This window comes from Puma concolor, chromosome C1 (genome assembly GCF_028749965.1).
Source record: "Puma concolor isolate L17-30 chromosome C1, mPumCon1.1.hap2, whole genome shotgun sequence".
NCBI lineage: Eukaryota > Metazoa > Chordata > Mammalia > Carnivora > Felidae > Puma > Puma concolor.
This window is the reverse complement of record NC_141674.1, coordinates 58683757-59208466: the sequence shown is the minus strand read 5'-3', so window position 1 is coordinate 59208466 and position 524710 is coordinate 58683757. Positions and strand designations below refer to the sequence as shown.

The 524710-nt window shown below is 38.1% G+C and overlaps 2 protein-coding genes, 2 long non-coding RNA genes and 1 pseudogene across 19 annotated transcripts; 3 read left to right on the top strand and 2 right to left on the bottom strand.

Annotated features, from left to right (window-relative positions):
- Positions 1-115442: 115442 nt before the first annotated feature.
- LOC112848953 (uncharacterized) lies at positions 115443-130089 on the bottom strand. The gene is made up of 4 exons (XR_003222451.2): positions 129809-130089; positions 128949-129012; positions 126323-126388; positions 115443-115666 (listed from the first exon to the last, which is right to left on the bottom strand). It is a non-coding gene; the product is annotated as an uncharacterized LOC112848953 (long non-coding RNA).
- A 14-nt stretch (positions 130090-130103) lies between these two features.
- ZRANB2 (zinc finger RANBP2-type containing 2) lies at positions 130104-147807 on the top strand. Of its 3 annotated transcripts, none has more exons than XR_015254797.1 (11): positions 130104-130256; positions 132641-132693; positions 132785-132893; positions 133982-134064; positions 138609-138685; positions 138978-139112; positions 140212-140381; positions 142103-142189; positions 144109-144267; positions 145335-145404; positions 145954-147807. XR_015254797.1 is itself a non-coding variant. In XM_025934060.2 (11 exons), the coding sequence occupies exons 1-10, from the start codon at positions 130201-130203 to the stop codon at positions 145362-145364; spliced, it is 963 nt and encodes a 320-aa protein (XP_025789845.1). In that variant the 5' UTR covers positions 130104-130200; the 3' UTR covers positions 145365-145404; positions 145954-147807. The 3 variants fall into 3 exon arrangements, 2 of the variants coding, with proteins under 2 accessions (XP_025789845.1, XP_025789837.1); XM_025934060.2 differs by having other exon boundaries at positions 145331-145404; XM_025934052.2 differs by lacking the exon at positions 145335-145404.
- An 11308-nt stretch (positions 147808-159115) lies between these two features.
- Positions 159116-340933, top strand: PTGER3 (prostaglandin E receptor 3). Of its 8 annotated transcripts, none has more exons than XR_015254787.1 (5): positions 159117-160239; positions 192141-192320; positions 241080-241171; positions 296736-296895; positions 339046-339167. XR_015254787.1 is itself a non-coding variant. In XM_086717276.1 (4 exons), exons 1-4 carry the CDS (start codon positions 159346-159348, stop codon positions 339293-339295), a joined length of 1416 nt encoding a protein of 471 aa, XP_086573402.1. In that variant the 5' UTR covers positions 159116-159345; the 3' UTR covers positions 339296-340933. The 8 variants fall into 8 exon arrangements, 5 of the variants coding, with proteins under 5 accessions (XP_086573402.1, XP_025787045.1, XP_086573404.1 ...); XR_015254788.1 differs by lacking the exon at positions 339046-339167 and adding an exon at positions 311576-312452; XM_086717276.1 differs by lacking the exon at positions 296736-296895 and having other exon boundaries at positions 159116-160239; positions 339046-340933.
- Positions 161693-524213, bottom strand: LOC112868308 (uncharacterized). 7 transcript variants are annotated; one of them, XR_015254796.1, is made up of 9 exons: positions 523958-524213; positions 517924-517987; positions 410927-411081; positions 381042-381136; positions 328800-328921; positions 250712-250774; positions 249032-249078; positions 180677-180872; positions 161693-162815 (listed from the first exon to the last, which is right to left on the bottom strand). It is a non-coding gene; the product is annotated as an uncharacterized LOC112868308 (long non-coding RNA). The 7 variants fall into 7 exon arrangements; XR_015254792.1 differs by lacking the exons at positions 410927-411081; positions 517924-517987; positions 523958-524213 and adding exons at positions 375089-375218; positions 435363-435716; XR_015254790.1 differs by lacking the exons at positions 410927-411081; positions 517924-517987; positions 523958-524213 and adding an exon at positions 435363-435700.
- On the top strand, positions 265439-270700 carry LOC112872171 (glyceraldehyde-3-phosphate dehydrogenase pseudogene; annotated as a pseudogene).
- Positions 524214-524710: the final 497 nt, after the last annotated feature.

The window sequence follows — 524710 nt, the reverse complement described above, 5'->3', positions numbered from 1 at the left end:
ATTTCACATGGCCACACAGCTTGTAAGTGGCAGAGCAGGGAATCAAATTCAAAACTATCTGACTTTAAATCTTCTATTCTTATCCAATGATGTATGGAAGACACCTGGTGCTAGCTCACAAAAGCCAATTATTAAGCTCTTAGGGCTTATTTGAATTAGTTGTTAAACATAGCCATTAGTAAAAATCAAATTATGTTAATTTACAATTAAATGAATTATTTGAAAACAAAGGTGATAAGTAGTCAAAACATATTACTTCCTCATTATTTAACTGTACTTGACTATTATCAGTGCTCTTGAGTTTATGTACGTCTTTCTGTATCTGCATGGCAAAACCCTATGTAATGGTGGCGACTGCACATCTTTTTCCAAGTCCATGTTCAATGATGTCATGTTTGTAACTTGAAGGTGGTTGTGAGGGAAATAGTTACATCATGAAAATTCGTAGCACCTCCTCCCTGACCAGGGCTGGTTTTTTAAATATTTACCTTTACACTATTTCTCATAACTGTTATACTATCCTACCCTCAAACAGTGATCATTTCTCTCTATGAAAGATGCAATCCATGTGTCAGAGAATTGGTCTCATCACTACCATGTAATCCTCCACCCTTTGACCTATAGATGTCACATGGGCTAGGTAGGGTAGGTGAGTAAATGTTCTACTTCCTACAGTAATGGGAAAAGAATAAAGTCCACTCTCCTCAGAGTTCCAGATGCCCAACACATTAAATATATATCACTTACTTAACAAGTATCAGTGAAGTAATAGACTATTGTCCCTCTTAAATGAACTTTCTGAGCAAGGAAGGAATTTAATATTTAGAAAACAAAATTAAAAATTACAAAAGGCAGAACTTCTTGTTAAGACTACAGACAGCAAAACAGATATATTGAAGGATTTTAAAATCAACTCTGCCTGCAGAAAATTCAGATATTAAGAATAGCTAGCAGAATTTGGCCGAAAGAGCCTTTGATTCCCCTCTTGCCATCAATTATTATTTTGAATCTAATCACAAAAGCCAAAAGGAGCCAAAACCTTTACCCTCAATTCCCACTTGAACTTAACACAATTTATTTTGCATGAAGTCACATGCTTTGTATGCCCAGTGAAATAAAAGCTAAATTATCTTCCTCTGTTAATGCTATACAGTACTGTTATTCAAAGATATTTATGAAACTATTATATATTTTCAGATCTTGGCATATATGAAGCACCGCAACAGCCAAGTATTTAGTAATATATTCTAAGTTTTCCTCTAAATCACAAGTTTTCAGAAAACCATAGGTAAATATGAAAAGCAAAAGATAATATAAAATTAGAAAATTGCTTCATTAAGAATGAATCTTTGACACAGTTCCTTACTCTCCAATAAAGAGCAGCTATAAAGCATAGAATAACAACCCTGAAACTGAAAGTTTAGCTAAGGCTGTTTTTTAAATTGGCCTTTTTGGATGACAGGTCCAATTCTAGAAATTTCATAGAACCATAAAATTAGGAATACTGTCAAGAGGAATCATTTAGTTTACCTCATTAGGCGAGAGTACATCCATACCAGCATTTCCCAAAGTTCCACAAGATGGCAACAGATATTACATGAAAAAAGGGATTAGTCCAATAAGCTTGAAAAGGCTTGAAAAAAAAATTTTTTTTTAAACCCGCTTTAAGCAGAGACCCTCTCTAGGTTCTGGGAGCCACTTTCTCCCATTGACCCTTCAGGTCTTAGGAAGGTAAATGTGCTGTAGCTGGTAGCTGCGGGATATTGTGCTACCTTTGCTGATGTTCCTAAACCTGTCCAAACCTTCATAATGTCACTAAACTCTTCTAAAATTACTCATTTAAGTGTATTAACTATTTCCTGCCAGGCCCCTGCCTGATAAACACCATCTCCACCATTGCCTCACACTCTTCTCTATTTTGGCTTAAAATCATCTGAGGCCATGAAAGTGAGGCTATTCACACTGACTGGGATCATTTAAAGGCTACACAAGATCTCAGGGCTTCAACCCTTCTGGAAGATAAACAAGCACTTTGGTGACTGCTGTCAGTGGGTAAGCCTCACCAGCAGGAACAAAGAGAACTTTTAGCAGCTGTTCAATCCAGGCAATGTATGCCATTCATTGGAATGGAGACTGGATGACATCCAGAAATAGCCCCAGTCCCTGACATCTCCCAGGAAAAAGCCACAGAAAGTTCTGGCTTGGACAGAGTTTGGGGATCTCTTGATCCCAGTTCACATGGCCCCCTTTTCTTTCCTTTCCCATTGCATTACCATCCCCTGTCTAGTCTAGAGATGGGAAAATAATATAACTGTCCAATTTTTTTCTGTTTTACAACACGGATTTTTGAACTTAAAATCAAAAATTGCTTCTTGGATTCTCTTATTTTTATCATTTCAGGACTGATGGGGAAGTTCCCGAAATATAGGAGAAGAAATGCAATAAAGCATAAAGTGGAAGGAAACCTATCAATATATCCCAAATGCATTTTCTTGCCGCATAAATTTTGATAAGTTCTAGTTCAGAATGGTGGAGCCAGTGCATACGTACTTCCCCTGTCCTCCCAAAGTCCTCTTAAAATAATGCTATAAAACTATAAAAGGAATAAATTTATGAAGGCGACGAGAATATAATGGCAAGCTAAAGATTTTAACACATGCCTTCAAAACCAAAGGCAAGTAAAATCAAATCAATAAAGAAATTATAATTGAGGGATCCAGAACTCAGGATATGCACAGGAGAAAGGTGCAATAGAGATAGGAGCTCTTCTCATAAGAAATCAAAACCTCTCCCTGAATTGATAGGTAGAGAGACCAAGAGGAAGAGAAGAAAAGCTACTAGAAAGAAAGGCAAACTGGCTCTCGCTGAGATATGCTTCAGGCAGGCCTGAAGCCTAACCTGCCAGTAGGGCAGCAAGCCTCAAATTTATCTTTAATCTCTCTAGTCTTGCAATAGCACTGAGGAATGCTTTGGGAGTGTTACCAATTACAGTAATTTCAAATGTTGGGCAGACAGGCACATAGCACAAATCTCTTGAGAGAGCAGGCATAAGGGACCAAGAAGGTATAAAACCACTGTATGTCAAGCTTAGTGCCCTGAAGAGTCATCACCCAGATCAAGTAGTATTATCAGTAGTCGGGCAACTTCACAGGGATTTAAGAGCAAGAGGATCGTCTCAACCAACCGATAGCATTGCTGTGTTTGCTGCACCGTATAGTCAGTTTGTGTGCAGTAGCTATGCCTTTTATATACTTAAAGGAACTTGTATACTGTGCCTTGTGTGTGAACAATGTTCTTCCAATTACAACACCATTCTATCTTGACTAACTGCAGAGTGGTATCAGGAGTGGGATACCCATGTGCACACACACACATGCACACCCCTCAAAGCAAAAAGTAAACATATAATAAACAACGAATGTCAAATCCCACTCAGAGGAAGTATAATGGTTATAAATACAAGCTCTAGCCCCCAGCTGCCTTTGTGTAATATTATCTCTGGCCCTTACAAGATATGTGATATTAACCTTTTATACCTCCGTTTTCTCATCTCCAAAATGGGGACAATATTTCAACTCTCGATACACTTAAAGATCCTATGAGATTTCAGTGAGTTAAACCATGTAAAATCCCATGTACCTATAACATAGAAAGTATTTTAAATTATCATTTTATTACAGCTAGTTTAAAACAGGAGTCATTAAACATTTTCTATAAAAGACCGGATATTAAATATTTTAGGTTTTACAGGCCGAACATGATCCTTGTGTGTGTGTTTGTGTGTGCACGTGCGCATGTGTGTGTAACTCTTTAAAAATGTAATAACCATGTTTAGCTCACAAGCCATACAAAAGTAGGCTGCAGGCCATATCTGGCCCAACTGTCTGCAATTTGCCAGCTCCTGTTTTAAAAGATTCTTTCACCTTCTGTTAAAAGAAGGAATATCCACCCCTTTTCTATTTAAAAATGTCAGCCTTTCATTGAGATTCAAAAATCACCTATTAAAAAAATGAATGAAAAGATAAAAGAAGGGGTACCTGGGTGGCTCAATCGGTTAAGCATCGTCGTAGGCTTAGGTCATGATCTCGCAGTTCATGGGTTCGAGCCCCACGTCGGGCTCTGTGCTGACAGCTCAGAGGCTGGAGGCTGCTTCAGATCCTGTGTTCCCAGTCTGTCTCTCTGCCCCTCCCCCTCTCATGCTCTGTCCCTCTCTCTCTCAAGAATAGACACTGAAAAAAAAAATTCAAAAAATTCAAAAAAAGATAAAATTATTTCCCTCAGATTTGTAGAGTTAGAGAAAAAAAGCACATTGCTAGACTCCTCCTTATCTCAGTTGGGCCCAGTCCAAGAGAATCATCTTTTCTAAATACAATTATGTCTATGAGAATAAATTATCCTCTTTTGATGACTTATGTTAACATTACAATTCAGTATTGTTAGGAATCATGTATCATCCTGTAAATGAGCTTATAGATGTCAATTTCAGGAGGGGTTATCAAATGGATAATACTGAGCACAGGGATAATATACAAGGCAATTTAAAAATGGATCATATTAAGAAAATATCAATAAGTCTAGTATTAAGAACATGGGAGAAGAATGAGCAGGGGAGCGGCCACATGTTGAATACTGGTATGACACAACACAAGTTGCCCCAGAACCCTGAAAGTAAGGTCCACAGTGTTTTGCGAAAGTGACCTTGAACGAACTTGTAGGACCATATAGGGCCCTCAAATGGCAACATCTCTCCTAAATGAGTTCTGATGCTAACTGGACATGCAAAATGAGGAGATCAACCTGAAAGTGTTTAATTTTCTGAGAATCTCTGTGGTGGTGAAGCATTTAGAATAAATCACAGAATCTTAAGAACAAATTTCTAATCAAAGCCAAAAGCAAGAAGCCCAATGCCTGGTCAGCCTGTCAAGATTTTAGGAAAGCCATATTCTACACTTGTGGATCTTTTAAAGCTAAATTTATCAACTTACCAGAATAAGGACATTGGGGTTTTATCTTGGAAGGATTATTCAATTAATACAAATTACCAATTTGGAACATGTATGTATATGTGTGCATGGCCCCACGGTGTGTACACATGTTTATGTATATATACATGTATATGTATATATTTATGTATGTATTGGAAAGGATATTTGAATTGAAACTTCTGGTGATTAAAATTTGATAAACTCTGTTTTTATTTTATGTGAAAATAAAATGATTAGGAATGGGCCAAAATTTTCTGGAATTATTAGTAAAAGAATTATAGAATATTTAAATATAATTTAAGCATAATATTGAATATGAAATTCGTTAGAATACAATATGCTGTTGTCTATTTTCAATTGAGTCCTGTGAAACCATGTAGTATTACCTGCAGAAATTTTTCCACTTGAATTTTTCAGATTTGAAAACATTCTGCAGATTCTTGGCATTCATTTAGATATGAAATCTGACATTCTTTATTTGAAAAATTCGACTCATACAATAGTATTGAGCTAATAGTACTTGTATATGTTCATTGAAATTCATTACCTCAGCTGAGATAAAAAAATATATACACATATTGACTAAAGTACTCATGAAAATAAGAAGTTAAAGGCTAGTTTTAGGTAAAATTTCAAATTCCACATGAAATACTAGATGTCTTCTGCCTATATATTCTTTATAATTTTTCAGGAAATGGGGTAGAATTTCTTTTACTTCTCATATTATTTTTCCTCTAAAATGATGATAAGAGGGGCTGCTTTAAGTAGCCAATTCTAGGGTGCTTAAGGCATGGGATATAAATAGAATAAGAAAAGACTTCTAAATACAAGACAAAATGTGCTTTTTTTGGCAATAAGTTACATTAAAACTACTGGAGAAAGAAAAATTAGATTTAAAAGTCTCATATTAGGGCTAAAATGGAACTTGGTTAAATTCAAAATCCTCATAAAATTATTATCTTTTCCTTAAAAAGAAATTATATTCTCTGCTCTGTAACTCAAGTGGCTTCATCAATGTGCTGCATCCCCCAACTCTCATACAAAATACTAAAATCTTTACTTCTAGCCCCTAGATTTGATCTTTATTGCTAATTTTTTTTCACAAAAAGAGCTAGAGTTCCCTGGGGTGTGTGGCTGATTGCATTTTAAAAGTTGTAGAAACAAGAATGAGACTGAAGCATCTTATTGAATCTAGAAAGCAAGAACTTTTATTTTTGTTTTTGTGCCTTCCTGTATCATTTAGGTATTCATTACTGTGTCTGTACAAGTGTAAAGTTCTAAATAAGTAAATAAAAGTATTGCTTACAATATTTCAGGTCCACATTATGTAATAATAAGGTAGAAATAGGCCACTGGATGCACCATGGCTTCTATCAAACCTGCAGTAAGAAACTTATCTGATAGGAAACACCATGGCAAATACTACCAGTGCATGGCCTGTGGAGTGAACATTCTCTTTATGCAAATGTCCATCATCCACTCATCTAGTTGTTTTTTGGCCTACTCCTGATGATCAAAGAAGTGGAGGGCCTCCTTTCCGTTCTTCTCAGCTCTATAAGCTTCCTGCTCCTTGGACACCCACAGACAGTTTTGCAGTCTCTGGTACATCTTCAGTTATGTTATTGCTTCCCTTAGATGCTCTTAAAGCTCACACGCACAATACCCATAGTTTTGCCCACTAGGAAAATAAAAAACTTTTAGAGTTGTCATTTCCATTGGTGAGTCAGTAAGGCAGTTTATTGGTTTTGTTTTGTTTCATTTTAAGTCATGATCTGTGGCATTCACCTCTTTCTGAGATGTATTTCCACCATACTGATTTCAAGCTACTAAGAGCTTAACATCTTGCTCACAAAATTCCTAAATACTTGACAAGCATACCTCATGTATGTGAGCTGTCTCTAACATACTACAGTCCCTGCCTTTATTCATTTTGCCTTATCTCAGCTTTTCTCTGTGGTTTTGCCTTCAAAAAAAGAAAAGAAAAAAGTCACATCTGGTTACATTGGGAAACATTATTTCCTATAAATTCACAGATCCCACTCTCTTTGCTTCTCCCTAAATTCTATTGTCCTTGTCCACACCCAGAGTTGGTAGTAGAGACCGGGTATTTCCTACTTATTTACAAAACTTGTACTCATGATGTATGCAAGTATTGATGGAAAGGTAAAGAAAGGGAAGGGAAAGGAAGGGGAAAGAAGAAAAAGGAAAGAAGAGAGAAAGAGATAAAAGAAGGAAAGAGTATCATTCTCCCCTATCTTTTACAAACTTATTACTTGCCTTGTGTTACATTCTTTTTTTTTTTTAAATGTTTTATTCGTTTATTTTTGAGAGACAGAGAAACAGAGCATGAGTGGGGGAGAGGCAGAGAGAGAAGAGGACAGAATCTGAATCCAGGCTCCAAATTGTGAGCATAGAGTCTGATGCAGGGCTCGAAACCACGGACCTCGAGATCATGACCTGAGCTGAAGTTAGGCACCCCATGTTACAGTCATTCTTGCACACAAATTATCACTTTCCCAAATAAAAAATACCTCAAGGACTTAACCTGTATCTCATTCATTTCTGTACCTCCTATGGCACCCAGCTCAATGGCTAGCTCACGATGAGATTTCATAATTGTTGAAAAAAAAAGGAATGAATGAGTAAAATAATTCACAAATAAAAATCATTAAAAAAGAAACTCTTGTTTCAATAACAAATTGCATAAATAAGTAGTCAACATTCTGACTTCCAAATTTCCAAATTGTTTGCCATCAATTCTCCACCCATGTCAAGTTGGTATTGCTATCATCAACATACTCTTACTGTAGACCTATTGCCTTTGCATCTTCCTTCGGTAATGGGGAACACATACCTGATTGCCTTATTCTGTTTAAGGTAATGTTTTTGTGCTTCACTGAGGTAATCACTCTTTACTGATAATAGGCCAACTATTTGTTGGAAGACTAGTGCTCAGTGTTAGTTTTTTTTCTTTCAGATAAAGAGGGCAGCCCTCCCCACCCCATCCCCACCCCCCGTCATGTGCAGCAAGACATGACTATCAGAATGAATTAAAATTAGGTTTTATCTATTACTCTTATCATCAAGGTACCATTGAGCGCTGTCTACTCATGACGATATCAGTTAGTTAAGTGCAGGTAGTTCCGGTACTGAACTCTTTAAAATACTGTGCACATTTAACTCAACTTAGAAATTTTAAAATTGTTAAATAAAAATTAACTATTCTTTCAAAATAGGAAAAGAAGACTAGTATACCTTCTTCATTATTGTTCACTTGTTTAAAGTGGCAGGTATGAATCTTAATTGGATGAACAAGTAACATCACATTTCACTGTTGTCTGTAAATCATCTAATTTCTATTCTGAGTACCCAGTCCTACTGAGCTGGTGAGAGATTCAACCCCAATTATTTCCAGGCTTTCTCCCATACCCAGGTTTGCACTGAGGTTCTAAGGTCTCCAGGACCAGGTATTAGAACGTTCATCACTAAATATCTGTCCACATTGGTAACAGCTCTATTTTTCTACAACCACATGACCTTATCAAGTATACCACTGTGTCTTTTCCATGGCATGCACAGGGCAGGGGACTCTTTAACAGGGCTATGATTCTAATCTACCTGGTTTATCACTTGGAGATTTCCTCTGAAGTCCTACTATACCCTCGGGTGCTTCCAGGGAGGAAGTGAACATCCCCTCTGTTCAAGGACTGGCAGATCTCCCCCAGATCCAGAGAAAACTCTTTTTTCCTTGGAGAACTTTCTGTCTCTCCTGGTTTCACACAGCGATCCCAATTTCCTCTGTTTTCAAATTCTATTATCCTTGGTGGGCAAATAGAAGCCAAGAAACCCTGCCAAAATATGTGGCAAGAAAGTATGGAACTGGTTATCTGATTGGATGGAGGACAGAGAAGGGGCAAAATTCAAGGAGAAAAACAAACTTCTCAAAATTTCAATAAATAGATCAAAAATTTTTTAAAACATCCACACTGGCCAAATACCTATTAAACATTTTCCTTCTGCTTAGGAATATCTATATTTAGGGATTTCACTGTTTCAAAGAAGATGACCAAATTTCCTACCCTCCATTCTCTCTCTCAGAATGCTAGTTTAGTTATATTTCTGTCCTTCCTATCTACTTGCTCTTTTCCCAACAACGATAACATTCTTCTGAAGTAAAGTAGGCAACTGCCTAAGCAATATAGTTTAAGGGGTATTAGGAAGGTCCATTCCCATTTGAGGATGCTTATTGCTCTGTTACTGATGAGCAACTACTGGTGCTGTCATTAGAAAACCCAATGCTTCAGATTAAGGCATAGCTACTGGGTGCTTGAAAATAGTCCATAGGTTTAACTAGTAATTTAGCACATAATTGCTGACAACTGATATATGCCAGACACTGCTGAACGCCAAGATATACCATAATAGAAAAGCAAATATGGTTTCTCTGTCATGGAGTTTACAGTCTACTCATGACCAGAGACATGAGAAACCATTTCTAAATGATTATTAATTACAACTATAAGCACTATGAAAGGAAAATGCAGGTATCTGTGAAAGTATGTAAACGAGGAACTTTCCTGATGAAGCAGCATTTAGGCAAAAACTTAAAAAGGAAGTGACGAGAAGAATACTCTCAACTACAGCACACAGCATGTCTGGAGCAAATAAGCAAAATGTTGTTCAGATTTTTTTTTTTTTTAAACTGAAAAAAGACTCTGACAGCTGAATCCTAGAGGTAGGAGAGGGTACCTCCAAGAGAGTCCAGAAGGTGAGCAGGGGCTACACTATGTAGGGCTGTGAAAATTGTAACAAAGCTTTTGGTCTTTATCCAAAAAACCCCTGAAGTGTTTTACTCAGAGCAATGAATGATCAGGCTGCTATTTAAGAATTCTGGCTGCCGTGCAGAGAATGAATGGGAGGGAGGCAAAGATTGAATACGTAAAACATTATGCCATTATCAGCTATTAGTATCCTAGTCTCTCAAATTCTTTCCAGGTAGCTGTTGATATAGGAGTGTGACAGTTAAAGCCCTAAGACTGAGTCCCTCATCTAGCCACATGCTTACCAAACTCTACCTTCCCTTTCCCTGTCTCCTCCCTTTTTCTCTTGCCTTTTTCTTTTATAACAAAGTCTCTGCCTGTTATGTCAGCTCCATCTCCCAGATCCCTGTTTTAATCAGGGAAGTTTGTAAACTCTCACACCCTGCCTATTTAAGCCTCATCTCTCTTACCACTCGTGCCCTATGACCACGGACTGGAGTCCTGCCCCTGAACTCCAGTCTAGGGCGTGGAGCTTTGTTATCTGCCAACAGATTCACCTCAGAATACCTTCTGTAATAGTGCCGGTTACCCTGCTTCATGCTTTTAGACACTCCCTAAACTCTATGTCTCGCTATTCCTACTGACTCCTTCTTCATTAGATCTACTTTCATTTCTTACTTCAATTATCCCAACATCTCCCTCTATCAGTCTTGCTTCCCACCAGTGCCTTGGCTCACACTTTCTAAGACAAAGATGTGGCTGTGTCATCTCCCTCCCTACAGTCCTTCAATGGTTTCACATTTCTTACAAACTGCAAACTCCTCACCTGTTGTATCAGGCCCTTCAGAACTGGACTCTACTTACATTTTCAGTTCTGTCTCACACACTCCCCCCTTTGGACTTTATGCTCCAGTCACCCTTAACTTGTTTAAGAGCTGGATTAGGAGCTGGACCAGCTGGGGTGCTCACCCAACTGGAGCATATTAAAAATATTGGGCTTACTAACTTGGTCCCCCAAGTTTTGTTTAACTGGTGAAATTGACACTGCTGTTGTTCTTGGAAAAAGGAATCAGCATTCCCAAAAGTAAATAAAAATATTCTCCTTGTCCCCCAGACATATTGACTTAATAAGTATTTCTGCAAAACATAGAGTAACAGTTGAAAGTTGGCAGTAAGTTAAATTTCTAACACCAAATAATATGTGACAAGGTGATATTTATCAGGGATGAGCAATTTATTTTATTATCTAAATTCTACATTTTTAGTAACACCTCCCAAGAAGTTCTCCGGTCCAAAACACACACCAACCAAAGAAAAGAAAGAGAATGGGGAACATTTCACTGAATAATCCCACAATATTGAATCTACTTTGACCCAGCTGAAGTGAATAACTAAGTGAATGTGTTTTGCATATGATTTTTTGTAATAGAAAAATCAATTTCTTCCTGGCCTCAAGAAATAAATATCGAACAAATAGTTTTTAAATATCCATTTTAAGGGGTGACAAGATGTTGGCCTGCCTAACAGGCTCTGATTCTCAGCACTCTGCTACAAGTCCCTGTGTTTAACTCTCTCTGCAACAAGCCTCATTCCCTCAAGCTATTACCTACACAGCTTAAATAGCATTTCTTTAAGGGGGCGTTCCATGAATCACAGCCTGAGATAGGTCTCTATACTTTCTATCTTCCCACAGTTATCACTTTATTGTGTATCTATTCTTCTAGACCTTGAACTACTAAAGAAGGACATTCTTTGTTTTGTTAGCTTACATATCCCAAACACCTAGACCAGTGCCTAAAATATAGAAGACCCTCAATAAATATTAGATGAATACATGAATGAATAAATACATGAGTACAAGAGTACTCTATGGTACAGTTCCCTGATTCCTTGACTGAACTGCCCTTGTCATTTATCACCATGGTGTCCAGTTACCATATTCTGCTCGAAGCTGTGTCTATGAACTGAATTAATGACTGATCTAGAATTAACTACAGCTGCTACCACACATATACCCAGGCACATGACAGTTTTCAACAATGGGTATAGAAAAAGTAAATGCTAAGAAACCAAACACCATGAATTGTCTTCATAATTTTGTTTCTGACCAAAGCTCCTCACATATCTCCCCAGTTTTCATAGGGAACTCCCCAGACATCAGGAAAATAGTTTAGTTAATGAAGTCTCAGCTCTACAACTCCCAAAGGACTGTGGATAGGGTAGCTCCAGTGAATTCAAAGCCAATATCAGGCTGAGATAGCTGCCTAAGAAATTATTGATGGAGTATGGAATAATCACAGTTTTCTCCTGGCTGACATAATCACTCCAGAGTTGCAATAAGCTTGCTTACTATATTCCAGGACACTGTGTTGTCTTTTGCAAAAATTATTTAATTTAGAAAACATGAAATCCTTATAAGGTAGATGCAACTATATTATACCCATTCTATTTATGAGAAAGGTGAGGCCCAGGAAAGTTAAACAAATTGTCCAAGATCACCTAGTTAGGGAATGGCAAAGCCAGAATTCCAAATGGATCTAACAATTCCAGTAAACAAGCTGGTTTCAACAATCAAAATGAGTTAATAAGAAAATATAATTCTTTATTTTGGGTTCTTTTCAACTAGCCCTTGCATGCTCTACTTTTGGTGTAAATAACATTTCTTTAAACAGAAAAATATTGTCTTATTCTGTTTACATCTAAAATTCATTAAGAGGGGCGCTTGGCTGGCTCAGTTGGTGGAGTATTCAACTCTTAATCTTGGGTCGTGAGTTCCAGCCCCACATTGGACATAGAGCTTACTTTAAAAAATAAATTGAGGCGCCTGGGTGGCACAGTCGGTTAAACGTCCGACTTCAGCCAGGTCACGATCTCACGGTCTGTGAGTTCGAGCCCCGCGTCAGGCTCTGGGCTGATGGCTCGGAGCCTGGAGCCTGTTTCCGATTCTGTGTCTCCCTCTCTCTCTGCCCCTCCCTCGTTCATGCTCTGTCTCTCTCTGTCCCAAAATAAATAAACGTTAAAAAATAAATTAATTAAATTAAATTAAAATGACTAGGAAGCATTCAGAAAAAAAAGTCTAAGCACATGACTGAATTCATTCTATAAAGTATATGAAAAAGAATCACTGAAAGATCTTTCCATTATTTTAGAAATAAATACATTTAAAATTTTCCAAATTATTATTATTCATAATGGTTTTGTTAATGAATTGGTAATACTATGGTTAGGGATAAAGAGCTCATGAACTGTGGAAGATTCCACAGGGAGAGAGGTCAGCATATTGGTTGAAGGGGAAAATAAATTTAGAAGAGGCTGGCAATAATACTGACTAGTGGAAAGAAGTATTATGGTGGCCATGGGAAGGCAGAAGAGATACTGACCCCAAGAAAGGTTAAATAGGGTTACCTTTCTTCCTTGAGACCACTGGGAAAAATGTGGGGCACATGAGTTTAGGGAGGGCTAAGTTTGAAATCTAGTCTATGCTGACATACAACCTGTGCCATGAGAAACAAAGCCAGTGAAAGTAAGGTTGATAAAGCTAATATTTATTGAGCGTTTAGTATATGCCAGGGTCTATACTAGGCTCTTTACATGGTTCTCTACATATTTAAAAGGGAGAGAGTTCAAAATAAATGAAAGACACAGTTTTGGGTATCAAAGATGCTTTCACTTAAATTACAGAGAAAAAATATTGTTAAAAATAATTTAGACCTTTACCACCAATAAATTTGTGTGGACTTACTGTATTTCCAATATTTCATGAGAGGTTATGAGAAGCTAAAATAAAAAAGGATACTCTGACATCAGAAGCAATTAAATCTGATGAACATAAAATATAGTAATAGTTCAGTAAAAGGATAAACTTGTGTGGTTTTTAGGACCAAATGGGCCAGGCAGGACTTGATCTGTATCTTAGAAGTATAAGAATCAGATGGATGATGGCAAAGGAGAGACCTTTAGACCAAAGGCATCACATGAGCAAAACAACACAGAGGAAGTTCAATGTGACTTACTACAAGCTGTAAAATTTGCCTAATTGGGATTTAGGGTGACATTTGGGGAGAAATGAAAAAGAGTTAGACCTATAAACTGAAATATTATTATGGCAAGCCCTAAAACACTTTAATGGATTAAAATCTAAGGAACATGAACTCCAGATAATCTTTGCAATCTCTCTGTCACTCTATCTCACCTAAATCCCACCCAGACACTGACCTCATAGCTTTCTATCTATATTCACTGCTAGCTCCCAATAGCTTCATGTCCAAGGCTGTTTAACAACCCCAACTAGGACTGACACAGGTGCAGAGGCAGTTCCCCTCTCTTTGTGGATGAAAAGTGATGCCCTGAAGGAGACGTCTTCCATAATAACAGCATCCCCTCATACTATGGCACACCCCACGCTTGCAGCAGCTTGCCTTGACCTCAGGGCCTGCCTCCTAGAGGAATTTGTGGACTCCACTCTGTAGAGTCCAGACACATGAATGTGAACTGTGGGTTTCATCAGCCTAAGATGTAAGATGTAACCTGGTAAGCACAGCTCACCCATAAATCCAGGCCATGGCTGTCATGATCTCCACAGAGTCTCTGTAAATAGAGTGTTCTGTACAAGCAAAGCAGTTTTCTCTCTCACATTTAGTGGTGGGATGAAGGACATGTTTTCCAAAGATAGAATAATGTGAACTTGAAAGGCTGGACTCCACTATAACTTGGCACCCTTCCTGCCATAACAGCAAGCCACCTCTGTCAAATGTGCTGAGTTGCACATCAACAGTAGTAATTATGTGGGAAATGGTGTTCCTTGAAGCCACTGTAGGCTGTCATAGTAAAAGATAACTGAAAACCTGAGCACTGTTAGATGGTGAATTTGTCACTCTAAGTAGGACAATGCCTAATGGTGATAAAGAAAATGAAGCAAATACCTGACATTAAATCTCTTTTATGATATTTTCATAGAAATTGGAGGAACACCTACATAATCCTAAGCCTTAGAAAGGAACATGAAGAGAAAAATATAGTCCTTAGTGACATGGACTTTTATACTTGGGTGAGATGTTCAGGATCATTAATAACAACTTCCTTTCCAGGTGAAGAAATTAAGACTTAGATAAGTTATGAGATTTGACCCAAGCTCATACGGCATTCAGAAGCAGAGCACAGCTTTTTGGATGATGTCCCAAATAGCTCACCTTTTTCCAATAACGCCATGCTAAAACAATAAAGATTTTTAGTCCACAAAACAGTAGGACATATATTATTATGTTTGATCTTTACTGAAACCCTATGAGAGTAGTGTAATTATCCCTTTTACACAGCTCCAAAACCCAAGGCTCAGGAAAATCAGCTGACCTGTCCGAAGAGCTCATGGAAAAGGTGGGGATCATACCAGCACCCTTTGCCCAAGATACTGAGTCAGAACATGCTGTCTGTCTAGCAGACGGAATTCCATAGACATCTCCTCTCTATGTCTCCATTGAACCTATGTAAGAGACCGTACCTATTAAAGGAGGCAGTTTTTCATCATTTTATTCAACAAGCTGGTACTGAGTACCTTCTACATATCAGGCAATGGTCTACGTCACAGAGATATAGCAGTAAGAATATTGGACAAGGTCACCACTTTCATGGAGATAGATACTATACCAAAAGCATATGGGGGGATGGAAATAAGTTCTATAAAAGAAAAATAAAGTATGATAAGAATATAGAGAGGGGCGCCTGGGTGGCTCAGTCGGGTAAGCATCCAACTTTGGCTCAGGTCGTGATCTCATAGCTCATGAGTTCAAGCCCCCCATGGGGCGCTGTGCTGACAGCTCAGAGCCTGAAGCCTGCTTCGGATTCTGTGTCTCCCTCTCTCTTTGCCCCTCCCCCACTCATGCTCTGTCTCTCTCTCTCTCAAAAATAAATAAACATTAAAAAAAAAAAAAAAAAAGAATTTAGACAGTGATTACCAGTCACCCAGTGGCCCTATTCCAACCTGAGCAAATCAGCAGCACACAGATCTTCTTTTTTTTAAGTTTTTCTTTAAATTCCAGTTAGTTAACATACAGATTAATATTAGTTTCAGGCATACAACTTAGTGATTCAACGCTTCCATTGAACACCCAGTGCTCTTCACAACAAGTGCACTCCTTAATCACTATCACCTATTTCATCCATCCCCCTGCTTACCTCCCTTCTAGTAGACATCAGTATATAGTTCAGATTGTATATACAATGATCTGTAAGCAATAGTAACAAATCCAACTTTATAGATCCTTAGTAGTCCACAGCTATATTCAGTGTTCTGGGGAAAAAAAAAATAAAAGCATAAGTTGAATATTTACTAAAGACTCTAGAGGCTATTTTTTTAAAACTTTTAAGACAGATTAAAACAACTCTGTGGAAGCACAGACTAGACTGAATTTTAAATCCTGAGTGACAGATATACATGTCATAAAAATGGGGACTCCAATCATTACTTAATAAATACAATTTGCCTAGTAGAAAGAAAATGAATCCTTCCAAAAAATTAGAAATTATACAAAGCAGTCCTTGTCCATGATAAGGCTGTAATTCACCATTCATCTTAGGACAAAGCAGAGGGAATTTTTGCCCTGGTATCTCTCAGAGACAAGTTTTGCCTTCTCAGCATTAGGGCAGACTGCTCCGGAAAGACTCTAGGCATGTCCTAATTGCCGTTTGTATGTTGGCTCTGGGTAAACCTGAGTAATCACTAAAATGTGTATCCTTCATCACCTTCTAAAGCCTTTCCAATCCACATGAGTGCCCTTCCTGTCCCAATATTTCAAGTACCCCATGGGGTTCTGGCTGCCCACAACCCACAACTGTGGTAACCTTCCTGAGGCTGTTCTCTTCATTCGCAAGAGCTTCCTTAGAGAAACAACAACTAAACACCACAGAAGGTTCTTTACATATGTTGTATTATTTACTCCTCAAAACAACCTGATGAAGTAAACACAGCTATTTTCATTTTGCATATGAAGAAACTGATGTTTATGGAGATTAAGTATCATGCCTGTGATCACACACAGTCTCTTTCTCCTAATGTAACATACTAAGTGACCAGCTAATCTAGTAGGTGAATGGGTAAGATCTATATTTTTACCATATTTCAATATCTTAAAGACAATAATAGAATTATGTATGAACATTGCAAAGAACTTCATTGTTTACAAATTCCTTGCACATTCAGTATCACAGTGATGAGTCAACAAGGTAAAGAAAACATGAGTCTTCATCATCCTCAAAAAAATAGGTTTCTTTGTAGCTGTAAAATCCTTAAAAATTTAGAGTTTATAATTTTTAAACTTTGGTTAGTGTCAAAAATAATGGAAGTGTCAGTTTGTGTGCTTGGGATTATTTTCCTGAGAATATTGCTATGTTTATTCTTCCCCTAAAATTAGAAACTCAGGCTCTGACAAGCTTGTTTATGGTTAAATAATGAAAAAAATAGTTTGTGTTTAAAATACACAATAGGTTACAATACTACCCAAAGCTATCTATACATTCAATGCAATCCCAATCAAAATTGCACCAGCATTCTTCTCGAAGCTAGAACAAGCAATCCTAAAATTCATATGGAATCACAAAAGGTCCCGAATAGCCAAAGTAATTTTGAAGAAGACCAAAGCAGGAGGCATCACAATCCCAGACTTTAGCCTCTACTGCAAAGCTGTAATCATCAAGACAGCATGGTATTGGCATGGTATTCCATTGGCATAGACCAATGGAATAGAATAGAAACCCCAGAACTAGACCCACAAAAGTAGGGCCAACTAATCTTTGACAAAGCAGGAAAGAATATCCAATGGAAAAAAGACAGTCTCTTTAACAAATGGTGCTGGGAGAACTGGACAGCAACATGCAGAAGAATGAAACTAGACCACTTTCTCACACCATTCACAAAAATAAACTCAAAATGGATAAAGGACCTGAATGTGAGACAGGAAACCATCAAAACCCTAGAGGAGAAAGCAGGAAAAGACCTCTCTGACCTCAGCCGCAGCAATTTCTTACTTGACACATCCCCAAAGGCAAGGGAATTAAAAGCAAAAATGAACTATTGGGACTTCATGAAGATAAAAAGCTTCTGCACAGCAAAGGAAACAATCAACAAAACGAAAAGGCAACCAACGGAATGGGAAAAGATATTTGCAAATGACATATCGGACAAAGGGCTAGTATCCAAAATCTATAAAGAGCTCACCAAACTCCACACCCGAAAAGCAAATAACCCAGTGAAGAAATGGGCAGAAAACATGAATAGACACTTCTCTAAAGAAGACATCCGGATGGCCAACAGGCACATGAAAAGATGCTCGACGTCAGTCCTCATCAGGGAAATACAATCAAAACCACACTCAGATATCACCTCACGCCAGTCAGAGTGGCCAAAATGAACAAATCAGGAGACTATAGATGCTGGCGAGGATGTGGAGAAACGGGAACCCTCTTGTACTGTTGGTGGGAATGCAAACTGGTGCAGCCACTCTGGAAAACAGTGTGGAGGTTCCTCAAAAAATTAAAAATAGACCTACTCTATGACCCAGCAGTAGCACTGCTACGAATTTACCCAAGGAATACAGGAGTACTGATGCATAGGGGCACTTGTACCCCAATGTTTATAGCAGCACTGTCAACAATAGCCAAATTATGGAAAGAGCCTAAATGTCCATCAATTGATGAAATGATATAGAATTGTGGTTTATATACACAATGGAGTACTACATGGCAATGAGAAAGAATGAAATATGGCCCTTTGTAGCAACGTGGATGGAAGTGGAGAGTGTGATGCTAAGTGAAATAAGCCATACAGAGAAAAACAGATACCATATGTTTTCACTCTTACATGGATCCTGAGAAACTTAATAGAAATCCATGGAGGAGGGGAAAGAGAAAAAAAAAAAAAAAGAGGTTAGAGTGGGAGAGACCCAAAGCATAAGAGACTCTTAAAAACTGAGAACAAACTGAGGGTTGATGGGGGATGGGAGGGAGGGGAGGATAGGTGATGGGTACTGAGGAGGGCATCTTTTGGAATGAGCACTGGGTGTTGTATGGAAACCAATTTGACAATAAATTTCATATATTAAAAAAATAAAAATAAAAAATAAAATAAAATACACAATAGGTTAGAGATAATTAGAAGCTGGTCAACATTATCTAGCTTATGAAATGTTTTGATTTCTAGTATTGTCAAATCTTATCTCCCTAGATAGGTTAACAATCGTTCAGCTAATGAGGTTTTAGAACTCATTTAATCCTCACAACAACTAGAAGATGAGAATTATGATCTTAATTTTACAAATGAGGACACTTGGGCTCCAAGAAGTAAACCGAATTCCGAGGGGACAGAATCATCATTTGGACTTAGGTGTATCTTTCCCAAGGTTTGTTCTCCTAAACAGTCCAAGGCTTTTTATGTGCCTTCTTCTTCCTACCAAAGCCCAAGCCTTACACATAATCTGACTTTATATGTCTCCAAGCAGTGCTGGGGGTATCCAAGTCTAGACACAGACCAGTTTCTGTCACAGATGAACAACAATACCAGACATTCAGCAAAAGGCACTCACAGAAGAGATGAATACTTAGACCATCACTCTGACAATCCAAAAACATTTTAAATATTAAGTGTATTCTGATGTGCAGATGAATCATACTCTTGGCTTCATATTAAAGTTAAATATCTTATCTTTGCATGATTTGTTCCAAAATTAATATGCTGATGATTCACAATCCTTTATAATATCACCTCTGGCCTACCATTTTTCACCACTGTATTATAATAGAAATGGTCTCTCTGGGTTAAATCATGCAAGTGTGGAGGAAGGTTGTTATGGTCTGCATAAATAGCACTCAGTTATTTTTGAAGAATTATTTTTCTCCATCTGTTCAAATCTATGTTTGTTACTCTCAAAGAGGTAACATTACCTACCAGAATTCCTGCCTTTAAGGGACTTACTTAGTTCCTTCCCTGACCCTTTATTAAATGATCTGGATCTGTTTTACTGCTTTAACAAGTTTTGTCTGACTGTTGTTTTAGTCACCCAAAAAATTATAAACGAAGATTTTTTTAAATACTGTACAGATTGCACATGGGGAGGCTGGCAGTCTTCCACACAGTGTTCATTCTCTGCAGCACAAATTGTCACCACAATAGAGAGCCTAAAACAAAAGCCAAATGCTGCATGAGGAGTGCTTTTCCTCCTGAAAAAATTCCAACATTGGGGAGCATACTTTCCTATGGATGCACACATATAATTTCCATTATTGTTAATGGGAACTATACATGCATAACACCCATTACTGCTAATGGGAGCTAAGTGCACACACAAGGGTAGAATACAGTGAAATCTGTCTTAGAAAATCACCCAAGAGACTAGCAAAAATCAGTTGCCTGGTAGAGAATGGTTTTAAATTAAAAGCAGAACAGAACTGAACTTGAAACCACAGGGGAACTATTTAAACTTCACGGAGCAGTGGGAATTGGCTTCTCTCTCTCTTGCTCTATTCCAGTATCTTGTTTTCTTCATCCATGTTCTTGATGAGAGCCAATGACCTTGTGATCTCCTAAAGAGATGATCTGAAAATGAATTTCACACCTCCATTGATTCAAATGGTAGACTTGGGAATCTTTTGGTGGGGGAAAGAATACAGCTTCTAGATGATTACATCACAGCACATGCAAAATACAAGTCACATGGTATCTTTAATGACAGTTAATGAACCAGGATGAAAACAGTAAAGCAATATTATTATGGCAATTTATATCGATCATTCATTAAACATCAAAAACATCTGTTATACTATAATGCTATTGTAAAAGTCAATGAAAGATAAACCAGAAAGTGATTTCCATCTACCCAAGTGGCCTACCACATTGCAGGGCTTTGGAAACAGACTATTCCTATGGTATCTTAAAATCAAAGGATTTTGTCCTAGTCTAGTCTCTTCATTTTGCAGATAAGGAAATTGCAGAAGAAGCAAGTGTTTTTCCCAAGGTCACAGAGTACTAAAGGCAGATCTTAGACCCAGAATTCAGAATTTTCCTGACTCCAGATCCAGTGGTTTTAATATTCAGTAGCCTAAAGATTCCCAAAAACTTTCATCTCTTTTGGTTTTGCATTCATCTCTGGGGACCAAATGCACAGATGGGTAGATGAGTTGCAAACCCCAAAAGGGATGATTGGGAGCTCTGGAGAGATGGGGACTAAATGTTCTGCATGTTACTCAAGTGACTGTATGCTCCAGTTATTTCCAAAAATAGTTTCAAATACAACTCTCAACAAGTGCTTTATTTTAAAGAGGGAGAAACAAAATAGGCAGAAGAAGTGGAAGGTTCATTACTTCATGTTTAGAAAAGAAGAATGGGAATATTGTGCTTAGAATGACTTCTGTTCAATCTCCCACTTCCTAGCTATTCTTCTAAGACTGTAATTACAGAGCATCAGCAGTAAAGTCATTCTCACATCATCTGTGTCCCATACGAGACACATATAATTTTTGTTATTCTTCCTACACAGATGTTCCCAGTTGGCCTTGTTTTGACCTGATTCTCCCACAAATGGGCAGGAGTGGATAGAAAACAACACTGGGAACTGCTTGCAAGAGCTGTCAATTTATAAAGACACATAACTTCTCTCCTGCTCTCTCCCAATGAGGGTGTTCTCTGCTGCCTTGGCTGCCAGTCCCCTGCCCCTCACAGTTTGCATATCAGGCGTAAGAAAATCAACTGCCCAGTGTAAGACCCAGAAATGATTGAATTTCCATTCCAACCCAGATATTCTACATACCCTGGTTTATGATTTTACAGTGAATATAATCTTTTCTGTATACTTCTTTCAGATCGAGAGCCCTGCTGATCTAAGCCACTAAAGAGGGGCAGCTTGATCAGGGGGGTCTTCCCACAGCTGGCCAGTGTCAGTCTAGTGATAAATTTCAAGCAGAAGGGATAAAAAAGAGGCAGAAGAGGATGAAAGAAAAAGGAAGGGCAGGCAAAGAATGTGAAATGGAGAGTGGAGGGAGGAAGGAAAAGATGGGGCAGGAAGACAAAGGATAAAGAGAAAGAAAGGAGAAGAAAGGGAAAGCAGAGAGCAAGGCACCATAGTGTTTGAGATGGCCCTGCATGAAGCTGGTGGGCGGGAGTGAAAACAGCAAAGATTTTGGAGCCTGAAATGACTGGGTTTTACTCTCAGCTTGGCCTTTATTCTACATGTGATGTTGAACAATCTAAGTAAACATGCTGTTTCTCAGCTTCCCCATCTGTCAGAGAAGGACAAAAGGCTGCCCATCCTATTTTGCAGGGTTGTTGTATGATGAAATAATGTATGAAAATGCTTCATAAACCATAAAGAGCTGTGATACAGGAATCCTATGATTCTGACTGTTTAATAAAACAGATGATCAGAGAAAAAAGTCATACTAAAGGGACCACCTTTGTCCAAGTATGAGAATATATCTTGATGGTCTTTGAATATCAGCCTAACTTTCTCTGAGCACCTTCATCCCTACTCTGTCTTTGACAAAAGCAACCAAATGGAGACTGAAAACCTGATGCAAAAAAAAAAAAAAATCAGTCCACCCTACCATGCTAATGGCATGCAATTTGACAGAACTCTTTCAAAAGTCATATGGAAGGAAAGATCCTCAGCTAAAACTAAGGGTCTTGGATATGAATAGAAGCTATTTCTGATGACTCTACAAGAAACCAATTTCAGTTCTACGGAGACATGATTACAGGCAGGGACATACAAAGGGCCATGACTCAACCCAGTAGTTGATGCAGAGAACCAAAAAGCTGTTCTAAAGGTACATAATTCTCACTGACTTCCTTCAGATCTTTGCAGAAAAAGAAGAAAGGCCTTAATTCATTCTCTGGAATCCTGAAATGATATGTTTTTGTTATATTTGTGACCTATATTACAAACTAAATTTTATTGAAATTCTTTTGTGTACACGATATATTTTCATTGTGTATTCATTTTCTTTTCCCTCCAGCTAACTGTAATCTCTTTGAGGGCAATAACTGTGTCTTTTTTTTTTTGTTGCTATTAATCTCTGGGTCCTCACATAGTACAAGGCATATAAGGAGTTCAATAAATATTTCCTTAATTTTTACATATGTATTTATTTACCTACCTTCAATAGATTACAAAATCATGTAGACATAAACCAACTTATATATGCATAAACCTGCACATAGCTTACATATTAAAAGAGTTGTATAATTGATTGGTTGTATAATTAATTGATCTGAGTATAAAAAAATGTCCACAAAGCCAACTACAAAGAATAATTTATGCTAAACAAGCACAAATTCAGGCCAAACAGTTCTAGAACATCTAATAATCATGTTCCTAAAATTCATCTTATAACTCTTCAAAAAGGCAAAGAAACAGTGGTTTGGTCTTTACACACATATTTGGGGATAATATCTTGTGAAGAAATGTTGAGATAATTGTCTTGTTTCTAAGAAACATTGTTTCTTGCGATTCTGTTTAATGGTTTACTTTCCATAATTTGAAGTTGACATTTTTCCTTTCATTAATATTAACACTGCATAAACTATGTGACTGCTATTTATTAACCTATTTTAGAGAAATTAAAAATAAACATTCTCTTCTTGTAGGAAGACAGCACTATTGCTTCGCTCTTAGCTTAACATGGTTTAGTGAAAGGACTACTAGTTAAAAATCAAAAAACTTGGATTTGGGTCCCAGCTTTAATGTTTTGTTCACATGTAACTTGACAAGTTGTTAATTTTGCTAATCTTGCTGACCCTCCACTTCTTATCTGTAAAATGGTGGAGGGAGAGGTTGCAAGAATCTAATCAAATATCTGATGTGACTGTTTTCTACCACAAAATACCACAAAAAGGTTCATTAGTAATGGTTATTAGCAAAGATACTATTTGCATATACTTACTGGAAAGTTAGGAATTCAGCATCCAATATTTCTAATGCTTATAAAAATTATGCATTTTAGGTGTTTTTATTCCCCATTCAATAGATGAGGAAAATGAGGTTTAAGGAACTTAGTTAAGTAACTTGTCCAGGATCAAACAGTGATAAAAGGGAGGAACCAGAGAGCTATTCACAGAAATTTGCAGTCAATTTGCTTACATTTGTGCCCCACCCTTATTCTTTCCCTTATCAATATGGTCTCTAATAAAGTTCATTTTTCTAACTTTGGTGAGGGCCATCTGGCGATAATCTGCATTGATTTGTGCCTCATCTTTTAAGGTTTATCTACATTCTTCCCTCATGTGATACATAGTATTTACATAATGTTGCTGTTCATCTCATCTACTTTCCATTTACTGGACATTGGGAAGGACACATACAGATACTAGCAATATGGAAAGTGACAAGAGGTTAGGAATGCTCAGATCCATGAGGGAAATTTCCCAAGTATTTTGGTTAGACACTGTCATAAAATGACAAAAGGCCACAATAAGAAGATAAAATTACTGGATGCTACTTCTAAGGACAAACATTTCCAGGTTGAGAATGAATGTCACATTTACAAGTTCACTTTCCCCAGATCTTTTGATAATGTTCCTATCATTTGTCATGGGATGTGACTTAGTATGGTGTGGGGAAATAAGCTGAAGTGTAAAAGATAAAGAAATAATTTAGCTGGGTAAGGAGTTTTAGTGTACATAAATCTCTATTCAAAGTTGCTTCTTCAAAAAGGGTCTTTACAATAAAGAAATCTGATAGATACAAATATCAACAATGGGACAAATCGGCATAATATAGCTCCTTATATAATATACCTTGAAGGATGCACCATCTATGTAATATTAACTAATTGTGAAGAAACATTTAGGCAAATCTAAATTGAATATCACTCTATGGAACAACTGGACTTGGCACTTCGAAAATAGGAATTCCGTAAAAGACCAAAAAGGGTGGGGGTGAGGGGTGCAGGGGAAATAATTAAAGAATACTAAAGAGACAAGCAGCAAAATTCAGTGTATTTTTTATTAGATCTCAAATTTTTTTAAAAAAAAGGATATTTTGAGACAATTGGGGAAATTTGAAGGTGGATTGTATATTAGAGATACTATAACAATATTAAATATTTGGAGTATCATAATTATGTGGTGCTTTGCTGTTATTAAGTGCAAATTATTGTACTTGGGAAATACATGGTAAAGTATTTTAGGGTGAGCTATCTGGAGATCTGCAACTAGCTTTCAAATAGCTGAGTTAAAAATATATACATCTGACCCGTGAACAACACTGGGGTTAGGGACACTGATCCACCTACCACCCCATGCATTCATATAGAAATCCATACATAGGGGCACCTGGGAGGCTCAGTCGGTTGAGTATCTGATGTCAGCTCAGGCCATGAACTCGCAGGTTGTGAATTTGAGCCCCACATCAGGCTTGCTGCTGGCAGCACAGAGCCCGCTTTGGATCCTCTATCCCCTTCTCTCTCTGTCCTTCCCCCACTCGTTCTCTCTCTCTCTCTCTCTCTCTCTCTCTCTCCTTCTTTTTCTCTCTCTCAAAAATAAACATTAAAAAAAAGAAATCCATATACAACTTGTGACTATATAAAACTGAACTACTAACAGCCTGCTGTTGACGAGAAGCCTTACTAAGAAAATAAACAGTTAACACATATTTTGTATGTTGTATATATACTACATTCTTACAAAAAGCAAGCTAGAGAATGTATACACACACACACACACACACACACACACACACACACACACGCACATATATATGTGCAAACATACAAACAGGCATACCAGGGTGGCTCAGTTTGTTAAACAACCAACTCTTTATATCAGCTCAAGTCATGATCCCAGGGTTGTGGGATTGAGCCCCATGTCGGGCTCTGCACTGACAGCATGGAGCCTGCTTGGGATTCTCTCTTTCCCTCTCTCTCTCTCTACCCCCGCTCATTCTCTATCTATGTCTCTCAAAATAAAGAAATAAAGTTAAAAAAAAAAAAGCCTTCCAAACAAATATATGTGTGTGTCTCACACACACACACACACAAATGGATATGTGTAAAATGATCCAATTTTACAAAAATTGTATATACACACATTTGCACACAAAGAAAACAAACAATAGAAATCCTTGGAAACAGTGGTGGTCAAATGAATCAGGCTGTAAAGTTAGTTGTCAATATACATAAAGGCATCTCATTCCTTTGCTTTTGATTATGCTTTATAAAAATTCTAAACAGATGAGTCAGAAGTAGCAGGATCATAACCTGTTGTAGGTCAGGTTCTTCAGGAAACAGATTTGGAGATGAGGTATAGGGTGCAGGATGTTTATGGTGGTATGCCACGGATTAACACCCATAGAACACAGGAGAAGGAAGCCAGGCTGTGGACCCAAAGACAGCTTCAGCCAATGCCACAGAGAACTCTGGAGTTAAAATGACCCATGGGAGCTGTCACATGCTGTGTTGAAATGGCAATCATTTAATATCCTTACCCCAATCAGTCTTTGGGTATTGCCTGCTGTGGGAAGCATGTAACCTTGGGCATCGGGCTCTCTACGGCCAAAGCAGTACCTGCAGGGGCAGACCCCTGAAGTTCGCCTGCAAAAAAGTATTCCCAGCAGCTTGGCGACAAGCTCTTCCTTGTAAGAGGAGAGATGGCACATCTCTATGTTCATCACACAATTTACCTTCTTTTGCTTCACCAGTTATATATTTGCTTTTTTAAAATTTGGTTTAGGGGCACCTGGGTGGCTCAGTCAGTTAAGCAACCAACTCTTGATTTTCATTCAGTTCATAATCCCATTGTGGTCAGATCAAGCTCCACATGGGGCTTGAGAGTCTCTCCCTCTGTTTTCCTCTGCCCCTCCTCTGCTTGTGCATGCACACGTACACACACACACACACACACACACACACACACATGCACATTCTCTCTCTCAAAAAAAAATTAAAATTAAAATTAAATAAAATTTGGTTTAGTTGGATTTGGGATTCTAATTTCAACCACTCAGTAACAAAATCTGTATGGGTTTATATGAGCTCCACCCTCTTCATTCATTCCCCCATTATTGCAACAGGCTGTACATTTATTCTTAAGTTCTAATAATATCTCCTAGTCTTTCTTAGGGCCTGCTTTGAACTGAAGTCTGTCTCCCCAAAATTCATATGTTGAAGCCCTAACCCCCCAGTGTGACTGTATTTGGAGATAGAGACTTAAGGAGGTAATTAAGATTAAATGAGGTCATAAAAGTGAGACCCTAACCCAAAAGGACTGGTGGACTTCTAGAAAAAGAGACAGATATCTCTCTCTCTCTCTCTCTCTCTCTCTCTCTCTCTCTCTCTTTCTCAGAACATTCAAAGGAAAGTCCAAGTAAGGACAAAGCTGTCATCTACAAGCCAGGAAAAAAAAGCTCTCACCAGAAACCAAACCCTTCCAGAAACTTGATTGTGGACTTTCCAGCCTTCAGAACTATGTGAAAATAAATTTCTGTTGTTTAAGACATGTTTTCTGTGGTATGTATATGTGTGTGTGTGTGTGTGTGTGTGTGTGTGTGTGTGTGTGTGTGTGTGTGTAAATGACAGTCCAAGCAGAATACAGGGCCAAAATTGAAGGTCAGATCTAAAATCTACCAAGGAATTAGGCTCTGTAATTTATAGTTCTTTGATTGGCATAGTTTAATGCATGGCACCATTGAATTCCAATAATAAGAATCTGTGCTATATAGAAGACATATCATGTTCCTCCTCCTCTCTCTTTCTCTGTCCCTAAGTACTCCCATAACTGTCCTACTTGTACTTTACATTTAGTTATTGTTTAATTTTGCATTCTTTTCTATTTAAGTAAATAATTGAAAATATCTTATGGAAAAAATGTTTGCCTTTGAATTGGGTTTAATTTGTTTTATGTTGCTTGTTTTTGTGATCCTGGTGTCATCATGAACACTATAAAGTTCTCTAGGATTCTATGAGCCAGAGTGGTCCATTTTCCTTTACCCAACCCTGGGTCTAAGGAAACTAAGAAAGGGTTTTGGTAGTAGTAATAATTCTCTCGGCCAGGCTGCTTTGCTTCATTATTATTTTTTTTTTTCAGAAGGAAAAAAATGGCATGGAATAAAAAAAAAATCTATCCATGCTCACTTTTGTTTTTTTGTCTTTCTTTCTTTTCTTTTCTTTTCTTTTTTTACCACAACTGAAAAAGAGCTAGCCAAAGTGTGGACATGGACAAGACATATCTTTTATGTTCTGTTCAGTGAATACCAATTGTCTTTTATGGGATCACATCCATGGTTTGGGGTTTATTATCATTGGGCCTTAAGGAGGAGAGCTAACCAGCCCAAGAGAGTAAATTTGGGAGATGTCATTAATTGAAGGGTATAAAGCAAAAGCATGTCCAAATGTAAGTTAATGTATTACATCCCTAGGCAGAAATCAGAATATGTGCTTTTTCAGATGTAACATTTTAATTGGCCTACCTGATAGAAGGTTACATAAAATGTACACTAAACCTCATTATTACTCAATTGTCAAATACCCTCCGTGAAACCTGACTAAAACTAGTAGTTAGTGGGTACAACGCGGAATTATGAGAGACCTAAAAGTTCTCTTTAGCAACAGTATTTGCAGCACAGAATTGTAAATGGCCCCATTAGACAAACTATACTCTTACTACTTTATCCAAGAGTTTAAGTACAGAAATGAGTATCTGAAAATTTCTTTTCCATATAATAATCCATATCAAATGCCCTCCTGGAAATTATCTGTGATAGTAAATTTCTAATAAAACACCACTGTTGAATGAAGCCTAAACACCTGGCACAAAAACAAAATACTACATGATATTTGAATATCTTTCTGGCATAAAATGATTTCAGAAACAAGAGATTATCTTCCCTTACCCATCCCCCTCCAAAAAAAAAAGACCAATACCATAAAACAATCATGTAAAGAATCATCCTATTCATAACAAAGATAGGTGTACAAAGATGAATGTCATAGAATATCAGAAGCTATTAAAACTCCTCAAAATAAAGATGATATTCAAATGAAGATGAACTCAAAATTTGCCATGATTATATTTCTTGATTCTCTTCCATGTTATGGTAAATGAGTTGCCCATATTTCTTCTTTATTTCTTCAAGTTAATTATCTGCCAACTGGTGGTTCCAACCATCTATGCCTCTCTACAATCAGTAAAGAGAAAAACCATAGCAATTTTCACTGTGCTAGTGAAATGCCTTACATCAACAACTATTTATTGAGACTCTACTTTGCACCAAGTCCTCTAGGGATAACCCAGTGAAAAAGACAACTCTTGTCCTTAACAAACTCATTGTCTAGTGTGGTAGAGCACAGAAACAAGCAATGCCAATAGAGTGTGGTAAAAATTAAAATGATGGAAATCCAAGATGCAATGGAAAAATATAAAAGGTATATCTGACTGAGTCTTGAAGGAAAGGTCAAGTTACAAGTTCATAGAGGAGCAACCAAATTAAAACCTGAAATGGAGGAAAGAACAGGTTTTAAAAAGGTAAAAGCTATAGCAAGTGCAAGGACTATAAGGTAGGACCAGGTGTAGCAAATCTGTGGAAATTCAGTTGACTCCCACTTAGTTTTCAAGATGAGATGGTAAGCATTGATGAGAAATAAATCAAGAGAGGTAAGCTTACAAGATAATGGAAAACTTGCAAGCTGCTTTACAGACTCTGAGCTTTATTTTAAAGGCAATGTGGAGCACGAAAAGATTTTAAACTGGGAAGTCATGTTGGCATTTGGAAAAATCATTCTGGCTGAGATACAAAGAACAGATTGGATTGAGGTACAACTGGAGGCCAAATGGCTGGTTATAAAAAGACTATTGCAACAACCCAGTGGCAGTAGGATGAAAAAAAAGAGATGAATTTGAGAAATATTTAGGTGGTAGTTTTGACAGGTCTTCGTGATTGTCTAATGTGGAAAATGAGGAAAAATGACAAATCAGAGAATGAAGTTTCTATTATAAGAAATTGGATACATTGGGTAAGAAAATGATGAGAGGGAAGGGGAATGGAATCATGGAGGATTGGCTTTAAAACGGGATTTGCTTTTCTACTTTCACTGAAAGATACAAGAACAAAGAATAACTAGTTGACTGCAGGAAGTCTGTCGGTGAGGTGGTAGAACTTTGAAGTGGAGTCTCTTTTTTTTTTTATGAAGTCAGAGGCAGAGTCATCTGCTGAAAGGAAGAGACAGGAAATATGGATGTTTGAAGAGAGTGGAAACATTTTGAAAAGTTGGTGTTCAGAATGGAAGAAAAAGTGAAGAGGCATCCATAGAGGAAATTTTAGGTGGTATTGATCCATTTGAATTTGTAGATCATGAAATTAATTGGTATCAATAGCAATTAAATAGCATTTACTTTCAGAATTGTGTGACGAATATTTTTTCTTAGTAATGCTCAGCATCTTGGATAAGGAGAAGAGGCAAAAAAAAAAAAAAAAAAAAAAGAAAGAAAGAAAAAAAGAAAAGAAAGAAAAAAGAAAAATTAGATTGATCAAAAATTGAAGATTTTCCAGATGGCTGAGACATAAGAAAAGAGGACAAGGGATTTGAGATCACAGCCCTCTTCCCTCTGCCCCCAAAATGCTTGAAGTAATAGACAATAGGATTTAAGCTAGGGACAGAAGTGAGCATGGGAGGGAGCTGACAGAGGAAAAGTAAAAGGATCAACAGATTAGCAGTGCTAGGAATTTGGGCAAATCTAATGATGATAACAGAGGAAGAGACAAAGACAGGAAGAGATGGAAAGATGTGGTCAGAGATTAGAGTGTTTTAAATTAATATTTCAGAATTGAGGCAGTGAATGACAGCAGGTGCTGCCAAGCTCTAGAGTGAGGAAATGAAGGTAAAGTTCCCCGAAGTTGAGAGAGGCTGAAACGGATATACTATCTTTGAGTATATTGAAGTTATTCGGGAAGGTGGAGAGAAAGACTAAAAAGCCAATGTTGATTTCTTCAAGGAATGAGGGGAAGTAACTGTTAGTCAGGTGATGATGCTGACAGTTTGGGGTAAAGGATGGAGTGAGCCTCAGTGAACAGATTTTGTCTGAAAGTGAGAGTAATGTTCTGGAATAAAAATTGAGAAGTGAAAACTATCTATGCACCAGAAACCCTGAGGCATGTCAGGGACAGGATGTAGAGGGCAGTGGCCTTCTTTTCTGTGACTTCCTCTCAATCCCCTTCTCTACAATTCTAAAGAGGACTGCTCTCTGTGGATTCATTCACATTTAATCACCATTTTGAATTGAGCTTATTGTATTTATATTCATGGATAACACATCCTTTTCTCTTTCTCTTTTCAAGACTAGCTGGATTTCCATGGCAAGAATATTTGGGACCCTACATCACAGCTGTTGCACATCAATCTTTCATGAACCCTAACAAAAAAAAAGTGCATGTGCCAGCAGAAGGTAAGGACCACACTGGGTTTTCCCATCCAGGGATGGTCACCCTGATGTGTAATCAATCAACAGGAAAGGTGTGCCTTTTGCAAAGAAACTCTACGAGGTCACTTTCCTAGGTGTGATCAATCTCCCCCATGCTGATCATGTTACAGTGATTACCACTCCACTCTAACAGCTTCTTCTCGAGGGAGAAACAAAACTGTGCCTGTGAATGTTTAGTATGGTTGTCTTGTCAGGTTAAATTACCTTGTAACATAACTCACAAATTCACCTCATAAGTAAAAAGCAATTGGAGATTTTTAAAACACCATCAAAAAGCATTCTTTTGGGGGGTAGAATTATGTTGTGCAATTACAAATGAACCATGCCTATGACCCTCATCATCAGCAAGAGACTCAGAATTTCTTTAGTTCAGCACATAAGGAGAAAAAAAAAATTCCCCATGTTCATGGCCTGGAACGTTCTTGGTAGGCCCAGAAAGTAATATTTGTTGTTATGACCTTTGAAAGAGCGAGAAGGAAAACTGGAATTTAATGAGCATCTAATACATGTTGGGCTAATGCTTTATGCATGTTGTGTTACCTCCTCTGGGAAGCCTTCCTTGACCACCTTCAAAATCAGCATATGATGGTTAATTTTTATGTGTCAACTTGACTGTGCCAAGGGATGCCTAGATTTTTGATAAACATTATACTGAGTGTGTCTGTCACAATATTTCTGGGTAAGATTAACAGATATATTGGGAGACTGATGAAGCACCTTGCCCTCCCAAATGTGGGTGGGCCCCATCCAAATTGGTGAAGGCATGAATAGAATGAAAAGGCTGAATAGGGGAGAATTCATTCTCTCTGCCTGTTTTTGAGCTGAGCTGTAACATCTGTCTTATCCTGCCTTCAGACTCAGATTCAGACTCAGACTACAACTTATACTGTTGGCTCTCCTGCTTCTCAGGCCTTTGAACTCAGAGTGGAACTATACTGTCAGCTCTTTTCCAGCTTACTGGCTACAGGTCTTGAACTTCTTATCCTCCACAATCAGATGAATCAATTCCTTATAATAATAAATCTTATACTAGTTATTGTAAATATTATATATAATATTTAATATAACTAATATATAAATATTACAATGTTCATTATAATAAGTCTTATAACAAATAGGGTAACATATATCCTATTGGTTTTGTTTCTCTGGAGCACCCTAATACACAAGGTTAGGACCCCATTATCTGTGGTCTTTATCTGTCCTGTGCCATATAGTTACAATCTCCTTTGTCTTACTGTATACCAGCTGTTTTTGCTTCTAGACTATAGCTATTTAAGTATTACTTATTTCAATATTGTGAGTATCCAGAATAGTACAGAATAGGTGTTCAATGAATGGGATTAATTAAGTGAAGAATACTCACTACTATTATTTTTCTTAGGAAACTAAAATTCAGGGTCATCAGATAATTTACACAAAGCTACACAGCTAGTTAGTGGCAGAGTTGAGATTTGAACCTGGGAATGTCTAACTTCAAAATCTTCTCAGATTTTTTTTATACTGCCTTTTGTGTTTCCCCTTTCAAACCAGAATTCCTGAATAATTCAAATATCCTTTGAGAATTACTCCCATTAGAATATTAGAAAGGCAGTGCGTGGGATTAAAGAACTTCCGCTATGGAAATAGACTGTCTGACTTTGAATTCTAGATCCTTCTGCTTACTTAGCAACACTTAACAAATTACCTAGCCTTTCTGTGCCTCAATTTCCTTATCCATTAAATAGGAATAACACATAATATTACCTATGTATATCAGTAGCCCATTGCCACAATAATGCTGCCTAAGGAACCACTCTTAAACTTAGTAGCTTAGAAAAAAATCATTCTTACAGATCTGCATATAGGCTGGGGTCTAGCTGATCTGTGCTGGGCTTGGCTTGAAGGTAAGAGTGGTTCTTTATTTCTCTTTCATCAACGGGGGCAGCTCTGCTTTTGACTGTAAGTCTCTGCATCAACAGGGGCAGCTATGCCTGGGGCATCCTTCCTCCTTGCCACACAAGCTTCTCTTATGGCAATGGCAGAGGTGCAGGAGGAAGAATACACTGGTCCACATATAAATGGGCAAACTAGGTTACATGGCCAAGCTAAGGAGTGGAGGAATAGGTTTCTCCCACGATGAGGCCATGGCAAAGACGTGAAGAAGCAGACAGGGAGGAGACAAGAATCAGGACAAAATTTCAGCCTACCATCCTACTTCTGAGGGTTGTCATAAAGATGTAATAAATTAATATATGTATCATACATAGAAGAGACCCTGGCATATGTTAAGAGCTGAAGAAATGTTCTGAATGTTCTCTCTATATATTAAAAATGAGGTAGCTCTGTCATTAACTAGCTGTGAGATTATGCAAAGTCACAAGGCTTCCCTGGGTCTTTTCTTTTTTTTTTTTTTTTTTTTTTTCTTTAAACCTACCACTTGAGCTTATAATAGCTGCCTCACTTTCTTCATTGTGTTCCTAAAAGGATCAAATAACATATGGTGGCTGATCATGTTTCAAAAAAGAATAAAATATCCTAGGAATGCAAAGTATAATACGTGGCTAATTCTAGATAACCATTTGGTTAAGGTCAGTAAATCCCTCCAATTTTAAGTGATAGGAAGCAATAGTTCTTATTTTATAGATGAGGTAAATGCTTCAAGGAACTAAAGTACTTCTTTTCTGGCCATAAATCCAAATCTTGGCTGAAAAGGGATAGAATTAATGTTTCCTAACTTCCAGATGTTAGCTGGGTCAGAAACTGAACACTGATGCTAAAGTTTATCATCTTGCAACATGAGGTGGTTCACATTCAAATTCTAGAGGTTTGGAGGGGTGGGGGGAGGAAATCTCCAAGCAGTTAGGTAGTCTTCTCCACTTATTCAGCTAATAAATCCCTAGGAGCTAGGGATACAAGGATAAAAAGTCCCAGTGCCTGTCCTTAGAGACTTAACAGCTAAGGACTAAGAGACATGAGAACCACCATGGATCTCTGAGTACAAACTAATTATCCTGGTTTCATCAGATATCCACAGGCCATATTCTGTCCTCTGTCTTCCCCCACTGATGGGTAGAAGAAGAGGAAATAAGATAATTATCACGGAAATCATATCCAGAGAGAATGGGGTGGGCTGCAGGTGGCAGGAGAAGGGGTTTCTGAGGAGGGAATGAAGACAAGTTCTGAGACCACATGTACACTTGATTCTAAATCCAGGGCCAAAGCTCTGGAGTGCTGAAAGCACTTCCTCCTTTGTGCATACTATTTAGAGGCACAAGTAACTGATTGCTCAAGCACTTTCTTGACAGTTCTTTCTCCATAAGCCTTGGGGTCATGACAGAATCCACAGGAATGATGGAGACCGCTGAGGCAGAGCTGAAAAGAGCCCCCATTAACAGCCCAGAGGGCAAATAGGCACAAACACGGTGTTACAATACAATGCAGAGAGTACTTTCTATACAGTGTGAACACCAGAAGAGAGTGCCCTAATCAGATGCTTCATAGAGGGCAGTGTGTCTTCTGAGATTTAACAATGAATAGGAGTTGGCCAAGCAGACTAGCAGATCTAAGGCATCTCAAACAGAGGTAACAGGTGTAAAGGCACAGCACATGAGAAAATAGAAGCTGTGTGAGAAAGGATTGCCATAACTTGTTTATGGACAGTATCTGCATACAATGTAGAAAGCAATTCAAGGGTCCTGTTAGCTCTCTCACTAGAGCCTAGGATCTGGAGCACTTATTAGTGTAAGAATAGAGAGCTAGACCCACAAAAAATAATGATAATACCACTTAATACATGCTAAAGTGAAAATATATACAAAAGGTGGTAGCATAGAGAAAAGAGGCCTTGAAGTATGCCTAGGGAATCAGAAATGCTCCTTCCGTCTCTCAGCACTGTTGCTGACTTTTCCATCACAGCACATTCCTCTTAACTCATACAAACCTTTCTTTCCATGAGCCTGACACTACCTTCCATTTAGCTTTCCCTCCCCCTGTTATTCTACCACATTAAATACCTCTGAAACCCATTTCCTATGGACAGGTATCAAGGTCTTTCCCATGGGACTCATAGAACTTGGAAACCAGGGAGTTTGACTAGATATCAGGAAGGAAATCACCTTAATAGATCCACTATTTATTCTTTCCATACATAGTTGTGTATTGATCACATGATCTGTGTCAGGTATTAAGCTAGGAATTGGGGACACAGCAGTAGCATAACGAACTTTTCAAGCTCTATGGGGTATACATTACAACATCTCAGTATCTCAGCTCTACTCCTCTAATCCAGCTAAAGACTCAGATAAAAGAGGTATGATTGAAAAAAAATCCAGAGTTAAGAACAGTGGGGGTTATTAGGAGGTTAGGAGAGAAAAGTACACCTCCTGGAGAACCACCATTTAGAATGTATTTCCAGATAACGGGGCCAATGAGGTGTAATCATGTGGATTAGGATATTTGCATTGTCTTTCTCTCCTCATTTTCTCTGTTCCCACTCCTCATCTCTTGATTTGTTTTCCCCTAATCCCTGTTCAAGAAAGTAAGAAGTGAATTAAGACCTGTGCTTTCTTCCACATTTTATTGTAAAATAGCATTGTTTACATTCTTATCCCTGGTGTTTTATCTTGGAAAGCAGAGTCTGCAGTTTACCTTTTGGTAGCTAATTCTTTGTATCTGTTTAGTTTCTGAATTTATCATATTAATCATCAAAAGAGCTTTAGCTGATTGCTAGGAAATGTGGTTGTAATCCATTTCAGGTCCCAAGCATACCACACCTCGCAATATATGCCCATAAAGTGGAACCATTTATGACTCCATTACATTTGGTCTTTACATACAAATAGAGTCACATCTTATGCATATTTAAGTTGCACTTACTTAACTTCAGTCCCAACAGAGAAAGACAGAGAGAAGTTAACCAGTGCAGGTAATTCCACTTACAATTCCACTCAAGGAGCACATGCCCTAAATTAATTGTGAAAACAGGAGTTATGTTCTTTTCTCAGTCTCAGGTCTCATGTGCTTCTCAAAGAATGAATGTGATTCCAATGTTTAAAGACAGCATGTTTTCATACAACATCACCCCCCAAATGCAAGCCAACAACTTCATCTGCTCAACTGCAGAGACAGCTCTTTCCAATGCTTAACATAAACCTGGGAGTTGGATCTATTGAGAAACTGTATGCCAGTGTACAAAATGACATCGTCCTAATGTATTTCCAAAGGAAATCCTTCTTTCTGTAACATTTGCCTTATATTCTGTGTTAACCTCAGTCTAAAATATTATTTCATGCTACTGCCAAAGTAAGATTGATCCAAGATCTTTGAACCATGTATCTCTGACCTCTTGTAGCAGATGCTATTAGTGTCCTCCCATAAGCTCTCTGCATTCACCATTTCTGTATACACCTTCCAAACACCACTGTCAGCAGCTGCAAATAACTGAGAGCTTTCTCTGGCTACTAAGGCCTGTTCTTTACATGCATGCAGCAGGCCAGAAGTGTATGGATATTAATAAGCCCTAGAAGCAGCCTATAACCAATGACTGACAAGAGTATACAAGGGAAACCTAACTCTGAAGTGCCCATTTCAGCGTTTCCCAGAGATGACCAACTAGATTAAGGTAGAGTTGCTCAGAGGAGTAACTGGCTTAATGAATGAAGCAATTTATTGGCTGTCTCTCATTCCCTGTCCTTTCCCACTCTTATATACGTGTTTCCTGGAATCCCTCCTGAGAAACTAATTGCCCTTGGAGCCTCAGAGTCTACTTCTGAAGGAACCCAAACCATGACACCCCAAATCCTTGCCCTCACCTTTAGACTCTAAAAAATAATCATAATGAATATGGGTGAAGAATGTCCAATTTCTGAAGACACATCGCATGCCATCTTATACATGCTGCTTGAGCTGGTCTCTATTCCAGTGAATACAGCCTGAAATGTGTTTCTTATATGGATCTCACTCCTACACACCTCCAATCATCAGTTCTTTGGGAACATGATCCTAGTTTTACATAATCTTTGCAACATTCCCAACCTCTATGCCTAGAAAAATAGGTACATGTGAGAGTGTTTGGTACAAAATTTGATCTGAACCAAATGAACCAATTCTAATTTGATACTTGATACCATTTACTCACATGAAGAAAAAAAGGCAACCTACTGAATGGGAGAAGATATTTGCAAATTGTATATCTGATAAGGAGTTAATATCCAAAATATATAAAAAACTTACACAACTCAACACCAAAACCAAACTATCCAATTAAAAAATGAGCAGAGGGGGGCGCCTGGGTGGCGCAGTCGGTTAAGCGTCCGACTTCAGCCAGGTCGCGATCTCGCGGTCCGTGAGTTCGAGCCCCGCGTCAGGTTCTGGGCTGATGGCTCGGAGCCTGGAGCCTGTTTCCGATGCTGTGTCTCCCTCTCTCTCTGCCCCTCCCCCGTTCATGCTCTGTTTCTCTCTGTCCCAAAAATAAATAAAAAACGTTGAAAAAAAAAATTAAAAAAAAAAAATGAGCAGAGGACCTATATAAACATTTTTCCAAAGAAGACATACAGATGACTAACAGACACATGACAAGATGGTGAACATCACTCATCACCAGGGAAATGCAAATTAAAACCACAATGAGATATTACTTTATACCTATCAGAATGGCCAAAATCAAAAACACAAGAAATAACAAGTGTTGGTGAGGAGATGGATAAAAAGGAACCCTCATGCACAGTTGGTAGGAATACAAATTGGTACAGTCACTGTGGAAAACAGTATGGAGGTTTTTTCAAAAAATTAAAAATAGAATTAGCATATGATTCACTAATTCAAAAAGATATATACACCCCTATATTCACTGCAGCATTATTTACAATAGTCAAGATACAGAAGCAACCCAAGTGCCCATCTATAGATGAATGGATAAAGAGGTGGTGTGTGTGTATGTGTGTGTGTGTGTATACATATATATATATATAATGGAATATTACTCAGCCATAAGAAAAGAATGAAATCTTGCCATTTGTAACAACATGGATGGAGCTAGTGAATATAATGCTAAGTGAAATAAATCAGTCAGAGGAAGATAAATACCACATGATTTCAGTACTATGTGGAATTTAAGAAACAAAACCAACCAACCAACCAACAAAGAAAAAAGGAGACAAACAAAAAAATAGACTCTTAAATACAGAGAAAAAACTGGTGATTACCAGAGGGCAGGTGAGTGGGATGATGGGTGAAATACACAAAAGAGATTAAGAGTGCACGTATCTTGATGAGCACTAAGAAATGTATAGAATTGTTGAATCATTATACTGTACACTTGACACTAATATAGCACTGTTAATTACACTTGAAGATTCATTTTTTTTTATTTTTTAAAAAGAAAATTCTGGAGCTTCCTTAGCTATATCTCTGTGCTTAGGGAGATACTTGGACCTTTCAGCAAGAGCATTACTGTCTATGCTGACTCTTTATCCCAAAGTTTATCCCTTGGTATTGAGTTTGAATAACTGTTGATAGAATTCACCTGTATGAACTAAATTATTTTAAGTTAATACTTGTGACTTCCATTGGGGCTGGGGACCTTCAAATATTGTTCATATACTCACATAAACCAAATAGATAAATTAGTAAACCTCTATATTAAATGAAGAAAATAGTTTCTGTTATTCCTAAATAGGACAAATCCATGATTGCATAAAATTTCACTCTCAAAAAGACAGGTATTTTCATGGTTACCTTCCTGGAATAAAACTTGAGACTAAAAGGTTGAGGCAGAAATACAGAGGAAATATATTACATTTTAGGGCAAGCAGAAATATAATACTCTCCTATAATGCTGTTAAATGTTGCCTGAGAGTCTGTGTATTTTTATTGTAAAGGAAAAAGATTAAAGAAGTGTATTTCTCAACAGTGCTTTTGACCACATTTCCCCTTGAGTTGTATTTGAAGGCAAATTTTCTAGTGGAAGTTTAAGATTTTAAGATGTGTACATGTTCATTTCGAAATGTTGTAGCGAATTGAGGTGAAACAGTATTTGCTGCCTCTCTTTATGGTTCTTAACAAATATTTCATTAACGGGACACCCAATTGGGAGTCTCTAAAATCTGTATATTATATTTTATAAGAGCTATCTCCTTTTGTCCCTGATGGGGTGGGAAAGCTCTTCCCTTACCCCTCCTCCGTGCTGAAACATTTTCTATGCCAACTGACGTGGAGTGTTCTTGGCAGCCTCAGGACCCCGAATGACTGACTCTGGAATACATTGTATTTTTCCAGCAGTGACATTGGGCCTCTAGCTTGTTCCCTGGCTGGGGTCTGAGAGCAGTCCACACACAGGGATGCCTTAGGCTGAGACAGAGTCGGCTTGTTGAGTTTGTACCTCTAAACGTTATTTATCACAGATTCTCTATGGATGACCAGCAATTGTTCATTTTCATTTAAAAAAATGAAATAAAATCATCTGCTCTGTGTATTTCAGGAAAATAATAAAAACACTAAAGTCTGACCACATTGATTTTATGTAGACTCTAAATCCTTTTTTCTAGAAAGGAATTATTTCATGGTCAGATTAATATGATGCAAAAAATAATCTGTAATACTCATACTCAGTGGAGACATAACCTGTCTCATTAAAATTACAGAAAATAATTTCTAAATCATGGTAAATCATATGATTATATGCATAGAAAACACTGAAAAGGCCTTTCTCTATTCTCTAATGTTTTACCCATGCAGGATTGGATCTCATTTCTTTGAGAACAACCCTTTGGTGCTTATTACTGTGCTGTCTTTGAGAGCCAGATCTCCTGACTTCTGTTATAATGAGCCCTAAAGAGAGAGAGAGACACACACACACAAAGGATTTTAATGGGAGGATATCTTGTTGTTAGAACAATAAAGCTAAAACAGCCCTAGAATGATAAATTATTTTAAGTTTCATCATTTTCAGAACAACATTTGAAGAATATGCCAACATCTTAAAACGCAGTTCTTTCTTTCTGCTTATAATGCCAAGCAGAAGTCTTCAGATATTGTGAAAGCACATTCACATTTCATTACCACAGCTGCCCAGGCAGCTGTATAGAAACCTATCAGTTGTTGATGTTTTTGAAGCACTGACAGGCAGTCTGCAGGGAAAATCAAGTAAAAAGAGCTAACCCTGAATTAAAAGGTATGCAGATCACTCTCATTTTTATGATGAATAAAATTCAAATAAAATTCAAACAAAAGTACCAATAAGACACACACACACACACACACACACACACACACACACACACACTCACACATGTTTTTCAGTGAATACTAGCAAAAGTACAGTAAAACTCTCTGAGACTAGTTTGGTACACTGGCAAAAATAAATAGACTGGCCCTGGAGATTATACAACAGCAGCATGGCACCAGAATATTTGTTTCTCTGACTGGCAAAGAGTCAGTTGAACCCTAAATTTGCAGTCTCCTCATGGGATTATGGTCCATTAGAGCCTATTATTTTTTAAATATAATTTATTGTCAAATTAGCTTCCATACAACACCCAGGGCTCATCCCAACAAGTGCCCTCCTCAATGCCCATCACCCACTTTCCCCTCTCCCCACACCCCATCAACCCTCAGTTTGTTCTCTGTATTTAAGAGTCTCGTATGGTTTGCCTCCCTCCCTCTCTGTAATTTTTTTCCCCTTCCCCTCCCCCATGGTCTTCTGTTAAGTTTCTCAAGATCCACATATGAGTGAAAACATATGGTATCTGTCTTTCTCTGGCTGACTTACTTCACTTAGCATAATACCCTCCAGTTCCATCCACGTTGTTGCAAATGGCAGGATTTCATTCTTCCTCATTGCCAAGTAGTATTCCATTGTATCTATAAATGGCATCTTCTTTACCCAGTCATTTTAATTAACTTCATAGTCAATATCCATCAGTGAGATGGCATTTGGTGTAATGATCAAAGTCTAGTCATTAAAACCAAAATACATGGCCTCAAGTAAAAAAAGATTAGATTTCTAGGATACTCATGGGGGAAAAAAATACTCCCTCTCCAATATTGTGCCCCATTTCTTGGGTCTCCAACTTCAAAGAAAATGCCTTACTCACATGGCAGAAAGGAGTGAGGTCAAATGGCAACTGATTGATAAAACAAGCTAAAGTATCAAGAGTAATGAACCAAGATTGATGAATAGGCTAAAATAATTCATCTTAGAAAGAGATAAATGAAAATCTTAGTAAAGAAAACCTATGCTTTAAATGTTTAAACCTATAAATTAAATCTGTGAAAAGAGTAAATCTACATAAGATGAGTGAATTCATATGCAAACTTTGACTTTTGTTTCCAAACACCTTTACACCAACAGAGAGTAAGAACTGCTATGCCCAGTCTCTGAAGAAATGCACTCTCATAACTATCTCCCCATGCCCTACTCCCAATCCCCTTTTTTCCTCTACATACAGAAACAGGGAGTGTTGAATATACACCAAAGGTATTATTTAGAATGTTTGTGACTTAATCCAAATGAAAAGCTATTGGAGTATTAAAGCACACTTTCTTTCCAAGAATGTGAATAATTCCGGCTCAAATAAATCCAGGGAATGCATAATGATTTTTGTCACTGATCATGACACCAAGTAGTCTATGAATTGAGAAACTGGGTAATTGTTATTTCCTAGAATAACAATTTCCTAGTCCATACTCCTACTGTTCCACTTGTTCTCTGGAGAGGACTATCTCTCCAATGATTTGGATTAAGTGTATGATAGGGTTTTGTGTTCTGGTACACAAAACTGAAATATGGTCTTCAATCTCACACATAGTGATTGCATATGGCAGATTAATGTCAAAGATGCTTTGAACAACCTAGGTTCATCATCAGAATTTTCTTCCAGTACTGAGTTATGACCTAATGTGTTTCCCTGCAGTGTCCCAAAGAGATGAGAAAAAATGGTTGGAAATATTATATAGTGCTCATAAAAGAGGTGTTCTTTCCCATCATTCAGGAAAAAGCAAGGAAAAGATTTGCTAAACCATCATCTCCAGATAGCAGTCTATTGTGTGACCACTGAAACTCACCTAAATTATTTTAAAGTAGTTCATACTTTGAATGTCATGTTAACATATTGATATGATCAGATATACATATTAGCAAGGCCTCAAACCACTTACTCACTTTGTATGTAGTCATCACATATAGTGACCTAAGAGTTTTGTGGGTAAGAACAGAATATAAGTGATGCCACAGTTATGGTTTTGATTTCTATATGAACCATATAGCTCAGTTTTCTCACAGGACCAAAGACTATATTCATTATAGTGACAAATTTCATGCTGTTGATGTCAAGATGAACCAATGTAGGTGGCTTAGTATAGGCTCAATATGTGGTTCCTTCATCTGGTTGTGCCTCAAATTTGCTGTTATTTTTATTTTTCCTTTTCTGTTCTTTAGTCCATCTACTCTTCTGAATTTTAATCTCGGAGATGACTCTAAAACAGACATTTATGAACACTTGAGAAATGTTGGACTAGACTGATCCTCAACTAGGTGGGGGAAAATCCCAAATTCTACAGTGCAGTAAGTCAGTGAAGCTATCTTCAGACCCCATGTGCTGCCCCATCAAATAATGATGCTTTCTGTTCCTAGGTTATTAACACAGCTCCTGGGAGAATTTTCAAGCAAGAAATAGCTCATTGTTAAGAAATCATTAAGACCCTCCCTAACTGGGGCGCCTGGGTGGCGCAGTCGGTTAAGCGTCCGACTTCGGCCAGGTCACGATCTCGCGGTCCGTGAGTTCGAGCCCCGCGTCAGGCTCTGGGCTGATGGCTCAGAGCCTGGAGCCTGTTTCCGATTCTGTGTCTCCCTCTCTCTGTGCCCCTCCCCCGTTCATGCTCTGTCTCTCTCTGTCCCAAAAATAAATAAACATTGAAAAAAAAAAAAATTTAAGACCCTCCCTAACTAAGCTAAGTGGCCCTTATCTGCACCCTGAGCATAATTCTATCATTAAATTTGTTAAAATGCATTATGATATTCTGTTAATGTTTCTGATTCTTCAATGATCTTCCAAAATCCTTGAGAATAAGGATATTTTTAAATTTTATTTGGGGTCTACCACAGAATTTTGTACATGTTCTCTAGATGGATATATAATAGATAGATAGACAATAGATAGATAGATAGATAGATACACAGATAGATGATAGATTTGTTGTTTTTATTCTAAAACGAGCTAGAATACTGAAATAAGACTCATGTTCACACGCTAGCTTTTCTACCTCAAGCAAAACTTCTTTGGTCATCAATTTCTGAAGGTGATGTGCTAAAGGATTTCTCTCACTTTTTCCAGGTTTATTCCCTTGGGTATTGTATATTTACATATAATGAATTGATAAAGGCTGGACGAGTAAGACTCTATTCTTAAGGAAACAAGGATGTCTTGACTTGTTAATCCATTTGTTTGATACAAGGTCTGATCTACTTAGTTCAGCCACAGAACTGACCAATTTCCTAGGAAACTTGTGTTCCATATGCCAGGAATCTCAAATACTTGTGTCAACTTTAGAATCTGTTGGAAGCATGAATTATACATATTATTTTCCACTTAATGTTGATCAACCATCCATTTGGTTTTATTGGTGTGCCTCTTACCAGAAGTGTTCCAAAGGATATGGAATCTTAATATTGAGAAGAAAAAAAGGGCAATTCAAAAAACCTTGCCAAAAACTTTATGGCTGAAATTATATCCTAATGAGATTTTTAAAAACCCTTCAGTGTCCCTTTCTGATTTTAAGCAGATGTAACCTAAAATTGCTCAAATATTTACATTTATGTCAATGACTTTAATCCATTTTGTCACTTAATTGTATAAAGCTATCTTCTACAAAATAGTATACTGGTATTTTGAAATAAATTGATTTTTAAAAATGGACATGGATAAAAAAGCTACAGATGGGGTTTTTATATACAGTTGTTTGCTCGGTAGATGGAATATTGAATCCTTCACCCATTAAATGTATCCTCACCACAGATTTGCTGCACCTGCTATTTTACATCTCAGTATATTTCATACTGAATATTTATGGTCCTTTCAAAATAATATGGAGACAGATTGAACAGTCAGAAACAGCCCAATGCTGACATCTACTGGATACACAAAAGGATGCATTTGACTATCAAAAAAAAAAAAAAATCCCTATATTTTACTTTTAAAGTAGAAAGTAAAAGTATAATAAACAAACAAAAAAAACCTTATTTTGCTTTACTTAATAAAAATATCACTGGTTCTCTCTAAATTCATGTTCATATTCTAAATTAAAATACCACTTTATTTCAAAATGGCCAATATTGGGAGGTTGACACTATTGGACTCAGAGACCGAAGAAGAAGGGGGAAGAAACTGTGATGTTCTGAAGGGGGATGAGCTCAGGAATAATGCTTTTCAGCCACTGATAATGTCCCTCAATCCCTAATTTACCTTTTCAGTAAATGGTGCTTTCCCTGTGTGTAAACAGGAAAGGTAGCTCCAACTCTCTCCTCTTTGGTCTTAAAGAATTGTGTGAATCCTGCTCTGTTCTTTTCCACACCAGTGTGGCTTCTTTGGCAGATTTTTCTTGGCATCTATGAGCCTATTATGAATTATATCTTTCTTTTGCCAAGATATATTCAATTGCTAGATAAGTTGTTACAATGGGGAGTCACACACCCTTGGGCTCAATTTCTGACTCAGTGTTTTATATATGTATCTGAGTCAATTGGGGGAATTTATTAAAATGCAAATAAATTATTGCACTATTATCAAAAGAATTGATGGCAGTATATGTAAAACACACAGCCTTGTCTGAAAAGTAGATGTTAAGTAGTGGTTATTGTTATTATTTTCACTAACGTTATAGAATATATCCCAAACTGAGATGCCACTATAATGTGAAATCCTTGAAGACAGGGGCCATGGCTTATTTATATTTGTATCCACTGCACCTGATATAGAACAAACACAAATAGGTTCAATAAATATTTGTTAATCTGATCTCTATTTCTGAAATGAGTGGTATTAGGAGTTTGCCTTGCATTCCACAAAGATTGCACAAGACTAAAACATGTGGCTATACACTTAGTTAAAAATATCGCAAACAGGGAACAGTAATAAATTGGGAGAGAGGATAACCAGAAAACCACTGTCAATTTCCTGAGCTAATACCATGAGAACCCGCTGTCTCTATCATACTGCAGGAGGGCTTAAACTCGTGGTATTTTGATGTATCATTATCCTAGCCAATTGCATAGCAAGAGGGTTGGTGCAGGGAAGCTTCCACCATACTGGAGCAGAGAAACTGGTATCCAGGCACAGAACTGCCCGCTAGAAGACATAACACATTTACAGTTCATGATCTTTGCCCTGCATGGTTTCCTATTCACAGTTGTTCCTGCCAGTAATCACTGACTGTCTCCCATTTCAGCCCTGATATGTGTTCTAGACACTAAAATTTATAAGTTTTACACCTGCAAAAATTTGTAAAACTGAGCCTTAAAAATAAAATTAAGACCCTTTGGGGCGCCTGGGTGGCTCAATCGGTTAAGCATCTGACTCTTGATTTTGGCTCAGGTCATGATCTCACAGTTTGTGAGATTGAGCCCCTTGTCGGTCTCTGTGCCAACAGCTTGGAGCCTACTTAGGACTGTCTCTCTCCCTCTCTCTCTGCCCCCCCCCCCCATGTATGTGCTCTCTCTTCCTCTCTCAAAATAAAAAAGAAAACATTAAAAAAGGGTTTTTTTTTGATAAAGTTAAGAACCTCAGAATTAGGGCTGTTTCTCCAAATCACATAATCAAAGCACACATATCAAGACCCAGTGATAAGAAGAATTTGATGGAGAAGGATCATCAAGGAGAGGCACCCTGTCACATGCCATGTATTACAAGCTTGCAATTTAATTGCATCATAGGGGCTAATAATTAACATATTATAAATCCAGCTACATGAAAAATATGGGTTCTTTATTTTTTATGACTGACCTTATCTTGCTCTCAAGTCCCCCATTTTACTGGGCAGTGGGAAAATTTAAGCTTCTCATGTTAAATAACTCAGTCATGTTTACATTAAATGACCTGACTAACCTAATCTCCTGTGGTACTTGCAAAATCATTCAAGGGTTCTTCCATCTTGCTTTCTCCAAGCCAACATTGCCTCTGGATATAAATAATATCACAAAATCTTAAATGTCCTAATGGCAGAGGGAATACAGATCCCTAAATCACAGAGCTGTCTCTTGTTCCTTCCTCTAGAACATTGTTGGCCTCCTTAAAAATGTTCCTTGACCCTTATGGTTATATATATCCCTCTGGTATATGCTACTGAAATTCATGGCTGGTGAATCTTGGTTATTTTCTTAGCATGATTGGTAAATCTCCATGCCCACTCTGATGACTTGGCCCATGCTGGCTTCCATTCATAGTTCAGATTATCTAAAATCTCAGTTACATTCTCCATTTGGCCCCTGCCCAAAGCAGGCCTTCTGGCTCTCTACTCTTAGCTATCTCTGCGTCATCTCCTCTGACTATACAAGGACATTCTGCATATTTCCTATATGGGAGCTAAGGGAAACTTCTGGTAGCAGAGTTCTCTCTTCATAAACATATCATACCATCATTATCTTCAGCCCAGCACCCATACAAACACCAGTGCTAATGTTGGTGATTATGTTAGCTCATAGAAACTCAAAGAGGAAGTGGGCACAGGCTCTTCTTATTTCCATTTCTTCCTCTACATTTTGTGTTTATATACTTTGTCCCCACCTTTCAAGGGTGACCTGGGTGAGGCAGGTGGGGCACATACATAGAAATGAATAACATCTGGGGATGCCTGTGGCTACTCGGCTACGTGTCTGACTCTTGATTTCAGTTCAGGTTATAACCTCATGGTTCGTGAGTTTGAGCCCCATGTAAGGCTCTGTGCTGATGGCACAGAGTCTGCTTGGGATTGTCTCTCTCCCTCTTTCTCTCTGCCCCTCCCCTGCTCGTGTTCTCACGCTCTCTCTCAAAAATAAACATTTAAAAAGATAAATTATTAATATCCGACCTATTCCCTCTCATCTTCCATCTATCCCTCTGTCTCCCATTCCTGTCTGGCAGACACTTTCTCTATATCATAACATACATTTCTATTTTCTTTCCTAAGGTCTTAAAACTAAAAGTCTATAGTCGAAGAAGCCATGGTATTGAGGAGGAAGAACACATAGGGAAGCATTTTCAAATGATAACACCCATTACCTGAGGAAAACCTTTTCTCTCAGAGGCAGTTAAGATGGTTACTTTGATTTTAGTCATTAGATGAAAATTTGTCTACATAGTCCTGGAAAGAATGTGTTAACTTAAAAAGGACATAAGGATTAAGGCTTAACTCTTTGAAAATTCCACCCAGCTTGTACCCCTATTCAGAAAGAAAGGGCTAAGGAGAGAATCTAGTAATTCTTCAAGAAAAAGTTCCTTTACTAAGATTTCTTCTTTGTCAAGAGCTTAAATTGAGCACACCTATATTCACACTTTTCTTTCCCAATACCATAATTTAAAGTTGTCAGATGTCCTGGAGTTCAAATTCCTGTACCTTCTCTTTTTTTTTTTTTTTTTTTTTAATTTTTTTTTCAATGTTTTTTTTTTTTATTTATTTTTGGGACAGAGAGAGACAGAGCATGAACGGGGGAGGGGCAGAGAGAGAGGGAGACACAGAATCGGAAACAGGCTCCAGGCTCTGAGCCATCAGCCCAGAGCCCGACGCGGGGCTCGAACTCACGGACCGCGAGATCGTGACCTGGCTGAAGTCGGACGCTTAACCGACTGCGCCACCCAGGCGCCCCTAATTCCTGTACCTTCTCAAATGGACCAAGACAATGATTAATTAATTCTAGATCCTACCTTTCAGTAAGTCTGAGGTTGTTCATACTGGACTACCTACTCAGAATTAGATTGAAAATTCAGTGGGGCAAAGGGCATACAAGTAAAAGACATTAGGTAGGGAAAGCAGGACTTACATGAGAACTTCCACAATGGATGAACCAAAGGGAGAAAGGAAAAGCCCTGTTCATGATTGGTAGCCTTTTGTCTTTTGCTCCTCATCTTCATGGTCAAAATATGTCCATCACTTAGAAACAACACAGTCAACACTGAGCCAAGAGAAGAGGGACTTCCACATGTCATAGTCAAAGGTCAGGTCAGGTTAGTGCAGCATTAATCCATTATTTAGCACTAGGGACTCTCAGAGTGAGCACTGTTAAGCCATGAAATCTCTGCCTAGTGTAAATGCACATAATGCACTAAATGTTAACATTTACTCCAACCTCTTTCAGGAGAGTTGAGAAGTCCTTTTCAGCTGACAATGTTTTTACTCCACCAGCTTTTATTTTATTTTATTTTATTTTATTTTATTTTATTTTATTTATTTATTTTAACATTTATTTATTTTTGAGACAGAGAGAGAGCATGAACAGGGGAGGGTCAGAGAGAGAGGGAGACACAGAATCCGAAACAGGCTCCAGGCTCTGAGCTGTCAGCACAGAGCTCGACGCGGGGCTCGAACCCAGGGACCGCGAGATCATGACCTGAGCCGAAGTCGGAAGCTTAACCGACTGAGCCACCCAGGCGCCCCTCCAGCAGCTTTTAAACAGGCATCTATAAGTGAGATATAAAGTAGCACAAAATAAAAAATGTTTTACCCAGAATATCAACCACATCCGACTATATTCTGCCATTAGAGTTTTACTCTTTGCTCAGAAGTTTGCTCGGAAGTTTGCTCAGAAGTTTGAATGGCAGTGTTAGAAGAACATGAAAAAGTGACATCAGCAAGATGGCGGCATAGGAATTTCCAAGCCTTGTCCCGTCACAGAAACATCAACAACAACTATCCATGAATGAAAATACCTTCACAAGCACTAAGGATTCCAGGTGAGAACTTACAGAAGCTGAGTAGAACACAAAAGTAAGAAAAGATGCCTTAAAGACCATGGGAAAGACAGGGGCGCCTGTGTGGCTCAGTCGGTTAAGCGTCCGACTTCTGCTCAGGTCATGATCTCACGGTTCGTGGGTTCAAGCCCCGCGTTGGGCTCTGTGCTGACAGCTCAGAGCCTGGAGCTTGCTTCGGATTCTGTGTGTGTGTCTCTCTCTCTCTCTGCCCCTCCCCTGCTCATGCTCTGTCTCTCTCTGTCTCAAAAATAAAACATTAAAAAAAAAAAAAAAGACAATAGGAAAGACAGTTTCACATTACCCCTGTCACTCTTCTCCCAAGTCTGGTTAGCCTAGTGCAGAGAGAGATACCCTCTTTGTAGGGGAAACAGAGTGAAATGAGTACCCCACTTCACCATAGATCCTAGTACCAGGCCCACCCCAGCACCAGGCTGGCCCCACCGACCCATTAGCCAAGGCCCCCAGTGGTCCCTGGCACCTGGCTGGCCCCCACAGATTCAGGATCAGGGCACACCAGAACAGACCCAGGTCTCAGGCCCACTCAGTCACCAGGTCTGCCCTATGGATGTAGGCACCAGGCTGCCCACTTGCTGACACAGGTACCAGGTCTATCTGCCCAAGGACATTAGTGGCAAGTCTGCCCATGGACATCACAAGACAGCCCACCCAGAATCTCTGGACAGGCTGACTAGTAAATGACATTCCCTTTGTTTCCCAGAAACAAGACTGTTTTCGTTATGTTAGAGGAATGGTGAGAAATACAGGAAGCAAGGCAGGCAAGGAGGAAATGAGAAGCTGAGATTAGAGAAGAAACAGTTCTAGATCCAAAATTTGTTTTGTTGGCAACATGAAGGATTTGGGGGTTTACTTTAAGAGGGGAAACCATCTTATTTAGAGCAGAGCAATAATATGATTTTGAATTCTGTTTTTAAAGGGTCACTCTGGCTAATGTGTTGAGAACAGACAATGGGGGAAGGGAAAAAACAGAAGCTAGGAAAATAATTTATAAGCTATTGAAATGATCCAGGCAAGAAATAGTCCAGGGCACTAATTGTGGAGTTGGTGAGAAGTTATCAAATTCTGGATATGTTTTAAAAGCAGAGCTGACAAGAGTTGCTAATGTCAAGTGTGAGAGGAAGAGAAGAATCAAAGATAAGGCCGAGGTTTTGACCTATACGACAGGAAGTTTAGAGTTGTCATTTACTGAGATGAGTTAGATTATAGTGGAAACTGATTTTAGAAACTGGGGAGTGATGTTTTAGGCATGTTATATTTGAGATGCCTCTAGGATATTCAAGTAAAGATGTTACATAGGCAGCTAGACACAGTTGGTCGGGCAATAGAAGGAGGGTGGGTTAGAAATATTAACTGAAGAGTCATCAGCTTAGAAGCTATTTAAAGCCAGGAGACCAGCTGACATTACAAACAGAGTGATGGAACATAAACAAGAGGACAAAGAAGTAAAATGTGAAACACTAACAACAGCCTTATGAATTGATTATTGTCCCAATTTTACTGTTGAGGAAACAGAGGCTTAGGCATGGTAAATAGCCTAACAAGATCATATAAGCTTCAGAGACAAATAAGGAACAAGGACTGCCCAAAGCTATTGTACTACAATGTAGATGGTGGTGAAAGATCTGAAATCTGGCAATGAAAGTAGCAACCCCAGCAATACATTCCCAAATGACTCTCTAGGTCACTGTATCCCAAATGCCTTTAAACACACCAAATGCTTCCTGGAGAATTTGTAAAAATTAGAGTTTGAGTCCCCACTTCCTAAGCTTTCTCATTTGGTCGATCTAAAGACGAATCCATGAAAGATTTTTTTAAAGTTACCTAAAATGATTTCACAGCCAGGTTTGAGACAATTCATTTGAAAGATATCAGACAAAAAAAAGTGTAAATCAAAGGGGGAAATTAAATCTGCACATCTCCCCAAAGCCTCACGTAGAGACACCATCAACTCAGAGCTGAGTAAGTGGACAGAGCTGAGGAAAAGGCTGGGCTGGCTCCAACTCCACACCAGTCCAAGAATAGAAGGAATGTAGTTTCTCAAAAAAACATAATTTATGGATTATTCACATAGAAGAAGATCCTTCTGCTAATGCTACCTAAAATCAAATTACCTTTTCTATTGCCACAGGTGCCAACTATTGAGCCTATTGCCAGTAGTTCCCAGCCTGCAATGCACCTAGAAATAATCGGAGTTCTTTTATAAAATATACATTCCTAAGCTCAACCCAGACCTAATGATACAGAATCTCAGAGATCTAGGAATCTGTCTTTTTGCAAGTTTCCTAGAAGATACTTAAGTACCCAGTCAGTATCAGTTTCTAAAGCCATATATTAAAACCACTGTTGTAGAGAATTCGATTCCACAGGTCTTTTTCATGTGTCCTTATGTTAAGCTGTAAATCCCTCGTTGAATGGTGCACATATGCTTTAAGTCTTTTTGGACATAAATACAGACTTATCATTACATGGTTCAGGATGATAGCCACTAGGAATTTGTGGCCACTAAGTCCTTGAACTGTAGCTAGTCCAAACTGGTATGTGCTGTAAGTGTAAAACACACACTTCAAAACTCAGTAGAAAAAAAGAAGTGTTAATAACCTCTTTAATAGCTTTATATCTATTAAATGTTGAAATAATATTTTACATATACTGGATTAAATCAAATGTTATTAAAGTTATTTTCACCTGTTTCTTTTTACTTTTTTCTATGCACTTCCTAAAATGCTAAAATTATATATTTTAATTATTACTTGCATTATTTATTATTGGATAACACTGATTATCATGTATCCCTATTGATTTTCTCATTGTTTGTTAATCACACTACCTTCTGAATTCCCACAGCCCTGGGGCACCTGGGTGGTTCATTTGGTTAAGTGTCTGACTTGGGCTCAGGCCATGATCTCATGGTTTGTGAGCCTGAGCCCTGCCTCGGGCTCTGTACTGACAGCTCAGAGCCTGGAGCCTGCTTCATTAAAAAATTTTTTTTTCAAAAGATGATTGGAATATCTCATGAAACATCTCTTATAGAGTTATAAGCAAAGGGCGGTGAGAATTCATTTTTTTCAATAGAAATTTTTTTTTATATAATTTATTGTCAAATTGGTTTCCATACAACACCCAGTGCTCATCCCAACAGGTGCCTTCCGCAATGCCCATCACCCACTTTCCCCACTCCCCCAACCTCCATCAACCCTCAGTTTGTTCTTAATATATAAGAGTCTCTTACGGTTTGCCTCCTTCCCTCTCTGTAACTCCCCCCTCTTTCTCTCCCCCCTGGTCTTCTGTTAAGTTTCTCAGGATCCACATATGAGTGAAAACATATGGTATCTGTCTTTCTCTGCCTGACTTATTTCACTTAGCATAATACCCTCCAGTTCCATCCACATTGCTACAAATGACCAGACTTCATTCTTCCTCATTGCCAAGTAGTATTCCATTGTATGTATAAACCACATCTTCTTTATCCATTCATCAGTTGATGGAAATTTAGGCTCTTTCCATAATCTGGCTATTGTTGAAAGTGCTGCTATAAACATTGGAGTATAAATGCCCCTATGTATCAGCACTCCTGTATCCCTTGGCTAAATTCCTAGCAGTGCTATTGCTGGGTTATAAGGTAGATCTATTTTTAATTTTTTGAGGAACCTCCACACTGTTTTCCAAAGCGGCTGCACCAGTTTGCATTCCCACCAACAGTGTAAGAGGGTTCCCATTTCTCCACATCCTTACCAGCATCTATACTCTCCTGATTTGTTCATTTTAGCCAATCTGACCCTTGTGAGGGTGGTATCTCAGCATGGTTTTGATTTGTATTTCCCTGATGAGGACTGACGTCGAGCATCTTTTCAAGTGCCTGTTGGCCATCTGGATGTCTTCTTTAGAAAAGTGTCTATTCATGTCTTCTGCCCATTTCTTCACTGGATTATTTGTTTTTTGGGTGTGGAGTTTGGTGAGTTCTTTAGAGATTTTAGACGCTAGGGCTGTAAGAATTCAAATGTTTTTTTAATGTTTATTCATTTTTGAAAGAGAGAGAGACAGAGTGCTAGCAGGGGAGTGGCAGAGAGAGAGGGAGACACAGAATCCAAAGCAGGCTCCAGGCTCTGAGCTGTCAGCACAGAGACCGAAGTGAGGCTTGAACTCACAAACCGTGAGATCATGACCTGAGCTGAAGTTGGATGCTTAACCAACTGAGCCACCCAGGCACCCCCCAATGCTATTTTTATACATCAGTCTCTACCACTAGACTGTGAGTGGCTACAGGACACAGCTGCACCAATATGCACATGTCTCCTCTGGATCTAGCACCATGCATGGCACCCGATGTTCACAAACAGCTGATTTCTTCACCTTCCTTGCCCAGAGCCACACAGCTTGTTGATTGCAGAGCAGGGACTCTAACTCAGGTCACTTGACTTCTGCTCTAATCTCCTGCTCTAGTGCTATCTATGACATCTCGCTGTCTTACACCCTTTCTCAAAAGATTAGCACACGAAGCAAATTGAAGTTAAACTCAAATCAGTCCAATTTACTACTCATTAGCAGTTTTTATGAAGACTGGTTATAGAAGAGATTGAAACTCAAAGCTAATGTGACATTTTGAATTATCTCAAGTTGTCACTTTTCCATGCTGTGCTTCACTCTCATTAGGAAAAGTAATCAAGAGCTGGGCCTATTATTATACTGTGTCCCTCCCTGTTATTAAAGCTTAGCACTTGGAGGTATCTAATACTCAGGTTGATGCTACACTTTCTTATTGGCACAAAATGTTATCTGTTCATTTTTCCTTGATTAATGTTTTGGGGAGTTTCCCCTTTTTCAGACCACTTCTTCAGCCTGCCAATTAGATATACATATTAATTTTCTCTGGAAGCATTTGCTGCATAATTTGATAGATACATTTAGGTTCCTTGCAAGGGAGATATCCTGTGATGCCTTTAGTTTCCTATGCTAACACCAGGGAAGACCTAGATTATGCAGGGTCTCTAAAGAAAAAAGTTTTATATATAGTATAAACAATTTGACTCTAGAATGTATTTAAAAATTCACAAGCCCATGTTAGCTATAGTGAAATACCTGAATAAAGATTCAGAATAGTGAGTAGAGATGAAATATTTATATATTTTATTATCTATCTAATCAGTGCATGTTAAGATTCTTTTTTTTTTTAATGTTTATTTTTGAGAGAGAGAGAGAAAGAGCGTGAGCAGGGGAGGGTCAGAAAGAGAGCAAGACACAGAATCTGTAGTAGGCTCCAGGCTCTGAGCTGTCAGTGCAGAGCCCAACGCAGGGCTCAAACTCTAAACCGCCAGATCATGACCTGAGCCGAAATCAGATGCTTAACCAACTGAGCCACCCAGGCGCCCCAAGATTCCTTACAGTGTCCAACTATCGTCTCTTTCTCTTCAGGTCCAGAAGTCATCTGTTTGTGTTCTTTGTTGTCAAGTACTCTATTTCTGGTTAATTTCATATCTCTTGCTAAGAGAAAAATGTAGCAGTGCTGTTATTACTCACAATGCTATGGTTCTTTGAAACCTGTTGTAATGAAACATGATAGATATTCTTGCCTCTGTGGTTCTTTAACACCATTTGTTTAATGCTGGTTGCATCATTATTTATATAATAGTGTAATCATTCATTGTGCCACCCGTGAATATTGGCTTCCGATGGCTGTTTCAAAGGTTGTTGCCGTGTTTCATTGATGATAACCCCAAATGCAGGTCTTATCCAGAGTATTGAGAAAAATATGACTAATAATTCATTTTATGATTGCTAATATTTATCATTTAAATTTTTATAACCTAAATGTAGGAAAATACCCTACATTTCCAACCCTCTCTTCTTTTGAACTCTGTCATATTCTGTTTGGGCTGCTAAAATAGCATGTAATAGACCAGGTGGTTTATAAACACCAGAAATTTATTTCATCAGTGTAATAAATACTCTTGCACATCCACTTGAATTCTTGTGCTGAAATCTGTTTTGGGGATTTGAAATGTTTTCTCTCCCCAAAAGCACCTTAGGCTCTCATGAAAATTTGTACACACCTACTCCAATAACCTCCAGGGTTCTAAAGGTGGGGCTAGTTCTTGTCAAAATGCATCTTATTTTACATTAGATTCTATGAATACTCCTTATACTCAGCCTAATAAAAGTATATAGTGCTGGGCAAGCATTAATAAAAAAATTATAATGTTGCCAAATTTGTATCAACTTTTTCTCTTCTAGGCAATATGGTAGAGCAGTAAAAGCATGAATTTTGAGCTCTTTTAGAACAAGGTTCAAATCCTGTCCTCATGATGTATAAACTTTCAAACATTAGCAAGTTATTTTATCTCTCCAAGTTTTGATTTTTTCTCCCACAAAATAGGGTTAACAACATCTGCTTAGTAGGCTAAATGTAAAGATTAAATAGCCTAATGCGTGTAACGTCTTTGGCTAATGAAAGGCAAGAGGTACACACTGGTTAACTGCCATCTTACTCTACTCTGTCAGTGGCTTGTGGTTCCTAGGTCTAAGCAAGTATGCACCTGACCACCTTGTGCCCATTGATGCAGTGTCTTAGCTCCAGATGAGTCCATGCTCACATTTCTGACTTCGTACTCTTCCCTTCCAAAGGAATTTACTGCATTTGATTCTGTTGGGAATTTTCCGTTCATGACAACGGCAAGAATAAAGGGTTCATTGAGAGGTTAGCCAGATTCCAACCTAGGCTGGAAGTAAGGTCTGGCTGTACCACTGATAGGTGGAAAAGCGGGCATATAAAAAAGGCACCACTCTACATTAATCCCATCCTATTTTCACATAGCTTCCTCTAATATCTTTAGATCATAGTCTTCAGTGTCAAGTCACCATTCTACCTTTAAGATATTTTTGTCAAGCTTTTTCTGAAAGTTTACAGAGCAATACTTTCCTTATACCATGGAAGATCTTTCCTACACTTTTAAAATTTAGACTTTTACATACCAATGTTGGCTAAATTTTGTTACAAATGGTCATTGTGGGTATATAATCCAATACTGTGACCAAATCTAAGGCTTTGAGCATACAGCTTTGTTCAGTTACAGAATCTAGAAATAAATGAACATTTTGCATTGGCAAAAATAAATCAGTAAGATAAAAAATGCAAAGATTGAAAATAGAAATAACTTCAAAAAGAAAGTAGTTAAGGTTTTACCATGTAATTGCTTCTTCTTAATGAGTAAAATTTTAACGCATTAATTTGCTTGTTAGTGGTTAAACACCTGTGTGCATATGAATGTATGTATGTGCACATATGACCTTTAATTAAAAGCAACTTTTAGTACATATAAGAGTTCAAAAACAAAATTAATCATTGTAGAGGATGATGAAACGAAGAATTTGGGCTACTTTCTAAAGACAACAATTCTCCTTAATACCTTGCATTTCTCATTTCATAACAGATATCCATTCATTCATTCAACAAATATTGCACACTTACTATATATCAGAAGCTAAAACGGCTCTTGTGATATTTACAAGTTGTGGGGAGGGGCAGATTTAAAAAGATATCTAATAAAATGTCAAGTAGAAACCAGTTCTGTGAAGAAAAATAAAGCAGCATAAGAAATGCCTTATTTTCAATAGGATAATAAGGGAGCGTTTCACTGAGAAGGTGGCACTGAACAGACTTGAAAAACAGTGAGGGAGTTCAAGTGGTTATTTGGAGGAAGCCATCAAAAGCCCTGAAGCAGGAGCATGGGGTCTGAGGGACATTCAGGATGGCATTGCTGATTCAGAGAGGCAAGGCAGAGAGTGGTCAGAGAGTAGATCAAAGAGGTAGCCAGGACCTACTTCTTGTGAACAGTGATTCCCAACAAAAGGGAAGGAGAGACTTCACTCCCCTCCCCCCCACTCAGGACATCTGGCAGTGTGTGGAGATATTTTTGTTTGTTAAAACTTGCAGGAAGTGCTATTGGCATCTAGAGGCCAGGGATCTTGCTAAATATCCTCCAGCGGACAGGACAGCACCCCTCCAACAAATTATCCCAACGAGAATGTCAATAGTGCAGAGACTGAGAAAACCTGATTTGGAACAATGATTCCCAATCCTCCATGCACAATAGAATGATCTGGAGAGTTTCTAAAAATACAATGCCTATGGCTTTACCTAGAAAGTCTAGTTGGCTTTAGGGCTTAGGCATCAGTAATTTTTCAAATGTAGGGAAAGATTTAGAACTGATGTTGGATATGATAAGTACTCCTCTTACTCACAGACAGTGAAGTGTCTAAATGCTCTTTCCTTCTAGACTGTAAGTTGCATGGGGCCAGGGACCCTGATAACCTTGTTCTCAGTGGTGTCTCTGTCTAGCCTAGCAACTGACACACAGGAAGAACTTAAAAAAAAAAAAAAAAAAGGAAATTCAAACTGAAATGTGAACTTGAACCACCACATATGATAGTTTTACGATCCTTATCATCAGCCTTGTAAATAACTTTAATCAGAATGGCCAAAGGGGGAGTTACTTAGAATTTCTTACTTAGGCCACCAAAAAATTTTGGCATCCAAATCATTCCAGTTAAAACTTATTACCTATTTTCTCCCAGGACAAAGCAATGTCACAACCCTACACCAGCTCCAATTTCTTATACTTAGTAAACATGGTCTCCTGACTATATCTAGCATTCTTTCTATCCTAAAATGTTTTGCCTTCATGGTTCCCTTAGTTGATATAAAGGATATGATATTTATGGATTTGTTAAATCATTGATGTGGGGAACCAAGCAATATCTTTGAAGCAAGATTTCAAGTAAAGCTTCAGGAAGCATGAGAGGGTATAAAAAGTCCAAAGAACGTAAGAATGCACAAGAAAAAGAGGAAAAGGAAGACCTCCAAGGGAAAGCATCCACTAATTAGCCAGCCTTCTTCCTCTGTCTCTTTCTTGTGGGTTTTTAGCAAGTTTTGACCTTTCATATAGCAGCCAATGTGATCATTTTAAAATAGTACTACCCTGCAAAAAAGCTCTGATTACTTCCCATAGAATTACAATAAAATCCAAGCTCTTTAACATGCCTTGCAAAGCCTTAGAGGATGTGACTGCTGCCTATCTCTCTCATATCAACTCTTATCTTTCTTCCTCTTGCCTAGAACTCTTCAGTCATCCTGGTCGTCTTAGGTCCTCTAGTCTAACAACACATGTTCATTCTAGCCCTTAGGGACTCTGCCCTGCCAGGAATCTGTCCCTCTACGACACACATTGCTCACTGCTGTTTGTTATTCAGCTAGAATTTAAATATTGCCTCCTTGAAGAAGCCTTCCTGATCATCTAAAGTAGGTCCAGTCACTCCCTATTACATCATTCCATTTTAACCCTGTGCATAACACTTAACTTGATATTTTTCTTCTTTACTTGCAAAGATTTTTGTGTGTCTTCCCACCCCCATCAGAATATACACTTCATGAGAGTCTGGACTTTGTCTGCCTTGTTCATCATCATCTCCCCTATGCCTCAAAGAATTTCTTTCACATAGTAGGCACTCAGTTAAATTTATTAGATGCATGAATTAAGACTGAATCTATAATTCTGAATCTGGTTCCCAAAGTCACTTTCCAAACCACAGAGAGAAGAGCCTATAAAAACTAAAGTTGAGTTTACTATCAGGTTATCAAGCAAGAAACCAATCATTGGCCTTCAGAAAAAATATGGATATCTATTGTTTTTAAAAAGACAAGGCCAGAGATATGCTAATAAGGCAAAAACTTTTCCTTCGAGTTTAAACTACATTGCATTGAATTAAAGTTAATGTTTTCTTTTTTTGTTTTGTTTTGTTTTGGAGGGTTCACTAGTAGCCTGAAGTTCTTATGATTGATAAGGCTGAACTAGAATTGGAGGGCTCAGGGACATCCTTGCTCTCGGCCCCTCCCGGGCTCCAGCAAGAAGGAGTCCTCAACCATTTCAGAAGGAACAGTCATCATGATTTTTGATGATGAAGTAGAGATCTATACTCCTCAAAGCATAGAAGACATGTACAAGACAGGAAAGGCAAAAGGCCATCCCAAGGACAGCGCACAATAGAGGGACACACAAAATAAGAAGTTTTAACTGAGGCCAAATTTCATTAAGTTTCAAATTTTATTTGGAGGCAGTCCTAAATTATTATTTAGCTTTTTAATCTACCTCCTAATATAGGCATCTCTTCATTCCCAATATATCTCAAGAAATTTAAAAAAAAATCCCCAAATTACTATTCAGGGATTTAAATGAAAAGATTAAAATACCATAAATGTGCAAGCTGGAGAGAATACTATGCCAATTTTTGCATGGAATTTATTTGCAAAAGTAAATGTCAACTTTAAGATCCCAAAATGGAATATAAGACGATACTACTGTATTTAATTCATAATCACATTCAAAAATGCTACAGTGAGACACATTACCAAATTGCAAATGATTTCAGGTTTTGTACATATAGATGGATCTTGCCTAAGGTGTTTAAGTGCTAAGAGTCAATAGGTTAAAACAAATATACTCTACATGACATTAATTCAAGTTAAAAGTTTTAAAACGGAAAGTGCTCTTCCACTAAATGGTAATGTTGTTCCTTCACAAACTGCCAAAGCATGCCCTTGTCAGGAGAAATAAGCGGAATAACAAAAGATGTGCCCCCAAGTGCCTGAGAGGCAGAGTGTAGCATATTAACTAAGTCAGGTCTTTCAAACTATGTGGTTCCTCCCTCCTTCGAGGCAGCATAGATGAGCATCACGGTGCCATCCATGCAGTCCCTATACCTACACAGCTCAGCACAGGTACGAGGCTACAACAGGAGGGGCCAGAGCCCCGCACATGCACACAGGAACAAAAGGTCATATAGCATCTCCTCCTCTGAAGATATCAGGGATGCCTCTTAAGTCCTTTAAGATACAACCTGATCTACTGCCTTGAACTCCTAAGAGTGAGAATAGAAGAGAATGGAAAAGAGTGCAGTGCCCAGACTTCTTGTTCACTGTATATCAATCACGTAAGAGCATTGTCCTTACAGGAGACGTTCCTAGAGTACATTTCTTTCATCGCCATCATGGAATATTTCCATTATTAATTGGTCCTCTTTCTGATTTAAGCTACAAACATACACCTTCCTTAAAGACCCAGTGCTTCCCCAGCATTGCAGACCTCTTCCCCGCCCCCACAGAAGGCTTATCAAATGGATAAAAATGATATCAAAGCTGATGCTTGATCTTATTACAGGTGGATTTCCAATGAAAACTTCAAGATGTGGAGAGTTTCTCTAAGAAGAAAAGAAAGGTGTTAATTAATATTCATATTCAAGGAGGAAGCCCAGTCAGGAACATTCTGGTTTTCACTTCTAAGAATGGCAAAGGCTTTAGAATGACTTCTCTAACAAGCTTCCAGGAGGATGTTTGTGACTTGTTTTGTTTGGTGGCTGAGATCAGCATAAACAGAACCTTCCCTTGAGCACCAGGCATATTGACACAGCCATGAGATCTTTAATGTGACATGGAGGAAGTAAAAATGGGTGGTGCAGAAAAATTTATATTGAGTCAGAAGACCTGCATTCTAGTTGTGCGATTAATCAGTCATCTTCTTTAGCCTCAATTAACTTAATATCTATAAGCCCCATTTACATCCCCTATAAAGCTAAGATGTTAATGCCTAGCTTACAAAGGTGTTGTATTGTTTTATTTTCTTTTGTTTTCACTCAACAGTTAGTGTCTGTGTTCTAAGTGCTGGAAATGAAAAAAAGAAAAAAAAAAAAAAGGAACCTAGGCATTGTTAACCTTTAACCATAGGAATGAGACCAAACATGGCAACAGATAATTGAGTAGTAAGATAATATGTCACCCTGACAGATTCTGACAACTGAGACCAGATGGACACAATCCCTCAGGACACTGCAGAAACATTACCACCACTAGGACCATTCAACCAGAACTTGTAGAGAAGAAGGAAGAGATGTGATGGTAAAAATCCCAAATTGGTTGAGATTAAATCTGAAGTTTCAACGTTTCTCAGAATTCAATTAGACAAATGTTTTTGTAATCAAACAAAATGGACTTGAAAGGGAGATTAAGTAAGTCTTAGGCCGAGATCCTCAGAAGTAGATCCTGAGGCAAGGAGTCCTATGCAAGTGAATTATTGGGGAAGTATTCCTGAGAGAAACCAAGAAGGGAGAAGGGCAGGCAGAGTATGGAGGGAAAAAAAAGGCAAGTAAGAGTTCAAGCAAAGTCCCACAGACTTCAGCCTACCTCTCAGGGTGGAGAGTGCTCCTGTCCTTGGGTGCACTCCCTGGCCATTCAGGCCTTGGCTGAGAGCCACCCTGGAGGGATGTGATTCCCAGGCACCTCCAGCTCTCTGGCCTTCTGGGAGAAGCAGCTCCATAGTCTGAAGGCAGTCCCCCAAAGAAGAATCACAGATGTAGCCTGAGGGAAGCAAAGGCACACTGACATCAGGTGAAGAATACACAAAAGTCATAAAAGGGATATGAAAGGGCTCTGGGAGCGACACTGACAGTGTCTGATAGAAGGTCCAATAGACATGGAGTAATAGAAGTGCTAGGTTATACTCCTCACACCTGAGAATGTGCTCTGAAATATTATAGTATCTATAACTGCAATATAGAAATACTGTAATAGAGGTACGCATACAGAATGACCACAGAAGCCTCAAGAGATAGTGACCAATTCTGTCTGAGAAAAAAATAGGAAGATATTTAACAGAATGTATGATCCCTCCTTTGAGGGACATCAGATGTATAGGGGTTTCCTGAAAGCTGACTGAGTCTGGGGTCAAGGCTTCATCCTGTGTGGTAGTTGCGTGGCAAGCTTAGGGACAAAGTCAGAGGTAAAACCCGATCTAAAAACTAGTAGTAAGAACCAAGTCATAGAATCTAACTCCGTTTTTAGAAACAAGACATTGGGAGCTAAATAAGAAACGTGTCAGTGGCCAGGAGCCAGATGAAAATTAGGCACAAGAGTCCTAGTCTGTTTAATCATGAGCAGGACAGAGTTGTCCTGGGTGACACAATGGTAGACGGTTACAGACACTGTAAGAGTGTAAGGAATCATGTCAGGGTCAGGTCTTAATGGATGTATGGGTTTGTAAATATGGAAGGAGGAAGTGACATTGAGGAAAGAGCCACAAACATGTGCAGAGGTGTGGAGGCCAAAAAGTTGCTGTGATGTGAATTGAGAGAACATGGTGAATTGATGAGAGAGGGAGATGAAGCAGAGAGGTTGTTCTCAGCTAACTTGTCGAAAGCTCTGTAAGCCATTCGGAAACAATTTTCATTTAATCCAGTGGCCACTATTTTTTTTTTTTTTTCAATTTTTGGAAGGTCATGTAGAGAGAGGATAAATTAGAGTGAAGACAGAGAGAGAGGAAGAGAGACAAGTCTGAAGGTTGCAAGGTCCAGGTGAGAGATAATGTACAATGTAATTAATATACACCCCAAAGAGCTTTTATAGACCAGGGAACTAGCCCAGAGAAAAATATACCACGTTTTTCTTAAAAGATCTGTATCTCTTTGCATGCTATTTATGCAATGGTAATTGCTAAGAAAAAAAAGAAAAAGACAAAAAAAATAAATAACTAAACCTCCTCTATTTTTTAAAACTCTGAAAAAGACTTGATCCTGAAAGCATCTTGTTCTTGCAGAAGAATATTACTGCAATAAAATAGGAACTGGATTCTTTCCTAGCAAATAGAAGACAGAAAGCTAGCTCAAGAAACAAAATCCTGGCTCAGGCCTGGGATATTGGTGAAATAACAGTAATGAAATGATTGAAACATCTCCAACCACAGAGAATGCTGGTATAAGCTACCAGCAGCCTGTTCAAAGAGTAACTTTTAGCAAGTGAAAATCCTTAATGGATGATAAAACAATAGAAAATGAACACCTACTTACAGATGCTAAACTAAAGCAGTGAAAGTGAGATTAGACATCAGAGACAAGAGTAGAGAGCCATCAAAGGCTAGAATCAGGAGGACTGTGTGCAGATCAGACATGGGAGAAGAAGAAGCCTGGAGAATCCACCACTGGGCTTAGAGATTGCAACTGGAGCAACTGGGGATTAGTGAGGCAGATGGGGAATTCCATGTTGCCTGTGCTCAACATCCGAGTTGGAGGTGCCCGGTAGGTGGTTGGAAATATGTATTCAACTCAGGAAAAAGGTGGCCATGGAGATACAGATGAAAGATCCATTTCTATCTAGATTGTGGACGAGCCCTAGAAATAAGTGAGAGAGACTTTAAAGGGAGAAAACAAGCATTTCAAGAATAAAACCCTGGGAAACCAATATTCAAGAACCAACCCATGCAAAGAAGAAGCTCTAAGAAAGAATATTAGGAAGGAGTGAGCAGAAAGATTAGGAGGAGCTTCCCATCTTTTTGGGACTAGTGTGCTCTAAGTCCAAAGAGAAAAGAGTGCTCAGAATGAAAATCTGACCATGATTACCTTGGCCTGCCTACCTTGATGTGTGACTACTCACTTTGTACCTCAGTTTCCTCACCTGTCAATTGGGGATAATAGCATCCACTTCATAGAGCTGTTGTTAGGACCAAATAATTTAATATATGAAAAGTGATTAGAGCAGGGCTCGGCAGAGAGCAAATGCTATATTCATGTTTAAAAAAAGAACAAAGTTCTACAGAGACATCCCTTTGGGTAAGTTGGTTGATGCCTGAAAACAGTTCATTGGTCATTGTTATTGGTGACAAGTGCTGTCTATGAAAGCACAACACATAATAATTATCATTTAAAACTTTTTTCCTACTTGCTATTATTTAGAGTTTGCGAAGATAAGAGAGAAAATGATGCCAATGTCTTTATAGGAACAAATACAAAGGCTAATATGTGCACCAAAAATATACCAAAGACTAGATTAATGGTGAATGTAGCACAGCAAACTAAAGTATGGAATTATCACCCACACAAAAGGAAAAGACACATGGAGTTTTTATTAATAACAATATTAGGTGTCTGAAATCTCACTAGAATTATTTTAGAAACACAGATGATCAAACAGATGTATGCTGTATGTGAATATGTGAATAGTAAGTGACACAAATTGTAGCTGGGATAGTCACCTTAAGCTTATACATCTTTCTGTCTGATTATGACATTTGATGAAAAATGAGTTTTAGCTCCAAAGAATACAAATTTTTTATTTATTAGCACTGGTATGTGTAAGTATCATATTGCACAATTTTATACCCAGAAATTATTGCTATCCTTTATATTTTACACTTATTGAGTGTTTATTATGTGCCAGGCACTACTGAGTATGTTATATTATTCATCCATTTAAACTTCACAGAAACCCAATGGGGTAGTTATTAACATCTTCATTTCACATGCGAGGAAGCCAAGATACAGAGGAATCAAAGCAACTTGCCTTCGGTTACACATCCAGTGAGTAGCATAGCAAAGATTGGATTCAAGTGGGCTGATTCCAGAGCCCTTGCTCTTGGTTGTTATGCTACATTACTTCTTACTTAAGAAGGAGAAAATGAAGATAAATAAGATGGAAAGGAAAAGCCTATTCTGCCTTTTGGAGAACTGTAACATTTTGTTATAGACTGAATTGTGTTCCCTTAAAATTTGTATGTGGATGCTCTAGCCCCCAGTACTCAGAATGCGACTGTGCTTGGAGATGGGGTCTTTAAAAATAAAGGTTAAATGAGGTCATATGGGTGGGCCTTAATCCAATCTGACTAGTGTCCTTAGAAGAGGAAATTGGACGCACAGACATCAGGGACAGGAATGCATGGAGGAAAGCCGTCCTGAGGACACAGCAAGTAGGCAACCATTTGAAAGTCAAGGAAAGTGGCCTCAGAAGAAACCCAAACCTGCCAGACATCTTGATCTTGGGCTTCTAGTTTTGAGAACTGTGCAGAAATTCATTTCTGTTGGTTAAGCCACCCAGTCTGTTGTATTTTGTTATGGCAGCCCTAGCAAACTAATACACATTTTAAATATCAGAGGTGAGTTATTAAAACTACATGCTCAGGCATTATTTCCTCTAGGAAGTCCTCCTGAGCTTATTTGAATCCTGTTTCTACACTTAGCTGTTCTTATGGCGACCTGTTTATGTAAATGTATTCCCCATCCACCTAGTTTCAGGCAGGAACTATTTCTTCATCATCTTTACATCCCTACAAGGCACATAGGTGCCTAGCTCAACACACTTTGTTTACTTTCTTACTTGGCACCTAATATTGCTACTGTTTCTGTGCGTTTATTTTCAAGACCAATTCCTATCTCTCCCTTATTCCTACAGCTGCCACCCAAGTCCCTCCATCCAGAGATTATCTCTGATTCACATATATACACTCCAAGAATTTTATCTATCTTCCTTAAATAAATAGTAAATACTTTTCAAAACAAAAGTTTTTCATACAATGATGAAACAGAGCCTGGGGGAAAAAATGGTGTTCCTCTTTAAAATATTGGGGGTCAGAATGGGGTGCCTGAGTGGCTCAGTTGGTTAAGCATCTGACTGGCTCAGGTCATGATCTCATGGTCCATGGGTTCAAGCCCCACACTGGGCTCTGTGCTGACAGCTCGGAGCCTGGAGCCTGCTTCAGATTCTGTGTTTCCTTTTCTCTCTGCCCCTCCCCCACTTTCACTCTGTGTCTCTCTCTCTCTCTCTCTCAAAAATGAATGAACATTAAAAATTTTTTTTTTAATATTGGGGGTCAGGCTTTTGAAATTCCAGGAATTCTGCAACAAGTCATATGTTCATGTCCTAATTAAATTCTGGATAAAGAGGCCATCATGTGTTTGTGTTAGCTGGGGGCGGTTAATCAGGATTCCTAGGAGCTTCTGTTTTCAGGTGAGTAAACTCACTTCTGGCTCCCTGAAAGCTCTGTCTAATCACCCTTCACAAAGCCTCAGAAACATCTTTACAATGAGACTTATTACCTCTTCATGCTTTCTGAGGTGAGTGGAAATGATCAAGCCCTTTGTAGACCTTAATAGCAGTCTATTTGATTTGGGTTGGCCTACAAAGAAGTAAATCATGATGGTGGCTTCATAGTAAATACAATTCTATGAATGAAATAAAGGGGGGGATATAAAATGAAAGAAAGTGGAATCCATCTCAAGACAAACCATTTCAATTCATGACATTTTTGGAAACAACATTGCCAAGATAGAGATGGATAGAAAGTTATAATTCAAGGATGTTCTGCCTAAATGAAGCAAGTTTATATAAAGAACACAGTATTTACAGTATAACTTCTGATTTGTTAGCTATTTGAGGTGGTACAAAGCAATATTAGTTTCCCCATTTTCCTCTTGAAGGGTACAGTGTGTGGTTGGCTACATAGAACTTACCTATGAGAAAAGCTCAGTTTTGACACCTATTTGATTGTTTTCTATTACTGCAAAGCTATACATTGTAAGACTCAGCATATTTTAAGAATTCTCCTACCTCCCTATCTTATGTCATTTAAAAATATATTATTTTATGGTACGTTTGCCATACTCTGAAAAAATTGTAACACTGCAAATTTGGCCAGGCAGAAAAGCAATTCAGGTATGAACTACAGAAATGATATTGGCATACAGGGTAGACTTCTGCCAACTAAGAAGGAAATGAGGTCAGCAGCCTATTGACAGCAGAGCAGAGTGATGGCATTGCACATCTGGTGAGCCTGGGAGTCAAGAGACTTGGACTGTATCTCAGCCAGGCTATTGGTTCACAGAGTGATCTTGAGCAAGTCAATTAGCCTCTGTGCCAAGTTCCCCACCTGTAGAGTTGAGATAAGAATATTCTTAATTCATAGGAATGTGTCAGGATTAATGGTTTGTTATGATGGAAACTGGTGAAATAAGAATCTGGCCAGGTAGAAGCCAGCAAAGAACACCCCCCACCCCCACCAGAAGTTTTTTCTATCTGATATAATATTTCAGGAGAATCCAGTTTTTTAAAAATTACAATGGAGTCTAATTAATATACTTGCCTCAGAAATTCTAACAGTACAAGGGGCCCAAGACCATCCAAATAACTTGTAGATCAAGCAATGTTGAGTTGATGAAACCCTACCACAACAAGGAACAAAATAACCTTGAGAATTTTAGCAGGGCTCAGAAGGGGAAGGTCAGAAGAGAATATAAATATAGTTACAGATATGTGGGGCGCCTGGGTGACTCAGTCAGTTAAGCATCCAACTTCGGCTCAGGTCATGATCTCATGGTTTATGAGTTCAAGCCCTGTGTTGGGCTCTGTGCTGACAGCTCAGAGCCTGAAGCCTGCTTAGGATTCTGTGTCTCCCTCTCTCTCTTCCCTCTCCCACTTACACTATTTCCATCTCTGTCTCTGTCTCTCAAAAATGAATAAACATTGAAACAATTTTAAATTTTTTTTTCAACGTTTTTATTTATTTATGGGACAGACAGAGACAGAGCATGAACGGGGGAGGGGCAGAGAGACAGGGAGACACAGAATCGGAAACAGGCTCCAGGCTCCGAGCCATCAGCCCAGAGCCTGACCTGGGGCTCGAACTCACGGACCGTGAGATCATGACCTGGCTGAAGTCGGACGCTTAACCGACTGCGCCACCCAGGCGCCCCGAAACAATTTTAAATGTAATTATAGATATAGAGGATATATATGATTTGGAGGTCAAGGTTTAAATCAGCAAGGCTTTCAAGGTAAGGAACTGATTAGGATTGGGCAAATTAACCAATAGTAGTCCGTGATTGACAAACATATCAAGACAAGAGTTCTAAAGCAAATCTTCATAAGAAAGTTCTTGTTGCATAAGCAAGCTCTTTGCCTAGGTAGGACATCTGTTTTCCAGTTAGGAACTTCCTGAAACAGTGAAGTTACTTACTAGTTTATAAGCCATATCTTCCTAGATAAGCATTTCCTAGTACAAATAGATAAATCGTTTTAAGACAGGCATTCTCAAATCTTGGTCCTGATAGTTAAGATTTGTGGCTACAGAGGATCTTGATTGTCACAGAAATTGATTCTAAAAAGTGGAGATGCTGCTGTAAAAATAATAATAATAATAATGATAATACCTTCAAATGTGGAAGTGGCTTTGTAACTGGGTAAGGGCAGAGGCTGGAAGAGTTTTGAGGTACATGCTAGAAAAAGCTTACATTGTCATAAATGGATCATTAATGGTGATTCTGGGGTATGTTTAGAAAGAAAAGAGGAGAGCTGTATAGAAAACCTCCATCTTAGAGAGTAAATCACTATGAACAGAATCTTGGTAGAATTAGGAACAAGGCCATTCTGAGGTCTGAGACAGAAGTGACGACCAATGGTATTGGACAATGGAGATCCTTGTTACAAAGTGGCAGAGAACTTGGCTGAATTGTGTTCATGTTCTAGTGTATTGTGGAAGTTACAACTTAGGAGCAGTGAAATGGGATATTTACCTAAGGAAATTCCTAAGCAAAGGTACAGCCTGGTCTGACTGCTTATATTAAAAATGTGAGAAGAAAGAAAAGATTTGAAGATGGAATTTTATCAACCAAAAGAAACTAGAAATGAAAGATTTGGAAAATTCCCAGCCTATCCATTTTACAAAAAATGAGAAAGCATATTGGAAAGAGAACTAAGGATGTAACAAAGTGACCATGAACATTTAATAGATTAGGATAGCTGTGAACAATGAACTTAATCAGCCACCCTGGCAGGAAAACTGCTAGTTTGAACTGAAGAGGAAAAGACAGGAAGGAGTGAAAGAAGGTATTGAGCTTGGATTTTATAGGATAAGTTAGTAGAACTATTCTGCTGTGAACACACACCGGTAAAGACCCTCAAGGCAATCTCAAGATCATCAGGGCTGCCTCCTTAGGTTCAAAAGGGTGGACCATCACCTTGCTTTTAACAGAACAGATAACCTCTGTCCAAAACTGTAGGGATAGGGCCATCAAAAGCCTTGGGGGGGGGGGGGGGCAACCCCTGCCTAGCAAAACTGCAGGAGCAGGACTTCCCACCACAGGTGGGCCCCTTGCCTCAATGGGTTTAGAAGATAGGACTTGGAGGCCAGAAGGGCAGAACATTGAGCCAAAGAGGATTATTCTAGAGCCTTAAAATCTCATGGAGTTTAAGCCTTGAAATTTGGACTACTTAGAACCTACTACCCCTTTCTTTTGTATTTCTCTCCTTTGGAATGGAAATATCTGCCTCATGCCTGTCCCACTGCCATATTTTGGAAGCATGTAACAGGTTGAGAGCTAGAGAGGAATTTCCCTAAGGATGAATTGTACCTTGAGTTTCATCCATATCTAATGTCAATGATATTTAGAAAAGACTTTGGATTTGAGATTTCAGAGCTGTGCTGGAATGAGTTAAGACTTTTTGGGGCTATTGGGACATAAGTGTATGAAGGGAAGGAAAAATTCTTCTCTCACCCCCTCAAGGTCCTCCAGCTGGACTAAGAATTAAATTTACATGAGACAGATTAGCAGGAGGGGGAAAAAACCACAAAGTTTTATTATGTGTACACAGAGGCCCAATAATAAAATTGAGACCAAGGAAATGACCAAGACAGGCAGTTATATATTTTAGGCAAAGAGATAATTTGTGAGGAGTTTATAGGATAAGGAAAACAGGTGTTTGGGAGCTTTAATTAGTAGGGAATTCCAAGCAGAATTTGGGCTGAGGTAGTAGATTAGTAAAAAATAACAAGGTTCATTTCTGCAGCTTTTTGGACTTTAAAGTCACTCTCTGGTGATAAAAAATGTTCTTTTACTTCTTACTATGGGGAGGATATTTTTCATATAGGATACTTGTTTCCTGCTTTTAGATATACAGAGGAGGGTTTGAGTATCATTGCACTGGCTGTTTCTTAAGTAACTTTTTTTAAAAATTTCTTTATTTTTGAGAAAGAGATACAGAGGAAGCAGGGGAGGGGCAGAGGAAGAGGGAGACAGAATCCCAAGCAGGCTCCACGCTGCCAGTACAGAGCCCGATGAGGGGCCTGAACTCACAAACTGTGAGACAATGACCTGAGCCAAAATCAAGAGTCAGACGCCCAATCAACTGAGCCACCCAGGTGCCCCTTTTAAGTAACTTTTAAAAAAATAATCAGTATGCCAAGGTGGCACATTGTGGGAGCCTGCCCTTTGCCCCTACATGTATTCTGCATGCAAGAAGGACATGAACTGGGGAGGGGGCAGGAACACAATGCTATAGATGGAATGTTTGTGTTTCCCCAAATTAATATGTTGAATTCTAACCCAAATTTGGTGGTATTTGGAGATGGGGCTATTGGGAGTTCATGAGAGCAGTCTTCATAAATGGGATTAATGCCCTTTCATGAAGACAGACCTTATAAAAGAGACCCCAGAGAGCTCCCTAGCTCCTTCCACCATGTGAGGACAGAGTGAAAAGTAGTCCATCTATGAACTAGGTAGGAGGCTCTTACCAGACAAATCTGCTTGCATCTGATCTTGGAATTCCCAGCCTCCAGAAATGTGAGAAATAAATTCCTTTGTTTATAAGCCACCCAGGCTATGGAGTTCTGTTATAGAAGCCCAAATAGAATAAAATAGTCATATTAAGAGGGGTATTCTCAAATCGTGGTTCTGATAGTTAAGATATATGGTCACACAGAATCTTAGTTTTCACAATATAACATATTCTAGTCACCTTAATGGGAGTCTCTGAGAAAGCAACAAAATTTTTAAAATATGCTGAAAAAGGAGAGATACTGAGAAAGGAAAGAAAATGAAAAAATAGTGTATGGTTTTCCAATAACAAAACTGAATGGGTGCAGGAGCCAAATACAACTGCCCCTGTCAGAGAAGTCTTTCATTATTCCCAAGGGTATTGTAGCAAGGTGGAGATTACATTTTTTCCATGCAAATCGAGAAACATATAATAATGAATGGGGGTGGTCAAATAAGGCTTTAACTTATTTACAGCTGGTATACCAGGATTCCAGGCAAACCTATGGTCATCCAAGTTAGAGTTTAACAAGCAAGCTCTAGTATAAAACTTAGCACAATAGATGAAATTACTGTGTGGACTTCAGTTTCAGATCTGACATGTAAAGAACTTGAAAGTCACTCCCATTCTTACAACAAGAAAAAAGGTGAACAAATAAAAAACAACAACTTATCTTGGATTTTCTTATCAAAGAATTGAGATCTCAGGGCAAACCACCAGTGTAAAATCTGGAGAGACAGTTGAATAGAGGGAATCACAGCTCTGTGGGTTTTTGCCTACGTTGAGCAGTTCTCCAGCACCAGCTGCGTGTCCTACAATTCAATTCAATTCTCACCATTAAACTGGAGTTAGCATCAAATCTTTTATTTATTTATTTATTTAAAAACAATTTTAAATGTCTATTTATTTTTGAGAGAGACAGAAGAGAGAGAAGGAGCATGCACACACATGAGTGAGGGAGAGGCAGAGAGAGGGAAAAAGAGGATCTGAAGCAGGCTCTATGCTGACATCAGAGAGCCTGATGTGGGGTTTGAACTCACAGAACTGTGAGATCTGACCTGAGCTGAAGTCAGACACTTAACTGACTGAGCCACCCAGGTGCCCCAGGATCTCTTAAGTTAAGGGCTTAGTTCCACAAGAGGGCTCCTACCTCATTCATAAAACCAGGCCTTCCATACTTCTGACCCAGGTTCCCCAGGACCACTATTCACATTCAGTATTTGGTAGAATGACTTGCAGAACTCAGGAATACACTTAGCTACATTTACCAGTTTATTCTATAATAAAAGATATGATAAAGGATACAAACAGCCAGATAAAGAGGTACGTAAAACAAGGTCTGAAGAAGTCCTGAGTGTAGAAGCTTCTGTCCCCTTGGAGTTGAAGTATGCCATCCTTCGAACATACAATGTGTCCACTAAACTGGAAACTCTCCAAACCCCTTCAGTTAGGGTTTTTTAATGAACGTTTTATCACATAGGCATGATAGATTATCAGCTCAATCCCTGGCCCCTCTCTCTTCTCTGGAGGATGGGGGTGGAACTGGATGTTCTAACCCTCTAGCTAAGCCTTGGTCTTTTTGGCAACCAGACCCCATCCTGAAGCTACCTATGGGCCCCCAGCTACCAATCATCTCATTAGTATACAAAAAGACACCCTTGTCACTCCAGAGATCCCAAGGGTCTTAGAAGGTCTTTGTCAAGACCAGGGGCAGAGACCAAAGATAAATTTGTTATTATGTCACAGTCCACCCCTGATCACTGGTCATGGACCCTTTATGGCAAAAAGATCATAAAAGTCAAAAGGTAATGTCTCATTACTAGAACTCCACTCAGTCATTAATAATTAGTCCAGTCCATCACCATATTATGCGAAAATGTCTCTCAGGACAAGAACATTCAGATTTTCAGGCTTCTATTCAATCTTGTCAGGTTCCAAAAGCAGGAGTGGTCTCAGCAATATAGGAGTTCACCATTTCTGAAATCTGGAATAATTGAGCTAAAAGATAATATCATCTGCTCTGGGCCTCTTCAAGCATTAATATATCTGATTTCCCTCATTAATTAACTCATTTATTCATTTCTTTATCCTTAGCTGCTATACCTCCTTCTCTTCATTTTGTACTCAAATGTTTCCACCCTTGGGGGGTACATGAGATTCAGCCACTGTGTTGGTCTGAATGCAGGCAACAATACTAGCCTGGCAAGTATCTCCCCTTCAGTCTACTCTCATCCACACAGATAGGTTTACAGAGGTGCAGATCTAGGGGGCTATTTTTACCACGAGGCAATACAGCCATGCCCATTGTTAACCCTAATTTTACCAGATGGGGTGAAGGCACAACCCACCCATCAGGCCCAGGCTCTTAGGAATTCTGACATAAAGGTTTAAAAATATAGTTATAGTTTCTCACTTAGGAATCACCCCTGCTTCCAACATTTTTAATTGAAGCCTTGGTCCTGTGACTACTGCATGAAGGAAAAAACAAAATTGAGATGATGTGGGGAAGAAAGAAAAGTATAGTCATTATACAAGCATCCTCCGAGTTTGGCAAGAATTGTATAGTCATACAAGCATCCTCCTCCACTCACTCTTCCCCAGATCGACCAGAAACACAGAGGGACCTATCCAGTGGCAACACTCCTACAGACCCCCTTCTGTTGATTGTGAGCACTCCTCTTGATTGTGAGCACACTAGGAAGGTGTGTAAGCTAGCCCTTCATGTCTAGATCTTCCCCCACCCCATCTTAGATGACTGATGTTTTAATTGCCCATCCCAATTCTCTATTAAACTATTACTCAGAAGAAAATATTTATCTGCTGATTGTTGGAGATTTTAAGCTGTAAACTGTATTCCTTGGGCTGAAGAAATATGACTCAGAGGTCCAAATCAGTGCAGTATCTTCTGTTCCAGTTCTTTTATAGCACTCTGAGCATTTGCATCTACCACCCATTAAGCAAAGCCCCATCCAGAGTCAGTGTCTATTCTTGTCAAAACCCATTTGTAGCCCCCAGGACTACTAGCATCAATCTGACTCGCCAGGAATGTTCAGGGCCTTCCTACCAGGGAATCTGCCACATAGCCATCTGCAGTCTCTATCTCTTCTGCTGGCAGACAGAACACTTCTTATTGGCATTTTGTGCCTCACGGGGTACAAGAGGACTATGTCTAGATCCAGCCCATCTTTGCATTGCTGCAATACTCTCACATCCACTCATTTCATGTACCTTGGTAGCCTTCTTAAGCAAGCACATGAGAATACTGCTTAATGATTTCAATCACTTTCTGACCCTGGAAAGGAGTTCTGATGGGCATCAATATGCCCTACATTAATACACCGCTCAGATACCCATTATGATTTCCATAGGGATGGGACTCATGTGGGAATTCCTTGAGAAGGCTAGGTTTCCATTGCCCTCCTGTCTGCTCATATGGCCAGACCAGTGAGTCTGGCCCAAGCATAGAGATTTTTACCACGGTTCAATCCTTCCATCACTGCTAGGAAAACAGCATGGAATTCAGCCCATCAAGCTAATTCATTTTACTGAATTCTTTGATCAGTGTGGCAGCTTTGCCAAGCAAGATGTTGTCTGTTTACTTTGGAACTGCCATCCATAAACCAAGCAGTTCTTTGTTGGTCAGTCAAGAGCCATTTATAGGACACTAAACAAATGACAATAGAATCCAGCAACTCTTCACAGTCAGTCCTAGGGGAAAAGAGGTTCCCGGCTTTCGAGTGTCTCCTTGCATTCCCTGGATAACATGATCTTGCATCCACCACTTCCATCTCATCACGGAAATTTTCTGGGTACTGTCATCCCCATTAGAGTGTTTCTTCTGACATCACTTAAGACATCATGGGTGTTTCAGGTTTCAAGTTTATTTCATGTCTTTGAGTTATGGTGGCAGTTTCAATTAATGCCCAGTAGCAAGCTAGTCATTGCTCTCAAATGGAAATTCTGTAGTCCAAAACCCCAGTAGTCACCACAGGAAGGCACTCACAGTCTCCTGCCATAATCCCCATCTATGATCCATATGGGGGTATGACACAGAGTATTTGTCCATACCAGTACTCCAGCTTCTAGTCCATACTGTGTGGGCTCATGGAATCTTACTAGTTCCCATTTAGTATGTCCAAGTAATACTGCTTGAAGGGCAGATTTGCATAGCTTCTGTTTTATAGTACTAGGTAGGGGGAAAGTTTCCCAGTCAGATACAGTGTCCATCTCCATAATACGATCAAGTCAAGTAGATGCAGTCACTTCACAAAGCCTGTTCAAACATACCAATTATTCCACAAACTTTTACCTTGACTCCATCAACCTCTGCATTCCAAACTATAGCCTCCATTAGGATTCCACCAACAGATTGTGGTTTTACAATACTAGGCAGCAGAAGTATTCCCCAGGTAGATGTAATATCCATCCCCATAAAACATTAAGGTAAAGGAGACACAACTTTACATAAAGTCTGTTTAAAGGTTCCAACTTTCAAAGTCCTGTCAACCTTTACATGTTTATGTTCACTGAGCCTCACTGTAGCCTGAGTCATGGCTTCACTGGTGGGTTTTGGTGTCATAGTGGGAGTGGGGGGCTCTTCTATCAAGGAGGTCCAAGAATTTCCCTTCTTTACCCTCCCCAACCATTTTGTCCACTTGTGTGTGTGAGAAAGGCTTGGGATCCCCAGCAGGGAGTCTAGTCAAAGAACCCCAATCCTTTTGTCAGTCTTTAACTTGACTAAATTGTCAGCCTGTTGACCCAAGGGATTGTAGTTTAGGTTTCTCATTGCAATCTTTGTCTTCTGGATTTTTAACTTTTTCCAAATTGTGATAAATTTTGTGGGGCTAGATGGGGGTCCCTTTGGCCCACCCAACTTTAAGAATGTTGTATTTAGACTTTTATTTTAATAACATTTTAAAATTAATTTAGCAAAGAGGCCATTAGACTGAGGTGGATTTAATGCCTTGGTAGTAAGCAAACCAAAATCCAAGGCTATAATGCTTCAAAGGTTAAGAAATTAAAACCTGAGGACAACTAATCGTCAACAGTCCATCAGCTTTTCCCAAATAAGGCAGTCACTTAGGCTGTAGCCAATCAAATAATTTCCTTGCTTTGCTTCTGCACCTTCTCAATAAAAGTTTTTCCCCTAAAAAAAAAAAAAAAAAAAAAAAAAAAGCCTTTCCCCTAGCTCTTGTCAGTGGAGCAGTGGAGTGCTCCTAACATTTCTGGCTTGGGACTGGTCAATTCAAATCAGGTTTTGCTCATATAAACTTGAAATTTTTGATATGTCTCAGTTTATCTTTTAACACCTCAAGGCCCATTTTATTCAACGCATTCTTTTTTTTTTTTTTTTTAAGGTATATTTATTTATTTATTTTGAGAGAGGTCGGGGGGGAAGGGCAGAGAGAGATGGAGCAAGAAAATCCCAAGCAGGCTCCACACTGTCCACATGGAGCCTGATGCAGGGCTGGATCTCACCAACCCTGAGATCATGACCTGAGCTGAAATCAAGAGTCAGACACTTAACCAACTGAGTCACCCATTCTTAATACCCATCCACCTGTTGGGACAAGTCCTGTGACTCTAACTCCCTTTATTTTCCCTCTTTTTTTTTTTCCCTTCTATCAACATTTGCTCTACCCCATTTCTTAATAACAGTTTAAAATTTTTCACTTTCCTGGGAGGAGTCCCTTGATTCTCCCTCCTGCCTCCCTGAATTCTCTTGTTAATTGACCTAATTTTTTTTTTTTAGCATCTGTAAGACCCATAAGGAGAAACTGAGAGAGTAAATTCTATAAGGCTGTTGCTTGACTTTGCAGCAGTAAAGTTATATTGGGTGCCCATCCAAAAGAGCCCCCTTTATCACAGCATTAACCATAACCTGGGTAACAGGGATATTCGGTAGGTAAATATGCTAACTATCACAAAGCCAGTCTTCCATGACTTGTATATGAAGCATATCAACTACTTCATCTGCAGCATTCCACTTTGCATTTAGGGGGCAATTGGGCAGACTCCTCCTCAATGTAAACAGACCTTACAGTGGCTTTTACCCAGGTCACCAGGCTAGTTGTTCCCTCAGGAATAACTTCCTGTGTATCTGAATTATGAACAGTCATCAGTGATTGTTCAGCTGTGAGCTGTGAGTCCTGTACGATCCAAACATGCTCTCCCACCCTGCAGTATTCACATCCAAAGACAAGGTCCCTAAATTAGTTACTCTCACATCCATTTTAGTAAAAGTTCTCAGGGAACTGATGATAGCAATCTACAAAACGAAATACCCTCTTCACACTATAGCATTCAGTAGTTTTTTTGGTTTTGCCCTCCTCCCGTGGTAACTACCTTCTTGGTGACCAAAAGTCTTAGAGGTGCTTTCTGCTGTCCAAGCATAATGTTTACCTTCGTGGGCAGCTTTGAAGCTAGTGGCAGAAATTAGGTAGGACTCAAATCTGAGCTTCATCTAGCATCAAGGTCCAACCCGGCATTTTCTTTCACTGTAACTATTACAGGTAACAATAATCAATATTTCATTTTTTTCTTGTTAATTTGCACTTCCTTATGCATTCAGTGAACCAACTCCTCATTGATTGGTTCTCTACCATTGGTAATTTTTATCTTTAGTAACTGACCACAGTACAGCTATTGCTCCATACCATGGGTGATTATGTAGCTACCCAGCAATCAAAAGTTCATCATGCCCTACTCTTTCATACTTTCCCTTCCTAAACTACATATTTACATTAAAAAAAAAACATAGAGTAAGTTTAATGAGTAGTAAATAGTTTAAAAGCATTAGTGGATACTGATTCAACTACATCATAATCTTTAAATGTGAATGATATTCACTTTAAATGTGATATTCACTTTAAATGTGAATAACATATTTACCTCATTAATGTATTTACATCATTAATATATGATTCAAAAGACAGATTATCAGAATAGATAAAAAAATAACAGGATCCAACTCTATATTGTCTATAAGAAATCCACTCTATGTATAAACAGATTAAAAGTAAAAGGATGGAGAAAATGCTAACACTAAATAAAAGAAAGCTGGAATAGCTATATGAAAACAGACTTCATACAAGGAAAATTATCATGAATAAATAGGAATATTACATAATGAGTAAGGGGTCAATTCTCCAAGAAGAATTGTATATACAATCTTGTATGCATCTAACAACAAAGCACCAAAATACATAAAGACCAATAAAACTGCAAGTAGAAATAGATCCACTATTAAAATTGAAGACTTCAACACCCCTCTTTCATCATATAGTAAGTAGATCAAGAAGGCAAAAAATCTTTTAGGATATACTTGACCTGAATGGCACCATTAATTATATGTAATTAATGTTTATATAATCCTCATCCAACAGCAATAGAATACACATTCTTTTCAAGCTCTCATGAAACATTCACCAAGATAGACCACATTCTTGGCCATAAAAATTTTAAAAAGTAGAAGTCATACAAAGTGTGTTCTCAGACCATAACTCCAAATTAATAACAGAAAAATAGCTGGAGAATCACAAAATATTTGAAGACTAAAAAACACACTACCAAATAGCACATGGATCAAAGAATAATTCTCAACAGAAATTTAAATAACTAAATTTAAATAAATGAAAACAAAAATGCAATTAATAAAAATTTGTGGGTGCAGCAAAAGCAGGGCTTAAAGGGAAATTTATAGCATTAAATTAATATATGAGAAACAATGTCTGTATAAATAATCTGTTTCCATTTTATAAAACTAGAAAAAGGAGCTCAACTTAATCTTATATCAAGAAAAAAGAAAGAAAGAAAGAAAGAAAGAAAGAAAGAAAGAAAGAAAGAAAACAATAAAAATTAGAGCAGAAAGCAATGAAATCTAAAACAGGAAGACAATAGTGAAAATTAACAAAGACAAAAGATGGTTCTTTGAAAAGATCAATAAAATTGATAAACCTCTAGCCATACTAGGATAAAAAGAGAGATCACAAATTACTAATATCAGAAATTAAAAGGAGATCATCATGACAGATACCATGGGCATCTAAAGGATAACAATGGAATACCTTGAACAACTCTATGCCCACAGATTTGATAACTTAGGTGAAATACATTAATTCCTTGAAGGACACAAGCTACCAAAACTCAGATAAGAAAAAATAGATAATCTTTTTTTTTAATTTTTTTTTTCAACGTTTATTTATTTTTGGGACAGAGAGAGACAGAGCATGAACGGGGGAGGGGCAGAGAGAGAGGGAGACACAGAATCGGAAACAGGCTCCAGGCTCTGAGCCATCCGCCCAGAGCCCGACGCGGGGCTCGAACTCACGGACCGCGAGATCGTGACCTGGCTGAAGTCGGACGCTTAACCGACTGCGCCACCCGCGCCACCCAGGCGCCCCGAGAAAAAATAGATAATCTTAATAGGCCTATCTACACCTATTAATAGAAATTGAATCAATAATAATCCTTCCAAAAATGCAAGCACATAGGCCAGATGGTTTCATTGGTGAATCTACCAAGCATTTCATAAAGGAATTATATCAATTCTCTACAATCTCTTCCAAAAAAACAGAAGCAGATGGAACACTTCACTTATTCTATGAAGCCAGCCTTTCCCTAATACCAAAATCAAATAAAGACATTACAATAAAGGAAAATTTCATCCCAGTATCTCCCACAGATGCTAAAATCCTCAACAAAATATTAGCAAATTTAATCCAACAGTGAATAAAAAAAAAATTAACCATAATCAAGGTTTGCAAAGGTTTCTTCCAGGTATGCAAAGGTTTTTTTCAACATTTGAAAATCAGTTAATGTAATCCATCACATAAACAGGCTACAGAAGAAAATTATATGATCATACCAATTGATGCAGAAAAAGTATTTGACATAATCCAACACCAATTCATTGTAAAGCCCTCAACACAGTAGGGATAGAAGAGAACTTCCTCAACTTGATAAAGAACATCCACAGCTAACATCTGACAACTTAATGGTGAGAAACTGGATGTTTTCCCTGCTAAGACTGGAATAAAGGCAATCATGTTCCCTCTCACCATTCCTACCAACATCATACTTGAAGACCCAGCTAGTGCAACCAGACAAGAAAAGAGATTTTCTTGTGTACAAATTGAGAAGAAAAAATAAAATCGCCTTTATTTAGGGGTGACATAATTTTCTGTGAAGAAAATCTCAAAGAATCAGTAACAACAACAGCCTCCTAGAACTAATAAGTGGTGGTTACATACAGCAAGGTTACAGGTTAATACACAAAAATCAATTGCTTTCCTACATACCAGTGAAAGGGCGGGCCTACGCCAGCCGACTCCATCTTGTTCTGTGTCCTTCACCTTGACCACACCTCCTCCCCTTGAGTAACCCCCCCCCCTCACCTGCCTAACAGGACTCGGACCCTTCCCCAGGACCCTTCCCCAGCCAATCGGCTGAGGCCATAGCCATTACCTCATCAACTGCCCCAGGCCCCAATAAAACCTTTGTCCTTTTGAAACTAGCTCTCTTTCCCTGGTATCTCACCGCTGCGTCGGTGCAGGTAGGGGATTGAGCTCGAGCTAGCTCGAATAAAGGCTCTTTGCTTTTGCATCGGACTCGGCTCCCTAGTGGTCTTTGGGGATCACGAATTCTGGGCATAACATTTGGGGGCTCGGCCCGGGATCCCCAAGAACCCCGAGGGACCCCCGACCCGGAGAGCCTGACTGGCCACGGTTAGTGTCTGTTTGTTCTGTCTTTTCTGTGTGAGCTCATTTCTGGAATTCTGGTAGTGCCCGACGCGGTCTAAGTGGACGCACTGGAGGACCACGGGCCGGGAGTTTCGGAAGACGTTCCGATTCTCCCTTCTGGAGGGACGTGGAATCCCCTCAAAGGTCTGAGACGAGGCGGGTCGCTCCCGCTGGTCGGCGTGAGGCCGTCGTCTTTGGAGGGACGTGGAATCCCCTCATCGGTTTTGGAGGGACGTGGAATCCCCTCATCGGTTTTGGAGGGACATGGAATCCCCTCAAAGGTCTAAGCTAGCTTGCAGTTTTGCTTCCATGGAGTTGAAAGACTTTCTAGGGGCCCTCTGTTTGTCTGTTTTTGTGTTTCTCTGTTTTGTTCTGTGGACTTACTGGACGGACGTTATGGGACAGACTCAGACTACTCCTCTAAGTATTATGATTGATCACTTTAAGGATGTGAGGGGAAGAGCTAACAACCTCAGTGTGGAAGTCCGAAAGGGTCGGTTGCAGTTTTTTTGTTCTAGCGAGTGGCCAACTTTCAATGTCGGATGGCCACCAGAGGGGACCTTCGACCTCCCTACCATCCACCGAGCCAGGAGTATCATCTCTCAGCCTAAGGCGGGCCATCTTGATCAGCTCCCTTACATTATCACTTGGCAGGACCTTGTAGAAGACCCACCCTCTTGGCTTAAGCCCTTCCTAACCCTGCTCCCTCCGGAGCCAAAACCCATTCTTGCTTTGCAGGAGACAGAGAAGAGGAAAAGTCTTACCCAGCCTTCAGCACCCCTCTTCCCTGTCCTACAGGGGGGTACTGAAGAAGAATTAATTTTTCCTCCCCCGTATAACCCCTCTAGGATGCCGGAAGAACACCATCCTCCCCCTCCGGGGGAGGCAGACGCTGTTCCGAGAGCGGGAGGCGGAAACGCTCCAGGGGGAAGCCCGCCCTTTACCAGACAAAGGGCTCAGAGGGGGCAATCCGCCTCCGCCGCCGACTCCACTATTCTGCCCCTGCGAGCCACCGGACCCCCAGACGCGGAGGGGAATCAGCCCCATCACTATTGGCCTTTCGCCACTAGTGACCTCTACAATTGGAAAGCTCAGAATCCTAAGTTTTCCGAGAAACCGGCAGGGCTTATTGATTTATTAGACTCTGTTCTTTTTACCCATCAGCCCACGTGGGATGATTGCCAGCAGCTTTTGCAGGTCCTGTTCACGACTGAAGAAAGAGAAAGAATCCTCAGTGGGGCCCGGAAACTAGTTCCAGGCGCAGACGGAAATCCCACCACCAACCAGGCTCAGATAGATGCCTCCTTCCCCTTAACTCGGCCCCAGTGGGATTTCAACACGGCAGAAGGTAAGGAGAGGCTCCGGGTCTACCGCCAGACTCTAATGGGGGGTCTCCGAATGGCTGCTAGAAAGCCAACCAATTTGGCCAAGGTAGGAAATGTACAACAGGGAAAAGATGAATCTCCGGCTGCCTTTTTAGAACGGATCATGGAGGCATTCCGTACCTATACCCCCATGGATCCAGAGGCTCCGGAAAGCAAGGCAGCTGTTATCATGGCCTTTGTAAACCAATCGGCCAAAGACATTAGGAGAAAATTACAGAAAATAGATAGACTAGGAGAAAAAAGTCTGCAGGACTTACTGGTGGTAGCCGAAAAGGTATATAATAACCGGGAGCCTCCTGAGGACAAGCAGGCTCGCGCCATGGCGGCTGCCAGCAGTAAGCAGACTCGAGACCTGGCCAGAATACTACTAGCTACCACTGCTGACTTCCCCGAGGAACGAGACCGCCGTCTCCGGCAGCTGGCAGACGACACAAGAAAAGGTAAAAGCACCAAGGGGGGAAGCAGAGGCTGCAGAAGGATCAGTGCGCATACTGCAAGGAGATAGGGCATTGGGCCCGAGATTGTCCAAAAAGAGCTGGCGGGAAGGGAAGCAAGACTGATCGAGTAAAAGTCCTAGAGCTGGATGAACTAAGTGATTAGGGGAGTCAGGGTTCGGACCCTCTCCCCGAACCCAGGGTAACTCTTAAAGTGGAGGGGACCCCTATTGACTTCCTTGTCGACACCGGAGCACAACATTCGGTCCTCCGCACCCCACAAGGAAAACTAGCCAACAAAAAGTCCTGGGTACAAGGGGCAACTGGTATGAGCCAGTATTCATGGACTACCCGAAGAACAGTAGATTTGGGAACGGGCCGGGTATCCCACTCCTTTATGGTAATACCAGAATGCCCCTACCCGCTGTTAGGACGGGACTTACTGACCAAGATTGGAGCTCAGATAACTTTCAGACAAGGGGGGCCTCAGGTCACCGATGGCAAGGGCCACCCCATCCAGGTCCTGACCATGAAACTGGAGGATGAATACCTCCTCCACCAGGAGGCGCTCCCGAGAGAGGATAATATAGACAGATGGCTACAAGAATTCCCCCTCGGTTTGGGCAGAGACAGGGGGGATGGGACTAGCCGCTCACAGGACCCCAGTCCTGGTAGAGCTCAAGCCAGGAGAGAGTCCGGTAAGGATCAAACAATACCCCATGTCTCAGGAGGCCCGGAAGGGGATCCAGCCACACATCCGGAGACTACGAAGCCTAGGGGTACTAGTTCCTTGCCAGTCTGCCTGGAACACCCCCTTACTGCCGGTCAAAAAGCCTCACACAAATGACTACCGACCGGTACAAGACCTCCGGGAAGTAAATAAGAGGGTCGCGGACATACACCCAACTGTTCCCAACCCATATACTCTCTTGAGCTCCTTAGCGCCCTCCAGGGTCTGGTATACTGTACTAGATTTAAAGGACGCCTTCTTCAGTCTGCCGCTGGCACCCCAGAGCCAACCCTTCTTCGCCTTCGAGTGGCATGATCCGGAGGAGGGCTCCAGTGGGCAACTCACCTGGACACGGCTACCTCAGGGATTCAAAAATTCACCCACCATCTTCGACGAGGCACTACACGAGGACCTGGTATTTACAGATACCTTCTCTGGCTGGGTGGAGGCATACCCAACCAAGCATGAAACGGCTCAGACGGTGGCTAAGAAGCTACTAGAAGACATCTTACCCAGGTATGGTTTTCCTGCCATGGTAGGATCAGACAATGGACCAGCTTTTATCTCGCAGGTAACACAGGCAGTAGCCAAGGCGGTGGGGGCAAACTGGAAATTACATTGTGCTTATAGGCCGCAGAGCTCAGGACAGGTAGAAAGAATGAATAGAACCCTAAAAGAGACCCTTACCAAATTAACCATGGAGACTGGCGGGGACTGGGTGACTCTCCTACCGTACGCCCTTTACCGGGTTAGAAACACTCCTTACACTCTGGGTTTTACTCCCTACGAGATTATGTTTGGCAGGCCACCCCCTGTTATTCCCAGCCTTCGAGCTGAACTTATTGCTGAATTTAAAGATCAAGAACTTTTTCTTTCCTTGAGCGGGCTCCAGAGGGCACACGAGGACATTTGGCCGCGTCTCCGTGCCATCTACGAGGCTGGCCCGATCCTGACACCTCATCAATACAGGCCAGGAGACTGGGTCTACGTCAAGAGGCACCACCGAGAGACTCTCGAGCCGCGCTGGAAGGGACCCTACATCGTGGTGTTGACAACCCCCACTGCTCTCAAGGTAGACGGCATCGCGACCTGGGTCCATCACACCCACGCTCAGCCAGCGGACCCCTCCTCGATCCGGAAGGACGTTGTCACGCGATGGGCCATCAGTCGGGACCAACACAACCCGCTCAAGCTCAAGCTACAGCGCATTTGACCTACCTAATATTGGTAACTCTGTTAACTGCTTGTCATTGCTCATGCTGCCGGGAGTCCCCACGCCCCCCAAAACATCACCTGGCAGATCATAGACACCAGCTTGGGGACAATACTTAATCAGACGTCCCAGAGCCACCCCAGGGACACTTGGTTCCCAGAACTTTGCATAAACCTCCAAACTCTGTTCCCCTTGTCACCATAAATGCAGCCGGTCCCATGATTGGGTCCCTAAGCTACATGACAAGGGGGGAATGAAAGGGCGGGCCTACGCCAGCCGACTCCATCTTGTTCTGTGTCCTTCACCTTGACCACACCTCCTCCCCTTGAGTAACCCCCCCCCTCACCTGCCTAACAGGACTCGGACCCTTCCCCAGGACCCTTCCCCAGCCAATCGGCTGAGGCCATAGCCATTACCTCATCAACTGCCCCAGGCCCCAATAAAACCTTTGTCCTTTTGAAACTAGCTCTCTTTCCCTGGTATCTCACCGCTGCGTCGGTGCAGGTAGGGGATTGAGCTCGAGCTAGCTCGAATAAAGGCTCTTTGCTTTTGCATCGGACTCGGCTCCCTAGTGGTCTTTGGGGATCACGAATTCTGGGCATAACACCAGCAAAAAACAACTGGAATTTAAAGTTAAAAACACATTGTACTTAGAATAACACCCCCTAAAATGATGTACTCAAGGCTCAGTCTAACAAATCTGTATGCAGAAAACTATAAAACTCTAATAAAAGAAATTAAAGGTCTACTTACTATATTTGAATTATTCTCTTCCATTAAGGAAGATGAATACAATGCTGGAACTAATTGTTTGAACATCTATCATATGCCAAATATTATGTAAAGCACTACTTAGATCATTACTTTTACATTTACAAAAACCCCTCTACCTGGATATGACTATTACTTTTGGATGGTTGAAGAAACTGAAATTTAGACAATAGTTCAGACAACTTCTCCCTGAAGTTCAGGGAGATAGTAACAACCTTATAAGAAAATATTATGCAGCCATTAACAATAATCTTTCAGGAAAACATTTAATAACATGATTATGTTATATGGTTAAGTAAAAAGAAATTCAAAGAGCAAATTTCAAGTTTCTGAATACCATGAGACAAATTTTATTAAGAATTATAAAATTTTTAAAATAAACTGGGAGATATTGCTGCATAATTCTGTGAACAATATTAGTATGTGGATCAACAGGAATGCTCATACACTGCTGTCGAGAGTTTAACTGGTACAACCACACTGGGAAACTATTTGAAAATATCTATAAATTTGCACATATCCATGTTCTAAAGCCTGGCAATCCCATTCCTAGGTATGTATCTGACAGGCATATATATTCTGTTCATCAAAAGACATATACAAGAATGTTTATAGCAATCCTATTTTTAATAACCCAATGCTAGAAATAACTTGATAACCATACACAGTAAAACAGACAAATAAATGTTGGCATATTCATACAATAGGAAACTGTAAAACAATAATGATGAATGAACTAGAACTGCATGCAACATGGATGAAACTTGCAAAGGTATTTTTGAACTGAAGGAACTAGATGCAAAGTAAATAGTTCCATCTATGAATTTCAAAAATAGACAAACTAAGTGCTGGTGTTACTGACTAGAGAGGCTTACTGATTATAAAGGGGCAGAAGACATGCTTCTGGAGTGCTAACTAATGTTCTGGTTCATTAGCTCGGTTATAGCTGTATGGGTATATTCACTTTGTGAAAATTCATTGTCTTGTACAACTATGATTTTGCATTTTCTGCAGTATTCAATTCTTCAAATAAAAGTTTACTAAAAATATTTATCATAGTTACATTGATAAGAAATGAATTTTCATCTTTATAGCTTTTTGTATTTTCCAAATTATTTATGATAAATAAGCATTCCTTTTTTTAAAATAGCTTTATTAAAGCATAATTTACATAGATAAAATTAACTTGTTTTAAGAGTACAGCTCAGTGAAGTTTGGCAAATGTATATAAAGCTGTGTAACTACCACCATACTCAAGATAGGGAATATTTTCCATTTCCCCAAAAGTTCCCTAAGACCCTTTTGAAGTAAATGCCCATCCCAGTTTGATCTTGGGTCTGCTTTCTGTTACTATAGCTTTGCCTTTTCTGAACATTTTATATAAATGAGCTCATACAAAATGAAGTTTATTGCGTCTCTCTTTTTTCAGCTGGAGTGGTGTTTTTAAGATGGAGCCATATTATTGTGTATATCAGCAGTCCCCCCCCCCCCTTTCTGTTGCTGAGTAGGACCCCATTGTATGGAAATGACACAATTTGTTTATCTATGCAGTAGCTAATGGCCATTTGGGTTCTTTTCTTTTCTTTTTGATATTTTGAATAAAGTGGCTAAGAGCATTTGCATACACTTATCTTTCTCTTGGGTAAATAACTAGGAGTGGAATTTCTAAGCTTTATGGTAAGTAAATGTTTAATTTTATAAGAAATTGCCAGACACTTTCCCAAATGGTTGTGCTCTTTCGTATCCCAGCAGCAGGCCTGTGAGAGCTCCAGGTGCTCCGCCTCCTCACCAACAGTTAGTATTATTGGTCATTTTCATTGTATGTAGTAGTATCTCATTGTGATTTTCATTTGCATTATCCTAATGACTAGTAATCCATTTGCATATCTTTTCGGTGAAGTATCTGATCTAACATCTTGCTCATTTTTTTATTGTATTGTGTGTCTTTGCATTGCTGAGATGTAATGGATCTTTATATATTTTGGACACAAGTCCTTCGTCAGATATACGTGACCTGCCTTTTCAGCTTCTTAATGATATCTTTCAATGAGCAAATGTGTTTTCATTTGGTGAAGTTCAATTTATCACTTTTTTAATGATCTGTGCCATTTGTACAACATTCTCCTTATAGAAAAAACACATACAAAAAGGAGCTGACAATAACTGAAAGGTTAATGAGATAGAATCAATCAGTCTAACTAAAGCAATTCAAATCTAGAGATTTAAACCATCTATTTCTATGGTTGAAATGGGCTGAAGAATAATTAGTGTGAATACAAAAAAGGTCGTACAACCTTGCTCGTCATGCATGACTGAAATAGTATTTGGTTTAAGGTATAGGGGGAAAGAAAAAGATCAATTCTATAATAAAATTTACTATTTTAAGATAGTTTACGTTCAGTTTAGAGAAGTGAAGCCAAACATGCTTATCTTTGGTAAAATCCTCCTTCAAAATAAGTCCAAAGCTACAGGGAATCAGCTTTTAATGAATTAAGAGTACTAATGGGAGAAAAATTATTTCTAAAGAAAAAAGTAGGGGGAATAATAGGAAGTGGAAGTTGGAGAATGGCTTAGCTGAAATATTAAGGCATATTCTGGATAAGAATAGAAAAAGATGTGTTTTTAAAATGAAAACACAAATTTAATTCCAACACAAAATCAAGTTTGGACTATATGTAAAATAAACAAAAATACCTAACTACTGTTAGAGGGAGACAACTTTCAAGAATGGGTTTTTCTATGTTGTATATTTTAATACCCTGTATTAGTCAATAAGCCAACATTCCACATCCCCCCAAACATGTGTAGGCAAAGTAACTGCGTCCTTCATTGCTATTAATTCATGTTGTAAAATCCAAGGAAATATAATTTCTAAAACCATAGAACATTAGTAGGCTTTACAAATAAATTAAAAATAAATGATCTGTTTTTCTAGTATTCGTACTGTGTTCAAAAATACTGTATTATATCAAAGTACAAAACCAATTGCCCAAATTTAAAGATAGATAAGATTTAAAACAAGCCCCCCTCCCATAAATAAATAAACAAACTCCCCCTTGAAATTGTAACTTCAATAAAAAATTGAGGGTTTCCCCCCTCCTCCAGCTAGGAACTGTATAAGGATAATGTATTCATCTCTAAGAGAGAAATAAATTAATTGGCTTAATGCATGTGGTAATGTTATTTCATAGGAAAAGTAGATGCTAAAAGAAAATGCCTACAAACTCAATATTTGATACTTTCAATATAGTTGTGATTCAGATAGGGAATGCATTTTTAATGTTGCCTTTTCAACATATTGAGTTGTTTTTTTTTTGTTTTTTTTTTAAGACAGAAAAGCTTTCCTAAATTAGATTTTCTTTTAATTCTCCAGGATACTAAGAAAACAAGGGAACAGCTTGCCTTCGATAAGAATCTTTCTTTTAAATGTGACAGAGAGAGATCCAATTTTCCTAGCTAACCGGATTAGAGTAATCCTAAATAATTTAGCCTCCATTTACAGTTTGGGCAAGTTCATTACATGTGAACTCCCAGCATCTCTTTCCTTTAAACTCTTTTTGATCAATTAATGCACACTTTTACGTAGGAAATGTACAAAATCTCCATAGACTTGCTCCAAGTATTTTTCCTTATAATTTTATTCATGTCTTTATGCTAAGAAAGAGAACTAAGATTTATTGAGGGCTGGAATATAAACTCCTCAAGAGTAAGTCAGTGTCTTACTAGACATAAGTTCCTCAGTAGAATGGAACCTTCCTGAGGGCAAGAATTTTGTGAATTTTGTCTTGTTCATTATTATAGCCCCAGTTCTAAGAACAGAAGCTGGGATATAGTAGGCATGTTCAATAAAAGTGTATGTATCTGTCTGCCTGCTACACAACAGAAGAGTATTAAGCACTCCAATACATCATTTAGTACACTAATAGCCACAAAAGAATGAAGAAATTAGTACTACTCCTTTTCTTGGATGAAAAACTGATTCTCAAAGAAATAGGTAACTTACCCAAAATTTTTCAACTGTTAAGTAATGTTAACTCATCCAAATCCAGGCCTTATAAACTCCCAAGCATGATTCTGACAGCTGGGTTATATAAACCAAATGCAAATTCAGCTAGCTCTCAGAGATATATTTTGTTGATCCTTCTCTCCATGCCCACCATATTTTTGGCTCCACACTCTTTGAATGCCTCTTCAAATAACAACGATTTTTCTAATGCTATTTTATAGAAAGAAAATAGAATGGTAATTCAGATTTGCCTCCAGCAGAGCTGACTTAATTTTTTATTATTGATAGCTTAATGATCTCTTTCATATTCACAACTTGGTATCATTATGTTAATGTTTGAAATTTTTGTCAAAGTGGGAAATCTTACATGGTAGACTGCAAAGTGACCGTAAATTCTTTGTGGCAACTCACACCTCAAGGTGATGCCTAGCTCCTCACTTTTTTTTTAATGATTATTTTTCAGGGGGTGGAGGGGCAGAGACAGAGGGAGACAAAGAATCGGAAGCAGGTGCTTGGTTCTGACCTGTCAAGCACAGAGCCTGAAGTGGACAAACCACAGGGTCATGACCTGAGCCAAAGTCAGACGCTTAACCGACTGAGGTGCCCTGTCTCCCCATTTCTTGAATCTGGGCTGGCCTTGTATCTTTCTTTGATTAATAGAAACACATTGTCTGAGTTATGAGCCTAAGCCTCAAGAGACCATGCTTATGCTCTCACTCTGAAATCGAACAAACCTTTGCCTTGTGGAGGATGCAGTATTGTGAAGGGAGAAGAAAAAGCACCAGCCACCACAGCTGAGATCCAGCAAAAACCATGTGGAGTAAGATAAGCCATCTTAGAAAAGCCCAAGCCAAATTGCCAACAATGGAATAGTGATTTTGTTTTAGGCCAGTAAGCTTGGGGAAGTTTGATATGTGATAGTAAATAGCTGATATACCCCCTCTAAAGTTTCTTTTGTATATGGTTATTATAATCATCATTTGTGGAAATACCACACATATGCCCTACAAATACAGCGTTCTGACAAATTCTTTTTCACATAATTTCCACCCAAAAAAGACAAAAATGTGACTAATTTACATGCTGTATCATTAAATATATTCCTGACTGGTAAGAATATTGATAGAAACCAAATCTTCCAATTACAAAAATTTTCTACATACTAGCTTCTGGCTCCATGTACTTCAAGCCTTGTTTTTGTTCCACTACACATACACTTCAGATGCTAGGCACCTTAAGACATATTCATATTGCTTTGGCCACATAGCCATGAGTCATAACATCAGTCAGATTGGTAGAATGGACAAAAGGAAGATTCCTGGAAGCTATTCTTATTCTAGAACAAGGCAGTAGTACTAACTTAAATATATGGGAAGTGATGATATGAATTACATAAATATATTTCACTAAACTAAAACAAAATGTATTATACATTCAAATTTTCTTAGCTAGATATCCAACAATGTCTGGGGTCTCTCCAAAACCACCAAAAGAAGGAAGAATTTAATGGAAGAGAAGTCAGAGTAGGAACAGACAGCAGACTTAACTGACTGCAGTTAAATATCATGCACAAATTTTACAAAAGCAGGCTGTGTGAACATATTGTTAGGGTCCCTATCAAGGCCTTGGAATGATCTCCATCCTGTAAGGAACACTGAAGCTTAAGCATCATTAGCTTCAGGTAGATCCACATCCTATCTACCCCCTTCTGCCTGGTTTCCTTCCCTCTCTCAGTCTTAGAAGTAGCAGCTGATTCTCCCACCCCCCATCCCAATTCAAGTCCCTTTGGAATCTTACATTTCTAACCTAAGCACTTTTCCAATTTATGGTTACATCCATATTGCTTTCTCTTTCTCTTTGCCTCCCCATTCAAAAACCTGAATTTCAGGGCAGTGTAAGCCACCAGAAAAGATAATTGCTTGAGTGTGATAATGGTGACTGACAATTTCATCTCCAAACTATTTATCAGTTCACACTCCATGTATCAGGAATCAAGAGAACATGACACTTCTTGTCAGTAAAACAAAAGAATCTTGTGACAGCATTTCAATTGAATTTTTCACCTGGTACTCACCACATTAGCACTCAGTTAAAATAACTCCATTCATTATTCCAAAACAAGAAAAAAGCAAAACACAAAAATGGATGCTCTGGACAAGGTAAATGAAATTATATGCATATATAAAAAACCTGATACTTCACCTGATCCCAGATTTTTGCTGCCTTTAAATAACCTGTTTTGGTTTATTATAACTTTTTTTGTTTCTGACAATAAGCCAATCCCAGGTCATTCTTTTATACAAGTGAATTATTCTTTTCAGCAGAGAATGACTATCGTGCAGAACAGTAAACAAAATATGTCAGTCTCAAAGTTCAACCTAGAGTGTCTCTTAGTTACTTCTAAACCTCAGTAAAGGTGTCAGTCCAAAACTCTAGGTAAATGCTCAATTGACCTGACTGCCACTTTCATAAAATCTTAAGCTCATATTTCAGATCATTTGGGTAACCTCCCAAAAATTGTCTGAAATGTAGGCCATCCCTGGTCTCCAAGGTTCCCTGCTTTTTTATTCTGAAGAACATTTCTTAGCCTTCAGGAGACAATGGAGTGTAGTGGTCAAGGTCATAGGCTAGACTAGGGAGTGTTCTGTTCCCATTTCAGCTCTGCAATTACTGGTGGCGGGACTTAGGCAAATTGCTGAAATCCTCTGAGCTTGTTTCTAGTTTATAAATTGCAGATAATAATACTGTGTTTTATATACAGTAATTGTGTGGATAAAATGAGCTGATATACATAACTTAGCACGTTGACTGGCAAGAAAGTACAATCCCTTCCCATTATTTTTTCCCATTTGTACTTCTCATTATGATTGTCATTTTGCTCTGAGAAAGAGCATTGGAGAGGGGCATAATGAGAATGGGAAAACAGTTCAACCTGTCCTAAGATTGATCCGAGTTTCCTATTTCATCCAGCTAGGCTGGGTCACTCCAAAGCAAGTGCTTTCTATCACTCTTCCTTGGGTACCACTTAAGTTCGAAAGACATGGCCTTTGTCTCTGCAGTTCTTCATATATATCTTCTTCCAAATATATGTTCTTCTAAAAGAATAAGTGCAAAGGCAAAAAATAAATTTAGCCCATCAAGCTGTATTGAAAATGCTAAATCAATTTTTTAAGAAAGAAAAATACTGAGAAAAACTTTCAAACTACATATCTGAAGATAGTTTTCATTTAAAAAAATGTATTCTGGTAAAGCCCTAATGAATCTAAATAATATCCTTCATACACTATGCAACTTCTTCCTCATCATCAAACATTTATTGAACGCCTACTCAATGCCAAACACTGTTGGATTCTGGAAATACAAAAAGGTAATTGACCTGCTCCACAGGAGTACATTGTCCGATTGAGGACATAGGGCTAAGCATGAAAAGATACCCAAAAGTCTAGAAAATATGAAATGAACAAGACAGACAAAAAGTGCCTCAGCAGATGAGAAGGTAAAGCAATTCCAGGGCCATCAGTATAATTTTTACACAGCAAGTATAAAACATGAAGATCCCAAACCTCAGACTTTTAAAGTATCTATAGTGACCACTTCCAAGACTGACATCAGTCCAATGATCTTGGGGGCCTCTTGGAGGAGTTGAAGGTTTCATTCACTCCTGCTAGCTCCCCCTCCACCCCCCCACCACCTACCTCATCCCAGTACTGACCTGGATGGTCAGACTGGTCTCTAAACTGGATCACAATGGAGCATTCACAGAGGTAAAGTTTACCCACTTGTGTGATCTTACCCTTCTACTTCTTCTTCTAAGATGTGTTAATGGTAGTAAGGGAAGGAAAAGGTTAGCTAACTCTCCCTCAATGTGTGCTTCTCTGGACTCTCTCACTTGCAAGAGTGTGGTGAAATAAGGCTAAGCTTGGGACCTGCTTTCCCCAGGAGAAAGCTTGTCCATCTCTCTTCTCTTCCTTCTCTTCTTTTCTTTCTTTATCTCTTCCCTCTGTTTTCCACAAGGCAGCTTACAGACAGTCCAGGCAGGTCCAGGGAGGGCACATTTAAGGCATTGGGTCAGACCATCTATCTCCAGCTGTCCTTGTGGTCCTGCCCTTGGCTCTAGTAAGTGGAATTTTCACCACATGAGAATGGTATGATTCAAATATGGATTGGGTATTAGGATAGAAATTATCAGAACACGCTTTTTGGCTTCTTTGCTTCCAGACCATATTAAGCCATCCCAGTACACATAGATTGGAGATTTTCTGTGGAGTCCTGGTTAGTTCCCTCTTGTTCTGCTTTGGAGTTTGGGAGCGAAGTCCTAGCAGCTGTTACAGTATGATGTCACTATGCTATATTGGTCAGTATATCCTGCACATATACTTTCTTTGAGGATTTCTCAGGAAAGGATGGCCAAGGCAGGAAAGAATTTGAACCTTTATGAATCCCCTGGCCAAATGACATCCAAATATCATATTGACATCAATTCTTAACAGCACGCATTTCTTTATTTTGAATAGCTCTGCTTAGATGGCATAAAAACAACTAAATAGGAATACTATATTCTGTCATAAATGTGTCTTTTCTTTGACTTTTCAAAACATGAGCAAATAGTTGGGGGTTGATTCCAAGTTGAATTCCCAGTCTCTCTGATAGGAGGAGCACAGGAGCCAACAGACAGACACATTTTTATTTTCAATGATTACACATTGGCCAAACAGGAATTTCTTCACCTTCAATTTTAGCAACAAAAATAGCCAGGTTCCCCTGAAAGACCATGTTTGCTTTAATATACAAGCTAAAAAAAGAAAGAAAAAAGTGTCTAGTCATTCATTCTAGTCAGGACAAAAAGAAAAGTGAGAAGCAGCGGTAGGTTGGTGGTCATAGATCCAGTCTAGCTCTATCTTAGCTGTCCCTGGGGGTGGTTTCTGAACCAATTTTGGCTGCCTTCACAGCAGTCTTTAGAATGTGAGGAATTTAACATCTCTTGTGCTCAGTTTTTGGCCTAAACTGGAAATCTGAGACAATGGGAAAAGTCTTATTAACAACCTATTAAATTTGTACACTTGCTCCAAATTCTGTAAAATGTCAGCAAAACCAGCAATGTCTAAGATAAGCGCTGGAAATGCCAAAATAATCAATGAAATATCATAATCATTAAAGTTTTCTTCACAGTTAGAAAATTATCAAACCTCTTTGCCACAAGCAGTTCTGACTTTATTCTCAAAGGCCTTTGACTATTAGAAATATGTATAGAGAATATATTTACAGCCGTGCATCATGTTCAGAGGATATGCCAAATAGATAATATGCCTCCCCAGAAAAATGATAAGATTCACAAGTCAGTTATTGACTTTCCCTTTAAACCCTCTGGGCTGGCTATTTGTCATTTGGCTCTCAGCATTCTGGAATCTCCTCTGTATGGCAGGATGGCTGGGAGCCTGTACACCACATCTCACAGACTTCCTTGCCGGCTGCTTTCTAGTGGGTTCTGCCAATGGGAGGCACTGTTGGGGGCCTGATTTTTTTTTTTTTTTTCTTTTCTGTTTCTGATGGTGCAAGGAAGCATCAAGGAGAGGGGCAGGGCAAGTGCAGGCTGTGGAGTCCCACTCAGCCAGTGCAATCATTCAGCCGAGGCAGTGATGGCGCTGCCCGTGCCTCAGCAGTGCAGTGTTCATGAGCTATGGCTCCGGTAGCAGCAGCTGCTACAGCCTCTGAAGCAGGAGACTGTGGGCCCCTGGGTTCCTGCAGCATCTGCGCGGCGTGGGCTCCTAGCTGCCCACAAAGGGTGGTGACTGATGGTTGTAACACCAGAGCACCAGTAGTACCACGACATGCTTCTCAGCACAGGCATCCGGGGCTCTGGGCAACCCCATTTCCTCTGCCGCTCCTCCAGCCAGGTAGGTGGGTAACTGTACCTTTCCCTTTTCACTCCTTCTGTCTTTCCAACAATTTCATAACCAGTTTTTTTTTTTTAACGTTTATTCATCTTTGAGAGAGAAAGGGTGAGCAGGGGAGGGGTGCAGAGAGAGGGGAACAGAGGATCTGAAGCAGGCTCAACACACTGACAGAAAGGAGCCCAAGCCCAAGCCTGATATGGAGCTGGAACTCACAAACCATGAGATCATGACTTGACCCGCAGTCTGATGCTCAACTGACTGAGCCACCCAGAAGCCCCCATAGCCAATTCTTTATGTTTTCCTAGTTCTCCTGAATGAACACTTAATAATACACTTCCATCTCTCTTAATACCAAAGAGTAAAAAGAAAACAGAAAGATGTATTTCTGTTAATTTCTGTTAATGTATCTGACGAATGCTGAAAAATCATACAATTTAAAAATAGCTTAAGAGGGCAGAAGTAGTATCTCTGAAGTGAAAAACATTAGAAAGTTGTAGAATTCAGGTTAAACATGATTGAGTAAACACATACATTATGCCCTGAAGTACCACCAAAACAAGAGTAAGGAAGTAAAAAATGTATAAAACCACAAGGACAAAAAAAAACAGAGGAGGGAATGAGACAGCAAGGACTGTAGACAAAGATGAAAAACACCATTTTGTAAGATGGAAGAGACATGACTAGTGGAACCTGATTAACAGCACTCAGAAAGCTGAAACCAAAGATTCAGGTAGCAAATCATCAAAAAGTCTCAGTAATATATAAAAAACCAGAAATCCAAGTAGCTTTAGACGTAAAATTATAACAACGAATCAACAGAAATCAGAAATTTAGAAATGCTTTCTAAATTCTAAGGGAAAGTTATTTCTAACCTAAAACTCTACCTTCAGCTATAATTTAATCAAATGTAAAGGTAGAATTAAAATATTCTTGACATGTAAGATCTCCAAAAAATTTTTTGTATGCAGACTTTGTTAAGAAAGAAAGAAAGAAAGAAAGAAAGAAAGAAAGAAAGAAAGAAAGAGAAAGAGAGAGAGAAAGTCAGTCAGTCCTGGAAAATGTGCTCCATCAAGACAAAAAAAAAAAAAAAATAGACCAAGAAAAAGGAAGACAAAGTCTAAAAAAAAAGAAATTTAATTCAGGGGGAAAGAAAAAGAAAGAAAATTCCCAGCAATGATTGCCTAGAATATCAGCGAGGGTCCTTGGCCTAGAAAACAATGAATCAGATTGGCACAGGAGGATAGTGGGCTCCAGAACAGAGGGGGATGGTGGGGGGAGAGAGAGAAAAGGAGGAAAGAGAGAGGGAGATGGAGAGGGGGAGGGAGAGGAAGGAAGAAAGGAAAGAAGGAAGGAAGGATGGGAGGGAGAAAGGAACCTAGAAATTATATGTTCAAAGCCGTGAGCTTTATTGAAAGCTGTTTTATAGTTCTGCAAAAAAGTGTAGGGCTAAGTCATAGGGCCCTAGATAACAAAGCAAATGACATAACACAAATTTGTAAAAGAAGAGAAATGTAATCATAGTATAATACAAATTTAAACTATAAGTACTGATGTATCAGAAAGCATGATATACCTACGGTGGAAAAATAGGAAGAAAAACAGGTGTATGCATTGATATTAGGGCTGAGGAGGCAGTATAAAAGAGATAATCCTAAACTTTCATAGAAGGAAGCTAATAGATAATATCTAAAATTAAAAACAAAAATACAGAACTACCAATAAAGTATAGTATTAGAGATTGGGATATAAATACCAGAATAAACAGCTAAAAAAGATTGAAAACAAATGTTTGCCTAAATAGAATGAGAAGAGGACAGGGGTTTGTTTCTAGTTGTTTGCTTGTCTGTTTGTTTTTAGGCTTGTAGTACTATTGAGATTTCAAATTGAAGCACAAGTATTACTTTGAGAATATAATTAAATTTTTAAAAGTTAAATAAAAGATAAGGGTTTGGGTAATGTCATTTACATGCAGTACTCTAAACAACGATAAATTGGAACATATGAGAATCAAGCTATATTTTCTTTAATGAAATTAAACTGCCATCTTTATGCACTATTAATGTACTTTGCGATTTTCACCACATGAAAAAATAAATTTCATTAGATATCAGGGAACACTTCTGTAAATTTTGAATTGACTAGACATCAAATTATTTTTGTTACTAAGGTATTCTCTTAGGTCTTGCTCTGATAATTATTACCACATGATGAATCATCCCAAAACATAGTAGCTTAAAGCAATGATAATAATTTTGTTATTATCTCTCTTGGTTTTGGGGGTCTTGCTTGAGGTCTTTCATGCAGTCACATTCAGATAACCGGGGTGTCTGAAGTTAGAGTAATCTGAAAGGCTCCCTCACACACAGACGTGTGGCTGTTGATGCTGGCTGTTGTCTGGGACCTCAAACAAGGCTGTCAGCCAAAATACCTACTCACAGCCTTTCCATGTCGTCAGGCTTCCTCACAGCATGGAAACTGGGGTTTAAGAGTGAACATTCCAAGGTGACAGACAGAAACTTTATCAACTTTTATGACCTAGCCTCAGAAATCGCAGAGCATTATTTCCTCAATAGTCTCAATCTCCCCAAAATCCAAAGGAATGGAAAATAGATCCCCACTTCTCAAGAACAGGAGTGTCAATGTCAGATTGTAAGAAGATCTTGTGGGAAAGGGGATTTTTTTTTTTTTGCAGCTATTTTAGAATACACAATCTACCATAGGTCTCTTTGTTCCAATATAGAAAAATCTACATTCACATAATGTTGAATAACCAGTAACTGTCTTCAAAAGGAGACATGCTTACACCATCAGATTTTTAACTGGGACATGTGTGCTTTGGGGGTATGAATAATTTTCAGGAAATAATTTTCAAATACCAAGCATCACATGTACTCTTTCCAAAATTTGACTGCCTGAAACTATTCATGCTAGTTGTTCCTTTTAAAAAAGAGAGGCATGCCATCATCCATCTTACATCTTACTATATAGTACATTGACCCTGAGTGTAAAAATCTCCAGGGTTCCAAACAATAGGACAATTCAAAATATTGGTATTGGTATTGAGAAAGTAAATGACTAATAACTGAGTCATAAAATCTGGAATCGGTTTCAATTCTTTGCCTTTAACAAAACTGAAAGAAGACCTAATTAAGATGACAGCTGGTAGATCATTAAAAATAATTTTTGATGATAGATAACTATGTGATTTTGGCATATAACTTGGAAGGAGTTCAAATATTTGAATGACATTGCTAAAACAAAACTCTTTCCATTCTCATCTACTTATTTATGGGAATATGTTTTCTCAGATCTTACATCCATAAAAACAGAAATAGAACAGACTGATCCTGAGTTTTGTCTTATTCCAGCAATAAGTCATATGCATCCACAGATACATACACTTATTGAACAAAAAATAGCCCAACCATTTGAATAATTGATATATTTTTAATAAATTTCATCTATATCTAGGTACACAATTGTTTATGTTGTTTAGGTTAATTTTGCATTTATTTGTATAATGAAATATCAACTCAGAATAAATGTTAACACTTGGAGTCTTATGGTCACAAATTTTTAATTACTTTTCAATCGATATAACTGTTTTTATGGCAGGAAAAAGTGATCACTAAAAGACTTTCAGGCAGAGAAAAATGTATTAAAGCAGATAAAATTTTATTGGAAAAGTGGTATAGAAATAGGAGTTCAGAGAGGAAAAAATAAGTGAAGAATTTCTGACTGCTAAAATGAGTTTGTTCATGTATTTTTATGTGGATTATGACAGGAATCAAATGGATACATTTCAAAGACTAATGAAATTTTTATGTCAATGTTCCCAATTTTCTGTAAACTATATATTTTACAACTATTTAAACTATTTACAACTATTTCTTATGATGAGAAATTTTAGAGGTCAACAAAAATTTGTGAGAAGGATATGTTTCATTAATTGTAATCTTAAAATAGCCTCCAAAATAATATGAAAGCTGAAGCTAACTTAACAGCAGGTATTTTACAGAGTAATTTTTGTTGTTAGCTGAAAGGAGCCTCTGAGCATTTTCATATTCTATTCAACTACACCGTTGTTTTTATTGTACATTATGTATGTAACTATGAGGCAAGTCTGTAGCAACACAAAAGAAGAAAATCTTGTTTTATTAAATTGGTATGGTTGAACTTTATTATTATGTCAAAGACTAATCAATTAGAGCTGAGATTTCTGGTTTTACCAAGAACTTTTTTTTGCCTATATGAAGGAACATACCTAGAATTAAAAATCTACATTGTTACATTTTTGAAAGGTACGGAGCAGATAGAAATACAGAAATAAATGCTTGTCCATTTCTTTTGAGGATTATTGGTGATATGTATTGAATATAGGATGTGGAAATCCAGATATGTGCTCCTTGCTCTTTTTCCAGTGCCTCAGTGCCCACCAATAGCAAGTCTGAAATAATCTTAATGGTATCATATATCCCAAGGCTCATCATGGTGCCTGGCACAGTATAGATGTTCAATATCTGTTTGTTGAATTATTGAGTGGATGAAAGAACTGGGATTCCTTCATTTAATGAGTTGGTCAGCAAGCCTTTTCCAATTTCAGAAATTTTTTATTGAAGTGCAAATTTACATTTGAGTTGTATCATCTGAACAGTGGTTCCCAAAAGTCAGCCTGTAATCTGACTGTGTCAGTGTCACCCAGAGGATGTGTTATAAATTTAACTTCTTGTACCCCCAACCCATATTACTAAATTACATACTTGAGGGTGGTGAGGTCTGGGATTCTTCATTTTTAATAGGCTCCCCGGTTGATTGTCATATACATAACTGACAGGACGTGGGAGAATCAGTTTTGGAAACAAGAAAAACCCAGGTAGATTCATTCAGAGAATAAGAAGGCAGGAAACACAGGCAGTCTCAGGGGGAAAAAATGGTCTGGTCAGGGCACCAGTGCTAGAAATGAAACAACAAACATTTGTCACCGGGCTCAAGATTGAAATTTGAGGGAGAGAGTGACTGCAGGTCTACCTTGGGTCATGCTGGTATCCCATATAGGGTGGAGTCAGTCAGGGCTATGATTAGTAGTTCCATTAGGCTGCATATAATAGAGAAGAGAGTTTTTCATAAACATAAATCAAAACACTGCTAGAAATCAGGAAAGTTGTTTTGGCAGCCAAAAAAAATTTACAAATGCAAGGTACTACACAATAGAATGGGGTGGCTCATAATGTAACATTACCATGTCAACGGAGAACCAAACACTAGATTAACACTCAACCTGAACATTATAGAAATAATTCCTATTATCACAAGCAATTGGATAACTTTGAAATTTTTTCCCATTCTGAGTTTGTGGCTCTGTATTACTAATTGAATTCCAAAATCATCCAACTCAGCTTTTAAAAATCAAACACTGTTTAGAATCTTCTAGAAAAATTAATAACTTACTACCTTTGTAACTTTTTGATGTTACATATTTTAAATTGTGTTTAATGACAGAATACTAGGTAAAGTCAATTGTAGGGAAGAATAATCAATAATCACCCTTAGCTCCTGGCTAAGGCTAATCATGCTTAGCTCCTGGCCCCTGTAGCCATCCTGACCCCTTCCACTCATGTGTCCACTGTTCTATAAAGAAGAACCTCAATCATCTTATTCCCTAGCTATGGCAAATGAGGAAGTTGTCAAGGAACCTCCTGCTCATTACCAATGGCTTTTGCTTTTTTCCGATCTTATTTTTTGGCTAAACATCTTTTGGCCCAATTTTTGGCTGTGCAAATCTAATGTTCTTTCTTTCCCTTGACCTCTATAAAGTTTATATCTGCCAATTCCTTTGGCTCACAGAATCCTTATAGTCTTCAGTAAGAACTGCCTACTTCTCATCATTCTGGAACCTAATTAATAACTCCCATTCTCCAACTTTGTTCATGTTGGCTGGATCACTCTCCAAAGCCTGCAGAAGCAGGGAAGTTTATGTTTATAAATCTGTTACACGGCTGAATATAAAGATGCTCACTGGTTAGCCAGGAAGTAAACATTGACAAAATATACAAATAATTAAATAAATGCACACCCACATCATTTTTCAGGAATTTAAATGTATATGTGTTCAGCTTTTCTGACTCATGTCATTATTCTCTCAGTGATAGAATGGACAGGGTACAATGCTCTGTGAAGAATACCTCATTACCTTTCACAGTTCTCTGAATTTCATAGTGTTGCCTAAAAATATCTTTTCACTAAAAAGTCTAGAAGAACAGCACTCAGGAGAGTTGTGTTTTCCATTACCTTGATCTTAGTCAGTAGACTCCAATGCGTGATTGAGTTGCATGCTGCTAATAAATTAACAAACATTACATCTGTTCTCACCTGCATTTTAGTCTTTCCTCTGGGTGCAGACTGATACTTAACGTTAAGTTAATACAAGAGTTGCTTTTTCTCTCTTTGGTCTATTTTGGATTATTTTCTTTAACACATTTACCAATGACCAATCCGTTCAAAAATTCAGACATTCTGATGAGCTATATAATATAACCAGGAAAATAAATTTATTTCTATCAAGAAAAATATTATATACGCAGTGACTCAGTTCTTAGACTATGAAAACCAACTTTTTGACAATATAATCAGGCTATCATTGACTGCTTTGATTAGTACCCCAAAGAAGTCAAATGTAAGATAGACCCGTGATAAAAGTTTACCGGCTATTCATCTAAACCCTATTCACACAGCAGGAAGATATTGGTTAAAGCAAATGAAAAAAGATAAAAGGTAAATTCTCATGCCTGAAGATTAACTCCTGAATGTACGCTGGTTCTGATGCAGGCTGGCTGAGTCCAAGAACCCAGAGGGGGTCCCACTGGACCAGCCATGAGGATTCTTGGCTTCAGTGCAGGATAGAAATCAAACTCGAGCTGAGAGGAAATGAAAGCAGAGTTTATTGAAGATGTAGAGAGAGTGCAGATACAGACAGAGCATCTGGAGATTTGGAAAAGGAAAGAAGAGTGAGTCTTGTCTTTGCCTGGGTTCTGGAGTTTTTATTGAGGATGGTGGTCTGGTGTACATGTCCTCTCAGGCATCCAAGAAGTGGTCAGAGCAAGGACAAGTGCTTGAGTGTCCTCCAAAAGTCACTTATGCCCTGGAGCCAGGGGTCTGGAGTCAGTGGCATTAGAAAACATACATGACTACATGACAACCCTGCCTGGTTGTTCATTAAATGTTTCTATTGTGCTGGAAGACTCCAAAGAAATCATTAACTACTTGACCTTTACAAAGAGGACACACATTAAAGCATGTGTAAGGTGGAGGTGCAGGTCCCAGCAAAAACAGAGGCAGCAAAAGAGCTGTCTTCATAGGTTCCCTTCATGGGATCCCTTCAGTTCCCCTATCTCAGTTCCAGGCAGTAAATTAACCCGGTAATTTTGAGAATTGCTGATGTTTTAATGCTAATGTCTATTTATGCAATATACAGATAATCCTCACCTGGCAAGAATATACTTCATGACTAACAGTTGAAGGATAACAGGAAAATCGACAGCTAGACACAAAAGGTAATCAGGGCAGAGGCACTGCAAAAGGTCACTGTATTGGTCAGGGTTCTTCAGAGAAGCTAAATCAAGAAGATAATGAGATGTATTACAAGGAATAGGCTCACATGATAATGGAGGCTGAGAAGCCCCACCATTTGCAGTTTATAAACTGGAGACCCAGGAAAGCCAGTGGTATGAATTCTAACATGAGTCTAAAGGCCTGCTGAGAACCAGGAGTGCTGATGGTGTAAGTCTCAGTCAGTCCAAGAGCAGGAGATGACTGATGACTCAGCCCCAACAGGCAGAGAGTGAATTTGCCCTTCTTCCATCCTTTTGATCTAGTCAGGCCCTCAGCAGATTGGATGATGCCCACCCACATTAGGAATGGCAATCTACTTTACTCAGTCCTCCAATTCAAATGCTGATCTCTTCCAGGCACACCCAGAAACAATGTTTAACCAGATATCTGGGCATCCTATGGTCCAGTCAAATTGACACACAAAATTAATTAACCATCACAGGAACTGATCTGATTTAAAGTCCTGGCTGTGACACTATGTATGACCTTGAGCCTAGTTTTCTTCATCTGAAAAATGAAAATAACACCTCACTCACAAGATGGTGGGTAAAGGAAAATAAAGTATATGCAAATGCTCCTAGAAATACAAGGTACTATTACTTTTGTTTCCTGTTAGTGCCACACTGTAAGCTATTGAGATACAGTAACAGGCTTGGAAAGTACACGTTTAAGACAAATCCTTTGCGAAGTGATTTCATTGGAGGAAACACTATAAATAAACTTAATAAGTCATCTTAAGCTTTTGGATACAATGGCCGGTAAAATATTACCAAAGATATAAAATAAAAACCTCTGCTAAAGAAGCTGCGCGCAAACACACATACAGCCTATGAGATCCATTCAGTAGCAATGCATATAGATAGGCCAACACAGCAATGCCTGAACTGTTATGCAAGCAAACTGTCTCAAATTTTTAAATAATCTGGAGCACCTGGGTGGCTCAGCTGGTTGAGCATCTGGCTCTTGATTTCAGGGGCTCAGGTCATGATATTGAGGTTCATAAGATCAAGCCCTGCATCGGGCTCTGAGCTGACATCCTGGAGCCGGTTTGAGTTTCTCTCTCTCCAGATCTCTCTGACTCTCCCCCACTCACACACACACCCACACACCCACATACACACTCTCTCTCTCTCTCTCAAAATAAATAAATAAACTTTAAAAACTTTTAAATAATCAATTGGAGTTACTACCTCAATACCAGTACACGTGAATGTAGTGGAGTGCTGGTCCTGGAGCATTTACATGTTTGCCATATCTCCGTGAATACCCAGTTAAACAGAGAATTGTATTGCAAAAACAGAAGAAGCAATTGCTTATGTCAGTGATAGAAACAAATGTCTAGAGAGAAAGAAAGAAATTAGTGATGGAAGTGAGCACACAGAATAGCTCCTGCTTTAAAAGCTATGTGGACTTAGGCTTCCCAGAAGTTCCAGACCTGTCACTTTCCTAGCTACTATCACTCCTTACACCAAAGCTGTCAGGGTTGAATAATAGAAAACCTTCTGTTGCTTCCTCTGGATACTGAGTTCACAGAGGAGGCAATTTAACTATCCCACCACAGCCCTGGTTCTTTCTTGCCCGACAGAGCCAACTTCTACTGAGAGGGATCTTCCAATGATAAGAAATGAGAGTTGGGAAAAAAGTTCATCATAGCTTTAAACTAAGAGTCTGGTAAAGACCTCAATATGGTAAATGATAGATTTTGAGTAAAAATGATTTCCCCCAAACCATAATTGTCTTCCAATCCTTCTTGAGTTGGTTAAGATTCTACCAATGTTTTGTCAGTCGCTTAAGCTCAAGCATGTGCTCCTCTTCAGCCACCCTGCCTTTGCCTGCACTGTTTATTAATTGCCAAATCTTACTGTTTATAGGAACACACTACAGTAGTATCTCTTGTCTCTTCCAATTTAGCCCCTCTATTAATACTCCAGTTTATTTTCACATTGTTTTTATGAAATAACTAAAACAGCATTCCAAGTGGCCTCCCTCTTCATGTCTTTCTCTTGCTCGCGAATCTATGCAATGCTACCAGTGTAGCTCTCCTCTTCACACCACTTTCCAGCTGAAAATCCTTCAGTGGCTCACCCCTGCATACAAAATTAAGTTTAGATGTCCTAGGCTAAGGATTAAAAGTCTGAAAATAACCGAGTGCTGGAGAGGTTATGAAGCAACGAGAACTCTTATATTCTGCTGGTGGAAGTGTATGGATAGAACCATTTTGGGAAGTTGATTCTCAGAATCTGCTAGAGCTAAACACATGGACATCCTATAACCCCCAAATTCCACATAAACAGTCACTTTGAAAAATAAATAGTGGTGTATTCATACACTGGAGTACTTATAAAGCAATGAAAATTAATAAACTATAGATGCATTCAACAGCATGTACAAATCTCATCAATAATACTTAATGAAAGAGGTTAGACACAAAGTAATTTATGCAATCTAATGACATTTATACAGAATGCAAAAACAGGCAGCACTAATCCATGGTGTTAGAAGTCAGTATAGTTTCCTTCAGGGAGAAAGAAAGGTGTCGTGTTAGATCTTTCCCAACTTTCCTCCAATCCTCATGTCGCCATTCAATCCCCTAGCCTCATGTTCTGTGTCTTTTTACCTCTGTTCCCTTCTTTTTTCAGAGGTCAATACTGACACAGAACCAAAAAGATGTGTGTGTGTTGGGCAGGAGGAATTTATTGTAAGAAACTGGCTTGTGTGATTATGGATGCTAACAAGTCCCAAGATCTGCAGTGATCTGGAGGCCCAGGAGAGCTGATGGTGTAAGTCCCAGCCCCAAAGCTGGCAAGCTCAAGACCCTATAAGGGAAAACATTCATAACGGATGTAGAAATTGATACCAGAAGTAGGGTGTTATAAGTGACAAATCCTACAATGTAAAAGTGACTGACTCTAGGTAGGTAGATAGTGGGAAACTGAGAATCCCCTGAGGACACAGTAATCGGATTAAGGATGTGCATACAGATACTGACATGTGAGGAGATAGAGCTAAAGCTTATGGGGAAAGCTTTGCGTCTTCAAATAGATTTGATAGTATAAAAATACAATATGTGAATCCACAAAAAGAAAGCCTGGCTGAGGTGGAGACACCCCAAGGGAAGCATAGCCAAGAGATTGCTCTTGATAATAAATTTTGAGCCCTGAGAAAAATTATATCAGTCTGGTCCAATGAGGTGATAGGAACTACATAGAAACATAAACAATGGGAAATTTAATATCAAGGAGTATTAAACTGTGACAAGAGAGGCACTATGATATATAAGGAAATTTTATATAGTACCCTAGGGCTGAGGAAGAATACCCTAAGAAGGACAAACTTGGAAGGAGACCCCCTTACCAATGCTGGTGTTCAGACTTCCTTGGAGAAGGTGGAGTTTATCTCCACCATTGGAGAGTCCAGAAATTTAATTGGTTTCCCAGACATAGGCTGTTCTGTAGTTGCTAGGCCGTTAGGAAGCAACCCCGTGGACTGCAGGTGGGGAGCAGGCAACCAGCAACCTGTACTAGGTAGAAACCTTCTGGATGGCAGGCAAAGCATGCGAGGCTTTTAGGGGTAGTGGAAGTGGGCTTGGTGGGGATTCTCTGGGGCACAGGCAGCTTGCACAGGGATCTACAAAAGGGAAATGGGGCACTGGTGCAGACAGAAAGACTTTGGAGTGCTAATCTATGTCAAGTATATAGGACAGTGGTCACTTCTAGCCTGAAAAGTTGCCCAAGGACCACATTCCGGGGCACAAGTTCACCAGATGGCCTTACACCTGCACTGCTGGCCCACCAAGCAGCAGCCAGACAAGTAAGGAAAGCTCCTTCCTCCTCCAAGTTCCATCCTGCAGCCTCTACTAAGAATGCTTTAATATGAAAGTCTCACGTCAAAGGAAAAACATTAAACAGGATTGTCTGTTACCATGGAACATATACTGAAGGGTGAATTTGGAGCCCAGAGGCAATAAGCTGATAAATGGCTCACAAGCTATAAGTACTGGTCATGAGAACCAATAAATTCCCTTCTGGTTTTAGATATTTTCTGCTGGATTTTCTGAATGTTGTAACTGAAAAATCGTTAACTGATACAGGACCTGGCCCACATACCATCTGTAGGCAAGTGGTATTGCTTTTTAATTTTTTTTATGTTTATTTTTATTTTTGAGAGAGAGCGCACAGACAAATGGGGGAATGACAAAGAGAAGGAGGAAGAGAATCCAAAGCAGGCTCCAGGCTCTGAACTGTCAGCACAGAGCCCAATGTGGGGCTTGAATTCACAAACTGTGAGGTCATGACCTGAACTGAAGTTGGATGCTCAACCTACTGTGCCACCCAGGCACCTCTAAGCAAAGTCTTTCATTGAGCATCACTTGCTTCCCTGACAGCCTGTCTGCCACATTTGCCATCCAAAATCTTTCTGTCCATGTCTCTCTCTTTTAATTAAAAAACAATATTTTTAATGTTTATTTTTGAGAGAGAGAGAGCACAAGCAGGGGAGGGGCAGAGAGAGAGAGGGAGACAGAGAATCCAAAGCAGGCTCCAGACTCTCAGCTGTCAGCACAGAGCCCATCGCAGGGCTTCAACTCACAAACTGTGAGATCATGACCTGAGCCGAAGTAGAATGCTTAACTGACTGAGTCACCCAGGTGCCCCTCCTCCATTTTTTTTTTTTTAATTTTATTACAATCGTACTTATTACTTCAAAGAGCCAATGTTTCAGTTCAAGTCCAAAGTCAGGAAAAGACTGATATCCCATCTCAGCAGTCAGGCAGGACGTGACTCTCCTTATCCATGGAGAGTCATCCCATTTGTCTTCATTTGGGCCTTCAACTGATGAAATAAGACTCACCCACATTAGGGAGAGTCTACTGATTGAAATGTTAATATCCTCCAAAATTACCCTCACAGATACACCCAGAATAATGTTTGACCAAATATCTGGGCACCTCATGGCCCACTCAGATCAATACGTAAAATGAACCACCACAATTGACTTGCCAGCTTTTCACCTTTATTTCTGGCAAAAAGTACTCTATTGATCCTTTAGATAATTTACATATCTTTATTCTCAAATATATGATTTGTATGGGATTGAACACCTTCCCCTAAAACTCTACAAGAGGGTTTAAACTATCCAGATACTCTGTTTGACCACAATGCTTGGTACAGAGATGGACAAGTAGCACAAACTTAAGGGGACAGTAATAATAGCTAACATAACAAATACTACTGCACTTAACCATCACAGTAGCCCATTCGAACATATGCTCCTGGAGAAGATAAGCTTGGACTTTCAAGTGGAATTAATAAAGATGTGATGAACTAGAATTGCCTTATCCATTATGCTCACAAGGAAAGTCAACCTGATAATAGAAGCAACCCAGAGAGGTCTCTTAATGATGTGAGCTCTACAGTAAGCTGCATGTGAAGCTAAGGCTCACCTGTGGACTTTTCCGTTACGAGTTAGAGATTTCTTATTTTGAGTTAAGCTAGTTTGAGTTGGGTTTATGTCACTTGCAACAGCAAAACTGAGGGGCTATCAAACCTGCCTGGTCATTCTAGAATTCTCCATCATCAGGGCACCTGAATGGCTCAGTCGGTTAAGCGCCTAACTGGTTCAGGTCAAGAGATCACAGTTTGTGAGTTCGAGCCCCACATTGGGCTCGCTGCTGTCAGCTCAGAGCCCACTTCAGACCGTCACTCTGCCGCTCCCCACCCCCAAATAAATTAAAGCATTTTCTAAAAAAGAGAATTCTCCATTGGCAACAAAACATGGCTTAACAAGGAAAGGTTTATTTTCAGTAAGAGAAAATAGAAATCTAATCAAGAAACCATAATAGTCATAGAATAGGTAAAAACACAACTGCTTTAGACGCTTTTTTCTCTCTCTCTTTTTAAAGGAACAGAACTATCAGGGAGTGGAATTAAGGAAGTAAAAATTTTACTCAATACTCTTGGTGATTAAAGCAATTACTTTATGGAGTAGATTTGTAAGGAATTTATAAATTATAAAATTCCCCAATTAGATGATACTGCCCCTTTGAAAAGTTTTATTTTTAAGATTTAGGCTAATATCTTTTCTAAACTCCTCACTAGTCTTGTCTATACAATGGTAAAGCTGTTCATTTTTATTTGTTTATAAGTGTTTCCTAGTCCTAGGGCTTTATAACCACAAAGTTTATTATTAAAAAGTTTTAGTTCACTTCAAATACTTTCTGTGCTATTTGGAAAAAGTATCTAGGGGAAAATTCATGTAAGAAGAGTAAATCCAATTTAACGGAAAACATGAAAAATTGTTGATGAAGTGCTTTATGTGTGCGTGTGTTTGGCCCAAAGGAAGCATCGGACTGGCTCTGGGAGTGGGAGGCAGAGTGAAAAGATACAGTATCTCCTCCTTTGCCTGCTTGTGTTGGATAAATGGATCATTTTATTGTCAGGCTGGTTGAGACTGAATGTCAACATTATACAGGAAGGTCCCAAAGGTATGCAGTACACGGGATGCTATTCTAGCTTCTTTCGCTTGATGCCATTAAATGAGCTCACATTCCATAAGATAAAAGTCAGATGAATTGAAGGCCAATAAGTACCTAGTTTTATAGCAGTGGTTTAAGTTCAAACTCGTCAGGAGTTTATGCGTGTTTCCATGGAAAGACCACATCCAAAACAGCACTTTAACAGATGAAATTTCCAGAGAAAACAAACAAAATTTACCTGTGAATTGCAGTACTAATTGGTGGAGTTTTTTTTTTTTTCTTTCAATAACAATAGCACAGCAGTCATTTAGAATGTGTAAACACTCTGAGCCCTAACAATGGATGGTATTTTTAATTTGAAATATCAGAAATACACTCTATGTTCATTTATAAAATTCTGGCTGGGTTACATATAAGAAACATTCATCCATTCATCTCATAAAAATATATTGATTATTCTGGGCCAAGAAACTCTGATTCCTATCTTCCTAAATATACTATCTTCCTAGTATATGAGAAAGTTTTGTTGTTCTAAAAATCTGTGATTATCATGTATTAAATGGGCACCATAATTCAAGAGAGATGTAATAAAAAGTAATTTTATATGGTATAATATAATATAGTATATAATTTTTTATCTATTTTATATATGCAATATCAATAATACTAATAACATTCAGTATATTTAGCCATTGGTACAACACAGGCTCCAACAAACTAAAATGCAAATAGAGTAACATTGATTTTGTAAGAAATCTGTGGAGTACAGAATCAGCCATTATGTCCACTTGCATGTGTGGTTTGCAAGTTCCATTATGCCAGTAGCAGAACCTTAAAATGGAATCTGTCCCTCACCTCTTACTATAAGTCAAATGAGGGCTAAAAAGAGAACATAATATCGGCAATTAGAAATTGATCATCAACACATATGTTACATGCATATCTAACACATGCATACCATGTGTTAGAAACTGCTAGGCATTTGATCAAGACATAAGTCAAATTGCAGGCTGCTGAGGAGTAAATTTGAAATAAGAAAGAATCATCAGGGAGTACAGTGAGAGATTATGGATTGCAGAGGCAGCAAGGCTGAAGAAAATGATAGGATTAAGAACATTTTTTTTTCATGTGTTAGGCTGAGGAGAAAGTTGTGGGAAGAGATAGATTGAAAAAGCAAGTAAGGACATAATTATTAGAGCAAGATCTTGCAAGAGGTAGAAGGCTTGGGGTATGAGCATAGGTGAAGGAAAGGAGGAAACATGAGTGTGGAAGGAAGGAAGGAAGGAAGGAAGGAAGGAAGGAAGGAAGGAAGGAAGGTAAAAGTGGATGAGAACTGTAAACCAATTCAGAGGTGTAGGAGAAGTAAAAGAAGTCCCAGGAAGATGACAGGAATTTGGAAGGAAAGGAAGGGGCTGATCCAGGAGAAAGAATAAGTGAACTTCAAAGAGATGACGTGAAAAAAGTTTTTCACAGCTATAACAGCTATTTCCTCTGTGAAATAGTCAAGGTAATCTGCTAAGGGGAGCTAGTGCAGCATTAAATGCAAAACTTAAAAAGACTGGTAAGAAATGACCAGCATAAGGAATGGGCAAGGGTATATAAAAATTGCTAGGCAATATTAAGAGCCCAACAGAGGTTAGAAATCATAAATGTATAAGGCAGGCCATCAACATGGCTATGTGATTTGCTCTAGTATTATTCAATACCTGGTACTAAGATCAGAACAAATGGATAGGTTATTCTAAAATTGAAGTTTAGGAAAACAGAATGAAAAGAAGGTCATGAGAGTGTTGGGCTGGTAAGAGAGGTTTAAGTGAATACTATGAGTTGTAGGTTGGATTGAATGAGGAAAGAAAGCCAAAGGCTTATTGATCAAGAACACACAAAGCCTGCAAAGTAGAAGAATCAATGAGAGTAAAGAGCAGCCGCTCCCCTATATAAAACCTCTTTAAGGGCATTCTGCAGACTTTATCTGGAAGGTAAATTTCAATTTACTTCTTACAACAAGGCTTTCCATAATCTTGGTTGTATTTCTCATTCCTTCCCACAAATGCTCATAGGCATTCCACATATCCTGGCAAGCCAAATGACTACGTTGCTTCCTGCCTTCATGTCACTGCTGCTCTTCCTGAAGAGATCCTCTTCTAACCCCCCATTAACCTGACGAACTTCTCAGCTTTTGAGACTCATCTCAAGCATCTCTTCCTTTTTAAAGTCTCCTGTGGTAATTTGTCTGTTAAAAACAAAATTGGCTGCTGAATTTTTATCCCATCCTTACAACACTTATGCCATTACTCCCACAAAAAGAGCCTTGCTCTGAAGCAAGCCAACAGAATGCTATAGAATTGGCACCGTGCCGGTTCCAATGTAACCCAACTACCATGCCCTAAAGAAGTTTGAGCTATTGTGTCTGAAGTATATCATGTGGAGAGAAAGGCCACAGGGAGTGAGAATTAGCCTACAGCACCTACACCCCATAGTGTGAGTAAAACCTTCTTGGCTCTTCCTACCTACCCCAACCATGAGTTGAATGTAGGGGGAGCCCAGTCAACCCACAGAATTGTGAGAAATAATAAATCGCGGCCATTTTAAGCCTCTAAGTTTAGGGGTATAGTTAGGCAATTATTGATAAATAACATGTCTCCCATTTCCAACTCAAGTGCAACTGCTCAAACTTTCCATCATACACGCTACTGTTCCTATAATACACCTCTGTCTTTTTAGTTATCGCACCCAGATGGCAAAAAAATGTTTACATATCTGCTCCCTTCCTATTTAGTGAAATTCTTAAGATTAAGGGCAATGTCTCAGTGCTAAGATCTATAGATACAGATACAGATCTAGATACAGATGGACATAGAAAGATAGATATAGACATAGATATAGATATATATCCTGATATAGACATAGACATAGATATAGATATAGATATAGATATAGATATAGATATAGATATAGATACAGATATAGATATCCTAAATCCTAGCACACAACATATGATACATACTCAATAAGTGATGTGAACAAAGTTGAATCTGAATTCAGTTAGTGGGAAAGAGACAGGAAGACCCTATTCTCAGTCATTGGAATTTCATGGTTAAATATTTCACAAGCAGAGCAATCCCTGCAACAATATGGAAACATATTGGAGGTAAAGTTGGCTCAAGCACAGTCTAGAAACTGAGGTGAGAGCAGGCACATCCATCATCGTCAAAGATGTGGATTCATGGTCTAGTATGATGATGGGAATTTGTGTGAAGTAGAAGATGGTGACCCTGAATCGGAAGAGATTGTGAACTTCAGAAAAAAAGAGACTACGAGTGACAATTTTTCAGTTGTAAGGATGCTCTTAATGCAATAATGGACAATTAAGTAGACAATGGTTCAACCTTCTATCCAATGTATACTCAAAGGAAAAAAGTTAGGTCTTCACTTCACAGACTTATGTGGAAGATGTATTATGCTGGTTTCCCTTTAGGTCACTTGAATGCTCCTTCTCAGTCTCCTTCCCCTGACTCTTTGTTCCACTGCCACTGTAAGCTTTTTGCTCAATCCTCTTCCCTATGCCTATTCGTTGGGCCATTGAGTCACTCTTACACTCTTAGTCACTGATATCTCCCAAATCTGAACTTTCTGACTCCACATCTTTCATGAGCTTCAGGACTGTAATTTCCAATACTCTTGGGAATATCTCCACTGTCTGGCCTTTCAAACTCAAGATGTTAAAGGTCAAACTGATTATCTTCTAGTCACAACTTTTTCTTTTTTATTTCCCAGTCTGGTAAATGGTATCACTGCCCACTCAATAAGTACAGAAAGAAATAGTCAGCATGGTGGTTAAGAAGTTGGCTTCTGGGATTAGTTGCACAGAATATGCTCAAATCTGGTCTCCATAAATTACTACCTATATGGTAACCTTATCAAATTAGTTAACTTTTTAAAACTTCAGTTTTTCTCATCTGCTATAACCTTCAAAAGTTTGTGAAGAGGATTAATAAATGCTTGTCCAAATCCTCAAACTTAATCCTGCTAGCTACACTTCTTTTTTTTTTTTTTTTTTAATTTTTTCAACGTTTTTTATTTATTTTTGGGACAGAGAGAGAGACAGAGCATGAACGGGGAGGGGCAGAGAGAGAGGGAGACACAGAATCGGAAACAGGCTCCAGGCTCCGAGCCATCAGCCCAGAGCCTGACGCGGGGCTCGAACTCACGGACCGCGAGATCGTGACCTGGCTGAAGTCAGACGCTTAACTGACTGCGCCACCCAGGCGCCCCTAGCTACACTTCTTAAAGTCATCCACTTTTCCCTTTCCTGTAGCAACTGCCTCTCCCAAGCAACTGACCACCAAGTTCAATGTCTTTCTCTCTTTCTTTGTCTTTCTTTCTTTTCCTTTCTTCCTTCCTTCCTTCCTTCCTTCCTTCCTTCCTTCCTTCCTTCCTTCCTTCCTCCTTCCTTCCTTCCTTTTGAGAGTGAGCAGGGGAGGGACAGAGGGAGAGAGAGAGAGAGAGGGGGGGAGAGAGAGGGGGAGAGAGAGAGAGAGAGAGAGAGAGAGAGAGAGAGAGAGAATCTTAAGCAGGCTCCATGAGCATGCAGTGTGATGTGAGACTCAGTCCCAGGACTGTGAGATCAAGACCTGAGCCAAAATCAAGAGTTGAAGCTTAATTGACTGAGCCATCCAAGTGCCCACAGTTCAGTCAATTTCTAAAACATATCTTAATATATATACCTTTGTCCATTGTCACTTCCACTGTCCAAGTAAAACACCAGAACACACTTCAACATATCTATTACAAACCTAGTTTTTTAAAAATATAAATCAGATCATATCCCTATCTTCACTTTCACATTTTTTCAATTGTCCTATTTAGAATCTGATATTTGCAGTCTTTCCTTTAATTAACTTTCCAAGTCTGACTCTCTATCACTTCCCAACATTCCCTACATTTCACACACTCACCCTCCAAACATACTTTTCTGCCTTCATGCCTATTTCCTTTCTTAGATCCTCAGCCTCCACTTCTCCTCTGAGAACTCCTGCTCCAGCTGAAATGTGATTTCCTGTCTGTTGTCTTTGAAAAACCCTCAGGTGACACAGATTGCTCCCTCATCTGTTTTCCCACACGACTGTCTACCTATCATAGCCTTTATCACACTACAATATAGTTATTAATTTGTCTATCTTCCCAGCTATACTCTGACTTCCTCCTCAGGGACAGAAATAGCAAAATATTTATTCTTGCATTAACAGTCTCTAACATAATTCCTGGAACATACCAGTTATGTGTGATGCTCAATAAATATCTGTTGAGAGAATGAATGAGTGAAGAAACCATGTTCATTTCATTCACAACCATGGTGCTTGCTATTTATTATTTGAATATTAATTAAATTAAAATCTTACAGGGATATATATAGAAAGAAAATCCTTAAAAGTAGGTATTAATTTGAAACAGGAGACCTCACAGTCTCCCTCCCAACTTCAAAATTCTATGATCCTATTGTAAACTAAACTAATGCTTTTCTCCAGGCACGTAGGATTAGAATCTTGTCTGCAGACAAATTTGTAGAACAGGACCTAGTGGGTTGTTTGGGGTATATTTCCAATTAATTCTGTCATATTAACTTTAATAAATTATATTTTGTGAAGTTTATACTTTTCAATTAAGCAAAATTGAATTATGTGCAATTATGTGCAGTTCATTTTTCAAAATGGTAACATGGTGACAAAAGTGTTTTTTCCTAGAACCTTGTCAGCTTGAGTGACATGTGAGTACCCAGCACTAAGCATCTGTTAGGGAAATCTTATTACTCTGTGTCTGTCACTAGAAAATTAGAACAAACGTTGCAAGACCTACACACTTACAATGTTATGATGTGTTTTTAAAACTGCTTTCCACAGAAGGCCCTTTATTTTATTAGAAAATTATAAGCAAACAAGTCTTGTTTAATGGCTTTCAAAGTATAAGCACATTTCATGTCAAAATTGTATCATTCTCAACTGCTTAGTTGTGTGAGAAATCTGTCAAGCCCTGGTGCCCAAGAAAATAGGGTACCATGGCAGAAGATTTCTTGCTGAAGGATATAATGTATGCTCAATTAAACCAATAGAGCGTGTGTAATGGTCTGATTCCATTGTAGGAAGAACTGTCAGCTTTCCATTCTGGGATCAGAATTTTTTAAATGCCTGGACTGTTGGTGAATTCCATGTGACAGACAAGTGATACAATCTTGAACTTGTAACTCAGGAAAGGTTAGGTTCTTATTTCTTCTCCTTTTCACATTCAAAAATTCTTGGAAATTTTACCTTCCCTTCCTAATATCTTCTCTGTCTCTGCTCCCTTTCCACACCTCTATTTTAACTAACAATTAAAGAACCATCCATGAAATGCTAAAATTACATCCGGGTTTTCAGAGGAATCAATTGTTGGTTGTGGTGTTATTTTACTTGAGAGTAATTCCCAAGTTTTATTGCTTCAAATAAAAAAAAAATCTTTATGTGCTTCAAAATGAATGAGATGCTAATAAAATGTGGTGTAAAAATCCCAGAGCACCCCAATGTCCCTTTTATATTCTGTACTATTTGACAAGTTTATAACAATTCTGTTTCTCTAAGCCAACAGAGATCACACACAGAACTTTTCCCAGAAAAGATGACAATAAATATATAAAACATAAGATGCATATTTTTTACATATTCTTTAAAAAAAAAAAGATGACTTCTAAACATGACAAAACGATATTGGATGTTACTAAACTGCCATCTACTGTACTTGTTCACCCAGTACACAATATCATTGTTTATAGGCTTGCCTTTTTCAATGAATACATGATTTCTTTTTTCCAGCTGTTTCTTGACGTTTTCTTTCCCTTGTTCTAGCCATGTGTACTCCTAAAGACCAAGAAAAAAATAGTTTCAACTAATTATAGTCCTACCAAAGCCTTTCACATCATTTAAGGCTTAGATTGATTATTCACAGTGCCATGAAGACGTGTCAGTTTGAGACAAGAAGAGGTTTAGAGAGGTTTACGCTTTGCAGAGTGCCACCTGTCTCCAAAGGGCACATTCATTAAAAAGCTCCAGGTGCAAGTTGTGGGAGCAAAACAGCATAATGAAGTCCTTTGCCTCCTCATGCACCTTTTGATTAATAACATTCTCCTTCAGTTCTAGCAGATTGTGCACCATGTTCGCTGTAAGAAACTTGAAATACCAGCCTACTTTTCTATCCTTCTCTGAACAGAGCAAATCGCCATTTATATGTGACCTGAATCAAACGAATATACAAAAACAGGGTATTTCTGGCACAATCTTCTTTAATAAGAAAGAACAGCTAATAAGCCAACTGAATGGTCTAAATGATATTTATTCAATAAACAACACTTAGTATGTGTCACTGATCAAATTTTCCTGATCCTCTCTGTCCTATAACCGCACATGTAGAAATCCAATTGATATTTATACTGATAACCTTAAGGCATTGTAAAGTTCTGAGTTGTCTCCTGAATCATAAAAATGGGAAAGAAAAGTGGCATTTATGAAATATCTCCTATTTACTGGACATTTTCACTGGCATTATCATATTTTATCCACATACCAGTCTGGTCAGGTAGACACTTACATCCTCATTTTTACCATTGAAAGTGATTGAGCAATAATAAGCTAATGTTTATTGCCTGCTTACTATTTTTCTGGCATCGTGTTTATTATTTTAGAGGCATTGCCTCAATTAATCCTCAGAGCTACATTATCAAGCAGACACTGTCATTAATCTCATTTTATTAGAGGCGACCCATAGAAGTTAAGTAACTTGCCCAAGATCACACAAGTAATATGTAGTAGAGCTGAGATCTGAACCCAGGCAAACTGCTTTCCATGCCTATGACATTAACTACAACATTACACTACTTAAGAGTGTGCAAGTACACTTTAATGAGTCCTATTATTGTTTTGTTTTTGAAAGTTGGTAACAGACGTTTGGTGCATATGCTAACTTCCAATTAATCTAACTATATCCTAATAATAGCTATTAATACTTGCTTTGTATTGTGCATTTACTGTCAAGAATTTTACATGCATTATCTTATTTGCAATTTACCCACAGACGTAATTTTATACCCATTTTACCATTATAAAAGTGAGGCTTGGAGAACAACAATAAGAATAATCACAGCAAACACATGGCACTTACTGTGTGCTAGACACTCTTTTTCCACAGTTTTAAACATAGTACTTATTTAATATTGACAACAACCTTATGATATATTTTTATTCCTATTACACAGATGAGGAAACTGAGACACAGCACTTTGACCTAGGTTACAAAGCTAGCAGGCAACAGAGCAGGAATTCTAGTTCCAAAGCCTGTGATTTTAACCACTACTCTAAACTGTGGAACAATTTAGGGTAGTCACTCCTTGCTCACCACAAACGTTAGCAGCATGCCTTAACTATGAAAGTATTCATCATAAGCTAACAGTTTGGTGCATACCAAGTAATATAATTATGCACATTTGGTACGGAGTGGGAAGGAAGCAAGCCCATGCAATTTCCCCTTGGTCACGCCTGTGCATAGTTTCAATGATGGCAAAAATAAAACCCCTCCCTTTGTTCTACAAATATTGAGCACTAACTGTGTTCCAGGTGCTGAGGTTGAGGAAATAAATAAGATTTATCTCCTATCTGTAAGGAATTGGGAATATATAAAACAAATAGGTAGTTACAACATAAAGCGACAATTTCTAAAACAGCTTTGCTTCCTAAGCCAAAGCCAAAGCTGGAAAACACTGTCTTACTTGGTCACGGTGAACAGCTGGGAAAAGAAAAGGAAGGCAGAAGAGTGTGCGTCCATACTGCTCAGGATAAAGTGGTTGAAAATATTGTTGTAAGAGTTGCAATCTTATTTAGTCCTTCAATAATGTTTATGTGTGAACCAGGGGTGGAAGTTCTCAATAGTTTTATGATATGTATTTTGTTTCTTATCCGATTTTTATCTCTGAGAACTACTCTTTCCTGGAAGACTCATCTGTTTCTGAGCTCTCAGTTCTTCCTCCTAGTCTGGTCTGTACCAAATTCCAGCTAGAATATTAGTCAGAATTTGTGGGTGCAAGTGGCAGAAGCCCAGTATAATCTAGCTTAAGTAAAAGAAGAATGTGTTGACTTGGCTTATGTAGGAAGTCCAGGGGATTCAGGAGTTTTTAACAGAAAAAATTCAGAGCTTCAAATGCTATATTTAGAATTCACTCTCTCTTCCTATCCCTTACTACTTCTTTTTTTAATCTTTATTTATTTTTGAGAGAGAGACAGACAGAGACAGAGCATGAGCAAGAGAGGGGCAGAGAGAGAGGGAGACACAGAATCGGAAGCAGGCTCCAGGCTCCCAGCTGTCAGCACAGAGCCGGATGTGGGGCTCGAACTCCCGGACCATGAGATCATGACCTGAGCCGAAGTCGGATGCCCAACCGACTGAACCACCCAGGAGCCCCCTCTCTCTTTAAGTGTCTCCATCCATCAGTTCTTAGTGTGTCTGTTTGGCTTCCTTTTGTGGGTGAGCTCTCTCTCTGCGGTGTGTCTCACTCCCACATTTACCAGCTTAAGAACTCCGATAGAGAGAGAACTTTTCTCTCCCAAATGAATTCCTAAATGAATCCTAGGGAATATTCTGATCAGTCTTTCCTGGTTCGCATATTCATTCATTCTTCAACCAATTACCATGGCCAGTCGAAATAACACACGGAATTGGATTACCAAGTCAGTCTCACAACAATCAGATTTTTCCCAGCATCAAGCTTTACTAAAAATTAAAAGGGCATAGGAAATCAAGAAACAAAGACAAAGCAGAGAAAGGTCTGGAACATTTTTACAAGGCCCTTTTTATCCACCAGCCCAGAGCAATAGATGACGTTTCTGTGTGAGGTTTTGTCGATTGTTACCTCACAGAATGGGAAGTATTTTATTTATAAAACATCTTCATTTTATACCTCCAAGAGTTGTGTAGTTTATATGAAATTCTCCTGGGAAGCTATGTCCCATAAATCAATAGATTCCAGGTTTATTTACTGTAAGCAGTTTTTATCAAGGGACACCTTCTAAAGGGCATTCTGTATGAAAGGCTTCCTCCTCCTGTCTAAAATCATTATTCTATTTACCTGAAGTTCAGTTGACAAGGAATTAGACCACATCACTTCTCTTCTTCTCTTTCCCCTAGTGGTGTCCTTCTGATAAAGGAAGTGAATGGATCACAGGCTGGCTGCTTTACTCCTTCCTCCCTTTCAAGGGACTGAGTATTCTGATTGGACAGCCTGGGACAAGATCCCAAACTGTGCTGGAGTTAAGGGGAGCACTATGATTGACAGTCCCTTCAGAAGCACCTGCAGTTTCCTGGTAAAAGGAAAGCACACTGGGTATATTTGACTACTCTTGTCTACTATACACTTCTGTCTAGACAAGAGACTCTTAAGAGTTCTAGTGATATGGTAACTTTCCTTTTCCCTAAATGCTATCTATTTCTCTCTAGTTTCTAGCTGTGAAAAACTTTCCAGCTATGTCTTGTGGCTCATGAAATACAGGTAAGACAATAAGCTGCGACAGCAGAGTAGGATAACTAGGCCAGATCTTGGGGTCTGTGGGAAAGAAAGCCAAAGAAATGTTCAATAAGGCCTCACAAGGAAAGTTTAATTGAAGAAACAATACCCCCCCCCCCAGTAGGTATTTTCCATCCAATTCTCATTATGTCCTTACACCATTTGCCTAGAGAAATTCTAACATAGCAACTAAATTTCTTTAACCTTTGGCAGAAGATACAAACGGCTACTCTACTGATCTAATAATCCAGTAGGTACTTTCTGTTTGTCCAAAACAGTATATATTTTTAGGTTGAATTTGAAGGTCCTTGAATAGCCCATCACAATCTCCCTCATTGCCTGGCATCTTATGCAGGCCTGCTACTCCCTGGCCCTGCAAACATTTGAGGTTTTGAGCCATGGTTTAAGGGCTTGATGATTTCTGCTAAACTGAAAATTCTTTTAAAGAATGTGTAGTTTAAATTTTTAGTTATTTACATCAGTGTGAATGAGTTTCTCAATTGTTTTTCATTAGGAAGAAAACTAGGGGGAAAAAAGTGTTGACTAAGGATAAGACCAAAGGGAAAAACAGGACCAAGGCTTCAGGGTGCAGTTGCCTACCCCCAAAATTTAAGGAGACACTCTCAGGTGACACACCCAGGCCCAGCAACTGTGACAACACCCCTTGAAATTTCATGCCCCATGTGACCTGCTTGCCTCCCTCTGGTCCTAGCACTGAAGGATAAAGTTTTACTATATTTGGTTTCTGTGACTTGTGATGAACTAACCCGGATGGATTTCCCTTCCCTACCTGTGAACTGGGAGAGCTGTTCCACCTAGAAATGCCCACAATATTCTCTGATTATGACTGTCCTACACTTATGACATTTTTCTTTTTCTATCTCTTTACACATCCATATTCACCAGCATTCTGTGAGCACTAGGCTAGTATATTGTCCTCTTTGTAGCTATAATATCTAGCCTGGTCCTGTTGTGTGAGTGTGTGAATGAGTGAATGAATGTGCTATTAGCATCAAGCATCTCATTCCTCCTGTGGCATGGGACACCTGTGCAGTTTCATGTCAGCTAAAATATTTTGTCTTTGCCATAGATTGATGGCAAATTTCAATAAATGTGTATGCTAATTATGTGATTTTTCCATAAATATGCAGGTAATTTCAGTATGGTTCCCTTTTCTAACATACGTGTTCAAAAAAGCACTGCATTAGATTTGCAACTGATACCTTATACATGCTTTGCCTTTCAGTCTCCAGCAGAACCAGCCTCCTTGACCCAATTAGACTTCTCCACTCCCACATGGCTAGTAAATACAATAATTAATTTATAAAGAACTCTGAAACACCAGCTGGCAAAAATTCCCTATTAATAGTCTGCACTGAAAAAAAGGAGAATTTAAGTTGTAGGCAATATGTGAACTGTATGTGTGTATATACTCACATCATTTAATCCACTGAATTTCTAAGAATGTCAAACTGTAAGTGTACTAAATAAACGTTTAATAATTTCTTGTCCCTGAATTGTAGAAAAAGAATTCTGTGTGACAAAATATTCCCAGAGATGTATATTTCCGGTACCTGAGACTTGAATGTCTATGAATATTCATATATTCATAGTTGACAATGAATATATTGTAAACTATGTTGTTCTTGTTTTTTCCAAGTTTATTTATTTTGAGAAACAGCAAGAGTGTGAGGCAGGGAGGGGTAGACAGTGAGGGAGAGAGAATCCCAGGCAGGCTCTGTCCTGTCAGCGCAGAGCCTAACATGGAGCTAGCTCTATCTCATAAACCCTGAGATCATGACCTGAGCCGAAATCAAGAGTCGGACGCTCAACTGACTGAGCCACCCAGGTGCCCCTTAAACTATGTTTTTCTTTTTCTTTCTTTCTTTCTTTCTTTCTTTCTTTCTTTCTTTCTTTCTTTCTTTCTTTCTTTCTTTTTCTCTCAATGTCTATTTATTCTGGAAGGAGAGAAATACAGAGTGTGATTGAGGAGGAGCAGAGAAACAGACACAGAATCCAAAGCAGGTCCTAGGCTCCAAGCTGTCAGCACAGAGCCCAATGCAGGGCTCAAACCCACAAACTGCAAGATCATGACCTGAGGTGAAGTAGGACACTTAACTGACTGAGCCACCCAGGCACCCCTAAACTGTTGTTCTTAAGAGAATAAGGAGGACAGACAGTTTAAATATTTCTCAGTGCTTTAAGATAGAGGCAACTGTAGTGGCCATCTTTAAGAGCCCTGGTAGACAGAATTTTAGGATGGCTCCTAAGATTCTTCCTCCTGGTGTACATGTGTTATGCCCTCCCTTTGAGTGTGGGCAGGACCTGTGAATATGATGGGATGCCACTCTTTTGATCCGGTTCCATTATGTGACAAAGGTGATGGATTCATTTCTCCTTTGATTCCATTACGTTATATAAGCCTACAGTAGTGGTAGTGGTGGTGGTAGTAAATAATAATAAAAGTAACGGTGATAGCAGCAGCAGCAGCAGCACGAATAGACTGTAGAGAAATTCTCTTTCAGGCTTTGGAGAAGTAAACTCCATGCTGTAAGAAGAGAGTCATATGATTAGGACCTAAGGGCAGTCTCTAGGAGCTGGCCCTGGCTGACATCTGGCAAGAAAATGAGACTCTGAGTTGCAAGGAACTGAATTCTGTCAATAGCCTGCATGAGCTTGGAAGATGATTCAGAGCCTCAGATGGAATTGTCTCCCCAGTGGATAACTTAATTGTTGTCTGGTGAGATGCTAGGCAGAAAATAAGCCATGCTCAGACCTCTGACCAACAGATACTGAGAGATAATAAAATACATTGCTTTAAGCTGCTAGGTTTGTGGTCATTTGTTACATAGCACTAGAAAACTAACACAAAAACCAACTGCGTTTTCTTTTCTCTGGGTGCTATCCTTTTCCCTTTTCATCCTAGCAGTCAGGGTTGTACATTACACCATGCCCTTGACCACCTGACATGGCTGATTGGACCAAGTTAGCACAGCCAGAGCCTTTGTCTGAAAATTTGAAGTTGGGGCCAAGAGATTCCAGTTGAGAATCTCTGGAATGGAAAAGAGATACAAAGGTAGAAGCTTTCTTAACACTATCTTCTGTCCAGTACTCCCTCTAAGGTATACAAGGCCCTGGGAAAATATGTGGGGGTGTGCAGGGTAGAAGCCATCAATAGCAACAATTTGATTATAAAAGTAATTACAAAAATCATGGGCTCATGTGAGGTATAGTGGTTTATTGATTAAAATTTAGGGCAAGAAAAAGGTACCAACACAGATGTTTATTGTCCAATCAATGCACATGAAAACTTTTCCTAGTTTGCAGGATCCACTTCTTTGTGTTATTTATTGTCAAAGATACCATTCTTGGCTAATTTCATATATCCCACTGCAAGGAAAAGGTACCAACACTATTACTATTCACCATGCTATGGCTCTTTGGAACCTTTTAAAATTGAAACAGTATAGATCTTCTGGCCTCTGCACTTTCCTAATGTCATTTAATGAATTCTGATACATCATCACTCATCTCATGGCAACACCCATTGTACTGCCCTTGAATAATGGTTTCCAATGACTCTCAAATATTGTTAATGTGCTTTGTTGATGATGACCACAAATGCAAGTCTTACCCAGAGGATGCAGGAAAATGAAAACAATTATTCTGTTTTATGGTCATGTTAAATTTATCATTTAGAAGTTTATAGTGTTTATGGAATTTAAAGCATTAACATAGAACAACACATCTTCCAACCATGTCTTCTCTTGAACTAAGCCTTGATCACTGCACTGCTAGAACATGACCTTTTTACTGTTGATCTCTACCCTGCCTTCCACATACCAGTTACCAGTAGTGGGGATTGATAAGGGGCCCTAGGCAGAGCAAGAAGGGAAGTCCCATTCAGGTAAGCCATATCTATCACATGCCCCACAGGGCTTGAGACCAATCCAGGACAGCAAAATGTCACCACATTGATAAAAGGCAAAAAATGACTGACAGAAAGGGGACATTGACTTTGCAGTACTACAGTCTGGAAAGTTCTGGGAGGGGACAAGAATGGCCATAACCAGAATTACCTGACATATAACACATAGCTTGCAAAAGGGTGGTGTGACTGCCCTGGCACCAATGCTGGGGTGGCGGGGAGGACCCCAGTATAAAAGACACGTGGGTTACCCGTACCTCTCTCAGTAGCTCCTCAGGAGGAGGCGCCTGGATCTGAACACAGACAGGTAAAGTGCCCATGTACCAGCTCACACAGGCAGCCCAAAGAGGACAGTGGGTAGCCACGGTCCTCAACTTGTCCTCTGTCGGTGTTACTGAAAATCATCCCCAAATCAGTGAATCAGCCCTGTTCTGGCAGCTAAATTTGGTGCAGTCTCATGAAAGAAATACTGCCCTGGCCAGTGGGAGCTTTGGCTCACCAGCAACAGGCAAAGGGCCATGCAACCCGAGCCCATACCCACTGGTGTTGGTCCCAGTCCTCAGCACCTGGTGGACCCCGGGCAGTGTGAGTGGGTTATTGTCGAGAGGACTCTGCTAGGGAGAAACAGGGACTGAGGCCATTAAGGTCCAGGTCCAGGTTTAGAGCATCCCACCCAGAAGGGCCTGTTGACCAGGCCAAACCCCACAACCAGCAACAACAGAACATTCCAGGGCTTCCATTGCCAAGATCCACACAGGACTAGGTTCCGGCTCCAGGGCACCAGAGGGGACCTAGAACATTTGAAGAAGTTTCTCCAAAGGGCGGGCCTCCCAGGGGTACAGGGTTCATTGAGAGCCCCACTTACTCAGATCTAAAGTCAGTATGTACTACTTCTGTTTGTCCTATGAATGTCCTATGGCAGGGAAAGCCGGTCTATAGATAGAAAAGAATGATGTGTAAGCAGAGAGGTAGTGGCAAGAGACTGCCGAAAGAGTGCAAGCATGCTTCTTTCAGTCTCCTGAATCTGCTTTGCACTCTTGCCCTGCTATTCCATCAAACGCCTTCTCTTTGTAATATTAACTCCCTCCCCTTCTTGCTGTTTAAGACATTTTATTGTGATTTTTGTTACTTGTAAGCATAAAGAGATGTAGTACAATATCCAAAGCCAGATTCTTAGCTTTGTAGGTTCAGGGACTCAACTTTATCATTTCCACCAGTGTTAATTAACCTCTTGGGGATCAACATGTTAAGAGGACCCATACGAAGGTGATATGCACCTCAGAATGTCAATTTATCAATCTACAAAGACAGCTAAATCTAAAAGAATACTGAGTATGGAGAATTCATTCTGGGTATTTTGCTGTGGTGGTTTAAATGTACTCAGGAGAGAAAATGATCAGTCAGAGGTTGTCTGGTGAGTGTGTAATTAGAAGAAAGAGAATGGGTAGTCTTAAGGGAGTTTTCTTTCAAGTTGGATAGAAATTCCTTTTCTATTTTAGAACTACTTCTCTTTGAAAATTAGTTGTAATCCTTGAACTCAAATAGCCTTCTCTTTTGGTCATTACCAGATATAGTCTTATGTTTTGTCCACTGTTACCAAACCATTTTTCTGACGACATATGATTCTCCCAGAAAATTTTTACTAACTACAGTTGATTGAATTTGGTACATTAACTAGATATTATTCACTAGCTCTAACATCCATTACTGTGAGCCTCTAATTTAATAATAACCATTATTTATTGACTTCTGTTTATCAAGTACCTTAAGTGAGTTATTTCACTTAATCCTTTGAGCAATTCTAAAGTACAGGTACTATTATCATCATCTTTATTTCCTCCATGAAAAAACAAAACACAGATTAAGTAATTTGTCTGAGGTCACATAGTTGACAGGCAATAGAACTGGGACTGGAAACCAAGAAATCTGACTCCAGAGTCACCGTATGTTACATTTTATAGCATTTCACAAGGTACTTACACTTTCTAAACCTTGATTTCTTATCTGTAAACAAAGCTAACAATATCTTTCCTAAAGATTGGTGGGATTCTAAATGCGATAATGGATGTAAAGCTCTTAGCACACTACTGAATATATAGTGATTAATAAATGGTAGCTATTATTACCTGTTACAAGAATTCCCTCAAAAACACAGACTGGATATAGGAGATTTTTGTGCACCTTACAAATCAGATGTTAGCATGAGTTAATTCTATTTTCAGATGGCTGATCTACTTAATTGCATGCTAATCCTTCCAACCTCAAATGACGGTATTTTATTACCATTTCCAAATTCCGAGTACCTTTCTGGAGGTTATCGCCACCCTGACCCTCCATCCTGGAATATCTGCACATATTGCACTAAGCACTGCCACAAATTCAGACTCCACAACATTGCCTAAGGTCACTACTGTCCTCATGACCTAAGAAGTAAATTTTACTTTCCACAAGCTCCTAGATTAAAACTAGGGAATTTCTTAGGCATGAGTGTTAAATTCACTGACTACCTTATTTATTTATTTAAATTCCTTGTTCTTTTGTTTAAAACTATTTATTTCAAGAGCAAACTTTTTTATGGTTGCTTGTTAAGTCACAATTTCACATATTTTATAATACAAGGATTTATGTACCATAATTAGGGAAACAATTCTGATCAACTAAAAAAAAATACTATATCTCAATGATGACTCTTGCAGTGAATTTATGATTTGGAACTTTATAAAAAGTTATTTTTCATTGTTTTTGAGTAGCGAGGTTTCTTTTTTTTTTCCCCCCAAATGTGACTGAACATGCAAAAACAAAATGTGCTTGATTTATCTGTACTTTAAGAAAATTCTCCTTGAATCTACAAATGTAAACCTCAGAGACTGGATCATTGCCACCTTAAATTCTCAGGTAACTCTAGAACCAACAAAAGATTTTTTTTTTCTTAATAGCCATGTAATATGCCTTAATATGAGTTATGGTAGACTCAATATCACAACTATAAGAAAGCTCATTCACCATTAGGTCCACAAGGTATTCACTAGTGATACTCACCATGTCATAAGCAGGTCTGTGATCACTCTCTTTGTCCCTGAAGTTGGTATAATATTTAGCAAGCATCTATTGAATGAGGGGATAGGTGGGATATGGTGAGATGGATAAATATAAGTATTTTTAAAACTTCTTCTTTTAAGGAATGCCCAAATCATAAGTGTGCAGCTCAATGAAATTTTATAAAATGAAGATCACCTATGTAGCCAGAACCCAAATCATGACAAAGAATATTACCAGGATCCCAAAAGACCCCGATGTTGCTATTTTCTCTCCATGTCCTAAGGTAACTATTATCCTAGATTAGTTATGCCTGCTTTTGAACTTCATGTAAATGTACTAGTTTGTGTCTGGCCTTTTCTTTTTTTTTCATGTTTATTTATTTATTTATTTTGAGAGAGAGAGAGAAAGAGAGAGAGCAAGCATGCAAGCTAAGAAGGAACAGAGAGAAAGAGGGAAAGAGAATCCCAAGCAGGCTCTGTGCTGTTGGTACAGAGCCCAACATGGGGCTCAATCTAATGAACTGTGAGATCATGACCTGAGCCAAAATCAAGAGTTAGATGCTTAAGCAACTGACTCACCCAGGCATCCTGTATCTGGCTTTTTCAATTCAATATTACACTTTTGAGTGACAGCCACACTGTTTAATGTGGTTGCAATTTATTTTCATTACTATAGATGGTATTCCAGTGTATGAATATATGACAATTTATTTATCCAGGCTATCATAAATAAGCAATTGGGAATTTCTAGTTTGGAGCCATTAGGAATGTGTAGCGATGAACATTATTATATACATCTTTGGTGAACATATGTGCATTTCTGTTGGGAGTATACTCAGGAGTGGATTTTCAGCATCATAAGGTATGCAGGTGTTCAGATTTAATAGACTCTGACAAAATGTTCTCCAAAGAAGATACATCAATTGACACTTCCACTATGTATAAGAATATATAAGAATTTGTTGTACCACACCCTGTCCAACACTTGAAATTGTCTGAACTTTTCATTTTAATCATTCTGATGGATATGTAGTAGTAATTTGCATTCCCTGGATTTGCACTGCCAGTCAAGATGATTACACTACTCTTTCCTACTGATTACAACTAAAAGCTCAGGACAAAATACAAAAAGCAACTACCTGAGGGCTCTGAAAAGTAAATCAAAAACGGCAGATTGGTGAGAATCAAAAGTTGGAGAAATGCCCTGTTTGTTTTTCCTATTTTCTCTCACAGCTTTGATGTGAGGCCTGACATCTAGTAAAACTAATGGTAGCAAAGGCATTAAAAATTAAGAGAAATCGTATATTTCTAGCAAGATGAATGGAGAAAAGGAGCTTCTGTGGGAGAATACCTGGCTTTTTTTCCCCTCCTTTTCTCCCTCTGGGCTTTGACCTGAGAGTTGAGGCCTAGGCTTGGACCAAGAGAACACCTATGTTTCTAAAGAAGGGAGCTGGGAAAGGAGGCCTCTGTGATCTGAAGAGTACAGAGGGAATCCACATTTTTTTCTCTCACCTCTTTGCCCCAGTGTGGGCCCTAGTCAGCTATTGCAACTATGGAAGGCAGCTAAAACTCCCAAGAAAAACCTCATATTTCTAGCAGAAGGATTAATAAAAGGGGACCCTTCAAAAAAGAGCATGAATGGAATATCACAAGGGGAGAATGTAGAAGGGGATCCCCCTAATTCTATGCATAAACCCACATAAATTCTGTTCTCACACATGAACTAAGCATCTTTAGCAAAGACACAAGCTCTATGGCAAAAGACATGTGAACGGAACTGCAATTTAAACTACAGTAGTCTCCCCTTATCCATAGGAAATAAGACCAAGACCCCCAGTGGATGCCTGAGACTACAGATAAAACCCAATATATACTGTTTTTTCCTATACATACATTCCTATAATTTATAGCTTAACTTATAAATTAGGCAACAAGACCTAATAGTGAAATAGAACAATTACAACAATATACTGTAATAAATGTTGTTAATGTGGTCTCTCCCTCACTCTCAAAATATATTTTTGTACTGTGATGTTGTGAGATGGTAAAATGCTTACAGGACGAGATGAAGTGAGGTGAACGACAGGCATTTATAACACAGTGTTAAGCTATTGACCTTCTGAGGATAAGTCAGAAGGAGGATCATCTGCTTCTCACAGTTGATCACAGGTAACTGAAACAAGGCAAAACTTCAGATAAGGGGGACTACTGTACTGCCCAAGTTCTAAAGTAATCGCTGAGGGTTGTATGTACAGGACAGACTCAAAGCAGAATAACAAAGCCTTTGAAAACTGAACTGATAGGGCCCAGCACCCACAGAAGGTGAGACTTAACTTGTGGATCTGAATCAAACTGATCTGAATCAAACTGACTGACTCCTGAAACAAAACAAAATGATCAACTTACCCCAAAGGCTTTGAATAGGACCCAGAGTCTATGCAACATAACAATATACAAAGAAGTGGGAAAATATAACCAGTTTTCAAGGAAAAACAAAATCACCAGCTGCCAAATCCTAGATGACTAAGATGTTATAATTATTAAAGACTTTAAGACAGATATCATAACTAGAAAGTAGTTGAAAAATGGTCTTTCTAGATATATATTGTACTCTGAAAAATCCTTACATTCTGGTAACTGAATCCGTGCATTCTAAGAAGGTTCATACCGACGTTGTTTGTAATGACAAACCTGGTAAATAAAAGGGATAAACTGTCACACATAGAAATATTACCAGTATATTGCAGTGAAATTAGGGAAATACAGCTACATGCAAATATATGTGACACCCTAAAACGAATTTGGAAGTATACTGTTGAATGGGGGGGGGGGGGAAGCTGCAAATTACTTAACAACCAACTATCCCTGTAAAGCTCAACATTTTGTAAGTTAAACATACAAAAACTAAATTTTCAAAAAGCAAAAGATTAAACCTCAAACAGAGGAGAATGTTACCGCTGGAGGAATGCAAGGGGTAAAAGACACAGGTAATTTTTTAACAATATTGGCAATACCCTACTTCTAAAATTACTGGTTTCCCACGTGTACATTGCCTATTTGTTACATCTAAGTATGTATCAAAAAAGAGTACGTTTCTAAATGACACCCGTGTACCAAGTGCATAATTAAAGAACAGAGTTCCCAATCCTTTATTAAAATAACTTCTACAGGGGCACCTGGGTGGCTCAGTCGGTTAAGCGGCCGACTTCAGCTCAGGTCATGATTTCGCGGCCTGTGAGTTCAAGCCCCCCGTCGGGCTCTGTGCTGACAGCTCAGAGCCTGGAGCCTGTTTCAGATTCTGTGTCTCCCTCTCTCTGACCCTCCCCCGTTCATGCTCTGTCTCTCTCTGTCTCAAAAATAAATAAACGTTAAAAAAAAAATTTTAAATAAATAAATAAAATAAAATAACTTCTACAAATACTTCACTAGTCCACCATACCTCACCCCCTAAACCTAGCCTAAGCAGCCCGCCATCCCAAACTCAAACCTGATTACAGCCACTTCCACCTCGGCTCCCTAGCTCCGCCCATCTGAGCGGAAGTATTTTCTTTTCGGGTCCTCCCGCCTGTAGGGGGCTCTCCGAGGCTTCCAGTGCCACGAAGGCCTCCCGCTTTGGCTGTCCCTGCGGCGCCTGTTAGTTTAGCTCCAGAGAATACATTTGCACTATAATTCCTTCGGCCAGGAAACAGTCGCACAAGCATTTTACTTTAGACAATAACGTTCAAACTCAATCCCGGCCGAGTGTCCTCATTATCAAGCCTGGTGCAGTGGTGCGTCAGAATCAGGCGTCTTGGAGACAGCCCCGGAGTGCCGAAAGTCCCCTGCCCGCTTCCTCCTGCGAAGACGTAGCTGCGGGTGGCTGTGGTGGCGGCGTCCAAGATGTCGACTAAGAATTTCCGAGTGAGTGACGGTGACTGGATTTGCCCTGACAAAAAGTGAGTTCATGAAGGGTCCCGAATTGGGGCAGGGTTTAACGGTGGAGGCTTTCTCGGGTTGTTTCGGCGTTTTCCGTTTTTATGGTCTCCAGTACCTCAGGCCGGGTTGAGAAGGCGAACCGCCGGCTCCCAGGCGGGAAGGAGGCTCCAGCCTCTTCTCGATGAGGTATTTCGGGAGCCTTTGTTTTGAGAATGTCTCCCAAGTTTCCTCGACATTAACTCTCCAAGACAGCCCCTCTTTTTCGAGAGCGAGATGGCCTACCTTTTGCTCCCACACCCCACCCCCGCCTCGGCCAGGTTTCAGCGATAAGGAAATCTACAGAGTCGTGGCCAGCTTGCTATTGGATCTGCCCCACGTGACTTTTTCCTGCAGAACTTTACTTTTGTTCGCGGGAAGCTGCTTTCTCGAACTCGTTTTTCGTTTTTTCATAATTCGCCTTGTTGTGTTTTTTTGTTTTTTTGTTTGTTTGCTTTTTAATTTCCGTTTTCTCCCATACTGTTTATACCTGCCCCTAAACGCTACCCTTCTTGGATTTAGGAGATTCTGACTTTTTTCTCTAGTAATCTTTAATTTCCCCACGAGAATCGAACGTTTCGCCTGCTTAGAGCCGAAAGGCAGGAGGCCTGTGTTTCTGCTTGCCTGGAGATGCCTGCAGCAGAGAAGCACGTGTTTAGTGGCTCAGCCTTTTGACATTGCTGCTGAAGTCTGTGTGCTCTATTAAATTGCTAGATTATTTCGGAGGGTGCTCAAATACATGTACCTGTTTGGAAATACATGGAAAGTAGTTGTCCAAAAATTGAACGCACAACTCACGTTCAAATAAAAGTCTCAGATTTCTTGTCCTTAGGCTAGCCAAAGATAAAAATTCACAGAGAAACTTTGAAGCAAACAAATGTGGGTTTAATTCCAGTTCCCTTGCTTACAGATATGTAACTTTAAGTAGGTTATTTAACTCTACTAAAAAAAAAAAAATGATATAGAATAGCTCCCTTTCAATGAATATAGGATAGCATAGTGTGTAGAGCAATGAAATACAGCAGATACTCTTAATTGGTAGCTATTGGTTTTAGTTTAAGAGAATTAAATCATCTAATGTCCGTAACGGAGATTAAGTCCACATTTCCTCGGTATTTGACTTCTGACCACCTTGTAAGTAGTTTAAATGAAATATTGTGTTTATTTCATAACAAGTTGATCGCCTATTTGCATAAAGATTAGGATGATCTGAAGGATCAGGTGTATCTGACAGTATTGAATGGGACCAGTTCATATGCTATGAATACCATTGCTCAGTGGTAAATACTATTGAAACCATTCAAAAGGTATAGCACAACTTCTGATTTTAATGTTACTGATTGATTACTTGTACAATGATTTACCTTTGACAGTGTCAGTAATGACAGCATACACAAATATTTGAAGTAGGTGTCTAAGTGCATTCAACTCAGTTACAAAGATGAATAGAGTATTTCTACAATGTGTATATTCAGATATGTATTTTCAAAGAAAAGTAATCAGTTTTTTTAAATTTAAACTTTGTATATCACTCAGCATTTAACATGGTTTTACCAATATGCAGATGCACTATCAAGACCATGTAAATGAACTTGATAAGTTTTTTGTTTACTTAAGTTTGCTGAATATAAACATAAAGTGACACTGTGTTACTCCATATGTTGGGTTTATTGGTTGTGCTTGTTACTTTTTTCAACTAGGTTTCAGAGGTTTGGTAAATGCCCCTACACAACTCCCATTTCCTTATAGTTATTGAACGTGTGTATGTTTTTAGTCCATATAACCTATCATCTTTCCTTACCATTCTATCTTCTGCTTGTAAAAAGAGCATTTTATCAAGACCCATGAAGCTATATTCTCCCCACTGGTCCATCCTTAGGATTATGTATTTCTTATCATACTTAACACATTTTTGTATGTATTTCCTTATTTTCTATACTAGGAATTACGTTGAAGTTGTTTTGGTTTTGTTTCTAACTCTGTGGTGCCTCCTCAGTAATTGCTAAAGTGGATATCTCACTTCAGCTTTGCCAAGGGGATTTTGTTGTCATCGATCATATGTGCTAATAGAACACTGAAACAGAAATCTTAAGCGACTTACTAGGATCACGTAACTAGATAGTGAAAGATTGGAGTTTCTTATCCTGGACTTTTGACTTAAATTTTATATTTATCTTTTATTTTTTCCACCTAAATTGTGATGATTTTTTTTTCGTAGTTAACATTGACATTAACATGACTGAGATGGTGTCAGAGAAGTTCTGGATGTAGGTGTATAGTAAGGAATCATTAAAAAGTTGTGTATAAAGAATTATAAAAATTCTTCAGTTTTAAATCTCTTTCTAAATATCTTTTACTTTATTTTCAGATGTGGAAATGTAAACTTTGCTAGAAGAACCAGCTGTAATAGATGTGGTCGGGGTAAGCATTTAAGGAAGCTTCTTTTAAGACTGTATACAGATCATTTTTAAAATTTCCCCAGATTAATCATGTATCATTTTCCTATTTTCAGAGAAAACAACTGAGGCTAAGATGATGAAAGCTGGGGGTACTGAAATAGGAAAGACACTTGCAGAAAAGAGCCGGGGCCTTTTTAGTGCTAATGACTGGCAGTGCAAAACGTAGGTGTTTTAAATTATCCACTTTTTCTTCCATAATAACATATCTAGCCACTACTTGTTAATATTTCCGATTCTTTGTCACATTGACAAACTTGAGGAAACCTTCTAAGTCAAAGATCTGTGTACTGTTTAGTCTGTAGCTGAAGTATAGAAGTTTAGTCTGTATAGAAGTATAAAGAACTTTTAAAAATTCTATTTTTTTTAATGGTAGTATTAGTTTATACTATGATGGATTATGTATACCAGTAAATGAATGCTTAAGGTAAGCTTGCATTTCAAAAAAAAGGATGAAGGGCTATTTAAAATCATCAAAGCCTACTTCTTTCTATTAAAAAATATGAAAACTTTTAGCTTCTATCATTAATGTGAAATACACTTAAAATTCATTTTGCCTGTTTACAGAGTAATTTTAGAATCATAAGTTGTGTGTCATAAATATCTGTAATTAGGCATTCTTAATATGATTTTCAAGTTCTGTATAGATATTTTTTCCAACTTCCATCTTTTCTGTTGTGCAGATGAATCAAATATATAAAAAAGGACTGAATCAGAAGAGGGCCATACATAAATTTCTGATCCTATATGGATTAAAATTGTACTGGAAAATTTTTTGTCAACAGATTAGGTCACTGGATTTGGTATGCTGTGAAATTTAGTGCTTGAACTGATTCCTGAAAAGAAAAAAAATTTTTTGACGTTATTTAGAAGGTATAAATAACTTTGCTGTCTTTTGAGGTAAATTTGGAGACTGAGAAATTAGTAAAACCTTTAATTTAAAAGGTGATTTTTCCCTCTAAGACATCAAAATCTGTGTATATATAATTTGTCTCCTATTTTTCAAAAATGACAAAGGCACTCTTCATACTGTTTAGCTTTTGCTTCTGCTTAAATAGTTGTCTTTTGTTGGAATCCATATTTTCTCTTAGAAAATGTGCACTAGTACATTTTCTTTGTTTACATTATCCTTAATAAATATTTCTTTATGGTAGTGGTTTTATCCTAGTTTTTATTTTAAAATTCTAAACTGTCTAGAAATTAACTCTTTCTGGTGTTATAGTCTACTAATTTGGTATTTTTCCCTTCCAAAGGTGCAGTAACGTGAATTGGGCCAGAAGATCAGAGTGTAACATGTGTAATACTCCAAAGTATGCTAAGTTAGAAGAAAGAACAGGTAAAATTCAATCACATTCTAACGAAATGACTTTAATTTTTTTAATGTTTATTTATTTTGAGAAAGAGAAAGAATCCCAAGCAGTCTCCATGCTGCCAGCACAGAGCCCAATCTGGTACTCAATCTCATGAACCAGGAGATCATAACCTGTGCCAAATCAAGAGTCAGATGCTTAACACACTGAGCTACCCAGGTGCCCCTAAGTGATCTTAAAAGAAATAAAATTTGAATTAGTTCTGTCACCTTCTTTTACAAGAGTACAGTAATTGAGGATTCTGTCTGTTCTGCCCTTAGGTTTTTTTACCTTAATGTTTTTTCTGCCATACACAAAGTCATTTTCTGTTTAACAGTATCACAGTTTACAGAGTATAGCATTAGAGAGCTCTGTGCTAACAAATAGTGAACATTAATAAGGGCAGAGGGAAGACTCACTAGCCCTTTAAGAATCATCTGGAGGGGCGCCTGGGTGGCGCAGTCGGTTGAGCGTCCGACTTCAGCCAGGTCACGATCTCGCGGTCCGTGAGTTCGAGCCCCGCGTTGGGCTCTGGGCTGATGGCTCAGAGCCTGGAGCCTGTTTCCGATTCTGTGTCTCCCTCTCTCTCTGCCCCTCCCCCGTTCATGCTCTGTCTCTCTCTGTCCCAAAAAATAAATAAATGTTGAAAAAAAAAAAAATTAAAAAAAAAAAAAAAAAGAATCATCTGGACTTGGCCCTTCTAGACTTTAGCAAATTCTTGTTTTCTTCCCCTCGTTCTTTTTTTAATTTTAATTTTTTATGATACTGTCACATGTGAGAGCATTATAACCTTAATGTCCTAGATATTTTTCCTTTTGTAATCCTCAAATCCACCCTACTCTTCTCATTCTAAACCTTTGTACTTATTGGACAGATTGAGGCCTTCTGATAAGAGTTTCCTTTCTTTCATTCACCTCTTAAGGTATATATCTTATGTTTTTTTTCATTTTTTTTCTGATAGTTTATTTTGTGTCCTTTTTAGGGCCATCCCTTTCTACCTGACCACAGAATGTTGGGGTTCTTCAAGACCCAGTCCCTCAGTTTTCTTTCTAAGTCCTAACTTTAAGTGACTTCAGCACACCATGATACCCAAATGTGTGTCTTCAGCTGAGACTTCTTTGACCCATATATCCAGCTGTCTATTCAACATCACCAAGTAAATGTCAAACTTATTATATCCAAACCGAACTCATGAGTTTCCCCCAGGACCTGGCCCTCTTCTAGTGATCTCTTTCTCATGATTAGTACCACGCACCATATGCTTGTTGCATAAGACAGAAACATAAATGTCCTTCTTAGTAACTCCTTATCTCTCCTCTACTCCCCTCAAAATTCTTTTCAATGACTACCCTAGATAAGGATACCACTATATCTTGTCTTAGTTTCTGTCTGTACATACTCCCCTCCTGCCCAGTTGCAGCCAGAGATATTTTGTTTTCCAAACTAAAAGCTCCATATGTTTAAAACAGTTTTCGGGTGCCTGGGAGGCTTAGTCGGTTGAGTGTTCAGCTCTTAATTTCATTTTAGGTAATGATCCCAGGGTCCTGGCATCTGGCTCCACATCAGGCTCTATGCTGAGCGTGGGCCCTGCTTAAGATTGTCTGTCTCTCCCTCTGTCCTTCTCCCCTGCTTGCTTGCTCACTCTCTAAAATAAAAATAAATAAAACTTTTGTTTTTAGGATAAAGTCCAGAATCTTTAAGTTTTTTTAATTGTATTTCCAAAAAGCCTTTTATCTACTCATATTCTCTGACCTATTTTGTGATTTCTCCTTTAAAGTTGCACTATTGTAAGAGCAGTAGTGTAACAACTAAAGTCCTCAAAGTTTAATACCTTCTCACTTTTTCTTTACTCATTCTTTTTTTTTTTCTTTCTGTGATTCTGTTGTCTTGAGCCATTCCCACTTCCCTGGCTATAACCAGTTGTTTTTGCTGGTCGCAGTTGAAGTTGTGAAATAACCTATAGCATTGTTCTCTAGTGTCTCTACTATTTTTAGTAAGGAAGTCCAGGGTTCTGGAGAACATTTCCTAAGCGTGGGATAGTTTGTGAATAAAAGAAAACTTGATGCACTACTGAAAGATTGCTGACTTTGCATTATCACATTAAATAATTGTACAAATAATTTTGTACAATTCTTTTTTTTTTAATGTTTATTTTGAGAGAGATCATGTGCACAAGTGGGGGAGGGGCAGAGAGAGAGGGAAAGAGAATCCTAAGCAGGCTCCATGCTGTGAGCGTGGAGCTCCAGGCAGGGCTCAAACCCATGAACTGAACCGTGAGATCCTGACTTGAGCCGAAATCAGGAATTGGACACTTAACCAACTGAGCCACCCAAGCGCACCTATTCTCCTAGTTTTTGAATAGTTATATGTTAGCAACGTCCTTGTTAAATTACTAGGTTTTTTTTTTCTGTAGCCCGTATGAGATGAGAATAGCTTTATGTTTGCTTTGATATTTATTTTAAAGTAATTGTCCTTACGTACCTATGCAAAATTATGTGTAACAGTTAACGTCTAAATCTTGCCATAATTTATTTGCTGTATCATTTTTCAAGTATAGATTACTAAATGTGAACAGAGAACTCTTAAAAGTCTGTTGGTGTTAAGTAGGGTTGTTTTAATATTTTCACATGTTCCACATATTAACAGTCTAATTTATTCAGGCATTTTTCTGTACTACTGGCCTAAGGACAATCATGCTGTTGCATTATATTTGTTCACTTTGCTTTTTTTTTTCCCCATGTGAATTATTTTCCATCTAGATCCTGTGGATTTTTTTTTTAAGTTTTTCTCCTACTTTTAAGTATTTGGATGCTTATTAGATCTTTATCATTAGTTATCTCTTAAAATTTCATATCTTAATCTCAGGACATGTTGATGTAATAACTTTCCACAGAGTTTGTAATCTATAATTAGCGTTAAATGTGTGAGCTGTTTTCTTGAGGTTCAGCGTATACCCATTTGTACTTGTTTTTGGTTTTTTATATTTGATTTCTGAAAAACTGGAGCCAAGATTTTACTAAAGAAAGTTGTAACTGTGTTTAATACATTTCTCATTCGTATGTCATCCTTACAGAAACAAAAGAAAATTCTTGTATATTACAATTAAAATCCATATGGTCTCTGAAATAAGGTAGGAGGAGGAGGCAAGGAGTCATATTGCAATTATTTGAGAGATAAATACCGACACATTGCAGTTTTCGCTGGTACAAAGTATATTGAAAACAAGATTAATGTGATGTTTTTTTAAAGTTAAATTTATTACATTATTTTGTTCAGACAGTTAATGTACTTTCTATTTGTGACTGTCAGAAAAAGATAATAGGGTAAGTGATCATTTTTTAAATGCCTGTGATTAGTAAATTTAAAGTCATACATCCTAAATTCTTTAAGAATACTTTTTTGTTTATAAATGTATTTAGCATTTTGCTGGTTCATGAAATCCTTAAATCCCAGAAACACTGATTTTATGTGCTGGTACTGCTCTGCAGTATGTGCAATAGTTAGATTATGTTGCTTTTGCCCACATACCTCTCTATTTTTTCAGTGGGAGATTTAGTTCAAAATTCCCTCACTTTCTAAAATTAATTTCACCTTCTCTTAAGCTTATGTGAAAAATCTCACCTAATTGTAGATGTTGGTTGTGACATGAAAGAATAGTGGTTTGCTGAACTTGATTATTTTTTAATAGAATATTTTCACTTTAAAAGTTTACTGGTTGGGGCGCCTGGGTGGCTCAGTCGGTTAAGCGTCCGACTTTGGCTCAGGTCATGATCTCGCAGTCTGTGAGTTCAAGCCCTGCGTTGGGCTCTGTGCTGACTGCTCAGAGCCTGGAGCCTGTTTCAGATTCTGTGTCTCCCTCCCTCTCTGACCCTCCCCCGTTCATGTTCTGTCTCTGTCTCAAAAATAAACATTAAAAAAAATTAAAAAAATAAAAGTTTACTGGTTAATTCAGAGAACCTGAGTGACTTTTAACAATACATTAAAAACAATTGTATTAAAACCAATTTAGATGTCCTTTATTATGTCATTGTATTTGTATAATTAGGAATATTCCAAGCCCTAGCTACATTTTAGCCCAGCAAAATTTCAATACATCAAAAGATTTCAGACTATCTGCAATGGGTAATCTGTGAAATTTTGAGTCTGTGTTCTTAGCACACTCTTCCCGGAAGAATTATGATGAACTACAGAAGAAGAACTTGGTTATGGCAGAGATATGAATAAATGTTTTCCACCCACGTATTCCATGCATAAGTTAAGTAATACAGGACATTTTGAAATTGAGAATGAGAAGAACTAGAAGTGTAGCAATAGGGCTTTTTCAGCTAAGGTATCTAACTTTGACACTGTTTTCTGTAGTGATGTTTTTTAATACGCTTTTTTTAAACTAGTAATTTATTAGATAGGCAAATGTCATTGATGAGATTTTTCTTTTTCTCTGTTGCTTGGAGGTGATGTTGTTGGATATATATATTTTCGTTATTTTAATGAATTGTCCTAGGATAATAGTTTATGCCCCCTCCCCTTTTAGGTTATGGTGGTGGTTTTAATGAAAGAGAAAATGTTGAATATATAGAAAGAGAAGAATCTGATGGTGAATATGATGAGGTAAGCTATACATTAGTGTGCAGGTTGAATACAAATTAGAAAACCTGTTCAAAAATATTTTAACTGAGAAGGAATAATACTAAATGTATCTTATTTTTTATAAGTGTACTTTGATTCTTCTAAAGCAGCTTACCATTTTTTAAGTCATAATTGACTTAAACATATAATTGTTGTTAAAATTAACTTAAAAAAATACATATTGACCGAAACATATAAAAGTAATTTCTTAGGAAAAAATAGTGATTTTAAATATTTTCAGCTGACAGCAATATCATGAATTTTTTTTCTCTAGTTTGGACGTAAAAAGAAAAAATACAGGGGGAAGGCAGTTGGTCCTGCATCTATTTTAAAGGAAGTTGAAGATAAAGAATCTGAGGGAGAAGAAGAGGATGAGGATGAAGATCTTTCTAAATATAAATTAGATGAGGTAAATGATTTCCTTGTCTTATTTGTTCTTAGTCTTTTTGGAGCTATGTTATAACATGAATCCTTTTGACGATCTTTGTCCCATAGTGAAGATTATGTTCTGTGTATTCATTAGTTCTCACAAGGGTTTTGAGCGTCCACTCTGTCAAACACTATTCTAGCTCTGGAGATAGAGTAATAACTAAGAGCCACCCTTCTTTTAATGGAACTTAAATTCTAGAGGGGAAAGACATAAATGAACAAGATAATTTAGAAAGCAATTATGTTATAAAGACACATGGTAACGGATCATGAGAAGAGCTACTTTGGTTTCAGTGGATGGAGGATTTTTGAGGAGGTGAAATTTGAGCTGAGATTTGAATGATAGAATGATATTAGTTGCTGGCTACAAGAGCTGTGGTCAGAACACTTTCAGGCAGAGAACGTAAATAGAGGTCACTTAATAGGAAACAAACCAGCAATGTTAAAAAAAATCATACATAAGCCAGTGTGGTTAGAGCAGAGGGGAGAATGGTAAGGGGCACCACCATCAGGTGGTATTTATTCTCTGAGTCCAAAGTGTAAAGTTTTATGGCCTTATGTATAGATCCAGATTGAGGGTACACACTTTGAGGTCTGATCATAAGAGGCCCTCAAATGCAACTAAAAAAATCAGCGTGGAACAATTTTTAAAGCTTGTAAGAAACAAATGAGGTATGTTTATCTGACCTGGTTCAGGGGGGTGACTGTCAGTATGTTGAGATGTAGGGGAAGCAGAATGGATTTCTAGAGTTAGGAAGACCACCTAAAGGTTATACTGTACTACATAGTAAAGGGGTTAAAATTGAAAATTTTTGACTGCTTACCTGGTAATACATTGTGACAGAAAAAGAGGAAATAAGTGTGATTTCTAGGATTACTTCTTTGGAATGTCTGAAATAACCAGTCTGTTTAGTTGAGATGAGGAATATAGTAGGCAGATTTTTAGGATTGAGGATTTGCTGAGATGTTGATGACATCACATATCCATATGGAGGTGTCCAATACACAGGACTGTTTATCATTCCTCGTAGATGGCATTAATATCCAAATGTCTAAATAATTGACTGAATTTTTGTTAGGATGAGGATGAAGATGATGCTGATCTCTCAAAGTATAATCTTGATGCCAGTGAAGAAGAAGATAGTAATAAAAAGAAATCTAACAGACGAAGTCGCTCAAAGTCTCGATCTTCACATTCACGATCTTCATCACGCTCATCCTCCCCCTCAAGTTCAAGGTCTAGGTCCAGGTAAACGGGTACAGGTCAAGGGTAACACCAGTCAAAATGTCAGTATCTAACTTCTTTATTTATAAATTTTGTTTTTCTTGACTGAATAAGCTTTCCTTTTTATTTGAGATTTCATTCAAGTCAACTTTTATAAAATAATTTTTTCTTAGTGCCATGAAGTTATTGTCCAGTATTTTCAGAAATGCAGAGTTTTAATATGAAATTTCCCTTGGTCCATTTTTATCACCATGCTTTTTATTAAAATAGTATTTTAAAAAATTCATTTAAATTATTATATATAGTGCTACTTGATTAAATAGGAAGTTTACATTTAGAAATTTGTAAGTAAATTTAAGATTTATATTTTTACTAATGATGTTAAAGGCTAGTGTAGAAATTTTTTAGACCTAATTAAATCATTGCTTGCTATACAATATTTTAATGATTTAATAGAGGTATTCCGAATGAAGGAGCCGATTCAGCCATATTAGTTATATTGGCTTAATGCTCATTATTTTGAGATGTCCAGGAAAAAGAAGATTTAGTTGGTGTTGTACTTGAATATTATTTTGTTAGTAACGTAAAATTTTAATATTACCTGGTTGTGTAGTTAACAATGAAAATTCAAGTGAGTAAAAGCAGTATCTTTGTGTAAACAATGTTCCCATGAACAATTCCTGTTCATGATCCAGTGAAATCATGGGCAGTGGATTTTAATGGTTTTTAAGGGTCAAAATATTAGCTAATTGAGCACTTGACAGATAATTTGGGGGACACCTGTGTGTCTTAGTCCGCTGAATGTCTGACTCTTGATTTTGGCTCAGGTCATAATCCCAGGGTTGTGGGATCCAGCCCGGCGTTGGGCTCTACACTTAGCTTAGAGCCTGCTTAAGATATTCTCATTCTCATTCATTCATTCATTCTCTCTCTCTCCCCCCCTCCCTCCCCCTCCCTCCTCCCTTATCTCCCCCTCCCCCATCTCCCTGCCCCCCCCCCGCCCCCATCCTGCACCATCCCCCGCTTGAGTGCACATGCATACCCATTCTCTAGAAAAGAAAAATTAGATAAGTTTTTATTTGAGCACTATAAAGCCTGAAAGCTTACAAAAGTAATTATAAAGATAGTAATTTTAAGATGTCAATAGTAATCTTTTTCTACAAAGTATTATTTTAAGGGGTAAATTAAAGGTAATATAATTACCTAAGACAGGATTGTTAATGTATTTTCTCTTTAATTCTTTAACCTTTGAGTATATAGAAAAACAGTTAAACATATACATGTCATCATACTTAGAGTATCATACTAGCTAGAGACTGAGGAAACAAGGAATTTTCTAAGGGAAATTGATAGAGATGTATCAGAGAAGTTAAATTATAAACAGCAGCATTCAAAATTCCTGGATGTGTAAGTCCTAGGTTGCTTTAAAAATTGTGAACAGAAAGTATTCAATGTTAATGAAGTGAGATAATGCTTAGTGTTTTTATTTGTACAATTTTGAGTGATTTTTAGAGCAATTTAGTCAAACTTGGGAAGTGATAGTTGGTTTTCTTTTTAAATGTTAGCTTAAGTTTTGGCATAAGTATTTAATATTACCTTAAAATATTTTGTTCTGAAAATGTGTATCTCAAATAGTTGTCCTTTTATATGAAAATGAACTCTAATATACATTTTTCTTTCAGTGTTCATATCACAAAGTTCATTTAAGTGGTCCTGGAAAAAAAAATCCTTCCATGTTGTTCCAGGTCCCGTTCAAGAAGCTCTTCCAGTTCGCAGTCAAGATCTCGTTCCAGTTCCAGAGAACGTTCGAGATCTCGTGGGTCGAAATCAAGGTGAATGAGGTAGCATCTCTCTGTAAAGCAGAGAGAAAAAATATTTAAGGCTGCAGAAGGCGTTGCTGCTTTTTTTCCTCTTATTTTGCTTCTACTTGTCAATTTTATTTTAGCATTAGAAACTAATGCACTTGCCTCGGCTTAATTTTCTCACCATGAGATGTTTCCATTGCCAGCAGTGTGCCAAGACATTCCCATGATTGAATTAAGGCTGCTATTTTGCATTATGCAAGGTTTGTTATTTTTGTACTAGCTAAAATGTGATGAAATAGGAAGATGGAGCAGAGTCTTATCACCAGATCTCTAGTAAAGTTATGTTTGCAGTAATTCAAATAAAATTACAGATATGCAGAGAAAAAGTTCACTGTGTTTTTGAAAGGAAGAAAATTAACCTTGCCTCAAAACAGATTGTTTTGTAGGGCAGTTGTTTCAATATTTGCAGAAACTATTTTGTCATTTATATCAGATAAAGTTTCTGGAATGTCTTGTACCCATTTCTATTTTTTTGTAATATTAACACTATTATAAAAATTATAAATATAAAATTTTACACAAACACTATGTCTAGAACAAGCACTCCTCTTGAATTCTACAGACTAAATAAGGAAGTATGGTTGGTTAGTCAGGTAGGATGTGGTCTTAGGTAATTGTTACTGTTAACTTCAGGTTGCATTTAGTTTGACCGGTAGAGGGAAGCAGTTTGTGAAGAAGCAAATGAGACACTAGTCTACTTCCTTAAAAGTGTTTTTTTAAACTTAGTAAAAATATGCTGCCTTTTTTTTAAGTTTTGATTTATTATTTAAAGCATCTAACAAGAATAAGAACATGACTAAAATTCCACTTCTGTGGAAATTTACCCTGAATCATAATGGTAGTTCTTTTGGTCAAAATGCTATTTAATAGAGCCAAATCTGTAGCATTAGGGCACAACTGCAATTTAACATTAAAGGAAGAATGATATGCAAACTTGTATTAAGCCAGTACAAAATGGAGAGCAAATGAGTTTATTGTTATTGTGTAGTATCATTGTGTTAGTACTTTTATTTGAGTGCTTCTTAGGTGAAGATCTTTAAGTCCTAGTTCCATTTGGGAAGTACTAGAATTAAGATTTACAGAACAGCCTTCATATTCTTCCCAAACATTTTTTTCATTGCTTATAACTTTCCAAAGAATTCTCCTTTTGGGCTTTCTGATTTTATTTTAAGCCCAAAGGTGAATTTTTTGGGAAGTTTGAGCTAAATTCCTTCAACCAAAATATGTAAACGAAGAAAAAAATTTGCATTTAAACATTTGCACATTTACTTCTACCTGAAACATGTGAATGTCAACACTTCATACTTCATGAATAGTATTTCTTCATAAAAATATTGTTAATATAAATCAAAGTTTTAAAGTTACTCATTTTATTTTATTTTTTTGATTATTTGGCAATTGAATACTGTTTTCTCATTTCTGTCCCCTATCCTTGCCTTTTCTAGAGCAACTTAATAAGTTGCATAATTCCACAAGGAATTGTAATGTTTATTTTCCTCGGGAATTTGTATATAACCTACATATTTTTTTCCCAAATGGGAGAATGTGTTTTCTAGTCATAAAGTCATGCAAATGCAATTACCTTTTGGTTTTGCTATTTATGTATACTTTAAAATGATAGCCTCAAGTTAAAAAAATTCTGCTTTAGTTATAAGTGATAAACACTTAGAATGTTAAAAAAAAAAAATGATGTTAAAGTAATTGTACTTAGTAGAATTGTTTTCGTGATTGAACCAGAAGTCTTCTGTTGAGTATGCAGTAAGTATTCCTTCTTATAAAATTTTCAGTTATAAATCCTATTTGTTTATTTTTGGAGCTGTTAGCTGAACGATCTGCCTCATTTCTTCTTTTAATGAAATGTTTGATTTGTTTCTCAATCAATGAAGATCCAGCTCCAGGTCCCACAGGGGCTCTTCTTCCCCACGAAAAAGATCTTATTCAAGTTCATCATCTTCTCCTGAGAGGAACAGAAAGAGAAGTCGTTCTAGATCTTCTTCACCTGGTGATCGCAAAAAAAGACGAACAAGATCACGGTCACCCGAAAGGTTTGGGTTTCTGTAGAAATAAGAATGGGTGTTCTTAAGTGTGTTTAATAGATTAAACTTTCTAGTCAAGGATTAGATTTTCATTATCTCCTTTGTTCCAATTTTAAATTACACTTTTCAACTTTGAACTTCAAAACATTTATTACTTTGTTTATCGTGTGTGCTTTGATCAGGTTGCTTAGAAAAGTTGTAGATCAAACCACTCTTCCACTATCTGATCATTTTATTGTTTAAATTTTTATTTTTGCATATGATTATTATAGCCAACTCTCGGTTATTTCTGTCTTTTAAGATTATAATTCAGAGGCTGTATGTTGAAGTAATTTAGAAGTTAACTTTTAAACGTATTTATGATTTTGATTTTCCATTAAATATAAATAGAAATCTGGGGCCTCTAGTAAAAAAAATTAACCTTTTCAGATCATTGGAAATCTATTCTCAAATATGTATAAATGCGTTTCCACGGCAAATTATTGTTTTATGCCCTTTTAAAGACATAAGGAAGTTGTTCTTGTAGCTAATACATTTTTCATCTTGGCAGTCCACATCTGTTCTACCTTTTTTTTAAGAGAAAGACCTTTACTAGATCACTTTATCGGTATTGACATCTTTAAAATTTGTAGAGTGCAGATGTCATCTGTCCGCCATTTTTGCAACAGGCTAATTACTCAGTTTTTAACTTTCTCTACATTCTCAGTATCTAATTATGTAGGCACTTTTAATGATTTCTTTTTGTAATCTTTGCCAATTTTCCATATCCTTTCAACTTGTGAAAATAAGGATTAAGTAGTCTCATTATTGCTGGGTTCAGCGGTAGGATTACCTCATGATTCCTTCTTGTACAGAATTATTAATTCTCCACATTTTGAAGTTTAGATATTAAGGTTACACACAACTAGTGTTGTTTATGTGCGTTTGTTCTTTTGTAAGACAATTACTCTGTACTTGAGTGAAACTCATTCTGTTGCTTTCTTACCACTCTGCAAATTTTTATCTTAGCCACATATAATCCCCCTAGTTTGTTGTCATCTAAACTTAATGAACATGTTCTCTATTCCATAAGCCAGGTGATTGGTGAAAACACTAAACAACCCTGAGCCCAGGGCCAACCCCTCGGAACACCACTACTTTACCCAGGTTGATATATTGACTTATTCATATTAGCTGCATGAATATAACCCTATAACTAATTGTACAATCATCTTGTGTGACCTAGATTTCCAAAACGTAATTATTTATGAATATATAGTCTCATACACAGAAGCCTTGCTGTATTTGTTTTACATATAGACTTACCACACTATATAGTGTATCACAGGGATTGATTTTAGTCACACTTCCATTACCAAGTTTATATGCCTTTGTTATATATTATCTGTAATTTTACACATTTTTGCAAGGCTTTCCTTCATTATCTTAAATAATTGAGAGGTGGCTATATCTTGAAAAGAGAAGATACTTGTAAAATATAGAGAATTTTAAATTACGGTTATGCTATTACTGGGCTCACATCCAACGTCTGAACACTAGTTAATTTTATGTGTATAAGTTTGTATCTTATATTTTAATTATTCTTTCTGTCAGCATAATGAGGTTTTATTTTTTATATTCTCACAGTCTTATGAATGAATGCTGATAACAGCTCTAGCTTACTAGATTATCTGCTTTCTCCATTATGTCTTACAGGCACCACAGGTCATCTTCTGGATCATCCCATTCTGGTTCCCGTTCAAGTTCAAAAAAGAAATAATGTATTAAAATTTACATCTAAAAAAAAAAAAAAACAGTACAGTGCATGAAGCATATTTTTTAAGGAGTTGGTGTCTTATTTGGTCAGAAGTGCTAAAACTGCTAGTAGAGGTGCATGCCTTTCATTGCTTTTCACAACAATACAGCTGTGTTTATTTGTGAAATTAAAAGTAAATAGTATTTTAAGCCATAATGTCCTAAAATAGATACTCTATTTATCATTCATTATTTACAACTATTTCATTTAAAACCATTTCAGCTGTGACAGAGTACTTGTTTCCTAATTTGAACTCTTGTTTTTTCATTTCGGAATATGAACTATTGACTGAAGACAGGATAACCTAGGCTTGCCTGAACTTTGGGCATGGAGGCAAGACTGTGGTAAAGTAGTTGGAAACAATCTGTTTATGTTAATTGGGAAAAGGAGTCAACCTGTTCCTATGAATCTATGTCAAAGGGATTCCTATCACAAAAAGTAAAACTAGTTGAAAACAGCCAACTGGAAACTTTCTCATTTTGAAATTCCCTATGCTGAGGGTGCCTTAGAATCTTTGTCTCTCTTTTATCCAGTTTTACTTTTTTGTACCACCACATTTAATGAAGAAAAAAAATCTTGTGAATTTCAGAAGGAAAGGGGTGTTATTCATTTTCCCTTTCCTGACAATAATTTTGAGCAAAAATGTCAAACAGGTTCCTCTCTTTACTGATATTGATGAGAAAAACATCCGTTTCAAAATGTTTTTATCTTAATGTTTTAAGAAGCTTCATGTGATATCTTTTAAAAACCCAGTTATCACATATGGTAGTATCGATAAAGTTAAGTCGTAGTTAATGAGGAACAAATTGAAGTATATTTCTTTGGGTGAAAGATCAGCAGAGAGATTGTGAATTTAAATGAACATTTATTTGCCTTGAGATGTTCAAACACTGCATAAAATTTTCTTCTGAGTAACAAATGCTTATTTCTGCATGACATGCAGAAATACTTATTGTTCCTATTCACTTGAAATTACTTATGGCTTAAAATACAGAGTTCGTTTTATTTCTCAAAATCTGGTCACTTGAGCTACATTTTGTCCTCTGGTTTAAAAACAAAAAGGTTTCTTCTCTTAACAGTATCTTCAGTGACAATGCAAGGTAAGTATGTTAAGGGAAATCGACAAATTGTGCTTGGGGACTTTTTGTCATGGGGATCAGTACCCACATTTTGTTTTTGTTTTCCTTAATTTTAAATTATTGTCTACTGCAATTAAAAATTTTAAAGTTTTAAGGTTATCTAGTAGACAGACCAAACAAAATTATTTGTTTTTTACTTTAAAATGAGTGATTTTTCTCTTCAGCTGATCTAAAGATGAAAGCAAAATATCTTAGGTAGAAGTATTTTGATAATATTTTTACAATGAACTTCCCCTTGTTTTTTTATGTCTTAATTTTCTTTGCTGCGTTTACTGTAGGTTGCACAAGAACTTTTACTCTCTTGTATTGTGCCTCAGACTTCTTGAAAGTCCACCTTCTAAATTTGCCCAGATGATCTTCTAGAGTCTACATGTTACCATTGGTTTATTCTTGTGCTTTCTGTATTTGAAACTTTGGCTGTACTAAGCAAATGCAAGGTTATAAATTTAGCTGATAGTTTACAGACAATTCAGATGATTATGATTTCATTTGGTTTAACTAAGCTGTACTAGTTCATTTCATGAAGAAATGATGCTGTAGACAAATGTAAATAAAGCTGTGAATCAAGCATCAAGTGGCATTTGTGAGAAATAAATTAGAATTTTTAAGCTCTGAGTTAATGTTTATTTTTAAGCAAATCAGTCTTGTTACATTTGATTATGCATTGTAAATTCTTTATATTCACTTATCTTTCTGTAACATCACGTTATATTTAGGAGTTCTTGGTTTAAAACATTCCAAAGCTATGATCAGTTATAGCCATGGATACTCGAAATTCTTGTGACTTTTTTTAATTGAGAATACCCAAATTGAATGTTTCCTATCAACAACATCCCACACTTCATTTCATGTGGTAAAATAGCACTCCATAGTGTGCTTCTTGAATTCTTTGTAAAACTGTGACTTTATAACACTCAGTAACTTTTAATTAGTAAGTTTTCTTAAGTTCTCATTTAGAATCCTTTCATTTAAATAATATGTGCATGGTATCTGGTAATGTTTTAAGTTCAGGGCAAGCTCTAAAATGTAAGAAAAACCATCTCTCGGTGCAGTTATAAAGGTAAAAAAGTCTTTGTTTCACATCTCATCTTTTGTATTCTGGCATCCACAGCCATTGTTGTAGATATTGATAAGAAGGCAGGGAATTTCTCCACTCAGCCCTGTTTTTTGATACAGTCCTGAGATGTTTTCACATTACCTTTTAGCATTCCTGAACTGGAAATTTTATTATTTCTGGAAAATAGAGTGGATGGTTTCAGTTAAGACAGTTTAGGGTATGAATAAATGTACAGGCATTATATGATTCTTCCTGCCACTTTTAGACATGGTTGTGTATCTTGTATTTTACAAAAAGGAAGGTTACAACTTAAGGACATTTAAAACTTGCCCATGGGAACCGCAGAAGTTGCTAAATAGGAATTTACTTTCAAGTCTGATGGCAAATTTCAGTATTCTCTCTCATAACCAAAGCCAAAATGGTCAGATGTTTTTTAATCTAGTGATGTGGTAAGATGGTATTAATTTCAGTCATTATTTGTAGGTAGGCAGATCAGATAGACACCAATTTTATAACTAGATTTACAGAAAAGCTGCAGAAATTGTACAGTTCCAGTATACTCCCACCCAATTTTCACCATCATTAACACATTACCACACACTTTTGACAAAACTAAGAAACCAATATTGAATTATTACTATTAATTACAATCCAGATTTCATGTGAATTTCACCATTTTCCAATATTCTGTTTAGGATTCAGTCCAGGATATCACAATGCACTTAGTTGTCCTATCTCTGCAGTCACCTGTGGTTTGACAGCTTTTCGTTCTAACTTGACAGTCTTGAGGAGTATTGGCTGGATGTCCTGGCGAATATTCCCCTATTCTAAATTAGTCTGGTTTTTTTCTTGTGATTAGAATGGGGGAGTTGGAAAGAATATCAGGGAAAGTTACTTTCTCATCAAATATCTGGTACATAATATCCAAATTCATCATTGTAGTTAGTATTTTGAGACTGGGTTTTTGTTGGTATGCTTCCATTCTCCAATAGAACAGAAAGTAAATGATGGAGGAGGGAGGGAAGAAGTGTTAGAAAGGTATCATCAAATAGGTGAGGGGATGGGATCTAGATCCATCATGGTGGGGTGAGGGTGGGAGGACTTGACCTTCAAAAAGAGTTTTGACAATTAGAGTATCAGGAGGGATGGATCCAGGTAGCATTAAGGCAAATTTGTAGTCATTGAGAATGACTAGTAAACAGTATGGTTTCTTTTCATAACATTTGCACACATTTGTAAAAAAACATAATAGTTCTTAAATGTATGTATTTAGCAAAATAAAAGGTACTAGTGTAAGAAAAATATTTACAATAACCAGGTAAATTCCTAAGTACTTGAATGATTAAAATATATCTAGGAAGCTTATGAGGAAAGCTACATAGTATTCAAGGATGTAAAAATACCTGGGTTTGAAGCTAAAAGGATATAGGACAGCCCTTTTCACATTACCTTAATTTAGTGGGGGAGTACTTATAAAATATTTTATGGTAGAAATAAAGTCTGATAAAAATGGGAAGAATTAGTCTTGCCTGGATGAAAGCAAAATGCTTTACAGGAATTGACTTCAGTAGTCCTGAAGGAAGGAGATGGTTTGTAGATGAATGTGAGCTAAATGGTGAAGGCTCAAGTTTTGATCATGTTTTTAGAGGACCAAAAGTAACCATGGCTGTGAGAAACCTTGGAGAGAAGGAACCTCTTGATTTGTCAGGATTAAACTGGACCACATTGAACATTGACTGAAAACAGTGAGTTACAGAGATGTACTGAGAGCAAGGATTTTGTATTTACCCCCAAAGATGAAACAGTCATAGCCTATTATCAACCTCATCACAAAGGCGGGTATCTCCCACCTGGATGTAATAGGAAGTAAAGTTGAATGGGTGTGATCCAGGGGTAGAATTGACAATGAGATTTGATGTTTATCTTCTGGAGTGAAACTTCCTGATTTGAATTTTTACTTTATGGTAGCTGTATCACCCTGGGAATGTTCATTGTGCCTGGTACATGAGTACACAGCAAATACTGGCATTTGTGAGTCTGGTAAGCCAATTAGGTAGCAAATAAGTAGCAAACTGTTTCCTCTGCATTTGAAAGATTTGATGTCTTATATGAGCAAAAGTGGAAAGAAAAGGAAATGTCAAGATTTATAAGGAATTTACATGTAAAAAATCTTGTTCAAGGATTACAAAGACTGATATTTAACACATTGAAAATTTTAGGCACACCATTGGACTTTTGTCATTAGTGCCATTTTGATTGCATTTGCTGGGACTTTTTGAATCAATATGATCTCTTCATTTTAAGATCCCTAATTTTTTTTCATCATTGGATGAGTTAGCACAGACCTTTTAGAGGGTAATTTGTCAGTATCAATATTTAGAATATAACCAAAGAATTGTGTTACTCAATTATTTACATATGTTGATTGAGTCTGCTGCATGCCTGACAGTGAACTAACTAGTTAATGACTAGATGGTAAAACAGCAAGGTATTCTAGTGAATCTATCAAAACTAAGAAAACAGAATAATTACAAATTTTGATGAGTACCATGAAGTAAATGAGTGGTGGGTAGAAGACCTAAAGGTCAGAGAGAATTGGGAGAATAATTCCTGAAAGATCTATACCAGAGTTGCTAAATCTATGCTAACATGATAACCTTAAGGCTGGTATAAGGCATAATGAGTAAAAAAATGAAGTGGTAGAGGTAGACACTCTTATCATGCAAAGCTGCTAGGCCATAGAAAATAATTTAAATAGATTCTACAAACAGTTGGGAAATACTGAAAGGTTTGTAATAGTCCTAGTTAGCTTTAAGCAAATTTGGCTACTTCTTGGAGAACGGATTAGAAAGACCTACTTTATGGGAAAAGAATAGAAGGCTTGCTTAAGCAGATTACAGCATTTGTGTAATCAGTGTAGTCCTAAATTTGGAGTTATGTGAGTAATGTATTGGGCTTAGAACATGGAAGTAAGATTACAACATGAACACAAAAGGAAGACGGTAAGTGATTTATTTATTTTTTATATTAGACTGTGCATGCACATGAGTAGGGGAGGGGCAGAAAGAAAGGGAGGGAATCCTAAGCAGGCCCTGTGCTATCAGTGGGGAGCTTAATCTGCGTTTTGATCTCTTGAGCTAAAATCAAAAGTGGGATGCTTAACTGAACCATCCAGGTGCCCCCATGAAGGTAAGTGATTTAAACCATTAAAAGATTCATTCCTCAAGAAATAGTAAAAGTACTAATTTAAGGTAAACTTTCACAGTCAAGAAAGCATTTCAATTTCCACAATAACCCCGAAAGGTACAAGAAGTTAACAGTATAATAAAACTTTAATTCTAAAAGAGGTTTTCTTAAAGAGAAAAACATGAAATACAACAATAGGCTAGCTAAACTACCTGTAGTTAAGTGAAAATGGATTATACACCCCAATTATATGTTGTCACACTGGATTAAAATCCACAAAAACCCCATTATAGCTATAAGTTATGCATTCAGAGTAAGAACACAGGTTGAAAATAAGGTGGAAAAAAGTTACCAAGCAAATACCAGTATGTGGCAATATTAATACAAACACAACAGATTAAGCTAGTATTAGAACAGGAACTGTATAGTGATAAGAGTCCATTTAACACTAATGTCACAAACTTGGAAGTGCACTTCAACCCTGGCTTCTCTTAAAGCATTTCCATATCAACGTCTAAAGCTTCAAAATGTTAGGATTGACAGGGTGAATAGATCTGTGTATTTGAAAATCATAATACCTTTCTCTGAAGAAAAAGGTATTATGAATAAACATGATCAAGTAGACCTACTTGGTTATTGTAAAACATTACATCTAACAACTGCACATAGAATATTTACACGTAGGCTGTTAAGCCATACAACAGTTCTCAAAGGATTTATAGTACAAAATACATTCATTGACCAGTGGAATTAAACGGACTCAATAGCAAAACTAGAAAATAATTAGGATTTAACATCCCCATATGGCAAGGAACAAGTGATGGAAATTTAAGATATTCTGAATGGTAATGAAAATATCCTCAAGATTCCGCTAAAGCACTACTTAGAGGGAAATGTGTAATTTTGAAACCATGTATTAGGAAAGAAGCTACACCAATATCTACGTTTCCATGTCAAGAACATAAAAAACAGATCAAACATAAAGTAGAAAGTGAGAAAACAAAACTAGGCAGAGAACTTTTGCTTCATGACAAGATTTATCCTTCCACCCAAAACCACACAATATATTAAAACAGGGTTTTTCAGTACACTGAACTAGGAAGACCGTGATAATCTGATAAAGGGAAGCAAGGCTAACCCTATTGAATGCCAGTTTACTCCCTTGAGAAGATTTCTGAGCTACATCACAGGAGTTCCCTAGGTGGAGATTTGCAATTTTCCCTGAGTTTGGATGGAGTAGGAAGGACAAGGCCACTAAGATAGCAAGTAACAGGAGAGGTGCATGCATGTGGAGATCCTTGGTTGGTCCTACAAGTCTTCAGGTGAGTCATGGTCAGCATATGTCTGAAAGGAGACTGCGACGAGTCCAAGAAGCTCTTAAGAACCCCAAGCATAGAAACAAAATTACACCAAATCTACCCCATATGATAGCCCATCAAAAAGTAAGTTAAACTTCAACCTCGTTACCATCTGCTAAAAAGTAATCTATTTTAAAGATAATACTGGAGGGAAAATATTTCAGAATGTAACTTGGGTGTATGAATCAAGGGGAGACCTTAAGTTTCTTAAGAATTCCCAAAACCAAAAAGGAAAAGTTTATTTTTTTTTCTGAATAAATGGTTTACATAAGATAATCCAGACACAAAAAGTAAAAAAGGCAAATGACAAGGTAGGAAAATGAGAAATCGGTATCTCTAACAGTACAAAGAGCTCCTACAAATTAATAGTATGTGACAATCCAATAAAAAATGTGCAAAGAGGAAGTTAATCCAATAGAAAATGTAAAAGCAATTAAAGAAGTTAATACACATGGAACTAGATTTAACTTCCTTAATGAAGTTGGATTTAAGTTCACTAGTATTTATGGAAATCCAATTTAACAAAATATATTTTACCCATCAGATTGTAAATATTATAAACAGCAATACTAGTTCAGGACTGGCAAATGTAGAAGCAGAAATTCATGTACTTTGAGTGGAAATATCTTTGTGTGAGCATAGAAAAAAATTGGAAAAAATCTACCTCAATCTGTTAATAAGGGTTTTGGGAGTGAAAGGAGAAGTGAAGATACTATTAGCATCTTAAAATATAATTAAATGCTTTAAACTTGTCGTTTTAGCTCAATTTGTTATAAAATTTTTAATTACAAAATCAAAGCAATTTAAAAACTATTGTGGTAGATTAAGTAAAAGGTGGCAGTGATCTGAACCAGGTGGTAGATGTGGAGATGGAGACAAGTGAATGTAGATGAAATATATTTTGAATTAGAATATTACTGGATGATGTGCTGGAAAACACGGTAGAGAAGGAAGACTCAAGGATGGTCATTGGAATTCTGGCTTCAGTGAGTGGATGGTATATTGTATTCTGAGATGGGGAAGACGAGTAGAACAAGGAGTGGGGAAGAAAATTTGAAGTTCCATTTAAATGGGATGAAGTTCTATCTAAATGGCATGACAAACAGTCAGTTGGATATATGAAACGAGTTCAAAAAAGACGTAGACTGCAGATGTAAATTTGGGGGTCATCAGTGTACAGCAGTTCACTTCTGAGGATCTGTCATGTAAAATAAGTCCTACAAGTATGCACACCAATATACACAAGAATATTTGTTGCACCATTGCTTCTGATAGCAAAAATTGCAAATAGTCCAAAGAGAAAGAATTTGGATTATTCATGGTATTTAAGAAGAATGAAGAATTTGTATGCATACTGACAGAGAATCATGTTAAATGTTAAAAGACAAGTTGGAGAGTACTTCCAGTAAGGATGGGAGACTAAAGAAATCATTAATTTTTCTCCCATTTTAATTTAGAAGATTAAGCATAATTACATGTAATCTACAGTCCATTTTGTGTGGTATGAGATAAGGTTTATGTCCATTTTTATTTTCATACAGGTATCCATTTTTTTCAGTGCCTTTGTTGAAAAGACTTTATTAACACTTGGTGAAAATTAATTGAACATGTATGGACGGATGTGTGTGTATACCTATCTTTTATCTGTATATCTGTAACCCTCCCCCCCCCCACTGTGTGTGTGTATAGCCATAAATATCTACCTATTTAGATATAAGTAGATATAGTATTCTGTTCCATTGAACAGATATGTCTGTCTTTATGCTATTATCACACTGCCCTACAGATAACAATGAAAATCTGGTTTAAAATTTAAAAAAAAACAACTAAAACTCACTGGAAAGCATTCAAAAGCATACAGAAATTGGCGAAGAGTTTAATCTCAAAACTCTACAACTAAAAGGGTAAGAATTAAGGGTTACTGGCCTTTTGGACTGAGAGAGATGTCCAACCCTCATGACTATATCTGTGGGAAGTCAGTGATGGGAAAAATCAGTCTCACTGACAAAAAGTGCCAGAGATTGGAGTTCAAGGCTGAAAAGACCACTGCATATTTAAATAGGAAATCCAGGTGATAAGAACCTTAAAAAGAATGAGATAGAATTTCTGCCCAAATATATGTTTGACAGCTAAACCGTGCGTGAAAGAGAATCTCCCTGAAGCCTGGTGAAAAAGCAAGCAGAGACCAGAGTGGAACCTAGTCTTAGAAGATAAAACTACTCAAGACCTATGTCCATGACTTTGATGCTTTCCTTAAACGAGTTTATTCTCCACCCTGAGCACCTTAGGTGGCAAATAGTTGAAATTTCACAAGCTTGAAATGTAGGGCACAACCCAAAGCTGGCAGAGCAGCTCGAACTTAGAGGAGAATCCGCAGAAGAAAACCACAGACATGGTGGTCCCCATCACTGACCAACAAATTATGCAGTAGAGGGTAGATCAATCCACAGAGCAGCCATGAGAAATCATGACAACAGAGCAGAGATAGAAAAGCAGCTGTATACCACAAAAGGAAATGCTGGCAGTCTGAATCCAGGCAAGTTAACTACCTGGTGGATGACCACATCACCTGAACCCCCAGCCCCCACCTGGCCCCAGGCCAAATCAATAATCCTCATGGAAAACAATAGAAACCATAGTCACTACAGTATATTAACTACTTAGTCCAGTTTTCAACTAAAGACTATCAGGCATGCAAAGAAACAGGAAGAAAAGTTTGAAGAAAATGCAATCAATACAAAGGGATTCAGTACACCCAGATGTTTGATTTAGCAAAACTCCAAGCATCTCTTTTATTTTGTTGAAATAGTAATTATATTGGTTGATGTTTGGGTGTTTAAATCTACTTTGGATTCCTGAAATAAATCCCATTTGATAAAACTACATATTTTTCCATTTTTCATGAATATTCATGAATTTTTAAATTGGATTTTATATAAGAACTTACCTCCATGGCAAATCACAAAAGCCACTGAAATTAGCATTCCTTTCTTCTGTTATTTCAGATTTTAAAAATCAAGAATTTTGCACTAAAACATAAGCTCCATAAATGTAGGGATATCTGTGTGTTTCTTTTATATCTCTAACAACTAGCACAGTATCTGACAGAATAGATGCTCAATAAATATTTTTTGAATGAATGGATGGATGACTAAGAAATATGCTGGGGGCACCTGGGTGGCTCCTCTCAGGTCATGATCTTGTGGTTTGTGAGTTCGAGCCCTACATCGGGCTCTGACAGCTCAAAGCCTGGAGCCTGCTTTGGATTCTGTGCCTCCCTCTCTCTGTCCCTCCCCCTCTTGCACTCTCTCTCTCTCTCAAGAACAAACATTTTTTAAAATATGCTGAAATTAGCAATTGGATCAATGGAATAAGAATTATAGATATTTTCCATCCATAATGAAGTAATGCAAAATAGTTACTGATCTTGTTTTGTAACCAAGTCTATTTTAAGATTTCTTAATGCAAGTTCAGTAGAAGTGGCAGAATATATTCATCAATGCTAGCTAAATATTGATATATGTTGTGAATTTTAAAAGGTAAGATATTTACATATTAAAATGTAAATTATTTTTAGAGAATAGTTTAAGAATACATAATAGGTGAGGGGCGCCTAGGTGGCTCAGTCAGTTAAGCCTCTGACTTTCTCTCAGGTCATAATCATGGTTTGTGGGTTTGTGGGTTCGAGCCCCGCATTGTCTGCACTGACAGCTCAGAGCCTGGAGCCTGCTTCGGATTCTGTGTCTCCCTCTCTCTCTGCCCTTCCCCCGCTCACACTTGGTTTCTCTGTGTCTGCCAAAAATGAATAAACATTAATTTTTTTTAAATTAAATAGATAATGGGTGATTATATACTTTAAAATTTTTAAAAAACATTTGAATATGTGGTCTTTTCAATGATCTGACTCTAATACTCCACTGGTCTGTTGATTAGACATGATAGTTTGTGCACTCCAAGGAAAACAAAATGACCATAGTTATGTATTAATTAGTACACTCCTAAGAAAGATATCAGAGGTTCCTTAAGCAAAACATATTTGTCATTTAGAAATTCTCTTTAATATGCTGTACAGCATGTTATTAGGTTGGTCACTAGAGGGTGCTGGTGTTTCAGACCAACACAATTCAGGCTATTTCTGCCTTGACACTAAAAAGTGCCAGCCAGAATCCATCTGGCAGCATCCTATTCCATGGCTCCTCAGATTCCCTAAATCACTTGTTTACAAGGTAAGTAACTAAAAAGCTGACAACTTAGAATAAGATGAAGCAAATCACTGAAAGGAGGAAAATGTTACACAAAAGATCTGAAATGCAACATATTTAATGCACTGGTATAGAGGTGAGTAAAGAGTCTAACATTAACTCTGTTACTGTTACGAAGTCAAGTTAGCTACAGCATATACTGCAATGGGGGAAGTAAAATTTCAAAGAAGTCAAATATTCATAAAAATGAGAATAATTTTTGATATAACTGGAGAGACATTCAGCTTTGATGTTTGCTGTATGAATCATGACAAATTAAGTTTTTAAATAAAATACATAATTACATTAGAGTCTCATTACTGAAAAATTTAATTTGATACTTTCATCCAATATGCATTAAAGTATATATATGATAATATTAAATATTATCTTTTAAATGAGATTTTAGAAAAAACTTTCATAAGTATGAGTTTCAGATTAATTCAAATTAATAAGACAAAAGTTTGGAGAAGATTTAAAAAGTAAACCACTTGAGTATTCCTTCCTAGCTGTCATTCTCATTAGAAACATGACATTTTAAAAGAAAATTCAAAAGTGTAAAAAAATTTTAATGACTGCAAAACAAAATAATGTCATTAATGCATGTTGTTAAAATGGAGTTGAAATTACATTTTTGCTCTTTCTCCTTTAAAAACTATATAAGGCTTATAAGCATTTTTTTTTTCAAGCTCTCATACAGAGAGTTAATACAACAGCACAGAAAGAATGTGGGATCATCTCCTACCACTCATTTACACCCCCAAATGATACCAACTAAGCTAGGAAAGGTAAAGAAACTAAGTACAGGACTTCCTCCTGAAGTCAATCTGAAGCCTGAGTAATGGTATTCATACTGCTATATGATCAGGTTTAATTTCTTAAATGAGGGGAAAAAACGAAGTCTACAAATTATTTTCAAAATCTTTTCATTTCCTGGACAATGTGAAGAGGCAGAAAAGCCAGACCCTTCCAAAATGTGGGAACAAAGTTACTGTTGTTTCTCAACTGTTAAGAGTAATTATGGTATGGACGCAAACAAGACTAAAGATGCAGACTGCAGAATTGCTGGAAGACCTTGGGCACATCCTTTAACTTCAAGGATCCTCAGCTCACCGTCAAAGGGGAGTAATAATAGGAACAAGACCTTGGAGGATCTGATAAAACGGGAAACTGTGAAAAAACACTAAATATTCGCTTAGTAAAAGATATTAGGCAATTATGCCCATTTTCACTAAATGTGAAGACCTTCCTAACATCTAACTACAGTTTCTAGTCCTAATTGAGAATAGGCTGGCGGCAGTTTTTCATTATCTCAGATATGCAAGCGGCTGCCACCTGCCTCTAGCCACTTTAGCCGTAGCTTTTTCTTTCTTTCTTTCTTTCCTTTTTTTTTTTTTTTTTTTTTTTTTACGGGGAGAGGGATAGAATTTAGGTGGAGAGCGGTAGTTGAGATTTCATCTTCGAATTCGGCACTCTGATTTTACTTTGTTTCCTTTAAACGTATTCCCTTAAGTCTCTATGAGGCACTATGAGTATTATATTATCAGGGTGACCCCCGGGAACAGAGCTGCTTGGTCCCAAAGTATAAAAAGGGAGAAAAGTTCACATTCAGCTATGCAAAGGAGTGTGGTTGGCCCGGATTGCTTAGAAACAGGTGAGTTACACTTGCCAGGGTTACAGAAGAGCTCCGGGAGGAGGATCCGGCCCCTGCAATAAGCGTTGGCGGATGGGTAAGGAGCGGGGCGGACGTTCGAGTCTGCCTTGGCGACTTGCCTGTGGTCGGGAAGCACGGGGAGACATTTTAGCCCGGGCCGCCCACGCTCCTCTGGCAGAGCAGAGGAGGGGGCGCGGCGCAGCGAAGGGCGGACTGGCTGGGCGTCCCGTCTGGCCAGGAGTCGGGGCAAGAGGAGTCCTCCTGAGAGTTTCCAGCCCTGGCGGCCAGGGCAGCGGTCACGCAGCAGCCGGGGGACGCGCGCAGATGCTCCTCCAACCCCCCGCCCCCGCCCCCGCCCCGGCGCGCTTCGGCCCACACCCCCGGGCGCCCCGCCCTCCGCGGCCTTATAGAAGGGGCCGGCACCTCGCGCGCCTCGGAGCTGCAGGCTTCCCAGAGCCGACGGCGCGGCTGCCTGAAAGCCCAGGCGCCGTGGCCAGAGGAGAGAAGTGAGGCGGCGGCTACGCCCCGCATCATGGAGGGCAGCCCGGCCCCAGCCTCAGTCCGGGTGGACACCGACATTCGCCGCCGCCCGCGCCCCTTCCGCCAGCTCCCGCTGCTGCTCTCCGGGCGCCGTCCTCTCCTCACCTCGAAGCCAACATGAAGGAGACCCGGGGCGACGGGAGCGCCCCTTTCTGCACCCGCCTCAACCACTCGTACCCGGGCATGTGGGCGCCCGAGCGCTCCGCCGCGGCGCGGGGCAACCTCACGCGTCCCCGCGAGCCCGGCGAGGACTGCGGCTCGGTGTCCGTAGCCTTCCCGATCACCATGCTCATCACGGGCTTCGTGGGCAACGCGCTGGCCATGCTGCTCGTGTCGCGGAGCTACCGGCGCCGGGAGAGCAAGCGCAAGAAGTCGTTCCTGCTGTGCATCGGCTGGCTGGCGCTCACAGACCTGGTCGGGCAACTGCTCACCAGCCCGGTGGTCATCTTCGTGTACCTGTCCAAGCAGCGCTGGGAGCAGCTCGACCCGTCGGGGAGGCTGTGCACCTTCTTCGGTCTGACCATGACTGTCTTTGGGCTCTCTTCGCTCTTCATCGCCAGCGCCATGGCCGTCGAGCGGGCGCTGGCCATCCGGGCGCCGCACTGGTACGCGAGCCACATGAAGACGCGCGCCACCCGCGCCGTGCTGCTCGGCGTGTGGCTCGCGGTGCTCGCCTTCGCCCTGCTGCCAGTGCTGGGCGTAGGCCAGTACACTATCCAGTGGCCCGGGACGTGGTGCTTCATTAGCACCGGGGGAGGGGGCAACGGGACTAGCTCTTCGCACAACTGGGGCAACCTCTTCTTCGCCTCCACCTTTGCCTTCCTGGGGCTCTCAGCGCTGGCCGTCACCTTCGCCTGCAACCTGGCCACCATCAAGGCCCTGGTGTCCCGCTGCCGGGCCAAGGCCACGGCGTCACAGTCCAGCGCCCAGTGGGGTCGGATCACCACCGAGACGGCCATCCAACTCATGGGGATCATGTGCGTGCTGTCTGTCTGCTGGTCGCCCTTACTGGTACGTAGTTCCTGCGTGTGTGCGGAGGTCTGGGCGGGCGGGCGCGCCGGCGGGCCAAGGAAGCCTCTTGATGGCGGCAGCACTTGGCAGGGGTGTGTTGGCAACCACAGAGGACTGGAGAGGCCTGTGGCCCGCTATCTTGGTTGTGGCTTCAGAGTTGAGCTCCTCCTTTACTTGCCGAGCACCTTCCAAGTGCCAGGCATCGCGTTAGGCTTTGTTTATGCAAGCGTGGAGGCCACGGGGCTGCTCCCATCCTAATTGGAGGGAGTAGGAGGATGCCCAGGTGTCATTCCAGTGCGTGTGCAGAGACACAGATTTCTAATGGGTGCACTAGGGGCAGAATGGCTGTGACAACTGTAGCCTGCTGCTGTGCGTTTTCTCCTTATTTCAAGTATCTCTTGCATGTTGAGGTGATTTTCAGTCTGCAGAAATATTCTACCTGCAACAGCAGGCGGGCACAGCCCTCTTGCAGCTTCTGACACACTGCGTGCCCTCCCAGCACAGCTGGGCTAACCTTCCTTGCAGGTTCACTCTTGATGGAAGCAAGAGAGTGAAGGAAGACCCCTTTTGCCGCTGCAGCCTGCCTCAGCCCTTTGGAATGGTGCTGTACCCTCTAGGGAGTGCTTGAACCCACATTCTGTCAATGGGACCCCAAGGCCTGGGAACTCTGACCAGCCTTTGGGCTGGAGCAAGACCAGTCCTGAGATAGGAAGATAGGGGTTGCTGCACTGCCTGGCTCCTGGCAGAGGGGCACAGCCTGGGAGCAGGTGATGTTTACCCATGCTCCTTGTGTGGCACCACACACTTACCTGTTTTTTTTTTTCCAGATTTTCCTCTGTGGTACTTTTAGCTGGAGATTTCTATGAGTAAGTGTTGTTTATGAGTACCTGATGAGTGGATGTTCATTTAGGTTCCAAGCAGCCTGGCTTAATAGGAAGCATTGCAGCAAGCGTGACCTGGTCACTGGCAGAGTTATAGCAGATTATATATTGGACTTGGAAATTTAACAGACCGTCGTGGAAAACTTCTGAAATCTGTGAACACAGTTCAGAACCCACTCCCACATGGTTTTTCTTTTAGTTTTTTTATGTTCTACATCACATGAAATTTACCATTTTTTTTTTAATTTTTTTTTCAACGTTTTTTATTTTATTTTTGGGACAGAGAGAGACAGAGCATGAACGGGGGAGGGGCAGAGAGAGAGGGAGACACAGAATCGGAAGCAGGCTCCAGGCTCCGAGCCATCAGCCCAGAGCCTGACGCGAGGCTCGAACTCACGGACCGCGAGATCGTGACCTGGCTGAAGTCGGACTGCGCCACCCAGGCGCCCCGAAATTTACCATTTTTAAGTGTGCAGTTCAGTGGTGTTAAGTATATTGCCATTGCTGTGCACCATGTTTACTTTTAAATCCCTTGTATTTAAATACAGAACCTTGGTGCCTTTCCCCTTCCCACACTCCCCTGCATTTGACAAAGCAGATAGCCTAGAATACCTGTGTTTAACTGGTACAGTATATTTAGAGCACAGGTCTTGGCTCCAAATCAGTGACATGTGGGCACAAGGAGTTATGCTGGGACCTAGCTGCCCATAAGTGGCCGTGTGGTCACAGATCTCTGTTCCAGGAACTAGAACTCAGGCTAATGTAATCACCGTAGCTTATCAAACCCAGCATCAGTTTTAGACACCTTTACTCCTGTGGTTGAAGAATGAGGTATACAGGTGGCCAAACAGAAGGGGAAAAGAGTTCTAAAAAAATAAACACTTTATTAAAGTATGGTAATTAACATAACTTTAAAGGCAAACAGAATATCTGAATTTTTCACAGTTGACATTTAAGACCCACATCTTTGAGTCTGCTCTTACCACACACTTTATATCCTAAAAGAAATGCAGTTAAATCGTATGAATAAAATGCTTACCTATACAGTTAACCGGATGAAGAGAAACTGTGTAGTGTTTTTATTTCAAAACTTTGATTCTAATGTGACGGGCCTGGTAGCCTTAAGAATTGAGATCAGTTTTGAAAATTGTAAGCTAGGATGGTCAAACTCACTCTCTTAAGAAAGACATATTTGGGGGGCGCCTGGGTGGCGCAGTCAGTTAAGCGTCCGACTTCAGCCAGGTCACGATCTCGCGGTCCGTGAGTTCGAGCCCCGCGTCAGGCTCTGGGCTGATGGCTCAGAGCCTGGAGCCTGTTTCCGATTCTGTGTCTCCCTCTCTCTCTGCCCCTCCCCCGTTCATGCTCTGTCTCTCTCTGTCCCAAAAAAATAAATAAACGTTCAAAAAAAAGAAAATTAAAAAAAAAAAAAAAGAAAGACATATTTGGAACTAGTCTTATTTAGTTCCTGCATTCAAAAAATATTAACCGGTTTGCATCATTTTTTCGGACACTCTGTTGATTCAGTTCTTATAAAAACATGGCATTTAAAATGAAGTAAATTTAACACATGGTCATATCAAACAGGAGAGATTCACGGTTTCCAAAGTAGGTACTTGATAAACTTGATAAAGAAGTGCTTCTGTCTTCTGTTTTGTGCACCATCGAAGTTAAATCTTCAGATATCTTCAGAAAGATCTGCAGTAAAAAGTTGGAATTATCTCAAAGAAACTGGCAAAACAGCTCTTTTAATAAGTTAGGGAACTATAAGAATAAAGACACTAGAACTTAGTGACTTGAATTTTCAGTGTATTAACGTTGAAGTGAGAGAAACTTTTTACACCTGTTTTCTAACTACAGGTAAAATATGGATTCCCTATTAGCCTTTGTTGAGTTGGGCATAGGATACCAATGTAATTATTCAAACTCCTTACTTAAAAGGACCCTGAGTATATCTTATTTTGGGGACTATCACAATTATAATAATATTCATTTGTTGCTGCCAGAAAATTTAGCAGAGATACCATAGTAAGAAAATGACTGGCAACAAGTTGCTGCTACAAAATACTTACAGGTTTCTCTATGGTGCAAAACAAAACCTTCTTTACATTTTCTTTTTCCCAGAAACTTTACAAAACACAATGTGAGGGGTGCCTGGGTGGCTCAGTTGGTTAAGCGTCTGACCTCAGCTCTGGTCATGATCTCACGGTTCGTGGTTTCGAGCCCTGCATCATGTTCTGAGCTGACAGTGTGGAGCCTGCTTGGGATTCTTTCTGTTTCCTTCTCTCTCTGCCCCTCCCCCACTTGCGCTTTCTCTCTCTCTCTCTCTCTCTCTCTCTCTCTCTCTCTCTCTCAAAAACAAGTAAAAATAAACTTAAAAAAATATGATGTGAAATGTGAAATTGAGAATACAGTGGGAAGTGATGTCACCGTGATAGACGATCTACAATTTGTAGTCACTGTAGGTTTATGAGGCATCAAATCCTATTGGAATCCACCAGTTGACTCAGCAATGCAAATCTGTTACACTTTTTATTATTATTTCATTTTTTATGAACCAAATTCACCAAATCATCCAGTTATTATACATGATAGCCAAGTTTCCAGAAATAGGAATAACCTTAGGCTGTTGTTCACAAAAAGCCATGAGTACCTTTTGTATTTTTGTAAACCTTACACTCCCCAGACAGGTGGAATGTGGCTAACATTGTAGCTATCTTAAAAATAGTAACTATAAGGCTAACATTGTGAAAAGTAAGGTCTGAGGAACAGAATTCCTCATCTACAACTTCGGACTTGGATAAAAGCAGCCTTAGAAACTTTTGCCTTTAGTCTTGAACCAGCAAATTCTGCTCAATATCCACAAATGCAAAGAGAGATGCTTCAATTCAAGAAGATATTTCCCGGAGCACCTGGGTGGCTCAGTCAGTTAAGCATCCGACTTCAGCTCGGGTCACGATCTCATGGTTTGTGAGTTCGGGCCCCACATCGGGCTCTGTGCTGACAGCTAAGAGCCAGGAGCCTACTTCAGATTCTGTGTCTCCTTCTTTCTCTGCCCCTCCTCCACTTGTGCTGTGTCTCACTCTCTGTCTCAAAAATAAATAAATGTAAAAAAAATTATAAAAAGAAGGTATTTCACAATGTGGATGTGACTTTATTTAAATCTAAGGAATCCCTGATATATCTTGACAAATGAAACTTGCCTTAAGTACACTACATGTGGTAAAAATATGCAATAGACTGTTTTACAGAGGTAATCCTGTTTCATGGTATAAAAAAGTATTAGGCAATTACTGATCTTCTCTGCCTGTAAATTTCTGCCTTATTTAGGATGTTGCTCCAAGGAAAATGATTGTATAAAAACCTTCCGTAATTTGTTTTTATGAGAATTGAGATTACTTGGAATTCTTTACTTTTTTTGTTTATTACTTTATTTGTTTAGGCACTGTGGGAGGGATATTAAGTAGAGTTTTTAAAAGCTCGTCAAAGAGGCGCCTGGGTGGCTCAGTTGGTTAAGCGTCTGACTTCAGCTCAGGTCACGATCTCGCGGTCCGTGAGTCGAGCCCCACGTCGGGCTCTGGGCTGATGGCTCAGAGCCTGGAGCCTGCTTCTGATTCTGTGTCTCCCTCTCTCTCTGCCCCTTCCCCGTTCATGCTCTGTCTCTGTCTCAAAAATAAATAAAACGTTAAAATAAATAAATAAATAAATAAATAAATAAATAAATAAATAAATGCTGGTCAAAGAATTATAATCTGCTCAGTGGAGCCCCACATTTATGAGTGAAACAATTGGAGAACAATACCAGATTTGATATAATTAGTATTGCCTTGGGCTCTGGGAAGAACATCCACCTGACTTTACCAGAGTAGACTTCAGGGAAGAGGTGGGATGGCATAGCTTGACCTTGTGGCTGAGCATGAGCATGTCCAGGAACCTGAACAGAGCATGTACACTAGAACCATGGGAAAATTCTTTGAAAAGGTGTATGGAATCAGATTGAGGTTGTTAGGACAAACGTGGGATAAGGACCATGTTCTTTGCCAGTAGACTACAGATCTCTATTTTGAGTTTTAGAATAGGGGGAGGGTTTTTAAAAGATTGACAAGGCTGTGGTTTGCAGATAGATTTGGGCTGGAAAATGGGAAAGTGAGATTGGTTATGACTTACTTTCATGAGTCATTTAGGGCTTTAGGGTAAGACAGTGGGAAGAGATGAGTCAAGGAAGAAAGGTGATAAAGAACTGAAGTTATTAGAAATGGTTGATTTAAGGGTGATGGCTTAATAAACATTTCTTGTGCCTCTACTCTATCCTCTTCACCATGTAAATATTTTCACATCTGTTATCTCATTTAATTGCATCCTGTAAATTTGCCACTATTTTCTACATCATTCAGACAAAGAACTCAAGTGTAAAGACTATTAGAACCAGATTTATAATTCAGTGTGTGTGACCGCATTTATTTTCAGTTTTGTTGTTGTTGTTGTTGTTGTTGATTTGTTTATTTTGCTTAAATATAGGCCAGGAATTATCGCTCTAATAATGGGCCTTGGGCAAGTTATATATCCTCTTATCTGTAAAGTATGGAGGTAGGACTACTAGACATTTAAGGGCTTTTTTTTTTTCCAATTTATGTTATTCTCAGGTTCTCTTATTGGTGAGAATGATGGTTCAATGATGATTTCAACCGTGAAAGTTTCCACGGGTTCAGGAAATTTGGAAAGGAGACTGTGTGGCTGAATTTTTTTTTTTTTTTTTTTTTTTTTGCAACAACAAGGCTCCTGAGTGACTGGGGCTTTTGGACAGAGTACATATGGTGATGGTGGATTATCTAAATGATATATTCAGAAGCCAATATAACTTGAAGATTAATGAGATAAATCAAGGCTAAAAGAATGCAGATTTTTTTTATTTTAACAGAGAGGGTTTAACAGAGAGAGCCAAGAATTAAACAGTTCTTAAACTGTTCTATTTAAAGAAGTTCAGATGGTCTAGAATTGTAGAATAATTGTGACTCATTGGCCTTTCTCTTTTGAAAAAGGTGTAAAGGTCAAGAATTCAATTATGAAAGTTTCCACGGGTTCAGTTTTCTGGGAATAACATTCAGGAGTATATGCTGCACACATTTGTAATAGACGTGATTCATCTGAGGGTGCTGAAGGGTGGTAGTAAGGTATTCTGGGTCATGTGTCAGTTTCCAGTTCTGGCCTTGCATTGCAAGGAAGCTGGGAGGGAAGTCCTCCCTAAAACTCGTTATATTTGTGTAGTATTTTTTATAATTCACCAGTGTTCTGCAGTTATCTCATTCATGCCTTAAGATCCAGAGGTCTACAACTATAACATGTCAAATTTTGAATCCCCCATTTTCCTCAATTCTTAATCATAGACAGAAGTAGGAAATTTGTATTTCAACTCCCACCATACTTCTTGAAGACTATTAGATGGCGTCTCAAGTACCCCTTTTCCTTAGAAAATTCCAACTCTCATAGGTTAAAGAAGATAACCAAAGAAGAAGCCTGGTTGTCCTTGGGGTTCTCCTTCTATCCTGACCCCTAAGTATATGTCAATATTTTACAGTAAGCATGGTATCAGAAATGACAGGTGGACAATGTGTGACTTCTTTAGCAAGAAGGACACACACACAAACTGAGGAATAGCACTATGGAGTGGAAGAAATTATCTCTGCTCTTTATTGAGAACGTTTGTCTCTCCATTTTTTCATTTGCCACTTCACCCTCAGTCACTCAACAATAGCTACAGAGCAATCACCCCTCCTGGATTGCCTCAGGTCTCAAGTTAGAAGTCACTTTATTTGAGAAGACTTCCTTGATTCTCTCTCTCTAGGCCAGATTGCATGCTCTGGCCCTTTGGTTCCATAGCACCTACCTTGCATTTCCCAGTCATAGTCTGAGTCACACTTCATTGGACATATTGCTTAATTGACCTCCTGAAGCCAGGTACAGTGTCTGTCTTGTGCATTGTTCTTTTCCAAGGAATGGTCATGATTTCATGCCATATAAGGTATACCCAATACATGGTTCTTGTTTGAGTATCTAAGCACCCAAATCAGAAGACACTATCTGGTCCCCATTACATAAGCAATTAATTGTGTGACTTTAGACAATTCACTTGATATCCTTGTGAACTATTTGCTTTTCTTTTGTAAAGTAGGAATAAAAACACCTACCCAACCCATTTCACAGCATAGTAATGAAAACCAACATAAATCTATGTGGGAATAATTGGGAATATCCTTCAATAGTAGGAACACTACTAGGATGTTTTACTGGATGATAATGTTGACTTCTTAGTGTTCAGATAGACCTTTTCCTTAGGAAACTGAAGAAAAGACACAAGTGATGTTTCACAGCTTGATTAGTTATAGTTTACTGGGAGCAAAAATGTGTGGTGGAGAGTGGAACTTTTCAGAAAAAAATAAAACATTAAAAATTATAAATCTCAAGTGCATAAATTTTTACAAGGTGTTATAATTCATCCCTCCCCCCTGCCACCATCTCTCTTCTGCATTCTGTCAGCTCTGGAATCCTTTCTGCCTCATGGCTGCCAGTGAATTAACTCTCTAAATCTAAAACCTGCTGGGTCCCATTTCCCTTTCCCTAAACCTGGAGGAGCAAGCATAACCTCATCTTCTGAAGACCACTGCCACAGGTAGAGAATGTGTTGCCTGTTTCTCTAGTCAGGGGCTTCACTGTGTACTCAGACCTGTTCTCGCATAAATGTGTAAGTCAAATTAATTTTGCATCTAGTTATTGTCATTGGTCAGACTTCTTAAGGGTGGAGCTCATTACTCAGTTGTCCTCATCAGAACAAGGGATCACCAATGTTGAGGCTGAATAGAATTTCTACCACTGACTCAAAGCCTAAAACTGAACTTATGTTGATCCTTAGATGAGGCCCAAGAGTGAGAATCACAGAGTTGTAAATCGCCTCACAATTTGGCCAGCTCCTGACAGAACATTAATATTATTTGTAGTCTACAGATAACACAGAGTGTGATTCTCCCATCCAGTGACCCTCCTAGGCAGTCTCCTGGGCAACATTCACAAGGAAGACATTTCATCAGGTGATCTTGGCACTTATTAAAATGTATATACGGTATTACTTTTATAAGTACTGATTTTTATGATAGGCATTTGAAGAACCATAGATCTAAAAATGAAATATAGTGGCAGAGATGAAGGGGAGGCTTGATTTTTTGCACCTTAATTCTGCTAGAAAGAAGGAGATTAGCTACTAATTTAAGTAAAAGTTATGTAACAGAAGTGCAAATAGCATTACTATTTTTAAAAATCTTGAAAACACAAAAACAGGAGGTCAAGTTAGAGCTGGAATCCTCCTTGTTTTAAGCAATTATTGACCCTCCAGGAAATCAGGTGTAACTTAAAAAAAATATACTTTTCACCAATCTTTTGATATTTCTGAAAAGTATTTGATTCCTGAAAGTAGATTTGATCTTTCTGTCCCACTTTCTGAATATTGTATAAGTGTCGCTTTCTGTGGTTGAGAATATGCTGCTGTTGGTGTGATTCATGCAAATTTAGAAAAAGAAATATGTTGTTAATGTTGAAAATGCTGAAAGGAAAAAAAAGAAGGAAAAGAAAAAGAAAGATTGTAAAACATAAGATGCATTTGGAGGAATTCACCAGACAATAGGGTGGAGCTTTCACCACGGTCTTGATGTCTGCAATTACCCCGATAATGTCTCACTACCAACCACCTTGTGTGGGGTTGGGAGAACATGTATGTCTGCATTCCTGTGCCTCAGCTGTCCTAAGGTAAGAGTGGCAGTTAGTGATGAAGTGACCCCTGACTTGTGAGCACTCCTCTCTGCTCCATGAGAACAAAAGAAATTGACTGGAGAAGGAAGTGAGGGCCACAGAGAAAATAAGGCACTGGGAAGCGAAAGACGGGGATTCTCATCTAGGCTCTGCCACCACGTGATAGAAGTCACTTTATGGTTTTCCTTTCCTCGTCAACAAAATAAAACAATTATCACCTCTAAGTTTCCTTTCAGTTCCGACTTCCTGTAGCTTGAAATAGATAAAATCGTCCCTGGTGGACGTACTATACTAGATGCATGAGGGAAAACACCCAAAGACTTCCTCAAAAGGGGCATAGAAATGTATGCAAATGGACCAAGTAGACCACACATTCTTTTATACAATCATCTATAAATATCGTTTGAGGGCTTACTATGTACCCGCTACTCTGCTCACCCTGGTGGTGCAGTGGTGATGAGCGCTGACTCATGATTGCACGTGTTGGGCAGTTATGGGCTCATTCTAGGGGGCGCACTGTTCACATTATATTCTATGTGAATGACACTTTTTGTTGAGCAGTGTGCAATCTGTGCTCTACAGTCTTCTTTCATGAAGCTTTCAACCTACTGAGGTAGCAGACAGTCAGTGAACACTCATTCCGATAAACAAATGTCACCAGTCTGACAGGTCATTACCATGGTTGCTCTCACTGGCACATGGTGCCTGCTGCAGATGGGCCTTGTCTGGGCAGAAGGGCAGTGCTGCTCGTCTACTGCTGCTGTGAGGCCCTGCGGTAGCGTGTCCCTGTTCAGGCTATAGTAGGTCTGTACTTGGGCACCATCATTAGAGAGCACATTAATTCATACCCATAACTCTAGCCATAGAACTCAGCAGTAATTACGCAGAGGACAACCACTGTGCCACAGTTTATGGACACAGAGGGCAGCTGGCCTCAGGTCACATACTGTCTGGAATCAGCCTTCCTGGGCCCTTAGTCTCTATATTGTACTCACATCACCTCCTGACAAGTTTGCCTTTCTCTTCCAATGAATTTTCTTCTAAGACTTTCCATGTCTTCTCCCTCTACTGAATGTAGCCAGAGTCACTCTTCTCCAAGTTTATTAGCTTTAAATCTTGGGAGAAGAGGTTAGGTTTCTCAGCCACCCCCCTTTTTCCCCCAGAAAGCATGATGGTCTACCTCTTCCGAAGTGATCAGTGGCATGTACCAGGAGTGTTGTGTGAATTTTCTTATGATACCACACCGATTTCCACTATGTAAACCTACTCATTCTACATTTACCAAAGTCATTGCTTCTTATTATTCCGTGACGTCTGCTCCAATGTGGCTTGCTCTGTCCACCTGAGTAGAGAAGGGGGGTGGCTCCTGCACCCCATTACATACATCACTAAAGCAATGAGCATGTTATGAAGGCAAGATAAAAATGCTTTGAGAGATGTCAAAGAGTACCCCCTCCTGATTCCATGGTGAGGTGTGGGGTGTTAAGGAGGGTCTGTTCAGAAAATGTCACTTAATGATGAATCTTGAGGGATGATACTTTGAGGAAGAAATCAGCATGTGAAGCCATCAATGTGGGAAAGAGCAGAAGCATCAGAGTAACTGACAGAAGGCCAGTGGACAGACCGGAGTGAGTAGGAGGGAGAGCACCTTCAAGGTGAGGCCAAGGATGTGGGCGGGGCCAACTGTGCAGAACCCTGTCGTTTTTGTTTGGGAGTTTATATTTTTATCTTAAGTATGATGGAAAGCAACTAAAAGCAGTGTGTGAGGGCACCGTCAGTTGATCTGCTTTATGTATGAAGAAGATTGTGCAGGTTGTTGCTTCCTGAATTAGAGAGGTGGGGCATCAGAGTCTGTGAATGCTGAGGTCTGATGGAGTTGTAGAGTTGTTAGTGAAGAAAAAATTTTCCCCCTATGTATTGCTTGAAGAGAAGGGAGAGACATAGTTTGGCACAGAATTCGTGCGGGGAGGGAGTGTGTGCAGACACACAGAGGAAAAAATTGAAGCAGGTGTGCTGGGAATGGCGTGCAAATCTGTTTCTGTTGAAGTATGTTTGAGAATGCTGAGCAATGTTATGAGTCAAATAGGGATTGAAGGATGAGGGAAAGCGTGCGGAGTGCATTGGTAGATTGCCTTGAAGATTAGAAATAAGAATTTGCATTTTATCTTGGGCAAGTTGTATTGCTTTTCTATACTCCTGTTCTATATTTGTAAAATAAGACAGTTCACATTATAAAATCTCTTGGCTTCTGAGGGTCATTTAGTAAAACAACCCATTTAGTGTTTGATATCTTTTTAGAATATTCTTGGTGAGATTGTTTAAGCTTACTTACAGGAAATTTGTTGCTTTTCATGGGGCACAAAGAATTCTCTTAGAGCCAAGTACTGTGTTAGCCTCTATCTTACAATTATTTGTGTTTGTGTGTGTGTGTGTTTTTTTTTTTTAATTTACTAAAATAACCCTAAGAGGAAGGCATTATTGGCTCCTATTTATAGATAATGAAGAAACTAAAGTTGAAAGAAGTTGACTGATTCATTTAAGGTAACAGAGCTAGTAAGAGGCCAAGCTGGGAGTCAAAGGCCAAACTCTTTTCTCTAAGCCGCGGTGCCTCTGAGTCACCCAATTCATCCTGAGTTGGTGTTTCTAATATAAAAATTTCAGTTCTCTTATGTTGGTTGATAATAAGCCATCCTTGGCTTATGTGGAACAATACTTAATTTAACTAGAGACAGTTTTTTTAAGTTTTATGATACTATACTTCTGTATAAAGTATCAAGAACTTCCACTAAATTTATGAACAACAAAATTACATGCAGTTATCTTGACAATATGAGGGGCAGGAGTCATGATGTATCAACTCATTTAAGTGACACTTCATTGAATATCAGTTGTACGCCAGGCACTATTACAACCTGACAGAGTGATGACATGGCCTTTTCCTCAAGGAGCGTGATATGTAGTGAGTGATTCCCTGGAGAGACTTGAGGTTGTGACTAAAAAAACCAATATTATTTTCCATTGTCAGTACTGAACATAGGATCACACCTGAGGGCCATTTAGAATTTATTCACCCATTCATGCTTTCAGTGGTTGGTTATTGAGTATCTACTATCCATCAGGCACAGTTCCAGATGCTGGAAATATAGTAATGACATAGACTAGTTTCCTGTTCTCAGGGAACATGCATTCTAGTAGAAGAAGATAGCCTACAAATTAGATTGTCATGAACACTGTTAAGAAAATAAATAGTGTGATGTGATAGAGGAAGCCTCAGAAACTTTTGTAGATTGAGTTGTCAGGGAAAAACACCTCAGAGAGGTGTTGAGACCTCTGAACATTTAAGTTGAGACCTGAGTGAAGGAAAGAACCAGGTATGGATAATCTATAGGAACGGCATTCTAGGCAGAGGGAACAGCAAAGGGCTCACCAAGTGTGTTCAAGGGAGAGAGAGAAGGCTTGTGTGGCTGAAGTGAAGTGAGAAGGAAAGAGTGGAGTGCTGTGAAGTGAGGTCAGAGACAGTGCTGGGGGCCAGGTTGTATTTGTATAAGGCCATACTAAGGAGTTTCAATGTTGTTTTAAGAGAACACTGGAAGGTTTGAATCAGGGGAGTAACATTATTGGATTTATGTTTTTAAAAGATCCTGGATTGCAGAAAGGCAAGACTAGGTGCAGGGAGAACAGATAGAAGGTGCTGAAGTTTTCCAGGTGAGAGACAATGATGGCTGGTATTAGGGTGGAGAAGTGGATGTATTTACACAAAGAGATTTGAAGACCGATTTCATAAGACATTCTGAAATTTCTCTAATCCCTGCCCTGTGATTATGACAAGAAATAGGGTCCTCCCTCTCTGAGCCTTTGGTAGTAAGGTGGCTAGCTGTCCACCAAAGGCATTCCCTTGGTTCCTTAACAAGGAACTGACTGCTGCAAGCTTACACAGCTAATAATGGGCAGAGCCAGGATTAAGCTCTATCTAATGGGTGCTATTTTTTTCTCTGAGACAGTCACCCAGAGAAAGAGAAGTAAGCAAGTTTGTTTATGAAATAATAGGATGTCCTAAGAATCATGATGCCCAGGAGAAGATCCAGACCAGACTAAGCTTAAAAGTAGAGGGGAGGGGGAGGTTTGCTTGATTTACGTAAATTGCAGGAGTGTCAAGGTTGGAGGTGGCCCTCTGGAAGACTAAAGCCAGGACTCTCTCTTTCTGTATCTCTCACTTTGATTTCTTGCCATATGTCAGTTCAGGCTCTGCTTCTAAGCAATCAGTTTATGACATAGTTTTGCAGCTCAGTGGCCAGATCCTATGGTGGTGGTGGTGGTGGTGGTGGTGATGTTGTTGTTGTTGTTGTTGTTGTTTCCCAAAGCTTTTGGTTAATAGATTTATATTTACAATGGGGTTTTAATTTTGCTCTTATAACAATACAATATTTCAGTGATGATGTCATCTTGAAGCAGTTTCAGCATCTTTCTTTCTTCTTTATTATAATTTTTTTGTTCTGTGAATACAAGAAACCGTTATACATGACATTAACTCTGAGGACCCCATTTCATTTTCAAAGACTAATGTGAATTTTGTTAAGCCCCAATTAAAGATTTAGGGTCAGAGGATTGTCCAGAAGTGAGTTAAGAGTGTGATGTAAGTTTTACAATGGAACAGAGGTAGCCATATGAGGCTCTGTAAGCTCACAAATACTATTAACACCATAGTGAGATGACCAGAGAAGAAAACTCCATAAAGGGCGAGTTGTAGTCTGGGTTTGATGTTAATCTGACAATTTTCTCTGTATAAATCAGTGGATGTGCTAACAGCCAACATGCTGGGTAGCAGATTTTTGAATTTATTAATGGTAGTAATTTCCTCCAAGAATAGACTGAGGATTTGCCTGGATCCAGAAGTAAAATTTTCTTTCCTTCTTTCTTTCTTTCTTTCTTTCTTTCTTTCTTTCTTTCTTTCTTTCTTTCTTTCTTCCTTCCTTCCTTCCTTCCTTCCTTCCTTCCTTCCTTCCTTCTTTCCTCCAACCCTCCCTCTTTCGTTCTTTTTAAATTTTTTTAATGTTTATTTATTTTTGAGAGAGAGAGAGAGAGAGAGAGAAAGACAGAGAGAGAGAGAGAGAGAGAGAGAGAGAGAGAGCATGAGCAAGGGAGGGGCTGAGAGAGAGTGAGACACAGAATCCGAAGCAGGCTTCAGGCCCTGAGCTATCAGCACAAAGCCCAATTTGGGGCTTGAACTCACAAACTGTGAGATCATGACCTCAGCAGAAGTCGGATGTTTAACTGACTGAGCCACCCAGGTGCCCCAAAAGTAAATTTCTAAAAAGTAGCTTTTGTTCTATAAAAGACATTAGGGAACATTAAAAAAAAATCCTTTTTCTCTAGCATTTATTTCTAATTAAGTTATGCTGTAGATCAGTTTCAGGAAGTATAGGAATATCTTCTGACTTCAGAGCTCTAATCTCCTCCCTAAACTTGGTTCTTGGTCACAAACAACAGAATCTGACTCCAAGCCTATAGGGCATATATGAAAAGGATATCAGTGGTTCACAGGGTCCATAAGAAGCTACCAGGCCAGGTTTAGAAGACAGACAGGGCCCAGGCTCTTCTGAAAGCTGAGCGTCAGGTCACGCTGCAAGACAGTTTGCATGTCACTGAGATGAAACTGCCATCTCAAAGCTCCCTTCTTTGTGTCACTCTCTCAAGATTCAAAGTCCTGGGTGCAGATGTGACCACTTTAGCTTGGGGTTTTTACCCCTTGGCTATATCAAGGGGTCACCAGAAGAAGGATCTTATTCCTGCAGCATCTTATTATATTTTTTAATGTTTATTTATTTTTAATTTTTTTTTTTGAGAAAGAGAGAGAGAGAGACTGCAAGCAGGGGATGGGCAGAGAGAGAGAGATTGAGAGAGAGAGAGATGGAGACATAGAATCGAAAGCAGACTCCAGGCTCCGAGATGCCAGCACAGAGCCCAACATAGAGCTTGAACTCATGAGCCACGAGACCATGACTTGAGCTGAAGTAGGACGCCGAATGGACTGAGCCACCCAGACGCCCCTAAATGTTTATTTATTTTTGAGAGAGGGAGAGAGAGGGAGGGGCAGACAGAGAGGGACACATAGGATGCAAAGCAGGCTCTGCACTGGCAGAGTAGAGCCCTAGGTGAGACTCAAACCCATAAACCGTGAGATCATGACCTGAGCCAAAGTCAGATGCTTAATGACTGAGCCACCCAGGTGCTCCTGCAGCATCTTATTTTTGAGTTAGGGGGTAATAGTGGGAAATAAGTGCTGGAATTTCTCTCCCACCTAGAATATGAAGAAATAGTTCTACAAACTCGAGGTGATAGTTATAAGAGGTGGGAGTTCGTTGTTACCACCAAATTCAGCTTTAGAAACATTACAACAGTAATATGTGTGTGTGTGTGTGTGTGTGTGTGTGTGTGTGTGTGTCTGCACGCGCATGCGTTCACATCCCTTATTGAGTTGGAGTGGAAACGAGACTCAAGGAGAGGAAGCTAAAGAGATGCACAAAACAAAAAGACATCTTTCCTGAATGCCTACTACATGCAAGTACTTGAGAATTGCTGTGTGAAGCCCTTTAATAGATCATCTAGTTTAATCTTCACAACAGTTTATCAGTTTGGTATTTTTCATCCCTGTTTTTCAGTTCCACATTCTAAGATTCAAACAATTATACAACTTCCCCCAGTCACACCCCTAGAGAGTGGCATACATGAAGCTTTTTTATGCCATAACGTTCAATTTCATAGTGGTTGTCTCTACTTTTCTTGGTTTACTAAAGCACTGTCAAATTACTTTATTGAAAATGTACAAAAAAGAACAGATTGAGTGAAAATACCTAAAAATAACACAAACTGGCTGGGTCAGATAATCACATGGGTTAAAGAAGATTTCCTGCAGAATCTCGTTGATCCATTCAATGACTGGCCTTATTAGGACCTTGGGTTTATAGAGAATATGTCATGTAAATCCCTGTAGAAGGTGACAAGAATTTTCACTTGTCCTACAATAAACTGTTAAAGGATTCCATTCAACACGATACCTACAATTTAGGAGGTATTTTCTGTAAAGGTGGGACCTCCATTTCATCCAGTTGTCTGTCTTTTCAGGTGTAGAACACTCACATAGAGTGGTAAAAAGTTTTATTAGGCAAACATTTTCCAGCTAGTACAATTCACAAATATTATTCTTTTCACTGAACTATTTATAAAACAAATAAAACTGTTTATTGAGTTCTCTTTGCCTAGTGGGAAAGTGTTTGACTACAGTCAAAATTAGAAAATTTGTTTTGACAGTTTTAAAACTTGCAGCATGATATAGTACGATTGGGATTCTTGCAGACCTGCTTTCATCTTTTTTTCTTATAACTGTAGAGAAAGAGCTGTAGTGAACAAACCTCAGTGTGCTGACAGTGACTCTCTCACAAAGAATTCAGGCATGTTACTATCTAGCGCCCTCTCACCCAGGCTTCAGATTCCTTAGTTTAATTCTTAAGATCCTGGATTTGGCCACATGTCCTACTCATTTTCCATCCTTCCCCCAGCATCCTTACCTTCTGTCATAAAGATCAATTTGTAGCTCCTAGGATGAGTCACACAATTTCCCACTCAGCAGTAGGAACTCTTTGTCTTCCAAAACTTTCCAGAAACATCCGCTATTAAGGGGGCCATGCTTTCCTGATCCTGGAGACAGATTTAAAAGCCCTCCCTTATAGTCCACAGTGCCTGTGTATACCCTGATCACTTAATTATGCACAGTTGTATTTGCGGTTGTCATAATATTTATTATGGCAATGAGGATGATGGTCCACAGTAGACAAATGCTTACTTTATAGTAGCCACTATGCTAAGCATTTCACAGACACAATCTAATTTCATTCTGTCAACAACACTCTGAAAGGATACTGCTATCTCCTTTTTCAGCTGAGGAAATTAGTTTTGGTATGTTAAGTAGCTTTCCCAAATCACAAGGCTAACACAAAGCAGAGCTGACTTTCAAATCCAGATTTGTCTGATTTTATGGCCTATGTGATAAATGGTTAAACTGTATGGCCTCCCTCTGGTTAATATTCATTTGTTTGTCTGATTCACTGTGCACTGTAAACTGCTTAAGAACAGAGACTTTGCCTTATTAGTCTATGAGTTTTCCTGGCCCATAGCAGCCACTCACTAAGTGACTATGGGACGAATGAAAAAAAAAAAAAAAATGTTGTAATAAAGTGAAAAAGACACTAGATTTGGAATCAGAAAATTGATGTATAAATCCTGGCCTTAAAAGTTTTACATATATTACATGGTTTTTAATCTTTGCATAAATGTTGGAGGTGGATGATATCTATCTCTTTTATTTTATTTTACTTTTTCATTTGCTGGGTAAGCAACTTGCTTTAAGGTTCAGAGTTTGTAAATGATATTGATCAAATCAAACCCCAATTTTTTTTTTTAATGTTTATTTTTGAGAGAGAGAGAGAAAGAGAGACAGACAGACAGAGTGCTAGCGGGGGAGGGGCAGAGTGAGAGGGAGGCATAGAATCTGAAGCAGGATCCAGGCTCTGAGCTGTCAGTACAGAGCCCGACATGGGGCTCGGACTCAAGAACCACAAGATCACCACCTGAGCTGAAATTGGACACTCAACCAACTGAGCCACCCAGACGCCCCAAACCCAAATGTTTTTGATGCCAAAGCCACCAATACAGCTTGTGTCTAATGAATACTGTGTACTATGTATGCAGTCAGACTTGTGAGCATTTTTAAAAACATTTCTTTTCCTTTGTTACTTTTATTGTTTCCATGTTGTTGTTAGTAATAAAAATTCTCAGAAAGATTAAAAAATAGTTTTAGTGTAGACAAGAATGGGAGACACAACATTGTTTCTGTAATGGAAGAGAAAAGTTAATTGGAAGCAGAGGGTGGAAACACTAGAAAACAGCTACTCCAATTCCTGGTGTTCAAAGAAACAAACAAACAAGATGTTTAGGAAGGTGCCCTGGGGATACCAATTAAACAATGAGGGATTTTAGCAACAATAGGGAAACAGTAAAAATAACAAAGAGAAAAACAGTGCTTCAAAAGATGCTCAAAAGTTTCAGTATAATTATGTTTCCCTCAGTTGTTATTAGAGATGATACAGTGTATTGGCTTCAGAGTAAAAAAAAAAAAACCCATAACTGCAAATCCAGAGTTAGGACAGCCTTCAGGGCTGGTTAATCCCCAAGTTTAGCATTGTCATCAAGGACCAAAGCTTGTCCTGTCTTTTGCAGTCTACTGTGTTGGCCTCATCCTATCAATGGCTTGTTCCCCTCAGGTTTGGGATGGTTGGTAGTACAGAAACCTTTCCCTGACCTCCATCCACAGATTGACTTTCCACAGTTTCAGTTACTTGGTGGTCAACCGTGGTCCAGAAGCAGATGATCCTCCTTCTGATGTATTGTCAGAAGGTCCATAGTAGCCTGTCACCATGCTTACATCATTTACCTCACTTCATCTCGTCATGTAGGCACTTTATCACCTCACATCATCACAAGAAGGGTGAGTAAGGTGTAGTAGATATTTTGAGAGAGAGACCACATTCACATTACTTTTATTATAATATGTTGGGATAATTGTTCCATTTCATTATTAGTTATTGTTAATCTCTTACTGTGCCTAATTAACAAATTAAATTTTATCATAGGTATGTAGACGTAAGAAAAAAGATAGTATATGTGGGGTTTGGTACTATCTGTGGTTTCAGATATTCACTGGGTGTCTTGGAATGTACCCCTTATTTATTATTAGAGACTAGTATACATGCTTCCTAGTTCACGTCTAGCAGGAGTAAGAAGCTGTGTTTTTCTCTGGTTCCCTCCAGAGGAGGGAGAGAAACTTTCCCCCAGATATCCAGGGAAGGGAACTTCCTCTTGTTGCTTCATATGAGATCTTGTTGCTTCATATGGGATCACATCATCACCCCTGATCCAGACACATTCTAGTATTTAGGGATGAGATCAGCTCTGGGGTGTTTAGACTCCCATGAAAGTAGATGTATGGGTGAGAAGGGGAGATGGAAGAATGGGTGTTGGGTAGGCAACCAACAGTTGACACTATAGTGATGATACCTGTGCAGTTTAATTGAGGAAATATATGTGATAGGCCCTCAAAAAGTGTAAAGCCCGAGACCTTTGTCCGGTGTGGTAGCCACTAGCCACATGTGGTTACTGGGCATTTGAAAGGTGATAATTCCAAATTAAGAGTGTAAAATACATATATGAGTGTAAAATACTCAGCAGATTTTGGGCATTATGTAAAAAAATAATGTAAAATATCTCAATCTCTATATTGATATAATATATATATATATATGTATATATATATAGTGGCTTGAATTATATTTCTTTTGGACAGAGCTGCATTAAACCAATGACTTTCAAATCGTTTTAACTGGAGAAACTATTTCAATAAATATTTTTAGAGAAATGGACAAAAACAGAATTGTTTTGGCCCAGTGGGGTAGGGAACTGAATATTTACAAATCCTAATGACATCTATTTACCAATTCCTGCAAAAACATTTATGAAAATGCTAACATTAAATATAGATTTTAAAATGAAATCAATAACATTCTCTAAGATAGTAATAGGCATAATTTTATAAATTACTCGCTGAAGGTCCTCCTTGGGAAGCCATATAGTGCAGTAAAAATGCCTTCAGGGAACTCACACCTTAAGGAGAGAGGGAGCTAATGGATTCAGTCGTTGGGATTTGACTATCTTCTCTTAGGAGCCTATAGTCTTTATAGGAGTTTGGCTTCTGAGTCATGGGAAGAATTGGTTTCTTCCTCATGTTTGCTTTCTTCTGGCTCCTATTAGTTAATCTGCTGTTGGACCAAATGGTATGAATCCAACTAAACCAACAGATGAGACAAAAGCAGCCTAAAGGGGGAAACATAGAAGATGAATAGGTTACAAGTTTCCATTTTCCTACATCCCATGTTGTGTGAATTCGATCTTGTTTAAAGTTTCTTCAAACCTGGTACAAAATTGTAACTGCTAACTGTAATTTAAGTGGTTTTGTAAAGTCTGATTTTCTGAAAATGAAAAGCACAATCTTTTCAGAAGAGCATTTTGAAAACTAAAGTTTATCATTTGCAATGTAAATAACACAAGGCACTCAATAGTTTTCACCTGCTGCATATGTGGTACATGAAAGGAAGGCATGATTGTGAAGGCGTTTTACAAAGCTGCTACATAAATTTTAAGGGATAATGGTGTTACAAAGGGACCTGTGTCTCTAAGGACATAGCAAGTTACAATTCTGTGGTAAGTCATAGCCACAGTCTATTAGAATCTGTGTACTGAGGAGGCAACAGTGAAGGGATCTTTTTTTAAATATATAATGACTTTTTTAAAAAGTTTATTTCTTTTGAGAGAGAGACAGCATGCACACACACAAGTTGGGGGAGGAGCAGAGAGAAAGGGAAAGAGAGAGAGAGAGAGAGAGAGAGAGAGAGAGAGAGAGAATCCCAAGCAGGCTCCATGCTGTCAGTGCAGAACCAGTTGCAGGGCTGGATCTCAGGAACCATGAGATCATGACCTGAGCTGACCATGACCAAGAGTTGGACGCTCAGCTAACTGAGCCACCCAGATGCCCCATTGAGAGGATCTTTTATGCTTCCTTTTGTTATACTTAACATCTGAAGAAGAACAAAAATAAAAACAAATAATATTTACATAAGTCTGAGTATTTTACTGTTTACTATAAACTTTTGTACCTGTTAAAACAGCACAGTGAGCTGAGTGGGATGCAGGAATCAATGTCTTCAGTGCGGCTACTTGGTAGACCCAAAAGGTGAAAGAGTCAGCAGAAGTGTTTAATTGCGGCTTTCTCACACGAGCAGCAAAAATGCAGGTTTAACTTAGTGAACACAGTTCTCTTCAGAAAGGTTGAGGCATTGGAGACTGACCATCCTGTCATGATTGGGAAATCACAGAATGTTCTTTTTAATGTCAAAGAAAAAGTGACACCAACGCAAGACACCTTAAGCCCCTCCCATTGTGGGTCTGGCACTGCACAATTACTTAGCCCCTATTTACAGTCCACACAACAAGAGTTAACTATAGAAAAAGCTGGTGAATTTTCCGAAGATGTGTTTTGTATTGGGAAAAAGAAAATGAATTACATGAAATGTTAGGAAGTTCCTATGCTAACGCTGACTAGAAGCCTAACATTGACAGAGAATTTTACAAATAAATTAAACTATTATTTATGTGTTATCTGTGATACTCTGAAGGGTATTTTAAATACTTAATATAATATAGGTATAAGATATCGTTTCATATTTGTGGGCAAGAATTGTTTAAGCAAGGAACACTAGAATCCTATGTAACATTTTTTTTTAACAATGAAAGAACTTTTGACTTACTATAAATTATAAATTTGATAGTAAATATCCTTCTTAAAGACCGTGTTGTTATGCACGTCTTATTGTGGGTTTTGTCTTGAGCTATATTTCTGGAAAAAAATGTTATTAAATACATAACAAGAATTCTTTCTTTCTTATTGATTCAGCATGTTTTATTTTAAATATTTGCTTCTTGTATTGATTCTCCAGCGGAGCTTTCCAGTTTCTTCCAGGTTACTACTGTAGCTGTGAACATTCTGCTTAAAATCATGAGTGATAAGAAGATGTATGTACCTAAAGTCCTTTAGTACCTAAATTGAAGCTGTTATTCTGAGTAATTATAATAGCAGAAACACAACAACAACAACAACAACAACAACAAAAACAAGACCAGAGTCTTGAATAGGGATAGATATTGGTGGATTTGTACATTAGATAAAAACTCTAGAATCCTGTACCCCCATATGGGTAGGGGGTACTCGTCCTACCATTCATTCATTGGTTAATTCAAAATTATTTATGAATATACACTGTAATGTATTCTGTGTTAGCTGCTTCCTCAGGTAAACCTAAAAGGACAGAAATAATCCCTGCTCTTGTAATAATGTTAATGTATTAAGAGAGACTGATAATTAAAAACAAGCAACAATATGAAATGTTTAGTGGCGATAAAGGAAGTAGAGAATTTGGGGAGTCCATATTAAAACTTACCTGCTGGGCTTTTATCAAGGGAGATACCAAATAAATTGACATTTCAAGCCTACACAAAAAAATACATTGGGACTGGTCAAGTAAAGATGGGAATGGCAGTTGAAGGACCTGGGGGTCCATATTGTGAAAGTGCAGAAGCAAGAGGAACTGGCCCTTTTAAAGAACTCAAAGAGGTTCAAGATGATTGGGATATAAATGTGAGGGTAAAGAGTGGTGATGTGAGCTCAACAGGGGCTGAGTGGTGATGGGCCTTGCATGTTCATTTAAAGACTTCAGACTTTGCTATTGCAGAACTTTTCAAAGGGAAACAGCAGTAACATTCCCATTTTAGGAGCATCCTGTGTAAGCAGGATGGAGGGACTCGGAATAGAAGCTAACAAATCCTGTAATAGACTTTTGTGGTAGTTCAGACAGGAGATGGTGGTGGTCTGGGTTTAGGGTCAATAGGAATGAAGATGAAAGAAGTGAAAGATTAAACAAATATTAGGAAGTTAATGGGAGACTTTGTGATTGGATGTAAGGAATATGGATAATGAGGTGGAATGGAGGGAGAAGCAGAGAGGAATGAATCGAGATGAATCATGGATAACTCTTAGGTTTCTGTTTTAGGGAGTTGGGTTTACTGAAATAAGGAAGATTGGTGGAGAAGCAGCTTTGAAGAAGATAATAATATTACGTTTGAGCCTGTTGAGTTTGATGTAAGACATCTAGGCAGAGCTGTGCTATAGGCAGATAAATTAATTGGTCTGGAGCTCAGAGAAGAGGTATAGCCTATAGCGCATAGATGGATTCTGAAATCATCGGGGTAGAAGAGGTCACCCACTGAGTTTATGCACAGCAAGAAGAGGAGGCAGCCTCCCATTTTTTAAGATAAGACCCCAAAATGCTAACATTTTCAGGATGGGTAGGGAAACGGGAGCCATAAAAGAGACTGCAGAGGATCACCCAGAGAGGTAGCAGGAAAATTAGTAAGAAAACCAAATCAAATCAAATGGCAAATTGAATATTTGGGTATATTTGGGAAATGCCAACCAGTACATTTGGGAACCTGAATCTTAGAGAAGAGAGTGTTTCAAGAAAGACTTGTAAGTGTCTGGTGGGTTTTGAAGCCTTGGTGGTGGCCTTGGGAACAGTGCTTCTTGAATATTTGTGGGCACTGAGGCCAGGCTATTATAGGTTTAAGAATAAACGTAAGGAAGATAGACACTCTTTTGAGAAGTTCAGCTGTAACTTCTGCAGCAGTATGTGCAGGGATGTGAGAATTCTGCAGAAGGTTTTATTTTCTCAAGGTAGGAGAAATTTAGATATGTTAATATGATACTGGGAAAAAGCCAAAAGTTAAAGGTAAAGAAGAAGGAGATAATTGAAAAAGTAAGGTCTTTGACATTCATGATGGATAAGATCCGGGGCACAGATAGAACGTTAGTCTTAGGTAGGAGATGGAACACCTCTTCTCTTTGAACAAGAGGAAAGGAGGAATGGTTAGCAAAAGATGCTGAACTTGATGGCAAGAAGGTGAAAGGCCCCCAAAGAGCTGTTTCCTCTGTGAGGTGAAGGACAGTGGAAGATGTGTGAATGATTCTGTATCACAGAATTATTCTCATTCACTGTGGAGAATGAGAGAGAGAGAGAGAGGTGACTAGGGAGTGAAATAAGTTTGGGGACCATGAATTCAGAGAGACCCCAATATGTCCATATTCACCCAGTGTCCATCCCACATATAAGATGTGTCTCTGTGGATACCCTGTGAGATGAAGTCCTCTCACAGCATAGATCGAGAAGACAGTGTCATTTTGACATGAAATAATGTTAAATGAGAATTTATCATATCAGGTTAGAACAACAGTCAGCCTGCATTGCATACAGGCTGTGGCACAAGGAGGGATATGTTTCAATGTACTGTCCATGAATCACAGAAGCCAGTAATTGACCACTAAACATCACATTCCCTCTAATAAGCCGTAATGAATTTGATGATTAAGTTAAATGTTTTGATCAATTATAGAGTGTCACACTGTTTACCTATTGGTTGTTAAATTATGCACATATCGACTACCTAAGAATTCAAACTGAAATGACCATGTGGTGGTTCCAGGATGGATTGTGACACTAACATCTTATCAATAAATTATTTAATACGTTATTGTTTATACAGAAGCTACCAACTACTCTAAATTCAATGCTTTTCTTTTGTGAGTGTGCAAATAACACATTTATTGCAGAGAATTTGGAAAACAAAAAAAAATAGAGAAGAAAATATAAATCTCCCTAATTCCCACCTGGAGATGTTTTTGTTTTATTTTTATTTTTTTTAAACATTTATTCATTTTTGAGAGACAGAGCCTAAGTGAGGGAGGGGCAGAGAGAGAGGGAGACAGAGAATCTGAAGCAGAATCCAGGCTCTGAGCTGTCAGAGCCCGACATGGGGCTCGAACTCACGGACCATAAGCTCATGACCTGAGCCAAAGTTGGGCGCTTAACCGACTGAGCCACGCAGGCACCCCACCACTTGGAGATGTTTTGAAAATTCGATTATACTATGTAATAAACATTTGTTTTTACTTTTAACATCCTGAGGGGCGCCTGGGTGGCGCAGTCGGTTAAGCATACGACTTCAGCCAGGTCACGATCTCACGGTCCGTGAGTTCGAGCCCCGCATCAGGCTCTGGACTGATGGCTCGGAGCCTGGAGCCTGTTTCTGATTCTGTGTCTCCCTCTCTCTCTGCCCCTCCCCCATTCATGCTCTGTCTCTGTCTGTCCCATAAATAAATAAAAAACAAACAAACAAACAAAAAAACCATCCTGAATATTTCCTCATTATTAATTTTTTCAAAAACATCATTTTAAATGGCAGCATTGAAATACATATGTATTATGCATATCTCATATATAGTATGCAAATCAATGGATATTACAGACTTTAAACTGTGCCTTACTGTTGGCCTTTTAAGTTTTCCTAATTTTCTTTTGAGGTAAATAGCCCTGCACACAAAATTTAGTCCACATCTCTGATTCCTTCTTTAATCAGTTGACTGCTGTTTAAAAAATTTTAGTAGGGTTGACACACAATGTTGCATTTGTTTCAGATGTACACCATAGTGATTAGACAAGTTTATATGTTATGCTGTGCTCACTACAAGTATAGGTACTGTCACCATACACCACTATAATTGTCATTAATACTGTGGTTCTCTGAGTGGGTAATAGGACTCAGCAATTCTGGGTTTAAATGCAACTGTATTTTGGCAAAAAAAGGAAACTGTTTTACATCTAAATATTTGCAAGGATGAATGTTTTTAAAACCTTGACAAAGACATATTTTCTAGACTTTTCTCTTGACAACTGAGATGTAAAGGTTTGAAAAGTAATGAAGGTAGCTCTTTTGACATGTGTATCACAAAGTTAATTTATCACCCATAATCTAAGGAATACATACTTTTAGTGTAGATTTTGCTTTTCCCTTTTCAGCCAGAATTTGAATACTTAGTTACCGACATGTTTTTTTACTGTTCTAATAGAAAGGTATTTATCTAGACATAACATATGCACTGGGCTATACTGACCCAAATCACACAGAATTTACAATTCATGCAACTTGACAGGAAATGGTAATTCTTAGGTACCAAATAAAGTGGTGACAGAATGCAGGCTTCTTTAAGATTTGGAGGTCTTCCTGTGCAGTGATTTGTTAATGGTTCTGCATTACCAAACACCTTTGAAGTTCAAATTTTTTTCTTTCAAAAAAAAAAAAAAAAAAAAAAACCACTCAGGTAGAAATGTAAGGAAAGCAGACATACAGATAATGCATTCATTTCCTAGTATTCCTCAAGCATCCACTCTTCTTCTATCCCTGATCGTCAGAGGATTCTCTTCTGGAAGCATATGCAATATTGCAATAGCGTGGGGCTTGGGAAGAGGTATTCATTGTAAATCAAAGACCTTAATTATTCTCATCTCATTTTAATTTTTGCAACTGCACTATAATAGATGGAGAAGATATTCAGCAAGCATGTATTAATCATGTTTTAGAGAAGGGAGAACTTAAGATCCAAAGTTAGTTAACTGGTCCCCAACCTAGACACAGAGCTGAGTCAGATTCATGGCGGGTTTCTAACTCTTGGTCAGTGTTTGACAAAGTCAGTTACTTCTAAAAAAATCTTCCCCTAAAGCTTTGTGAATCTAGTTCCTTGTACTATTCAGTTGTCCATTTTCTAACTTTGTAATTTTCCTCTCTCCGCTGTTTTCCAAAAGACACATTTGGGGTTTTCCTGAAGAGTAATTTTATCTTTTGTTTACATATTTTACCTTTTGGCTTCTTTTCTTCTTCACATTAACTCCTTATTCATGTTCCAGCTCTGCCGCAGAACTGCTAAGAAAAAACTTAACCATGGAGGTATATGGAAGATGCCTTCCAGGCCAGCCCTTTGGTTTCCTAGTGAGTTTATTAAAGCATAGAGAGTAAATGGCTTGCCTAAAATCACACACGGTGGCCAGGCCAGCAGTAGAATTTATTTCTTCTGATTCTTCATTTGTCATTATTTTGAAGAATTTTATAAAATTACATAATAGTAAAGATGCAATAACATGACTTCTAGTAACTTTTTAAACATTTATGAGCTGTTTGTTTTCAGTTTTCAGATTAGATAAGGCAGGAGAAGCTTCTGAAACAGTAGAGTCTAGAATGCTGAGGTGATTTGGCAACTGGAGAACAGAGTTGTAACCAGACTGGAAAGTCTGCAATTATTTCTTAAGTCTCCAGTGAAGCTTCTTCCCATGATAATCCTTCAAATTATGTAATTAAGTGATTTAAAGGGCCCAGACAGGTTTCACTGTATTATAACGTAGTACATTTATTAAACGATAGAGGGAATTTCCAGTAGAGCAGGTTATCCTCCATAGCCTAACAACAAAGGATTATGGAAAACAAAACATCATAGATAAAAATTGGCTGTGAGGAAAGTTCTCTCACACAATTTTATTCCCTCCCCTACAAGTTAATTTTTCTGGGTTTACTCATTTATCATCTTCAATAGATATTTATGACCTATAACCCAAGGCATTTTTGAATCAAGCAGTGAAGTACCAAAGATTTTTAAACGTGTAGTTATAAATCCTGCTTCAATAAAACAAAATCCAAATGCAGCATATTAAAAACTGTCTCCTTGGTTAGTGCTTTACACATTGAAAAGGTCATTATCACTGGGAAAGAGACTTTTTTTGTTTAGATGGAGCAAAGCAGTTGCCCTTGACCCTAGGCAGGGATGGAGAAATTAGGGGATGCTGATATATTTGGGTTTCTGGTTATCGCGGGCACAAAAAGAGCTCTCTATTCCTGCTGATAAACGGGGAGATGCAAGAGGCCTGGGAGAGTCACGTGGAGCCTGGGGAAGATGCTGGCAGAAAAGCTGCTATCAGGGCCCCCAGAATTAGTCTTAACCGCTCCCTTGACCAGATCATTACAAGAGGCTGTTCAGACAGAGCAATCTTGCAGATTATCCATGCATTTGCCAAAAAAGTAGACTCTGTGCTAAGCACCCTGGTTTTTATTTGTCCCTTTTCCCTTGTAAGGAATTGAATTGGACTAATAGGAAAAATGAATTCTACTAGAAATCTACATATTCATGCCAAAGGTTTTCTTCCAAAGTCTGAATGTCTGAAAAATATTTGCAAAAATTGTAATCACTGTTTAGCTCCTGAAATACAGGGAAATCAACAGATGGATGCTAATTTGCATTTGTGTTCAAAATAAGATGGATTTGGGAGTCCTACTTCCATCCCTGCTGCCATTTGGAAATGACAGTATCATGCTTTCTGTCCCTAATTGTAGTTATTGTCATATTGCACATCTCAAGATTTCTGGGAAAAGCTGGAGTGTCTCTCCCCATGCGCCAGCTATTGCTTACAGAGCTTGGTTTCATAATTTCATAATCACTGAATTGTCCGTAGTAAATTATGGGAAATTACAGGGGACTAACCAATGTAAGGCATATGAAACCTATAATAGTCTAATAATAATTTATATTTTTAAGCCCCATAAAAACTTAAAATAATCAAGGAGGGCTGTGTAAAATGACTGAAATCCCACTTTAATTAGTAATTTTGTAAATTTTCCTGATTATAAGAAGTTGGACAATTTCTATTTTATTTTATATTTGAAAAAATGAAAATGTAATTGAAGTGAGTTTTTAGATCATTCTAGATCAGGCCCAGAGAACTTCCTGAAATATGGTAGGTGGTCAAATATATTTAATTATTGGATGAGGTGAGGGGTTAAAAGAGCTAGATACAACCTTTCCAATAGTTTATAAACGGAGAAAAAAGAAATAATAGATGTATGTTTTTCTTAAAAACAACCTGATTGAAAATAAAATTTTATCCCTTTTAATCAAACACATTGAAATCTAACTGATAGAATAACAAGAATTCATTTTTACATGTTACAGACTTAGAAATTGAGGTAATTTAAATAAGAGTTAGGATGAAGTTTACTTTTACTTTATGTTAAAAAAAAGTTTCCTAATAAAAGTGAACAAAGTAAACAAGCTTGCTGAGATGTTTTATCTATCAGAGACAGTAAATCATTTTCAAGCAACTTCCTCCCCATCCCTTCTCCACCTCTTTTGAGAGCTCACTCTGTGGGTGTATTAGTTTTCTACTGCAGTACTCTAACAAATTAATATAAACTTAGGGGCTTAAAACAAGACCGACTTCTCTTACAATTCTGTATGTTAGAACCCTGACATGAGTCTTACTGGGTTACTCTCAAGGTGTCCATTGGGCTCCATTCCTTTCTAGAAGCTCTGAAGGAGCTCGGAGAATTATGTCCTTACCTTTTTCAGTTTCTAGAAGCCATCCCCATTCCTTAACTCACCTCATGGCTCCCTTCCTCTATGTTCAAAACTGGCAATGTTGTATCTCACTGACAATTCTCTGTACACACATCTCCCTCTCCCCACAGCTGGATACAATTCTCAGATTTTAAGGACCGTGTGATTACACTGAACACACCCAGGTAATCCCGGAGAATCTCCCCATCTCAAGACCCTTATCATGAATCACATCTGCAAAGTCCTTTTGTCATGTGTGAAAACGTATTTGCAGGTTCTAGGAACTGGGACATAGATATCTTTGGGGGCCATCTGTGTATGCAGTGAGAGGTAGTGTTCAGTTCACAAGACTATGAGCCAGCATCAGAAGACACTGACATAGATTTACTTATTTAAAAAAAAATTGGTGTATAATAATTCGTGCTTATTAATGAAGGCAGTTATCATCAACTTCCTTTCAAAGAATTTCATAAATTGTTTGAAATGTTTTTATGTACATACAACTTTTAAAATAATTTAATAATTATTTAATGGTAAATTATTGCTTAATAGTAATAATTCCATTGCCTTCCACAAGTCTATGTATTTCACAGAATTTAATTATAATAACAATATAGCTTTATATACATAATCTACTTTATATTCTGTTTTCACCTAATTCTTACATATACTAGTATCCAAATAAGCAATATTTTATTAAACTTTACTCCTGATGTTAGAAATTTATGTGTTTAGTTTCTTACTAATATAGATAATGCTTCGCTAAATATTGACTTATTTATACAGCTGTTTTTGCTTTTATTGTATAAATCCCTTGGAAACAATTCCTTTGAAAGAAATTACAGAGTAAGAATATATGACTATCTGTGGGTTGTCTACCCATTCCCCTGTTCTTATTTGCTTATATCACCATAATTTGCTCAGGTATTAGGTGGTAATGTGGTCAAGGACCATGATTTAAGCCCCAGGGGATGAATTTGTCCTAAACAAAACCTGGAAGTTTCTGTCTGTTTTGCCAGTGATTGGTTTAAGAATCTGTGGTCAAATTTGTCCAGTTAGACCAAGTTGAAGTTTTTATAGCTGGTGCGGGTTTGATCGGAGCTAGAATTTAGTTAAGATGATGAATCTGTCGTGTGCTGACATTTGTATGCACCATCTGGGTGTCTTTTGTTACCATAGTTCAGATGACAGAAGGAGCTGAAGTAGGATGAGATTGGAACAAGAGCAAAAGGCACTGAAGAGAATGAGACAAAGGAAAGATTTGAAGAAAACTGACATGACTGTATAAGGGAGCAAGTGCCATTGCTGGGATTGTGGGTTTGTGGTCCAGAGTGTTTTAGATGTTCAGAGATGTTGACCTCAATTTGAGATATATGACCTAAGGACAGACATCCAAATAAGTGTGGGCTTCACAAGAAACCTTGGGTCCAATAGAATGGACTGTGAGAAACAAATGAAAGCCTCATATATAATTTTAAATTTTCTAGTGACATTTCAGGGCGCCTGGGTGGCGCAGTCAGTTAAGCATCCGACTTCAGCCAGGTCACGATCTCGCGGTCCGTGAGTTCGAGCCCCGCATTGGGCTCTGGGCTGATGGCTCAGAGCCTAGAGCCTGTTTCCAATTCTGTGTCTCCCTCTCTCTCTGCCCCTCCCCCGTTCATGCTCTGTCTCTCTGTGTCCCAAAAATAAATAAATGTTAAAAAAAATTTTTTTTCTAGTGACATTTTTAAAAAGTAAAAAAAAAGTAATGTTGATTTTAATAATACATTTTATTTGACACAATGTATCAAAATGTTATCATTTCATTATAAAATCATTACATATTCCAACATCTCAGTTTGTCCTGGCCACATTTCAAGTGCTTAAGAGTCGTGCAGCACAATTAGAAAGATGAATTCAGGAGCCAGTTATAAAGTCAGCACCTTTCTTTGTCTGCTAATATGAACCTGTGTTTGGGTTGTTTCTGTGTTTTGTTTGTTCGCTTGTTTGTTTTTTGCTGTTGTGAATAACACTGTAATGAACAGTCCTATGCACAACTCCCGGGGCAGGAATTCAGGATGGTATATCCCTAGGAGTAGGATTGCTTGCAGGTAGCAGAGGAAATCGTGCTTGTTTCTCCAAGAAACAAGATTCTTCAAATCTTTCGTTTGTCTCATCCTCTTCAGTGCCTTTATTTTCCACAGTGGGTGTTCCAGTTCACTTTTCCAGATAATGGTGTGTAAAAGCGTCCTCATTTCTCCACATCCATACTAACATTTGGGAAAGTCTCATTTTTTCATTTTTGTCAAACTAGTGGGTGTAAAATGGTTCTTATTTTCTCATAATTTGCACTTTTCTGATTATTAATGAGCTTGAATATCTTTTCAGAGGTATATGAACCTTCATTCTTTTCTCTTCTATGGAAATCACAAATATCTATTCATTCATATATAAATATATTTATATGATATATGTCATATAATATTATATTTATATATATGTCATATTACCTATTTATTCACAAATATTTATTAAGCACTGTTTATTAAGTATTGGTTTAGGTACTGGCAATATATTAGTGGGGAAAACAATAGTCCCAAATCCTGCCCTCCGGAAGTTTACATTCCAGTACATTCCATACATCTCCACATATACCATGTGTATATGGTGAGAAGGGAGAGATAAAAAAAACAAAGCCCTATAGGTCAAGTGGTATTAGGAAACCTCGTTGAAGTCTGGCTCAGCCATTTTACATCATTAAACCTTGGCAGCAACTGTAAAAAGGAAACTGTAATGCTATCTCTCTTAATTTTTTATTAAATGCATATAAAGAACTTGATGGAGTCCTGGCAAATTTATGGATTCAGAAAATGCTAAGAATAAGTATTATTTCCTCCTTTCTTGCTTCTACTTTTTTTTCTGTAATTTGCTTCAGTTAGGACTACTGAAGTTTAAGAGTAAATTTGTTTTGGTTTGTTGAAGTGTTGGCTTTCGTTAGGGTGTCAACCCATTGGTACTTTCTGGCTAATTTTGAGATGTGTTTTTGAGATTTCAAGCATCTTAAATACCAAGGACCAAGATCCTGAGAACATGTACTTTTTAAAAGACTGCATTAGGTCAAATGCCAAAAATGAGGGAAAATCTGTAGGAATGTCTTGTATTCATTCAGGGCTGTGTCCTGTGAATATAAATTTTTCCTGAATTAATCATTTCAGTCCAACAACCAATTTGCTGTAAGCTATGTGCAAAGTATTGTGCAGAGGAGATACATGTGACTTTGTTAATCTTTGGAACAATTATTTGTCCCTCTTTCTTAGATTATGATGTTGAAAATGATCTTCAATCAGACATCTGTTGAGCACTGCAAGACACACACTGAAAAGCTGAAAGAATGCAACTTCTTCTTAATAGCTGTTCGCCTGGCTTCACTGAACCAGATCTTGGATCCCTGGGTTTATCTGCTGCTAAGAAAGATCCTTCTTCGAAAGTTTTGCCAGGTAGCAAATGCTGTCTCCAGCTGCTCTAATGATGGACAGAAAGGGCAGCCTATCTCATTATCCAATGAAATAATACAGACAGGAGCATGAAAGAGAACACCTAATCAACTTGCATGTTCACAGCTTTTGGCAACAAATAGCCCTAAACCTTACTGTGAATTTAGGCATCTCTGGCATGCCACCATTTATGCATTGAAGGAGAATTTTGATATAAGGCTAAATGGTCTCAGAAGCATAGATAATCCCCTGTGTGCCAAAAGTATTGAAATACAAACAAAGGAAAATATATTAGTGACAGTCTAATGTTTTTGGGTCTCTGCCATTTGTAGCTGAATATATGATTATTTATGAGATGAACACATTTTTTATAAATGATCTTGGTCTGTGGTGGGGATGGGATAGGAAAAGTTAATATTCCAGTATACTGAGTACTTGGGGGATTGAATGCATAGATCATCAAAGATAGGCAAAGATTTGCTTTTGTTCAAAGACCTTGGTCTTCTGTATTCTCTTTCTTTCTCTCCATGTCACTCTTTTCCCTGTATATTTTTTAAAAAAGTTGCATTAGGATAAAAACATATAATGTATACAATATTTGGTGGTACTGATGTACATATTGCTCAATCTATAAATTATCTGCTGAACGTACAAAGTTTAAGTTTTGGTTGTATTGGTAATTAGGTTTACTCATTATCTAAATGACAGCCAATTCCATTTATTTCAAATATGGTGGGATTTGTGACTATCCAAATACTAAATGTTCTTCTTTTTTAATACGTTTTTAATTCCTACAAGCCTGGATAAGATTCATGAATCTGATCTTGAGAGTCAATGTAGTGGTTTTTCAAAATGCTATTTAACAACTGATTGGAGAACTAAATATAGGTACTGTGCTTAATTATCTTCCTTGATTTTTCCACCAAAAGTATTCTCTAGTCTTTTGGAATATCTAAATACTAACTCTGATTCTAAGACCGATAAATATTTTGAAGGTTCCATAAAGAATTTGGCCTATTTATAGAATAAGAAAATTAATAAGGTTGACCCCTCACAGCACTTTCTCTGTTCCCTCTTTATCTAAATATTTATTATTAATATATTTTTCTTTTTTTTTTTTTTAATTTTTTTAACGTTTATTTATTTTTGAGACAGAGAGAGACAGAGCATGAACAGGGGAGGGGCAGAGAGAGAGGGAGACACAGAATCGGAAGGAGGCTCCAGGCTCTGAGCCATCAGCCCAGAGCCTGACGCGGGGCTTGAACTCACGGACCGTGAGATCGTGACCTGAGCCGAAGTCGGATGCTTAACCGACTGAGCCACCCAGGCGCCCCAATATATTTTTCTTCTAGTCTACATGTGTACAAACCTTGATGGCTAAGGTTGATATATTTTGGGCACAAGTAGATCATTACGTTAAGTTTTGAGAGTTGCACTTAAAAAAAAAGAATCTCCCCAACAAACACAATAATCTTTTAATTTGGACCCGCACAAAATGCTCTTTGTTTTCTTTGGAGCATTCATTTTGCAAACTCATTAACATTTTCTCATGAAGATCTTAATTTACAGCTTATCTTATTGTATTCCTAGTTAAAAAAAATTAAGATTTATTTTATACTTCTTTATAGTACTACTTTTTCCCCTGTGTTTAGTAGGCATTTGAGGAAGAATTGATTTCAACAGGTACAATATATGCATTAGGTTAATATGTAAACCACCCCAGGTCAATCAGGAATAATCAATTTAAAGCAAAGTGTTAAGCTGAGTGAGAAACAAGATCTGCTGAGAGTGCCTATGTAATTCATGGCGGTTGTACTGCCTATGTTTTAGAAAAAATGATGATAAATAACCTAATACTAAAGCCCCATTGTAAAATCTCTCTATGCTATAGAATTGGGTTTCCCACAGGTCACCTCATGAAGAATTAGACAAAACTACCTCCTTTTTCAAGAAAAAAAAAGTGCACTTAAATGACCTTATAGTAAAGAAGCTTTACCTCTTGAATGGTCCTCTGGTCCTGGGTTATAATCAGATACACACACACACACACACACACACACGCACACATGCACACATGCACACACACACAGAATGAATTTAACTGGTATGAGTGTCATTGGGTTATTCCTTCCAGCACCTAGTCCAACACTTGAAACATAGAAAGCGTTCAGAATGTATTCAGTGAATGAATGAATAAATGTCTGCCAAAACTCAGTGCATATCAGTGAGGCACCTGCCATATGATTGAAGTGCTTCATGCCATTACAGTCCATAAAACTGATAAAGTGAATGATCTCTGCCTATTTAATTACAGAAATATGAATTTATCTTCAAATGTGTAGTATCATATTGCTGTACAACAAAGTGCTTTTTTTGTGTTAATAATTTAAGAGACCGATACTTCCAAATGGTAATGGAGATTACTGTCAAAGAAATATCACTTTTCTTCAAAGCACAGAAATACATAAAGACAAAACAGCCTCAAACTTATCCTTAATGACAAAATAAATATCTTCCCAGCGATACATGGTAGGAGTGGACAAATGGCAGCTTTTGAACAAGGTTGAAAAGGAAGTAGAGAAGGAAAAATTACATAAATGGTGTGTTTTTGTTATCTAGGCAACCATTTGTTCATCCAGAGAAAACCAGATAAGAAATGTAAGTCCCAAATGATTTCAGCCTTTGGATGGTAGTTGAGATTAGATTTCAGAGATGTTGTGCAAAGGCCCTAGATGTGGTTAGGAAGCAGGCATCTAAAGTCACTGTAGAAAAACCTTTGTTTCCAAATTTAAGTTTATTGACCTTTAAATTCATTCTCATATACTTAATTGATCTATATATATATCTGAGCAGGAAAAGAAAATGTGTGCATAAATTGTGACAATTCCTAACTTGACAATATTGGTTAAAAATAATAGAGGTCTAGGAAACCACATGGGAAGAAGTGACTGAGTGCAATGTAGAAATATATGTAAAATCGTCTATTGTAGATTTTACAAAGCAGTGCTGATTTTCTAAACGATGAGTTTATACAGTATGCTGTGTTGTAGAAGAAAATGATGGCATGCTATCCGGTAAGAACATTTTATTTTTCAGATAAAATTAGTGTGGTGGATATCTTAAAACTATTTAAATGGAGGAAACAAAATGTGTTAATATTTATGAAATTTACGTAATGCTGTATCTCAAGATATTCTAAGTAACTGTGCTTAATTGTGACAGATTTAAATGGCTATGAATCAAAAAGTGAACATATATTTCTACTTAACACTTCTTTATTGCATAAAAGATCTCTTGACCACGTTATAGAATAGAATTAAGTAAGCTCATGTAAAAGTTAGCTGAAAGAGACCCCGGGGCCATGCTGATGTTGAGTAATGGACTGACTAGAAACTCTGACAAATCACTATTTTTAAAAGGTGGTCAATCTGTGGCAATATTCTAATAATAGATTTTCAAGTGAATTAGACCTTTTATTTATTGATACTTTTTATATTTTTGTGTTTTTGATTCCTAATTTGTGATTAACTTTCAATCTCCCCATGTCAACAATCACTTAATAGTTCTTTGGTATTGGGATTAAACCAGAGACAGAAAGTAGAAACATTTTGATCTTTGAAATTGTAGGCATATATATTGCCTGTTTATTTTTTAATCCTTTAACCTTGAAAGCTTTTCTTGAGATAAACAGGATACCAGAAGATGAGTGACACAGAAAGACTACAGAGTAATTATTCGTACGAACAGATAAAAGTTTAATGTGGAAAAACTAAAATTTCTACGATTTACCCATGTGAAACGTTTAGATGATCAATCATGCCAAATATGCAGTGATGCTCTTTCTTGCTGGTTTTGTGCTTGCATATTTCTCAAAGTCTGCTAAAACTGAGGTTTAAATAAAAGTGCAGAATTGTTCAATGAATGAGATTATATCATTTTAAAAAATGAAGACTCTTTAATACTGTGGCTATGTCCAGAGGACTGTTTTCTGAGTTGCAATAAAATTCTCATAAGAGGTGGTACATAGCTGTGATGTTTCCTAACATAGGTTTTGATAGAGCCAATTTACAAACTTTGAGAATCAGCCTAAAGCTCACATGCACATTTGTTAAAAACTGTATCAGCTCAGTATTCTATTCTAACGAATAGGCAGTGATTACTGAAGCATGAAACAGAGAATTAGGGGAAATTGTAAAATTAAAACTCCATTGTATTGGCATTTACATGGATACTAATTTCATGAGAAAGTTCATATTCAGCTGAATTACTCCTACCCAAAAAGTTTCAGTTTCGATGTTACAAGGAATTCGTATCTACAGTGATCAAGTAAAACCTTTCACATGTCCTCCCTGAATGTCTGTTTTGGATTGAGTCCACCTTGAATAAAACTGAAGAAAGTAAAAAGAATAGTGCAGGGTGGCCTTACTCTCAAAGTGAAAAAAGAGAAAACTGAGACTATGCCTATCTCTGAAAGACTTGAACAAGTCTAGAATCAAAGAATTTTTGTCTCACAAGGAGATCAACAATTCATTTTAAAGTCAGATGGAAAGATCTCTCACTCCACACTACTTAACACATCCTTTCTCACTGTCTCTGTTCTCTACTCTTTTAAGGAATGAAAGAAAACAGCATTTTTACTTTATATATTCTCTATTTTATAATTCCTTAAGCAAAGATTCTATTTAAAGGTTTATAATTCATACAAGGTGAATTGTAAACCATTACATTATGATACCATAAGCTGAGTATATTTTGATTCTCTAGAAAAACAATTCAATCAGATACAAACCATATTCATTTATATGTCTCTCATTTTCTTCATTGAGAATGAAAATTATTTGATTTTAGAAGTTTTAAATCAATCAGTTGCATATTCTCAACAACCCAAATATTTACTGGATTATGTATTTTTTCATTAAGAATGAGACTGTCACCCTAAGCCTTGCCTCCAGTTTATTCATTTTCTCAGCAGAAGGAATGTAACAGATATTTACTGTTGGTAAAACTGGGATTGTTTTTAAGAGGACAGAGAACAGGTGTGTACTTTTAGTATGCTTCTGCCCTAATACATGAAATGGATCTGAGTGTCTTTTTTACTAAGTCTGTTTTGATGGAAAAATGTTATTATGGGAGTAAAGGTAGGAAGGAAAGAGATCGTCATGAGGAACAAATCAGATTTTTCAAGCTTTTTGAACATTTGGGAGATGATTCCACCTCTAAAGTTATTTTCGTAAGTGCAGCTCTTAAATTCCTTTGTCAATTGCTTTAGAAACGAAGTATGTTGGCCTTTTAATTAGAGTGAATCAGATATCTAGACAAAAGGCAGCCAATCACCAAACTTTAATAGTTATTTAAAAATAGTTTCTTGAGGGGCGCCTGGGTGGCGCAGTCGGTTAAGCGTCCGACTTCAGCCAGGTCACGATCTCGCGGTCCGTGAGTTCAAGCCCCGCGTCGGGCTCTGGGCGGATGGCTCAGAGCCTGGAGCCTGTTTCCGATTCTGTGTCTCCCTCTCTCTCTGCCCCTCCCCCATTCATGCTGTGTCTCTCTCTGTCCCAAAAATAAATAAACGTTGAAAAAAAAATTTTTTTTTAAATAAAAAAAAATAATAAAAAAAAATAAAAATAGTTTCTTGATATGTTTTCAGTTTGTGTAGAAATAAAAGCTGCAATGTTAGGCAGAGAAAAATGCACATGACTTATACTCCAGTGTTCTTTTGACTACTGAAAAGGTACTTATGTGGAGTAGGGAAGGATGGAGGTGGGGTAAAGAACGTAAGGAAAGACATGGAGGAAACATACATTTCCAACTTGTTAAAATCCTTCATTCTTTTAGTCCATTCCTCAGAATCAAAGAAAGGAAGGGACTGCATTTATCTTCATACAGTTGAGTGTCAGTGAGACAAAGCAAAGATGGCCAGTGTTCTTTTCTGTAAGAGCAGGTGTTCAGTTCACTTAAGTCATCACTGACAGCTAAATTCTCTTCCTTTCATGTGTATATATATGTGTGTATATATATATATAGATAGATAGATAGATAGATAGATAGATAGATAGATAGATAGATATAGATATATAGATATGAAATATATTTATACATATTTATTCATATAAATATATGAAATATTTTATTTTCTCCCTCTTTTACCAAATGTTCGTGTACAGATAAAGTTGAACATTTCTTTACACAAACAAATTAAAAATAGGCACTGATTATCTTCATCTGTTTACAATAAATGAGTGTAAGTACTACTTATGTGGTATATTTAAGTAAGAACTGAAATCATTGGCACTTTTAATCATAATGGGAAGCTCAGTATAGAAAGCATATGTTTCTCCATCTGTCCTACTCAGCATCCTATCCCTACACACTTGGTTAAGTGGGAACATATACTTTTGTCATCTCTGTGTAAAGTTTTTTTGGAGATACCTAAGTATAGTTAAACATATCTTCCAGTATATTTTAAAGGCTGGTATTCAGTATTGTGGAGAGTAAAAGAGACTATGAAAACTACATCAAAGTTTTGATGGCATTCAAGTCATAGTCTGTGTATTTAATAAATGTATGTTTTTTATGTTGTGTTTGTCAATGAAAAATAAAGTTGAATGTTCTGAAATGTTCCTGTCTTTTTTTCCTGATGCCAACTCATGTCAGGAATATTTTATTTATAATTGTGCTAAGTGTTTTTCTGAAATCCTATTTGATGTGCTTTGTCAAATAAAAGCACAATGTAATATGCAACAGCATTATGCTAACTGGATGATTATACCATTTTGTTTTATATTCCATAATCATGTACAGTACAGAGTATCATTGATTTACTGTAGATCTGAGGTGCTCTTTTCCCACTTTCAACATGATATCCATTCATGTTATAATCCCAGATTTTTTGTCTTTAATACAAAAGCATATTTATAAATTGTTCTCAATTTAGTTCATCCCCTTTTTGTGTGTATTCTAGTGTAATCTACACATAGCCAACCAAAGAATTGTCTTTGTAGTCAGATCCTTTGATAGATTTGTACCTGGGTATTGGTGTCAGCTGATTATTGGTAGAAACAAATGTTGGGCTGCCCCTGTGCTATGTGCTAATTCAGGTCAATCACCTCATCCTTCTTGAGTGAAGGGAGATATTCTGTGGAATATAGGCTGTTAAGCCAAACTCATAAAAGTAGTGCATCAGATTTGCCTTCCTTCCTCTTAGGAAAGGTATTTAGGGAGAGCTCTGTCCATGATTTCTCCCAGGGGGTTCTAGGCTTCCAACCAGGTCTTATGGTCTCTATAGTCTTTACTCTGTTACCTTCTGTTAATCAAGAAATTAACCACCAGAAATTAAACCATCACAATGTAGAACCTCATGCCATAAAATGAGTCATTGCCCAGTCAGACATGGGGTCAGACATCCTTAGATATCCTTGGAGGTTGTTGTGTTCACCATAACAGTTTTGAATAAACCCAGTTTGGAGGTTGGGTACTCAGAATCCAAGCCAGTCCTCTGGGCTTATTCCTTCCTTCAACACATGTTTGTTGTTGTACCAGTTATGTGCCAATAATTCTGGTAGGTGTTAAGACACAAGGATTTTTTCTGAAAAATCAGCTATCAGTGAGTTTATAATATAGTAGAGAAATAGGAAATAATTTGATCAGAGCTGCTATTAGAGTAAGCATAAGAGGGAGGTGATGCTAAAATAGGAAATCATTTCCTGTAGGAGATGACATTTAACCTGTGTCTTGGAGAAAGGAGTTGATGTTAGTTGGGAAGGGGAGGGCATTTTTCCCCAAATTGCAATTTCCAAAGCATTCAAACTAACTAAATTCTAGTGGCCCTGTGAGTAGTATAGGTCTAAATAGAGCATAAGTCTATAACTTCCTCTCAGAATGGGCAAAAGTGGCATGAGCTTATGACAGGATTTCTCCACCTCAGCCTCTCAGCACATTGGACCAAATAATTATTTGTTTTGGAGGCTGTCCTGTGCATTGCAGGGTGTTTAGCAGTATCCCTGCCCTCTACCCAGTAGATACTAGTAATACTTTTCTAGCTGTGACAATCAGAAATCAGACATTGCCAAATATACTAATTGCTCCCAGATGAGAACCTCTGCTTTAGGGCAAGGGCCATGACCATTGAGACACATGGCTATGGATCTGAGGGTTTGCAGGACAAGGCCATCTGTGGGATCTTGGATCTGAAAGGCATCATTTGGGCATTTCCCAAAGTGGCAGGCACTAGAATGCCAGTTTGTGTCTGACTGCACAAAAATGTGGTGCTACCACTACAACAATGCCTGGATCACCATGGGCCCTGATCCACTTCCATAATCGCATAAACCTATTCACAAATAAGGAGGTACAATTTCTTAGAAAGTATCATCTTTCTATTGATGCCTCCAATCCTTATTTTGCTCTTGATAAGAGGCCCTGGGGTTGTATGTCTCTCAAAGGGCTATCTAAAGAGAATGAGTCCATTTCTCCCAAGACCTTTGAAAGTCTGTGATAATTCCTCTTAAGTTCACACTTCCAGACACTTGCCTTGGTAAGAAAGAACTAATTTACCAAACTCTGTCTTTTATGGGATTTTTGCATATTTGGTCTGTGTACAGAGCCGTAGCAGCTTTATTTAATCTGAAAAATGATTTTTATCAAAAAGCAGTCCAACTCTGGGCAAATGTCTCTTTGTTGGCCTGTGTTTTTTCTGAGCTCATGCCAGTCTGTAGTACCCCAATCATAGAGCTATTACCACACATTTTGAAGACAAAGTTCAGATCATACTCTCTATGACTAACACTTAACCCTTTGGTTTGTATGGAATGGGAGGTTGAAAATCTTAAAGTCCAAATCTGAGCAAAAAAAAAAAAAATTAGAACAAGAGTACTCATTAGTCTACTGGAAATTTCTGAGGCCAAGTAAGGGAGATCTGTGGATAATCAGTGTTTATGTCTCATATTCTTACACAATATTGGAAAGAAGGCTTTGAATATAATATATAAGATTTTTTCCATTTTATTTTGAAAAGAACATTGGAAGAACATAATTCTGAAACCATTACCACCGATTGGAGCCTTTAAAAATAAGATTTAAGTAGAACATAGCTGATAGAACACTGGCTTTTAACCACTTTGGGATCAGAGGCCCCTCTGATAATAAGATGAAAGGAATGGATCCCCTCCTCACAAAAAGCACAGAGAATTTTTACATTGTGTCAGAGACTGTACAGCCCTCCTGAATTTTGTCTGTGGACATCTTGGAAATTTATGGACACAGGTTAGGAATTCTCACTGTGAGAGAGTCTTTATGAATCAAGGAACCTCATGACTTTCCATGTTTGGTTAGAAAGCTAAAATCTAAAACTGGAGCTAAGTCAATATAATTACTTCCCTGTGAATGCCAAAATTGCCTGACATCTCATTATATGCCCGTAATAGTGAAACAACATAATCAGGGATAGAATTACTAAAAGAGGAGCTGCAATCATTTTAAAATATTGCCATCACATGGGTGAAAGAAAAGAACACAATCCTGACCAGAAGAGGGGCAGCATAGACTACTCACCAAAACCAGGTTGAAAGTAAAAGGGTTATTATTATTTTTTTAATTACGAGTAATTCATTCAGTGATGCATTTGCCTTACAACAAAGATCTTGCTTCTGTTTTCCTTTGTGCTGACCCAGCCAGAAAGATTTAAAATGAAGCTATTTAAAAGTCAATAAAAGGATTTACTCCACCTAAAAAGTACAATATGCTATACACAAATGAGCTAAATGGTTAGAATATACCTTTCTGTTATTTTCTATTATGTAACTTTATGTTATTACGTTACATGTGTGTGTGGATGCATACGTATTTACACTTCTGCATGTACTACACCTTTGCCTTGCAACTTAGAACCAAAGCAGCAAGGATGACCTTAATGATTGCATCTTTTCAGTGAAAATGCAAGGCATACACTCACAGATCTTGTTACAAATGTAAAATTAATGATGCTTTAAGCCAACACTTTAAGCTATTAGTAAAATGCTCTACTGATGTTTATAGCTTGTATTTCTCTACAGGGAAAAGTCTGGAGCAACTAATGACATTTATCTTTGCATTTTTCTAGCCTTATTGAGGAAGATGGAAATGAGATCTTAAAACACTAAAGTATTCGTCTGTTGGAAGCCACTCTTTCATACCAAACCAGCCTCCATTCTGGATGTGTGTACATGAATTGGATAGCAGTATGAGATGTGTATAAAATTGCAAGTGGATTTTCATGAATCAGTGGTTTGGAATCTTCTCCCTTAGAAGATCCTTTGAAAGCCATTTTTAGAGGAAAAGCTATTTATATTTATTTTCAACAATCCTTGACTATTGAAACATTTTTTTTTTTTTTTGCCTAGAATTTTCAAGAATTGTTGTGACAAAATCAATTTTTAGTTCAAAATTTTGGAGAAGTAATATTGATCCATTGACAAGCTCTGAAGAGGAATCACTGCCTTAAAGGTTGTGTAGCCCTAATTAGATATGCATGGCCTTATCCTTATCCCAGATTTTGTCTTCACCGTGGTAATTTTGAATATTGCTGTTACTCTCCCTTCAGCAGGATTTTCATTGAAAACTGAAATAACTAATTTGCTAATTTTATTAATATTGACCACTGTGAAGATATTAGATATGTAATTTAAAATATTTTAAAGTATATTTTAAACAAAATCATTTCACCAAAATGCTCCGCAAAAAATTTTAAGTCATAATGGAAAAGAAAAATTTCCAACATTAAGAAAGGAGTCAGGACACTTAAGCCTAATTATCTGATTTGCTATTCACTTGTTATTTGCCCTTGACAATTCAGTAAACGTCTCTGAATTGAATTTTCTCATCAGCACAACATTAGTAGGATTAAATAAGATAAGGACATTTTTGAAAGCACTATACAAGTAGTTGGTGGTTGATATTACTTTATTATCCCCATTCATTGATGGAACATTGAAAATTAATTATGATATTCTCATCTCAAGCAACTTTAGTACCATCTTGCTAATTTAGTATTGGGCATTCACCAGAACACACAAGTGATATTAGAAGACTAGCTCTGGTCCCACATAGGGTGTGTGTGTTTGAGAAAAACATATGGCTTCTTTTAAGTTTAGTTGCCTCATCTGTATGATCAGAGTTGGTCTATCTATGTGGTATCTTCTAACTGAAAAACATGATTCTCCTTTTTCTATGGAATGTCGTGCAGCTAATTTTGTCAGCCAAACACACGCAAGTTTTTTTCTTCTGAATCTTGAAAAATAGCTCATAGGAAACCTCTAGGAGACATAGGTAGTTCTCCCTCTCCTTTAAGATTGTTCTCTTTTCTCAACCAAATCATGAGTTCCTTGAATACAGGGGCCAAGTCTTCCTTTTATTAAGGTTTTCTGCTTGCTTTCACCTTGCTCTTCATCCAAACTACCAAATCCTAGTTTGTGTTGTTAGGTATCTTATTTACTTCTTTATTTTTGGCTCATGAGATATCACAAAGATTAAGTCATGTAGATTTTCATACACTTGGGCTTATCAGTGTGTGTTTGTGTGTGTCTATGTATGTGATATCCCTTACATCTCAAATGTGTATTTCCTTTTTAAAAATTTTTGTTAAGTGTTTTGTTTTAATTCCACGATAGTTAACATACAGTATTATCTTAGTTTCAGGTGTACAATATAATGATTCAACAATTCTACATATCATTCAGTGCTCATCATCATAAGTGTACTCTTAATCCCCATCACCTATTTCACCCATCCCCTCGCCTACCTCCCGTCTGATAACCGTCAGTTTATTCTCTATAGTTAAGAGTCTGTTTCTTGGTTTGTCTCTCTCTTTTTTCTCCTTTGTTGTTGTTTTAATTTGTTTTGTTTCTTAAATTTCACAGATGAGTGAAATCATATGACATTTGTCTTTCTCGACCGACTTATTTCACTTAGCATAATACCCTCTAGCTCTATCCATGATGTAGTAAATGGCAAGATTTCATTCTTTTTTATGGCTAAATAATATTCCATTGTGTATATGTATACATATATATACATATATACATGGACACTTGGGCTGATCCCATAATTAGGTTTTTGTAAATAATGTTGCAATAAACATAAAGATGTGTATATCTGTTTGAAGTAGCGTTCTGTATTCTTTGGGTAAATACCTAGTAGTGGAATTACTGGATCATGGGGTAGTTCTATTTTTAATTTTTTGAGGAATGCTCATACTGTTTTCCACAATGGCTGCATTAGTTTGCATTCCTACTGACAGTGCACAAGGGTTCCTTTTCTCCACATCCTCCCTAACGCTTCTTGTGTTGTTGATTTTAGTCATTCTGGCAGGTGTGAGGTGGTATCTCATTGTAACCTATCTGATAGTCTTTACCCCTTTAGAATCCTGGGTTTCTCTGCCATTGATCCTTTTGCCTCTTTTTTTTTTTTTTTAGATATCCTGTTTTCTAGATCCTATATCTGGAATTATTTCTGGAGTTATTCACTCATTTTGAACACACCTTTTTAAAAACGGGCTTCTGATAGATTCTTCTAGGAATCAAATTAGGAAAGGAAAGAGAATGATTTTAAGTAAACATGAATACTAACAATAATGGTGATAATAACAATAGTGGCAGATGTCATTTTATGAGCTACTATACTTTGCATATGATATCAGATGCTCATGCCGATACCACACGGTAGGTGTTCTTATCACCACTCAGCAGATGAAAAGACTGGGCTCAGGAAGGGTGAATCACTCCACCAAGTCCACAGAGTTAGTGAGAAGTGAAGCTGGGGTTCTTACCTGCTTTCAGGTTAGAATACATTTGGCAAACATATTCTGAGCAAAGAATTACTACTGTGATTATTTTCCAAAGCTTCAAGTTTACCTTTGAGGGCTCCGCTAAGGCCCCGTGAGAGAAAGATTTTGACTGTCATGATGCCTGGGCATTTTCAAACAGCCACAAACAATTTGGGGCAGCAGTGGACAGGCAGCTTTTCCAACAGGACCGATTAGAATCAGCTCACAAGATTCTTAGCAAACATTTGAAAGTCTGTATGCCCCACCTGGGCGTTCACACACTACTGTAAATATTCTGACCCTTCCTTGTTGAATACAGAATTGCTTCGGCAGAGGAGTGGGTGTCAGCAGCCCAGCCATACATGGTTGCACAGAAAGGCTGCATTGCCACTTCCTGTCCAGATCTAGGGGTTTGCAGGATGCTGAGTTTATCACGATTCAGGTTACTAACTGTACATCTCTTTTCAGCCCCTTTGTTTTGTGTTGTTGGTGCTGTTGTTGCTTTTCCTTTCACACTTCCTCTCCTGCTTAACTCAGGAGCAGGTTTACTGAGAACTGAAAAGCAGTTAAGTACTTTTGCTTTCTAATTACAGAGGGACTCCTGGGAGAAAATGTAAAATTCAAGATGGAAGAGAGGGAGAACAGGCCTTTGACAGCAGGAAAACCCTTCTGTCTATTGTCTCCCCTGCTTAATTTTGAAATTTGCTCAAACTTCTTGCAAAATACAGTTCAGTTCTAGAATGGAGAATATTTTATCTTTAAGAGACAGAAAAACTGTTCCCTGTTTTTGAGTCTTTCTTTCCTTGTTGCTAGCAGGTAGAATCGGTTATGTATATCTGACATTTTATTCATTCACTAGTATTCTCTTTTCAACTAGCTGCTCTGTTTTCCACAGAACTTATCAGACTGATAAGAACAGTGAGGAACATATTGTTCAAGGGAATAACATCTTGGCATCTCCAAAACTTGAATTCTGTTATCAGGAAATGGATTCAAATGACAAGCCACCAATAGCTGTATAACATGAAAAATCGATACATCTTAGAGTTTAGCTTTGGTCTAATTTTGCATATTATCTCTACTATTTCAATATAATTACAGGAGTCAACAATTCTCAGGTATCTCAGGGATCAATTAACATTTATTCAGAATGGGCTCAACCCAATTACATGTAAATCTTTACTTAATTTTTTTTTTTTTACTAATCAGCAGTTAATTAAGCCAAATCAAATGAGTCAATGCTTAGGGCAAATGTTTGAAAGGCAAATTTCCATTTGTCTGCTGGCTTCTATGTAATTTGCATGAGAAATGGAGTCTGAAGATTTTCATAATGGTTTGTTAATAATAATAATAAAATTTAAAAAAATAATGTAGTAATTTATGGACCTAATTTTATGGGAGTAAGTTTTAATATGAGAACATGTTCAGAAAAAAATTAAAATAACAATGAATGATTATACATGTTACTTGACGTTCCTTAATGGGAAACACCATTCTCCATTCACTGGATGAAGAATGGTCCTCTCAAACTTAGGGGCTCTTTTTCAACTGCCCAACACAACCATTTGGAAGGGAGGGAGGGATATTCTTGGAGAAAGGAAAGAAGCAACTGAGATGCCAGGTAGATAAGCAGTATCTTTTTTTGGGGAAAAGTGTCATGGTCAGGTTATCATTAAGGATGTGAAAATATGTGTTTTGGAGTCAGACCTGGGATCAAACTTTGGCTTAAAAGCTGTGGACCTTGAAAATAATTCCTTCAACTCTTTAAGATTTTTGTATATGAAGAATTGGGATTTTTGCAGTTACTTTATAGGGTAGCCATGAGGATCAAATATGTAAATATTCTAGAAGAGTTATGGGTACAATAAATATGTAGGAGGTATTGTTATTAGTGTTGTATTAGTAGTGTTACCAGTAGCCACAGTAGCAATATTGATTGCTTCAGGAGTCCATAACCATATTGGTAAAGTGGCAAGAGACATCCTGATCTCTGTATTCATTTATCTATTTCACTTAGCATAATGTTTGCAAGGTTCATCCATGTTGTCGCAAGTGGCAAGATTTCCTGCTTTTAGGTATGAATAAACTCTTCCATTATATATATGGAAACAACACTTAAATGGTTTGTAAATAATGCTGCCATGAACATGGGCATGCAAATCCTATCACTTTGTGATATTGACTTTGTTTCCTTCAGATATAAACCCAGAAATGGAATTGCTGGATTACATGGGAGTTCTGTTTATTTATTTTTTTTGAGGAACCCAGAAGAGGTATTTTGAAAAGTCCCTATAACAACTTTGTCAAGTGAAATCCGGGAAAAATAAATAATAAGGCATATAAGCAAATAGGTGAATTTCAGTATGGCAGTTCTTGTCTGAAAAGCAATAAATAGGATCTGGTCAAATTAGTCAATGCTTTCTACCACTATCTAATAGAGACTAGTATAACACATTCCTGCTCCCTCAATTTCCTGATCTATAAAGGACTATGGGGATAATAATTTCTAGTTTATAGGGTAGCTGTAAATCTTAGAAGAGGTAACATATGCAAACCACTTGGTATTGTTGACCTTAAAAATGAAACGGTCAGCTATTTACCAGCAAAAAATGGGTTTATTTGGGAATAGCAGAGATTTGCAATTCAGGGCAAGCAAGGGATGGCAAAACCATAGGCTAGTCTAACAAAGGAGAGGAATGTTATTTTATGGAAAAGGAGGAAAAGTTGGGAGGGGTTTCTTTGAAGAAAAGTCCATTAGAGAAAGGCAAGAGTTCAGGGTGGTGATGGTTCTTCATTCTCTGAATTGCTGGGGTAGTCAGATTTTTGTAGGAGACGCAAAGTACGTCTCTTCCTGTTGGGACCTGTGACTATTGATTCTTTCCTGTTGACCTCTCTTCAGTTGGGGTCCCTAATGGACAATTCTTGACCTTGAGTGGTATGGCCTGAGAGTTCTCCCTTCTGGCCTCCCTACTCCATTTTAGTGAGGCTTCCCCTTATTAATTTTCACAGTATGCATGCCATGTTCCATCATCATTATCACCATATTATTTAATGTACAAAATTCTCAGAGATTTACCATGGTTCAAACAGAACAGTAATTTACTTCTGGGTGCCTTAATGTCCTTTGTTTTTCTCTAGCTATAAAATCAGCAGAAAACAGAACTACTAGAGACTTTTTGGAAATCTGATACATTGAGGAACACACAGAATTAAAAAAGACATTAAATCAATTTAAATTAGGATGCAGGTGTTCTTTTTCCTCTTAGTACTTGGATTGAGAACAATGACAACTTGGTTGTTAGTACCATGACTGCTCTGGTGATGACTATATCTCCAAGAAAGATATGAGAATCAGACTATTTGTGTTGGATTTTGATAGATTTGATCACTGATTAAATGAATAATTTCTGCATTTATTTAGTCACTGATGCATCTTTAATGAATCCCTACGATGTAGGTCTAGGTCCGGAGGAGACTGAGGTTTATCATGCACAGATTCCAGATTTAAGATTCTCTGATTCTTCAAAGTGAAGTACCAATTCATATCCATTACATTTAGCACTTTAATGTTTTTCCCAAAATGTAAATGGCTTTACTTTTTCTTTTCATTCTAATTAGAATATGTATTCATGTGTAAAATTCAAGCAATGAAGAACACAAAAACCAAAGAAAAATTCCTTATATTCTACCACTCAAAGTTAAACACTATAAATGTTTTGATTATTATTCTTTCAAATATTTGTCTTGGCAAGTTTCTCCTCATCTCTGGCTTCATCCAAGGATAATGGTACGATTCTCTCAAATGCTTCAAGGAGTACCACATGAAATATGATGGTATGTCCTATAGGCTGGAACTAAGGTTTATGGGGAGAAGCTACAGAGAGAAAAATTTTGACCCCATGTAAAAAGAAGCAAAATCGGTGGTGCCTAAGGTGGAAAGGCCTATCTTAGAAAGTAATGAGTTTTCTGTGACTGCAAATGCTCGGGCAAATACTTAGAAACCACAAGGGAGTTTGCTGTAAAAGCAGGAACTGCAAATATCTTTTGGAAGACTTCTTCCAACCCATGATTCTATGGTTTTATACATAAAACCAGTTGTAAAAATGGCCACAGTATTTGAAATGGTGTGTAAAGATGGCTGAATTTAAATGTTGAACTTAGTTCCCTGCTTTAAAACCCTTTATATGTGGTTTATATTCTGCCTCATGTGACACTAACTGAATTGTTGTTGGATCTAATCTCAAAACTAACCTTCAAGGTCTCTATGTTCATCTTACCAGTTTACAACTTTTTTGGAAAACTCTTCTCAAAAAAACAGCAAAAATGTTATCAAAAAGAGCTACAGCAATTATTTTTCAGCAATTAAATCAGAATAGCTGGTGGCCATTAATATCAATGACTTTATTAGCTGGGGTATCTGATTGCCATCATTGAATATAAAAGGCCACCAAGAATGTGAATTTGGTCAAACTCAGATCACTTTTAACTATGCATAAAGCATATCTTGTAGGAGAATAAACCAAATATGAATAATATTTATCAAATTTTTATACATTACCCACCCTATTTTTTAAATTTTATGAACAAGAGAAATGTACTTTAAAATATAGAAACAAATGATTCAGTAAATGTTTAAGGAAGCTTTTAAAATTTCAAATAACTGTAAGGAACCAATACCATTACATAAATAGTGAGGGGCTTTTTTTTTGTTTTGTTTTTGTTTTTGTTTTTTTAATCAATAGTGCAATTACTCTTGAAGAAAGACATTTTTTTTCATTTCACTGGGTGGGGCAAAATAGGTCATGTTTTCCAGTTAAAGTAAGCCTAAAGAAAACATACGACTTATTTATACAACATAATCCTTAACAGGGTTAGATATAGTTACATCTCTTCTAAGACACAGAATCAGATACTAACATCCTTGTTGGAAGTGTTGAAATTGTTGGTATCATTCATTGCTCTCTGAAGAGCAACATTATTACCTGAGAGGTTTTAACATCATCAGTGGGAAGGCCACATGGGGTAGCCTTGTGAAGGGTCTGGGGATTTAAAGACATAGATTTGCAACCTGGTTCTTGACTTACTAGCTGTATGAGTGGGAAGTTTTTAAATCTTTTTCTGCTTCTGTTTACTGATTTATAAATTGATGCTAATGATACCTATTTCACCAGTAAGTGAAAGGAAATAATACATGTACAAATCACAGTAGAAACTTCATCATTTATAGCCAGTATTAACATTAAATAACTCTACTTCCTTTTGCAAAAATACATTTATACCACGTTCAGGAGTAACATTAGTTGTAAACGTGATAAATTAATATCTAAACAATCAACACTTATAGAATTCTTTTATAATTTACTGTTCAAGTAGGGAGGGAAGAATTGTTATTATCCAAATTTTGTAGATAAAAAGCTAAGGCTAAGATTAGGTGGATACAAACTTGCAGTTGTCAAATAAGAAAGTTGTGTGGATGTCACGGACAGCATGGTGACTACAGTTAATAATACTGTATTGCCTCTTTGAAATTTGCTAAGACAGTAGATCTCAAAAATTCTCATCTCAAGAAAAAAAAAACTTGTAACTATACATGGATGGTGGATGTTAACTGGATTTACTGTGGTGATCATTTCACAATATGTATATATCAAATCATTATGTTGTACACCCGAAACTAATATAATAGTATGTGCTAATTATATCTCAAAAAGAAAAAGAAGACTAGGTATAACATTTGGACTTTGGTGTTAAACTTTAGCTCTACGCTTGGCCTAGAAATGAGTTTCTTCTCTTTCTAAGCCTCAGTTCTCTCCTTTGGAGAGTGGAGATAGTAATGGTGTCCCCAGAAATGCCTGGTGTTTTCCCAGGGCCCATCGTGCAAACCCTGAATGCTTCACATATTCAAAACTGTACCATTCCAGTGTTATCTGACAATACGATACCAGCCTTTGGGAAATTCTTTCCCCAAACACCTTATGCGTATTCACAATTCTGTTCCTACTGTTTTCTTTGCTTGAATGTTCTTCTTAATTGAGAAAGTCCTACTCTCTCATTAAGGTGCATTGTAATTATACCTATTTAAGAATTCTTAACTGATGCCTGATTTGGAATTAACAACTACCCCCTTTGTGCATCCATGATAATTTATTTATGCCTCTGTGATTACCTCTCATTTTTTGAGCTATTTGATAGTCAGCTGCACTTGTTTCTGGCTCCCCCACTAGATTCCTTGAATGAGACCACATCTTTTTAATCTTAGTGTCCCATACCCTCCCATTTCCTCTCCTTCCCCCAGCCTCCAAGACAGTGAAGACTGTAATATAGACATATAGTAGACATACAAACATGGTTTAAATTTATTTTAATGACTGCAGTACAAATGAGATGAATAAAAAATGTGAGGATATCCAAGAAGGGGTTTTAGTTGAAAAAGAAATTAAGCCTTACAGAGCTTACCACAATGCTAGATATACAGTACATGTTTCAGCAGATAGTTGTTAACTACAATTAGGGACTGAAATTAGAGACGATGGTATCCAAATTTTTGTGCATACATGTCACTCAGAATGCCTCTAATCCCTTCCCAGTGAAGGTTCCTTGGTGCCATCATTGGAAAAAGTATTAAATTGGATGGAATATTAAATTAGTAATTGAAAAGTATTATATTAGTCTCATTGAGGGCAACACTTCTTACAGTCATGTTAAGTTTATAAGGTAATGTGAAGGGAAAACCTTGTCTGTGTTGATTCATATGTCTACGGAATGGCCTTAGGTAGAGGATGGGCAGTCCCAGAGATGACCTTCCAGGCTGGCAGGGAGGAGAGCAGCTGTGGTTAGCAGGATGGTGTGAGGAGCAGAACAGCCTTTGGCCACAAGGTCTGAATAGTGTGAACTTGGGATCTAGCATGCTTTCTCCAGGGCCCCTTCAGCAACCCTGCTGTGGAGTCAGAGGCTGATAGAGTAGAAAAAATACTTCCCTTCCCAAAGCTGAGAGCATTCAAGAGAAGCAAATTCTGACACCTCCTTTTGACATGTAAGGAAGCTGAACAGAGAACTATCAGCCAGCACAGCTCCAGTGCTTTGATAGGTTAATATTTGGTATCACTTTTCTGCTTCCTGTCAGGTGCTCTTATCACTGGACCACAGTTTCCCCATTAGTTGTAGTTATCGTTCACTCAATCTTCCACTCACTCACTCAACCCATTTGTGTTTGGCTGCTCTGTCTGCCTGTTACTATGCTGAGCCACACAGGGATACAAAGTGCCCTCCAGGAGCAAAGCATGCAATGTAACACATTTCAAAGACTGAAAAACTCAACAGCACACCTGAGCGGGCCTCCCCAAGTCACTCTGACTCTCCTCTGAGCCCTTCAGAGCCTACAGATCTTACTTTCACAAATGGCCCTGAGCATCACCCCAGGTTTAATGCACTGCAGAAGGAGGGGAATCTAACGTGTCGGATATTTTAGACTAAGTTACAAAATGTAGATTTCTGCCTACATCAGTTCACTTTTTGGCATATAGTGCATTTCTAAGAAAGTGAGCAGAGCAATAGGATCCTCTAGCTCAGGTACCCAGAGTCCCCTGTCACAGAAGAATGTTCACCAGTGTCCCATGTGCAGGCAGGTGCATTACAGAGGAGGACAAAGACTGGAGGATCTTTCTTGGTCTCTCTAGATCCTTAAGAAGGACATCATCTCTTATCCCTTGTACTTTGGAGGGGAATACATATCAAAGGTGGGACAATAATGTGGAAAAGTAAATGAATTAAAAATGAATGTGTTCCACTGTGCAGAAAAGAGAGGATGAGGTTTTTAAGAGATTATCTGGAGGTGGGAAGGAAGTAAGCATGTCTAACTCTACTACCTGCATTCAGTGTTAGAAGAGGGAAGAATTTAACATTGAGTAACCTCAAATAAAACTGACTTTTATTTAAGTCAGAGGGAAAATAAGGTCCATGGAATTTATTTTTCAAGTATATAATGGAATTAGTCTCAAAGAGTTCTGCCCAGGATAAAGTAGTTATATACATTGTGAGTCTTAGACATTTTTTGCTATTATATTCAATTCAGCCTCAATGATCATTCATCACATGCTTCCGAGATGCCAGTCACTGTGCTAAGTGCTTAGAACCTGTACTTCTCATTTCTGCTTGTCTGAGGGAGAGTCACAGCATAGGGTGAGGATTTTAAATAGTATTTCCATATTTGCTTGAGCCCTAAAAGAAATCAAGTGCAAGGATGACTTGTTTCCTTGATCTTTTTGTCTGACTCTAAGCTTAGCTGTTTCCACTTGAGAGCATAGAAGAGAGGAGAGCATATTTTGATATTTTATCCCTGGATATCTCTAAACAACTGATTATGTAGAATCCTACTGCTGGAAGAGGCTGTAGGGACCATTGAGTCAAGAGGATTTCTATTGGGTTCAATAGAGCCTTATCTGCAGGAGCTGCTGCTGCTGCTGCTGCTGTGTGTGTGTGTGTGTGTGTGTGTGTGTGTGTGTGTGTGTGTGTAGTGGAATTAGGGACAAGGATAATGGGTTGGATTTTGAACAGTTCAAGGCCAGCTATTATTATAGCCTCAGCTCAACATCTCTCTTTTATCTGTCCTGTATATCAGGCTTCTAACTGGAATTTCATTGAAAGTAATGGTTCTGCTTTTAAAAGAAAAACACTGTTTCTTCAACACCCTACTCTTCACACTTCTGACATAAAACATGTGGGGTTTTTCCCACACCCACCAATCCTTCAACAACAGCTGGATGCCCTACAATTCAATTAGATGCTGACTATTCAGAGTTAATGCAGACCCCCCAGGTTACGGACTCAGTTACTGCCCCCACCCCACTTCAGATGCCAATCACAAGTGCATGCTTCCCAGACTTCTGACAAACAGACATATATCAGAGGTTCCCAGGACCTTCATCTTGGGTTCAGTAATTTGCATGAATGACTCACAAAACTCAGGAAAACAATTTACTTACTAGATACCAGTTTATTATAAAAGGATACAATTCAGGAACAGCCAGATGGAAGAGGTGTGTAGGACAAGGTGTGTGGAAGAGGTGCAGAGTGTCTGTGTCCTCTGTGGGTACACCTCCCTCCAAGTACCTCAATGTGTTCATTAGTCTGGAAGCCCTCTGATCCCCCTAGGTAAGGGTTTCATATGGAGGCTTCAGTACATAGGCATGATTGATTACATCATTGACCATTAGTGATTGTCTCATCTCCAGTTCCTCTCTTCTCCCCAGAGGTCAGAGGGTGGGATTAAAAGTGCCAAGCCTCTAATCATAGGGTTAGTTTCCCTGGCAACGAGACCCCCATCTTAAGGGTTTTTCAAAAGTCACCTCATTAACATAAACTCAGATGAGGTTGAAAGGGGCTTCTTATGAATAACAAAAGATGCTCCTTTCACCTCTATCCTTCTGGAGCCTTTTCAGGAACTGAGGACAAAAACCAAATATCATAATGACACCTTTATCATTCAGAACTATTTCAGTAGGTAGGGATGAAGACTAAAATATATGTATTTTTATTATATCACAATATCACTGTATCCAAAAATTATAAGAACATAAACCACAAATTTAGTTCGGCTGATACTCAGAGTTGAAGTAACTTGTCCAAGGTCACACAAGTCCTTAGAGGGAGAGCCAAGACTAGCATTCGTGCCTTCTTCCCAAGCTAATTTCAACCATGGTGGTTTTTCGGACTGCCATCTAGATTGTTGAAAGCAGGGTTTCTGGAGCCATGCTACTTGGGTTCAAATCCTAGTTCAACTACTTACTAGCTGCATGACTGTAGGTAAAGTACTTGCCCTCTCTGTACCTCAGTATCTTCATCTGTAAAGTCAAGATATTAGTAGACCCTTTCCTCTAGGATTGTTATGAGCAGCAAATGAGCTAAAATATGTAAAGCACCTAGAAAGGTGCTTGACATTTAGTAAAAAATTGTGTGTGAGCTATTATTATTATTTTTTAAAGATTTAAAAAATCTATAGCAACCCCCCTAAGATCTAAAATTCTAGAATTGGTATTCCTTTAAGTAAGGACTTTCTCATAGAAAGTAAATGCATTATGTGGGTAAAAAATAACACAGTAAAGCGCTGCCAGTCTCTAATATCCCAAAAATAATTATTACCATTAGCTCTAGCCACTTAGTAGGGCCTTATAAGAATGGGACATAGAATAATAGTTAAGCTTTGGTGATGAATTGGGATAGGATTTCTTTATAGAAGCCAAGGAAAAACGTGAAAGCTGAAAGAGGGACAAATCTGAAAGGAAGGTACTGGTAGGATAAAACATGCCTGAAACAAAAGTGGCCCCATTCAAAATTCTCCTCGGTGCCCATGTCAGAGGCTGAGGCATGGAATGAATCTCCACTCCATCCCTGGAAAGAACTGATACCAGGGTCTCCTCATACTCCTGTCCTATGCATTTCTTTCCTCCCTTCTTACTCCACGTACATACTGATTCTCTCGCCTTCTGGCTAAGATAATATGTTGAAAATGGCAGTGAAAAGGAAGAAAAATCAAGCAAGTGTATAAGGGAAGACTGAGACTGTAGAAGGGACAGGAGAGAGGATGTCCTGCCAGTCAGCCTTGCTGACAAGAGCTGCAGGTGAGTGGGGTTGTCAAGAAGGGTGCAGTGAGAAAAGAGTCTGGCATCCATCAAGACAGTTTCTCTTCTCCCACAGGTTTCCTTGTACCATCAGCTCTACAATGTGAGGCCAGAGCCAAGCCTCACGTTCACGTCCTTGTAGAGCATCTCATTTTAGAATCATACTGGAGAAGCAAGTTCTAATGGTGCATGTGTGTGCATGTAAGTGAAAGAGAGAGACAGAGAGAGAGAGAGACAGAGAGAGAGAGAGAGAGAATTGAGTGAGAATGACAGAGAGAGAGGGAGAAAGAGAACTTTCACTACTAACCACATGGCAGCTCCTGGTCACTTAGATATGAGTCAGAAGGTTGCCTATGAAATTTGCAGAAGAAATTGCCCAGAAGGCAATTCTTATCTATCTATCTATCTATCTATCTATCTATCTATCTATCTATTTGTTTATTTATATTTATTTATTTTTTAAGTGAACTCTACCCCCCAACATGGGACTCGAGCTCATGACCCTGAGATCAAGAGTTGCATTCTCTACCAGTTGAGTCAGCCAGGTGCCCCAGAAAGCCATTCTTTTTTTCATTACTTTGAAAGAGGCTGAGAGAGTACCAGCAGGGTGTGGGGGGTGGGGGTACAGGAAGAAAGAGAGAATCCAGCATAGAGCCCAACATGGGGCTTGATCCCATGATCAAGTGAGATCATGTGAGATCATGACCTGAGCTGAAATCAAGACTCAAATCCTTAACCGACTGAGCCATCCAAGTGCCCCTAGAAAGCCATCTTAACAATGAAATTCAAATAACCTACTTTCTTTTGAGCAAGAAGTTCAATCTCACCTTTGCTATCTGTAAAATGTAATTATAGCCTTTGTTGTTCTGTTCCAGGTAGACACTTCTCAGCTAATCTAGTGTTTTTATTGCTATGAACCTACCTGTTATAAAGAAGACTGTGATATGGTACACTGCTGTTAGTGAAATAATTTGGTTCCATTACTGATGATATGTCTTTGATAATTTAGAATATGCAACAGTATTGTGTAGGTCCAGAGTCATTTTTATGACCACTGATAATTGTTCAATTCTGTGAAAATAAATTCTGCTGGATCCTTAATTCCAGGTTAAAGGAATTTGCTACACACAGCATTTATAGTTCAGTCAGTGAGTAACATATTCCAACTGTATAATCTAACATAGTTAATAAGTTTATTTTTATTTTCAGGGTCTGTCCACATGTTTCTCATATGCTGGTTACAAAAGAAGCAGCTGTAATTTAGCCAAATACCCATTTCCAATGGTATTCTTTTAGCCTAAATACTTGAATACATGTAGCTCATAAAAACTCAGAAAACTGAAAACTAAGTGCCTCTCCCAGTGAAACATAAGTGGAGACACCAAGATGATGTTAATAACATTGGTAACACTTTGATATATATTTACTTCATTTGATTATCCTCACTTCCTTATGAAAGTAAATGGAGCAAAATGCTATCATTTTCCCCATATCATAGACAAAGTAATTGAAATTTATAAAATTTAAACAAGCTTGTCCAGGTTTAAAGTGAGTTAAGATTCAAGTCCAGCTTTAAGATCAATTTCTGAGCTGTGTTGTAAACCCAGTATGGGGAGAAAGCAGATTTGTATTATACAGTGGTTTGATGCTATTACACTTGTCTTTGATCATGTGGAAATGCTGTACAAATTTTGAGAAAATTATATGCAGACAATTTGGAGTCATCTTCAACTTTTGGGCATGACCTATGTAAGGGCCCCCAAACCAGTCTCCTTATGTCAAATCCTAAAGCCTCAAGGATTGTGCTTTTTTGTTACTTGATTCATTTTAAGCTAGACATGATGAAAACACCATTAGTTTCCTTTTATCAGTATGGTTTTCTCTGTATTACTTTAGGTGTTCTCTTGACAACTGCCCAGAATTTATTCTAGCTTGATGGGATGATTTATCAGTGTGTTAGGTTTGGTCAGATGCCAAAAAATTCCAAAATGACAACGGCTACAAGAAGATAGAAGGGCATTTCTTTCCAACTTATACAAATTCTACATGTAGGCAGTCGGTGGCTGATCTGGGCCATTTCTGATCATCAGAGTTTGAAGCTATTGTTAGCCATTCTTTTTTTTTTTTTTTTTAAATTTTTTTTCAACGTTTATTTATTTTTGGGACAGAGAGAGACAGAGCATGAACGGGGGAGGGGCAGAGAGAGAGGGAGACACAGAATCGGAAACAGGCTCCAGGCTCTGAGCCATCAGCCCAGAGCCTGACGCGGGGCTCGAACTCACGGACCGCGAGATCGTGACCTGGCTGAAGTCGGACGCTTAACCGACTGCGCCACCCAGGCGCCCCTGTTAGCCATTCTTAATGTACCGCTTCATGGTCCAGTATGGCTGCTTGAGATCCAGCCATTAATTTGGCTCCGTTCAGGGGAAGGAGGATGGATTAAATAAAGAAGAATGTTCTCCTTCCCTTTAAGCAGTTTTCCAGAAGTGTCATCACTTTTCTTTTATATATAATTGGCCAGAATTTAGTCACACAGCCACACGTAACTGGGAGAGTGCTGGAAATGCGGTGTTTTAATTGGAATCAGCTAATAATCAGATAAAGAAAGACAGAATGGGTACTAGAAAGCAAATGGCAATCTCTGCTGTAGTCAAAGAATAGTTCCTTATTTTATGTACCGTTTTTAGTATTGAAATATATTTCACATATAACATTATGTAAATTTAAAGTGCATAACATGTTAATTTGATACATTTATATTTTCATATGATTGCCATTGAAGTGATAATTAGCACCTCTATCACATTACAAAATTATCATTTCCTTTTAGTGGTTGGAATAATTAAATTCTAGTCTCTCAGCAAGCTTGTCTCTCAACAGTATTGCTGTCTAGAGTCACTCTACTGTGCATGAACTCTCTAGGGTTTACCTACTACTTGTTGCCAGTTTGTATTCTTAAACAGCATCTTCCCTATACCTCCAACCCCATCCCCTGGTGCACCACCGTTCCACTCTCTGTTTCTATGAGTTTGGCTTTTTTAGATTACACATATAACTGATATCATATCCCATTTGTCTTTCTCTGTCTGACATCCCACTTAGCATAATGTCTTCAAGTGCCATCCATGTTGTTGCAAATGGCAGGTTGTCCTTTCTCATAGCTGTATTGCATGACATTTTAAATGTCTTTTATGGGTAAGGGGCTATTTTATGTCAGAGAATCTATTAAGTTTTTGCCTGAGGATCATAGTTATTATATTATTACACACTGTATTACTATTATATTACTAAGAATAAGGGAACCTGAATAATATATGATTTGCTAAATTATTTTGTATTTAAATAACTGACTTCTAAATTTTTGTAGAAAATCTAGACTCCAAAATGTGAGTAATGGGACTATCATCGTTATTCTTTGTCTTTGTCACTTCCAGAAATGGGAATGCATTGAGGATTTAGATTTTTCATTACCATTAAGTATGTATACAACATAATGAATACTATTTAATTGTATACAGTTTATAACATTTTTACTGGTGATAAGTCAAGATTTTGTGTTAATGCCTCGCACAGTGTCTTCCACATAAAAGATAGGTAATCAATGAATGCTGAATTGAATTGACCTCCGCTACTCAGGTTAATCTATTTGCCTGATAAAAGACCCTTGATAGCTGCTGCTAGTATTCAACCATTAAACTGATGACAGTGCTACACTGGCTCTGATTCAGTCTGATTGTAGTGGGTGGTTGTGGGTTATTGGTAAGAATAGATGGGACGACAGGGAATCAAGTCACCTCCTAGCTATGGAAGCCTTTTGCCTCAGACAGTGGTCACAGCTGCGCCCTCAGGGACGAGGAAATCCTTCAGCAACCAATGTGCGTACAGATCAGTCAAATCAGCTCTGAGTTGGAGGATAAAGATTAATTTATCATGAAATTCATTACTCAGTGCAATTACTATATTTACCATAATCTTTAATCTTACTCAATCCTCCAACTATTGACTTGGTAATATACTATAAGAGTGCATTTGATCATTTTCTTGTTATCTGAGCTGTATGTCCTGTGATTAACCTTTTAAAGCCTGGACATAAAATCACAGTAAGACCCTCCACTGACTGTCTCTGATTATAAGTTATACAACAGAACAAATCTTACACCTATTATAAGGTTTAATTTGTTCTTAGACACATACTCCTAACTTGTTTGCTATTAGGATGGCCTTCTTTTATTAGTCATCTTGGGCACTGTCTCATTTTCCTTCCTGGTCACTTTTATAATGCATTGAACTGAAAAATTAAAAGCTCATATTCAGATTTATAAAGGTAGTCCCCACATTTATTTAGTGCTATTAGCATCTGTTTGGCTATTAAGAGTCTCCACTTTTGTTAATGGCTGGGGTGAAAACTGTATAGTGTACAACTTAGATATTTTTAAAATTTCTTTTTAAAAATTTTGTATGTAGAACAAAAATTCATCATGAATCTATGTTCTCTGATGGCTGGGACAGAGACTGTGAGGTAGAGCAGTAGAGGATGGGTTTTTAAACTTACGCTTGAAAGTATGTTGTCCATCTATTGTTTTGGGGGGTGTTTTTTTTTTTCCACTTTGCATTAACCAGTCTCTTTGAGGGAAATGCTCTGACTTCATGGTTTCTCCCACCTCCCCCCTTCTCTTAGCCAAGATGGCATCTGAAGGAGAAAGCTTATATCCTGTCATGATAATGGGGCAGACAAGGAGAGGTCACTTGTCTACACAGAGTCCTGATCCTGTCTGTGGGGTCCTCCCCATTCTCCCTAGAGTTGATTTTGATCTTCCTGGTTGCTAGGTAGCTGCTGGCATCCCCGTTGACTCAGGGATGTGAATCTGGTGTTTTCAGAGCGCATTTTGAGCATTGTGGTTCTTCTTTGCTGACTTGGTCCCATTATTTTCTCTCTGACACAACAGACTCTTAAGGCTTTGCCACTTCTTTTCTCTAGACACTGGCTTTGGCTGTCTAACCGTAGGGAAGACTCTGGCCCTAAACATAGCAGCTCCATTGCAATCCTTCTGGTGTTCAGCTTTCCTTTCTCTTCCATGGACCCCAGGGCGACTCTGGGGGGCCTTCTCCACCATGTGGAGTCTGGGGATACTCAGAGAATTATGAGGGCCTCCTCTCTGCCATTCCCCTGCTCTGGAAGTGTCCACACGTAAGTGCCAGGCCAACCTGTGAGGCCGTGTCCTCAAAAGCTCGTAGCCATTTGTTTTTTCTATTTGGGCTTTCTATTTTTTTGTCATCCTCCCACATGTGGGGTTTGATGCTGAGGCATTTGTGGAGCACTAAGGACATTGTCCACTCCTTCCAGCACTAGAACGGCTTTTGTCTGCTGTGGTCCCTCCGTGCATTTCTTCCTTCTAGTTGGGCCTCACTCTCCCATTTCCCTGGGACTATAATGATAGGTGGGTTGCCGTGGGTGTGGGGAGGGGACCAAAACAATACTATTAGCAATCCAAAAAGTATTTAGGAGGTGTTTCAATATTTAAAGAATATGGGGCACCTGGATGGCTCAGTCGGTTAAATGTCTGACTTTTGATCTCAGGTCTTGACCTCAGGGTAGTGCGTTAAAGCCCTGTGTTGGGCCCTGTGCTGGGCGTGAAGCCTATTTAAAAAAAAATATCTTTTTCTTCTAAATTGATAAGTAGTGTGTGAGTTCTTAAACTACCCTTATTCTTTTACTAGTAGCGTAATTTTGAATAGTTGAAATAATTTTCTTATTTTGATCCATCCAAAGAATATTATTGAAATCAATATAAGCAGCATAACAAATAGCTACAAGAGCTAAGCCATATGTGCTGTACATCTAGTAACAACATGTATTCATTACTCAGCCCACTAATTATGGGCACTAATAGGCATCTGGCTAGCTCAAGTTCTCCATGATGATAATCCCTGCTGTGCGGGATTTTTTTTTTTTAAGTAGGCTTCACACCCAGAGTGGACCCCAGTGTGAGGCTCAGACTCATGACCATGAGATCGAGACCTGAGCCAAGATCAAGAGTCGGATGCTTAACAGACTGAGCTGCCTAGGTGCCCCTATAGATCTCTTAGGAACTAGGCTAAGGCTGAAGTCCACTTTTGGGGATAGGGCTGCACCCTCCTGGTTCTGAGATCTAGGAAACTCCAGATGTGGAACAAACCAACCAAATTCAGTGAGTCAGACAGCAGCAAAGATGGTGCAGGAAAGGGTTGGTCTCTAGTGTGCTTCTCTGTTGATATCAATCAACTATTCTTCCTTTTGCATGGTTTACTTTTACATAGAGGGAGTGCTTAAAAGATAAGGCAGGCTGTGAATTTGACCAGGTGTGCATGGTTATCACTAAGATTAAAAAAATCTCCCTTCTCACTCTATATATAGTGCATCATAAATCCCAGCCACCAAATACTAACTGGTGCCATTCTGTATCAGACATCGTTCTGGGCTCTTTGGAGTTAGAGAGTATTTACAATACGGTCCCTGATTTTAAAGCTAGAGTCTTGCTGGAAAGATCATTCATTCATTCGGAAATATGTATTGAGTTCATCCTTTGTGCCAGGCACTGTAATATGTGGGCAAAGGGCAGAAATGAAATAGATAGGAACCCTGCTTCCACGGAGCTTACAATCAGGTGATATTCATATTCAGTAAGTGACTCTGGCTGTAACCAAATATCCCCAATTCTAGCCTCATGGTGTTCCTTTCCTTTCCTATCAAATAAAAGAATTCAAGCACATTCTTGGGGCACCTGAGTGGCTCAGTTGGTTGGGCGGCCAACTTCGGCTCATGTCATGATCTCACAGTCTGTGAGTTCGAGCCCCTTCTTGGGCTCTGTGACAGCTCAGAGCCTGGAGCCTGCTTTGCATTCTGTTTCTCCCTCTGTCTCTGCCCCTCCCCCATTCGGACTCTCTTTCTCAAAAATAAAATAAACATTAAAAAAGAAAAAGAAAAAAGAAAAAATAGAAGAATTCAAGCACATTCTGGGTAGCCTCAGCAGACACAGACCCTCCTGAACCCTCTATGACTCCAAGTGTTCTTCATGCTCCACTGTCATTTGGCAGGTCTCACTCTGGACAGGTGCCCTGCATTCCTAATGGGCCCTTCCGCTTTCTCTGTTCTGCTTCTCTACCGGTTTCCTCTCCCTGCAGTGTTCTTCTCCAGACTGACTGTGATCCTCTCCCTTCTTTCTCTGAGGCCTCACCCTCATAGTTCTTCTTTATAAGACTCTCTACTGAGAACTTCACCTTAGGCTGGGGTGCGTGGGGAGGGAGGAAGTGAAAAGAAAAAAAGCAAAGTAAAATTTAAAACCACAGATGTGAAATGCTTAATGCACAGGAACAGTGGTATGTACTGATATTTTCCCACACATTTAAAAGTACTCCCTAACGTTCATTGACTGTTCCGGTTCCTAGCTGTTCACAAATGGATGCCATCTACCTCAGCTCCACTGATGTTTCTTACGTCGGTCATATTCAGACTATTCAGAGTCCCAGGACTGTAAATCCCCAGACCTGCTCTAGCTCTCAACCAATCCTTCCTCACAAAAAAAAGGAAGCCAAGAAAAAACATTACCTCTCAGCTCCCTCTTTCCACCAGGGAGGCAGTCCTTGACAGTGGTCTGCTGAGCAACTTGGTGCCTCTATGCAAACCATTCCCTTCCTAGGCCATGGGCTTCACCTTCACAAAATCCAAAGGGCTCATTAAAGTATTTCCCCAAACAAAAACAACTGAATTCCCCCAAAGGTGAATTCCACTGCTACCTCTGTATCACAGAAATGCCTTCACTTTGCCGTGTTCCACTCACAAGTAAGGGGAGGCCAGGAATGATGTGGGAACATATAATGTGGTACCCTCCTTCTGTGGGGGCCAATACCAGAAGGATGAATGAAGTCTTCTAGAGGAAGAAGTAGCTGGATGGTGCGAGGTAGGCATATGAGGAGCAGCATTCAGACATAGGGAACAACATGGGCAGAATCCCCGAGTTTCCAGGAGGCACAACATTCAAAGAACAACGATGCAGGTACTGGTGAGGCATGGAGAAGGAAGGAGAGAGATGAATGAAGTCTGAGAGGTAGACTAGAGTCTTGTATGCCATGAAATCGATTTTGGTCTTTACTCTAAAGATCATATAAAAATTTGCATATGCAATTTAATAAAGCATATGTGTGGGCATATCTGTGAATGTATGTGGATAGTGACAAGGTTTGCTTTATCAGCATCTGTATAGAGAATGGCTTAGTTAGCAATATCAGGTGGCATTTGCTAGATGCTAACTGAGCAGGAGCAGTGGTTGGTACTGATGTTTATCCATGCAATTGTAGATCTCTTAGACATCAAAAATTTCTTCCCAAGGCCCCAGGAAGAAGGAGTACTGCAGCCCAGTCACAGATGATGTTCCCAAAGTGGGAGGCAAAATATAATACTGTGATAATTTATCTAGCAGGTCTGTGTGATTATACACATTGCTATAAAAGTACCTGGTAGGGGCGCCTGGGTGGCTCAGTCAGTTAAGTGTCCGACTTCAGCTCAGGTCATGATCTCGTGGTTCGTGAGTTCAAGCCCCGCATCGGGCTCTGTGCTGACAGCTCAGAACCTGGAGCCTGTTTCAGATTCTGTGTCTCCTTCTCTCTCTGACCCTCCCCCGTTCATGCTCTGTCTCTCTCTGTATCAAAAATAAATAAACGTTAAAAAAATAAAAAAAAATAAAAGTACCTGGTAGGATAATTTTATGGAGGAAAAGTTCCTCCTGAGTTGGCATCAAAGGCAGATAGACATAGGGTGATGCTAATGAAACTCAAGCTTCAAAGCCCCTCCCTCGCACAGATCTTTCCTAAACCTTCGCCCTGCTTTCATATATTCACTTTATTAAAGAAAGTTTTATACTTTTCAGGTTCCTCAAAACCTGGATCCACTTCTGTCTGGTATGATACCCAGGCATTCATGGAGAAAGTGGGATCTGAACTAGCCCTTGAAAGAAAATTAAGCTGGGCATATGCCAATAGAAGTGGAGCTCATTTGGGATGAGGAGGTCTGTAGGGACAGTGTATGGGGTGAATTGTAGGGCAGTGAGTTGATTGGTCAATGGCATCCAGTTCCCCAACTCATCATCTAGGGTGTCCACAGAGCCATTGTTTAGTTATTAGGGATAACTAAACATTATTAGCTAAACATTAATAACTAAATATTATTACCTAACTGCTGTTTAGGTTCTTTGGGATATAAGAAATGGAGTACCTCTCAGGTTAGCTCAAGCAAGTGGAGGTTTATTGTAATGGAATATTGTGGGCTGGAACATGTAGTCTGGAGTTAAAGGATAGATCAGAATCAAGAGAACCAACACTTGGAATAAATAGAATTCCACACTAGTCTTCCACCAACACTGGACCTAGCTATTTTCTACCTGCCTGACTGTGTTTCCATTATCAATTACCAAGTTTCTCTCTCTGCTGTCAATATAAGTTCTTAGCTTAATGATTTGTGCTTGCATACAATATCTGCTTCTTCACGGCTCTGGTCCTGCTCTGGTCCTCATTTGCTCAACATTTCAAAATTCAGGTTCTTAAGAGAAATCTCTGTCATGTCAGCTCATTGTTCCTTGACTGGCAAAGTCAGACATCAGTGGCTAGCCTATGCCTTGGGATGGTATACTTTTTCCAATTGGGTATGCCTGGGATGTATAGAATCCTTGTACAAAATATGGCAGCCCATAGCTTCCCCTTCAGCAGGGGTCATGCAGAGGAATTTCTCTTACAAGCGTCTATAGATGTGACTGGCTATTCAGTATAGCTGAAATAGTACTAGCTAATAAGTCCTGAAAGCTCCCTCTGTGTCCCTATTTCTGTTCTAAGTGTTTCTTATATATTAACCCTTTTAATCCTACCAACAATCTTATGGGGTATTAACTACCATTGTCCCCATTTAGCTGAGGAGGAAACTGATGCCCAGTAAGTTCCAGTAACTTACTCAGGATCACACAGCTAATAACTAGTGGAACCAGGATTCTAGCCAGGTAGTAGTTTTAAAGTCCATTGTCTTCTACACCACATGTGAGATTTTCTGTGAGATTTTCGGAAGGCTGGTGTGTAGCAGAGACTAGAGGCAGAGAAATCACTTAGGGGACTAATTTGGGTTGCACTGATGATGTGCGTGGACAATACAGGAGGAACTAAGAAAAATGCAGAAAGGATAGGGAAGAAAGGATTTTCCACACACACACACACACAAATAAGAGTCATTTGGATTTGATGGTAAGTGGGAACAGGGATTTCAAAATAAATATTCAAGTGAAACACATTGTACATCCCCTGCTAATGAAAAAACAAGTTGGAGAATACATTTTAAATTTCTTAGCAGTGGGAAAATGACTAATTGGTTATCTGAAAATACAGTGTTTAAAGGCTTTTATCAAATGCTATGTAAGAAACTGTTATATTCTTTCTTACAGAGAAGTATTATACAGTGAAAATTTCCCCGCCTCTAGATATCCCCACAAAAGGCTGGTTAGACTTCTAGGTTACTGGGAAACTCTGGTTTTTCTAATTTTGCACAGTGTTTTGAAGGGAAAACATTTCCCCCTTAGGGTGTAGCATGAAATAAAGAAAATTTGTGGGTGAGCTATATCTTCAGTGTTGGTATTCAAGCTTCTCAGAGTCTCCTGGGGAGCTGGATGTGAGAGCAAATATGCCAGGCACAGTAAAAGATGTGGTAGAAGTGTGGACAATAGTCCATGAGAGCCAGCGAATAAAGCCCTTATTGCTGTCTGTGGAGCCTGGGACACTGTTCCCCAGAAGGCGGTGTTTAACATTTGATCCTTTGTCCTGCGTTTGGTTGCTGGCTGCCAGTCATCCATTTGTAATTCCAAAAATTGTGTCAAAGCTTAGACTTCTTGGAGTGGATACCTGTCCAGGCTCCCCAACTGCTCTGCAGCTGTACCCAATATTAGCCCCACAGTGAGCTGCACATTACAGCCAGCTGAGTTTGCTTTCTTACTCTTGTAAATTCAGGCCTGTGTTCAAGCTTTCCCCTCCTCCCCACCAGTTCTTTTCACACCCAATATCTCTTGATGAAAAGTCAAACCCCTCCTGATTCACTTTAATTTCCCTTTTCTCTGAATTCTTGGGGTGTTTACAACCTGTACTATTGCAAGGAAGCTAGTGTTACCTGCATTTAAAGTATTTTGTCTTTAGAATATATTTTATTTTATTTTATTGTTTAACTTTTTAAAGTTTATTTATTTATTTTGAGAGAGAGAGAGAGAGAGAGAGAGAGAAATGGCGTATGCACAAGAGTGAGCAAGAGGGAGGGGCAGAGAGAGAGGGAGAGATTGAATCCCAAGCAGGCTCTGTGATGTCAGCACACAGCCCAATGTGGGGCTCAAACTCACGAACTTGTGAGATCATGACCTGAGCCGAAATCAAGAGTTGGAGGCTTAACCAATTGAGCCACCCAGGCGCCCCTCCACCCTATTTCTTTATTTTTCAACTGGTATAACCACTTTTTAATGGTTTTTATGACATTATTTTTTAATTTAAATCCAAGTTAGTTAACATATCATGTAATAATGATTTCAGGAATAGAATTTAGTGATTCATCACTTACATATAACACCCACTGTAGAATATATTTTAATGTTTTAGACAGGAAAAGAGATAGAATGCCTCCAATAGGCCAGGTTTAAATCAAAGTATTAGAGGTCACCTAGCCTAGTTACAGTGTAATTTTTTGTTGGCTAGTGAGGCTCCAAAAACCCAAAAGATGTAGGTCCTCTGATGAGAAGATTGTAAGACGTTAGAGCCTTTAGTATAGTTCTAGCTGTTCAAGATCTCATGGAGAGCCATGAAAACAAGCGTTAGAAGAAGAGATGCTGGGTCTACCTCTTTTGTTTCTCTGAGAAAAGAGCAGGAAAGGAAGGAAAGCTTTGGAGAGTAAGAAGAGAGAACCGTTTCTTCTTGTTGGTAGTGTGAAATAGCAGGACAAGGAGTAGACACGACTACGACCAGCATGCACATGACACTAGATAATCCACCAGCTGTATGCATTTCTTTAGAATTTTACTGAAGGTTATGGGGGCACTTGGTTGACTCAGTTGGTTGAGTGTCTGGCTCTTAATTTTGGTTCAGGTCATGATCTCGCGGTTGTGAGATCGAGCCCCGCATTGGGCTCTGTGCTGAGCATTGAGTCTGCTTGGGATTCTCTCCCTCCCTCTCCTTCTGCCTCTCCCCAGCTTGCATGCATTCTCTCTCAAAAATAAATAAACATTAAAACAAAGATTTTGCTGAAGTTTATGTATCTACATTTCTTATACAAAATAATTAACTAATTGATTTATCAGAAAGCAATATTTTTATAGTCAGGTAATGAATTAAAAGCAAAAGGTCTAGTTTCTAGTCCTAGTCTACACTTGAGCAAGTCACATTACTGAGCTTTAATTTTTTTCACCTATGAAATGGAAATAATGTCAATCTACTTAGAGACACTCTATGTAAATCATTCATTTAGACATCAAATAGTAATTAAGCTGCACTGTGGAAGCCTCTAGACTAATCACTAGGAGCGCACCAATGAACAAAAGCAAATAAAAACCTCTGTGGGGCTCATTGACTAGTATAACGGGCCAGACTTCCTTCCTTCCTTCCTTCCTTCCTTCCTTCCTTCCTTCCTTCCTTCCCTCCTTCCTTCCTTTCTTTATTCCTCTCTCTCTCTCTCTCTTTCTTTCTTAGTTATTTGCTGAATAAGTGTTATATACTATAGTGGTATTTAGAAGTGGATCAAATCTGCAAATTAATTATCGGGCTTTGTGATGGAACAGAAATAAGGAAGCTGAATTTTAGGTGAGACATTGCTGCAAACTAGCTCTGTGACTATAAAAAGTAATGTTCCCTCATATCTTCATCTGTAAATAAGAGGGTTGGACTGTGTGATCTCTTTAGCTTTAAAATGTGCAGTTTTGTTTATTTCTTCAGGGATCACTACCATGCTTGCCTAAGAAGAACTCCCATATCAAGATATGTGTTACAAATTACAACAAATAAGATGATGGCAAAAGTCACCAGGTTATACTCTGGAGTGTGATTTTATGCTGTTTTCTGTAATTTTCTTGTTATTTCAATTGTCTCTGTACCAGATCATGCCAAGGCAGTAATCAAGAAATGCATAACATATCTTATTGCCTCGATTAGGTAAAACCCATTTGATATCAGAAGCCTAGAATTGCATTTCATTATTCTAAACTTATCTCCATTTTCCCCTCTCAAGTAGGTCAAATTCTGCCCCTATTGACTTACATGCTTTACTTATTACTTTGACCAATGACTCCCTTTTTATCTATCATAAAAATATAAAATTTGGAAAAAATTACATTTAGTGCAGCTCCCATCAGAATAATTTATTCATTCTAGATCTATGACGTTTTATTATACTTGTGTTCTTGTAAATATTAAGTCTTACTATGCGGTACAGGTAGATGTAGCCCAGTATTACCATTCCAGAGATTATGATAAATACCCAAATTTTCCAAGACACTACTTTCACTGTCATGGGGGTTGGACTCAGTGAGGCAGTGTAGGTTGTAGTTAGCATGTATTCTGGAACCAGACTGTCTGCATTTGAGTCCAAACTCTGCCACTGACTGGTGGGTGACCCTGAACAAGTTGCTTAATGTCTCTGTGTCTCAGTTTTCTCATTTGTCAAGAGAAGATGATAATAGTGCCAACTTCAAAGAATGAAATACATTAATATTTATAAAATGTTTAGAACAGTGCCTGACAAAACAGAAAGTACTTTATAATTGTGGGCTATTATTTAGGAGACCTTTGAAGGGAGAGGAAGTACAAGTAGTAGATGTACCACATAGAAAGCTGGTGGTGAAAGGGGAGGTGAGAAATTGGACCACACGTACAGAAAGGGGAAAGTTCAGGCAGTCAAGCACATGTGTTTCTGTGTGTTTTATTTCTAGAGATAAGGGAAGTTTAGGAATATCTGAAGATGGATGGAACACAGCCAGTGAACAGAAAGATGGAAGAAAAGAGGGCTAGCTGTGGGGGAGGATGATCTGTACCAAGGACACAGGTCATTAGAAGTGATAGGAGATAAGTACTTATTGAACAGTTTTCTACGTCCTTCAGAAAGCCAGACGGCCTTTACAATATATTTTGAATCTGTGGTTGCAATTCTGAAGAAAACAATGCAGATTACCATACCTCTCAGCTCTTCAGGATCAGGCAGCGGATGAGAAGTTAGTGAGCTAATGTGGAGTTCAGCCGGGTTATTCTGGAAGGAGCCTCCCAGACAAACACAGTATTCAACAGACAGAGGCAGAGTGGCTCTGGGAACACAGGCGTCAGGCATCTGCAGCTAAACCACAGATGGCTCAGGGGCCACCAACAAGCCATGGCAGTAGACAAAACAACCCGGCTGTGTTCAGGTGTCTGTCGAGTGGCCACTTATGCATCAATATTTCTACCACAATTTCCACAAGGAAAATAATTTGGTCCAAAAGTCAAATTCAAATTCAAGATCACACACACACACACACACACACACACACACACACACACAGGGTCTTTTCTGTTTTCTATCTTAACTGGAATATTTTAAAATTTTCTGTAGTATGGCTTAGAAAATAAGGTTGCTTTAACTGAAATCTTTGGGCTGTCATATCCAGAGAGGACCAGCAATGTGGGCAAAGGGGGTATTGTACATGTTTGGCAATTTGGGGGTAAAAAACCCACAGACCTATGAGCTTAGCTCAAACGAGAGAAAGAGGACTTATCTTGAGCAGGAAGATGTTGGGCAGCATAAAGGACATCATCTTCATGGTGACAAGCAGTAAAATGTCTAAGAGAGGCCCTTCAGTGCCTGCACATCCTACACTCTCAGAAGGACCCATACTTGAGTGTGTATGGAAGCCAGGGTACAAAACATTACATTTAATTACACCTACAAATTTGGCCCTGCCTGACCTATGGTGGGTTCTACATAAGTGTTTTTTACCTCTTCTCTCTTCCACACAAGGTAATTCTCTTTTTAAATATAGTTTCTCCATATAGATTTAAAAGTTTTGACCCTAGCTAAAGGGATCCTAGGCATCAGTAGCAGGAGTGGAGAAGACAATTGTCTACAGGACACCTTCCCAGAGTTCTCCAATCTCTGCATATGGCAGCCTCCGCCACTACCAGCCACAGCTTGCTAAGTGTGTGGCTGGTAGTACATCCCACATAATTGGAGTCCTACCCAGAACCTCTTAGATTCCATACAGCAGTTCTATATATTCACCCCCAACTTCTGCTTGTTTTGTTGATAACTGCTCACACTCTGACCTTCAAAGGCAAGGGGAGAGCCAGAGGGCCTGGGGGTCTCGTTCCCCCAAAGAAGCACTGACTGATGGATGTGGGAGTAGAAGAGCCCAGATTCTTTGTTTCTAAATGAGACAAACTTTGAAACTGTAATTTATACTCCAGAGTTTCCCACAAGTTCAGGCTGAGGCTGGAATCACTTAAAATTGCACTCCTTGCTTGGTTTCTTCTGTGTCCTACTTTCCCACTTCCTTACTGGTTTTTCTCTGGGAGCACATTCTTAATAAGTCACTTGAATACAAATCCTTGGCTTAGGTTCTGCTTCTGGGAGTACTCAGCCTAAGACAGTTCTTACTTATTATTCATTCATTCATTTAAAAATGTGCACTGAGTGTCTGAGTGCTTTCTTCCCAGTTCTGGGAAGAAAAGCCATACACAGGTAAAATGTAAGGATAGATATTCTCAGGGGAAATGTGAAGCATATGGAAACTATGTGTTTCTAAACCAAGGGAATGTTTTAAAGTATGAGCATACCATCACACCTGGAAAAGTGACTTACATGTAGTAGGTTCTTTGTGTGCTGAAAAATTTGATCAGTCCTTGTCTCACAATGTTGATCAAGAGGAGAGCCAATCATTTATTTAGAAATCAATTTATTCACAAAGTTATTGAGTTCCTACTGTGAATCAGAGTGAGAAACTGACAAAGTACAATTTAAATAATGTGTACAATGGTATAGAAAGACAATAATAGGAGCAATACTTTGCCAAGAAAATGAAAGGCTGGGTCTTGAAGGAGAAGTAGAATTAATTCTGGACGGAAATAGAGAGAGGCATTTTATTTTTTTTTTAATTTTTTTTTCAACGTTTATTTATTTTTGGGACAGAGAGAGACAGAGCATGAACGGGGGAGGGGCAGAGAGAGAGGGAGACACAGAATCGGAAACAGGCTCCAGGCTCTGAGCCATCAGCCCAGAGCCTGACGCGGGGCTCGAACCCACGGACCATGAGATCGTGACCTGGCTGAAGTTGGACGCTTAACCGACTGCGCCACCCAGGCACCCCAAGAGAGAGGCATTTTAGAAAGGCAATAGCAAACTCCATAGTAAGTAAGGGTGAAAAAGCATTGTCCAGTCTCAGACTGCATAGTTTAGGGACTGAAGCAAGGCTCTGGTGAAAGGCAAGAGATTAACCTGGAGATGCAAGTTGGGAGTCACTCAGTGGTGGGTCTTCAGAACTTTATCCTGTAGCCATGGGGAACATTCAAAGATATTTAGGATTGGCCAAGGTTTGCTTTAGAAATAATATGATGGATGTGTTCAAGAGGAGAAAAATTTGGGTCAGAACACTGGTTAGTTAAAAGGCTGTTATTAAGTTAAATCATGAATAATTTCCAACATCCAACCATTTTTGATCCAACAAAACTGTCAGTTTCATATAGGTCAAACTGATTCACTAACCAGGAAGACAAGGGCACAAAGACTGGAGAGACCGGGTAAAATAAAAGAGATACATAGGAAAGAAAATAGACATGAAATGAATGAGCCACTGGCTGCTGGGCCAGAGTAAGTTGCAGAAATTAGGTGTGACAGAAAGGCAAAGTTTTCTGAGAATGATGGAGTGAACCATGGAGTGTTTGTAAGGGAAATAGGGCTCAATGGAGAGGAGTGGTTTAGAGAGTGCAACAGGGAACCATACCATGCTTCCAAGCTCCCAGGTCTTCCCATGTTACCTTGCGGTGCCTCATTTCTTCAGTTCCTCCTCCTTCTCCTCCTCCTCTTTCTTCTTTTTTAATGTTTATTTATTTTTGAGAGACACAGCACGAGCAGGGGAGGGACAGAGAAAGAGGGGAACAGAGAATCTGCGGCGGGCTCCATGCTGACATGGTTCAAACCCACAAACCATGACCTGAGCCAAAACCAAGAGTGGGGCACTCAACCGACTGAGTCACCCAGGCACCCCTTCCGTTCTTTCTTTTTAAAAATGGTTTTTTAAAATAATCTCTACACCCCATATGAGGCTTGAATTTACAACCCCAGATCAAGAGTCACATGCTCCACTGACTGACCCAGCCAGGTACCCCATCAGTTCCTTCTTTTTCTGTTACTTGACATTGGACAAACATGATATTCAAATGCTTACAGTTGTATCTTTTCCTCAAGTTAAGCCAACAAATAACGCAACCCCAAGTACTTTACTTAAAGCAGGCTTCCAAACAATAAACTATGTAGTATAAGAGCAGGAAGAAAAAACCTAGGGGTCCAGTAGTTAGGCATCCAATCTAACTGGATTGATTATCCTTTACAAAGGCACACAGGCGATTCTGAAAGGCTCAGAAAATAAATAGAAAATCCTGTGCTTTTTTTCTCTACTCTGACCTCAACTCTGACCACTCTTCCAGAGCCACAATATTTCTATTACAAGTGCCATTAAACTTCTATTTGTGCTGAAATAGATATTGGCCAAAGTGTTTATTTGGTTTGCAAAGAAGACATATCTTTTTATTGTCCTTCAAATAATACTGCCTTCCTAAAACAGAAATTATATATTTGCTTAACACAGTCAGGAATTGGAGAACTACATGTCTGTAATAAAGAGAATTACATCTTATGTAATTTATGCTACATGAAATGGGCATGCTGTTTAAAATGATCTTAACTAGATGGAGGGAAGATGGCGGCGTAGGAGGACGCTGGGCTCACCGGGCGTCCTGCTGATCACTTAGATTCCACCTACACCTGCCTGAATAACCCAGAAAACCACCAGAGGATTAGCAGAACGGAGTCGCCGGAGCCAAGCGCAGACGAGAGGCCTACGGAAGAGGGTAGGAAGGGCGGCGAGGCAGTGCGCGCTCCACGGACTGGCGGGAGGGAGCCGGGGCGGAGGGGCGGCTCGCCGGCCAAGCAGAGCCCCCGAGTCTGGCTTGCAAAAAGCAGAGGGGCCTGACGGACTGTGTTCCGACAGCAAGCGCGACTTAGCGTCTGGGAGGTCATAAGCTAACAGCTCTGCTCAGAAAGCGGGAAGGCTGGAGGACAAAGGGAAGGAGAGCTGCTGAGCCCCCAGACGACAGAGCTCAGTTTGGTGGGGAACAAAGGCGCTCACCAGCGCCATCTCCCCCGCCCATCCCCCAGCCAAAATCCCAAAGAGAACCAGTTCCTGCCAGGGAACTTGCTCGCTCCGCGCAAACACCCAACTCTGTGCTTCTGCGGAGCCAAACCTCCGGCAGCGGATCTGACTCCCTCCTGCTGCCACAGTGTCCCTCCTGAAGTGGATCACCTAAGGAGAAGCAAGCTAAGCCTGCCCCTCCTGCCCCTGTGCACCTTGCCTACCCACCCCAGCTAAGACGCCAGATCCCCAGCATCACAAGCCTGGCAGTGTGCAAGTAGCCCAGACAGACCACCCCACCCCACAGTGAATCCCGCCCCTAGGAGAGGGGAAGAGAAGGCACGCACCAGTCTGACTGTGGCCCCAGCGGTGGGCTTGGGGCAGACATCAGGTCTGACTGCGGCTCCGCCCACCAACTCCAGTTATAGACCACAGCACAGGGGAAGTGCCCTGCAGGTCCTCACCACGCCAGGGACTATCCAAAATGACCAAGCGGAAGAATTCCCCTCAGAAGAATCTCCAGGAAATAACAACAGCTAATGAGCTGATCAAAAAGGATTTAAATAATATAACAGAAAGTGAATTTAGAATAATAGTCATAAAATTAATCGCTGGGCTTGAAAACAGTATAGCTGACAGCAGAGAATCTCTTGCTACAGAGATCAAGGGACTAAGGAACAGTCACGAGGAGCTGAAAAACGCTTTAAACGAAATGCATAACAAAATGGAAACCACCACGGCTCGGATTGAAGAGGCAGAGGAGAGAATAGGTGAACTAGAAGATAAAGTTATGGAAAAAGAGGAAGCTGAGAAAAAGAGAGATAAAAAAATCCAGGAGTATGAGCGGAAAATTAGAGAACTAAGTGATACACTAAAAAGAAATAATCTACGCATAATTGGTATCCCAGAGGAGGAAGAGAGAGGGAAAGGTGCTGAAGGGGTACTTGAAGAAATAATAGCTGAGAACTTCCCTGAAGTGGGGAAGGAAAAAGGCATTGAAATCCAAGAGGCACAGAGAACTCCCTTCAGACGTAACTTGAATCGATCTTCTGCACGACATATCATAGTGAAACTGGCAAAATACAAGGATAAAGAGAAAATTCTGAAAGCAGCAAGGGGTAAACGTGCCCTCACATATAAAGGGAGACCTATAAGACTCGTGACTGATCTCTCTTTTGAAACTTGGCAGGCCAGAAAGAATTGGCACGAGATTTTCAGTGTGCTAGACAGAAAAAATATGCAGCCGAGAATCCTTTATCCAGCAAGTCTGTCATTTAGAATAGAAGGAGAGATAAAGGTCTTCCCAAACAAACAAAAACTAAAGGAATTTGTCACCACTAAACCAGCCCTACAAGAGATCCTAAGGGGGACCCTGTGAGACAAAGTACCAGAGACATCACTACAAGCATAAAACATACAGACATCACAATGACTCTAAACCCATATCTTTCTATAATAACACTGAATGTAAATGGATTAAATGCGCCAACCAAAAGACATAGGGTATCAGAATGGATAAAAAAACAAGACCCATCTATTTGCTGTCTACAAGAGACTCATTTTAGACCCGAGGACACCTTTAGATTGAGAGTGAGGGGATGGAGAACTATTTATCATGCTACTGGAAGCCAAAAGAAAGCTGGAGTAGCCATACTTATATCAGACAAACTAGACTTTAAATTAAAGGCTGTAACAAGAGATGAAGAAGGACATTATATAATAGTGACAGGGGCTATCCATCAGGAAGAGCTAACAATTATAAATGTCTATGCGCCGAATACCGGAGCGCCCAAATATATAAAACAATTACTCATAAACATAAGCAACCTTATTGATAAGAATGTGGTAATTGCAGGGGACTTTAACACCCCACTTACAGAAATGGATAGATCATCTAGACACACGATCAATAAAGAAACAAGGGCCCTGAATGAGACATTGGATCAGATGGACTTGACAGATATATTTAGAACTCTGCATCCCAAAGCAACAGAATATACTTTCTTCTCGAGTGCACATGGAACATTCTCCAAGATAGATCATATACTGGGTCACAAAACAGCCCTTCATAAGTTTACAAGAATTGAAATCATACCATGCATACTTTCAGACCACAATGCTATGAAGCTTGAAATCAACCACAGAAAAAAGTCTGGAAAACCTCCAAAAGCATGGAGGTTAAAGAACACCCTACTAACGAATGAGTGGGTCAACCAGGCAATTAGAGAAGAAATTAAAAAATATATGGAAACAAACGAAAATGAAAATACAACAATCCAAACGCTTTGGGACGCAGCAAAGGCAGTCCTGAGAGGAAAATACATTGCAATCCAGGCCTATCTCAAGAAACAAGAAAAATCCCAAATACAAAATCTAACAGCACACCTAAAGGAAATAGAAGCAGAACAGCAAAGGCAGCCTAAACCCAGCAGAAGAAGAGAAATAATAAAGATCAGAGCAGAAATAAACAATATAGAATCTAAAAAAACTGTAGAGCAGATCAACGAAACCAAGAGTTGGTTTTTTGAAAAAAATAAACAAAATTGACAAACCTCTAGCCAGGCTTCTCAAAAAGGAAAGGGAGAGGACCCAAATAGATAAAATCATGAATGAAAATGGAATGATTACAACGAATCCCTCAGAGATACAAACAATTATCAGAGAATACTATGAAAAAATATATGCCATCAAATTGGACAACCTGGAAGAAATGGACAAATTCCTGAACACCCACACTCTTCCAAAACTCAATCAGGAGGAAATAGAAAGCTTGAACAGACCCATAAACAGCGAAGAAATTGAATCGGTTATCAAAAATCTCCCAACAAATAAGAGTCCAGGACCAGATGGCTTCCCAGGGGAGTTCTACCAGACGTTTAAAGCAGAGATAATACCTATCCTTCTCAAGCTATTCCAAGAAATAGAAAGGGAAGGAAAACTTCCAGACTCATTCTATGAAGCCAGTATTACTTTGATTCCTAAACCAGACAGAGACCCAGTAAAAAAAGAGAACTACAGGCCAATATCCCTGATGAATAGGGATGCAAAAATTCTCAATAAGATACTAGAAAATCGAATTCAACAGCATATAAAAAGAATTATTCACCATGATCAAGTGGGATTCATTCCTGGGATGCAGGGCTGGTTCAACATTCGCAAATCAATCAACGTGATACATCACATTAACAAAAAAAAAGAGAAAAACCATATGATCCTGTCAATCGATGCAGAAAAGGCCTTTGACAAAATCCAGCACCCTTTCTTAATAAAAACTCTTGAGAAAGTCGGGATAGAAGGAACATACTTAAAGATCATAAAAGCCATTTATGAAAAGCCCACAGCTAACATCATCCTCAACGGGGAAAAACTGAGAGCTTTTTCCCTGAGATCAGGAACACGACAGGGATGCCCACTCTCACCGCTGTTGTTTAACATAGTGCTGGAAGTTCTAGCATCAGCAATCAGACAACAACAGGAAATCAAAGGCGTCAAAATTGGCAAAGATGAAGTCAAGCTTTCGCTCTTTGCAGATGACATGATATTATACATGGAAAATCCGATAGACTCCACCAAAAGTCTGCTAGAACTGATACATGAATTCAGCAAAGTTGCAGGATACAAAATCAATGTACAGAAATCAGTTGCATTCTTATACACTAACAATGAAGCAACAGAAAGACAAATAAAGAAACTGATTCCATTCACAATTGCACCAAGAAGCATAAAATACCTAGGAATAAATCTAACCAAAGATGTAAAGGATCTGTATGCTGAAAACTATAGAAAGCTTATGAAGGTAATTGAAGAAGATTTAAAGAAATGGAAAGACATTCCCTGCTCGTGGATTGGAAGAATAAATATTATCAAAATGTCAATACTACCCAAAGCTATCTACACATTCAATGCAATCCCAATCAAAATTGCACCAGCATTCTTCTCGAAACTAGAACAAGCAATCCTAAAATTCATATGGAACCACAAAAGGCCCCGAATAGCCAAAGTAATTTTGAAGAAGAAGACCAAAGCAGGAGGCATCACAATCCCAGACTTTAGCCTCTACTACAAAGCTGTCATCATCAAGACAGCATGGTATTGGCACAAAAACAGACACATAGACCAATGGAATAGAATAGAAACCCCAGAACTAGACCCACAAACGTATGGCCAACTAATCTTTGACAAAGCAGGAAAGAACATCCAATGGAAAAAAGACAGTCTCTTTAACAAATGGTGCTGGGAGAACTGGACAGCAACATGCAGAAGGTTGAAACTAGACCACTTTCTCACACCATTCACAAAAATAAACTCAAAATGGATAAAGGACCTGAATGTGAGACAGGAAAGCATCAAAACCTTAGAGGAGAAAGCAGGAAAAGACCTCTCTGACCTCAGCCGTAGCAATCTCTTACTCGACACATCCCCAAAGGCAAGGGAATTAAAAGCAAAAGTGAATTACTGGGACCTTATGAAGATAAAAAGCTTCTGCACACCAAAGGAAACAACCAACAAAACTAAAAGGCAACCAACGGAATGGGAAAAGATATTTGCAAATGACATATCGGACAAAGGGCTAGTATCCAAAATCTATAAAGAGCTCACCAAACTCCACACCTGAAAGGCAAATAACCCAGTGAAGAAATGGGCAGAAAACATGAATAGACACTTCTCTAAAGAAGACATCCGGATGGCCAACAGGCACATGAAAAGATGTTCAGCGTCGCTCCTTATCAGGGAAATACAAATCAAAACCACACTCAGGTATCACCTCACGCCAGTCAGAGTGGCCAAAATGAACAAATCAGGAGACTATAGATGCTGGAGAGGATGTGGAGAAACGGGAACCCTCTTGCACTGTTGGTGGGAATGCAAATTGGTGCAGCCGCTCTGGAAAGCAGTGTGGAGGTTCCTCAGAAAATTAAAACTAGACCTACCCTATGACCCAGCAATAGCACTGCTAGGAATTTATCCAAGGGACACAGGAGTACTGATGCATAGGGGCACTTGTACCCCAATGTTCATAGCAGCACTCTCAACAATAGCCAAATTATGGAAAGAGCCTAAATGTCCATCAACTGATGAATGGATAAAGAAATTGTGGTTTATATACACAATGGAGTACTACGTGGCAATGAGAAAAAATGAAATATGGCCTTTTGTAGCAACGTGGATGGAACTGGAGAGTGTGATGCTAAGTGAAATAAGCCATACAGAGAAAGACAGATACCATATGGTTTCACTCTTATGTGGATCCTGAGAAACTTAAGAGAAACCCATGGGGGAGGGGAACAAAAAAAAAAAAAAAAAAGAGGTTAGAGTGGGAGAGAGCCAAAGCATAAGAGACTGTTGAGAACTGAGAACAAACTAAGGGTTGATGGGGGGTGGGAGGGAGGAGAGGGTGGGTGATGGGTACTGAGGAGGGCACCTTTTGGGATGAGCACTGGGTGTTGTATGGAAACCAATTTGACAATAAATTTCATATATAAATAAAAAAAAATAAATGGAAAAGAATGAAAGAATGAACTAGATAGAGAAAAAAAAAATAAAATGATCTTAACTAAACCTTTGAGAAAAAAATACCTAAGGAACACAATAAAAAATACTGACTAAGGAAACACTGGATTTCATTTATTTCTTCTTTTCTCGTAATACTTTTTTTGGTAAGAATTTAATTTTTAAGCCATTTCTTATAAGAGAATTACTAACAATTGTATACAGAGGAAATATTTCTTTCTTAGTAGTTTTTATTGAATCCAGTGAATTTAAGCTATTATTTGTAGAACATTGCTCAGCTATTATTTGGAGAATCCAGTGAATTTAAGCTATTATTTGGAGAATCCTATTTAATCGTGCCACAAATACTTAACTGTCCATGACCTATGTGTCAGGCACTGTGGTAGCTGGTGGAGACACAGTTGTAAGGACAACTAGGCATGAAACTTGTAGCCTAGAGATAGCAACAAATATTAAATAATACTCACAAAAGTGACTTTTGTTTCCAAGCTACAATGAGCTCTTGAAAAAAAAATAGTGGGTATCACATAGTGGGGGACCAGTCCTAGTCAATATTCAGAATATTCTCTGAAGAAGTGATATTCCAAGTTGAGATCTGAAGGACAAGTAGGAATCAGCCAGATGATGAGGGAATTGGAAGAGCATTCTAGGCAGAGGAAGCTTCAAGTGCAAAGGCCCTGAGGTAGGAAGGAGGATGATGCTATTCATGATATTCACAGATCGCTAGTGTGGTCTCAACAGGCAAAGCTGGAGTTGCAGACAGAGGCTAGATCAAAAAGGACCTTTGAGGTCATGTGAAGAATTATGGTCTGTCCTAGGAGTAACAGAAAGTCACTGAAAACTAGAAAGTGGTAGAATTGGATTTACCTACACCGATCATTTGAGTCCAGTGGGGTTTTTCTTTTTTTAAGTTTGTTTTTTATTTTTTTATTTTTATTTTTTTGAGTTGAGGAGGGGCAGAGAGAGAGGGAGAAAGAGAATTCCAAGCTGGGCTGGCAGCACAAAGCCTGATGTGGGGCTTGATCCCACAAATCATGAGATCATGACCTTAGCAGAAATCAAGAGTGGGACACTTAACCGAATGAGCCATCCAGGCACCCTCGAAGCCAGTGAGTTTTCATTCACCATTTAACAAGTGGTATGATAGCTGCTCTATGGATTTAGAAGTCATATTAGGTGTGGTCTCTACTCAAGTAATATATGGTGTGAAACTATAGGAGGAAATAGAAGGTGGGTCAAAGCTTGGAGGCAGAAATGAAGCAGTCTTGGGAAGATAAGATCTAAAATATTTTTGTTTAGTTGGCTACAGCTAAGCAAATTGATGTATAGATTTTTGGTTCTGCTTTTCTATAAAATGTTCAAGGAACAGTCATCTGACAAAAGGGATCATCATCAATGATTCTGTCCACTGAAACCCTCTGTCTGTTCACAGATCAGGCACCACACAAACAACTATGCATCCAGCTCCACCTCCTTACCCCACCAGTGCTCCTCAACCTTGATGTGGAGTGACCAGTTGGAAAGGTGAGATGTAGAAGCTGTCTAGATTACAGTATAGCCTTCCCCTATCTCTGTTCTGATCTGCGTTCATGCTACGAGGATGAAATATCCCTAAGAATTAAAGTGCAGTTTAAGCACACACATCTGACTAAGGAGGACTAGATTCCTTAGAGGAGCTGTTGCTGTTTTTACAACTTCACTTAAATTGCCTCCAACTAAGAACTTTCTGAGACTGGTTCCAGGCTGATCTTGTGACTAGTCAACTCTCATGCAGTAAAAGAGCCTGCATGTCACTGATTTTTCACACTAAGAACACCCTCTAGGAGTATTTTAAGGCTAAGCCACTCTGTTTTGATTAGACATCAGAACTCAGTGTGCTCGCCACATGGTTAGCACACCCCTGCTTGCCCTTTTGAATAGATTTATTTTGTATAAAACACGTACTTCAAAGAATGGATACTCTAGAAAGCAGATCATAATGCCGAATACAATGTATAGTTATAATTAAATTTCAAGCATTAGCTTCCTTCCTAAAACACCTTATTTCAATATTTCAGTATTTCTGACTATAGGGTTAAATGAATGAATAATCTTCCGGGTATTACTCCATTATGTGATCTTTTTTGTTTTAATGAAAGAATGTGAAAAGTTTTAATTTTTTTTTCAAACATAGCACACTTGGCTTTTCAAATAAGTTGAACTCGCTATTGTAATGGAAAGTCAGCACGTTCATTTTATTTCATTCCCTGGGTGAGGCTGGGTACAATGACTCCATCATTCCATGTAAGTTGTTAGGATGGATATGGACATTTAAGCAGCTCAAAGTCTTTGGCCATTTGTTCTCTTATGGCTGAAGTTACTGAAAGGTAATCACTTCTGTTCCTCAGGGGAAGATCAAAATGTGTTTTCCAATAGAGATATAGTGTGCAACAATGCCTAAAGTATACCAATAAGCTGGTTCATTCTGGAATGTAGCTTCAAAGTCAATAAAGTTTTTATTCAACTCATCTTCATCGTCCTACAGCCTTTCCTTAAATATCTGCATGTAATACATCTATTCTGGGCACTTTTTTTGCCATAAATGAAGAATTCTTTGGAAAATAAGTGAAGGGAAAAGAAGGGAGATCCCCAGTTCCCATCTCTTTATTAGTAGGCTTACTCTAATTTCATTTTTAATTTTTTAAAGTAAATCCCATTGTCCTTTCCCTTCATTATGAAAATAAACCAAGCTTTCTATAGAAACTTAGAAAAACACAGAAAATTAAAAAGAAAAGCAGCTTGCTAAACTTTACTTCCACTCCTCAGGAAAAAATTCGCCATTATTTTAGTAAATTTATTTCTCGTCTTTTCCCCTGTCCTTTTCTTGATTTTGTTTTACATACTTAGGATAATATTACATGTGCTCTACCATATCTTGGTTTTTTTTTTTTTTTTTTACCATATCTTGTTTTTATCTAACTTAACATAAAATAAACATTCCCCAGGCTATTTACAAATTATTTTAAAAGTAATTTTAATATTTATGATAGTCTATTAAAAGGTACACTGTAGTTTACTTATCATAATCTGTGTTCAAATTTGGCCCCACAATGAATAGAACTATATCATTACCTAAAGACTGAAATATAGTTTTAAAAAAATTTGTGATTGTTTTATCATAACTATACTTTAAGAAATAATTAATATGCCAATTTTAATATTCTTTAAAGATGCACATAGTCTGACTCCTTTTCAAAAAAATTATAAAGATTTAGAATTTCATCAGCAATGTGGTAGAGTTTCTGCTTTACTTCATCCTAACCAGCACTGTATATTATTTTAAAACATACACACACGTACACACACACACACACACACACACACACACACACACACACACACAAATACTTTGTTGGTTTGATAGGAGAAAAAATGTATTTCATGGTTATTTAGATTTGCATTCATCCTTTTTAGGGTATTTCATATCTTTTTAGGGTATTGTTAGACACTGTGACTTGTTTTTACAACAAGATTATTCAATGTGACTACAACTGATACAGTGTTATGATTTAATTATTCTACTGGATTTATAAACTTGGGAACCAGAAAAATTTCTCATAAAAGGCATATACTTAGCATAATTAAATCATTCAGAAGCTTAAGTGATCCAAAATCCCAGAGTTATTTAAATTGCTTTTCTTTACAAAACACACATGTAATTACTTCAAATGGGAATGTTTCATGCAGAGTGAGTGACTCTGCAGCCCACCAAGATACAATCATGGAAACATTTGTAAAGGTTGTGTGACCTACAAAATAAACTTCCTAAATATTTTTTAATAACTCAAAAAAAAAGAATGTTTCAAAGTCTAAGTATTTCTCACTTATACCCTCTCTTCATGCCAGACGAAAACAGTCCCCCTACCCATGCTTATTACATCTTTCTCTCTCTATTCTAACAGATAATGAAAGAACGGAGCTGAACTTTTTATTGAAATTCCTGCTTCCCTGAGTTTGTGTATTTCTTCCCACCTGAGAAGGAGAATTTATGTTTGATTTGGATTATTCATTTTCGTCTTTAAAAAAAAATTAATGTTTTTTTGTCGTCAGTAATACCCACTGAAACCAGGTTTATTATCGTAAAGTGTGCCTGTGAGTGCTAAATTGCATCCTGGAACTGGATTTGGGGTACATATTGAAGAAGTTGAGCCTGATTTCACAGAGAATGATTGGTGAAAAAGTGAGAAAATGAAAAACCCATTTTTCAGTGTTCCCCCAACTTCAAGCCATTGCCTGAGTCTCAACCACTATGGACATCTTTACATTTTATGGTAGTTTTGATTTGATGAGTTTGAAAAATCAGTGTAAGTTTTCAAAAGTGAAAAGTCAACATTTTGAGGGCAGGAATTCAATTACTAGGACATAAACTTTAATGAGATAGAAGAAGGTGCCAAATGGAGGCAGGAGGGCACCATGGCAAAAGATATTTATGCCAAATGTGTGATGAATGTGTTGGAGATGTTGTGTTCCTCTGCACTAAGCTTGGAACTAAAAGTCCTTAGGTCTGTATTCTGGTTATATGTCACTTTGTAACTCAGGAATCAGCTTAAGTGCTATTTCTCTGTCTTTGAAGATTAAAAGGAGTGGGTGCAGCTAAGGGCTCTTCTAAGGTGTCACAGAAAACAATAGTGAGGCTACATGATTAACCATTGTGTTAGAGCAATAAAAAATCTGGGCATAGCCTTTTGATTTACCACTATCGGTTCAGGATTTCTTAAAATTTCTTCCCAGGTGACATACAAAAGGCAAAATTAGTGATATAGCTACCAAATATCAAATTTTGTTACTTTTTATGAAATAAAGGAATCTATTTTATCTGAATTGAAATTAGAAATTCTATGAGCTTTAAAAAAAATACTTTTGAAGGGCACCTGGGTGGCTCAGTTGTTTAAGCATCTGACTCTTGATTTCAGCTCAGGGCATGATCTCGCGGTTTGTGAGTTCGAGCCCTGCGTTAAGCTCTGTGCTGATATGGAGTCTGCTTGGGATTCTTTCTCTCTCCCTCTTTCTTTGCACCCCTTCTGCCCTGTGCTTTGTGAGTCTTTCTCTCTCTCAAAATAAATAAATAAACTAAAAAAAAAAAACACTTCTGAGTCACTGAATATCTTTCAGCTTATGTCCTTACCTGCTTGTAAATTCAACCAGTCTTTCTCTCGTATTTTCTTTCCCCCTCTCTTCCTCTTTCCCTCCCCCCCCCCCTCATTCATTCAGTTCAAAACATATTTATTGAGTGTCCCTCCTTTAGCCACTGTGCTAAGGATTATGATTTCACCTACTAGGACATCTAAGGAAGCCATGATAAAATGTATCAGCAGTTTTGCCATAGGAGCCTATACTGTGACTCAATTGTCCTCTCTGTCAATTAGATTAAACCAAAGCAGTGAGTCATTCCTTTAAATAGTTGAACCAGTTGTGGATTAGCTGTAAAACACAATTATTTTCATTCAAACTTGTATTTTAAATGGCTTTATGTAACTTGCTGTACACACAGAGAAAAATACAAAATTATTTTATTTTTGCAAAAGAGGCTCAAGTTTACAGAGGGCTTGCCCAATGTCTCAATGGGTAAGTAAGAATTTAGATCCAACTGTAAGTTCTTTGATTACAAGTTTATTGTTCTTCGTACAGTAGAGTGGGATGTGAGATTGGTTTCCATGATATTCCATTTACAAGACAATAATAGAAGCATGGGTTTTGGAATCAAACTTGGATTTAAATCTGGCTGTGCCACGCACTAGCTCTGTGAGCTTGAGAAATTTAATTAATTTCATTGAATCTCAATGAATTAATCTACAAATTAAAGATAATGATACTTACCTGTAATGGGGTTATTGTGATAATGTATGTAAAGTGAGCCTTACACAGTAGATACTCAACAAGTATTAACCGTGATTAATTATTTATCCAGACTTATCTCCAGCTATAGAATATGAGTTCTCAGTTTCAACTATACAAACTGGTTTCCTGACTATGTAGGTTTAAATGTCATGGACAGAATCAACTTCAAATCTCTTGGTGCTATTCTTGTTTATAATACTTCACGATTATTTTTCCCCATGCAAAACCTACCCATCTCCCACATGTGCAATCTCACCTTGTCCTTAGGCCTTGAAATTTAAGTTTCTTTGTTCTCTTCCTATCCCACTCTGAAGTTATATAGTGTTCATTTTGATGATTTCTATATTATCCTTGAAATATTTTCATTATATATGTCTTTTCCCCTTAACAAAATTCTATTTCATGGTGGACAGGATCCTTTTCTTACATTTTCTCCATAGGTCTCTTAACACTAGTGCAGTATTTGACACCAAGAAAGATGGGCCTTAATTGGTAAATTCTCAACAAAGGCAACGTTTACGTACAATATTAGCAGTTGCAAATTTAAATGAATGTTATGGAAAGAAAGCTCTTTGTTTCCATGTTGCTATTCAACTCGGGAAATTTTATGTTAAACTTTCCTGATTTAAAAACGCTACATCCAGGGGCGCCTGGGTGGTTCAGTTGGTTGAGCATCTGACTCCTGGTTTCCACTCAGGTTGTGATGCCACTGTCATGGAATCAGCCCCGCGTCAGGCTCCATGCTGAGCGTGGAACCTGCTTAAGATTCTCTGTCTCTGTCTCTGTCTCTCTCTTTCTCTCTCTGTCTCTCTCTCCCTCTGCCTCTCCCTTGCTTGCACACTCTACTCTCCCCCCCCCACACAAAGCTACATCCAGGCAGAATAATCACATGTAGTTTAATACAATAATGTTTATTAAAACGCTATATGTGAAAGTCATCAAGTAATAAAATGATTGGAAAAGTTTGAAAAATCACGACTATTTGGTAAAGAGTTCTCACACAATTAGAAATGATTTCTGTCAAATTAGTTTGAAATCTAATGGAGAGATGGTATATGCCAGTGTAAAATACTTTTGGTACTTTCATTTTTAATCCACAGAAATATATCCATTTCATACTAAATTCACCCTAAATAAGTTCTGTAACAGATGTTCTCAAATATTCTGGATCATGATTCAGCAACACACTTACTGACTTTTAACAAGGGCTTTCATCTTCCTTTTTAAAATTATCTTCCAGAAACATGGATTCTCATAATTATGTAATGAGATTACGCTGAGAATAGAATTAGCCTTCAGAATAAAATAAATTTCTGCCAAAGAGGTCACGTGTGGAGAAATGGGGCTTGATCTACAGTTTTATTGTAATTATAGTACCTACTGTGAAACTCTGTGGAAAACACATGCAAACAAACCTGTGATGTTAAAATGCTTTACAGGTGACTTGTATAGACTTGGTTCCTGACTACGTATAATATATTCTGTGTAATTTTAGACCTATGACGTTTGCTTTGGAACAATGAACTCGTGCCTACGCCCGCCTCCATCCTATTGCAGAACCAGTGCTTTAGTACAGCACCACTGCAGCCCAGTGTGAAACAAACAAACAAACAAACAAACAAAAACAAGCAAACACCCAGCTCTTCTGCTCCAGAAGGGGTTGGGCTGGGTAGTCTGAAGAGGAATGGCGTAGGGCCAGGGTGAGCTACGGAAACAGGGCATGTTAGGATTAGATGATTGGGCTTCCATCAGAAGCTATGTTTATCCAAATTCTCCCAAGGAAGGAGGAGAAAATTAGAGTCATTATCTTTTATATGTAAATGTGTATATGTGTCTTATAGCTATAAGGGGACTTTGGTCCATAAAAGATATGAAAATTCAGTAAGAGTTGAATTAACCCACATTTTTACTGTCTATATGAATGGTTTTTAAAAATGAAATAAATAATAAAACCCAGGTTATAAAGGAACCATATAAACCAAGAGAACAAAAGTTTTTTTCAACATTCTCACTAGTTGGAAGGACATTCAAAAGAAATGTAAAGACAATGGTAATTATTCAGGTACTTTAAACATCTGTATAAAATATACCTAGCTTGATATACTCTTAATTACTATCATTACTTAAATGTTTAATTGTTGTCCTAAAAATATTTGTGCTTATATTTTTCATTAATCTAGATTTTTACTGAATATTTTGTTAATTCAAAATATCTCTAGGCTCATCCATGGATAAAAATGTGGCTGCATTTCATTCAGGTTCTAAGGCTTTTCTTTTTCATTATCTGAAGTGCCTTTTTATATAAAAATAGTTTGTACAAAATGTATTTTTAAGAGCTTTTATAGTTTGTTTAACAAAATTCCCAATCACATTGTAAGCTCCTCGTGGGCAGGACCCGTGTTTTATGTATCTCTTGTATCTACAGAGCCTAGCACAGAGCAAAGCTCATAGAATTTACTCAATAAAAACTTGATGGAGAGGCTAAGTGACGAGACTGCAATCTGTGTAAGTAATGCTTAGGACAACTAGGTATGCACACTATGGGTAAGGGTGGCATTTAGCGGACAGTTGTTTGTCCATTTGCTTTTCCTCTTTGATGTTATGCCATTCAAAAATAATTAATCCCAATATAGGTAACATATAGTGTTATATTAGTTTCAGGTGTACAATATAGTGATTCAACAATTCTATACATTACTCCATGCTCATTATTTTAAGTGTACTCTTAATCCCATTGACTTGTTTCACCCATCCCCTCACCTCCCCTCTGGTAACCACAGTTTGTTCTCTATAGTTAAAAGTCTATGTTATGCCATTTGAGGTAGTCTTTAAATTTGAGTGATACAAGGGAGTCTTTTATATTTCTTGAAGAAAACAACTATAAATATTTAAAAATATTTATTTATTTTATTTTTGAGACAGAGAGAGAGAGAGAGAGAGAGAGAGAGAGAGAATCTGAAGCAGGCTCCAGGCTCTAAGCTGTCAGCACAGAGCCTGACAAAGGGCTCAAACTCATGAACTGCAAGATCATGACCTGAGCCAAAGTCAGGTGCTTAACTGACTGAGCCACCCAGGTGCCCTGAAAACAACTGTAAATATTTGTTGAGTGTAGAATTATTACTTTTAGAAAAAGAATAAATAAGATAAATATAAGCCTGCATTTAAAATAACTTGTCTTGGGGTGCCTGGATTGCTCAGTCGGTTGAGCATACGACTTTGGCTCAGGTCATGATCTTGGGGTTCTTGAGTTCAAGTCCCACATTGGGCTCTCTGCTGTCAGTACAGAGCCCACTTCAGATCTTCTGTCCCTCTCTCTTTCTCTACGCAGCCCCTGCTGGTGCGGGGGAGGGGTAGAGAAAAGGAGAGAGAAAGAATCCCAAGCAGGCTTCAAGTTGTCAGCAGGGGAGCCCAATGTGGGACTCAAACTCACAAACTGTGAGTTCATGACCTGAGCCACCCATGTGTCCCAAAATAACTTGCCTTCTAGTTAACTATGTCATTTCTTACCGTGGTACAGGAGCTGAATTTTAACTTTGTATCTTGAGATATATAGCCTGTGGAATAAAATGAGTATAATTTACACATATGAGGATCTAAAAAATTTTCATCTTGTGAATTCTTTGAGCAAAGTATAGTGCTATTTATTTATTTATTGGAAATAAGTACACCAGAGCCTAAGCAAATGAATAACAATCTTTAGTTGCTGTCTTAATGAAAGTTAAGTAGTTAATGTTTTCTTAATGAAAGTTAACTTACTAATGAAAGTAGTTGCCGATTATGGTTTTTATCAGTTTATTGATTTAACTTACAACTTAAATGTTAAATCCTTTTAAATGCTTTAAAAATGGACTAGAAATATTTGTGCAGCATTGTCTTGAGTAAATGATTTTTAAAAATGCGGGTGTACAGAGAAAATTTAAGCACTGAAATACTATGGCACAGGAAGGGAAGAAAAAATTACACACTTAAGAAAACACAATGCCTTTGGGGCACCTGGGTGGCTTAGTCAGTTGAGCATCTGACTTTTGACTTTGGCTCAAGTTATGATTCCAGGGTCATTGATTGGAGCCTTGCACTGGGCTCCACGTTGAGTTTGGTGCCTGCTTAAGATTCTCTCTCTCTCTCTCTCTCTCCCACCTCCCCTCTCCCCCTTTCTCATGTTATCTCAAATTAAAAAGAGAAAAAGAAAGGAAAACACAGTCCACTAAAAATACAGGAGATAAACCAAACAGAGACCACTAATAGAAATTCAGGAATAAAAGAGAGGATTATAAATTTGTTACAAGATTGGACAAAGTATGATTTAGTAATATGTGCTCCAAAAATACTTGCTGACTGCTGGGTTGGTGGTAGTGGGTGATAATGCTTCTGGTAGTTGTGAAGAATAAGAGATATTCAAGCAAAATTAAGTGAACATTATACCAAGAAAATAAACAGAGAATGGGGAAAAGACAGTAATATATTCTTAGTAAGACTTTGGAATAAAGGAAAACAAATGGCTGAGCTAACCTCCTTTCTATAAGTTTTGTTTTGTTTTGTTTTCATTTTATTTCTTTTAGAGAGTGAGAGGGAGCGTGAGCTAAGCGGAGGGGTAGAGGGAGAATCTATTTTTTTTAATGTTTATTTATTTAAAAAATTTTTTAATCTTTATTTATTTTTGAGAGAGAGAGAGACAGAGCACGAGCAGGAGAGGAGCAGAGAGAGAGGGAGACACAGAATCCTAAGCAGGCTCCAGGCTCTGAGCTGTCAGCACAGAACCCAACGTGGGGCTCGAACTCACAAACTGTGAGATCATGACCTGAGCCAAAGTCGGACCCTCAACCAACTGAGCCACCCAGGCACCCCAAGTGTTTATTTTTGAGAGAGAGAGAGAGAGAGAGAGAGAGAGAGAGAGAGAATGAGTGGGGGATGGTCAGAGAGAGAGGGAGACACAGAATATGAAGCAGGCTCCAAGCTCTGAGCTGTCAGCACAGAGCCCAATGTGGGGCTTGAACCCACAAACCATAAGATCATGACCTGAGCTGAAGTCAGACGTTTAAACAACTGAGCCACCCAGGTGCCCAACCTCTTTATAGATCTAACCATCCTTTAAGGTCTGTTAGTTCTACAAGTATTTCTTAATTCTGTCTCTCCATCTTCACACCCCTGGTCTAAATCTAGGCTTCCATCATTTCCCATCTTACTTACCCCAGTAACTGGTGTCCTGTGTCCGGTCATGGGACTTCCAGTTATCCTCCACATTTTCTGTCACTGTGAAATTTTGTTAATGAAATGAAAATCTGTTCATGTTGTTTTCATTCTTAACATCCTTAATATTTTCCTATGGCCTTCAGGGTAAGGTTAAGAAAACTTAACTTAGTCCAGAGAACTTTCTACAATCTAGTCTCTGCTGAGCCTCGGTTGTCTTCTTCCACATCAGCCTATTTTCCAGCAATGCTAAACTAAAATCCCATGCCTTTATGCTTTGCCCATGCTGTTCCTTCTCTGCTAGACATTCCCTTCTCTTCTCGATATGATTAACCATAACTCAGCTTTCATGAGTTTCAGCTCAAGTTTCACTTCTTGTAGGACATCTTAATGATAAAATAATTGTCTGTGCTTTAATTTGTTGGTTTATTTACCCATCTTCTTTGCATAGCTAAGGCAGGGAATATGTTTTTCGTCTCCATGTCTGGTGTATGACATAGACTTGGCATTCAACAAGTCCTTGCTGGTGAAAGAAAGAACAGAAGGAAGATGTGCAACAATGAGCTATGAGTTTGAGCAAAAGCAATAATTCAAGATTATTCAAGGCCCAAACTGTCCATATGTTACTTAAGGCAGGCAGTTAGCCACACTTTCAGAATAATCATTCAGTGGTTGGCTTTCTAGGCACATAACTAGTTTAAATTTGCACTTGGCATTGGCAGAGATTCTGTGGAGGTAACAGACAAAGCTGAGAAAGAGTGCCACAACCTTATCTCACTTGACAAAAATTTAAATGCAATCTTAGAAACTCAAGGAGAAATAACAAACTGAAATATTGCTCTCTAACTGGATCCAGCATTTCTTCAAAGGCAGAATAGTGCAAGCTTGTAGAGATAGCTCAGACTTTAAGGTTGGACAGTCCTAGATTTGAATCCTGACTTACAACTAGGTAATTATGTGACCTTGGAGACTCTATATTTAATTTCCCTTAGCCTCAGTTTCATTATTTATAAATCAGGGTAAGTAACACCTACCTTGTAAGGTTGCTGCAAAGATTAGAGATGATACATGTGAGGCCGTTATTCCTAAAACCACTATAAATCCCCAGAGGTAAAATATGGCCCCAAGAAAGGCATTTACAGGATGCTTCAATTTTGAGTAAGTGGCCGGAATCTGGATCTGATAGGAATTACATGTGTGCCAAAGCAACACATGATTGTAATAGGGCCCCAAGAAATTTTGCTACAAGCTCTTTGCAAATCTCCAACTGTCCTCTAAAAAGTTAACTTGAATTGCCATCAGTAGTTTGACAACTACACATATCAAATGTGGCTCAAAGATCTGGAAGCTGGGAATGTAGTGGTAGTAGGAAATTTGCCTAGTCCAAATTCTTCTAGGACTAGGAAAGTCAAGGTTTCAATCCAGGTGCTGAGTACTGATCTTCCCTTGATATTACTACCTCCTTTTCTATTTTCTAAGCAGTAGTTTGTTTTTGTGGATCTTATTTGGTTTCCCAAATGATGAAAGCCATGGCCTTCTCTCCTTCCTGATAGCAAAGATACTTCATTGTTTATTTTCTTACTTGAAATCCTTCCGTTGCTTAGCTCCCACCTTAAAGACATTAGTTGAATGCCCAATTGGCTGCACTTATGATTGATGCTCATAGTTCTATCAGAATGTTTTTCACTATTAGTATGTACCCAGTGGGCTGCTACAATATTTTTTAAAGGAAGGTATAAGAAGAAGACAAAGTGTCTTGCTTTCTTTCCAAGTCTCACCATTTTTCATCTTTTGGAAGGCCAAAGGAATGCTTAGAGATATCCATTTTAAAAATAGCCATCATTTTGAAGATAACTCCTGGGATCACTGGTAACATGCACATATTCCCGTTTAATACACAGGAGTAGGGATAAAAAAGGAAACACTAATGAGATTATTCGCTGGCACACTAGTGAAGAAGGTGTGTTAGTTTCCTAGGCTTCCATAACAAAGAACCACTGACTGGGTGGGTTACACAACAGACATTTTTTTCTTGCAGTTTTGGAGACTGAAAGACCAAGGAGTTGGTAGGGTTGGTTCCTTCTCTGAGCATCAGGGAGAATCTGTTCCATGCTACCCTCCCAGTTTCTGGTGGTTTGCTAACTATGTTTGGCATTCCCTGGCTTGTAGACATATCACCCCACATAGTGTGTGTCTTATATCCAATTTTCTCCTTTTTATAAGAACACCAGTCATAGTGGACCAGTCTATTCCAGTATGACCTCATGTTAACTAACTGCATCTGCAATGACCCTATTTTCAAATAAGATCACATTTTGATATACTGGGGGTTAGAACTGCAACATAGGAATTTGATTGGGGTAAAGGAGACAATTCAACCCATAACAGATGTGTTGGTAGATTTAGAGAGGAGGCTACATGTAAACTCCAAAATAATAAGACCTAAAATGATGCAGCTTCTGTATGTAATGGGTTTAGGGACTGAATAAAAATCTCAATGATGCATGCCAGCCCTGGCTCCAGTTAGGAAAGACAATTCAAAAGTGATCATATTTCTGACATTAAAATACCTGGAAGTTTTTCCAGTAAATAAATAAATAATATAAAGCTCATAAACAAGTGTTGGGAAAGATATTTGTGTTGTTTGTAGCAGATTATAAATGACCCAATTAGACTAAAGTCAAATTGCTCTATGTTGGAAAGAGTAGGAGGTTGTAGGAATTCCTGTACATAAGTTATCAACTTAAGTTGATTTCACTGTTTTGAACAGTCAGGTTTCTTCCCTGGTAGTTTCCAAATAAAAGCAATATATTCACTTAGAGGTTGAAGGTTTAAGGAATGCTAGATGCTACCCATTTAAAAGAAGATAATGAAGGATTTACAAAGTCATTTGAAGGAGGCATTCAAACAGCAATATGATGCTAGTAGTGAGCACTGAGGGTAATGGTAGTCCAGCCATTGCCTTCTTGAGTTAGATTTGGTTATTTGGAGATTTTTAATTACAATTTTGTGCTTGTACATGGATAAGCCTTCAAAAGAACATAACAGGCATTTGCATCTCTGTTTTGTCTGCTAATTAAAGTCTCATCTTGGGGGTGCCTGAGTGGCTCAGTTGGTTAAGCATCCCAACTCTTGGTTTGGTTCAGGTCATGATCTCATGGTTTGTGAGATCAAGCCCCAAGACAGGCTCTGCGCTGATAGCATGGAGCCTGCTTGGGATTCTCTCTCTGCCTCTTCTCTCTCTCTCTGTCTCTCTCTCTCTCTCTCTCTCGTCGAAGGAAATAAACATAAAAAAAAAAAAACCTCTTTAAAGTCTCATCTTGGGTTGAGGGTCAAATGCCTCTCTAGTCTTTTTAATGTCAACGTCCAACTGTTGACACCAGTTCATGTTGGAACTTTGGAGGCCTCTAAATGCTATTCATGATCACACAGAACATTGCCCAGCCTTTGCTTTTGATGCACATATTGTGACTCTGATCCTGAGCTACAGGTTGTGCCAATAAAATCCCATTGGCTGTACTTTTTAAAAAGAAAAATAGAGGTTCGTGAGACATGTAATTATGTTCCTAGGAAGTGATGCAATTGTTTTTGGCAAAATAATGGAACTTTCAGCATAGTTCTAAAGTTCTCTTTGTATCAACATGCTTGCTGTGTTTTCAGTTGGGCGGGAGATTTGGCCAACAATCTGGTTCACAGCTGACTAAATCATTTTCTTGAAATGGTTCCCCATCAAAACCTAATTATAAATGCCTACAATTACCCAGGGTATCTGTCCAAATACTAATGGTTGTAGGAAATAGAGGAACTGCATTGATATGTTCCATTTGACAACACCTACCATGTACTTAATCTCACATTTCACATTTAAGACTCTGAAACTATAAAAGAAACTAGTCCTTCTTTAGGGTGGAGACAGCTGCCCAAACCTATAGATGTTCTCCTCAAAGATGAGGAAGGAAATCGCTACTGGAAGTAGCACAAAGAGCAAGGGTTTAGTTAAGACCAATCTTAGACTGGGCATTGGAAAATTCCTCTGTCTCTTAGATTTACATTAGAAACCTGGTCAGTTGTCTGAAACATAAATGTATAATTTTGTACAGGGATGAGATCAGTGGCCCTAAAATATATTTCTGTAACAATTCCAGTGGTGAATACATGACAAAATCAAACGGAGCTAAAAGTCTTTCAAGCAGGATGTTCTGCTTCATGAACAAATGACCAATTTCTCATGATATTATCAGAAGCGTTACAAAAAGTTTTTATATCTCTTACGTATGTCACTACTGGGGAAAGAGAACAAGGACAGGATAACTCCAAGTGCTTCCAATCTCTGCTGACAGAACAATAACAGACCATTCAGAGAAGGAAACTATCTCCACTTCATTTTAGAACTGTTGGCCTTAAAGATTTTTCTTTCTCTTCCTCCCTCCCTTTTTCCCTCCTTAAGGTGATCATACGATTTTTATCTTTTCATTTTGTCAGTGTGGTGTATTTCATTGATTGGCTTGCAGGTATTAAACCCTCTTGCATCCCTAGAATAAATGTCACTTTTTCATGGTGTATGATTCTTTTAATGCACTGTTGAATTTGGTTTGCTAATATTTTGTTGAGGATTTTTGCATCTATGTTAATCAGGGATATTGGCCTGCAATTTTCCTTTCTTCCTTCCATCTTTCCTTTCCTCTTTCTTTCTTCCTCTTTCTTTCTTTCTTTCTTTCTTTCTTTCTTTCTTTCTCTCCTTCTTTCAAATATCTATTAAATCAATAAAATCCACTTGATTGTGTGTTACTTGGGAATAAAAATTACAGAACTATATGATGCAAAAGGAAAGGAGAAGTAACATTTAAAAATTTTTCAATATATAAGTGATTTATACTCACTATCTCATATAATACTCACTGCTGTTCTATGAGATTGTTACTGTAAACTTCTATTTTAGAGATGAGAAGCTTGAGGCCCATCTCTAGAGTGGGGCTTAATTAACTCACTTTCCCAAGGTCTATAACTTTAGATGGTGGAATTAGTATTCAAACCCAGGTTTGTTTGGCTACAAATCTTGTCTTTTCACTGTAACCTTTAAGATGTTTCCAATGTTTAAAGCAGTCTGCAAATAGATAAGATGTTAGAAATTATATTAGCTACCAGAAAACAATGATAGTTTCTTAGAAAAATGATGGGACTTAAAAATGTAGCATCCTTCCCCATTTCCTTCTGTCTTTCTTCATGTAGGAGAAGATGAAAATGACCTGAAGCAGTGGGATTTTTTTTTTAGCTAGAACACATGGCTGTACAGGATACCTCAACTTAATTTCATATTCAAGAGTACATTTGTAGTTTTTTTTTGAACTCTCATTCTTTTCCCCCTCTCTCTTTTAGTTATCTTATAAATGTAAAAAACATAATTTCATGTTACCATCTACTACTAAAGAGAGATATCTGCATTCTGTGATAGCATATGCTATTAAGATCAAGAGATAACACTGCATTTACTCCTCCAGAGGCAGAAAGCTGTGTTGGTGAAGGGAAAGAGGGGATTAGCCTGGAAATCAGAGTTGCTGGTTTGGGATACATCTTCCTCTACTCTCCATCTACGTGAACTTGGGAAATGACTGTAAAAGTTTAAGCTTCAGTTCATCATCTGTAACAAAGTTCTTAACACCCTTTTGCAGAATTGCTGTGAGGCTTAGTATGAAGACAGTACAGAAGGCCCCTGTCCATTTCAAGAGTCATGCAAACAGTGCTAGCACTGCTGGTCCTGAGCCCACAGAAGACCCTGCCAAACTGTCGTACTTTTCCCAGCACACTCTGGACAGCTTCATGAAAGTCTTGTCTAAAGACTAACCAGGAAACCCACCCAGCTTAGTGGACCTAACAAGCTAGAGGCATCCTCTCTGTCGTCCTGGGTTCAGGTGAAAAGTTTCCCATTGCTGTTTTTCACCTAAGGCCAAAAATACTGTGTTGGAGCTTTAGTCTTGTAACAAAAGTTAAGTCTTGGGGAAACGTGGTCACTTTAATGAATGATTTGACGAGTCGTGTGCATTGTTCCCTGGGAGCAGTTTGTGACAGAGGAGTTGGAGGAGGGCAGAGAGCATCAGGTACACAGAAAGGGACAAAAAGGTGCACTTGTGACTAGGGAGAAGCTTCCAGGAATAGGAGGGGAGTGAGGGGATAAATGGCCATTTTTCTGCCATTTTTGCAGTCTCTTCAGATTCAGTCGGAAGTACATGGGTATATATCCCTCTAGATTTTTAGTCTATTAACCACTACTCTTCTCAAGGATGCCTATTCTCACTTTAACCATCATCTATGGTTTGGCATCCTGCTAGGCACTTGACAAACCGTCATACTGCACTTACATGATTGTCGCTTTTTACAGCTGAGAAAAAAGAGGGGTCGGTGAGCAGGCAAAGTGCAAAGAATGATTAAAAACAGATTATCTGAATGCAGACTTCCTGACCGTCTGCCAACTATACTGCCTGTCAAACTTCCCTAATTTGGAGATTTGTATTTCCTTCACCTAAAGAATGTGAAGAAAACGAGGGCATACATTAGCAGCAGCAACAACAATAAAACCCCAAATCTTAGTTTCTTGAAACAACAAAAGTTTGTTTGCCCTCACCTAGCCTGCCTGTGGGGGGGTTGGGTGTGGAGACCGGGCCTCAGGTCATCTCCATCAGAGACTCGGGCTAACCGAGGCTCCCAACATGGCTGGGCCCGTGGTAGCAAAAGGCAGAGCCTTAGAGAGGCACCCACTCGCTTCTAGAGCAAGTAGCATGCTGAGCCAATTGAAGAGGAAAATAATCTCACCTCATTCTGAGAAAAAGGAGAAATGGAAGTACTAGCAATCAGCACTAATATATCCCCCAGAATCTCAACAGTAAGGACAGAAGAAAAACGAAGAAATTAAGTGCAGAAGTACTGAGTTTAGAAAGCAAAGTCCTTTTCGGCTCAATTTTTCAGACCAAGTGCTTATTTTAAACCTTTTTCTTGTGTTGACTTACTTGGCATGGTCGGAGATTTTCAGCAACCAGGGCCATTTTAAATATGGGGGGATACAGGCATATTTTTAGCAAAGACGAAAAAATGGGTTGGTCACTGAAATTACCCAGTTTAGACTTAACAGCATATGGTTCACAATTGCTACAAATTGCTGCTTTAGTCAATGGAAAAATTTTCATATACATGGTGTTAACACTGCACATCGCTGGAAGAAATGCAAAGTGTTTTGGTATTTTGTGCAGAACAACTATATCTGGAGAGCTTGTAGAACTTGGTGCCTTTTTTAGATGAAATGAAGTTATGGATTTGTGAACTAAAAATCTGTATGCTGTCCAGGTTATTAAAGCATATTTGAATTCAGAATCATCAGACTGGCAAAAGCTTCTACTTTTAGGATTCTGTAAACCTGCATTGACCTTGAATTAATAAAGCTAGGAAGTACGATGCATGGAAAGGACTTTAAGGAAGGCAGGGTTCATAACCCCCATCCTGAAGTTATTTCCTGTAAGACCCTTGGTTAATCTCCTAACTTTTTAGGTTATTTCTCATCTGCTAAAGTAGGGGATATTAAGAAGCCCATGTGACAAGTACTACTGTAAAATGTATCTTACCTCCAAAATATGTCTCGATACTGTTCACTATGCTTCATCTTGAGTACTGCTATTCTAATCCACACAAAACTTGTCTCTCAGCAAGGTCACTACTGATGGCCTCCTAATGATTTTTCTTCTTCTTTCCCCAGCTTATTCATTTCTCAGTAGACATAGGGATCTTTCTCACCCCAGGACTTTTGTACATGCTATTCCACTTTTTTTTTTCTCAATGTCCTGCATATATAGTTCTGTTTCTTCCTTTGGTTACTGGCTTAAATACTTTTTCAAAGCTCTCTTTCTTATGCTTCCTATCTGTGGTAGTTTTCTCTTATTATTTTCTACCTTATCTAATTTGTTTCATTTACAGTGCCTATCCTAATTTGTTACTTGTTTTTGCTTCTTTGTTTACTTCTTTCTTTGTTTTCTGAATTAGAATATGAGTTTCACAAGAGCAGAGACTGGCTTGATCTTATCCATCCTTGTCTTTACCAAGCACAGAACCTGGCACATTGCAGGTGCCAAAAAAATACTTTTGTGATGAGCCAAGGGGCTGTTGTGAAGAGTGAGATAATTCACTGCATCTTTAAGCACATAGCGGTGCTCAGTAAATATCAGTATTCTGCTACTTTTCTTTACCAGGGCTGCCCAATCATCTTCAACTCTTCTCTACATCTCCCTGCTCAAGGTACACTGGTGTGATTCTCCATCACATAGAAATATCCAAGGAATCTAAACTAAAGGGCAAATTGTAGTGAAATAGAGTGAACGGAAGAGGCTACTCTTGGCTTTGATACATTTGTCTTTTCTATGTCTGTGTTTTTGTGAATTATGCATTGGCACCATTATTATGCATGACCTTTCCTATGTCAAATTTGGAGATTTATAATCAGCTAATAAACATTTATTTCTTACTATGCCTTCCTATAGGCTATGGAGTATCTCTAAATTTGTCTTGAGCAAATGTGGTTTTGCAAAATTTTTTGACCATTTTATTGTGATTTTCTCTTATTATTTAAAAAATGAGCCTGGGTGGCTCAGTAGGTTAAGCATCTGACTTTGGCTCAGGTCATGATCTTACCACTTGTGTGTTCGAGCCCCGTGTCAGCCTCTGTCCTGACAGTTCAGAGGCTGGAGCCTGCTTTAGATTCTGTATCTTCCTCTCTCTGCCCCTCCCTTACTCACACTGTCTATCTCTCTGTCCTTCAAAAAAATAACCACTAAAAGAATAAAAAATGAGTGGAAAATGAAAATACAAATATGCATAAACTAGTGGAAAAAAAGGGTGAAAATAAGACAAAGGTGAAAACAATTAAGCGTGTAATGGATGGTTAACATTTACTTGTTTGGGCCACACTGACATTAAATTAATTGTATCTTTATGAAAGAAAATAATAAATTTAAAGAACAGCATGAAGTGCTAGAATTTATTATCCAGTATTATGTGTGAAAAGTTAGGCATAATTATCAAATTTATACCAGTTCCTCTCTGTGGAACAGAATTCCACTCTAAAATACATCTCTTGCATGTTTGACTTTCTTATGTGTTTTCAGTCTGATTTTGTCTGAAGTAGTGGCTCACTAATGGAGCATGCTCATTTCCCGCCTGGAAGAGGGACACTCCCTGAGTTTACTTATGAGGAACTTCTGAGTCAGTGAGGTGAAGAAACTAGTCCCACAAACCTGCCTCAGTCCTTCCTCATCAGTTGCCTGAATAATTTTAGAGTCAAGGTCTGCAGACAAAGAAACCAGTATTTATTTAAAAGTAACTCTTCATAGGGGTGCTTGGGTGGCTCGGATGGTTAAGCGTCCAACTTTGGCTCAGGTCCTGATCTCACGGGTCATGAGTTCGAGCCCCACATCAGGCTCTGTGCTAATACTTCAGAGCCTGGAGCCTGCTTCAGATTCTGTGTCTCCCTCTCTCTTGCCCCTCTTCCACTCATGTTCTGTCTCTCTCAAAAATAAAAATAAACATTAAAGAAAAAATAACTCTTCATAGTTTTGGACTAATAGTTTTGGCCACCATTCATTTATAAATGGTGGCCATTTTGTGATGGCAAATATTTACATTTCTAGATGTCCAAGAAGAAAGACCTTCGAGGCGTCTTTTGCTTTGTTTCTTCTTGGTTAATTAATTAATCTCTCCACAGGCTGCAGGGTGTTGATTTCAGTCTGTTTCTTTTTAAGAACAATGAACATCGACCTGGGGAGACCACACCTTATGTTTCTAAGGCAAAGCTACTTCAGTGAATCAGGTCCAGAAGAATTTTTCTGACTCTCCTACAACCCTGCTCTGCCCCTTAACTCTTGCCAAACTATTCAGGAATATGCCTCTGCACTTCGACACACTCAGTCTTCAGATTTGGTTGTCCTGATGTCACTGAATTTGGCCATGTTCTTAATATTGTTCTTGATTTGCAGAATGGATTTTGGAGTTCTGCCCATATCTCCTAGCATTTAATCCCCAAAAAGCCTATCCCTATTTTTCCTTTATTACCCACTGAGCTAAAGGCAATTACCATCCTCACTGCACAAGCCTTATCTCAAATTCTCAGTAGCCATATGTGTATAGTGGTTATCTGATCGTACAGAATACTCTATTGAACAGCACTGCTCTGGAGTATCCATATCTTTACTAGCCTTCCCACCAGTATCTCTCAACAGATGACAAACGGATCAAAATATGAGCAGCCCAGGTTGGAATGCATCAATGACCACACAACTCAAGTCTTAGCACAAATGTCCTTGACGTTTTTCTTTTCGGTTAATGGTGCGTATCGTTGTTTTCCAAACTCTTTCACAAGGCTTACAAAATCCATCATGACCTTTACCATTTGCTTAACTTAATCATTCCTTTCCCTTGAACTATACTCTTCTGAACTACTTTGTTTCTTGACTCCAATTTTAAACTTGCCATTTCTTGTCTGGAATATTCTTCCCTTCTCAACACTGTCTCAAGTATTCTCTGGTTTTGTGGGACACTTTAAAAGGAGATGCTCAATCACTTTGGACAACTTAGAGATGTGTGGCTAATTTAATGTTGCTTGACTATTAATAACATTCAACATCAGAAAGCAAATTAGAGCATAGGGAGAATGTGGAACTATATTTTGTACCTGGAAAATGATGAAATGCCAAACTTCTTAAGTGAAGAGTCTCAACCCTAGGGACTTAAACTGTTCCAAGTGTTTTGTAAGAAACAAACCTTTTGTATCTCTATTTGTAGGCGTGTGTGTGTGTGTGTGTGTGTGTGTAATTCACTCCCCATCGCTAAAAACTTTTCTCTTGACCTCTTTACCCCACACATGAAGAGACAACAGAGGAGCTCTGTGGATACGGTGCAAACTATATTTGAATCTATTCCAATAGTTAACTCTAAGAAAATATTTTAATGCTAGCAGAGCCTTTGAGAAACATGCTCTAAACATCCTTGCTTATCGTTTGTGATCTCTATCTACAGGAAACATTTGGGAAGGAGAACCATCCACAGCAAGAGTAGGCTTGTCAGGAGCAACACATCAGACCCCTACCTGGTTAGGAGCATTTAACGATGAGATCAAATTATAGTAAAGAATGCCAGAGAGTTGGAGTACTCCCACTGAAGATACCCTCTAGTACTAAAATACATTATTACTAACATTTGAATGGATATCAAAAGTGAGCTTGCACCACACCTACACTGTCTCTTCATTGTCTTTCCTCACAGTCTCTCTGTCTCCATGTTTAGGGTGCTGAAATTGAGGACAAAGGTCTCTGCAGGAAATATCTTCACTTTGTAACAGTAAACACAAGGGTCTTTTTCTGACATTTTTACCCAAGACTGGAGAATTTGCTCTGATGCACATCCCTCAGAATGATAAGAAAATGGAAACAAAATTTAGATTTTATTATATACCTATAGTTGCAATATCATCCTGAAAACGCAGAAACTATAACAAAGATTTCACAAATCCCATTCAATAGATCCCAGTTTGGCCATGATCAGAATATTCATCTTAATTTTCAGACACATGAACCATGAACTCATAATCTTAATTAGGCCAGGAATGTAGACGGACTTGAAAAATTATTCCCAATTCAGATGAAATGTTACTGATCATTTTTTCTTTCTCAGTTCTTGCAAGGTCTGCTCCATCTGTTTCTGATAATTTAAAAAAATCCTGTACAGGAATGAAGTACATAAAAAAATATCAGACATACTTGCTAAACTACTTGTATATGGAGTTATACCAGTTCCCAGTCTCAGTGATTAGATTATCTCTCTCCATTTTCTTTGAATATCAGAAAAATGAATGTAAATTAGTGTGCAGCTATTTTCAAATTAATGGCAACATGTAAAGCTCAAAGATTCATGTTCAATTATGCAGGGAGTGCTGATTTTGTATACCAGCCATTACTGGATCCCCCAGGCAGTGAAGCGTGGTCCAGAGTCTGTCTCAGGCATTACAGGAAAACCCTACTATTCCATTACACTCACTATGTCTATAGCCCTGATGAAATCCATGATTGTGTTCTCTGGCACTTAACTTATGTTTTGATTACTATGAACATTTTATAAAAATATTTTGTTTCTTAGTTTCTAAGCAGAAACAATCACCCATCCTATCAAAACAAAACAAGCCATAGCATGTGTAAATATAAATTTTTAGAACATGTATACACAGATAAATAAATAAGAGTGTATGGAGTGTAACTGTTTCTAAATGATATCTTGCTGCTTATTTTTGTTGCAAATTCTCAACAATGATGTAAGCAATGCATGACACATCAGCTGTCATGAGTCCCAGCAATGCAACCTGAAGTTCAACAATCCCAGTCTACAGCAGTGTGAGACACTGAGTTTGGGTATTGCCTAATGCAGAAGTTAACTTGAGTTCTTTTTCTAAACATATGAATCTCTTTTTTACTTTCAGAAGGTGAGAAAAAATAGATTTCTTGAGCATCTACTTTAGCTTAAACACAGTGTTAGATATATCTACATATGATATCATGGTTAATTCTAACAAAAGCCCTGAGAATAAAAATGGTTATCCCCATTTTCACCAAAGAGGAAACTAAGTCATACAGCAGATAATTGACTTTCCCAAGAACATACTACCGAGGCAATGAAGCAAACCCAGGTCTGAGGCCCTGGAATTTATTCTTTTTCTAATCTATCTTGTTACTTCTGGTCACTGAAATACTTCTTAGGTAGTTATATTTGCAGTGATATAAACCTCTCAAGGACACACAGGGGCAAATCAATGAATGAAAGTAAAATGTAGGAGGGGCTGAAACCTAAGACCTGTGACCACTCACACCTGATTCCTGAAGCAAAAATAGGACCTTAGCCAAGTGCGCTGGAACTCAGGTCTGGGCCTCAGTCCTATTGGAGTAGGAATGTCAAAAGGGAAAACTAAACTAGAAGTGTAAGTGTGTGAACTACGTCAGTAGGGTGGACTGCCGGCCAAGTCTCTGTGAGCACCCCAACCCCATACAACAGGAAATGTGACTTTCAAAGGACCACTATACGTTTTATTCATGCACTTCCATAAGTCAAGGACTTTATTTATTTATTTATTTATTTATTTATTTATTTAATGTTTTATTTATTTTTGAGAGAGAGAGTGCAAGTGGGGGAGGGACAGACAGAAGGGTGAACAGAAGATATGAAGCAGACTATGCACTGAGAGCAGCAAACCCTATGTGGGGCTTGAACTCACCAAATGCAAGATCGTGACCCAAAGTCAGACGCTCAACCAACTGAGCCACCCAGGCACCCCAATAAGTCAAGGACTTTAAAAGATAAAGATAGTTTTTCTTTGAAGAAGGAATTCCTGCTTTGTGATTTGTTTCTTTTTAATTTAACATGAAGAAAATAACAGCAATACTTAGCTGGATCTGTTCAGTATATGGGAGTGTAAACTCTTTGTAAAAAACAACGTTTTTATGCCAAATCAAGTCAGATTAGATTGTATAAGATCTGTTGTCCCATGACTCCAAGTCCTTGGAAAGCATCCCAATTTAGTCTATTAGAGTCACTCTCTCTGCTTTTCATATGCACAGACACACACTGGTGGGTAGGGACGCAGTCTGAATTTGAGAGCAGGTGTTCTGTCCTAAAGGCCACATCCCACGCTAGGAGCAAAACCTCTCATGTGCTGCTTTTCACAAAACTGCAAAGCCGTAAGGAAAACATGAAGTGAAGGATCTGCAGCAGGGTATTAGGGTGTATTTTCTTTTTTTAATATTTATTTTTGATAGAGAGAGAGAAACAGAGCGTAAGTAGGGGAAGGGCAGAGAAAGAGGGAGACACAGAACTTGAAGCAGGCTCCAGGCTCCGAGCTGTCAACACAGAGTCAGAAGAATGGCTCAAACTCACAAAACATGAGATCATGATCTGAGCTGAAGTCCCACGCTTAACCACTTAAACAACTGAGCCACCCAGGCTCCCGAGGGTGCATTTTCTAAGATCAGCTTTTGTGTCTCATTGTTATCAGCTTCTCCAAGTTAGAAGGGGCCACGTTTGATTTGTTTTTCTGCTTAGAAAATATAAAAATTATATAGTAGAGAGATGTAATAGATAGTAGGGAAATTAAGCAAAGGCTTTGAAGTCAGTCACCCCTGGTTTGAATATAATCTCAACCACTCTCTAAATTTGTGTTTTTTAAGCTCTCTGAGTTTTGGGGTTTTCACCTGCAAAAGTACCTCAAAGAGTTAATGTAAAGGATAAATGAAAAAAAAAAAAAAGAGGTTAGAGAGGGAGAGATCCAAAGCATAAGAGACTCTTAAAAACTGAGAACAAACTAAAGGTAGATGAGGGCGGGAGGGAGCGGAGGGCGGTGATGGGTATTGAGGAACTGGGTGTTGTATGGAAACCAATTTGACAATAAATTTGATATTAAAAAAAAAGATAAATGAGATAAAGCACCAGGTAGACAGTTAGTACTAAAAAATAACTACCTGTTAATATTCTAGGGGTATCTTTATAGTTGTAGACATTTTAATATTAATCGATATGCCATGCACAGTGTTAGTTCCCTTATATACATTATCTGTAATTTGTATAACAGCCATGGCCCCAAACCGTGACTAGATAGATGTTTCTCATTACACTCTGTTAAATGGATTCGAGAGAGAAGAGTGTAGAGACTTGGAGATGCATCACGAGGCTATTAGACTGGTTCAGATCAGGAGTTCTCACAAAGCTGGTGGTAGTGAGATGGAAAGGGGTAACTACTTAGGATTCAGCATTTGGAGAACAAACACAAATGGTTTGTTGTGATGGCAAGGAATAACAAGGACTTAAATAGTCACCCGTCTTACTTAATCTAACTAAAATCCACTGATGATAGAGCACTGATTTGGCAGAATATTCAAACAAAGAGGTAAGGCTATAAAAAGACACCCCCAAAATGACATGCTAGGTACCATTTGTCTTCTTAATTCAGTACCAGCAGTTATTTTTTCTAGCATCTACTATATTTCAAATACAGGGCTAGGCATTTGGTGCTACATAATAAAACTTGGTGTACATAATAAAACTTCACCAACTCAAAGAAGTGCAAGGAAGTTATATTCATACTGGATGCTTTGGTTGTAAATAACAACAACAAAAAAACCCTCAAACTGACTTTAAAAAAGAACAATTTATTGGTGAAATAACTTAAGAGTCTAGGATCTTGATGCCTAGATGACATTTGGAGAATCTGGGTTTTTCTGGTTTTGTTCTTTGCCTTCTGCTGCACTGGTTTTATTCTCAGGAATGTTCTCTTTTCATGCAGGCAATATGAACAGGAAAAGCTACAGGCTATCATCCTTACTAGTTAGGCAACCTTAGTAGAAAAAAATTCTTCAGCTCCTCACAACTTCTTAGTTCTAGCAAATGGAGATATTAGCCCAGTTTGGATCCTGTTTCCCTTCTTGAACTAATTATTATGGCCTGGGGTTGGCCTTAATGAATCTTATGTGCTAGAATAAAGGGAAGTCACTCTAAATAGGATGGTTTAAGTGTTACTACCCAAATCCAGGAAGAATGAATTGGGTGATCAAAAATTACAAATGTTAACTATGCTATCTAGTTGATCGAAGCAGGGACCTTTTTGTTGCAAATAACAGAAGTCAATCTCAAAGTGGCTTAAATCAAAATGGAATTTGTTTTAAAATCTCATGGAATCCAAGAGCAAAGAGTGTAATAGGACTTCTCAAGGAAGTGAAATGAAGAAATAAAATTAATTGGCATTACAGCTGCTTCTCCCATTTCTCTGTCTCTCTCTCAACCCTTCTCTCTCTCCTTCTCTCTGTCTTTCTGTCATTCTCTCTTTGTGGCCATGTGTTAGTCTTTTTTTTTTCCTACACACTTCTGTATTTGGGATATATCTCATTCTTCAGTCAAATGTCTGTTTCTCAATGCACATGACTATCTCACAGTTCTGGAGTTTTATATCTCTTTGGTTTCAACCACTCAAAAGAGACCAAGATTACCTTCTCTCATTCTCAATTCAACAGGTACGAATCAAACTGTATTACTCAGACTTGGAACTGGTGACCACTCTGGTCCAACCAAGTGAGGCACACAGCCTGGATTAAGCCCACCTCTGCATAAAGGGGTAGTTCTTGGAAAAAAGAGGCTATTGTAATGTGGATAAAATACTAAAAGCAGTTCACTACAACAACTCCACCAACTTTCCTGAAAGATCTTGTTCTTGTTCTAAAACCCATCTTCATCTTCCGGACCTTAGTAAATATGCAAAATGATACCAACATAACAATATTAAAAAATGGCAAGGCAGAGTCTTCAATAATGAAATCCTGTATCAAAATCGATGCCGCATATTTGGCAGCCTGGCCAGGTATGTCAGGAGGATACACAGCAAGCGAAAACCCCAATGACTACTTATTTACTTACTTACTGGTAAGCTGCAAGTTGTGGAGAAAAAAAGTAATCCATTCTAAAGAACAATTATCCACTTCCCACAGTAGTTTTCCAACATATCATCAGGGGGCAGTGAAGCAGATAAATAAGGCAGAGTTCCTTCCTTCAAAGATTCACAGAGACTTAGGGAGACAGACAAGTAAACCAATGATTTAAAAATAGCTACGATAATTGGGGTGCCTGGGTGGCTCAGTCGGTTGAGCGTCCAGCTTCAGCTCAGGTCATGGTCTCACGGTTTGTGAGTTCGAGCCCTGCATCGGGCTCTGTCCTGACAGCTATGAGCCTGGAGCCTGTTTCAGATTCTGTGTCTCCCTCTCTCTCTCTGCTCCTCCCCCACTCATGCTTTGTCTCTCTCTCTCTCTCTCTCTCTCTCTCTCTCTCAAAAATAAATAAACATTAAAAAAAAATTTTTTTTAAAGCTACAATAAGTGCTAAAAGGGTGGGCATCTCAGAATGCTCCCGAATTTCAGAGGGACAAACATCCTGCTACAAGGAGTGTATACTAGTTTATTAGGGCCCGCCCTAACAAGATACCACAGAATGGATGGTTTAAACAACAGAAATTTAGTTTTTCATGGTTCTGGAAGCCAGACTTCCAGGATCAAGGTGTTGGCAACTTTGCTTTTTCCTGTGTCCTCTCTCCTTGGCTTGCAGACAGCTACCTTCTTGTTGTGTCCTCATATGGTCTTTTCTAAGTATGAATGTCTCTCTGTGTGTCCAAATCTCCTCTTAAGTACACCAGTCAGATTGGGCTCACCCTAAAGACCTCATTTAACCTTAATGACTTCTGTAAAGTTCCTGTCTCCAAATACAGTCACATTCTGAGGTATTGGGGGTTAGGGCTGCAACTTCTGAATTTAGGGGAGGGCAAATACAGTTCAGTCCACAACAGAGAGAAAGAAAAACTTTCTTTCTTTCTCCTTCTCTGCAGAGGAGCATTGTCTGCTTCAGTCTTAAAGGATAAGGCAGGAAAGGTATAACCCTGCAGGAGCAAAGGTACAAAAGCAAGAGTGATCGTGACTCATCTATGGAATTTTAAGTAATTTGGTATAGGTAAAACTTAGGATACATATGAGAAGTTGGAAATCGGTATAAAAGATAAAGTTGTACACACAATTAGGGATGGAATTATATTTATAATGTAATTTATAATAAATATATATTATATTTTTTATTTATATTGGGGTGTATTACATGGAGGTGGGTTAAACTATGGTAACAAATATGCCTCAAAATGTAATAGCTCAAACCCAACAAAAGTTTATTTCTAACTCTAATAACAGTCCAGTGTGGATGTTACAGATCCACTAGGAGTTCTTTTTTACACAGTGCTTCAGGGACCTGATTCCTTTTGTGTTAAGGCTCTCAACTGTGTGTCAAGATTGGGGTTCTATGTCCAGCTAGTAGCTTTCCCTTTAAGGTCTGAATTGCCAAGTAGCACAGTTTACTTTTGCCTTTGTTGAGAACTAGTCATATGACCTCTTCTGGTTGCTGGGTTATGGAACTTATAATATCATAAGGGAGGCCTTCGTGGATATAATTCAATTATGGAAAGCATTTTGTACAGAGGAACTCTATCCATCTTGTAAGTCATACTAAAGAATCTGGGTTTTAGGTTCTCTGCTCCTCCCCATTCAGCAGACAGCTGCATCTTCTGATGCAGTGTCAGCCGTGTCCCTGAGACACGATGGCGGAGGTGAGAAAAATGTGGATTTGGCTGTACTGGGCGCCTGGTCAACAGGGCTGCTTTTAACTCTGGCAAAGTAGATATTGTCACCATCAGAGATCCCTTCATCAACCCAATTACTTGGAATACATGTTCCAGTATGTTTCTACCCATGGTAAATTCCACAGCACAGTCAAGGCTGAGAATGGGAAACTTGTCATCAATGGAAAGTTCATCTCCATCTTCCAGGAATGAGATCCCACCAACATCAAATGAGATGATGCTGGTGCTGAGTATGTTGTGGAGTCCAGTGGGGTCTTTGTCACCATGGATAAAGCTTAGGCTCACTTGAAGGGTGGGCCAAGGGAGTCATCATCTTTGCCCCTTCTGCTGATGCCCTCATGTTTGTGATGGGAGTGAATGATGAGAAGTATGACAACTCTCTCAAGATTGTCAGCAATGCCTCCTGTACCACCAACTGCTTGGCCACTATGTCTAAGGTCATCCATGACAACTTCAGCATCATGGAGGGACTCATGACCACAGTCCATGCCATCACTGCCACCCAGAAGACAATGGATGACTCCTCGGGAAAGCAGTGGCATGATGACCAAGGGGCTGCCCAGAACATCATTCCTACTTCTGGTGCCATCAAGGCTGTAGGCAAGGTTATCCTGTCAATCATGGATCTGACCTGCCACCTAGAGAAAACTGCCAAATACGATGACATCAAGGTGGTGAAGTAAGCATTAGAGGGTCCCTCAAGGGCATTCTGGGCTCTACTGAGGACCAAGTTGTTTCCTTCAACTTTAACAGTGGCACTCATTCTTCCATCTTCAATGCTGGGGTTGGCATTGTTCTCAATGACCACTCTGTCAAGCTCATTTCCTGGTATGACAATGAATCTGGCTACAGCAATCAGGTGATGGGCTGTATGGTCCACACAGCCTCCAAGGAGTAAGAGCCCCCTGGATCACCAGCCAAGGCCAGAACAAGAGGAAAAGTGAGGCCCTCAGCTGTTGAGGAATTCTTGCCCCAACTCATCCACCAACACACTGAGAATCTCCTGACATCCACAGTTTCCAATCCAGACACCTGAGGAAGGAAAGGAGCTTGGGAAGTCCTACCTTGTCATGTCCCATTAATAAACTATATTGAACCTAGGCCAAAAAAAAAAAAAAAAAAAAAAAAAAAAGAATCTGAGAAAAGAGGGCATGACTGGGAATTTTAAAGCAGAAATAACATGACTGAATTTTCATTTTTTTCAAGTTTTTAAATTTTCATTTTAAAATGTAATGCTGGTAGCACTATAATGAAAGGACTCATGGGGCAATATGAGAAACAGATATAATATTAAGGAGGCTCTTTTGGTAATTCTGGAAAGTGGTCCTAAATTAAGTAGTGCTGGCAAGAGTGGAAAAGATGGGTCAGATTCCAGTGATATTTCAGAAATAGATTCATCATGAATCTTGACTGATTTCTTATGAGGAGAGAAGAGGAAGAAAATTCTAGGTATCTCATGATTTCTGGCTTGGGTGAATGATGAAATTTTGGTAACATTAAACAAGGAGGAATGGGTGGAGGAAAGCCTCAGTCTGAAACATACTGATTTTGAGACTTCTGTAGGATATCAAAATGGCAGTATCCAGTGAGTTATTGTATACATAAATTAAATTTTTCAGGAGAGAATCTGAGGCTTAAAATAGATTTTATAGTTATTACAGTAATGATGAGAGGTAGGTGAAATCACATATAAATGGAGTCATCCATAGTAATCATAGATTTATGCAATGACACAAGAATGTTGATTTTCAACTTCCACTTTATTTTTTTTTTTTGATGGTATAATAGCATTGTTTTTATTTTTTATTTTATTTTATTTTTTTTATATATGAAATTTATTGTCAAATTGGTTTCCATACAACACCCAGTGCTCATCCCAAAAGGTGTCCTCCTCAATACCCATCACCCACCCTCTCCTCCCTCCCACCCCCCAGTTTGTTCTCAGTTCTCAACAGTCTCTTATGCTTTGGCTCTCTCCCACTCTAACCTCTTTTTTTTTTTTTTTGTTCCCCTCCCCCATGGGTTTCTCTTAAGTTTCTCAGGATCCACATAAGAGTGAAACCATATGGTATCTGTCTTTCTCTGTATGGCTAATTTCACTTAGCATCACACTCTCCAGTTCCATCCACGTTGCTACAAAAGGCCATATTTCATTTTTTCTCATTGCCACGTAGTACTCCATTGTGTATATAAACCACAATTTCTTTATCCATTCATCAGTTGATGGACATCAACTTCCACTTTAAAGGAAAAATGGGTTTAGGTAAAAAAAAAAAGTTTAAATAATGCCAAGTTATGAAAGTAGTAGGTTGTCTATTTTATAAGTAGTTAATGGCAAAAAGAAAATAAAAAGTTCCTGCCAAGTATCAGAGATTCATATACTACAAGAAATTATCATAAAACAGAAAATCATTACAAGTAAGAGGGGTTTTCTGAACTTGAGAAGTCTTTCTGCAGGAGTACTGCCATTATTATATGTACATTCAATGAAGTACACATTTAATTAATAACCTATGTTCTTGCAAGTATCCATCAAGTATGTTGATAAAACAAGAGGTGGCCAATTTTATCCTTCCTGGTAAATAACCAGCTCCCTTCTGGAAACTCTGAATCATTTATATTTATATTTTCTGTTCACTTAAGGGTAGTCCCAATGTAATTACTAGTGGATTAAAAATGATCATGTGACTCCTGGGTAAGAAATCTGAATCAAAGACCCCAATGAAACATCCTATTAGGTGATTGTTAAAAAATGCCAAATAAACACCTAAATGATAACCAGATGTTAGAAAAGGCTTGGAATTCCTCCTTTTTCTACTTTTTAAAAAGTTTATTAAAAAAATTTTTTTTTGAAAGAGAGAGAGAAAGAATCCCAAGCAGGCTCCATCCTGTCAGCACAGAGCCCCGATGCTGGGCTTAAACTCACAAACTGTGAGATCATGACCCTGAGCCAAAATCAAGAGTCTGACACTTAACTGACTGAGCCACCCAGGCACCCCCAGAAAATGCTTGAAATTTCTTTGGATGATTATTACTAAATTCAGGAAATGAGAATGTAAAATGTTTTTAAAATATGGCATCATCATGGAGTACTTCCCAAAATACTGATATTTCCTTTCAGTTAGGATCATTAGGGTAAATTTTGTAAATCATCACCATAATTTTAGTAAGGGTCACTTACAAATTGTACTTGAGTTAACCGTACTGAAAAACTCCAGAGTAATTTGACCTTTGCCCTGCCTAATCTTGGTGCTCAGGCTCAAATGCGATGTTTGGGCACGGACTCTCACATTTGATGTGTTATCTTTTCATCTTCTTCTGAGGTCTGATTTCTATTTTAACTTCTATATCACAAAGAGTTTTAAAGAAGCCTTTTGCTAAAATGCCTCAAGGTCTTCCCCTATTCTCTTTAAAAAAGAAGAGGGGTAAATAGTATTTCAAAGTAGATATCTGTAATCCAGACTGTAGAGCCTTTTAGCTACAGAATTTAAGTTTGGCTCCAAAATGTCATCTTTTACCTCTAAGTTAAAAGCTGATACTTTGAATAAGAGTTAAACTCTTACCTGCTTTTGATAAGATGAAATTATAGAACTAACCTGCTATTCTTTGGGATAATATAAAAGTGAAATACACTTGACATCAAAACTAGCCAATTGATTTAAATGATGTATAAATATCATAAACAATGATTAACTTTTAAGTCTTTAAATGTGCCCTTCATTTTCAGGTTTTATATTTAATTAACCATGTAAAATAATGAAGAAACACCATGGATTACTTTAGTAGACATAGATAATCACTAAGCTGTCTAAATAGGTTTTTTTGGGAGGTGTAGGGGGGTGGCCAACTTCAAATTGGACTGAAGATACCTAAAAGGCAATCTCAAATACATTCACATTTGCAAGATCCTCTTTACCTAATTATTCCTTTTGATGTTCTCCAGCAATTTAACTGATCCTTTTTGTACAACATACTCGTTATGGATTACATAGCTTAAATTGACATCCAAATGCTATAAGGACTTCCAAGTCTGTGCTATTCAGACTTCCCACCTTTATAGCCAGTGTCTGGCTGGACATCACATTTAACTGAACTTCACTCAGGACCTGCTTCCCAAAGCCTGCTTCTTCCCCGGGCTCTAGGCTCTGGCCATCAACACTGGAATTATCCTGGATGACCTGCCCCTCCTGTCATTATAGTCACATGTGTCAGTTCTGCTTCTATGTAATGTCCTTGAATCTGTCCATTTGTCTCTTTCCCCAGTTCAGCTAAATTAGTTCCAGCACTCTTATCTGATGGCTTACTCTAATGCTTTCATGTTGCCCCCAGCCTTGTTTCTCCAACCAACCCTCAGCTTCCCTCACCAAATCTATTCACTGTGTAGCCAGAGTGACCTCTCCTCCACATCATTTCCCCACACTGCAGCCAGAGAAATATTTCTAAGGCATAGAAATAACCTTGGCACTTTTCTGATTAGAAGTTTTGAGAATTTCTTATTTCTCCTAGAATAAATTCCAAACTTATTAACACCACATATATGGTCCTTAATAATTGGGGCCCTTTATACCTCTATTCTATTATTTTTTTAGTTCCTAAATGTACCATGCCCCTCTAATAGTCTGAGAGAGAGAGAAAATCCCAAGGAGGCTCCCAGCCGTCAGTCCAGAACCTGACGCGGTCTCAAACCCACGAACTGTGAGATCATGACCTGCCTGAGCCAAATCAAGAGTCCAAAAGCTTAACTGACTGGGTTACCCAGGTGCCCCAATAGAACCTGGAATTTTGCCTTAATAGGAGGGTCTGTCTGAATTGATTCAACTGATTTTTCAATTTCATGCATGACAATTCAGTATAAAAGTTTTATCTTTAGCACATTCCTTTCTTTGTTTTCCTTTCGACCCTGAGCCTCCCCTTGGTTTCGGTGTCAGTTGGGTTACCCAGTTAACCACCAGCCCACTTTCATCAGAGAATCTGGTATGGAGTGAATAAGATCCCTCTATTAAACTACTTGAGGTTAGGGGTGCCTGGGTGGCTCAGTTGATTAAGCATCAGACTCTTGATTTTGGCTCAGGTCATGATCTCCTGGTGAAGAATGAGGCTCTGCCTGGGGCCCAAGTCTGTGTAGCGCTCCTTGTGGGGCTCCATGCTGAGTATGGAGTCTGCTTAAGGTTCTTTCTTAAGCCCCTCCCCTATTCATGTGTGTGCTCTCACTCTCAAAAACAAAAAAATACCATCTGGGGTTTAAAAAAATGATAATAATTTAGGCTAAAATCATGCCAAATGACAGAATGATATATTTTTTGTTGTTTCTGCTTATAGTAATAGCTGAGCAGAAAGAGTAGATAAAAAGAAATGAGAAATGCCCCTCTTACTCTAAATTAGACTACCTACGTGAAAATTAGAGGTGGGAATTAAGAAATACGTAGATTTTCTTGTGTATTATAAATATGTGCCAACAAAAGTACATCTCTGATGTCACCTACAGTGAGAAATGCCTGAAATTAACTCCAATAGCCTCTTATTAATCCATTCCGTCTTTAATGTGCTTTCTTCTAATGTTTTCGTTCTTTTTCTCAAATTTACTAGATGCTTTCTTACACTTGACTTTAGGATCAAGGCATCTTGGTGGGCTCACTATAGATATAGTCTTCTCCCTTTACATCTGGTTTAAAATATAAACCATATGTAACATCAATGATATTTACAAGGTGGTTATGTTTAGATTTGGTGATCAACAAGTATCTTAAAAAGTGGAGAAAAGAAAGTTGAGAGCTGGTAGGTCAGAGGAGGTCAATTTGAGGAAGCAATTATTATGACATCTGACATTATGGCTTATAATAAGCTTGGCCATCTGTTTCTTATAGAAGTTTTATTGTTTCTGTTGTTATTGCTGCTTCTGTCAGGAAAGAAGATCTGGAGAGTGTTTTAGAAAGCACATTTTTCATAATTCAAATGATAAGTCATCTTATGTAACTATTAACTTTAGTTATATCTTTACATTGATGTAGGCAAATTCTCTGGGTAATATTACATGTATTGCCTATATTCACATATTTGGAGACATCTAATTTTCCTTAGAGTCAATCCGTGAGCATTTTTGTTGTTCAATACTTTAAAAAATCTATGCTGGTGATGGATGGGCCAATTTTGCTAATGTGGGAACTAAGCAGGGAGAAACTGAGTTTCCCAAACACAGAGTCAATGTGAAGCTTCAGAGTCAGAGGATGTAGAAGATTAAAGAAATTAAGCTTTGCCAAACTAAGTTTCCTCAACTGAAGTAGCTGAATTCCTGAATCGAAGCCAGTCACTCTGAGCTCTGTGTTTTATTTACAGTGCAGCACGTTCACAATGATGTATATTACTCATGCGTATGCTCGGAGACATGTGACTGTGAAAGAAAAAAAGGAGTAGAATTCAATGGGCCAATTTTGTTGTTTAGCTTTGGTCAAAGTCTTGGCTGACATTGTTGAGATCGTTTTGCCTTGTGGATAGTTTAGTGTGTGGTGTAACGTGTCCCCCTTTCCAGGTAATTAAGAATTAAGGTTTATCTGTGCTTCTGATGAACGAAAATTCTGATGAAATAAAATTCAGTTCTTAAGTCACAGAAAAATGTATGGGTCACTTAGTAGACCAAATAAGGTCCTGAATGAAAGTCAGTAAAGATTTTTTTCTTACCCTGATTTTCTATCAGAATTGAATTACATCCTGTGTTAAGGCAGGATACCTACATAATGGTAGGTAAACCGATGAACATTTCTAAGCCTCACTTTTCTCTTCTGTAGAAAGAGGGGTAATGATACTTGGTCTATAGTATTGTCAGGAGAATAAAATGAGAATATATGTGAAGAGGTTAGCACAAGAATGGGAATAAAAGTTTTCAATAAATGGAGCTAGAACAATGTCAGAACAACGAAGTCTTTGAAGATTTTATTTTCAGCAAATAGACCCATACTATGCCTCCTTGTGGCTATTGATTTGTGTGCTTAGAGCATCCTGTAACATCTCAATCAGCTTCCATGAAAGAGACTGCCTCACCTATTTCTAGCTGCTTGCAGTGTTGTCACCATTTTGAAGGATATGGCAAGGCCAAAAGTTAACACTTCCCTAACTTCTGAGTCAAAACAAACAAACAAACAAATAAACAAACAAAAAACAACCCTACCATTATTCTTCTGAAGTCATTTTTTTCCAAGAATACCTAAGCACCGAAAGAAAAAGTGCTCTTTTCTCTCCTTTCATGTTCTTAACACCTGTTTATTTGGCATTTGTTACATGCTGGTCCCAGGCAAATAAAAATGAATCTGAGATCATCTCTGCTCTGCAAAAGAATATACTGCATTGTTCACTGATATATATTTGGGAAATTACTGTAAATATATACATTTATTTCAGCAAACATCGAGGAGAACATTTTGGGGAAAGATAATCAAAGGCATGATGTTTTTCTGATAAGCCAGATGATAGGGAGGATTCCATTAAAATCCAGGAAAATTATGAGTGTGAGCAGGGGAGGATTAGAGAGAGAGGGAGACACAGAAACCAAAGAAGGGTCCAGGCTCTCAGCTGTCAGCACAGAGCCTGATGCAGGGGCTCAGACCCACGAACCACAAGATCATGACCTGAGCTGAAGTCAGGCCCTTAACTGACTGAGCCACCTAGGTGTCCCGCCCATTAAGCATTTATAAAACCATTGGTCAGTACTAGGCACTATGGCAAGTGACTGAGTTAGAAAATGCAGTTTTGCCCTTCAGAAGCTCATGGTTTAATTACAGAAGAGAGAGATATGTAAGCAAATAATTACAATTAGTGGATTTATAACATTACAATATTAATAATATGTTATATATGATTCTAAACTAAACTAATCTAGTCTAGTTACTCAGGGAGTCTCTGATTCTACCTTAGGTCTACAATCATGTGTTTCTCTGTGTGTGTGTCTATATGTGTGTCTAGATGGGGAATCTAGAAAGTCTTCATAAATAAGACATTTGAGTTAAGTCTTGGGGAAGGGTAAGACTTCAGCAAGCTGCCTGGGGGGTTGGGGACACAGGAGCATTATAGGTGAAGGAAGGAAGGAAACTAAATTTCCTTAGAAAACTGCAAAGAAGGTGTCTGTTTTTCCAAAGAAGACATCCAGATGGCCAACAGATGCATGAAAAGATATTCAACATCACTTATGACCAGGGAAATACAAATCAAAACTATAATAAGATATCACTTCATACCAGTCAGAATGGCTAAAATAAACAACAAAGGAAACAACAGGTGTTGGCAAAGATGCAGAAATATTGGGAGCCCTCTTACACTTTTGGTGGGAATGCAAACTGGTGTAGCCACTCTGGAAAACAGTATAGAGGTTCCTCAAAAACTTAAAAAAAATAGAACTCCAGCAATCGCACTACTAGGTATTTACCCAAAGGATACAAAGATACTAATTTGAAGGTATACATGCACCCTGATGTTTACAGCAGTGGTATCAATAGCCAAATTAAGGAAAGAGCCCAAATGTCCTTCAACTGATGAAAGGATAAAGAAGATGATATAGATATAGATATATAGATACATATAGATGGTATAGATATAGATAGATATATAGATACATATCCATTATATATCTATATATAATATAGATATCCATATATATATAATGAAATATTACTTAGCCATAAAAAATAATGAAATCTTGTCATTTGCAATGACATGGATAGAGCTAGAGTGTACTATGTTAAGCAAGATAAGTTGACCAGAGAAAGGCAAATACCATATGATTTCACTCATGTGGAACTTAAGAAACAAAACAAATGAATACAGAGGTGAGAAAAGAGAGGAAAACCAAGAAACAGACTCTTAACTATAGGAAACAAACCGATGGTTACCAGAGGGGAGGTGGGCAGGGAATGGGGAAAATAGGTGATGGGGATTAAGGGGCGCACTTCTTGTGATGAGTACCAGGGGTTATATGTAAATAATGAATTACTAAATTCTATTCCTGAAACTATTAAACTAAATGGAATTTAAATAAAAACCTGAAAAAATAAAAGAAAGTGAGTGTCTGAAGTATAGTGTGTGGAGATGGGGAAGGAGATCTGGGAGTGTGAATTGTGATTTAGACATGAAAGAGAAGCGAATACTCTGGGAAAGACCAGATAATGAAAGGCTTTGTCCGAAGCAACAGGGAGTCCCTGAGGTAGCTACAGTTGCTTGCTGGCTAGAGGCTGCCATGGGGGTCTGGGTCAATGTGTTGTACATAGTCTGGTTCAGTGCTGCCGGAGATTTGCCACCCCGTATCCCACTCCCAGCCAGCTATTTTGTGAATTTATGCCCTCAATTTCAGAAGCCTTGAAACCAAAGTCCATTGGTATTTCTTGAAATACTGTGGGAACATAAAATAACACTTTTATTTGGTTTGGAACCATTAGCTTCATCTTTGGATATAAACATAATTTAGGTCTGAAAATCAGAGACATTAAAATAGGACTATATAGGTGGGAGCATATTTCAAACTGATAAGAGATTTCTATTTTTTGAGTAATAGTTCAAGACTGGTTTCCTCTACCTTGAGTTGCTGTGAACAGTTAGCTTCCTTTGTTCTTGGAACATTAGCATGTTTGTCCATATTTCATTTACTCATTCACTAATCTCCCCCCACTGGTAGTAGAAGTTGAACAAGGGGGCACCTGGGTTGCTCAGTCGGTTAAGCGTCCGACTTCAGCTCAGGTCACAGTGAGTTCGAGCCCCATGTCGGCCTCTGTGCTGATAGCTCAGAGCCTGGAGCCTGCTTCGGATTCTGTGTCTCCCTCTCTCTCTGCCCCTCCCCTGTTCATGCTCTGTCTCTCTCTGTCTCAAAAATAAATAAATTTAAAAAAACATTAAAAAAAAAAAGAAGTTGAATAAGAACCCTTCCTGGGTGGCTAGTTGGTTAAGCATCTGACTCTTGATCTCGGGTCAGGTCATGATCTCACAGTTCATGAGTTTGAGCCCCGCATCAAGCTCTGTGCTGACAGTGTGGAGCCTGCTTAGGATTCTCTCTCTCTGCCCCTCCCCTGTGTGTTCTATCTCTCTTTCTCTCTCTGTCTCTCTTTCTCTGTCTCTGTCTCTCTCAAAATAAACACATAAACTTAAAAAAAAGAGCCCTTCTGGGAATTTGGTAAAGAATTACCTTTCCACCTGTTTCCCAGTTCACCACTCCAACATAAACACTGTTTAGAAAAACACTGTTTAGGGTGAAAGCAATGTCATTTCATACAGAGTGATGTGTGTCACAAAGTATTTGATTAACCAGGGTAGCCAAAGACAAAGTTAATTATTTGGTCAATATTTTACTAGGTCTTTCAGTTATTACCCATTTTATTTTTAATTACTATTTTCTATTCTCTCCATCTACACATCTGATGTTTTACCTGAATGTACTTAAATTATTAGGTCAAATGAAAAAGCTATAAGAAAGATTAAATCATATTTTATCAGAAATCTGTACCTGGCATCATTTTGGAAGGCATGTTTACAATTAAAAAAAAAAAAAGACAACTTTAGGGAGAAGAATTGCTTTTGATTTAACTTCACTAAGTTTCTGTCAAGTTACTTTTTATAAAACCACATCAAGATGTGACAACAGGATGATAGATAAGAACTACTCAGTTTTTACATTTTGAAAGTACGAGAGGCCTCTGAAAATAGATTTCATATGAAAAGTACAGACTCAAAGCACAGCTATGTCTATTAGTCTTTATTGTTACTTCATTTCATAACTTTGGATTAGTCATTAAAAATGCCAAAGGAGTTATAGGTTTTCTGGAACACAACAGAGTATTATATACAAGGGCAGTTTACAAAGCTCTAGTTTATAGCTATCTTGAGGAATGGAGCTGCCCAAAAACTCTGTTCTGGGGACTTCCTCAGTTCAAAGCAACTAGCAGGAGTTTTGCTTAAATCAAACCTTAGAACTGGACTCCCTGGTTCCCAGATTGTTACGATGTGTGTTTAAAAAAAAAACAAAAACAAAGAACTTGGGGCACTTGGGTGGCTCAGTCAGTTAAACGTCCAACTTTGGCTTCTTCCCAGAAGTTTTGAAAGGATCAAATGAGATAATCTATGTGAGGATGAGAACATTCTACACTTCTAAAAACTTTACGCATTTAACAAATATTTAGTTAGCACTTAGCACACATAGCACATGTGGTAGACACCAAAAAAAAAAAAATGTGATGAATTATAAAGTTAGCATTTGGAGGATCTTGAGGTCTTGTAGAGGAGACACAGATATCTGTAAATGACAGTAACACCATAGTGACTACTTTTCCCCTGGGGTGGAAGTTGGGGAATATTTCACAAAAGAGATGCCAATGAACTCTAATATATTAAGAGATGGCTAGGAGTTTTCCAGGCAGAAACTGTGTTAAAGGATATACAAAACAGTGGAAACAGCCTGAGTAAAGAAAGAGGAGGTAAAACACATGATACAGAAGAAATGGTAAGTAGGTCATTATAGTAAAGCACAGGATGTGGGGCAGCATGTAGCAGGAAATAAAGCCAGAAAGAAGCATATGTTGGAGCCAGATTATAAAAGACTTGGGAGTTATGGGTTCTTTTATCAGGTTAATGGTTAGCATAGAGATGCTTTAACTGGGCAAGTACTATGATGATGGCAATAAGAATAGTAATAATCATTACTATTTTTATAACAATAATAATGGATAATATTTACAGAACTTCATTCTTTTTTTTTTTTTTTTTTAAATTTTTTTCAACGTTTTTATTTATTTTTGGGACAGAGAGAGACAGAGCATGAACCGGGGGGGGGGGGGGGCAGAGAGAGAGGGAGACACAGAATCGGAAACAGGCTCCAGGCTCCGAGCCATCAGCCCAGAGCCTGACGCGGGGCTCGAACTCACGGACCGCGAGATCGTGACCTGGCTGAAGTCGGACGCTTAACCGACTGCGCCACCCAGGCGCCCCAGAACTTCATTCTTTTTGATCGTTGAGTCGAGTAATATTCTCTTGTAAATATATACCACATCTTCTTTATCCATTCATCAGTTGATGGACATTGGGATCTTTCTATGGTTTGACTATTATTGATAGTGTTGCTATAAACATTGGGGTGCATGTGCCCCTTTCAAATCAACATTTTTGTATCCTTTGGATAAATACCTAGTAGTGCAATTGCTGGGTTGTAGGGGGCTCTTTTCCAGAGCTGTTTTCCAGAGTGGCTGCACCAATTTGCATTCCCACACTTGCAATACACTTGCAAAAGTATTCTCCTTTCTCTACCAACATCCTCACCAACATCTGTTGTTTCCTGAGTTGTTACGTTTAGCCACTCTGACTGGTATGAGGTGGTATCTCATTGTGGTTTTGATTTGTATTTCCATAATGATGAGTGATGTTGAGCATCTTTTCATGTGTCTGTTAGCCATCTGTATATCTTCTTTTGAAAAGTGTCTCTTTATGTCTTTTGCCTATTTCTTCACTGGATTATTTGTTTTTTGGGTGTTGAGTTTGGTAAATTCTTTATAGAATTTGGATACTAACCCTTTATCCAATATGCCATTTGCAAATATCTTCTCCCATTACATCAGTTGTCTTTTAATTTCTTGATTGTTTCCTTTTCTGTGCAGAAGTGTTTTATCTTGATGAGGTCCCAATAGTTCATTTTTGCTTTTGTTTCCCTTACCCCCAGAGACATGTCTAGTAAGAAGTTGCTACAGCCGAGGTCAAACAAGTTGTTGCCTGTGTTCTCCTCTAGGATATTGATGGCTTCTTGTATTACATTTAGGTCTTTCATTCATCTCAGATTTATTTTTGTGTATGGTGTAAGGAAGTGGTCCAGGTTCTTCTTCTGCATGTCTCTGTCCACTTTTCCCATCATCATTTGCTGAAGAGAATGTCTTTTTTCCGTTGGATGCTCTTTTCTGCTTTGTCAAGGATTAGTTAGCCATACATCTGTGGGTCCATTTCTGGGTTCTCTATTCTGTTCATTGATCAATGTGTCTATTTTTGTGCCAACACCCTTGTACTTAGCATAGTACTTACAACGTAATAAATTCTTTATAAACGTCTCTTTCACTCCTTTTTAAATAAGTATTAAGCACCTATCATTTATTTACAATTTAAATGAATAAGTGAATGAGTGTGTGAATTATAAAGCAGATGAACTAACAATAATTGTAATGCATATAACTAAACTTTGCAAGCTTCCTTAATAGCCTTATCTGTCACCAGTATACTTGTGAGAGTTAGCCTTGTATAGAACTTGTGTAGCATCAACAACACACAAAAGATGTCAGGATTCTTGATTTCTCCTTTAGTGCTTCATGCCCTTCTATATCTAACCACAGTTAATAAGGTAATAAAATATGAACAACAGATACCAAATTCAGGATCCTTGTATCAAAAGATAGAACAGAAACTAACATTTACTGTTTTTAGGATGTGCTATGTTCTTTCACAAGTCATTTCATTTAATTCTTTTTAAAAAATTTTGTAAAACATTTATTCATTTTTGAAAGACAGAGACAGAGCGTGAGCAGGGGAGGGGCAGAGAGAGAGGGAGACACAGAATCTAAGGCAGGCTCCAGGCTCTGAGCTGTCAGCACAGAGCCCAATGCTGAGTCCGAACCCATGAACCATGGATCATGACCTGAGCCGAAGTCGGACACTCAACAGACTGAGCCACCCAGGTGTCCCTATTTCATTTAATTCTTAACTCTGAAGTGGTGGTATTATCCCCATTTTATATCTATGAAGAAACTAAATTCAACATCTATTGAGAAACAGAGGCAGCGTTTTTCCTATTTTATATAATTGTTCATATATTTGTTTTGCCTTCTTGACTAGGGTTGTTGAAAAAATGTTTCTTAACCAAAAAAAAAAAAAAAAAAAAAAAAAAAAAACCCAAAAAAACAAAACCAAAAAAACCTATTGGCTTTGTGTCTATCTCTAAAATTCCCATCATACTTATACCGGGGCTATGGACATTGATACTATATGTCAACATGCAAACATAATCTGGGGGAAAAACTAAGTAAACCATAATTAATCATTAACACCTTGGTTCAGTTTGGTTTCTGAGATTTCCTATAGCAAGCAGAACCCTGAGAAAGTGAAATCTTGGTTGAAATTATTTTGAGGCACTGCCTAGTCACAGTGAAGCTTTGGCGTCTTAATCATCTGAATTATAAGAGGGGAAGAAATCTGCCAGTCCTCCATTTTCTCTAAGGTGTTGAGAAGGCTGTCATTAAAAACACAAAATCAACCGAAAGGTTAGAAAAAGTGTCGATGACAAGCTTAGTTTGGAGTAGAAAACTGATCCTCAACCTCTAAAGTTCCTCCAGAGACTGTTAGTCTGTTTCCTTTTCACTTTGCATTGTCACTCATTTCCTTTTGAAAGACTTGCAGCAGTTTCTACATACAACAGAGAAATTGAAACAAATGTTAGGATTAATCAGTTTACCAACTTTTAGCCCCAGGAATTGCTGCCATCAACAGAGCCTCTGTAAAGGTCTAGGAGATGACTGGGAGCCAGCCCTGACTTAGTAAAGTCTAGAGCTCCTTTGTCATTTGTGAAGATACATTTTATCACCCTCAGCTTGTGGAATTTATAATTTCTGATGCCGTTCCTGACTTTGAGCCCTGAGTCAGGCTCTGTGCTGACAGCTCAGAGCCTGGAGACTTTTTCGGATTCTGTGTCTCCCTCTCAGTCTCTGCCCCTACCCCACTTGCACTCTGTGTCTCTCTCTCAGAGATAAATAAACATTTTTAAAAAAATGGATATTTTAAATGGAAATTCCTTACCAACTTTTCTGCCTTCTAATTATTTTTCTCTCTACTGCACAGAGTATAAAATAACACTTCCATTAAATGTAGACTCAGCAGGGTGCCTGAGTGGCTCAGTCGGTTGGGCGACCCACTTCAGCTCAGGTCATGATCTCAGGGTTTGTGAGTTTGAGCCCTGCGACGGGCTCTGTGCTGACAGCTCAGAGCCCAGAGCCTGCTTCGGATTCTGTGTCTCCCTCTCTCTCTGCCCCTTCTTGGCTCACGTTCTGTCTGTCTCTGTCTCTCAATAACAAATAAATGTTGGGGCGCCTGGGTGGCGCAGTCGGTTAAGCGTCCGACTTCAGCCAGGTCACGATCTCGCGGTCTGTGAGTTCGAGCCCCGCGTCAGGCTCTGGGCTGATGGCTTGGAGACTGGAGCCTGTTTCCGATTCTGTGTCTCCCTCTCTCTCTGCCCCTTGCCCGTTCATGCTCTGTCTCTCTCTGTCCCCAAAATAAATAAACGTTGAAAAAAAAATTAAAAAAAAAAAACAAATAAATGTTAAAAAAATTTTTTTTAAATGTAGACTCAGCAGGCAATAGCTGTATCCTATGTTCATTTTCTTTTACACACGAACTATAGCAAAACTCAAAGTGAAAAATAAATAAATAAAAGGATTTTTCTTCAGTAAAAGCAGAGATTTAAAAATGCCTATTTAATCCTAAATTTTAGCTACAGTAAATGATATGGTGGTTGAATAATTTGATGCCTGAATTGAAATGGTATCTAGTCACTTAAATACATATAAGTCAACATACCAGGCAGGTGGTGAAAATCTAAATGGTGTTCTACTTAAGTAAATATATTCTGTAAGACATGTTTTCCATTCTTTGTGTTTACCGACCAGCTGTGTTCCTGACTTTCTCAGCTTCTCTCGGGTTACTAGAAGAGAAAGGTATTTCATTATAGGTTCTGAGAATTACAAAAAAATTAAGGATCAGATTCTTTATAGCATGAGCCAAAAGACCAACACCTGAATACACAGACTAGAGAAATTTCCTTTTTTAGAAAGGGAAGAACTGGCAAAATTATTCCTGTCTCACCATTTCGGAACTCAAGATTGCTTTGGGTCAGGTTAGATCCCTGCAGACTAAATTACAGGGCAGAATTAAGCCCGTGGTTCAAATGATTAGAGAAATAAATTGCTGGCATGTGTGCATGAATGGAAATAAGGATGTGGAACCCATGTTTTACAGATGGTCTTCTTGAACACAATGTAGTGTCATTCTAAATGAGCCCAGAGAGCAGTTCTAGCCTGTGTTATTCATCATTCACATTTTATTTTTGATTTATGTATTTTTTTCAGGTATGTTATTTATTATTCAGCTTCTTGTTGCTGAAAACCAGGGCCTCTATTTTTATCTCTGAATAAGTGTCCAAGAAACCATACCTGTTTCCTCGATGCAGATATCTTAAATTTAAATGTAATAGCAAAATTGTTCTTTTTCTCTGTTTCATTTTGCTTGGGCATTTGTGTCCCATATATCCAGTATTAAAGGATATTATATATTAGCTACATATTAGCTATCATCATTTGTTTCAGGAACTACAATAAGAAGTGTACCACAAATTAGAATCTTATGTTCATGTTCAAAACCCAACCACAGAATCAGCATGCTAGTGCAGGCAGAAGCCACAGGAATGCCCATTTGATGTTCCTTGTTCTTGATGAGGAGAGAGAGGTGGCTCAATCAGTTAAGCCTCCAACTTCAGGTCAGGTCATGATCTCATGGTTCATGAGTTTGAGCCCCCGCGTCGGGCTCTGTGCTGACACCTCAGAGCCTGGATCCTGCTTCAGATTCTGTGTCTCCCTCTCTCTCTGCCCCTCCCCTGTTCACACTCTGTCTCTTAATAATAAATAAACATTAAAAAAATAATAATAAAAGAAATTATAGTCAGTTTCTGCTATCCTACATTTGTTGTCTTCTCCCAGTTTATTTTTCCTCTCTTTTCATGGAACTCATACTTTCCAAGTTTGTAAAAAAAATTTTAACATTTATGTACTTTTTAGAGACACAGAAAGAGAGAGAGAGAGAGAGGGAGAGAGAGAGAGAGAGGGAGAGAGCATGAGTTGGGGAGGAACAGACAGAGAGGGAGACACAGAATCCGAAGTAGGCTCCAGGCTCTGAACTGTCAGCACACAGCCGGATGCCGGCTTGAACCTATGAACTGTGAGATTATGACCTGAGCCAAAGTCAGATGCTTAACTAACTGAGCCACCCAGGTGCCCCACACTTTCCAAGTATTTTAAATTAAAAGCTTAATATATACCATTTTCAGGGTATATATCTTAAAAGGTATATACCAGATCTCTAGAATTTAGGGAGAAAACAGTCTTAAGATGTTCTGTTCCCTTGGCCCCATAAGAGTATTTGATGTTATAAAAATGTGTGTTCAAAATTTTGGTTTGGAAAATAAGAACTGTCACTGTAATTATGCAGGAGGAACTTCCCAGGTGACTGAGTGTAACAGAAAAGTCAGAAAATAGGTACAGTGAGTCACTAAAATATTAGATACAACTATCTCTAATCTAGCTTCTTTGATGTATCTCTATAGTTCTACCAGTCTGATGTTTTGTTTAGGTTAAGCACATTTGGATTTCAGTCTAGAGCAAAAAATGTGACACCTTTGGCATCCTTTTGTGGTGGCTTTTGTGATAGCCAATTAGGATCTATTGCCAGTACATTGTCACATTAGTGACAGTTTTTTAAACCAGTGTTTGTTTGATTTTTTTTCTATTTTGTAAATGTCACCTTTTTGCTAGCATGCTCAGCAGAAAGGATGGTTGCAATATTTTTTTTAACATGAAGTTAGGTCTAATGACTTTTAGATCTTTGTATTTCCCTGGGTAGACTGATGTTCTGAATTTTTAAGAATTCATTTAAAGTCGTAGTCAAACACTTCCAGCCATTGTTTAGCATTCTGGGTGTAACTGGTTGAACCAGAGGACATGGTCCATGTTTTGGGGATATGCTGACAGATCCCACAGCTGCGACACTGTCAGTCAGCCATATGCTTTTACGCAGAACACAAATGTCATTTAGGGTTTGGCAGCAGAAAAGGCAAATGAGATAATTTTGAGCACAGGAGATTCTTTTGAATTAAAACTGCAGACCTTAATTTTCCTAGAGAAGTGCTTTCCTTTCATTGTTTTCAGTTTCTAACAAAATCAATAAGGTAATAAGGTTGTGATTATGTTGAAATTGTTATTTAGTAGTCCTTATTAATAATAATAAGCCACAATTATAGAATGCCTGATAAACATTAGGCAATATATTAATTGTTACATGAATTATCTCAATTGATCCTCACATTAATTCTATGAAGCTTGTACTATAATGATCTGTGTTTACAGATGAAGACATTGAATTTACAGTTTGTAAGTGGTGCGGTCAACACTTCAATTCTCTGATTCTTTTTTGTGTGTGTGTGTGGTTACCAAACATATTTAATGAATGAATTAATAAATACATTCCATCAATCCATACAGATACTCATAAACTAGATTCTAAAGTAAGTTCAAATCCATAAACTTTCTAGTTTGGGAGTTCTGAATGTGGACTACACATTAAAATTATTTAGGAGAGGTTTTAAAACCACTGATTTTATTAGTATCATGTGGGGATCCAGGGAATTTGTTTTTTTAAAAACCTTCATAGACGATTCTAATGTGCAGCCATTATTCAGAACAACTGCCCAATCCCTCTGATTCTTTTTTTAAAGTTTATTTATTTACTTTGAGAGAGGGTGCAGAGGGGCAGAGAGAGAGGGGGAGACAGAGAGAATCCCTAGCAGTCTCCTTCCTGTCAGCACAGAGCCCAGTGCAGGGCTCAATCTCACGAAACCAAGTCACATGCTTAACTGACTGAGCCACCCAGGTGCCTCCAGTCCTCTGATTGTTAATAGATATATTTCCTCGCCAAACTCTCTTCAATAAGAGAAAATGAAGAACACTAATACTCCTTATAGGAACCCTTTTTTAACTTGATACATTTTTCTTTTCCCACTTTGTAATACCATATAACGGTATTCAAAGATATCTTTAAAAGCCTACAAGAAAAACATCTTTGTCAAGTAGCTATTGATTGGTCTGAATAATTGCATTTCTCCTGTGAATTAATATATCTACAGACGATCTGATATCTACCTCTCTTCCTAGCTTCATTTTACGCAAACTCTACACATCAAACTGTAACTCTGTGGGCTCTCATATTTCTGGAACTTCCCTTGTGCTTCTACCAGGAGTGATCTGCATTTACCCATATGGTAGGACCTTCTCATGGGACCTTTGGAGACTCATCCAAGTAGAATGAAGTGCTCCTTCCTCTGTGATTCCATGTCAATTTGTATATATTTTGATTATACATATTTTTAGTATAGCTTTTTAAAGAGTAATATATACTTAAGTTAAAGATTAAAACAGTAAAAAATGGTTTACAGTGTAAAATCTGTCTCCCATTCATGCTTTGACACACAGGCCTTTCCTAAGGCAATAGCTATTCCCACCATAATTAATACAGAGAGAAACACACACACACATATATATACATAGCTCTTTGGGTTTTGCAAGACTGAAAGCCTCTCTAGCAAACACAGTGTTCTGCACCTTGCTTTCTTCACGTAACAATATCTTAGGCTTCTTTCTATATTAATATACAAACCTTATTATTTTAATAGCTCTGACTATTTTAATATGACATATCATAGTTTACCTAACTGGCTTCCCATGATGGACATTTTGGCTGTTACTAGCTATTACAAACAATGTTGCTAGGGGCGCCTGGGTGGCTTAGTCAGTTGAGTGTCCCACTCTTGATTTTGGCTCAGGTCATGATCCCAGGGCCATGGGCTCAAGCCCTCCCTCCATGCTCAGTGTATAGCCTTCTTAGGATTCTCTCTCTCTCTCTCTCTCTCTCTCTCTCTTTCTCTCTCTCCCTCTGCCCCTCTCCCCTGCTTGTGTGCTCTCTCTCTGTCTCTAAAAATAAAATAAATCTTAAAAACACCCGTTGCTATAAGTATCTTTGCTGGTACATTTATATAGAGTGGATAAGGCTGGGCCTTTGAAGTTAGATCTCCTGGGTTTGAACCTTGGCTCTGTATCACTAGCTCTTACTGTTTTAATCAAGTACTTAACCTCTGTATGCCCCAGTTTCCTCTTATGGAAAATGGGAATTTGGTAATAATTTCAGAAGGGTTTTTTGAGGATTGAGAAAACTGCTACTTGAAAAGAACTTTAATGTTTAGTATAGAGTAAACACTCAGTGGTGTTTACTACTATAATTGTAAAGACCTCATGTCTTTCGGCACATGTGTGAGTATATCTTCAGGATATATTCCTGGAAGTAGAATTCTTGGGGCAACCGGTGTGTACATTTACAAGTTTAATAGATACCCATCTTGACTGGGCCCTTTAGAAACAGACCCTGAGACAAGGACCCAAATACACATAGTTTATTCAGGTGATGAGGGAAAGTCAAACAGGGAAGTGGGAAAGTGAGGCAGGGAAGGAAAGGAGCCAGTAATGGGCATATCAGCAAGCCATTCACAACTTTGAGTACGCGGAGCTCAGGATTTCTGAAACTCTAGGGAATTCTAGGAGCCAGTATTGACACAAATCTCAGGGTAACCCTATTCAGAGGGTGAAGGAACTGGGCTATTGGTGCATTGACTTCCATCCTGTCATGTCAGTCATTGTCTGAAGGCCACTGTATGATCCTGGGAGTAAGGACTTCTGAGGACAGAGCAGCACTCTGCCTTAGGTTCTGGTAATAATGGGATTGTCTGTAGATAATTTAAAAGGAGTAACAAAATGACTAAACATCATTCTAAATTTATCATTATGGTGTGCTAGGAATTCTCTATAACCTCAGTTATAAAATACTCCTCTCCTCACAGGTACTTCCCACTGTGCTTCCCTACGTTCCACTGCCTGGGAGGGATTAACTCCCTAACACTTCTGGCCTATTTCACAGGCAGGCACAGCGGGGTTTATGAGCCAGAGAAGAAAAGAAACACAGGTGCTGCCAGCTGGACGCCTGAACAGCATGAACTAAAGGGCAAGGAAGAGAGAATATGGTCAGAGCACAACAGTATCTGCTAGAGTTGAACCCGCCCCACTTAGACCATCTACACAAGTGCTTGAACATTTGTCTTGTTTCAAGTCTTGCCCATGGTAATGAGAATTACCCCTCACTGCTGTCTTTTATGACCACCCCTGAGTGGAGCTGTGCTTCATAAGTCTATTTTTAGCTTATGGGATACATTGAGCCAACCCATTCGTGAATCAGACCTGGGTTTTATCATCCTCTGACAACTGGTATTGGGTACTCTCTGTAAAATCTTGGGCGTGACCTGAGGGAGATATATTGGTTAAACAAGTTAGGTAATATGGGGGGCTGGGCCACCGGTTCATGTAACTTAGTTGTTCCTCTGGACATACTCATGCTTGATCACTAATGTACAATGTATCATTGTATGATGGGTTCCTGCTGTGCCCACCCAAGCTAATGACTTGGAGGATCTGATGGTAACCAGCTTGTGATGAGCAGCTCCTGTCAAATTATCAGGAGATGTCTCATATTTAGGCTAAGTTTCTACTAGGTCCAGTAGTACCAAAAGCTGCTTTTTAAATGGTAAACAGTTCTTTGAAGACTTCTGGCTTTCATATCATATCCTGATTGATAGTTGAGCCTGCCATTTTTTTTTCTCTGAATGCTTATGACACTAACGGCAACCAGCCAATTCTATTGTCCTTATAATTCTCATTATCCCCTTATCTGTCATGTTCTAGAAATATTGCGTAAGCCAGTGCATGCCCTTCATGCCAACCCATTTTAGTAGGGGGTGATGGCATTTGGAAACTGGGCCACTAACACTGAAATGTATGGACACAGGGATACAGGCAGGGTGCCATCAGCTTCTGCTACAATGTCACTAAAATATCTTCCAAAGAAGGCATTTCATTTCACATGCTCATCAACAAAATGGAAGATACCTGTTTTTATGCACCTTACCATCTCAATATATTATGAAATATTTAGTCTTTACTAATCTGATGGGTTTTTTAAGTGGTACTTCATTGTTGTTTTATATGTATTTCTTTATTGTGAAGTTACATCTATTTGCACATATTAAAACTATTGATATGCCTTTCACTTTGAAAAATCCATTGGCAATCTCTTTTTATATGTTTTTCTCATTTTCAGGAACTGAGGACAGGGACCAAATATTATAACAAAAGACGTTCCCATTTCTCTTATCACTCAGGAACTCCCAAGGGTTTGGGAACTGTGATCCAGGAACTGTGGACACAGACCGAACATGTCTGAGAAATATGTTTTGGTCATCTGAATGACTAAATATATATATTCCTTATAAATCACAATATCATAATATACTTCATTTGTTACAATTAATGAATCAGTATCAATATGTTATAATTAACTGAGGTCCATACTTTATTCTGATTTCTTTAGTTTTTATCTAATGCCCTTTTTCTGTTCTAGGCTTCCACCAGGATATCACATTATATTTAGTTATCATGTCTCCTTAGGTCCCTTTTTGCTGTGACAGTTTCTCAGATGTTCCTGGTCAGGTATTTTGTAGACTGTCTTTGTATTTGGAATTGCCTGATGTTTCTCTCATAATTGGACTGGGACTATGGGTTTCTGGGAGAAAGATGACAGAGGTAAAATGCCATTGTCATCACATCATATCAAAAGCACACACTATCAACATTATTTATCATTGTTGATATTGACCTTGATTAGCTGATAAGGTAGTTTTTTTCAGACTTCTCCACTTTAAAGTTACTCTTTGTGATAGTTAATTTTATGTATCAACTTAAGTGGGCTAAGGGATGCCCAAATAGCCAATAACACTTTTTCTGGTATGTCTGTGAGGGTGCTTCTGGAAGATACCAGCATTTGGGTCAGTAGACCTAGTAAAGAAGATCTGCCCTCACTGGTGTGGGTAGGCATTATCTAATGAGTTGAGAGCCCAAATAGAACAAAAAGACAGGGGAAGGATGAATGCTCTCTCTTCTTGAACCAGCGTCCCTCCGTACCCATGCACTCCTGTAATCTCAGTTCTCAGGCCTATGGCCTCAAACTGGGAATTACACCACTGACTCACCTGATTCTTAGTTCTTCAGGCTTTGATTTATACCACCAGCTTTCCTGGTTACCCAGCTTGCTGATAGCTGATTACATATATAATTAATTATATAATATATATTTCCCATTGGTTCTGTTTCTCTAGAGAAACATGACTAATACACTCCTCCCCTCTCCCTTGCCCTTTTCATACTGTACTCTTGGAGAAAAAAGTTGCTATGTGCAGCTCACACTAAGAAGAAGTGGGGAAGGATGCCTGGGTGGCTCAGTCAGTTAAGTGTCTGACTTCAGCTCAGGTCGTGACTTCACAGTTCGTGGATTTGAGCCCTGAGTCAGGGTCTGTGCTGACAGCTCGAATCCTAGAGCCTGCTTCAGTTTCTGTGTCTCCTTCTGTCTCTGCCCCTCTCTGTCTGTCTGTCTGTCTCATTCTGTCTGTCTGTCTGTCTGTCTCTCTATCTAGAATGAATAAATTTAAGAAAAAAGAAAAAGGAGTGGGGAATTGTGCTTAGCCTCCTTGGGGATGAAGGATCTACATAAAATTAAATTATTTGGGATTCCTATGTATGGGAGATTTGTCTGTTCTCTCCCACTTATTTATTCAATCATTTATTTATATCAGTATGGACTCATGGGTATTTATTTATTTTATACTTTGGATTATAATCTAATAAGATTTTATTTTGTTGCTTAAAATGTTTCTTCCTTGGCCACTGGGAGTTCCTTTAGTTGGTTTCTGTGTCCTTTTGACATATCTCCATTATTGTATGCTTTGATTTGTTCTTTACACGTCCTTACTTTTGGTGTAGGTTTATTTTGTGTAATCCTTACCACAATCCTGAGTCAGCCATTCCTCTAAGGAACCCTGGTTCTTTTTATTGGAAACAGGATTAGAAGCCAAAATCTGGGCTCTAGATATGCCTATTACTACTGGGGTTAGACTCAGTAAACCAATACAATATGGTTTATTTAATAAACAAGTTTCTAATGTAATTCACAATATGCTGAAATATTCTCTTCTTAGCTATATTGCAAATTAAAGGCATGTATCCTCAAGGTTGTTACAGCATGTCCAATTATGTACTGGATGTAGAATATCTTAGAGCTTTTCAAGTGTGTGCAGACACTGTACATTTCTAAGAGAAAAGAAACATCTTTCTGACATCCACATGCTCTGGGTTTTTCAGACTAGAAAAGAAAGACAAAAATGCCAGTTTAGACTCTAAAATGCCTTGCAGTACAGAGATCTTTCATAACTAAAATAAAAATAACCACAAAATCTGTGACCATCACCCTGTCTTATTACCAATTTTTGAACACCTCCACTATTGGTGAACAGAATGACATTTGGTTATTACAGGTGACCTAACGTTCAATGACCATAAATGCCCTTGACAATGAAAGTGCTGTCTTGTGACTCTAATCTAATCAACTTGCTAAGCACAGGAAATAGTTGGCACCTTCCTATGGCATTGATTAATGAGGAAACACTTGGTTTCACAGTTAATGTGAATTATTATAACCCCTGGGTACCTATTATTTTTATAAGAAACAGCTCTGTGTGATGTTTACATTTAGTGATGTCTGCATTCATAACACAAGAGCCACACCTCTATATGACTTCGCTTCATTGAGAAAATGCAACTTGGGGTTAATTTTTGGAAATGCATGTCATGTGCTAAATGCAACTCCCTCATTCCCTTCTTCCCTTTTAGTTTGCCATTGACTTTATTGATGCAAAAGGGATGGGGGAAATCAAACTAACCTGAACCAACTGTCTCATTCATACATACATTTAATTCAATTCTTAAAGCAGCATTAAGAGCTAAGTATTCTTACACCTGTTGGAAACTTGAAAAAACAGAGATTTGGAAAGGTCAAGTAACCTACTCAAGATTACACAATTATAAGCAGCGATTGTAAAGTTATTATATGGAATATATGCCTGGATCAATTTGACCCCAGAGCTCATCTTTTCCCACTCTGGCAGGAAACTGGCAGCATGTATAAGAATAATTTAAGATGATTTTTAAAATAATATGCCTGAGTTCCACTCTAAGAGATTCTGATTTCATACTTCCGGGGGAGAATCTAGGCATCAGCAAGTTTTAAAAGTTCCTCCCGTGATACTAATGAGCAATCCCGTCTGAACCAGAGCACTGCACCATTCTGATTTAACTGTCATAATTACACCTAACATTTAGGCTGTGTCCTTAGGGTTTGCAAAGTTATTTTTTAAATACACAGTTTGTTTACTCTTTAAACCAACCCAGCTAGAGATTATTATGCCCATTTTTTCTAGAATAGGAAGCAGAGACTCAAGGAGTTTAAACATTTCACTCAATATTACAGCATCAGTAGCTAAAACCAAAGAAAATTTGAAGAGGGCCACCTAATTGTTTTTAATCCTTATTTAGAATCTCCTAATCTTGGTCCCATTTGGATCCCTCCATCTCTTTCCCTCCTTCTCTGGTCTATTCTCCAGCCTCGGACTTCAAGAGCTACTTAGATGCCATTTGAAGCTATCAACTACATGTGGATGAGGAGTGGTGGCTATGAGGGCTGACTCATTACTAAAGCAACATAGGTTAGTAGTAAAAACAGAGCTGAGGGTACAAGTTGGACACCTTAGGGAAGTGATTTTATTTCTTGAAGCTTAGGTTCAACAATATAATGGGAGAAATAATAATACTACTCCCACACAGTTTTATCATGAAAATAAGATAAAATAATGTGTAGAAAAGAGGTTTGTAAATTGAAACGCATGATACTTAATGCTAGTCATTGTTATTTCATTTGTACCGATTAGTTTTGAAGAGTGGTATTAATTTCCCAGGGCTGTTCCAACAAATTATCACAACCTTGTTAACTTCAAACTATAGAAAATTATTCTCTCCCAATTCAGGAGACTGGAAGTCTGAAATTAAGGTGTCAGCAGGGCGAAACGCCTTCTGAAGGCTTTACGAGAAAATCCTCTTCCAGCTTCTAATAAGTGTTGGCATTCCCTGGTGTTCTTTGGTTTGAAGCCACATCATTCCAATCCTTGCTTCTGTCTTCTCATTGCTTTCTCCTGTGTGTTTGTCTCAAATATCCCTCTACTTTTCTCTTACAAGAATATTTGTCATTGGATTTAGGACCCACCCAGATAATTCAGCATTACCTTCTCGTCTCAAAATCCTTAACTGCATGACTTCTGCAAAGAACCTTTTTCCAAATAAGGTAACATTCATAGGCTTCAGGAATTAAGACATGAACATATCTTTTTGGGTGCCACCATTCAACCCACTACAGACATTACAAGTATTTCTCTTAAACTAAACATGCCACTGTCTGATTAACTACTGATTACCAATACATTTAATTTCCAAACCTTTTACATGGTAAATAAGATCTTCATTCCCTCAAGTCAGCCCTGCCCATCCCCCAGACAACTGCACAGAACTCCCTGCCATTTCCTGGATATTCCTTGCACTCTCCTACCCCTGTGCCTTTACACATACTACTTCTGTTACTTGCCTTCTCTCTCTTTCTGGACCTCATCACTATTTTTTGCCCTCTTCTGTGAAGTATTTACTGATTATCAAAAAAGACTGCTCATTTTCTTTCCAAATCTGCTAGATTTCTTGGCTTTCTACCTCTGATCTGGCATTTACTACAGGTTGAACTTTACCACTGGAGCGGAGCACTGTTCACTTTCCCAGTAGATTGAGCTTGTTTTTGTTATGTCCTCAGGATACAGAAGTGACTCATTCATCTTTGTACTGCCCACTGCATGAGGCCCATGACCAGGCACATGGCTGGTTCTCACCAAAGCTGGTGAACCACAGGGGATGGTGAATAACACTTCTCTTGGGTTCCTCAGTCTACTACCGTGTGGGGGCAGCTGAAGGGCCCTGGAATCCCATTTCCCTTTCAGTGGTGCAAATTATATTATTACATTTGTCTTATTCTCTTTATTTGGCTTATTATTATCATCATCATTATTCTTTCAATAAGGGCCCCTTTTCTCCCTTTTCTCACTTGCTAGTTTATTTTTTCGTGATCAACTTTTGTGTGTTGTAGGGTTTCTTCTATAAAAGTATTATTCTTTGACGGAGCTTATAGTTTTCCTGTCAGTGATAAGTGATATTACTCATGTCATCTTAGTTTAGTAAACACTTTGTATGAGGGAGGGGAAGGCAGAGAGAAGCTGTGAGTCTCCATTCTCCTCAGATCTCAGCTCTGTGCTTTGACTTTGGTTTTATCTTTTTGAAGTTCAACACATTTGTTTTTCTATTTGTTTTTTCTCATCCTTTTTATGGCTAAATCCCTGTTCAGTCTTAGATTCAAAATCCAAAATTAGGTTTGGGAAAAAGTAAACAGATGATTGAATGTTGTCCTACTTCCTGAATACTACCAATGCTGCATGTGCTGTGTATACTCCACATAATTTATTAAAAGATTTTCCTTTGGAAGGGAACACTTCTCAGATTCTCCTAGATTGAATAGTGGTCCTCACATGCTTCCTGGACTGTAAATCCTTTGCAAGTAGAAACTGTCTGTGGCCCATCTCTAGTCATGTTATCAACACAGTGCCAGGCACGTACTAGGTAATCAAAAAAGCTTCACAAATCATTGAATGCAAATATCTGTCTTGGGAACTGGCAAAACTTCAGTAACCAATGGATACCTTTGATTTGTCTTTCCTACTATAATACCTATTCAATGTTGTGATGGTAATCTACTTGAAATAATCTGTTTTTTTACTAATAGAACATCTAGAAAAGCCCAATGAAAGTCTTGGTCAAAACCAATGCCTTTCACAATTCCTGTTCTATACGACACCCCTCCATACAAAAGCAATGCTGACGACTATTCATTTTCTTACAGCTCCTCCAATCCTAATTTGGGAATTTAAACTCCATTTAGGACTATGGGGATCTGAATAACAAGACAGAAGGCTACCACACTCCAAAGCAATCTTCTCCAAAAATCGACATCTGTCAGTGTTTCAAGTTTCAGCTTTGGCACTTGAGCCTCTAAGTTCAAGGTGAGATCTCTGGGGATTGCCAAGGAAATTTATGAGCCCGTTTCTCTCAGCTTTACTTGTAAATCTTTCCCCAAAATCTTGGGCATCAGTCTCATCACATGTGTCACTATTTCTCCTAAGAGGAGATGATTCGAACTTCACTAAGCTGTAATTCCTGGTATACATCCTTACAGTGTGTCTAAGCTCCTCCTATCTGTTTCCTCCTGCTGGTCCAACATATATTGCAACTAACAGTTGAATATCAAACCACTTAGGTTGAGACCATCAGCACCTTGTCACTTGGGCTTGGAGAGGCCCATGCAAGATAAATTGGTCATGAATTTCAATTACCTTCCAGTACAGGCTTGTCACTCTTCCTGGAGCATACAAAGTTCCATATGGCAGTGGTCTCCTACAGAAAACTGTGCTTGTGTCTTTCACTCTTCTTCTTTCTTAAAATTGAAATATAATCTGGAAGGCAATTCCCATGTTAACGTATGCACCAAACTGCATGCGTAACATTTCGTGTCTCACCTCAGACAGGATACGAATAGGATCTTCATAGAAATGCTTAATGCAATATGTTCACAGTCTCTTTCCTCCCTCAATTTATCACTTATACACAGTTACAATATAAAATTATCAACAGAAGGGATATAAAAGCAAACTTAAGGAGTCTCTGGTGGTCCAGTCTACATTTAGCATTACTCAGAGCTGTGGACACTCGGTCATTGGTTCCTGTACACTACAAGAGCCTGATACCCAGGACGAGGATACAAAGCAGCCACGCTTCAAGGTCCAGCCATGTTATATGTATGTGTATATATATATATAGCAGAAAACATCTCCTTCTCCCTTTAGCTCCAGCAGCCTACCCGCCCACAAAGAAGGAAATAGTTACTGTGCATGATAGGAGCTTGGGGTTTGGCAGTGATCCAGCAAAGAAATAGGGACAGAGGTCTGTAAGATAAGAAATAAAATTAAAGTTAATCTGAAACAGGCTCTGTATCTAAATAAATGTGCCAAAGAAAATTAGGGATAAAATTGGTAGCTTTGGGTTATTTTTGCAACCCAAGGCTGCACCTCCATGGGAAAGACTGTTGCCACTGAGATGTGGGTGAGGCACCCTCCAAAGTCCTTACCGTTCAAAGACCACCTGGGATGCACTGAAAATTCCTACCATTACACTCGCTGCATCTAGAAAGTCTGTTAAAATGTTGAGGAATCTGACATTGAATCACTGAAAGATATAGTACAGTCACACCCCAAAAACAACTGGTGTGAACTTTATGTATTTTCCTTTCTAGGTTATTTGTTTAATTTTGCCTTTTTTTCCTCTGGTCTTTTCATCCGCATCCCTTAGTTCAGGTCCTTAAGCATTTTCTCATGAAGGTTATTGGAATAACCCCACAAAACCCTGTTTGGTTTCTACCGCAGTCTTCTGCAACTTACTGTTCACACTACTGTCAGTATAAACCCAGATCTGTTGCTGTTAATCCCCTGCCTAATGCAAAGTGCTCCCCCTTGCCTGCAGGGTAAAATCCAGGCAGAAGCATAAAATCCCTTTATAATCTGGTCCATGCTTATCTCTTCCCACTCCTCAATCAGTCAGAATTTCTTGTAGTAGTTCCAAAACACAGCGGGGCTCTGGGCCTCTCAGTCTTCTCCCCTGTGGTTATCCTTTAGCCTGGGAGACTTCCCTTCTTCCAAGGCTGATTGGTTCCCATTCCACTTTTGAGACTCAGCCTGGGTGCTCTTTCTTCAGGAAGCCTTCTTCTACTTTTGGAGACAATTATATGCACTGTGGGTTATGATAGCATCCGGTTTCATCCCTTCATCACAACTAATCACATCGCATCCCAACTGTAGATAGAGTTGTCTGTATCCTTCACTAAATAGAAACAACATGAATCAAGGACTGTATTCCCAGGATCTGGTGGCACATGCTAAGTACAGAAAAGGTGCTTAATGAACATTCTTTGAATGAATCTACATGTTCAGGCATTTTCACATATATTATGTCTTTCCATCTTTCCAACAACAAGCCGCACCTTGTCCTATTATATAGGAATGGTCTAATTCGTGGTGCATTACTTAAATATCAGGCAGAGGGGCAGGTCAACATTATTACCTCAGACAATTGAAAGAGAGAGGGTACCAGGATATGAAGTGGTTGATGAAAAGAGAGATTTAAAAGAAGGAAAAGGAGATCTTATGACTTTACAAATCTGATGTTATAACGAATTAGTTCTTTTCTTATTTGAAATCCTAGAGGGAAAAAGAGATATGGGGTGGTATTCGTGCATAGTGTTAACTCAATAATATGTTCACTATTCTATGTGCTTTCATGCATTAACTCATCAATCCTTAAAAACATTCCAGGTGATAAATACTATTATTATCCTCATTCAACAGATGAGGAAACTGAGGTGCAGAGCAATAATTTGTCCAGGGCAAATAGCTAGTAAGTGGCACAGTGATGATTATGAAGGTAGGCAGTTGAGCAAGACAACTATGCTCATAAGCATTTCACTATGTTATTTCTATATGATGCAGTTAAAATGCAGAGGGACAAATATTTTTAAATGCTACAGCAGTTGCACAGATTCTGATGGCAGATTGGTGGTCAGCAAAGCCTTCACGAAATAGGTGAGGAATGACCATGTCTTATAGGAGTAGGGATGGATCGAGGAAGCAGGAAGTGTAAACGTACTTTAGGAAGGTGGAATGGTGCTGTAAAGATGAGGAGGATGTGGAGAAGAATCTGTCATCTTGGTCTGGAGCAGTATTTATGACTCTATGGCAAATGAAACGGAGAGGAGAGAAACAGGAAGGTCAGGTTAGGCGGCAGTGTGCGCTGCCTGAGTCTACACTCAGTAGTATTGCCCAGCAGAGATGTGGGGGTGGTCTACGTTGATAAGACCAGAGTAGCCTTCACATGAGCAAATATGGCCATGAGCCTCAACTGGGCAATTCTCAGAGCCAGCAAAGGACAGGGATGCTTGGGAGACCTATATACACACTACCAGGTAAGAGATGTTGATAGACTGCATCTTCCCACCACCTTCTTTTTATATCAATTGGGACATGGAGGTTCAAATAGATTAAGTGATATAACTAATATTGTCTATCTCTTTAGCAGCGAGGTTAGGACTAGAAACTAGGGGATACAGTATTTCCCTTTAAAGAGCAGATGATCTTCCAGGGAGATAAAATCAAATACACAGACATGCTGATATCAAACACAGCACAGCATTCCAATAAATGCAAAACAAACAAACAAACAGAAGTTACACAATTAAAAATCTAAGTGCTGGGAGGCTGGCTGAGCAAGGATGGAGACCAGGAATTCTGGAAGTTTTTCTGGAGACCAGTTTTTTTGTGAGGTGATAGACTTTGGTTAGAGGTGTGTAGAGACTGGGAGAAGCCAGCTCCTGAGTGAAGGCATGTCTTAGGGTACAGTGATGTGTATACACCAGTCTGGTGGGTTGTAAGGGCAGGCATCTTGATATAGAGGAGACATGGAGAGGAGACATACAGAATGAAGGTCAAGCTACTGCATTCATCAGTGGTAGAACCAAGGACAAGTTCAATTATTTTAGCTCATCTATAAAATGAAGGTAGAGATTTTTAACACATACTAGTTATTATAATTATAGAGTCATTTTATGACAGTGTGATATATAGCATGGATTGGTGTCCCTGGGTCTCCTCTTTTTTTTTTTTTTTTTTTTTTATTCATTGGATAAATGCATGAGTGAATAAATGGATGAATTCCCAGCTGGATTTTTTTCAAACCCATCTGAGCAAGGGAAATGGGGCACTCGTCAGTGCATTCAAGCATGATCTGGTAAAACATACCTCACTGCCCCTAATCTCCTCTTGTGTAGCTTGCTGAGGAGGAGAAAGGAAAGGAGAAAGAGTTACCATGACCCATGAGAGATGAGGACTGTCTGATGAACCAAATAGAAGATCCCATAGATTTTTGGGTACCCTTCTCTAACTTTCTGAGAAACATACACCTTCATCAGATCCATGGCCAGAGGAGTGTTGGATCCTTATATATTATACCAGGAGCATCGAGTTTTATTTCTACTCAAACTACAGGGAAAGAAATCAATCGAGCATCCACATTCAATGTTTCAAGCCATATGCTGAGATATTTTCTCAGGTTTGGCCCTGTAACACCTAAATGTTGTTCCTGTTTGTACTCTGCTTTCTTAAGGAGAATCTGGATGTCTCCAATCCTGTGGGCACTTAATGACTAATCAGAAAAATTAGGAAAAATGTTCAACAGTGTAAAACATCATAAAATCTTAAGATTGGATGGGATTTTAAGGTAATGTGGTTTAAGGGTTTCCAGACTTTGAGATTTCAATAACTAGTAAAATTTCAAAAAGCAAAACAAAATAAAAGAAAAATAGATAATTGATCTAGGATGGCTACATTAATTTCTTAGAGCAGCCACACAAGTCATCACAAACTAGGAGGCTTAAGTAATAGAAATGTATTGTGTCAAGATTCTGGAGGCTAGAAACAGAGATCAGGGTGTGGGCACATTTGGTTCCTTCTGAGGGTTGTGAGGAAGAATTTGTTCCATGCCTCTACCCTAGCTTCTAGGGGGTTGCTAGCATTCTTTGCCATTCCCTGGCTTGTAGATGGCATTCTCCCATTATCTCCACTTCATCTTTCCTTTGTGTGTATCTGTCTCTGTGTCCAAATTTCCCCTTTTTATAAAGACACGGTCATATTGGAGTAGGGCCCACCCTAATGACTTCATCTTGACTTGATCATCTCCAAAGACTGTATTTCTAAATAAGGTCACATTCACAGGTACTGGAGATTAAAACTTCAGCTAGGGGACTAAATTCAATCCCTAACAATGGCCAACTTGTAATTTAATTAAGGATAAAAAAAATACAAACAAACCTGAAATCTATTATCTTATTCTTTTCAAACAGGAGATATTTTAATGCCAAAACTCTTAGGAATGTTATCATTTCATTGCAAAGGGCAGTCTTTCCCAGAAGAGTCAGGTGCAGCCTTCTACCAAACAGCATGACAGCGAGGACTGCATTGCTCTTACTTCCCAATCTTACTCTGGTTTTACAGGGACTTTGTCACCGACGGCCAGGATCTGTGGAAAGCATTTATTTGGCACCCTTGGTCTAGTACAACTGCTTGACCACTGCTGAAAGTCCTTTTGTGAAATTAGCTTGAGCTTTGAAATGCTCGTTGTCTTCTATGATGACAGATACAAACAAAACAGTCTGTCAAGAGGATACAGTGTCAACTTGATGTCACAGTCCTGTACATGACATTATGTGAGACCTGGCTCCTTTCCTGTTCTCTATATTTTCTTCCTCAAGTATGCTCTGAGCTCTTTCTGTGAAACAGAAGCTTGTTTTTGTGAAATCTTCACTGCAGGGAGTGAGCAGAGCATTCTAAAACGTCTTTGCAGAATCTGGAATCCAAATTTCAGCTTTGCGTCTCCCAAACTCGTTTATAAAGTGATGCTGATTCAATTAGCCCTTATGTTGGATTTTTCATGATTTTGTAGTTGCATGGAATAAGGAGTTACTGCTATTCAAAGGCAATAATTGACCATAAGCAACTAGTTGAATCCTGGAACCAATCATCTTATTTAGGGAGAGACAAGCTTGTTCAAACCTTTAGAATACTAACCACATTGAGGCCCTTGGATGGCTCAACCTGTTGAGTGTCTGACTCTTGATTTCAGCTCAAGTCATGATCTCACGGTTTGTGAGATGGAGCCCTGCGTGGGGCTCTGTGCTGACAGCCCAGAGTCTGTTTGGGGTTCTCTCTCTCTCCCTCTTTCTCTGCCCTTCCCCTTGCAGATGCTCTCTCTCTCTCTCTCTTTAAAAATAAATAAATAAACTTTAGAAGAAAAGGGTACTAACCACATTAACCTTAGATTGTTAGCTTTGTTATTCATGCCCAGCAAAAGACTTGCTCAGAAAGCCCTATACACACAGAGGATGAACTATCAACTATCAAGTAGTTTTGAGAAAATAAAAAAAGGATAGGTAAAGATCATGACCTATAAATTACTTATTCATGTCTTCTAGTTGTCATATCTGTGTCAGAATTCTGTCCTCTCACTATGGTGCTGAGGGAGATTCAAAGTTAAAATATCAAGAGAGAAACTTTAAGGAGAGAAAAACAAGGGAATGCTAAGAAAGTCATGTTTCAGGTTAAAAGATTGGACCTGGTATCAGACCCAGTGGTTTGAGCCCTGCCTCTGCCCCTTTACAGTCGCATTTTCTGGGGCTCAATATGTACATTCTTTGAGTCTCATTTTCATCATTTATAAAGTGGAATTAATAACATCTACTCCAGGGGCACCTGGGTAAGTCAGTTGGTTAAGCATCTGGCTCTTGATTTAGACTCAGATCATGATCTCTCTGTTCATAGGTTTGGGCTCCACGTTGGGCTCTGTGCTGACAACGCAGAATCTGCTTGGGATTCTCTCTCTCCCTCTCTCTCTGCCCTTTCCCCACCTTCATGCATGCATGCTCTCTCTCTCAAAATAACTAAATAATACCTTAAAAAAATAACATCTACTCTATAGGTCTCTCATAAAGATGAGTAGATCTCTGAGGGGGATAGGAGTGGCTTCAAGGGAGAGATTTCAAAAAACAGAGTAACTTTAATGTTCTTTTGCTTAAAGGTGAGCTTTCAACCAAATGGCACAGGAATTTAAAAATTCACAGTATTGTTAAAAATTCTAATTTTCCTCCATGGGTTGAACAAATTATGTAACACATTTTTTTTTAAGACATATTAAGTTTGCCTTCAACAAGGCAATGAAAATAACCAAATATGCCTCATGTCAGACAACCAGAAAGATACTGACATGTGTTAAGCTATTCAAGGTCACTTAAGACACTGGGAATTCAATGTAGTTTTCTGGCAGACTTGCAGGCTTAAAATGCCACTTGGTATTTAACAGAGTTAAACTGATGATTATCAGAAAACTACATAAGAAATCAAATTTATCAGGCCCTTCAAAAGGTTACTTTCCATTCTGCTGGAAGCAAAATGTGCTTCTTGGCATTTTTTATTTCATTTCACAGCAAGGAAAAAAGATAATGCATTAATTTTACTATTGCATGTGGATTAAACATTTTTATTTTGAGAATAAAATTGTTACATCGAGGAAAAAAAACAGAATTTGGAGAGTATAATTAAAATATCAGGGAAGCTATCAACAAATGAATTTTCTCTGTTGTTTGTATTCCTAGCAGCAAACGTACTTTCGACCGGAACATTTGGAGAATTTCATTTTGGCAGTAGTTTTCAAAGGAATTTTTCCTGACCTATTTGAACATCTTGTATTATAAAATTCTATCCATTCATGGAAAAGTCTTGACTATTCAGGGAAGAGAGTTTAGTCATGTAAAAGGCATTTCACATTCCTGCCTGAACACTGACATATGAACTCAGGGAGCTGGATTTTAGTGAAAAAAAAAATGGTTTCTCTCTATGATCTTGACACCTACCAGGATAACACAGATGCTGGGGAAAGTCCTGGTGAGGTAGCCTCATCAGGAAATAACAGTGTCACAAGAAAAGATGCTCTCTTAGCAGAGTGACCAATATTCTACACTCCATGCACAGCATGTTGGCCCTGTTCCGATATTATTCTTTAAACCACTGTCATTGCTGAATCAATAGGCTGTGTGCTGTGGAAGAAAGCATCAGGTTCTTCTAGATTAAATCGAGGTGCTGCCTACTTAGCTGCCTGGCTTTGGAAAAGTCTTCACTGCTCTGAGCCTTGGCTTCCTCTATACCATGGGGAAATGTGTATCTACCTCATGTGGCTTAGCATGAAAATTAGGTTTGGTAACATAAGGTATTTGGCACCTGATGGGTACCTTCCCTCAGGCCACATTAGGACATTGATCTGGGAACTTTTGGATGGAGCTAGTAAATTAGATCCAATCTGAGCTGTCTTGTTTTGTCCTTAATTCCCCTCTAGTTTGTACTCAGTAGTAACAGCATTAAAAAAAAGACGAATAGTGGACCTTGTTTCTGCTTTCCAAGAGCCAATCACCTAACCGCAAAAAGGATATTGATGAAATCTTGTTCAATATATACTTCAAGATATGCTGTGGGAATGGTGTTTGGTTTGGTGTGGGAATGGTTTCTTTCTAGAAAGCTAGAAAGGAAAACGAAGAAATGTTCTTGCTTTAATGGAGGTTATAATTACTGGCGGAGGACAGAGAGTAGGGTTGTGTTTATCCTTGGAGGGCCTGGTATAATTTACGAGCACACGAAGACTAGAGACGTACTTTCACTTGTAACAGATTTTCTCTGTATGCTTCTCATTTGAGATTGATTGTGCTTGGTACCAGCCATGTTAAATACATGTCAGCAGGTGACAGCCACCGTTTACTAAGCGCCACTCGGTGCCAGGCACTTTGCTAAGCTCTCTGAATACACGATCTTGTTTAAGCGTCAGAACAAAGCTGAGGTAGGGTTATTATCAGCATGTTATAGACAAGGAAGCACAGGTTAAGAGAGGCTCACTAACAAGCCTCAAAGCAACAGCGAATAAGTGAGAGAACTGGGACTGAAATACAGGTCTGTCTGCCCCCAGTCTTTTTTCCCCCTGAAACCCCACATTTTACTACCTCACTTCTGGGTATTTCACACCAGAGATCGTATAGTAGGTGCTCCATAATACTTGTTCATGGGATGATTGTAAAGAAATGCATTTCTGTCTTGGAGGAAGCCCTTTCAAAACTGACTCAGACCTATTTCGGGTTTGCCCTTCTCAGTTGAGTGAGAATTTCACGGCAAAGACTGTGTTGATTTGCTGCATTCCCACTTTTAAGGGCAACCTCAAATGTCTTTTTCTAAGACTCATAGCATATGTCTCTCTTAGTCAGTTCTTCAAATTATAAAAAGTATTTGCCAAGTATTGTTAGGACCTTTTGGGATCTCAGCTGATGCTCTTATGCTGGCATAATTTTGTAATCTTCCTTTCCTTAGGCTATGAGTAAGGTTGCAAAAAAGACCATGCTATTTTTATGATTGTTGTTGTTAGAGAAAAAGAATTTTGTGCAAGTCCGCAAGCTGTAAAACAAACAGCATGGCTCGAGAGCACAGTTCTGGCTCGGCGTTGGGGGTGGGGGGCAACCACTGTGGAAGGATAAGACACTGACCTTGTTTTCATTCCGTCAAGCAGTTGGGGCTGTCATTTGATGTTCCCACATTTTAAAACTGGAGGTGCTTTTTTTTTGCTTGTTTTATTTCTTAAGATTCGCCTTTATCAGTTAGAGAAGAGGAGAGAACCTCTACAAAGAGTAACAAGGAGTGAAGGAAAGAGCAGCACTAGAGGTGCTAAACATTTAAATTTCATGGAAATGTTTCTGGCTGTTTTATCAATATTTAACCGTAAGTCCTTGGGTGACATCTCCAGTTGTGCGTGATTGTATTTATAGCAAACTGGAATACAGGAAATGCGTTCCAAAATCAAAGAGGAATAATTTTTGGATTATTGTTTCTTCATTCTTTTGTTAAACAATCATCAGTGATAAATGAGAGTCCCTGCCTGTTAGCAGCTCATGGCCTAGGATCAGAAATAGACAAAGGAGTGGGGTAGGTTTTGTGTGACTGGATTTGCTGGTTGTAGATGAAATCCAAAGATGAGCCACTTAATGCCCCCCCAGGGGGGAATGTGTCAGGAAAGCCCAGCTTGGGGAAGCTAAAAGTGAGTTTTACAAGATGAGTAGAAGTCACTGTGGCCAAGGCAGGTTCCAGAGAGGATAGCATTCAAATAAATATGAAGAAAGTAAGAGGGCTTACTGTGTTTAAGGTAGGAAAGAAATAGAACAAAACTCCTGTGAATGTATGTGGTGCACAAGATGGAATCACTCACATCCAGCAGTGTGGAGTTGTAGAAGTTCTTTATATATTTTGGGTATTAACCCCTTATCAGATATATCATTTTCAAATATTTTCTCCCATTTGGTGGTTTGTTTTTTGTTTTGTTTATGGTTTCCTTTGCCGTGCAAAAACTTTTATTTTGATGTAGTCCCAAAAGTTTATTTTTGCTTTTGTTTCCCTTGCCTCCGGAGATGTATCTAGAAAAATGTGCTATGGCTGTCAAAGAAATTACTGCATGGGTTCTCTTCTAGGATTTTTATCATTTCAGGTCTCTTGTTTAGGTCTTTAATCCATTTTGAGTTGCTTTTTGTGTATGCTGTTAAAAGTGGTCCAGTTTTATTCTTTTGCATGTAGCTGCCCAGCTTTCCCAACACAATTTGTTGAAAAGACTATCTTTCCCCCATTGTATATTGTTGCCTCCTTTGTCATAGGTTAATTGATATTATATATGTGCGTTATCTCTGGGGTGTCTATCCTGTTCCATTGACCTAGGTGTCTATTTTTGTGCCAGTACCATACTGTTTCGATTACTACAGATTTGTAGTATATCTTGAAATGTGGGATTGTGATATATCCAGACTTGTTCTTCTTTCTTAAGATTGCTTTGGCTACCTGGAGTTTTCTGTAGTTCCATCCAAATTTTAGGATTATTTGTTCCAGTTTTGTGAAAAATGATGTTGGTACTTTGATAGGGATTGCATTAAATGTGTAGACTGCTTTAGGTAATATGGACATTTTGATAATATTAATTCTTCCAGTCCATCAGCATGGAATATCTTTCCATTTGTTTGTGTCATTTTCAATTTCTTTCATTAGGATTTTATAGTTTTCAGAGTACAAGGTCTTTCACCTCTTTGGTTAAGTTTATTACTGGGTAGTTTATTCTTTTTGGTGCAATTGTTAACAGTGTTGTTTTTAAAATTTCTCTTTCTGTGACGTTGTTTGTATATAGAAACACCACCAATTCCTGGGTATTAATTTTGTGTCTTGCCACTTTACTGTTTTTGTTTATTACTTCTAGTAGTTTTTTGGTGGAATTGTTAAGATTTTCTATGTATCAGGGCACTTGAGTGGCTCAGTTCATTAAGCATCTGGCGCTTGATCTCAGCTCAGGTCATGATCTCATGGTTTGTGGGACTGAGTTCCACATCATGCTCTGCATCGACAGCACAGAGCCTGCTTGAGATTCTCTCTGCTCCTCCCCTACTTTCTCTCTCTCTGTCTCAAAATAAATACATTTTAAAAATAATTTTAAAAAGACTTTTTTTTTACATATAGTATCATGTCACCTACAAATAGTGACAGTTTAACTTTGCAATATGAATACCTCTTATTTCTTTTTCTTGGCTGACTGCTGTGGCTAGGACTTCTAGGTCTACACTGAATAAAAGTTAAATGCCAGTTGTTATTACTGTTGTTGCTATTGCCTATTGAATGCTGAGTGCAAGGTCTATCTTTCCTTCAACTTGATGTCCCCCAAAGTCCTTGTCTAGTGTCTGTACATAATAGTCTATCAAGAAATAATTGTTGAATTGAGCTGAATTGAAATGGTATAACATAGAAGCACCAAATGAAGTTTCTGAAAGAGGTGAAGAAGAATTCATGCATGCTTAATGTACAACTTCAAGTAGTCACACAGTAAAAGTCAAATGTCCCAAAGGTGCATTTGGGAATGAAAGACAGGAAAAGAGCTATGGTATAAAGTAAAATGGAAGGTAACTCCTAAAAGTAAAGAAAGAAAACTGACCCAAGAGAAAGAGCCTAAGAAGGAGTCCTCACAGATACCTGGGGCTTTCAAGAGGAAGTTAGTAATCTGACATTTTTCCTTCTTGTCTCAAGTTTTTATCAAGATATAACATGAAGAATCATCTAATAGATTGTCACTGCAAGAAAAAAACTATCAAGCATAAACTTTATAAAAAGAATTATATATTGCCTAGAATGGAAACCTGATCTTAACACCTAATTTGAAATATTATTCAACTGGTATCATGATTCTTGTTAATTTTTTGTGGTAATTTAATTTTTTCTGAATGCAAGATATGTTAATCTTTATACACAAACAAAAATTAAAATAATTGCCTTTCCATCTTCAAACTAAACTTCTCCAACAGAGAAATAAGATAATTATATTTATTATTAACAGAACATAAATATAAATCAACAAATGGAGCACAACCTTAAGTGGAAATTCTTTTGGTGCACTGGATTTAGATTTGGGGGCATTAATTTGCATGTTGCAAAGGAGCTATTTAGCATAGATCTAGCTACAGTAGTTCAGCAGCATGGAAATCTAAGCGAAGATGGCATCAAAGAGGGGAAAGACTTCTTTGAACACAAGATAAATTCAGCAGCTCTCAAGCATTTTACTTTCCAAATAAACCTTCCAAACCTGCAATGTGCTGTGGCTCACTCTGTCTCCGATGGCTGCAAACTATATGCAGTACCATACTGCATGGCGTTCACAGCACAAGGGTGCAGGCAGAGAGAAGAAGAATCTCTAAGGAAGAGGGATCTTTTTCTCATCTGCACAAATGCATGAAGTAAACATCACTGCTATGTCCCATGTCTTTCCATCAGAAGAAAAAAAAATCCCAAGTACACAAATCAAGGCCTACTTTCTTACTACCGAAGATTTGCATGTCCTTTTCCCAGCATCTCTGGTGATGTTTAATTCTTGGAAAGCTGACTGGAAAATGAGGATCGACATAGATACATACATTTATGTGTTCCTGAACTTCCCTGCCCTTGTCTGTGGTTCTCTTTGGTGTTTATTATTTATCCTTTGAATGGTGGCTTTTCAGAAGCTTTGAATCTGCCTGAGAGCATAAAAACACTATCTCTCTGGTGCATTTCATGCCTCTTCAGCATCTCCCGCAAAAAAACCATGTGGTGCTTTTTCTGCTCAGTCAGGGGGGCTTGTTGGAGCTGTTCTCTACTCAGCTTGGAGAAAGGCCAGGGTGAGACTAGCAAGCATACATGGTAGAATTCCGCTGATTTTCAAAGAGTCAACACCCACAGCTTTGCTTGCTTTGATTACCACCAAAACGAAAGAGACAGAGTTGTTGCTTCATTGCTTTCCAGCCAGGATTAAACCCATATGAAGCTGTCTTTTCCCATCCTTATTTTGAGTTGCTCAGTGGAAGAAAAAAAAAATATTTCTCTGCCTCTTGTTTACATGCTGGTCTATAGTTTGTATTTGAATATGAGCTTTGGCATATTATGAAACCTAGCATAACCACCCAGCTAGAAAATGATAGCTGACATAAATCAGGCAGCTCCCATGTAAAACAGATTTGTAAAATCTGCTTTATATTTCCTAATGTACCACAGAAAGGATAAAAAAACTTTGGGAATTTAAAAACAGAGAGAAATTATTTAAGGACTTCATTGGAAAATAAGTACAAAGAGCAATAAACAAAATCCATCATATAAAGAAGCTTGAATTGAACTGAAAAGACGCCAACTTCAATTATTTCTCTGGCCATAAGAAATAACAGGAAGTAGGATTCAGAAACCTGAGACTCACCTCCCCCCTTGCCTACCCCACCATATACACACAAACAGAAATAATACTGAAACAAAAATAGAAAGATGCTGCTCAACAGAGACAGGGACAACATATACACATTTTTATAAAAAATAATTCTAATAATTATGATTAATAATATGCAGAATGATCTCCAAAAGAGACTAGGAATCAAAGCTAACCATAACTCAAAGCTTCAGCATTTAAAAGTCTCTACCAGGTCAGGTGTGAAAAATACTAGGAAGGAATCTATTTGCTAAATTCTCCACTTAGTCCCTTAGAGAGTGCAGTGTTCTGTAGAATTGTAATGGAAATGAAAAGAGATCTGAAGTATCATTAAATTGTATATAAATGCCCTTTCCCCAGGTCAGATGATCTCAAGCTCTCACCACTCACATTTAGAGGGTGCAAGCCTCCTCTCCATGCTGCAAGCCTCCTCTCCATGCTCACAGGGGAAATTATAAGCTTCTTTTCCAAGACTTCCAAATCCTTCACGATCAGTCCCAAACCATCTTCCTAGTTTTATATCAGCACCCTCATTCTCACATCCTTTATGCTGCAGCTTTCCCCAGTGTCAATGTATTTTTCCCCTTCTTCCTCAGTAGTAAGAAGTATTTAAGAACTTGGAGTCTAGAGTTAGACAAAGGCCGACCCTGCCACACACCCAGAATGTGACCATTGACAAATCACTTCATTTATTAATGAATACACAGATTCAACACCACTTACTGAGCCTCTAGTGCCAGCTTTGTGTTGCGTGTTGGGGATAGAGTAAAGAGGAGTATAAAGTTCAAGGACGTTATTCTCATTGATGAAGACAGAAAATATCTGATTAGTGTCACAGTGAAAAATAAAGCAGGGTAAGGATTCAGAGTGAAGTGGGAGCAGAGAGGTGAGTGCGTTGTGTTTTCCACAGCTGGTCAGGAAGTCTTTTCTGAGAAGATGACATTTGTTCAGAGACCTGAATTGAGGTCTGGAAGTGAGGCATGCCAATATCTGGGGGACAGTGTCCCAGACAGGGGGATCAGCAAGGAGCATTCTTGGTGCATTCAAGGAGCAGCAAAGAGGGAGAAGGGTGGCTGTAGAATGATGGATTCGGGAGAGAGTGGTAGGTAATGATGTCACAGGAGTGAGGGCAAAATCATGCAGGATCTTGAAAGCTGTGCTAAGAACCTTAGGTTTTAATGCAAGTGAGATGGGAAGCTGTTGGAAAGTTTGTTCAGAGCACTGACATTATCTGATTTGTGTTTTTGAAAGATCACAAAGAGACCAGGTGCAAGGCAATGGCAGTAGCAGAGAGACCGGAGTCTGCAAAAGTCTGAGAGAGACGAGAATAGCTTTGATTGGAGATTGGAGCCGTGCTGGAGGAGATGTGACCGAATGACCTCTGTGTCATCTTTGGGAATTACTCCACACTGCCGTTACATCCTTGATCAAATGAAGTCATTGGGAGGATTATATGAGGTTCATTAGTATACAGTGCTTGGGGTAGTTCTTGGCATGGCTGAAATGGTTAAACAAAAAGACAAGTGTTATTTCTGCCAGAAGGCTCAACGAAAATGTCACCTCTTGAAAGGCTCCCTCACCACTGACTTCCACCCATCTTTATCGTCAGCCTAATCCCTCTCTCCACTTCCTTTGCATTACATATTGTATACACCATCATAATAGTGTTTGTCATAGTGTGTGTCCTCATACTTTTCTTATGCTTTTGTTTTCTCAGCTATGATGTTAGCTTGATGGAGAGGGTGACTGTGCCTTATTCTTGGCCCCTCAGTGCCTAACATAGCACCTGACACATCAGAGACACTAAATATATGCTTGTTGAATGAATAAATGAACTTAAATTCTACTTGCTCTGCATTTTTTAACTTTCTCTAATCTGTACCTCCACTTAGTATTTTTACCAGTCATGTCACTTAACATGTATCACTTAAACTTTATGATTTTGTATGCAAAATTATTGATTTTTTTGTATCCATATCTTGTTTCCAAATAGACCATAAAATCTTATGGAATAAGAATTGTTATCTTTTATTCTTTGTATGTCTCAGAGTATTATGTATTATGGTCAACTATCATTGTACTGTTAAGAGAAAAGCTTAATGAATAAATGCACAAGTGGGCTTCAGGATCATTGGAGAGAAGGCTCATTATACATTTTTGAGGGACTAAGTAAGTGATGATGTCAGAATATAATTACTAGTGTTTTAGAGAAAGCAGAGAGAACCCACGAACACTAGCCAGAGAGATTTTGGAATGCTCTCAGAATGACGAGGGAAAGTAGGAATCCCAATATCATTTCAACACTCAAGACTGTTCATCAAAACTTAGCTTATGCCTGCTTATTAAAGGGAAGAATAGAAGGAGATTGATTCTAGAATCAGATGTGGACTCTAGTGTTTTCCAGAAACTGACATTGGAATAGTTAGGCAAAATGATGAAAGATATAAAGAATTCAATGGGATGTCATTATACTGTCTAGATGAGTTATGACCCAAATACAGGAAGAATATAACAGAGAGGAGCTCCTTCAAGTTCATATATACAGGAACTTAGATATTTGACAAAGCTCTTATACATGGGAAAACATTTAAATATCTCACCTGACAAACGATGCAAAATCCTATCAAGGAACAACAGCCTGGAGTTAGGGGTGGTGGTGCATTCAGGTCTCTGTTAGTGGACGAAAGATTTAGATATGTATAACTTGAACTTGAAGCACACAAGTGGTAAGACCACCCCTGTTGGAGAATGTATTCATTTTTTAAATTGATTTCTAACAAATCACCACAAACTTAGCAAGTTAAAGCAAAACAAATTTAATATCTGGCAGTTCCTAAGGGGGACTCTGGATGTGGGTTGGCTGGATCTTCTGCTCAGAGTTTTATCAGACTGAAATCAAGACTGAAATCAAGGTGTCATCCAGGGCTATGACCTCCTTTCAGACTTGAAAGTCCTTTCCAAGGCCAGCAGGAGAGTACTCTCACTGCTTCTGGCTTCTTTTAAGGCTCACCTGATTAAATCAGACCTGCCTGGGAAATTCCCCCCCTTTGATTAACTTAAATTCATTCCATCTGGAAATTTGTCACATCTGGGAAATTCCTTTTGCCATGTAATGTAACAATTGTAAGAGTAATAACTCCTCATATTCACAAATTCTACCCACACCCAAGGGGAGGTGGTTATATAGGTTGTGCACACTAGGGGGCAGAAATCTTAAAGGTCATGTTGGAATGCTGTCTACCACAGAGAGAACTGACTTAGGTAAATAGATCTCAATGTGTCCCAACAGACACATTGTCCCAACAGATAAGGGTCCAGTCATGTCCTGTTGATATTTCTGGTATTTAAGAAACCCCAGAAAATTGAGAAGGCATCTCCTAAAATTACTTTAGGAAAGTAACATCAAAATCAATGGGGAGATAGCATTGTGTCCTTATCTTTTAATGATAGCAAAATTTTGTTTTATGAATAAGAAAACCAAAATATAAAAGCATTAAAATATTTGTCTTTAGGAATCTGTGCTTATTTTGAAGTTTAATTATTTGTACTGTTCAAGAAAATTAGACCTATTAGAATAAGAGGTCAATCTTATAATTCCAAGTTAAAATGAGTAATTGATTCATTGCTTTAGACTTAACATTTCAGATGGAAATTTCATTTGAAACATTTAAGAGAAACTGAAGTTCACCATATCTAAAAACTTAATTTATTAGATTTATAAGAATTAATTAAGTTATTGGAAAGATTGTTAAGTCACACAATGTACTTAAAAGGAAATAAAAATATAGCATATTAATAAATGTGGCTAGATATTCAAAGAATTTAATTAAGTTGTAAAGTATTCCTTCAAAGTAATTATTAAACTTGCTAAATTGATAAGTTTCTTAATTCAATTTATAAACTAGCATACAAGCTTAAGAAAAACAAGGGTTTCAAATTAATTGAATACTAATTTTGCACCAAAATAATCTTGAATAGCTCTTTTCTAGGCACAAAAATTGATTTCAATAACGTGAAAATACACACAAGTTTCAGTTCTGCTATGATTTTTGTCAAGTCACTTAACTTCTCTTAGCCTCAGTTCCTCATCTGCAAAACGAGGACGTGGGTCATCTTGTTAACTTGCAGAGTTGCTGTAAAGAGTAAATGAGATATTTTGCATAAAGTGGTTGGCACATGTTAAGCTCTCAATATTGAGAGCTTAAGTGGAAAAAAATATGATTTTTCTCCTAAATATAAGGGCAAAGGTTTTGTTTAGTCTATCCGTACCAGGGACCTTTAAAGTTTAATCTTCCATATACCTTCTTAGATAGCAATTAGTATGTTATTTTACCAATAACGTTTGGAGGATTAATTTTAATGCCCAAGGCAATACAGTTACTTGTGTGAAACCCCAGAGGCAGTTGACCACACCCTTCAAATCTTCACCAGAAAGTCAATGTAGGAAAGTAATAGCAAACCAGTGTCCCATTTCAGTTTTTAAAATTGGAGGCACAGAGGACAAAAAGTAAGTATCAGGCTCCAGGGACTTTATGCAACCAGTGTTTCTGTGCCAGTATCTGGGGCCAAATTACTGGAACGGGATATAAACTCTAGGGGAAGGGGGAGGTTAGTATTCCCTCTAGGCTAATAGTCGCCTGGTGAAATGTTGCCGTATTTGTGTCAGAAGGAACAGAGGAATGCAGTGCTGTCTGGGCAGAGTGCAAACAGAAAATCCAGAGGAGAGTTGACACAATCACTCTACATGACTTAGAATGTATTGTAGTTGATACAGACCAATCCACTGTTACTGCATTCCCATATTTAGGGGCTAAACATGCTATTTCAAGGGGGGGAAAGCATAAAATTAATTATTCTGAGCACTTATAAAAATCTTCAAATATGTCTAATCTCTTGGGAAAAAAAGGCAACGATTTTTGATGTGTAGGGGAGGAAAATTTTTTTCTTTTACCCTTCTAGGTTCCTTTGGCTGGTCTATTAATTAAATTGACATAGGAAAACTTAGCAGGAGAAAGACAAATTTAATTGCATATGGGAGTGCCATAACAATATGAGACCCCCAGACAGTCAGGCAACTAAGGCTTATTGACATCTTGAGCTAAGAAGGGGGTAGGTGTCTGAGACTTCAAAGGGGAGAAAGACAATTCACAGGAAAATGGGAAGAGCAAATGTGTGGTAAACAGATGTTTGCCATGCAAAGTAAAGATAATAGGACACAGAAAGTTTACCATACCTGTCCCATATTCCTTGTAGTTTCATCTGGTGATTTGTTCTCTTCTGGGACAAGGCCCTCTATCTAAATTCTTTTAGGCAGCTAAGGGGATGGTAAAAACTCTTCCTTGAGTCTTTTGGGACATCATTGACTACAGCTCAAAGAATCTACCTGACTATGTAGCATATTTTGGGGAGGCTTGTTGTGAACCCCTTCAGATGATAACTCCAGGGGGAGAACAAACACAAATACAGAAAGGTACATCTGTGAGAGAGAGACAGGCAGAGAGACAGAGAGATGGGAGGAGTAGAGGAACAGAGAGAGACAGTCTCAGAAAAAGAAAGCAGAGAGAGAACAGATTCCAAGAGAAACTGAGAGAAGACACACAGAGAAAACAAACACAAAGAGGTGATATTAAAATAGAGAGGCCTCACACTGAGAGCTGATGAGACAAAAAGAATCTGAAAAATACATATATATATAATTTTCAAGGCCCCAAGAAAGCAGTCAGAGGACCAGGGAAGGAAAAAGAAAGAAAGGAAGATAACACAGGGCAACATTCAATTTAGTCAATATTTATTGAGTGCCCATGGGGAACATGGCAACCTCCTGGAACTTAAGTGGAAATAAATTCAATTTTCTCCTGTTCTGAAGGGTGGGGAGGTTCAAGTCTATGGAATTGCCTTGGGGCAGAGGAGGTATAAATACGGACAGGTCCATATTGTGCTTTGCTTCTAGATGGCTGGCCCAGCAATTCTGTGCCTTCTGGGGTGACCTGAAACTTTCTCTTCTCCCAGTTCCACGAAGGAAAAACAAATATTTAAGGAGAAACAAAGATGAAAGCATTATATTGTTGGTTTTCTTTTATACTTGTGATATCAGGTCTAAACAAGTGTTACTTAGTAGTAACACCATATTTGCTAGTTAAACATAAAAATCTAGAATCTATATATTTAAAAAGAGAAATGTTAAAAATTATTTTAAAAGACTGAATCAGAGGCCACTTTCATTAGTCTCCCTCCTTACCATGTCCTGACATATATGATAATGTGAAGTATTTTTTTTTATAAAATTTTTTTTCAATGTTTTCATTTATTTTTGAGACAGAGTGAGACAGAGCACGAGCAGGGGAGGGGCAGAGAGAGAGAGAGAGACACAGAATCTGAAGCAGGCTCCAGGCTCTGAGCTGTCAGCACAGAGCCTGATACGAGCTCGAACTCATGGACTGTGAGATAATGACCTGAGCCGAAGTCAGACGCTTAACCGACTGAGCCACCCAGGTGCCCCTGTGAAGTATTTTTAAAGCAAATCTCTCTTTATTTCAAACATCTCAGCCTAGAAAATATTTCTTAGGAATATCAGAATACACAGACACATATCTGATCGAAATGTCTCCAAAAGACCTGCGGAGAGGGAAATGTCTGTCACATGACTCATGGTATCCATCACACAAAAATAAACTAGAGGTTTAAGAGAAATACTACTATTCCTGGCAGTGGGTTCTATAAAATAGACTTTCAAGGAAAAGACACAGTCATCAAAACTCATTATACCTTATCAGCAAACCCACACCCATTCAGACTAACCCATCTGAAAAACCTAAAAAACAAAACAAAACAAAACACATGTGGCAGAACAATTTATGGGAATATTAGCTTACCTTTATTCTTCCTATATTTTCCTACCTCACAGCTAAACATTTGTTATTTCTTAGCCTCTGGTATTTTTTCACAGTGGAAAACAGAAGATGCTTAAAGTAAAGGGCTCTTTGTGATGTGAAGTGAGAGCTTGTTCAAGAAATTATGCTACTATTACCCTGAAGATGACAGTAGACAGGATTTTGAGAAACTCAGGAAGAGGTCAAAGTCAAGACCCACACATTGTTCAGTAGCAAAAATAGCATTCCAGGGAGGTGGCCCATGGCAGTAGGAATGTCTCTTCGATATACCACGAGAGTGGCACCCTGGACACCAGATTCCAAACTTCCAAACTCCAAAGATGCCCTTTGATGCCTCAAATGTGAGATGGAGCAAGAGAATGGCCAGATCAGAAGGATTGGATTCTAGTCTGGAACAGTGAAGATCACACTGGGACTCAGTAAGTAGACAAATGACTGTATCTCAGATGATGTAGTACTGACTACAACTAACTGCAGGACCACACAGCACAGCTTCATGGTATGGTGTGTTCCAGTAGTGACTCGAATTGAATTTTCTTTTTTTTTTTTTTTAATTTTTTTTAACGTTTATTTATTTTTGAGACAGAGAGAGACAGAGCATGAATGGGGGAGGGGCAGAGGGAGGGAGACACAGAATCCGAAACAGGCTCCAGGCTCTGAGCTGTCAGCACAGAGCCCGACGCAGGGCTCGAACTCAAGGACCGCGAGATCATGACCTGAGCCGAAGCCGGCCGCTCAACCCACTGAGCCACCCAGGCGCCCCTGAATTTTCTACCACCCTGGCAAAACAAGCTTAGAGAACAATTTGGGTTAATTTTATAAAAATAAACAAATGAGGTATTTTATATGTATCTGTATTTGTGATCTGGGTGTCATACCTGCCATGCAAACTTTGGCATCACATAGAACTAGGGCTGGGTAACCCTTGGGCACTTTACTCAATTTCTCCAAGTCTCAGTTTTCTCCATCTGTAAAATGGAGATAAAAGTAGAACTTAATTTATAAATTACTATAAGCAGTGAGGATTAAGTGCACATAAGGTTCGGTGCCTGGAACATAATAAGTATTCAATAATGGTTGCTATTTTTATTCAGTTTGAAAAATGAGTCCATCAGAAGTGAGACACAAAGCTTTCAGCCATTGTACAAACACAACTATTGCAAAGAGGGAAGCACCATCGGTTAGGCACACTGTTCACAAGATGAAAACAAGTTATTAATAGTTCTTCAAGAGAAATACACTATCCCTTGCTGGAAAAACAATATGAACACATGGCCAAGAAAAACAACCATTCCTCACAACTTTACCAACATGAGGCCATACCCACTCATAGCAGCATGTCCAATAAACTTCAAACCCATGGAAAAGAACAATCGAAGCAATTCAAAATACTTAATATGGCAATGGCTTTTCAAAAGTCAACTGCTACCCTTCTCCTCTTCATTTTTTCCCCTCCCTTCCTCCAACACAACCACATCAGAGGCTACAGATATTTATAATTCTCTGAGTGACTAACTGTGACAAACTTTTAGCAAGAAGGCTATGGAAATTGATAGAAGTATCTTAATATGACAGATATACTTCTCCAATGGAACATGGGAGTAGAGAGCATATTTAACTTTTGATAAACTAAAATAGCACCTTAAAAATTGAATGACTCCACACAGGGACTTAAGAGTAGAGCCAGTTTCAGGTCAGATAAGGCTCCAGCTACTAGGTAATCAGGTGTGCGTTTATGTTAGAAATCTTAGCTTGACCTCACTGTCTATTCATTTTTGCATGCCTCTATCCTGCCCAGATCATTTGGAACTAATCACTCGTCTCCGGTCTGTGACTTAATGGGCCCTGGTGGAAAAACCATTACTTCACAGTTCAAAAAATATTTCTTGAGCTTTTGTAGGATGAGGGAGGATCAGGACCAGTGGCAGACATACGATTGCAAAGGCAGGTTGGGCAACTGCACAGGGCTTTGAACAATATGCTAAAAAGAGGTGATGTGAATAGAGTTGTTCCTTAGACATACCTGATGAGGTAAGGAGAACACATGTATGTGAGAGAGCATGGAGGATGAAAAGGTAACTAGAAATCCAATAAGCTATTCAGAACAGAGACACTGAGGCAGAAATAAGCGCAACCACCTTCGTCCTGTTGCCAGGGTGAAATAAAAAAGTCCAAGTTTGAGTTCTGGTGCCTTCACAAAGGGCCCTGTCTTGGAGTCTCAGCCTATGGGAACACCTTAAGTACTGCCAGTCTGATTGAGCTGCTAGTGCCCTCTAGTGGTGGCCCACATGATGGCCATAAGCTTGTGAACCATCCAATTCCTGACCCATTTCCCAAGTACCCACCACCATGTGCTGGCTTCTGTGATAGCTGCTGGAGCCACAGATCTTCAAGACATTGGTTTTCCACCGAAGAAGCTCAAAGTTTACGATGTGAGACACAGAGATGAACACATCAGAATCATAGTCAGGGCAAAAAAAAAAAAAAATGTGGAATCACAAACTGCATAAAACAGAGTTCCTACAGAAGAGAGATGATTAACTTTTGGGTCTGGGGGCTTTGATGGTGGTTTGATGTCTGGGTTGGCAGTGACAAAGGCCTCCTGGAAGATGTGATTGGGCTCTGAAAGATTAGTAGGACTTCATTAGGCAATTAGTATGAGATGAGTTTTCTAGGAACAGAGATCAACAGGGGTTACTTGGAGAACTGCGAGTAATTGTAATTAGGAACATCGAATGGGAATACAGTTAGATAGATTTTCTACTGGCCCATTCTGAGGGAAACTAAATGGTACTCAGTGTTTCCCAAACTGCTCCATTCAACAAACATTTATTAAGCATCTTCTGTAGGCAATGGATTCAATATTATTCTAGTCCTCAGGATGCTTACAGTCAAGCATTAAGACAAATTCAGACAGAAATATGAAGGGATAGTTTCTATAAAGAGCAAATTATACACAAGTAGCAGTTGGTAGCAAAGAACAGAAGGATTTATATTGAAAGAGGCAATCAAGGAAGCCTTTCCAAAGTAGGAAACACGACGTGAGCATGAAATGAAAGAACACACAAGCAGGAATTTGCCAGATGGTAGTCCATGGGGAGGTTGTTTCTGGAATGTGTGATGCACTGGCTGAATGTCTTCCTGCCTCTCTGGTCACGTTTACTTTACTTCCCTGGCTCCCCTTTTTCTCACCCTGCTGTGACCAATCCCTCAAGGTTCTGTGCTCAGCACTCAGCTCTTTGCTTTGTTCTTTCTCAATGACTTTATTCGCACCCATGGCGTCCACTGTGAACTTCAAACATTTTATTTAATGGAGACCCCACATTACTGAGTGCATTCCTTTTTACCTAGAAAGTCATACTATCCCTAATGACATGAGCTGCAAATGGAATCCACCATCTTGAATGTCTGAGATCCTCTCCCTTGGTTGGTTGTCCCATCCACTCTTTAGTTGTCTGGTGTAAGTCAAGAACCTTGAAAAGACCTTACTTTTTTCTTTTCTCTCCCCAACATCCAGTGCCTTTCCAAGCTCTGCAGAATTCATACATCCTTTTCTTTTTGTGTCCACTATTACTGCCTTATATTAGTCCCATAATCTCTTACCTGGCTGATTGCAGTGGTCTCCTAATCGGTCTTTCTGCTTCTAGCTTACCCCTCAGTTTATCTGCTTCACGATATTTCTAATAAGCAAGTCTGATCTTGTATTATATACCATCCACTCCTCCTGCTTACAATGCTTCCGTGTTTCCTACAGCCTTCAGAATCAGGTCTCAGCTCCTTAGGGTGATAGACAAAACTCTCCTTCTAACCTCTTTAGCACCATTTGCTGTCCTCTGCTTCAAGGAATTTTCCAGGAATTCCAAACTTATTGTAGGCCCTCCTAAACATCATGTTATTTCATATTTTCCTGCCTTGAAAAGCTGTCATCTAGAGTGGTCTCCCCATCATGTTTCCCACATGGAAAACTCCAATTTAATCCCCCCAAACTCAGTTTCATGTCACTTCCCCTCATTGAGCCTTTCCTGGACCCTCCCTTTTTGATAGATAACCACTTTCTTCTTTGGGCTACTTCCTGGACCATGTGTGTACGTATATTATGATGTCGTTTTGTGACCATCTGTTTACCTGTCTGTGTTCCTTGCTTCAGGCTGAAGCAGCAGTACAGCAGGGTAATTAAGAAACTGGAACTGAATCCTAGCTCTGCCACTTATCAGAGTGAATTTAGTCTTGTGAAGTTGTTTTCAGGTTAATGTGCCTCAAGTGCTTTGAACAGTGTCTGCCATAGAGTAAGTGTTATGCAAAAGTTTGCTTTAATTTTTTTTTTAATTTTTAATTTTTATTTTTTTCAAGTGGCTGTCTGCCCAGTGTGGGGCCCAACATGGGGCTTGAACTCACAACCCTGAGGTCAAGACCTGAGTTGAGATAAAGATTGGACACTTAAGCCACTCAGACATCTGAGCCACCCAGACACCCCTGTTCTGATTTTTGCCCATGAAACTATGTCTTATTCATCTCCATTTTCCTAAAGTCTAACACAGTATATGGGACAAATGTTTGTTGAGAGAAGGAATGACAATCTTTGGTTCTTTCCTTTTCCTTGCTCAATTATCTAATGAATCCCTAAGTCCTGCTGGGTTTTCCTTTACAATGTCTTCTGCATTTAATTTTCTTTCTGTAGTTACTATCAACATTCTTTCATTTATTCAACAGAAAGTTATCAGTAATCAACAGTTTAAAAGGCACCACTCTGCTGAGAATACTGCTTTGAACAAGACAAAGTCCCTCTGCTATGGAGTCCCTCTGCTTACATTCTAGCAGATGGTACAGACGCTAAATAATAGTACATTAATTATTTGATTGTAAGTGTGATATGTATCTTAACCTAGTGTTGAAGGTCAGAAAGTTTCCCTCAGAGAGGAAATTTCACTGATATATGAAAACCTAGGAGTAAATAGCTTAAGCATAAGGTGGTAGCAGCTGTGGTAGAGAGCATCCAGGCAAAAGAAACATCCTGTGGAAATCCCTGAGCCAGGAAGAAATTTGACACACATAGATTTTGAGTTCCTTGTCTGGATTATTACTACAAATGCTACCTGATCTCTGTACAAGATGACCTTCCATACAGTTCTAGAATTACACTTTCTATCATGTTGATTCCCTGCTCAGAAAACTTCCATGATTCTCTGTTGCCTCCTGAATGACATATTAATTCCCCAGTTGTTTCTCATGACCCAGTGCAATATGGGCTCTAGTAATGGTCCAGTTTTTTCTCTCATAAGTCATCTACATTTATATTCAGCAATAACCATCATGAACTATTTGATAATCCTGCACATTCCTTATTTTTTGTTACTTTCCCACATTTATCCATGTTGTTATAGTCACTAAAATGCCTTTCTTTTCTATTCCTATCCATGCTTTTATTTCTACAAAACAATATTTACTTGTTCTTTGTGTGACATGCTTTGGTATTTTCTATTCTAGTCTATTTTATTCTATTTCAGTTTTTAAAACAATCAAGTAGTAACCTACCAAAGTGATTTCACAACCCACTAATGGATCTTAACCCACAGTTGAAAACTGCCCTAAATAGACTTTAAGATTTTTCCATGATTCTTGAATGAGGTTGGCTTTAGTAGATTCTAAGTTTTCTTCCAGCAGTAGAATCCTCTAACTCAGTTACATCTTGAATTTTGGGCACCTGTATTCTCTCAAGACGGCATGGTAAAATTCTGCATGAACACATGATGAATGGGGGAGCTAATCATACAGAGCCAAGGAACCCTGAAGATACTTGGCAGTGCATCTTAATTTGTAGGACATGTCACACTTTGCTTTTACAATACTGGCAATGTTCTGAACTGAAATTGCTAATTGTATTGAGCTGTTCCAAATCATATACTGGGCAAAGATGAACATGGAGGAGAATTTCCAGTTGTAACTGAGAAAACAAACAAACAAACAAACAAAAGCCACCATTAGCAAGTAAATCCATGGCAATTAGATGCAACTGTAGTTCATATTATGTACTAAATATACTTTTGTGGATAGACTGCTCTATAACTGCCCAAGGGGAATACTTGAAGCTTTTGTAATAACCACTCCTCAAAGAATCTGTTTTTCTTTTTTTTTTTTTTAATTTTTTTTAACGTTTATTTATTTTTGAGACAGAGAGAGACAGAGCATGAACAGGGGAGGGGCAGAGAGAGGGAGACATAGAATCTGAAACAGGCTCCAGACTCTGAGCTGTCAGCACAGAGCCTGACGCGGGGCTCGAACTCATGGACCGTGAGATCATGACCTGAGCCGAAGTCGGACGCCCAACCGACCGAGCCACCCAGGGGCCCCATATTTGAAAAATCTGTTTTTCAAAATCATTTTTATATCATGTTAACTTTCAGTAGACAATTTCAGTTTTTCAGTATCTCTTCTATTTTAGATTTTGCAATGTCAACACCTGGATCAACCTGTCATCTTGTTAATGTTCTTCAAATCTTTGTCTCCAGCCCAGAGTACATTTGTGTTTCATTTTTTCTATATATCCTACTGCCAACTGGATGTGGCTATAATAATGACCCCCAAACACCCCAAACTCATCAATCTAAAATTGAATTCATTATCATCACCCTAAATCACACCCCTCCATCCCCCGCATCTTACTTTGATTAGAGAATGACAAACCATCTTTCCACTTAAGCGAGAGATCAGTGGCATCAGGCTTGACTTCTTCTTCAACTAACTTGCCATAATTCTTCCTGATGTTGCATCCTATATGCTTCTTAAATCTATCTACTTCTCTCCAACCTTCCTGCCTCTACTGATGTTCAAGTCTCCCAAATCGTCCTCCTGCCATCTTTCCTAACATATTTCACAAAGTGGCCATTGTCACATGTCATTCTCTAGCTGGAAACCATTCAGTTAACTATTAATTCCATTTAGGAAAGATTCTAATGGAAAGTACCTAAAATTGCTTGCAAAGCCCCCCTGAACTGTCCTCTACCAACTGTTCTTGTCTTGTTTTCATTCTCCTTTTCTCTTCCTTCTCTATATCTCTCTGTCCATTCTTATTCTACCCACCAATTACTTTTAAAAAGTTCTTTATGTTTCAGATACTTTTTTTGGGGGGTGGGTCTGCAACACTCCTTTTTTACTAGAGAGCTATTATTACTCTTCCCTCAAGCCACATCTTAGATATCCCATAGAAAACATTCCTGGAGTTTTCTAAGTCCAGGCTTTGGGGTCCTCCTGTCCTCCCTTAGTTCCCTATTGCTCACCATTATGCTATATTGAAATAACCTGTTCACTTCAGTCCAACATTATGATCACAGAAATTATTCAACATCATATCTCTATTGCCTAGTACATAACAGGTGTATGTTAATATTTCTAGAATGAACAAATATCTTCTGATTTACTCTCTGTCAAGTGGTAAAGAGACTCTCCTTTGGGAGGGCCCTATGGTGTCAGCCATGCAGGTAACTTGGGAGATAAGTTTATGCAACCCTGGGATAAAGTATTGGAAAACTATTTTGATTGTAAATGATGACTTAAGTCATGACTTAGGTCATGATCTTTAAACAGTATCAGTAGCATACCTTACTTAAAGAAATGTCCATATATTTTATGTGTCTAACTTTACAAACTCAGGAATGGGTAAAAAGGGGAGGGTTATTTTTGGCTCCATAAAATCCCAGTATTTCAGGTAATCTCTTTTCTCTTTCAAAAATTTTTTTAATTAATTATTATTTTTTTTTTTTAAGAAAGAAAGAGAGAGCAGGGGAGGGGCAGAGAGAGGAGGAGACACAGAATCTGAAGCAGGTTCCAGGCTCTGAGCTGTCAGCACAGAGCCTGACACGGAGCTCAAACACACAAGTGGTGAGATTATGACCTGAGCTGAAGTCAGATGCTCAAACAACTGAGCGACCCAGGTTCCCTCAGGTAATCTCTTTTCTTAGACAACTAAATTTTACTCCTTACCAGATTCATAATTCTCAGATCAATGGGGCTTTCACCAGTTTCATTCACTTATTCTCACTCATCTATTTCTCACTGATAGAATATCTACTAAGTGCCAGATACTGAAAATACTAAATGAGTGAGATTTCATCCCTTCCCTTAAGATCCCATCTATTCAGAGCTGGGAGGAAGGAGGGAGGAAACAGACATGGAAGCTGTTATAATATAGATGCCCTCCAAGCTCATGCAAACTTGAACTTAGCCAAAGAATTCCACTGAGGCATTAAAAAAAATGTTAAGGATGAGAAAGTTTTGCTTTATGTAGGAAAAAAAAAACAAAATACGTTTTATGAGTGGTAACTCTTCTGAGAGGAGAACATACTGCAAAGAGCAGATACCATAAGGGGAAGATATTTTTGCTTATGGAACTGGAAAGATTCTCATTGCATTAGTTCACATTTAGTCAATGCCATTTGAGTTTGTTACCCTTTTATTGAATTCCATTCATAACTGAAACACAAATAGTCTGACAAAGTCTAGACATTTTTTTAAAGACGTATAGGCAAAATATAGCCAATGTGATGAGAGTTTGTGCTTAGTTACGGGTGGTCAACACTTACATCTTTTGACAATTATTAAAATGTAAATGTCAATGGTGAGGCTGCTAATGCTGATACCAGAAGAGTGGGAAAGTATGCTAAAGGATTTTTGCAAAATTAAGAAAAATTTGAAATTAGCAAAACATTTCTGAACAGAATGGTTCGGCAATTGTCACAAGCTAAGCATTCTTCAAAATACATTTCTGGGGCTCTTAGATAAATATTTAGAGCCTCGTTGAATCTCTTGCTATTTCTTTAACACACTTTGCTGTATGACATCTTATACCTTTTCTGTTCTTTCTGATTGGCACAGCCTTCAGCCCCTTAGATGCCTGTTATACTCAAATCTCATCTCTTCTGTGGAGCACCACAGCAGAATCAATAGAAATCTCTCAGGCTGAATTAATTCCTCCCCACTCATTTTGTGCCCACAACATTTTGTGATTTGCCTTTCAAATTGCCCTTATTACATTATATTATCCTTGTTGGTAGATGTTTCTTGGTTTCCTAACAGACTGGGAGCTACTCATTAATTCCTCAGCCACAGGACCCAACAGTGTCTGATATACATTAAAGCTTCCATCTAGACAGGTTGAATGGCTGGATCCTTCTAATATTTTTCTCCATCTCTTCTGTGTCACTGTAATATCAAGTTTCTCCAGTTTGGGCTAACTTCATGATGGATGTTATTAAAAATTTTGAATCTGGGGTGCTTGGGTGGCTCAGTCAGTTAAGCATCTGCCTTTGGCTCAAGTCATGATCTAATGGTTTGTGGGTTCTCTGTGGGCTCTCTGCTGTCAGTGCAGAGCCCGCTTCAGATCTTCTGTCTCCCTCTCTCTCTGCTCCTCCCCTGCTCACATGTGCTTTCACTCTCTCTCTCTCTCTCAATAAATAAATAAATATTTAAAAAAATTTTAAGTTCAGATCTCACAATTAAGATATAATGTTTTTTGTTTTGTTTTGTTTTGTTTTTTTACTTTGACACAAATTTATCTTGGAAAAAGCAAGGGATTGTAGTTTTAAAACCCATCCCTGTCATTGACAGATTATGTGGTTTGGGACAATCAATTTTCTTGCCTTGGACATTACTAAACTATCTCTATATTCCCCATCTTCTCTAATTCTATGAACCTATATCCTTTTCGGAATTCACACAAAATTAATCGTCTAGATCACACAATTGTGTATTTAATTAACAGTTTTTAACAGTTTTTATTGACCTTGACCTTGTTTCTTTGCTTTGCTTTTCCTTAAAAACACATAACCAAATTGAAGTTCTTTATCGTTTACTATAATGTTGTTAGGGCCCTGAGAGTCAGATGTACATTCAATTCTTGACCTGTCACTTATAAAACTAACTTTATATTATAGGTGAGTTTAACAAGGCCAAGCCTCAGTTTTTTCCTGTGTGAAATGAGAATAATAATACTAGTGCAGATTGTATAGTGATGCAGAAGTCTTAATAACACATACATGTTCACTGATGAGTTAATCACTAGCTTCTATTTTCTCCCATTACGTATAATGTTTTATCTGTTTCTTGCTGATTGCCAGATATTGTAAAATCTAATGCCAATATAATGCCAAGTAAATACAGTGCCAAGTGCAATTGCAAATCTTGTCACAGACGCAAAGCTTCACGAAATCAATTAAAATAAAGTCACATAATTTCTAAACACACATGTAAAGCCATTGACAAATAAATTGAGGAAAAGAAACTAATAAAAATATAACAGACTAGGCTTCTTAAAGATACTGAATGGAATATGGGAATAAATAGGTAAGTCTCTCTAGTATTTATCACAAAAAGTGACCATATTCATGATCATGCTCTAAAAAGTTTTAAAAGGACATTTTTATTGTGATTCATTTTTTTTTAATGCTCAAACTTAATTATTTAGTTTCTTTGCTTTTCTAAGAAGTAACTTATGGAGGCAATGAGCAAGAGGATGAAATTCAGCATGAGAATAGGGAATCTCACCCCGCATGTGTCTTGGGGCAGACCAGGGACAGCAGCCAAGACCACATGGTCTCATTTCTGCCTCAGGTCAGCCCTGGTGGTGCTGCTTATCAGCGACAAGAGAAGCAAAGGAGAATAACATAAAGACTGCTCATCCGACTGTATGTTTGACATCTAGTAATTTCTTTTAAATTTCAACCCGGGGCGCCTGGGTGGCTCAGCCGGTTAAGCGTCCGACGTCAGCTCAGGTCACGATCTCGCGGTCCGTGAGTTCGAGCCCCGGGTCGGGCTCTGGGCTGATGGCTCAGAGCCTGGAGCCTGCTTCCATTCTGTGTCTCCCTCTCTCTCTGCCCTTCCCCCATTCATGCTCTGTCTCTCTCTGTCTCAAAAATAAAAAACGTTGAAAAAAAAATTTAAAATTTCAACCTAAGCAACTCTATTCAAATATGAAAAATAAACTAATAATTTCAAAACTCCAGTAGCAGTTTAGTAAACATTAATTTCACTTGTTTCTATAACATTTTACAATAAAAAAGGTGATTTCATTACTTTTTTTGTTCTATTAGTAACTGTGAAAAAACAAAAACAGGTATTATTTCACTTTTACTCCTGAAAAAGCAAAAGTTGGCAACGTCCACTTAAACAGTCAGAGATAGGACACAGGCTCCCTGACTCCAGGACACAATGGTAAAGATGTCCTATGATGTCCCTTCTCTTTCCCCAGTAATACTAAAGTCTTTACACTGTAGTTCTAATTCTCATTACAATCTTTTCAAGGTAGATTTTGTTGACCCCAAATATAGGTAAGAAATCTGAGATTCAAAAAGATTAAATAAACTTACCCAAAGTCACTGGTAAACCTAGCTTCCTACCTCCACATCCTCACTATTTTTCACCCCTTTCTTTGCTGAAGTTCAGTGTTGAATGTATTTATTAACAATAGAAGAACTATAGAGCGTGCCCCTGGACTAGGGTATGGTGTCATGCCTCTTTGGGACTCAGTTTACCTGTCAAAAGGAGGGAGGGAAGGGGGGAGGAGGTGAATTTACCAGTGAAAATGGTGGACTTACCCAGAGTGGTAATTTTCCATGATGGGGAAGATCAATCAGTGCCTCCTTGATCTCTCCAAATTCTGGCTGAGAGACAGTTCACCCAGTTCGGGGGTCTGCATAATAATGGGGTTCAGGGATACCTGAATAAAGAGATTCCCATGCAGGTCAGACCTGTGGCAGTGGGGTTGCTTCTTGTTTTGTAAGCCATGTTTAAAACTAGTATGTGGTTAAACACTGAAACAACCAAGAAGCACATTGAAAAGTGAGTCTCACACTCCCTGACTCCCCTCCTCATGAGCAACCCTTGAATATCCTTCAAGAGACTGATCTTGCCCAAAGCTGTCTCCCAGAGCGTTCAACTTAAATCTCAAGCCACACTGAGTAGGGTGCTTTAGATACATTGCTTATTTGTAGCTAGATGGAGCACCGTAGTAAATCACCCCTTTTTACAGATAAGGAAATCTAAGCCCAGAATGGGGGAAAAAAAATAGAGAACTATACCCACAGAGAAGAGGCTTTAAAGAATAATAGAATTTTAGAAAGTCTGTCAGGGAAAAAAAGTGATTATTTTAAACCTTTCGGTCTATTCAGTTGTAATTACTGGTACATTTGAGACATAAAATTTAAAAATGATACATTTATTTTACCTTTGTGCTCTTTTTCTATATACTTTCTAAAGGTGATACTAAAGAGCAATGAAATGACCAAAAACCATGTTGCACCAAAAAAAAAAAAAAAAAAAAAGAAAGAAATTAAGAAACCCAAAAAAGAATCTGTAATTCGTATAAATCTCTAGACTAAACAGCTCAGGTCACTGCCTCCATCACCCCATTTAGCCAACTGAGATGTGAACTATAAAGAGATTCAATAAACTCCTAAGGTCACAGAATTTAAAGTCTGCTATGAAAATATACCAGCTATTCTTGCACCATTCACTGTTTTTGATGGCTATCTATGCATATTATAGTACAAATATAAAATCTCATTTAATAAAGCAATAAAGAGAATACATCAGCTGAAACTATGGTCAGTAAACTGTAGATTGAATTTATGCATTGCAAGTGACCATTTACTTCTACTTACAGTACCTCAAGTCATGGATTATTTGGAAAGGGTTTTTCATATGGGTGATATAAATTACATAAATGAGACAAAGATGATGAACATATGCACTTTTAGGTTATATTAAAGTTGTAGCAGGGGCGCCTGGGTGGCGCAGTCGGTTAAGCGTCCGACTTCAGCCAGGTCATGATCTCGCGGTCCGGGAGTTCGAGCCCCGCGTCAGGCTCTGGGTTGATGGCTCAGAGCCTGGAGCCTGTTTCCGATTCTGTGTCTCCCTCTCTCTCTGCCCCTCGCCCGTTCATGCTCTGTCTCTCTCTGTCCCAAAAATAAATAAACGTTGAAAAAAAAATTAAAAAAAAAAAAAAAGTTGTAGCAAAACATGTTTTCTGTCAGCTGAAGTCTAAAAATAACCTATATGGAAATTTTGGAGTTAAATCTGCTGGCTTCATAAGGAGATTTTGACATCTTTTTTTTCCTTTTTAAAATAGAAAATTTAATGCTATCAACTATTAAGCAAGACAGAAGAAGAAAACATAGTTTTCTTTCACGCCACATTCTTAGAAGTATTTTTATAACTTACTATAATTATTTTAGAATACAAAATTTTAAACGTTTCAGATGAGTTTCAGGACCAAAAGTCTCTCATTAGAAGGTGATGCATTTGTTCGTTAAAATTGTAAAGCTGAAAGGCGTCTTTCTTGGAAATGCTGAATTGCCGTCTAAACTAAATAATAATAACCGTAAGACAGGTTTTGTGTTCTCTCTTTTATTTCACACATTCGTATTAAGATTAGCAAATGTAGAAAGCAAGTTATAAATGCGGGCACCAACCTACAAGTGGCCTTGAAAAAGAAAGCTGTTCCCAGGGAAAAGAAACCATTAGGATTATTCAAAAGCAAATGAATTCTCAATATATTTTCACATTTGACAATGAACATCTATTGTGTCAATCATCACTGTGTTGTCACAGAGACATGACAGACACAGCAAAAGAAAATGTCCCATATTACCCTTCAACCCCACATGAATCTCAAAATCCACTAATTCCATCTCCTATCCATTTCAGTCCCCATGTCCTTAGCTCCTCTCCTCACCTCACTAAAATTCTCTGGGGGAGCGCCTGGCTGGCTCAGTCAACAGAGCATGCAACTCTTGATCTTGGGGTTGTGAGTTTGAGCCCTACGTTGGGTGCAGAGATTACTTAAAAATAAAATCTTAAAATAAATAAATAAATAAATAAATAAATAAATAAATAAATAAAATTCTCTGGTCAGTCATTATAATCACCTCCTTGCATATGTTCTTGAGGACTTCTTTTCCATAGCTGGTTCTGTTCCATACTTACCAGAACTAGAGGGGTTGCAGGTTACAAAGACGTAAACATTTGTCAAAAATTATCAAGTTGTACATTTAAGAGTTACCCATTTTGTTGCATGAAATTTTACCTTTAAAAACTTTAAACAAATATTGAACTTCAGTTAGTAGTTTGGCTTTTTGCAATACTATGGGTTAGCAATATTAAAACTTGCTTAAACATATGAGTAATGGGACTAGTATTTTAGAGGGAAGCTATATATGTGGAAAGAAGAAACATTTGTATTGAATTGAAATAGAAAGTATTAATATAAACTCATGATTTTTTTTTAATTTTTTTTCAACATTTATTTATTTTTGGGACAGAGAGAGACAGAGCATGAACGGGGGAGGGGCAGAGAGAGAGGGAGACACAGAATCGGAAACAGGCTCCAGGCTCTGAGCCATCAGCCCAGAGCCCGACGCGGGGCTCGAACTCCCGGACCACGAGATCGTGACCTGGCTGAAGTCGGAAGCTTAACCGACTGCGCCACCCAGGCGCCCCTAAACTCATGATTTTTAATATCTACCTACCTAGCCAAACACATTTAGAAGTGATTATAGATATAACCATATATGTGTATGTACATGTACATGTACTAGATATGTCCACTGAGATTATCTAAAAGTTATGACAGCATTAGCAATGAGCATACCTAATGCCTATGTCTTGATTTCTACTTATCATTTGCATTAAAAGAAACTAGACTTCTTAAAGAAAAAAAATGATTCCAGGTCTGTGTCAGAGGGAAAAATACAGTTATAAAGTATATTATTGGGAAAATTGATAACATTTGAATATAGGCTATGAATTTGATAACAGTGTTTATCAATATCAATTTTCCTGATTTTGTTAATTGTACTATAGTTATGTAAGAGAATGTCCTTGTTTTTAGAAAATATTCACTGAACTATTTAGTGGTAGGGGGTCACAAATGTCTCCAGTTTACTGTCAAATAGTTCAGAGAAAAATCATCTATCTATCTATCTATCCATCATCTATCTTTCTATCACCTATTGAGAGAATGCAAATGATAAAAACAATTGGGAGAAAAAGTAAATAATTGGTTAATGTAAATAAAAATATTCCTTGTTCTTTTCACTTTGCCGTAAGTTTGAAATCATATCAAAACAAAAGTTTAAACAATATCTTCAATGGCTTCTTGTGTCAGTCAGTATAAGACTTAGTTTCAAAAATGGCCAAAAAGTGTCCACATTGTCATGTGTACCTTCATTGCTTCTCTGATGCTGTCTTTTCCATCAATTTCTCTTTCAATGCTTTATCCTCAGATGTCCTTGTAACATATCCATCTTACAAGATGTCCTTGTTACATCCCTCATGTCCTTTAAGTCTGTGCAAAAATCTCACCTTCTCAATTGGACCTTCTTCTTTTCCATTACATCCTGCCTTACCCCCAACCTTCACACTCTTGATCTTCTTCACCCTGTTTTACTTTTTCTCTTCCATGACACCTATTAACTTTCTAACAACCATATGACTTATATGTCTTATTTCTGTCCTTTTGCCATTCTCTAGAATGTGAGTTCCACAGACAAGAATTTTGTCTGCTGCCTTTTCTGGTATATCCTAAGACCTGGGACAGTACAAGTCACTCGATAAATATTTGTTGAATGGAAGAATTATTACTATCACATTGTCAGATTACCTCTGGGAAACATTTACTCTTTTGAATATTAATATTTAAGGATATTTTTTCTTTATAGTTCTTAGCTCACTGTAGTCAGTGTCTATTAGGTATTAATATCTGTCATCATGTTAAAGCAGTATAGTTTCAGCTATTTCTAAAGCATATATCTAGGGGCGCCTGGGTGGCGCAGTCGGTTAAGCGTCCGACTTCAGCCAGGTCACGATCTCGCGGTCCGGGAGTTCGAGCCCCGCGTCAGGCTCTGGGCTGATGGCTCAGAGCCTGGAGCCTGTTTCCGATTCTGTGTCTCCCTCTCTCTCTGCCCCTCGCCCGTTCATGCTCTGTCTCTCTCTGTCCCAAAAATAAATAAACGTTGAAAAAAAAAAATTAAAGCATATATCTAACTTAATTGGAATAATTTAAGGAGTTTAGAGAAAGTACTTAAGAAAGCCATCTGAGCTTCACAAGGAGGCAGTAAAATGCTCTGGCTCCTTCTTTTTATCATCTGTTCCTCAGCTTTGAAGGTTTGGAAATAAGAAGCTGGCTCACACTAATCAAAACTCATGAGATACTGGTGAGCATACCAGTTTAAAGAATTCTAGCGAGAAATAAAATTTCTACAGATATCAGATATTTGAATCTTCTACTCAGCTTATTTTTCTTAAGAACTTGACCTGCAGTTCAACAGATAAGTACAAAGTTACTTTTGTGGAATCAGTAAAAAAGGAATGAATTAGATTATGCTATCCCAGTGAATACATTTTTCTGTCTAAGGACAGAGCATCTAGGAATATAGTATTGGAAAATCCACTCCTCTGTACAGGGCATTTTCTCACTTCATGATGTTGAAAAGGATAGTATTATAACTGTGTTTGGAACACTCCCCCTTTTGAAGTTTCATGTTAATAATCGGTTCACACATTTCTTCCTTTAGTCATTTTAGTACACACCTAAGCCACAGTCAAGCCCTATTGCTATTGGTTTCCAAAGGAAATCACATTGTTCTTTGAAGATAATACGCTGAATTCATTAGTTTAGCTTTTAGAGGTGGTATGAGGTGATTCCTCCACTGTAACTCATGTCTCTATTGTCTTCAATTAGATAACAAAGAAAATGTTTAATAAAAGCTGCTTAATGCTTAATCAAATTAAAAAATTCCTGAACAAAGTTAGGCTTCATGAAGTTCTAAAATCTCACTAGGTCACTGGTTCTGGACCACAATACAGTAAAAGCACTTCTTCCTATTCCTTCCCCTAAGTGCAGGTAAAAGTCCTGGACATGATATATAAAACAAACATAAGAAGACTGTGAAGGTATAAAGAAGACTGACCAACTATGAACCTTGGAACCCAGGAAAGACCAAGATGGCCTTCCTTTTTGATTCCTATATCCTGGACTGGGTACTGGAAAAACCATACCTGGAAAAGCCGATGGGAACTGACAAAAAAGAGCCCTCATAAAATCTAGTTCTTCCTGGCAAAGGACAAAGAAAGGAACAGCTTAACAAGATGAAAATTTTTTAAATAATAACTGCCCTACTGCAGAAGTGCACCATGGAACAAAATGCAGCTCTCGCCCCATCACTGTGAGCAAAAGCTGAGTGGGGATCCTAGACTTCTACCCTTGCCGGGCTGTAGTAGAGGCCTGCAGTGTGATGTCAGAGAAGCCAAGCGGGGAGATGGGACTCCCACCCTCATCCAGTGGTAGCAATCCTCTCCCAACAGTGTCAGTGGAAGTCAGCCAGGATCCTGGGCTTCTGTCCCCACCTGGCAGTAATAATGCACCCTCCCATCTCCGCAGAAGTGATACAAGAGGAAGCCAGTTGGGGAACTTTCACTACCAGCCAGCAGGAAAACAATTTCCTTCTTGCAGTGTCAGTAGAAAATATTAATACTTTTCTGACGTGGATCTCAATCTATGCAGAGGAAGTATTTAAGATAATTATATTATAAGTGAAAAGCAGTAAAGTAACCCAAAGGGAGGCAAAATTTCCACATTTGATTCTGAAAGTAGTAGACCTTTGTGGTGATGGAAGAATTCTGTATCTTGATTACAGTGCCGGCCACAGGAATCTATATACATGTGATAAAATGACATGGAACCATATACAACATTGTACCAATATAAATTTCCTGTTTTGACATCGTACTATAGTTAATGCAAGATGTAACCATTGGGAGAAAGTAGATGAGGGTACCCAAGGACTTTTCATTAGTGCAGCTTTTTGTAAATCTATAATTATTTCAAAATAAATAGTAAATAATAAAATTTTAAGAGATCTTTAATAGGGCATATTTGGAAACTTCTCCTAACCATGCAAAAACATAAGAAACATATAATAAAGAGTTGGTATAAAATTATTAGAGCAGATTTCCTCAGTAATTGGTTGGGGGGGGGGAGATTCATAGTTATTTATGACCTATTTGTTTCAGGGAATGCAATTTTGTTTTGATGTTGATATTATTATCAATTTCTGCTTTTTCTTTTTAAATTTGAGTATAGTTGACACACAATATTCTATTGGTTTCGGGTGTATGATTAGTGATTCGACAAGTTTTATACATTATGTTATGTTCACAACTGTAGCTACCTATCTGTCCCATGACATTGCTGTTACAAAATCATTCAACTTCTTTTTATGTAGTTAATAATAACACTGTATAAAAGCTCATGAGTCATCTTGTCTGGTCATTAATATAACTGACAAGTTTTTAGCATTTCCTAAAGAAAAGATGATTTGGGGCGCCTGGGTGGCTCAGTTGGTTAAGCATCCGACTTCGGCTCAGGTCGTGATCTCACGGTTCGTGGGTTCGAGCCCCGCGTCGGGCTCTGTGCTGACAGCTCAGAGCCTGGAGCCCGCTTCAGATTCTGTGTCTCCCTCTCTCTCTGCTCCTCCCCCACTCAGGTTCTGTTTCTCTGTCTCTCAAAACTAAATAAACATTTAAAAAATTAAAAAAAAAAAGAAAAGAAAAATGATTGATTATCTTCAGCTATCAGGGAATAGCAGCAGATACCTTGGAAGCCTGCAAGGATTTTTTGTTTTGTTTTGTTTTGCTTTTTTCCTCCTTCAAGAAAGTGAAAAAAAAAAAAATAGAAAGGAGTCTCTGGATCTATTAGTGGCACAAGTAGATAGCAGCATCAAACTGTGATAGCGAAACACATCCGGACCTCATTGCCCATGTGTGTCTGATTTTTTATCTACAGTGAAAATCCTTCCTTTTCTTCCAACCTATAGAAAACACTTTCTAAGTTTCTTCAAAGCCCAGATCACTTTTCTGGGAATTGATCCCATCATCCTCCTAACAGTCCCATTTGAACTATGTGATCTTCTCCACTGGTCACAATTGATTAGACTAGTATAGGAAAGGAAATCCTATACTAATTTGGAATTGGGACACACAGACTCAAATTGAATAAACTTAAGGTCCAATGTTGCCAGTTTTCTATAGTCATTACTGCTTCTGAATCATGAAATATTCCAAACACAGGAAAAAACCTACCCAATTTCTTCCTACTGTAAGTTAACAGATATTAATGTACTACCATATTTCTCTCAAATTTTTTTTTACTAAAAAACTTACGAACATTTGGATATAGAATTAAAATTAAAAAGGCTAGTACAAGATGTACCAACCACCAAGATATAAAAATAACCAAATTTTTGTCACATTCATTTGTTTATTTATGTTTTAATTATGGTAAAGACATATAACACAAAATTTACCATCTTAACCATTTTTAAGTGTGCAATTCAGTATTGTTAACTATATTCACATTGTTATGGAATGGGTCTCTAGGACTTTTTCATCTTGCAAAACTGAAACTCTATGCCCTTTGAACTATTTTTCATTCCCCCGTCCCCCAGCCCCTGGCAACCACAATTCAACTTTCTGTTACTATGAATTTGACTACTATAGATACCACACAGAAGTGGAACTATTCACCAATTGTCTTTGTGACTGGTTTATTTCGCTTAGCATAATGTCTTCAAGGTTCATCCTTGTTGTAGCACGTGACAAGATTTCGTTATTTTTTCACACTAAAAATATTACAGTGTATATATTTTCCACAACTTCTTTTTACATTCACCAATTGATAGACATTTGGGTTACTTCCACTTCTGGGCTATTGTGACTACTGCTTCAATGAACTTGGGTGTGCAAATATCTCTCTGAGGTTCTTTGAATTCTTTTGGATATATATACAGAAGTGGGACCACTGGATCACATGGTAATTGTAGTTTTATGTTTTGAGGAATCTCTATACTGTTTCCCACAGTGGCTGCACCATTTTACATTCTCATTCACAGAATGCAAGGCTTCTATTATCTTCACATTCTCACCAACACTAGTTATTTTCTGGTTTTTTTTTTTTGATAGTGGCCATCTTAATAGGTGTGAGGTGATCTTGCATTGGGATTTTAACTTTCATTTCTTTAATGATTTCTTTAGATGTGCATTTCTTCATATGCTTCTTGGCCACTTGTATATCTTTTTTGGAGAAATGTCCATTCAAGTTTTTTGCTCATGTTTAAATTGGGCTGCCTTTTGTTGCCATTGAGTTGTAGGGGTCCTTTACGTATTCTGGATATAACTCCATATATAATATTTGCAAATATTTTCTCTCATCTGAAGATTGCCTTTCACTCTGCTGGCTATTTTCTTTGATGTGTAGAAGTTTTGAAATTTCATGTAGTCTCATTTGTCTGTTTTTACTTCTGTACTTTTGGTGTCATACCAAAAAACCATTGCCAAATTTAATGTCATGAAACTTTCCCCCTACGTTTTCTTCTAAGGTCTTATGTCTCACATTCAGGCCTTTAATCCATTTTGAGTTAATTTTTGGTAAATGGTATAAGATACGGATCCAACTTCATTCTTTTGAATGTGAATATCCAGTTCTCCCAATACCAATTGTTGAAGAGACTGTTCTTTTCTCTATTGCGTAGTCTTAACACTTTTGTTGAAGTCATTTGACCATATGCAAAAGGTTTTATTTCTGGGCTCTCTATTCTATGCCATTAATCTATATGTCTGTTTTTATGCCAGTACCACACTGTTTTAATTAATGTAGCTTTGTATAACTTAATGTATTTTTTTAAAAAAACTGTTCACGGGGCGCCTGGGTGGCTCAGTCGGTTAAGCGTCCGACTTCAGCTCAGGTCACGATCTCGCGGTCCGGGAGTTCGAGCCCCGCGTCGGGCTCTGGGCTGATGGCTCAGAGCCTGGAGCCTGCTTCCGATTCTGTGTCTCCCTCTCTCTCTGCCCCTCCCCCGTTCATGCTCTGTCTCTCTCTGTCCCAAAAATAAATAAACGTTGAAAAAAAAATTAAAAAAAAAACTGTTCACAATTTTCCTTCTTTATATATTTTACAGCAAATATCAGACCACATAATTTTACCCCCATGTGATTCAATATAAATCTCTAAAAATTGTGGACATTTTCTTTTCAGAAAGTATTATCATTACTTAATAAAATTGGCAATGTTACTTTGTTATCATCCCATACCTAGTCCAAAATCAAATTAGGAATTGTCTGGAAAATGTGTCCATTGATTTATTTGAATCAGGATCCAAACAAGGTCCCCACTTTAATTTGATTACATCTTGTAAGTCTCTTTTGATTCACAGAAGTCCTACCCTTCCTCCTTTTCCCCTCAGGCATTGATTTATCGAAACTGGATTAGTTGTCCTATAGAATGCCTTACATTCTGGATTGTTTACATCCTTGTTCTGTCACTTAACTTGTAAATGGAAGTTAACTGGTGGCTTAATTGTATGATCATTTAACTATACATTGAAATTCACTCAAAACTTTGATTTTTTTTTTCATATCTATATGCAGTTTTCTTAATTCACTTGCAAACTGGAGATTCTGGGGACTTTTCCTAGTTTCACTGGTTATTCTCAGATGTCTTCCCATGTTTCCACCCAGAATATGTAGGTCTTCTTCCCTTAGTAATGAATGTTTGTTGGCAAATTTTTTGAACCCTGAGTTGGAGTTCAACCAGTGGAGTACACCGGCTGTCCCCATTCATTTCTCACTATTCCTGCCACCCAGCTGTGTCCTTATTCTGCTACTGTAGGTAATTTATCACTTGTGTTCACAATCTGAAATTTTTGGAAATATCTTGCCTTCTAGGTTATACAGATGTTGTCAATGGATTTCTCATTTGTTATCCTAATTCATTTGCTTATTTTTCAGGAGGAATTTTTTGGAGATTAAAAATCAACCTTGCTGCCAAGATCACATCACTGGAAGTTTCTCAACTTTCTTTTTGTTAAGGAAAGAAAATATCACAGAAAAACCACACCTCCCAACCAATTCTTTTTCACTTTTTCCCCTATGCCCACCCCTAAAGGTAACCCCATCCAGAAGTTCCCATGCATGTTTTTTTTTTCACTTTTACTACATGTGTATGCATCCATTAAATTTGTATCCTACTGTTCTGTGAGTTTAGAATATTTACATATATGTTGTCATATTATATGTATGATTTGCTACTTGGTTTTCTTCACTCGTAATTGTATTTCTTGAAATTTATCCATATTGAAACATGAAGCTCTAGATCATTAATTTTAACTGCTGTAGAGTATTCCATAGTTTGAAGAAAGCATAATTTGTCAGTTCCCTGACAAGAAAAAATTATTCTATTTCACTATAATAAGTAGCAGTACGAAAGACAGAAAGAAAGAAAGAAAGAAAGAAAGAAAGAAAGAAAGAAAGAAAAGAAAAGAAAAGAAAAGAAAAGAAAAAAGAAAAAAGAAAAGAAAGAAAAAAAAACAGTGAACATGTTAGCTTGTGCCTATCAGCATGAGTTTCTCTAAGATAAATATTTAGGAGTGGAAGTGTTGGGTCAAAGGGCATTTGCATCTTCTTATGTTCATATGTATAAGAGTTTCCTCCATGTGTATCTATACTGAAATCTGTGATGTTTTCACTTCTTACATCCTTGTAGGTGTGAAATGGTATCTCATTGTTAATTTATTTTACATTTTCCTGATTGAAATGTGAGGTTGAGAATCTTTCTTATTGATGATTTGGTTTTCTTCTGTGACTGGCCTGTTTATGAAATTTCTCCTGGTTTACATGTCAATTTCTTAATGATTTTCGAGGGTCTTAAAAATATCTCTAGATAATAACCCTTTTTTGGCATTTATTAAATACAATGGATTTTCTTAGTGTCTTCTGTAAATCTTCTGTGTGTCTCTCTCTCACCCTCTCTTGTTTTTTCAATTTCTATCTCTGCCTCTACCAGTGTCTCTATTCCAACAACTCTTTCTCTCTCTATAGCCCAGACTTTGTCCATGAAAACATCTTGGGAAACAGGCAGCATACCAGTCTTTTCATTTTCCCAAATCTTTCTCAAAACCACGACCACCACTTACATTTCTTTCTGGAACGTCCTTTCTTTCTGAAGCATTGACACTCAGTAACCAGATATTAAGAACAGAAGAATTCTACCTTTATGGACAACCTGTTTGTCGGTTATAATCATGTTCTGTACATTAGTTTAAGTTCAACTGGTGTTTTTCCTTTTTATAGCATTTCTCTTATTACACTTTTCCTTATTCTGGATCTTTCCTATTCCCTATCTTTATCAGGATTTTGCAAGTCTGGTGAGTGCAATAAACAAAATGTTAATTGTGTGGTGGGTGAGGATATGGATAATAGGAAAAAGAAAAATAAATTCAAATTCCTTTATAAACACAAACCATGCATTGAATGAGAATTTGATGTTATGGCAAAATAAAAGTTGAGGTGATAATGTCAATTTATTTAAATGGGTAGATGTCAAAGTCAAAATGATTTGGAAAAAAAAGAAAAGTTTCTAGAACATACCAGATTATATTATCACATTGTCTCCACACACACACAAAAATGGTGTTAATGCACAAATGCCTCTCGAAGATTATGTAAGTTTGTGAGTCTGAAGTAATGCTATTTTGAATATTAACATCTAGTTAATATAACTTCTTAAAGTGAAATATATGGAGTAAAGGTTTGCTTTGCTTTGTTTTCCTTTTTTTATCTTTCTCTTTGGCTTTTCTTTAGCATAGACTAGAGAAATAAAGGCACCTGTAAACTCTTAGAGTTATTTATTTGGATTCCAATTTAAACTTTCCATTATTTTTATTTTTATTTTTAAACACAGGCATTTGTTTGGTTTCATGAGAAAGCCCTCAGTTTTGTTCTCTTCTTACCAAAGTTCTTAAAATGGAAGTATTATTTTAACATTTGATAATAATAGACCAAAGAGGGTGATAACATCCAAGTCCTAAGTAGGTATTTCATCACCTAGAATAATATTTTTAACCAGAAAGTGCATTAGACAAAGAATAGTAGGGGATTCTAATTATAATAATTATAACTGGAAGAAATAGCTGACCTGGGATAACACATCTAGTCCAAGTTTGTATCCAATATAAATTTTTAAATCTAAAAAAAAATCTAAATAATATTTAGATTCTAAGTGATGAGTCAGATTTGGAGACAAAAATAGTAGCACGTAATGTTTAATCTGTTCAAAAATAGGAGTGATTTCATTTAAAAAATGACAAACATTCTTCAGAGTTCCAGGCCTCCCAGTTATTTTAACATAACAATTTATCTTGGAGGAAGGCTCATAAACTCTGCACTGTTTAGTTTACTCCTGCACCTTGCAGGAGTTCACTTAGGAAATTGACTCTTAATTTGGTTCAAAAGGTCAGTGCCCTTAAATTAGGGTTTTGTGCAATGCACAATACAAAAAGGTCAATAATTTTATTTGAAAAAATCATTATTACTTTGCACTCTATTTAAGTCTATATTACCCTCAAAAGAAATTAATTGTCTTGGTGATTTTGTACATTTGCCTCAAAGTTCTTTTTTGTTTGTTTGTTTTAATGATAAATGTAATATCTATATTAACTTCAGGTTGTACCTTGAACAAAATCTCACTCTAATTTACAGAATAATTGAAACCATTCTCAAAAATGTCCAATATAATAAAGGACAGGTAAGCTTCTTGTTTCATAACATTTTCCAAAAAGGCTTTTATTTCCAAGTAAATTTGATCTATTCTTATTTGCTATTAATTTAGCAGCCATGACCTGAATTTGATTTATTTATCCAGCTAGCTCATAAATCTTTGTATTAAGTCTTTGTATGTACTAGGCAATGATTTACCCATGACTCAAATTTTTAATTCTTTCTTCCATAAATTAAAAAAAAGTTAGAATTTCTGTTTTTATCCTCGAATATTCCTCAATAATAATTCCAGTAATTTATCTCTTACATAAGTCTGGATTAAAGAGATGATTGAAATTCATAACAAATGTCATTTTTGTCTCTCACATTATCCTACTACTTAGAACTATGAAATAGGCAGTTTCATATTTGTAGTGCTTCACCCATATCAATAATCCTGTGAAAACTCAATGGACTCTTAGTGAAAAAGAGTAGTTCCTGCTCCAAGGTCCCTGAATGAGAATAATCTGCAACCTTGTGGTAGATTCTAGGACATAGAGCAATGCCAAGAACAAATGCTAGTTCCCACTAAAGGTAGGAGACTACAAACTGGGCTAGGCCCAGGTTCTGGAAAGGCCTGGGAGCTAGAAGATTTTGAGATGAAAATAAAGTGATCTCTGTTACTTTCCAGCCCATCCAAGACCAATCAATAGGTCAGCAAACAGAAAAGATATTGAAATAAATATTATGTATTTAGTTCCTCCAATATGCTAGTGTTAGCATAGATCCATATTGCCAGGTTTCAGTGCTTACCATCCATGTGAACAAGAATGTAACCTCCCTGTGCTGCAGTTTTTTTATCTATAAAATAAAGACAACACATTTGCTAAAATAGTTCAGTACATTTGTTCTTAGGATAGTGCCTAACACACACAAAAAAACCATTCTTTAAGTATTTGCTATTATTGCTGTATTATTGTTGTTGTGATTATTAATATAATGAGTGGCACACCGATATCACACGTTTTGACAGAAGCTTAGCAAAGATTCTGTTGACTTAACTTCTCTCATCATTTCGGACATCAAATCATGATCACAATTATGTGCAAGGTCCTAATAGCTCAGGTATATCTCTGGAACAACACCAGATGGATTTTATTTTTTTTTCCCTGAAGAATGGATCCTCCAATTAAACCTAATCATGAAAGGGTGACTGGGTGACCCAGTCTGTTAAGAATCTGACTTCGGCTCAGGTCATGATCTCACAGCTTTTGAGTTGGAGCCCTGTGTCAGGCTCTGTTCTGACAGCTCAGAGCCTGGAGCCTGCTTCAGTGTCTGTCTGTCTGTCTCTCTCTCTCTCAAAAATAAATAAACATTAAAAAAAATTTTTTTAATTAAAAACAAACAAACCAACATAATCATGACTCATTAGGAGCCAGAGGTTTTTAAACAGTGCTTTCCAGATAGCCACCAGTTTCAGGGAAGGATTTGCTCTATGGTAGCCTGGAGGTCCCAATGCTTTCATCCCAAGATGATTTTTATCTTCCACCTGGAGGTAGGGTGGAATGACCTGTGACCACGTTAGCCCACTTTGAGGGCCTTGACTTAATGTGAAAATCTCAGGTTCTATTTCTGAGCTTTGCAACAGACTGGGGGCTGGGTCTCTGCATCTCAGCACATGGACTTCAGCTGCCAGGTAACCAGGTAAACCATCTGCTTACCACTCATGGTTCAGTATTTGAGTTTCAGCTCATTCTTCCTCTTCTCCTCTCTTTTTCTTCTCCTTTTTTTTCTCTTGCTTCCTTTCCTTTTGTCATTGGAGATTTTTCTCACTGTCATCTGAGGAATACATTTAAAGGGTACATTTGCAATACTTCAGCTGCAACCCAGTTGTACTGCAGTGGAGGGCCACTCAGTGTTTCTAGTCCATCATCCAGGAAAAAGTGGAAATCAAGATTCCATTTTTTTTGAAAGCCTAATCAGAGTTAGATTGTGTTTCTTCTGTTGGCAACACTGTGCTAAAACTGACCACAAGGAGGCCTAGTTTTTTCCAGGTTATAGGCTTTTCTACTTTATTCCCACAGCAGCCCAAATTCATGGGAGGAAATTAAGTGTGTGTGCCCAGGATCCTATCTATACCATGTCCTCCAAAAAACTGGTTTTAATTTTCTTTCTTTCCCATCGGTATGCAAACCTTAACAATGCAGTCAGCGGATCTGGCTTTAATCTTGTTGCATTATATTTTACACAGCCATTGTACACATTTTATCTGAAGTAAGAGCATGACTGAGTAAGCATGTGTATGTGTGTGTGGTACACTGTAATCGTAAATTTTTTATTATTTTTCAATGTAATAAGAGAGAGGGTCAAGCAGAGGTAATAAAAGAGCTTATCAGAAAACAGACAATTTATGTCCTCAGGGAAGGAAGGATTACAAATCTCAGGCTTGGTCAGAAATGAAATTTTACAATGTAAACATTCACAATTTCATGCTAAGAACTGCATGTGGAGGTAAAATACATTATTATTACAGGTAGATTCCAATCTTTGGAATGGAGGGGGTCTGCAGGCAGAGGTTTCGTTATTGGATGTCCCAGCTGACTGCTCCAGAATACTCCAGCAGTTACACGCTGGGAAAAAGAAGCAGGTGTTATCAAATGACTGCTCAGGAATGTGACCTAAAGGGGACACTAATTGGAACACAGGCTGGTCATACAGCTCTCTTTGGTGGGTTGTTTTAAATGGTTGTCTGCATCTCTTGATGTCTGTGATCTCTACCTAGGTCACCTTCAACAGCTTCTCTTCCTGTAAACAGGGAAAGGAGTGCCGGGAAATAGGTGAGTGACAGAAAACAAGTGGGAGTCATAGTCACTTCTGGCCCTATTAACCAGGATGACACTACTTGCTAGGTTGGAGTTGAGTTTTAGTAATCCTTAGATATTTGCGGCTGCTTTGTTCAGAAATTGAACTCAAAGCAATGACTACTGGTGAGTTTGGATGGTGTAGCCAAAATAATTCAGGATTCAAAGGGATCAAATCTCAGCCCCATTATTTGATCACTTTGTAACCTTGGTCTCATAACCTAGCTATGTATTATTATTCCAATTTGTGAAATGGCGATTACAATAACTCCCTCTATAGATTAATGTGAAGATAAACTAAGAAAACATAAGGTACAAATACTAGGTGCTCAGTATTTTTTTGGTTCCTTTTTCATCATGCTGTAGGTTAATTGTATCCAACTCTTCCACTCACAAAAATTGGGTTGGGCGTTAGAAGACATTTACATATTCACATTGGGGATCAATTCACTCCATCCACACTAACCATTCTCATTGTTGTACAAACACAACAGACATTCTCCTGCCTTAAGGGGATGGATCTGGCTGTTCCTTCCCCATGAATATTTTCCCAGTTATGCACATAGCTGACTCTTTCACCTCCTTCAATTCTTTGATCAGATGTCTTCTTCTCCTTGTGGTTTATCCCAACAGCCTCATTTAAAATTGCAAACTCTACATGGTTTCCTCCCTGCTCCCATATTGTTGTACTATTGATTCTCTTTACCACACTCTTTTCCTTTTAAAAATATAATTATCACCTTCTGGCACTCTATAATATTTACTTTTCATTATGTTTTTTGTTCATACCTTGCCTTCTCCCACTAGAATGTACACTCCATAAAGGCTAAAATCTTTATTTAACTAATGTATCCCAGGTACCTGTTTCCTGATATACAGTTAGGGGACAATAAATTTTTTTTTTTTTATTTTTTAAAAATTTTTTTTTTTCAACGTTTATTTATTTTTGGGACAGAGAGAGACAGAGCATGAACGGGGGAGGGGCAGAGAGAGAGGGAGACACAGAATCAGAAACAGGCTCCAGGCTCCGAGCCAGAGCCTGACGCGGGGCTCGAACTCACGGACCGCGAGATCTTGACCTGGCTGAAGTCGGACGCTTAACCGACTGCGCCACCCAGGCGCCCCACAATAAATTTTTTTAATGAATGCACACAGGCATTTCAGACTAAATTAGAGTATAGAATTACTCACTTCCATATCCCCAGAGCCCAGAGTATAGAAAGTGTGAAATGTGTAATGGAAAGGATGAAAATAATTGATACACATAAAATCAACTTCTCAAGAGGGTGAGAAATTACGTAAGCTCAGGCAAAACCCATCATCATCATTCTCTTCTTTCTGAACTTGACAAGCAAACATACTGGTTTAGGATTTTTTTCTATGTTTGACTAGTATAAGAAAGTCAGAAGGTCAAGAAAATGTGGAGAATATTAACAGTTGCCCAAGAACTTTGTATAATCCTGATGACATTTATATTCCTGCTGGGTTATTTAAATTTTGAATGCTGATATTTAAACTAACACTGGATTGGGGCACCTGGGTGGCTCAGATGGTTGAGCGTCTGACTTCGGCTCAGGTCCTGATGTCACAATTTGTGAGTTCGAGCCCCGTGTCGGGCTCTGTGCTGACAGCTCAGAGCCTGGAGCCTGCTTCGGATTCTGTGTCTTCTTCTCTCTCTGCCCCTCCCCCACTTGTGCTCTCTCTATATCAAAAATAAATAAAATTTAAAAAAATTTAAACTAACACTGAATTAATATTAATCATTTTTGAAATAAAAGAGCAGTATGATGAAATTCAGATGCACCTCATCAGTGGATAGACCTACATTGCTACCCATGTCATTTTGAGTTTGGCTCAGCAGGATATTGGCATCTGTTCTTTTGGAGTAATCTTATCTCCCTCATCCAAGTGAAGAGACACAACTGATTAAGTCTCTTCTGAGAATCTGTCCTTTGTTATTAGAATTTTTTGCTCTACATAGTGTCAAGAAGGCATTATCTAATACAATCTTAAGAAAATACAACACCACCTTCACACTCAAAAGATGACATCATGCTCAGAGAATTTCTATAGAGTCAAACCCAAAATGAAGAATAATTTATAGTTGAGTTATTTGGAGGAATGCAAACCTCCAAATAGATGCATGTTATAAATATAAGCAAAGAAAGTTTATAGAAATCATAGTAAATTTCTGTCAAGAAAGTTGGAATTATCACCTGACCTTTTTCTGTCTCTGTTTTTAGTAGTTAAAATGATAGTCCGTCCCTTGAGATCTCTCTCTAATGGATAGTTTAGAACATATTAACCTGATTTTACACAACTGCTGTGCTCAGTCAACTGTACTCACAGTGTCATATATGCCTGAACAAGCAGGCATCGTGCAAAGGCTTTATGTGATGCTAGCATCTAGTTTTGCCTCATAACTATGCATTTATAAATTAACTGTGCCTTTGTCTTGTCTCCGGATATTAACACAGTTGAGGATTGGACAGGCTTCAATGAAGAAAGATGCCCTAGAGAAGCATGGAAACCATTTATATTCTACCTCATGACTAACACAGTCATTCACTTATTTTTGAACACACAGGTTAAAGGAAATATGCAATAACTCTCTGAGACAATGTGAGGACAGAGAATTAAATCAAGCATTTATGCCATCAAAAATATGTTTTAATGTGTGCAGCAGGCTCAAGTGCTCAAAACTCAAATGTCTCACTTTAAAGTTAGGACTCCCAGGTGGCAAATAAAACCACCAACATATTCATGATTCATTCTTACCTCTTTACATAAGCCTGCAACTGGGAACACAAATAAGGAATATGAAACTGACCCAGAATCTATCATTCAATATTATTCTGCTGAAAGTGTTACATAAAAGCATCCAGGAGTCAAGTAGGAAAAATCAAAATACAAGACCATAAGCCCAATTGTTATATTGTTAAAGCATGGATAAATAAAGATGGGTGGTCCTATGTACATGTTCTATATCAATCAGAAGAGATGAAAACCTATCTGCTCCTAAGACTCTGATGGCATAAGTATCACAGAATGAGAAATGTATTAAGTGGTTAGTGCTAAAAGTAACTTTTGAGGACCAGTTGATGTAGAGAATATACCAGAAAAACAGAAGATACCATCTTTGCCATTCAGTTATATTTCTCTTATTAAGTTCATCTAAAGATTTGGGCATCAGGTGGCATGATACCAAATAATTGAACTGGCCGGGTGTTTCACTTGGTATCCAGAATTTATAGATTAATATTTATTCTAGTTTGTCCTTCCCTTTGTTTGGTAGTATATTAATTATTATGCCCTTTTTACTTCAATTGGAAAATTATTGTTTCCAGGCTTCTCTGCCTAGTCACTGGTCATTTGTTTATACAGGCTATAAAGTGGAGTCCCCAGGGTCTGTTCCTGTTTTAGCTACCCTAATTTCCACCCTGCAATTAACCAAAGGGAAGTGAATATACAACACCGAAAAGGGAGCCAACCAAGGGGCCACCATTAGGTGATTTTAGACAGTGAACATTGGCACAGCTATTAAATTCAATCAACAGGATAAGCACTAAAAAATATGGATCCAGATCACTGGTCAACTATTCAGATGCATGCTCTGGTTCCACAGTGAAAATCCAGAAGCTGTAAGGCCACAGTAGAAATTGCTGCATCCAGTTTAGTCAACAACTCACAGATAGTTATAATTAGGAGTCATCTAATACTCAACTCTTGCCCAAGGTCATAGAGGTCATTAATGACTGACCCAGAGCAAGAACCAAGAATTCCTTACTTAAGTACTGGGCTCTCTCCAACCAATCTTTAACCATGAGGATAATGTAGCTCTGAAATAAATTTGTACATATTTTTATGAGTTCTATGGCATATTTTAATAACCCCACATAATTTCAGATGAATCCCGGTTGAAGTTTCAAGGCTTTTAGTTCACTTTGAAATGACAAGTTATTTACAAATCTTAAATGTACTGAGCTATGTACTAACTTTCTTTTGTTTGTTTACTTGAGCAAAGGGAGGACAAGTAGCCCCAGACCTCAAGCCATTCATGCTGAGGAACTGGACCATATAAACCAAGAACTCAGGAAATAGCAAATACAACTTTAGTCAGTAGTAAATTTATATGCTGGAGTGGCTGAACAGTTTAAAAGTAACGTAAGGGAAGAAAGAGAACAAGGAAGAAGCAAAGTTGAGAAGATAAATTTTTCTTTAAAAACTCCTCTAGGGGCGCCTGGGTGGCGCAGTCGGTTAAGCGTCCGACTTCAGCCAGGTCACGATCTCGCGGTCCGTGAGTTCAAGCCCCGCGTCAGGCGCTGGGCTGATGGCTCAGAGCCTGGAGCCTGTTTCCGATTCTGTGTCTCCCTCTCTCTCTGCCCCCTCCCCCATTCATGCTCTGTCTCTCTCTGTCCCAAAAATAAATAAACGTTGAAAAAAAAAATTTATGAAAAAAAAAAAACTCCTCTAAATAACCCCTTTTTCAATGGCAGTCTAGCCCAATTTAGATAAGCCAGGATGACTAATTTATTCTTTCAAAACATTGCTTATGTATCAGGATGTTATTTTCTACAATCAAAAAAGTAGTTTGTAGCACATCAGAGCGCTAAGGGAATTAGTGGCTGAACAATCCCTTTCAGGGTGCTGCTCACTTAATTTGTTATGGGATCGAACCATACAAGACATACAAGACAAAACTGATCTGACCATTCACCTTATACTCAAACTAGAAGTAAAATAGAACCAACTGCCTCTTTATTGTTGTCACTTTTCAGTCTTTATGTCACAAAATGTTAGATCTTAAAGTCCCTACCTGACTGCCTGGAGTACTGACTTCCTGCCAGTTGCATTATGTTGTCAAATGAGTAAAAACAAACTTTAATTATATTAAGTCATTGGAATCTGGAGCAACTTGTTATACTAGTGTTATGCTAGTGTTATTTACCCTGACCTGTTACATAAGTAATTTTTCACATAAGTGAGTTTTTTCATGTGGTACACATTATATATAATTTTTCTTCAATAGTTGATTCTCCCCTGCCTTCTGTACACCTAGAAGATGTGATTATTGGCCCTTAAAGTTGAATTAAACACTGTGATGGGTTCTGACCAATAAATTGTGAGTATAAATTGTACGTAACTGAGATTGTGGAAATCTCATGTTTAATTGCCCAAGCTCTCTTTTACCATGCTGAGTGATTGAGAGAGCTTGTGTTCTAGGTGGTGCAACCACCACATGGTAGAGTCCTCATTGACCTGGCTTCCTCAGTGACTGGGGAGTTGAGTCTCAAGTCAATCAGCAATACATATATAATGTGAGCAGGAAATAAGTTGCAACTTTGAAGTTGTTTGTTAGCACAACACAACTTAACCTATTTTGATTAATATGTGACATACAGGCTAGAATATGTATATGTATAGGATGTATATGTGTATATATGCATATATGTATTTAGCCATGTATGTACATATACATATATGTATAAATTTATGTACATCTATTCATATATGTACCTACATATGTATTAACATATAATGTATATACACACATAAACACATGTAAGAGGTGTATTAGGCAGAATATGTCTATATGTACACATACACACATATATACACATATGATTAGTAAATTGTTGCATGAGGAATTTTGATGATTTAACAGTGCTTTATTTTATAGAAAGTGTTTTTAAATTACATCTTTAAAAATGATTTTTAATCAATGTAGATTATTTTTTATAACACCATGACAAAAAGCAAGCCATACACCAAATGATCTGTGCTATAAGTTCTGCAAGGAGCTAATCACAACATTTGTCCTCTCTGCATTTTAAACAGTATGAAAAATAAACATAGGAAATAGATGGAATTGTGGATCTCAGAATATTAGCTTTCTCACCCTAAAAAAAGATCCAAATGGATTTTCCTACCCAGTCCCACGTAATGTGAACTGACTCATCCATCTACTTGCAGGGAAGCAGCTAGAGGAGTGTGGGCTTCCCCATGCAGAGGCTAAAGCCTCTGGTTCCTAAGAGTTCAGTGTATGGAACAATTAGCAAACAGGAGAGTGGGTACCACTTGAAGACATGCTGGAGAGGGAAAAGAAACTACTGCTTTGGTCAACAATGATGTTCTCCTCAATCTTATCCTTTAGAGAAAAAAATAAAGGGGCAATAAGGAAGAGAGAGTCATGATGATCTTCCAGTATTGTTTCCTCCTGGAAGGACACTCCTTTTGTCTCTGGACTTAGAGGAGTTGATTAATAAACTTTCCCTTCCACCTACAATGACCTTTTCTGAGTCTTTTGCATCATTGCCATCATTACTACTCAACATTAAAAACTGTCTCCTCTTACTAAGAAGACATGATGATTAAGTGCAATGTGATATACTGAATTGGATCCTGGAAAAGAAAAAGGAAATTAGTGGGAAAACTGGTAAAACCTGAACAAAGTCTGGAATTTAGTTGATAGTAATGTACCAATGTTCATTTCTTAGTCTTGATAAATGTACATGGTTATATAAAATGTTAATGTTAGGGGATGATGGACTATATATCAGATATACAAAACTCTCTGTACTACCCCTGAAACCTTTTCGTAAATCTAAAATCATTTCAAAATAAAAAACTTAAAGAAAAAAAATCTGTCTTTTTCTATAAGCTTGGGGCTACAATCACTAAGAATCTAGTTCTATGAGTAAATTCATGGCAAAGCCTCCTTAAAAGAAATATGGATTAAATAGGGTGAGTCTGAGGGGTAGTTTGGGGTTCCTTTTATTTATTTTTTTATTTTTTTATTTTTTTTAAATTTTTTTTTTCAACGTTTATTTATTTTTGGGACAGAGAGAGACAGAGCATGAACGGGGGAGGGGCAGAGAGAGAGGGAGACACAGAATCAGAAACAGGCTCCAGGCTCCGAGCCATCAGCCCAGAGCCTGACGCGGGGCTCGAACTCACGGACCGCGAGATCGTAACCTGGCTGAAGTCGGACGCTTAACCGACTGCGCCACCCAGGCGCCCCTGGGGTTCCTTTTAATATTCTGACTTAAGCATAACATTCTGTAACACTTATAACACTCTGTAGCAAAGCTGAGGCAAGATTGGCATATTTGGTATATCTGCACTAAATGCTAGTGAATAACAAGAGAGACATAAACACTTTAAAAACACACTACAATATGTAGCTGAATTCTCATAATTTTGTGAATCCTAAAAGGTATTCTTTTATTTTGCTTTCAACTTCCTTCTACCTGGGGAAATTCTTTTTAAATATCCAAGAATGATACCTACCCTTCTCAAATTCTAGATCAAGATGGGGAATGTTAGGGGCATCTGGGTGGCTCAGTTGGTTAAGCATCTGACTTTGGCTGAGGTCATGATCTTGCAGTTCGTGAGTTTGAGCCCTGCATCAGGCTCTGTGCTGACAGCTCAGACCTTGGATCCTGCTTTGGATTCTGTGTCTCCCTCTCTCTCTTTTCCTCCTCTACTTGCACTCTGTCTCACTGTCTCTCTCTCTCTCAAAAATAAATAAAGAATAAAAAAGAATTTTTAAAAAAATAAAGGGGAATGTTATATGTTCATCCTCACAGTTCCTAGAGGGGTTCCATAGACATCCTTGCTGAATGCAACATTCACATGTCTACATTACAAATAACCTCAATGTTCATGGGATAATGGTAGGAGGCCATTTAATTTCAACAAACAAACAAACAAACAACCTCCTGTGAGTCAACACAGTAGAAAAGAAATGGTTAATATCTTTGGAACCAGAAAGAACTAGGTTTAAATACCAGACATGCCACTTTCTACCCAGCTTCTCTTAAGCAATATATTTTATCTAAGTCTCAGTTTGCTTATCTGTAAAACTGTAATAATACAGCCTACTTATAAGGTGGTTGTGAGATTTAAATGACACATCATACATAACACAGTTCCTGGGATGCAGCAGGGCACCTCTACATATCAGTTCCACGTTCTGTGAAGAAAGCAAGGTTTGATAAAAAATAGAATAGCTTGAAACTATGACTGTCAAGATGGAGACAGAAACAAGTGTCACTCGAGAAGAAAAGGCATACACCTGGCCCTTGTTGGAAGGCATATCTTTTTCATAATTGTACACAATCTGGATTGTGGTCACAACTGTAGCTCCAGCTTGCCTTTCAATCAGCATATTTCCACCCTCATGTCATTGTTCATGGCATCATGGAAAGATTTACAAGATGCACTATACTAGCAGTGTCAAGATCATTGGAAGACACAACTCAGCTGATTATAAATGATAACTTTTTTTCTGTTAATTGCATAGTCACAGACAATTCAGCCAAAATGTGTTTGCTGGTCATTGCTTTAATCTTTCAATACCCCCATTTGGGAGAGAACAAATTTAAAAGTAAGATGATACAAAATGATGGTCATCCTCCTGGTTGAATTGGAAGACTTCGCCCAAATCAGTGTACATTGGTGCCTTTGAGCTCAAATTCCAAGTAATTGGCAAATGTACACCTGACAACTCAGTGACCAGTAACAATTCTAGGAGCATTGATCTTAGTGGTGAAAACTTTTAATACATATAAGAGCTCTTAGAATAGATTTCAAGGCCTTATAAAACCAACTAATGATATAATGATATTTTATTCTATTTAATTACCAGGCATAATGCAATGTAATTAAATCCAATGGTATGAGGATAACAGTACCAAGATACAATTAAGTTAATCACAACACATGTAAGATCTATTTATGTACCATATAAATCTTCAGACAAGAAGGATCTAAATCTACCTTAATGAAAATAAGCATTTTTCTTGCATTTGCACATGATAAAAAGATACCAGTTTCCAAATTCTAAACAGTATAGGATAAACAGGCAATAACAGTGTTTTGAAAAACTAGATACTAACATTAACTGATCTTTAAAGAATTGGATTTAAGAGCGTAAGAATTATGTCTTCTAGTTCAGATGCTTAGAGACCCCGGGTGAGAAAAAATTAAGAATATTGAAGATGAGTATAAAGAAGTTAAATCACTATGTGGCACACCTGAAACATAGGTGTTTTGTGTCCACTGGACTCATATAGCCCTCAATGTAATGGTATTAGAAAATGGGGCCTTTGGGAAGTAATTAAGTTTAGATGAGGTCGTGGAACCTTCATTATGGGATCAGTGTCCCTAAAGAAAAAGACATCCCAGAGCTTTCTTCCTTTTCCTCTCTCCACCAAATGTCTGTACAGCAGGAAGGTAGCCATTTACAGGCCAGGAAGAAGGCCCTTACCAGAATCTGACCATGCTAGCACCTTGACCATAGACTTCCCAGCCTCCAGAAGTGTTATAGATAAGTGTCTTTTGTGTAATCCATCTAGTATATGGTATTTTGCTAAAATACTCCAAATTAAGACACTGTCATTTTGAATATTCTTCCCTATTTTTCCATATATTTAACAGTAATAAGTTTTTGGAAACTTTCTTCTTGTGCTCTTTGCCCATTCTACTGTATTTTTCTTATTGGGCTGGAAGTGATCTTTTTTAAGTATATGTAAACTGTGCCATATTTTTTTTTGCTAAAATTTCCCCAGTTAAACATATATTTTTAAATATGATCATTTTTGCACACACAGATTTTTTTATCAAGTCCAGTGTATCAATATATACCAGTATATTTTTCATCATCTTAGAGTTAAAATTAATTCATATTTTCTGACTTTTAAATTATTTCATTTTTATATCAAATTTTTCATTCATCCGGCATTAATTTTGACATATGCTATAACAGGAAGGTCAGCTTGATTTTTGTCCCCAAACATCAATTTTCCTAACAGAATTTATCAAATAATCTCATTCCCCATCTGTTTGTGATACCTTATTTATTATTATAATAAATCCCAAAATATAATTCCTACATATTATAAGAACAGTTTTGGAGCTCTTTCTTCTGAATTCAGATCACATTCTTACTCTTGAGCCAACACTATACTATCTTAATATATTGTTGCTTTATACTGTATCTTAACATTTGGTTACTGTGAATCAAGATGTAACAGAGGTACCTGGGTGGCTCAGTTGGTTAAGCATCCGACTTCGGCTCAGGTCACGATCGCATAGTTTGTGAGTTCGAGCCCCGCCTTGGGCTCTGTGCTGACAGCTCAGAGCCTGGAGCCTGCTTCGGATTCTGTCTCTCTCTCTCTGCCCCTCCCCTACTTGCTCTCTGTCTCTCTGTCTCTCTCTCAAATATAAAACATAAAAAAAAATTTTTTTTATAAGATGTAATGTAAAGAGCTAACACTAGTTGAAAAGTAGACTTTAGAGTATGGCCTTTCTGTTTTTGCTCCTGTAGTTTTTAAATTCTTATGCAAATCAATGGAAGCATTGTCTCCTCTAAGAAGAATTTTCTAAATTTTTTTTTTAATGTTTATACTTATTTTTGAGACAGGGAGAGATGGAACATGAGCAGGGGAGGGGCAGGGAGAGAGGGAGACACAGGATCTGAGGCAGGCTCCAGACTCTGAGCTGTCAGCTCAGAGCCCGATGAAGGGCTCGAACCCATGAACCATGAGATCATGCCCTGAGCTGAAGTCAGACGTTCAACCAACCAAGCCACCCAGGTGCCCCTAAGAAGACTTTTCTAAATCCTTTTCCTTCTCCCAGGTTGGGTTTGGTGGCTTTCCTCTATGTTGCTTTTTTACATTCTCATAATGTCGCATGAATAGCTTTGTTATGACATATATCTCACTGCATTATGAGAGCTGAGTATTTGACTCTACCAGTGGACTATAGTAAACTCTTCGAATGTAGGAGAATATGTTCTGTATCCATAAGGCCTTGAATAGTTTCTTGCCATATTAGGAGATGGAGAAATTTCCCTTCAATAAATTAATAAATGGTATCAGTTGAACTTTCCCCTAATGTGGATATAGGGGAAAAGGAAATCTAGTGTACAATTTAGGAAATGTTTTCATTAATCTAGGATTTATTACAAATATATACACTATAGTCATTTTATTTTTTTTTATTTTTTATTTTTTTTTAATTTTTTTTCAACGTTTTTATTTATTTTTGGGACAGAGAGAGACAGAGCATGAACGGGGGAGGGGCAGAGAGAGAGGGAGACACAGAATCGGAAACAGGCTCCAGGCTCTGAGCCATCAGCCCAGAGCCCGACGCGGGGCTCGAACTCACGGACCGCGAGATCGTGACCTGGCTGAAGTCGGACGCTTAACCGACTGCGCCACCCAGGCGCCCCCACTATAGTCATTTTAAATACAAATATCTAGGTATAATTCAGCATTGTCTTGATTTTGAATTTTCTTATTCTGCTTCAACAAAAACATTTGACTATCACCACTGGATATTCAAAAGCTTTGATTTGTATGCAGTTCCTAGTCATTAGCAGTTAAAATGCCCCTTGCAGGGGCACCTGGGTGGCTCAGTCAATTAAGCTTGGACTCTTGATTTTGGCTCAGATCATGATCTCACGGGTTCATGAGTTTGAACCCCACACTGTGCTCTGCACAGACAGCATGGAGCCTGCTTGGGATTATTTCAATCAATCTCTCTCTCTCTCTCTCTCTCTCTCTCTCTCTCTCCCTCCCTCTCTTTCTGTCCCTACCACACTCATGCTCTCTTTCTCTCTCTCAAAATAAATAAATAAATTTTTAAAAAATTAGAAAAAAATGTCCCTTGCAGTTTTTCTCTGTTGTCAGCTCTATTTGCTTTTTAAGTCAAACCAATTTAAATCAAGTATCTGCCAAATATCTGGTAATCCCAGGAGGAGCAGAAAGTCTCAACACTTGTTATTTACACTTGAAAAGAAATGACTTTTTGTTGTACACCCCTAACCTCACATGCTACTAGACATTATAACCTTTAGACACATAGTCACATCCCCAGCAGACTTTTGAGGACTAAAGTTTCCAATTAGAGATTTCTTAGGAAACCAACTTGCATCCCAACAGCTACTTAAAAAAAGAGGTCATTGATTTCCTTGGTAACAGCTGTGGACTTTTGTATTTTGAATCAGACTTACATCTCAGCATCAGATGTAACTAGCTTATTAAAGAGACCATACCTTTTACAAGAATTAAACTTAAAAAAAATCTGAAGAGAATATTTGTGTTTTCAAATGAAAATATTAGAAGTTTTTGGATAGCTTCTGAGCAACCAAAATGATCATAAAATCTAGTGTCCGGTCTATTGAACTGTGTCAAAAACATTTTGGAATAAACCAATGTATAAATAAACATATAAATGCATACACTAAGAAAGGCAGATACCTTTTATAGAACAGAAATAATTGGGTATATGAGCACGAGTGAGCAGTGGAGCAGACAGCCTAGAGAGAGCTAGAGTAACTATAAAAGCTTAGCTGTAAGCTACAAAACAAAGAAGGCAGTCATTTAAAAGAGATTCAAATTGGCAAAACCGATGTGAAGTGGAGCACCAATGAATCTTTTATTAATGCAGTCTAAAACAGCACGTATAATATTGACAAATGCTTCTGCATTCCATGTTTAGTTAATGAGACCATCTTGAAGAATGCATGTTGACCACTTATAACACTCAAGGCTCCCTTTAACCTCTTGCTCCTCAGAAATGTGGCTTTTGAATCATCTATTTATGGTTGGACATGACATTACAAGATTGGAAACTTCACTTTCCCCCTCAGGAGCAAATGGAAGTCACAGCAAGCATCAGCCCTTCCTGCACTCACCAGCCACAGGGGAGCTCAGGAGCAGAGAGGAAATGATGGATGGATACCACACCTAAGAAAGCCACTGCTTCCTGAAGGATCTGACTATATGGGTTAAGCACAAACTAGTAATGAAGAAAAGAATATTCAGTGTAGCCAAATCCAGGGGATTAAAAACTCATTTCTATTCTCATTTTCCAAGCAGGATTCAAAGTTTTGATTTTCATAAAAGGGGAATAATATAAATGTTTAATTGTGTTAATAAATAAGGAATAATTATGTTCCAGCTAAAACTAAATCATAGAGTAAGTTTTCCACATCATTATTAGTGCCAACATGCTTGAGATATAACTTTACCTTCAGAGGTGATTTTATATTGGGCATTAATAGTCTGCCTCATCCCTCCAACTCCTTCCAGCAAAAAGAAATTCCCAGGCAAAGGACTGAAATCCCCACTAATGGAGAAGTCACCCTTTATGAAGTAAGCATTTATGTTTAAATGCTTCTTGTTCAAATACAAATAGCCCTCAAAACAGAGTATCAAAGCTTAGAAATCTTGAACATTTCAAGTGTAGATTTGCTTATCAAGGTCTTTTTGCTTCAGGGAAACTAGGGGAAGGGAAAACCCTGAGGCTCTTGTGTGGCCTGGGTAATTAGGGTTTCACCAAATAATTACCTGTCCACTTAGAATGCTGGGAGCAGCAAAGAGGGAGTGGGACACAGGGATTCTGATGGCATAGAAAAGAGAGACATAGGCCCATAGCTCCTCAAACACCAGGCCTCATCCTTCTAGGCCTCTGCCCTTGAAACTCTGCTTCTCTGTCCCAGCCCCAATGTCACCTCTCTACCCAACTAGTTCCTATTCAACCTTCGAGTCTTAGCATAAATGCTACTTCCTGAGGCAAGCTTTCATGGGCTCCTAAGATTAGCATGTTGTCATAGAACACTGAAATTTTCCAATTTTGAATATAGCAAATACCAATTAATTCTCTAATTATTTTTTAATATCAGCTTCCCAACTGGACTACTAGCATCAGCACAGAAGGGCCATAGCTGTATTACTTACCATTTTTTTCCCAGCCCCTAGCACACAGTAAGGAAATAAAAAATATGTGTGACAGATTGATTGGTACATTGTGAATGCATTCAGTAAGTGGAAGTGGAGTGTTATAGCAGCTCCTGTTATAGCATGACAGGAGGGTGATGGATATCTGGGTGGCAAGATGAGTCTGCAAAGAGAATGGATAAGGTTGAAGGAAAAAAATGAAGGAGGAAATAATCTTTAATTTCACAATTTGACCAAGCTTTGCCCTGTTACTTTGTATTGGCCCTTACGTTTTCTATTTCCTATAGCCTTTGCTTTGAGGGTTTTGGTAGAAACAACAAAAAATCAGACAACAATTTAAATAGTGCCTACCATGTGTCAATGCTATTCTAAATGCTGCACGTATACTAACTCATTTGGTCATCACAGTAACCCTATGAGAGAAAAACTGTTTTATTATCCTCACTTGAAAGTGAAGCAATGAGAGATTAAGTTGTTTCCCAAATTCACACAGGTAGAATATAGTGGACCTAGTGTTAGAACTCAGCACTCCGACTTCATAATGCATGTGCTTAGATGATTTGGTAGGATTACGTACAAAGGGAGTACAGAAGACATCCTCACTTAATTAACATCTATTTCCAACCTTCTTTTCCCTTGCCTATCTCCTTTGTAGAAAATATCAAATGTCACTGCTTTTCTTGTCTTCTTTGCACCTAGCAGTGGCTTCGTAAGCCATTTCTGATAAATAAGGCATAAGCAGACCATCTTCTGGACAGAAAATCCTTCTGAGAAAGGATTACTTTTCTGAACATGTAATAGTATAAATGTGGGTGTGGCCATCTTTCCCTCTGGTTCCTGCCTGGAACACAGATAGTAAGCCCTGGCAGCCATCTTGTACCCAAGAGGGAAACACTGAAGAATCATGAAGGTGATAGCCAAAGCCTTGAAATATTGAGGCACTGAAGCAATATCAGCATCTAATCATATTCATTCTCCTTGTATGTGATAAAAACAAACTCCAATTACTCACTCTTGGTAATGTTTTCTATTACTCATAACTGAAGACAAGCTTAAATGATACAAGTCACAGAAAACATTACCAATAGCAGGTAAAAAAGACTTGAGGTAGTTTTGTTTATTTATTTGCTTATTTTACCACACAATAAAAAAAGAGTGTCCAAGAGATTTCTGAAGACATGTCAACCTATAATGATAATTTAAGAAAATACTATGAACAGCTAGAATTATGCCCTATTATACCAGAGTTTCAGAAAGAAAAAAAACATTCACAAGGGCCTACCTGAAGATCATTCAAAGGAGATTGTATACAGAGAATTATAGAGTCAAGGAACAAATGGGATAATGAAGCACCCAGAATCTAGCAACAGCAGGAACCTGGGCAAAAAGAGAGAACAAAGTTACCAGAGGTCAGAAAGACCTGAAGCTGGGAAGGAGCCCACTACACAGGAACTTTGTCCATGGAGATACGTAGTCACTGCCAGGGCCATGGTAGTCAGGGCTGGAGCGGGAGGTGGGTGCGTAACTATACCAATACTCCTCTTTTCTTATCCCCTGCCAGAGGCTCCCCTGTTGCAAACCCAACTGGAAGTGAGAGGGCAAGAAGACCCTGGGAGATCCCCTTCATAGAAATCAGTCTCCTAGGGCACTGAAAAAGCAGAGAAGGACTGAGAATAGATCTGGTAGCATTGTGGTCTGGGGCTCAAAGGGAGAGCTGGAATGAAAAACAAGAGGTACAAATGGAGAATACAATCAAACTTGCCTTGGAACAGAGAGAAAATGGATTTCCTCCTCGTCTTTTTTCATAGGTCTCCCTAAACTAACTAAATGTTGAATATTTGGTAAAAGTAATAAGAATACTTCTAGCCCCTACAAATGGTGTGGCCAATAGCAAGTTACTCAACCATTGTCTTAAGGAATCCCAAGTCCATCTATACCCTGATGGTTCCAGGATTCAAGAGAATAGCTCATCCAATGCCCTACTCTTTTATTTCCTGGACTGACTTAATGATCTTCATTCATACCCATTTGTGACTATACTTCAATTATACATATATTTTTCCACTGGGAACTGTGAACATAAACAATCTTCAGTCTTGATACAGTGATGTAGGAGTTTGAAAAAAGCCCCTCTCCAACACATCTAAGCCAAACCCAGACCCTGTAAATATGCTAACTTATATGGTATAAAGAACTTTGCAGGTGTAATGCAAAACAGGTGGAAACAATGAGGTAATCACAAGTGTCCTTTTAAAGATAGTGGGAGATGCTACCATAGTGGTGGAGACAACAATGTGATGACAGAAGCAGAAATTGGAATAATGCAGCCACAAGCCAAGGAATGCCAGCAGCCACCATAAATTGGAAGAGGCAAGGAATGGATTCACCCCTAGATCCTCCAGAAGGAACCAGTCCTGGAAACACCTTGGTTTTAGTCACATAAAACTCATTTCAGACTTCTTCTTGAGAACTTATAAGAGAACAAATTTCTATTGTTTTAACATGTTAAGTTTGTGGCAGTCAGTAGGAACCCAATACAAACACCTTTCCTTTCAGCTCCGCATATGTTTGATTCCTCAGAGAGTTCCCTGGTTCTTTTATTTTCCTTCAACAGTGTCCTGCTGTCTGTCCTTCTCTCCATTTGCATGATTTCCTTCAACATCCTCTTTTCCCAAGTACCCCTTTTCTTCCATCACACCCACTCAGCAAACACCAACTCTAGGTCAGTCCCAGTACCTGCTTTCTCATTCCTAGACCTGGGATGCCAGGAACTTCTGAAGAAAAAAAAAATATCACAATTTCAGGAAATTTTACCACTGAAAATATAAGTTCTCAAACTTAACTTTAGGACAGCTTTTTTCTCCTAATTTTCTTGAGTCTATTTGTCTCCATGCCCTTATCAGATTTTTCCAGAGACATTTTTTAATAAATCCTTTTGTGGGGTCTGCTTCTGGAGAATCTAATCTAAGACATTAGAAAAACCAGCACTATGTCTCCTTCCTCGTGGATAACAGCGCTTAAGATATAAAGTCAACAAGCAGGAAGATGGGTTGAATCTCTGCTTCCAATCACTCCAGCCCCTCCAACAGATAAACTGGTAAATTCTCATTCTTCCGTAAGCTAGATTGAGTTTGATTTCTGTTACTTAAAATTAAGAAACACAATTCATCAAGGGGAGATAGAGTGACTCCTTTCCTTTCTCCATTTAACAAGATTTTCTTTCTTTTTTTTAACTTTTTTTTCACATTTATTCATTTTTGAGAGAAAGAAAGAGCATTAGCTTGGGAGGGGCAGAAAGAGAGAGAGACACGGAATCTAAAGCAGGCTCCAGGCTCTTACCTCTTGGCACAGAGCCCAATGCAGGGCTTGAACTCAGGAACCGTGAGATCACGACCTGAGCCAAAATTGGATGCTTAACCGACTGAGCCACCAGGCGCCCCTAACAACAGATTTTCTAAACAAGGGAGACATGTCCATGATATCACCATAGAGGGGAGTAAATCAGCAGTATTTTCTAAATAAAGTTATCACAAGATCACTGTCATATTCATTGTACTTTGGGTGTCATATACTCAACTTATAATTTATATATCTTCCACTAGGGTTTAAGGGTCTGTTTCCAGTCTCTTCCACAGTAACAAGCACCTGAAAAATTCAATCTATCTTGATACGGTGCATAATACATATCATATATATGTTAAGAAAGAAAAAGAGAAAAGAGCAAAACCTTTCTAAAATGCACATCTGATCATGTCAGACCATTGAAAGCCTTCAGTACCGCTTCTTTGTTTTCAAGATAAGGTTCATACTCTTGAAAATATCCTCCAAATACTATATTTTGTGGTGGAGGGTGCAATCTCCAACTACATTCTCCCCCACTCCACTTTCATATTCCCATTACAGTGAAGACTTTCACCTCCTTGAGTGACATGCTCTTTCTTAGCCTTGGGCCTTTTTCCCTCCTCTCCTTCCACATGCTCATACCTCAGCCTCTCACCTCACTTGGATTACTTCTTTTGAGGTTTCAGGACTTTGCCAAAATGTTACTTCTTCCAGGAAGCCCTCTTTGATGTCCCACAATCTATGTCTCTTATGTGCTCCCATTGTTCCCTTTTACTCTCCTATAATTTCATATATCACTCTCTAATGTGATTAAATTTGTTTGTTTGAAATAGGAATATATGAGGTAAAATAGTGTCTGTTTGTTCAATGTTATATTGCTGGAGTCTAAACCAGTACCTGACTCATAATATATTCCTATTTTTGAATGAATGGTTGAAAAAGAAAAGAGAAAGAGATGTTGAGAGAGGAGAAATGATGTCTTTTTGAACACCAGTGTAAACGGACACTGATTCCAATCAGGAAATGTCTCCTGGAGAGAAATATCTTGGTGGAAAAAAACATGTATGTATATTTTCACGCCAGCATAATTCTCCCTGGATGTCAACTCTTTATGATAGCTAAGGTTAGTAACCATAAAATATGTACTCAGATACAAGACAACTCCTGTGATTAAACAACAGGATCCAGGGTCACTTAGCCATGATATCTGGCTTCCCTCCCAGAACAAGGTACCCAAGTTCTCTTAGAAGAAAGCTGAGATTGTATACTCACTGCCAAGGAGACTTAGGCTGATCACTTAACCTCTTTATTGTTATATTAACTTATAGATTAATAGTCAGGGGCAGCTAGCTGTAAAAACTGCTATTTAAAACAACTATTTCCAAATGTGTCATTTAGTAAGCAGGCATATTAAAGAATAAGGAGATACTGACTTACAGAATGAAGTGCAAGACTGAAAGTCAGAAGTTCATGCACTATGAAAGCAGAAACAGAAAGCACTAATCTACGTATTCTGTCTTATCTGGTGCAGTGATAAACTTACCATTCTTTCAGAAGAGTTTATTCGTTTTAAACTGTCAAGTTTTACCTTGACTAAGATCATTTTGCTGAATGTTATAGCCTCAAATGACGGAGTAACCATTTTCAGAAATGGAGGATATGACCATGGTACTGCCACTCCCCTATGCAACTTTCTTGATGGTCACACTAACTCATCATGACATTCTTTTCCATGAGACAGACTCATTCTCAGAGTGTTCCTCAATGCATTCTTTCAGCAGTCACTGCTGGCCAATTAAAGTTGCCACAGGAGATAAAATTACGGTGTCACTCTGACTTTTCTGTTGAACCAATGACAGAATTATCTTTTGGGGTGTTAAACACTCATTTCCCTGCCATTACTGATTTCCCTGTCAATATTCACAGAACTACTCACTACATGCCAAGCTCTTAGAGCACATAGGGTGACACCTATGGAACCAGTGAAAATAACTGCCGACCCACATTGATTTTAAGCAGCATTTACTTCTTGGGGCTTACCCTTTGTTTCCTTTGCTATAATGTTATGGATTCCTTCAATGTTCACAGGTGCAAATAATGCCTGAAGGCTCATCTCATGGTCAACCCAATCCAGTCCAAATCTACAGAGATGTGGGTAAGGCATCCACACAGGCAAGAGTACCAGTAAGGCTTCTTTGTTTACATAAAAGTATATCAATCCTACCCACATACACCTTTCATTTTTAAATATCTTGATCCAAGTACATTTGACAAAGAATGCTTGAAAATATGATCTTTGCCTTATGCTATTTGCTTCCCATCTCATCATTGATCTTAAAATCTATTTTATCTTCCAAATTCCTTGGCCCTCCATATTTCCTCTCTTATCTCATAATCCAGCTCAGGGTTATCTAAAATTCAATCATTTATATCATGCCTTCACAACCTTTGCCAACTGTACTCTTATAGGTGATAGACAGATAGATAGATGACAGATAGATAGATAGATAGATAGACAGACATAGATAGACATAGACATTGATAGATATATAGACAATCTATTTTTAAGTAGCTCACTTTTTATAATCTTTTGCTTGTCCTAAGTAAGAATACCCACTGACTACTTATATATGTTCTTATGATACACATTAAAAACCTTCATAATTACAACTTAAAGTGATTTAGTACCAACTAAAATGATCTTAACTGTGAGTATAACTCTCTGAGAAACAATGATTTATGACAGTGGTTGTCAATACTGGCATATCAGAATCACCTTCTCAGACTTCTTAAAAAATTCCAATTCCTAGATCTCACCCCAGAACAATTAAATCTGAATGAGAATATCTGACAACAATGGTATGTTCGAAAGATAAAAAATTATCATGCAGAAGATTCTCACTCTAGCCTATGAACTGTGTGAAAAACTCAAGATAGACACTTTCAATTAAAAAAAGATGTGATTGATGCATCACTAACTAACTTTGGGATTTCTTCCCATCAGGAATTTAGAAACTGGCATTCAATTTCTGTCCTAATCACTGGTTCTAATTTTTAAAAAGTGAGTTGTTGTTGGCTACAAAATTTAATTTTTCAAAGTTCATTTAAACTGAACAAAATAAAATCTTTCTTGACTAATGTAGAGTTCTTGACGTTCCTCCACCTGTATGCATTGGACTTGACTATGAGTTCTTTAAGAACAGGGCCTTTATATATATATATATATATAGATAGATAGATAGATAGATATAGATATAGATATATAGATATATATTTATACACACACACACACATATATATACCTATAGCTCTAATATTCATAAGGTTCGAGTTGTGTAAAAAATATTTTATAATTAGGGCACCTGGGTGGTTCCGTCGGTTAAGCATCCGCCTCAGTTTCTGCTCAGGTCATGATCTCACAGTTTGTGAGTTCAAGCCCCATGTCAGGCTCTGTGCTAATAGTGTGGAGCCTTCTTGGGATTCTCTCTCTCCCTCTCTCTCTGCCCCTACCCCACTCACGCCCTCTCTCTCTTTCTCAAAATAAGTGAATAAACTTTAAAAATGTTGTAATTACTTCCCTTCTCACTTGGACCTCATCATCTCTGTTGCAAGGTTTTCTTATAATAACTTGAAAGATAAAGACTAAAGTTTTCTAATATCTCATCCCTTGCTAAAAGGTAATAGTGAGAAATTAAATGCCATCTTAATTATCCGTTTTAACTGCACATGTTTTAGCATTTGAGATCTGAGGAGCTCCCATCAATTTCAAAAGAGGTGATTGCTTCTAACCATTACAATTGAACTGGCAGCATTTCATTCATATCCAACCACTGTCCAGTGTCCAGGACTTGCTATGTGCTCAATATATCTGAAATGGGGATTTGAACAAACATGACTTGTGGAATATAATCACAACACTTTTCAGTGGGGAAGTTTTTCCTCTATCACTTGATAAAACCCCTGGCAAGCCCCACAGCTTCCTACCAAGTACATTTAACCTTCAAAAAATTCATTTTCTTCATCTGAGAAGAAAGGGCTGATACTATATACCAAGCCCTCCTTTCTACTTTTAACATTCTCTCTCTTTTTTAAGCGTATAATTCAATGATATTAAGTACATTCATATTGTTGCTCTATTTCTAATTTTCTGACAATATGAATTTTCTCTGTCGGATCTGGATATGTCTTAACTTTGTTTTCTCATTCATAATTTCAGGAAATGGGATGACACCTTGCATTTCCATAGAGATCCCACTATGGTTTAAGTATTGATTTCATGTACGCTTTTCAGCAAGGACAGGGTCTGTGCACACAGTGGATCCTGACAGAGCTAAAGTCGTTGACCTACAGAGAATGACATACAATCTGCCTGATGATTTTAACGTCTTCCTATCAGGCATTTGCCTTTTTTTTTTTTTTTTTTGAGAAGGTTTTAGTTTTCATTTAATTGATACATGTATTCAATGTGATTTCTTCCTCTCCATCAAGCTTTTGGATAGGTGCTACCAAATCTGCAAATATGGGCACCTTTCATACACCTGTGGAGAGATATATATTGGAAACTTCCTTCACACCATTATAAATTTCTCATATAAGACCTAGGGCTCACATTTTCTTGAGCTCCAAGAGCAGTGACTGCAAAATACTGGCAATTCTTATTATGGTGATATCTCTCACTGAGGCATAAACAGTCACTGCAATTGCATTGTCCTTGACTGATGTTTTTATTTTCTTCAGAATTAAATCCGAGCCAATTCTACCATATGTTGCACACAAAGGAAGAGATAATTTTGGTTTGTTCCCTTCTCTTTTGTATCTGAAGCCCAACCTTTTAATTTTCTTATCTTGAAGAGAGATGTCAGAAAGAAATCTTTTTTGTTCCATATTGTTGAGCCAGTAATGAAAAATGCAAACTAAAACTTGCATTCTACTTTCTAGTACCAAATGAAAGGAACACATAGTTCTAGTGGGTAACAGCCAAGAAACTGAACTGTATCCTGAGGGGCCAGGAAGGGTAAACATGGCATCGTATTGTTCAGAGCAGCACTATTATGGGATGTAGATATCACTCGTGCCCTTCCTCTCAGAGAGTACATATTATACTAGAAATAGGAATGTGTGGGTGGTGAAAAATCCTCATAAGAAACCAAGATACAACCTATTGCCCTCTATTTCTATTTGGGGGAAAATAGCCAAGAGGTTGATGAGGAACCAAGGAAGTTGGATCACATTCTTCTTTTTATCCATATTCACTTATTTATTCTTTCTTTTGTACCATAAACTATATATCAGCACTGTGCTAGCTTCTGGGAACACAAATATAAGCTGTTAGCCATCAATAAGCTGAAATCAAGTTGGGAAATAGTAACCTATGCAGATTCTTATAATACAAGCTTTCCAGAGATCATGATTCTGAATTAAATTTTGCTTTAGTTAAACACTAAGCATAAATTTAACTAGTTGAGTAATACCACTTCACACTTGTAAAAAATTTGTTCCTTACCACATTCACACATACACACTTACCCGTAATAATATATTACGGGTCAGGGCACCCAGGAGTGTCAGGGCACCCAGGAGGCTCAGTTGGTTGAGGGTCTGACTCTTGATTTTGGCTCAGGTCATGATCCCAGGGTCGTGGGGTCGAGTCCCATGTTGGGCTCCATGCTGAGTATGAAGCCTGCTTGGGATTCTCTCTCTTTCTTCCTCTGCCCCTCTCCCCTGCTCATGTGTGCATTCTCTCTCTCTCTCCAAAATAAAAAAATTAAAAATGAAAGCTGAGCATAAATTAAACTTTAAAGGAAGGAGTTAAAAGGTGAAGGACTGTAGACAGGATTGTGTTTTAGTTGCAACACTCTGGCTGCTTTCGGAATATGAATTTTGAGGAGGCAGAGCTGTTAATTATAATAGAGAGAGCAAACTGGGAGCTCATGAGCTACATCTAAACTACGTGAGCGCTTGTGTGTGTGTGTGTGTGTGTGTGTGTTTAATTATTCTCTGCTTGTTCAATGCTAACATGCAATTTAACAAACCAAATTTTCAGTTTAAGTAATTAAAAAGCAGGAAATTTCACATAAAAATTTGGATTCCTGGCTTGTATTGAAAAACCGGAAACTCTGGGGTTATAAGACCTGCTTTTCTGGATGACAGTAACTGGCAGCAGTTGAGTAGCAACTGCTCTTCAGCATGCAGAATGGACTCTCCTACTCGACTGCCTGACCTGCTTTCACCAGCACATACTACACGCCTGGGCCTGTGGCACCTGCCCCTTTACACTACCTTCAAATACACTGCATGTTAAATATTCTTGATATAAACGGCCAGAAGAAAACACATACCTGAACTAGCAACTGTGTTCTCACCAGCTACCCCAAACTAATGGCACAAACGTATGGACCAGACAAATGTGAAGACAAGCTTTAGATAAGCGCAGGGGTAATGCCCATTCATAGGATCATTTCAAACATCATTTTCATCTTTTGACAGCACTGCACATTTTAGGTATGATGGTAAAATGACCCAAATGTAGAACAACTGAACAATCTCTTCCTGGGATTACAAGCAGTAACTTACCAGAAGGAAATACCATTTCGATTATAGTTCATTAGCAACTCCAATATTACTAGAGCAGAGTAAACCCACCCTCACCCTCCTCTTCCTTGGACCCAGTGCGCCCTTGAGATATGGAACACATAGGGTTTCAAGAAGTTTCCCAAATAAAGCCCCTGGCCACTATCCTTCCCAGCCCTGACAAAAGAACTATGTGCGACACTGGTCACTAACTTCCTCTTTTTCAAGGCCCATGTAATTTGTGGCTTCTACTTTTCTGAGTTCCTTTACAACGGCTATACATTTCATCAAGACTTTTAGCCAGAAAGAAATCATGTTATTAGAGAAGAGAGCAGAATAAAATTAAAAGAGCATATACTTTCTGCCAATTATACCATACCTGTGAGTTTCCTCATTTGTAAATATTACAGGCCACAGGAAGAATTCCCAACTCCTTTCCATGTTTTATGAGACCTTTCATGATCTGCTTACCTCATTACCCAACTCTCCCATCCCTTCAGCCCCAAATTGAGTCGCCAGTAGTATTATGTGCTTTTATTTCCTCAAACATGTCATGTTCTCCCTTCCTGATCTCAGCACATGCTCTTCCCTCAACCTTGAACACTTTCATGAGACCCCTACCATTTGTTGCATATTAGTTACCTACTGTTCATGTAACAAAGTAACCAAACTTAGCAGCTTAAAACAACAAATATTTATCTCATAGTTTCTGTGGATCAGGAATCTAGAAACAGTTCAGCTGGGAGATTCTGGTTCAGGGTCTTTCATAAGATTGTGGTCAAACTGTTGGCCAGGGATACTGTCATCCAAAGCTTTTCTTGGGATGGAGAATTCACTTCCAGGATGGCTCACTCATATGGCTATAGGCAGCAGGTCTCAGTCCTTTGCCTCCTTTTGGCAAAGGTATCAGCTCCTCATCACATAAGACTTTCCACGTGGTTTCCTGAACATCCCAACAACATGTCAGCTGACTTCTCCCAAAACAAATGGTCTGAGAAGGAGCAAGGCAGAAGCCACGTGTCTTTTATGACCTAGTCTTGGAAGTGAAACACCATTACTTTGGCCATATTTTTTTTTATTAAGTCAGTAAGTCCAGTCTACACGCAAGGGAGGCAAATTAAACGCCATCTCTTGAAGGGAATGTCAAAGAACTTGTGGACACATTTTATACCACCACAGTCTTGCTAAAGCCAAATGTCAGATAGTTATTTTCTTGGCTAGTCTTTGTGACTGCCCCAAGACTGATATGGTATCTCTCTTTAGCTCACAGGAGGTACTTCTCCAAATAAGGACTACATTTTTGGAAAATACCCTAATTCGTCTGTCTTTTGCAGTAGAGAGTAAGCAACTTGAAGCTAAGGACTGAGTCTTGCTCGCATGTGTATCTCCAAGCCTGGCATAGTTCTTGGCTGTTGGTAGGCATTCAATGGTCCCTGAAAAATGAATCATGCCACTCAAATAAGTTCTTTTCTAGCCTTTCCACAGGATAAGCAGAGAATGAAAGGGGAGAAATGAATTTTATACTGCACTGCCTCCTGTGTCTTGCATTTTGTATATATTATCTCATTCAGTGACGCTGAAAACTATGATAGAAACACAACTGTGTGGTGGAAAAGAATGCATACACTCCTGCCACTTGTTACCATAGAGTCTTGGCAGCTAACTTAGACTCTTGGCACTTTAGTTTTCTCCTAAAAAAAAAACAACTAAGGATGTAATAATTCCTTTACCAACCAACATGGCTTTAATAGCATCAAATAAAACAACATAAATGAATGTTAAATACAAACCATAAAACATCATACAGTATATGAATATTACTATTTCTCAAATTTCTATGGAGTATGGATGATATTGCTAAACATGGAGAAGATGTTTCCATTTTTGGAAACTTAATCAAATGTGAAATTCTTATCCCAATATTTTAATTAATTCATTCATACTAGTATCATTTTTTAAGTTTACTTATTTATTTTGAGAGAAAGAGAGCATATGTGCACACATGGGGGGAGGGAGGAGCAGAGACGGGGAGAGAGAGAATCTTAAGCAGGCTCCGTACTATTAGTGTGGAGCCCAAGTAGGGCTGGATCTCAATAAACTGTGAAATCATGACCTGAGCCAAAATCCAGAGTTGGACATTTAACTGACTGAGCCATCTAGGTGTCTCCATTCATTCTAGTATTGGTTGAACTCCTACCATGTGCATATTCCAAGCATAGCCCAAGTGCTCAGATACCTTAGATCCTTCAATTCAGTCCAAAAGCACCTGCAAGTTCTCAAAATCTTTTTATACAATTAGGTTCCATTTGTAATAACTAGCACTTTTTAAATGACGGCGAAGCTTGCCAGAACAACAATGCAAACAGTGGGCTAGAGGACTTAGTTGACTATTTCTGGAGTCAGATCTCTAGTAGTGCCTGCTGCTTGCTGCTAAAGTCTTGGGTCTCCTCTCAGGGCAGGAAGTGTTGGTGCCTGGCATTCAGCAAGCGCTTGATCTTGGTTAAACAGAATGACATAAATTGCTATCCCTTGTACAAGGGTCATTAGATGTGATGGCTAGATGGAATGGCTCAAGTTTCCAAGCAAGCTGCCATATTTTGCAGAGTAAGAAGTAGAAGCTCACTAAGGTTAAGTCCCAAGATCATACACGGAGTCAATTGCAGAGTTTAGATTCCAAATGAATATTCTGACTTCCAGCTGTATGCGCATTACCTTTATTAAATACTGGACTCTATTTTAACAGTTTATCAATAATAGGGTTCCTGGGTCCTGGGTGGCTCAGTCGGCTAAGAGTCCCACTCTCAATTTCGACTAAGGTCATGATCCCCCAGATTGTGAGATAGAGCCCTGGGTCAGGCTCTTCATTGGGCATGGAGCCTTCTCAAGATTCTCTCTCTCCCTCTCCCTCTGCCCCTCCTCCTGCTCACACTCACTCTGTCTCTCTTTCTCTCTCAAAAAAAAAAAAAAGTTTAAGAGATTATCAATAGAAATAGATGACAAAAGATGACTTGTCTCACAGGCTTTGCCCAAAGGACTATAGAGTAATGATGTCAATAAAGTACTTCACATATTTCCTTAATTATTCCAATGATAGCAATTGTGGCCAAAGTTTATGGACAAGCAGCACAGGCACATTAAATCTTCTGGATACCGGGGTAGCATTTAACACAAAGCAAATTGTGCATGAAAGGTATCCTGCAAAATGTTAATGTTAGAGCCGTCTTTTTGGCATAATAATAATATACAATAAAGTGTCAACAGCACCACAGAAGTAAACTAGCACAAATTGTGCCTTTGTTTTATTTCTCCTCTCATCTGTATTTTCCTGATTATTAAAGGTCAATAGTATTTCCCCTAAAGAAAATAAGTGCTTTGTATCAATCGCGAGGCTGTGTGTCAGTTTTCCAATCAAGATGATTCTGATGATGCTGAAGGCAGATTATTCACGCTCTGCCTTAGTTTTCTTGAGGAAGAGGGACTCATCCATAGGCTCATCTCACTAGCTGTTGAAAGCTAGAACGATTTCAATCACTTCCCAATATCTTCTTCCAGCAGTACTCTCATTACTTTCCCTTAACTACTGGTTTTGGACTTGTGGCTTTTACAAACACGCTGATCTTCCTCATGGAGTGTGATTACCATCAAATCATCCACGACACCTCTGGCAGGTTTTGAGCCAGGCTGGGCCTGCCTAAGCTCCTCTTAAGGAATTTGACCCTGAAGCAAAAACTTGAGAGTTTCACTGCTGGACCCATCAGTCGATATAAAATGTAATTCATTTTAGGCAGGAAAATATTCACTGTTCCATTTTCCCTAGTGCCTTGGAGGAATGCATGTGGCCTGTTTGTCTAAGTTCCAAGTGAGCAAAGCTTCAATATGCCTGGCATTTGGGGAAAGGAGTTGTAACTCTGAGTGAAAGAAAGTAAAGGGGCTTATTTGTGAGGGCCTTGCTAGCAGTCATCTCATGCTGTAAAGCAAAAGCAACACACAAATTGGTGAGAAGTGCCGTGCGGTGGTTAAAATGTATGCTTTCATATAAGAACTTGGTTTACAATCAAGCTCTGCACTTGGCAATTGCGTGAACCACGGTGAAAATTAAAACTTATTTATAAATTGGAGATAAAATACCTGAGAGCAATGTTGTGAGGATAAGAGAAATAATGACTCTAGATCATTTATTCGGTGCCTGTAACATACTCAGTGTTGAATGAATTGGAGCTCTTATTATTACAAATAGTAAAACCAAACAAAGGTGACTTATTCTCTAAATAGTGTTCTCTGCTCTTTAAGAATTCAAGAGGCTTTGCAATGTACACTTGCTTTCACCATAAATATGTGATAGATCACTAAACTGACCTAAATTCCCTGAGCCAATTAATGAAATGAGAACATTTATTCCTGTAAAGATGCAAAGCTCTGAACTTCCAGGATCTAAGTGGAGGTAAATCTAAGCTGTCTCCTCTCTTTCATCGGGAATTTTCAAGCGCTAGAATGAAAATCTACAGCTGGTCAAAGTGAGGCCTCACAGGTGTAGAGAATTTCTTTTGAGACGGTTCCCATTTACAAAATCTTGGGCTACACCACCCTAAAGTACTTCACAACAAATCCTCTTCTCCAACTAATACAGATCTCAGCATTAGCAAAGGAAAACGTTGATAGAGTAAAAATCCAGAGTAATCTCATTCAGTGATATTTTGCTATCCAATTAAATTTGCTTTCCTCTCTTATAAATAAGACTAATGGTATAAGTATAATGCAGAATGAAAAATTACAATAGTACTTTTAGTGCCATGGCAAGCAGCCCGTTCCTCCAAATTAGGATTGCCAAATAAAATACAGGATGCTCATTAAATTTGAATTTATGATGAACAACAAATAATTTTTTTAACATAAGTATGTTATAGATCGGTCCTGGCCTTTGGAGGTGGACTTAGAAAAATCATCAGGGTCACCCTTCATGACCAAACTCTATGTCAGATGTACATTTGAGACATAAAAATTTAACTGTGTGTCCTATATTTTATTTGCGAAGTCTGGCAACTCTCTTACAAATGAACTGAATCTGAGGTGCCTGAGTGACTCAGTCAGTTAAGCATCTGACTTCAGCTCAGGTCATGATATCACAGCTTGTGGGTTCGAGCCCCACATCGGACTCTGTGCTGACAGCTCAGAGCCTGAAGCCTGCTTCGGATTCTGTGTCTCCCTCTCTCTCTCTGCTCCTCCCCAGCTCACACTCTGTCTCTCTCTTTCTCTCTCTCTCTCCCTCAAAAAATAAATAAACATTAAAAAAAAAAAAAACACAAATGAACAAAGCAGACTCTACAGTTGTCATGCAATTACTTGATTACCTTTCAAAAAATCATATTCTAAGATCCCTTCAGACATTTTCCAGTACTTGTTTATTTTGAGGGGATAACAAAAATTCTAGGTTAGAAATTTATTGAGTGTGGTCACTTTTTATAATTTAATTTTACATAATGATAACTTCATAAGAAGAAAGTTAACATGCATAAAAATAGTACTTCACTCTCCATAGACAATCATGAAATAAATAGACAAGTGTAGGCTTCTGGGAACTGGAGACAGTTTTACTCTTATGATCGGAACCAGCTGGATAATTTTTTATACTAAGTCCATGACATTTGGTCACAAAGAAATTTCCAATTTCAAATTCTGGACAGTTTTCGCCAATGATATCATAGCCGAGAACTGGGTATTTTGGACTTGAAATGATATCAATATCATGTATTCGTAGACTGAAAGTTCAAAGTTCACTTGGGCTGATTTTGGACATTGTCATATTCGTGCCATCAAGGTTTTAATGCTGTTGAACTACCTTCTGGTGGCTGATAAGTGATAAAATCTGGAAAAAATCATTCCAAGTCCCAGTGAATAGTTGTAGTGCAGTTTCTCAACACATCCCTACAGGGTTTTGTGGAATTTCCTCTCATAAGGAGACCTCATTCATCTAATTGTTCAGTGTGTTGAGAGAAGCTTTGCAAGGATGTAGCAATGACAGCCTCAATGTGTGACCTTTGTTGGCTGAGGTCCTTCAAGCCTCTTATGGGTAGTTAATCTTGATGACCTGTGGCCCTTGAACTCGTCACAAGAGGATTCCAAGTCTTTTGCATTTCCCGTACAGTCTCTGGTGGATTTTGATCCAAAATGGGTAAGGACCGAATCTAGACCTCAAGAGTGCTGTGGGGTCAACAGAGCTGCTGTCTCAGCCATTACCACCTCTCCATGTGCTCTGCTCCCACCACCTTGTGGCCCTTTAACTGGAAAATGAACACCCCACCCCCACTTCTGGCCAGTCCTGCAGTGTTTATTTGAGGGAAAATACATCTTCTCATATGGAGTCCCTGGCAAGCTGCTCTTTTTGATTTCCACAACCTCCTTCCTCAAGGAACTTAGGACAAATTCCCAATGTTGGGTCAGACGATATTTCAGTGGCTCCTGCTTTGCCTCACTGTCCTCTGACGTTGCCACTTTGCACAGGCTTCTGTGCATCTCGATTCCTTTCCTTCACTGGAGTGAACTTCTTGTCCACCCAGAGCACTTTACCACCCTTTTATTTTTGGAGACAAACTTTAGAACGTTGGATCCCATTGTAAATTTAAATGTATTCCCTGTTTTATCCAAAATACTGATGTACTTTTGCTTGTTTGTTTATTCAAATAATATTTTGCTTCAACAATGTCGAGTCAAACAATTTGCTTCCTGCCTTCATGAATCTCGTAGCTTGGAGGAGATATAGGTACAGAAGAAATAACTTACCTTATGAAGACATAAGACTATCTTATGTCTTCTCAATTCTCTCTAAATCTTGTTGTCTTGTAATTTGTCAAACTTCAAAAGAATAGTGTTTGTTTGTTTGTTTTTTTCCTAAGGAAAATGCAGTTCTTGCCTAGAACAAAAGGAACATTACTCAGGTTTGGGTTTCAAATCAGACTTCTTTCTAGGTATATTTAGAGCAGTACTCTTGGAAGCTTGGTTTTCTGGAGAGAGAAAGAGGTGTTCTGAATCCTGAAAAACTCCCTTAAATATCGGTCTAAAGTTTGAAGAATTGACTAGGGCATTGATCATAGAATAGGGAAGGGTGTATGTAGGCAAGAATATAATCTTTGGCTTCAGGGATGCCCCCAGCTCCCATGAAGGAAGTAAAATAAAAAGCTTTTCCAGGGCTTTGGGAGGAATAATAGGAAGGTTGAGAGAAGGGGAATCTAGGTTAGGTACTGCCTGGGCATTCTCTAGACCCAGTGCACATCACCTCCCAGGCCTCAGCACAGAGTGGAGATGGGGAGCAAGATCATGAGTGCGGGAAACACGAAAGTCCAATGGATCAAACCAAGTAAAAAGAATGAAACAGGCTAAGTTTCTTCTTGTGGAAGAAATTCTAGTTATCACCAGATTTCCCATTCATTCTTCCTTCTGGGCATATGGCTCCCTGGAATCAGGCATGGCCATGTGATCTACTTTGAGCAATAAAATGTGAACAAAAGTGAAAAGTTTCACTTCTAGGTAGAAACACTAGAGTCTCCATGTGTTCCTCTCCTGCTAGGCAACTCAGAAGGACCCAGACAGCACAGTTATAAGATATCAGAGATTCCGTCAGCCTGGATTCCTGAGTATGCGCAGCAGTGATATTTGGATTGTATCTTACATTTCCTTATTATATTTCTCAATTTATCCTGAACTCAAGGGGAAACAACAAATATTTTGAGATGGAAATCATGGACTCAATTTTGGATATGTGAATATGTGATACCAGAGACATCTAAGATGTTAAGACAAATGGATATGTGGATATAAATTGATATAAAGAAAGATCTATAAACTGATATATATAAATACAATCTCCCAGCCAAAGTACATGTCCCTCATTAGAAAAGATATTTTGAATTCAAGAAGGATTTAGCTTATGATGATCTTATTTAACTGGTGCTAAGTACTTAGAAGAAAATTGTACACATAAGCCACATTATTTTGAAAATATATAAAATATTTTCATTTATACGTGTATAGAGAGAAAATAAATGGTGCTACCATTTCCCTTTCTTGAAATTCCACTATATTTCTGTTTCAGTCTCAGATGAATCCATTTATTCATAGCAGTGATACCAAATACAAATTGAAACTAATGAATTTCATTCCTTAATTGATTTATTTCTGGATATTTTTAAAGGTGATTTTAAATCTTTTCAAAGTTTATTTATTTTTGAGACAGAGAAACAGACAGAACATGAGTGGGGGGGGGGCAGAGAGAGAGGGAGACACAGAATCAGAAGCAGGCTCCAGGCTCTGAGCCGTCAGCACAGACCCCAATGTGGGGCTCAAACCCACAAACTGTGAGATCATGACCTGAGCCAAAGTCAGACCCTTAACCTACTGAGCCACCCAGGCGCCCCTAACGGTGACTTTAAATCCAAGGTTTGAGAACACTGAAAATTAGAAACATTTAAAAATACATGAATTAAGCAAATACTTCCCTATGTGCACCTAAATTTTGGACTCCATTATTTATCTTTTATAAAGAGATAAGTCCAAGTTATGAAGTAGGTGAGGTGAACCAGTAAGAGGCATATAGGTACATGTGTGTGCACAACAGATAAGGCAAAAGTGAGTGCACAATGCCACAAAACAATGTGTTCCTCTTTGAAGTGAAAAGAACTAAGTTATTGCATGTTTTTTAGCTTACTACTAAGACTAGACCATTGACTAGTGACTTTTGCCTCACCATAGAAAGAGAAGAGATTAATGAAAGCAGCCATGATAGGGAAGAGACTTGAATGTGGGCCATCCATGGAGTGGTGGTAGCAATACGGTGCAGAGGGGAATGCCAGGGAGGAGGAGAATAGCTATTTGAAATATTATAATGACTTTTATATGTAATTGGATGGGTGTTTGATTTGGCAGTTTCAGAAGATAGAAGATACAGAGGTAGATTTCGCTCCAAAATAAGTGAAGGTTTAGAACTATTTTTCTTCTATTTCTGATTCTTTTTTTAAAAATGTTTTTATTTCTTTTGAGAGAGAGAGACAGAGTGCAGGCAGGGGAGTGGCAGAGAGAGAGGGAGAAACAGAATCTGAAACAGGCTCCAGGCTCTGAGCTGTCAACACAGAGCACTACGTGGGGCTCAAACTCAAGAGCCATGAGAGCGTGACCTGAGCTGAAGTCAGGAGCTCAATTGACTGAGCCACCCAGCTTCTCCATCTGTTTCTGATTCTTAAAGTAATATGTATGCACTGTAAACATTTTTGAAAAGTACAAAAAAAGATATGTTAAAAAGAAAACACTCATAAGCCCTTCACCCAGAGATAATCATTAATATTTTGTATATTTATATATTCATTTCAGCAATCATGTGCTGAGTCCTAATTATGTGTCACCTCCTCCTTTAGGCAGTGGAATACAGCAGTGAACAGAAAATGTCCCTGCGTTTAGGAAACCTGCATTCAAGCGAAGGGGAGATAGGTAGTAAAGCATATAATATGTCCATTAGTGAGATATTCAATAAACAAAAAATAGAGCCAAGATAAACCGGGGTGCCTGGGTGGCTCAGTCAGCTAAGCGTCTGACTTCAGCGCAGGTCATGATCTCACAGCTTGTGAGTTTGAGCCCCGCATCGGGCTCTGTGCTGGCAGCTTGGAGCCTGGAGCCTGCTTCGGATTCTGTGTCTCCCTCTCTCTCTCTGCCCCTCCCCCGCTCACACTCTGTCTCTCTCTCTTTCAAAAAATAAACAAACATTAAAAAAAAAGAGAGAGAGAGAGAAACCATGATGACATGAGGTAGGGAAGATATATTGTATGATTATGATGCTATTTCAGCAAAAACTTAAAGGAAGGAACCCAGCCATAGAGATATGTGGGAGAAGAGCTTTCTAAATATACACAACATAAGACTTACATAGCTTTGTAACCTGCAGTTTTATTTAACAATAAATAAGGAACCTCTTTCATGCATTAAGTATGTTTCACAAATGCTATTTTTAATGTATACATAGTCTATTGCATGGATATACATAACATATGCAATATTCCACTGTTGGACACTTGTGTTGGGTTAACTATCTTGCTACTATACTGAATATCTTCATATAAATTATGTGCAGCTCTGATTAATTTGTTTGGACAATTTTAAAATAGACTTTCTGAATCAAAGGATATTCTTTCGGTGGGGCGCAGGGGTAGGCAGAGGCAGAGGGAGAGAGAGAATCCCACACTGGGCATGGAGCCCAGCACAGAGCTCAAACCCACAAACTGTGAGCTCATGACCTGAGCTGAAATCAAGAGTTGGATGCTTAACTGACTGAGCCACTCAGGGGCCCCTGTCTACTCCTTTATATAGGAGTGAGCTGCATTTTGTGTTTGTTTGTTTTACGGCTCTCCTAGAAACTATGTCACTCTTTGAATCTCTGGAACTCACAGAACCTGTCTAGGAAACTGTTAATTAAGCCCAATTCCATATTTTATGAACAAGGAAATTAAACGACAGAATAGGTATGTGACATGTCCAAAGTCATGCTAGTTGATACCAGAGTCTGGACCAGATGCCATATCTTCTTGATTTCTGTTCTCATGTAGTTCGCACATACTACAGCCTCTCTCTTTTCCCACAAAGTTGTTTTTTTTAACGTTTTATTTATTTTTGAGAGTAAGAGCATAAGAAGGAGCAGGAGAGGGACACAGAGAGAGAGGGGAACAGAAGATCTGAAGCGAGCTCTGCACAGAGAGCAGCAAGCCCGATGTGGGGCTCAAACTCAGAAACTGTGAGATCATGACCTAAGCTGGTGTCGGGCGCTCAACCAACGGAGCCACCCAGGCGCCCCTTCCCACAACGTTTTGTTCTCCCCACTCATTCATCTCCCTTCCTTCCATCAGAAGTCCTCCATCTGTCCCTCCCTATTTCTGAGGCTCCACGATGTGATAAAAGAAAAGCAGTGCCTTAGAGCATAAGGGGCTCTGAAATCAGACAGGCCTGGGTTCAAATCCTAACTCAGTCACCCAACCCCTGTGTGAATTTGGACAACTTCCTTACTCCACTGAGCCTGTTTCCACACCCATTATACGATGTAGTATTGTAAATAGAAACCGAAAACTACATGTCAAACAAGTATCCACGTAAGAGCTGGCACAATCTAACGCTTAGAAACTGTTAATCTGTATCATTAATTATTTGTATTATGCTACACATGAGTATGTATTTATTTGTCCTGACACTCTGTTTGTAATGTGCAGGCACATCCATAGAGAAGGTTTGAGTTCAAACCCCGTATAATTAATATTGCACTGAACGCTGAGATTGTCTTTAATACTCTGACACAGAGAAGTCAAAACAATCTCTGAAAAAAGCCTGTCTCCAGAATTCTTGAAGCTGCAATCGTTGCTGCAAACACAAGAAAATCAATCCTGAACTCAATCTTTTCATTTCTTTTCATGATTACTGTTCTCAAATGGAGAACACAATTAAAACTAATGTTATATTAGTGCACTCTCCTCAAAATAACCATTGATCAGATTCTGTGTGAAGGGTCTGTAACATCTCTTCTGTAATTATTTTAAAATACATTAACAGGGATCTGTGTATTGTAGGACAGAGGACACCGTTTCTGCAAGACAGGAGCTCGGAGTTCTGGCACTAGCTCCTCCATTCACCAACCATGTGACCTATGGAAAGTCATTTCTTCTGGCTGACTCTCCATCTCCTCTGTAAAACGGGTACATTCCTACCTCCCAGAATTGTTCAAGGATCACACAGGTCATGAATGTTAAAGGCAACATTGTAATATATTTATAATAAACCATTATGATTACTACCCACATTCCTGAAAATATGATTAACACAAGCCACACAGAAAGCAGAATCATTGGGACTCAACACAAATAAGTTACAATGTTTATTATCATTATGATATGAAACAAATATTACCCAGAGTGCTCAGTGGGCTAACTAGCTTATATAATAAGAAAGGTTATTTCTTTCATTCTTAGATGACAGTCAAAGGTAGGAACATGGCTGAGGCTCACTACTGAACACTGAATTTTTTTTATTAAGTAATTATGCCTCCAACCGACCCAAAGTGATCAGGAACTGAGATACAATATACATAGTTTTGCATTCTTTTCAAAAGCAGCCTACTGCTAGTGTGGAATACCAACCCAGGCTAACTGTTTGTCATAAATACTCTTTAGATTTTACTTTTTCCCTCAACAATGCTGATGTCTCAATATGCTGTTACCTAGGAAATGCTTCACTAATGCAAACGTTAGCTTAGCTCTTGTCAAAACCTGTTAGCCATGAACTCTGACACTGTTTTGGAACTTCTAGATTTTCGTGTAGATGGAAATTTTGAAAATTCTATTGCTACCTTTAATAGCCCACATGTTGGATTAATTGTGGCTATCCAATAAAGCATTGCTATGCACACGAGTAATACTACTTTAACAGACACATAACGATGTCAGGATACGTTGTTATCAGCCATCATGGATTTCACAACACTATAAAACTTAGTCTTTCTTCCAGGTCTTATTGGGCTAAACAAAATGTTGACCCCCTATTTCATATCATAAAACTGACAACATTTATATCCAGACTTGATGCCAGAGGAGATAAAATTTTCCTGAGGACAGGAAATAAACCATCTGCTATGCTCATAGAAGGGCTGGACCAACTGCAAGCTCTTAATTATCATCTGTAATTACTAGATGAAAGGGAAATGAGAAATTACCTTTTCGACAGAGGCATGAAACATCAGCAGGACCATGTTTTGTTGAGAGCTGCTACTCCAGAGGTTAACATTCCTCAGAGCCATCAGAGGGTTATCTAGAACAAAAAGGAAAGTGCAATTGAGGATATACAAGATATCCTTATAAAAATAAACCCAAGTTCCTTTTGACAAAAATTTCTTTATCTCATTTCTTTCTCTAATAGTTCAGCTAAATGTTTTTCATTCGACATTCAACAAACATCTATTGATCAATTAGTAATCTTCTTTCATTATTCAAGGTGCAGATAGAGGTGGAAATGGCACAATACCTACATTCAGGGAGCACAATGTCTTTAGGAAAGAAAAGTGTGTTCCCAAGCAATCAGAAAACAATAGGATATTATAGAAAAGGCATTCTAAATGCTATAGAAGCACAGAAGCATGACAGATCCATGTTGTTAGTTAGCTTTTCGATAAAGAGGAAGCAGCATTTAGCTGGAGCCTTGAAACTTACATAAAAGACAAGGTGATGATATTCTAGGAAAAAGGAATCAATAGTACAAAAGCACAAACTATGAGAAAGTATAATACCTTCAAGAAATAACAAGTAATTAATTACATTTGTGTGGATAATCGTTTTCGTACAAGAGATTATTGACTTCCAACTTTCTGAAAAGAACAGTGAAATAACCTGTTTGATTGATCAAGCAAAGACAAGTTTCTTGCTTACTGCGGTAAGAGGAGCCATTTACGACTGTGACAGAATCGTAGTAGCATCTTGGAAGCAGGGAGCAAAACCGCATTTGTAAGGTTTGGGGATCTAATATAACGCATATCTTTCAATGAGGGAGTCTGATTGGTACTGAACAATGTTCATAATATAACAGCATAAGATTAATGGATAAAACAAGGTGGGGACTTTGAAGAGAATCTTTGAAGATTAAACATAATTTGACGAGCCCCGTTGAGTGATCTATTCTTCTAACAAGAGGGTATTTATCTAATTAGAACAAATTGAGTATTTCGGTAAATAAATTCAAGAGGGTCTGAAATAGATAATAGTTTCAACTTAATGTTTCTGGGCAAACATGTCCTGGAATATAAAGTTAGGTAAGGCAGAAGTTGAAAAGTAAAATTATGTTAATGTGGAGAGCAAGCTGTATGGGTATAGATGGTTTCACTTATCAAGAAGCAGATAAAGTTTGAAATAGAACTTGGGGCTGAATTGTGACAGTCCTCATATGCCATTTTGAAGAATTCAAAATGGGCAGAAAGAGAGCAGTCTAGACCCCATGCTAAAGTGCTCTCTGAAAAAAAAAAACAACAACACCGAAATTCATTTAATTTTTATAGCAATCCTGTAAGACAGATATTATCATCCCCTTATTCCAGATGATACTGAGGCTTAGAGAAGTGATACTTTAAAAATAATCCTCGCCCAACATCTTTTAAGGAATAGTGGAGCCAGATTTCAAATCCAGTTCTAGCTGATTCCAAATTCATCTTGCTCTTTCTCTTACATAATGCTGTTTTAAAGCAGGGGTACAAACTGAAAAGATTTCTCTTTAGAGATTGACTAAAACATGGACCCATGGACCACCTGGCTGCTTTTAACAAGTGCAGACTCTTGAGCCCCACACTGGAACTCCTGAATCAAAATCTACAAACAATATTCAGGTGATTACTATGCACATTAAAATTTAAAAAGCACCGTTGTAAAGGACTCAAGAGTTCTTGAGTTGCCATCCCTATGAGATCAGCTCATGTCACACAGTGGGCTTTTCTATACCCCTCCAGCTTCCAGCCCTTTCCTTTTACCCCTTATCTTCCTCATCTGTGATTTAAAGAAAAGTAACAGACACTGTTAGCATAATATCCTATGGAAATTGCTATGGAAGTGCAATGAACAGAGCAAGAAAAATTCTTTCTTTATTTATTTCTACCTTAAGGCTGAAAGACTTGAGCCTACTTCTAGTTGGGAAATTAGGACCAACCATTGTCTGTCCCTGATGGAAGCTGGAACTCATCTCCAGGCTACAAACGAGACTATTGATTTGGTGGTGAGGGAAAGGGCAAAAGGATGCAAAGACAGGAGGAAAGATGGGAGGAGGAGGAAAAGGGGGTAAAATAAGGATGGAGACTAGACTTCAACGAGATTAGTTGCTACCCACAGAGAGGCATCACTGTGGAATTTTGGGGAAAACAAATGTTTTATATCATCTGAATCCATCCATGCATGTTGACAATCATAAGCTCATATCATTTCCTTTTGGGTAATTGTCTGTACCTGCACTGTAACCAAATATTGTCACTTTCTTCATTTATTCACTCATCATTTTTTTTAAGGCCTATAATGTGTTAGACACTGCTCTAGGCAATGAAGATACACCGTCAAGGTAAGTCTGTAGCTTCTTGGTGATTATATTCTAGTGGGAAGGAGAGATAGAAAATAAGCGGAGAAAGATGATTTCAGCTGTTTAAAGAACTTCTCTAAGTATAATTATAAATAGATGTCTAGACTATGAGGACAGGTGACATTTGAAATCAGTATTTTGGAGGGGAAAGAGTGGAAAAAGTGCAATTTGCAGAGGGGAAAGCTGCAATTGAGCAGAATGGTGCATCATCTCTCATCCCTTCTTTTCAAAGCACGGCAGTAGTGTGAGCATCATGGCTCTGATGGTAGGAGACAAGGAGTGGTCTCTGTACCATATGAGCATTTTATATTATTTCTCAATTTATTACCACAACATTCTCTTGAGAGACTCTTTGCAGAAGGAATAGACACTCTTGCTTCTAGTTCCCTGCCTTTGAATCCCATCGTCCAAAGCCCTCACATAGATTTTTTTTCTCATTATGAACAACACTAGAAAGTATGCCATCAATAGCTGCTCAATCATCACCTAAGAAAGCCTCCCAAACAGACATAGCTTGCTCTCCCTGGGGCATTTCCTGTGTGACACATGTGTTTTAGCAGCTTCGGTGTGACTTTCCTCCAGAGTGGCCTGGTTGTTCATCTGCATCTGGGTGATGTGGCTCAGTGATGTCGCAGAGGTCTGGCTCCCTTCTATTAGCACAAAGGTTTTTACATTCTCTCTGCAAGTCTGAAGAATGGTAACTGCCATTTGTATAGTGTTTGATGGTTTACAAAGGCTTTTGTCACACTGTCTTATATTTTTCTATCTTACAGCTAGGAAAATTGATATTCAGAGACCATAAACATCCTCCCCAAACATCTCTGTGCCCAAGAATGAAGTGCCATGCCTTCTAATTCCAAAGTCCCTACTCTTTCCACTATTCCAATGCTCATGTTCCATCATAGCTGGTCTCTCCCTCTCCCTTCCTTCTCTTTCCTTCTCCCTCTCCCTTTCTCTCTCTCCCTCTCTCTTCCTTATGGTTTAGATATTTTTAAGGCTCAAGAAAAATAAAAGCGAAGTAGGCATTCTTTTTAAAAATTTTTTGAAAAATATTTATTTATTCTTTGAGGGAGAGAGAGCACAAGCAGGTGAGGGGCAGAGAAAGGGAGATACAGAATCTGAAGCAGGTTCCAGAGCTTGGACTCACGAACTATGAGATCATGGCCTGAGCCAGAGTCAGACACTTAACCAACTGAGCCACCCAGACGCCCCTGAAATAACCATTCTTAACTAACCTCTTACATTAACTCACTTCTTATTTTCATTGTCTTCTTTTTTTAACATTTTATTTTTAAGGAATCTCTACACCCAACGTGGGGCTCAAACTTACAACCCTGAGATCAAGAGTCTTATGCTCCACTGACTGAGCCAGCCAGGCGCCCCTTCATTGTCTTCTTTACAGGAATAAAATGTTTAACATTCTTCCATCATCATTTTTTATAAAGATAACATTATTAGTTATTATCCTTATCATGAATTATAAACTCCATTGTTAGTCCTACTGGCACAAAAAGAAATGGTTGAATGATGACTGTAGGTCTTAAACTAGGTCTTGGTTTTTTTTTTTTTTTTTTTTTTTTTTTTACTTTTTATTATTACAATGTATTAGCATTATTCGTTAAGGCCATAACAAGGACATAAATTTGGCGTTGATGGAGAAAATACCCACACATATCTCTTGGAGCACTTTGAAGTATATCACCACCACCAACAAAAAAGTCATTCAAAAAGGAAAAACAATTCCTCCATAGGAAACTTTTCTTTTGTATATAAGGCACTGATTATTTAGCCAGTTACTGAAACTTGAAACAAACTTCCCACTGAAGTATGTATATAAAACAATCTATAACTGTGGCAAGGATGAAAAATAAAAGTATGAGCAGTAATGTATGTAGAGATTTTAAAGAAATTCCTTAATGGATTATTATCACCTCTTCTCTTTTCAGTATCAATGTCTTACTGAATAGAAAATATTTGACTTCCTCTATGGTTGTTTCTTTTTAATTCGGAAGCACATTTACTTTGCACACTAAAAGTAAATTCGGGAATGCCTCAGTTTTGAAATTTTACCCTGATGCTCAGGTGTACTCAGTTTATAGATCATACTTTATCTGCCTCCATAAAGTGTTTACAAGAAAATTAAAGCAATTGTATTGATTCCTAAACAAGAATCATGTGGGTCCAAGAATTTATATTTTTTTAACCAACTTACCAAAATGGGATGAAAAGGCATTTAGCAAAGTTCCAGAATAAATGTCTACATTCTAGAAAGGTTCCAACAAATATCCTCAAATCCCAGAGAAACTTAAACTGAACAGACTACCTTCAAAAATTGTATTTTTTTCATACAGTTGTAATAAATAGTATGACAGAGTCAAATTTTCCGTGAACAGAGGAAGAAACCATGCCATTTATGTTTGCGTTTATAGACCTAGAGTAGCAACTGGTTTAGATATGTAATATACATGATACTGAATTGAATATATACTGATACATTGAGCTCTGTTCTTTCCAACATACCCAGGAGGGCAGAAACAACTAAATATGAAGAGAAGATTCCCTCTTCCCCACCTTGTGTGTGTGCATGCACACATGCAGCTCTGTTTGGATTCTCTAGTCCTACATTTGCCTTCTATGGCTAGATGAGAGGTTCCCAAGCCACTGTGTAGCCTGACTGTAGCCAAAGTGAAGTTGAGATAGAGGTATTGCCCCTCTCACTCTGAAAGTAGCTTTTTTGCTCCTGTTTCTGCCCTTTCCTCGGGCCCTATAGAATTACTCCAGGATTAAACTCACAAGCTCTCTTTCTGTTCTGATAATTTTTAAGATATTTCTTAGTATCATTGATGTTCTGCCATCTCACTATGATATTCCTGGGTGGTTTTTTCTTTTTTTTTTTTTTTTAATCCTCCTCCACACTCAGTAAGACTTTTCAATTTGATAGCTTAAATATTACTTCTAGAAAATGTTGAACAATATGTGCTTAAACAACAGAAATTTACTGTCTTACGGCTCTGAAAGCTAGAAATCTGAGACCAAGGTGTCTCGGGGTCAGTTCCTTCTGAGAGCAGTGAGGGAAAATCCTTCCCATGCCTCTCTCTTAGCTTTTGGTGGTTTGCTGGTGATCTTTGATGTTCTTCGACTTCTCCAGCATCATCGCCATCTCTGCCTCCATCTTCACATGGCATTTCCCTTTTGTGTGTCTATGTGCAAATTTCCCCTCCCTGTAAGGACACCAGTCATATTGGATTAGGGGCCCACCCTAGTATGACCTCATCTTAACTAATTACCTCTCCAATCATCCTATTTCCAAATAATGTAACATTCTGAGGTAATAGGGGTTAAGACTTCAATATATGAAGTTGATGGCAGGGTGGAGTTCACAATTCAACCCAAATTCAACCCATAATAGACACCAACAATGTCTTCTGCACTATCCTTAGTCTGGTGTCCATGTCTCCAGTCTCTGAATTCCCCACCCTCACAATATGAAGCCTAGATCACACCTGCCTGCACCCTGGCTATAATGAAGATTAGAAACAAAGTGTCTGGAGTTTAATTTCGGAAGGTGAGACTCATATTGTGTGATCCTAGTAGAATGTAGGGAGGGTGTTAAAAATACGAAGATCCATAGCTAGGGTTTATTTTGGACCCTTCCCCTTCTTGACTTGAGTTACTTAATCTCACTGATTCTTCAATTTCCTCATTTTTAAAATGGGGTGCTGTGTGTGCTAAATGTTAAGGTGTTAGTATAGTGTATGGTATTCCATATATATATATATATATATATATGTGTGTGTGTGTGTGTGTGTGTGTGTGTTCCATATAAACAGGTGTTCCATAAATGCCAGGTCATTCTATTTTCACTTCTCCAAACCCTCAAAACTCCTCAATTCTTGTCCAACACATTCTGTCATGTGTTTTTATGTTTGCTTGTCACATTTATTCAATTTTATTGTGTTTCAAGAGCCAGGGACAGTTCTTCTCAAATCATTTGTGATAAAGGACCATTAATATATATCCAGACTGTCAAAGACCAAAATTTTTGTAAAATATAATAAAAATTTTTCTTTTTTAAAGTTGATTTATTTATTTTGAGACAGAGAGCAAGCAGGGTAGGGGCAGAGAGAGAGGGAAGAGAGAAAGAATCACAAGCAGGCTCCACACAAAGCCTAATGTGGGGCTTGAACTCACGAACCATGAGATCATGACCTGAGCTGAGATCATGAGTCAGACACAACCAACTGAGCCACCCATGAGCCCCTCTAATAAAAATTTCTAATGAAATTAAGAAAAACAAAGACATATAAATTACAAGCCCCAATTTTATTTTATCATATTCAGTAGACATAAAATTACTCTGTCAAAATGAATTTTAAATGCTTACTTCAAGTTTCTGTATTTAATCCATTGTATACCAGTAACCAACATTTCACTGGTCTATAGACCCATTTTGATTGGCATGTCCCTTACTCCCAGAATGTGGCCCCAACACCAGTAGTTTGGGTCTCACCCATGACAGTAGTGCAAATGCAGAATTCTGGACCTTATCTCAGACCTATTGAATCAAAACTGGCACACTGAGGTTTGAGAAACACTGTCCTGGCTTATTTTGAATACCTTTTGTTACTGAGGCTCAAGAGTTCAATCAAAAATCTATTAAAAGTGTTTGAGAGTACAGACATTCACAAGAGGCCCCAGTATGTAACTTTAAGTGCATCTGTCAGGGAATTTTCATTTTATTGGGATCCTGTAACTATTTGTTGATGAATAATTGAAGGATTTTTGAAGGTCTTCTCCTACTACTGAAAACACCAATTTTTACATGAATAGATGATTTTATATTTTTAAATTACAGTATTATTACAACTTATATTCTTAATGCATGTGCATAGGGGTGTGTGTGTGTGTGTGTGTTTACTTCTGTCTTGTGTCTAGGTTTCAGTTTGTGAAGTATGTAAAGGAGGAACATAATTAACTAATTATGGTAACTCCACTGGATAATTTGCTGTTTGTGTTGCATTAAGTCAAGATTAAGATTGATAGAGACAGATTTCAAACCTGCAGTACATCATAGTGAAAGGAGATCGGCTTTGAAGTCAGAAATGCCTCCATCTGAACGCTGGGTTTTTGTCCATTGTTTCACTTCTTTTCTTTAATCAAAATTTGTTAAGTGAGATTAGTATTCTGATTCTCTGGGACTGATAAGGTTAAAAGACTTCGTATTAGGCACCAGTAAGATGCTTCTTCTACTGTTAGTACCCAGTGAACTTTGACTTTCTAAATGAAGAAAGGAGCTTAGATTAACATTTTTACTCATTCTTTTATGAGGCCATTGGAAGAACTGAAATGCATACAATGAAGTGAAGGACTCATAAAGTATATAAAACAAACAAATAAATAAATTTGTTAGAGAAATATATGGTAGTCATTTCTTGGATACTTGTAAGCTTACCATTGTTGCTATATGCCACAAGTTGTAGGTCCTTAACGTGGTTTCCTCCATGGTAAAACTGATATTCTGCCAATATGAATCTGTCACATACCCCTAGTACCTATTAAAGTGCCTTGCTCATAGAAGATTCCCCATAGATGTTTCTGGAAGAAATTGTGACTTCTTTGCTGTCATGTTTTATCTCTCCTTATCCTGTGGTCCTCTCATCGGTCTGTGGCAGCATACCAGTGTGCTGCTGTGCCCTGGTGAGCCACAGAGGGTTTTCAAGTGACCAGAGATCCTGACCCTCTATGCGTGCCCAGCAGCCCTGAGGAGCCTGGAAAACTACAGCAGCTTCCTTCTGTTTAGCCCAGCAGTGTTCTGACGTGAGAAAGATTAAGAGAAATGGGCCCATCCTATCTTCTTTCCAAACTGGAATTATTACTATACATGGGTCTCTCCTATAAAGAAAATCCTTTGAAATGCCATCTGAATTTTATTCACCTCCCTTCCTCCTAGACAAACACAATTCATCTTTAGATGATTTGGAGTGACATTCTTACCAGTTATTTTTAATTACAATTTACGATTACTTTTTGGTAAACTTGGCCTTGTCTCTAACCTGATGTCTTTTCTTATGTTACTTTTTCAGATACACCATACTATAAGTCGGTGCCTGACAGCATGCTCACTGAAATAATTTTACATAGTGTATCACTCAAGTTTTCCATGTTCAATTTCTTTTCAGTCCTCCAAGAGACTGCTCCAGTTTGGTGTTTGTGTGACTTTAATATCTTCTTAATCTCATGCTATTTTCCCTTTTTAACAGCGGGAATATGAGACCTCAAGTGTTTTAGTAGGCAACAGTCTCTTACCAAAATTTAATAATTTTGTTTTATGTTTATTGTCTTTATTTTTATAGTTTGTTTTAAAGCAAAATAAAACTATATTATTACTACATTATTCCTTTAAACTATAGTAATACCAAGCTACTTTTCAATATACACTTATTTAAGTAACAAAATAAAACATTTACGTTCATGGATATGGCACACTCAAGTACATAGACATAGTAAATACATTAAAATTATACGCAAATAACTGAAATGTGCAAAACACCAATAGGGCAGAAAGGGTACTAGGTTTTGAATCTGAATACCTGTGATTGAGATGTAGCTTTGTCAGTTACTCCAGAAACCTGCCTCAATTACTCAAGACATAATTTTCCCCCTCATCTGTAAAATAGGGATTACAACTGCCTGAAAGAGCATTTCTTGTGAATTAAGTGAAACTACGTCTGTGAAAGAACTTTCTGACTAGAGAGTGACACAAATGTTAGTTATTTTTATGAATATATGACAACTGCCACTTCACATTTTACCACAGTGTTCTAAGAGTCTTATGAATGATATGAGTGTATTACATTTTTATCTTTTATTTATTTTCTTATTTGAAAGGAAGAGAGAGAAAGAGAGAGAGAATCTTAAGCAGGCTCCACTCTCAGCGCAGAGCCTGATGTGGGGCTCGATTTCACGACCCTGGGATCATGACCTGTGCCAAAAGGGTCAGATGCTCAACTGACTGAGCCACCCAGGTGCCCCAAGTGTATTAAAATTTTTGATTTAATTTAAAAATTTTTGATTTTTTAATTTAATTTGAGGCCTAACATCAAAAATAATAAGTTTTAGGGGCACTTGGGTAACTCAGTCAGTTAAGTATCCGATTTCAGCTCAGGTCATGATCTCACAGTTTGTGAGGTCAAGCTCCGCATCGGGCTCTGTGCTCACAGCTCAGAGCCTGGAGCCCGCTTCAGATTCTGTGTCTCCCTTCCTCTCTCTCTGCCTCTCCCCTGCTTATGCTCTGTCTGTCTCTGAAAAATAAATAAACGTTAAAATTTTTAAAAATAATAATAATGAGTTTTATGGATTTTGTAAAATCCTATCAATATTGGCAACACTGGTATCACATTTATTTTCAAGGTTTATTATGTGCCAAACTAGCTTCAGGGGTAGCCAAATACGACTAACAGAGACTATTGTGAATGAGCTGCACCAGGCAATTAAGGAACTCCTTGGGCAGAGGATAAGAGAAAACCAAGTGGGGTAGAAGAAAGCAGGTTGTACTCTGAGGAGAGGTGATTAGGCGACTGTGTTCCTGGGTGGGTGGATTGGGGTGGGGGGGTAGATCTGGCCTACTTTGAGCCTCAACAATGTTTCCATGGGAACCTAATGAGTCTGATGGGAAGCAGGAAAGGAAGAGTGCCCAGGGATACTGTGGGACTTTCACACTGGTGGCAAGCCAGGCTATGTGCTCTCAAGAAGCCTGCCAAAATACACAGTCTACAATAAACTAAGGCTTCAAGAAACTTGGAGTACACCACTCTCCTAACCGTCACAATCCACATACTTCAAATAGCATGCAGAGAAAAGGGAGAGATTTGGACTTTCTGGAAACCTCTAGAAGAGAAAGCCAGTTAGGCTCCAATAGATTCATTTACATACTATATGCCTGATGGGTTTGTTGAGGCTGAAAACCAGAAAGGAATATATATTTGAATCTCACAACAATCACTCTGTTAAATGGCTTATGGAAGCAATCAGATAAGGCTCCAAGTGAAAAAAAATCAGGAGAAAGGACTATTATTATTTCTTATCTCTGCATGTCAGTAGTGACAAAGGTCCCTGACCTTTCCCACAGCTTGTGTGAAAGTTTTAGAACTTATAAATCTAAATGGATATTTATGCATTCCAATACCTTATGCTACTAAATAGTCTATTTTCTTTAAGCTTGGATCATCTTAGCCATGAATACTATTGTGCTATCAACCAAACAGCATTGATAGGACATTCCTTGTGCCATTAAGTTTATTGACCAACCCAGCCATTCTCAAATGTAGTCCTGAGACCCCTAGAAGTCCCCAAGACCCACTCAGGCGATCTGTAAGTCAAAACTGTCTTAATAATAATTTTAAAATGGTATCTTCCTTTCTTTTTCATTCTCTCATGAGTGAACAGCGCTGTTATGCAGAGTCAATATTAAATGCAGTGATGTAACAGAATGAATGCAAAAGCAGATACAAGACTCTAGCTGTCTTCTATTAAGCCATCAAAAGACCCGCACAAATGTTAAACAATGCCACTTTCCTCCTAATTTTTTTTTTTGTTTGTTTTGGGAAATATAATTAGTTTTCAGTAAAAATAGGTCATTTCTGTTGACACTGATTTCCATTATTGTGTAATGGGTTTATTATTATTGTTTCCAAATGAAGAATTTCTCAGTTTTAATTTTTAACATAGAACCCAGCAATAGATATGTAACAGACAAGCAGCAACACACATAGCACGTACTTTGGGTCCCATAAAGGCATCCTCTGGCCAAAAACGTTGAGACCCATTAGACTAAGCTATTAAGCTGCCAGTTGCAGAGCTAATTTTCTTTGGTTTGGATTTTCTGGTATTGCTTTGAAGAAAGATAACCCATTATAACTCCATTAGCCATTTCAATTAGGTGGCAGCTGGATTACCATTTGTGAATATAACTACAGAACACCCAGAGAGGAATCTTCTTCTATCAGCTACTAATCTGCTGTGCCCATCCTGAGCTGTAGAACCTTCACTGCAACTATCCTTAAGGATTTATCTGTCAGCGGTCAGACTATTGCAACACTTGAAGAGATGTTTAGATCTGTGAGTTTAAACGAATCACCAATGTTTTGATAAGAAATGGCTGAACCTCTAGTATGGTATAAAAACTGGAGACAGGTTTGTATGCAATCAAGTTAGGCCAAATGGCATACATCACAAATACAAAGACTACGCAGCAGAGTTCTGGCAGTGACTTAAATCCTCTCTCACTAGAAACTACTGAATTCTTACAAAGGAGTATTGTGCAGTGAAGGATGCGGGCCCTCGTGTCAAGCAGAGCTGGGTCTGAACCACATCCCACACTTGTTAACAGCATGACCTTGGGAATTTTAATTTTAATTATTTCTGGAAGGTTCAGCTTCCTCATCTGTAGGATGAGAATAGTACTAAGCTTCACTTCGTGGGATGAATTGCAAACTAAATGAGACAATATGCAACATGCTTTGTGTACATCACTTCATTTAGCCCTCACAGTGATCTTAAGACATAGATGCTGCTATGTTTTCATTTTACAGAGAGGGAAACTGACATTTAGAAAAGCCAAATAACTTTCCAAAGATCATGCTACTATAAATGGTAAAGCAGGGATTTGCTTTTGATGGCTCTAAATACAAACAGCCACATTACTGTGTTTTCTTAACAGCAAAGATTAGAAAATGGCATGCTTCTCTTTCTCTTGTCCACTGTTTTTAGCCCAACACCTCACTTTGTGTGAAATACACACAACCCAGAGCTTCCTGGAACACAGGGCAGGAAAATGGCAAGGAGGCTCAGGATAGGGTAGAGAGGGAAGAAGAATTTTATAATTCCCCAAGATATGGGAGAATTCACACAGCATATACGTATTTCACTAGTTCCTTTTAATATGCTCTGGAATAGGGTTGAGCATTTGTGACAGATACATAGAAATATTGGTTTATACACTAAGTGATAAATGATCTTAAGAAAGGGGAAAAATTACTTCCTCATAAAAGAGCTCTTACTGAAGCGTTCTAGACAAAAGGGCTTGAAGCAGTGCAGGCTCACTCTTCCTGTACCTTCGGGTTCACATGCTGAGGACCGGATGCCCTACAGCTGAAATTTTCTGTGTCTTAATATTGTAATGGAGATGTAGAGTAGCTGTGAATGTCTCCCAGATCTTGCTGTTTAAGAAACAATTCTATTTGGAGCAGTGTTGTTCCATTTATATACCAGACAAGTTAAAAAAAAAAATCCCACATTGATGCTTTAAAAAAAAAAAAATGTTTAGGGGCGCCTGGGTGGCGCAGTCGGTTAAGCGTCCGACTTCAGCCAGGTCACGATCTCGCGGTCCGTGAGTTCGAGCCCCGCGTCAGGCTCTGGGCTGATGGCTCAGAACCTGGAGCCTGTTTCCGATTCTGTGTCTCCCTCTCTCTCTGCCCCTCCCCTGTTCATGCTCTGTCTCTCTCTGTCCCAAAAATAAATAAACGTTGAAAAAAAAATTAAAAAAAATGTTTATTATAAATTCAGAGTAATAGACTAGTGATTACACAGTTAATAATCTATGCATCTATTTATATTATGTGGATATCTATAGCCAGGAACCTTCTCTGTTTCCGGGCTGGCCATGTAAAATTCTAAGTAAATTTTTACATTTGATCTCAGTGGTTACTGTTTTCTCTTAGGTGACTAACAGGAACTGCTCACAACTCAAATCATCTGACATCTCTGGGAGGCACCTACCCATCTCCTAGTACTCAGTTGTAAATGTGACTGCTGCATGAATTAGTGGTGAACCTGATTAGGTCATGTTCTAGCCTTGAAGAAAGATCTCACCGAATGAATCATGGCCATAACCCATGAGTCAGACTCTTCTTTAGCTCCGTAAACCATAATTTTGATTTCACTTTTCCACTAGGATAGAGATAAGAAATGGCATCTGCTCATGTAAAAGTTGGTAGTTTTATGTTCGCTTTGTTATTGCGTAGATTGATATCAGGAGTTATCATATGCCTCTTATTCAGATTATTTCTATTTGAATTAATTCTATTTGAAGTTACTTGTGGATCAAAGGAGGCCAGTGGCAATAAGCTCCAACTTCAGTTTTCCATCTGGTATCCTGAGGACAGCACAGTTAGGGCTATGGGAATGATAGGCCAGTGCTCTGCATTCCTGTAACATCTTTCACCTGTATCTTTCTTTCACTTCACTTTTTAAAAGTAAGAGAAATTATATATGATGGTTTTCTTCTTTTTTAATTTTTTTAACTTTTATTTATTTCTGAGAGACAGAGAGAAACAGAGCACGAGTGGGGGAAAGGCAGAGAGAGAGGGAGACAAAGAATCTGAAGCAGACTCCAGGCTCTGAGCTGTCAGCACAGAGCCTGACGGGGGGCTCAACTCACATACACCATGAAATCATGACCTGAGCTGAAGTCAGTCGCTTAACCCACTGAGCCACCCAAGCACCCCTAGATGATGGTTTTCTAAGATTCGATCCCAAACGATGACATCACACTTTCTAGTTCATTCACACATACTTCCTCCTTAGAAAAAATAATTACCAAGGTATTTTATGTATGTGTAGGCAAATATTCTTCAAGGTCTAAAAACAACAACAGCAAAAGGTCCAAGATGTCATAGAATTCATTCAGGAGAAACCTTTTGATACGCAAGCCATTGGACACAACAAACAATAAATGCCTCATCCTTTAGGATTCCTTTGAATAATCACCTCCACTGCACAAATGCCATGTAAAAAGTAGAACTTAGGTATTCTCTCGTTCCCAAAACTTCAATTTGTCCTGACTTATTCCTCTGACATTGCTTTACTCTTGATATCCCATAGCTTCTAACTTTCCTATTTTCATACATACTTCACTTTTTTAGAATTGACCCTCAACACTGTCTTCCCCCAACTTTGCTGTCCCATTGAACTTGATTTTAATTTTGATTCTTCCTCTAGCAATGTCCTCCATGTCATATTGAATAAATCTTAGTACTTAGTACAATAAATTTTACTTTTAACATTTCATTTATTTGAAAATCAATTTTATTGCAGCCAAAAATGTGGAATTAACTGTAAATAGTAAACTATTTCATATATATATAGACACACATTTTAAGTTATAAGTTACTTTGGCAGATAGTGTTAAACAAGATGAATTAAATTACTAACTACTTTCAGTAAGTTTCCCACTTCAGTAGGGCCCCTGCAGTCCCTCTCTTAAGACCATCCCTGTGAGTGGTAGTCTTATCCAGTTGATGCTGGCTTTGAAGCCAGCAAAACTTCTTACAAGAAGAAAAGGAGAAGGAGTGCCTGGGTGGCTCAAACATCTTTTGGTTTGGGCTCAGGTCATGATCTCATGGTTTGTGCGATGGAGCCCTGCATGGAGCTCTGTGCTGACAGCACGCAGCCTGTTTGGAATTCTGTCTTTCCCTTTCTCTCTGCCCTTCCCCAACTCATGCTCGTGCTCTCTCTCTCTCAAAATAAATAAACATTTTTTAAAAAGTTAAAAGAAAGAAAGGGAAAGAAATACAGATCAAACATAAACTGGTCAAATAAGTGCCTTCTTAGCTAAAATTTCTTTGGGGTTCCTAAGGAGCCAAAAACAAAACAAAACAAAACAAAACAAAACCAAGGGCTTCGTTAACAAATTCAGAGGTATCAGGGTAGCCTCCATCTGGTTTTGTTCATGAAATTCCAACTGTACTATCACCACTGGTATTTCTCTCTAACCCACATTTGTCAGGTACTGTTTCATGGTAGATGGAAATGCAGGGTTGATTGAGAAGTTTCCCAACTCCTTTCACTTCCCATAGGATCTGGGAAGCTCACAGCAGTAACTTTATTCTGAGCCTCAATATTCTGCTGAGAGACACAGTTCTTTTTACCTCAAGTAAAGGGAACTATATCAGGTAGCACTTGGTAGAAACCCTGTTCTCAAACATCATGCTCTATCACTTCTTGTTAACAGAAAAGATTTTACAATAGTGTAGGTGTAGATTCAAATTCCAGGCCTAGTTCTTACTACATGGTATGGGAAACATTTCTTCACCTGTAAAAATGACAATGATAACACTTTTGGATTTTTTTTATGAGATTAAAATAGGAAGAGTTAAGTGTGAACGCACCTATCAAATTGCCTGTCATTTAGCATATGCCAAATATACATAATATACTGTCTCTAAGTAACTAAAGGAGGGACCAAGTTCACTATCAATATGCTATTGGTGTCTTCTGTATTCAGCTTTTATTAAACCAGTGCATCATCTTTCTTTTTTTTTTTTCCAGTGCATCGTATTTCTATAGGACTGAAAACTCACTTCACTTTAGAGTCAAATAAACACTCTCAAGTGTGATAGAGTCTAAAATTAAAGCATATCATAGTTTCTACCCAAACATTCTAGAGGGGCCAACTTAAATGGAAATGCTTGTGCCTTTCTTCAGCAGATATCTCACCTCCCTACATTGTATTTATTATCTCTATAGCCAAGATGGAAAGTTTAGTAATCCCATCAAAAATTATTCCTGGATATGTTTCCTGCTCTTCCAAGTCATCTTGCGTGGGTTTAACTGATATGAGATCAAAAACTCAATACAAGATATCATTTTTCCAATGCTAAGTAATCCAAAGAAGGTTTTTTTCCTAAACACATGATAAATCTGACCATAATGCTGCCTCTCTGGAACCAATCTGACAGTAACCAAAAACAGACTCTCAGGGAACTAGATTGCACAAGGGGAAGAAACATGAGCAAACCTTCATACTTCTCTATCTCCTCTTTTGGAAAGCTGCCAATAAATGAGTCAGAGTCTTAATAATACAGCTCACATTTCCATCTGTAATGACTTGGACTGTATCTGAAAATCTCTGATTCAGTAGGACTTGTTAGGAAATAAAAAAAAAAAAAAGCCATTTGTGTAAGATGCCTTATTTTATTCTTCAAGTCATTAAATATAAATAGAACAATGACAGTAAATGTTTATGAAATCAGGTTTTCATGCGTGTTTGGGTTAAAGAAACATTTCACTTCAAAGGGGGAGTCATCCACCTTCCTTTATCATCTTTAATATTTCATACCTAAATTCCACAGTCCATACTGCAATCATTTGTTACTTCTGCTGAGAATATTCATTTGGCCTTGGTATTTTTTCTTGCCACCATGCCTCCTGCACAGAACATTACAAAGAATGGCATATTCCCGTTGTGCATAACTCACCTCTATTTTCTTTATCCTGCTATTGATCCTGTCGAACCCTGGTCCCTGCTTCTGGAAGGAGTAGAGTAGATCTTACTTGCAAATTACTGAGTAGATTTGTTCTAACTTGTCTAAGGGCTACCTGAAGGACTTTTACAAAATACTTATTTCCTTTTGGCTAACTCAGAACTGAGGCCTCAAAAGCAGGAGGCATTGCTTTAAAATGCTTTATGGTGTGGGGAATAAGCTTAGGAATTCCCTGAGCCTGCACTGATGGGTTAACAAGGCATAAAGAATTAGATAGGCATAGGATGTACACACCCAAGTTTGGGTAAACAAGATTAGGTAAATAAGAATAGGTAAAGTGGGCCAAGGTCCCAGTATAAGACAAAGATATAGGAATAGGGAATCTCAGTATGAAAACTTCCAAGATGAGTAAACAAGACTAGGTATTCAGGGTGGAAACGCCCCCTAACTTAGTGCAATAGCAGAAAGCTACTTTCTCAGGAAGGAAGGACCAAATTAGGTAAGCAACCGCAGCAGGCTGAAGTTGCCCAGAGTGGAGCTAATTAGCAAAAGAAAGGTACCTTGCTGACTCTGAGGTAGCATGCTCTGTCTTTCTTGTCCCCCAGTCCAGTTTAGGTAAACAGAGGTGGCATCTCATGTCTGCTGTAAACAATCTTCTGCCAGGAGCCAGGATTTTGTTTTGTATTAACTCAAACCCCTAACACCACATGTTTTCAAAACCCCCTTTCCCTCATGCCCATAAGTTAATATTCACAGTTTCATTGTCTCTTTGTGCACATCCATCACCAAGTTTGTAAGCTTTCTGATCCTAATAAAAATGGAGCAAGGACCCTTAATCAAGGCTCTTGTCTTCTCCTGTACATTAGCCTCTCTTGCACTTTTAATCTTGTGTCCTGCTTTCTTGCTGGACAAGAAAGAACTCCAGACCCAGAGTCTATGACATCATGGCAAACTAGCAATGTACAGACCCATACTACAAAAGATTACAGTACAGATACATAAAAGAAGCCTGTGGTACAGGAAGAAAAGCTGGGGAAAATTATTTGAGAAATTAGGATATTGAAAAGAACTATTTATATGGAAGGTTTAGAAAGCCACACATTTTCCCAGGGCAAGATACATGCTTAGAAAATACCCCAGGCTTTCACTTCAAACTGACCACCAGGCTTATTGAAAGCCTGGCTAAGTATTGCACCCCAGCACAGAGCCAATCTGCAGAAATGGGAAAAGTTGTTTTCTTTTTTGGTTTTGGTTTCTAGCTTCTAGCATTCAAGGAAATCTCTTTTAAAATATTAGAGCAATAACTAAAGCTACTGAAGACTTCAGTTACCAACAGGATAAGGAAGATAGTCTTTGCAAAAATAGTTTTTAAAAAGAAAGCAAATCTTGGGAATGGGAATAATTTGACTTCAAGGTGACTACACTGTAATATTCAAATGTTCAGTTTTCAACAATAACAATAACAAAACAAAAACAACAGAACACAAGACATAAAAGAAACAAGAAAGCATGAGCCACTCAAAGGTACAAAACTGAAAGAAATCATCCCTTGGGAAGCCCAGACATCAAAATTACTAAGAAAAGACTGAGAATAATTGACTTAAATATGTTCAAAGATCTAAAAGAAAACATGGACAAAGTACTAAAGAAAATCATGAAAGTGATGTCTTATCAAGATGAGAATATTGTAAAGGGAAATATAAAAGGCAACCAAAGAAAAAATCTGTAGCTGAAAAGTACAATAACTGAAATGACAAGTTTAAGAGAGTTTCAAGAGCAGATTTGAGTAAGCAGAAGAAAGAATCAGACAACTTACATATAGATAATTGAAAGGTCTTAGTTGCAGAAAGAAAAAATAATAAAAGTGAGCAGGGGCACCTGGGTGGCTCAGTCGGTGAAGAATCCTACTCTGGATTTTGGCTCAGGTCATGATCTCAAGCCCTGCATTGGACTCTGCACTGGCAGCATGGAGACTGCTTGAGATTCTTTCTCTATCTCCCTCTCTCTCTGCCCTCCACCCCATAAAATAAATAAATAAACATTAATTTTTTAAAAAACTGAACAGAACCTAAGGGACCTATATATTGGAAGAAATAATAACTGTTGTAATAAATGTAGAGTTGTGTATAAAGACTCACATAAAATAGAAAAAAATGACTGAAAACTTCACAAATTTTAAGGAGACATGAATTAACAAAGAAGTAAACTGGATCTTTAGATCAGAGTTTTCAAAATATTTTAGAGAAGGTATGCCACTCTACTTGGCATTGATAACATTCTTGTTCATCTTGTTATTCATGTTTTTTTATACATATATTGCTTACTTAACCTGATTATAAATCCCGAAAGAGGGGGCGCCTGGGTGGCGCAGTCGGTTAAGCGTCCGACTTCAGCCAGGTCACGATCTCGCGGTCCGTGAGTTCGAGCCCCGCGTCGGGCTCTGGGCGGATGGCTCAGAGCCTGGAGCCTGTTTCCGATTCTGTGTCTCCCTCTCTCTCTGCCCCTCCCCCGTTCATGCTCTGTCTCTCTCTGTCCCAAAAATAAATAAAAACGTTGAAAAAAAAAATTAAATCCCGAAAGAGTAATAATTGCTTTGTCTCAGAAAGTGACTGTACATTATTATAGAATCCATGACATGGAATGAGCCACCATCACTGGGCTGGGGGATATATTCAGGCTCAGGACCTAAGAATAACAGAGGATTCAAGAGTAAGATAGTAGAAAACACAGTGATTTACATGGAGGGGTTCAGAGGTTGGGGGTATTCAGAAATTGGGAGAGAACATCCAAGTACATGGTCAGAGTAAAGTGAAAGAAAAATGTGAAGCAAAAATTTAGTGTCTCCCAAATTTAGGAAAACAGTTGTTACCAAGAAAATCTAGTAGCGGGGTGAGCCATGAGGTATGGTTTAGTCTTAAGTGGTAAATATTGTTGTTCATACCTTAAGGAAATAAGAACTAACAGGGAAAAATGGGTAAGATATTGATTATATGGTTCCTAGGGAAGCTACCAAGACCTAAATACATCACTGGAGCTTCAGGTCAAAATTTCATTAACAGAATTAGAGTAGAAGAAACTTAATTAGCAGCAAGAGTACTTCAAAGTTGAGCCCCAACAATGAGAAAGAACGAAATATGGCCCTTTGTAGCCACATGGACGGAACTGGAGAGTGTTATGCTAAGTGAAATAAGTCATAGAGAGAAAGACAGATACCATATGTTTTCACTGTTATGTGGATCCTGAGAAGCTTAACAGAAACCCATGGGAGAGGGGAAGGAAAAAAAAAAAAAAAAGAGGTTAGATTGGGAGAGAGCTAAAGTATAAGAGACTCTTAAAAACTGGGAACAAACTGAGGGCTGATGGGGGGGTGGGAGGGAGGGTAGGGTAGGTGATGGGTATTGAAGAGGGCATCTTTTGGGATGAGCACTGGGTGTTGTATGGAAACCAATTTGACAATAAATTTCATATATTAAAAAAAATAAAAAATAAAAAAAATTTAAAAAGATGAGCCCCAAAATAATGAAATCAAGCTCCTTAAAACTTTCCAGTCTAATTTTCAAGATTAGCTAGAGATTAATATGGGAATAAGCCTATGCATTTAGTGTTCTTATGCCTGGACAAGAGGTATGTAGCATTAAAAAGCCAGTTGGATCCTGATAGGAATTTTTGCTCCTTGAACTCCTCCTGAGTACCCAACACAGATCCCTAAGTTAAGTGGCTGTCCAATAAATGTAAATGGGATAATAAAAGTGATCTGTACTTCACTGGCATATCCTCACTTTGAGAATTTCTAATTAGAAAGCTCTGCAACTTCTTGTGAGAAAATAGAAGAGCCAGTTTTGTATTAACAAGAGCACTTAACCTTACTCCAAAATAACATTAAAAAGAAGGAATTTAGTTTTTATATGGTGTTCGGGTTTAAAAGCCCATTCAAGATATATCCTTCTGATTGTCACAAACAGATGACTTTTTATGGGGAAAAAAAAGCTCCAAGTAAATGCAAAATAAGTAATAATGTCTATGTAGCACAATGTCTTTACAAAAGTTATGGGACTTTAAAACTGGGATTTTAGTCTTGTTAAATACATGAATGAGTTTAAATAATATAACTCAAGGAAACAGTAATTATATTACAGGCACTGCAAAAACATGTGAGACATAAACTTTCCCATCACGGTAATTAAAATCTTAATAAGGAAATAAGACATGACAAACATGTATCCCAGAGATGAAATGTAAACTGCATATCCTAGACAATTTTATCTATTTCTGGCCATGTCAATAGGACTATTTGAGCTCTTCCCAAAGTTTGTTTATTCATATAATAAAGAAACTGGATAAGAAGTGAAAATGATCTATCACTTTAAGATTGTCAGCCACAGGACTTTCTGTATAAATATTGTGGATTAAATGCATCTATTTCCTTTGGCTCCCTCCCAAAAATCCCACTAAAATAATAGTAACATGATTCAGTTTAAAGGTATAAACACATAAATTAGGGAAAATGGAAGATAAGCCTACAGTAGCAAAATTTGTGTGAGCTGAAAATAAACTTGAAAAAAAATACTGAATCCTAAGATAACAGTGAGAAATGCTACAAAGTAACATGATATACAATTTGAAATGTCCTCTAAATCTCAGGAATGGTTGGCACAACAAAGTAGAGAGGAAATGGCTAAAATGAAAGGATTTTTGAAAAATTTCTTGGAAAGTTAGATGCAATTTCTTTCTCCACTCTGATCATATATATGACTGTATCTCCCTTACTCTCACAGAAGCCTGGAGAGATTTTTATTTTGCTCTGTTTCTCTTAAGAAATTTCAAAAAAGAGTGTCTTTAAATTATAGCATGTTACTGTAACAAAAACAGAGAAAATAAGCAAATGAATGTAAACTAGATGCTGAATTTCCCTTGCCTCTTACCCCTACTTAGTTGCAAAATGTTGGAAACAAGACATTTACCTTCCAAGTATGAAATGGAAATGACTTGGAGGAACTTCTCTGCACTCCATCACCAGGCAAACAAGCAGCAAAAACAATCAATAGCAGCCTACCATTGTGGAAGGGATAAGAGCCTGGAGAGACACCAGAGTAAAGGACAAGAACTGAGAAAAAGGCCTAAACAACAAACATCATGATAAGAACAAGGCAATAATAAAGAAATGTAGAGCTGGTGGTGCACTAAAGTTCACCATAGCAATGAGCCCCAAACCTAATTAAAATCCTTACTATATGGACACAATATCCCACATCAACGGCCTAGCAGAAGGAAGGGTGTATCCATTGTCAGTCATGAATACTAGTTAACCCAGCCTCTGCTCCTCTACACGCTATGTCCAATAATCAATTAGACCTTGTAAGACATGCAACATTAGAGAAAAAACAACGCATTGTCAAGGATAAATCTATCAATAAAACAAGATTCAGAGATAACCTAGATAATGTATTTATTAGAGAGGGAATTTAAAGTGATTAGGATTAATATGTTATCTAATGAAAGGAGTAGACAGCATGCATGAATTAGTGGGGAATTTCAGGATGAACAGATGGGGAAGGTAAAGGGTAAGAAAAAACCAAATAGCAATGCTAAGAAATAAAAATCACAGTTGCAAAGATAAAGAATGCCTTCAACTGGCTTATCAGCACACTTGACACAACCAAGGATAGTTACTAGATATCACCCAAACTAAAACACACAAAGAAAGAGCTAGAAAGGGAAAGCAAAACAGAGCATGCAAGAGTTTTAAGACTCCAACATACATGTAATAGTAATTCCAGAAGAAGACAGAGAAAAAGAGTTGAAGAAATATTTAAAGACATAATGGCTGAAAATTCTCCAAAAAGATTAAAGGTATCAAACCACAAGCCTTGGAAGCTCAGAAACACACAGAAAGGATGTAAAAACTAATAATTAAATTAAATTAACACATCTAGACACATGGTACTGAAAATGCTAAGCACAAAAGATAAAAAGAAAATCTTGAAATCATCCAGAGAAAAGGCACATTATATAGAGAAAAAAAAGATAAAAAACACACCAGACATCTTGTCAGAAACTTCCCATGTCAGAAAAAGATAGAGTGACATTTTAAAAAAATATATAAGTGACATTTCAAAAAAATATTTATTTCTTTATTTTGAGGGGTGTCTGGGTGGCTCAGTTAGTTAAGCATCCGACTTCTGCTCAGGTCATGATCTCATGGTTCTTGAATTTGAGCCCCGTGTCGGTCTTTGTGCTGACAGCTCAGAGTCTGGAGCCTGCTTGGGATTCTGTGTCTCCATCTCTTTCTGCCCCTCCTCCACTCGTGCTCTGTCTCTTTCTCTTTCAAAAATAAACATCAAACAAAAAATAAATAAACAAATAAGTAAATACATAAAATGTTTATTTATTTATTTTCAGAGAGAGAGTGAGCAGGGATGAAGGGGGCAGAGATAGGGAAAAAGAGAATCCAAGCAGGCTCCACACTGTTAGTGCAGAGCCCAATGTGAGGCTCAAACTCACGAATTGTCAGATCATGATCTGAGCCGAAACTGACAGACGCTTAAGTGACATTTTTTTTTTTTAATTTTTTTTTTTTTTCAACGTTTATTTATTTTTTTTTGGGACAGAGAGAGACAGAGCATGAAGGGGGGAGGGGCAGAGAGAGAGGGAGTCACAGAATCGGAAGCAGGCTCCAGGCTCCGAGCCATCAGCCCAGAGCCCGACGCGGGGCTCGAACTCACGGACCGCGAGATCGTGACCTGGCTGAAGTCGGACGCTTAACCGACTGCGCCACCCAGGCGCCCCTTAAGTGACATTTTTATTTTTTTTTTTTTTTTTTTTTTAAATTTTTTTTTTCAACGTTTATTTATTTTTGGGACAGAGAGAGACAGAGCATGAACGGGGGAGGGGCAGAGAGAGAGGGAGACACAGAATCGGAAACAGGCTCCAGGCTCCGAGCCATCAGCCCAGAGCCCGACGCGGGGCTCGAACTCCCGGACCGCGAGATCGTGACCTGGCTGAAATCGGACGCTTAACCGACTGCGCCACCCAGGCGCCCCTTAAGTGACATTTTTAAAAGGCTGAAAGAAACTGTCAATCTTCTATATCATGAAAATATCATTCAAAAATAATAAGGAAACAAAGACTCTCCAACAAAGAGCAACTTAGAAAATTCATTAGAAGCATACTGAAAGACAAGAAATGTTAAAGAAAATTCTTCAGGAAAAAATACTGACAACACAGAAGTTCAGATCTACACAAAGAAATGAAGATCCCTGGAAATGGTTAAAATAAAGATAAATATAAAAGCCATTATTTTTCTATCTCTTTTAATTCCTCTAAAATATCATTGACTCTCCAAAGTAAAAGCAAGCAACGTATTTTGAGTTTAAAACACACGTGAAATCAAAATATATGAGACAACAATAGCACAAAAGGTGAACAGGAGATATTGATAAAGTAGACTGCGATTAACTTAAGATGTATATTGTAAACCCAAAGGTAATTATTCAAATAAATTGACATGAGATGTAGAAAAAATAAGTCAATAGTAGAGATAAAATATAATCTTAAAAAATACTTAATTCATACATAAACCAAAACACAAGAAAAAGAGCAAAAATATACGAAAACAACAGCAATATGGTAAATATTAATGAGACCATAACAATACTTATAGTATATAAGTAATAGGATACATATGACATAAACACAAAAATTCAAATCAGATATTGTCTGATTGTATTAAAAAACAAAACACACTATGTATAAGGAACCCATTATTAAATATAAATACTTAGAAATATTACAAGTAAAGGCATATTAAAACATATAGTATGCACACACTAACCAAGAGAAAGCAACAGTAACTATATTAATATCATACAATGCACAATTCTGAGCAAAGACTGTTACGAGGGATGAAGAGAAGTCTTACATAATGATAAGGGGCTCAATTCACCAAAAAAGACATAATAATCCTATAGTTATGCACCTAACAGTAAAGCTTCAAAATACATGAAGGAAAGAATGAAAGGAGACATGAACAAATCTACATTTATCATTGGAGACTTCAGTACTCTTCTCTAAATAACTGACAAAACAGGACAATGGAAAATCAGAAAGGATATGGAACCTCTGAATATCACTAAAAATCCACTTGACCTAATCGCCATTTATAGAACATACAACCAAAAAGCAACAGAATACACATTCTTCTCAAATACACATAGAACATTCACCATGTTAGCCCATATTTGGGTAGATAAACCAAACCTCAAAGAATTTAGAAGAATTTAAATCATACAAAATATGTGTCCTGATCATAATAGAATTAAACCAGAAATCAATGACAGAAAGATATCTGGAAAATTAGAAATTAAGCAACATTCATCTATATAAGCCACATGTCAAGGGAGAAGTCACAAAGACTAAAGACTATTTAGAGATGTATAATAGAAACATCAATGACAGCTGCAAGATGTGACAAAGCAGTGCTTGGGGTATGTTTATAGCATTAGATTCTAGAAAAGATGAAGAGAAATAATTACATCGAACCAGACCAACCAAAAAATATATATAAAACACAAATCTTAGTTGCATTTGGTGTCATTGCATTTTTGTTTAATTTTCCTTGAATGATTTTCTGCTCCCTGCCATCAAATATCCTTAACCAGAATAAGGATAGACACATAATATAAACAACCCTGGAAAAATACAATCCCACGGGAATATTAGGATTCATGTTTAGTTGAAACGATTTAGGGAGAATACATATTCAGTTAACTTAATTTGTTTCATTTAAAACAAATTAGTCTCCACGGGGAAAATGTGCCTATACGAATATACTTCTTTTTGTTTAATGCTTATTTTATTTTTGAGGGGTTGGGGGAGGGACAGAAAGAGAGAGACACAGACTCTGAAGCAGGCTCCAGGCTCCGAGGTGTCAGCACAGAGCCCGATGCAGGTCCGGAACTCACAAACCAGGAGATCATGACCTGAGCTGAAGTGGGATGCTTAACCAACTAAGCCACCCAGGCGCCCCAATGAATATACTTCTTAATGAACTGGTATTACATTTTAAATTAATACTGCTTAAAGTAATGTTACTAGAGAATAATTGAAATAGAAGAGGCCATTTTTTTATTTCATAAATTCTGCAGATGAAATAATTTTACACAAAACTACATATTTCTATAATTTTTAAGTTATTTGACTGTTCTAAGGGGAGAAATAGCTAGTAAAGAGAAAACAAGTGGTGTTTGGAAATGATAGGGGAAGCTACAATAATCCTAATATGCTAATCAGTCACCAAGATGTGACAGTCTTTGTACCATATCTTAGCAAGGAATATGAACAAGACCAAAAAACAGTTTCTTCAATCTAGAGATACCGATCTAATTAAAAAGACAGGAATGCTTCATGTAGATTAAACCAGAGAACAGAGACAACATTAGTAGGGGATTTTTGAGAAAACAAAAAAACAGGGGGAAAAAAGTTGTATGAAGAGATAATACTAGAAAAGTAGGTTATGATCATTAAATGTTAATTTAAAGTTTTGAACAATATTCTGTAACGATAGATTGTTTAGACTGAAAATTCTAGCCACTTTCCTGTGGGTCTCTATGATGGTTAACTTTATGTGTCAGTTTGACTGCACAACAGGAGACCCAGATCAAACATAATTTCCGGGTATGTCTGTAAGGGTGTTTCTGGACGACATTAGCATTTGAATTGCCGGACTCAATAAAGAAGACTGCCCTTCACAAAGTCTCTAGGCATCATACAACCCTTTGAGGGCCTAAATACCACACAAGGTGGAGGAAGAAGGGATACATCCCTTTTCCCGCTAGCCTGCTTGAGCTGAGATCTCATTCTTCTACCCTTGGACTGGAATTTACACCATCAGCTCCCTTGGTTTTCAGGCCTTGGAGTTGGACTAAAATTCAGCAACTGTCTTTCCTGTATCTCTAAGTGGCAGATGGCAAATTGTGACACTTCTTGCCTCCATGATCCTGTAAGCCAATTTCTCACAATAAATTGCATTCTCTCTCTCTCTCTCTCTCTCTCTCTCTCTCTCTCTCTCGATATCTATATCTAGATACAGATATCTATAGATAGATAGATATCTAGATATCTATATCTAGATATAGATATCTATAGATAGATAGATATCTAGATCTAGATATCACCAAATCTGTATCTATGTCTATATCTTTGTCTATGTCTCAGTCCTGTTTTCTAGAGAACTCTGACTAATACAGCCTTTTTTATCCACTTGCCTCTTAGTGGCTGCTTTTTTGGATATACTTGAACAATAGCCTCACAAGGAAAGACACTATCCCAATCCAGTGTTTTTCCTAAGACTCACTTCTATATTAAATAAGATTTTTGAGAAAGACCTAGCACCTCACTATTCTCTCCTTCAAGGCTGTCACTTAAATTTTCTTGCTTCAGCTTGGGGGTATACTAACATTAGCCTAACATTCCCATTTCTTTAAGACTCAAGGTTGTGAGATTTAGTCAATTTGAACTTCAGGCCATTGGCAGAGAGCACCTCTCATACCAAATTGTATATATAGTAGATGAAGTGCAAAAAAAAAAAAAAAAAAAAGTCTCATAAGTTGGTGACTTTCTTTGTTATAAGACTAACAAAATGATTGATTTGACCTGCACAGCTAGACCACTGGACGTTCTGTGGGTCCAACAACATGGTAGAGGTCTGTCCCAGTCTAGATATGGTTTAGTACCATGTACTGGTCAATTGTGACTTCTAGGACAGCCCCAATTACCTGGTAAGATTAGGCTTGGAGAATACTGGGATGCAGGGATCTACCTTCTTCCTGTTACCTTCCTGCTTCCCAAAGAGAGCTGCTTGCTAGTGTTCCATTTTCCTTACCTCCCTTCTTTACCACCCATTTTTCCAAGAAGATAAGTACTTTCTCCCACCCTGTTTGAGAACTTTTGTGAAAGACAGGAGCCAATTGCCAATAGCTTTATTTCTGAATTCGTGTTAGCGACATAAATTATAATATATATCATCAACAAGGTGGATTTAACCAATAATGCAAGTATGATCAATACTGAGCAAAAAAATTCTGAATATACTCATCATGTAAATAGATTAAAGTAAAATAAAACATGTGACACAAAATGCTAAAATGATGAAGAAAGACCTTCACCTTCAGTAAACTCCAACACTTACTCATGATAGAAACTCTTAGGGAGCAAGAGATGAAGTATCTTTTTTTTTTAAACTGGATAAAAATGTCTGCTAAAAATACAGAACAAGCATCATGTTTTATGGTAAAAGATTGGAAGTATACTCCTTAGTAACGGTAGCAAGATAAAAATGTTATTTGCACCACCACTACTAAACAATTCAAATTGGAAGCCCAGTCAGAATAATGAGCTAAAGAAAAGAAATATAAATTTAGGAAAGCAAAGAAAGCAATTATTCTTTGTAGATGATATTATCTATAAAGAGTGTTCAAGAGACTCTACAGAGAATCTACGAAAACTAACAAAGAGTTCAGAAAGCTATTGGATTCAATGTACATAAAATCTGTAAATAAATGGTGATATATCACATGTATAGGTGAGAAGAATCAATATGTTTTTAAAAAGCCAGGCCTTTCCAAAACTCCAACAATATTTTTAGCAAAATTACCAAGCTGATAATAAAACTCATATGATGAGAGGAAGACAAAGAATAGAGAAGTACATTATGAACAGCAACAACAAAGAATAGGGAAGAGGTGTGGGGAGGACTTGTAGCAGCAAAGATCAAGAAAGAGAATTCCTAAGGTAATTGGAGCACAGCAATTTTGGTGTAGGGATAGAAATATAGAATACAGGTCTCAGAACAGAGCCAAGCATTTATGAAAACCTGTGAGAGATATGGTATTATAAATCATAAGAAGAAAAGGTGCATGTATGTGGGGGGAAATTATATAAATGGAAAAAAACAGAGTTAAATGCTTATTTCATATCCCACATGAAAATAAAACATAGAGTCAATAACTATATACAGAAAGACAAACCTTTGAAACTATTATAAGGAAACCGAGGGGTGAAGTTCAAAGGAAGACTGTAGGGGAACAGGATAGTTTTTGACTTTCCAAACTCCCCTACAAAAGAGACAAACAGTATAGCAAAACAAAGCAGCCAAATCTAAACAAAACTAAAATAGCAAAACTAAACAAGTTCTCTCTAACAACCCCAACATTGAGGAACTGAGAGCAAATTGACTACAACGGTTGTACTAGAGACTGTGAGGGAGTAAGCAGAGAAGGTGAGAAATTTCTGACAGCTGAGAAAGCAGGACTCAGAAATTGAATTGCCCAAGAACCCCAGATTGAGGGATCCATTCTGGAAAGCTCATGGGTCCTTCTTAGAACAACACCAAAAGTGGGAACTGGTTTCACAGACTCCAAGCCATGGGTGAGTGCAAAGGGACAGCAAAAGGTCAGATGGTATGGGTCAGTTTGTACCCTATAAAATTTTTAAATAAAACAACTAAAGTTCCTTTGTAGGACAAAGACCAGCCTCCCGGAGAGTCTTCTGGGAGTAGAATGTAAACTGAGCAGGATAAAGACACTAGAACTAAATGAAAGAAAAGATCTAGGTAAAAGTATGGGAGGAGAACAAAGAAGGTGGGTCATAGAAGTGTAAATCATGTATTTGACCACTCTGCAATAATAAGATGTCGTTTTACAACTGTGAAGCTAGGAAAATGCTGGCCAACACTCCTCTTCTGAGAGTGTGTGGAAAAAAAAATGATTTCACTTAAACATGGACAAGAGAAAACACTGTGATCAAGAGAGATAAAAGAAAATAATGCACAGAATCAAATAGGAAAACATATTTTGAAGAACATAGAATTAAACATCATGTATTCACATAAGAATAGATAGGCAAAATTTAAAAATACAAAATAGATCCAATTTCATATGAAAATTTAGTATATGCCAAAAGCAGCATCTGAATCAGTGGGAAAGATAAACTTTTTAATAAATGGTATTAGAACACCTACAGGTCTATATGGGGGGAAAGATTTGGTGCCTTTTTCATACTTTGCAAAGGATAAATTGAAGTTAAAATAGATATTAAAATTTTTAAAAATAAAACCACACAAATACTAGAAGAAATTCTTAGAGAAGAATGCACACTTACAAAATGAAAACATCCAGTATATTATCTATATTATATGCAAGTTCATTATAAAAACTATATAAAATTTGTTTTGCACCTTGCAATTACAGAATGACTTCATGTTTGTTAACTGATGACACTTTTTGCATTCATCTTTTGAGGTAAGTAGAGACATGGTATCATCGCTTGCAAAATACAGGAGGTGAGATTCAAGGAACCTGTCCCTGGTCATATAGCCAGGAATTAATGGAGCTGAAAAAAAAAAAAGTTCATTGTGAATCCAGAAATACGTGTTTCCTTTATTTCATCATGCTGTTTTTCCTTTTCTTTATGTTCTATATGCCTCTTAAAAATATTATTTTCTTCCCTTTACTTTCCTTCCTGTTTCTTCCTATTTTACTTTTTTCTGGTTAGAGAGAAAGGTACTGTGAAAGATAGGTGGGGGTGCCTGGGTGGCTCAGTAATTTAAGTGTCTGTCTCTTGATTTTGGCTCAGGTCATGATCTCATGGCTCATGAGATTGAGCCCCGCATAGGGGCTAAGTGTGCTAAGTGTGGATCCAGCTTGGGATTCTTTCTCTCCCTCTCTCTCTGCCCCTCCCCTACTCATGCACGCACTCTCTAAATACATACGTACATATATACATACATACATACATAATTTTAAAAAAGAAAGATAGGTGGATGGGTACAAAGGAGGGTCAATGAATAGAGGCATAAATTACTAGATATAAAGACAGAAGAATAGAAAGATAAAGGGCTCGAAGATGAGTATGTAGTATGTAAGTGATATGTCATGGAAAAGAAACAATAAACTTATCTATTCTCAACCTGGACTATGACGTGTTAAGGAGAGCCATGTTCTACCACTAACATTATCTGGGAAAATAATGATTAGAGTAGGCTTTTGTGCATTCCCACATAATCCTCATGCTTCCATAGTATGTCCAGAGAAGTAAAGGATGTTTTCCAAACAAAATTATATCATGGCTGCTGGTTTGTAGGAAAACAGAAAATAACAATTACTATTACTATTATTATTACTATTATTATTATTATTATTTCATTTCTGCTATACTACTTTATGATCAAACCATGACCATTAGTGAAGTATGGCTGTGGCCCCCACTTGTCAAAATGCTAGGGATGATTTCCTAACTTGGGTATGAACTGTGGATGATTGTTTCTGGCAATGACACATTATTGATCACTTGTTGCCAAGAGTAATTTGCCATTTATTGAAGTTACCAGGAATAATTTGCTTTTAGTAACAAGTTTTGTGAGATATAATTCTTTGGTCTTGGCTCCTTCAGTTGAAACATGTTATCTATTGTTATTCTCAGGATCTTTTTGAGAGGCCCATAAACAATTTCAATAACCATTATGGCTGGTGGAATGATTGCACCCGCCAGCCTGATAATCAGGCACTGATTTTGTGTGGTCTGCTGAGGAAGAAAATGTGTTTCTTCCATTCATTCAGACTATCAAATGTTGTCTTTGCCAATTGCATTTTGAGTCATTAACAGACACTGATTGTTATTATAGAACAGTTACTTAGCTGTGCAATTGCCAGATTACTGTGTCTACAATATTGAGTACAGAACATGACTTCCAGCTAGAATTGTGGTATTTGGCTGTGCTGTAGAGATGAGGCAGTTACTTCATGAAGTGATTGCCTGAGTCTGTGGATAGCCTCAGGAACTCAGCAAACAAACCTATAACTCAATAAGCATTAAGTTTACACAATAGAAGTGCATCAGGTTCATAATCACTGGGCTCTACTTTTTATTCTCCTACTGTTCAGATGTATCTAAACAACAAAGTCAAGCTAAATATCCAGATAATTTATCTGTGACATGAGCGAAGAACCACTAGTTTTTCTTTGCCCCATAAAGAACATTTGGGCCTGAAAATAAATAGGGCAATTTTCTCAAAACTGCATTTCTTTTTTTTTGTTTATTTATTTATGTTGAGAGAAAGAATGTGCAAGTGGGGAAGGAGCGAAGAGAGAGAGGGAGAGAGAAAGAATCCCAACCAGGGCCGCACCACTAAGGCAAAGCCCAATGCAGGGCTCAAATTCATGAACACAAAGATCATGACATAAGCTGAAGTTGGATGTTTAATTGATTGAGGCACCCAGGTTCCCCCAAAACTGCATTTCTTAAATCTCTTAAACCCATAGTGACCAAGAGAACTTGAAAGTAAATAGAGAGGCAAATTTATGGTAGGAGTCCCTAGAATTTTTCTTTTTTTGTTAGATAATGCAAAAACAAGATTTCAATATGGGAAAAAATAGCCTTTATGTATCTCTGCATCAATCATTGAGTGTTAACTCTGTCCTCAGTACACATATATCATCATTTCTTATATTGATAAACATAAAGATTGGTTATTATCAATCAGTCAGTTAGTCAGTGAGTCTGTCAGCTGGTCAGGATGTTAACCCAGAAACAAGGATGGCTGGATAAAGCTTAAAAGAACCTTATATTTAGGGGCACCTGGGTGGCTCAGTCAGTTAAGTGTCCAACTTCAGCTCAGGTCATGATTTCATGGTTGGTGAGTCTGAACACTGCATTGGGCTCTGTGCTGACAGCCAAGAGCCTGGAACCTGCTTCGGATTCTGTGTCTCCCTCTCTCTCTGTACCACTCCTGCTTGTGCTCTGTCCCTCTTTGTCTTTTAAAAATGAATAAACATTAAAAAAACTTTAAAAGAAAAAAAAAGAGGGGCAGAGAGAGAGGGAGAGAGAATCCCAAGAAGGCTCCACACGATTAGCACAGAGCCTGATATGGGGATCAATAGAACCATGAGATCATGACCTGAACTGAAATGATGAGTTGGATGTTTAACAAAGTGAGTCACCCAGGCTCCCCAAAGATCTTCTAAATTGTATGTTTCCTGAGACCTCTATTTCCAGGAAAATGGATAGATAAATTTTTCCTTTTCCTCCCACCAAGTAGATGGACCACATATGAAAATGACCATAAGAAGACTCTAAAAAGTACAGAGAAGAGGAGAGAAGAGGAAGACTGGTTAAGAACCTTGAGGCCCATGGAATAACACCATGGTGAGTTTCCCTTTCTACCTCATATATCCCAAACCTGAAGTTGAAGAAGTCAGCAACCTGGAAAACCCAATGGACAGACACACAAAAAGCCCCAACTTTTTTTGGTCTACTCTTTTAGCAAAAAGACCAGAAAAGTCACAGTCAAGCAGGACAAAAAACTTTTAGACAACTGCTTTACTACAGCCAAATCACAGAATAGCCATGGATCCATCCACACCCATACCACCAAAGGCTGAGTGGGGAGCCTAGGCTTCCATCCATGATAGGCTATCACAAGATGTCTCACCACTCCTACAAGGGTACTGTCAAAGAATACCAAGTAAGGAGTCAGGAACTTCATTCCTGATCATCAATAACAAGCGTACTTCCTCTTCCTTTCCCCTCCACTATCAGTGAAGACCATGCGGTGAACCAGAACTCCCATTTCCAATCAGCGATAATGAGAAGCTCTCTCTTCTGGTATCATTAGAGGGTAACAGTAAACCTCTATGTGGTAGTAATGAGGTAGCACACCCCCTCCACAGCTTGAACAATGCCAGAGAAAGCCAGCTAAAACTGAATGCTTAAACAATAACCACAGTCTCATAGTACAACACAGATTCAGGTTTCAAAAAAAAATTACTTCTCACACCAAAACACAGAAAAATCTCAAACTGAATAATAAAAAAAAACATTAGATGCTGATACCAAGATGACAGAAAGTAGAATGATCTGACAAAAATTTTAAGCAGCCATGTTAACCATGCATTAATCAACAATTATGAACCAACTGAAAACAAGTGAAAAAAAAATAGAAAACCTCAGCAAAGACATAAAAGATATAAAGACAAATCAAATGGAAATTTTAGAACAAAAAAGTATAATTGTTTAAGTACAAAGTGTAGGGGTGCTTGGGTGGCTCAGTTGGTTAAGTGTCCAACTCTTGATTTTGGCTCAGGTCATGATTTCATGGTTCGTGAGTTCAAGTCCCACGTCAGGCTCTGTATTAACAGCACAGAGCCTGTATGGGATTCTCTCTCCCATTCTCTCTCTGCCCCTTCTTCTCCCCCACTCATGTGCATGTGTGCACACACACTCTCTCTCAAAAATAAATAAAATTAAAAAAAAGAAGAAATACAAAGTGTAGTGAATAGACTAGCCAACAGAGTGAATATGACAAAGGAAAGAATCCATGAACTAGAAAACAGAACAATAGCAACTATCTAAGCTGAAAAAAAGAAAAAGTAGGCTAAAGTTAAAAAAAATTGACAGAGCCTAGAGACCTGTGGGACAAAATATCTAACATTCACATTTTCAGGGTCCTGAACAGAGAGGAGACAGAGGACAGAGCTGAACAGTGCTTGAAGAAATGATGACCATAAACATGCCAAATTTGGAAAGGACCATAAACCTATACATTCAAGAAGCTGAATGTATCCCCAAACAGTGTAAATTTAAAGAAATTCAAGCCAAAAAATACCATAATTAAATTTCTGAACAATAAGCAAAGAAAAAAAAATCTTGTAAGCAACCAGAGGGGAAAAACACCTTCCCTATAGGAGAGAAATAATTAGAAAAATAAGAAATATCTCATTAGAAACCAGTGTAATGAATGAAAAGAAGTGTCAGCACATGATCCTATACCTACAGAAAATGTCCTTCAGGACAAATCAAGACAATGTCTGATGAAGGAAAACAAAAAATTTGTCACTAGCAGATACATCCTAAAAGAATGCCTAAAAGAACTTTTGTAAAAGAAAGGAAATGATAAAAGAACTTTGGGACATCAGGAAGAAAGAACACAGTAAGCAAACGTATGAGTAAATATAGGGTTTTCTTTTTCTCCTCTTGAGTTATCTAAATTATGTTTGACATCTAGAGCCAAAATTGTTAACACCCTCTGTTGTCGTTCTAAATATATAAAAAGAGGAAACATGTTAGACGATTAGAAATGGAGAGGTTAAAGAGATATAAAGGAAGATAAGATTTCTGTACTTCACCCAAACTGGTAAAATGATGACATCCATAGACTGTGGTAAGTTACGTATATACAGTGTAATACATAATGCAAGTATTAAAAAAGCTTTACAAGAAGATATGCTCAAAGACATATAGGCAAACCTATATGAATCTATAGAATTCTAAACAATGTTCAAGCAACCCATCACAGATTGGAAAGCAAAAACAGAGAAATAAAAAAAAAACCCAGTACAAACAAAATAAAAATTAAAATGGCAGACGTAAGCCCTGGCACAACAGTAATTACATTACAATACATGATCTGAATACATTAAAAGAGATTGACAGGGCAAATTAAAAAATACCCAACTATATGCTATCTACAAGAACCTCTCTTTAAAGTAACAATGTAAGTAAAACCTTGGTTTGCAAGCATAATGCATTCCATAAACATGCTTGTAATCCAAGGCACTTATATGTCAAAGAGAATTTCAAGAACCATTGGCTCAGTTGTGATCATGTGATGTTCGGCATCACGTGTTACTCATATTGCAAGCCATCGTCCATTTATCAAGTTAAAATTTGTTAGAGATGTTTGCTTGTCTTGCAGAACACTCACAGAACAAGTTACTTGCAATGCAAGCTTTTACTATAGTCAGGTTGAAAATAAAAGGATGGGAAAAAAACAAACACTAATCAAAGGGGGAGAAAAGGAGCTGGATAACATCAGATAAAGTAGACTTCGGAGCAAAGAAAATTACCAGAGACAAAGAAAGATGTAATATAATGATAAAAGGCTCAATCTATCAAGAAGACATAAGAATCCAAGATGTATTTTCTCTACATCAAACATCAAAGCTACAAAATACATGAAACAGAAGCTGAAAGAATTTAAAGGAGAAATAGATAAATCACACATATAGCTGTAGACTTCAATACCTCAGCAACGGTACAATAGCTAGACAGAAAATCAGCAAGGATATTCAACAACTCAACAACGCCATAAACCAATGGATTTGGTCAGCATTTATAGAAACCCTCCCCCAAAAACAGAAAATGAAGCATTCTTTTCAAATAACCACAGAACATACACCAACATAGACCATAACCTGGAGCATAGAACAAAGCTTAACAAATTTTTAAAAATTAAAATCATACAGCCGTGTGTTCTCTGGTAACAAGAGAATCAAATTAGAAATCAGCGACAAAAGATAATAGGAGAAGAACTATATATTGTAAACTAAATAACATACTTTTAGATAAAACATGGGTCAAATAGGAAGTCTCAAAGAAAATCAAATACATTTAACTGAAAGAACACAAAAACATAGCATTCAGGGTTTGTAAGATACAACTAAAGCAGTGCTGAGAGAGAAATTTATATCATTTAAATGCATATATTAGAAAAGAGAGTTTCAAATAAACAATCTAACCTCTACCTCAAGAACCTAAAAAACAAAGTTGAAACAAACTCCAGAAGAAGGAAATAACAAAGATAAGGGCAGAAATTAATGAAGTTGAAAACAGAAAAAAAGCAACAGAGAAAATCAATGAAACAAAGACCCGGTTTCTTGAAAAGATCATTTAAGTTGACAAACTTCTAGCAAGTGTGACAAAGAAAAAATGAAAAGATACAAATTGCCCCTACTGGGTAATCAACAGGGGATATCACTACAGGTCTTAGAGAATCAAAAGGATAATTTAAAATGGTACAAACAGCTCTGCACTCAAAATTTTGACAACCATGAATAAATGGGTCACTTCTTCAAAACACACAAACTACAACTTCCCAGTATGAGATAGATCATTAGAAAGGCCCTCAAACTATTAAGGAAATTGAGTTCATAGTTTAAAAACTTCCCCCCCAAATCTCCAGGCACAGATGGTTGCACTGGAATATTTTATTGAAAGTTTAAAGAATTAACACTATATAGTCTCTTCCAGAAGATACAACAGGTGAAAATATCTCCAAATTCATCTTAGGAAGCTAGTATTGCCCTGATACCAAACCAGACTAAGACACTACAAAAAAAGAAAACTATAGACCAAGATCCAAGTTCTGGTACAACGGTTGTTGTAATGTTGTTCTGCATTGTGCTACTACAAGATGCTACCAGTGGGAAACTGGTAATATGTAGAGATCTTCTTTATTATTTCTTATAACATGTGAACCTAAAGTATCTCAAAATAAAAAAAAATTCACATATAAAAAATTGCTTTTTTTGGGCCTCATATTCTGAAATATTTTTACTGAATAAAATTATAAGTAATCATTCTTTTTCCAATTTTAATTAAACAAACAAATTTCTCAGTTGGAACCAACAATCTTTTCCCATATCAATACTAAGATGAAGAAACTGAGATCCAGAAGAGTTGCATGTCTTGATCAAGTTTAATGACACCTTCACTACTGAATTATGACAGAAGTCCATGATGTCCAATTCACACCTTCTACCAAAATATCAGATTGAACTATATAAAATTACCAATATTGAGTCATTATTATCTATAAAAAGGTGCAACCCAGTGTATAATCTCTCATCATGGAAAAGACTTCAAATGTTGCTGTATTTTCAAATAAGCATTTATTTAGTATCCACTGCATATTTAATTAAGTATAAGATGTTTCACTCTAGGGGCCCCTAGGTGGCTCAGTCAGTTAAGCATCTGACTCAATTTCAGCTCAGTTCATGAACTCACCATTCATGAGTCAAGCCCTGCCTTGGACTCTGTACTCATAGCTCAGAGCCTGCTTGGGATTCTCTCTCTCCCTCAGTCTCTGCCCATACCCCACCCCAACTCATGCTCATTCTCTTTCTCTCAAAATAAATAAATAAACTTTAAAAAAATTAAGATATTTCACCCTAAGGAATATGTCATTTAACTTTCCTCTGATATTATTGTGGTAGAATCCACTCCCTAAGGAAAGAAAAAAAAAGAAAGAAAAGGAAAAAAACAAAAACAAACAAACAAGAAACTTCAAGGTAACCTGGCTATGCACCTACGTGACGACATCCCTCATGGCCTTGTAAACTGAGACTACTTAATCAGACTACATGTTTGTGTGTGTTACCATATATAGGAGACAAAAAAATAGAAAATGTATTTAAAAAAAAAAAAAACTATGCCACGGGATATTCAGGGCTCAATTCTGATATTCAGGGCTCAACCCAACTGAGTGGTGCCAGCAAGGAATAACGTTGCTTCCTGGAAAGAAAAGCCTCGGTGTCATGACTCTCTGTGTGAGAATCCTGCTACATTACTAGTATTGTTTCCAGGACCTGAAATCCCTCAGGAATGACCCAAAGTTTCATTTCCCCCATCCTACCCTGAAGTCCTCCATATCTCTTGTGTCCTACCATGTTGATAGATTTGATGTCACTGGATGGGATTCTCAAGGCACCAAAGAAGCTGAAGGACTACCACTTGACCTATGCTCATCCAGAGGCTTGGCCCCTGGTCTAATCCAAAGTCTTCTAAGAAGCTCTAGGTCTAAATAAGTGTAAGACTCCCCAGGGCTTCTGAGAAACTCCCAGACTGAAAATTATTCCTAGTGCTCCTTTTTGTTTCAGACTAGGATTAACTCTAAGTGGCCAGGGACGGGTGTTGGAGAGGATGAGGCCCCAGTATCAACCTGTCCTGGGAGTTATTCACAATGGGGGGGGCATTTAGGGCATTTAAAGAAAGAGTCCAGGGCCTTTCCATTAGGCAGTCTCAATGCCACCACAATGCATTGCTTCCTGGTGATCCTGAGAACACACTTCTACCTACCTACTTAGGTTCTTATTTGGCAGCTGCCTCTTCGTGGGCCATAATAAATACAGACCAGAACAAAGAACCTGGGTGCTCACCCCAGCTGTGTTTGTGAGCAACAGTGTGACCTTAAGCACCAACTTTATTTTTCTTAGACTTTCTTGCTTGGCCGATAAAGTAGTGAAAATACTGATATAATAATCTAATAAGATAATGCTATGTTTTCCAAACCAGAGTATGTTCATTATTCATGATATATGAGATGATTTTAGGTGGTCTGTGATCAATATATTTATCTTAAGTACTTTTGCCTTCCATTTAGGAGAAGACAAATGGTTTCCTATTTACAGTAAATTCCCTTTAAAAAAATAAATGTGTGTACATTTTTCAAAATTTAAAGTCATTTAAAGGAAAATATTAAGTACATAATATTATAGGAAACACATGGATGTGACTAAATAACTTGTGTTATTAGAAACACCAAGTTAACAAATGTTGCACGTGTCGATGTATGAGAGCTTCTCTGGTCATTCCAACACTGTGATCAAAAGCAGTGGTGCATGCCTGAATTATCCATATGTCCACTCATCTTGACAAAATTTACGAGTTAATTGCTTCACTTTCCGTTTCTCTTTGCCAACGTATACAGTCCCAGAGCCTGCACTCACCAGAAACTTCCCTAGACTTCAAGATACATCACGTCATATCACATCATTGGCTTCCTGTGACTTTCAGTGTCCAACATAAAGTTGTTACCTTTATCATCACCTGAACTATTATCGCCTCATGTCACCCCCTTTAACCACTCAAGACGCACGTCATCCTGGTTAGCACTCTGCTCACTGACCTTGTCTACCATGCTGCTGCTACTCTGCACATGCCCAATTCATTCTGCAAGGTGCATTTCAAAACAGACTTGTGTCTGCAAATCTAGCAAACCACATCACTTTCATACGATTTATTAATTTCATAAGGTCCCTCACCCTGGCAGTGAAGAAAATAAACTATATTTAATTACAGGGTTAACTGAAGACTACACTGCTCACAGCCATCTCCCACATTCTATTTCTGTCAAGTGAGTAATAAAGTTGAAGGTCATGGTAGAAAGACAGAGATAAAGATGAACATCATTTCTTTTTCTTATTTTCTTCCAGTTATATTGCCTCTCTCTGAATACCTTGCCAGACAGAGATGTGGCAACAGCTTCCTGGATGCCAGAGGGCAAACACTACATTCACCCTGGACGTGATCAAAAGAATATTTATTGACTGACTGATTGCTATTACTCAAAATATCCAACTTATAAACTGCCTTCACATAAATTGCTTTTATCTCCTTCGGTTTTCATGAAAACTCTGGGAAATAGCTAACGTCACCTTCCTTTAATAGAGAAGGGAAAAGAAGCTTAAACAAGGCAACGATGTAGCTAATTATGGCAGGACTTGGGTTTGGGTATGCTGCCTCCAGGTCCAGCAGGTTTATACTCCTTACATCTCTACTGAGAGGGTCTCTGACATAAGCCATGGCCATAAAAGAGATATTAGTTAGGTTCACTATTCTTTGAGCCTCTTGAAACGAGGCAGCGAAGTTGATGTAAAGGTGCTTACTTGTTGATCAGATGGCTGACATCATCTGGCTTCTCTTATCCTCATCCTGTGGCTTTATTCCCCCATCCACTGTTCTCAGTGCCCTGGGCCTCCTTGCTATTCCTCAAACAGGTTAAAGCCAACTGTGCTCCCCACTGGCTGTCACCCCATCTGGAATTCTCCTCATGACCCCCTTTCTAAGAAGGACCTTATTGAAATAGCATCACTCCCTTCTCTTCTTATCACTTTCTCACCCTTCCCTGCTGTATTTTTTCCCATAGCTTTTATCACCATCTGGCATAGCATAAATTTTATTGATTTATTTGTTTGTTTGTTAATATGCCCTTCCCCACTAACATAAACTCCATTATGGCAAGGATTTTTTATTGCATTTACTACGCTGTATTCCCACTCCCCAGTGACTGACACATAGCAGACATATAAATGCTGGCAGAGGGGGAAAAAAAGAGATCAAGAAGAGCAAGAAGGGGGAGAGTGAGGGGAGGAAGGAAAGGATTTGAGTTCTGACTCCACCACCTAATTCACAGCTGGGTGAACATAAGTCACTTTACTTCTGGGACAGTTTCTTCCTCTGACAATGAAGTGTTTAGATTCAGTCACCTCTAAGATCACTTCTGACATAATGCTCCATAATTCTGTGCATTATGATTCTATGTTTCCCTTGTTTACTGATTAGGTACAGGAGGATAAATAGTCATCACAAGGCAAAAGGCTGCACACATCAGTGAACTCCCCTTCCTGCTGGTATCACTTATTAGTGTGCTGAACACAGCTAGCCTGATTCTAGCGTATGAGAGACCTTTCTATGTGGCAGTTTTTGAGAAATTTCAGGAAAGCTACCACTTGATAAAAAGTATCTTTCCCCCACAAGTTTCTGTTGATGTTTAAAATTCTAAGGTGAACAGCATTTCTGTGGACACCATCTCTTACCAAACTATAAAGGTCCCTCTAAAACCCTTATCAGTCTCGGATACATGTTAGGCCGCTCTGCAAAAAGACTAGGACTTTTGGAATCAAGAAAACCTGGATGGGAAGCCTGGTCTGCCACTTAGAACAGACTACCAGAACATGACTACCAAAACTTGAGCAAATGATTTATTTCTCTAAAACTTAGCTTTGTAATCTATAAAATGGGGATAATGATAGTACTTGTTTTATATAGATTTTCTGAGGATTAAGTGACATTAAGTTTTTATAGAACTTAAGAAATGATCAATAAATTATAGTTAGTATATTGCTTTTAATAGTATAAGAATAATTTTATCTGATCCCAGTGATCAGTTAACTTCTGGTGTTGGGTTTGTAAATAGGCACACTCTGGACAAAAGGAGGACATACAGATTCAGAATACAAGAGCAAATATTTCTTTCAGGATTCAAAAGTGCTAAAGGGCACCTGGGTGGCTCAGTCAGTTAAGCATCTGACTTCAGCTCAGGTCATGATCTCATAGCCCCTGGGTTCGAGCCCTGTTTCGGGCTCTGTGCTGACAGCTCACAGCCTGAGGCCTGCTTCAGATTCTTTGTCTCCCCCTCTCTCTGTCCTTGCCCCACTTGTGCTCTGTCTCTTTCTCTCAATAATAAATAAAATAGTGCTGGTATACTGGGAGGGGAGGCTGGGCAGTCTGGAGTCACAGAGATTCCATAAGGGAGAAAGGGATCAAAAGCAAATTGCAGTAATCACAGTCAGAATTATCACTTTGCCACTGATGTTTTAAACTTGAAAATTACTGCCTTTTGGTTAATCATGACCACAGATCACTGTAACTCAGGAGATGTCACATATCATCTCACAACAACTCAATGCAGCAGTAGCAGACAGAAAAGAATTTGGTTCTCCCTGAAGCAGACATGACAATCAATCAGTGGCCCTGAGTTCATGGTTCTGCCAGGAAACTTATCAACAAAGGTCAAAGTTGTTTGGGAAAGACCAAAAAAAGAAAAAGTACTGAAATCCTAGGCAGTGCCCACTCATTAATCAAGACTAAATGAAAACATTGTTTCTATGCCTAAAGCACTGACATCTTCTGTACAAACTACAACACTTTTATTTTAGTGATTACGTTATGTTTCAAAACTGATAGAATACCAAGGAAAAGGAGCAGGGAGTGTCCAGAAAAATAGCTTTGCCCCCAAAATAAAAAAGAACCAGTATAATTGGAAACTAAGGATCACTCTGAATTTCTGTCTCCTTATTAAGCCAGTTCCTGTTTTACTACATATCATGTAAGTTTTTTTCCATATTTTCTCAATGTTTTGCATCAGTTATCTGAAATGTGTAATATTCTATATTAGAAAACTATAACCGCACTTATAAATAATAAAAACCTTTAGGGCAGTAGAAACAGAAAATGACAGTCTTAAATGTCTTATCACTTGATAAACTGCAAATTTATGATGTGACCTCCTTCTAAAGAACTCATATTTGGGTTAGAACAATTCCTGATTCAATGTTTGACTTATGAATGGTTTTAACAATTTGAGGACTATTTTTCTCTGCCATAAAATAATTGCTTCATAGAACGAATATACAAATAACAGTCATTTGGCAATTTACATAATGCTAACGACAGACATAGGCACTCTTACCTCTCAGGTCCTGCTGTACCCTGTATGGGTGGTGGTACATTTCACTTTGCATTTAAGCCCTTGAGAGCTGAAAGTTCTTAATTTCATCACTATCATGGTGCCTAGCACATATTAAGTACTCCATTGAATATCTTTTAAATTAATAATGAATAATGGATAAATTAGTCACTGGGAATGTGAAATTGTGTAAGGCTCAACTGATCTTACAAGTTAGTTGGATAGTTAAGATATGCAAAATTAAATTACAATCCAAAGGTTGAATTAACCCAGAGGCTAAACTGTTCCAGGGAAGAGTACCTGGGCAGTAACTACTGTGGAATGAGGAAAGGCAGATTAGTGTGCTAGGTAAGAATTTAGGCTCTGAAATCAAATGGAATAGGTTTGTTGCTTGACTTTACCATTTTCCAGCTGTGCAAATGTAAATAAGTTACTCTCAAAAGACCATGAAACCATCACACATTCTCTGAAATAAAAAGACAAAGGCTGAAGATATTCTTACTACAGCAAGAAAGAGTGAGACTGGCTAGGCACAGGCTCAGCTGGTCTTCCATAAAATTTGGGGAGGCATGCAGTTCATAAAGACTTTTAGGGGCATCTGTAGAAACCTGATTACTAGGTGTAAAAACTGCTGTTGATGGGTTAAAACTCAGCAATGTGTTTACTGGTGCAAGTCCTGAATGGCTAACTTTCAGAAGCAGAGGACTGGCCCTGATAAGTTGGCTTATGAAAGCGCACTCACTGTAAGGGACAAATTTAAAAACAGTTCTGTTGACTAATTGTTGCCATGGCTACAGAACAATTAATCATACCTTTGTGAAAACTAAACCTTTCTAAATTTGAGTTTCTTTATCAATAAACTTCACAGAGGTTTCATAAGAATTGTAAAAGGTGATGCTCATAAAGAACATACATTGTACTTGCCACATACTGAGTAGTCAATAAAGTTATGTTTATATTTTCAAGATAGATGGAAGGCAACTTGTCTAGAATATATATAGAATTCCTATGAAATATGGTCTAAATGCTTTTGCCAGAACACCATAAAATACTGCTTTATTCCCTCTCTACACTCTTGGTTAAAAAAAAACAAAACAAAAACAAAACTAACATGGTATTTTATTTGCAAGGTCTAACACTAAGGTTAAATGGGTTTGTATTATGTAGGATTCTGTTTTTCTTCTGTTCTTAGCTCACCTTAGATTCTGAAGGCATGAGATAAATAGAATGGATATATGCCAGGCTCTAGGAGAACATAGGGAGATGTGGACCGGATTATGGTTTCTAATTCTTCCCTCCCACCTTGCTATAAAATTGTACACAACCTTACAGTATCACTCACCAAGTAAATAGTATGTTGCCCACCCCCATTGGCACTAATGTTGGTCATGTGAATTACTTTGGCCAACATACTGTAGCAGCTATGATATAAGCAGAGGTTTTAGGTTGCTTTCAGGATTTGGTTCAGAAGTTTGCATCTCTGCCATCCACCATGAAAGTAACATATGCTATCAAAGAAGCAAGGAGATACATGGAGCAGATCTGCACCCAACATTCAGGCTGAGGCCAAACTCAGCTCATCAATAGATCCATGAGTGAAAAAAAATTTTTTTTTTGGTGCGAAGTCACTGAGATTTTGAAGTTGTTTGTTATACCGAGAAAATTGACTACATAAGGGAAAGACATAAGGCAGAGCCTGGATTGTTATAGAATGGAAAAGAGAAATGGAGCAAACATGGGGAATGAAGAATCAGAGAAATAGATTAGCCTAAAAAAAAATAATACCATTATTTGGTTTTGCTTCAGCTGTAAAGGGAACATTAATAAATTAGTACTTTCTCTCTTCCTAGGTACAAAATAAAACTAAGATAGAGTAGTCACAAAGACTACAGTATAAGGCTTTCCAGGAAAGAAAGATACTCAGAGTAAAAACGAAAGGTGAGTACTCAGTGCCTGACATATAACAAGCTAAGAAGGAGAACTGGACAGCAACATGCAGAAGGTTGAAACTAGACCACTTTCTCACACCATTCACAAAAATAAACTCCAAATGGATAAAGGACCTGAATGTGAGACAGGAAACCATCAAAACCTTAGAGGAGAAAGCAGGAAAAGACCTCTCTGACCTCAGCCGTAGCAATCTCTTACTCGACACATCCCCAAAGGCAAGGGAATTAAAAGCAAAAGTGAATTACTGGGACCTTATGAAGATAAAAAGCTTCTGCACAGCAAAGGAAACAACCAACAAAACTAAAAGGCAACCAACGGAATGGGAAAAGATATTTGCAAATGACATATCGGACAAAGGGCTAGTATCCAAAATCTATAAAGAGCTCACCAAACTCCACACCCGAAAAGCAAATAACCCAGTGAAGAAATGGGCAGAAAACATGAATAGACACTTCTCTAAAGAAGACATCCGGATGGCCAACAGGCACATGAAAAGATGTTCAGCGTCGCTCCTTATCAGGGAAATACAAATCAAAACCACACTCAGGTATCACCTCACGCCAGTCAGAGTGGCCAAAATGAACAAATCAGGAGACTATAGATGCTGGAGAGGATGTGGAGAAACAGGAACCCTCTTGCACTGTTGGTGGGAATGCAAATTGGTGCAGCCGCTCTGGAAAGCAGTGTGGAGGTTCCTCAGAAAATTAAAAATAGACCTACCCTATGACCCAGCAATAGCACTGTTAGGAATTTATCCAAGGGACACAGGAGTACTGATGCATAGGGGCACTTGTACCCCAATGTTCATAGCAGCACTCTCAACAATAGCCAAATTATGGAAAGAGCCTAAATGTCCATCAACTGATGAATGGATAATGAAATTGTGGTTTATATACACTATGGAATACTACGTGGCAATGAGAAAAAATGAAATATGGCCTTTTGTAGCAACGTGGATGGAACTGGAGAGTGTGATGCTAAGTGAAATAAGCCATACAGAGAAAGACAGATACCATATGGTTTCACTCTTATGTGGATCCTGAGAAACTTGACAGGAACCCATGGGGGAGGGGAAGGAAAAAAAAAGAGGTTAGAGTGGGAGAGAGCCAAAGCATAAGAGACTGTTGAGAACTGAGAGCAAACTGAGGGTTGATGGGGGGTGGGAGGGAGGAGAGGGTGGGTGATGGGTATTGAGGAGGGCACCTTTTGGGATGAGCACTGGGTGTTGTATGGAAACCAATTTGACAATAAATTTCATATATAAATAAAAAAAAAAAAAAAAAAAAAAACAAGCTAAGAAGGATATGAGCTGGAAAACCAATCCCAAGATTGAGGAGGTTCTGAAAGAATAGAGAAGACCAAGAATCTAGGTTCTAGGACAGTCCTCTTATAAAGCATCTTAGCACACTACAGATTGGATTCAGTGCAGGATTAAACTCAATTTGTTATGTACATATATGGGAACAAAGGAACAGATATTAAGTAAAAGCATAGATCTCTGATGCACTGCTAGAAAATATCAGCAGATCGTAATTAGATGGGATGAATTTGGTAAGTATGAATGTCAAGGCTTGTCTGTTAAAAGCAAGCTAACTCTGGCAGAAACTATAAAGAAAATTTAAAACCACACTCCATGATACCAATGTTTTCTTAGAAACAGATTCCAAGACTTCTGGGGATGAGTGATGTCACACTTTCAAAGTTTCTAAGTTAAGTTTCTTTGGTTGAAAGCAATATAATCTGACATTGGTTAACCTAAGGAAGGGGGGAATATATATATGGAGACAGAGAGAGAAAGAGAGAATCTTACCTACATTATAGCATCAGATAATCAGGGCTTAAGTTAGAGCAGCTCTGAGCATCTTTACATGGACTAATGGAAAGCGTCATCTGGGCTGAACAAGCTGCGATTCTTTTTAACCTCGTGTCCTTCTCCATAAGTTTCCAAAACCCAGGCTACTGAGACTGGCTGCCTTAGTTTATGCCATGTCCCTTTGTACCATCAAGGTTGCAAACAATAAGGGAAGGATAAGTTTTCCAGAAAGAAATTGTAAATTGCACAAAAAGGGGGTTGGTGTGACCACATACTAGGTCACAAAAATAATGGACAATTCTTGTTTTGATTCTTTCATTAATTTATATCTTGGCGTGCCTTGCTCAGTGTTTGGTCCATAGTGGACACTCAATAAATATTTTTTGAGTAAATATTGAATGAATGAACATAAAATGAATGATCTCAGGCCTGCTGACAATCCCTTTTTACAACTTCTATAAAATGGTTATGTTAATATCTGTCTTATCTTTTCATTTGTCTCAAATTGGGATGATATAAGAAATAATTTAGAAAATTTAATGATCTACACAAACAGAAGGAAGTTGAGTATTTTTGTCTACAATAACTTATATTTTGGGGGCACTTTTAATGGGTCAGCCACCATGCTAAGTACCTTACATAATTTCATTTGCTCTTCAAATCCTATGAAGTAGACGTTATTCATATAACACTCTACTGCTTCCATTTTATACTTGCAGAAACTAAGGCTGGAGGGCCATAATATGATTTGTGCAAGATGTCAAAGTAAATGAGAGTAGGTGTTTGAATCCAGAAGTACATGACCTCAAACACCACACTCTTGACCATTACATTCAGTAGGCATTCAGACTTTTCTGATCCAGAAGGAACGTGCAGATTTCATAATCATCAATGTAAGCATGCGTTATCTTTTTTTAAACATGAATGTACAATACGAAAAAGTGGCAAATAATATAATTTAAGCCTCCCAGTTTAAGTTATGAAAATTAAATTACTATATGATGAAATAAAATACCATGTGCTTTATTTAGAGAGTGTTACCTCTGATTAAGCTAATATTAAAACTCTGATCAAAACTCCAGCAGAATAGCTTTGATTATCTAGGTCAGATCCATTTCCATGAGAGTCCTGTTAATTTATAAGTGTTGAGCTAATTTCTTTTGTGAATAAGATTTTAATTTCAGATCCCAAGTGTTTGACAATGATAGACAAAACAAAAATGACCCTTTGGAAACAAAATATAAACTTAGTATAAATTATGCATGCCAGACAACATCTCATAAGTTTAGAACACTTTGCTCAAAAGCTTAGAATGCAATGAAATTAAACTGTTTATATTTGGGAATTCTGAACTTTTAGAAGAAAGGCTAAACTGGTCTCCATCAGCTCATCACTCTCTAAAACAGTTGATGTCCATTAAATGGCTATGAGATTTTTTTTTTCCTTCACCCTGTGTGATGGTGTTGTAATAGTCACAACTTAGGAAAAAGAGTACAAAGATATCCCCTGCTTTTCAGAATTTTTGCATTATGCCACTTCCCTTTTCCAGAAAACCTATGTTAGTACCTATTTTCACTAATAGAAATCTGAAGAGGATCTTCACTCTTAGGAGAAAAGGTGAAAATCGAAAATAACATTCCTCATTTCAGAGAGAACCTGTTAGGCAGCGCACCTTGAACAGCGAGAATGGCGCCACCAAGCTCTTTCCCTGGGAACTACACTCAGCACCTCAGCAATCGCTGCCATAGTTCTGAACTGAGTGTGAGTCCGTGTTTATCTCGATTTATTTTGTTCTAGTGTTAGCAAAATGTGTCCTAGGTATCAGAAAAACCTAAAAGAGGTTATTTTGGGGGCCTGGAAGTGCTGAAAATTTTTTCCACATAAATTAATGGTGATTGCTTCTTCACTTTATACCATTTCAGCTTACAAAATTTTCCATCGGAACATTCTCCTGTTAGCGGGGGAAAATCTGTACTTTGTTCTCACTTCTGCATTTTTTTATAACATTCTCAACTTACCTCCACAGTCAAAGGAAAAGCAAATTTAGGACCCACTCTTTCCCCCGCTTAAACTTCTATTGCTAAAAGAAGACTCTGAAGCCTGATTTAGAGGTTCTCTACATAATCTGAATTTGTTGGATAATAATTGAAACTTTCACTTTGGTTTGGCAAAATAAGATTTGTAGGATACGTTAATATGGCTTTTGAAACTGAGGAAGTGCTCCGAACTAGTAACTATTGATCAACTAGACTGCTTCCAGGTACCATGAACCAAAACACAAGTAAAAGTTCTTTAAACAATCAAGACCTTTGTAACTCTTTTAACAAGAAGTCCAGAGGTAGGGAATCTCCAGAGTTGGTTAGTTCAGCAGCTGATTGAGCTCTGGCATCTTCCATACACTGATTTTCATCCTTGGGCATATGTCTTCTTGGTTACAAGGGAACAGCAACAGCTCCAGACAGCACACTTACACAGCGTAGCCCCTGCCGGGAGGAACCAAAAATGTCCCTGACTTCTGCCTGCTCCCTTTTTCCAAATTCCCTCAGGCAGTGCGGAGCCTGCTTGAGATTCTCCGCCTTCCTCTGCCCTGCTCGCTCTCTCTCTCTCTCTCTCTCTCTGTCTCAAAACAAATAATTAAAAAAAAAACATAGTTAAAAAAAAAGTAAATTAGTCACAGTGATTCTTTAAATTAATATTATCCTTCATGATTTTCAAAAGTATGTTACTTCTAGGAATCCATTTTCTAGAAATACATGCACATGTACACCTGTGTGTGTGTGTGTGTGTGTGTGTGTGTGTGTGTGTGTGTATTCACTGTCAAGTTATTGTAATCATGAAATTTTAGGAGCAGTATAAACTCATCAGTAGAAGCAGAGTTAAATTAATTGCTATATATTCATAAGGTAGAATTGTGGGCAGTTCTTTAAGAAAATTGGTAAATTTATACGCAGTGATGGAGAAAATGTATATCATAAATTATTCTGTTTTAAAAGAAAATGTGGAACAATACTTACCCTATATTACATTTTTGCTTTAAAAAATACATGTGATATGAGCATAGAAAATCTCTGAAAGGATACACAGCAAACTGTTAACAGACAAATTTGTAGAATTGGTATTAAGGAATAAAATATTTTAATTTTCACTTTATAAACTATGTAACTGGCTAAGTATTATGTTTATAATTTTAAATAGTCTAAAAAGAACAAAAAAGAAAATTTCAGAATATTGTAGCCATTATCCCACTGGTTTTTTCATTAGAATGATTTAATAAAAGGTATTGTAGGGAAGCAGTACAGTGTAGTGATAAACAAACTGCCTGGGTTTGAACACCAGCTCCTCTAGTTCTAACTATACATGCTTGGGCAAGTTACTTAATAGCTCTGTTCCCCACTCATCTGTAAAGTGGGGATAATCACAGTACCAATAGAGATTGTTGTAAGAATAAAAGAAGGTACTGGGTGTCATATGTAAGAGATGAATCACTGGATTCTACTCCTGAAGCCAAAACTACACTGTTAACTAACTTGAATTTAAATTAAATACACACACACACACACACACACACACACACACACACACACATACAGGGAATAAAAGGAGCTAGCACATGAAACATTCTAAAACAGTTACCTGGAACATAGTAAGAGTTCAATAAATGCTAGCAACTAATAGAGAAGAGGTACAGAAAGGACACATGTCTTAATGAAAATGGTCTATCTCTTTGGTCCCAGAGTTGGGATTAGAACTTAAGTTGTTTAGTTCCTGGTTCAGTTGCCTTTGAACAACAGCCTTTGTTCTTTCTCTTTTAAGCCTTTGAGATCAGTCTAGTTTCCTCCATTCTTTATTCTAAAGGACACTGTCTCCAGCATTCAAATGGAATATGTAGAAAATGATAAAAAACAAAAAAACAAACAAAAAACAAGTCATCAAGAAAATATTCAAACTACAAGGACAGTAATTCACTCAATAAGTCTAACAATTTCCTGAAAACTTGTTTTCTTAAATTCAATATCCTGCAATTGTCAACAAGGTGCATGTGTATGATTAACTCTGAGGAAATAAGGATCTGCCAGCAAAATTTAACCTGAAAAAAAAAAGTGTTATGAAGCAAAATCCCTCAAAATATGACCAACGTGTCATGTCAATTTCATAGACGAGCATAATGGCTCAAGCAACTGTTCATCACGGGCGAAATATAACATACATTTATATTCTCAAAAGATGCCACAGTACACCATCAAATGCAATTAGTACATATGAATACCAAAGCTTTTCCATGAATGGCCTGAGTTTTGGAAAGCCGTATAACTGTTTGTCACATATTAGGTATTCAAGAGATATCTGCTGAATGGATTAATGAATGTACACTTCAAATCTGATTACATAATTACCCAGCTGCTAGCTGTCCATCTCTGATGTACTTGAAAAAGCTTCTTTCTTTTTTAATATCTTACAAAGTAGAACAAAAGAGATTTTTAATTTAATACTATCTAAATCAACTACCAGTGTTTCCATTTTTCTACTAACAGAAACACTAAGCATTGAGAAATATTGTTCTGTTACATGAAAATCCTCTATGTTTTCATAAAATTTCATGAATACGTCAAAAAAGAAAGGGAAATGGATATATATGTATATATAGAGAGAGACAGAGACAGAGACAGAGAGACAGAGACAGAGACAGGCAGGGTTGGGGGAGAGAAGAGGAGAAAAAGGGGAAAAGGAGAAGGATTGAGATATTTCTACAATGTGATTACTCTAATTTTGGCTCTCGGGTCTCAACAGCTTCATTTCCCCTTTATTTCTTTTAAGATAGACAAGTAGTTTAGTTTCCTGGGTGGATGCTGACTTCCACAGTCCCTGAATATCACTTTTCCTTCCATTTAAATTACCTTTACTGGCATGCCTGTTCTTCACACAACCCAAGTCTGGGAGACAGTGTCTTCTTTGAAGACTGAAAACAGGAAGCAAAGCACTGGGTTTGCTTTGAATGACTGGGTTTGCTTTGTTTTCTTCTTTTAGCCTGAAGCATGAAGCAGAGTGTACCTTTTGGTTTTTTAACTTGTTTCAACTAAACACTACCATTTTTGTTACATCCACTAGACAAAATCTATGGAAGTTCCACACAATCACAAGGGAACTGGGAAATTCCACAGAAGACACACAGCTATTTGTAGCTCCATTCTTGGCAGTGTTGAGATTTGAAATTAAGAGGAAGAAAACTAAATACAAGACTGGAAGCTACTATTTCTAAAATTAGTTTGCACTCTTTTCTTCAGTTCTATCATCAGAAAATCATTTCAGACCCTGCCATCATTGCCACAATGTTATTTTGGTATGTTTTCAGTATGAAATCTCCATTTCAGTGTTTTTTTACATGTGTTGTTTATGCTTTCAATTTCTGATTCCTTTGATCTCTTTTATACTCTATCATTTATTTTAAAGCCTGTACTATATTCTAGTTGTTTTTATGGGTGATTCACAACCGTCTCTGAGTAAAAGCGTAAAGGTTTGATGAGCTTATTACGAACTGTGTGTCCTGTCCTTCTTTATTGGAACAAGAGGCTCTTCAGAATCTCAGTGGCTACATTCATAGCTCCTCAGAGCCTTGACACCAGCTTGGGGACACAGCCTACAGGTTTATCTGCTCTTTTCATGTTGTACTCAGAGCAAGGTGATATTGTTACTTGGCTTCTTGCATTATTTACAAGATAAATATTTTTGTTTACTACAAGCCTCCTAGACCAATACTTCAAAGAAATACAATCCAGGGCAGCAAATATTTACTGTAAGATAATAGTGAAAAACAGTAGGATCTGGAACCAAAGAGATGGTAAAGGAAGCTCCCTCCCCCACTGATTTTATATCTAATTAGGAAAACTAAGATGTCCTGAATGAAAAAAAAAATGGTGAGTAGATAACCTTAATTTTTTTTTTTTAGTTCTAGGATTCTGATTCCATCAGCAATAAAAGATAAATGAATAATTTTAAATGCAGGAGCAAATTAGACTGAACTCATTATATTATGAATAAAGGATTTATGGCATGTAGTCTCAGTACTAGAGAAGAGGAAAGGAGATATCTGCTACTCTCTGTTTCAAGAGGAATATGAGCCTTCTCATTCTTGGTGGGCCCATGAGGCCATGCATGATTTACCTCAGTATTTTATTATTTTTGCTTCCCCATGTGTCAGGCATCCCTCAGCACCCTGGAAATCTTCCTCTAAGAAACATTGAGTCAGATACCTGTGCTATGTGACCTACAACCTTAAGCATATATCCCTGCTGTTGCCTCGTTACCCCCACTTTACTACAAATTCCTACAGGACACGGATATTGGAATCAATCATCACATCAATGAAGAGTTCTTCTTTATTAGAAAGAAGAGATGTGGGTATGCGTATATCCTTGGAAGAATAAATAATTCAGAATGCTATGAATGGCTATGCTGCATTTCTACAGTGCCTCTTTCCCTCTATCTCCTTATTCTCCTCTGGTGTACATACTTCCTGAGAATTCTGGCAGGAGAGAGGAAGGATATGGAGCCAAGAACACTCAAGCATAGCAAGCCAGTTACACTGCTTCCTCAACCAAAAGTCCACCTTACATCCATATTGTCATCAAACAAATGAATATTACAGTGAGGCATGGACCAGTGCAGACCCATCATTATTTCTCTAAGCCAGTATTTCATTTAAAAGTTGTACATGGTTCCTCAGTGAAGAACATGAGCTCTAGAATCAGGAAGACCTGAATTCAAGTTTGTCTCTCACTCCTGGCTACATGAATTTGGGCAAGTTTATGCTTCCTTTTTTCAACCTATAAAATGGTGATACTCATAACAAATAACCTCGCAGAGTTATTGTGAAGGGTAAATAAACCAATATGTACAAGAATAGCTCACACAGTGCCTAACAGTAAATATGTGCTTGACAAAAATTAAGTATGATGATTTATTCAGACCTTCACTTATTCATGCTTTCAACAAATATCAGTGCTGAAAATACACAGGGAAGAAAAGGGATAAAAATTCTTATTTTTACAAGCTTTCATTCTAGTAGTAGAGACCACAGATTCATAAATATAATACATGATGTGTTAATGCAATGCTAGGGAGGAAAAATACAGCAGGGAAAGAAGAAAACTGAATGGGCATAACAGTGGTAGTGGTTGCACTTTTAAATTGGGTGATCAAGGAAGGCTTCACTCTGAAGATGATTACATAAAGTCATTACAACTCTTCCAATCTCCTGTGCCTAAATAGGATCATACATAGAAACAAAAAATTTCAGAATGTAAGCTCCACAAGATCATGAATTGTGTTTATGTGATTTGTTACCATATCTGTAGTAATAGTGCTTGACAGGTAGGTATCTAATGAATGTCTGATGAATGCTGATGAATAAATATTAAAAGTATATAAAGTGTTATGTGGCATGTATTATAAACATCTTGACTGACAAAAGAAAATACAATCATTTGGGGCAAATAAGTATTAAAAATAAATGATAGAGTAAAATCAGTGTTCAATTGTTAGGAGCAGTGAACACTGCATTAGAAATCCTAGAAATATTTTATGGTAGCTGCTCCCCAGCTTTCTTCCACTAGGGTCTCTCTCTCTTAGGGAATCTGTCATTCCTTTCTCCCATATGGCAAATGGCAAACTACAAAGTGACCAGGTAACAAATGGGTGGGAAGGGCTGGCCCCTGGCAGAGATGGCCCATTCTAGGCAGGACACCAATTTTGGTGAGCTCATTTGAAGAGAAGCCAAGCCAATTAGACCCTCTGCTTGAGGAATTTGAACTGAAAGAACAAGATAGTTACCTGTAATTTGGATGCTTGAGCTGAAGGTTCATCTAGAGTTTGGGCTGCAGTGACCATTTCTGAGCCATGTTATGAGGAAATTGAGACTCAGAGAAGCTGGCTGGGAGTGAGAGATCAGAGTAACTGCAGAGAGGAAACAGGATGCCATGCGACAGAAAGACAAAGATGGGGAAGTGGCTGGCACTTAAGATTGCCTCAATTCCCACTGACTCTGCAGCCCGGTTGTTTAGTCTGTCCTGGATTATTGTGAGACATCCTCATGTCTTTCAGATAACCTCATTTTTACTTAGAGTAAGTTACTTTTCCTTCTAACCAAGAGAACACAGACTCTTGGTCATCAACTATATGCTTTGTACTTCAAACACAGAGTCTAATTTAATTATTAACACAATCCTTTTACTCATTTACTTTTGCAAGAAAATAAATGAAGTTTCAGAAAAATTAACCAATTCACCCAAAGTTGAATGGCTGTCAAATTAAAGATCTCACATTTGAGCCAAAGTTTGTCCAAGACCAAGGCCAATAATTCTCATCCTATTCTGGAGGATAGATAGAATATAAGCATTATGGGAAATAATAAAAAACAGACTCCTTTTGATTAGAGTATATAGATAAAACTTCATTATGAGAGGAAGGACTTGAGCAGACCTTAAAAGAGGAATAGAATGGAGAAGCATAGAGAATATTTTGGACTAGTGATTGAATGCTATTCCAGGTATAAATAAAACATAACCAAATCGTAGTGGGGATGACGAGAACGTCAGGCAAGACCACAGAGACACAAAGAAGCTTTGCATCAGTGAGAACAGGCTTAACTTTAGAGGATGGTATGAAATCAAGTTAGATCGTTAACTCTTGTAAATCCTGAATTCTTGACCTTGCATATTTAATACTGCTTGATGAATATTTTTTGAATGTGTGAGTGGCCTTATTTCTGCAATTCAAGAGTTGGAACTCGAGACAAAGATACTATTTTAGAAGAAAACAAAGACTACCCCCAATACTTTTATGTCTCTTCCCGAGGATCATCTTCCCCCACCCCCTTGCCACAAAAATAGAACTCTTCCTGACTCTAGGGAAACTACAACATTTCCAACTTTGGAATTGCTGATATCATCACTATAAGAGTAAATACCATGGCTCACCCTGTGGTCATGAGAGAGATTCAGCTATGACACTCAAGTACCGATAAGGTAATTTCTCTACACGGCATTTTAAAATTATTTGATTATAAAAATAAATCTTAAAGAAAGCAAAAACTGTATAAATCTCAAAGTCACTTAGAAGCAACTATCCCCACAGTAACCAAATCCTCTGGGAAAAAATCATGGTATATTTTCAACCCCCTAAAAATCCATTACTTTTCCAATAGCTTCTAATTCCTTGCCGTCCACTCATCATTAACTTATTGCATTATGACTATTATGACTACATATAACTATTGCATTACCTACTCTCTTTGAATGTAACAGTATGGATTAGTTTTATAGGACTGCCATAACAAGATATCAGAGACCAGGGGATTAAACAACAGAAATTCATTTTCTCACAGTTCTAGAGGCTAGACTTCCAAGAACAATGTGTCAGCAGGTTTATTTCTTCAGAGATATCTTTCTATTTGGTTTGCAGATAGCTGTTTCCTCATCGTGCCCTCACATGGGCTTTGGTCTTTTTTTGTGTGTGTCACATCCCTCTCTTTTGGTGAGTCTAAATTTCCTCTTCCAATAAGCACACGAGTCAGGTTGGATTAGTGCCCACCCTAATGGACTCATTTTAACTTAATCACCTTTTTCAAGGTCCTATCTTCAAATCCAGTCACATTCTGAGGTGTACTGTTAGGCTTTCAACGTATGAAGTTTGAGGAGACACAATTCAGCCCATAACACTGTGGCTTCCTAATCAATAAATCCAAAGTTATTTCTCTGCCCTCACTGTCCTCGAACTCTCTGGCATTTAATCCTGTTGTTCACTTCTTCCTCAAAATTGTCCTCCCTTTCCTCCTTCTCCTGGAGGGAGATGCTACTGTAGTAGGACCTCTGACCTTAGTGCCTTTGCACATGCTAATTTTTTCTAATTAGAGTAATTTCCATGCTCTTTTTACTTCCATCCCCCGTTGAACATCATTCCTTTGGGATGCCCTCCATTACCACCCTCATCAGTTTATACGTACCTTATCCTCTCCTATAATAGTAATGACAAAAATAATAAAAGGAGGAGCCACTGACATTTATTGAGTAGTTTCTGTGTGGCTGGCACTGTTCAAAGTGCCTTGCATGTATTAATCTTTTACAACAACCCATAAAGAAGTAATAAAATATTATTCCCATGGTATAGAGAATGATATTGAGGCATAGCAAGGTAGGCTGTAGTCCATAATATTTCTGATAATGTTTAAAAAATCATCATATACATAACAAATCTCTTGTGAGAGTTATTTTAATAATGGTGACAAAAAAGATTTATTGTCTGAACTCATTTGTTAGAGTTCAAGCCATTCCGCTCCTTCTTTGCACATAATTTGTACATTTTGGATCCATCCTGACTGATTTGCTCTGTCATACAACAACCTGCCATTCCTTTGAAGACTGCAGCCAGGGTATCTGATCTCTCTTTCTCTCCACTGTGTGAGAAAGTACTTCCTCTATTTCTAGCCCCCATTAACGTAATTTCCTCTTAACTTTCCACCAGAATGCTTTACCAAGAACTATTCTGACTAGATGAAGAAAGAAATGAAAAGAAGGAAAAGAGGATAGAGAACATGGATAAGTAACCATACAAAAGCAGAAGGGAGGTAACAGAGAATAGAAGACAAATATCCTAGCCTGCAACCATTTCATTGCAAATGGTTCTAGTTTCCTAGAACCTCCACACAGAGCCCTTCCTGAACAACCTGCCAACTATAGGGGACATTTGGATCTTCAAAACCCCTGTGCCCCTTTCCAAAACCCTTGACAAGCTAATGGCCACAAATAGTTTCATTAAAGATGGAAAGAAGAAATATGGTATAGGACAAGAGAAAGATATGTGTAATAATGTGACTGATCAGTAAGGGGGAATAAACAGATGATACTGAATTCAGAACAAATGTAAAGAACTGGCACAAGTGGTGCGCCTGGGTGGCTCAGTTGGTTGAGCATCCGACTCTTGGTTTCAGCTCAGGTCATGATCTCAACTGTTCGTGAGTTCAAGCCCCATATCCGGCTCTGTGCTGACAGTGCAGGACCTGCTTGGGATTTCTCTCCCCGCCCCCGCTCTCTCTGTCACTCCCTGGCTCTCTCTCTCTATCTCTCTCAAAATAAATAAATAAATAAACATAAAACAATTATATATATATATATATATATATATATATATATATATATATATATGAAAGAACTGGCATGAATTTGGACCCTTTGTGTGATTACCTGGTACAATCCCTTTCCATCAATATTCCAATTGTTCTCATCAGACCCAGATGTCACTGGCAGTTAAATTTAACTTGACATTCCTTTTGATTTCTTGGTCTAATATAAATGATAAGTCTTTATAGTTTATTACTTGTGTCATGTATTTTCAAGCTTACTTTTATCCCTTTAAATAATTTCAAACCTATTTCTAATAATTTAAATTTTAATTCCAGTATAGTTAACATACAGTGTCATATTAGTTTCAGGTGTACAATATACTGATTCAACAATTCTATTCATTGCCTAGTGTTTATTGTGATAAATACACTCTTAATCCCCTTCACCTATTTCACCCATCCCCCACTGACCTTCCCTCTGGTAAACATCCATTTGTCACAACCTATAAGACCTATAAGACCCTCCCCAATGTTTACCCCCCCTACTCCTCACTTCCTCTCTGATTTCACTTCCTTCAACTCTCCCTTTTGCTCATTCAGCTCTGAGCACACAGATAGTATTTGCAGTGTCTCCAAGGTCTTCACATTTGCTGTTCCCTGTGCGTGCATTGTTCTTCCCTTCAGATATCTCTCTAGCTCACTAAACTTCAAGACTTCTCCAATACTACCTTCTGACTAAGCTCTTCTCTGACCATGCCATCTAAAATTGAGCCTGTGCTTTTCATACTCCCTGCTTCCCTCTCTGCTTGAAACTTTTCCCCATGGTGTTTATCACCATCAATCTTACTATTTAATTTACTCGTTTATTTTATTTTCTCTTTTCTGTTATTGGAAGATAAGTTCCAAGAGGGCAGAAAATTTTGTCCACTATTCACTGTCCTATCCCCAGTATCTAAAAAAATTCCTGGAACATAAGAAATATTTAATACACATTTGGGAATGAGTTTGCTTTCTCTCTTCACACATATCTTATGAAGGTAATACTTCATTGTGAACATTTTAAAAATCTGAAATTTTTTCTCACTTTAACTTTTTTTAATGTTTATTTATTTTGAGAGACAGAGAGAGAGATAATAAGTGGGGGAGGGACAGAGAGAGAGGCTCTCACAAACTGTGAGATCATGACCTGAGCCAAAGTTGGATGCTTAACCAACTGAGCCACCCAGGTACCCCTATTTTTTTCTCACTTTAAAAACAACTATCCTACCTGCACACAGAAAGGCTTCAAAAGTATCTGTAGTTTGAATTTCTCAAATAGGAGCTCCTGTTGTGTTCCTGTTCTTAGGTAAGAACTGAGGGAAGCCCTGTAATTTTTTGGTAAGAAATGCCTAGAAAACATTTCTCAAATCAGCTAGAGCAGAGAACACTACATCTGGGACCTCAAAATACTTCTTTTTTAATTTGGAGAGAGAGAGCGAGCACCAAGGAGGAGCAGAGAGAGAGGAAGAGAGAGCCTAAGCAGGCTCCATGCTGAGTGGGGCTTGATCCCACAACCCTGAGTTCACCACCTGAGCCAAAATCAAGAGTCAGACGTTCAAACAACTGAGCGACCCAGGCACCCCTCAAAATATTTATTAATCCCCAAGAGGCTTTTCTCATGTTAATTCTTCTCAACTCTTTGATCACCATTATTTTTCTAATATACATGAAAATCACCTGGGGTGGGGGAGGGCAGGCAATGATATACAGGAGGAGAGCAGATTCTTCATTTGAGGGGAAAATGATCACTTTGAACCTGCCCCAAAATTTCAAATCCAACATACAGAGTTATGTAGGGTAGGTCTCATTATTAAGTAATCAATAATACTGGTCCTTAGTTAAGTGAGTCCACTTTATTCTCTATTTAGTCCACTGGATGACATTTAATGATGATAATATACAGTTGAGGATAAGTTTGCTTAGCTTTTGTTTTTCTACTACAGCTGTCCTTCCATAGAGGTCAGCACACAGTGCAATTGCCTTAATAATGCAAATCATCTATAATTAAAATTATATTAGCCATTCTCTAGGGGCACCTGGGTGGCTCAGTCGGTTAAGCGTCCAACTTCTGCTCAGGTCATGATCTCGCAGTTCGTGAGTTCGAGCCCCATGTCGGGCTCTGTGCTGGCAGCTTGGAGCATGGAGCCTACTTCGGATTCTGTGCCCCCCTCTCTCTCTGCCCCACCCCTGCTTGTGCTCTGTCTCTCTCCGTCTTTCAAAAATGAATAAACATTTAAAAAAATTTTTTTTAATTATATTAGTCATTCTCAATCCAGGTACCTAATTCTCCTGCAGTTATTAAATAACTAAGTTTCAAAAGGTCCACAAAGGAGGAAATAAATTAATATGTATTGCTTGCCTACTTTGTGTCAGTCACTAAGCTGGGCAATTGTGTGTAGGTGTGTGCACGCATGGTTCTTCATAAGAGTCCCATGAGATTAGCAACGTCATCTCTATTTCCACCGTTGAAATAATTTGACCAAGGTGTCGTAGCTCAGTGAATTAGCATTTCTAATTCAAACATCTGTGACCCTTTCTTGCTCTGGTGTTTTCACATAAGATTTAGAAGATTTATGGCAAATAGGTATAAGGCTAACTATGTCAGTCAGCTTAAGCCAACCAAACACATTCTTTCGTGTCCCATGATTTGGAAGTGTGCATATTACATAAAACGGGAAGAGCTGTGTCTTTATTCAGCCAACAGCTCAGCTGCCAATTTTCTTGAAATCTACAGAAGTTAATAATCATTTGGAGTCTGGAAGAGGAAGCTTCAGTTTTAGGTTGTGGTCTATTTTCAACACAGCATCTAGAGTAATCTTTTTTAAAATAGAAGAAGCTAGATTCTGTGTCTCCTCTGTTCAAAACTCTCCAGTGGCTCCTTGGGTAGAAGCAGCAGCACTTGCTATAGTCTTCAAGGCTCCAGGTAATCTGGTACCTCTCCAATCCAATCTCTCATTATTCTCCCCCTTGCTCCTGCTTCTCTAGCCAGAGCTCCCATCACACATGCTCCCATCTTTCATTTGTTCTTTTTCACTTGTTCCTCTATCTAGAATGTTCTTCCCCCAAACAATCCCATGGCTCATTCCATCACTTTCTTCAGGACTTTACTCAAATATCACTTTGGGAGAAACTCTCTGGCACCACATCTTGGTCATGTCCACCATCACCCAGTGCATACATCATTCCCCGCTGCATCCACACAGGCACCCGCACTACCCTCAGCACTTCCTATTCTTACCTGTCCCTCTTCTCCCCACATTAGAATGTGAAATTCACAGGGTACCTGGGTGCCTCAGTTGAGCGTCCAACTCTTGATTTCAGCTCAAGTCATAATCTTACAGTCGTGAGATTGAGCCCCCACATTGGGCTCCACACTAATCATGGAGCCTCTTAAGATTCTCTCTCCCTCTCCCTCTGCCCTTCTGCTCAATGTGACTCTGCCAATGCAGAGTGTATTATCATTGCAGGTGTTTTTTTTTTCCTTGCTCAATTTATCCATATAAGCAAATCTGCTGGGGCCTTGTTTTTGTTTTCTACTGAATTTCCCTGAAATCATTCTTGTTTTCTTCTGAAATGTGGAGGATTTTCTGACAATTTTTGATAGCTATTTGCTATATCATAAAATAATATTTCATATAGAAAATTCCCAGGGTAATAAAAAGAAATATTCTCTCTTCTTATGACAGAATAACTCTAAAAATATAGAGAAATATATTGGGACTCCTGTGGGCATATTAGATTACTAAGCAGTAGCTAATTTATTGTCAATATGAGGCCTTCACAGTCTATTTCAACTGTATCTCAAAACTCTCTACATCACCTGAATTTTTTCATTTCTACTTATTTCATTTCTAGATTTATTGGTTTTCATTTTTACAAAGGGATTTTATTTTGCCTTATTTACAATTACATAGCATTTGCAGAACCTTAACATCAAATTAAAGCCCTAAAGCAGATATGGCTTTGGGGACAGGGTGTTGTGTAATGGTGAAAAATTCATTACCAACCTTGCACATATTTCCATATGCGTGATTTTGCTATCCACGAAGTACTGTGTAAGTAACCAGATTTGAGCCAGCATGAGAAGACAGAATAAACTTAAGTATATGTCGGAGAAATACAATTCTTGTAGAAAAGATATTTCCAACAGGAACATAAAACACAGGTAGAAGTTTATGGACCAACAAACCAATGTTTCCAGACCAAAATAAGAAAAAAAAAAAAAAAGCAATCCCTTAGGCAAATAGACTTATATTGCCTTTAGGAATGCAGTTCAATGTCCATATTTGCAACAGTGCCCTGAATATTCCCATCCTTATCCCTGATTCTAATAACACATTCTGTTTAGTTCCATTACCTGTACATGCAGCAAATTTACTTTTGTATATAAAATTCCATGAAAAGATGCATAAAGATGCAATTTAAGGGGTGCCTGGGTGGTTCAGTAGGTTAAGTGTCCGACTTTGGCTGAGGTCATGATCTCACAGTTCGTGGGTTCAAGCCCCCACATCAGGCTCTGTGCTAACCCCTGGAGCCTGGAGCCTGCTTCATATTCTGTGTCTCCCTCTCTCTCTGCCCCTCCCCCCACTGGTGCACACGCTCTCTCTCCCTCAAAAACAAAATACACATTAAAAAATAAATAAATAAAGTAACTTAAAATCATTGGCATTTGTCTCACCTTGCTTTTACAAGGAAAATTAATACTGATCAGGCTGAACTATACACTATGTGCTCGGTGAGTGTCTGAAGCTATATAAACATTGTTATTAACACTTGTGATCAAGTAACAAGTGTAGCATTCTTATGTTCTCTTACCTGAATTTTTTGGAGTAGATTGATTTTTAAAGCATTTTGTTCATTGGCATCTTTTTTGAAATCCTTAAGAAAACTTGTATACTTACAACATGCATGTAAAAAAATATATTATAGTATATTACCAAAGTGATTTTTCAAATTCTTCCTCTTGGTCTTCAAATGGTAATTGCAACCTAACAAAAAGAGCTACTACTTAACAAGTGTTCATGTCATGCTGGGTGATTTTTTATATTCTCTCTAATGCTACCAATGATCTTACAAAGAAAACATGAATTATGGCCTATTCTACAAGTGGAGAAACTGAGGCTTGCAGAAATGAAGGTGACACAACTAAGAATTGGTAAAGTCAGAATTTGAACCCAGTTCTCTGGGTATATGTTCCATTTATTCCATGGCATAACTTCTGTAAAATATATCTCAATAAGTATAATCATTTTATTTCCTTTCATTTCCCAGCATCTCCTTTTCCCCATTCACCTCTAAACATCATCTGGCATAATTTTTAGTTTAAATAAATTTACATTTTATGTATTTTCAAAGATTTTACAAAAATCTCATTAGGAATTTGAAAACACTGCTATGTTGCAAACATGGATAAAATTTCTGACTTACGGAAATTAATATTTTTAAGAATTTATTCTCTTCCACTTCAAAAACCATCATTTGGGTTATGTATATTTTCTGATTTATTAATAAAAAAAATTTATTCTTCCTTCAATATAACTCTGTGTTTCAGATAATAACCTTTTTTAATTTTAGCTAACCAATATGGTAATAATTTTCTTATTCATGCAATGCTTTGCTCATGGAATGTATTCATAAGTAATAACTAATATATTGATAAGTAATTCTTGAGAAGTTAAACAAATTATACACATTATTTTAATTTTTCAGTTTATAACTGATATTATACTTTATTCTATGATTTTTTACTCAATTAGTTTTATTTAGATGTTTCTACTTAAAGCTAAAATCTTTCAAATTACGCTCTAGGCTTCTCTTCCTAGAGTCTTTTATGGGGACAATATTATCATTTTTGAGGTTTGTGAAATGCCTAAAATGAGCTTTGGAAAGTTCAGCTTGGTCCTTGACCTTTGAGAGTTTACAATAGACGGCAACATGATTCATTTTTTATTCACTGTACATATATCACTGAAATATGTAATCAGGAGGTCATTTATCTTGGCACCTCAACTATCTGAAATAGATCTGAAAATTAAAAATTATGCTACAACCCTATGGCTATGCTCCTGGTCACCTCAGAATCGATTTAACTTTTCAGTAGCATAATTTTAATTAGCTTGCTCATCCCCCTCACTGTTCCATTTCCCTCTCTCCTCCCCCACATAGTCATTTGGGATTTTTTAGTTTTACTAGCCTGCACCTGGGCATCTTCAGTGCTTCTATGGAAGCTCAGGTCTTCATTCTGTTTCTTCTGACCATGGTAACCACCTCCCCAGTAGCTCCAGTCTCAATTCTCCTCTCCGATATCCTTCACCAAGGTGATCCTGCTATAAAGCTAATGGAATCATATCCAAACCTTCTGGCCTAAATCTTTAATGGATTCCCAATTACTTCAGAATTGAATAATTGTTCCTGAGAATGGCATATAAGGCTCTTCACTCACTGGCGCCTGCTACCTACAGACCAAGTGAAAGAGAGCAACTAAGGGCTGAGAGCGCCCCTTAGACATGTTCACAAGGTATTGTCCAGATAGAAGGCCTCTGGCTTTGCACAGAGGTCTAATGTGCCCAGTGATCTTCCTAGATTTCTTAATGTCTAGTCTTCTCAGGCCTTTAAGAAGGTGAAAAGTCAGGAAGATTAGGAAAAGCTGTTCTTTCTTGGCCTGTTCTTGAATTGGTTGAATAAATTGATTAAATGTTTTTATCATTTTTCAGAGCATTTTCTATTCAGTGAAAATTAATGACATTTTTTTCAGTCCCCAAAATCCAATAACTTCCATTGCTTTAGTAGAAAAGATATTGCAACAAATCAAAACCACACTCAGATATCACCTCACGCCAGTCAGAATGGCCAAAATGAACAAATCAGGAGACTATAGATGCTGGAGAGGATGTGGAGAAACGGGAACCCTCTTGCACTGTTGGTGGGAATGCAAACTGGTGCAGCCACTCTGGAAAACAGTGTGGAGGTTCCTCAGAAAATTAAAAGTAGACCTACCCTATGACCCAGCAGTAGCACTGCTAGGAATTTACCCAAGGGATACAGGAGTACTGATGCATAGGAGCACTTGTACCCCAATGTTTATAGCAGCACTCTCAACAATAGCCAAATTATGGAAAGAGCCTAAATATCCATCAACTGATGAATGGATAAAGAAATTGTGGTTTATATACACAATGGAGTACTACGTGGCAATGAGAAAGAATGAAATATGGCTCTTTGTAGCAACGTGGATGGAACTGGAGAGTGTTATGCTAAGTGAAATAAGCCATACAGAGAAAGACAGATACCGTATGTGTTCACTCTTAGGTGGATCCTGAGAAACTTAACAGGAACCCATGGGGGAGGGGAAGGAAAAAAAAAAAAAAAAGATTAGATTGGGAGAGAGCCAAAGCATAAGAGACTCTTAAAAACTGAGAAAAAACTGAGGGTTGATGGGGGGTGGGAGGGAGGGGAGGATGGGTGATGGGTATTGAGGAGGGCACCTGTTGGGATGAGCACTGGGTGTTGTATGGAAACCAATATGACAATAAATTTCATATATTAAAAAAAATAAAAATAAATAAAAAAAGAAAAGATATTGCATTATGAGTATTTTAAAAATTGTATTCCAATACCTAAAACTGGTATATCGTTTTCTTAAGTTTTTACTAAAAACTCATTAGAAGAATTTTAAAATATTTTATTACATAAGTTTTAATATAGGTAATTTTCAAAATGATAGCATAGAACATTTAAAGGCTCAGAGACGATTTGATTCAAGGTTTAAGCAAATAAAGTCATTTGGTAATAATCTTGGTAATAACCAAATTGTTCCATTTTCCTACAAAAGTATAACATCATTCATTTTTTATTGCTTATTCTTATTAAATATATAAATTCAAAGAAGATAAGAATCTGAAATTGGTCCTCCATTATTCTAGAACATGGTCCTTATTTTATTTTTGGCTTATTTTGTCACATTTCTAAGGTAGATAACTTATTTTAACTATAAATTTTTCATGGACTGCAAAATAGGTGAAAAACAAGATATACGGATGCCCTATCTTGTTTAAAGTCACATGTAACCAGGGTGCCTAGGTGGCTCAGTTGGTTAAGCATCTGACTTTGGCTCAGGTTATGATCTCGCAGTTTGAGGGTTTGAGCCCCACATCGGGCTTGCTGCTGTCAGTGTAGAGCCCGCTTTGGATCCTCTATCCCCTTCTCTCTGCCCCTGCCCTGCTGTGTTTGCTGTCTCTCAAACATAAATAAACATTTAAAAAATTAAAAAAAAAAAAAGGCACATATAAGGTAGTCTGAAGGTACTCAATGGCCTAGGAATAAATTTATATGTTAGGGATGACTAAGTAATTAGTAATGACTTAAATTTTGTGAAAATTTTGTTTAAGAGTCAAATAAAAGTCAGATTCTCTTTTTAAGGTGGGCAGCAGGCTGACGAACTCAATAGCTTTCCATTGGTTTTCTCTCTGATTTTTCTAGTCTTTCAACTTGGTCCAGGAGGGATTCTACACCATCCTTATAGCATAGCCATAACTAATACAATACAATCACCATATTAGTCACGGAAAAGACATTATATAAGACATATATAAAATCACAGGAAAGGTGTCCCCAGCAGATAATAGAAGCATCTATCACTCCACGTCAGGATATTTCAACTACAAGGGGCAGAATAACAGACTAAAAGTGGTTCAACAGTAGAGGTTTATTGTCATATAAAAAAGGTCTGGTAGTAAAAGATTTCAAGGGAGGTTTAGCAACTTCAAAGAATCCATCAGGGACCCAGTCTTGCTCTTTTTCTCCCCCATCCTTGGAATATCCACAATGTTTCTTTTCATGGTTGCAAAATTGATGTTATGTTTCTAACTACAACCATCATGTTCACACATGACCATATCCAAAGAGAAGAAAGAGTGGTTCTCCCTCTTCTCTCTCTCTGTTTCTCCCTCTGCCCATCTCCACCTCTCTCAAGTCAGTAGGGTGCATGGCCTAAAATTAAGGCCAAATATTATGTACTGTCTTGACATCTGGAAAAACTAGGAGAGTATCCTATGACCTAAAAGTCCCCTCTCCAGGATGTGGAGAAATGGGAACCCTCTTGCACTGTTGGTGGGAATGCAAATTGGTGCAGCCACTCTGGAAAACAGTGTGGAGGTTCCTCAAAAAATTAAAAATAAACCTACCCTATGACCCAGCAGTAGCACTGCTAGGAATTTATCCAAGGGATACAGGAGTACTGATGCATAGGGGCACTTGTACCCCAATGTTTATAGCAGCACTCTCAACAATAGCCAAATTGTGGGAAAAGCCTAAATGTCCATCAACTGATGAATGGATAAAGAAATTGTGGTTTATATACACAATGGAGTACTACGTGGCAATGAGAAAGAATGAAATATGGCCCTTTGTAGCAACGTGGATGGAAGTGGAGAGTGTTATGCTAAGTGAAATAAGCCATACAGAGAAAGACAGATACCATATGTTTTCACTCTTATGTGGATCCTGAGAAACTTAACAGAAACCCATGGGGAGGGGAAGGAAAAAAAAAAAAGATTAGATTGGGAGAGAGCCAAAGCATAAGAGACTCTTAAAAACTGAGAACAAACTGAGGGTTGATGGGGGGTGGGAGGGAGGGGTGGGTAATGGGTATTGAAGAGGGCATCTTTTGGGATGAGCACTGGGTGTTGTATGGAAACCAATTTGACAATAAATTTCATTTTAAAAAATAAATAACTAAATAAAAATAATTTAAAAAAATAATAAAATAAATAAATAAAAGTCCCCTCTCCACACTTTTCCCACAGATAAGGTCCTGTAGCCAAACAATCCTCCTTTTCAAGGTGATCAGTGCAATTCCCGATTATCCTTAAGTAACAAGTTTCAGTTCCCTGACAGCCAGAAGAATTATTCAAACAATCCAATCACATCTCCCCACAGGAAAGGGGGAGCATCCCCACTCTCTTGAAACTACAATGCCTGTCCCCAGAGCCCTTGTTGTCTACTCTGTTCCCTAGTGCAATCCCCATGTGGTCCTGCAGGGCACAGTGTCCTCCTTCCCTGGGCTGTGAGTACATGTAACTAATAAATTGCTGTCAATCTCATCTGTCCAGTGTCTGGTGTCATGTGTTCAGCCATCCCCATAACCCTAGGATGGGACTCCCACCCTACCCCCTTTCATCGCTAAAGAAATGAATTGGAGGTAATTAAACCAATCAAGGAAGGAAACCTTTCCCTGAATTTCCTCGGAAAGTTCCCTGAGGTTCCCTTATGTCTCATCCACCGGAAACAATTCACATGGCCACCTCTGAACTAATCACTGACAAAAATGACTAGTGATCACGACTGGCCTAGAAGAGTCGGGCACTCATCCTCTGAAGGCTGCCCAGGGCTGCCCAGTGTCAGGACAAAACTGAGGTTCTATTAGCCTAGAAGAGGCGATGGCTGCTGGGGAGGAAAGCACTGCGCCATCGCAACCATTCTGTCAACACCTCTAAGGCACCTTCAGCGCTGCTAGCCTCGTCTCTGCAAAGAAGAGCAGGGCTGCTTCTAAATATAGACCATCTGGTACTTTTCATTCTGCCTGTAACGCTAGGAGGCGCAGTAATAAGTCAACGGTTAATGGCTGCCAAGGAAATATAACGGAGGCTAGGCAATCACAATAGCTTTGCTTTCATTCAATCCTTCGAAGCAACCTCTATGTGCCAAAATATTATTATCCACATTCCTCTGGCGGAGAGTTAAAGTTTTACATGAAGTTCAAGGACATCACATACTGAGTGGTGGATTTGGGATTCAAATGTGGGTCTCTCTAAACACAAAGCTCAAGCTCTCTTGTCACTGCACAATTCGACCTGGCTGAGGCATGCATGACCCCCAGGAGGCTGCTGAAGCAGAGAGAATAAGCTGCTGACACCAGAAAACTTGCTTTATGGGTATGAGATCTGAGTAACTGAGGCCCTGGGGGGCTTCTTCAGGATGAAGGAAATAAGAACCCATAGGAACAAAGTGAGTTTTGATGCATCGGATTTAGTCAGCTCTCAGTCATCTGGGAACTGATTAAAAGTCTGAGGATTCGAGTTATGTCTGCTTCCTTTCCTACCAGAGTCCTACATTTTGGTTGTTATTCTAAATGGAAGGGATACTCATCAGTTACCTTTGCAGTTAATTAATAGATTTGATAAACTTTCCTGAGGGAGAAAGTTTAATGTATGGGCTCTGAGGATGTCTATGGACTCTAAACCATAATTTTTGAGAATAGATGTAATGTGTTTTTCTAATTCAACAATTCTATATCTTTTGTTCTAATATTTCTAATCACTCGTGTTCAGAGCCCTCATTTGAATGTATTTCATAATAGAATTAACAAGGTAAATGAGAAAGTAAAGGAAAAGTAAGCATATTTTTGAAATCAAACTAAAACTAACTGATATATTACAGAGAGAGAGAGAGAGAGAAGTGGAAAGAAATCTGAGAGTGGTAGGCTGAATAACGGCCCCTAAAATACCCAAGTCCTAATCCCTGAAACATGTGGATGTTACTTTATACAGCTAAAGAGCCTTTGCAGATATGATAAAAATGAGGACCTTGAGAGGCGCCTGGGTGGCTCAGTTGGTTAAGTGTCTGACTCTTGATTTCAACTCAGATCATGATCTCATGGTTCATGGGTTCGAGCCCTGTGTCAGGCTCTGCACTGACAGCACAGAGCCTGTTTGGGATCTCTCTCTCCCTCTCTCTCTCTGCCCCTCCACCCCTCTATCCGCCTCTCATAATAAATAAGTAAACAGACTTTAAAATAAGGACCTTGAGATGGGGAAATTATCCTGGATTATCCAGGTGAGTCAGATGTAATCACAGTGTCCTAAGAGGAAGGAAAAGGGAGACCACCACAGACAAGAGAAAGACAAGGTGATGTGGGGAACAGAGACTGGAGTAATATGCTTTGAAGATGGAGAAAGAGATCACAAGTCAAGGAAAACATAGAGTCACTGGAAGCAGAAAAGGACAAGGAAATCAATTCTCCCAGAGGCTCCATCAAGCCCTGCCCACACCTTGACTTCAGTTCAGTGAAACTGATTTTAGACTTAAAGCCCCTAGAACTATAACAGAATAAATTTGTGTTATTTTAAGTCACCAAGTTTGTGGTAATTTGTTAGAGTAACCATAGAAACTTATAAACTGAGCTTTACTGTGTATTCATTTTTAAAGAATAATTTCAAAAAACATAGGAAAAAAAATAGGCTTGAGATGAATGAACTGATTTCGAGTATTAGGTCCTCCAGTTATTACCTGTGCGATCTTGGAGAGTTCACCAGTTTAAGAGGAGAATTATTAAACCTTTCTGAAGCTCTTTACACATCCTCAACAGGGGTAATAATGACTATTGTATTAGAGTTCTTCAGAGAAACAGAATCAACAGGATGTATACATACAGAAAGAGAGAAAGATTTATTTTAAGGAATCGGTACACATAGTTGGGAAGGCTTGGCAAGTCCAAAATCAGCAGGGTAGGCTGGAAGACTGGAGGCTCAAAGAAGAGTTGCAGTTCAAGTCCAAAGACAGTCTGAAAGCAGATGTGCCCCTTCCCCTGGAGAGGTCTGTCTTTTTCCATCAAGGCTTTCAACTGATTGGATGAGGCCAACTCGTGTTATCTGCGCTACTCAAAGTCTACTGATTTAAATGTTAATCTAATCTAAAAATGCCTCTATTGAAACATCTAGAATAATGTTTAACCAAATTCCTGGGCACTGTGGCCTAGCCAAATTGAAATAAAATTAACTATCACAACTGTATTATGAAATTATTATGAAAGTACATGAGAGAATATATGTAAAATAAAAACTAAGATAAAAACAGGCAATACTATTAATATCACTGCTCACGAATAGGTAACATGATATACTACAAGGGGCATGAGTTTTGGAATCAGACAACACTGAATTCAAATCTTTACTTGATCGTTCTTTGTACCTATGATTTCATTGACTTTACTCTCTGACAATCAGCTTCTCCATTAATAAAATATGATTAGTAAATCCTAGCCAATAGGGTATGTGAAGGTTACATAAAGTATTCATTGAAATTAGATAGTGACAACATGCATTGTGCTAGGTGGAAATATATGTGAATGTTCCTACCATCTCTCTTTTTCTTCCACCCTCCTCCTTCCTGCCCCTTGCAGCCTTCACTGTATCTTGCACGTCTCTGGTTTCCATTGTTGCTACTGCTCATCTGATAGGACCTCAGGAGAGGGTGAGCAGAGACGTGGGCAGGGTCTAATTATTTACCATTGAGTGTTTCTGTTGGGAAAATGAATATAATTTTACACCATAAGATGGCCAATGGGACTAAAACAAGCTCTGGTCTCTGGCTTAGAAACCCCTCTTCCGGGTTCTTCTTGCCCTGTTTGCTGCCCATGCAGCACAAATATGGAGGCTGACAACTATAAATTACCCTTCCCGCTTGCATTCAGGATCAGATCTTTGGAGAAATTGTCTCCTCTGAGCCCGCCGGTGTTAGATAAATCTCCGATCCACCAAGATCTCTGAGTGCCGCTTGGTTTTTCTGCCAGAGTTCCAGCATGGTTCCGTAACATAGTCACTTAAAACACAACCCTCTGGCAACATCCTACTTTCACAAACACTCATTTCATGAAGTGATTCCCATATCCTGGCCAATGACCCCACTAGCAAGGATGTGCTGATCTGGTTTCAACAAATTCTATTAAGAAAAAAATGTTGTAGACAGATGGATTCCCAAGGCTGTGTATGCTAAAGTCAGCCAATTTGGCAATTACATTGTAATTTTCAATCCATATTTATACTTTCTACTGTAATTGTGTCCAGCAAGATCTCAGTGGAGTTTAAGAGCAGGCGAAGTGGAAAGAACACTGGCTCTGGGATCGTTCTGAGCCTGGTCTGGATCCAAACTTAGCCACTTTTGAACTCTGTGATCCTGAGCAAGGTTCCAGGGCTTGATTTCCTCCTTTTTAAATGGAGATAATAATAGTGCCACTGTTCCGGATGGCCACAAGGGTTAGAAATAATTACCCTAAGGTATGCAGCACATAACAAAATAAATGTTTAGACAATATACTATTGTCACTATAGGGAGTTTTCTAGAGCCTGGAAAGGACTCTAAGGGATAGATTTGAGGGTAAAGGATATCAGAAAGTCTCGGTGAGCTATAGAGTGAAGGATAAAATGTCAAGCTCAGCAGACAGAATGAAAATGAAATAAGTGGGATCTCTCCTGCTGAGAGATATTCATCTCCCTTAAAACAAAAATTAGTAAAGCATTTGGAAGACTTTCTCAAGTGTGTTATGATACAAAGCCCCTGATATCTAAAGAAATGAAAGAAAATGTCAGTAATTACTAACTTTTCCAAGATGAGTAGAAAAAAGACTTTCCTCTGCCTCCGTGGAATCTATGTGATGGGGGAGAAACAGGGATCAAAGACTTTCCCTTTCAGCCCTGCCAGTGAGTTACCATGGGGTATGACAATTTCAGAGAGAGAGTAAACAAAAGACAGGTTGAATCACTTTCCCAAGGATACAGGTATCAGAATTAGTTTGACTATAAATAACCCAAAGTAATATTGGTTTCAGCAAGATAGAAGACGTAGTTTAGGTCTTGTTTGGTGACTCCACAAAATCATCATCTTTTCCATTTTTGTGCTTTCTATATTTCATTGTCAAGATGGCTCATGGTCTAGGAGGTGTTGGAGAGCCCCCCATCATGTTCACATTCCAAAGAGCAGGAAGGCGTAAAGGACAGGAGTATGAAAAGAGTTCACCTCCTATTGAGTCAGCAGCTTCCCAGAACCTTATCACATGGCCAAATCAAACTTCAAAGAGGCAGAAAATATGGTATTTTAGATGAGCATATTGCTTCTCCAAATAATATTGGGGTATGATTACTAAGGAAAAGGAGATAAGAAATATGTGATGGCAGTCCTAGAAAGAGATGGGAAATAGGACTACAGCTTTTTCACCCCATGCTTTCATGAAGTTGGTTTTTAGGTGGATGTCCAAAAATTATTTGATTCTCCTCTCCAAAAGGCTAATTCCTTTGGGGCACCTGGGTGACTCAGTTGGTTGAGTGTCCAACTCTTGATTTCAGCTCAGGGTGGTGGGATTGAGCCCTGTGCCAGGCTCTGTACTGAGAGTAGAGCCTGCCTGGGATCCTCTCTGTCTCCCTCTGCCCCTCTCCCCCACTCATGGGCTCTCTTTCTCTCTCTCAAATAAAAAATGAAATCTTTTTTTTTTTTTTAAGACTAATTCCCCTCCTCTTGAGTGTGAGCAGTGCTTAGTGATTCTAATGAACAGAATGTGATAGAAGTGGGTATGTTAGACTTCTGAGACTAGGTCATAAAAGACATTGTAACCTCCCCGCCTCCCCCCGACTGTCTCTCTCTCTCTCTCTCTCTCATTACTTCTCAGGGAAAGAAGTCAGCAGCCATATGATGAGATCACTCAAGCAATCTATGTAGAGACTTGCATGGCAAGAAACTGAGACTTCCTGCCAGCAGCTATGTAAGTGGGCTATCTTGGAAGCAAACCCTTGAGCTCCAGTCAAGCCATCAAGTAACTGCAGCCCCTCCCAACACCTTGATGGCAATTTTATAGAAACTCTGAGCCAAAACCATTCAGCTAAGCCATTCCCAGATTCTTGACCCATAGTAACTGTGTGATGTGATAAATATTTGCAAGTTTAAGCCACTATCATCTGGGGTAGTTATGTAATAAGAGACAACTAATACTGATAGCTAAAATATCTATGGGTCAAAAGGGGGATCTTTCATGTTTATCCCATTTTTCTCATCATCAAATATTTATTGAACACCTTCTAGGAATCAGGGCACTGTTCTAGATACCTGGGATACATTCTAGTAGACAGTAAGCACAACAATCAAGTAAATAATATGTGGGATGCCATGAGGAAAAATAAATGCATGTTGTTATAATTCAGAGTCTTAAATTCAGGCAATAAAGGGGTGCCTGGGTTACTCAGTTGGTTAAGCGTCCGACTTCAGCTCAGATCATGAACTCATAATTCATGAGTTTGAGCCCCGCATCAGGCTCTGCATTGACAAGAGGAGCCTGCTTCAGATTCTCTCTCTCTTTCTCTCTGCCACTCCCCCACTCACACTTTCTTTCTCTCTCAAATAAATGAATAAACTTTTTTTTTAAAAAATGCAGGTAATAGAAGCTACTAGTTGCCTCTGCAGGAAGGAATTTATTAAGAGCTAATAGAAAGTTCACACAACAACGACCTCCAGAACTTTATTACAAAACTCACCTCAGGAAGCTGCTATGGCTGCTGTTACTGTTGCTAACTTTTGTATTTTGCATTATCAACAAGGCTGTTTTCTCTCCTGCCAACCCAAGGACTCATGGCTTCTGCTGACATTTGCATTAGCATGAGTGAGTACCCACACTCAGCCTGTTTGTCACACTGCTGCCTTCCAACTCAAAACCTTCCATGTGATTAGTGGTATCTGTACTCCATTGTCAAGAAATGCTTTTTTTTAACTTCTACATTAGAAAAATTGAAATCTGTACTGGATTCACAATATGAGACACTGTCAAAAGGAGGAGAGAAAGCATAAAATATTAGGGGAAATCCATGAGTGCTATATATCCACTATGCAGAGAAAAACAGGCTGGAGAGTAAGGGGAGCCATCAGGGAAGACTTCCCTGAGAAGGTGATATTTGAATGGGGACCTGAAAAAAAATAAAGGAGCAAGTGAAAAAACTTTGAGTATGAAATAGCACATTCAGTGTTTGAGAAACAGAAAATTCATCATTGAATCTAAAGCAGAGAGAGCAAGGGAAAGAAGAGGAATTTAAGACAGCTAACAGAGGGGGACCTAGTGGAGGATTTAGTAGGGATTAGTTGACTATGAAGAGGGTCATTTAAAGCCAGTTTCTCCAAACTTCTGTTTGTGTTTTTTTTTTTTTTTAAGTACATGTCATTAACTTATAAGTTGAGAGCAGGAGAAATAGTTCCTGAATTAAGCTTAACATTAATGGTCATTCCTAACCTTGCTCATCACGGCACAAGTTGCTTGGGCCAGTGAGCTGTCATTTTGTACCAGTGTAGGTCTTTGAGTATTTCACTCTTTTTTATTATAATTGTTTGCTGTAATGTAGGCAAGTCCTAGGTGATTCAATCTACAAAGGATCTGTGTGCTTGACATGGTGGTATCCACCTTGCCTATGTTTCTCTGAATCTAACTAGAATGCACGACTCTCTCTCCTTAGAATGAATTCCCCTTCTGGAGATTTCTTGGCATCTTCTGTAAATAGGTCTCTAGCATCCTGTCCCAAATCAACTAGTTTCTTAACTCAAGCATAAGCCTGTGATATAGCAAAGAAAATAAAAGGGGTAAAAAAAGACCTCAAAACAAAGAAACCTGGGAATCAAATTAAGGTAGATAATATGTAAATATATTTACTTTGGGGTGGAGGAGACAGCTGGTAAGAGACAAGCCAATACTGAAAACCATCAATACTCTTGAGAGCCACCGACCTCACTGTTGTGGGTGGGGTAGTTGATAGGAGCTTCCCAGAAATTGTGGAAAATTATACTTTCTGATGAATTCTAAAAAAACATACACACTCTGGTCACCTAGGCTAAGAACACTGGTGGCAATTTTAATAAATTGATTCCCCGTTTCTTTCAAAAATATAAAGCTTCTAATTCCTTGACTTGATTTTTTACAACTGGAATATATGGAGTAACTTTAATTTTTCTGACTGAACCTTGACTGATAGACGCAGGAAAAAGTGACCATTCATGTTTATGCCCACACTATAACATATAGTGATATTGATCACAGTATTTATAACAGTGTATTGTATTTATTTATTAAAGTATCTACCTATACACCTCCTCCCCACCTCTATGCAGCACACTTAAGAGAGATGGTGTTCTTTTACTTTTTGTACCCTCAACATCTTAGCATGATCTCTAGAATAACAGGAGTAAAAATAGGCTGTTTATTTTTAATGTTATGAACCATAATTGTTAATCGGGTCAAGGATTTTTTTCTTCAAGATGCTAGGGAAATGGAAGACAGGACATTGCCCACTTCCCACAAGTGACACAGTAGTTAGCTTTAAATTTTTCCTCATGCCTAGTTGCTCCTATTTCCAAGGTTTGTCCTGCCCTCGAAGCAACAGCAAAAGGGAAAATTATACCTAAGTCTACTGCAGTGTCTGGGGAATCTATCTCCTTCTCAAATAAACAAACAAACAAACATTCATACACACAAACATGCTATTGTTATCCATAGTTAGCAATCACATTTCATCAATCACTCAGGCTATAGGCTCAGTTCACTACTTAACCTACTATCCCAAAATTCAATTTATTATCTTTCCCTGGCATGTGTATAAAAATTTGATACACAAGTGTTTTACATACATTTTTTAAATGTTGAAAAATCAAACTGAGAGGATCACTTTAATGTATTCCCCTATTAATGAATAAGCATATCTGTTCATTCAGTCCTGCCTACAATAAAAATGTCAGCTGCTGCAACCTTCCCACCACTTGGTGGACAGCAATGCCCAGCTCCTGTTTGGCCGTACTGGATGGCATTGATTCCCCCAACATCTGAGGAAATGGGCAGCCCTAATCAGAGTCACGATGCTGGAGCAGAGTAGGTCATCTTGCAGTGTGGACATTCAACTGTCCATATATTCTACCTCATTGGGATTACTCAAAAATTGTCTGTTGAATAAATGAAATAATAAATGGATAAAAATCAAACACGTCCATATCTATACTTAAAAGTGTCTTTTGTGGTGCCAAGAGGAACAGAAAGAAAATGAACATTTATTGATTTCTACTGAGTGGTAGTAGTTTTATCTACCTTATTTCATCCAATCGTTATCAACTAGATACTATCTTTGTCTTTTTACCAATGAGGAAAGTGACGTACAGAGAGGTCATTTATATAGCTAATAAATAAAAGAATTAGGATTTGGACCTAGATTTGTCTGGCTCCAAATTTCCAACTTTTTCAAACCTCCAATTGCTTCATACTGCTTCTCTAATTTTCATGTTTTTTTTTTAATATTTCTAATGAAGAATGACCCATCAAATAAAACATGTTACTTGTAGACTCTAGGTTGTAAAGTTATCAGATATACCCTATTTGTCAGATAAAGCTCAGAATTTTCAGTGAAAGTTTGGCCCAGAGTAAACATTCTAAATATTTATCAAATATACTGAATAAATAAGAAAATAAATGTTTTGCTTTTATATATAAACTGGAAGTGAGGATCATAAAATGGAAAAATAAAGCACATATGATATCCAACTTCTTATTGTTAGAGCATTTTAGTTATTGATGCAAACTGCACCTTCATGTATATTATAGCTCCTTGTCCAGAGTCTACCAAGTAATCACAGTATCAGATGTGTCAGTGACTTCACGCAGGCACAAGGCACACTACTGAGAGATAAATAAGCCACCCAGTCGACAGTACCGGCTACGCTTTTTATACAGCGTCCCTTACATTATCAAATAACAAAAGTGAACTTCGCTAGAGTTCATTTGATCTGTGCATAACTGTAAAGGTATTTATTTTTTTTTTTAATTTATTTATTTTTGAGACAGGGAGAGACAAAGCATGAACAGGGGAGGGTCAGAGAGAGGGAGACACAGAATCTGAAACAGGCTCCAGGCTCTGAGCTGTCAGCACAGAGCCCGACGCGGGGCTCGAACTCACGGACCGAGACATCATGACCTGAGCCGAAGTCGGCCGCTTAACCGACTGAGCCACCCAGGCACCCCTGATCTGTGCATAACTGTAAAGTCAAAACATATATCCTAAACTTTGCCTGCAACAAAATCCTGTTATGAGTCAGCAATCAGTAAGTAGTTTAAAAGACAAGGCACCAGAACTTTCTCCATATTGTGCCTGCTAAGACACCCTACTCTCTTTGTTCTTGAGTGTAAATAGACTAATATTTAATGATAATGGTAATAGCTAAGATTTGTGGAGCACTAACCAAGTTGTACTACACCCACATTATCTCATTCAATCGTTATTTTTCAATGTTCTCTCATGTCCACTTTACAGATGGAGAAAAGTGAGCTTCTGACTTTACTAAAGTGAGACATAAGTGTCCCAAAGAGACTGAAGCTGAAGCAGTCTTACTCTTATGCAACTAGCCTCTCATAGTTTCATTAGTAAGCTGAGCAATTTTCAACACCCTGTGCAAAATTCGTAGAGAGAATATTATAATTATGAAAGCTAAGGGCCAAGGGCCCTCGTGCAAAAAAACTTGATGCAATGATAATAAGATATTAAATATGATTTGTTCATTTATTGCCTATCTCTTTTACTGGGATATGAGTTGCATAAGTGCAGAGATCTAGTCTTTCCTGTTTAGAACTGATTTAAATACCTACAATCGTGCCAGCCATAGAGTAGGTGCCCAATAGTTGTTGAGTGAGAGAGTAAATGAATGAATGATGTACTATCAATAATTAAAAATTTTTAGAACTATTTTGAATTTTTATTTTAAATCATTAATTATATCCCTTGCAAATAAATGGCTTTATTAATGTCAGAGAATAGTAAATACATCTTAAATATATCTTTAAAATGAGAATTCATGTTTACTTAAAGAAGGTAGTATTATGTTAAACCTCACTTATCATAAAGAAAATATTCTTATTCAATGGTTACCATAATTTTACATTTTAGTAAAAATTTTTAAAAATTTTAAATTTTTAAAATATTTATATGACAAGCATATTACTGCTAACTTCATATTTTATAAGGCATGGACATTATTTTTCAAATCAATCAATCAACCATCTCCTTAATCAGCCTTTCATAAAATAAAGCATATTTTCCAGCCAAATAACTACACAGGGCTTAATCTCAGAATAAAAAACAATGCTTCCCCAAAAATAATAATAATTCATCTGACATTAACACAACTATGTGACTTTATTCTAATTTTTTCTCAGTTTCCTGAAGATGGTTGTAATCTCTGACATGTACTGGCACTGATCCACCAAAAGCTTTTTGTGCTAAAGCCTTTAAAAATTACTTATCATTATCAATGTAAAATCCATTAGTCTATTTCTTAAAAGTGTAGTTGTCATTCAGGAAATTATCCTGAACTCGGTGTGTCAGGAATTTTCACATCCAACATTGCCCAAAATGCTTGGAGGCAAGTATTAGCTCCATTGTGTGGATTACAAAAGTGGCCCTGGAAGAAAAAGCAAATTACACAAATTCACACATGGACATCAATCATGAAGAAAACAGTTTTACAAATTCACACATAGACATCAACCAATTATACAAATTCACACATGGACATTGACTGTGAAAAAAACAGTTATACAAATTCACACATAGACAATGACCACATTCACTCTTTGTACAATGTCATGTCTATCTTAACTTTCAAGATATATATTCGGTTAGATATTTTTTAACTATCCTTAGCCTCACTTCAATCTCTACCAAAAGGGAGACATTTATCTCTTCCTCCTTTCTGCCTTTGTGCTACCTGGTATTTACTTCTACCATGACAAGTTATCCTGGCCTTGCATTTGACATGTCTTTCTCCCACGACCAGACCACGAGTTCCTTGAAGGGCAGAGACAATCTAACTATAGTCATTTAGGATCTCCAAAAGCAAACATATTTATACCTGGAAATTATCCCAATAATTTTGGTTGAATGAATAAGCAAATACTTCATTTTGCAGGAAAAAATGAAGTTTAAAGCACAAATATCGAAACTAATATTTAAGTTTATACTTGCCAAAAACCTGCCCACATAGTTCTCTAACCATAGCAAAATACACAACATCATTTTAACAGATGTTTTATCATCTGAGATATGTATATTTTCAATATATAGTAAAGGAGATTTTAGCTTTAAAGAATTTTAGAAATTAAGGAGTCAAACACCATTAATTTATGGATAAAGGAACGGAGCCCAGCATGGTCTTGCAACACATCCACTCATGTGTCTGAGTTGATAATCAGAGGCCACAAACTGCATCTCCAGACTCCCAATCTACTCTTTTCTTCTGCATCATGCCATTTAAATAATATTTGCATTGCTAGCTGATTTTCCTTTCTATAAATAATTCAGTCCTGATATTTATAATTAATTAAATATATTCTGCCTAGATTAAAGCCCTTCAGTATTATGTTCTTGAATTTTAGTTATACAGAGCTATAGATGATTCTTCTAATAGTCTTCATGTTATCCAAATAGCACATTTCAAAAATCTACCCCTAAATGGACCTGTTTGCTAGCATCTCAAAATACAGACCTAAGGACAGAGGAGATGTTCATTTACAAATTCAGTTAGTTGTCAAGCATTTGAGTGCCTAATGTATGAAAAAGATTGATTTTTATAGATGTGATGGTTACTAGTATTTAACAAATATTAGATAGTTTGAGCTTATTCAAGGTTAATAATTCATAGGCTTGCCAGACAAACTGTAGACAATATTTAGGAAATACTTATACTAAAAAAATTTGCTTTTTATTTGAAATTTAAATTTAACTAGACAGCTTGTGTTTTTATTTGCTAATTTTGGCAACCCCATTAGTCTGACACATATTTCTCAGGGCCTTACTATATGCCAGGCCCTTAGAATATAATAATGAGCCAAACAGAATAAGCACCTGCTCTCCTGGAGCTTATATTCTAATTGGAGGGTTTTTATTATTGGTAAATAATGCATCAAAGAAAGACGAGTAATACGAAGAATATGAGGAGGCAAAACATGCAAACAGGGCAACTGCTTATCATAAAAGTAGAAGACATAGTTTGTATATCAGGAAAGTAGCATGGCAGTCCTACAAGCAAATGGCTTGTACCAGGGAGATAAAATAACAAGTGTAAAATCCCTGGAGTGTATATAATCTTGAGATACTTAAGAAGCAGGATATAGAGAAATAATTGAGAGAAGTGGTAGAAAAGAGATTGGAGAAGTAGTCAGGAGACAGATCGTGCAGTTTTGTAGCCCATGGTAATGTCTCTGGATTTTAGTCTAAATGTTATGGGGAACCACTGGATACTCAGAGGACAGTGACACAATCTGGCTACAGAATCAGGGAGACCAATTGGGAGGCAGGCAGTCAACCACGAGATGGTGGTAGTTTGAACACTAAGAGGTAAGACATGGCCAGCTTTAAGACATCATTCCTAATTAAGTCTGGGGCTTCAGAAAAAGAGAGGAGTGAAAATGATTCCAAGATTTTTGAGCAACTCAGTAAATGAAGTGCTATTTGCTATGATGGGGACAGTATAGGAGGAATAGTATTGGAAGAGAGAAATCAGGAGTTAACTTTTTAGACACTTTAAATTTGAGATGCTAAAGAGACATCCAGTCAGATATTAGGAGTAGCCTATGATTCAGAGGCAATTCAGGGGTGAAAACATAATTTGTGCATAATCATCATGTATTTATTCAAGCCTTGGGTTATGATCTATGGTGTGAGTATAGGTAGAGAAAAGAAGATAACTGAGGATGGAGTCCTGAGTTCTCCAACGTTTGAAAGAATGGAAAAGGAAGACAATATAGGAAAGAAGGATGAGTGCTAGTGGTCCATGAGGTAATTCATGTGGACTATCTCCAAAGCCAAGTAAAGAAAGGGTTTCAAGAGGTAAAAGTAAAATCTCTATCATATGCTCTTAGAAATGAGGGCTAAATATTGACATTGACTTCAGCAGTATGGAGGTCTTTGCTAATCTTTGCAAGAGTCATTAGAGAAGGATGATGAGGATGGAAACTTCATTGCAATGATTCCACTAGAGATTGAGAGGCAAGGAAAGCAAGATAGCATCTATAAAAAACTTCTTCAGGAAGTTTTCTATAAAAAGAAAACATGGGATCATGGCTAGAAAGAGACATAGCATCTTGGGATGTTTTTTTTTAAGATTAGAGATGTTGTATCATGTTTTTATGCTGATGGTAAAAACTGATAATTTCAGAATGACTGTGGATAATTATAGAAGCAAACTCCATGAATAGGCAGATAGGATTAGATCCAGTGTTCGAGGAGATGAATTGACCTAGGATAGGCACACTGACAGCTCCAGAACAATTGGAAGGGAGGCAGTGGATACGAGGTCAGAAGCATGCAGGTTAGTGAATTCAGTGGTAGGATAAGGGAATTTTCTTTGTATTACTTCTATTTTTCTCAATGAAATGTGAAGCAAGCTCACTGACTGAGAATGTCAGGGGAAAAGCAATGGTTTAAGAACAGAAAAAGTATTCTCTGGAAGATGAAAGAGTGATTGAAAAAAAGATAGGAAAATGGTAGGGGTAAATGTAGAAAAATGTATTCTTAAAAAACATAGCAGGATTCACATTTCAATGTTTTGTCCAAATCATTAACCTTATATAAGACCTATGTATTTAGCAAAAAGGTGAAAACACCTGAGGAGGAACTAAACTTTCTGTTCCAATTTCTGAATAAACTAAAATTTGACTTCTATGAGAGAAGGAACTGTTGTCTGCTTTGCTCACAGCTAAATCACTGTGTATAGAACATTGTCTGTACATAGTAGACAGAAGGCAGAGTTCAAAATATTAAGCTCTCAACAAAAAAGAATTCAAAACTTGGAGTTTTAATTTGTCATATTCTGCTATTATTCTGTTTTAATTTCTCATATTCTAGACTTCAATAGTCCAGGTTGGATTAAAGGAACAAAACTTTTAGGACAAACTTCCAAGTATGTTACATACTGAATGACTCTTCAACCAAAATCCCCCTAAGGAGTCTGGCTTGCAACCATAATTTTTTTTTATCATAATCTGTTTATTTATTTACAGCAACAACAGTAGAAATTTTAACTATTTCTAATTATTTCACAGAAATGGATGGCTTTGTGCATTTATTGAACAGAGAAGAACAGAACATCTGCTACTCTTCAACCACTGGAGGATATTAATCTTATTCTTTCCCACAAATTGGTCAATAAGTAGGTGAAAAATATATCATTTTTCTAAGCAAACATAGCAATGAAAATAAAAGCAATAGACAGCATTTTCATTTATTAAAAAGATGATAAACATCCACTAGCATATGGGTTTCCCATATTTTTAAATTATTTTCTTAGGGTAAAGCTTTTAGAATGGGATTATTGGATGAAAAGCTATGAGCAAGATTATGGCTTTGGAAATATAGAGCTAAATCACTTCTGAAAATTATAACAAATTACTATAGTGAAAGTATAAATTTTATAACATTCTGCCGACGTCAGCTTCTTGGGATTAAAATGTTTTTTTTAAATTTAATATACAGCGAAAATGCACTTTCTTGATATATGTTCTATGAGTATAAACAAATGTATGTAGACATGTAACGATGCCAAAATTAAGATACAGGACAGGTCCACCACCCCCAAAACTGTCTTATCTTTACCCACTCCAACTTCTGGAAACACTGATCTCTTCTCTGTTCTTGTAATTTGCCTTTTCCAGAATGTCATATCTTTGAACATAAACTCCATGAAGTCTTTTGAAGCTGCCTTATTTCATTTAGCATAGGCATTCATTGAATGAATCAATAGTCTATTTCTTTTACAGTGGAGTAGTATACTGTTCTGTGGACATACCACAGTTCACTTATTCATTGACTGGTTGGGTTGTTTGCAAGTTTTGGTGATTATGTCTGAATCTGTTATAAACAGTTCTGTACAAGTTTTTATGTGAGTCAGAGATTTATTTCTGTTGAGTTGGTTGGTTGGTTGTTTTTTGTTTTTGGGGGGTTTTTTTGATTTGTTTTTTTTTACAATTACTTATCCCATATTTATTCTGAGGTTTTTAAGTTCCCTTGTTACAAATTCAAGTTCTCTCAGGCAATTCTCGTGCCCCAATTTGAGCAACATAGGCTTAAGTAAAGAATAAGTAAAGTAGTAAAGTACTTTACTTTAAGTAAAGTAAAGGCTTAAGTATACAAGGCTATGTACATAATGCCCCTAGCCCTTAGTTGAAGTTTGGAAAGTGCTAGAGATACAAAGATACTTTCATAAGTAAAATTGTAAGACTTAAAATATTCATACTAGGTAATGTGTTGCTGTTGTTGTTGTTTTTACATAATGTTTTCAACTTTCAAAACCTACTCTGAATGCTTCTTTTGGTTATGAGGAAACATGTAAGCCACAAAAACTTCTCAAATTATAAAATTTCCCCAAACAACTTCAAATTTGAATGATCCACATCAATTTCCAACAATCTTTGTAATTCTAAAAATAAAATACTAATAATTTTCCCTGCCTGCAAGGAGTTTACAGATTCTCTAGAGAGTTACCTTGTGTCTGGAGAGACACCCCACAATCCAGGACAGAAGGTTCAGAATAAGCAAGGAATGTAATAGTAAGTACTAATGAGTTCAGAGTTGGGACTTGGGGGAAAGACTTGTGGGAGATAAAGCTAAGGGTAAAATCTGCTGTATCTTGAGGGGAGACAGGACATTTCATTTGAAGTTGTAGCCTTCTCCTATCACTGGTCCATACTGGAGTGTAAAGGCAATTTAGACAGGCTCCTAGCACGGATTCTTCTCCCTGTCCTTGTACAGAGCTATAATGAATCACAATGCCACCTAAAATAATTAGAAAGCCCTTTTGGCACCCAAATAGCAGAATATAGTTACCTGCATATCCAGAATACTTGTTAAATGTCTTCTTCTACATCTGTCTGATAATACCCATACAATAGATTACACAACACTGCTGTTACATGTGGAGAACATCAACAAAGCAGGAAAGACTAATGAGTCATTCCAAGTAAAGTGGTCTGATCCCATTTGCATGACAAACTGATCAAAGTCAGATGCAGCTAAGTCTCAATTCACATATAATTTTGCAGAGAGAAAATAATAGTGTTTTCTGTTTAATACCAAGGAGAATACACTTCCAGCACGTTTTCCAAAATGTGCCCACCTAGCACATCATATAAAAAAATCACGAGTTCATATAAAAATATTTTTGCACAAAAAAGTACATGAACAACCACTTTCCCTTTCTGCTTTCCATCTGTTGTTCTCTTTTACATTATTATTCCTTCATGCTTCTTCATCTCCCCACCCCCCGCCCCTCAATAGTGCCAGTCAAGGAATCTTCCCCCAAGAGGCCCTCCCTTAAGAGAGCCTGCAGGAGTTCACCAACATTCTTTCTCTCCTTTGCTTCCTGGGCACACAGCTAAATTCCATTTCCTTGCCTCCTTGCTGATTGGTTGGTATCACAAAACCAAGTTCTGGGAAAATGGAAAGTGATATATTCTACTGGCCTGTAAAAAATCTTCCATAACCAAAGCCCCATTCTCAATCTTCCCATTCTATAGTGATTAAGATACTGGAAGTGCCAGTACCCAAGATGAAAGGAACCTGTGTTCCAGAATAGCTGCTTGCAGTAGAGTCCCTCTACCAACCAACACTGCACTGGGACATGAGCACAAAATAAACCTTTACTGTGTTAAGTCACTGAGATTTTAGGATTGTGTCATTACAGCAGTTACCCTGAGCTTAGAGTGTTTCTTCTATACACTAACCCTCTACTATCCAATGTATATATTTTTGACTTGGCTTTTTATCAGTATACTGGATATTATTAGAGTGTATCAGTATACTAAGCAGCGTGACTAATTTTTACCACCTTCATTGAAGCCTGTTTCACCCACAACTCTATACTAATTGGTACTGAACTTCTGTGTCCAGTTGTACATCTGCTCTAGACAAGAAAATCTCTTAGTTTCAAGACTTAGGGCCTTTCAGGAAGAAAAAAAGTCTCCTAAAACTGTGTTGACATTTATGCATACTGCTAGAGACTTCTTCCTGGATACTGTTTACCATTTTCCTTAGTCATTTGGGTATTCTCATCTTTCTTTTCCTCTCCATTACTGTGACTTCCTTCAATCAGAAAGCAAGTTTTCATTTCACAGTTAGCAAAATAAGCAATCATAATATATCACTTTAGGGTTTAACACAGGTTATTTTTAGCAAGAAAAGTACCATATTAAACTCTTATCTTAAAATTGTTTTATAAGAACAGGGGTACCTGGGTGGCTCAGTCGGTTAAGCATCTGACTTCAGCTCAGGTCATGATCTCACGGTTCATGAGTTCAAGCCCCACTTCGGGCTCTGTGCTGCCAGCTCAGAACCTGGAGCCTGCTTCGGATTCTGTGCCTCTCTCTCTCTCTCTCTCTCTGCCCCTCCCTCACTCATGCTCTGTCTCTCTCTCAAAAATAAATAAGCATTAAAAAAGAACTTTAGGGGCGCCTGGGTGGCGCAGTCGGTTAAGCGTCCAACTTCAGCCAGGTCACGATCTCGCGGTCCGTGAGTTCGAGCCCTGCGTCGGGCTCTGGGCTGATGGCTCAGAGCCTGGAGCCTGTTTCTGTTTCTGTGTCTCCCTCTCTCTCTCTGCCCCTCGCCCGTTCATGCTCTGTCTCTCTCTGTCCCAAAAAAAAAAAAAAAAAAAAAAAAAAACAACATTGAAAAAAAAAAAGAACTTTAAAAAATAATATATTTAACAAAAACATCAATGCTTACTGTAAAACTTGAAAAAAAATACAAACAGATTTAAAGAGAAAATAATCTCTTCTTTATTCGCCCTAATTCCAGCCATAACCAACTTAAACTTAGTACTTTGTAGCTTCACAAGGAACTTGATTAGATTTTTATTACAAAAGTTAAACATGCTTCCTGAAACAAGGGGAATGATTCAACCACATATAAAGATAAAAATCTTTCTTTGATTCTCCTTCTAATGCCATCTCCTGGGATAAGCCATGTTTGGTAGCGTAGCATATATCTTCCAAACTTTCCCCATGCTCAAACAGCAGAATACAAACCTTTTTTTTTTTTTACTTTTTATGAAATATTTTTTTATTATATAGTTGACATACACCATTATTTATGTTTCAGGTGTATAACACAGCAATTCAATAATCTTATACACTACTCAATCCTATACCACAAAAAATGTAGTCACTATCTGTGATTATATTGTTATTACAATATTATTGACTATATTCCCTATATTGTCATTTTCATCTCTGTGACTTACTTATTTTATAACTAGAAACTTGTACCTCTTAATCCTCTTTACCTATTTCACCCATCCTCCACCTTTCTCCTCTATGGCAACCACCAGTTTGTCTGGTGAGTCTGTTTCTGGTTTTTTGTTTGTTTGTTCATTTGTTTTGCTTTTTAGAGTCCACATATAAGTTAAATTATATGATACTTGTCTTTGTCTGTCTGACTTATTTCACTTAACATTATATCCTCTAGGTCCAACCATGTTGTTGCAAATGGCAAGATTTCATTCTTTTTTATGTCTAAGTAAAGTGGGTGTTGGGGTTTTTTAATGGTTTTTTAATGGTTTTACTTTGTTGTTGTTCCAATAGTGTATTTTTGCTCCTGTTTCCTTTGCCTAGGAAGATATAGCCATAAATATGTTGCTAAAGCCGATGTCCAAGAGATCACTACTTACGTTTTCTTCTAGAATTTTTATGGTTTCAAGTCTTACATTTAGGTCCTTAATCTAAAGGACCTGAATGTGGTTATTTTTATGTCTGGTGTTAGCGAGTAGTCCAGTTTCACTTCTTACATTTAGCAATCCAGTTTTCCCAGCACCATTTGTTGATGAGACTGACTTTTCCCCATTGTATATTCTTGCCCTATTGTATATTTCCTTATTGCATATCTAGATCAATTGATCATATAAGTATGGATTTATTTCTGGGTTCTGTATCTTCTTCCATTGATCTATGTGCCTATTTTGTGACCATACTATTTTGATTACTATAATTTTGTAGTATATCTTTAAATCTGAGATTGTCACACATCTGCCTTTGTTCTTCTTTCTCAAGATAAATGTGGTAGATATTTTTACATAGAATTTTCTTTTGTTACTTAAATATAGATCCTGGATATCCCTCAAGGACAGAAGATATAGCTGTAATTCATTCTTTTAAATAGTGACCTCAATTTCATAGTAGGAGTGAAACAAATGTTTTCAACCATCTCCCTATTGATATATATTGACTTTCTTTTATAGTTTCCGGGGGGGGGCGGGGAAGGAGGCAGTGTATCAGTGAGTGAAGAGAAAAAGATCATCAATGCAAACTGTACTTCCATAAACATAGTTACACATAGGAGTTATATTAAAAATATATAACAACCAGCATGGCAAAGACACTTACTAATCAGAAGTGATATCCAATCAATATGCTGGTACTCTATGCCATGCATAATTTGATTATCAGCTATACTTTTGCATTCCTTCTTTTATATTGCTGCTTGTATTTCTATAGATTAGCTTCCCCCAAGATGATTGTACAGGTTCCATTTTTCTTTTCTTTTTTTTAATGTTTATTTATTTATTTTGAGAGAGAGAAAGAAATAAAGAGCAAGCAGGAGAGAGGCAGAGAGAGAGGGAGACAGAGAATCCCAAGCAAGCTCTGCATTGTCAGCACAAAGCCCAATATGGGGCTTGAACCCACAAACTGTGAGATCATGACCTGAGCTGAAATCAAGAGGTGAACCCTTAACCAACTGAGCCACCCAGGAGCCCCAAGTTTCCATTTTTCTACTATTTCATAATAAACCATTCCACATGCAAAGTATGCTTATCCTCTCCAAAATTCTTCTAAAGTTTCATCCTATTTTAGCATCAATTTCAAGATCTGAGATCTTATCATCTAAATTCAATCCAGGTAAATGAGGTTACTTGTGTGTCATTCTTCAAATGTAGATTGTTTAGTATTCTTCCTCTCTATTTGAAGACCTGTGACCTAAGTAAGGATGACACAGCTATCATCAGGCAGAGTGACAGTAATAAGATATTACAGATGGAATCAGACACAGAAAAGGATACAGAAGTACTATAAAAAGAAAAAGAATAACAATTCATGCATTAATTTGAGCTATTTAATTTTTCCATAATTAATACTATACTTCTCAAATGTACTGAGATCATGAAAGCCTCAATGCATCACAGAGGGATTGGTTGACATTAATTTTGACACTGTAGTTTGGAGCATAGCTCGGAAGTAGGCTCTGGGTTTTAATCCCACCTCTAATCTTCCCTGATTGTACTTTAGTTATTAATAACACAAGGTTATTTTATGGCTGTGCCTCAAATTTTTTATATTTGAAATGAAGAAAATAATAGGATCTATCTTACAACATTATTGTTAGGATTACATGGTATGATATACATAAAATGCTTAGAGAGGTACTTGGGACACGGTAAAAATCCAATAAGTATTAGCTATTGTTATTTTTATTATTTAGTTTAGTTTAGTTTCCTTTAGAAGATAAAATATTTAGAAAGAATTTTATCACAAGTGGCTAAAATAAATATCACTCGGGTCTTAAAGAAGTGTGCTCCAGTTATCTGAAAAATCTGCTTATATGGAATTTTCTCATTCTAGTAAAGGCAGATAATAATACATTAGTGTCCATATTTCATAGACAAGGAAACAGACACAGCTGAAAGGATGAGCTGAAAGCCCTCAGAAGTCAATCTTAAATTCCAGTTCTAATAAAATCCAGGAAAAGATTTTATGTTCTGTTTGCCCTTCTGCACGATTCTTTCTTGAATGGTGTCTTTGAGTATTGCTTGCCAATCTGGTCTGCCTGTTGCTGTCTTCTAATATCCTTAGGGCAGAAAAAATTTCCTTTTGTGGTTTAAAATGTCCTGACATTTTTTTCCACTCACTATTTGTGAGGTATTAAAATAAAAAAGCATCCTCGTGCCTGGGTGGCTCAGTCAGTTAGGCCTCTGACTTTGGCTCAGGTCATGGTCTCACAGTTCCTGGGTTCAAGCCCTGCATCGGGCTCTGTGCTGACAGCTCAGAGCCTAGAGCCTGTTTCTGCCCCTTCTGTGCTCTCTGCCCCTTCTCTGCTCACACTCTGTCTCTCTCTCTCTTTCTCTCAAAATAAATAAATATTAAAAAAAATGTTTTTAAATCAAAAATCATCCCTTACAAATACAAATCAAAACCACAATGAGATACCACCTTACACCAGTCAGAATGGCTAAAATTAACAACTCAGGCAACAACAGATGTTGGCAAGGATGCAGAGAAAGAGGATCTCTTTTGCACTGGTAGTAGGAACGCAAACTGGTGCAGCCACTCTGGGAAACAGTATGGAGGTTCTTCAAAAAATTAAAAATAGAACTACCCTATGACCCAGCAATTGCACTATTAGGTATTTATCCAAGGGATGCAGGTGTGCTGTTTTGAAGGGACACATGCACCCCAATGGTTATAGCAGCACTATGGACAATAGCCAAAGTATGGAAAGAACCCAATGTCCATTGACAGATGAATGGATAAAGAAGATATATATATACATACACACACACACACACACACACACACACACACACACACATACACACTGGAGTATTATTCAGCAATCAATCAAAAAGAATGAAATCTTGCCATTTGCAATAACATGGATGGAACTAGAGGGTATTATGCTAAGTGAAATTAGTCTGTCAGAGAAAGACAAATATGACTTCACTCATATGTGGAATGTAAGATACAAAACAGATAAACATAAGGGAAGGGAAGCAAAAACAATATAAAAACAGGGATGGGGACAAACCATAAGAGACTCAAATACAGAGAGCAAAGTGAGGGTTACTGGAGAGGTTATGGGCAGGGCGGGATGAGCTAAATGGGTATGGGGCATTAAGGAAGATACTTGTTGGGATGAACACTGGGTGTTATACATAGGGGATGAATCACTGGAATCTACCCCTGAAATCATTATTGCACTATATGCTAACTAACTTGAATGTAAATAAAAAAAAGGAAATGAAAAAAGGGGGGAAAAGCATCCTTTACAATCTAAAGATATGAACAACTTTCTAAATAACCATTTGGGAGCAGTTTCTTGAACTTTGGAGGATCATAAATTTCTTTAAGAATCTATTGAAACTATTGATCACTTCTCCATAAAAAATGCATGTATGCATTTGTGTATAATTCGGGGAATCATGTGGATTTCCCCTAAGTTGATATATCAGAGAATCCATGATTCATAGTTTAAGAACTTCTGATCTAAAGACATTCGTAAGGTATGGCTTCCTAGAGAAGCCAAGTGTATTTTTTCTAATAGGGTCATTTGTCTTCTTTCTAAAAATTATAAGCATAAATAATTGCTAATACAGCACATCCAGTTTATCTCCCCCAGAACTGAGCCAGAATCATCATCATATGCATTTGTTTCCTCTAATCTATATGTTTCTAGAGCTATTCTTGAATTGTCAAAGCATTCCTAGATTTGAACCTCATGTAATTGTAGAATCTGTCTTCCATGATTATTTTCCAAAATGTAATTTCTGTTTTGGATTCAATTTTTAGCCAACAACCAAATATTCAAAATATAATACTCTCACAAAAATTTCTCAGATTATTTCTGTTTTGCCTCTAGCCTTACCTTCTCTTTGGTGTTCCTGGGGAAAGAAACGCCCTTCACCTGAATCCAAGTTTTGCCTGCTTAGAAGAATCTTTGATTGTATGCCATGCATCAGAAGAAACACAGAAGATCTTATAAGTAGCTAGACTGATTTATCCATTAAAAGGATCTCAGTTATACATCTTCCCATAAAGTGAATTTATATCCCCCATCCTTAAGTTTTCTAAATTTGCCATAAATATTATTTATTTGTTATATTTTATTTATAAAATAAGTTTATTTATTTATTTAATTTTCCCTAAAACATTGACAAAATGCCTTAAGAGATAGAAATGGAAAAACATATGATCTATGGAGGGACCATAAACGTTAGAGTTAAAAGATACATTAAAGGTTGTTAGTCAAACACCCTCATTTATATATAAGGAAACTGGGGCCTAAGGAATTTCAACAGCTTATTGAGGTAAAGACCTCATGTAAGAATTGTGATGGACAGAATTGTTACAAATAAAGATGCATTGAAATACTTGGTTTGCCAGTTTTTCTTAATGATGAATACAAAAGTTTTTCACACCTGAATTTTTAGTGTGACAAATAGTTTCTTCCTAAATTCATTGTCTCAAAGTCCATTTAGTTATTCTACACTTTGGAGAGGGTGGAGGAAATATGATTAAAACTTCCCCATCTGTAAGAGTCTTACTGCATTCTTTAAGATTTCTAGTTAAGTCTCTTAACATACTGTTGCCTGAGGGGAGGTGGGTAGGGGAATGGGTAAAATAGGTGAAGGGGGTTAAGAGTTATAAACTTCTAATTATAAAATAAGTCACAGGTATGTGAAGTACAGCATAAGGAATATAGTCAATGATATTGTAATAACTTTGTATGGTGACATATGTAACTACAATTATGGCAGTGATCATTTTGTAATGTATGTAAACGGAGAATCACTATGTTGTACAACTGAAACTAACATAGTTATTGTATGTCAGCTATACTTCAGTTAAAAAAAAGTCTCTTAACATGCTAATAATAGCAATCTTAAAATTGGGCTAAATACAGTCATTCATTGGGGAGAGTCAAAAAGCTGGTTTTTCTTTATGTAGTCTACAAAAATTCAACTTTCTTGTGTGAGTTGAAAGCAGGGATAGAGATGACAGTTTTACACTCCAGTATGACTTAAAATTCCTGATTGTTTAATCTCAACTCTTTATTTCTTACTTCCTCTATCTTCTTTTCAATCATCACCTGAATCTTTGAAGAATTCAGTGAAATTTTTCCTTCTTTCATAAGCCTGTATTAACTGCTGTTTTGATAGTGATGTGGCATGCTACATAATGGAGAAGATTTAGCAAAAGTTTTTTAGTAGAAAGTTGTTTTACTAAAACATAAAGTTGTTTTACTAGAAAGTTGTTTTTGGTTGTTTTGTTGTTGTTGTTGTTGTTGTTGTTGTTGTTGTTTGGGTGGGGGTTTAGAGAAAGAGAATGAGAGCACAAATAGGGGAGGGCGCAGAGGGAGAGAAAATCATTAGTAGGCTCCGCACTCAGCTTTGAGCCTGACGTGGGGCTCCATCCCACGACCATGGAATCGTGACCTGAGCGGAAATCAAGTCAGAGGCTCAACCAGCTGAGCCACCCAGGCCCCCCTAGAAAGTTGTTTTTATCCAGCACAATTAACCACCCCACTGTCTGGAACCTCCATGCCCTTAACGTTAAGTTACCGCAAACATTAGACTTGCGATCCCATGCCTTTGAGTCACAGCCATATATAAATATATTTTCTCATTTTCTTTTTTCTTTCAAGTTTATTTATTTATTATGGAGAGAGAGAGAGAGAGAGAGAGAGAGAGAGAGAATCCCAAGCAGGCTCCATACTGTCATTACGGAGCCCAACGCAAGGCTCGAATTTACCAATCGTGAAACCAAGATCTGAGCCGAAATCAAGAGTTGGATGTTTAACCAACTGAGCCACCCAGACACCCCTATTTGCTCACTTTCTTGAGGGTAGATGCAAAGCGGTAAATTTTTTTCAAAATCTTTTATGATTAAAATGTATATATCACAGGTTAAACAGCTTAGACACACAAAGGGCTAGCATTAGACTTTACACTGCAGTGTTAGACATTTATTGAGCAGTTTCTCTCCCAGGATGATAGGAAAAGGGTTTCTTTTCTAATGTTGACAAACCGTGAGTGCCATTATTACTTTCCCCTGGAGTAACTACGATTTTTACCCTTCCTACAGCAGCAAGGACAGTGAATAGCCTTCTCTAATGGTAGCAGCTTGTAAACACTGAGTTGCTAAGAACTTGAAAATCCACTATCCAAAGGTTGCACTCCTATTATGTCCTACTATCAGCCTAAAATAAAACACCCATAGCTTTGATAATAACTTTAATGCATATCATCTATCTCCCTATAACAGTTTCCGAGAAGCCCTTCCAAAAGAATTCTTAATTAGCACCATTATCACCTTTTTTTAGAACACACAAAATCTGTGCAATATTTGCCTCCATTCATCTATAATAATCTTAAATAAAGCCATTTAACACCTGGCTTCGGGGAGAAGTTAAAATATCCTGCCTGGCATCTGGCTGAAACATAAAACCATTACAAGGTATCAAGCATGTGATTAACTGGGGAACTGCTCTCAGACCTTCAGCAAATGACAGGAAGCCATTAACTGCACAGCAACAAATTAAGGTTAGCAAGGGTGGGACCAGAACTGAGGAATATTCAAGTGCAATGGCCCCTTCCACTGGCTTGGAGTTGGGCCAGATGGGAAACAAATCTTCCAAGGACCATTTGCCTCCTGTAAGAAGCACAAATCACCATCTCCTACCAACAGCAGAAGAGGACATTTTCATAGGCCAACTGTCATGGCAGAACTGAAAATCTTAAACACAAGGGCTACATATCAAGCTTGACTCTCCCTGAATGTGCAGAATGTTTTCAGCTTTTGGTTTTTGTTTTTTGTTTTTTTTTTAATTCTGGTGGGAAATTGATCATTTGAATGTCTTCAGAAAGACATGTACTCTACCTCAGGAACAAATAAGATATTTATTTCTTTTACACCTGGTAATGTGGTTATTTTAAGGAAGAGATTTGATAAACAAAACAGTAAAAGAAAGAATAAGAGTTTGGTTCAACAAAGTCTTTCCATGTCATAATTTATAAATAAATATAATGAATGGAATAAGGCCATGGTTTGTTGGATCTCTAAATCTAAATCCCATCATTCATAAAGGGTCCAAAAGACAGCTGTGAAAACCTCAGGCAATAAAAATGTGAGCAGGACCAATCCTCCTCCATCTATTGGTGGAGTAGGTGCAATATTTGCCTTTCCTTTCTGAACAGTTGGCTTTTTTTCATCTGAGCACCTGTTACTCAGGATGCAGAGAAAAGGGAACGTTTATGCACTGTTGGTGGGAATGCAAACTGGTGCAGGCACCAGGAAAACAGTGTGGAGGTTCCTCAAAAAGTTAAAAATAGAACTACCCTATGACACAACAATTGCACTACTAGGTATTTACCCAAAAGACACAAAAATGCTGATTCAAGAGGGCACATGCACCCTGATGTTTATAGCAGCACTATCGACAATAGACAAAGTATGGAAAGAGCCCAAATGTTCGATTGATGAATGGATTAAAAAAAAAATGTGGTATTTATATGCAATGGAATATTACTTGGCAGCCAAAAAAAATGAAATCTTGCCATTTACAACAATGTGAATGGAACTAGAATGTACTATGCTAAGCAAAATAAGTCAGAGAAAGACAAATATCATATGATTTCACTCATATGCAGAATTTAAGAAACAAAACAGATTGGGGCACCTGGGTGGCTCAGTCGGTTGAGCTTCTGACTTCGGCTCAGGTCATGATCTCACCGTCTGTGAGTTCGAGCCCCACGTCAGGCTCTTTGCTGACAGCTCGGAGCCTGGAGCCTTCTTCGGATTCTGTGTCTCCCTCTCTCTCTGACCCTCCCCCATTCATGCTCTGTCTCTCTCTGTCTCAAAAATAAACATTAAAAAAATTTTTTTTTAAAAAGAAACAAAACAGATGAACATAGGGAAAGGAAAAGAAAAATAAGGTAAAAACAGAGAGGGAAGCAAACTATAAGAGTATCTTAAATACAGAGAACAAACTGAGGGTTGCTAGAGGGGAAGTGTGGGAGGGATGTGCTAAAAGGGTGATGGGCATTCAGGAGGGTACTTGTTGGGATGAGCACTCAGTGTTATATGTAAGTGCTGAATCACTAAATTCTACTCCTGAAAACATTATTGTACTATATGTTTACTAACTTGGATTGAAATAAATAATTTTTTAAAGAAGAATGAATGAACTTGACTGAGTCATGAGTCATGAGTGGCTTTGAAAGCAGAAGTATGGGGCGCCTGGGTGGCTCAGTAGGTTAAGCGTCAGACTTCAGCTCAGGTTACGATCTCGCGGTCTGTGAGTTCGAGCCCTGCGTCAGGCTCTGGGCTGATGGCGCAGAGCCTGGAGCCTGCTTCCGATTCTGTGTCTCCCTCTCTCTCTCCCCCTCCCCTGTTCATGCTCTGTCTCTCTGTCTCAAAAATAAATATTCAAAAAAAAATTGAAAGCAGAAGTCCTACCTTAAATAAATAGGAAAATAGATGATGATGATGATGATGATGATGATGATCTTGGATCATCTACTAATGTCTGGATTGCTATGAGCTAGAGACTCTTGTTTTAGCCATTGTATTTTTGGGTCTCTATTGCTACAGCTTAGCAGTGATAAACTAATATAAACGTCATTGAAATGTCTTTACCTCACTTGAGATTCCAGAGAACAGTTTCTTCCTATGCACCTTCCTTATTCTCTAATGGAAACATTAAAATGGCAAGCAAGGAAAACTTTGGACATAGAATCTTCTAGTACTACATGTTCCCTTACCTTCTTTTATTTTATTGCAATATGTATAGCTATATTCCTTTTGGAAAAATATGTTTGGAGTAGGAGACTGGATATACAAACAGGCAATGTCCAGAACATATAGCTAGAAAGTAGAACTCTGACCCACAACCTGTAGCAAACCACCCAAGTTATCCCCCTTATCTACAATAAACAGCCCAGGAATCCAGCCCCCTATTTCAGACTTGTGTGAAGTCAGATTTCAATCTCTAGTAATAATTCAGAAAGCCAAACAATGAATTCTGTAACAATCATCCCCAATTGGCCAGGACTTGATCAATAACTGACAGCTTCTCTAATTCTTGTCTCTGCTGCCAATGTAGGACAAACCAGAGAAAGACAAACATGCTCCATAATCAATCACATAGGACACCCCGCTTCTACTTAGCTCCCCACAGCTTCCCCATGCAAACAACTCTAATCAGGGCATACCTGAAGCCTTCCCTTTTTTTCCCCTATAAAACTTTCCAACTCCTTTGCCTGCCTTTGAGTCTCTACCAGAACACAGGGAAGATGGCTGACTTCCTTGCTATAGCAAGCTCTGAATAAACAGCTGTGGCTATTCTCATTTCATTGGTCTTCATTTATTTCCCCAAGAGGCTTACTGAATCATGCTGGTAAAACATTTGTAGCCAAAAATATAAAAACTCCAGAAGAGTTTTCCAAGGGTCTTTTGACTGTTCTTGACATGTTTCCTGGAACTTGGGGATTCTTCTAGTCCTAATCTAATCATAGTTCCAGCTTCTAGAATTTGAATCAGCAATGATGAGAGTAAGCTCTCTGGATTCACAGTGAGGACCTTTTGATTTCCTGGTCTTGTCCCCAATGTTGCTGACCAGGGCAACTTTCACTAAAAAATCACTTTAGGTACAACAAAACTATGTTTCCAGACTCATAAGCTATGTACACATAGTTCTAAGTGGAAAGTTGGCATAAATCCTGTTAATTTGATCAATATAGACAGACAACAGGATAATTTAAGCCAAAATCAAAATAGACTTTGGCAGTCTTATTTGAATTTGACTTTTTAATTTATTTATCTAGTACCAGATCTCTATTTTCCTTTGTGCTGACTAGCCACAGACTCAAGATTTTTACTAGATTTGATGGTATTCAGAGTGGTAAAATGAACTTCTGTTATACTATAATTTAATTGTGTTCCTCTTTCTTTTGACGGAATTATAATGCTATTATAAATTCCGCCATCACCACCACCACCATAATTCATCACTTACTGATGGATATGCAAAATCCAAGGACAGAAACTAAGATGAATATACAGTGAGGACAGATGTTTTGATTATAGTTAGATTGGGATGGATAAAATATTAATTTATAAGCTAAACTTTGTCCGCTTGGACCCATTAAGGTTTTTTTCTGGATTTTAATGGAAAATTACATACTACTTCTCCTAGAGTAATTCAGACTAGTGTTATAGATGACATATATGTTCTACAAAACAAAGAAAGTATTTGAGTAAGGGATCTGGAATCTTTAGTGTAGGAAAAATGGCTCAAATTGATGTGGTTCATTATTGAGTCAAATTAAATAAAAATGATGCAGAAGTGGAGGGACTCACAGCATCCTTTGCAGAGGAGAGACCCATCAGTAGGTATGATTGCGGAGAGAAAATATTGTTTGTGTATCTTGTGCATAAGGGAAATAATGATTATAATCTAGGTTGACAGTATATAAGGTTCTTTTTATTTTATTCCCACTGCCTCTCAGGAAACATCACAGAGCCTTCTAGAGAAAATTTTTAGAATGAAGATAAATGGCTAAAACTAATTTAAATGCTATGTGCCAAGTTACCGTCATTGCTGAAGATTGTTATTTTATTCAGATTATTATTAACTTGCTGAATGCTTTTGGTTGCACTGTATAAAATGTCATTTCAGGCTGATTATATGATCTCTATTCTAGAAGTCAGGTCTTGGCCACCCACCTCTCTGTGCATGGCCTTCTCATTGCCCTTCTCCTCACAGGTGGTCAGTGTCTATAGAAATCATCATTTTGACTTGATTTATTTATATTAGAGTCGTTTTATTTACCACTGAATGCAAAGGCTAAAGTGACTGAGTAGCTTAAACCCCTGACCTCCCATCTTAATGGTCAATTTATACACGACAGAGAAAGTAAGAGTCTCCAGATTCTCTGCCCTGCTGCAGCTAGCAATATAGTCCTTCGCAGTTTTCCTGGAAGCTGTTGGGGGGGAACATAATAAGGAATTTTTAGAGAAAATAAGGTTAGAAGTAGAAAAAAGGATAGTATCTGAAAAATGAAAAAGCATTTACAAGTATTTTTGCATTTACCTTATACACAGTGCTTACCATATGTTAGCTCTCATCCTTAAAATATCTGTTTCTATATCTCCCCTCACCATCACTTACACAAAAAATATTTTTCCTACACAGGACCTGACTTTTTCTACCTCATATACTGCAGCAACTGAAACTTTTTTTTACTGAATGATTAACTGGAGTTAGCATATATGTTCTTTTAAAATAAATGTGGATAACTCTAGGAGTGTTAAGAGAAGATACCAGTTGTTTTAACCTCCTTATGAATTAAATGATATCATATGCTTACATAAATTTTCTTTGTGCCAACTGCTGTTATAATAGTCCATTTATATATGAATTTGTTTAATCCTGTGACAAGTAAATGAGATTAAATCGATAATTATCATCCCTATTTTACAGATACTGAACCTGAGACCCAGAGATGCTTGGGACCTTGTCTAAGTTTAGATGACTACCAATTACAGAGTTTTTATTTCAGTTTAGAAGACACATTCTTTTTTTTTTTTTTTTTAGTATTTTTTAATTTAAATTCAAGTTAGTTAACATATAGCGTAGTATTGAGTTCAGGAGTAGAATTACATATGACACTCAGTGCTCATCCCAATAAGTGCTCCCCTTAATGCCCATCACCCACTCAGCCAATCTCCCCACCCATCTCCCCTCCAGCAACCCTCAGTTTGTCTCTGAATTTAAGAGTTTCTTATGTTTGCCTCCCTCTCTGTTTTTATCTTATTTTTCCTTCCTTTCCCCTATGTTCATCTGTTTTGTTTCTTAAATTCCACATGAGTGAAATTATATGATATTTGTCTTTCTCCAAATGACTTATTTCCCTTAGCATAACACATTCTAGTTCCATTCACATTGTTGCAAATGTCAAGATTTCATTATTTTTGGTTGCTGAGTGACATTGTATTACATATAAATACCATATTTTCTTTATCCATTCATCAATAGATGGACATTTGGGCTTGTTCCATAATTTGCCTATTGTTGATAGTACTACTATAAATGTTGGGGTGCATGTGTCCCTTCGAATCAGCATTTTTATATCCTTTGCATAAATATCTAGTAGTGCAATTGCTGTGTCATAGGGTAGTTCTATTTTTAACTTTTTGAGGAACCTCCATACTGTTTTCCAGAGTGGCTGCACCAGTTTGCATTCCCACCAACAGTGCAAAAGTATTCTCCCTTCTCTACATCTTCGTCAACATCTGTTATTGCCTGAGTTGTTAATTTTAGCCATTCTGACAGGTGTGAAGTGATGTCTCATTGTGGTTTTGATTTGTATTTCACAAATGGTGAGTGATGTTGAACATCTTTTCATGTGTCTGTTAGCCATCTGGATGTCTTCTTTGGAAAAGTGTCTATTTGTGTCTTTTACCCATTTCTTCACTGGATTATTTGTTTTGGGGGTGTTGAATGATAAGTTCTTTATAGATTTTGGAAACTAGCCCTTTATCTGATGTGTCTTTTGCAAATATCTTCTCCTATTATGTCAGTTAGTTGCCTTTTAGTTTTGCTGATTGTTTCCTTCACTGTGCAGAAGTTTTTATCTTGATGAGGTCCCAATAGTTCACATTTGTTTTTGTTTCCTTTGCCTCCAGAGACATGTCTAGTAAGAAGTTGCTGTGGCCAAGGTCAAACAGGTTGTTTCCTGTGTTCTCCTCTAGGGTTTTGATGGTTTCCTGTATACATTTACATCTTTCATCCATTTTGAATTTATTTTTGTGTATGCTGTATGAAAGTGGTCCAGGTTCATTCTCCTGCATGTTTCTGTCTAGTTTTCCCAGCACCATTTGCTGAAGAGACTGTCTTTCTCCATTGGATGTTTTTTCCTGTTTTATTGAAGATTAGCTGGCCATACATTCATGGGTCCATTTCTAGGTTGTCTATTCAGAAGCACTGATCTATGTGTCTCTTTTTGTGCCAGTACTGCACTGTCTTGGTGATTAATTACAGCTTTGTAATACAGCTTGAAGTCCGGGATTGTGATGCCTCCAGCCTTGTTTTTCTTTTTTAACATTGCTCTGGCTATTTGGGGGTCTTTTCTGATTCCATACAAATTTTAGAATTGCTTGTTCTTGCTCTGTGAAGACTTCTGGTGCAATTTTGATTGGGATTGCATTGAATGTGCAGATTGCTTTGGGTAGTACAGGCATTTTAACAATATTTGTTCTTCCAATCCTTGAGCATGGAATATTTTTCCATTTCTTTGTGTCTTCTTCAATATCTTTCATAAGTTTTCTATAGTTTTCAGTGAATAGATCTTTTACCTCTTTGGTTAGGTTTATTCCTAGGTATTTTGTGATTTTTGTTGAAATTATAAATGGGATCAATTCCTTGATTTATTTTTCTGCTTCTTCATTATTGGTGTATAGAAAAGGAACTTATTTCTCTACATTGGTTTTATATCCTGAAACTTTTCTGAATTCATATATCAGTTCCAACAGTTTTTTGGTGGAGTCTTTCAGGTTTTCCATGTAGAGTAGCATGCCGTCCATGAAGAGTGAAACTTTGTCCTTGACAATTTGTATGCCTTTTATTTCTTTGTGTTGTCTGATTGTTGAGGCTAAGACTTCTGTCTCTCTCTCTCTCTCTCTCTCTCTCTCTCCCTCTCTCTCTCTGCCTCTCTCTCATGTGTGCACATTTCTTCTCACACCCTCGCTCACTCTCTGTCTCCTCTCTCTCTTTCAAAATAAACATTAAAAAAGAATATTGTGTGGAGGTTCTACTCACACTTACATCTTACTGTATATAACATGGTCACATGGCCACACATAGGTAAAGAAAAGCTTGATAAAGGTAATGTCCAGTGCACTGCCAATTTGAGGAAGAAGAATTAATCACCAAAAGGCAGAAGGGAAAAATAAATACAAGGAAAATAAACATCTTTGCCACAGATATTATAACAGCTATGCACCAAATGCTGAGAAAGTTACAAAAGAGCACAGAATACCTCTCTTTCTTTGAAGCATTGTCCTGTCAAGCCCACGAGGCTTGCTAATGGGTTGCAGACAAATCTACATCTGTTTTTTATCTTGGGGATTCCAAACTTTCTCAGGCATTTGACATAGAAAACTTACCACCAAAGGGCTGAGAAGTAGTGCAGATGTTATATAAATATTATTTAATGCTTTTTGGGTTGTAGAAAGAAAACAATAGAAAAAAAATCTTCACTTGTTCTCTCTTCCTAACAATTATTTCAGATCTAGCAAAGAGACAAGTCATGTCAGATTTTTACAAGGTCCTGAATTGTACCTTTCTTAGATATTTTAACTTTTTCTTTTCTCCTTTGTATCTAAAATTCAAATAATAATCTGTCTAGTGAATTTTGAAATAGTTAGAAAAATGTAAGTATAAAAGATATAAAGTGCTATTCATAGTTACGCCAAAGAATTTGGATGATTTCAGTATAATAAATTATTCGCTTCTCACTTAAGCACCTGATCTCTGGAATTAAGGCTGTCCCAGGATTAAGAATGCTATTTCTGTACAGTTTAGACTTACCTATCAAGTGTAACCACATCCACATCTATTGTCCTAAATGTTTTTCATCTTTCTGGTAAGTGACACATAGAATTTATTTCATTTTATTGTGCATGTGGACATGGGTGAGAGATCCAGATGTCAATATATGAGTAAAACCCTGATCCCCAGTGCTTTAGGGAAGAATCTATTATGGGGAAAGAGCTACAAGAGGGCGATACTCTGAGCCTCACATGTATAAGAGGGCTTAATCTTAGACTTTTGAAATTATCTAAAAATGAAGTCATGCTTATGGATATTTTATCTGTATTTCGACATATAAATAGTTTCAAATAACATTTTTTTTAACTTTGACTTTTTTTAATTTTTCAACTCCCTGGAAGCCACAAATGTTTATTGAGTAAAATATTATAAGATCCCATAAGCATAAAGAAACTCCCTAGGACAGAGTAAAGTTTGCAGAGGTAAAGTGTGATTTACCCTCTCTTCTAAAATGTTCCCTAGAGGCACTTGGATGGCTCAGTCGGTTAAGCGTCAGACTCTTGATCTCAATTCAGGTCTTGATCTCAGCTAAGTGAGTTCAAGCCCTGCTTTGAGCTCCATACTGGGTGTGGAGCCTACTTAAAATAAAATAAAATAAAATAAAATAAAATAAAATAAAATATTCTCTAAACCACTATCAAAAAATATAGGTAACAACCATATTATATTTGGAGAAAACTAAAGATGGGAAAATACCGGTAATGTTGTGCTACAAGGTAGGGGTTTGTTTGAAATTTAAAAAAATATTTTTAAAAATGTATACATTTGATACAGGTTAAAACATCACATTGTCTTCATCCTACATAGCTCTTGCAAAATATATTGATTCTTGTCTTTTTTCAAATTACTCTGGAAAACTAAAGGACCATAAATGTAGTTATCAATGAGAATATTCTGAGCTGAGGCCAGACATTTAAAATCTTTGAAAAAAAATATTTGTTTACCTGGAGGATACCAGAAGGGAGAATCCATCATCTACCACATAAAATGAGCAAATTGCAAGTGCAACATGTTTCAAAAATATACCATTTTCTTTCTTTCTTTCTTTCTTTCTTTCTTTCTTTCTTTCTTTCTTTCTTTCTTCTTTTTAGAGAGTGAGAGAGAGAGCGTGAGCACAAGCTGGGGCAGAGGGAGAGAGAGAGAGAGAGAGAGAGAGACAGAAAGAGAGAGAAAATCTTAAGCAAGCTCCACACTCAGCATGGTGCCCAACACAAGGCTCAATCCCATGACCCTGGGATCATGACCTGAGCCAAAATCAAGAGTCAGATGCTCAACCCACACTGAGCCCCCCATGAGCCCCTCATTTTTTTTTATTTAACTCTTCTATGTTTTCTCTCAAATATCTGCTAAGCCTGCTTTGGGAACCAAAATCTTACTCTTGCAACCTCTTTCTCAAAAAAAGCTGATTTCCAGCCATACAGAGAAGACAGATACCATATGTTTTCACTCTTATGTGGATCCTGAGAAACTGAACAGAAACGCATGGGGGAGGGGAAGGAAAAAAAAATGAGGTTAGAGTGGGAGAGAGCTAAAGTATAAGAGACTCTTAAAAACTGGGAACAAACTGAGGGCTGATGGGGGGGTGGGAGGGAGGGTAGGGTAGGTGATGGGTATTGAAGAAGGCATCTTTTGGGATGAGCACTGGGTGTTGTATGGAAACCAATTTGACAATAAATTTCATATATTAAAAAAAATAAATAGCTTATTTCCAAGGCAGCTGGGTGGCTCAGTTGGTTAAGCATCCAGCTTCAGCTCAGGTCATGATCTCACGATTTGTGAGTTCGATCCCCACATTGGGCTCTGTGCCGACAGCTCAGAGCCTGGAGCCTACTTCACATTCTGTGTCTCCCTCTCTCTCTGCCCCTCCCCCGCTCATGCTCTGTTTCTCTCTCTCTCTCTCTCTCTCTCAAAAATAAACATTAAAAAGTATTTTAAAAGAATAAAATAAAACCTTTTAAAAAAGTAGCTTATTTCCTAATCCAATTCAAGACCACAGATTCCTGAAGTAGTCATTCCTGCAAGAAAAGTGAAGTGATTGCAGTTATGATTAATGAATTTGAAGATGAAATTAAGACATGCAAGTAAACAATATAATCAAGGAAATCTGAAATCAAGAGTGAAGTACAGTCATACTGTTTCAAGTTCTTGTGTAGCTAATAAGCTCAGGATCTTTTTATTTTATTTTATTTTATTTTATTTTATTTTATTTTAGAAAGCTTCTTTCTTTCTTTCTTTCTTTCTTTCTTTCTTTCTTTCTCTTCTTTCTTTCTTTAATATAATTCAGTGTCAGATTGGCTTCCATACAACACCCAGTGCTCATCCCAACAAGTGCCCTCCTCAATGCCCATTACCCACTTTCCCCTCTCCCCACCCCCCCATCAACCCTCAGTTTGTTCTCTGTATTTAAGAAGACACAGGATCTTTAAACTCAGGATAACTACATAACAGAAGTAAGGGAAGATTGTATATTTAAGATTAAGAGTTCCTGAAAACAGATAGGAAGCACGACCAAAAGGATGGTATACATGAGCAATACAAATATGATTTTTTTTAAGTTAAAGAAAAAAGAAAAAAAGAAGGGAAGAAGGAGTGGAAAGAGGGAGAGAAGGAAGGAAGAAGAAAAGCAAGGAAGGAGGATGACAGGTGCATGATGGAATGGAAAGTGTATAAACACTTTCAAATAATATTACAAACACATACCTGGGATCAACAGCTTTCATATGTGCAGAGCTTCACATCTATACTTACCAATAAATAACAACTCAGTTCTTGTTTTCTAGGCATTATTTTTTTTGTTATAAAAGTGACGGCTAGAACTCATCCAATCCTACCTGGGGTGTTATGTTGAATAATATAGGAATATTACATTCTAGTTTGGAACAGAACAGTGAGAGTGGAGGTGGAACTGATGCACACCAGCTGTATTCCATCACTTTGCCTTCTTGTGATGGGACACACGTGCAAGATGACTGACCACTATGAGAAATTCAGTCTATAGTCATGATTGGGTGATTCTATGTGAAGATAAATGGTCACCATGGCAAATGGCCCTTTGTCCTCATACACATAATAGAAATAATGACTGATGAGCAGATTTAGAGAAATATTAAGTCAGCCACATTCCAGAAATAAACTCCCTTATGTGCATCAGAACAGGGATTGCCAACTTGGGATGACACATGGAAGAAAGATCTATAAGAATTATCTGGAGAACTGTTTAAATGTGTACATTATCACCATTACCTAAGATTGAGAACTATTCCTATCCCCCTAAACGCCTAGAGATCGAAGCTCTTCCACGTGCATGACTGCATTAAGGCAAAGTACACTCAAGAAAACTGCAAAACATAATACTCAAAGCAAGCATTCTTCTTTCTGTTTTAAAAATACAGGAGGGGCTCCTGGGTGGCTCAGTCGGTTAAGTGCTGATTTCGGCTCAGGTCATGATCTCACGGTCCGTGAGTTGGAGCCCCACGTCGGGCTCTGTGCTGACAGCTCAGAGCCTGGAGCCTGTTTCAGATTCTGTGTCTCCCTCTCTCTGACCCTCCCCCGTTCATGCTCTGTCTCTCTCTGTCTCAAAAATAAATAAACGTTGAAAAAAATTAAAAAAAAAAATACAGGAGAATATGCTTTAGCTGTTATAATGAGAAAAAGTTCTACAATTTCGTTAAGGGGCTCTCTACCTCACCACACATTGAAGTATCCTAAATAGCCTTCAAAAATATGCATGCCCAGGCCCATCCCAAACCAACTTAATCAAATCTCTGGGGGATGAGTTCAAGTCCTTGACAGTTTTTTAAACTCCCAAATTGTTCTAATACCCTGGCAATCATTGGGAGTATTGAAACCACTAAATTAGATCAAATAGCATAAGGAAATCAGCACTTGATCAGAAATGTGACCTAAATTCTAATCCCAGCTCTGCTATGAGTTTGATGTGTGGCCTTTAGTAAGTTACCCAACCTCTTAGATTCTTACTTTTCTCAAAGTTAAAGTGAGAGAACTGGATTCAATCATTCAACAAATAGTAGCTTTCTAAAGGTACATCAGACACACATCTTAACATGCCTTAAATAATCCTTGCCGCCTTCCCCCAAGTGTGCTACTTTCAACCTCCAATTCTTCACTTCTGCCCTAGTGAACCTATTTTAGCTCCTTGATCACCTGTAATGTCTCCTTTGCTTCCCAATCCACATACATTATAGCCTCTCATTAGGAAACACTCTGGGTGCTCCCCCTCTTTTCTTAACCCAGTTATTATTACCTATCTAATCACATACACTTCTGACATAGGGCTGTTCTTGGGGCCATAAGTATCCTTAAAAGGGCAGAAAATTAACATTGATGGAGCCCTGCACAATAAGGCAATGTAATCATGTAATAAAGAATACTCAGAGAGAAAAGTTCCAAAATTTGAGTTCTATCACCAGGCCCTGCTCTATTTAGAAAGTTAACCAAACACAACCCAGTAACTTCAATAACAACCTCTCTAAGTCTAAGGTACCCCTTTATCTGATTCATAAAGGTGTCTCCAGAACAAAAGGCAATCATAGATAAGGAAACACTTTAAAAGATTTTTAAATTATGAACCTAAAATATCATTAACACATACTGGAGGAGCTGAGATAGAATGCAGATCTTTCTAAGCAGTTCTTTGCAAAGAATTGTGGTAGCCATGAATTTCCTGAGGTGGATGAACCTGTCATGAGAAGTCTTCTAAGGGATGACCACGAGGTCAATTTTAAAACAGAATATGGTAGAAAGTTTGAGTCGTCCATATTATTTCCCATTCTCAATAACCACTGCTTCTGAAAGGTCATTTTTGGAAAGGTCAGGAAATGGAAATACATGCATCAGAAGAGACTGAAAACAGAGGATCTTCTTTCCCATAAACTCTGCAAATGAGTACTTCAAGGTCCCAGTGAGAAAGACCTTTAAACTTTCCTTGCCTTCTACATCAGGATAATGACTGTGGGAAGTAGAGGAAGTGCAGAGCATATTTTAAAGAGACAATAGGGGGATGTAGAAGCAAGAAGAATTTTGTTATACTTTCCCACAAATGCTAGACAATTTTACTAAGAAAGCATGTTATATAATCATGATATAGCTGCAGGGCCAGCTCTCAGAACATTTAAGAATTAAAAGTGTATTCTGTTTTGTTTTGTTTTGTTTTGTTTTGTTTTGTTTTTTGAGATTTTATTTTTAAGTAATCTCTACACCCAACATAAGGGTTGAATTCACAACCTCAAGATCAGGAGTCACATGCTCTACCAATTGAGCCAGTCAGGCACTCCTAGAAGTATACAGTGTATTCTTATTCATTCCCCCTCCTTTTCTATCTATTTAGCCCTTTATAGAGCATCAACAGACACAAAATGGCATTTGGTTATTCCTAATTGCTCATGGCAACATATTGTGATGCCCCATCCAGCCCATCCCAGGCTTCCTCAATTTACTCAATCCTCTTCCTATTATACCCTGCAAGTCATGAAGCATGAAGAATGACAACAACAAAAGCCAAAAACAAACAGTGTTTTCCCCAGCTAGAGTATTTTGATCTGTTTGTGACTAAGAAGCAGAGAAATAAAGGGCAAGTAGGGGAAATTCACAGGCAATATCTCAGGTGGTAAGTGGGAGGGTTGGCTTTAGTGAGAGCAGGCTACTGTTACAGAATACATGGGTAGGAATGAAAGTATGGTGGGAATTTAGAAGTGGAGAGATGACTTAGTTGTATTGTGATGGTTCTTCATCAGGAAATGAGTAAGTTCCCTTATTCATTAGAGATTAGAGGGATTAAAGAAGGCATAGCTGATACTGGAAGTTAACAGAGAGAGAAGGTATGAAAGCACCTCATAGTTAGAAAGCAGATTTATTAGGGAATTGTAGGAAGATGAACAGATAGCTCTGAGGCCTCACTTGAGATTTGTAATCATAAATGCAAAGTGAGACCACTTCGCAAAAGTATGTTTCCAGAACTGCAGCCACATTCCCTGATGGGGTCCAGTGTGGAGTGGGCAGGTCATTGGTTTTGCCAGTTAAGCGAGTAGGAAGGAAAGGGTAACAGAGCATTGAGACCATGGAGTCTAACCTGGGCAAGGAGAAAAGAGAGAAGGGGAAACACTGGACAGTAAAGGGTGTTGGAGTGGATTGGAGGTCTGCATGGGGTGATAGAATGTTCAAAGCTAGTGGAGCAAAAAGGAACATGGTAGTGAGAAAAGATTAGGCTGCTTAAAATTGAGGTTCCAGGGTTTCAGTAGTTATTGACGATGATGACGATGAGGTCTAGACTAGTACTTTACAAACTGTTTTGGACAATAACCCTCAAAAAGAAAGAAATTTTACATAGATGTTTACTACACATCTACAAATTTTCACAGCATAATACTTAAATGAACCATATTTTAAATTCTATCCCATCCCATTTTTTAAAAATTCTAGTTACTAAATTAATTTTCAGCCCCACCAATATGTCACAATCTGCATTCTGAAAAACACTAGTCTAGGATAGGTTCAAAAGGAGTAGCTAAAGTGGGATAGATAAAATACAGAATTAAGGAAATCATGGACTCCAGAGGCCAGAGTATAGAACTACTCATCTTAATTGGTATTGCAGTTGCCAAGAATAATAACAAAAGTAGTAGTGGAAAAGAAACAACTAATCAGATGTAAAAACTTTATATTAATTAATATTTTCAATAAAAATAAAATTGTAATGGGGCGCCAGAGTGGCTCAGTCTGTTGAGCTTCTGACTTAAGCTCAGGTTATGATTTCACCATTCATGAGTTTGAGCCCCGCATCAGGATCTCTGCTGTCAGCACAGAGCCTGCTTTAGATCCTCCGCCCCCATCTCTTTCTTCCCCTCCCCTACTCATGCTTTCTCTCAAAAATAAATATTTATTAAAAAATAAAATAATAAAATAAAATTGTAATAAATGGGTAAATGAATAAATAAATGAATGGATAATACATTACCCTTTATGCACTTGAATCCTTTCTGTAAGTTGGCATGAGTAAATACATTAATTAATAAATAATTATTTAAAATTAATTAATTATTACATAATTGACCAATTAATCTGGCATCTGTTTATTGAACAAATATTTGAGAACCTTCTCTGAGCCAAGAACTGTGTGCTAGTCTCTGGATGGCTATAGATTATGGCGAAAAAAGACTTTAGCTTCTAGCCTCATGTAGTTTGTAATCTAGTGTGGGATGAGGACATTGAATAGATAATCACATAAATAATAGATAATCACATAAATACTGAGTTACAACTTGTGATAAGAGCAACAGAGTACTAAGAGAGAGAATATGGATTAAGGGAAGTAGTATTTGGGACACTTTCTTTGAAGAGATGATGTTTTATCCGAATCCCAAAAGATGAGTAAAACATAGTCATATGGAAATTCCTTTAGCTTTCTGTACCTTACCTTCTTCATTTATGAAATGACAATTAAAATAGAGAATCTCAGGATGGCAAGGAGCCTAATAATCCATCTATTTCAACAACTCTTCTGATTCTTGAATCCCTTATAAAATATCTCTGCCCAGAGGTGCCTGGGTGGCTCAACCAGTTAAGTGTCCAACTCTTGGATTTGGCTCAGGTCACGATCTCACAGTTCATGACTTCAAGCCCCACACTGGGCTCTGTGCTGACAGTACAGAGACTGCTTGGGATTCTCTCTTTTTCCCTCTGTCTGCTCCTCCCTCTCTTTCTCTCTGAAAATAAATGAATAAAATATCTCTGCCCAAATGTCAATATTGTGGCAAATGTGCTCTCTTTCAAAGGCAGTTAGTGAAACTTCCCTAAATATTATCTTATGTTTTTTCACACATTAATTCATTCAGTCCTCACAACTACCCTGTAAGAAGTAATGTGCTCTAATTTGTAGAGGAGAAAATAAATGGAGTTTATCTTGATACACATTGTCCCTAGTAGCCACCATTTCTAGAACTTGTCCTTGAGGTGTTAATAGTGGCCAGATTTTTCTCTGATGCACCAACATATGCTAAGCAGCTACCTAGGTTTAAGTCAGTCACACGGTCATGGGACAGTTTCTTTAAGTAACCATCTGCCCATGAGCCAGCATGAATTTACATCCATGATCTTATTTGCATCATGCTGTAGTGAAATCTAGCCAAGTGATTGATGTTTCATTCCCTATTGGCCCTCATTCTTTCTAACCAACCAACTCTATTAAGAGTCATTAGGCACTAAACTTGGGGATAAAGAGAATTATATTCCTGCCCCCCCACCTCAAGTGCTTACAAATTAATGGGGAGAAAGAGAAACAGAAGTTCCACACTAAGCACAGTGAGAAATGCAGATAAAGGTAAATAGAGGCTGCTAAGGGAGTACAGAGAAGAAGCACATACATACTTTTGTAACTCTAGTGGGAAATGCAGAGTTTTACAGTTTTTTAAACATATGCTGCCTTCTGATAAACATTCACATTTCAAGTCTCTCCCACAAAAAAAAAAAAAAAAGTTTTAAAAAACTCCCAAAGGAGCCTCTATTGAGAACTGCAGTATTTTGTTTTCTTACTAGCATTTATGTTTCATATTCTGAATTACACAAACAATAGAATTGTCTTCTTTTTCCAAATTAAAAAAAAAAGATCATATTGAATACACTTTTTAAACTAGCTAACCTGTGATCATCCCATATCTTTCACACAAAATCCCACTCAGCCTCCTTGGCAGGAGGATCTCATGTGTCCTCCTACTAACTATACCTCCTGAAGAATCCCTGGGTTTGGGAGGATGTCAAAGAACCAGCAAGTAACCCCAAGCACTTAAACTGAGGATTCTCAACTCTGGCTGCTCCTTGGAGGCTTTAGCAGTACATTTAAAATATTCTAATGTCCTTCCTTACAACAGTCCAAATTAAATAAGAGTGGTAGGGTGAGGTTAGCACCCAGGAAGATGGCACTGAATTTTTTAAAACATCCTAGCTTATTTTAATATGCAGCCAGGGTTGAAAACCACTAATAGAAATATAAGGCTGCCTTTTCTCTTTAATTCGTTCCAGAAATGTTCCCAATGGTACTTGGACTCTCCTGATTTGATTCATCTTGGGGGAAGCAACTCATTTCTATTTACTAGTGCTCATTATCCCGTTGATAAACAATAGCAATGGCCTTCTATCTTATGTCCTTACAGTAAGTCTCTCTACTTGCACTTGCTTGTACATGTATTCATTCATGAAGTGCAACAGTCAACAATTCGACATCATTGAGCACCCACTCTATGTTCAAGGTAGTGTTAAGAATATGCAGTGATGAAAGTTAATGGCCACTGCCCTTAGGAACTCTCAGTCTAACAGCAAGATCACACTCTGATAGATTATGGGAAGTATGTTAGGAAGGTATAGGTGCACAGGAGAAGAGCATTAACTGTGTCTGGGCATGGAATTAAAGGGGACACCTCAGGTCTACCAAAGGAAATACCTCAGCTGAGTACTATGAAAAATGGACATGAACTGTCAACTCTCAGCTCCCTAAAAGTCCATCAGAAAAATCTGGAGATCAGAACTAAACTTACGAGACTTAACTGCAATAATGGATAACACCACCTTGTCTCAGAAGAGTGAAGACATGGGATGATAGAGGATGTTGAGATCCAGGCTCAGTGCCTTTAAGGTGGGTTTTACTAGACCCATTTAGTCAGGGAGTTAGATGTGAATGGGCAGAGCTTATGACATAACTGTGGGTTGGTTTTGAGGCCAGTCTGGACAATGAATCAGTTGTCTCAGTAAGTAAAGTATTTTAACTAGTTCATTGTCTTACCTTCCAGGAACATGTCTTTCCTAGAGCAAGTAGCTAAGTTATTTGTGCTTATTCTCAGTATTATTTAATATAAGGACAAGAAAATATGTCCAGACCCAGTATTGTTTAACCAGGAATACAAAATGTTATTTTCAGTACTCACTAAAGGAGATGAAGCAGTGGAGAGAAGGGGACTGAGCAATGAGATCAGTATGTGCAAAGACAAAGCAATAAAAGCAGCATATTCTCTATAAATCTGCCTCTTCTGCTTTTTGAATCAAGTCCAAGCTTTTCCACTTGATGTTTCAGAACTTCTAGAATGTAAAGCAACTTCCATCTAAAGCATTACAGTAACACCTTACATTGTAACTTGTTTTGTGAGTGTTCCACAAGGCGAGTAAACATTTCTAATAAATTTTAACTTGATAAATAAGCAACATCTTGCAATCCGAGTAATACATGACATCGAACATCACATGATCACAACTGAGACAATGGTTCTTGAAATTCGCTTTGATATACAAGTGCTTTGGATTATATGCATGTTTTTGGAATGAATTATGCTCGTAAATGAAGGTTTTACTGTGTTTCCTATTAATTACCTACAGTGCAACCAAAAAGAATTAGTCACCTTTCCTAATCTGCTGTGTCATTGCAGCACTGTTTGTGCGCCTTCATAACAGGGATCAAATCCCAGCTCTAACATTTCCTCAACCGTGTGACTTTGAGCAAATAACTTGAACATTCTGTGCCTATTTCCTAAACTGTAAAAAGTTGGCAGTAAAATATCTACCTTGTAGATCAATACTAGTAAGATAATCTGTCAAAAAACAGATATCTACTCAGTATCTTCTAGTGTCAAGCCCTTGTTCTAGGAGGAAAGACTACCTGCATTCAAGTAACTTATATATTTTTAGGTAGGTCATGAGGAAAAATACTGAGTAATGTGACAGAGGATGACTGTGTTGAAGAGGCAGTCTACTTCAGCTGGGAGATTTAAAATGATCCCCATGCTCTTTGAGGAAAGGGACCATGATTATGCCTTTTTTGTGACACACACAACATTCTTCCACACTGTTGGCACTGAAAACCAATGAATGAATGAGTGAACAAGTAAGATTCTCACATTATTACTGTAGAAAACGTAACAAGTGGTTTTTATACAGAAGCTTTTCCATGACCTTTAAAAATCATCTTGATGAAGGTTTTAGGAGGGAAAGTTGGGTTCAGCATAAGTTGTTAATTGATAAGTATCATTGTTAATATAATTGTATAATTAATATAGTTAATATAATTGAATATAACTGTTTTTTTTATATATGAAATTTATTGTCAAATTGGTTTCCATACAACACCCAGTGCTCATCCCAAAAGGTGCCCTCCTCAGTACCCATCACCCACCCTCTCCTCCCTCCCACCCCCCATCAACCCTTAGTTTGTTCTCAGTTCTCAACAGTCTCTTATGCTTTGGCTCTCTCCCACTCTAACCTCTTTTTTTTTTTTTTTCCCCTCCCCCATGGGTTTCTCTTAAGTTTCTCAGGATCCACATAAGAGTGAAACCATATGGTTATCTGTCTTTCTCTGTATGGCTTATTTCACTTAGCATCACACTCTCCAGTTCCATCCACGTTGCTACAAAAGGCCATATTTCATTTTTTCTCATTGCCACGTAGTACTCCATTGTGTATATAAACCACAATTTCTTTATCCATTCATCAGTTGATGGACATTTAGGCTCTTTCCATAATTTGGCTATTGTTGAGAGTGCTGCTATGAACATTGGGGTACAAGTGCCCCTATGCATCAGTACTCCTGTGTCCCTTGGATAAATTCCTAGCAGTGCTATTGCTGGGTCATAGGGTAGGTCTAGTTTTAATTTTCTGAGGAACCTCCACACTGCTTTCCAGAGCGGCTGCACCAATTTGCATTCCCACCAACAGTGCAAGAGGGTTCCCGTTTCTCCACATCCTCTCCAGCATCTATAGTCTCCTGATTTGTTCATTTTGGCCACTCTGACTGGTGTGAGGTGATACCTGAGTGTGGTTTTGATTTGTATTTCCCTGATAAGGAGCGACGCTGAACATCTTTTCATGTGCCTGTTGGCCATCTGGATGTCTTCTTTAGAGAAGTGTCTATTCATGTTTTCTGCCCATTTCTTCACTGGGTTTTTGGCTTTTCGGGTGTGGAGTTTGGTGAGCTCTTTATAGATTTTGGATACTAGCCCTTTGTCCGATATGTCATTTGCAAATATCTTTTCCCATTCCGTTGGTTGCCTTTTAGTTTTGTTGGTTGTTTCCTTTGCTGTGCAGAAGCTTTTTATCTTCATAAGGTCCCAGCAATTCACTTTTGCTTTTAATTCCCTTGCCTTTGGGGATGTGTCGAGTAAGAGATTGCTACGGCTGAGGTCAGAGAGGTCTTTTCCTGCTTTCTCCTCTAAGGTTTTGATGGTTTCCTGTCTCACATTCAGGTCCTTTATCCATTTTGAGTTTATTTTTGTGAATGGTGTGAAAAAGTGGTCTAGTTTCAACCTTCTGCATGTTGCTGTCCAGTTCTCCCAGCACCATTTGTTAAAGAGACTGTCTTTTTTCCATTGGATGTTCTTTCCTGCTTTGTCAAAGATGAGTTGGCCATACGTTTGTGGGTCTAGTTCTGGGGTTTCTATTCTATTCCATTGGTCTATGTGTCTGTTTTTGTGCCAATACCATGCTGTCTTGATGATGACAGCTTTGTAGTAGAGGCTAAAGTCTGGGATTATGATGCCTCCTGCTTTGGTCTTCTTCTTCAAAATTATTTTGGCTATTCGGGGCCTTTTGTGGTTCCATATGAATTTTAGGATTGCTTGTTCTAGTTTCGAGAAGAATGCTGGTGCAATTTTGATTGGGATTGCATTGAATGTGTAGATAGCTTTGGGTAGTATTGACATTTTGATAATATTTATTCTTCCAATCCACGAGCAGGGAATGTCTTTCCATTTCTTTAAATCTTCTTCAATTACCTTCATAAGCTTTCTATAGTTTTCAGCATACACATCCTTTACATCTTTGGTTAGATTTATTCCTAGGTATTTTATGCTTCTTGGTGCAATTGTGAATGGGATCAGTTTCTTTATTTGTCTTTCTGTTGCTTCATTGTTAGTGTATAAGAATGCAACTGATTTCTGTACATTGATTTTGTATCCTGCAACTTTGCTGAATTCATGTATCAGTTCTAGCAGACTTTTGGTGGAGTCTATCGGATTTTCCATGTATAATATCATGTCATCTGCAAAGAGCGAAAGCTTGACTTCATCTTTGCCAATTTTGACGCCTTTGATTTCCTTTTGTTGTCTGATTGCTGTTGCTAGAACTTCCAGCACTATGTTAAACAACAGCGGTGAGAGTGGGCATCCCTGTCGTGTTCCTGACCTCAGGGAAAAAGCTCTCAGTTTTTCCCCGTTGAGGATGATGTTAGCTGTGGGCTTTTCATAAATGGCTTTTATGATCTTTAAGTATGTTCCTTCTATCCCGTGAATATAACTGTTAATAATAAAATATGCAGTTATAATTTTGTAGGCAAAAATTAGATGCAGCAATGAGGTTTTTGTGTTTGAGAAGTAGGGCCTATAAAAAGTAGGGCCTATAAGGCCTTATCGTGCTAATAGAGAGAGCTTTTTTGTTCCTGAAATCAAACAAAAATTATGCAGTATTTAATACATTGCCCCCAAATTGATAAAATTTAAACCCTCTCTCTCAGGATTACACTAAAAATTAACAGTGTCTTCACAGAGCAATAAGCTCATTACCTCAGCTGCTTTTTCTAGCCATTGGGAAGAATGATAGAACAATTACATTTTCCCAAAAATAATACATGATGAAGACGTTTTTGCATGGAGAAATTATCTGGACAAATGACATCAAACTAATAGAACCTAGTTTCAATTATCTGAATTCAACTCTACCAATTCTTGCTTCAACTCTATCCTTACAATATGCTTTTAAAGAAAAAAATACATTTAGGGGCTCCTGGGTGGCTCAGTCAGTTAAGCCTCCAACTCTTGATTTCAGCTCAGGTCATGATTCTAAGGTCGTGAGACGGAGCCCCATATTGGGCTCTGTGCTGAGTGCTGAGCATGGAGCCTGCCTGACATTCTCTCCCTCTCCCTCTGCCCCTCGCACATATGTGTGCTCTCACTCTTTCTCAAAAAATAAAAACTAGGGGTGCCTGAGTGGCTCAGTCAGTTGAGCATTCAGCTTCGGCTCAGGTCATGATCTCATGGTTCGTGGGTTTGAGCCCCACGTCGGGCTCTGTGCTGACAGCTCAGAGCCTGGAGCCTGCTTCAGATTCTGTGTCTCTCTTTCTCTGTGCCCCTCCCCCACTTGTGCTCTGTCTCTCTCTCTCAAAAATAAACATTAAAAAAATGTTTTAAAATAAATAAAAAGATAAAGAAAAATACATTTATAATTACTGAATAATAACTGTGCCAGGAACTATTCTAAACACTTTATGTTCACTATCTCATTTCATTCTCACAATAGCCCTAAGGGGTAGGTACTATTTTATCCCCTATTACATGTAAGAAAACAGGTCCAATAAAATTAATTGCCACATAGGCCTGGATATAAGACAACCCAGAATATAAGATGATCTTTCAATATCCAAATAAGAATACAAACACAATTGCAATGAGGGTAAAATCCTGATTGAATATATGCATACTAATAAGAATATAAATTTTAAAAGCCAAATAGCTCCATATTTGATTTAATTAGTTACATACTGGTTTTAAATCACCTATTCTGTAAATTAATGCATTACATTAAAAATATTACTTTCAAGGGGCGCCTGGGTGGCGCAGTCGGTTAAGCGTCCGACTTCAGCCAGGTCACGATCTCGCGGTCCGTGAGTTCGAGCCCCGCGTCAGGCTCTGGGCTGATGGCTCGCAGCCTGGAGCCTGTTTCCGATTCTGTGTCTCCCTCTCTCTCTGCCCCTCCCCCATTCATGCTCTGTCTCTCTCTGTCCCAAAAATAAATAAACGTTGAAAAAAAAATTAAAAAAAAAATATATTACTTTCTTCTACCCTCAAATTTCATGAAACAACTTTATTCAAACTCTTCACATGCCTCTCAGTATCAAAATCCTACTCATCAGTGGAGCCACTTTTCTGAGACAAGTCAACAGTTTCATAGAAATAACATTTGTATTAATCAAGTTCTCTGAAGAACTAATACACACACATGCACACACACACACTATAAAAAAATATAAAATTACACACTCACATACTGAGGGAGAGAGAGGAGACTTATTATAAGGACCTGATTCACACAATTATAAAGGCTCATAAGTCCAAAATCTGCAGAGCATTCCAATGGTGTGCAAGACCCACAGAGAGATGATCCAGCTGGAAGGCCATCAGGCAGGAAGAGCCAATGTTGCAGGTAAAATCAGGAGGCAGTTGGTTGGAGAATTTTCTCGTGGAGGGAAGGATCGTTCTTTTTGTTCTATTCACCCTTTCGACTGATTGGATGAAGTCCACCCACATTACAAAGGATAATCTGCTTTACTCTACAATTAAAATGTAATGTAATCTAATATTAAAATCTACTAATTTGAATGCTCATCTCATCCAAAAATGCCCTTGCAGAAACATTCAGAAAAATGTTTAACCAAATATTCAGGCACCATGGCCCAGTCAAGTTGACATATAAATTTAACCATCCCACCATCCTAACTTCTAAGTTGATTGAGATGTAGCATTTTTTGAATATGAGTGTTGTATAGTCACAATAAATTCTATTATGGGATAAAAACACAGTTGCATAATATTACTTTTTTCTACTAAATGTAGGTATATGTTTGTGATTTCCACAAGGTTAACTACTCAGAGTATTATTTTTAAGCAGTTATTTTCAAATGTGGTTGCATATTGAAATGGCCTGGGAAGTTTTTAAACATATATTGCCTGGTGTCAGCCCCAGAGAATCAGACTTAATTGATATGGAGTTGGACCTGGGCCTGAGAATTTTAAAAGCTCCGCAGATGATCCCAATCACTGTTTTTAAAGTAATCTTTAAAAGACTTTTTAAAAAACATCCACCACCTGCCATTATGAGGTCATCCCCTAAAAAGAATCTGAATTTGAGCTATTTCTGTAGTTCCTCTTGGCCATTCCCACTGGGTAAACTCCAGAAGCTTCCTAAAGTAACATTTACTGAGATCATTTGGGGTCAACGTGCCTCAATCCAACGGCAGCAGAAGCACTGATACTTTTGATGCTTTGCCATCTTTGGGTCCCACCAAATTCATAATGAAATCGTTTTTTTTTTATCTTTGTTGACTCATTAACTACCCTGGGCAAGTCTTCTCACCCAAGGGACTATAAGCCCAAGACATGTATCACAGTTTATTTATCCATTCATCTATTGAAGGACATCTTGGTTGCTTCCAAGTCTGGGTAATTATGTATAACACTGCTATAAACACCCATGTGCAGGTTTTTGTGTGGACATAAGTTTCAACTCTTTGGAGTAAATACCAGGGAATGTGATTCCTGAGTGGTAGGTAAAAGTATATTTAGTATATTTAGTCTATATATATTTAGTATAAAAACAGTGGGTTTTTTTTAAATGTTTATTTATTTTTGAGACAGAGAGAGACAGAGCATGAACGGGGGAGGGTCAGAGAAACAGACACAGAATCTGAAACAGGCTACAGGCTCCAGGTTCTGAGCTGTCAGCTCAGAGCCCGACGTGGGGCTCGAACTCACGGACCGCGAGATCATGACCCGAGCCAAAGTCAGATGCTTAACCAACTGAGCCACCCAGGCGCCCCAAAACAGTGGTTTTTATACAGAAGCTTTTCCATGACCTTTAAAAATCATCTTGATGAAGGTTTTAAGAGGGAAAGTTCGGTTCAGCATAAGTCATTAATTGATAAGTATCATTCTTAATAAAATTGTATAATTAATATAGTTAATATAATTGACAAACTGTCTTCCAAAGTGGCTGTACCACTTTGCATTCCCACCAGCACTGAATGAGAAAGCCTATTACTCCACATCCTTAACAGCATTTGGTGTTGTCAGTGTTCTGTATTTTGGCCATTCTAATAGGTATGTAGTAGTATCTCTCTATCATTTTAATTTGCCATTTCCTAATGACAGATGATGCTGAACATCTTTTTATCTGTAGGTCTTCTTTGGTGAAGCTTCTCTGAAGGTCTTTGTCCCATTTTCTAATGGTTTGTTTTCTTATTTTGAGTTTTAAGAGTTCTTTGTGTATCTTGGATAATAATCCTTTCTCAGATATGTATTTTGCAAATATTTTCTCTGTGGCTTGTCTTATTATCATCTTGATATTTCACAGAGCAGTTTTTAATTGTAACAAAGTCTACCTAATCAATTATTTCTTTCATGGTTTGTGCCTTTGGTATTATATCTAAAAAGTCATTGTCATACCCAAGGCTAACTAGCTTTTTCCCTATGTTATCTCCTAGGAGTTTTATAGTTTTGCAATCTGTTTTGAATCAATTTTTGTGGTGGATAGAAGGTCTTTGTCTACGTTTTTTTTTTTTTAGCATGTGGATTGTCCAGTTGCTCTGGCACCATTTGTTGAGAAAAGTATCTTTGCTCCCTTGTTGTTGCCTTGGCCCATTTATGAAAGAGCTATTGATATTTATGTGGATCTATTATTGGACTTTCTCTTCTGTTCCACTGATGCATTTGCTTATTCCTTCACCAATACCACACTGTCTTGATTACTATGACTTAATAGTAGGTTTTGAAGTCAGGTAGTGTCAGTCCTCTGACTTTGTTCTTCCCCTTCAGTTTTGTGTTGGCTATTTTGGATCTTTGCCTCTCTATTTAAACTTTAGAATCAGTTTCTCTATATCCACAAGGCTATGGAATTTTTTTATTGATAAATAAGACATATCAATGGGCTATAGAATTTTCACTGCATTTGTAAGCAATGGAGCACCACTAAAATGGGTAGATGGAAGGGTGGCATGTACATTGTGAGCTTTAAAAAGTAATTTTGGAATTGGGGCCCCTGGTCGGTTAAGCGTCAGACTTCAGCTCTGATCATGATCTCACAGTTCGTGAGTTTGAGCCCCACATTGGGTCTCTCTCTCTCTGTCCCTCCCCCACGTGTGCGTTCCCTCTCTCTCTCTCTCTCTCTCTCTCTCAAAATAAATAAATAAACTTTTAAACCAAGTAATTTTGGAACTGTATTGCTTTAGAAGAGCAATACAGTAAGGGTGGAAAGGTGGTCTTATTTCCCTCCCTCCCGCTCTCCCTTGCTCTGCACTTCCTCCCCTCAATTTCCTTTTCCTTAATCTAGGCCTAACCAATGTTAACTTTCATCCCCTACATGGGACCTCTCTGTCAAGACTGGGAAGTGGTTGTTTTATATATGCAGAAAACACAATGTGGAAGGAGTATTGTAAAAATGTAGAGCTTTTGTATACATTTGAAGTGAAGCTGTTGTCAGCTTAATATAGACAGTTATAAATATAAGATGTTTTATGTAAGCTTCATCATAACCACACAAAAGATAAAGAAAAAGGATCAAAGCATACCACTACAGAATATCATCAAATCAAAAAAGAGACACAAAGAGGAGAAATGAACAAAATAATTATAAAAATAAACAGAACTCAATTAACAAAATGGTAACATAACCCCATATCTATCAATAATTACTTTAAATGTCTCAATACTACCCAAAGCAATCTACATATTCAATGCAATCCCTATCAAAATAACACCAGAATTCTTCACAGAGCTAGGACAAATCATCCTAAAATTTGTATGGAACCAGAAAAGACTCCAAATAGCCAAAGCAATCTTGAAAAAGAAAACCAAAGCGGAGGCATCACAATCCCAGACTTCAAGCGATACTACAAAGCTGTACTCATCAAAACAGTATGGTACTGGCACAACAACAGACACTCAGATCAATGGAACAGAATAGAGAACCCAGAAATGGACCCACAAATGTATGGCAAACTAATCTTTGACAATGCAGGAAAGAATATCCAATGGAATAAAGACAATGTCTTCAGCAAGTGGTGCTGGGACAACTGGACGGTGACATGCAGAAGAATGAACCTGGACCACTTTCTTACTCCATACACAAAGATAAACTCAAAATGGATGAAAGACCTAAATGTAATACAGGAAGCCATCAAAATCCTCAAGGAGAAAGCAGGCAAAACCTCTTTGATCTCAGCGGCAACAACTTCTTACTCAACACATCTCCACAGGCAAGGGAAACAAAAGCAAAAATGAACTACTGGGACCTCATCAAAATAAAAAGCTTCTGCACAGCGAAGGAAACAATCAGCAAAACTAAAAGGCAACCGACAGAATGGGAGAAGATATTTGCAAATGACATATCAGATAAAGGGTTAGTATCCAAAGTCTATAAAGAACTTATCAAACTCAACACACAAAAAACAAATAATCCAGTGAAGAAATGGGCAAAAGACATGAATAGACACTTCTCCAAAGAAGACATCCAGATGGCCAACTGACACATGAAAAAATTCTCAACATCACTCATCATCAGGGAAATACAAATCAAAACCACAATGAGATACTACCTCACACCTGTCAGAATGGCTAACATGAACAACTCAGGCAACAACAGATGTTGGAGAGGATGTAGAGAAAGAGGATCTCTTTTGCATTGTTGGTGGGAATGCAAGCTGGTGCAGCCACCCTGGAAAACAGTATGGAGGTTCCTCAAAAAACTAAAAATAGAACTACCCCATGACCCAGCAATTGCACTACTAGGCATTTATCCACGGGATACAGGTGTGCTATTTCGAAGGGACACATGCACCCCCATGTTTATAGCAGCACTATCAACAATAGCCAAAGTATGGAAAGAACCCAAATGTCCATCGATGGATGAATGGATAAAGAAGAAGTGGTATATAGATACAATGGAGTATTACTCAGCAATCAAAATGAATGAAATGTTGCCATTTGCAACTACGTGGATGGAACAGGAGGGTATTATGCTAAGTGAAATTAGTCAGTCAGAGAAAGACAAAAATCGTGACTTGACTCATATGAGGAGTTTAAGAGACAAAACAGATGAACATAAGGGAAGGGAAACAAAAATAATATAAACACAGGGAGAGGGACAAAACAGAAGAGACTCATAAATATGGAGAACAAACTGAGGGTTACTGGAGGGGTTGTGGGAGGCGGGGTGGGCTAAATGGATAAGGAGCATTAAGGAATCTACTCCCAAAATCATTGTTTCACTATATGCTAACTAATTTGTATGTAATTTTTTTTTAATAAAAAAGAAAATTTAAAAAAAAAGAATAAAAAGAAATGCAAAAGAGCAATAGGAAAATCAAATTTATATTTTCACCCTTCAGGTAACAAGAAAATCTTAATTTCATTATGTTCATAGCATTTTCATGAATAGGCACAGGTTATTTTGTCTTTATGGATATATAAATTTCATTTGAAAAGAAGAGAATTAAAAATCAGAACATCCAGGTAAATTTGGATTTCAAAAACAAACACAACAAATCATGTTTAATGTAAGTATGTTGCCAATATTGCATTGGGCATACTTATACTAAAAAATCATTTGTTACAGAGAACAAACTGAGGGTGGATGGGGGGACTGGGGGAGAGGGGAAAACAGGTGATGGGCACTGAGGAGGGCACTTGTTGGGATGAGCACTGGGTGTTGTATGTAAGCCAACTTGACAATAATTTATATTCATAAAAAATAAAAATTACTTTAAATGTAAGTCCATTAACTCTCCAATTAAAAGGCATGGAGTGGCTGAATGCACTGAAAGAAAAGAAAAGGAAAAGGGAAAAAAGAACAAACTATATGCTGTCAAACTTTAATTTAAGGACACACATAGACTGCAAGTGAAAAGATGGGCAAATATATTCTATGCAAACAGAAATCAAAAGAAAGCAGTGTAGCTATACTTATATGAAACAAAATAGACTTTCAGCCAAAGATTGTAACAAGAGACACAGGTCATTATATAATGATAAAAGGATCACTGCATCAAAAGGATATAACATTTATAAATATTTATGCACCCAATATAGAAGCACCTAAATATATAAACAAATATTAACAGATCTGAAGAGAGAGATGGACAGCAATACAATAATAGTAGGGAACTTTAATACCCCACTTTAAACAATGGCTAGATCATCCAGACAAAATAAATAAGGAAACATTGGACTTAAACTACACATTAGACCAGATGGACTTAATGGACATATATAGAACACTCCATCCAACAGCCACAGAATACATATCATTCTCAAGTGCATATGGAGCATTCTCCAGGATTGATCAAATGTTAGGCCACAAAACACATCTGATAAAGTGTCACTATTTAAAATATATTTGAAAACTTATACAACTCAGCAACAACAACAAAAAAATCCAATTAGAAAATGGGCAGAGGAATTGAATAGACACTTTTCTCCAAAGAAGACATAAAAGTGGACAACAAATACATTAAAAGGTGCTCAATATCACTCATCATCAGAGAAATGCAAATAAAAACCACAATGAGCAATTACCTCCCACGTGTTAGAATGGCACTCACCAAAAAGACAAGAGTGAACAAGTGTTGACTTGAATATGGGGAAGAGGGAAACTCTGTGCACTGTTGGTGCACTGTTGGAATTGAAATTGGTACCACCACTATAAAAAACAGAACTGAAGTGCCTCAACAAACTAAAATAGAACTAACATGTGATCCCACTTCTGGGTGTATATCCAAAGGAAATGAAAAGAGGATCTTGAAGAGATATCTACACACCCTTGTTTATTGCAGCATTAGTCACAATAACCAATATACAGAAACAATCTTAGTGTTCATTGATGGAAAAATGGATAAAGATGCAAGATACACACACACACACACACACACACACACAAATGGAATATTGTTCAGACATGAGAATGAAGGAAATTCTTCCATTTGCAACAACATGGGTGATCCTTGGAGGCATTATTTTAAGTTAAATAAGTCAGAGAAATACAAATACTGTATATTATTTATATGTAGAATCTTTAAAAGATGAACTTGTAAAAACTGGGAGTGGAATAGTGGTTACCAGGGACTAGGAGGTGGGGCAAAACAGGAAACATTGGTCAAAGTATACAAACCTCCAGTTATAAAATGAATAAGTCCTGGGGGTCTAATGTACAGCATGGTGATTATAGTTAATAATAAGGTATTACATACTTAAAAGTTGCTTAGAGAATAGATCTTAAATGTTCTCAATACCCCCCCCACACAGAAATTATAATTATGTGACATGTTACATATTACACAAAAAAAAGATATGTTACACAAAAAAGAAAGGATAATTACATGATGTAATAGAGATGTTAGCTAATGCTATGGTGATAATCATTTTGCAACATGTTAAGTGTATCAAATCAACACATGTACATCTTAAACTCATCAATGTTATATATCAAGTATATCACAATAAAACTGGAAAAAATAAAATCAAATGTTCTGGGCTGCTTTTAAGTTTTTCTCTTTATCTCTGATTTTAAGTAATTTGATTATGATCATCCTTGGTGTGACTTTCTTCATGTTTCTTGTGATTTAGTTTCATTGAGCTTCTTGGACCAGAAGCAATTTGGAAATAATTACAACTAATATTTATTCAAGCATTTTTTTCACCTCCCACTCCCATTGCCCATCAGTTCTGGTATCTCAACTACACAAATGTCAGACTGTTTGGTATTATCCTCCAGGCAGAACCAGCTAGATAATTTGAAGAGATCAGTGCAAAATTAAAATGATGGATACCTTATTCAAAAATTGCTAAGAATTCCAAAGGTAACAGTCGAGCATAAACTAAATGAGGGCTCCTTCTGAATGCAGGGAGAATGTGAAAAGAAAGGTGGCATACCTATGAAACCTGCCTCATAGGTAATCTAGTCTCTTTTCATATTATTTCAGTCTTTTTCTCATCCTTCACCTTGGATAGCTTATGTTGCTATGCTTTTAAGATCACTTATCTCTTTCTTCTGCTGTAGTGTCTAAACTGCTGTTAAGTTCATGCAATAATTTTTTTCATTTTGGGTACGGCATCCTTAGCTCTACAAGTACCATTTGGTTATTTTGTGTTTCTTCCATTTCTCATGATGTTCCTGTATTCCTACACATCCTTAATCATAGATTAAGAACAATTAATGGTTGAGATAGTCTGTCTAGTCAGAAAGCCAATGTTTTTCAGCACCATGTAATCTCCAGAATCTCGGTTCAGCTCCCCACCCACCAAGAGAAAGAAAGAAAGAAAGAAAGAAAGAAAGAAAGAAAGAAAGAAAGAAAGAAAGAAAGAAAGAAAGAAAAAAGAAAGAGAGGGAGGGAGGGAGGGAGGGAGGAAGGAAGGAAGGAAGGAAGGAAGGAAGGAAGGAAGGAAGGAAGGAAGGAAGGAAGGAAGAAAAAGGAAAAGGAAAAAAGAAAAAACCTGTAGCTGTTCTTTGCAAGACCTCATACAGTCATCCTGCTCCTGTGTGGTTTAACATTCAGCCAAAACTCAAGGATCCCTCTGAAGATTCTTTGTTCCTCAAGTTCGCTTTGCTCTCTCTCCCTGAACACCTATACCATTTATTACTTTGTTTGACATTTTTTATATTATAGGGGACAGGAATACGGAGAGTAAGTAAAATGGTTTACAGCATTACTATTTTTTTTAGAATGCATTCTCTAACACTTTTTCCCCAAATTACACAAAATTATCTACATCTTATTTATAATAAATATCATTCCCTGGCAAAGGAAAAAGGCACATACTATATATCTATGAAAATGACCGTTCAAGTCAGGCATAATGTATGTAATACTTTTTGTCTTCACCGGGTATACAAATATTTGATTAGATTTCACTTAGATACACAGTATAATCATGTATTTGCAAACTCTGCTAAAGATTGGAATAAACCCCAACATGCTTATTCATATGTGTTATGACAAAATTTCTAACATATCTGAGAAAACCAACTTAACAAGAGCTACAAGCTAACTCGCCTTTATTTAGCGGACAGAATTCAGAACCTCCTGCCAACTATAGGCACAGATCTAACCTTCTTTAAGTGTTCTATTCTTTTTATGAATTTTATAATTTGTTTCTATTAAACTCTACAAGAGTGTCAGTATTATTCATTGGAATGAATCAAAAGTTTTTTCATACCCTACAGCCAAAACAAACTAAAGAAATAAACAAAAGATGGTTACTGTTATCCAAAAAACCTAATTTCAGGTTATTGAGCTCATCCAAACTGTCTCAATGTTCTTATTAATTAACTTATTTTAAGTAAGTGCTAAAAGTTGGAATTTTCAAATAAATTATTAATGAAATATTGTTTATATATTTTATAAGTTGTATATATGAGAAATCCACAGAAGATATAATTTTTTATAAAAAATATTTCCCCTTCTAAAAATCAGTTTTGAAAATCACTATTTAAGATGAACAAATAGCTTTGATGTTCAGAGAAATCCTAGATTGATTCTGGCTTAAATACTTTGCTTTTTTCTGGGCCTTCCTGCCTTTTTCTTTCTTGTCTTTCTGTAGTCTCTTCCCCCCATTTCTACCTCCTATGACATGCAAAAAAGCTACTTTTTATGTTTTCATAACCACGCTAATAGTAGCATGGATGCAACAAAATTTAATGAACATTATTTTATTGATAAACATTTACTTTGTTTCCAATACTCCTTCATTATAATGAACACTATCATTAAGATATTCAAGATTATAAACCATTTCATATTTTAGATTATTTCCTTAGGACAGACTCAAAGTAATGGAGTATTAGATAAAAACTATTATTTATTTCTTAAAAGACTTTTAGCAAATCATTTCAGTGGATAGTGAGAGCTTCTTCATACTGGAAAGTAAATACTGTCTTGTGTTATCTGCTCAAATTTAATTTCACAGAACCTCTGCCTATTAAGTCATAGATGTTAACCTGTTAGATACTTGTTTTGCATCCCTTGCTCCAGGAAGACTTCCCTCATTCGTCCCCTCTACCACCCAAGACTGAGGATATATTCCTTTCTGTGGGCCCTCAGGGACCCCTTTGTTTTTATCTTTTATAGCACTAACACTGTTTCATAATTGCTGTTTCATATGTCTGCCTCACCCCGAGATTTTATGTACATGCCAACAGGGCTTTGCCTTGTTCACAGATATATTTCCCAGAACCTGAAACAGTGTCTGGCACTTAGCAGAGATGCTACAATTTATGCTGAATTAATTAGTTATCTTTATTATGGACGTAGTTACATATCTGTAGAGGACTAATTACTATCTATGCTCCCACAGCCAGCTTCCTCCACTCGAAATGCAGACAATGACAAAGGAAGGTGATGAACAAAAACTACTAAACAAATTCATATAAAAGAAACCTTGAGAATATACATCAGGCCACTTGGAAATGCTCACTTTCCCATCCTAAATATGCCTCCAACACACATTCCCTGGCAGCATCCCACTTATAATTAACTTTTTCCCCCTTAATTTCTACAATGAGGAAATAAACATGATGTCTCTAGAGCACTGGCATGAACAGTGTTCTCTGAAATGTCACCCAGAGGGAGAGGTCGGCAACGGAAAATTGTGTTCCAAAGACTTATATGCTAGTCACTTCTTATTTTATGGTCGCTATTATTTTCCCAAAGTAGGTTATGTAGGGAAAAGAAAAATGCCTTTTTAAAAGTTAATATCAAACAACACCGATATGCTTTTTTGCATCATTACAGGCAAAGGGCTAAATTGTTACCTGCTGGCTTGGAAGCTCTTTTAGCTTCTGTTAATAAGAAAGTCACAGAAAGAGACGTCTGTATCAGGTCCAGGGAGGACCATGGTGAAGAGGTGCCCCCCTTGCAGTGATCAGATCCATTGTTCTTGTAAGTGTAGTTTCACTCGTGTACTGTATTCAGGCTCACGGAAGTGTGGTCAAGGGCAACAAGGAAAATGAGAATCTGGGGACCGGTCCTGGACAAAGTTTTCTTTCATTTGAATTAGTCTACAACACTAATTCATCTTTTACCAAAGATTATTTTGTGCCTGGTGGCTCAGTTGGCTTTAGCATCCAACTCTTGGTTTCCACTCAGGTCTCATGAGTTCATGTTCATCTCACCGTTCATGAGTTTGAGCCCTACATGGGGCTCCGTGCTGACAGTGTGGAGCCTGCTTGGGATTCTCTCTCTCTCCTTTTCTCTGCCCATCCACTGCTTACTCTCTTTCTTTCTCTCTCTCTCAAAATAAACAAACTTAAAAAATTTTTTAAAGATTATTTTGATGCCCTCAATCAATTCCGAGTGACAATATATTCCCATAGGCAGGTTTACTAATGTTGCCATAATGTTGCTGTAATGGAGTTTTAGAAAGGAAGTGCTACTTGCTTCATTGTATATTAATAAAGGTTGATGCATGTCTCAACTGTTTCCTAATAAAATATGCCTAAGAGTGAGCTTAAGTAGGCAGCAAATTTAAATTATACACTGCCTTCAGGGACATAAACATCAGTTTTCTAGCATCTCATATTTATCAGTGAAATTATATTAAATTGTGAAACAGAAGTTCTCTTGGCTTTTGCTTACTTCCTACAGTGTAGTACTGAAGCACTATATCACTCAGTAGGCTTCGTCCTTCTCTGCCAAATCTATTTCTCAGAGTTTCTGGCAGCACAAAAAGAAGGCACCAGAGATGATTACTAATGTGTTAGATTATTAAAAATTAAGTTACCCAGAGTTCTCTTTTAAATTCATTTTCCAGGAAGGTAGTTCAGGACACTTGAATGAAAGGGTACTCCTTGACCAATTTAACTTTGAATTGCTTCATTCAGAAGGCTGAAGGTCCCTCTCACAATCTGGGCATTTTAATGACAATGTAAATTGCTGACTAAAAAAAAAACAATCAACAAGGGACGGCCAACCAAATACGTGAAATAAATTAAGCTCAATGTTAACAATATTAGGTAGCAGACAACCAAAATGACTCAGAATTCACCCTCTGCATCACGTATATCATCGACACAGGTGTTTTTTTGTCATGGTAATTTGTCTGGGATGTACGAACAGATTTTAGGACAGATGGGTAAAAACTATAACAAAAATAAGAAATTGCAAAGCTTCCCTAAACCTAAACATCTGCAGTTTAGCCCTTTTGTTATGCCCCAGGAAAGGCAGAAGATTACAAGGCAAATATATAAAGACGTTTAGTATTCTTCCACATTCATAGCAAGAACTGGTGATAAGATGCTGTAGTAGAAATCATCAAACAACTTCTAGTTAGTATTCTGACATTAATCAGGTGACCTTGGAAGTTTCTTAGCTTTCTGACATAAGCCTATTTGGTTGTAAAATCAGTGGATTTGGCTATATCTTTTACATCCTCTTACAGCTATAGAACCACAAAGTTCTACAATTATAGAAGCCTTATTTCATTCACTGCTAAACTTCAGCACTTAGAATCATGCCCAGCACATGGTAAATTTTCCATAACTGTTTCTTGAATGAATATAGGCATAAATGTTTGTTGAATGAATGCATATACAAATATGTATCCTTTCAATTTCTTACTAACTACATTATTATTTACATTCAGGGAATATGTTGTGAATAATTTGTTGAAAACTCCCAAAGTACCATGAGCTAAAATACATGGTATAAAAAAAGTTACAGAATAAAGATAATATTTTCTAACATTTTTTACTCTATTAAATATCTGGAGATTAATATATGAGCAATACATGAAGTGCAACAGATCAAGATCAATGAAAACTGGTTAGTGTTTGGGGAAAAGATAAAAGTATACAAAATCCTTTTTTCAAATCTTTGAATTTGTTTCTTTTAATGTTTATTCTTTTTTGAGAGAGAGAAAGAAAAAGAGCATGAGCGGGGGAGGGGAAGGGGCAGAGAGAGAGAAGGAGACACAGACTCCCAAGCAGGCTCCAGGCTCCCAGTGATTGGCACAGAGCCTGATGTGGGGCTTGAACTCACAAACCATGAGATCATGACCTGAGCTGAAGTCAGATACTTAACCAACTGAGCCACCAGGCACCCCTAAATCCTTGAATCTTTTGAACAAATGTTTCCCAGACTTCTGAGTTATAAAACATGAAATTAACAAGTTTTTTAGACTAGATATTCAGACATCTAAACTGCCAAAGCAATTTTATCATGGCCTTGAGTATACCTCTTTGACTTCTATTGTCCATGTGTCTCATATGTGCATTTCAATTTGAAACTAAGAATACATGGCTACCGCAGGAGAAATACATCTTGTTCAAGCTGATATAATGAGTTAACTGCTAGCTAATGAGGTTTTTCTTTTTAGTGAAATCATTTATATTTGTCTATTTAAACATTGGAACATGGGGGCGCCTGGGTGGCGCAGTCGGTTAAGCCTCCGACTTCAGCCAGGTCACGATCTCGCGGTCCGTGAGTTCGAGCCCCGCGTCGGGCTCTGGGCTGATGGCTCAGAGCCTGGAGCCTGTTTCCGATTCTGTGTCTCCCTCTCTCTCTGCCCCTCCCCCGTTCATGCTCTGTCTCTCTCTGTCCCAAAAATAAATAAACGTTGAAAAAAAAATTAAAAAAAAAAAAATAAATAAATAAACATTGGAACATGCATTCTAAATGTAGAATTAGGTAGAATTAATGCCAAGCTCTTATTGTTGACAATAAAGAATCATACATTCAACTTCTACTTAGAGTCATTTTTCTTTTCTATGATTTTAAAGTCACCCATCTGTATCAAAGAGAAAATTTAAGGGAGAGCAATAGAAATAATGCAAGTAAAAAAAGGGAAAATCTTGTAGAATTCAGTGTGCACAGACCTCATAGAGTTTAGAAAGGCAAATGAGGAGACAGAAAATAATTTTAATAAACTATCATTCATTGAGTGACTACTACGAGCAATAAATTATATAATACTCATAACATTCATTAAAAAGTAGATATCATCACCATCTTACAGATGAAGAAGTGGAGGTGCAGAGAGATAAAGTAGCTTGCCAAAGGGCAAATAGTTAAAAAGTAAGATTTAAATTAAGTTCTATTTGACTCCACAGTCCACACTTTTGACCACGTCAAACTTCCAAAAGAGAACTTTTGATACATCAGTAATGTATTTACAGTGTCTCTGTACAGTGACATTACATGTATGTAATGACATACACATGTAATACAGTGTATTACAGTGAGAAGTCATGAATGTGATTTTTATTTACACTTCAGTTGTCAGGACTGATCACTTGGTTCTTTTATTACATACACTGCCCTTATAAGGCCTTAAATTAAAATGTTCTTAAATTTCCATATATTTTAATATTTCAGAGCAGGTAAAGCTTTAAAGAATGAACTCCAGTTTTCAGAGCTGAGCTAAAAATGTGCCTTTGACTTCCCTTCTCTGCCTTTCTAATCACATCAGTCACGATATTAAATCCATACTTCTCAGAACTCTCTTCTCATAAGCTCTCTTTCACAATACAATACCACGCCGTGTGTGTGCGTGGGCATGTGTATACGTGGGCGTGGTGCGTGGGATCGATCAATCTAGATCTACGTTTCTACTTATGTCTATGTTATATTTATATAGATACAGATTGATGGATCTCACATTTCAGAAATAAGAACTGAACTCCATTCTTTTGAGGAATCTATAGTTTTTATTTACAATTTGTTTTCTTTAATCTTTTTCTTCCTTCCAACAGAATTGAGGTCCCAGGACTTTTCAAATGGTTTCCTCTGTGTTTCTCCCATCTCCAGTCTCTTAACTGTGGCCTCTCTTCTTCTCTTCATTCCCTACATCCCTCCCCCTTCCCTACTCAACTGAAGCACCCCAGGCTCCATGCTGCTCCTCAAACATGCCAGGGAACTCCAGCCTGACAGTTTTGCATTTATTGTTTGGCTTTTGCTTTTTCCTGGGATATTCTTCTCTTTCTCACCAGATATCACACAACTCACTATCTTACCTCTGTAAGCCTTATGTCAAATGGAAGCAGCTCAATGCGCTTTCACTAAACACTTTTAACAAACTGCTCCCACAGCCTACACTTAACCCTGCTCTACTTGTCTGTAGCATCGATCACCTTCAAACATACTAAGTCATTTGCTTTTTATTTTGTTCATTGTTTATTGCCTGTCCACCCCCTATGCCGTGAAAGCTCCATGAGGACAGGGGACTTAGTTTTCTTTACTGATATATTCCCCAGTGCCCAATGCATAATAGGCTGTCAATAAATATTAGCTAAATGAGTGAGTATTTCATTAATATAAATTCTTAGGGTGAAATTTCTTAGTCAAAGAATGGGTAGATTTTAAAATTCAAATGCTTACTAGTAAACTCAACAGTTTATACTTATTATAAAAATTACCTAAGCCAGGGGTGCCTGAGTGACTGAGTAAGTTAAGCGTCTGACTCTTGATTTAGGCTCAGGTCATGATCTCACAGTTCATGAATTTGAGACCCGCTTCAGGCTCTGCACTGACTGTGTGGAGCCTGCTTGGGGCTCTCTCTCTTTCTCTCTTTCTGCCTCACCCCAGTGCGCTCTCTCTCTCTCTCTCTCTCTTTCTCTAAAAAATAAAAATAAAAGTTTAAAAAAGATTTTAACAAAACAAAAATTATCTAAGCCAATAAAAATTATGACCTTAAGATAGAAGTGCTTAAAACTCTGCCGTCTTCACAGAGGACTCACTTCCTTAGTTCTTCCTCCTCCTGTGACCACCAGCCACAATTATCTACAAAACCCCATCACTGAGGAGCAGCAAACATTTCTAACTCTGATCTACTCACCCAACAAAGGTGCTTAAAAACTAAAGTGCAGACAACCACTGTTCTAGACACAACAGTCATGATCCAGGTGCTTTGTTTTATGGACCTTCTTTTATATGCAGACCCCAGAAATACTGTTCTCACTTTCCTTCTCTAGATTTTATTCTTTGCTGGTTTTGACAGACCTACTTCCAACCCAGGATCTTAATTCTTATCCTAGAGCCACACCTCTACTAACCCATCTTCCTGACCTGGCTTGGACTCCTCTTCTTGCCTATTTCTTCCATTTCCATCACCCAAGAGATAGGCTGCCAAATTCATAGTACCCATGCTTTCACTTTCTATAGAATACATGCTATGTCATTTATCATGCTAGCTGGACCTGCCCTCCATTGTACTCCACATTCAAACAAATATAGATCAAATATAAATGGGAAAAAAATACACATGTAGAATTACATATATAATGTGTATGTGTTCCAACTATTCTTCTCTGTAGGGTCCTTAACATATTATTAATGCATGTATTTATATCTCCTTCTACTTGTTTTTCCTAAGCCTGGCTCCCATTTAATGTTCACATTTCAGAGTACTTTGTCTCCTTTGGCATCTCACTTATTACTGAGAAAAGTTAAGCTTGCTCTTAATTGTTGCTCATTTGTTTTGACTTCTGAATAATAATAATTCATGATAGCAGTACTTTCTGTTTCATGGAGGAAAGCTGTATTAATTATAAGGGAAAGAGAATATAGGGAATTGAACAATTATAGTAAACATAAAGAGAGAGAAGTATAGAGAAGAACAAAGAAGGGTTAATACATCAAGTCGGGTACTCATACCATCCAGCCTTCTGACTGGGGAAGCCCCATGGTGAACAGCCCAGTTGAAGTCCCCATTGAGGGTCCTGGGCAGAATGTCCTCCCCTCAGGTGAGGCTTTCCCACCAGGGCAATATATATACTACCATTGTCTGATCTACAGTTAGTCATTAAATTTGTCTAAGTACAATCCGGGGCGCCTGGGTGGCTCAGTTGGTTAAGCGGCCGACTTCAGCTCAGGTCATGATCTCGCGGTCTGTGAGGGCTGTGAGTTCAAGCCCCGCGTCGGGCTCTGTGCTGACAGCTCAGAGCCTGGAGCCTGTTTCAGATTCTGTGTCTCCCTCTCTCTGACCCTCCCCCGTTCATGCTCTGTCTCTCTCTGTCTCAAAAATAAATAAATGTTATAAAAAAAATTTATAAATTTGTCTAAGTACAATCCTAAGCAAGCTGGGTGTTTTTCTGTTTCTTTTATCATATCTCACAATCTTAGGATCCTAGACGTTGGCATATTTCTCTTCCCTCCTTGATCCATATTTCTCTTCCATCTTGAGCCTGGTCGGGCTCAAGAAGGTGAAGCAAGTTAATCCCTCTTGGCTCCAGGAATAGAAGGGCCAATTCTGATCCCAAGGCCAGATATGGAGCATGAGCCAACAAAGCCCCCATGATTGTTTGTGTATGTGCAGGTCTGGGCAGAAATACATGACAAATCACATCAACAAGTTCTATACAGAACATTGCCCCTTTGAATAAATGGAACAATGGAAGTAACACTTGGCTTTCTGTTTTATGTGCCTTGTGGTTTTCTACCCTGCACTACCAAATGCTAATCCACTTCTGCAAGCCTCCATCCATATTGTGTTCTATCATTCAGGGAAGAGCTCAAAGTGAGACCCACATTCTTCTGTCACACTCTCTAATGACACAATCAGCAAAAGTGCCACATTAACCCAATTAGATGCAAATACATTCAGGTTTATCTTTAAATCCCTTGTGTGCTATAATGCAGCATGTGTGCATTTTTCTCAAAATTTTCACACATTAAGTATTTACGATCCTAGTCTTTTACTAATTCAATCCTTGCAAGTTCCATTCCAATTTCCCCTTTCTCCAGCAGGGGGCACAGACTGAGGCTGACTTAATGGACTCTTTTAGATTTCCTTGTTATTTCACTTCTCTGTCTTTCTAAACAAGGTCTTTTTTTTTTTTTTTTTTTTTTTTGTCTTATATCCATGGTGTTTCCCTGTGTCCATTCCCTGTTAATTCCTGATGAGCTTTTCAGAAAGGTCTCAAAGCCAAGACTAAATGATAGAGCTGTTTTCATTGTTCCCATTTCCCTTACCTCTTCTGGCTTCCAGACTAGACTCAGCTCTCTCGTGTGGGCCACCATTCCAGGCTCCCACTCGCCTGTCTCATATCCATTATAGCTGGCATTATTTTCCACCTTAAAACATAATGCGACCACAATAAAACCCTTGGTGAAACACCTCTGTCCACATCACCACCACCGTCATCCATCAACCTGTGGCCTCATAACCAAAGACAGAAACCTCAGACCAGGGAAAAAGTAAAGATCACACATTACAAAACCAACAGGGGTCTTTTCGGAATAGATGAGTAAGGCTGTGTTCTGCAAATCATATTAGAACATCTGCTTGATATATTCAAATTTGGCTATTTTTCTTTCTTTTCAGATATATTTCAAGTCTCCCTACTGCCATCTTTATCTAAAATGTGAGATTTTTTTTATTTATTTTGAGAGAGAGAGAGAGAGAAACAGAAACGTGAGTGGGGAAGGGGCAGAGAAGGAGGGAGAGAATCCCAAGCCTGCTGCTCATTGCTGTCAGCTGGGAGCCAAGCCAGAAATGCTGAGGTCATGATCTCATGGTTCTCCAGCCCCATGTCTGGCTTGGCTCCCAGCTGACATCATGGAGCCTGCTTGGGATTCTCTCTCTCTCTCTCTCTCTCTCTCTCTCTCTGCCCCTTCCCCACTCACACTAGTGCTTTCTCTTTCTCTCTCTCTCAAAATAAATAAATAAACTTTAAAGTGAGATTTTGAATGCCAATAAATTATCTTTTCAAACTTTTCTCCTGGTGGACAATATGGGCCGCAGTAATCAGGATTGATGCCATTTACTTAGCATCAGGTTGTAGTCATCTGGATGCAAATCCTAGTTCCACAATTACTTATTTCCACAGCCCACTATTTTTGAAAACTTGTGCAAATAGCTTAGGCTTTCTCATTCTTAGTTTCCTAGTCTGTTAAATGAAAATAATAATTGTAGCCTTTGAGGATCCAGCAGGGTTTAACAAAAGAAGTATTTACAAATGAGTGGGCAGACTTTAGAGAAGGCAACAAAGAGGTGCCCAGTGTTCTCAATGGCAAGAGTCCTTTCTAACCCTAGACCTGAGAGACAAATGATGTGGCAGTTACCAGAACCAGAGAGCTCAGAGGAAAGCAGCCAACCCAGTGTAACACCTCAGGCAGAGAGCTAGGCAGTAAACACACTGACATCACCCTCTTCCCTTTTTCCAATGTCTCCTCAGTATCTCCCATTGGCAGAACCCAACTGGAAGGCAGAGGGCAAAGGGACCCACTAGCTGCTGTCCACAAAAGTCAGCCTCAAGCACCTGAGCAGGAGGCAAAGGGTGAGAAGTGGATCTGGAGGGGCAGCAGAAGATATTCATCACGGTCTACTCATTTTGCTCCTCAACATCCATTCTGATCATTTATCTGGTGAAAAATAAATCTGTGTCCCTGCTATAGATGGCAAACAAATCATTAGCTATTACTTTAGTGCAGAGTCAGACCATAATCCCACTTAAAGTCTAAAACATTAGGTATGACCAGCACTCTAAATACAAGGCAGCAGGGGGAAGCAGCAACAATTAATTAACATGCAATTTAGGTGCTATGGTCACTGGCTTTGTAAATACAAAGCCTCAGTTGATAACCACAACTTGCTTTTTCTACAACCAAGTTGTTTACCTTACCCTCTTCATTTCTATAGGACCTGAGTCCTTATCGGTTCAGTCTTTACTGAGTTGCCACAGTTTACTGAACTACCAGTTACCAGAACTATTGGACCAGAGAGTACTAAAGGATGTTCTAACAAATTGCCTAGGTCCCAGGCATAGTCCTCCTTACCTTGACCATGGAGCAACAACCCATTTTTCCGTTGGCATTTGGGCTCATTCATGTTGGCAAACAGTGACTCCTTTCTCTGCCTGTTGATTTAGTGGTATGAAAAGCCCAGAATAGCCAAAGTGCAGTCTGAACTTTCAGACTATGACTAGTTTCCCTGATTAAATCATTGCTCTCTTGGGCACTTAGATTTCCAAATTTACCAAGCCCAGGAATACACATATAAGAGGCAAAAACAATTTTAATATGTCATTTGGCATAAAAGAAAGTATCCTTCTCGGGACACCTGGGTGGCTCAGTTGTTAAACATCTGACTTCACCTCAGGTCATGATCTCACCATTCGTGAGTTCAAGTCCCGCATCTGGTGAGCACAAGCTCTGCTTTGGGTGAGCCCCGCTTCTCTCTCTATGTATCCATCTCTCTCCACCCCTCGCTCTCACTCTCTCTCAATATAAAGTGTTCCTCTTTCTACTATAAGAAGGTGGTCATCTGTAAACCAAGAAGAGAGAACTCACCAAAACCCAACTATGCTGGCACCATGGTGACCTTAGACTTCCAACCTCCAGAACGGTTGAAACTCTGGAAAATTAATAAAAGGAAATCTCATTTAGAATACAGTATGGAGGCTGGCAGGAGATGCATTCATGCCTATTCACTCATCAACTACAGACCCAACAGGAAGAGAAGCACTTTGAACATAGACACTTCTTTACTATCCCAGCGTGGAAAAAGAAAGGCTTTCCTTCTCACTTAGCAACAGCCCAGCCAATGAGAGACAGCCACAACATAGCTAATGAAAAGCCACTATACTTAGAACTCCAAGTTTACTCCAATGGATTTTTGTTTATAACAGACTTCCCAACTCCTCTTTTCTGTAAAAGAGCATTCCTCTCCTTTGTTTGGGAGACTAGCCTGTGGTTTTGCCATAGCTTGTTTATCCATCATTGCTATTCCCAAACAAACCCATTTTGCTGGTAAAAAGAAAGAAAGAAAGAAAGAAAGAAAGAAAGAAAGAAAGAAAGAAAGAAAGAAAGAAAAGAAAAAAGAATGAAATAAGAAGTTCTAGTCTCCATTTTTTATCCCAGAGCCTCATATTCTGACTAAGGGGGAGACTAACACATGTGGGCTGATGGTTTAAGGCATACACCACAATCTGTACGATAGCTTGTAATCTTACGGCATGTCATCTCATAGCTGGTACTGTGTGACTGCTCCCGGCTCCCTGAAGTAAAGCAAAATCAGTGAATGTTGTGGGAATGAACTTATTGCTGCCCTTTCCTTGATGTAACATGTGCCCCAGTGGTGGAGGAAATGCTTTGTGAAACAGCCTGGTGATAGATAATACAGCACTTTCTGTAAGTCTATGACCGCTCGTGCCAATGGAACCACTGTGGGCAGAGAGACAAATCTGTACCCAGACCACATGTCTATTCTGATGGGAACAAAGCATAGCCTCTGCAGTGTTGAAAGAACTTTGATGTGATCAGCACATCACCAGATGACTGTCAGGTCCCCCTGGAGAATGATACATGTCCGGGATCAGATTTGGTGAAGGGAAACCCATGTTTATGGGCTCATGCAGAGATTCTGACACTGCTGCCATAGCTATATGTGTATGAAAGCTTAATACACATGCTGTGAGAAAAAGGCAAATGGAGAGACGTCTTGTCAACCTGATTACTGGAGCCTGCTTCACAGGGGATACCCTCTGGCAACACGTAAGCGAGGCGCAAACATTTCCCCACTTGCTACCCACCATGAAAGAAACATCACACACGTCTCTCCCATACCTCCTGACTATCAGACTCCAGCCTGGTCCTGAGTCATCTCTGTCCTGTGACTACAGAAGTTGGGAACCCTTTAAAGCTGCTACTGAGCCCTTCTGATTTTATACTCATTTCAGAGGTAGACATTTGGGCACTTTAACTTTTCCTTTACCACTTTCCTTGAAAAGAAGTGTATTTGTGACCACACAATCTCAGAATTTCACTTTAGGGATGTAAATTCTAAGGCTACTCTTGAAACCAATCACTTTGTCAGTCAGGGCACAACCAAGCTGGGTAACTACAGGGAATTAAAGAGCTAAGGTTGTGGGCAGAGTTTAAGGAAAGCAACAAGGAATGAATAGATATTAATATAACCAAAGGAAGTGGGAGCCAAGAGGAAGAGTTTTCAGGGAAAGACAAGAACACTTGTTAAAAACTACTTTATGCCACTCTTTTTATTTATATTGCCTTATACAATCCTCACAACAACCTTGCAGAGTAGTATTTGTATTTTTTGTACAGGTAGAAGCCTCAGAAAGTCAAGAAGCTTGCCCAAAGTCACACAGAAATTGAGCAGTAAAGCCAGAACTTGAGAACAGGAATTTCTCACACTCCAGGCTGTGTCCTTCCCACTGCCTTCTGTCACACCAGACATGCTAGAAATCTCTTCTCTCCTGACGCACACTTACACCCTACCCCTTTGCTTCCTCTGACCTTCATTCCATTACTTAGTTGGTCCAATTTAAGCCACTCAGCTAAACACTGACTCATGTCAGTTCTGTTCCTTTCCTCCTTTATTTTGTTCTGCCCTAGGCTTTGAAGAAGACACAGAAAATAGAAGTCTCAGACAGAAGCTTTGCTTATGAACATCGGTAATTATTATTAAAGGGGCACCTGGGTGGCTCAGTTGGGTAAGCGTCTGACTTCAGCTTAGGTCATGATCTCACAGTGTGTGAGTTCAAGCCCCATGTCAGGCTCTGTGCTGACAGCTCAGAGCCTGGAGCCTGCTTAGGATTCTGTGTCTCCCTTTCTCTCTGCCCCTCCCTTGTTCTCACTCTCTCTCTCTCTCTCTCTCTCTCTCAAAAATAAAAAAACACTTAGAAAATTTTTAATTAAAAAATTTTAAAAAATTTTTAAAATAAAAATATTATTAAAGACCACACACACATATTGATTTTGTCATTCATTGAACCAGTATTTCTTGAGGTGCTACTATGTGCCATGTATATATTCTGAGCAAAGAAGAATTAGAGAATAACGATGTATTAAAACCCCCGCCTTCAGAGTTTATATTCTATTAGTTTGGAGAGACGTTAGGGAAGAGGAAGACAATAAACAAAATAAATACAAGTAAATATATAATGTGTTAGATGATAATAAAAGGGATAGGAAATGGGTGGGGGTTGGGGAGAGGGGCAGGCTGTAATTTTAAATGAGATGGCCAAGAAAGCCCTCATGGAGGAGGTGACATTTCAGCAAAGACTAAAAAGAAAGAGGGAGTCTTTATATATTTAGGTGGGAAGAGCATTTCAAGCAGATTGAAGAGCAATTGTAAAGACCCTGAGGGACAATGCTGCCAAGCATCTATGAGAATCAACAAGTGTGGCCGGAGAAGAATGAGTGAAGTGAAGGTCAGATTAGATGAAGTGAGAGTGGTAACAAACGCCAGACTGTGCAATGCTTTAGAGCTTTAGGAGTTCAGCTTTTACTCTGAGTGAGATGGGAAGCCATAAAGGCTTTAAACCAAGGAGGGACATGATCTGACTTCTGTGTAAACAGAAGCAGAAGGATCACTCTGGCTGCTTATGTAGAATGGACTATGGGAGACAAAGGCAAAAGCATAAAGATCAGTTCAGAGGTGACTGGAAACACACACACACACACACACACACACACACACACACACACTCCAATCAACTTATAAGAGTTTCATTCATTCGTTCTTTCTTTTTGTCACTTAATAAACATTTATTGAGAGCCCACTATGTACAAAGAACTATAAATGATATTATAGAAACCCTCTAGCCCACTTCCACCCCTAACCAAGAACTTAAAAAGAGGACTGCTACAGACTGTCTGTAATCCCCTGAAAGTCATATGTTGAAACCTAATCCCCAGTGTGATGGCATCTGGACATGGGTCTTTTGGGAGATGATTATGGCCTGAGAACAGAAGCCTCATCAACACAATTTGTGCCCTTATAAAAGAGGCCTCAGGGAGGTCTCCTGCATCTTCCACCACATGAGGACACAACGAAAAGACTATGAACTAAGAAACAGGCTCTCGCCAGACATCAATCCACCACGGCCTTGATCTTGGAGCTCCCAAGCCTCCAGAACTGTGAGAAATGAATTTCTGTTGTTTGTAAGCCACTTGGACCATGGTATTCTGCTATAGTGGCCCAAACAGACAAAACAGGGCCCCTTTGCAAGTATTGCAGCCCCACCTTGCCTTCCAGGAAGACCTGACAGAGCTTTGAAAAGAGTTTCATATCTTTAATGCTTACTAAAGTAAAGACACACAACAAGACAGACGAACTTTCTGGATCACCACATAATCAGCTTACTTCACTTGATATTATTCTCAGAACTGTTGTATGTTTCCAAAGAAAAACTGTATTGTTCATAGAAATACAACCAGGGCCCTTAAAAAAAGACACAGATAATATCAGCAATTACTTTTATTACAAGAGGAGATTTCCTCGTAATTCAAGAAAGAACTACAGTCATTTTTGCTATTTGGAAATATACATAAACATTATTCAAAGTTTCTACTTCTTAAGATTCCAGGAAAAGGAACTTTGTTTTTAAATACCATTGAGATGATCTGAGGGCCCAAAGCTCTGCAGTAATCCTGATGCTGTCCAGGATTGGGGTTATATAACAAAAGTCTAATCAGCAAGCCAGCAATCAGAGAAGCATGGGGCAAAGTCACTGGACTTCTTAGCTTTAATAGGTTTCTTGTACTGAAGCATTGACTTAAAGAGCATTGACCTTAGAAATCGTATACACTATCACTGTTCCTGGGATCTTAAGAATATGAAACAGATCATCACTTCTATTATGGTATCCTCTAGCTTGAAGTATAAGGTTGTGGGAAAGGGGGGCACCTGAGTGGCTCAGTCGGTTGAGTATCCGACTTCAGCTCAGGTCATGATCTCACACTCCGTGAGTTTGAGGCCCACGTCAGGCTCTGTGCTGACAGCTCAGAGCCTGGAGCCTGCTTCAGATTCTGTGTCTCCCTCTCTTTCTGCCCCTCCCCTGCTCATGCTCTGTCTCTCTCTGTCTCAAAAATAAATAAAAACATTGAAAAAAGTTTTTAAAAATTTAAAAAAAAAGGTTGTGGAAAAGGAAAAAATAAACAAGGTTTGGGGAAAAAGTATGATGTTGGAGTTTGAGTACCATCTATCTTACACCTGAATGCCTTATTAATGCAGTTTTCTTTCCCATCTCTCTTCAATTGGCTCGCTCTCATTCATCCCTCAGTTTCTCCTTGGGCACATCTCCTGCAGAAGTCTTCACTCAACATGAATCTCTCTATTATTTGTGTGTGCATCTCATCACTTACCATGTACAGTGAGTATCTTATCCATGAGACTATAAACCCCTTGATGAAAGGGATCCTGTATTATTCATATTTGTACCCATAGACTTTGCATGGTATTTAACAAATAATGTGTTCAATAAATGTTGGTAACTTGAAATGGATTAAAGACTTAAACATAAGACCTGACATCATAAAACTCCTAGAAGAAAACACAGGAAAGAAGCTCTTGATATTGGTCTTAGCAATGGTTTCTTAAACATGACACCAAAGGCACAAGCATTAAAAGCAAAAATCTAGACAGTATAATGCTAAGCAAGATAAGTCAGTCAGAGAAAGACAAAACCACAAGATTTCACTCATATGTGGAATTTAAGAACCAAAACAAATGAACAAAGGAAAAAAAGAGAAAAAAAAACAGATTCTTAACATAGAGAACAAACAGATGGTTACCAGAGGGGAGGTGGGTGGGAAGATGGGTGAAAAAGATGAAGGGGATTAGGAGCACACTTACATGATGAGCACTAAGTGATGCATACTATTGTTCATGATACTATGCACCTGAAATTAATATAACACTGTATGTTAATTATACTGGAATTTTAAAAATAGACTAGTAATGATAATTTTAAAAATAATAAAATATGGGGCGCCTGGGTGGCGCAGTCGGTTAAGCGTCCGACTTCAGCCAGGTCACGATCTCACGGTCTGTGAGTTCGAGCCCCGCGTCGGGCTCTGGGCTGATGGCTCGGAGCCTGGAGCCTGTTTCCGATTCTGTGTCTCCCTCTCTCTCTGCCCCTCCCCTGTTCATGCTCTGTCTCTCTCTCTGTCCCAAAAATAAATAAACGTTGAAAAAAATAAATAAATAAAATAAAATAAAATAAAACTTTCAAAGAAAAAGAGAAAGCTACCGTTACATTTAGCATTGCTATTTTACTATAATTTCTTATGGGCCACATTTCTTAATAATATCATTTTCTTATTCCCTTGACCCCTCTCCTCAAGATTCCCAATTTGGTACATTTCCTAATCCTTTAAGTTCAAGATCTGGAAGCTACCATTGACTTCCCCTTTCTCTTTTACCTAGTCCCTGGCATGTGCAATCCATTTCCAAATCCTGCATTTCTCCCTTCACAGACTCCCTCGTGTCTAGCTTTTCCTTTACTTTTTTTTTTTTTTTTTTTTTTTTTTTGAGAGAGAGAGAGAGGGAGAAAGAGAGAGAGAGAGAAGTGGGGCTTACCCGAAGCAGGGCTGGTGCTCACCCCATGCAGAACTCGTGCTCACCACATGTGGGGCTTGTGCTCACCCAAAGCAGGGCTTGAACTCACTCAATGTGGAACTCGAGGGGCGCCTGGGTGGCGCAGTCGGTTAAGCGTCCGACTTCAGCCAGGTCACAATCTCGCGGTCCGTGAGTTCGAGCCCCGCGTCAGGCTCTGGGCTGATGGCTCAGAGCCTGGAGCCTGTTTCTGATTCTGTGTCTTCCTCTCTCTCTGCCCCTCCCCCGTTCATGCTCTGTCTCTCTCTGTCCCAAAAATAAATAAACGTTGAAAAAAAAAAATTAAAAAAAAAAAAAAATGTGGAACTCGAATTCACAATCCATGTTCTGTGTCAGTTTGCAAAGTGGGGACAACCCGGGTGAAATTTGAAGCTGGCCCGTGCACACGGAGGGTGAGAAGAGACAGTGGAAGAAAGAGGCAGGCCACTTCAGAAAGGTAGGAGGCAGGTTTCACAAGGAAGGCAAGTTACCTAGAAGGCTTGTTGTCCTCATTTCCACAAGATGAGTGGATCTTTGCACTCGCACACCGGAATTTTAAAAGTTTATAGGGGCGCCTGGGTGGCGCAGTCGGTTAAGCGTCCGACTTCAGCCAGGTCACGATCTCGCGGTCCGGGAGTTCGAGCCCCGCGTCGGGCTCTGGGCTGATGGCTCAGAGCCTGGAGCCTGTTTCCGATTCTGTGTCTCCCTCTCTCTCTGCCCCTCCCCCGTTCATGCTCT

Bases quoted from the DNA above. Each gene is read 5' to 3' on its own strand.
- ZRANB2 (XM_025934052.2), top strand. From the start codon at position 130,201: ATGTCGACTAAGAATTTCCGAGTGAGTGACGGTGACTGGATTTGCCCT. The intron at 140,382-142,102 runs GTAAACGGGTAC...ATGTTGTTCCAG, and splicing joins AGTTCAAGGTCTAGGTCCAG to GTCCCGTTCAAGAAGCTCTT. The intron at 142,190-144,108 runs GTGAATGAGGTA...CAATCAATGAAG, and splicing joins TCTCGTGGGTCGAAATCAAG to ATCCAGCTCCAGGTCCCACA.
- PTGER3 (XM_086717276.1), top strand. From the start codon at position 159,346: ATGAAGGAGACCCGGGGCGACGGGAGCGCCCCTTTCTGCACCCGCCTC. The intron at 192,321-241,079 runs GTAGCAAATGCT...GTCTGTTCACAG, and splicing joins TTCTTCGAAAGTTTTGCCAG to ATCAGGCACCACACAAACAA. The intron at 241,172-339,045 runs GTGAGATGTAGA...CTTATTTTTCAG, and splicing joins TGGAGTGACCAGTTGGAAAG to GAGGAATTTTTTGGAGATTA.